Genomic DNA, 576716 nt, shown 5'->3' with positions numbered 1-576716 from the left:
GTTTGGTTTTTTGCACAATATTTTTCTTTATACATTCTTGCAGAATGTACCTGTCATTTTGTGCATAATTTATGATTTATCTGAATGTGTTATCTGAGTTTACATGCCTGTGATGCTGCTGCATGCATGATTATCATTACACCTGTACCTCACCGTACAGGTGTAATGACAATAAGCTTGACTTGATTTGCCCTGAAACATTTCCAAGCTGGAGAACTAAAGGAAGTTTGCAATCAGTGGGACGATGAATCTCAACTGAGAGACCATTAATGATATTAGTGAAACAATCCCACAAGACAAATAATACTCTTATACAGACGTTCTAATTAATTAATGTACATGTCATGCCCTATATAAACTTGCCTTGCCTTGCCTTGCCTTGCCTAATCTGAGGAAGGACATTCTTGCCATAGAGGGAGTACAGAGAAGGTTCACCAGACTGATTCCTGGGATGTCAGGACTTTCATATGAAGAAAGACTGGATAGACTCGGCTTGTACTCGCTAGAATTTAGAAGATTGAGGGGGGATCTTATAGACACGTACAAAATTCTTAAGGGGTTGGACAGGCTAGATGCAGGAAGATTGTTCCCGATGTTGGGGAAGTCCAGAACAAGGGGTCACATTTTAAGGATAAGGGGGAAATCTTTTAGGACTGAGATGAGAAAACCATTTTTTACACAGAGAGTGGTGAATCTCTGGAATTCTCTGCCACAGAATGTAGTTGAGGCCAGTTCATTGGCTATATTTAAGAGGGAGTTAGATGCAGCCCTTGTGGCTAAAGGGATCAGGGGGTATGGAGAGAAGGCAGGTACAGGATACTGAGTTGGATGATCAGCCATGATCATATTGAATGGCGGTGCAGGCTCGAAGGGCCGAATGGCCTACTCCTGCACCTATTTTCTATGTTTCTATGTTTTTACGCATATCTATGAATTCAATGAAAAAATAAAATTTGAAAAGGTAATATACCTTTTCATCTAGCATCTGGCAAACTAAATACAAAACTAAATTTTGACTAATTATACGGTTAATAACAAAGAAACACCACACAGATGACAGATGAGGTCAGGATTGAACCTGGGTTGTTGGAGTTGTGAGGCAGCAGCTCTACCAACTGTACCACTGTGTGATAGAAAATGAGATTCAAAGACTCTCTGAGAACATCCCTGAAGAGTTTCAACAAGAATTTTAGTTAATTCCAAAGAAGAAGAATGATTCCAAGGGGAGTAAGTGGCGACCGTGGCTGACAAGGGAAGTCAGGGTCAGTATAAAAATAATAGAGAAGAAGTACAACATAGCAAAGCTGAGCAGCAAAGCTGAGCGAGAAGCCAGAGGATTGGGTAACGTTTTAAAGAGCAACAGAATATAACTAAAAAGACAATACGGGGAGAAAAGATGAGGTACAAAGGTAATCTAGCCAAGAATATAAAGGAGGATAGTAAAAGCTTCTTTAGGTATGTGTAGAGGAATCCAAAATAGTTAAGACCAAAGTTGGATCCTTGAAGACCGAAAAAGGTGAATTTATTATGAGGAACAAGGAAATGGCAGATGAGTTGAACAAATACTTTGGATCTGTCTTCACTAAGGAGGACACAAACAATCTTCCTGATATAGTAGTGGCCAGCGGATCTGAGGTGACAGAGGAACTGAAGGAAATCCGCATTAGGCAGGAAATGGTGTTGGATAGACTGATGGGACTGAAGACTGATAAATCCCCAGGGCCTGATGGTCTGCATCCCAGGGTACTTAAGGAGGTGGCTCTAGAAATCATGGACGCATTGGTGAATATTTTTCCAATGTTCTGTAGATTCAGGATCAATTCCTATGGATTGGAGTGTAGCTAAGGTTATCCCACTATTTAAGAAAGGCGGGAGAGAGAAAACAGGGAATTATAGACCAGTTAGCCTGACATCGGTGATGGGGAAGATGCTGGAGTCAATCATAAAAGATGAAATAGCAGCACATTTGGATAGCAGTAACAGGATCCGTCCAAGGCATCATGGATTTACGAAGAGGAAATCATGCTTGAATAATCGTCTGGAATTTTCTGAGGATGTAACTGGAAAAATGGACAAGTGAGATCCAGTGGATGTAATGTACCTGGACTTTGAGAAAGCATTTGATAAGGTTCCACATAGGAGAGAGTGGGAAAAATGAGGGCACATGGTATTGGGGGTAGATAGACATGGATAGAAAATTGGTTGGTAGATAGGAAACATCTATTAAGTAGGGATTAACAAGTCCCTTTCAGAATGGCAGGCAGTGACTAGTGGGGTACCGCAAGGTTCGGTGCTGGTACCGCAGCTATTTACAATATCCATCAATGATTTAGATGATGGGATTCAAAGTAACATTAGCAAATTTGCAGATGACACAAAGCTGGGTGGCAGTGTGAACTGTGAGGAGGATGCTATGAGAATGCAGGGTGACATGGACAGGTTGGGTGAGTGGGCAGATGCATGGCAGATGCAGTTTAATGGGGATAAATGTGAGGTTATCCACTTTGGTAGCAAAAACTGGAAGGCAGATTATTATATAAATGGTGTCATTGGGAAAAGGGGAAGTACAACAGGATCTGGGGGTCCTTGTTCATCAGCCACTGAAAGTAAGCATGCAGGTACAGCAGGCAGTGAAGAAAGCCAATGACATGTTGGCCTTCATAACAAGAGGAGTTGAGTATCGGAGCAAAGAGGTCCTTCTGCAGTTGTACAAAGACCTAGTGAGACCACACTTGGAGTATTGTGTGCAGATTTGGTCCCCTAATTTGAGGAAGGACATTCTTGCTATTCAGGGAGTGCAGCGTATGTTTACAAGGTTAATTCCCAGGATGGCGGGACTGTCATATGCTGAGAGAATGGAGCAGCTGGGCTTGTTTGCTCTGGGGTTTAGAAGGATGAGAGGGATATCTTATTGAAACATATAAGATTATTAAGGGTTTGGACACGCTAGAGGCAAGAAACATGTTCCTGATGTTGGGGGAGTCCAGAACCAGGGGCCACAGTTTAAGACTAAGGGGTATGCCATTTAGAACGGAAACACTTTTTCCCACAGAGAGTTGTGAGTTTGTGGAATTCTCTGCCTCAGAAGGCGGTGGAGGCCGGTTCTCTGAATACTTTCAAGAGAGAGCTAGATAGGGCTCTTAAAGATAGCGGAGTCAGGGGATGTGGGGAGAAGGCAGGAACGGGGTACTGATTTGGGATGATCAGCCATGATCACATTGAATGGTGGTGCTGGTTTGAAGGGCCGAATGGCCTACTCCTGCACCTATTATCTATTGTCTATTGTCTATTAACACACAGCACAGGGAACAGCAAGCATTGTATCAACCTGTTTGGGGTACCGGCACAAATATTGGGGCTCACTCACACAAGGAAGCTAGAATGGAGAAAGCAAAGAGAAAAAGAGAATCTTGGCAATTAAAAACCACCAATGCTAAAGCACATGAGGGAAATAGATAGGGTTAATGCACAGAGTCTTTTATCTAGAGTAGGGGAATCAAGAACCAGAGGACTTAGGTTTACGGTGAGATGGGAAAGAATTAATAAGAACCTGAGGGACTCGTTTTTCACACAAAGGATGGTGAGCATATGGAACGGGCTTTCAAAGGAGGTAGTAGAGGCACTTACTATCACAACATTTAAAAGACATTTGGATAGAAAAATTGATAGGAATTCTCTGCCACAGAAGGTAGTTGAGGCCAGTTCATTGGCTATATTTAAGAGGGAGTTAGATGTGGCCTTTGTGGCTAAAGGGATCAGGGGGTATGGAGAGAAGGCAGGTACAGGATACTGAGTTGGATGATCAGCCATGATCATATTGAATGGCGGTGCAGGCTCGAAGGGCTGAATGGCCTACTCCTGCACCTAATTTCTATGTTTCTATGTTTCTCTGAAAGGTTTACGAGGAAGTGGACCAAAAGCAGGCAGGTGGGACCAGTGTAGATGGAACATCTTGGTCGGCGTGGGCAAGTTTGGCCCAAGGGCTTGTTTCCATGGTGTATGACTCGATGACAACCCAACACATCTGTCACCTGTGTGAAAGGAACTTTCGACCCCAGATCGGTCTAATCAGCCATCTCCATACACATCGCAACACTTATAGACTAAATGTCATGGTCTTACTTGAGAGCGAGGGATGTACAATAACAAAAGGGAAAGATAGCATAGATATTAGATTTTTAAATCATCAATTTTTAGCCAACACGTATTTGCCCTCTCTGTCAAAGGTACACTGAAATCTTCTGAAATAGACTGAACATATATTTGCATCTAAATCAAATTGAACTAACTCCAGCATATTGCATTTCCTAACAAGCAGATTCTATCTGTTAAATCATCACTTGGAAAACAGATTTGTCAGGAGCACTAAAGAAATAATTGATCTGCAAACATTACCTCTGTACCTTGGATTTAATTCATGTTTTTAGTCAATAACCATAATTACGGCATTACTGACATTGCTGTGAAAGGCATTTGCCATTTTTTTAATCCTGCAATCATAAGTATTCTTTTATGATTTCTGCAAGGAAAAAATAACAATGAAATAACAGTGTGTGAAATAACACATTACAGACGTTTGGAAATGCAGAATATTTCAACGACCACTCCTGGCCTTATTTTCAGTTTTTTCTTCATTCAGGCAAACTCGGGGGGTTATAAAAAACAGAATAACCCAGGGCCTCCATTATGGAAAAAAAAGTGTTGTTTGATTGAACTGTTACTCCGTGTTAGTCTGAGAGTTCCAGCCATTTTACAAGATAACTTTGCCAGCAATAATCCATGTGATAAGTACATAGTGAAACCGCGGAGCCACTAAATTTTTAGCAGAGAGGGATAAATGTGCAAACTTCAAATAACCAACAACATGCACGTTTATAGAAAAAGCCAGCAGACAAGACTTGTAAAAATGGAGAGAGAAAGGTTCTTGGTAGCATTTTAAACATTTTGCAATCCATTTTATCCATATTTATCACAGTGACCATAAACAGGTTAATACTAGCATAATATTTCCTGTGATTCTTAGTTCCGAAATTGGTTTTCCTTTGGAGAAATAATTCTCAAATTTTATATCGGTCTTGATCGCCATCAATACGCAGCTAACTAAACATTCATATGTGTCATAAAACACAAATGTCTGGAGGTCTGGAAATACAAGTGTTTAGTGCATGTTCAAAGTCATATTAAATACAACTCAACTCACTTGTAAATGTAAAAGAAATATCTGAACAAACAAAAGGCCAGCTGGGAACAGAAACTGATTTGCACGGCTCTGTAATATTTCCATCAATGTGTGCCTGATGCAGCATTTCACCACAAAAGTTACTCTACAATTTCTTTCTGATGACTTATCTTTCAATAACTGCATGCTGCCAAAGCTACAACGATGTGTATTTTCTGTTTTGTCTTCAGACTGAATGGTATTTACAGTGTCTACTGAAGCATCACACCATACCAGTTCTCACAGGATGAAGTGCATACTATTTGTTTTCACTGCTACTGAGCAGGGTTTTCTCTTTGCCCCTTTTACAATACCAAGCAGAAAAGCACCACTAATTTTATGAAAATCATCCTGCTTCATTGCAAAGAGAATGAAGATAAAGGCAATATGTAAAGAAATTGAAAATAATTGCAGATTAGAATGCTTCCTTTAAAAGTAAAAATCATTGTTTTATTGCATTTTACAATTTTGTTGGTTTGATTCTAATTTGATAACAAATTAAATCAACAACAATTATTACTTCATTAATACTTGAGAGTATAAATGTATACATATATAAAATAAGGGTTTTTGCTTTGTGATGGTGGACAGCTTGATTTCTTTGTAAATCAACTGTGAAAGAAAACTTAATCCACAGATTTATTTTTTTTAAACTACAAAATCTTACTTATTAACTAATGTAACTTTGTTTCGTCTAATCAAAACAAATTGAATTTCTGACCTTTGCAACATAAATATACTTATTACTCATAAAACAAATAATTGAAATGTAACTTTGCATTCAATGTAATCACAGTTTAAAAAACGTAGATTAAATGTTATTTCCGATGTATCAAGATGACCTAATTCCTGAGTCATGTAGCCTATTATTAAGCCTAGCCATGTGTTTCAGTCTATTTGTCAAATATTCAACTGAAACAGGCTTTCATTATATTATTCTATAAATTAAAGCTGCTTCCCAATAATTCCAGACACATTTTGTTTCAATGTGATTTGTTTTCCATCACAGGCTTTGTAACGATAGAAAACATCACACATGAAATACATTAGGAGATCGCAAAAAATATAAGGGAGCTATTACCACCAATCTGCATTTATATAGCACCGAGAAGACAAAACAAAATGCTACAGTGCTTCGTGGAAACTTTAAAGCAAGGTGGGTTATTAGGAGAGAATCAGAAAGAATAGCATAAAGCCTGTGGAATGTGAAAGGCTACAAGAGCTGAAGTTATTGCTACCATTGGAAAGGCACAGGGATTAAAACCTCACATCACTCCTCAACATAAAAGGAGGACATCGAAGATAAAATTCTCATTGCACACTGTAGACCAGGACATCCTCTGGCTATCTGAAAACATGAGAACAAAAGAAATATAGGACACTTGTAGGTCACTCGGCCCCTCAAGCCTGCCTTGCCATTCAATATGACCATGGTTGATGTGTCTCAGGCCTCATCACCTCTTCTGTACCGGTTCCGCAGAGAGGAAAAAATAATTTACTGATCAAGGCAGCACCAAACTCTTGGTCTACCATGCAGGAAAGAGCTCTAGGGGCTAGCGGAATCCAGGGAAATGGGGAGAAGGCAGGCACGGGTTACTGATTGTGGATGATCAGCCATGATCACAATGACTGGCTTCTCCCCATACCCCTAGAGCTCTATCTAACTGGTCCATGCATCATATTTCTGATATATGGACCACCTACAGCAAGCACTTTGAAACGCTGGGGCGGTACCACCAGAAATGTCCCTGCCCAACCCCTCAGGTCAACTGGCAAGATTGTCAGTGTCCTCTCCCAGACCAGCATCCCCAGCACTTGGGCCCTAATTACACATAGCTAGCTTCACTGGGCAGGCTATATCATGCACATAATTAACTCTAGACTCACAAAACAGTGCGTTCCAAGCTCCAAGAGAAAAACAGGCAGGTAAAAGAAGCAATTCAAAGGATATTCTGAAACCATTGAAAACATATGATTACCATCAACCTGTAGGAAGGAAAATGGAGAAGGATCATTGGAACTGGCATTGCTAACTTGGACACGTTATCAAGATCTCAGAGAGACCCGATGTAAACAGCGAGGAGCACACCGCTACCTAAACTATCTGCCCATCACCCCATCAAGCACCCCCTGCACCCATGTGTATCACAGTCTTTGGATCCCTCATCAAGCACTTCAAAACGGACCCTGGGTTACAGCAAGTCACCCGCAATTCCTATGGACTGGTTTTGTTGAAAAAAAAGGATTGGAGAATTTGAAGGTGGAACGGTGGCATAGCGGGTAGAGTTGCTGCCTTGCAGCGCCAGACACCCAGGTTCGATCATGACCATGGGTGATGTCTGTACGGAATTTGTACATTCTCCCTGTGACCGCGTGGGTTTTCTCCGGGTGCTCCGGTTACCTCCCACTCTCCAAAGGCGTACAGGTTTGGCTTCAGTAAAGATTGTAAATTGTCCTTGGTGTGTAGGATAGTGTTGGTGTACGGTGATCGTTGGTCAGCACGGGCTCGGTGGGCTGAAGGTACTGTTTCTGCCTTGTATTTCTAAACTGAACTGAACTAAACTAAACTAAACTAGTTGATTACACGTGCAGGGAGGACACAAGGTCATGGGTAGAAGGCATGGTGCAAGTTTGAAGTTTATAACATTGAGAAATCAGGAGATATTGAGGTTAGTGAGCTCAAGGTTAATGTGCTTCACTCAAGAGAGAATAGGTCACTCACAACCTGACAGCCTCTAGCCAATGGAAAGGTTAAGAGTGAACTGCAGTTGGCCAGTGTGTCACCAATATCGGACATTAAGGTTAATGCTGCATCTACAGACAATCTCACGAATTGGATTCCCTACAGCAGGCATCTCAAAGCATTAGGATGTCCCTGCATCATCCTCCAACTCCATTGGGGAGTAAGGTAAGGGTGAGGAAGAAGCGTGGCCCGTCTGCAGAGGTGATCTGGCTTCATTGGGACAGATAAGTGTGGAATCGACTGAGAATATCTATACAATGGAGGACCGCCACTGAGGTCAACCACATCAACTATTAATAACAAACAGGCACGTTGGGCACCTATCACATTCATTGTTTGTTAGAGTCAAAAAGATAATTTCCAAAAACAAAATGCTTCAGATATTTGAAATCTTAAATTAAATAGAAAATGATGGAGAAAATGATGGAGATCACACGCTGCATATGTATACAGAGAAATAATGATAACTGGAAATCCAGTGGTCTTGATTCAGCCCAAGATAAAGTGTTTTGGACTTCCATGCCTGCAGAAATATGGAGCAGGCTGGCGATTATTCTTCCTTTGGTCTAGTCATGATGCATAATCTTCAAATTCATTGGAGTAAAAACTTCAAATTGGAGTAAATATCACCAACAACTCCTGGACCACCCATATTGAAGCAACTACCAAGAAAACACACCAACGCCTCTACTTCCTTAGAAGGCTTAGGAAGTTCGGCATGTCCCCAACAACCCTCACCAACTTTTACAGTTGCACCACAGAAGCCACAGAAACCACAGGATGCACTGCTGCTTAGTTTGGGAACAGCTCCATCCAAGACCGCAAGAAATTGCAGCGAATTATGGATGCAGCCCAGATCAACACATAAACCAACCTCCCTTCCATTTATACCTCACACTGCCTCAGCAAGGCCAGAACCATGATCAAGGATGTCACACAGCTGTTATCAGGCAACTGTACCATCCAACCACAACTAGAGAGCAGTTCTGAACTACTATCGACCTCATTGGTGACCCTCGGACTAACTTTGATTGAATTTTGCTGGCTTTAATTTTTCTTGCACTAAAGGTTATTCCCTTGTCATGTATCTATACATTGTGAATGGCTCAGTTGTAATCATGTATTGTCTTTCTACTGACTGGTTAGCACGTAACAAAAGCTTTTCACTGTACCTCAGTACACGTGATATTAAACTAAACTATAACTGAAATTGAAACTGAAACCTCGCCCCGCCAACAGTCTGTCTGGTTTTTATTATTATTTTTTTTTTTTGTGTGTGTTATAAGTTTGTGTAAATGTTCTCCGGTTTGTTTTATATGGGGGGTGGGGGAGGGGGTCTTACCGGTTTCTTACCTTGCCGGAGATGCGATTAATTTTCGGGTCGCAACTCCAGGCGCTTTGCGGCCTACCATCGATGGAGCTGGAGGCCTCCTCGGACTGACTTGAGCCCCGCCGCTGGGCGTGGACTTAACATCGGACCTGATCCCTTGCCTGGGATCGCTTCAACCACGACCTGCAGACTTACCATCAAGAGCTCGCAGTCTCGGGAGAGGCCAAGTCGGGAAGCTCCAATGACGCAGAGGCTCAACCAGCCCCGACCCTGGGTCCAAGCACCGGCGCGGGGGAGCTGACATCCCCCCGATGCAGGAGCTGATCGCCCCGATGCGGAGGGCCCAAACACCACCGGCTACAGGGAATCAAGATCGTCCCGTCAAAGGAGGGCTCAAGGCCCCGGATGGTGGGAGAGCATATTAGGGCAGAGATATGAACTTTTTTTCACCTTGCATCACAGTGAGGAATGTGGAGGAGTCACTGTGGTGGATGTTAATATTAAAATGTATTTTTGTGTGTTCCGTTGCTTTTTAATTCAATGACTGACTTGGCAAATGAAATTCTTCATACGTTGCAAAACATACTTGGCTAATAAAGTATTATTGTGATTGTAATTGTGATTGAAGGACCATTTGTACTTCACACCCTCAAATGTATGCCACTCATAGCTAGTGGATGAATGTTACTTTATTGTCACATGTACCTTGGGTACTTAGGTACAGTGAAATGCTTTGTTTTGCATACAACCTCGGCAGTACGCAAGAGTCACTACGTGCCTGGTACCGACAAAGTTACTAAGTACGAAACAGTCTTATTTACTGCCTGCCACCACAGTGGGCCACCATTGCCCTCCCACTCCGCCGGTTCCCCCTTCGTTCTCGGCAGCCCGCTCCCCCCATGCCGGGTCCCTACCATAGTCCCATTCATTAGAATAGGATCTCTAAACTTAAATAAAAGGCTTAAAACCTTTTTAAGTCCCCTACCTGCGCCAACTCAACAGGTCAGGGGGCATCGATGGAGGGAATGGACAGGCGATGTTTTGGCCCCCGACCCTCAGCATTACCTTTCTATTGCCACCACAGATGCTGTGTTACTCCAACACTTTAGGCTTTACTCATGATTCCAGCAACTGCTGTTCCTTGAATCTTCATTAAATAAAAGACATTTAGTTACGATTTTTTTAATATTCCATTGTGTATTTATGTTTTTGCTTACTGAAATTTGGTTTAATGTATTTTATATTAATATTTTTTTTTAATTAACCATTTTTAATTTGGAATTGCAATGATTCTTAAATGTTGCTGATTATCAAAGACATTTAGAAGCAGTGAAACAGTCCTTTGGCATCAGGCTACGAAAATGAGGACTGACAGACTTCTGCAGGCTGCAGGAGATGCGTCTACTACAGATCAAACACAGTCTTCCCTCGTGTTTAACGTTTCTGGTCTTCCATCACAACTCGCCCGGTTGTTTGTAGAATGGTTGCTCAGGAACAGTGCAACCCAGAAAAACAAAAATCCTGCTTGGATACGGAAGGCTCACTTAAAACACTTGCTTGCAGATTTGCTGCAAGTTATACTCCTATTTCTAGTATTGACATGACCAAATGTCTAATTACAGTTATCATGCATTTTATTGCAGGCATTGAAGATGTAGAGACGCGAGGCAGTTTTTGCCATATGTGGCACGATCTAATTTCAGTAATGATTTTGATTTGTTTCCCTGCGGTCATTTCTTCACATTTACGTAAAGCTCACAGAGCGATGAGGAGCAATGTTTTTCATCTCTTTGTCGGTTTGTTCACAATATTCTTTATATTTTATCTGCATTCCTCAAATCTGCAAACAACGGAGAAAATCTGTCAGTAATCTATAATGGCAACGAAGAGTAAACAAGTCGTTCATTCCATTTACTGGCTAAGATCAACAAAATAGTGATTTTGAATTAGCTGCTTCAAAAATCACATTCGTTGCTTCAGTTTAACGTATCACAAAAGTAGGCTTGCTGTAAATATAAAACACAAACTACCCCAAAGTGGTCTTTCCCTCCACCATCCACACACTAAAGCTGCAATATGTGTAATACACAACATGCATTATAATTGCTTGGCAAGGCTGTCCTAATAGGAAAGGAACAAAGGAGGAACCGGCATGGGGGCACCGCTGTAGCCCCCACCGCTGTGAGGGAGGGGAAGAACAATGGGGACCCAGTGTGGGGGGATCGCCATCAAGGGGGAGAGAACAATGGACAATGGAGGACCCGGCATGTGGGGACCACTGTGAAGGAGAAGGGAGGGGAGGAAGAACAAAGGAGGACCTGGCGCTGGGGAGGTTGAGGGGGGGAGGGGAATTTGTAACTTTGTAAGCGCCCTTTATGGGTGACTATTTGTATACCTTGGAATTTTGTATACCCTTTACACGAGGCATCGAGGTGATTGTGTGGAGTGCAAATGGAGATCTGAACCCGCCCGGGCCCACTGTGCACGCGCGGAGAGACAGCGTCATTGTGCTTGTTCTTTTTGTTCTTTTCTTTTTTTGTTCTTTTTTTCTTAATAGCTTGATTGGAGTAGTTTTATTTGAATTGTCTGTTTAGTTTATTTTATTGAATTTTGCATTTGTTAATGGTGAAGAATGGGGGTAGGACTTGACAAGCATAGGCTTCTTCCTATCCCTTTTCGAACGAGTCTAATGTGTATTATGTTGAAATTGGCTTTTGATTTTTTAATTTATGTATGTACATATATGTTATGTATATGTGTATGTGTGTATATGTGTATATGTATGTATGTATATATGTACATGTATATGTATGTATGTGTGTATGTATTTATGTATATATATATGTATATATATAATTTTCCTTTTATTTATTCATTTTCATCTTTTCTTTTCTTCTTTTTTTTTTTAATCGTTCGAAATAAAAGATATCATTCATTCATTCATTCATATTTACTCTGGGGGAAAAAAACAACTTGGCCGGAGGCCCCCCTAAATTTTGAGGCCCTAGGCTTCAACCTATGAAGCATGTAGGTGAATTCGGCCCTGCCGAGGGCCCCCTAGATCTCGAGGTCCTAAGCTTAAGCTTGTGAAGCTTATACATAAATCCGGCCCTGTTTCTGCTTGATGGTAGCAGTGAGAAGAGGATATGGCCCAGATATGGGAATCCTTGATGTGAGATGCCTGTTTCCTAATGCTCTTGATGGTCGGGAGGGCTATGCCTTGGATTGTGGTGAGTCCACCATTCTTTGCAACCTCTGTAGCTGGAGGAAATTCCAAAGTTTGCAGCTAGGTAGATGAAGTTTGTATTGACCTACTGCCTGTGATGAGCTGATTAAAATAAGGAATGCATGGGAGGCTGGAACAGCAGGAGTAATATAATAATAATAATAATAATAATAATAATAATAATAATAATAATAATAATAATAATAATAATAATAATATATTTTATTGTCATTGCACATAAGCGCAACGAGATTTGGAATGCAGCTTCCATCCGATGCCATAACATAAATAACTAATAACATTTAGATTTAGATACCCCAAGAACATGGATTGTAAAAAGAACAGTAAAATAGTCAAGACAGTTCAAAAAGACTAAAGTGCAGATGTGTCTGTGCGACGTGACCATCCGAGGGAGACAGTCCATGGGGGGTGGGGGGCACTCAGAAGGGCCGGTTCAGAGCCGCTATAGCTCTGGGAATGAAGCTGTTCCTGAGTCTGGAGGTTCGGGTGTAGAAAGCCTTGTAACGTCTGCCAGAGGGAAGTAGTTCGAACAGTCCATTACAAGGGTGTGAGGAGTCTTTATGGTTGCTGACGGCCTTCCTGAGGCACCGTGTGTGGTAGATGCCCTCCAAGGCTGGTAGCTGTGTCCCAATAATCTTCTGCGCTCTGTGGACGACGCGCTGAAGAGCTCTCCTCTCCGCCTCCGTGCAGCTGAGATACCACACAGAGATGCCATACGTTAATATGCTCTCTGTGGTGCAGCGGTAGAAGGTTGTCAGCAGCTGTTAGGGCAGACCAGTCTTTTTTAATGTCCGCAGGAAGATAATGCAGAAGAGGTTGCAGAAGGTTGGTAGCATTCAATGACAAATATGGGTATTTTAAGATTGTTAATGCAGGAGCTAATGTAGGTCAATACAAACTGACCAAATGGGGTAATTTAATTTGTAGTGCACTAAGATACGGTCTGTAGATTCACACAAGTCTCTTCCCAGTGCATTTAGCTCACCTTAGTCTTTCTGCACTGTTACATTGCATGCACTGTTTCACCCTTCACTTGTTAGCACTGTGTGCCATCTTTTACTGATCATTACCTAACTGTGAAAAAGGCTGTTTGGAGATCAAGTAAAGCTGGATGCAAAACTCATGGTCTGGTGGTCAGCAGTGATTCCAAGCCTCCTATAAGCTTCTGAGACCAACATCAGGTTCCTTAGGACACTGGGAAGATCCCACCAGTGCTCTCTTTGCACAATCACCCAAATCTATGGGCAAGATAACTGAACCAATGTTGGCAGGTTCTTCCAGGCCAACAACCCCAACAACACTGCAGCCTTCACTATACTAGTCAGCACCAGAGGGTAGGCCATGTCATTCATACCTGATATCAGACTCCCGAAGCAAACCATCTATCCTGAAATCAGTCACTGGAAGAGCTCACCAGGCAAACAGAACAAAATGTTCATGGATGTACTGAAAATGGAGGAGGAGTATTAGTGGTGGAGCTGAGAACCTCAGGTTCATGCATCAGAAACACACAGGATCCCATATACAATTCAGAAGGAGTGCACCACCCCACAAAGCACCCACCCTGCCACCCATCCCAACAGATCCTGTTCCAGATGTGGAAGAGTCTGTGGGTTGCATTTTGGCGTCTTCAGTCATCCCTAAACCTACAAAACTCTGGTGGAAACAAGTTGCTTGATCCTGTTTAAGAAGACCATTAAATATGTGAGTGCTATTGCGAAATGGACTAATGAATTTATAATGGAAGGCTCACGTATCCTTTGCTCTGTTCACCTCAAGAAGTTGTCCCAATATGGAGTGAGGCTGTGCCATGTAGTACCAAACACAAATTGTCTTGGCTATATCATAGACCAGTGCTTCTTAAACTATTTCAGTGTTATTCACCCTTGAGTCTTTATCACAAAATTTCATTCACCCTCGACTAAATTTTCTTATATCTTTTGGTAATTTTCGTCTTATTCTTCCTTGTGTAAAATTTTATATATAATTTATTTTATCACATGAGTAAAAAACATAAATTAACTAATTTCTTGTGTTTATTTTATTCAACTTTTTGAACATCCTAAAAATATGTAAAGAAACTATAGGTAGAGAAAAAAAAAACATATCAAATTTCCAGCTCCACTGCCATTCAAACCAATAAGAGCTTACTAACCACTTTAGAAACATAGAAACATAGAAAATAGGTGCAGAAGGAGGCCATTCGGCCCCTACGAGCCAGCACTGCCATTCATTGTGATCATGGCTGATCGTCCCCTATCAATAACCCGTGCCTGCCTTCTCCCCATATCCCTTGACTCCACTAGCCCCTAGAGCTCTATCTAACTCTCTCTTAAATCCATCCAGTGATTTGGCCTCCACTGCCCTCTGTGGCAGGGAATTCCATAAATTCACAACTCTCTGTGTGAAAATGTTTTTTCTCACCTCAGTCTTAAATGACTTCCCCTTTACTCTAAGACTGTGGCCCCTGGTTCTGGACTCGCCCAACGTTGGGAACATTTTTCCTGCATCTAGCTTGTCCAGTCCTTTTATAATTTTATATGTTTCTATAAGATACCCCCTCATCCTTCTAAACTCCAGTGAATACAAGCCTAGTCTTTTCAGTCTTTCCTCATATGACAGTCCCGCCATCCCAGGGATCAATCTCGTGAACCTACGCTGCACTGCCTCAATCACACGCTGCGCTGCCTCAATCACTAACTCAATTTAATGGCAATGCCTTTTTTAAGTATAGAAAAAAATATATAAATTTAGTAATTCATCCTTCATTCACCCCTCTAGTTTAATTCACCCCAAAATAATTTAATTCACCCTTGGGTGAACCATTCACCAGTTTAAGAAGCACTGTCATCGAGGACTGTCAGCTACAACTGCTAGTGACTCAGCACATCGCAGAATTTCCCAAGGAGGTCCAAGGCAACCTGGAGATCAGGTCCATGTTACAGTTAGCAATGAACCCAGTGGCAGAGCAGAGGGGAGAAAACAACTCTTTCTATCACGCCCTCAACTTTAGGCTGGGAGCAGTCATGGGAACAGTGATGTCCATTTTTTCCCCCTCATATCTTCTCACAACATAGGAGGTCAATCAGCGCATCAAGACCATGCTGGCTCACAGAGTAATCTCATTCCTAATTCTTTCCCATGTCACCCATTCTCTCTAATGCTCATCAGCTCTTCCCTGATTTCCCTTCCGTCCTAGATCTTGTCAAGTAGAATATTTAAGAGGCATCGAGACAGGCACTTGAATAAAAATATCTTAGAAGGCTACAGGTTTAATTCAAGCAAATGGGATTACAAAATAAGCTTGTGTGTTGATGGCCCAACGGACTTGTTTCTGAGCTGTACGACTATAACTCTATAACTCTCTGCTGGTCAAAGTTCATCAACTGTCTTAGAGCAAGGCTGTGTGAAAATACAAGGTTGACTGCATCTATCTACCCATCTGTAAATTTGACACTTCAGGATTGCCCTGACGGTCTGTAGGCTAGTCCCCAGAGCACTGGTACAAGCAATCTAAGGATGAAAGGCTTGTGCATTAAAAAAAATGTTCATTTTCTTTGATTTGGTTTAATGCTTTCAATTATTAGTTCAGTGGTTATCAGTTTATTTCGTTTTATGTCATAAAATCATTAAGATCGGGGTGGATGTTACACTGAGTGTCCAGATTAATCCAAATTGGCACTGTTTCCATTTCCTTTAGCGGGATGAGGCAATGCAATCTAATATTGGCAAGGGTGACCCAAGATAAGAGCCCATGCCAAGTAACTTAGGGGAATCAACTCAAGCAGAGAGGGAAGCCCCAACATCCAAAGTGAGTAATAGAAACCACAGCCAGTTCCACAGTCATAATGTCACTTGGCAGAGTGACAAATAATGAGGGAAAGGGAGACTGCAATTTCTAAAATTAATATTATCATCACAAGAGAGGAATATGTATAATGTGTAGGAAGGAATTGCAGATGCTGGTTTAAACCAAAGATAGACACAAAAAGCTGGAGTAATTCAGCTGGATAGGCAGCATCTCTCCACAGATGCTGCCTGTCCCGCTGAGTTATTCCAGCTGTTTGTGTCTATCTTCGAGGAATATATAATGTTGCTTTCAAAATCACCTGTATTATTTACAAAGAGGAATCATTAATTTATGTTTAGTTTAGTGATACAGCATGGAAACAGGCTCTTCGGCCCATTGCGTCCACACTGACCATCGATCACCTGTTCACACTAGTTATCCCACTATCTTATCCACTCCCATTCACATTAGGTGCAATTTTACACGGATGCACATTAAATTGGAGCACCCCGAAGAAACTCATAAGTTCCCAGGGAGAATGTGCTAATTCCACACACACACACACACTGCTTCCGAGGTTAGGATCAAACCCAGGTGTCTGGCACTGTGAAACAGCAGCTTTATCAAATGCCACCACTATGTTAATGGCCCCATTGCAGAAGCGTCCACATCGCAGGGCTGGAAACTGGAAGTATCCTGAGCTAATTCTGCTACCACCATCATTTATTGCGACAAGTGACGGCTCCCACTGATTGTCGCCGGAAGCTTGCGTCCCTTTCAGGACGGATGATGACAGCGAGGTCAACATTTGTAACAAGATGGACACGAAAAGAAGACGACTATGTTAATCATGCTGATTCTTTTTAGAAGATATGTTTTGTTGAATAATAGGACAAATCCCTGGCCCAGGACTGCCAGCAACTGAGCTCACCTGGTGCAGCAGCCACCATCTTGGGCTAGGTGAACTCTGACTGAGTCCATGTTGGGATAAACTTATCGCAAGGGCCATGGATGTGTTTAAATAACTGGGAGAAATCAGCAAATAGGCGGAGCTTTGATTTAATTTAACTGGTTTTCATGCTTTTTAATCATCTTTAAGTATGTGTGGGCGTGTGTTTATGTGTGTGTGGGGGGGAGGGGGGAGGTGTGTGTGTGTGTGTGTGTGTGTGTGTGTGTGTGTGTGTGTGTGTGTGGGTGTGTGTGTGTGTGTGTGTTTTATGTATATATGTCCATATATGTGTGTGTGTGTGTGTGTTTGCATGTGTGTTTGTGAGTATTAGTGTGTATGTGAGTGTGCAAATGTTTAAGTCAGTGTGTGAAAGTATGGAAGTGTGTGAGTGCATATGTGAGTGTGTGTGAGAGCATGTGTGCATGTCTGTAAGTGTTTGTGTGTCTGGACGAGTTTTGAGTGTGTATGTGTGTGTGTGTTGTTTGAATGTGCGTGTGTGTGTGTGTGTGTGTGTGTGTGTGTGTGTGTGTGTGTGTGTGTGTGTGTGTGTGTGTGTGTGTGTGATGTATCTGTTTTTGTTTGTTTGCAATCATCCATGTGCTCATGTGTGCATCATTGTGTGCATAGATGTGTAAATGTACATGGCTGTAGAAGTCTTGAACTTGAAATTTTTTTATTACAACAGGTCCCGAGAGATTTTGAATGTTTGCTTATGTCAAACATACACAAACCTTTGACGGCCGCTGAGTTTGGAGGCAGACCCCCACACCTGCCAATGTTATTCTGCAAATGCAGCCAAGGTGAGCGAAAAGCTTCTGTATTGCCCTGTGCTGAGCTGGAAACTGGAGGCTGGGCTTCCCAAGGAAGACTGCACCCAAGGAACACACAAGAAGAAGCAGTCTAAAGGCAGTAAAAGGTCCATCTCATTATTATCTAAATCTATGGCTGTGAACCATTCAGGGTGGTTCTCTGTTTAGGAAGATCCCAAATTCAATTAGTCATCTGGCTGAGTTGAACCATTCTCACAGGAACAGTCAGTCAGATCTTCCGTTGGGTAAAGAAACCGACCAATGTTGCAGCCACCCCAGCAAAGTGCTCTTCCATGCATTTTGGATGAATCACAAGTTTGACTGTAATGTGTGCTGTGCCAAGTCATGAAGCAACTTGTTTAACTCAGCAAAGAATAGCCAATTGACCAGAATGCAGAGAACCTGTATGTAAACAGAAGCTGAGCATAACAAGGTTCAGCATCATAAAGAGAGGAGGGAGAACATTTGGTTTTGAAAATTTAAATAAAAAATTGAAAATGCCCAACAGCTGAATCTGCAATCTGCTACTGATGGACAAAAAATATTGCCGTTGCGACTGACAACCCCAGATGAAAAGGTATATGTGATGCCTATGAGATCCCCAGGGACATGAGGCAATATAATTAACCTGGTCAAAAATATAGTATGGATGATCCCTGAGTGTTTTTGTGAATCCACAATTTGCTTGACATTGCTTCACAGTTTATAGCGTGACGAAAACAAAGTCATTTTTTTCAATCAAACTCAGCAATTTAATTAAATTTGACTGGTTTTGTTTTAACCAGATTTATGGCGACAAAGAGAAACTTAATCATTAACATTGGTCATTCACTCAGAATTTGTTTCTTATGATGTTTAATGTGTACACTGGATACATAAAGATCTGCAGTTATATTGTCATAATTTATTTTTAAATAATCTTTTCAATTCAATCATGTTTATCAATTCCATCTTCTCCCTCTATTGGAGGTCGAAAAAACCTAAGCCAATTTTGTATTTTAAGGTAATTGATATACTAAAAATAATAAAAGAGAGGTTTCAATAAATGCAGTTCTGATTATTTACAACTGCTCTGAGATTTACAAGAAAGTGTAAAAACAATTTTCTGTTAACTAGACTTTTGCTATTGCCAAAATCTGCAAAATAACATGTCTAAAACAGAAGAACAAGGAAATACAAATCAAAATCCTTGATAGTGAAAGATTGTAGGTCTAATCAAGTGACTTTGACAAGCTAAGGATGCGAATGGCATAGTACTTTTCTGTGGTAGGTGGAATTACAATATCCAGTTCTTTAAATATAAAGTTTAAATTGTGTTTCCTTATGAGTAGGATTCAATTTTATTCTTGTTTGCTTGTTACACAGTTGATTGCATTTGCACACATTTCATGCTTTATCTTGTAATAGCATTTATTTAAAACTCATCTACCCCCTAGGCTTGGTCTTATTTTGTTTTTCTTTTATTTGTAAATCTTAGTATTAAGCACAGCTGATTACCTTGAGTGAAGTGCTTTGTTACAAGCTTTAACAAATGTACACCTAGGAACATTCTTGCCACTTAAGCAGTTTAATCTAATCCACTGTGTCAGAACAGGCCATATGCAATGCTTTGACTAATTGCCTTTTAAGCGGTTAAAGACTTTGGACTGATTGTATGCTTCAAAGACAAAAAAAAGCAAAATATAACACACAGTATATCTTCCATTTTGTTGCAATGTAACATTTTTTTTCACATGTTAAGGTTCCAGTGACTAACAAGGATAATATAGCAGCATTCTCAGTTTCTCATTCCCGCATCTGCTTCTCTTCTTTACAATCCCATCTCTTTTTTTTTACTTTACCTATTTTTTCAATCTTTCTCTTCCAGCATCTTCTATTGTTATTCACCTTATTTCCTGCTTGAAGTAATCCTGACATACTGAACATCATCTGAAACTGCAAACGACAGAATGCAATAAACTAGAGAATAGCAGTAATCTGAGGAAAGTTCTACATTCACTGTTGCTGCTAACTCTCTGTCTTCTTATCCTACATAGAAAATAAAAAAAATCAATACTGCCTCACAAGCCTTGATAAAAGTGGTGGACAAGTCAAGCAGGCATGCTGGATATAGTAAATTAAAGTGATCAAAATTTTCCAGTTGATTCAGCTTACAGCCTACGTAAACTAACAACCCTGTCTACCCACTGCCTGTCATGTCAGAAGCTTTCTTTTTAATCTAGGTCTGGGTTCTTCATTCTGATTTCATGATGTCTAAAAATAAAACAATCATGTACATCACCAAGTCCACCTTATTTGTTGCATTTTTTTTAAATCATTGGGCAGTTTGTGCTTTGGAAAGTTATTTAAACGGGGAGGTCACAGACTTTTTCACAGTGGAAAGAGACGGTAAACAAAGGATACCATTTCCAGTGGAAAATGCAGTTGACAAAAAATATTTTTTCTTTGCTTTGGATAACTACAAATGTAAACTTATCATATATTTTGTGAGCCAGTTGTTTGATGGTAGTTGAACATTTCAAGTCACAGATCTCATTGTTATTGACCCTAAATAATACATGTATTTCACAGAGTCATTTGCGTCTCAGTAAAACCCTGCCTTTATTAAAATATAACAAAGTATAAGATATATAAAAGAGTGAACAGAAATTTTATTATATAACCATTCTTTGAAAGAAAATATTGCAAACAGATGTTTTGCTTGGTCTGTGTTTCTCCAGATGTACACAAATGCCATTTGCCTTTTAAAATGTAAGTAGATTTGCCTTCTATTTCTGATACTTTCATTTTTTAGTTTTAGTGAATAAGGTTGAGAAATAACTCTAGATCGCTGGCGATGTTACATTTCTCTAAATACCAAATCTTGATAGTTGCATTAAAAATTAACATTTATATATATTTTCAAAATAAGCATTTTTTAAATTTTTTTAAAGACTTTAGCAGGAGCAGTTGCCCACCTATGAAGAAAACAGCAATCTTTAAAAGGATGAGTCCCAGAGTAAATGGTCTTCTTACAAGGAGGCAACATAGCAAGGTTAAAATCTCAAGTAATAGCTCACCTTCACAAAAATGCTACAGAAAAATTCTCCGACTTCAGGTTTGTTTACTGTCACATAAAATACATGCAATATTAGGAGAATAATTCCTTCATGGGCACCCATTTTCTGTTTAAAAAATATAGCCAAAAAGAAAGCTTAAAATATTTCAATATAAAATTAATTCTAATATTCTCTGATGCTTATTTGAAAAGAAAAGGATTAGATTTAACCACTGTAATTTATTTTATCAGTGAACAAAGTACTGATATCATTGGGAAATAGATACAATACCACATGAATTGCAGGCATTGTAAATTTATGTTAAAACTGATAGTTCCAATAAACACCAGTAAACCTGATCTGTGCCTCAGACAACAGATATGGAAGAACGTCAATGTATTCCAGAATGTGAAGAGTTCCACTGTTTGTGATCTTGTACACATGTATCCTTTCTTTCATAAGATCCGTAAATATAATTAACTTGCAGTATTTATTATGTCAAGCAGAGAATCCAATCTGATTGATAACCTAATTGCTGAAGACTTCGCTAAGCCTGCTGTCCTCGTTCGACACAACATTTCTCCCAAGTTTAAAAAAAGTGGTCAAAAATAAATACATTCATATAGTAGAATAAGTTGTACAGTTTAGTTGCAGATTGCACAATTTGTGGACACTTAGCTGTGTCTATTCTTTATTGTGATTAAATTACTTTCATGATTAGAGAGCTCGGATCATCTGTTGCAGTTTTGCTGTATGCAATTATTTTTTTTCCCCGCAGATATCTAATTGCAAACCCTTTATGTTTCTCTTTGATATTTTACTTTTACCTAAGCATGCTATACAAATGTTGGCAACAGTTTGCTGCTCTTCTGAAAACAACAAAATATATTTTTTCGTTATGAAAATCTAAAAAATTGTGATTTATTTGGGCTGGATAAATGCCAAGCACTCAAAACCAGATGGATTTTGGTTTTGAGAGTTTCCTGTGCTGTTTTGCCGAACCTGTATCCCAGTCAGACAGCGATGTTGGAGGCACACACACAAGCTCAATCTGTTTATACTCCTGCCTGGTATTTTCAAAGGGGTTTTTAATCAGAGTGCTAGCTTATTGATCAATGACAGATACAGGCAACAACTTTTGTATACCACTGCTGCCGGATTTTTTATCTGAGATAATATTTCTCTCTTAAAAGGCATCCTCACTGCTATGTATTAATTAAAATCTAAATACTAAATATTGATTGATGCTTTATCAGGCCATAGCAGTTGGACTATGTCACATTGATTTTTGCTGTGATTTATTATCATATTTAAGAAAAATCATTTTGTGTGATTATATAGAGGAAATAGACTTTAGGGAGGGTGTAATTCTTTTGTATCACTTTTGTTGTGGGTTAGAAGGGCCAATTTCTCAATTGTGGCTGAGATCGCTGATATCTTTGAACATTTCTTCGCCTCTGCTTTCAACAGCTAATGTTTAAGACTGCACAAAAGATCATGCTCTTGTCATTAGGAATAATGGGCTTAGAGATTCCATTCTTTAATCAGACCATGGATTAGCAGATGGTATGACACCAACACCTTATAAATAAAGCAAAATCAACAGTTATTAGAAAAATATTGCTTTGAATAATATCATAGGGTCAAACAAAATATCCTAGCAGTACAGATAGATAGGGCATGGCTGGCTGTGGATTGTTTCAGTAGCTACTAGACTTACATTGCATCAGTGTTACATTACATATTGTTATATGTGATTCTGTCGGGAATTCAAGCACTTTTACAAAATTGAAAAACACATATGTTTCCATGTGGCTTTCTACATTAAGACCTGTTCAGCTTCCTACACTCCTACACTTTGAGCCTTGAGTGAATTATATGTATTTTATTTAATTCACCTTTTAAAACAACAAGGGACATTATTTTGTTTTAATGTGTTTAATCTCTTTTGGTTGTTCCAGAAACTGTACCTTTTTATTACAACCATCTTACACTCATGTGCAGAAAGTCAGATCATTTGTTTTTCATCATTCCTGTAATATTAAGTCTAATGTTATTATTGATAAATTGAAATAAAACAGGGAAAAGTGAAAGAACTATAAATATTGCAGCTTTGATTTGCTCTCTTAAATAATGTGAAAGGCGATCTTTGAACAGTAAATGATATTTAAAAGAACAAATAGCTGGGCAAAATTCCTTACTTCAGCTTCTTGGACAATATTCAGATGCATAGGCAGATCATTAACACATTGAAGCATTGACTATTTTCCCAACCAGCTGCATATTTACTGTTTTTATTTCAGATTTCCTCCCTCTGCAGTGTTTTGCTGTACAATACCTAGATGATCCAGTCAGTTTTTCCCATGGATTATATGGCCAGATTCTGATCATTTTTATGGCCATCAGTCTCAGCCAAGGTAGAAGGATCTTCAGTCATTAGACAATCAAGTTTTACTTTAATTCTTATATATACTATTAACATCCCTAAATGCCTTGAGAAGGTTGTGCATAAGCAATTTTTTGGATCGCTGTAGTATCGCAGTGGGTGGGTTTTCCAGAGTTTGAACCATGTGATGATAAAGGAACACAGACCAATTAACATATCAGGATGATCAATGCTGCAAGAGTTGACATTGTCGTGAGCCTGAGGTTTCTCTCCTTCAGGTGATAATGGTCATAGATTTGGGTAGCACTGTCAGAGTATCCTTGGTGAATATCTGCGGTATATTTTCACAGATGTTATATGTGGTGGGGAAGCATGTCTGGTCACCAGGTCAGGCAGTGGATGAAGTTTAGATAATGGCAGGCCCCTTTAATAACCTGCAGGGTGGGGGCTGATAAGCTTGTTGTGTCACAAGTACAATTTTAACTCTGTTCTGAGCTGTTCCAAGGTGGCATAAGGGAAAGGAGTGTGTTCTGTAAACGTGGAAGTGAAAGGTTCGTCTTTCCCTTACTCTCCCCACTCTCCACCCTCTTCCCTGCTGCTACACCCCACTCAGAACCAACAACCAGGCATGAGCTGCTGGCCAGCTACTGGTTTTAGCAGCCATTCCTTGCACACTGGTAGATGGAGCAGCAGCTTTCATTTGGGACCTTCGCAACAAACACACTCTGGTTATAAAGCTTCCAGGCCTTTCCTGTTCAATGTCCACACATAGAGAAGGGCCAGGAACTCATGAAGCCTTAGTATCTGCAGAAAAACACTGTAGCTAGGAGGTTTGCGAGGGAGCAGCAGCAAATAAACAGTAGGAAAAAGACTGATAAGGCCTGAAAGCGCCTGTGATTTATAAAAATCTGCTGTGTGCATGCAAGATAATTTGAGTGGTTTCAAAAATCATTGTTGACCACTTCAAAAATCAAATACTTTAATATTGCAATTCAGGCTCGATTCCTGAAATAGGAAATAGTTTACCTTTGTGTATTGGTCAATGCATTTATTTGTAGAAAATACCTTTGTACCCAATACACAGTAAGTATCAACTGCACATTGATAGGACTGGTCCCCTGGCACCCTGGTTCCAGCACACAATGTCACTCACAGTGGTTAGTATCTCTCCAAGGTCAGCTCAGACAAGGAATTCTAATGAGATTAAGCCTCATTGCTGGGGTTTTAGTTCATTTTGCTCATTGTTCTGGAGTGTAGAAATAGTATTATTGGAGTGACAAATCTTCCAAGCTAAATCTCTGAGCTTAATCCATAGCCAGCTGACATTCCATTACCCAGATTCTGCATCATGTTTACGCACACACCATAGCAATATATGTAACGTACATATGCATGCATGTGCCTATGAAATTGAACACTTATCAAGGATCTGTACATTTGTTTCAAGCAGATTTATTTTATTTTCAGTGGAAAGGCTTGCGTGCCTTTTATGCCTGTGTGCTGTGAATTAACAACAAAAATCTGAAAAGTCACAATAAACATTGGTCAGACACGAAGATTCCTTTCTTTACCAGCATTGTCGGACAGGAACCGGGCATCGATTAACTATTATGGTGTGCCCCTATGGTTTTTATTCCCCAGTCCCTTCACTGCCCTCATTGCCCTGTTAGCTCCCTGTGGTCATCCTATCGCTACAGGCTTTTCCACAGATACCAACTGGTCCATTTAAAAATGATATATTTTTCTGTTCCTTGAAGACATGGCTTTCATGGTTCTTTCATAATCACATCCAAAAGCTCTACTTTTAGGTTTGAAAGTACTGTACTCTACTTTTTAGGTTTGTTATGCTGAAATTGCATTACACATCGCAGAACATAAATACAGGTGCACAACCTTTTATCCGGAGTTCCGGAAACCGAAAAGCTCCGAAAACCGGACATTTTTTCCAGGATATCGTCTGCACACCAAAGCTCGCGTTTGGCGCCAAACTTGACCCGAAACGACCCACGGTCAACCCAGGTCTGTACTACTGTAGCGGCTGCCTCCTCCCCGGAGACCGGGGAGACACTTAAACATCTGTAAATCATTGCTTAAATGTTAGTCAGTTAGTTTGGAGGGCTTTTATGTGAAGGGTGGGGGAGGGGGTGAAGGGGGAAACTTTAATTCTTAGTCCCCTACCTGGTCGGAGAGGCGGGGAGCAGGCAATGCCTTACCGGGTCGCCGTACAGTAAGCTCCGGAGCGCTGTGGCCGCCGACTCCCAACATCGCGGAGCTGGGGCTGCGGGCGTCCAGCCGCGGGCGGCGCCAGTTGTAGCTCCGACCCCGGCAACTCTACCCCTGGCTGCGCGACGCTCCAAATCCAGCGCCGCCCGCGGCCGGACGCCCGCAGCCCCAGCTCCACGATGTTGGGAGTCGGCGGCCACAGCGCTCCGGAGCTTACTGCACGGCGACCCGGTAAGGCATTGCCCGCTCCCCGCCTCTCCGACCAGGTAGGGGACTAAGAATTAAAGTTTCCCCCTTCACCCCCCCCCCACATAAAATCCCTCCAAACTAACTGACTAACATTTAAGCAATGATTTACAATGATTCCCCGGTCTCCGGGGAGGAGGCAGCCACTCCAGACTTTTCAAGCCGCCCGCGCTACCTACCTAATCTACGCTGAAAATCTTCCATTCGGAAATCCGAAAAATTCCGAAATCCGAGAAGTGTCTGGTCCCAAGGCTTTCGGATAAAAGGTTGTGCGCCTGTACTTCATCTACAACAGCTGTTTTATACTTGACTTCCTCCTTCCTTCCAAACAACACTCTGCTCTAACGCAGCACCGTGCAACTTGCATTGACACTGCATTGTTGTTTTGCTTGATGTCCTGAAGTGTTTGAGGGGAATGTTAGTGGGAAGCATGTTGGACGGGAGCACCATTTGTTTCCGACTCAGCCAGTGTCATATTGCCACCCCAGTGCAATAATTCAGGAAGAGAGTCTGCAATGACGCTCTACTGCTACAGGGAGGGAGTGCAGTACCGCCTAAGATGCTACGAGATACCAGCGAGTGCTGGAGTAGCTGTACTTTCAAAGTGACGGTGCTCGCTAGATACAAAGATAATTCCTGCAAACAAATGCATCTTATAGATACACAAATTCTCTCACATAGATGAAGATATCCCATGACCCTTTATTGAAAAAGACCAGGGAGTTCCCCCTGGTATCCTAGACAATACCTATCTATCAATCAATGTTATTAAAACAGATTGTCTCGTCACTCTCACGCTCTCTTTACATAGTGTAATTTGGCTGTATTCCAGCATTACAGTGGTGACTAAATCTCAAAGTAAGATCATTGCTGGAGAGGAAGATCTGTAAATCTTGAAGAGGTGTGGTACAAATGAAAGTCTATTTTGTTTAAAATTGCCTTGAGTATGAGGGTCTCTAAAATAGACATCAACCCAGGAGCTGATGTTTATTCATTGTCTGCGGCAGAGATTGTTGGAAAATGGCAGAGGGCTGCAGAATGGACATAAAGATAGGTGTGTCAGGGAGAGTTCAAATCAAGGGAGATGGGTTGGGATGGAGATGTGATGGAATATCAGGAGTTATATCAGATCAGGTCGGTTATTGTGGGGATAACAGGAGGTATGTTTGCTGTGACCTGAGGAAACAGTTCTGCTCTCCCCTAATGAATTTGTTCTACCTTCAAATGTCTGCTGCAACCAAAAATAAAATGAAGGCAGGGCTTGTTTCAAAGGTTTCAATGGCAGACCTGTTCCTTCTGTGGAAACCTTGTGCAGAGAGGGATTGAAATTGGAGACCAGTTGCATTTTTTTGCCATTATGAACACATTTGCACCCTACCAGATGGGCCCACCCACCACCATAGCCCATTTTAATTTCTTAAACTGTTTCTCCTCTGCTTATGATCAAGCAAAGCACATTGCCATCACCCATACTCTTCCTGAACCTTACAGATTCAGTTACATGCAAATGGACAGTATGGACCACAAACACCTGCGAAGGCAATGAGTCAGCAGCCATGTTTTTACTCTTAAACGCTCTCTATTTAGTATTTGAACAATATTGCATATGACGTTCTCCTTTGCTCAATTCTACGCATTAATCTTAATCATTTTGAAACAAAAGGAAGGATTGTGACTGATCTGCCAACTGTTTTCCATGATTCAATTCTTCCATAAACATACAGTATATTTGACTAAAGACAATCAACTACACACTTCTCCCTGTTGTCGTCACAAAATATTTACTGCTTTATTTTTAGTTCCTCGAATGCAAGATTCCTTCTTCAATTCTACCTGCATAAGCATGGGAGTAATCATTCATTGGATAGGACGGCCCATTGTGCTCCTAATTGTAGCCATCCGCATGATTTACAGCAGAAGCACTTGAATAAATTGGGCACCATTCCCCAGTTGTGGTCCAAATGGTCATTCCAATTGGCCCAATTTCCTGCGCTACCCAACTGCTCTGACGACACATGGAAGCTTGGCTCAATGGAGAAGACTATCATTGCATCAGGGGTAACTCCACATAAAGAACTTACCCTACCTTTCAATCCAGACCTCTGGTGCTGTCTGTGTGGAGTTTGCAGATCCTCTCCAGGAACGTGTGGGTTTGCCCTGGGAGATCTGGTTTCCTCCCACATCCCAAAGGTGTGTGTGTTGGTTGCTTGACACAAAATGCTGGACTAACTCAGCGGGTCAGGCTGCACCTCTGGAGAAAAGGAATAGGTGATGTTTCGGGTTGAGGCCCTTCTTTAGACCTGAAAATGTCTGAATCCGTGAACACGTGTCTGAACCCGAGACCCTATCAGTCTCGGCCCAAAACGTTACCTAATCCTTCTCTCCAGAGATGCTGCCTGACCCGCTGACTTACTCTAGCATTTTTTGTCTATCTTCGATGTAAACCAGCATCTGTAGTTCCTTCGTATTCATTTTGTGTTAGTAGGTTAATTGGCTGCTATAAATTATCCCTGGAATAAGTGTCTGATGGAGAATCAAGGGGGACTTGATGGGCATGTGAGAGAGGCAAGGTTACTGGATTAATATCCAGAGTTCAGGACCATTGATCCAGAGTTGAGAGTTCAAATCCCACCATGGCAGCTGGGGAATTTAAGTTTGAATAATTAAATAAATTTGAACTTAAAGGATTTGAACCCTAATCTCCTGTCATTACACTTCATAATTATTTCATATTTTAATGCCTTGCAAATATATATTTTCAAAAATATATTAAATTATTGATGTTTGGTTTGTTTGCCCCCATGCCTCTTCTACTTATGTCAGAACTGTTGCAGAAGACTCCTTGGTGTAGAAATCACAACATGCAATATCAGTAACAAATGCCTCGATGCATTAGCACAATATTTCTTGTTCACTAATTTAGCAATGATTTTAATACGCTTAAAAATAAACAAGCTCAATCCTTTTGGCCCTGCAACAATTCTTTATGCACTGCATGCGGCCTACACAAAGGGCTTCAATTGTTCCCACTGCAGCCAATGCCATCAGCCGAAAGCATTATTACATGTTTTAAGATAATGATAAAAATATAATTGTATAAGTACTGGTGCATGCTACAAAGATGGGGTGACTTTTTAAGATTATGCAAAATGCTGTAAACAGAGAGATGAACATTTCACAGAAAATTAAACCCAAGATGCAACCAGCCTACTGTGTTATTTGTCACTTTCTCTCCACAGTGTTATTTTTTAACAACTTTCCTGACATGAGGATGTCACGGGGAAAGCAGATATTCAATGCCCATCCCTAATTATTTTAGCTAACTTTCTTAAATACTTGTGTTAAAAACCTGTAGTTTTAGAGCATGTGAGTGGTTCGCTGCTCCATATTCCAAGAAAATTTGAAGTGGTGCGATGTGTTTGCAATCATCCATAGACTAGACTGTTTAAAGGTGATAGATTTACCTCTCAAAATAATATTAAAGAATCAGATGGGTTTTTTGATGACAATCCAGTCATTTTATGCCACAGAAGGCTGTGGAGGCCAAGTCAGAGGATATTTTTAAGGCAGAGAATCATAGATTCTTGATTAGTACGAGTGTCAGGGGTGATGGGGAGAAGGCAGGAGGATTGAGTTAGGAGGCAGAGATGGATCAGACATGATTGAATGGCGGAGTAGACTCGATGGGCTGAATGGTCTAATTCTGCTCCAATAACATGATCTTATGACCTTATGACCTTCTCTTGTGCCAGGTTCCAAGTTATTTAATAAACTGAATAGAGTGGATAAATCATCGTCACCAAGTTTTTAGTCTAATTTTCACAGGATTATGTTGAAAACTGCAATTGCTTCCATCAGCTCAGCGTCAACCTGTCTTCAGACAAACCTAATAAACTGTTACCTGCTGAGTGTTAGCCAGAGGTTCTGAATACAGATCATCTACATGAGGCATTAACTCTGTTTTCCTCTCCACAGATGCTGACTAAGTAACTGAGTACTTACAATACTCCCATGCAGATTTACCCTAGAAATGCATGGGAGGATCCTGGGAATCAAGGGGAGCTGATGGGCATGTGAGAGAGAAAAATAATAACAGGCAAAAGGTTAGGCAATGGGACTGATGGAAATGCTCTGAGAGCCAGCATCAACTGCATGGGCCTATAGACCTTCTTCTATATTATGAGAAAGTATAATGATGAAGTGTAATGCGTTTTATCGAGAGCAGCAACAAGGAGTAGTATGTGGGGGAGTAGACTCCTGACTCTCATGTCTGACAAGGAAACACAATGGTCAGAATTGAGTGGGAGGCCCAATTCCACAGCTGTAGGGCTGGCCGGGCCACATAGTGCATCCTCATTCATTTTTTTACATCAATTGAAGAGATAAGTGCAAGTGGATGGTTTGGGTTTCCCCCCTTCATTATCTTAATGTCGACAGATAACTTCTACTGCACAAAGTCATAGTGTCGTTTCAAAAAAAACATTCCTTTCACTCCACCTCAAAATGATGCAACTCTTCTCGAAACTGGAGCAGATCAAACATACAATGATGGGTCCCGGTTATGGAGCACAGAGCAAATCCATAACCATTGCAAGAAAGATCAAAGTGAGCATTATATATCGAAGTATAAAGCAAAGTGACAGGTACCTATTTCACCAGAGTACTGGTAACGTGCCTCTCTCCATAGATACTGCCAAACTTGCTGAGTACCCTCACAATATTCTATTTGTATTACACATTGACAGGTAGGCTTCAAGGAGAAAATGGCGGTGAAGAGAGACAATGGGAATAATGGGGGGACCATTAAAAATGGACAAGGGTTTGGTACCTGGTGCAATGTCAAGCAGGAAGCCGATAAAAAGTGACAGAGAATGTGGATCATATGGGCAAAGGCCTTCTCTTGGGGTTGCAATGGTTGGATGAATTAGATGGGGTGAGGGAGCTAAGCAGTGATGAAATGAATGAGGAAGAATTTAGCAGGTGTGGGAAATGGTACTCGAGTTAATACTGTGATATTAAGTGCTCATAGTATTCTGCTAATGTGATTCTGATCTTGAGTCACTATGTTATGCACAACTCGGCATTATAGTCAGCATTTTATTTCTCTGAATCTCACGGTACTAAAGGATGTCAGTGTAATGGCGTAACATAGTAATGCTGGTGTCTTCTTGTATGAGTCTATGTTTTAGAACTTAGGAGATTGCAAGGTCTGTAACTGCAGACTTATGACTGCCACCTGCAGTGAGCCTGTTGTAGTAATTCCAGGTACATATATAAACACAGCATATTTGCAGAGAGTATGAAAGAGTCATTGATAGCGCCGTGAGACAAACCCAAGGATCAGTAATGGCATATGGAGTAAGCAGAATAAATACATCTACCATTGTAAATAAAATACTTAATCTGCGCTGCAGAAATGCCAGAGAACGGTGAATCCTCAGAGAAGGGAACTCAGACATGTCAAACTTCCATCTTTGTGCATTTTATTCCTCTCGTTATGTTTTTACATTGGAGATTTACTCCAAGACTCAGTGTGAACCCAATCAGTGGATATTTTAAGGCAGAGATAGAAAGATTCTTGATTAGTACAGGTGTCAGAGGTTATGGGGAGAAGGCAGGAGAATGGGGTTAGGAAGGAGAGATAGATCAGAATGGCAGAGTAGATGGGCCAAATGGCCTAATTCTACTCTTATTCCTTATGACCTTATAACCTTATTTTGCTGCACCCTCAGGGGCGAGTCAGAAGATTTGGGGTTCTCTCTACACTGCAGAAACCTTTTGGAGATGAGCTGCTGAGGGTTGAATCTGAAACTGAGGTCTTGTCCAAAATTAAACTCAGCTGGGTGTAAGAGAACCCAGTGGTTTTGAAGAAGAGTAGGAGAGACATCTCCGTCTATTTGCCAATGTTTATCCAATAATATCACTTACAAAGGGAGTGTTTTCTGATTGCCATCTCATTGCTGGCAAGGAAGCTTGGCAGTCATCGTTCATGCATTAAACGATGAATGTACTTAGCAGGTGCTAAATGTTTGGAAAGGGCATTGTGATGTCCTGTCACACAAATAAGGGCCTTTGCTTCTTTACTCTTTCATCCAACACAGGTAGAGTCACAGCGTCATAGAGTGATATAGTGTGGAAACAGGCCCTCCAACTTGTCCACACTGGCCAACATGTCCCCGCTACACGATTCCCACCTGCCTGCGTTTGGTCCATATCCCTCCAAACTTGTCATATCCATGTACCTGTCTAACTGTTTCTTAAACGTTGGGATAGTCCCAGCCTCAACTACCTCCTCTGGCAGCTTGTTCCATACACCCACCACCCTTTGTGTGAAAATGTTACCCCTCAGATTTCTATTAAATCTTTTCCCCTTCACCTTGAACCTACGTCCTCTGGCCCTCGATTACCCTACTCTGGGCAAGCGATTCTGTGCATCTACCTGATCTAATCCTCTCAAGTAGAAGGTATTAAATAGACCATCACAAAAAGGCAGACTGCAAAACCTCTACCCAATAAGTTATTCAGCTCCTCACGGTGCAATTACTAGTTCAGACTTTCAGCAACCAAAACACTGTAAAGGCTTAAATGCACAAGTGTAAGGCAAAGAACGGGCAAAGATTAGTTTAATGGAGTTGATTCGAGTTGGACCCTACACTGCCCAAAAAGTCATGGAGTGAGTTATCCAACACAGAAACAGGCCCTTCAGCCCACCATGTGTACATTGAACATCACAGGTATCTGCACTAATCATATTTACCAGCATTTAGTCCATAGGCTACTATGTCTTGGCAATTCAAGAGCACATCTGTGTTTTAAATACGATGTTAAACCAGTGATAGGTGGTGAAGGGTGACACAGTGGCACCGCAGTAGAGTTGCTGCTTTACAGCGCTTGCAGTGCCAGAGACCTGGGATCGATCCCAGGATGGAGCCTCTGGCTGCTATAACTGTGGCAAGTGCATCCAGCTTCAGCTCCTAAAGGACCGTGTTGGGGCACTGGAGAAGCAGCTGGATGACCTCAGGGCCATCCGGGAAAATGAGAGTTTCCTGGACTGGACCCACAGTGAGGTTGTCACGCCGAGGATACGGGAAGAACCAAGGTGTGTGACTGAGAGAAAGGATGGTAACCGTGAAGTGCAGGAGACCCAGGTGGCTGTGGCAAATGAAAACAGGTGCGCCCTCTTGGGAACTGTCGGGGGAGACGATGCTTCCAGTCCGAGCGGCGGGCACATCAGTGGCTCCAATCCTAGAGATGAGACTCGACTGACATCGGGCAGAGCCATAGTGGTGGGTGACTCCATTGTCCGAGGAGCAGACAGGAGATTCTGTGATGGCAGACGAGACGCAAGGATGGTCTGTTGCCTCCCTGGTGCCAGGGTTCAGGATGTCACAAGCTGAATTCAGAATATCCTCGAGGGAGAAGGTGAACAGCCGCCAGTAGTTGTGCACGTTGAACTGAGGAATTGTAAGGGTAAAAAGACCCTAATGGGACTTATCTACAGGTCCCCAAACAGTAGCCTGGACATAAAATTGGCATGTAGCAAAGGTAATGCTGTGGTTGTTATGGGAGATTTCAACATGCAGGTAGACTGGGAAAATCAGGTTGGTACTGGACCCCATGAAAGGGACATTGTAGAGTGTATTCTTAGAGCAGCTTGTATTGGAGCCTACCAGGGAGAAGGCTATTCTGGATTTAGTGTTATGTAATGAACCGGATTTGATAAAGGAACTTGAGGTTAATGAGTCATTAGGAGGTAGTGCCCATAATATGGTCAGGTTTAATCTACAATTGGAGAGGGAGAAGGGTAGATCGGAGGTGTCAGTGTTCCAGTTGAATAAAGGGGACTATGGGGCCATGAGAGAGGAGCTGGCCAAAGTTGACTGGAAAGATACACTAGCAGGGATGACAGTGAAACAACAATGGCAGGTATTTCTAGGAATAATACAGAAGGTATAGGATCAGTTCATTCCTAGGAGGAAGAAAGATTCCAAGGGGAGTAAGGGGCGAATATTAAAAGAGAAGAAGTACAACGTACCTCATCATTTCTCCCCGTATTGTCTTTTTAGTTATCTTCTGTTGCTCTTTAAACGTTACCCAATCCTCTTGCTTCCCGCTCATTTTTGCTACGTTGTACTTCCCAGAGAAGAAGGGGCGAAAAATAAAAGAGAAGAAGTACAACGTAGCAAAGATGAGCGGGAAGCAAGTCGATTGGGTAATGTTTAAAGAGCAACAGAAGATAACTAAAAAGACAATACGGGGAGAAAAGATGAGGTACGAAGGTAAGCTAGCCAAGAATATAAAGCAGGATAGTAAAAGCTTCTTTAGGTATGTGAAGAGGAAAAAATTAGTTAAGACCAAAGCTGGACCCTTGAAGACTGAAACAGGTGAATTTACTATGGGGAACAAGGAAATGGCAGATGAGTTGAACAGGCACTTTGGATCTGTCTTCACTAAGGAGGACACAAACAACCTTCCTGATATAGTAGTGGCCAGAGGGTGACGGAGGAACTGAAGGAAATCCGCATTAGGCAGGAAATGGTGTTGGGTAGACTGATGGGACTGAAGGCTGATAAATCCCCAGGGCCTGATGGTCTGCATCCCAGGGTACTTAAGGAAGTAGCTCTAGAAATCTTGGATGCATTGGTGATAATTTTACAATGTTCGATAGACTCAGGATCAGTTCCTATGGATTGGAGGGTAACTAATGTTATCCCACTTTTTAAGAAAGGCGGGAGAGAGAAAAAAAGGAATTATAGACCAATTAGCCTGACATCGGTGGTGGGGAAGTTGCTGGAATCAATTATAACAGATGATATAGCCGCACATTTGGATAGCAGTAACAGCATGGATTTGCGAAGGGGAAATCATGCTTGACTAATCTTCTGGAATTTTTTGAGGATGTAACTAGTAAAATGGACAAGGGAGAGCCAGTGGATGTAATGTACCTGGACTTTCAGAAAGCATTTGATAATGTTCCACATAGGAGATTAGTGGGCAAAATTAGGGCACATGGTAATTTCGGTAGAGTGCTCACATGGATAGAAAATTGGTTGGCAGACAGGAAACAAAGAGTAGGGATTAACGGGTCCCTTTCAGAATGGCAGGCAGTGACTAGTGGGGTACCGCAAGGCTCGATGCTGGGACCGGAGCTATTTACAATATACATCAATGATTTGGATGAAGAGATTCAAAGTAACATTAGCAAATTTGCAGATGACACAAAGCTGGGTGGCATTGTGAACTGTGAGGAGGATACTATGAGAATGCAGGGTGACTTGGACAGGTTGGGGGAGTGGGCAGATGCATGGCAGATGAAGTTTAGTGTGGATAAATGTGAGGTTATCCACTTTGGTATAAAAAACAGGAAGGCAGATTACTTTCTAAATGGCGTCGTTGGGAAAAGGGGAAGTACAACGGGATCTGGGGGGTCCTTGTTCATCAGTCTATGAAAGTAAGCATGCAGGTACAGCAGGCAGTGAAGAAAGCGAATGGCATGTTGGCCATTATAACAAGAGGAGTCGAGTATAGGAGCAAAGAGATCCTTATGCAATAGTATAGGGCCCTAGTGAGACCACATCTGGAGTATTGTGTGCAGTTTTGCTCCCCTAATTTGAGGAAGGTAATTCTTGCTATTGAGGGAGTGCAGCATAGGTTTACAAGGTTAATTCCCGGGATGGCGGGACTGTCACATGCCGAGAGAATGGAGCGCTGGGCTTGTACACTCTGGAGTTTAGAAGGATGAGAGGATATCTTATTGAAACTTATATAAGGTTGTTAAGGATTTGTACACGCTAGAGGCAGGAAACATGTTCCCGATGTTGGGGAAGTCCAGAACCAGGGGCCACAATTTAAGAATAAGGGGTAAGCCATTTAGAACAGAGACGAGGAAACACTTTTTCTCTCAGAGACAGTTGTGAGTCTGTGGAATTCTCTGCCTCAGAGGACGGTGGAGGCCGGTTCTCTGGATACTTTCAAGAGAGAGCTAGATAGTGCTCTTAAAGATAGCGGAGTCTGGGGATATGGGGAGAAGGCAGGAACGGGGCACTGATTGGGGATGATCAGCCATGATCACATTGAATGGCTCGAAGAGCCGAATGGCCTACTCCTGCACCTATTGTCTATTTTCTATTGTCTATTGATCCCGACTATGGGTGCTGTCTGTACGGAGTTTGTACGATCTCCCCGTGACCAAGGTTTTTTTCCGAGATCTTCGGTTTCCTCCCACACTCCAAAGATGTACAGGTTTGTACGTTGACCGTCTTGGTATATACAGTGCATTCAGAAAGTATTCAGACCCCTTCACTTTTTCCACATTTTGTTATGTTACAGCCTTATTTTAAAATGGATTAAAACATTTTTAAATCATCAACCTACACACAATACCGCAGAATGAAGAAGCGAAAATAGGTGTTTAGAAATTTTTGCAAAGTAATTAAAAATAAACAACTGAAATATCACATTTAAGTAAGTATTCAAACCCTTTGCTATGACACTCAAAACTGAGCTTAGGTTCATCCTGTTTCCATTGATTATCCTTGAGAAGTTTCTACAATTCTATTGGAGTCCACCAATGGTAAATTAAATTGATTGGACATAATTTGGATAGGCACACACTGGTCTATATAAGGTCCCACAGTTGACAGTGCATGTCAGAGCAAAAACCAAGCCATGAAGACAAAGAAATTGTCCGTAGACCTCCGAGACAGGATTGTGTCGACACACAGATCTGGGGAAGGTAATAAAAGAATTTCTACAGCTTTGCAGGTCCCGAAGAGCACAGTGGTCTCTGTCATTCTTAAATGAAAGAACTTTGGAACCACCAAATCTCTTCATAGAGCTGGCCACCCGGCCAAAATGAGCAATCGGGGAAGATGGGCCTTGGTAAGGGAGGTGACCAAGAACACAATGGTCATAGAAACATAGAAACATAGAAATTAGGTGCAGGAGTAGGCCATTCGGCCCTTCGAGCCTGCACCGCCATTCAATATGATCATGGCTGATCATCCAACTCAGTATCCCGTACCTGCCTTCTCTCCATACCCTCTGATCCCTTTAGCCACAAGGGCCACATCTAATTCCCTCTTAAATATAGTCAATGAACTGGCCTCAACTACCCTCTGTGGCAGAGAGTTCCAGAGATTCACCACTCTCTGTGTGAAAAAAGTTTTTCTCATCTCGGTTTTAAAGGATTTCCCCCTTATCCTTAAGCTGTGACCCCTTGTCCTGGACTTCCCCAACATCGGGAGCAATCTTCCTGCATCTAGCCTGTCCAACCCCTTAAGAATTTTGTAAGTTTCTATAAGATCCCCTCTCAATCTCCTAAATTCTAGAGAGTATAAACCAAGTCTATCCAGTCTTTCTTCATAAGACAGTCCTGCCATCCCAGGAATCAGTCTGGTGAACCTTCTCTGCACTCCCTCTATGGCAATAATGTCCTTCCTCAGATTTGGAGACCAAAACTGTGCGCAATACTCCAGGTGTGGTCTCACCAAGACCCTGTACAACTGCAGTAGAACCTCCCTGCTCCTATACTCAAATCCTTTTGCTATGAAAGCTAACATACCATTCGCTTTCTTCACTGCTTGCTGCACCTGCATGCCTACTTTCAATGACTGGTGTACCATGACACCCAGGTCTCGCTGCATCTCCCCTTTTCCTAATCGGCCACCATTTAGATAATAGTCTGCTTTCCTGTTTTTGCCACCAAAATGGATAACCTCACATTTATCCACATTATACTGCATCTGTCAAACATTTGCCCACTCACCCAGCCTATCCAGGTCACTCTGACAGAACTCCTCTGTGGAGATGGGAGAACCTTCCAGAAGGACAACTATATTTGCAACACTCCACCAATCAGGACTTTATGGTAGAGTGGCCAGACGGAAGCCACTCAGTAAAAGGCCCATGACAGCCCGCTTGGAGTTTGCCAAAAGACATGAGAAACAAGATTCTCTGGTCTGATGAAACCAAGATTGAACTCTTTGGCCTGAATGCCAAGCGTCACGTCTGGAGGAAACCAGGCACCACTCATCACCTGGCCAATACCATACCTACTGTGAAGCATGGTGATGGCAGCATCATGCTGTGGGGATGTTTATCGGCGGCAGGAACCGGGAGACTAGTCAGGATCAAATGAAAGATGAACAAAGCAAAGTACAGAGCGATCCTTGATGAAAACCTGCTCCAGAGCATTCTGGACCTCAGACTGGGGTGGAGATTCACCTTCAAACAGGACAACGACCCTAGGCACACAGCCAAGACAACGCAGAAGTGGCTTTGTGACAAGTCTGTGAATGTCCTTGAGTGGCCCAGCCAGAGCCCGGACTTGAACCTGATCAAACATCTCTGGAGGGACCTGAAAATAGCTGTGCATCGACACTCCCCATCCAACCTGACAGAGCTTGAGAGGATCTGCAGAGAAGAATGGGAGAAATTACCTAAATACAGGTGTGCCAAGCTTGTAGCGTCATACCCAAGAAGACTTGAGGCTGTAATCGCTGTCAAATGTGCCTCAACAAAGTACTGAGTAAAGGGTCTGAATACTTATGTAAATGTGATATTTCAGTTATTTATTTTGAATTACTTTGCAAAAAGTTCTAAACACCTGTTTTCACATTTTTATTATGTGGTATTGTGTGTAGATTGATGATTAAAAAAAAAGAAATGAATCCATTTTAGAATAAGTCTGTAATGTAACAAAATGTGGAAAAAGTGAAGGGGTCTGAATACTTTCTGAATGCACTGTATGTAAATTGCCCCTAGTCTGTGTAGGATTGCGTTGATGTGCGGAGATAGCTGGTCAGTGTGGACTCGGTGGGCCGAAGGTCCTATTTTGTGCTGTATCTCTAAACTAAACTTTTAAAAAAACTAAACAGTGCCTTATCTCCTCCTTTCAATGGATTCCAAGATCACATAGCACTGCTTCAAAATAGGGCCCATCTACTCTGGCCAATATTTATTACCGCTCAATCTTCTTTTGTCATTGCTACATTGACAGTACTGCGTATTGGTATAAACCTCTTGGTAAAAATATTTGGTATAAAATATTGGGACTTCTTAAGCAGACAGTTAAAAGTCATTATGTTAAATGCAAGAATTTTTTTTCTTTAAAAAGGATTGCTTGTTTAACAATGATTCCTATAAAGATCTAAAATAGAGGACAAAGCAATTTTAAGAAAAGTTACCATATCCACAGGTCCTGTAAATATAAACTGGATCCAAGCACCTGCTGTTTACTGATTATAACTGCACACAAAGCTCACTAACTCACTGAAGATCACATAATTGCAATTTCACTGCCTGTTATCTTTGACATTCTTCAAGGCGTTTTCGGATTATTACAGATTCAATTGTTGTAAACCATAATCTTTTAGACTACAAAATTCCTCAGGTAATATTTACATCATCTATGTAACTAAAAGTCTCATCTTGACCACTTCCTGTCTGCACTGTATATTGATTTTGGAAAAAAACGCTACCATATATCGCTATGATTTTTGGCCATCTTACTCACAGTCCCTCCTACGCTGAGGCAGCCTTGAGGATTTTTCCGATCGATGAAAAAACAAAAAGTTATGAGTGTTTAAAAAAATATTGCAATCAGCTGATTGGTCCTCTCAATCAGCTGTCAATCACCACGATGAAGGTAACCCGGATTCAATCCTGACCTCTGGTGCTGTTTGTGCGGAGTTTTCACGTTCTCCCTGTTGCATAACATGTGAACTGGTGATCTGTGATCGGTGTGGACTCGTTGGGTAGATGGGCCTTTTTCCATGCTGCATCTCTAGGCTAAACAACCCCAGGAATCCCTGGCCATAAGTCGGAATGTTGCCTACCTTGTAAATCATTGTTTCTTGGTTTGTACTCTTTCATTTTTATATAAGTTTAGAAATTCTGTTCCAGCTGTAGAACTAATTTCAGACAAGTAAAGAACTTTCATCATCTATGTTGATTGGGATAATTAAACATTGCTGAGTCTTACTGTGTTTTGTGGTACAGCTCCAGAACAGTGGGATAATTACTTTACATGCGGATGCCAACAAAATCTAATCTCTGCTTGTTGCCATGATTTATTGTGATTTCATGATTGTAAAGACAACTGGATAACTATAGTTAAAAAAACTTCCGTTTGGATTGCACCTTTCTTAATTTCAGAACATTACACAGCGTCTCACATCTCTAGAACCCTAGGTTTGATCCTAATCTCCATTGTCCTCTGTGTCGAGTTTATACCTTCTCCAATTGACCGCGTTGATTTCCCCTCAGTCCTCTGGTTACCACCCACAACCGTGTTCATATGGAGGTTAATTGGCTGCTGTAAATCTCCCCATGAATAGTTAAGGGTGGATAGGTTAATGGATATCTGAGAGGAAATAGGATACAGGGAACATAATTGGGGGAATGGGACGAATAGGGTTGCTCTAGGAGCTAGTATGGACCCGTGGACCCAATGGCCTTTTTCGATCTCAGAAGGAAATATGGATTACAAGTAAATATATTTTAAGATGTCAGGTCACAGCTGGAGAACTGTGTGTGGTCTGGTCACTGTGCTACAGGATGTGGTTACATTGGTGCAGAGGGGATGTACAAGAATGTTGCCAGCATTGGGGAAGTTTAGTTATGAGCAGAGACTGCCTAGGCACGTGATACTGAGAGCAAATGTAACCTAGGTGCACCTGTTATATGATGCCCAGACCTGGTAGGCACAAAGAATCATTTCCCCTGGCAGAGGTTTCAATGATCAAGGGACATAAACATAATCTTTAGAATCATTAGAGATAGGTTCTGGAAAGATATTTTTCAGCAAGGCAGTGGGAGTCTGGAACCCGTTGCCTGTAAGGTTGTTTGGATCAGAGACTTTCATCACATTTAACGTGCATCTGGTTGGGTACTTGAAGCTTAATCTACATAGATAATCTTTCATAACAAGAGGAGTTGAGTATAGGAGCAAAGAGGTCCTTCTACAGTTGTGCAGGGCCCTAGTGAGACCACTCCTGGAGTATCGTGTGCAGTTTGGGTCTCCAAATTTGAGGAACGATATTCTTGCTATTGAGGGAGTGCAGCGTAGGTTTACAAGGTTAATTCCCGGGATGGCGGGACTGTCATATGCTGAGAGCATGGAGTGGCTGGGCTTGTACATTCTGGAATTTAAAAGGATGAGAGGATATCTTATTGAAACTGTGGCCCCTGGTTCTGGACTCCCCCAACATCGGGAACATGTTTCCTGCCTCTAGCGTGTCCAAACCCTTAATAATCTTATATATTATTAAGGGTTTGGACACGCTAAAGGCAGGAAACATGTTCCCGATGTTGGATGAGTCCAGAACCAGGGGCCACAGTTTAATAATAATAATAATAATAACTTTATTTATAGAGCACTTTAAAAACAACCACTGTTGCAACAAAGTGCTGTACATGACTAATCATGAACAAAAAAATATTACAAAACAATAAAACATTAAAAAAAGAGAGTAAAAACAATAAAAAACATTAAAAACACTAAAATAGGAGCAAAGTCTCATGCAGGGTCAAAAGCCAAGGAATAGAAAAGGGTTTTAAGACTGGTTTTGAAGATGGACAGTGAGGGGGCCTGTCTGATGTGCAACGGCAGAGTGTTCCATAATGTCGGAGCAGCAACAGAGAAGGCTCTATCCCCTCTGAGCTTCCGCTTAGACCTCGGTACCTCCAGGAGCAGCTGATCAGCTGACCTGTGGCACCGGGCAGGAGCGTAGGGATGAAGCAGCTCAGAGAGGTAAGGCGGGGCGAGACCATTTATAGATTTAAAAACAAATAAAAGAATCTTAAAATGAACTCGAAAGTACACTGGCAGCCAGTGGAGGGAGGCCAGAATTGGCGTTATGTGCTCCCTCTTTCGAGTTCCAGTTAAGAGGCAGTTTAAGAATAAGGGGAAAGCCATTTAAAGTGGAGATGAGGAAACACTTTTTCACACAGAGTTGTGAGTCTGTGGAATTCTCTGCCTCAGAGGGCAGTGGAGGCCGCTTCTCTGGATGCTTTCAAGAGAGAGCTAGATAGGGCTCTTAAAAATAGCAGAGTCAGGGGATATGGGGAGAAGGCAGGAACGGGGTACTGATTGTGGATGATCAGCCATAATCACATTGAATGGTGGTGCTGGCTTGAAGGGCCGAATGGCCTACTCCTGCACCTATTGTCTATAGCTAAGAATTAACAACTTGAAAGGCAACATGCAAAATAGACAGAACAGCTTCCTATTGCCTTTATTGGAAAATGTTTCATTTTGTTTTTTTAGTTTAGAGATACAGGGTGGAAACAGACCCTTTGGCCCACCGTGTTCGCACCAACCAGCGATCCCCACACGTTAACACTGTCCTACATAGACTAGGGACAATTTTACATTTACACCAAGCCAATTAGCCTACAAACCTGTACGTCTTTGGAGTGTGGGAGGAAACCGAAGATCTTGGAGAAAACCCACGCAGGTCACGGGGAGAACGTACAAACTCCATACAGACAAGCACCCATAGTCAGGATCAAATCTGGGTCTCTGACTCTGTAAAGTAGTAACTCTACCGCTACACCACCATGCTGCCCTATGAATAATTTCAAAAATAAAAATGCCTTGATGGATTAAACAAGGCCTGTAACTGGAATCCTATGTACAGTTTTTGTCTCCTTCCCCATCAATATCCTAAGAGTTACTATTGACCAGAAACTGAACTGGAGTAGCCATATAAATGTTGTGGCCACAAGGTCATAGGCTGAGAATCCAGTGGTGAGTAACACACGTCTGAGCTCCCCAAAGCCTGTCAATCATCTATGAGGCTCAAGTCAGGAGTGTGATGGAATATTTTCAAATTGTCTGCATGAATGTAGGCAGCTTCAGTAACACTCAAGAAGCTCAACGCCATAGGGGTGCAAGGTGATGCAGCAGTAGTGTTGCTGCCTTATAGTGCCAGAGACCCGGGTTCGATACAGACTGCGGGAGCTGTCTGTACAGAGTTTATACGTTCTCCCTGTGACCGCATGGGTTTTCTCCAGATGCTCCGATTTCTTCCATACTCCAAAGACGTACAGGTTTGGAGGTTAATTGGCTTCTGTAAATTGTCCCTGGTGTGTAGGATTGAATTAGTTTACAAGGTAATCTCTGGTCAGAGCCACTCGGTGGGCCAAAGAGTCTGTTTCCGCGCTGTATCTCATCTCTAGTCTGAAGCCACACAGGACATAGTAGCGCATGCACAACCATTCATTCAATCCACCACCAACACACAGCAACAGCAGTTTGTATCATCCACAGGATGCACTGCAGCAACTCAGTAAGATTCCTTATGCCCCTGTCCCACTTAGGAAACCTGAACGGAAACCTCTGGAGACTTTGCGCCCCACCCAAGGTTTCCGTGCGGTTCCCGGAGGTTGCAGGTGGTTGCCGGAGGTTGCAGGTAGGGAGACTGACTAAAACCTCCGGAACCTCCGGGAACCGCACGGAAACCTTGGGTGGGGCGCCAAGTCTCCAGAGGTTTCCTTTCAGGTTTCCTAAGTGGGACAGGGGCATAATTAGACAGCACCTTCCAAATGCACAACCTGTATCAGGTAAAAGGACAAGGGCAGCAAAAGCTTCGCAACACCACCATTTGGAATTTGCCCTCAAAGCCACACACCAGCCTGACTTGGAAATATACCGTCGTTCCTTCACCGTCGCTGAGTCAAAATGGGCTGGAACTTTCTTCCCAATAACATTGTGGGTGTACCCACACTTCAAAGATGCAGTGGATTCGAAGGCAGCTCACTGCCACCTTTTCAAAGGCAACGAGAGATAGGCAATAAAATGCTGGCTCAGCCTGTGAATCCACATCCCTTGAATGGAAGGAAAGAAAGGGTGCGCTTGCTCTAGAGGGAGTGCAGTGAAGATCGACTACAGTGTTTCCAAGGACAGGAGGTTTGGCAGAAGAGGACAGATTGAGTAGACAAGGCCTGTGTTCCCTATAGTTCAGAAGAATAAGGGATGATCTCACTGAAACATGTAAAATTTCTTACAGAGCTCGGCGGCCTATCAGCTGGGAGGAACCAGGAGCAACAGTCTCAGAATAAGAAGAAATTGAATCTTTGGAATTCTATTTCATTCACAATTGGAGAAAACATACATGGTCACAGAAAGAGCATGTAAACGCCACACAGAGTGCGCTCAAGGTCAGGATTAAACCCTGAACTCTGGCATAAACACAGTCAACCTGGGCCTGCACTTTATCTTCCAGCACCTGGACCGCCAGGGGACCTATGCGAGGATTTTGTTTGGTGATTTTAGCTCTGCATTCAACACCATTGTGCCAGAGCTACTACAATCCAAACTCTCCAAGTTGACTGTGCCTAAAAGGATTTGAGTGTAGGAGCAGGGAGGTTCTACTGCAGTTGTACAGGGTCTTGGTGAGACCACACCTGGAGTATTGCGTACAGTTTTGGTCTCCAAATCTGAGGAAAGACATTCTGGCCATAGAGGGAGTGCAGAGAAGGTTCACCAGACTGATTCCTGGGATGTCAGGACTTTCATATGAAGAAATACTGGATTGACTCGGCTTGTACTCGCTAGAATTTAGGAGATTGAGGGGGGATCTTATAGAAATTTACAAAATTCTTAAGGGGTTGGACAGGCTAGATGCAGGAAAATTGTTCCCGATGTTGGGGAAGTCCAGGACAAGGGGTCACAGTTTGAGGATAGAGGGGAAATCCTTTAGGACCGAGATGAGAAAAACATTTTTCACACGGAGAATGTGGTGAATCTCTGGAATTCTCTGCCACAGAAGGTAGTTGAGGCCAGTTCATTGGCTATATTTAAGAGGGAGTTAGATGTGGCCCTTGTGGCTAAAGGGGTCAGAGGGTATGGAGACAAGGCAGGTACAGGATACTGAGTTGGATGATCAGCCATGATCATATTGAATGGCGGTGCAGGCTCGAAGGGCCGAATGGCCTACTCCTGCACCTATTTTCTATGTTTCTATGTCTATGTTTCTAAGCCCCTCTGTCAGTGGATCACCAGCTTCCTGACAGACAGGAAGCAGTATGTGAGGCTGGGAAAGCACATCTCGGACTCGCAGACCCTGAGCTGAGGAGCACCGCAAGGCTGCGTACTCTATCCTCTATGCTCTCTACTCCAATGACTGCACCTCCACTGACTCCTCTGTCAAGCTTCTCAAGTTTGCGGATGACACAACCCTGATTGGACTAATGCACGAGGGGAGGAATCTGCCTACAGGCAGGAAGTGTCACAGCTGGCGTCTTGGTTCCATCACAACAACCTGGAGCTCAATGTTCTTAAGGCAGTGGAATTGATAGTAGACTTCAGGAGAGCTCCCGCTCCCCTCATCCCACTCACCATCAACAACACCACAGTCACATCTGAGGAGTCTTTGAAGTTCCTGGAAACCATCATCTCTAAGGACCTTAAAGGGGAGGGGGGGGGGGGTCACCATCGACTCCACAGTCAAAAAGGCACAACAGAGGATGTACTTCCTGCAGCAGCTGAGGAAGCACAATCTGCCACAGGCAATGATGGTCCGATTCCATACGGCCATCGTAGAGTCTGTCCTCACCTTCTCCATCATCAGCCACCAAGCACTGAGAAGGTTATTGGCTGCAACCTTCCCTCCATTGACGAACTGCACACTGCAACGGCCAGGAAGCGAGCGGGCAAGATCATCACTGACCCCTCTCACCCTGGCCACAAACTCTTTGAATCACTTCCCTCTGGAAGGCGACTCCGGGCTGTCAATGCTATCATAGCCAGACAGCTTTTTTCCATGAGTCTCTAGTCAATAATCAAAAATGTGTAGTCTCCTTTTGCTCTGGTATTTTATTTATTTTGCATGTTTAATCAATAATGTTTTATTATTAATGTTTAATGTTTTATGTGTCATTCCTATCTGTCACTGTATGTCATGTTGTCACTTGCGGGCAGAGCAACAAGGCAAATTCCTTGCATGTGAATACTTGGCCAATAAACTTACTCATTCATTCATTCATTCATTCACTCATTCATTCATTCATAATGTGGCAATGGCTCTATTAGTTCAATTACCGTGCTGCCATCATTCTGTGCTGCATTTGAGTGAATGGCTAGATTTATATTTTTAAATCTCTGGAGTGGAGTTGAAGCTTTTCCATTCTGATGTACGCCATATTGAGTCCTGCCTGCATCCCACGATGCATATGAAACGAGAGGTGGACAAATAAATTGTCTAATCAGATTAATCACAAAGCTAAACTGAGGGTCATAATGCAATGAATTAAATTGGCTTTGGCACTGATCAGATTAAGTGTGCAAAGAAGCATTGTTAGGAGCAAGACCAACATTTCCCTTGACGATGAGTGCGAGAGGGAAAGAATAGTTACTTTAAGAGTAAACGCATTTCACTTCTGATGCAATGAAACACACGGAGGAAGTGTGGTTGCTTTTTGCTCAGGCACAAGACAGTTAATCCATCTAGGATTCTAGTTACAGGAGACCAGGATACCAAGACTACTGCATATTATATTTTCCAAATGACATATTTGCACAAAATTCATTGAGAAATGTTGGGTGGTTTTATTTTACATCCATAAAGGAGGATGTTTTTTCATGTGGTTGTTACTGTTGCTGTATCCAAGTCATCAACTAACACAGGGTCTGACAGAATATCAATTTAATAATGTTGACTCCAAAGGAATATTGAATTAAAAAAAGCAGAACCTGCTGGTATATTGGATTTGTTGTATAAAACAGGAAATATTACCAAGATTTTTTTTAAGGGGAATTAAGGGAAAATTCTCCATCTGATTGCTTGTAATTTGTCGTAGCTGAGCTGATAAAGAAATGTAAAGAAACCGTTTTAGTCCTCTGTCCACATCTCAGAAGTCAAAGCCTTGCATTTCAATATGTCCCAAAGTAAACAAACTGGACTGATGTAGGAATGAAGAAATCAGGACTGAAACAATCTTTGAGTACAAACAGGACAAACACCAGCCATGGTTTGCATTTATGTAGCTCCTTTAACCCAGTCCCAAGATGCTGCACAGTTGTGTTTAAATCACAAAAGGAGACATTAGTAAGGTAACCTTAAGAGGCATGTTTTAAATGCACTTGACAAGATGAAAGGGGAAAAACAGAGTGGGGGAGGGAGGGAGGGAAAGTGGGGGAGGGAGAGGGGGAGGGAGAGGGAGAGGGAGGAGGGAGGAGGGAGAGGAGAGGGGAGAGGGAGAGGGAGAGGGAGAGGGAGAGAGAGAGAGAGAGGGGGGAGAGAGAGAGAGAGAGAGAGAGAGGGAGAGAGAGAGGGAGAGAGGGGGAGAGGGAGAGAGAGGGAGAGAGAGGGGGAGAGAGAGGGAGAGAGAGAGGGAGAGAGAGAGAGAGGTGGGGTGGGAATGAAGGAATTCCAGGTTCCGGGGCATGGGCAGATCAAAGCACAGTCAGCAAAAACCAAATAATTAACGTGGGCTACACAACAGGACTAACTTGGAGGAGTACAGAGCTCTTGGAGGTTTCCGTGATTGGAGAGTCCTGTGAAATGCGTTGCCTTAAGGGGCAGTGCAGGCACAGATTCTTGAAGCATCTCAATCAATCAATCAATCAATCAATCAATCAAAACTTGATTGTCATTCAGAAATACACCAATAAATGCAAGTCTGAACGAAATTTTGTTGCATCTGGCTCCACGTGCAACAAAAAATAACAAAAAGATAAAATGGATAAAAAGATAAAATGGATAAAAAGATAAAATAGTTAATAGTGGCGGCACATTACATGGCATTCAAGAGTCTGATGGCTCGTGGGAAGAAGCTGTTGCAAAACTTGGCCGTTTTGCTCCTTATACTACGATATCTTTTGCCCGAGGGCAGCAGAGTGAACAGTCCATGATGAAGATGTGTGGGGTCTTTTATAACACTGCTGGCCTTAGACAAGCAACGTTTGCACGCAATGTCCCCGATTGAAGGAAGAGAAGTCCCGATGATTTTTTCAGCCGTCCTCACCACTCTCTGCACGGACTTCCAGTCGGAGGGTTTACAGTCCCCAAACCAGACAGAGATGCAGCTGGTCAAAATGCTCTCTATGGTGCCCCTGTAGAAAGTGGTGAGGACGGGATGGAGAGATCTATGAATTATCTTGAGGATCTTTTAAATCACCAAGAAAACTATGGACCAAGACCTGGTAAATGGTATTGGTATATATGAATACTTGATAACTACCTCAGACGTGATGAGCTGAACGGCTTGTTTCTGTGCAGTACAACTCAATGGAGCCAAGGTGTGGGAGATGTTACTGAAAGTACTGGTGGAACCTTGGCAAAGTAGCATTTAACATTGGATCAAAATGGTAAACCCCATTCATCTTATCCAAAGCAGTCCAGGCTAGCAGGCAGGAGACTCCCAGTAAATCTGCTGTATTTTGATTGCTCAAAACACTAAGGGCTGGAGGAACTCAGTAGGTCAGGCACTATCTGGGAGGGAATTGACAAGTGACATTTTAAATCAGGATCCTTCTTCAGACTGGGATCAGACTCGAAAACCAATCACCTCTTTCACACCTCATTCCCAGAGGTGCTGCCACATATTCTTAATCTACCTAATTTAGGTATCCTGCCATTGCACTTTGATATTTATTGACTCCAAATCCCGCTGCAAAGTTGTACCATTCTGCTGTCTTGCACTCGTCATTGTATCTATTTCTCATTAATGTATGTATGCTATTTCTCTATGGGTTCCATGTGAACAAGGAATTTCATTGCACCCTGGTGTATGTGGCGGTAAACTAATCTGAAATCTGTAATCTGACATCCTGGTGAAGCTCCTCTTCTCCCTCTCCAAATATTCCACCCCCTTATGGTAATGTAGCGATCAGAACCACATGCAATTGCAATCAAGTAATGATCATATAGTCCAATCAGACCTCCAGGCCATCTCTGCTATTCTGGAAGGTCACAGCTGCTGCTAAAGATTTTGTGTGTTTTGCACTAACAATGGGATTTTTAATTTATTGATTTGTTTTGTTTATTACGTTATGTATGAATACTGTGTTTACAGACCTGTTGTGCTGCTGCAAGTAAGATTGTTATTATTCCATTGTCAGTACATATGACAATTAAACACCTTTGACTCATGCCTTGTCCATTTTCCTATTTGATCCCCACGTCTCTTACTTCTCTTAAGAACTCAAAAACATTGATCTCAAGTTCTCAATGGACTTAATGACTAGCCATTCACAGCCCTCTGTGGCAGCGAGTTCCCAAGATTCACAATTGTGCTGTATTAACAATTCGTTCATATTGCCTTAGCCACAAGGGCCACATCTAAGGGGATGTGGAGAGAATAATGGAGAGAAGGCAGGTACGGGATACTGAGTTGGATGATCAGCCATGATCATATTGAATGGCCGAATGGCCTACTCCTGCACCTATTTTCTAATTCTAATTCTAATTCTAATTTTTTGATTCCCCACTAAGCAGAAACAGCCTCTGAATATCTACCCTGCCAATCCCTCTCAGAGACATGTGTAACACAATTCAATATTGTCTCGTTCCTCTTATGTCAGTTTTCCTTCTCCATAAGACAACCATCCTCAGTCTGAATCTGATTCCATTTCGCAGCAACTTCAACACTTCTTTAGCTGCAGAAACCAACATTTTGTATTCAAGACAAGGAAATATTCAGCAGATCAAGCTGAGATGAACCCACATAATCTCAGAAAGGCTACCTTACTTTAGCGATACATCATCAATTATGATCTGGAACTAAAATTTTAAATCATTTTCCTTATACTCACCTGGACTGATGCTAATCTAAATATCCTGACTGAGATCTGCTATCCCAAATAAATGAGCCCTTGGATTTTCCTGCTCGATATCACTTGATTGTTCATGTTATTTTGTAACCTAAAATAGGCCATTCATCCCATTGAGTCTGCCAGCTCTAAGAGCAATCGCATTTCCCCACTAATTCCTTGTAACCTATTCATACCAAGTCCCCATCAATATCGGAAGAGCTCCGACCTGAAACGTCACCTATTCTTTTTCACCAGAAATGCTACCTGCCCCATTGATTTACTCCAGCATTTTATGTCTATCTTTGGTGTAAACCAGAAACTGTAGTTCCTTCCTACACACCCTGTCGATATCCTCCAGATTCTACCAACCTGCACATCTTTGGGACATGGGAGGAAACCGGAGCACTCAAAGGAAAGCCATATGGTCACAGGAAAAACGTACAAATTTCACACAGACAGCACCAGAGGTCAAAAAACAGCTGTGGGAACTACGGAAGGTTATTGAGGAATTTCATCTGCTGAGATTTTCTGGGAGAAAAGTCCATACCTGTAGCACTGTGCAGAAAGCCATCTTTGAACACCGCCACCATGACTGTGGACGCCACCATTACCACAGAGGGCCCAGTTCATTTGGGGACCTTCTCACTGGTGCAGGTGCACATGTAAAGATGCACACACTCAAACACATATATGCACACGCAGATGCTCATTTACACATAGAAAACCATAATGTGAGTCCACCTATGTTACTTTGGCAGGTCAGGAGAGTGGTTGTGGACACGTACGGATCTGGCTTTCAGTCGGATGAACAGAAATGGAAAAACTATAGTCAGGTTCAACGTGCATTAACAGTAACAGTGGCGCAGTGATAGAATTGCTCAGTTACAGCGCCAGAGACTCGAGTGCTACAGGTGGTGGCTGCACAGAGTTTATACATTCTCCCTGTGACCCAATGAGGTTTCTCCGGGTGCTCCGGTTTCCTATCACATTCCAAAGACTTGCAGGTTTGTAGGTTAATTGGCCTCTGCAAATTTCCCCCTGTGTCTAGGATAGAACTAGTGTATGGATGATTGCTGTTCGGTGTGGACTCGGTGAGCGAAGGGCCACTTTCCACGTTGCATCTCTAAATGAAACTAAACTAACTGAAAGAGAAATTAGCTGCCAACAGGAAGTTAAGTAAAGCTTTTCATTTGATTTAACTAAGTTTGTGCAAATGTTTCATTCGTTTAACCTATTTGTTGTGATAAGTCATGAGTGATGAAAGCGCAGTGAGATTTTTGACAGTCGTTGAACCTGGGCCAGAGCTTCACCAGCTGTCACTACTTTTCTATGAGAGCAGCCAGCTTCTTGCACTGACAGAAGTCCTGAGCTGCCCGGGGTCAGGTCAATGAGTATAGAGCTGCATTCCACTGTGGACAATTGTGCTCCAAGATCACAGTGGAATAAACACCCCCTCCCAAGGGCAGGCGGCCACCTTCCACCAGTAGCAGAAGATCTACCCCATTACTCAGCTCTAAACAATTCAAGTAATATCTCAACAAATCCATGGGAATTTCCATCACTCCTACCCTAGTTTTGGATTCCATGCAGGATCAGGCAACACTGAACAGTTGCAAAATCACCAGCAGGATCCAACCTGTAAAAATTTCTAGCAAAACACCAAGGGTGCTTTGGGTGGAACACAGGTTGGAACTCAGCAGGTCAGGCAGCATCCATGAAGGGAATGGACAGTGGACGTTTTGGGTCAGCATCACACACCTCATATCCACAGTCACCGTCAGATATCAGACTGGCCTTCTTGGGATTGAACCCACAGAAAGCAGCAGGCCCAGTTAGATAGAGTTGCCACCATGTCCTCAGAACCTGAGTAGACCAGCTAGCAGGAGTATTCTTGGACATCTTTAGCATCTACCTACTCCAATATGAGATTCCCATCTGCTTTAACAAGACCATTTTCATCTAAGAGTCAATGAGGCACAAGTTAACATGCTTTAATGGCCACAGATCAGAGGCTCTGCCACCTGCCATCATGCAGTTCTTGGAGATGTTGGTCATGGGGTGCATCAATCCCATACTTCTTTACATTCGTGACAGCACATCCAAATTCTGTTCTAACCCTATTCACATGCTTCAGATCTTAAACAATGGCAAGATAGAGTACAGGAAGGAAACAAAGTGTTTAGTGGTGACAAGCCAACAATCTTTCCCTCAGTGTCACCAAATGAAGGAGCAGGTCATCGATTTAGGAAAGGGGTGGAGTACCCACCCCAGTCTGTATCAATGGTGCTAAAGTGTAGATGATCATGTGGAATAAGTTCCTAGGTGTAAATATCACCAACACTTGGTTCAGGCCCAAATGCATTGATGTTACAGCCAAGAAATCTCCTCAGAAGTCTATGGAAATTCAGCATATCTCCAATGATTCTCACCAATTTCTGCAGATGCACCTATCCAGGTGCATCCAGGGAATTTCAACTTCCCAATTTAGACTGGGACTGCCATAGTGCTGGAGGCTCAGAGGAATTTCTCAGATGTGTTCAGGAAAAACTCTGCAGGCAATTTAGAGGGCCTTCCAAGGGAGTGGGCAAAGCTTGATCTACTTTTAGGGAATTGGACAGGGCATGTGGCTGAAATGTTAGTGGACAAGTCACTAGGACCTGCAACCACAGTTCTATTAGCTTTAAAATAGTTAAGGATAAGAACAGAAGATAGACACTGAAGAAGGATCTCGTTCCGAAACGGCACTCATTCCTTCTCTCCAGAGAAGCTGCCTGTCCTGCTGAGTTTCTCCAGCTTTTTGTGTCTATCTTCGGTTTAAACCAGCATCTGCAGTTCCTTCTTACACAAGGATAAGAACAGGTCTGGTCCACAGTGTTAAATTCTAAATTCAGGCAAGGCAAAATATGATGGTATTAGACAGGTTTGCAAAAGTTGAATGTAGTAGGTTGTTTGTGGGAAAGTGTGATGCTTTGAAAAATGTGACGGTATGCTTGGTCTTGCCAAACGTGGACAGGGTGATTGTTTCACTGAACACCTTTGCTCAGTACATCTGGGTCTACCTGTTCTCCCAGTTGCCAAATACTTTAATTCCCCTTCCCATTCCCACACTGACCTTTCTGTCCTAGGCCTCCTCCACTGTCAGAGTGAGGCCAAATGCAAATTAGAGGAACAGCACCTCATATTTCGATTGGGCAACTTACAACTTCAGCATTGATTTCACTAACTTCAAGTAACCCTTGCATCCCCTCCTCTCTATCCCTCCCCCACCCAAGTCGTTATATTACTTTCTAAGTCATCTTGTTGAGTCTCATTATCTATACTTGTTCTCACCTACCAAACAGCTAACAATGGCCTGCTTTCTTTATCATCGTTCCTTTTTGATATATCTTTCATTCATTTGTTCTATATCTTTCCACATCACCATTATTATCTCTCATTTCCCTTTCCCCTGACTCTCAGTCTGAAGAAGGGTCCCGACCCAAAACATTACCTATTCCTTTTCTCCAGAGATGCTGCCTGACCCGTTGAGTTACACCAGCTTTTTGTGTCTATCCTGTAATTAGTGGTGTGCCTCAGGGATCAGTGCAGGGCCCCTTGCTGTTTGGCACCTACATCTAAAACTTGAATGAAAATGTACAACCTCATTTATTTAGGGATATTTTGCATTTTGGAAAGCCAAACCAGGGCAGGACTTCACAGTAAATTGTATTGCCCAGGGATGTGTTGTAGAGCATGATCTTGGAGTACAAGTATTATTGTTCCCTGAAAGTGGCATCAAAGGTACATTGGGTGGTGAAGAAGACTTTTGATACATTAGTCTTCATCAGTCAGAGAAATACTCAGTCTTGAGTATAGAAGTTGGGACATCACATTACATTTGTACAAGATGTTGATGAGGCCATACTTTGAGTATGTGCTCAGTTATGGTCGCCCTACTGTTGGAAAGATAACATTAAAATCGAAAGAGTGCGGAAAAGGTTTTGAGCTATAGGAAGAGTTTGGGCAGGCTATGGAATGCAGGAGGTCTAGGGGCGATCTTATAGAGGTGTATAAAACCCTTTGACGAATCAATTCAGCGAATGTATCGTCTTTCTCCAAAGAGAGGAGAATCAAGAACTAGAGAGCACAGGTTTACAGTGAGAAGGGGAAGATTTAATAGCAATCTGCGGGGCAACCTTTTCACACACAAGGCATTGGGTATGTGAAATGAGCTGCCAAAGGAAGTAGACAAAAATACTAGAGAAACTCAGCGGGTGAGGCAGCGTCTGTGGAGGGAAGGAATTGGCGATGTTTCGGGTCGAGACCCTTCTTCAGACTGATGTTGGGGGGGGGTCGGGAAAAAGAAAGGAAGTAGGCGGGGACAGTCGGATGTGGGCGAACTGGGAAGGGGGAGGGGAAGGAGGGAGAAAGCAAGGGCTATATAAAATTACAGATGTTCATCCTCTCTCACTGCCAAAGGAAGTAGTTGATGCAGGTACAATAACAGTTGAAAAACATTTGGATATGGAGCAAATGTAGGTAAATGGGACTAGCTTAGATGGGGCATCTTGGTCAGCATTGACAAATTGGGCTGAAGCATCTATTTCTGTGCTGTATGACTATGACTCTACGATACTCACCCCCTCATCATTCTCTATTCTCACCTTTTCCATTGGGCAGTAAATACAGAAGCTTGAAAGCAATCCAGCTTGAGGTTGCTTGCAGGAGGCGAATCCCGGGAACACAAAGATGGCCGGATGAGAAGAGGGAAGTCGGTCCATGGGCCGCTGAGGTTGATGGTGATGGAGGAAGGCCCTGCAGGAGCCTGCAACCTAGATGGGATACTGCTCCAGTAGGCCGAGCACCACAGCATGGCAATACCCGTGTGTGTAAACACACAAAAATAATTTCACTGTGCAGTTGCATACGTGATAAATAAAACACCATTGAGCCATTAGAACATTGAACGTGCCACCAGATTCAAGAACAGTTTTCCTGCTATTATTGGACTCTTGAACTGATTTCTCACAAGTCCAACCTACCTCATTGCGGCTCTTGCAGTTTTTATTATCTGCAGGTTCTCTGCAGCAGTAACACTATATTATGCACTTTGTTTATTTTCTCTTTCACACCAACATGTAAACATTCTTCACTGTGCCTCAGTCAATAATCAACTAATACTGATATTTTTTCTCCACATCGGTCCAGGAGGACACCTTGACAACTGTCATATTTTGTGTAGGAAGAAACTGCAGATACTGGTTTAAACCAAAGATAGACAAAAAAAGCTGGATTAATTCAGCAGGTCCGACAGCATATCTGGAGAAAATGAATATGTGACGTTTAGGGTCGAGACCCTTCTTCAGACTCGTCTTCTGTAGACTGTCATATTTTGTCATTCTTGATAAACTAAAGAAACGTCTCAAAAAAATCTGTTTGTTCGAGATAAAATTTCATATGTCTCCCACTAATATTTGACTTGTTTTTCTCCTTATATCCTTCAAATTCTTAATAATATTGGAGTCGAACATTTTGGGTAAACATAAGTGTGTGTGTTAGTAGATTGTGTTTGATTATGTTATTGTGTGTGTGTCTGTTTGTTAGTGCATGTGACCGTACAGTATATGTGTGCATGTACCGTATATGTCTTTGTGCATGTACAGTATATGTCTTTGTTCCTGTAAACTTTTGTTTGTTTTCAATAATATCACTACAGAGCTTATGAAAGCTGAGCAATTTGGAGAGCTATTTCTATTATTGCCAGCAACATGTATCTGTTGTAAAATAGTGGGGAATGTCAGATGTTAGGAGAATTTTGCTTGAAATAAGCAAATAACATTGTTAAAATATTTCAATAATCTAAAGACATGCAAATTACATTTTATCAATCTTGTGGTCTGCTGACTTTAAAACAAAGACTTAAAGGAGATTACTGTAATAATCACAAATTTTCACTACACCAGTGCAAGGACAAATGAACAATTATGAATGAGTTTATTCATTCGGAATAAGGATTTTGAAAGTGGGGTAAAACTGTGCAGAGTTGGTACAAACTGCCTTGGGAGCGTTGTGTCAATTAAAATGTCCTTCTTGAAAAGTGTATTGGGTTCTTCACGATAATCTTTCCAAAATCTGTCAAGATTACTGAGGGCATTGCAAGGATATTTAAGAAGTAAACAGCACTTCAGCTTCAAAAATGTACAGGGGAAGCACAATATAGCAGAAATATAATATTATTTCTTATAACATAAGAAATGTCAGAGAGGTGTTCATTTAACAGCTGAGAGAAATCTGAGATGTGAAGACATTGACAAAAAACTTTGTCCACGCAATTGGTGTGGCAAAATAAAAAACAAAATGCCTTTAGGTCAATAAAATTTGCATCCTTTCTCTGTGACTATGTTAAATAAAATTTTCTGGAGTTTAAGTAATTTCACATCAGTGATTTGACTTAAGTACTAGTGCTGGTCTTTGGTTATGATATAGCAATGATTAATTTACTTGACTTTGAATTGGAAATTATTCATTTTCAGTGCATGTTATGAATCCAATACAACTGCAGTTAAAATGATGATCGGAAAGGTGGTTTAAGGTGGTTTCATGGTTGCCAGAATCTTGGCCTTGCTTAAAGAATTAGGCTTGCCATTGTAAGGTGCTAAAGTGAAATGGTAATTTTACTGAAAATATGAGCACTGTTTGATAATATTTGTGTGACAAACATGTGGTCAGTCACATGACAACACACCTATGCTCTTGAGGTTTTTATTGTTATTACTCCAACAATGACATTTGACCTTTTTTAACTGCCTGTGTGTAGTGGAGTGTTTAGGGCTCACACCTGGTGTATGTAATAAAGTACAGCATGCATAAATAATGAAGGAATGTTTGTGAAACTTCACTGAGTGGCAACTGACTGTGACAGGCTATTTGCCACTGTTAGCCAGCTCTCGCAATACTAACACAGACACTCGTTCAAAGGAGGGGAGGAACTTGTTAGATATTTTAAATAATTAATCAAATGCCAAGTATTTCTTTAGATTTCAACCAAAAAACGGTAACATTTCAAATCAAGGTGTTACAGCAATTCAAACAATTGACAACTAATGGTTTTCAACAGCAGTCAACCAAAGCAAACTCCAAAAAATAAAATCATTGTGTATGCACATTCTATTTTTGGATCACTTTCACTGTGAAAATTATCTTTAAATTCACAACATTTATGGTTTTGTTCACATTGCTTCAAACTGGAATTTCATGTTTGCACAGGTGTCACACAGTCTTTCATGTAAAATTACAGTCAAACATTATTAAATATTGCAAGGACATTCCAAAATGACAAAACAGAGTCTAGGGCAAAACGTAAGGAAAACAATCAGGGAGAAAGCTTGAACATTAACTTGGGCTATTAATAAAGATTGATATGCAACCATTTTAATCATTTCTATTGACAAAATATCACATAATCATGTTTCCAGTTCAATTGCACAGTGCTTTAACTTTCATGGTATCCTTACCATTTACACTAGGGTAACAAACAACTGCTTATTTTCAACCTTTTTTTTAATGATTTGGTTGTTTTCAAACACAACAATTAAATTTTAAGAACAATGTCATGTTTTCTCATTTTTAATCAGCATTTTTTTTTTTACAAAATTTCAATTGTATAGTAACTTTTTTGAGGGAGGGAAACAGACAACTACCAAAAAAGGAGAAGTGAGACAAGAGGAACTTCTTTATAGGTTTAAGTAACTTGTGTATTTTCATATGCAAAGAAAAAGCCCTGGTTAACTAGTCCCATTTTCATCACTCTTAATTGCCTGCAATTCAATATAATTTGCAACACTAAAGCCCATCAAATATCTAATTTCACTATCTGTATTAAATCTAAAGTACTTGAGTATTTGGGGATGATTGGAAAGTTACCTGTCATCAAACAATTCAAACATTTTATGGCCAAGTTCTTATCAACCTGATATTGTTGGTGTATGTTGCTTCATTGATAAGGAACAGATTTTAAATTGTGGATGAGTCAGGACAGGGAAAGAGTCAATATAATGTATGCCTAATCTGGGTGCCATGTAAATAGTTTACAAGTTATTTCTAGTTCAATTAATATAGAAATGCTGCAGGCTCCAAATGCAACTAGTCTGCAATGCAGTTTGAATATTTTACATTTTAACTTTCTTTACTAAAATAACCATAACTATACGAATATTTAATCTCACTCAGAAGAGTGATCTATTATGTTTGCTGTGCATCTGTCCAGAATCGGTCTGGTAAGTGTTTGGACTGTCCACTGAATAAATTGTAGGAGATTGATGTGTGTTCCAAATGTGACCTTTCTTGATAAAGAGTATCATATCTTTTTTTTTTGTCTTTTAAGTTATCAGTTACTACTGTATTTTCCTTTCTGTACAACAACAGTTCTGGCTGCGTACAAGACCTACTATAATCGCCTTATTTTATGTCTATAGTTTGCACATTAGATCCGATTACCTAGTGCATACGAACCCTGTTTGATGTATCACTTGGAATACTCCTGAACGTGGAAGCGTTGCTCCTGCCACAGCAGTTTACAGAACCTTGCTCAAGATGACAATGTCCTCGCCGTTCCAGCCATATCATTCTGAGCTTCACCTCCTACTAACGAACATCATGAAAGCAAACGTAATTAGGGTGGCCCCGGTTATCCAGAACTCTTAGGTTTATAAAAAAAAACACAAAAAGGGAACTGAGGAAGTGAATAAAAACACCGAGGCAAATATGTACTGAAATCAATGCAATTCTTCAGGCATTCTAACGTGTCCATTTTAATCAATGTTCGCAGTTTGCTAATGCACAAATGTGTAAAATGTTCTGCTTCTCGTTTTATTTTGTCTTAGAGAATTATTAACAAGAAAAGTTGTAAAAATAAATGCGTTTGTAATTTATTTCCCCCCCCCCATTGGTTTAAGTCTGTTTAATTTAGAATTATGGGTCGTTTTCAAAGTTCTCTTTTCTGAGAATATTTTAAGCAAACTATCGGCTGGCAAATTCCGAAAACCAAAAGAAACTTCCACGGCACAAAGAAAATTCTTTGTTTCGCGGTGGTAGTTAGAAGTTTGTCATCTTGCATTTGAAAGAGACTGATCACAGCATTAAAAAATGACGAGCTGATGAACTTTAAGCTACAATTAAACCGCAACTGGACGAGGAGAGAGCAGGCAAAATTCCACCCAGGTGCAATAATTTTTTTAAGTTGGTCGTACTATGAAATCAATACATATTTTTTTTTAATTGGAAGGGTTGTCATATTTTAGGGTTTTTTTCTGGTTGTTTTTTAATTCAGACCATGTGAGATGTTGCAGATCATTTTACCATTTTACTTGGGGAAAGAAAAATAATAAGTTTGCCCACAAGTGCACTCGCGGTAAAATTACATGGGCAGCCGATGTAAGACACCCCTATACCAGTGAGTAACTTGGCGTGTTTAGTGAAATTGAGCCTCCCTCCGCTAGCATTGCTTCCTGGGGAATTGTATTTCCAATCCCGCTCCCCACTCCAACCTCGGTTCCCAATCTTACATAATACATTAATTGGAAAGGGGTTTCAATAACGCCTCCTCTTATAATAGCGTTGCTTTATGAAGGCAAGACGGGATTTCGATGCACACATTTTTCATATGCAGGTTAAAAACGCTCGCGTGTTTGTTTGCTGTTGCCCTCAGTGTGGGATGTGCTATTTTCCCAACCGAAGACGTAAAATAAATCAAAACTCGTTTGTTGTTGAGGAGCCTATTCCAATCTAAGTGAAGCGGGCGGGGGGGTGATAATTCTGAGGGAAAAGGGGAACAACACTGGTGGCATATTCGGGTCGCTCTTTCTGAGCCCAGTGTCTCTCTACTCAAAAGGTTTTTTTCAAAAGCTGATCAATGGCTTTGATAACTATTTAATTCTGCGCGCGGTATCTAAATAGTTCTTCTTGCGCCTTTTATATTTCATTTTTTTCTATGAAATGTTTAAATGACAGCCCCCCCCCCCCCCCCCCCCCCCTCCCACCAATAAAGATTTGGCAGATAACACGGCCGGGCTTTAATCACGAATAGATCTTTATTCTGGAGTCTTTGTAATGATATTGACGATGATGTGGTGGAAGACTGGGGTTTTTTAGGGGGGAGGGGGGAGGGGGCAGTCACAGAATAGGAGTAAGTTTCCTGATAAAGCACTATAGCCACTCTGGCTATTCATCATAAGTCTGTACGAAGCAGATAGGTCGAAAGAAATTATATTCCACTAAATAGTGTGTCTTCTTATCTCGCGTATACCAGGGGAATAAGGGACAAACCGATCGATACAATAGCTGCTGTATGGTTCTTGCAATTATCAATAGCTGGCTTTACTCTCTCATCCCGAGCAGGGTTCTATAATGTTGCCTAATAGTAACCTTCTGGATGGGGACTAGCGTATCAGTCCACCAAGAATTTAGTCGGCAGGGGGAATGGACGAGAGGAACTATGAAAAGTGTCCGAATAACCAACCCCCCAAAAAAATGATTACAATTGATGTTTGACAGGCTGTTTGGGTTTGGCCGTGGTGGAGGGAACTGAGATTTCCATTTGATGGTAACATATATCATGGTGATTGTTGTAGAATGACAGGCTGTGCTATCAATTATCTGTCGGTGTAATAACAATATATAATATCGGTATGTTAACATCTGCCCCGTGCAACGGGGGACGCGAGCAGATGTGTAATTAATTGTCGCTTACTTACCTAACATTTTACACACACAAAAAAAAATGTTTTTTACACACTTGTGATTTCTGGATTTATTTGAAAATGGGGCTGGTCGGCACACGAATCCCGAATTTACCCCCTCCCCCCCTCCCCCCATTTCTTCCGAATCAAGGTGGACTGTTAGCCAGATATTTGGAAACTGTTTTGACATTTTTGTGTACAAAGCAAAAGTTATGAAGCTATCACATCAGGATTCGTGTCGGTATCATCGGCAGAATGCGCAACAATCACCAGATCAAACCGAATACATTTCCAGTGTGTTGCAAAGGGTTCATCTTTATCAATCTTATTCCAACTTGATCTCTTGGATATATTTTTCACATAAATCCTTTTTTTATATATATAAAGCCAGCGTTAGACTTAACTCGTGCAAGTATCAACTGACCCAACAGGCTGCCGTTTTTGAAAGTGCAAGAAAAAGAGTACAATGGCTGATTATTTAACCTCATACTTTGCCAACCTTATTTCGCTGACGCGTCAAGAAAGTCAGAACTCAATATCGCTCCAAGATAAAACACATTGCCATTTCTCTTCGCTTTAAAGTCTTTCCCAGTGTTTGTAATTTCCCATACCAAGAAACATATATTTTTCAAACTCGTCTTCAAATCCTTACCGCTCGATATAAATGATAAATAAGTTTAGTCGCGATTTTTCTATAATTACTTTGGTTAAACTAGTACGGCGCAGACACCAAGAATTAATAATTAGTTACTTAAAGAAATAAAACGTAGATTTGTTTTCCCAAGTTTTATTGATGCAACTTCGCTAAGATCTGATGAATTCACAAGATTTCCCCCCCACCCCCCAAGCTCCAACTCTGCCACTCTCCAGGGAGTCTACTTATTTGTAATTTACAAACTAAATGATCATTGGAATTCTTTATTGGTAATAATATCTGGCCGTCGAAATTGTTTAATACGTTATATTAAAGAATCTCAAAACTACGAGAGATTTTACCGACCGGAGCGAAATATCTATTTATGTTGTGAATTCGTTGTATTTCAGTTTTAATAGTGAGATATTGCCTAAAACAATCTCAACATTTCGATAAATCCCGCGAATTTACAAATTACGGTTTTGAAGAGTTAATTAAATGCATGTAATGCTAGACCCGTTTCGCATTCAGCAGCGACTTGTAAATGCGAGTATCCAAAGAGTTTGCGGAGACGGCGAGGTGGGGGTAAGCCATGATCTGTGTTTCAGGTTAACGAATGGGTCAAATTTATTTAACATATATTCAAATGATTCCGCCTTACTGCGCGGAGAGCTTGTTGGTTTGGTGTGTAGCAGCACTTGGATAATCGCCGTGAGCACTTCGATCTCTGCGATGAAAACATATATTTATCCCTTAGCTGCATTATTAGGTTGAAACAAAGTATGTAAAATAAGAAAAGGGACGTTGCGCTTTCATTACAGCGGGTTTGCATTCATTAGCTTATTTCCTGCATTCACCCGAAGGTTGAAATTTGTGTCCAACGAAGCATTTGAATGCATAACCCACGCGTGTTTAAAGACGCGTTGAATCCAATGAAATATCAAATATATAACCAGTGCTCTCTCCGTTAATCTAACATACATGAGTGGCAATTATTAAAGGTGCAGGGAGGTGACTGAAGGGCAATCTTTCGTTGGAGTTCCCACAAGTTCCATTGCACGATAGGATCACGCATCCCGTGCGACATGCTCGCCTGCAACATCACGATCAACAAGTGTTTATCCTTATAATAGGATTTTAATGGCATTTATGGTCAATGCAGGCAAAATAAATGCTCAGTCCGACTGTTTGCAGTGTGCAAGCAGCAATCCTTCACCCCATGGTCCTAAAACAACCCGAACACGCGGACTCTGGGCCGCAGTTGTTAAGTCTAAAATAGGTATAAATGAAAGAAAATGGATAAATGTCAAAATATATACATATATTATACTATGAATACATGATGGGATTGTGAGAAAATAAAATAAAGTGTGTGTGTGTGTGTGAAGAGAGAGAGAGGCTATCGTTGCTGGTGTTTGAGGGTTAGGTTAAAGTAACTATCTGGTACATCCTAGCGGCGACATTTCGTAGTGTTGGCTGCGCTGATGCTGTAGGCGGAAAGGCAACAACTTGTTGGCTCAGCCTGGGAGACACGCAAGGGTTTTCATTACATCCCACACCGGCACTTCCTCCCGTCCAACCTGCGAACTCTGCGGCCCACAACGTTACCGTGAGGAGGTTTGAGCTGAAGCCGCGGACAACTTTCGCAGGGACATGATATGTCGGTCTACCGTAGGGCTGGCTGCCTTTTTATTTGGCGTTGGACTTTTTGTGTGTTGGGCTCGGACTCGGTGACACGGGGCGGCATCATGAAGGCTCGGACTCGACCCTCCGCAACCTTTATCTCAACGAGCGACGCCTCGTAAACACAGCGGATGGAGAGCGGCTACAAGAAGACGTGACACTCACTCCGCTCCTCCTCGCTTTAAGCGTAACGTCCCGCTCCCTTCCATTGCCTCTCTGCTTCTGAACACACACACACACACATACACACACACACAACCTATATATGTACACACATGCACACAAGTATATAAAGCACACGCACACACACAACAGACAAAAGTTTGCGTGTTTTTAAAAAAACAGTCCAAATCGAAGTGACTACTAATCTGAACAAATATATTTGTTTGCACACATTCTCTAAACAGTGCATGATTTTTGGAGAAGTACATGCGAGTGTGTGTGTGTGTTGTGTCTGTTGTGTGTGTGTGTGTCTGCACAGGCCGTGAAGAAGACTTTTTCCACAAGAAGCAAGCAATCATTCTGGAGAGACCTTTTTTTTTTTGTTGTTGCAGAATTTCTGCAAACTATGCGAACAAGAAGCTTGCAGCTCTGGGGTTGCACTAGAGGAGCGGGGAGCAGCGGCGGTGGTGGCGGTGGTGGCGGCGGCGGCAGCTGCACGCGCTGCAAGTAGCCGGGGCCGCGGCTAATTGATCACTCGCTCGCTCTGTCTCCCTTCTCTCTCCCTCTGCCTCTCATTTGAATAATCTCCAAGTGTCTCCCCCTCTGGAAAGGATCCAATCGTCTGTCAGATGCGGCGATGATTAATCGCAATGCATTATTGATAATCATAATTATATACTGACATGCGCACTCGCGCCGCTCCTGCCCGGCTAATTTCCGTAATTTTGCAAGTCGGTATTTGTGAAATTTTTTTATATGCCTCGCTGATGTATCTGCCACCATGTCGCGCCGCAAGCAACCTAGACCCCAGCATCTCAAGTCGGACGAGGAAGCGGTGCCAATAGTTTCTCAAAATTGTAAGTATCAATTTCTTCCAATATTCTTATTATTTAATTATGTTTGTAACCCCCCCCCCCCCCCCCCCCCCCCCCCCCCCCCCCCCCCCCCTGTCTCTAACCCACTCTCTTTGGATTTTGTATCAACATTTTACAAATCATTTTTGTCCCGGGAAAAAAAAAGGTTGAAGTTGACGGGAGAGGGAATGAAACATTTTAATGCATTTATTTATTTTGTATAAGGGGGTGGGGGGCTTGCATCATATTTTAGTCTAGCTTGCAACTCTTGTGCAATGTTTGCACAGATGTCCACCCCCTCCTTCCTTTAATATGGACTTCGGACGAAGAATTAGGGGAAATGCAGCAATTTTTTTTCACCCGCTTTCATGCTACTCGCGAGTGAGCGGCACACGCCGCCAGTAGTTTCAGGAGTGTTCGGTTAGTTTTAGAAAGTGATACAACTGGGTCAGTGCGTTATCTTTCACTTTTATTTATCTTGTTTTGTAGTGTTTGCGTGTACCACTAAAAAAAGGCGGAGGTGTTTTAGAGGGTGTGTTGCACAGGGGGGCAGTGGCCGTGAAGGAGGGGAGCGCTAGGGTGCTTACCAGCCCTGTCTCTCTCTCTCCTCTCTCTCTCTCTCTCTCTGTGCGTACACTGAGTTGCAAACGGGCACCAAAGGCAGATGGAGTCGGGGATTCGGTCCCCGGAAACCAAACTCCAAGCTCAAACACCCCTCCCCTCCCTCTCTCATCCCCAGCTGAGTGTTTCCAAGAAGCCTTTCAGTTGAAGTGTTTTAAGTAACAGATGTGAGCGAACACTGTGTTGGTCGCTAAATCCTTAATTCCCTTGGCTTTTAATTCGCCTAATACCGGACCTTGTAACTTTGAATTGATAGGCAAGAGGGAGCGAGTACGTGTGTGTGTGTGTGTGTGTGCGCGAGTGTGTGTGCTTTCAGATATAAACAACGTGATCGCTAAAGGACATCCTGGTTCGTTTGGGACTTGACAGAAGTTTTCAGTCTGGTGTGGGATGGTGGAGAGAGGTTTAGCTTGATTGTTGGAAGAATATACATTGAATGTTGTGCCTGTGAATTTATTTCATTTCGTGGACTTTATGGATGTGCAGGATGAGGGGTGGTGGCGGAGATTATGTGGCCAGCGGTCAGTCGTTGTGACTGGTGCGTGTGTGTATGTGGCTGTGATCAAAAAGTCCAGCTTCAGTTTCCGTTACCAGCCATCTTTGATCTCCCACTTCAGGACAGTCCCCCCCCCCCAAAAAAAACCTGGATACATTAAAAGCGTCGGGGTTTTTTTTTTTTTTGCTTTGCCCAGTTTAAGCGAAGAACACTCGCTTTTTGAAATGTAGCGCCAACAAGAATCGTTCCATCACCATGTACATTCAACGATAGCGTAAAACTAATAACTAAACCAATATTCTTTAAAAAAAAATATGAATTCACTTTTCTAACACTGTAAGAGTTTTTATTGTCCTCCCTGTTATTTATGTTTTGGTGTATTACTGAGATTAAATGCAACTGTCCATTAACTGAGCAGTATCTTTATTCGACTCGCTGCTGCTGGATAGTCCATTACATTTTATTTTGGGGAAGCGATATTCTGTTTCAAAAATGCTAGCAGCCAGGAGACGAGGGAGGAGGGAAAGGACTTGCTTAATAAAAAAACAAAGGTGACAGCATTAAACTGTCAAAACGTGTTTGCACCTAATGTTGGGGGGTGGGGATAGACGCATCGTGGTCAGAGTTCAACCTCACCAAAAAAAGCTTGCCACTGATTATAGCTATTTCTTTTTTTTTAACTGCGCTCAAGGACAGCATCGTCCCTCAGAGTCAGGCGCGATGAGAAAAAAATAATTGCGAGAAAATATGACAAGAATCATCTTATGTATGATTTAGGAAAGTGATTGCCGGACTGTTCTGCGTTCTGCAGGTTTATTTTACAGCTACCCTCGTCTTTCTTTTTATACATTTTGGTGCAAATTAAACCTTCCAACGTTGGCATTCTCGAAGTTCAGTTGCGAAGTCGCGCAAGCAAAAGCGGGCGAAATACATTTACCTTCACGAATAAAAAAAAACTTCACGTGACTTTACAGATATGATAGTGGAGAATGATATTACTGTAAAATGATAAGACTGGTATTCAAATCAGTGTGACAATATAGGTGAAGCGCACCGTTTGTATCTGTTCCGTTTAAGACCGGGCCAGGGTGAAATAAAAGCAACAAATTGAACCATACGCTTGCACAAGGCAAGAGTAGATTAAGTGCAAAGTGTCTCTTTTTTGTCATGGAAATGGTTTTTGTTTACTTCAACACGTAGAGTTTCTCACAGTTGGGCTTGTTTTGTATCGGCTCTCAATGACTACATGACCGAATGAATGGATTTATTTCTGCGGGGGGAGAGAAAAGAACAGCTTCACAATCAAAAGGACTACACTGCACCCCAGTGTGGAATTTTTAGCAAGCATTATTATCGGAACGTGTGAATAGCTGCAAATCGGCTCTCACGAGCGATCAGTTCAACAATGTAACGATTTCAAGGCATTAAAATCTAAATGGGAGAGAGGCCTTCAGAAATGATCCAGATATTTTTGGTGTATTGTGCAAAGAAAATCGTAATAGTTAGTCAAATATTTACCCACAAACTTGCAGACACAAACACATCTGCAGCAGAAATTTTGGATAGTGGAATTGTAACCTGCTGTATTACTGGAAGGAAAATGTGTTTGATCATTTTGTGTAGTATCCGCATTTCAGGAGTTTTTAAGCAGGGCGCTATGTGCGGGGCAATTGGTCGCTAGAAAAGTTTGAAGTTTAGTTTTCGCACTGAGATTGAGATTGCGATATAATGCGCTGGTTTAATCAGATCATCACATCATTAATCTGGCAGTCAACAGAGAGACTGATTGAAGTTCAGAGGGAGAGGAATGAATGGCTGCCTTTTTATACCCACCGTTATGAAGAGCGATATCAACCAAGTTTTACATGTTATTATTTAATTGGGTAAGAGAGTCGCTGGTTTATAATTTCTCCCCCTCCTTCGGTGAATCAAGTGATACATTATTTTTCAATGGTGTGAAGTGTTGAATTCCTTGGCATTGGCGGTGCAATAATTCTTGTTGTGACACACTTTCGAGATGGTATAGTGAAGTATAAAATTGAATGACCTTAGCTCATTTCCACTAAAGGTACGTGTGATCTGGAGAATTAAATATGATTAATTTAAATTCATTTACTGTAAATCCTGCATGAATTAGTATGGAAAATGTGCCTCTTTTAAACTTCTGAAATAGCAGTGCCCTGACTTCAAGTTAGATGACAGTGGGCAACTTGAATACTTGGATAAGGACAGCGTATAATGTAAATAAGAATTGCTCATGCCATGAGTCACTTAAATTTTCCATCCCGATACATTGCATGCCTGAGCGTCCTCAATGATTTATGCTTCAAAAAGTATCTTTAATAAAGACAAAACACTCCTCTCAGGGTGCATTTTTGCGTTAATATTTGCAGAATTGAATGATAATACTGTAGAAAAAAAAGCTCTGTGGGAAGTATTATGACCTGTCATTTGTAATGATAGTAATCTATTTAGTACAATAGCTGATATGCTTGGTAAGAGGCATCAATGGACAGTACCGAATCTCTGCTCCTGTTACTAGCTGCTCTGCTAAATTAAAACTGTTCACTCATAGCAGGTTGTGTTTGGCACAACCGTAAATAAATTTTGTATGCACAGTTAGAACTGCCTTGTGCTTTTTTATGTCACATTAACGATTGATTAATGAAAATATAACAGGAATTTTAAGTTGTCATTACAGAAGAGGGAACAGAAAAGATAATTTAGTTTTAAATTGTGACAGATGGTGGTATGGTTAGTGTAATAATTTGTGTCAGTAAGGGATGACCCTCGATTTATTTTATTTAACACTCTAGTAAATTTGTGCCAGAGTATTATGTTGCCAACATGAAACAATGATGCTTGTAGATCATTCATTTTCTGTGCGCCTGATCGAATGTATTCTCCTTCCAAAGAAATGGGAAGAGAATGTATAAACTGTTTTATTCATAAGGCAATACCTTTTTAAATTGCAACTTCAGATCAAGAAAACCCCTCAGTTACACTGTTACTGAACATTAGTCACCTTATGTAGTAAGAGTAACACAGCAATAAATACCAACCGCTTGGAACTTTATCTGCCTCAAAAATATTCTTTGTCAATAAATGCTGCCAGCTCTGTCAGTGTTACTGTATTTGTTGCTGCATGTTGTGCTTTTTAACATATGCTCACACAGCATAATGTGGTGTCATTTTTCTTCAACTAAGAAGTAGTTAAATGTTACGGCAATTGTTCTACTTTAATTTTAAAATAATCAAATTATATACTTTGCAAAAGCATTTGGTACTCTTATTATAAAAATGTGTTTGTGGCTTTTGAACATAATTCTGTAGATTTTGTGAGATGAAAATATAGAATTTGTAGGCCAAGTAAATGCAATATAATCATCAGAGTATTTTCTTGCTGAATTAACAATTGCAATTTTTGTTCAGTAAATTTACTTAATCCCATTCTCAAAGCTGCTTGAGACCAAGCTCCTGATTTGCTCAAGTGCATTCTTTAAGAAAACCTAACTTGATAGAGAAAGCTAAAGTAAATATGTCCATTGTTGTCTTAAGCTGCTGATCACAAAATTGTCTTGATGCAGATAATTTAAAGAGTCACTTCTTTATTCCAGTTGCCAAATCAGCGTGTAAAAATTACAAAGGACTGTAACACTTTTATATTTGTATCTTAGAATTCCAAAATCATCAGTGAAAATGTCCTAAGACATCTTTTATTGCCATTTTAATTCTGTTGTTTGTAGCTTCAAAGGTTTAAGTAATAATTAGATTTAATTTTAGTTTATTGGCTAATGCAAACAAATTTAGAATAACTTAGAAATTTCTCATTTATGTTGAGGCTGTTCTGAGTGATTTAGTTTTATTCATTTTCTTGGTCGCTGTTACCAGAGTAGGTTTGTTAATTTCTTCCATTTCTTGGGCATTGATCAGACCAGAGCTGGTTGATGTCAGTATGTGGGCCACAACTTGGTGATTAAACTACTTGTGAGGTGACCATTTTATGTGAATGACAGCAATGTAAAAATATTCTCACATGTGTGACTTGATAGTTCGAAGCGTGTCATATTATTTTGAAAATAACGATGTTGTAATTTGTAATGGTTGTTCAATTCAATCCTCAATATTAGGGAATGATTTAATTTGTGCTGAGACTTACTGCTGCTGTGCAATTTCCCGATTGAGACTGGAACATTTTGGCGTAATTATGGTAGAAATTTGTCGCTGGATTTATTCATAGCTGCTAACAAAAACTATGGAGTTGTTTTGACCTTTTGTGCTTCCTTTCTATATTAGCACTGCATTGTTGTCCATGTAACACATTAGTTTCCTTTGTTTGGCTTTACTGAAAAGGTGGGATTGCATGGTGTGCCAACAAGCATCTGATGGGTTATCCCTGAGGGTGGGTAGTTAGAAGTGCTTTGACAGAGCTTGCTGATTTAACCTTTGCCTGCTTTGCCCTGCCTTAGGTGGCCACTAGATGTCAAGCTCATAATACAATTAGTACATCTGCGCTGCTGACCTTGGCGGCACAGCTTACCACTGTTCTGTTAAGTGTTAACACTGAATTTGAGTGTTAAACAGGGATCGCAGTGAGTTTGTTACATGTGGCAGCTTATCACATGCCCATCTAGATAAAGAGAAGTGTTTTAAGTCGTTACGTATAGAGAATGTTTGTGGTGGGATTGGTTTCTTAACCTTGCAAATGTAAATCTTGCCATGTTGTAAGCACAATCAAAATTATTACCATTCTTTTTTTCAAATGAATACAGATGATGGAACATCATGTTTGGTTACATGTTTTTAGGATATTTACTTCAGGGAAACTTTAGTGTCATTGATGAGGTATTTTTGTTTAGTTTCAGAAACAAAGGCTTTCCTTTTTTTGTTACTTGTTTTATTTATTAACTTTCCTCCTGGCAATGGAGCAATCTGCAGCACAAACTGCATGACCTGGAAGTGATGTCATGGGAGCCGACAAGAGTCATAAGCCACACCTGCTGACAAATGTTTGAGGTCCTTGCCATGACAGTAAATGAAGGGAAATATGGCTGTATGCAAAAGCTGGAAAATGGGGACCATTGGGTCTGATACAGAGCATTGAAAAACTTGAATATGCGCCTGTCTCAGATTTATTAGCTCCCCATCCTTGACGTCATTGTGCCAAACCTTCAAAACAGCATGAACATTGTCACATTGTTGAATTTGCTGCCTTTTAGAGGAGGACCATTCAGATACCGTCTCAAAGCAGGCAGGTACAGATCCAATTTTAATTTTACTAGCTTTATTTAATAATATGGGTGTTGCAGTTAATTATTTCTTTTGAATATTATTTATTGCACTGGTGCATGGTGCAGCTCTCAAAATCTTCTGTGGCAGTTGATCACAGGAGATCATTTCTTGGGGGAAACAGCAGTCCAGGGTTGATGGCTGAGAGCTGAAGATTGCCTTTGTAATAACCCGATTCTTGTCAGATTCATTCAATTGCAAGCCAACCAGCTCCCAATTTCTAAGTGCAGAAGTAAAACCGTTTGTTGGCACACTAGCATCAGGCCACTTTTAGTAAAGGGACACTGAAAGTTTTTAATTTGCTATGTGTCAGCTACAGTCTTCAATTTTACACTGTGTCCTCCTAAATTCAACGTTTTGTCGCTGTCTTGCGGACAATGGCACAGTGAGAGAAGGCTCAGTGTTTTCTTCATTTAATCTCCTGTTTGTTCTCTGTTCTTTAGTCAATCGCTTGGCAGAGTCTTTAAGACCACCCACTAGGTGTGTCAATAATACATGTTAGAAGCTCATATCCCATGCAATCATTTATTTTATGCAAAATGACACTCGTCTGCACTTCAGCAACTTTGGAGAGAACATCAACTTAGTTTCTTGAAGGGTAATTTTGTACTCTCAAGACCGAGGAAATCCCGGTATTCTATATTTTACTCTTTCAATGAGGATAACGTAATACATCGTATCAGGAATGTTTCAGCCTATTCACATCTGTGCTTTGTGTACAAAGAGCTGATTGTTTTGTTCAAGTAATGCAATGCTGTAATACTTAGAAAACGCAACTGTTCCAATAGAATACTATGGCAGGCTGTACCACAGGTGGTTCCACGTTACGGGTCCCGAGACTTGGGCCACTGAATAGATTATAATGAATGTACCAGGTCAGTGATAGGGTTTTAGCATAGCGAGAGTGCCCTCCTCTGTTCAACCTCTTGCTGGCAGTCTTTTGGATTGCAATCCTCGGTGGGAGAATCTGCCATTCATTCTGGAATTTTTCCCGCATTGTTAAACTCTGCGAGAAATCCCTATTTATATCCTCCTGTCTCCCAGCGTGAGTTCTGTCTGTGGCGATTCATCCTTTTCACAGCATTCCTAACACCATAAAGAGTTAAAATAAAACAATTAATTTTGTCCAACTAGCAGAGATTTCTTCTTCACACATTTTCAGTGAAAATATACTACAAGGAAACATTCTGACGAACATCAACTCAAAGTAACACAGACATTAGTCCCTTTCTTCTGCTATTTACGTTGAGCAGTTATTTACAACTGGCACCAGCCTTCTGGAAAAAGTTCTGTGTGGTTTTTATATTTTAAAAAAACCTTTAAATTATTCCTTTGAAAATTTGCTCTTCTGTTAATATGGAGTTTTTTTTCCTCTGGGGCTTTATGTATGTGTCGGAAGTCGCCTTGAAATATTATTTAACTTTACCTGACGTGCATTATGTTATTTTCACTGTTTTCACATAAATTCATTTAAATGCAACCCTGACCCAAGCAAACTGCAAACGAAGTCCTGAAGCAAACATACCTTTTAGATTGATTCTAATTTAATCATCCAGTATTAGAATTGCAGTTTGAGCATATGAAGTGCTTTGGGTACACACACCATCCTTGCCATTCTGATGTAGTACACACAACCTGGTTCAACTACACCTTCAACATGAACAAGATAGCTGGGAACTGTAAGCAAACAACTCACATTTGAGTTTATGCAATAGAGTGCCAGAATCTTTAGCGTCTTACTTATTCAATGATTGTAAATAAGACGAACAAATCAATTCTAATTTTGTCGCCAGAAAATTTTGGCAGAAGTAGCCGTGGATGAGAGAACGAGAATTGTCGAACAGTGTAGCCAGTGTAAAGCAAATCATAAAGTTTTTTTTATGGAAGTTAGGATTAAGATGTTTTAAACTGAATTAGTTAACCAGATTTTTGGAAAATGTGCATCAACATAAACTTTTCGTAATGAAGTCCGCTAGGATTTGTGATGTGCACCGAGCTTAATTATAACAAATTTTTAAGTTAATAAGTGAATGTAATGATAGAGGACAACAGGTTATCAAATTGATGGATGATAATGGTCATGAGCAATGCTGAATATTTGTGTTATGTTTTACCTTCTCAAAACCAATGGCTTTTGTTCAAATATATTATTGGGCAATCTAAAATGATAACGTTGACGAAGGAAAAATGGGTTTGTTTCTGGTACATTGTATTAGAATATGTGAATTTAAGATGACTTTTTTGCATGGCAAAAACCCTCTGTTTTCGGATAGCTTTAGAATGGGGAATAATAAATGCCAGACAGGAAGCTAATGGCCATAATTTAACTTGGGGGTTTTGAAGGCATAAATCACACAAGAGAGGCTTGAGCAGTTAATGAATGTTTCAGAATACAAAGATTGAATTACAGCCCCTAATGCCCTCTGTGATTCTACCTTTCTTAAGTTTATGTATAACTAGAGAGATTTTTTTTAGAACATCATTAGTTTGGAGCATCGTTTATTTTTCTTAAGTTTCATATATAACTGCAGTGCACTTGCAAATGCATTGGCAGAACACGTATTATTCAAAGACCAGAATTGGTCTCTGCGATGTACCATTTCAGCAGAATCGAAGTTATGATTTATTAACGGATTTTGTAAATATGTACTTCACCAGACCAGATCCATTCTCTAGAACATATTTTAAATGTAAAGTCGTTCCAGGAATACGCATTGTGGACTCTCAAATGTTCCTTTTGATATAAAATATTTTTATAACAATACTCAGATATTTTCCTCTGTATGAAGAGGAACATTCAGAAATGGCCCGTTGCCTCTACAGTGTAGGAGGAAGTTTTGCATTTGGGACTGCAAATGCAAACATTAAGTATTTTAAAAGTAGATACAAGAACCGCCGTTGCTGGTTTACAAAAAAAGACACAATTTAGGAGAAACTTAGCGGGTCGGGCAGTATCTCTGTAGAACATGGACAGGTGACGTGTCGTTTTGGGTTGGGACCCTTCTTCAGACTTTTAGTACTTCAAAAGTACCTTTGTAATATTGTCATGGATTTTGGGAACCAGTGATGGACAACTGTTTGTTATGCCAGAAAATTCAAGTCACAAATTGATTTGAAGAGCTTGCAATTTAAGTTCGTCTTTGGACCTACTAACCCTTCAGTATTCTGATATAGTATAGAATAAGTCATTACATGTGCATGAAATCAACTCTTTTGCTTGTTGCTTGCAGGCATTTGCCTATTTCATGATTTGTAAGGTTCAAGAAAACCTCATATTCTTAAAAAGTAACGAGAAATTCTTTATAGCTATCACCATCTAATTCACTCTGTCACCCCCGCATACTTCATTGAAGAATTTGCGGGTACATGTTACAATTTACGCACATTTTCCTACCACCGATTTGAAATGCAGGTCCATATACATGCATATTCTCAGATTTGTTATATTTTAGAGAGACCACTTCTATATTTGTTTTATTTTATTAACCAGTTGCCCGCAGAGTTGGAATTCCATTAAACTTTGCCCAAATTGTACTTGCCAATGCTAAATGTCCCTCCTAACCTTTCTATCCTATTAAGAATATACAGTTTACTGTTTTCTTTTATGTGAAAAAAGTAGCATACGATTATTGGGAGATATTACCAAAATAAAGTAATTTCTAATTTTGAGGATGAAAATGTAACACTGCCAATATTATTGGCTCTTCGCTTCCTAAAAGCAGTGCATGGTAGTGGACCTTTGAAAGAGAAACAAACTTTAAAATAACATTAAATCAGGATACAGCTGCCAACCACGAAGAACATATGAAAAACAGAAGTCACATTTAAACAATCTATCCGTAGGTATGAAGGAGATCGGCGACTATCACAAATTCTGCTTCAAATTGGGGGTTTTTAAGTCATTGCTCCTTAATCAGTTGATGTCAACACCAACAATTTCCATTTAAATAGCGTTTTTAATATTTAAAAATGAAAGATCTGATGTGATTCCTGGGAATCGTAACAAGCATCAACAATTGACACCAAGTCACCTATTAAGGAAGATGACCAGAAGTTTAAAGGAGTATCTTTGAGCCGTAATGAGATACAATTTTATTGTAAGTGGTCTGGAGTGGATCACAATTTAGGACTTTTATTCCTGTGCACTTACATCACGTTACAAGGTTATACCAAATGCGCAGGTTTTATATTATTTGAAATCATATTGTCCATTTAGATTGCTGATTGAGTTTTGTATGGATCTATTGACTGAAGTTAAATTCAATCATGGTACTGCACTTATATGGCACCATGGCAGGAGCTACTGCAGACTGTATCACATTCATGTCAATGCTTACTCTTGTGTTGTACAAGGGAGTGGAAGCCAGCGAGGGATTTAAATCAGGCTGTTTACATGGTCTTGATTTGAATCACTCTAGTGCACTGTTGTTATCAAATCAGCTCTGTGAGATTTTTGTGTAAGACATTTTGCAGTACCGTAAGAGCAGGTTGAAGAGAAAATGTATAAAATTAACATGATGTACTTAAACGCAGAACAACTGCAAATTAAGGACAGAAATTGAACAGCTACTTAAAAGTAAATAGAGATAGAGTTGTGAATTTAAGTCTGTGACAAGCTGAATAGTTAAATTAGATTCTGCCTGCTTTTTCCTTCGTGCTTGTAATGTTGTTCACTATTACCCAAACCAGTGTTTTGGGGATTCTATGACTTCTGTGACTTTCCGCTGTGATGCAGCAGTAACAGATTTTTTAAAAAAATCTATTTGTCCTGAAGGTTTTTCTCTCCATCAGTAATAATAGAAATTATTTTGATCCATGGATGGAGTTTTTTTTAAAGGATGTTTTACAGAAAGGGTTGCTAACATGCCATTAGCCCCTTTCACTCAGCGCGAGACTGCCAGATACAATGCATGCCAAGCTGTTCATGCATCAGCAGCATTGTAATGGATACTTGAAATTGGGTCTCTTGAAATACTAAAGTTATTTTACAGCATATAAATTGTATTTATGTATTGGTGATAAGTGATACCACTTTTCTTTTAAATTCTCTCTTCCTTTCCTGCTTTCTCTTTGATCTTGAAAACGTGGCTCCTGTCCCTATTATAATTAAACATGCCCCTTAATCTATGTAACAGTAAAGAAGGGTTAAGGCAGCCTTTGCATAACTATATGGGTTATATTGCCTGTCTCGCTTGGCAAATGTATACTCATACCACCAATCTCATTTTGCTTTAGTTTCACCTTATTCTTGCCCCTCCAAGCAAGATGACTGAGTGGTTTACCTTCACCCTTCTGCTTCAGAATATAGATAATAGTGATTCTGAATCCTCTTGGATATTTAGATAAAAAGGATACATGATGACGTGGGCACAATTGACGCATTGAAATCTCCAGAAGGTGGATCTGATTCGCACAGCCATGTTTGTTTCTGCTTGGAAAGTAGTTCCATAAATGTCAATATTTGAAATAACAATCTTAAAATAGTAATGTCCTACAGGTTTCGTACATTTTTGGATGTTTTTGGTTTGGCAGGACCTATTTCAGTTGAATTCCATTTTCTTTAATTTATACAACAATTTCGTCCAGTACTTTCAGATAAATGTTAGGATGTTTAAATACTTCCCCTTTGCTCAACAAGCCTCCTTCCAATCCCCCTCCAGTATTCACATCAACCAACACAGCATACAGTCTTGGATCTTGATTCAGCATCGAGAGCTTAGTTGTCAATCCTTAGTTTAAACCAGTAGGAAAATGCGACAATATTTTAATTGTCCCTTCTTAAAACAAAGCTGTATTGTTTTGCTTGCTGTATTTGTTGCCGTCCCAATCCCCACCTTGGGTGATACGATGGTGAAGAACATTGAAGTTGTGCCCTGTCCTATATTGAGTTTCAATCCCCACGTTATGCGCATCAGCAGGACTCCATTATAACATAATTTGTTGTAAATCTTCAATGGTTCTTAATTGCACTATTCTTTTACTTCAGGGATTTTTGCCCTCAAATTAAAATCCCCACCTTTGTATTCGATTTGAGCTTTATGCCCTTGATTTTTGAATAGTGGTCCACACTTTAGAATTCACTAAATATTTCCATTTTGCTTCATTCTGCCTACTTTCAAAATCTTGTTTAAAATCTGCTTCCAACAATGCTTGTAGCCATCTCTATCCTTCCTAGTCTCTGGTCCTATCCTACTGCCTCAGCAACTACTATTTGCAATTCACATTGACAGTGTTTGCTGGTGTCTGTAAATTCAAGTGTCACAGTTGCTCATGTTTACCAATCTTTTACTTTTGCTATTTCCAAGAAATCTGGATCCCAATTTCTCTCAGCAGCTGCCTATGTGTTTCTTTGTGTCAGTTATGGACATGGCCACTTGAGCTGAAGGTGGCGTTCCCTTGCATCTCTCGGTGAATGAGTTAAGAAAATTAACTACCAAACGGCTCGAAACACAAGTCTAATTATCTTCCAGTCAGGGGTTCAAGAGAACATTGTAGGTTAACCTATCAGGTCAAAATGAACTAAACTCGCTTTCCCCCTCTTCCACATAAAATGTCGAATAACCATAATCTCCTTCAGAGTTCATGACTGCGTTTTGAAGGCACAGACTGTCCTTCCATTGCAAATTTTCAGCATTTTCTGCTTTTTGTTTCATGGAAGTATATTTTATTTAGTTTAGAAAGTTGGGGATTGGTCAAGAGGTTGTCCATTCTGCTTACTCTAGAGGTGAAGCATTAAAATGTAATTTGTGGAAGATGTAGTTCAGATTCAATACCAAGGACACCGATTTTCACAATGTGGCTCTTTAAACTGTGGTTCCAGAATCACAGTCCTTCTGTTCTTTAGTGAACGATGTGCATGGTCCCCTAAGCAAATGCAATTTGGATCTCAAACTGTCCAGAGGGGTCAATTAATTAGAGCTTCTTAATGGCTATATAATGTGTGTGTGTGTGTGTGTGTGTGTGTGTGTGTGTGTGTGTGTGTGTGTGTGTGTGTGTGTGTGGGTGGGTGGGTGGGTGGGTGGGTGTGGGTGGGTGTGTGTGTGTGTGTGTGTGTGTGTGTGTGTGTGTGTGTGTGTGTGTGTGTGTGACTGTACAGATGATCTAATTGTAATTCTATTGTTTGGATTATCCAATATGGTTACTGACGGAGCAAATTTTTCCTCTTGCCATCACCTCAACTTAAATAAATACAAAGTTAATTTCCATTTCACGTAAAGGATAAAAATGCAGAACGAATGGCTAATTGACAAAAAAACATTATCAGTTTTATAAATTATTGTATCTTGTGGAAAGATTAATCTCACCAAGATTTGGATTATTATCTGGTACAACATTGCTACAATTGAAAGCTGAAGGTTTGGTCCAAGGTTGGCAGAATGATGTGATGGGAGGGACGGGAATAGCCCATTGCAGCCTGGTCTTTGCCCTAAAGACGATTCTTGCTTGGATGGTGAGCATGCTCATCCCATTGGGGAAATGGGGTGACAAAAGGAGGAATGGCTTTGCCCTTTGAATTTACCAGTTCCTTCGTACCTCTATTCCTACCATAACATTAACAGGAGCAAAGAATGACAACATGCAGGATGTAAAGATGACACACAATGTTGAGGCACCAAACACTCTGGCCTCCTGATACCTTAAATTTGGCCTCTTATAAAGGGGACTTCCATTCATATTTAAGTTTCCCCCCAGCTCACGATCTTCAGTATTCTTCAATACTCACTCACCGTACTTGAGCACTAATCCCCCTTCGAACAAGTTAGCATGCTGAACTGCGTAGATTAGGCATCCACATGAGATCACTGACACCAGAGACTGCTCACGTTCTACCACAGAGAGTTGTGAGTCTGTGGAATTCTCTGCCTCAGAGGGCGGTGGATGCTGGTTCTCTGGCTACTTTCAAGAGAAGGCTTGATAGGCCTCTTAAAGATAGCAGAGTCGGGGGATATGGGGAGAAGGCTGGAACGGAGGTACTGATTGTGGATGATCAGCCATGATCAAATTGAATGGAGGTGCTGGCTCGAAGGGCAAAATGGCCTACTCCTGCACCTATTGTCTATTGTCTATTAACACAGCTTCGTTTCTGATCTAAGGTAGACACAAAATGCTGGAGTAACTCAGCGGGTCAGGCAGCATCTCTGCAGAGAATGAATGGATGATGTTTCGGGTCGAGACCCTTCTTCAGACTGATGTCAGGGGAGTGAGGCGAGATAGAATGTAGTCGGAGACAATAAGACTGGTGGGAGAACTGGAAATGGGGAGGGGATAGAGAGAGATGGAAAGCAAGTGCTATTTGAAGTTAGAGAAGTCAATGTTCATACTGCTAGGGTGTAAGCTACCCAAGTGAAATATGAGATGCTGTTCCTCCAATTTGCGCTGGGTCTCATCCGACAATGGAGGAGGCCCAGGACAGAAATGTCAGATTGGGAATGGGAGGGGGAGTTAAAGTGCTGAGCAACCGGGAGGTCAGGTAGGTTAAGGCGGACTGAGCGGAGGTTTTCAGCTAAACGATCGCCGAGCCTGCACTTGGTCTTGCCGATGAACTGAAGTTAACACCTGGAACAGCAGAAACAGTAGATGAGGTTGGAGGAGGTACAAGTGAATCTCTGTCTCACCTGAAACGATGGTCGAGGTCCTTGGATGGAGTCGAGTGGGGAGGTAAAGGGACAGGTGTTGCATCTCCTGTGGTTGCAGGGGAAAGTACATGGGGAGGGAGTGGTTTGATTGGTTTCCGATCTGTAGAGTTGCAGTGGTGGACATTGATGCTGTGAACTAAATAGATGTTTCCAGAACTTTCCAAGGCAGGCTCCAGGGCATTGCAATCCAAGATCTTAATAGAAGTAATGAGTGAACATTGATGTAGAGATAATCCTCTTGTCCATATGATCTTCAACATTGTGGTCTCTCCTGCTTATTTCAATGAATCACAGCAGTCAGGATTGGATGAGTGACATCTTCTGCATGAATCATTCAAGAAAACATCACTGAAGTTACCACAATTATAACAAACTGCATTTTGCAGAAATCCTTACTCAACAGATGATCAAATGGCAGCAGAATGACTTCCCTTGCCACTGACCATTGTCATTCGCTGTGTGCTTTAGATGGAAACAAAACAAAACAGCTTGTGGTTCCAGTCATTCAGCAAAGTCCTTTTTCCATGAGGCAACTTGAGCGCCCTGGAAAGGAAAAGACTACAAAAAGTAGTAAACACTGCTCAGTCCATCATCGGCTCTGACCTTCCTTCCATCGAGGGGATTTATCGCAGTCGCTGCCTCAAAAAGGCTGGCAGTATCATCAAAGACCCACAACATCCTGGCCACACACTCATCTCCCTGCTACCTTCAGGTAGAAGGTACAGGAGCCTGAAGACTGCAACAACCAGGTTCAGGAATAGCTACTTCCCCACAGCCATCAGGCTATTAAACCTGGCTCGGACAAAACTTTAATTATTAATAACCAATTATCTGTTATTTGCACTTTATCATTTTATTATTCATGTGTGTATATATTTATATTATGGTATATGGACACACTGATCTGTTTTGTAGTAAATGCCTACTATGTTCTGTGTGCTGAAGCAAAGCAAGAATTTCATTGTCCTATCAGGGACACATGACAATAAACTCACTTGAACTTGGACTGAATCCAAGAACAAGGGTGACATTGCCTCATGGGCTTTGTTGAGATTTGCCTTCTGTTCACTTTGTTTGGCAGGCATTTGGGTACTATGAGGGTGGGGGGGTGGGGGGGGTCTGACAACTATACTTGCAGAACAAATGAACATTGGAGGCATGGTAAATAATTCTGAAGAAATGTTTCAAAATAAAAACAGGAAATGCTGGATAAAAGGGAAGAATTTCATAAGCTAAGGATGAATTTCCCCATCTTCCAACCTACCTTATGCAGCCCTTGCACTTTTTTTAATCTACACCTTTTTTGTCATTGTTGCACAAATATTCTGCACTCTGTCTATTTTCCCTTTTGCAGTATCTGATATAGATGTTTCTGCTATTGTCATGTTTGGTATAATTTACCCAGAAAGCACACGTTTTTCACTGCATCACAGTGCAGAGGACAATAACAAACCAACATCAAACACACAGCAGGTCAAACAGCACCTGTGAAGAGGGTAATAGAGTTAATGACTCAGGTCAAAGTTCCGCTGTCAGAAATATGAAACGGTGAGAGAACAATGATATATTGTGGAGAGGTGTAAGGAGCGGATGAATCTGAGGGATTTACGATGATAAGACCAAGACCAAAAGAGACACAGGTGGATTGGGTGGTGAAGAAGGCATAAGGCATGCTGCCATTCATAATTCAGGACATAGAATTCAATATTTGGGACATCATGCTGTGACCTTACCAGAAGATGATTATGCCGCATGGAGTTGCATGTGCAGTTCTGGTCGCCACACTGAAGGATGTGATTATGTTGGAGAGAGTGCAGAGACGATTCAACTGAATGTTACCTGGATTGAAGGCCTTTAGTAATGGGGGAGATTGGATGGCCTGGGCTTGTTTCCATGGAGTGAAGGAGGCTGAGGGGCATCCTGAGAGAAGCTTGGAAGATTGAGAGGCACAGACAACATCTTTCCCCGTGGTAAGGATATCAAAAATAGGACTCAATGTCAGGGTCAGTTTTATCCCTCACCTATTTCTCACTAACAACAGATTATCTTTGATGTTTCTCAGTGTTACTTGGGGGATTCTGCAGTCAGTAAACAGGCTACTGATTTTTCTTTCCGTTTGAACAACTGCTGCTGTTCAGTTAATGGTACCTTCAGCGGTCACAAAGGGCATTGGAACATAGAATAACAGTACAGCATAGGAACATGCTCTTCAGCCCACAATGACCATGCCAAATATGATGCCAAGTTAAACCAACCTCCTCTTGCATATATAGAGATACAAATTTATTTTCATCCAACTCTGCAGCTTAGAATATTTCTGTTTTATTAAGCTATTTTCTTTTTAAAAAAACGAGAAACACATCACTATGTACAAATCATTTTGAGCCGTATTTGGCTCCAGATGTCAATTAATGGCAATAGCTCTTGAGGGTTCTTTAATACTTTTACCTGATTCATTGGGGTTTTGTTATTGCTATCAGCACATGAACTAATTGATATTATCGTGGCTAACCAAGAAAAGTGCACATCTTGCTAATCCTCGACTGTCAAGTCAAGTCTTTGTTACACCTTGCCATCGTGCAGCTCAGTCTTTTGGGTGAGATATTAACTCTGCATCCCCAGGCTCTTTGTAATGGCTACTCATTCCATGTCAAAGCTGCTTCGTGGAGATTTTAGCTGGCTTCCTCTCCATGCTTTGCTTTTTTATCAGGACATAATTACCAGGTCTCTCGTTGAAGACCTTTCCTCCTCAAACGCTTCTCTAGATAATGCACAGTCAAGATCATTTATCGTAATCATTCCTAGTTCATAAATCCCAAATCGGAATAGATTATCTAGGAAGGAGCTTTTAACACACATGCGTCATGAGGTAGGAAACTAGAAGAGACATCCCATCCTCTCCACCCCTGGTCGTCTTACCTGGTATAAGCGTTTTGTTCTCCTTGTTTCAGTAGTGGCCCATTGACTCTGCTCCAACCAGCCTGTTCCTCTAACCTACAAAATGTGACCCACACACTCCATCATTTTGACTGAACTTGTACAAATTCCTGTTCTAAAGCATGAGTTAAAAAACAGTGTCATTCACATCTTCAGGTCTTTAAGAACTCACTATCTAACTATGTTTGGATTTGACTAAATCATTTTCTTTCCAACTTTGAACTAGTGCTTGGAAGTGTATCAGAAGGAATATGATGGACCTAGTGCCGGAAAGTGGAATTAGATGGGATAGTGTTATTTGATGGGATGAATCACTTCCTTCTGTATGATATGACCCTGCATCTTGCATCACATAGCTTCTGCCTTGACCTTGGTGACATAGTAAACAAAAACTCATATTTGTAAATATAAGGGAACCATGAACTCTTTGAAGGAGTTTCACGGATTCTCTGGTGGGGGAGCACATAATATCTCAGTTGCAATTCTATGGAATATGGAAAAGCTCGTTGGGTCTGAGTTAGCCAACAGAAGCATACCCACCCATTGGATTGTCTACTGTGTGATGATTAATGACCATTTAGAAATTATAGACCCCAGAGAAATGAACCACAGTGGCTGCTAACGATGGAAAATGGGGAGGATGGCATGTGTTGCACAGAAAGGGTAAATGGAGGAAAGGCCTAATGTCTAAAGCAACATGGCTATAGTCATTCATGGAGCTTTGCATGCACTGCTTGAAAGCTACAGTAATGCTGCTGATCATACCACTGCATTAGGCAATAGATCCCATGCATTAACAACATCGGCAGGAACATTTAATAAAGAGGGCTTTCTTGTAAAGTAATGAGTTATATTCATGTCTGCCAGGGAAATAAATACCTTATTCATTAAGAAACTTGAAGTTGAAAGATTTCTATCTCAAAAAGATTCCTGTAAAATGCCATAGAGCAGGGATGGTGGATATTTCAGGGCTGCATGAAGAGGTTTTTTTAGGAAGGCCATTTTGTCATCCAAAGTGCCTAAAAAATACTGTTTTCTTTTCACATTTTTACTTAAACATGGGCGATCTATGAACTTCGTTCCAGGCTATTTTTGATGTTGGAGCTTTGCTTTTGGCACCATTTTTTTCCAAGTCTATTCCTTTATTTGTGTTCATTTATTTTCCTGATGTAGGTTTGGTAACAAGTGACTTTTCTGTCTTGGTTTTCTTCTGCCTTATGGTTTTACAAATGAAGCCCATGAACATGACTATGGATGAATCCTGGAGCGATAATAGTGACAAGCAAACCTGTCATCTCCCCCTCTCTGTCCCCCTCTCACACATTCATGTACACGTGCATTTTAATCCTACCAAGACAGGCGGGATCAATGGGCAGACAAATTGCTTAAAATCTCCATCCTGGTGTCAACCTCAGAGTTCAACAACACCCAGGCAGAGTGTGATCTTTAACTGGCTCCTCATCCATTCATCCATCCCCCCCCCCCTGGACATTCACTCCCTTCCATACTCTTGCACAGTGGCTGCAGTGTGTATCATCAGCGAAATGTATTGCACTTACTTGCCTTGAACTGCACTGTCTCCTAAACCTGCAGCTTCTGCCACCATGAAAAACAAGGGCTGCAGGTGTTTGAGAACTCTGCGTGCTCCTCTGAGTCACAGACCTGCCTGACTTGGAAATGTATCATCATCTTTCATTGTCACTGGAAATCCCACCTCAATGCTAGTGTGGGCACACCCTCGCCACATAAAATAACCACAGTTCAAGAAGCCTGCTCATTATCTACATCAAGTAAGGATGGTCTGATCAGCAACACTTCCTGTAACTACAGTGAATATTTTTTTTTAAAACACACAAAGTTCTGGGTTTAACAGAGGCAGAGCAGTCTAGTTAAAGGAGGATGGGCACTATCTTAATGAAGGTGATTAAATCTCTTTTACAGGTTTAATCCTTGCTGCCCTGATGTCCCAGGCCTTGAGAAACCCAGACAAGAAGACAAATGGGTACACAAGAGACTGCCGATACTGGATTCTTGAGTAAAAAAACAAACTGCTGGAGGAACTCAGCAGGTCAGCAGATCCAACGTTTCGGATCGGGAAGGAGAGTCCCGACCCGAAATGACGTCTGTCCATTTCCCTCCACAGATGCCGCATGACCAACCCCCTCCCCCAAAAAATATGGGCGAGTAACTTTTCAATGCTGTTGGGCGGAAGGTGAGATGGAGCAGGAAACCTTTTTTTTCCTGATGTTCCAAATTGCCCTGTGCTGTGGGTAAAGGCCACCTCTCTCAATCAGAGCTCAGACACCTGAACGTTGGGGAGAGCACAGCTCACTCTCCCCTCTGTAGCCGGACATTGGTTAGTTGTCCCTGTGCCCCCACCCCACCCTCAGCTGGAATAACTGAATAGGATTCATTGGTAAAAACTATAAGATAAGTTATTCATTGCAAAGACTAATATTGTCTCTGGCTGTGAATTGGCGAGGTTCGCAGTTCGGCCTCGGGGCCAGGGATAGGGTTGACCCTTTTCTCTCATCAACAGAATCTCACCTTCCAATCCCTCCACTCCCACCCCCATTCCAACACACAGCACAGGACAGTAAACAACAAACAAAAATAACATTGGAACTTGAGACTTCTAGACAATTGTTCATACACCCATGTTTAACCCGTTGCCAATAAACTATGAAACATTTTTACAATCCTTCAAAGTCATGGGCCTTGTTTTGTTGAGGCAGGCTAACTTACACGACCTGCCAGTATTTAAAGATGTCCTTTCCATTTTAGGTTTCTAATTTTATGACTGGGAAGGGGAAGGATATGGGATTTGACAGTGTTGTTGGGTTGGGCAGTGGAAACAGGAAACCACACAACTCAATGAAGAGGGCAGGCAACTGTACATCTTAATCAGATAGGTGGTGTGTGCAAGAAGAGGGGAATGTTAATTGACAATAACTTGCATTCAATATACAATCAAATGCAGTTAGAGGATTAAAAAGAGAAAGAAAGATGGGATTGAGAGAGAAAACAAAACGGAAAGAATGTTAACCAGTATCACGCTCAGTTAAAGCCAGTTATAGAGTCATAGAGTGATACAGTGTGGAAACAGGCCCTTCGGCCCAACTTGCCCATACCGGCCAACACATCACAGCTACACTAGTCCCACCTGCCCACATTTGGTCCATATCCCTCCAAGCCTGTCCTATCCATGTACCCGTCTAACTGATTCTGAAATGTTGGGAGAGTCCCAGCCTCAACTACCTCCTCTGGCAGCTTGTTCCATACACCCACCACCTTTTGTGTGAAAAAGTTACCCCTCAGATTCCTATTAAATCTTTTGCCCTTCATCTTAAACCTATGTCCTCTCGTCCTCTGGCCTGTTGGGATAGTATTGAGTTTATAATGGTTAGTTTTCAGTGCTAGAGAAGCCATACAGCTTGGAAACAGGACCTAATCAGGCAATGATAGGAACTGGTGCTGATTGTAAACCATCCAGTTTTTCACCAATCATACCCGATCCCATTTTATTCTCCCAGCTATCCCCTAGATTCCATCCTTTACTTGCTCGGAGCAGTTTGCATTGGCCAATTAACCCGCAAATCTTTGGAATGTGGGAAGAAACCAGAGCACCTGGAGGAAAACCCCACGGTCACAGGGAGAACATGCAAGGTCAGGATTAAACCAGGGCCTCTGATACCATGAAGCAGTGGCTCTATCAGCTGTGCCACTGTGCCGCACATTGACTGGTGGTTGATTGGCAACAATTAATAGCTAGCATGGGGTTGAAAGGGGACTTAAGGGCTTAAATGTACGGCACCTCTCTGTAACCAGCTCAATATTGCCAAGCAAATATATCAACCATGCCATTCAATGCATTTCAGCTGTGAAACAGACAGTACAATTCTGTTTTCACAAAGCTAAAAAAGGAACAATGCACCTTGGACAGTAACGTTTGGACCACTGATTAACAATGTATTTGCTCTGATTTGAAGATGCTGTTCTATCTGTGCAGAAATGTCAGTATTGTGGCCCTTCCTTTGAATTTCTATAATGTAAAACAGTAGTGCTGCTCAAATGGGGCCAAACACCTCAGGGTGGCACTAGTGTGAAGATGGGACAAGTAGTTATGTTACCAGAAGACCAGTGATTGGATGGAGTGAGTATGGCACGAGTTAGAGTGTATACAGATCTTGGAATGGTTTTGAAATGGAGCCTGAGATCCTGAGATAATTTCTGATCAGAGGAATTTTATCAAATAGGGCAATAAAATGGTGAATTTATTGATGCAATTCATCACTACTAATTCTGAAACAAATGTCCCTACCAACAATAAAATTAATTAATTTGCCATGTCTAAACCAAAGCTGAAAGTTGAAGAAAAATATGTGGTTACACATGTGGAATTTTCACCAAAAAAATATTAATGATAGTAGTTCACATTGAGCCAATCTTCTGCTCCTCCAAAGAGAGATCCACAAACTAATTAATGAGGGAAGAATCATTTTAGTTATAGTAACCCGGAATCACAAATGAAATGTCCCACTCTCAACTAGTTCAATTGAAAAAAACAAATTGCTGGAGGAACTCAGCAGGTCAAGCAGTATCTACAGGGGGTGGGGGGAATTGTTGATGTTTTGATTGCACTTTGAAAAATGCATGTTTAGTGACAAGATGGGTTTAGTCAATAGAAATTGAACCTTATTGCTGTTCTATTGGTTTTTAACCAAGAAGTGCATTTTTCATGACTGCTGCTGAATTTGCTTTTCTAAATTAAGACATGGTGAAAATAGTATTTGATCACAAGGCATATTAGTTTAATGATATTTAAGGCTCATGGGTGTGATGGACTTTGTAAATTTTCCCCTGTGAAGCCTACTGACTAACTGACAGAGCTCACAATCACCCGCCCTCTCTTCGGAAAAACCAGTATCTGTACCTGCAATAGACCTTGATGTTGCAAATCTGTCCGGAACTGTCAGCTCTCCGTGGTCAGAACTCCACGGATAAGGTACAGGGACGGTCATAATCAGCCTGTTGCTGGTTTGCACAACACATCTCCTCTGCTGCTGATGAAAAAAGAACACCCAATGTTCTAGATGAAGATTCTCCTCCTTCGACCCAAAGTGGGTAGCCTTGGGTTTCTCCAAAATTACATCTCCCACACCTACATAGAAACATAGAAACATAGAAAATAGGTGCAGGAGTAGGCCATTCGGCCCTTCGAGCCTGCACTGCCATTCAATATGATCATGGCTGATCATCCAACTCAGTATCCTGTACCTGCCTTCTCTCCATACCCCCTGATCCCTTTAGCCACAAGGGCCACATCTAACTCCCTCTTAAATATAACCAATGAACTGGCCTCAACTACCTTCAGTGGCAGAGAATTCCACAGATTCACCACTCTCTGTGTGAAAAATGGTTTTCTCATCTCGGTCCTAAAAGATTTCCCCCTTATCCTTAAACTGTGACCCCTTGTTCTGGACTTCCCCAACATCGGGAACAATCTTCCTGCATCTAGCCTGTCCAACCCCTTAAGAATTTTGTAAGTTTCTATAAGAGTTTCTACAGTATCTTCCAACATCCCTACATACACTCACTTTTGGGCCTCAGCAGGTGGTATACTCCTTACAGATTTAACTGCTCTACCTCTGAGTTGCTGAGCTGCAATCATCATTGTAAACACCGTGGTTGTTACCGCTGTTCTGGTGCTAAACTGCTCGTGTTGACAATCAGTCCTCCAGTGTATTGCTGTAAGTAATGTTAAACACATCTGGATTTGCTATCTTGAAATATACAAAACTACATGAAGATTGGCCAGACATCACATAGTTTGGAGGAGTATTTAGTTTAGTCTAGCCGACTAATTCTGTTGGAGAATTGCAAGAGTGATCCATCAGTAACCAGTCCATAGCTACCTCCACATTATAAGCATGCCCATATCTATCTCATTCTTGCAGTCACTTGACCATTTAAATTATCATCTTATTTCAATCTTAGTTTAGTTTAGAGATACAGTGCGGAAACAGGCCCTTCAGCTTACTGAGTCCTTGCCAACCAGTAATCCCCACACATTAACACTATCCTACACACACTAGGGACAATTTACAATTTTACCAAGCCAATTAACCAACAAACCGCACATCTTTGGAGTGTGGGAAGAAACCCGCGCAGGTCATGGAAGAACTTACAAACTCCATGCAGCCAAGCACTCATGGTCAGGATCAAACCCGGGTCTCTGGTGCTGTAAGGCAGCAACTCTACCGCTGCGCCACCGTGCCACCTTTATCTTAGAGTGGAAATGTCAAATGTCAAAGCAGAGCTTTAAGGTCAGAGCGGGATAGTTTAAAGGAAAAGTTATAGGTTATTTGTAAAAGTTCCACGAATAGCAATGAGGTGAACAACCAAGTTGTCTGTTGTTGGATGACAGATAAATATTCAGCTGAGCACCAGATCTTCTGAGCTCAATTCTGAAATGTTTGAGACTTTGCCAAACGATGAAATCTCCTGCAATGTACCGTTTTGTCTGATCTTAAGGCTCCTCGGAGCAGATGAAATACATAAAACTTATCAGTAATAGAGTAAAGCAAATGAATTTCATGACAAATACCAAGTCTGAATTGGACAAACGCGCAACCATGTGATCACAAACCATAGTCGATTGGCACTGAATTTGAGAATCTTTGGATGGGTCGGGTACTTTTTGGCGCTGCCGTTTCGGCGCCGCTGTTTCGCCGCCTCCGTTTATAATATCAGAACCCTAACCCTAACCTCTGTAAATACCTCCAGATAAATAAAAGTGTTCCATGCGTCACAATACTCCGGGATAGTGAATTCCAGAGATTCATCACCCTTTGCAAGAAGTTCCTATGCCAAGGATATTGCAAGTGTTAACAAGTTTGGAAATTGGTTTCCACTGGCCCACCGCTGTGGAACCCTTACCCTAACCCTAACTCTAACACCCCGAAACGGAGGCGCCGAAACGGTGGCGCCCAAACGGCGGCGCCGAATGGTACCATTCCGTCTCTGGATTTCTTTCATCTGGCGCTTAACTTCTTAAACCAACAGCGTAGGCATTGGCTTGTCTAAAGAGATAAATCATGAGGAAGAAAGTTAGAAAAAGAAAGGGAAAGACATAAAGTTGGAATAGTCCAGCCTAGTGGGAGGGTGATCAGCAGATGAGCCCTGGACATGGGACCTAGGATATGACCTGGTCAGAAGCTCTTTGAACATAGATAAATGAAATTTATGCAGAAAGTATGTTCTCTGTGTTGTGCCTCAGTGCAGCTGATAGTACATTTTTGTGTATCTAAGCATGTTTTTACACAAAGTACTGGAGGAACTCAGTGGGTCAGGCAGCATCTGAGGAGGAAATGGTCAGACAATGTTTCGGGTCAGGACCCTTCTTCAGACTGGGTCTGTCCATTCCCTCCACAGATCTTACCTGACCCACTGAGTTCCTCCAGTATGTTGTGTTCAGCTCAAGATTCCAGAAACTGCAGTTCCTTTTGTAAGTATATTTTTAATTGTCCCATTCCTTGCTTTTCCAAACTCCAGTACACAATTACTTGTTATGGAGTCGTAGTTGAATATCGCAACAATGCATCACATAGAATAACTTGATTACCTTCTACCAGTATCAAAAGTCTTTGCTGTCTCGGCAAATTTAGTTTTGGAGAAGGATCTACATTTGCCTTTTTGTATATTATTAACATTTCTCTTGACGTGTCTTCGTAAAAAGTGTCAGTGCTGGCTTTAAGAAGAGTGATAATATTGAGACAGGTTGAGCTAATTCATGGAAATTACTTCTTGCATTGATTATTTTTAGGTTAGATGTATTGCCGTTCACAATACATGCATAGAAATATGAGTGTGCTAAAATATAATTGCATTTGATATGAATGGCCATTGATAATAAGTTAGAGATGTGCCCAACCCGTTTGCAATGGCAATATGTTGGATAACATCGAAAACATTCCCTTGCACATACCTCGCTGTTTTGCCATTCTGCATTCAGAAAAAGGCATCCATCCGCCTTTAAAGGCGCACTACCACACAGCACCAACACATGGAGAACAGGGAGGCTGCAGCGGATAGGAAGACAACAATTTTCACTCAGAGGGATGTACAGGAGAAAGGTTGTGTGTGCTGAGGGCCAGGAGATTCACCAGGAGGTAGCTACAGCCATCTCCTCTAGAAATGAGAATCCTTGCACACAGGAGCAATGTAGACAGAAAAATCTCATGATCACACACAGTATTTCACTATCATCTGCATACCACTGAGTAGAAATCCAAATAGAATGTGTACTTTGATGCACAGATCTGAATTTATTAACCAAGGTTCCTGTTATGTATGCAATAGAAATGGTGTTACCTACCTCCAAGTTAAAGGGGGAGGATTGTTAGGTATGTAATAGAAATGGTGTTACCTGCCTCCAAGTTAAAGGGGGAGGAGTGTTAGGTATGTGATAATTAGCATATGTAATTAGTGTCTTGTGATGTCTTGTGCAAGTACGCATGTGCACGGGGAGACTCAAGGTGGCGTCCTGGAATAAAGTAGCTTGTAAGATTACTCCCGTGTCTGAACCTAATTGAAGTCTGTTCCAAGCATCCAAATACACAACAGTTCCACTTATCTAATGTACTGTTTATGGCCCTAACCACGGGGCAAAAATGGAGGAGGACTGACTGTGCTTTTGTGCCTTCCACCAACCACAGTGAAGAATGCTGTGGTGGATGTTTGTGTTACATTTTTATTGTGTATTGTGTTTCTTTTTTGATTGTACCGCTGCTGGCAAGTTCATTTCACTGCACTTTATTGTGTATGTGATGAATAAATCTGATTGATTGATTGGTTGTATATTGTAATGAAAAGTATCAAGCCCCATTTCAACAATTGAATCACAGATTCATTCATCCATGTGTTATAAACGTTTCAGATGGACCTGCAAACCAGCAGGTGAGTCTGCTTCCCCATCCACACCTCAGCCCCTGATTATTGACATATTATGTTCATATTAATGATTGGAGGGTGGAGTTAAGCGCTATAGGCTAGAGAACTTTATTTTGCAGTCTGCTTGTGAAAAGTGTCTCTCTTTAATCCTAGGCAACCAACACCTGTCTCTCCTCTGCTCAGTTGGGAGATGAGGCAGCAGATGTTTGGAGCATATGCCACCTGGAGCAACTGCCCTCTTCCTCTCAATCCTGGTGCTCTCCAGGCCCTGCCTCATACCCAACAGGCTCCAGATCTCCTTGCTCCTCTTCCTCTGGCACCGGCTCTAATCAGTGATTGGCAAGACCATACAGCCAGTGATGAAGTCTCCCCTCGGACTAATGTCATGTTCTGAGGACCTATGCTGTTCTCCACCAATATCCTGATTTGTGTATGGCTCTCCTTGTAGCTGGTTGGATGGAGAGGTATGGCTCAGATCTTCCTGCACATTGCTGACAGCTTTGAAAACCCAAGTTTGGGAATATGATGTTCACAAGAGAAATCCAGGAAGACTAGGGTGGTGCCTAGGGTTCAGTATCAGACACCATTGTGAGAGCATTTCAGCAGCTCATTGCTAGGCATAGCTCTCACAGCTTGATTTAAACACACTCCCACAGACTTTGGGAGGTAGCAGAGTAGCCTGCATTGAGACTACCTAGGCACCACTCTATACCTTGGTTGGTATTGTACAGGGTAGGGAAATCAAGGCGTAAGTTTAAGGTAGGAGAGGAAAGATTTAGGAGAAACGTAAAAGGCAACTTTTTCTCACAGAGGGGTAGTCGTTATATGTAATCAGCTGCCTGATGAAGCAGTGAGGGTAGGTGCAATAATAGCGTTTAAAAGTCATTTGGACAGGTGCGTGAATTGGGAAAGTTTAGAGAGATATGGGCCAGGTGTGGGCAAATGGAACTTGCTTGGGTTGGGCATATTGGCTAGCATGGGTGAGTTGGGCCGAAAGGCCTGTTTCAATGCTGTATGACTCAACGACCTTCGGGACCTCAGGGGCATCTTTTTGACAGAGGATAGGAGTGTCTGGAATGTACTGCCAGAGGAAGCTACAGAATATTTGGACAGATATGTGTATAGGAAGGGTTTAGAGGGCAAGGGTACAAATACAGGCAACTGGGATTAGCCCAGTATGCCAAGGTGGACTGAAGGGTCTGTTTCTATGCTGTATAACTCTATGATTCCATAACCCTTAAGAGAGCTACCCCAGTATTGAACTGAGATATCAGCCTAGATATTTTTGCTAATGCCCCTGTCCCACTTAGGAAACCTGAACGGAAACCTCTGGAGACTTTGCGCCACACCCAAGGTTTCCGTGCGGTTCCCGGATGTTTTTGTCAGTCTCCCTACCTGCTTCCACTACCTGCAACCACCTGCAACCTCCGGGAACCGCACGGAAACCTTGGGTGGGGCGCAAAGTCTCCAGAGGTTTCCGTTCAGGTTTCTTAAGTGGGACAGGGGCATTAGGCATCCAGCATGGGATTAGAACCTCAACCCTCTGACTAAACACACCTCGCTGAGCACTCTTGTATAATTTATAGAAGCACTTAATTGTGCTTCTCTTATTCACCCTGGAGTGATTAATGCATTTACACACCCTGCTCTTTTTTCCATCATAGCATTAAATAAGTTCACACGACTTATACAAAATTGCTTCTCAATAGTTTAAAAAATGTTAAAGAATCATTATTATAAGTGCAATGTGATTGCCTATTTCTTTTATTTATTGTTGTGTACAACCTTCTTGCAGGTGCTTAACCTTATGTTTAACTTGCTAACTCGTGATCCTCAAAAGGGGCTTCTTAATTTATATGTGTGAATTCTGGAGCTATAACTTTAGAACTTAATGTAAAACTGTAGCAGCTGCTAATCTCATTTGAGAGGGAGAAGGGAAAATCGGTTATCAGTATTACAGTTGAACAAAGGGGGACTATGGAGCCATGAGGGAGGAGCTGGCCAAAGTTGACTGGAAAGATACCCTAGCAGTGATGACAGTGGAACAACAATGGCAAGTATTTCTCGGAATAATGCAGACAGTGCAGGATCAGTTCATTCCAAAGAAGAAGAAAGATTCCAAGGGAAGTAAGGGGCGACCGTGGCTGACAAGAAAGTCAAGGAGACTATAAAAATAAAAGAGGAGTATAACATAGCAAAGATGAGCGGGAAGCCAGAAGATTGGTAAACTTTTAAAAGAGAAACATAAGATAACTAAAGAGGCAATACGTGGAGAAAAGATGAGGTACGAAGGTAAGCAAGCCAAGAATATAAAGGAGGATAGTAAAAGTTTATTTCGGTATGTGAAGAGGAAAAAATTAGTTAAGGCCAAAGTTGGACCCTTGAAGATTGAAGCAGGTGAATTTATTATGAGGAACAAGGAAATGGCAGATGAGTTGAACAGGTACTTTGTTCGCTTCTTCCGTAGTGAAGACGGTTCCAATCTCCCTGATGTACGAGTGGCCAGAGGATCTAGGGTGATGGAGGAACTGAAGGAAATTAGCATTAGGCAGGAAATGGTGTTGGGTAGACTGATGGGACTGAAAGCTGATGGTCAGCTACCCAGGGTACTTAAGGAAGTGGCATTAATGAAGTGGTACTTAAGGAAGGAATCGTGGAATTGGTGATCATTTTCCAATGTTCTATAAATTCAGGATCAGTTCCTGTGGATCGGAGGGTAGCTAATGTTATCACACTTTTTAAGAAAGGAGGGAGAGAGAAAACAGGGGATTATAGACCAGTTAGCCTGACATCGGTGGTGGGGAAGAGGCTGGAGTCAATTATAAAAGATGAAATAGCGGCACATTTGGATAACAGTAAAAGGATCGGTCCGAGTCAGCATGGATTTATGAAGGGGAAATCATGCTTGACTAATCTTCTGGAATTTTTTGAGGATGTAACTAGGAAAATGGACAAGGGAGAGCCAGTGGATGTAGTGTACCTGGACTTTCGGATATCATTTGATAAAGTCACACAAAGGAGATTAGTGGGCAAAATTAGAGTACATGGTATTGGGGGTAGGGCGATTGGCAGACAGGAAACAAAGAGTAGGGATTAACGGGTCCCTTTTAAAATAGCAGGCAGTGACTAGTGGGGTACCGCAAGTCCCGGTGCTGGAACAGCAGCGATTTACAATATACATCAATGATTTAGATGAAGGGATTCAAAGTAACCAGCAAATTTGCAGATGACACAAAGCTGGATGGCAGTGTGAACTGTGAGGAGGATGCTATGATGATACAGAGTGACTTGGACAGGTTGGGTGAGTGGGCAGTTGCATGGCAGTTGCAGTATAATGTGGATAAATGTGAGGTTATCTACTTTGGTGGCAAAAACAGGAAGGCAGAATATTATCTGAATGGTGTCAAGCTGGGAAACGGGGAAGTACAAAGAGATCTGGGGTACAGCAGGCAGTGAAGAAAGCTATTGGCATGTTGGCCTTCATAACAAGAGGAGTTAAGTAGAGGAGCAAATAGGTCCTTCTGCAGTTGTACAGGGCCCTTTTGAGACTACACCTGGAGTATTGTGTGCAGTTTTGGTCTCCAAATTTGAGGAAGGACGTTCTTGCTATTGAGGGAGTGCAGTGTAGGTTCACAAAATTAATTCCTGGGATGGCGGGACTGTCATTTGTTGATAGAATGGAATGGCTGGGCTTGTATACTCTGGAATTTAGAAGGATGAGAGGGTATCTTATTGAAACATATAAGATTATTAAGGGATTGGACACGCTAGAGGCAGGAAACAAGATACCGATGTTGGGGGAGTCCAGAACCAGGGGCCACAGTTTAAGAATAAGGGGTAGGCCATTTAGAAAGGAGATGAAGAACAACTTTTCAGCCTAGAGTATTGTGAATCGGTGGAATTCCATGCCTCAGAAGGCAGTGGAGGCCAATTATCTGGATGCTTTCAAGAGAGAGTTAGATAGAGCTCTTAAAGATAGCGGAGTCAGGGAATATGGTGAGAAGGCAGGAACGGAGTACTGAATGTAGATGATCAGCCATGATCACAGTGAATGGCGATGCTGGCTCGAAGGTCCAAATGGCCTACTCCTGCACCTATTGTCTATTGTCTCACACAAGGATGATTAGTGTGGGAATGGGAAACAACTTTTTGAAAGTGTGCTTATTGCTTGTGGCTTCTTGTTCTGCCTTCAGTTTACCATCCAGTTTAGAGATACAGCGTAGAGGCAGGCCCTTCAGCCCACCGAGTCCATGCCGACCAGCGATCAGGGCACAGTAGCACTACCCTAGACACACTAGGGGCAATTTACTATTTTACCAAACCAATTAACCTACAAACCTGTACGTCTTTGGAGTGTGGGACGAAACCGGAGCTCCCACGGAAAACCCATGGAGGTCAGTGGGGAAAACATACAGACTCCATAGTCAGGATCGAACCTGGGTCTCTGCCACTCTATGGCAGCAACTCTACTGCTGCATCACCGTGCCAACTATCAGCTTTTCACCAGAGAATGGTTGATAATAAATTAGGCTCTGTGCTCCACTACTGAAATCTTTCTCCTTGACATAATAAAGCAAATTTAAAAAATATTACTGTAGACAGAATTATGCAAACCACCAGCACCTTGCCACACACACAATTACCTTTATGCTGATAAACCACTGAACAAGGAACTTGTTGATAGCACCTGAGCCTTGAGTCAGAAGATGATGGGTTAAAGGCTCAATTGAGGAATGTGCAGATAAAATCTACAATGAGATGTGCTGTCTTTTGAAATGAAATGTTAAATTGAGTGTCTGTCCAAGGTGGTAGTTTAAAACATACCATGACACTCATTGAAGGAGCACATTGATGGGCAAAAAGCAAACTGCTGCAGGAACTCAGCATGCCAGGTAGCATGAGTGGAAGAAAATGGACAAACAATGTTTTGGGTCGGCACCCTTCTCCATACTGATAGCCAATTTTTCCAATCAGCCTGCAGTATCAAATCATCAGTATAACTGTGATCACGTTAGCTAACTGCACAATAGAGATGTATGGAATGGAATTTTGGAAGTGGGACACAATGTATCATCAGAATTGGGCAGTGCATGCTGCTGAAAACATATTTGAATGATTGTTTAGTTCACTGCTGAATATGAGACCTTGCAGTGTAGATATTGTCAGCTGCATTGCCACACAGTACAACAGCGACCATACTCAGTACTTCCTTGGGCACGAAGCTCTTCACCCGAGAAAGCACTATATAAATATAAGCTCTTTCTCTCCTTGTGTAAACTTATGATGGTGTCAATTGATCAACTGATCTGTTCATCAGAAAATCATCCTCAATGTACCACTTATGTCAGACTTCCCGAATTAAATAAAATATTACCAATACCTAACACTTCTGAACCTTGGCTGAAAGGGTTTAGTTAAACTGATTAATGTGGAATATCAGACCTTATAGTTTGTAATTGCATTAATCCCCAAAAGGGTGATTGTAAGAACACAGGAATGAAAGGGGCCAGGAAAGGTATGCTTGCACGCAGCACTGCAGAAGTATCATATCGAAAATAATGCTCATAACCCTCTATCAATATTTTCAGCAGGTACTTAGCCAATTCTCTCTTGACTTAATAAATACAATCAGTCCTTGCGTATTTTCAAGACTATGCATCACATGGGATGATTTCAACTGCCTTTTCTCTTTCTTCTAAAAATATGGGTAATACAGTACTTCAGAATCTTTGTATTCGATCATTTTTGTGGGTGTTTTTGGTGCAAAGATGATGCGGTTCTGGTTTAGGAGGGCATCATGAATTGATTTGTGAGCCCAAAGTAGGTAACCCCAGCAAGTGTTGCTTTGACTGCTTTTGTCTACATTATATATCTTCATCTCCAATATTTTCCTGTCCTTCAAAATTGGAATAGTCTGTCCCCTGTTGTCGGCTCTGTCTCTTAACTGGCATATTTTTGCAAACCCAAAATGTTATTTTTTTGCACAAGCCACTAAATGCACATTGTCCTCTACAAAGAAGGATGTTCAAGGGAGCCTTAACTTTTCTATTGCTACATGTACACATGTATTCCACAGACATGGGTTTACAGTGACGAAAGCTGATCAATTCTTTAAATATATTTGGCATAATATGTTCTATAAATTCCTTCGTCTGTAGTTTAATAGCTTATGCAAAAACCCAGGCCCCCAAGTCATTCTATGGGACACTGCAGTTTGATTGTTTACCACCTTCAGCTGAAAATCACCTCTGTTATTTCAGCAGAGGCATTAACCCACTCAAAATAAATAGGAGAGCATAGAATTTGAAACACCCAAAGACTCATTGACAGGAAGATGAGTGCCACACGTGGCTTTGAACCTGCCGTAACTTCAAACCTATTTTGCGGCCTGTTGTCTCCCATATAGAGCGAGATACTGGCAGGATCCCCTCCAGTGCGTTCCTGAACGATTCCTGAGTGTGGTGCAATGAGATCACCTATACAGCAGCAAAGGCAGCTGAGTGCATTTAAAGGCAACAAGCTTCAAAAAGAATGACAGATTTGTGTTTTAATCTTCAAGGCGCTCTCCTGTAAGCTGTGCTGAAACCTAATGTACAGTGAAGTACTTGGTGAAGAGGGATGTCATTTTATTGAATGATAACATGGGAACTAGTATATCTCATCTCAAACCTTTTACTCAAACATCTAGGTTACATTGCATTTTGACAGAGTTTTTGTTTAAAGTGAAATATTTTTGATCAGCTGTTCGATCCGTCATCACTATAAGCTACAGGCGGTCCACAGGTAATGAACTGATTCATTTTTACAGACTTCCATAAATTAATTTTGTCCGTAAGTTGGAAAACGCACCAGAGACAATTGTTACGGTAACCATATCCACACAGTATTATAATGAGTGGCATCAAAACACTTAAGTCCAATAAACAAGAAAAAATAGTAAAAGTGGAGAGAGAGAGGAAATCAGCTCTGCCATTTGTAGGAACACATACTTATGTCATTCTTTTGAATGTAATAATAATATTATGCTCGATTTGATGTAGGAGTAACCATAAGTTCAATGTTCGTAACCCGGGGATGGTCTGTAGTTGGCAAAACAAACTGAGAGGAGATGGGAAGGAACACTTTACAGACATTAGGTTGATGTAGCCAACAACGCACTGTTGAAAGGCAAATGGAAATACATTTCAGAGTCACTTGCAAAAGAGAATTGGATAAGTAATTGAAAAATAAAATGTTGTACATTGAGTATAAGAGGGACTGAGGTAAGGTAAAGATCACGATGCTTTTTTCCACAGCTTGGGTGTCTAAAGTAAAGAGATTAGAAGTATATGTTAAGGGATAAAAAGTTTAGAAGAGGATTTTCTTTCACCCAATAAGTGGTTGGAATCTCGAATGCACTGCTGAGATCGGTTTAGTGAGTACATGATGGTCAACATGGACATGTTGGACTGTAGGCCCTGTTTCTCTGCTATATGATTCCATGAAGGGTGAGAGTAGGAATAATTGTATCGATGTTTCAGTGACCTGGCACAGACAAGATGGACCACATTGCCATCTTTGTGCTTGAGGATTTTATCAGACGAAAGTAACCGCTCATATGTTGGCACATTTCACCAATTTGGGTGTTATAACATGTGGCACAACATTTATCCGCGTGATCCTTGAATACTGCACTTGACATTTATTTTGCAATATGGTTGCAACCAAATGTAATGCCGCTGAAGGTATTAGCAACGCATTTCAATAATTTTTGTTTTATCAACTCTGGTAAATTCTATATACCAAGGAGAGAATTGTAGTAATGCAATTTCAAGAATCCAAAAGGGGTTTCAAAACAAGTTGACCTCATCTGAATCTCTCAGTTGGCTTACAACGTGGAAACTCTCTTCCGATTGCAGTTTATTTTGTATGTCACTGTTCAACAGAGAGACGGAGCTCTTTCCTGATGAATTAAATAAAGCAGCAAAGTGCTTTCTTTCAGCAGAAGATAAGGGTGAATTTGAAAACATTCAGTAAGAGATTTTATTAACTGAAACCTTATTAAAGAAGTATTGGTTGAAAATAATGTAATATTGTTTCCTGGTAAAGCAATATAATGCTTATTACCAAATGCTCTATCCTATAATTTCTCAAAATATTTTAATTATTCTGAGTTAAGGTTTTTTAAAAAATAAAGGCTCGCACTTTTGTGACTTCTTTCACAATCTGGGTATCCATAAACAGTTCCCATGTTTCCTTACCACTGAAGGAGGCCATTCTGCCCAGCCGGGATGGGTATGGGAATGTGCTGCAGGCTCCCTAAGCAATCACATCCCCCCACTAATTTTTCCTGTAAACTATTCTCCCGACAAGTCACCTGCCCATCTTCACCAGAGACAATATACCTATACCAATTAACCTATAAACCAGCAAATCTTTAGGATTTGGAAGGAAAGACATCCACATTAGCACAGGGAGGACATACAAACTCCACACAGACAGCAACAAAAGATTATATTGGTCCCAGGTCATTGGAGCTGTGAGGCTGCAGCCCAACCAGTTGCACGACAGTACCAACTCCAACCTACTTGCAAACCATGGTTATCATTGTAATGCAGCAAGGAGCAGCATCTGATTTGGAAACGGGCCACCCCCTTATCTAACGGTGAGATTAGGGTCAGGTAATCTGTCCAAAGGCATTAATGGATACAATAATTAGCATGCTTTCAATTTTTCTTTGAATAAGGCTGAACATAGAAAAAAGGTGCAGGAGTAGGCCATTCGGCCCTTCGAGCCTGCACCGCCATTCAATATGATCATGGCTGATCATCCAACTTAGTATCCTGTACCTGCCTTCTCTCCATACCCCCTGATCCCTTTAGCCACAAGGGCCACATCTAACTCCCTCTTAAATATAGCAACTCCCTCTTAAATATAGCAACTCGCTCTTAAATATAAATAACTCACTATGAACATACATGTCAGAGCAGAAGAAACCTTGGTTTAGTCTTTCCATTTATTATTTTCTCATTTTAGATTACTCAGTAACAAAACTAATCTTTGATTACCTTCTTGATTATTAGTCACTGAACTTTGTCTCTGCCATTTCTGGTGCACATTGGCATGGTACTATACTTTTAACTCTTCGTTAGAAATACAGAGCTGCTTACCTTTCAGAAAACCATCTTGTCATCTTTTCAAGCTTGAAAACCAATATGTTAGCCTGAAGGCGACTAATGTAGAAATTCGTCCTCTCTTACATGCACATTGCACATTTTAGCTTTGTGTTGAACTTATTCTGAAATACAGTTGCAGTGACATCAGTGAAAGTAATATTGAGAAGCAGAGTTCTTCGCCAGCAATGTGCATTTTATTTAGACAACTGAAGCCAAACAAATGCCCGTGTATTATTTTGCACAAAAATTGTGCATTAAAACAACATTAATTCACATATTATGTTATATTTGGGAGGTGGTGTTGCATTTTTAAAATGTCAAGCTGGAGAAAGATCTTTACAGTGTGCGATCGGTACCTGGGGAAGAGGAAGCTAGCAGGACAAGTGCATAGTTCGTTAAAGCAGTGTCACAAGTAGACAGTGATTTGAAGAAGCATTTGGCAGTCGGCCTTGGGTTGGGGCATTGAGTACAGGAGTTGGGATGGTATGTTGTAGATATACAAGATGTTGGTGAAGCCACACTTAAAGTATTGTGCACAGTTTTGGTTAACATGTTGCAGAAACAGGCATCGGAAAACTGTAAAGAGTGCAGAGAAAATTTACGAGATCGTTGCCGAGACTCAAAGACCTGAGTTATAGGGAAAATTTGGTCAGGCTAGGACTTTATTCCCTGAGGGACAGGGGACTGAGGAGGTGATTGTATAGCGGTGCACAAAATCACGAGTATCATAGATAAGGTGAATGCACACAGCTTTCTTCCCCAGGGAAGGGGAATAAAGAACTAGAGGGCATAGGTTTAAGGGGAAAGATTTAAACGGGACCCGAGGGGCAAATTCTTCAGACAGTGGGTGGTATGTCTATGGAATAAGTGGCCAGACAAAGTGGTTAAGGCATGTACAGGAGCATGGATCAGAAAGGTTTAGAGGGATATGGGCCAGGTGCGGGCAAATGGGATTAGTTCAGATGGGCATGTTAGTCGGCATGGATGTGCAGTCCAAAGGGCCTGTTTCCGTGGTATAGCATCAATAATCAACGCACATGATAATATGAGCAGTCTTTTGTCAATATATTTAATAAATGCAGTTGTGACATCAACTTCAGTATTGTGGCCTCTCAGCCATCAAAATGTGTTTTCTTAAAATTACATGTGCCAGATATCAAAAACAATGACTTCTGATATCCCTTCCCCAGAGGGAGATCACGAAGCTGTGATTCAATGCAGCTAGGTTCAAAAATACTGAAGGAGAAAACTGTGAATAGCAGTTTTGTATTAAGTCATTCTTAAAAGGAGACTTGAATTTACACCACAAAACATCACAGTGAACAGATTTTCAATTCTGGCTATTGTGACATGTTTAAGTAAAAAGCAAATCTATTGCTAAATCTGAAACTCTCCTCGAAGCATGCACAGGCTCATCGAAATGCATACAGTTATCTGCACAGTGTTATCCGTGGATTGTGTGCTGACTATAGTCCAGTTAGTCATTAGCTTTGCAGAGATCTTTCAATTTTTGTACATATTGATCACCCATGAAAGACACGCTGCCTCGGTGCTCTCTCCTTTATAGTGATGGTCCCAGTGGATTTTATGAGCTTCTTACCAGGAGGACTAGCTCATAGCCGGTTCCCAGACCTCGGCTAATGGTCTTTACTGCTGGCTGCTGTGAGGTGGAGTCATGACAACGTGTCAGCAGTTTCATTAATCTGATATCGTAACCCTGCAGGGACACGGCGAGGCTTTGATTCAGCTTGGCATGTAGAGGGTCATCATTTGTTCATTGTGGAAAAGCACCGTACCCACACGCACACAATCGAACAAGACAGGCTGGGTGGCAAGGAACAGCAACCTTGATTGATTTCCTTTATTCCCCACTCCCCAACCCAGCTAGAAGGACCAGGGCGCTGAAACACAATCTCCTGGAAGTTGCCCTCCTTAACGGCATCGTGAATGTACTGACACCTCAAGCACTGCAGTGATTCAAGATGCCAGCTCACCACAACCTTCTCAAGGACAATCTCAAGGGATCTCATTGAAACATATGAAACATATAGGATTGTTAAGGGCTTGGACACGCTAGAGGCAGGAAACATGTTCCCAATGTTGGGGAGACCAGAACCAGGGGCCACAGTTTAAGAATAAGGAGTAAGCCATTTAGAACGGAGACGAGGAAACACTTTTTCTCAGAGAGTGGTGAGTCTGTGGAATTCTCTACCTCAGATGGCGGTGGAGGCAGGTTCTCTGGATGCTTTCAAGAGAGAGTTAGATAGGGCTCTTGTAAATAGCGGAGTCGGGGGATATGGGGAGAAGGCAGGAACGGGGTACTGATTGGGGATGATCAGCCATGATCACATTGAATGGCGGTGCTGACTTTGCCCAGTCTGTTCGCATTCAGTAAAATTCTAACTCACTTTCTACATATCTGCGCTGTCTTGATAATTTAAGTGACCAGAACTTTCACTTTGAATACATTCACCAGCCACCCACACAGATGAAGAATTTCCAAATTCCTATCCCTCTGATTAAATAAATTTCTCATCATCTTGGTTCTCAATGCTGCCTGATGTTCCTGGGACCATGCTCTCCAAGACTTGATACTCCAGCCACAACAATTTAGCACCTTCCCTGCCAATCACTCACAGAATCTTATACATTTTAATGCGACCACTTCTCCTTCCCTTACACTCTGGAGGGTTTGGGCCAATCTCACTCGCAAGACAGTCCTTCAAGCAAGTACATTAAAGCTGTTTCATTGCCTCTATGGCAATAAGCAATGTTTTTCAATTGGAGCAAAAATACATAGAAACATAGAAAATAGGTGCAGTAGTAGGCCATTCGGCCCTTCGAGCCTGCACCGCCATTCAATATGATCATGGCTGATCATCCAACTCAGTATCCTGTACCTGCGTTCTCTCCATACCCCTGATACCTTCATCCACAAGGGCCACATCGAACTCCTTCTTAAATATAGCCAATGAACTGGCCTCAACTACCTTCTGTGGCAAAGAATTCCAGAGATTCACCACTCTCTGTGTGAAAAATGTTTTTCTCATCTTGGTCCTAAAAGATTTCCCCCTTATCCTTAAACTGTGACCCTTTGTTCTGGACTTCCCCAACATCAGGAACAATCTTCCTGCATCTAGCCTGTCCAACCGCTTAAGAATTTTGAAAGTTTCTATAAGATCACCCCTCAATCTTCTAAATTCTAGCGAGTACAAGCCGAGTCTAACCAGTCTTTCTTCATATGAAAGTCCTGACATCCCAGGAATCAGTCTGGTGAACCTTCTCTGTGCTCCCTCTATGGCAAGAATGTCTTTCCTCAGATTAGGAGACCAAAACTGTATGCAATACTCCAGGTGTGGTCTCACCAAGACCCTGTACAACTGCAGTACAACCTCCCTGCTCCTATACTTAAATCCTTTTGTTATGAATGCTAACATACCATTCGCTTTCTTCACTGCCTGCTGCACCTGCATGCCTACTTTCAATGACTGGTGTACCATGACACCCAGGTCTCGTTGCATCTCCCCTTTTCCTAATCGGCCACATGATATAGTTGCAAGCAATTTTCAATCAATTAATCTAGTGAATCTTCACTGCACCACCTCCTAAGGCAAAGAGATTAATATATAATTTTTTAAAAACCTCAACTTAAATAGCATCTTTCATGTTGTTTTCAGAAAGTGCGAGAGCCAAAGGAGCAATTTTGATATGTAGCCATTGTTATCATGGTGAAAATGACAGCAGATAGATTGGCCACATGAAAAGCCAAGTGTTTCCGACTAGGTACTCTACTGGGTGAGTGATAAAGACTTGCCATTATCACTGTGGATAACCCCACTGTTCTTCTTCAAATCATTATTGTGGGGTCTTTCATCTCCATGTGAGAACACAGGAAGCCTTCCTTTAATTTTTCAGCTCAAAGAGTGCTCCCAAAACCGTGGAGCTCTGACCCAGTATCAAAATGATGTGCTCTAGTCACAGCCCTGGCACTTAAACCCAAAGGCTTCCAACAGAATGGCAAGAATTATTTTAACTGAGCAAAAACTACACCAAGGTGATATTTGGTGCAGAGAACAAAACTTTGGTAGTGGCCCTGGCTGAGATCACCTTGTGCACCATTGGACCAGATCTGGCTGCAGGGACTAATTCCTGTGCACAAGATGGGAACGTTATATCGAGTCTCTCCATCATCAAGCAAGCCAAGTAGCATTACCCATTGCCGATCAAGAGCTAACCCCATAATTACAATGGCACTACACTGCCCTCACCAACTGGACAGCTGAAGGAAAACCTTTCCTTGTACAAAATGCAGCAAAACACCGACAGGTTTACATTTGCTTTTACTTTAGACAGATTGAATAGCCAACCAATATTGCAGAAAAGTTGAATGTGGATAAAATGTTAAATAACCTCAATTGGCACAATGGTATCTACTAATACTGTGATAGTAAACAAAAGTAAACTTTAACTTGGCTTATAGATCTGCTTAGTTGATCAGGTGCCCATTAGAAATCTATTTCTTAAATTTCATGCATTGTTTTGCACGTGGTAGCAGGATCAGTCCAGAGAAGTGACTACATACAGTGGCAATTAAGCACGTGTAACCAATTTGTAATTTTCCTTTTCCTGGCACAAACAACCACCAGGACATTACTTGAGCACAGATAAATCGATGTTCGAGAATTCTCTTGTAAAAAATACTACAGGTATCAAACTGCCTTGAATGTTGACTACCTCGGTGTTTTAAGGCACTTTATTGGAATGCAAGGGTATAAAAGACTGAAGGCAGTGTATAAATATATATGAAGGTCTCATTGAGGATCATAAAAATATTATGCAGCCAAAATAAGTCTAAATTCTGGCTCTTTTCACAACAGTGATGGTTTCAGTTTTGTTCAGTGAAGAAATTACCTCACATAATATGGCCTGTTATTCAAAGTTTTAATGGATTGGGTCTCTATCAACAACTTTTAATAGATACAGCACAGTCTTTGTTTTTTTTTACAAGTAGCACAGGAAATAATTAATTTAGCTAAATTCCACAGAGCTCTGAAAGGTACAGCGCCCTCGTTAATGCTTCAGGGTGCATTGCTCTCCAGGTTTCTGAAGCCACTAAAGATACGGTCATTGATTTAAGACAATATATAGACTAGCATTAAATCTATACTGCCTTGATGCTGTATAAAGATAATAAATCTGGTCAGACCAACGCCACATTTGAGTAACAGAGGACCAGTTTGTCCTGTCAGGTACTGATTTGAGCCAGAAAGGTTACAGATTAGTTTGGTCATGTCAAGTGAACTGACAAAGACTTCTCTAATTCTGTTGGAAATGAGGAAACCTGATGGCAAAGGGGAAGCCTAATGAGTCCATCAAAGGCTTGATTTGTACGCAACAGACAAGGCAGCTGTGAATTGTATGAAAATATTGGAAATCAATAACTTCTATGGAATTTCATTAAGCAGCGGTATCCACAATTGATAGGGTTTCATAATTTGATGGATTGTGCAAAGAAAATGATTAGCTAGGCAGAAGGAGTGATAGAATACGCACAGAGGGACCTGAGATGTATTGAAGTGAGGTAATTTGTACAAAATAAAAAAATATTGATTTTAGTTATGTGCAAAAACTTGAAATTGGAGGGAGGGGTCATCGGGTAAGTCATTGCTTGATGTGTCCCTTTCATTTCCTTGTAGTCCCAAGGGAAGGACCGGATGATGCTGATAGTGGGAATGAAAGTAGAAGTGGAAGTGAAGAAACGCACATCTGCGAGAAATGCTGTGCAGAATTCTTCAAGTGGTCTGACTTCATGGAGCATCAGAAGAACTGCACGAAGAACCCCCTCGTCTTAATCGTCAACGACGAGGAGGCAGCTCGCTCGGAGGAATTGCCCGAGGCTTCCCCTGCCAGCAGCCCGAGCGACCAAGTGGAGAGCGAAGCTGGTGAGGACAATGCTGCGTTAGAGGGGAATGACTGCTCTGAGGTGAAGAGTACCGAGCAAGAGGAGCCGATGGAGGTGGAGGCATCCACTGACAAAGGTTACCAGAATCAAGGAGCCACTGACACTGCTACTTTGCTACCTCAGATCTCCGAATCATCTTCCATTACCAGTTATATCATGCCAAACACTAACGTGACTTTAGAGACTTTGCAGAGCACCAAGGTGGCAGTGGCACAGTTTTCACAGGACACCCGGTCTAACAGCCCCACTTCAATTCATACAATGCCCACCATGGCTATTCCTATGATTCTAGAGCAGTTAGTGGCTCTGCAGCAGCAGCAGCTGCACCAGCTTCAACTCATTGAACAAATCCGGAACCAGGTAGCAATGATGAACCCGCAGACAATGCACCCTCTAAACCCTTCTGCATCCACCCAGGTTACACCAGTATCTGCTGCTAGCCAGCACGCCTCCTTCAGTGACCATTCTTCTAACCCCTTGTCAGGCATCATTTCAGCCTCGGGCACAGTGCAGGCGCCCAATGTCCACACTTCAGCTTTCGATGGCTCCCAGAAAATCGTTCAGCCCACCTCGGGGGCTAGTACTCCTGTTCTACCCAGTGGTGGATCACCGCGATTGGAGTGCACTCTGCCTCCATCCACAAGTGGAATTGCATCTTCCCTGACTCCAAGTTCCAGTGCAAACACAGATAACTCTTCCTCCCAGTTGCAGTATTCAACGTCATCTCTTGCACACGGTAGTCTCCTCAGTCCATCTTCCAGCATGCCTAATCCGCTGCTACCTCAGAATTGCTCAAGTGGTGTGATATTCCCAAACCCCTTGGTCAGCATTGCTGCCACAACCAATGCCCTGGACCCACTGGCTGCCCTTATGAAGCATCGCAAAGGGAAACCACCCAACGTGTCTGTGTTTGACCCTAAAACAAGTTCAGAAGATCCATTTTTCAAGCATAAGTGTAGGTTTTGTGCTAAGGTCTTCGGGAGTGACAGTGCATTACAGATTCACCTTCGTTCTCACACTGGGGAGAGGCCATTCAAGTGTAATATTTGTGGAAATCGGTTTTCCACTAAAGGTAATCTCAAAGTACACTTCCAGAGGCATAAAGACAAATACCCTCACATCCAGATGAATCCATATCCAGTACCTGAATACCTGGATAATGTACCCACTAGCAGTGGCATTCCATATGGGATGTCCTTGCCACCTGAAAAGCCAGTGACAACCTGGCTGGACACCAAACCTGTGCTGTCAACCATACCAACATCAGTTGGATTACAGTTGCCTCCAACTCTATCAAGTATTACAAGTGAGTCCCCAACAGTAACTCCTTTAAGCAGGTCACCCCAAAGACCATCACCTCCATCCAGCGAATGTGCTTCTTTGTCACCAAACATGAACAAGAACGATTCTAGCATTCCAATAACCGCAGAGTCTCCACAATCAGTTACTGGCAGTACTATTGTTTCCATGGTCCAAGGTTCAAATGCATCAGCTTCGGGTTTCAATGCGGTAGAAGGCTGTGCGTCCGCGCAGTCTGTTTCCTCGGCTGCGTGCTCCACCACCTTTTCTACATGTGGAGAGAGTGAAGTGAACAGCATTCCCGCAACCCTTCCCAGTCCTCTGCTCCCCATCATATCTGATCAGTTTAAGGCAAAGTTTCCCTTTGGCGGTCTGCTGGATTCTATGCAAACATCTGAGACCTCAAAACTGCAGCAGTTGGTGGAGAACATAGACAAAAAGATGACAGACCCCAACCAGTGCGTTATTTGTCACCGTGTACTCAGTTGTCAGAGTGCCCTGAAAATGCATTACCGCACTCACACAGGCGAGAGGCCATTTAAGTGTAAGATCTGTGGTCGAGCTTTTACCACCAAGGGGAACTTAAAGACACACTTCGGAGTTCACCGTGCAAAGCCACCCCTTCGAGTACAGCATTCTTGTCCCATTTGCCAGAAGAAATTTACAAATGCTGTCGTCTTACAGCAGCACATCCGCATGCACATGGGGGGACAGATTCCCAACACTCCATTGCCAGAAGATTTCTCAGATAGCCTGGACAGAGACTTATCTTGTGACGAAATGAATGCAGAACTAATGAGCGACTATCCTGACGATGAAATGATGGATGAAAATTCAATGGATGAGGAGGCAGAATTAAACATTGCCACGATGGAGTCTTCAAAGCAGTTGTTCTGCTACTCTGGTTCATCACCAAACTCCCCGCCTTCGGTGATTTCCAACATTGCCGCACTGGAGAATCAGATGAAGATCATAGATTGTGCTTTGGGCACACAGCAGCGATCCAACGTGAAATCTGTTGAAAACGGGTCCATGGAAAGCGATCGCTTAACAAATGACTCTTCCTCTGCCGTGGGTGATCTGGAAAGTCAAAGTGCTGGTAGCCCTGCACTGTCTGAGTGCTCTTCTTCAATCCAGGCATTGTCGCCCGTGCCCAGCAATGCTGGCAGTCACAGGTCAAAGTCACCGGGCTTTGGCAACCACGAAGAACCACATGAAACACCGGTGAAACTAGAAAAAGTGGAATGTCCATCAACTCAACGGGAGAATGGAGGTGCACTTGATCTGACAGCCACCAACCTGAGCCGGCCGATCATCAAAGAAGAGGCTTTTAGTATGCTGTTCCCCAACCAAGAATGTGGTAAGTTGAAAAGTACTGTTTGTAGTATCTGTGGGAAACCTTTTGCTTGTAAAAGTGCGTTGGAAATTCACTACCGCAGCCATACTAAAGAGCGTCCATTCCTTTGCACAATCTGCAATCGTGGTTGCTCCACTATGGGTAATTTAAAACAGCACTTACTGACTCACAAGATGAAAGAACTTCCTTCTCAGTTATTTGAACCCAACTCCACTCTAGGTCCCACCCAAAGTACTCCTAGCCTGGTCACCAGCACTGCACCAACCGTGGTCAAAATGGAAGTCAATGGTCACAGCAAGCCGATCTCCCTAGGTGATGGCACGCAGGTTCCAGTTGGTATACAGGCTCCATCTGCACCACAGACCGCTCTGAGTCCAGGTATGACACCCATTCTGGCACCACCACCTCGTCGGACTCCCAAGCAGCATAACTGTCCATCCTGTGGGAAGACCTTTTCTTCTGCAAGTGCTCTTCAGATCCATGAGCGCACTCACACTGGTGAAAAGCCTTTTGGCTGCACAATCTGTGGCAGAGCTTTTACAACAAAAGGGAATCTTAAGGTAAGATCATTTTGATGTATAAATTAGTGATAAGAATGTATTGACTGTTTTTCTTTTAACCATGAATCTGCAAATATAAATGTGATGAATGGTTGAAAATAGTGACCATGTTACAACTATTGTTTGTCTTCACTTTGAGATTCATGTCTTCATACAGTGTCAGACACACATAGACACACTTAGACATAGACTTAACCACACATACACACTTAGACATAGACTTAACCACACAGACACACTTAGACATAGACTTAACCACACATACACACTTAGACATAGACTTACCCACACAGACACACACACACACACACAGATGACACAGACTTACAAACACACTCACAAGACAGACAGATACATCACATACAGACACAGACAGACATACTCACACACAGGCATGCACATACCACATTACAGCCTTACACCAACACAGTAACATACACATACTTAATTTTCAAAACTTAATAGGGCAAAGATTCTGTCATTATCAAATAATATTTAAAAATAACAAATTAAATATGATAGATTGTTTTTTACTGAGCATTGCAGAGGAATATTTAAATTAATAAAAATAATTTTTATCTTAATTTTATTTATGATTGAATTGCAAATGTTGCTGAATATTGTAATAAAGAGAACAGGTTTGACATTGAATACTGAAATGTCTTTCCTTTTTTACAGTTCATTTGTTTACCCCATATTTCTTACTATCTGCTTTTGTCAGTCAATTTGTCACTTGAATTCATCTGAACTGCATTGTCTTATAGAAATATGCTACGTTAAAATCAGCAAGTGGGGTGGTGGAGTTTCCCCTTAAAAAAGGTCTTTGTTTTCAATTTAATTAGAAAAGTCTGCTATTTTTATAGCATCACGACTGAAAGAATATTTGCCTAAACTAAACTTTCCAAATTTGTACATTCTCCTTATAAACTAGAGATATCCAAGAGAGGTATCCTACATCATACAAAATTAGAAAGCTTTAGTTCTGAAATTCCTGCCTTTCATTCTGGGCTCCCTAATATACCAAATTCTATACGATAAATTGAGGATCTCAAGTTAAATGTATTATTAAAATATTACATGCACCACCACAGAGTCACATGAACTTTTAATTGACCGAGAACAAACATACAGGTCCGTTCTATTTCATGTTTTGGCTTCTGCTATAATTATTAACTAGATAAACTCAGGAAGGCATTTAATAAGAATGAATACAAAATGACCTTCCATTAATACTTCAAATTGACTGTGCTTGTATGATGTACAGTTAGTCAAAACTTTTCTACCCATTGACAGTCTTAAAAGTGCCACTAAACAGTAATAATGTCAACAAAAATCAAGAAAATGGCAGATGCTTGAAATCTGAAATAAAAACAGAATGTGGGAATGAGTTTGAGACAAATAATGCAGGCAAATAAAATAGTTGCACTGATTTTCTCTTTAACAATAAAACAATTCTGCTTGAGAATTATGGTTGAGCTCGAGCAGCATCAGCAGATTGCGCTCCACCTCTGCAAATCAGTGCATTGAACTTATGAGAACTGAATTTTGAAGGCAGATTTCAATTGGCTGATGCTGCTATCCTAGCTCCTTGAACTCAGCCAAGCAGTAACAAATTTTGAGCCATTATCTTATTAAATTGATGCCTCCTCTAGTAAATTAGTAATAAATTGTGCATTGTAACTGAATGTTGATGTGCTGTACTCAAGTAATATACCTTTCCTTCTCAGATATAATAACCCAAATACTTTTAACCTGCGATGTCTCAGCTTTCTGCTTCTTGACAATTCTTTAGACTAATTGCATTTGGAGAGACTGTAGGTATAAACCGGTTGGAGTTAATTCTTGAAAATCCATCAATTAAAGCATTGCATTTATAGCTTGGAACAAATTTACATTTGTGGTTTATTCGCAAATGTTAAAGATTGCTTTTGAACCAGACAGCCAGGATATAATGTTAAAAGTGCATTATATCATCGCTCAACTTCCCACTCCAATTTAGGTACATTTGTAATGGGAGATTCAATGTTGGCCAATGACAGCTGAGGGCCTGTTTATTTTCTTTGCCCATCTCAGTTACGATTTCATAATGATAAGGTGCCAAGGAATAGAAATTCATATTTAGCAGTTTGCACTAATTGAGTAGACATTGGAGTCATTGGAGCCAAATTTCATAAATGGTGTACAACTGCAGAAATTATTGTGTCACAAGTGACTAAGGACATCTTTCCATCTGCCCTCTGTTTTTATCCCAGTTGAAACCAAAGTGTCTGGAGAAAGAAGAATGAACGACAACTATGATTAATATTTTTCTTTGAATGTTCAGGGATAAAAAGATTGGAATGGCAAGAATTACAATGCATAGGTTGGTTGTTAATGCCGTGCTGCTGTCATGTTTATTAAAAGGGCAAATTAATCTTGAGAAGCAGAGGGAAACAGCATCAGATCCTGATTTCTTGTTAGCATACTGTTACACTGTTTAAACACAACATTCACATAAGTGTATAGTCTCTTTTTATTATCACTGTTAATATTTGCAAACAAATTAACATTGTGGAATTTCTCTTGTCAGAACGAAAGTTACAGTAAATCACAGCAATTTATTTTGTGAATTAAATTTTCTCATTACTTATGTCCAAAATCATTCGATATTATTGTAACTTCCACAGAATCATGTACAGTTTTATATGATCAAAATTAGAAAAAGATTTGAATTCCTTAATTAGTTCTTCCTTGAAGAGATTCGTAATTATAACTTCATCATACTAAAGATGGAGGGAAAATAATTTTAATGAAGCATTTTTCTTTACAATTTCTGGACGGCCTTGGTGGCTTTTATTTTTATTTGTATTTATGTGAATATAAAGGGGTCAACGACTGTGCAAGAACATGTTCACAGCTTATATCTCTTTGGACATGAAAGTATTGATAGCATAGGTATAGCTGTCAAGGAGATCAACAGTATCATATAAATGGAGGAATAACAATAAGATTCCATAACTAACACACCTTTTAATACCCTGCACTGCAAGCACTCCCATTCTTGTCCTTCTTCAGGAACCCATATTGGATAGTGTAGATATGGATGTCAAGTGACTGGCGACTCTCTTCACAGGACTGATCTCATAGTTAGAGAGAATGATGAAACCTTCAGATGCTTGACATCTGAAACACAACCAGAAACTCAGCAAGACTTACTCAATTTGATGAAGGACATTAACTGTATCTCTTTTCACAGACGATTTCTGACCTGCTAAGTTTTCCCGTATTTTATAATCCTATACAGGTCATCGCTGGGTTATGAACATCGGACTTGCAGACGCCTCGGCATAAAAAAAAGTCCCATAACAGTATTAAATTTAAAAGTTCAATATCTTACAAACGGCAGAAACTAGATTCCTCTCCCTCTCCACTTTCAATAATTGTTCCTTCTTATTAATCCAATCTGCTTTTGACGCTATTCATTACAATCCTATGAAGATATGGTTACTGTATCAAATATTATTTTTGTATTTTCCAATTTATGGACAAAAATGACTTAGGGACATTGGTAAAAACCTATTCATTACCTGGGGGTGGCCTGTAATTAATTAGATGGCTGGCACTGAGTCTTCAGGTATGACAATATAAAATGGTAATGTAACTTACTTGTTATTTTACTTTACTTACGCTCATGATTGATATTAACAGTAGGAGGAGGGATGCAAATGGTTCATCTCTGATTGTCAGTTATTTCAGGTCAATGGGACCAAATGGGAGTTAAGGGAACAACTAACTGATGCTCCCATAAATATCACAGACAACCAAGTACATATTATACCCCAGATATTCTGCAGATAACCATGTGCACAATTTAAGCTCCCCCCACTGTTAATGTTAATCAGAGGTAAAAATAACAAATTCTAATAGGTTATGTCAACATTTTTTCATTGACAAACCGTGAGATGTAATACCACCAGTTCATGTAATTATAGGATTAATACAATGAAGAACCCATCACTTGACATCTACGTCTACCCCATCCAATAAGGGTTAATAAATAGGGTTAAAAAATGGGAGACCCAGAGTTGATCTCTCATTTCACTTTCGTCTATCAACCTAGGTTCTTCCCTCACACTCTCAGCTACAGTAACATCTTTTTGAAGGAAGCACCCTCTTCACCAATAGAATTTCTTCCTTCAACATGATTCCCTTCCGCATACCACATCACACTGCAGTCCAAAATATTTTTTTGTCAATGTGCAGTGTTCCTTTGAAATAACAGCGATTAGTTTCATAGTTTCTGTTGTTGCTATTTAATTTGCAGAATCAAATTTCCCAGACATTGGTGGCAGCAAATATTAGCTGAGAGCTTAAATTATAATTGTTGCTTCTCACTTCACAGTTAATGCACAATGTGAATGCACACTTAAAGCTTTGACCGGCCACACCTGCAAAGGTTAAAACAATTGCACAAACCAGTTCAATAGAATGATATTTAAATTTGTTCATTTATATATATCTACATTTGTGATTACCTTGTTAAAACCCGATTATTATATTTTTAGACTTTCGGTTCTGGTTGCTAATGCTTAACGTGCTATAAAATAGTGATATCCATGCTGAGAGTTTGAAATTCAGTTCCACATTTCAATGGGACTGAATTTTAAAAGTCGAGTTTAGTGCAACACAGTTACTATGTAATGCATTCAAGATTACCAATTAATTTCTGCACAACTGATACCATTTCTGTCTTTCAGTATTCTGTCAAAGCTTGACATGTCAATTGTCCTTGATTCTAATTTTCTACATATTGGGGGTTTTAAACCGAGGACTTATTCTAGTTCAAATAAAAGTTACCAGAGCAGATGAATTGCATCTCACTGGTGTTTGTGGGAACTTATGTGGCACAAAACATCTCCTTCATCTTCCTCATTTACCCAACAACAGTCAAAATAATCAATTAACATTGACCACAGAACACAATAGGAATAGGCTCTTTGGCCCACAATGTCCATCCTAAACCTGATGCCAAGTTAAGCTAAACTAAACTGCAGGTCACTCATATCCCTCCATCCCCTGCATATCAATGTGTCCATTTAAAAGCCCCTTAAATGACACTATTGTATAGAAACATAGAAAATAGGTGCAGGAGTAGGCCATTCGGCCCTTCGAGCCTGCACCGCCATTCAATATGATCATGGCTGATCATCCAACTCAGTATCCTGTACCTGCCTTCTCTCCATACCACCTGATACCTTTAGCCACAAGGGACACATTTAACTCATTTAGCTCCTATACTCAAATCCTTTTGCTATGAATGCTAACGTACCATTCGCCTTCTTCACTGCCTGCCGCACCTGCAAGCCTACTTTTAATGACTGGTGTACCATGACACCCAGGTCTCGTTGCATCTCCCCTTTTCCTAATCAGCCACCATTTAGATAATAGTCTACTTTCCTGTTTTTGCCACCAAAGTGGATAACCTCACATTTATCCACATTATACTGCATCTGCCATGCATTTGCCCACTCACCCAGCCTATCCAAGTCACCTTGCAGCCTTCTAGCATCCTCCGACTGCCCCCCAGCTTCGTGTCATCTGCAAATTTGGAGATGTTGCATTCAATTCCCTCGTCCAAATCATTAATATATATCGTAAATAACTGGGGTCCCAGCACTGAGCCTTGCGGTACCCCACTAGTCACTGCCTGCCATTGTGAAAAGGACCCATTTATTCCTACTCTTTGCTTCCTGTCTGCCAGCCAGTTCTCTATCCACATCAATACTGAACCCCCAATACCGTGTGCTTTAAGTTTGTATACTAATTTGTATCTGCCTACATCACCCGCAACGCCCGAGCAAGTGTTCCAGGCACCCACCACTCTCTGTGTAATAAAGCCCTGCACATCTCTTTTAAACTTTGCCCCTTTCATCTTAAAGCTATGCCTTGTTTTTGACGTGTATAGACACATGGAAATGCAGGGAATAGAGGTATATGGATCAAGTGCATGCAGAAGAAATCAGTTTGAGTTAGGCATCATGTTTGGCACAAATATTATGGGCAGAAGGGCCCATTCCTGTGCTGTACTGCTCTGTGTTCTATGTTCCATTTCCACCCTGAGAAAAGGGTTCTGAGTATCTATCCAATATGTGCCTCTCATAATTTATATTATCCTATTGGATCGCCCCTCAGTTTCCAACACTCCAGAGAAAACAATCCATGTTTGTTCAATCTCTCATTTTTGCTAATCTGGGCAGCATTCTGATAAACCTCTTCTGCACCCTCTCCAAAGCCTCCATATCCTTCCTGTAATGGGGTAAGCAGAACTGCACACAACACTCCAAATGAACAGAAGCATAATTGGCAGAGGTTTTCTCAGCATGCCTGTCATAATAGCTATACCAGAAGTTTTTTTACATATTCAATTTGCATGGGAAACCTGGTTTCCTCCAAAGTTATGAGATTCTAAGCTTCAGCATTCCAAAACATCTGTGCTGATTAGAATAAGACATGGTAAGAATGCATTATTTTCTAAATGTAAATATGATGACAAATATACTTTCAGTATGTTCTCTCTCCAAAGCCTCTGGATTTAGACCTGCTAATCTGCTGAGTGGGATATGTAATTTTCCTCATCTCCATTTTCAATGTCATTCCATGCTTAACCTTACAACTATAAGACATTGCCACTCTGCCATCGCTCTTGGTAACCCAATCAAAACCAGCGAACCTCCTTTGAAAGAAAATCAGTGTCCAAAGACATCTGTGTTGAAAGTCCCAAGTGTCCTGCATTCAGTAGAAATTAGTTTTCAATAAACTGAAAAGAACGTGATTGTTTAAAATCTAAGTCCAGATTCAGACCAGCAAGAATTCTGTAGCTAACACTATGAATGATGAATTATGCTGAGCAAAATCAATACAGCGATTTGATAACATGAATGTATCTTAAAACATTTCAGTACAGAGGAGCAATAATTGATTTATAAATGAGAAATCATGCCTTAAAAAAAATCCAAATATACGGACCCAACTCAGTGATTCAAACCTGTTAAAAAATAAATTAGAGTTTTCTCAGACCATTTTTTATCTCTATTAATCTATCTTTTGAATTTACTCAAATGATGTGGCAGTATCTACCGACAGCGCACTTCAAATGACGTACATCTCTAAACCTGCAAAAACAGCTAGATCGCAAAGTAAAACTAAGCAGTGCATTCAAAATGCAGCTCTCTTTGGTCATATGGCAATTGTATTCTGAGTGTGCTTTAGCCAAGTGTGCTTCCCAATAAGCAGTCTTTGTGGCCTGAAGGTCACAAACTGCTTAAGCACAACTCAAACTCAGAAGCAAGAATAATTTAACCATGCGTAAAGTGATCTCAACGTGTCATGAGAAAAGTATCGGTAAAGCCACAGAATCTAGTTTGAGAAGATGCTGGATGGAAAAACACAAAAATAGGTCACCACATGGTATGTGCTGAATTCCTGTAATAACATGCATTTATATGGTGGCTTTTAACATTAAGGTGTTTCACAGGAATATTTTACTTTGGAAATATAAATCAAGGCTGTTCTATGTTCTATAACATGCATCAAAACAGCTCTATAATATTCATAGCACATGGAACAGTAGACTACAGGAACATCTGTGCTGAACATGATGCCAAATTAAACGAATCTTCTCTGCCTGTCTTGATCTACAACCCCCCATTCCCTGCATATCCATATGCCTATCTAAAAGCCTCTTGAACACCACTATCATTATCAGCTTCCACCACCATACCTGGAAACAGACATCATATTAATCCAGACACCCACCACTCTGTGTGTGTGTGTGTGTCCGTGTGTAAAAAAAGCCTCATGTGTCTCCTTTAAACTATCCCCCTCTGACCTAAGAAAAAGGTTCTGTCTACCGTATCTATGCCTCTCATAATTTTATATATTCCTTCAGATCTCCCCTCAACCGCTGATGCTCCAGAGAACACAATCAAAGTTTATCTAATCTCTCCCTGTAGCTAATTCGCTCTAATCCAGGCAACATTCCAGTAAACCTCTTCTGCACCCTCTGCAAAGCCTCCTCATCCATCCTGCAGTAGGCTGACCAGAATCCACACTATACTCTACATGCAGTCTACCCAAACTTTTATGAAACTGCAACATGACTTTCTGACTCTTGTACTCAATGCCTCGACTGATTAAGGCAAGCATGCCATATGCTTTCTTTACCACTTTGCATATTTGTGTCGCATTTTCAAGGAACTATGAATGTGGACCCCAAGATCCCTCCATACATATAAAATTATAAATGGACTGGACAAGCTAGATGCAGGAAAACTGTTCCCAATGTTGGGCGAGTCCAGAACCAGGGGCCACAGTCTTAGAATAAAGGGGAGGTCATTTAAGACTGAGGTGAGAAAAAAACTTTTTCTCCCAGAGTTGTGAATTTATGGAATTCCCTGCCACAGAGGACAGTGGAGGCCAAATCACTGGATGGATTTAAGAGAGAGTTAGATAGAGCTCTAGGGGCTAGTGGAGTCAAGGGATATGGGGAGAAGGCAGGCACGGGTTATTGAAAGGGGACGATCAGCCATAATCACAATGAATGGCGGTGCTGGCTCGAAGGGCCGAATGGCCTCCTCCTGCACCTATTTTCTATGTTACATCAATGCTGTTAAATGACCTGCTGTTAACTGTATATTTTTTCTATATTTGATCACACAAAGTGTAATATTTCACATTTATTTGGATTAAACTCGACCTACCATTTCTCCCCCCATTTCTGTCACACATAGCTGATCACATAGCTGTCATGTAGTTGATCATAACTGATATCATGACAAATATACTAGTCAACCCATCCATATTTACCTCCAAGTCAATTATATTCACAAATAATATACCTGCTGCGATAATATTCCTTTCCTGGTGTTGGATGGTCCTAATTATCTCCATTGGTGACACTTATCTCTACATCCATCCCTGTGTTTGGCCACACCATTGAAATGTGCTCTAATAACATTGAATAAAATCTTAGAACTAAAATAGTTGTTTTTAATCTCACCAACCTCATTTCCCTAACTATTGACTGACATATTTTCCTCTTCGGAAAACCAATGAGCCACAAAAGGAGATAGAGAGTGGTGACCAAAAATGACTTGATAAAACAGATTTTGAAGGAGGAAAGTGAACTCGAGAGGTTTCAGGTGTGGCAGCTGGAGTGCTGGGAATTAGAGCTATTATAGCCTTCATTGTCTTTAACTCGATCACATAATTCCCCAAACATATTTTACTCAGAGAGTGATCCTAATCTAGAATTCACTGCTTTTGAAGATGGTGGAATCAATTTGTATATACAACTGGATAGGTAGCACAGGAAACCATTTGCTAGTTTTGAGGAAAGAAGGGGAAATGGATTTGATTGCTCTGTTCACAGATTCTATGAACTCAAATGAGCTCAAGTGTCTCCTCTGTGCCATAGTAAATCTGTGATTCAGTAAAAATTAGTCTTGCAGAGCTGGGCCGAATGGAGCTTCTCAGTTCAAGTCCACATTTTGTAGCCAATGATAAAACATGGCAGGCAAGCATGCAAAACTGATAGAGTGCAATGGTCTCAAAGGCTGGTAGAGCAGAGGATGTTTTGGAAGCAGAGAGCGGAAAAGCCATAGAAGGGATTGAAAACAATAATGATTTATTGGTGTATAGTCTACTGCTCATAGTTTAGTGTTTTTGTCCACTCGATGCAAATTGTGGCACTGGCATTATTTAACGTTACCTTCCTGATTGTTCCCATTGTGTCCAGCAGTGAGTTTTCATTCAACCCCCACACTCCGGTCTCCTGAATCCTACAAGCATCTATTGTTAATCGTCCTCTTCCTCCTCAACACATGCCAGAATAGATTTATAATTTACAGTACAGGAGTAAAACTAGCTTGGCATTTGGCCATTGCTAACTGTAGATCAAGAGCTAACTTTCGCTTTTTTTAAAAAAGAAAATGTGTTTTCCCCCTCTATTGCGAAACATGAACTGAGCAGTTTATGTAAGAGGCAGCCAAGTGGCTGCACAAGATTTATATTCAAGTGGCAAGTTGCAAATCTGAAATAATACCCCCTTTCCTGGTGTGAGATTATGTTCTGTTCACCTATATTGATGACACTTGGCTTTACATCCATCAAGGCATTGAAGGAGCCACAATTAACAGTGTGGGGACACAAATCATTATTTTAAATCTCATCAACCCCTCTGGCCAAACCTTTTGTTGATTTTCCTAGTTCTCATTTTTCCCTTTTCTCTGTGTTAATATTGTTTGATTAGCCTCCACAAATCACCTTGGAATTTTTGAATTCTTGTGAATGCAATTTCTTTTCGAACAAGTCAGCAAAATGCAATTTCTTTTGGAACAAGTCAGCAATTGACATGAAGTAGCACAAATAAAAAGATGAAAACATTACCAGAAAAAAAATTGCCAGATCTTAAATTATAAACTTTCAGCTCAGTGGAGTGAACTGTAATTGTGTTTCACATGTTCAACTTGATGCATTTGTAATGGCCATGACCAGCATAAATAATGTGAGACATTGCAACCAAAGCCAAAGTTAATGAAAGCTTGAAATCTGAAATGAACAGACAAGCTGCTGAAAATGTTGAACAGGTTGATTTGTCACTGGCAAAGAATGCTTAATTACTGTTTTGATAAAGGTCACATCCAAATTATAAGCCGCTCCCCTTTCAGATACTCATCAACCCTGCTCCACATTTCCTGCATCCTGTGGTTTGTATTTCAGAGTTGCATTTGCTGTCCATCACTATTATCAGCTTCTCCAGTTCAGAAGGAATCTGTGCAGACGGTCATAATGGGGTGATTGCATATCAAAAGTGTGTCCTGTTTGAAAACTGTATTCTATTTAATAGTACATTTTCTTTTTGTTACTATTTTATGTTTCTCGTTAGGTTCACATGGGAACCCATATGTGGAATAACTCTCCAGCAAGACGAGGACGTCGTTTGTCAGTAGAGAACCCAATGGCTTTACTAGGCGGTGATGCTGTGAAGTTCTCAGAGATGTTTCAAAAGGACTTGGCAGCTCGGGCAATGAATGTTGACGCAACATTCTGGAACCAATACGCTGCGGCCATCACGAATGGCCTAGCCATGAAAAATAACGAGATTTCTGTTATACAGAATGGAGGCATCCCTCAGCTCCCTGTTAGCCTAGGAGCCAGCAGTATCCCAGCTTTAACTAGTCTGGCCAGCGGAATGGACAGGGTTCGTACAGGGAGCAGTCCACCTGTTGCTAGTCTGGAGAAACAAAGCACAGAAGGAGGTGCAAGTCGCCCATTCGCTAGATTTATCGAAGATGGCAAAGGAATTGGCATTAACTAAAACATGGCACTCTCAAACACAAGTAACAAATGAACCATTTTACCATTGGAATCTTGTACTATATTGTGTACAGTTTTTGGAGCATACCTTCAATAGTTGTTAAGATATGACTTCAACTCCAAATACTCAGTTGTTGTGTTTTTCTTGCTCCTTTACTCATAGCCAGAATCACGAAAGTTTCATATTCTGGTTATGGTTTGAGTTGTCTTGCAAGATTTGCATGGTACTACTTGTTTCAATAGTAAATTTTACCGAAAAGTACTTCAAATTTTTTTTAGAAAAATTGTACATTCAGAAAATTAATAGGCCCTAGGTTACAGTAAAAGGACAAACTGTGGGTTGGAAACGGGGAGAGGCCAGGGTTCTAACTTAGTTCCTTGACAATGGTTCTGAGAGTCAACTGCTAAAAGGCCTGGAAAGCATAAACTGACTGGAGTATGGATGGACAAGTGTGCTAATTGTCTTCACATGAAGTAGAAACTTGAAATTATATATTTTTTCTTTGAAGATGTCCTGCTCTGTTTAAAAAAAAAGGTGATTTTTGTGTCCCCAGAGGTGTGTTCTATGATAAATGTGCTCATCTGTACTATTTATGATGTCAAGATTATGCGGGTCAGAAATAGTATCCAGTCCCACGGTCATTTTTTGTCATTTGCATAAATATATGCAGAGTTATATACAAACGAATACATGTTTCTCAGACAAAAAAATTAAGGGCCTGTTACTGACAGCTTTGTAAGAACCATAGTAATTTAAATTGAACCCAGACACTTTGGTGAAGTCTGGAAGTCTCTTTTCTCATCTTTAGGAAGAATACGAGTTTGCAAACCTGTCATTTTTTCCTTTTTTTCCCCCAAATGCAAGCGATTGCTATTGTAACTGCTTTTTTGAGGGTTGAGCAGTGGGAATGAGAACAAATTAAATGTTTTTGAAGCTGCTATCTATCCCTTTTAAGTCAGAGATGTATTTCAGATGAAAGAGGATAAAGTTTTGTGTGAGGAAGTAAAATCTCCATTAAATAACATTTTTTAAACCTTAGCATGTGACTTGCTCTAGATGCATTCACTTCCAACTTCAGTTACCATAAGATCCAGTGTATAAGTTGCACCGGTGTCCAAGTCATCTTTACATGCACACCCTTTCAAAATTACTCAAAAATAGACATCTACACCAGATTTCACAGTATTTTGAGATAACACTCTAATTCTTCCTGAAGTCATATGTATGGAATGTTATAAAATTAGGTATCTCCGCCCAGGAAATAATTTTCATTTCATTTAAACATGTTGTGTTAAAGCATTATTTTCACAGACCTCATGACAACCTAAGTTCCCAACAAACTACCCTTCCTCTCCCAAACTTTGTGCCTGTTACTCTCTATTAATTATTAATATTAAACTGATCAGCTGGTACATACTAATTGCTAGCCCAACTCAGCACACTAATAAAGGTTATTAAATGGCATGCAATTTTGTGTCTTGAGGATGTGCATGGTGCTATTGAACTTCAAATAGGTCAAAACATACATAACATACATGTAAAGACAATAATCCTCAGATTCATTCAAAACTTTTTTTCGTACAATTAACATATTCTGGAAACAAAATTCAGTCTGAGCACTTTTAGCAAAGCTCCATTATTTTGAATGGCTTAGAGTCCACATTAAAATGGCATGGACAGGAATTTATGCAAACGTGTTAATGGGTGTGTTAAAGCTGCAGAAAGGAAACTGAAACCACCAGAGTCCAATTTTGTTTAATTGGTTAGAAATTGACCATTTTATTTGTACCCTAAAGTAGGTGTCAACATGAAATCTTTTATTGTTATTTTCTCTAATGAAAAATAACTTTTACATGCTGCAGCTCATGGGAAAGTTACTCTGGATCTGGCAGGCTCAACTTTTATTGTCCTGTTTCCATTGTTTTCAGTAGAACAGATGCCAAGATGTGAGGCGCAAAGAGATTTTCTTTTATTTCACATGCCAGTATGAATCTGGCTTTGCTCCATTTTTATAGTGACCTAGATGAGGGGCATTTGTACACTGGAGCACAAGTTTTCTGCCCCATGCTTTCAGAGTCGCTTATATTTTGCACACTTCATGGAGCTTTTGCATAGGATGAATAGGAAAAGAGCCCATGAAGAGACTTTAAAACACCCTCCCCATCCACCCATACTCCCACTGTGTACATGCCATTATTTACTGCAAGTTAGAGAAGAAAGTCTTGTTTCAATTCCATTAAACATGTTAAGTCAGGATTTCCTTCAACTGGAACCCTCTTCACTTGATTATAATTGTAATTCCACATCTGAAAAGTTTGCTGCAAAGCGCGACTGAAGTGCTGTGAAAATGCACATCACATGTATTTGTCCGCTCCAATTGTTGGCAGTAGGTCCCGACTCTGAAGTACTGCCAGGTTACCTGCAGCAATGCCTGGTATAGATGTGCCCATTTGTCCTGAAGTAACTGTTAGCCATGTGCACAGAGAGGTGAGAGTGAAGACCGTTATAAACATGTTCTCAACTCAAGGAGCAGAGCACACCTTCGCTTATGTACTAATCTATTATTCTGATTGACAAGATGTTCTTCCTAGAACAAGATGATAATACCACCCCATTCTTTGTGAGTCTTAATTTTGTTGCATAACACAACAGAAGGGAGAAAAGGCAAGACCTGAAAATGAAGCAAAATAAGTAACCTTTCTTTGTTTTACTGAAGGTTCTCTTGATATTGTTGTAGGTCTGACCTTCTTGCCACTTGCTCTTTAGGAGTGTGAACCTCCTCCTCTGAACAGTTTTACTGAATATTATCAACGTGGGGAATTGCTTTTTGCATTTCATCAAATTATCAAATGGAGGATTTTCACACATTTCAGGAGTGTATTCTGAAATGACGCTGGGATTAATTAAATACCTTGCACCTTATCATATGGCTGAGATGAGTAAAAGAGGACTTTGACCTTCTTAAACCCAGCAAATTTAAGGTTGAACAAATTTTCCATAATATAAAGGCAAGTATTATATGTATGATAAACAGGCCGATCTTCTGAATCTAATAAAAAGTGTTGTAAACTTTTTTTAATCTTTAAAATGCTGGAAATGCCATTCAACCTGGCTACTCTTTGCCGTGACATACTTTGGAAACAAATGGTAAAAGAGTGACATGACAAGTGATCGTTTATTAATGGTACACCATAGTAAGAGTTTGACAGTGCTTTGAATCTGCATTATTATTAAGTAAGCTAGCAAATTGGGATGGGTGGAGCTTAATCAAAACTTGAACTAACAGTAACCGTTTCGTGTACAGTACTACCTCATTTTTATTTGCATTGAAAGCACGGTGGATGGTGGTGTAAAAACTGCTAATTGTTTGAAACTGTTTTTGAAGAGATATTGCAATATGAATTGGGCAAAAGACGTGGTGGAGTTTGCACAGCAGGTATATTGAATGGACTAAAGTGGGACAATCTGCTCATGGAAAAGAAAAAAAAATTAGGACTCCTTTATAAAGAATCACTTTACTGGTTGTTTCTGCCATCTTGTTATGATCAACCAACATGAAATGTCAAGATCGATCGTAGAAGAGCTGTTTTGCCCCCTCTAAAATTGTATTTACTGCAAGGGGATTTGTTCCTACAGTGAGAACAATGTGTCAATCCTGTGGTACTTCCACCTTTTTAGCACTAAGTGTGGGTGATTATGGGAACCTTTCAAGAGCATAAATAAAATGAAACAAAACAAGTTGTAAGGTGGCTTAACGTTGCTGTATTTTCAGCAGTTGAATGTTTTATTTATCTGTGTCATTTTCAGTGTGAATTTTTTTGTTATCCAAATGATAGCATTTGGTACCATGTAGTGTTCTATCCATAAGGATCTGTAACTTAAGACTTCTAAAGCAATGTAAATAGGGCAGTAGGTAGACGGAACCCTTTTGCATTCAGATGCTGGTTGTTCCTCTCTACATGGTGAAGAGAGACACTATTTTTATACTGCGATACCATGTGGGGCTGGGAAACCAACCTGAATAACTTGGGAATTGTTACCTATATCCAATATTTTTATTAAACCTTGTTGGCTTGACACATCTACTGACTGAAATGGATGTCTTAGTCTAGGTTACTATTTTGTCATATGGAATAAATAAAAAAAATGCAGGATATGATTTTCAAGGTAAAAATGTGTTTTTTTCTTTCCTAACTTGTCAATTTTCAAAGAAAAAACAGAATACTGGCAATAGGAGTTTGTGGTTTATGATGATGTCCTTCTATAGAACCTGTTAATGAGAGTATTTAACACTGCAGTATCCTTTTTGAACGGAACTTGATGTAAGTGTTATCTAATTTAAAATAAACTATTAAATGTGACTTATTAAATGACCTGCTGGGGGTTAAAATGGGAGCATCATTCATTGGCTAATTTCTTAATATGAAGTGGAATATTACTTCCAAAACTGAGATACAATATTTTATTTAATCGTTGTTTATTACATAATATTTATTTAAGGGAATATATAAGAAATGGTAGAAACCTATAAAACAAAAAGAAACAGTAGGATGTTGGAGTGTATACCAAAAATGCCTGAAATGGCAGAACTGGAAGATAAAATATTAGGAGTGCATACCCTTAATTGCTTGTGGAATAGATGCAAGGTTGGGCTGTTAAAATACCACTTAGGCCACAATTAGACTAGGCACATCACACGTCACATTCACCACATCACAGAAACAAACCTGTTTGCATTCAATACAGGTATTTCCTCTCTACATGGTGAAGAGACACTACGATTGCGTAAGGTGCAAAAGGGATTTGAGACAACATTGTTTTTAACTATTCAGGGAAACTCGCCAGGTTGGTTAAGGGGCGATTCAATTGAGCAGCATGAAGTTATGAGAGATCTACACAAGCTGAACATGAAGATCCATTTCCCTTAGCAGGGAGGCCAATACTGGAAGGCACACATATAAGCTCATTCATAAAGTTTTGGAGGAGGACATTCACCAAAAGAGTGCAAGAGTCCAGGACTCACTGTCAGAAATGGGTAATGGAGGGAGAAAGTCTCAGCATAATTGATAGGTCCCTGTTGAGCATGGTAATGACCATTATGCACTAATGACCAAGAATGGGATGAAGGGAGAAGAAAACAAATAGATCCTTCTTTGACATGCATGGACATGAACATGATGGGCTGCATAGAATTCTTGTATAACTGTTCCAAAGAGCTACTTAGATCAGAGGAAGCAAAGCATCAACGATTAAAATCATAACACCCCTTCCATCCATGTTTCACTGATTCTCTTATCGATATTAAACATATGCTCCATTGCACAACTACATATTTCTTTCTTCAACCTTCCCATTACCCTTAAGTGATGTGCAAACTTTGTGAAATAGATTTTTTTTAAATCAGCCTTAATCCCCCAACACTGTTTAAAGCAAGATAAAATTCCCTCTTGTTAAAACTGCTGTGTACAAAAAAGATATTTTCTTGTTGCCTCATTTACTCTGTGCCCATGAAAATTTGACACAAATCATCAACATTAGAACAATGATCTGACTTTCTATAAATTGGACTTGCATATTAAGTGATATTCCACTACGTTTTGAGCAGAAAATAAAAACACAGATGTGATTAATCCTTAGAGTTTTTTTATGATGTGAATTGCACCCATCACCGACAACATATTTTCATTTTATTTCATCTTCTAAACCATTGAAATAAATGGTAGAGCAAAGAAAGTGAAGGCAACATCAACATGGAAAGCATTCTTTACATTTCAGTTCTGTGCTGGAATGCACGAATATATCTAAAATGCAAGACCGGATATGTCCTACCACAGCTTCAATCATAAAACAAAGAAAAGAAATGTGAACAGAAACAAGTTTGCATCATTTTGTTATTGTGATAGTTTATAAATATATGTTTCAAAAGGTTCAGGGGTTTGCAGTGCTGAGTTACAACGATAAAGACTCTGGACTGAAGACCTCCATCCAGGATGCACCCACCAACATCCAAATACATCAGTTAAACTGTTAGTATCAATAAAGAATAAACCAGACATATGCTGAAGATCAAATGTTCCTTCACAAGGTGACCTTCGCAGCATTTGGCAGAATTTTCTGCTCTGATTAGTTGCTAACTTCATTCTAGTTATGCAGTTAATTTCTATCAAAATGATACATGAACTATATCACACCAGAATTCCACAGTAAATAATTCTCACCCTAATCAATCATACCACTAATTTGGCATATGACCTCAGATTGCCAATATAATGGCGTCATAATATTTGATCGAGATATCACTGAGTAAATGTCAATTATTGATTCAATACACTTGATATAATACACTGTATTTAAAGATACAAAAACAGTTTAAACCAGATCAAACTAAAGCAAAATGTGCAGCTGTTCAAAATAGGATTTAACAATGAAAAGATTTATTACTAAAAATATTTCATCCAGTTTTTTTTTGTGCCAGTGTAAGTTAAAGTATCACCAATTTTAAGATTCCACACCAGAAGCATTAGTGTGTAAATCGAATGGAAGAGTTGAAATGGCTCAGCATCGCTAAATCCAATGCAGAATGCTAAAATACCCTTGCAATGGTTTGTAAAACTCAGATGTTTATATTTGGGGCAGACCAAGGGAAGGGTGGGAATTCCGGGAAACCCTACACTTCTTGTGGTTCAGTGTGGTTTTTCAGAGGAAACAGCCAGATTTTGTGAGATTGACGGAAATTTGATTTATGACCACGTCCAAAGCGCATAATCATAGGTGAAGTCATCCATTAAAATCAAAATGATAAAAGTAGACCACAAGAAGCATACGTTCCCAACCAACCTCAGCTCTCCCCCGCTGTAAAATCAAAACCATTTTACTGAATATTCAACACATTGTTAAAGTGAGAAATATTAAACAAAGACCGGGAGGGCACAAGTGACGAAAATCACAACAATGTACATGATTCGAAGATTATAGGATGAAGCATTGACCCATAAAGGAGAGGACGGGGATGGACAAAAAAAAATATTGAGGAAGGGGTGAATCAAGGATACGGTAAGTGCCAAGTCGAGCGAGTTTAATTACATTTGTCAGCCCCAGGACCGGCAGTCAAAATCTAACATCAAGGTTTAGAAACAATTTTGCAGTTTATTCAAAATTATTAACAATCGGTAACTGTCTCCATTGCCCATCCACACAGAACTAACTCCAGCATAACACTCCTGAGCTCAATTGCGATTTCCCTCCTATAGCCCCACTTCCTCATATAGCCCCATTTCCCTCATATAGCCCCACATTATTCCCATGTATTCATCCAAAGAAGGGAAAATGGGTTTGAAAAATATATTTGAGAGAATTTGAAGTTGACATTCCTGATAAATCGGAACTATTTTTCATACCACCTGAAAGCAGATAATATTGGTACAGCAATTCCACGCGATCAGGTTACACTTCTACACGTACTGTTTATACGCAACTCTGATGTGATGGCTTCTCGTTCTTCGTCGTTAAGTTTCTCATTTATGACTGCGTGTTCAGCCACAGAAGCATACAGCACAGTAACAGGCCCTTCGACCGAACGCATCCACGACAACCAAGATGCCCCATCTAAGCTAGTCCCATTTGATAGAGTCATAGCAGGGTCCAGTTGGAGCAGCCTTTTCCGAATGCAAGACCGAAACATCGCGGAAACCTTGAAATAAATGCAGAACATGTTGGTCAATCTCGGCAACTGTTGAGAAAGAATGTGTTAATGTTTCACTCTGGTGATCTTCAAAGCCACGTATTCTTGTCCTATAAGTGTTATATTTAATATATGGGCCATCAATGTTGATGATGGCTCATATAAGGACTCCGGTAAATACATGGGGATGGTTTTGAAATCACAGACATTGAATAGCAGTAGCGATGATTTTTCAACAGTATTTGTGCTTTAACACTTTTTAAATATAAAAAATATTTGTTTAAACAATCCAGTTTCCAATTCTTTTTTAACGCGATCTCGATTTTTTGACAATCAGATTTTTCAATAACAATATACAAAGAGTTCACGTTTCAGGCTGGGGACCCTTCATCACATTATATCCCATGTGTAGACTACCTCAGGAAATGTTCAACTTGCAACTAAACAGATCCCGTTGTGTAAAAAAAAGTCAACCCTGGTAGCAACGTGCAGAATACTCAATGGGCAATTGTTGGAATCCATTCCACTCGGTGACAACAGTTGTCAACATTTCAGCCTTGTCCCGAGAGCTCACTGCACTTGAGGCATACGGAGTAAAATTAACGCATTGAACGTTTTGCAGGTTTGGGACTGCTTGCAAACTTAACGCCGCTTAGGAGCCAGCCACATCGAAATGCAGTGTGCACAAATATGCGGATGGATTATCATCATTCTTAATCTCCACCAAATAATATGCACGTTTTTCGAAAGACTCAACATTTCAGTTTCAGCTTTTGTCCTGAAACGACTCTGTATTCAATTAGTTCTTTATTTTTAAATCCTTATTTGTAAATGGGAAGGTTTTATTTTACCCCCTCCCCTGTAACCGTTTACAACGAGTTGTAAATGACACTGGTGTGTGTACAGGCACACGTGAGCCGGAGGTCATCGTTCTACACAACTCCAACAGGTCGCAAAAGAATCGAGCCATTGAAATGTGTTGCAAATGTCTGTCACGTCCTTCAGTTCTGCATCTCTATCTCATCCACCCGCCTGCAAATAGGCCGGCAAGTCAAACAAAACACTCTCAGTGTCTTGAGCAAAACAAAAACAAACTACTGGAGGAACTCAGCGGGTCAAGCAGCATCTGTGGAGGGAAAAGGGAAGTCAACGTTTCGCCTCGAGAGAAAGGTCCCCGTGTTCAGCATTGTATTTGTTGAGTTAAACCATGAATTTTACGCCTACACGCGGAGATATTTTACTTCGATATTATTTTTCTCGGTTAGTTCCTGATTCTCAGCTACCCAACAACCTAATGGTTAAAAAAAAACCACATTGTCACTTATTTGCTTCAGCACCGATTTTATTTTAAAGAACTCTTACTTGCAACTTCCTAAGTCATAAATGAGGAAGGTGTCGTTGCACTTAAAATGTTATCTTCAAGTGGTTAGTGTTCCCTTGTAGTAAGTCTATTAAAAAATCACGTTCACAGTCCAGTAAAATAACACATTATCAACACTACACAAAAGTTCGCAGGTTGCAGAAATGTAAAACAGAAACTACGAGGCACTCATTTCCTCTCTGAATGTGTGGGTCCATTTAATGACGCGGAAGCTTATCGGTGGGTTATTTGCAACGGTGCGAGGAATTTTGCAATTGATTTACGACCCATCTCAGTTAGTCCAAATTAGACTATTTCAGTGAAGAATTGCAACCATATTAAACCTTTCCTTTGCAACAGAATTGAATCCTATTTTGCAAACAAAAAAATGCCGCTTGCACTGGGGGTTGGAATCCGTTGAAATCAGCGTCGGGTATGTTCCCATTTATCCTCAAAGTCTCACTTTCAATTAAATAAAATGCGGCTTCTGTGTTAAATATGTTTTTTAATTCCTTACGCTGTCCTCGGCGTTTCTGTCGATAGTGATTTAAAGAGGGACCTCCACCTCCACGTTAAGTCTAAATAAACGTTCGGTTTATGTTACTCCCTGGTTGGTGATTTTAATTGCTCCCCGGGTTTACGACTCATAGAAGACATTTCCTGCTTTTCAAGTTGCATTTGGTTTCCTTGTCCCGGCAGCGGTGTCGGCGATCGCTGACTGCATGGGGCACATGAGACAGATTGTCCGGTAACGCGAACAATTCGAGTGTAACATCTTCGAAAACTAGCCATCATCACCGAGATACTAGCTTATTCATAAGATAAATAAGATAAATATCAACTATAATGCAACATGACATGCAGTTTAATAGTCGTTATTTATACCGCATAATCAATATTCAGTGCATTAATATTATTTCTTAATTTATTACAGGACCTTGGCGGACAGCATCCCAGGTATTTAAAACAAAAAACTTATTTTGAACAGACAAATCTTTAAAGTTGCTTGGTGCTCCCAGTAACTGCAGGGTCAAGAGGCAACATTTTAACGTATTTCTCGTTAGACACTTCTATCCCTTCATATTGCCACGTTTACAAGGGACTCCAGTTTTATTATTTTACTATTGCAGGGGAGATGGCCGCTCACTAGATTGCAACGAGCACGGCATTAATTGTTAATAAATCAATTATATCTGAATGTCGGATCCACGTAAAGGGCAATTTAACAGGAGCCAATGAACTGTCAAAAAAGATTGCTTGCTAATGTGCAAACAGGTGAGTTTTTGAATACAAGTGTCGGAGGAATAGAACAGAATAGGGTTATATGTACAAATTAAATATCATTGGGAGCATCTGTGAAGTTTAACAGCTGCCTCAGACTCCCACCGGTGTGAGTACTAAGTATAAGGTGCCTCAATGGGTCGGCTCTTTCTGGCTGTGATTTGCCCGTGAAATTACTGTAATCGTGAAGGTTAATCACGCCCAATAATTAACCTCACTGTTCATGGGCGCTCCTACGAAGATGCCACACATCATTCTACTTCGAGTGAACTGGGAATATTTTAGACCGCGGGTTTCGCTGTGAGATCAGCATGATCCGTGTACTAGAGGGTTATAGGGGTAAGATACCAAAACCGCAAACGTTTATGCGTGTGTGAGTGAGACAGGCGGACAATGGTTTTGCAAAATTTTCGTTTCTTTGTATTGCAAATTATTACCACCGAAATCAGCCCATTATGAAATCATCACAATTCCCAGATATCGGTACACAATTCATAAAATGACAAGGTTATCTTGAAGCAGACAGCAACGAAGTGACGAATTCATAACAGGCGCCAAGAGTTCTTTCTGACTGTATATTCATCTTTCTCACAGATGAAAAGGTACCGTTTCTCTCATGAAAATCTGGAGATATCGGCTAGTCGAGCCCTGCTGCAATAGAAATCAATTAATTGCACAAGTGTACGGTTACTGGAATAGGGTAGGCAATATGAAACGCGTTTCCGAGATTTATTTTAACTCTGTAACACGGGGACCCAATAAACAGCTTCTAGGTTTGAATGTTTAAAATGTTTTGCATTTCTTTAGCTCGCTTCTGCAGCCCGAACTTGCTTCACAGTAAGGGAACTAAGACGGGTCACCGTTGTACTAATGGCAACCAGATAGACAGCGGCGATGGCGACCTGACCTGTGCGTTAGCGCTGGGGAGTTCATCTCCTAATCAGTACAACAAAAGTGTAGAATGTACACCAGGCGGCAATATCACGAATATAAAAGCTTTTTTTTCTGAAACGCTCTGGAATTCGCCCCAATGAACGCGAATGCACATTAAACAAATATGTTTTTTTAAGGATCCATCAACAGTTCAGTTTACTATTTTTCATTTAAAATTGCAGGAAATTACTTTGGCTACCTGCTGGGAGATTTATAGCGGTTTCATTACCTTGGTAAATTAGTCACCGTTTTATTCTTGTGTTATGATTTAATGAACGCACTTAAAACGTGGCTCGTGGCTGTAATATATGTTCTTTATTTCCAACCGCACCAGCAATATCAAATTATTTAGACTGTATTTTGTTAAAGACATCAATTATAATTTAAATGCTAATGTATGCATTCCCCTGGGTATCATCACGGATTCCTTCCTATAAATTACACGTAAGACGAGCGATATTTAATAAAAATAAAGTACATTCGAGCCTTGTTTCTTTTTTTTTTAATGTTAAGCTATTAATGTGAAGTCTTGTAGCCATTCCTCAATTGTCTCATGCGGCGTGAGGTGGAATTGGTCAACGGGCAAATGACAACAGTGGTCGCATGAAACAATGTCAGCATTGATATGGCAATGGTATCAGTTAGGTGCTTGAGTAATTCACATACGGCGGACAGAAATAAAGTGGGTACTTTCATAGGGTGGGGAGGTAAAATATTATCACTTGCTAATGATGTTTGGAAGTTTCAGCGATGTAGCGGATTAATACCCGAACTTTAATCATCTTAGTTATAGAGCAGAACGCGAGGTGTTGGCAGCTTTTACTGCTACATTAAATCTAAGTCTTTACGAATATGATTTTTTTTAAAACGAGGCACTCGTCTACGCCTGTAGTTCTATATAATGTAGGCCATTACGTGCTGGTATAAATAATTCTCACTAAATGAAACGGTTCTGGGTATTTTAGCACGAACATCCACGGCCAGTAATGATGTGGTTATGTACAACTCCATTACAAAATAACAAGGGACTCCTTACAGTGCAAGTACAGAGTTAACACACGTTTGAATTTCTATCAATTACTCCTTGGTATTTGATCACAATACTAATATACGTGCAGCATTTATCATTAGCATGGAACAGTTGGCCGAAGGAGACTAAATGACGTGGCTACAAGGTCATAGCCCGATGTGGCTGAAAACAAATCATCAAGTATTGTGGCTGAGATAATAAAAACATGTTTTATAATATAATTTTGCTTTGGATTATTTCTTATTGCATACATACATTTCTTATTGTCACCCATGTAGTCCATTTTGGAATTGAATTACTGGAGTACAACTGAATTAAATTGGATCTCATAGAGAATATATTTGTGGAAAGATAAATATTTCCCCAGGTTATTGAAATTGAAATGGCATTACCAAAGCTGAATAAGCTCTCTATTTGGGTGTTCTTTGTAATCTATCATGGTGCTAGGGTGCATCTGGGACTTGGCTTGTATTTGTTCCATCAGAAGCCCAAGGTGTATTTATTCCATGGGCAATAAATTCAGTTAGCAAAAGGGCCCCAATTTGAGGTAAAAGCATAGAACAAAGACAATTATTTTCGCACAACTAGTTGTGAGCTGGGCTCCATTTCCCTGGAAGACTGGTGTGAGCTGATTTAATCATAACAAAAAAAAAATGGGTGAACTTTTGGAGGGGAATATTGGCAAAGCTGCATGTAAATGAAGAGACTTTCAAATCTAGTGCCTGAAAAAGGAAAACCTTTCTTATCAGAAGATTACACTCTTCACCGTGCTTTCCCATCCAATTCCACAATCTATAGCCTTTTGTTCTCCACTTGTCATATCCCAGCCTCTGTTACTATCTCCACCCTTCCTTCCCCATCTGATTCATATCAGCCAACATACTCCACTGGGTATCCCCACCCTCTTACCTGTTCCCACCTATTGTTTGCTAGCTCTTGCAAATCTCCTATGCTAGTAAATCCCCTCTAATCTTTCAGTCCAGAGGAAGGGTCTTGACCTGAAGCATCAAGCATGAAGTTCCTTCCACAGATGCAGCCTGATCCAGAGTTTCTCCAGCAGATTTTCTTCCTTTTATTCATATGTAAATATGACAAATCTGACAGCTCTTTCCAAAACGCCAGCAAAAACACAAATGAACCGAATGGACTCTCCATCTGCTGTAATGTCACTGAACAGGGGTATGCCCCCAAATTGTTGTCATCAGTCATAACTTGGGGCAAAAGTGCTCAGAGTGGATGTTCATGCATGCACCTCACCTACTGTTGAGACATTGAGACAGAGGCAAACAGTCAAACACAAGCCGAATGTTACCTCAAAACACGAGGGAGCACTGAATTACAGAAACGTCTTTGATATTTCCACTGACAAAGTTCTCTGCAGAAAATATGAATTTTCTTCCTGCCTTGGCATTTTTCTTGGCAGAGGGCGCCTAACTTGTGAAAGGAAGTGTTGCCAAAGATATCAAGCATAGTCCACAGAGCTCAAAGGTTCGGTGATTTAAAATATTAGGATCAAATAACCCAATACCGATTTCTTAAACTTTACCATCTATAATACCGTCATTGAAGTGAGGTCTGCAAAAGGCAGACGGGGACTGAAATAGTTTGCCTATGTGGTTAAAGCAGAGCAACAAGAGTGGGAGGCTGGTGGCAATCCACGGCAGAAATTGTCAAGTCTAAAGGCTACTACTAGAAACCTGTCCATTTAGTCCTCCTTTATAGGCCAGGATCAGCATCAAGCACTTATTCCAGGTCTCCCAATTAATTTCCCCAGCCCAGAATACCATACTTATTCTCCGACCCCTGGCTATTTTGTTTTCCAAGCAACCTGTAGCCCAAGCAGTCTTTCAAGTGTCACAGATCACAATTCGCTCCCAGTTGATGAGCAGGAGTTGGCCGTTAGTGTTCCAACAGTGACCTGCCAATATTAGCGTCCCTGAATTTGGGGAGTCCTTTGGCCTCTTCCATACCTTCTTCTGCTGCCTGTTAATATCAGGCCGGTAAAGCATGAATCAGCTGCTGCGTTAGGTGTGACGTCCAGAGGTTGAAGTATAGTTGCCTGAAAATGATTGTAATGCACAGCCTCCTCCAGATTAGTGTGGCAGTGCAGCAGAGAAATTATTTCACACAAATAAGCTACTGTACTCATTTCAGAAATAAAAGTGTTGTATGAAGAGAGATTAGAAATGCCCCCTAACCATTGGAGTTTTAAGGAGGTAGAGGTGATCTCATTGAGACTACAATCAATTGACAGGCTCTTGCCTCAGGCTGCAGAGTCTAAAATTTAGGGGCAACGTCTCAGAATAAGCAGTTGGCTATTTAGGAGCGGAATATGAAGCAATTCATTCCTTTATGATAATTTTAAATGCATGTGGTCAATCCCTGGACAGTTGTGAATGCTTAATTATTGAGTATTTTCATGACTGCAATTAATAAAGGAATTGGTGATTTGGTATCGTGCCATATGGAAATTTAAAAAACTAGAGAGCTTTCGGGTAGAGGGGAAAAGTTTAAAAGAAGTGTGCAGGGCATGTTTTTTGCACAGTTTGCAGTGAATGACTGGAATGAGTTGCCAGGGGTGGTAGAGAAACATAGAAAAAATAGAAACATAGAAAATAGGTGCAGGAGGAGGCCATTCAGCCCTTCGAGCCAGCATCGCCATTCATTGTGATCATGGCTGATCGTCCCCTATCAATAACCCGTGCCTGCCTTCTCCCCATATCCCTTGACTCCACTAGCCCCTAGAGCTCTATCTAACTCTCTCTTAAATCCATCCAGTGACTTGGCCTCCATTGCCCTCTGTGGCAGTGAATTCCATAAATTCACAACACTCTGGGTGAAAACGTTTTTTTCTCACCTCAGTCTTAAATTACCTCCCCTTTATTCTAAGTGGTGGTTGATAAAATGATAGCGTTTTACATTGGATAACAATCACACTAAGACAGAGGACATTAGTTGAACTTGGCATATTTTAGGCATTGTGCGCTGATGGGCCTTCCCCTGGGCTGTGCTGTTGTAAATCCTATGTTCGAGGTAGGTTTCTATTTCTTACATGTGTATGTAAACACAGCCATCAACTTACTCACCCCCAGACACCCCTCTGTCTCCTTCCAGAGCACCAAAGGGAATATCAAAGGCTCTTTTTTTTGGTCTTCAAGAGGAATAAACTCTGAAATAAATCTGATAATCTAGATTGTATTCCAATATCCCTCATTTAAGCACTGAACACCAATCTGGAAGCCATTTAAACATGAACTTGCTACAAGTGTGCTGTTACTTTTTTAACAATAACACAATCCATTAAAATAAACGTTGCAGCAGTGGCCTGTCAGCTTAGGGGAGGATGTGGAGCAGGCATTTGGATAATGAAGCTCTTATAGTCACAGGGTGTTTAGCCATGTCTTGTTATTTTCCAGTATTGTGAGAAATTAATCGCAGTTGATGAATATACTTAAAAGAAAACTGATGTTTAGAAGTTTATTTGAGAAATATATTCAGATGGGATTTCAATGCTTGATTTGTGTGTAAACTCACCAGAAAGCTGACATTAATTGAAACATTTCCAAGTTTTCAGCCAGAACAGGAAGAGCTGAAATAAAGGCCTCTTGCAATCCAGATTTGCACAGGGGCTTGGGGAGTGTCGGAGTATCTAAATGAAAGATCCTGTAGGAGCTGGCAAGTCAAATTAAGATGATGTTAGTTGATTTTGAAGTGCCCAACTACAGTTATTGTGTGGTGGTGGAGGAATGCCAGGCAGCTCAAATACTACGCTGCCAGCGACATTTACAGATCCTAGCACACCAACCTTCCAATAATTATAGGAATGTGCGGCAGACTTCATAGCAGTATGGGACAGTTGGAGAACCATGTCACTAAATACAAGAAATCCTGTAGCAACCTCAGCCCTTAAAGGCTTCCAGAAGTGAGAGTCAGAAAAGTCTTAGGGAGGGTCATTTTGGGAGAGAATTAAGGAATTAAGGTAGTGGGGAAACTGCTAGAGTCAGTTATTAAAGATGGGATAGCAGCACATTTGGAAAGTGGTGAAATCATTGGACAAAGTCAGCATGGATTTATGAAAGGTAAATCATGTCTGACGAGTCTTATAGAATTTTTTGAGGATGTAACTGGTAGAGTGGATAAGGAAGAACCAGTGGATGTGTTATATCTGGACTTTCAGAAGGCTTTCGACAAGGTCCCACATAAGAGATTAGTATGCAAACTTAAAGCACACGGTATTGGGGGTTCAGTATTGATGTAGATAGAGAACTGGCTGGCAGACAGGAAGCAAAGAGTAGGAGTATACAGGTCCTTTTCAGAGTGGCAGGCAGTGACTAGTGGGGTACGCAAGGCTCAGTGCTGGGACCCCAGCTATTTACGATATATATTAATGATTTGGACGAGGGAATTGAATGCATCATCTCCAAGTTTGCGGATGACACAAAGCTGGGGGGCAGTGTTAGCTGTGAGGAGAATGCTAGGAGGCTGCAAGATGACTTCGATAGGTTGGGTGAGTGGGCAAATGCATGGCAGATGCAGTATAATGTGGGTAAATGTGAGGTTATCCACTTTGGTGGCAAAAACAGGAAAGTAGACTATTATCTGAATGGTGGCCGATTAGGCAAAGGGGAGATGCAACAAGACCTGGGTGTCATGGTATACCAGTCATTGAAAGTAGGCATGCAGGTGCAGCAGGCAGTGAAGAAAGCGAATGGTATGTTAGCATTCATAGCAAAATGATTTGACTATAGGAGCAGGGAGGTTCTACTGCAGTTGTACAGGATCTTGGTGAGACATACAGTTTTGGTCTCCTAATCTGAGGAAAGACATTCTTGCCATTGAGGGAGTACAGGGAAGGTTCACCAGACTGATTCCTGGAATGTCAGGTCTTTCAGATGAAGAAAGACTGGATAGACTCGGTTTGTACTCGCTAGAATTTAGAAGATTGAGGGGGGATCTTATAGAAACTTACAAAATTCTTAAGGCGTTGGACAGGCTAGATGCAGGAAGATTGTTGGGGAAGTCCAGAACAAGGGGTCACAGTTTAAGGATAAGGGGGAAGTCTTTTAAGACCGAGATGAGAAAAACATTTTTCACACGGAGAGTGGTGAATCTCTGGAATTCTCTGCCACAGAAGGTAGTTGAGGCCAGTTCATTGGCTATATTTAAGAGGGAGTTAGATGTGGCCCTTGTGGCTAAAGGGATCAGGGGGTATGGAGACAAGGCAGGTACAGGATACTGAGTTGGATGATCAGCCATGATCATATTGAATGGCGGTGCTGGCTCGAAGGGCCGAATGGCCTACTCCTGCACCTATGTTTCTATGTTTCTATGTTTCCCCTTTAAGGGCAGGCTCCAGATGCTCTGTGGAACCCCTGGTGGGCGTGGCTCTAGGCCTTTGCTTCCTTCCAGGGCACTGTGTAATATAGTCTCAGGTTAAGAGACCAGCTATTTATAACTATGTTATGAAATGTATTGGGGATAGGGATGGTGGTTATATATCTATATGCTCAACAATTGACCATCCACAAAACTCTCTACTTCAAAAGAAGTCATCCCTTTCGGTAATCTGGAAAAGGTCATGGCTGAGTAAATTGAAAGCTGGGTTTACATTGAAACAAAGATGAAGGCTGGAGCTCTTTGAATCCATTCCACCATTCAATGCGATCATGGCTGATGCTCCATCTCAATACCAATTTCCTGCTCACAACGGCAGTCAGCATAATATCTTCTTCTTGCTTCTTCTACTCCCTTTTCAGCATTCAAATCATATGAAGAAGGTAACCAATATAGAAATCATAATGTGTAGGAAGGAACTGCAGATGCTGGTTTAAACCAAAGATAGTCACAAAAAGCTGGAGGAACTCAGAGGGTTAGACAGCATCTCTGGAGAAAATGAATAGGTGACATTTTGGGTCGAGACCCTTCTTCAGACTGAGTCGGGGTAAGGAAAACTAGAGATATTGACGGTGATATACAGTGTCCTCCATAATGTTTGGGACAAAGACCCATCATTTATTTATTTGCCTCTGTACTCCACAATTTGAGATTTGTAATAGAAAAAAATCACATGTGATTAAAATGCACATTGTCAGATTATATTAAAGGGTATTTTTATACATTTTGGTTTCATCATGTAGAAATTGCAGCTGTGTTTATATATAGTCCCCCCCATTACAGGGCACCATAATGTTTGGGAAACATGGCTTTACAGGCATTTGTCATTGCTCAGGTGTGTTAAATGCCTCCTTAATGCAGGTATAAGAGAGTTCTCAGCACCCAGTCTTTCCTCCAGTCTTTCCATTACCTTTGGAAACTTTTATTGCTATTTATCAACATGAGGACCAAAGTTGTGCCAATTAAAGTCAAAGAAGCCATTATTAAACTGAGAAACAAGAAGAAAACTGTTAGAGACATCAGCCAAACCTTAGGCTTACCAAAATCAACTGTTTGGAACATCATTAAGAAGAAAGAGAGCACTGGTGAGCTTACTAATCGCAAAGGGACTGGCAGGCCAAGGAAGATCTCCACAGCTGATGACAGACAAATTCTCTCTATAATAAAGAAAAATCCCCAAACACCTGTCCGACAGATCAGAAACACTCTTCAGGAGTCAGGTGTGGATTTGTCAATGACCACTGTCCACTGAAGACTTCATGAACAGAAATACAGAGGCTACACTGCAAGATGCAAACCACTGGTTAGCCGCAAAAATACAATGGCCAGGTTACAGTTTGCCAAGAAGTACTTAAAAGAGCAACCACCTTTCTGGAATAAGGTCTTGTGGACAGATGAGATGAAGATTAACTTATATGAGAGTGATGGCAAGAGCAAAGTATGGAGGAGAGAAGGAACTGCCCAAGATCCAAAGCATACCACCTCATCTGTGAAACACGGTGGTGGGGGTGTTATGGCCTGGGCTTGTATGGCTGCTGATGGTACTGGCTTACTTATCTTCATTGATGGTACAACTGCTGATGGTAGTAGCATAATGAATTCTGAAGTGTATAGACACATCATCCTATCTGCTCAAGTTCAACCAAATGCCTCAAAACTCATTGGCCGGCGGTTCATTCTACAGCAAGACAATGATCCCAAACATACTGCTAAAGCAACAAAGGAGTTTTTGAAAGCTAAAAAATGGTCAATTCCTGAGTGGCCAAGACAATCACTTGATCTGAACCCAATTGAGCATGCCTTTTATATGCTGAAGAGTAAACTGAAGGGGACTTGCCCCCAAAACAAGCATAAGCTAAAGATGGCTGCAATACAGGCCTGGCAGAGCATCACCAGGGAAGACACCCAGCAACTGGTGATGTCCATGAATTGCAGACTTCAAGCAGTCATTGCATGCAAAGGATATGCAACAACATACTAAACATTACTACTTTAATTTACTTGACATTGCTGTGTCCCAAACATTAAGGTGCCCTGAAATGGGGGAACTATGGAAAACACTGCTGTAATTTGTGCTGTAAAATGGAGAAATCAAATGTATAAAAATACCCTTTATTAAAATCTGACAATGTGCACTTTAACCACGTGTGATTTTTTTCTATTACAAATCTCAAATTGTGGAGTCGAGAGGCAAATAAATAAATGATGGGTCTTTGTCCCAAACATTATGGAGGCACTGTATAGAGATATAGCACAAATGAATGAAAGATGTGCAAAAAAGTAATGATGATAAAGGAAACAGGCCGCTGTTAGATAGGGGCTACGTGAAAATGAATTACCGAAAATGAGACTCAACAAGACGATTTTGAAACCAGTACGACTTGACTGGGGGAGGGATAGAGAGAGAGGGGATGCAAGGGTTACTTGAATTGTAACTCAGCGGGAAAGGCAGCATCACTGGAATGGGTGACGTTTCGGGTCGGGACCATCAGCCACACCTTTCATGTGTTCACAGGAAATAATGCAGAACCATTGCTTTAGTGGTTAGATGTTGCACCCAATTGATCAGGACGGGCAATCCATATGCATCTGCATCACTCTTGAGCCCCGTTACAAAATGCTCAATGCTAGAAATTATGTTACATTTATACAGCATAAATTACACATCAAGGATCCACATCACCCTGGCCATGCTCTCATTTCACTCCTGCAATCGGGAAGAAGGTATAGTAGTCCGAAAACGGTAACGTCCAGGTTCAGCGCCAGAGCCCTGGGTTCAATCCGGACTATGTGTGCTGTCTGTATAACGCTTGTACATACTCCCCGTGAACACGTCGGTTTTCTCCGAGCTTTTCAGTTTCCTCCCACACTCGAAAGACGTACAGGTTTGTCGGTTAATTGGCTTGGTAAAATGTAAAAATTGTCCCTAGTGTGTGTAGGATAGCGTTAATATGCGGGGATCGCTGGTTGGCATGGACCTAGTGGGCCGAAGGGCCTGTTGCCGCGCTGTATCTCTAAACTAAACAAAACAGAGTTAACTCCTTGGGGGGGGGGGGGGAGGGAAATCAGGTTCAAGGGCAATTATAGATGGAATCTGCAACCTACAATCCACCCCCACCACTGGCGTTAATAAAAGACACAATCCTCGGGTAAGTGAGTCAGTTGTAAGTTGCAGCTTGTAAAAGTGCCCGCTAAAATATTGACATTGCCTTCTAAGCAATGAAAGGATTGTAAGGTTTCATGAAGGTCTGATGTTTGCAAGGAATGAATTAGAAATTGGTTAACTGGCAACACTTTGAGTCATGTTTCTTGGACCACTTCCCTGGTAGATGATCTTGTTGAGTTGTCTAATATGGTATTTTTTTTAAGGAATGCAATTTTAAAAATCTGTCCCAGTTTTATGGTTATTGAACAGCGTAGCTCTTGACGATTAGCTTGAGATATTCATAAAAAAGAACGAGCATTGTTGCAATAACCATATAACCATATAACAATTACAGCACGGAAAACAGGCCATCTCGGCCCTTCAAGTCCGTGCCGAACACTTATTTTCCCCTAGTCCCATCTACCTGCACTCAGACCATAACCCTCCATTCCTTTCCCGTCCATATACCTATCCAATTTATTTTTAAATGATAAAATCGAACCTGCCTCCACCACTTCCACTGGAAGTTCATTCCACACAGCCACCACTCTCTGAGTCAAGAAGTTCCCCCTCATGTTACCCCTAAACTTCTGACCCTTAATTCTGAAGTCATGTCCTCTTGTTTGAATCTTCCCTACTCTCAATGGGGAAAAGCTTGTCCACGTCAACTCTGTCTATCCCTCTCATCATTTTATAGACCTCTATCAAATCCCCCCTTAGCCTTCTGCGCTCCAAAGAATAAAAACCTAACTTGTTCAACCTTTCTCTGTAACGTAGTTGCTGAAACCCAGGCAACATTCTAGTAAATCTCCTCGGTATTCTCTCTATTTTGTTGACATCCTTCCTATAATTAGGCGACCAAAATTGTACACCATACTCCAGAATTGGCCTCACCAATGCCTTGTACAATTTTAACATTACATCCCAACTTCTATACTCAAAGCTCTGATTTATAAAGGCTAGCATACCAAAAGCTTTCTTTACCACCCTATCTACATGAGATTCCACCTTCAGGGAACTATGCACAGTGATTCCTAGATCCCTCTGTTCAACTGCATTCCTCAATTCGCTACCATTTACCATGTACGTCCTATTTTGATTTGTCCTGCCAAGATGTAGCACCTCACACTTATCAGCATTAAACTCCATCTGCCATCTTTCAGCCCACTCTTCCAAATGGCCTAAATCTCTCTGTAAACTTTGAAAATCTACTTCATTATCCACAACACCACCAATCTTAGTATCATCTGCATACTTACTAATCCAATTTACCACACCATCATCCAGATCATTGATGTACATGACCAACAACAGTGGACCCAACACAGATCTCTGAGGCACCCCACTAGTCGCCGGCCTCCAACCTGACAAACAGCCATCCACCATTACTCTCAGGCATCTCCCATTCAGCCACTATTGAATCCATCTTGCTACTCCATCATTAATACCCAACAATTGAACCTTCTTAACCAACCTTCCATGAGGAACCTTGTCAAAGGCCTTACTGAGGTCCATATAGACAACATCCACTGCTTTACCCTCATCAATTTCTCTAGTAACCTCTTCAAAAAATTCAAGAAGATTAGTCGAACATGACCTTCCAGGCACAAATCCAGTCATGGAACTTTAGGAATTATTACTTAGCATATTAATCTTGTCTTGAAGTGGGATTTCTAATGTCAAATTTTTAACAATATTAATTATGATTTTATTAATGAACAGCAGTCAAACAATGACCAAGACAGCTTATCAATTTGATTACTCGCTGCACAGATGCTGCCTGACTATTCGAGTGTTTCAAACATTTCCAGATTTAATTTCAAATGACCAAGAGGATGTTACTTTATTATAAGCAGTGTAATTCTGATAGAGTTTAGACAACAAGTGGTTGCACTTTCACAAACATTTGAAATAAGTGGCCCCAAAATTTTCCAATAGTACTTTTGTTTGCACTTTCTCCAGAATCTTTCATGTGTTTCATTTTGATATTGTTAGCCACAATGAAACCAATGATTTAGGTGCACAGGGTCAGAACATTTTTAATCCAGTTTTCAGCACAGAAGCCTAGATTGACTTGTTGTGCGGTAGTGTGTGTTCATATTGTACTGTTGCAGATGGCACCTGGATTTAAATTCTTCCCAGTCAAAATTAAACAAAATTCCAAGTATCTCTGCCACCATTCACCCCTCAACCAACATCACCAAAATCTAATCAGATCTTAAGTGTTGGAAGGAACTGCATACGATGGTTTATACCAAAGATAGACACAAAATGCTGGCGTAACTCAATGGATCAGGCAGCATCTCTGTAGAAAAGGAATAGGTGACTTTTCGACCTGAAACATCACCTATTCCTTTTCTCCAGAGATGCTGCCTGACCCTTTGAGTTACTCCAACATTTTGTATCTATCTTCAGATCTTTAGTGTTGGAAATGAGCAGGTCAAGCAGCAGTGATAATGAAAGGTTGTTAATGATAACAACTCTGTTTCTCTCTGACTGACGCTGCCTGGCATGTTGAATATTTCCAACATTTTCTGCTCTTATTCTATTGGTTGTGACGTGTCTAGAATAGAAAATTAAACACAATATAGAAATGCAACTTTTTTGCTATGTCATGAGTGTTTTATTGTCATATGTATCAAAACGGAACAATGAAATTCTTACTTGCAGCAACACAGCGGACTTGTAAACACAGTGCACAATTGATAATATAATAAACAAACATGAAAAAGTTAAATAAATAAACAACCCAATGTATTGCAAAAAAAAACAAAGCCCTAAGACCCAGAGGTCTGTAGGAATCTGGAGGAGGAGCAATGAGAAAGAGTTTCTTCCTTCAGTGCGGCAGGAGCATGCCGAGATTTCCACCGTCATGTTTGTGGATTTTGGGGAGGAGAAACAAGTAGGAGCGGGCAATGCAGGGCTTGGGAATGATAAGGTTGGAGGCTGAGGAGGGGAGATTGTCAGAGAGATGAGAGCACAAACCATTTGAGAGATGATGGCCTGGTGTTCATCTGGGGGGTCACTGTCATCGGATAGGTATGAGTGGTGAGCCACCACCTGGCCTCAAGGGTCTCGGCCTGAAACATCATCTATCCATGTTCTCCAGAAATGCTGCCTGACCTGCTGAGTTATTCCAGCACTTCATGTCCTTTTGAATAAAGCCCTAAGTCCGTTGTGCAACCATGGCAGTTCATAGTTCGGAGTGTAGTTGGAGTTCATCGTTTTCAATAGCTTGATGGTTGTTGAGAAGAAGCTGTTCCTGAACCTGGACGTTACAGTTTTCAGCCGCCTATACGTTCTTCCCGATTGCAGGAGTGAAATGAGAGCGTGGCCAGGGTGATGTGGATCCTTGATGTGTAATTTATGCTGTATACATGTAAATGTAACAGAATTTCCAGCATTGAGCATTTCCTATTAGGGCTCACGAGTGATGCAGATGCCTATGGATTGCCCGACCTGATGAAATGGGTGCAACATCTAACCACTAATGCAATGGTTCTGCATCATTTCCTGTGAACAGATGAAAGGTACGGTTGAGGGTTCCGACCCGAAAAGTCGCCCATTCCTTCTCTCCAGAGATACTGCCTTTCCGGCTGAGTTACTCCAATTTTTTGTGTCTATCTTCTGAAAGGTGTGGCTGATTGCTGTACTTTGATGCTTGGTGCTAAAGATTCTGATGGATCAAAATCTCCTCCTGAAGTATTTGGAGTTGCCTCTGCTCAGTAGACTAGTGACAGAACGTTTAGCTGGGCCTAATTTAAGATTATAATGCTTTAATCTGCTCCTTGATCATCAACACGCCATGTAGGAATTAGACTCTATACAGTAATAATCTCAATAAATCTCATCCTTAAATTTCATTACATCTGACATTGAACCAGTATGTTCATAAAGACCAGCACTGTCACTTACACATCTAAAGTCATGGTCTTTAAAACAATGGACTGATCATACATGTGAAATACTCCTATGGATTAATGGATTGATGTCAATGATGTTATGTGCACATGGGAAGTGTACAAGATAGGCCCTAGTGTTTGGCCATGTTGTTATTTTTGAAATGTATTCATTCCCAGGATGTCGTTACATGCCTCTGTACAGAGAAAGCAGGCAAGTCAGATGGGTCTGGAGTCAAACATAGGCCATATTTGTGTAGGAAGAAACTACAGATGCTGGTTTAAACTGAAGATGGACACAAAGAGCTGGAGTAACTCAGCAGTTCAGGCAGTATGTACCGCTGAGTTACTCCATCTTTTTGCGTCTATGATGGGCCAGATTTCCTTACCTGCAGGATATTAGTGAATTAGATTAATCCAGTAGTTCCATGTTTACAATAACTGAGACCAACCTTTGAAACATAACCTCAGGTTTATTTAATTTCTTGGCTTTAAATGCCCCAACAGCCATTGTAAATTTGAACAGCAGCTTTACTGTTGTACTACTGACAAGCTGAAACTCATCAGTTTCCAACTCACTGGAATAGTTATCATTCTAATGCATAATATGCACATAAGTGATATAGATATATGTTAGGATATTAATTAGTAACATCCAATTGTCTGGAGAATCTGCTAGTCCCGCACTACCTTACCCAATGGGCCAGATAATCACAGGTTTACTATACTTAAAGATTCAGCCTCAATCTTAAATTGATGACTCTTTATCCTGAAAGGATGTGATCCATTTCTACATAGAAAGAAATAACCTTTTAGTAACTATTCTGTCAACTATTTTTCACACAGAGAGTGGTGAATCTCTGGAATTCTCTGCCACAGAAGGTAGTTGAGGCCAGTTCATTGGCTATATTTAAGAGGGAGTTAGATGTGGCCCTTGTGGCTAAAGGTATCAGGGGGTATGGAGAGAAGGCAGGTACAGGATACTGAGTTGGATGATCAGCCATGATCATATTGAATGGCGGTGCAGGCTCGAAGGGCCGAATGGCCTACTCCTGCACCTATTTTCTATGTTTCTATGTTTCTATGTTTCTATGTAACTCCATCAGAATCTGATGTTTCAATAGGAACATTGCTCATTGGTATTGGTTTATTATTGTCAAATGTGCCGAGATACGGTGAAAAACTTTGTTTTGCATGCTATCTGGGCAAATCATACCGTACATGAATACTATCAACCTATTTTTGAACTCCAATCTACATAATCTTCCCTCAGAAAATAAGTCCTTCAAACTGAAATTACTCCATTGAACCTTCTCTGCACTGCCTTCAAGTCAACTGTATCATTCCTTCCACAAGAAAGGAAGATTCTATTCTCTGGTAAGTTCACCTGAGTTATAGTGGTGATTATTTCTGAAGTGAAACATGCAGGGACTTTACTGTCTGTTCTATTGTCCACGGCTATGCAGATACACTATTACACAAAGACATATAATACATTTTGACCAATGTTTAAATAGGTGCATGGAAAATCGACTTTAATTTAACCAATTTACAAATAGCTGTGCAAACATGGAGTCCTCCAGAAACTGGGACATCAATGAACAATATACAATAATTTAAATCACCATAAAACGGCACACTATAACAACTTAATTATATCCAAAAGCAAAGTGCTGCAGATGCTGGAAATCTTTATATTGAGGATTTATATTCTGTGTTCATAATTAAATTCGATAGTTTTAAGGTTAATAAAATTTTGAAACAGTAATTGGACAATGATTTAAAATATGCCATAATCGCAGATTTAATTAAAAATGTAATCAATTTATAAGCATTGGATAATATAGTTTGTGCCAGCAAACTGATTGTTTTATTAATGGTTCTGCTTATAAGGTGTGACTAATTCTTTTGTATTGGTTTGTAAAATCACAGAATCAACAATTTACAAGGAATAGTTTATTTCATAAATCAACATGTCCCAGGGTTCATCAGATATTTTTGCTGGATAGGGGTGAAATGATTTAAATAAAAGGAGGATAAATGAAATTGAAGTCCACTGCATCTTAATGGTACATATGACATAAAACTGACCTTGAAATCTTGAAACCGTTATTTATTTATTTATTTAATTCTTTATTTCGAACAGAAAGAATAAAAAGCAAGTGTGAAACAGCATACAAAAAACAAAACAAGAATATTTATAGTGTCATAAACACTATCTATAAATAAATGAAATCGTATGTGTCCGAAAAGGAGCAGGAAGAAGCCAATGCTTATTCATTCCCACCCCTTATTCAACTGCTTATAATTATCTTATACACATTTAGCAGCTATATGTACACCATATGTACACCAGCAGCTATATGTACACCAAATTATTTACATTTATACACTAATCAAACATTTACAAAGCTTGAAACCTTAAATATTCACGATCTAACAGAAAGGCAGATCAAGCTTGAGGGTGGGAATAAATTATTCCAAGTACCATTACAGTTTGCATATTGCAGAGCAAAGTGACATCTTAATCATTCTTTGTGACCAGTCCTCTTTGACCTGAAACATTAACTCTGTTTCTCTTTCCTCAGATGCTGTCTGATCTGCTGAGTGTTTCCAGCATTTCTTGGCTTTTATTACATTAGATAGAGGGAAGTGTGAAAGTGTGAAATGTCCAAGAGATGATTCCTAAAAAGTAAGAGTGGAGATGATAATTGAAGGTGAAATGAAAAACTTCAAAGGCTCTTTTTTTGCTTTCCTAATCGCTCTCTCTCTGTTGAGGTATGCGGGCAACTATCGCATTTCCGGGAGGGGGGGAGGGGGGTGAGGGGGGTTGCGGTCCGAGAAAACCCCCATATCGTGCTTTCCCAACCATGGAGCTGTGACATCTGCATATGCGTCAAGCAACCCCAGTTGACAAAAACATGTACTGATTATTTTTTCACATAAATTTCCATAAAAGCAAATTTTATTGCATATCTTAAATTTTTGGTTAGTCATTTATGAATTCTGTAAAGGCAAATTTACTTTACCTGAATAGTCAGGTAATAGATCACGCGGCTTTGTGATTGCATAACGGTTTCAGTCATAGAGTCACATGTTTGCACCCTTTGGCACAATTTGTCCATGCCAGCCAGGCCCTCCTCCCGCACATGGGCAGCAAGGCAGCACAGCGGTAGAGTTGCTGCCTTACAGTACCAGAGACCCAGGTTTGATCCTGATGGCGGATGTTGCCTATACAGAGTTTGTACGTTCTCCCCGTTACTGCGTGGGATTCCCCTGGGTGCTCTGGTTTTCCCCCCACACTCCAAGGACATGCAGGTTTGTTGGTTAATTGGCTTTGGTAAAGATTATAAATTGTCCTTAGTGTGTAGGATAGTGCTGGTGTACAGGGATCGCTGGTCGGCACAGACTCGGTGGGCTGAAGGGCCTGTTTCCACACTGTATCTCTCAACAGAACTAAAGTAAACTAAACCACCTGCCTATGTTCAGCCCATATCCCTCTAGCCTATCACCTACTGGCACCTCTCTCACCCCTCCATGTCACTTCTATATACTGGCTATGTTCTTTCAACATGCGGGGTCTCAACATATAACACTGCCCTTCCTTTCACCTCCACTTGATGGACTGAGTTCTTCCACCACTTTTTTGTTTTTCTGTCTGACACTAGCTTTGCTGGGTAGCTTGTTGTAATTGTGTTTAACCCCAGGGAGAAGGAAAATAAATGTATAATAGCATACTCTGTACAGCATAGAGATACTATAAGCAATGTTGTCTCATATCTCATGAACATAGGAAAATAGTTGATTTACCTTTTAATATAACAAGGTAAATGTATAGGAGTGTGAAAACGCACACCTCCAGATTCAGGGACAGTTTCTTCCCAGCTGTTATCAGGCAACTGAATCATCCTACTACAACTAGAGAGTAGTCTTGAACTACTATTTACCTCATTGGTGACCCTCAGACTATCTTTGATCAGACTGGCTTTACCTTGCATTCAACGTTATTCCCTTATCATGTAACTATACACTGTAAATGGCTTGATTGTAATCATGTATTGTCTTTCCACTGACCGTATAACACGCAACAAAAGCTTTTCACTGTACCTTGGTACACGAGACAATAGACAAAACGGAATAATCAGATACTGTAAGTATATAAAATTGACAGACAAGTTTTACCACATGCAACAATACTGGAGCATTTTGAAAAGGGCACATACTCATGAGCTCATATTTACCTTTATATTTTAAAGAGGGAACGGAATGATATCGGGGACTTGTAGGAATTTACATTCCCTTACCATGAGTTTCAAAAATACCATTGTAACGAAACAATTGAGAGGCAAATTAAAAATTGGCATTGCCCATTTCCTGTTTTCAAGTGTGTAGGAAAGTACTGCAGTTGCTGGTTTAAATCGAAGGTAGAGGTAGAAGGTCTGAAGAAGGGTCTCCCATTACTTCTCTCCAAAGATGCTGCCTGTCCCGCTGAGTTACTCCAGCATTTTGTGTCTACCTCCTGTTTTCAAGTCATCCTTTCTTTTCTGCGAGGGAAGTTTCTGGGAGCAGATGACATTTCCGATGCAGCTTTTTGAATTTATTACTGTTTACTGAGTGATTTTATTGTTGTGATGAGTGTGAAGGATGAAGGAGGTGACATACCTGCTACCAGTCCAGGAAGAGACACATCCCAAGACGAAGGTGAATGGACATTTCAGCAATCCTTCTGCGTCACCGCAAGACTAATGTAAGTATTGCAGATCACATGGCCCACTTGTCTGGAATTCTCTTGGGCAGAAGTTCTTTTTCATGACTAACACTGCCAAAGGCAATCCATTTATAGGTGCAAAGGGGATCAGGGTGTTTAACACTATTCTACTTATTAGCACCTCCAGACTTGGCAGTGAAATACCAAAGTTAGAAACTGCTCTTGATGTTAGCACCTGAATAACCACAACGCAATTTACAGCTTCTGTGTCACGGAACAATCACCCAGTGTTTCAACCTTTTCTTGTTAAAAAATAGATTTTTTCCCCCAGTTATGGTTATGGATATTACTTAAAACATTATATAAATGGGTGCCCAGGATTTAATTTGACAAGTAGTTCCAATGTGTTTAATTTAGTCTTTGTTCTGGTGTTTCATTTAGAAGATTATGTGAACTATGCATGTAAGCAAAGCAAAGCAAAGGAGGCTGTGTATGAGAACTCTACCGATGTGCCACTGTGCCACCCATTACTTTTGTTAAGTCATCAAATAGTCCCATCCCCTCCATGTTTTGAGAGGTGGGGGACAATCCCCCCCAAGTTATGTAATCACGGGATTTTGAAATTCGGTGAAAAAAAAATCTATTAAAAATCTCCGCTTTTCGCGAGACAGTGGGGGTGGGACTGATAGAAACATAGAAAATAGGGGCAGGATTAGGCCATTCGGCCCTTCGAGCCTGCACCGCCATTCAATATGATCATGGCTGATCATCCAACTCAGTATCCTGTACCTGCCTTCTCTCCATACCCCCTGATCCCTTTAGCCACAAGGGCCACATCTAACTCCCTCTTAAATATACCCTTTTAAATGATGATCGAGGGCGCCGATTGGACGAGAGAGACGTCTGGCAACAGGCAATGGGGCAGGGGCAGGACATGATGATTCCTGGGGCCTTTCATCGCCCGGTCCGGCGCGGCTTAAAATTGGCCGTGGGAACTTCCATCGCCTCACGGTCAAATTGCTGCATCGAGGTGATTGAGGCTCCCGATATTGAAGCCCCCGCCGGGCAATGGAAGATCCTGCAGCCGGTTTTAAGCCGCGCCAGGCGATGAAACGCCCCGCAAACGAGCCGATTCAAGCCCCACGATTCGGGGCGGACGTTGCTGGAGTTCGGAGTCGGTCACCAACCAGGTCATCCCCCGATGTTACCGTCCACAGGGCCCACGGCCGAAGTCTCCGAAGCCTCGTGTGTGCTCGTGCGGCCACCAAGAAATTGTGTCCCCCTCCCCCCCCCATGTTTTGACAGGGATTTCCACCCCTGCAAGCTGATATATCACCTATCCATATATCACCTATCCAAAGATGTTGACTGATGCACTGAGTTATTCCATCACTTCATGTCTTTTTTGGTAAACCAGTATCTGTAGTTCCTTGCATCTTAATAATAAAAGCTGTTTATTTCCAGTGCTGGACAAAAAGTAATGAAGTATTATTTGATGTTGCATGTGCTTCATTTTGTTTTGAAACGTGGAACTAAATACTGCAGTTTATTACAGACACTTTGAAGGTACTTCCATCATTCCAGTGTGAATGGAGACAATGGGAGGTGATGTTTCTATTTCAGCAGTTTGTTGCAACTGTGGTGATAGTTGGATCCATGAATCATGCTGTCCCTGCAGGGGCAAGCAATGTGAAACAGCGGCTTCTAAATTCATAGGAACAAGGTTCAATCAATGTCATGGAACCTTTGGCAGGGAAAACAAAAGGAACTTTACATTTGTTTTAATGATTCAATGATTCAATGATACTTAATGTCACATGTACCTAAGTACAGTGAAATTCTTTGTTTTTGCATACAAGACATAAAGTACACAAAAGAGTCACCATGTTTCTGGTGCTAACAAAGTTACAAAAGTACTCATTAGAGTCATTTTGTCCCTCCTCGTTCTCAGCTTCATCTCTCCCGCTGGGTCCCTCTTCATTCTCGTCCGTGCCTGCAAGTGGCCACACACATCATATAGCATTAAAACAGGCCCTTTGATCCACCTTATCCTCTGAGCCAGTGCCATTAGTCTGCATTTAGGCCATCGTCCTCTGAACCCTTGGTTTAGTTTAGAGATACAGTGTGGAAGCAGGCCACTTCAGCCCACCGAGTCCATGCCAACCAACGATCACCGTAACACTAGTTCCATCCTACATACTAGGGGAAGTTTTGCAGAAGCCAATTAACCTATACGTCTTTGGAACGTGGGAGGAAACCGGAGCACCCAGAGAAAGCCCACACAGTCACAGGGAGAACGCACAACTCCGTACAGGCAGCAACTGCAGTTAAGATCAAATGGCACTGTAAGGCAGCAAGTCTACTACTGCGCCACTGTGCCACCCCTTCCTATCCAAATATGTGTCAAAATGGCTTTTGAAATTTGTAATTGTATCCACATTTGTAGGTTCTTCTGGCCGATACAGACTGAGTGAATAAGTTGTCCCTGAGGACCCTCTCGATTTAAGCCTATGCCGTCTAATTTTAGAATCCTTTAACCTGGGAAAAATACTATGAATATTTGTTTTATTCATGCCCCTCATGATCTTGCCAAGGCACCAGTATCTAGAATTCCATCCTAAAAGCTATCTATCATAGTCATAGCGCTTTACATCATAGATGTGTCCACATACCCTCAGTGTCCACATACCCTCAGATCATTGATGTGAAAATAAGCTTTCACCTCAAAATGTGATTCCCACCCCTCCAACACAATGACTAGAATCTCTCCCTAAAATAGAAATGGGTCCACATTCTTTTGGAACCAGGCTCTGCACCAGTGTCTGTTCGGGATAGGGACTTGCCCACTGATGCCCATGACTGAAAATGTAACAAAAGCTACATATTCTTCAGAATCCAGTAGCATACAGTGCAATAACCAGGCATGACTAATGAGGACAACAGTAGAAACAACAACAGTTGTGCCTTTAACATTGTAGATTCCATACAATGAAGCGTATAAATTAGCCAGAAAAAGCAGCCTACCAGAGGACTGGGAGAATTTCAGAGACCAGCAGAGGAGGACAAAGGGCTTAATTAGGAAAGGGAAAATAGATTATGAAAAAAAACTGGCAGGGAACATAAAAACTGACTGCAAAAGCTTTTATAGATATGTGAAGAGAAAAAGATTAGGTAAAACAAATGTAGGTCCCTTGCAGTCAGAAACGGATGAATTGATCATGGGGAACAAGGACATGGCAGACCAATTGAATAACTACTTTGGTTCTGTCTTCACTAAGGAAGACATAAAAAATCTGCCGGAAATAGTAGGGGACCGGGGGTCAAATGAGATGGAGGAACTGAGTGAAATCCAGGTTAGCCGGGAAGTGGTGTTAGGTAAATTGAATGGATTAAAGGCCGATAAATCCCAGGGCCAGATAGGCTGCATCCCAGAGTACTTAAGGAAGTAGCCCCAGAAATAGTGGATGCATTAGTGATAATTTTTCAAAACTCTTTAGATTCTGGAGTAGTTCCTGAGGATTGGAGGGTAGCTAATGTAACACCACTTTTTAAAAAGGGAGGGAGAGAGAAAACGGGGAATTACAGACCAGTTAGTCTAACGTCGGTAGTGGGGAAACTGCTAGAATCAGTTATTAAAGATGGGATTGCAGCACATTTGGAAAATGGTGAAATCATTGGACAAAGTCAGCATGGATTTATGAAAGTTAAATCATGTCTGACGAATCTTATAGAATTTTTCGAGGATGTAACTAGTAGAGTGGATAAGGGAGAACCTGTGGATGTGTTATATCTGGACTTTCAGAAGGCTTTCGACAAGGTCCCACATAAGAGATTAGTATACAAACTTAAAGCACATGGTATTGGGGGTTCAGTATTGATGTGGATAGAGAACTGGTTGGCAGACAGGAAGCAAAGAGTAGGAGTAAACGGGTCCTTTTCACAATGGCAGGCAGTGACTAGTGGGGTACCGCAAGGCTCAGTTCTGGGACCCAGCTATTTACGATATATATTAATGATTTGGACGAGGGAATTGAATGCAACATCTCCAAGTTTGCGGATGACACGAAGCTGGGGGGCAGTGTTAGCTGTGAGGAGGATGCTAGGAGGCTGCAAGGTGACTTGGATAGGCTGGGTGAGTGGGAAAATGCATGGCAGATGCAGTATAATGTGGATAAATGTGAGGTTATCCACTTTAGTGGCAAAAACAGGAAAGTAGATTAGTATCTGAATGGTGGCCGATTATGAAAGGGGGAGATGCAACGAGACCTGGGTGTCATGGTACACCAGTCATTAAAAGTAGGCATGCAGGTGCAGCAGGCAGTGAAGAAGGCGAATGGTATGTTAGCATTCATAGCAAAAGGATTTGAGTATAGGAGCAGGGAGGTTCTACTGCAGTTGTACAGGGTCTTGGTGAGACCACACCTGGAGTATTGCGTACAGTTTTGGTCTCCTAATCTGAGGAAAGACATTCTTGCCATAGAGGGAGTACAGAGAAGGTTCACCAGACTGATTCCTGGGATGTCAGGACTTTCATATGAAGAAAGACTGGATAGACTCGGTTTGTACTCGCTAGAATTTAGAAGATCTGGGGGATCTTATAGAAACTTACAAAATTCTTAAGGGGTTGGACAGGCTAGATGCAGGAAGATTGTTCCCGATGTTGGGGAAGTCCAGAACAAGGGGTCACAGTTTAAGGATAAGGGGGAAATCTTTTAGGACCGAGATGAAAAAAAATTCACACAGAGAGTGGTGAATCTCTGGAATTCTCTGCCGCAGAAGGTAGTTGAGGCCAGTTCATTGGCTATTTTTAACAGGGAGTTGAATGTGTCCCTTGTGGCTAAAGGTATCAGGGGGTATGGAGAGAAGGCAGGTACAGGATACTGAGTTGGATGAACAGCCATGATCATATTGAATGGTGGTGCAAGCTTGAAGGGCCGAATGGCCTACTCCTGCACCTATTTTCTATGTTTCTATGTTTCTATGTTATGCCCAAGTCCAAAAAAATGAATGAATAAACTCACATATATGATCTATTTTGTATCTGCTTTTAGAACTTCCAAGAGATGTTGTTTTCCACCAATTATTAACTTTTTAAGAGATTTTGTCTCCTAGTTCCTATTAAGAAAGAACCTCTATCTTCAGAAAAGATATCAAGACCTTTAATCATCAGATCAGAAAACATAGGAGCAGAATTAGGCCATTCAGCCTATCGAACCTACACTGCCATTCAATCATGGCAGAGTAGACGCGATGACAAATTTTCCCTCTCAACCCTATTCTCCTGCCTTCTCCCCTTTGATACCCTTACTAATCAATAATCTATCAATCTCTGCTTTAATCAGTCATACCAATTATATCAATATAGTCTTCTATGGGTGCCTGAGACACAATCTCTATAATAGGAAAAAAATGCAATCAATTCCATTCATTTCTTTACAAAGGTATGGCTTTATAAAGACATTTTCCTTGACTGTTGCATTTCTTGATGTCAGGTACAAGCATAATTTCTTCAATTTGTTATTCTTTTACTCACAGCCAATTAATTGCTTGCAATTTGTATCCATTGTGTAATATTTCTATTTTTCATTATTCTGAGAGATTCCAAACACTCAAAATTTATGAAGAATAAAACCGTGCATTTTTGAGGAATAAAATTCTCAAAACTCATTTTCAAATGGCTGGGAGTTCATCTTCACTACATGGAATGAATAATGTGAAATATATTTGAGTACGAGGGGCAAATTTCATCCTGCTTGCTGAAGCAATGCCAACTTCTAGACTACACAGTGGGACATATGCAGAACCTTCAACAATGGCAAACAATGGATTTGGTCAAGGAGAAATGGTACAAAACAAATAAATAATCTCGAGACACATGGTATTACATGATCTCAAAGTCAAAGTCAAAGTAGCCTTTATTGTCATTCAGACCTTTTGGTTTGTACGAAATTTCGTTGTCTTGCAGTCATACATATAATTAAAATGACAAAAACACACAATAAACACGAATTAACATCCACCACAGTGACTTCACCAGGCACCTCCTCACTGTGATGGAAGACAAAAGTCTTAAAGTCTTTGTCTCTTCCCTCCTTATTCTCCCTCTGCGCCGAGGCGATCCAAGCATCGGATATTGTGACCCCGCCGGGCGATAGTAAGTAAGTCAGTCCCGTGGCTCACCCGCGGCTCCGCGAACGGGCCGGTTCAAACTCCGCGGCCCAGGGCGGTCGAAGCTGCCGCCCTCCAGTCCAGCGGAGAAAGCTGTTGTTGCGGCTCAACCCAAACATAAAATATTTGTTGTTGAGAATCCTTGGTCATCATGCCATATGATTTATTGGCTCTTGACTCAATTTTTCTCAACATCTAGTAAACTATAAAATTAAATTGTATGATGCAATCTACCCTACAAAAGGTCTCAATGGATTGGATGATAGATCAGACAATCAATTACCAAGAGCAGAAGGCATGATTCTCAGCCCTGCTAATTAATAAACCAAAAAGATTGATTTTGTGTGTCTAATTTCCTTTCCCATCAAACAAGGTTTCATATACGGAATGCTGAATTGCATCATTTATTCCACACATTAAATTTAAGTGCAATAATGTGGAACTTTGGAGACGAATAAAATGCTGAGTTTGAAAGCCATTGTGTGCAAGAACACAGAATTAGTTTAATTCTAGCCATTGAATTTACCAAATTGCATTAAGTTTCATATTTTTTAACAACATAATAGGAGACCTTTTGGCTCATTGAGTGTGTGCTGGCTCTCAGAGCAATCATGTCAAGCCCATTCCCCCAGACACTTAACCTATTCTCTCTCACATGGCCTTTAACTCCTCTCCAATTCTCCTACCATCAACGTACATTTGGCAGAGTTTACAGTGAATAAGTAAGTTACCAATTGCATATATTTAGAATGTTGGGGAGACTTGATCACCGTGGAAGAACCCGTGTGGTCACAGGCAGAACTTGCAAACCCTACAGAGGCAGCATCAGTGATCAGGATCAACCCTGGTTACACTATATGTGATATTTGTTTCCTGAACCTTTGTGGAAGCAGTATAGAAACATAGAAACATAGAAAATAGGTGCAGGAGTAGGCCATTCGGCCCTTCGAGCCTGCACCGCCATTCAATATTATCATGGCTGATCATCCAACTCAGTATCCTGTACCTGCCTTCTCCCCATACCCACTGATCCCTTTAGCCACAAGGGCCACATCTAACTCCATCTTAAATATAGCCAATGAACTGGCCTCAACTACCTTCTGCGGCAGAGAATTCCAGAGATTCACCACTCTGTGTGAAAAAAGTTTTTCTCATCTCGGTCCTAAAGGATTTCCCCCTTATCCTTAAACTGTGACCCTTTGTTCTGGACTTCCCCAACATCGGGAACAATCTTCCTGCATCTAGCCTGTCCAAACCCTTAAGAATTTTGTAAGTTTCTATAAGATCCCCCCTCAATCTCCTAAATTCTAGCGAGTACAAACCGAGTCTATCCAGTCTTTCTTCATATGAAAGTCCTGACATCCCAGGAATCAGTCTGGTGAACCTTTTCTGTACTCCCTCTATGGCAAGAATGTCTTTCCTCAGATTAGGAGACCAAAACTGTACGCAATACTCCAGGTGTGGTCTCACCAAGACCCTGTACAACTGCAGTAGAACCTCCCTGCTCCTATACTCAAATCCTTTTGTTATGAGTGCTAACATACCATTCGCTTTCTTCACTGCCTGCTGCACCTGCATGCCTACTTTCAATGACTGGTGTACCATGACACCCAGGTCTCGTTGCATCTCCCCTTTTCCTAATCAGCCACCATTCAGATAATAGTCTACTTTCCTGTTTTTGCCACCAAAATAGATAACCTCACATTTATCCACATTATACTGCATCTGCCATGCATTTGCCCACTCACCCAACCTATCCAAGTCACCTTGCAGCCTCCTAGCATCCTCCTCACAGCTAACACTGCCCCCCAGCTTCGTGTTATCTGCAAACGTGTAGTAGCAAGTAGCAATGTCAACATTAATTCCTCCTGCTTAATTGCCATTGAATTGCTTGCTGGACCCTTTCAGAAGACATTTAAGAATCAACCACATTGGTGAATCTGGAGTGGTACTTTGGGAAGAGCAGGTAAGAATAACAGATTTCCTCCCCTTAAGAGGATTAGTGAAGTAAATGGGTTTAATTGACAGCCATGTATTTTGTAGTGATTATTTCAAATAAATCAATATCTATTAAAAAAAAAGACTAAATTATAAAAGTAAGCCAATTACTGGAAGGCATAAGGATGACTCATTAATTTGACTCAGATTTTTCAGGAGGAAACAAAACAGTTATGGTCTTTTTGTGTATTTCACTGACATTTGACAAGGATACACATCGTAAGCTGATCCAGAATGTTAAAGCAAGCTGGCTGTCTATCTGGATTCAGATGTGGCTTGGCGATAGGAGCCAGAGAGAGGTAGTGCATTAATGTTTTTCTGACTGAAAGTCTGTGACTAGTGGTATAACACAGTGTTAAACAGCAGTGCTAAAGCCTTTTTGTTCGTGATAAATATTAACAAAAAGGATGTTAATGTAGAAGGTGTGATTAGTAAGTTTGCTGCTGACACATAAGATGGTGGAAGTTTGGATAGCAAGGAAGGTTGCCTGAAGCCGTAGCAGGATATGATGTTGATAAATGGAATTCAATCTCCGCAATTGTAAGGTCATGCATTTTGAGAAATCAAATAGTGGTAAGACATATCTAGTAAATGACAGGGCACTAAGACATGTTGATGAACAAAGAGACTTTGGGATCCAAGTCTCTAGAGACACAAGGATACAAAGTTAGCCACAAAGTGCTGAAATCAGCAGGTCAGCCAGCATCTCTGGAGAACATGTATACGTGACATTTCAGGTCAGGACCCTTCTTCAGACTGATCCAAACCTATAGTTTCCTGAAAGTGGCCACACAGATTAACAGGGTGTTGAAGAAGGCATAAGTCAGGGACGAGAATATTAGAGTTGCGACATTGTAATCCAACTTTACAAAATGCTGGTTATGCATTTCAGGTTGTCACACCGTAGGAAGAATGTGATTACACTGGAGTGTGCAAAGGTCAATCATCAGTGTTGCAGCTGCATTTGAGGACCTTTGTCATGGGGAGAGATTGGATAAACATAGAAACTAAGTGCTGGAGTAATTTAGCGAGTCAGGCAGCATCCCTGGAGAACATGAATAGGTGATGTTTTGGGTTGGGATCCTATATCCATGCCAACCAATACCTGTTCACACTAGTTCTATGTTATTGTGCTTTCTCACCCACTCCCTTACACACAGGGGGCAATTTATAGAGGCCAATTAACCTACATCTCGGGATGTGGGGGGAAAGCAGAGCACCTGGAGGATACCCACGTGGTCACAAGGAGAATGTACAAACTCCACCCAGACAGCACCCAAGATCAGGATCGAACCCGGGTCTCTGGCACTGTGAGGCAGTAGCTCTAGCAGCTGCGCCACCCTGTACAGGTATCAGAGAATTCTGTGCAGGGTAATGAAAAAGAATACACACAGGAGATATGTTCTTTGTTCAGAGGTTACAGAGACTCTCGAAATCTATACTGAGATCGATTTAAGGATATGAGTCCAATCTGTGAATGCCTGTTACATGCTGCAAGATCCAAACTCCATTCCATGTCCGAGATTTTGTGCAGTGATGAAAAACAAAATTATCAGTGTTTATCAAGGTTTCAATCTGAAGTCTGTACAGATTTCTGCGTACTTGTAATTGATTGTAGTTTGTGGGAGATCCCGAGGTTGGTGTCAGTGAAGCAATATTTCTTCACAGACTTTGTTTTCTTTCAGCCATTCTCCAACGGAATCATGATAAATCCGCAGGATTGATATGAGCTTAAGCTACTTACCAATTATTTCCATGATAAAAACATGTTGCATGAGGTTTTACGGAGGTTTTCTGTCGCAGTCAACGAGAGCAAGTACATAAATTCTGTGGCTGCAGAAGCAATCAGAGGCTGAGTATCATACAGTAAGCAATTTACTTCTTGACACCTTAATACTTTTCCAACATCTGCAAGGCATGTCAGGAATATGATGGAATAATCTCAATTTTACCGAATTACTCTTTCATTAATCAAAAAGCTAGATGCAATCCAGGACAAAGCAGACCACTTGATTAGCAGTCTCTTTGTCACCAGGTTACTGTGACTGCAATGAATGTCTGCAAAATGTACCACAGTTATTCCACAATAGCACCTCACAACCTGGCAGGTTCTACCACCAAGGATAAGAGCATCAGGGACAAGGAATACTGCACCTCCAGGTTCTCCATCTAGTAATTTTGAAATGTGTTGCTATATCTTTATCATCATTGAGCTCAAATCCTGGAGATTCCTTCTTAACATCACTGTGGGAGTACCTTGGTCAGAAGTGCCGCAGCTGTTCAAGGTGGGCCACCACCTATTCAAGTGCAGTTATAATTGGAAGATATCTTCCGTGATTGGGAATCTATATATATGACAAACATTGATCAATTTACATGACAAAATCTTTGAAACTGGAAAAAAAGATGTAATTTTCCTCAAATGTGTTCCAAAATATAACAGATTACAATACATTAGGTTTCATCTTAATTATGCTTATTTTACAATTTTTAGGCAAACTTAAATTTAAAGAAAATTAATTAAGAGTCATACATTTTTCTTCCTTGTTTTCTATCTGTGGCCATTTTTTAATACGATTGCTTGTTTAACCAGGTTGATGACATCTCAGCTGCTGGATTCCAGGGACCACTTTGCCAAACAGGATCTAATGGAGAAAAATGTTAAGTTTCCATCAGAAAGATCATTTGATGATCGAAGGCAACCATTTGGGAACTGATGTTGCTTCGCTGCTGATTATAAATCTGAACCACTTTGTTTTTAGGTTTTCTAAGACATTTCCATGGCATGTGGGGAGTTTAATCTAGCATATTGTGGTGGCACTGGGTGAAGGGCTACGCACTTTACATAACCTTTGGCTCTTGGAGGGGGTCACGTGTCCTGGTGGCGAGAGATAGGGGTCACGGTTTGGTCACGGGTGCCCCTGGGGAGTATTTAAGGGTTAATCGCGCACGCACAGTGTTGGTGAGTGAGGAGAATTCGTGTAGAATAAGGAACCAGTATTTCGGACAAACTTCATGTCTGCCTCGTTCTTTAACGGACAACTCTGCGTCCGCTACATTTGGTGACCCCGACGTCCAGAATAGATATTCTGGAAGGAAAATGCGCGGCGACAAAACCCAACCCTTCATCGCCACCGCCGACGACGACCAGGCCCAACTCAGCGCCGTCGCCCTGAAGCTGCCGACCTTCCGGTATGGCTCCAGCAAGCCGAATTCTTCGTTTGCGGGGTAAAAAACGATGAGACCAGCTACCATTATGTGGTCGGCGCGCTCGACCAAGAAACGGCCGGACGAATCATCCCCTTCCTGCAGGAACCACCAGCGGCCGTTAAATATGGCGGTCTGAAGGCATTGCTGCTCCATACCTTCGGCCTCAGTCGGATGGAGCGAGCAGCCAGCTTTTACAACATGGGCTGGCTCTCATTCATGGATGGCCATCACCCCTGCATGCTTTTTGAATATGCAGGGGTGAACAATATGCAGGAATATGCCAGTGAACAATATCTACGCACAAATTTTGGCAGAGTACCCGGCTATTTCGGCAAATACTGCGGCTGCTATTTCAACTGTTGTCAAGCAAGCGGCGGGACGTGCAGTGGACTGGCGTTGCCGTGGTGGCATTCGGGGGGGCGAAAGAGGCATTGGCTCTGGCGACAATGCTGGTACATCTGCGGGTCAACTCCCCTACAGCACTAACTGTGGATGCCTCCGACTCTGCGGTTGGTGGTGTATTGGAACAGTTTGTAGACGGTCACTGGCGACCTCTCGCTCTTTCACCCGCCAACTCAACCCGGCAGAGCATAAATACAGCACTTTCGACCGGGAACTGCTCGCTTTATACCTGGCGGTGAGACATTTCCGTTATTTCCTGGAGGGTCGGAACTTTGTTGCGTTTACTGACCATAAACCCCTCACTTTCGCCTCTTCCAAGGTGGCCGACCCTTGGTCCGCTCGGCAGCAGCGCCACCTCATCACTATTTCCGTGATCACGGCGGACATCGCCGGGAAAAATAACCTGGTCACGGACGCCTGGTCCCACCCGGCTGTTATGGCCATTCTCGACGCTTCCCTATGAAACAATTACTCCGCTTTGGCAGCGGCACAGCTAGCGGACGAGGAGATGAGTGCGTGCCGAACTGCCATTGCAGGGCTGGTGCTCGAGGACGTGCCTTTGGGTTCTGCTGGCATCAACGTCCTGTGTGATGTCTCCACGGGATAGCCACGGCCCATTGTTCCAGCGGCCTGGCGTCGTCGGGTTTTCGACGCCATTCATGGTTTGGCCCATCCATCCATCCATCCGGGCGACGGTGGCATTGGTTGCTGCAAGATTTGTATGGCATGTATTGAGGAAGTAGGTCGGTCATTGGGCCCGGACGTGCATTCCCTGTCAAACATCGAAGGTTCAGCGGCACGTCCGGGCGCCTGTTCAAGACTTTGCGGTGCCTCGCCGACGTTTCGACCACGTCCAAATGGGGCGCTGCCTCCATCCCACGGAATTTCACACTTACGGTGGTGAACCGTTTCACCCGGTGGCCGGAGGCTATCCTGCTCGTCGATACCTCGACCATGTTATGCGCGCGTGCCCTTGTGGCCTATTGTGTTGCCCGTTTTGGGATACAGCTGGACATCTCGTCCAACAGGGGTGCCCAATTCACATCGGAGCTGTGGTCAGCAATGGCTCACCTGTTGGGGGCTCAGCTCCACCACTCGATGGCTTATCACCCCCAGTCGAATGGGTTGGTGGAATGCTTAAGGATGCTTTGAAGGCTCGCCTCACCGATCAAATAGACAATAGGTGCATGAGTAGGCCATTCGGCCCTTCGAGCCAGCACTGCCATTCAATGTGATCATGGCTGATCATCCCCAATCAGTACCCCGTTCCTGCCTTCTCCCCGTATCCCTTGACTCCGCTATCTTTAAGAGCCCTATCTAGCTCTCTCTTGAAAGCATCCAGAGAACCGGCCTCCACCACCCTCTGAGGCGGAATAGACAATAGACAATAGGTGCAGGAGTAGGCCATTCGTTGGATGGCGGTTGGATGGACGAGTTGCCGTGGGTCCTGTTGGGGATTCGCACCGCCCCAAAGGAGGACTTGCAGGTTTCATCAGCCGAGTTGGTTTACGGTGTTCCACTGACCATGCCCGGGGAGTTTGTCCCAACCGCTGGCAGCCCCGAGGAGTCGCCGTCATCCACGTTGGTCCAACTGCGGGAGAGGGTCGGTGCCCTATCTCCTGTCCCAACGTCTCGGCATGGTGTTGCTCCATCTCACATGCTGCCGGCTCTTGCGGACTCTTCCTCCACCGTGACACCTACAGGTTGCCCTTGCAGCGCCCTGATGAAGGTCCTTTTCGGGTGCTAGAGCACGGGCCCACGACTTTTAAATTGGACATGGGGGGTCAGGGGGAGACCGTTTCGGTGGCTCGTTTAAAGCCGGCCCATTTGGACCTGACTGCGCCAGTCCAGGTGGCCCAGCCTCGCCGTCGAGGGCGCCCGCCATCTAGGGTCCCACCTAATTCGTCCTTACCAGAAAATAAACCTTTGCGTGGGGACGTACGTACGAGGTCCGGCCACCTCGTTCGGCTGCCCGATCATTTATGTGCCTCCGGTTCTGGGTAGGGTAATGTGGCGGCACTGGGTGATGGGTCACGCACTGTATATAAACTTCAGCTCTTGGGGGGGTCACGTGTCCCGGTGCCGAGAGATAGGGGGTCACGGTTTGGTCACGGGTGCCCCTGGGGAGTATTTAAGGGTTAATCGCTTGCGCAGAGTGTTGGTGAGTGAGGAGAATTAGTGTAGAATAAAGAACCAGTATTTCGGACAAACCTCGTGTCTGCCTCGTACTTTAACGGACAACTCCGCGCCGGCTACAATATTAACAAATTGCACATTTTGATCAATTTATCTATTCGCGAAAGAATGTTAAAGAAAAATAAATTCATTACTTCCTTGGTATACTGATAGATTATTTTTGTTGATAATTTCACCATGCAACTTGACTGCAGTTGAATTGGAGTAAGATTCTAACTGGATCCTTTTTCTCATTTCACAATCTCAGCACTGAAGAATGGCAATTATGTGCAGATAATGGTAATTATTGTAGCTGTATATTTATAAAACCCTGTAACATACCATGTCTGGGAGAGTTACATGTTTGTGTTAATGAAGAATACCAATGATAAATATTTTTAATGATTCTGGCATGAATGTTGAAATTATTGTATCAAGCATGTAGACAAAAATAATGATTAAAAAGTGAAAAAGGACTTTGCAAAGTTTCCCTCTGCTTTTGTGAAATAAAGGAATGTTTCAAACATTGTAAATGAAATAGTGAGGCCAATTAGGAAAATCCTACAGATTCCTGTCCTTTTAAGAGATTTCACGCCACACAGCTTTCCTTTGTTGTACACTGCATGCACATTTCCTAGGCAGTCGCCTTCACTTCTTTCACTGTAGGAGGCTTTTGATAGAAACTTCAGCAGTGAGACCACCCATGTTTATTTCCGTTTGGATCAAAGGAGGAAAAAAACTTTTTTTTTTAAAAGGTTCATCCACAAAAAAATGCCAAAGTAAACCATTTTTTTTAATAGTTAAAAGATTCAAAATCAAGTGGTTCAAATTTGTTCAGAGATTTTTGATTGCAATATATTAGCTTTTGACTTGAAAGTCTTTCTTCGTACAGTTGTAGAAATGCATGTAATGAGCTTCAGGACTATCTACTTAAAATATCCATTATACTTTTATTGTGCACCTCGGGAAAAAACATTTCTACAAGGACAATGGTGCCTCCAAATGCACCAGGGCACTTCCCACCAGATTAATCTTATAAACTCTCTTGTGAGATGTTAGCCTTAACGCTCACAAAGGAGAGACTTGAATGCCGTTAATTTCATATTTCTTTCCCTTTGGCCCATTGAGTCCATCCTGGTTTTCATGGTAATCCCACCAAATCTGATCCTCCGTTTATTTCCCTGTAATCTATTCTCTTTGACATGGCAATTAAAAGCCCTCTGATATTCCTGCCACCTAATTACATTGAGGATCATTTTGAGTCGTCATTAAACTTGCCAATCAGTGTGTCTTTGGGACATAGGAGGAAACAGAAGCACTCTAAGGAAAGCCACACATTCACAGGGTGAAGATGAAAGCTCCACAAAAACAGCTTTCAGGAGCAATTTACAAAATGAGGCAACAAGACTACTTGCTGCACCACCATACTGCCCTTAATATATATAATTGCCTTATCTTGAAGTGGAGTGGAAATAGCATCACTCTTTTTATGCACATCAAAGAAGATGTCTTCAAAACCCTGATTATGAGGAAGGACACAAATCTAAACCATCCTGGAGTACACTGACTATGTTACTATATTATTGCACCAGCAATCTGCTCCTAGACTGTTGATCTGGAAACAAGTTAAATTAATCAAGAATGAAAATTCCATCAGCAGCAATGGTGAAACTACCAGATTTTTGAACTTTTGCCCTCCTTTTCTATCTTCAATTATAATACTTTATTGTCACATGTACCTAGGTACAATGAAATACTTTGTTTTACATGCCACCCGGTAAAATCATATAGCAGACCTCACCTAGGCAGTACACAAGTGGAGGTACACAGTAGGGAGTGCCGCATTTTGGCACTGACACCTTACACCTGCTGAGTGTATGGAGCCCTCCAGTTTTGGAGAGTAGAACATATTCAATATCGGAAGTACTGGAGTTGACTGATGAATTTTGTTACCTAAACCTCCTGCATGCAAATGAAATGAGAAAGCCCTTCAAATTTTCTCTTTCCAAGCCTGAGCCAGTTTTGTAAACAAATGGAAATCCACATCCTTCCATGTTAAAAATAAGGTAATTCAGCACAGGTGAGATCATAACCCTACATTTTTATGCACTTATCGACTGAGATAATATTATTGCATGTTTATCTTGAAAATAAGATCTATAAAACAGCTTATTTTGTTATCCTATGCCAATTCTGGAAAATTGCTTGGATGATGGCTGGAGAAAGAATAATCCCAGATTATGGGGAGAAGGCAGGCACGGGTTATTGATTGGGGACGATCAGCCATGATTACAATGAATGGCGGTGCTGGCTCGAAGGGCCAAATGCATCCTCCTATCCTATTTTCTACGTTTCTATGTTTCTCTAGAGGGCATACATGTTGGCACAGCGGTAGTTGCTTGCAGTGCCAGAGACCCAGGTTCGATCCCAACTACGGGTGCTGTCTGTACAGAATTTGTACAATCTCCCCGTGACCGTGTGGGTTTTCTATCCTAAGAAGAAACCTAAGAAGATCTTAGGTTTCTTCCCACATTTCAAAGATGTACAGGTTTGTAGGTTAATTGCCTTGATATTTCTGCTTAGGTCAAAGGTAGACACAGGATTAATGCGCCAATGGATATCTATATTACTAAATCTCTGATCTTAACCGCTTTTGGCCTACTGTGCTGCGATTTCCGACAGAACGCCGCCACCTACGGCCGTCATTCTTGGCCACCTCGCACAGAGCCCCCCTCCGCCTTACGGGTGTGGAGGATTTTTCCCATCGGTGGCAAATCAGAGATATATTAAAGTTTTTTTTAAATTCACCATTCTCTCTGCTGCCCCTGCTGGAGGGAGGGGGAGGGACTATAAAACCAGGAAGTGGTGTGCCTCACTCATTCTCTGCAAGATGGATGAAGCCAAGGGTCACGTCTCTCTGAGCCCTGAATGACACGGAACAAATGTCTACACAACTGTGAGTACCCTTAATGTGGTTTGAAAATGAAAATATGTTTTTTTTGAAGTAAAAAGGCACTGCCTGCAAATGGTTGTTTGGGTGCTTTGGCTTAAAGTTGAAAGGCACTACTTACTGCAAATGGTGGCTTGGGAGCTTTGGTTTAAAGTTGAAAGGCACTATTTACCGCAAATGGTGGCTTGGGAGATTTGGCTTGAAGTTGAAAGGCACTACTTACTGCAAATGGTGGCTTGGGTGCTTTGGCTTGAAGTTGAAAAGCACTACTTGCTGCAAATGGTGGCTTGGGTGCTTTGGTTTAAAGTTGAAAGGCACTACTTACTGCAAATGGTGGCTTGGATGCTTTGGCTTGAAATTGAAAGGCATTACTTACTGCAAATGGTGGCTTGGGTGCTTTGGCTTGAAGTTGAAAGTCATTACTTACTGCAAATGGTGGCTTGGGTGCTTTGGCTTGAGGTTGAAAGGCATTACTTACTGCAAATGGTGGCTTGGGTGCTTTGGCTTGAAGTTGAAAGTCATTACTTACTGCAAATGGTGGCTTGGGTGCTTTGGCTTGAGGTTGAAAGGAATTACTTACTGCAAATGGTGGCTTGGGTGCTTGGCTTGAAATTGAAAGGCACTACTCACTGCAAATGGTGACTTGGGTGCTTTGGCTTGAGGTTGAAAGGCACTACTTACTGCAAATGGTGGCTTGGGTGCTTTGGCTTGAAGTTGAAAGGCACTACTTACTGCAAATGGTGGCTTGGGTGCTTTGGCTTGAAGTTGAAAGGCACTACTTACTGAAAATGGTGGCTTGGGTGATTTGGCTTGAAGTTGAAAGGCACTACTTACTGCAAATGGTGGCTTGGGTGCTTTGGCTTGAAGTTGAAAGTCACTACTTACTGCAAATGGTGACTTGGGTGCTTTGCTTGAAGTTGAAAGGTACTAACTGCAAATGGTGGCTTTGGCTTGAAGTTTAAAAAAATCACCATTCTCTCTGCTGCACCTGCTGGAGGGAGGAGAGGGACTATAAAACCAGGAAGTGGTGTGCCTCACTCACTCTCTGCAAGATGGATGAAGCCAAGGGTCACGTCGCTCTGAGCTCGGAATGACACTGAACAAATGTCTACAAAACTGTGGTTTGAAAATGAAAATATGTTTTTTTTAAAGTAAAAGGGCACAGCCTGCAAATGGTTGTTTTGGGTGCTTTGGCTTGAAGTTGAAAGGCACTACTTACTGCAAATGGTGGCTTGGAAGGTTTGGTTTAAAGTTGAAAGGCACTACACTGCAAATGGTGGCTTGGGAGCTTTGGCTTGAAGTTGAAAGGCACTACTTACTGCAAATGGTGGTTTGGTTCTTTGGCTTGAAGTTGAAAGGCACTACTTACTGCAAATGGTGGCTTGGGTGCTTTGGCTTGAAGTTGAAAGTCACTACTTACTGTAAATGATGGCTTGGGTGCTTTGGCTTGAAGTTGAAAGGCACTACTTACTGCAAATGGTGGCTTGGGAGCTTTGGTTTAAAGTTGAAAGGCACTATTTACCGCAAATGGTGGCTTGGGAGATTTGGCTTGAAGTTGACAGGCACTACTTACTGCAAATGGTGGCTTGGGTGTTTTACTTGAAGTTTAAAGGCACTACTTACTGCAAATGGTGGCTTGGGTGTTTTGCTTGATGTTGAAAGACACTACTTACTGCACATGGTGACTTGGGTGCTTTGGCTTGAAGTTGAAAAGCACTACTTGCTGCAAATGGTGGCTTGGGTGCTTTGGTTTAAAGTTGAAAGGCACTACTTACTGCAAATGGTGGCTTGGATGCTTTGGCTTGAAATTGAAAGGCATTACTTACTGCAAATGGTGGCTTGGGTGCTTTGGCTTGAAGTTGAAAGTCATTACTTACTGCAAATGGTGGCTTGGGTGCTTTGGCTTGAGCTTGAAAGGCATTACTTACTGCAAATGGTGGCTTGGGTGCTTGGCTTGAAATTGAAAGGCACTACTTACTGCAAATGGTGGCTTGGGTGCTTTGGCTTGAGGTTGAAAGGCACTACTTACTGCAAATGGTGGCTTGGGTGCTTTGGCTTGAAATTGAAAGGCATTGCTTACTGCAAATGGTGGCTTGGGTGCTTTGGCTTGAAGTTGAAAGTCATTACTTACTGCAAATGGTGGCTTGGGTGCTTTGGCTTGAGGTTGAAAGGCATTGCTTACTGCAAATGGTGGCGGGTGCTTTGCTTGAAATTGAAAGGCACTACTCACTGCAAATGGTGGCTTGGGTGCTTTGGCTTGAGGTTGAAAGGCACTACTTACTGCAAATGGTGGCTTGGGTGCTTTGGCTTGAAGTTGAAAGGCACTACTTACTGCAAATGGTGGCTTGGGTGCTTTGGCTTGAAGTTGAAAGGCACTACTTACTGCAAATGGTGGCTTGGGTGATTTGGCTTGAAGTTGAAAGTCACTACTTACTGCAAATGGTGACTTGGGTGCTTTGCTTGAAGTTGAAAGGTACTAACTGCAAATGGTGGCTTTGGCTTGAAGTTTAAAAAAATCACCATTCTCTCTGCTGCACCTGCTGGAGGGAGGGGAGGGACTATAAAACCAGGAAGTGGTGTGCCTCACTCACTCTCTGCAAGATGGATGAAGCCAAGGGTCACGTCGCTCTGAGCTCGGAATGACACTGAACAAATGTCTACAAAACTGTGGTTTGAAAATGAAAATATGTTTTTTTTAAAGTAAAAGGGCACAGCCTGCAAATGGTTGTTTTGGGTGCTTTGGCTTGAAGTTGAAAGGCACTACTTACTGCAAATGGTGGCTTGGAAGGTTTGGTTTAAAGTTGAAAGGCACTACACTGCAAATGGTGGCTTGGGAGCTTTGGCTTGAAGTTGAAAGGCACTACTTACTGCAAATGGTGGTTTGGGAGTTTTGCTTGAAGTTGAAAGGTACTACTTACTGCACATGGTGGCTTGGGTGCTTTGGCTTGAAGTTGAAAGGCACTAATTACTGCATAAGTGGCTTGGGTTCTTTGGCTTGAAGTTGAAAGGCACTACTTACTGCAAATGGTGGCTTGGGTGCTTTGGCTTGAAGTTAAAAGTCACTACTTACTGTAAATGATGGCTTGGGTGCTTTGGCTTGAAGTTGAAAGGCACTACTTACTGCAAATGGTGGCTTGGGTGCTTTGGCTTGAGGTTGAAAGGCACTACTTACTGCAAATGGTGGCTTGGGTGCTTTGGCTTGAAATTGAAAGGCATTACTTACTGCAATTGGTGACTTGGGTGCTTTGGCTTGAAGTTGAAAGGCACTACTTACTGCAAATGGTGGCGGGTGCTTTGGCTTGAGGTGGAAAGGCTCTACTTACTGCAAATGGTGGCTTTGGTGCTTTGGCTTGAAATTGAAAGGCATTACTTACTGCAAATGGTGACGGGTGCTTTGGCTTGAAGGTGAAAGGCACTACTTACTGCAAATGGTGGCTTAGGTGCTTTGGCTTGAGGTTGAAAGGCATTACTTACTGCAAATGGTGGCTTGGGTGCTTGGCTTGAAATTGAAAGGCACTACTTACTGCAAATGGTGGCTTCGGTGCTTTGGCTTTAAGTTAAAAGGCACTACTTACTGGAAATGGTGGCGGTGGATTTGGCTTGAAGTTGAAAGACACTTCTTACTGCAAATGGTGGCGGGTGCTTTGGCTTGAGGTTGAAAGGCACTACTTACTGCAAATGGTGGCATGAAGTTGAAAGGCACTACCTACTGCAAATGGTGGCTTGGGTGCTTTGGCTTGAAGTTGAAAGGCACTACTTACTGCAAATGGTGGCTTGGGTGCTTTGGCTTGAAGATGAAAGTCGGTACTTACTGCAAATGGTGGCTTGGGTGCTTTGCTTGAGGTTGAAAGGCACTACTTACTGCAAATGGTGGCTTGGGTGCTTTGGCTTGAAGATGAAAGTCGGTACTTACTGCAAATGGTGGCTTGGGTGCTTTGCTTGAGGTTGAAAGGCACTACTTACTGCAAATGGTGGCTTGGGTGCTTTGGCTTGAGGTTGAAGGATAGATAGATAGATAGATAGATAGATAAATACTTTATTAATCCCCTTATTCAGGGGAAATTCTGATGTCCATGCAGCACACTAATAAAAATACAACACAGTATTCGTAAAGAAATTCAACACCAAAACATCCCCCCACAGTGATTCCCACTGTGGGGGAAGGCACAAAGTCCAGTCCCCATCCCCTTGTCCACCTTGTCCACCCAAAGTCGGGCCCAATTGAGGCCTCCACAGTCGCCGCCACGGCGCCCGATGTTCTCGCCGGGTGATGGTACTCCGGCGTCGGGAGAACCCCCAGCAGCTTGGGGTGCCAGGAACGGCCGCCTTCCCACCGGAGCCTGCGGCTTCCAAGCCAACAGACCACGCCAGACGGAGCTCCGCACACTGGTGATCTCGGCGAGATGTAAGTTCAACGTCGCAGCTGGCCGCTCCGCAGAACCGCGGCTCTACGATGTTTTCCTCGGCGGTCCCAGCATACTGGAGTTCCAGCGCGGCGACCCAGGAAAGGCATCGCCCGCTCCGCAATAGCGCTCCAGCGCTGCGCCGCCGCCAACGCCGATGTTCTGGCCAGGTCCCATCAGGGAAACGTCGCTCCAGGACCCGCTGGTAGGCCGCGAGGACAGGTCGAAGACGCTGCACGGAGGAAAGCAACCCCTCCGACCAGGTAGGGACTTAGAAAAGCAGTTTCCCCCTTCCCCCCCACCACCCCCCACACATAAAAGATTTAGACCCCCTGACTGTACATTTAACGAACTCAAAATAATAAAAAAGAAGGGGAAAAAACGGACAGCTGCAGGACAGCTGCAGGACAGGCAGCCGTTCAGGACAGCGCCTCCTCCGGCACTACTTACTGCAAATGGTGGCTTGGGTGCTTTGCTTGAAGTGGAAAGACACTACTTACTGTAAATGGTGGCTTGGGTGCTTTGGCTTGAAGTTGAAATGCACTATTTACAGCAAATGGTGGCTTGGGAGCTTTGGTTGAAAGTTCAAAAGGCACTACTTACTGCAAATGGTGATTTGGGAGATTTGGCTTGAAGTTTAAAAAAATCACCATTCACTCTGCTGCCCCTGCTGGAGGGAGGGGGAGGGACTATAAAACCAGGAAGTGGTGTGCCTCTCTCGCTCTCTGCAAGATGGATGAAGCCAAGGGTCACGTCTCTCTCAGCTCTGAATAACACTGAACAAATGTCTACACAACTGTGAGTACCCTTAATGTGGTTTGAAAATGAAAGTATGGTTTGTTTGAAGTAAAAAGGCACTGCCTGCAAATGGTTGTTTGGGTGCTTTGGCTTGAAGTTGATAGGCATTACTTACTGCAAATGGTGGCTTGGGTGCTTTGGCTTGAAGTTGAAAGGCACTACTTACTGCAAATGATGGCTTGGGTGCTTTGGCTTGAGGTTGAAAGGCACTACTTACTGCAAATGGCGGCTTGGGTGATTTGGCTTGAAGTTAAAAGGCACTACTGCAAATGCACTTACTTCCTGTTTGCACTGTATATTGATTTTAGATAAAATGCTACACTTACGGCTGTGATTTTTGGCCATCTTACTCAGTCCCCCCTCCGCTGAGCAGGTGCAGAGAATTCTTCCCATCAATGAAAAATAAAAGTGATTAGTGTTTATAAAATGTTGAGAATCTCTCTCCTGTCAATCACGCCCTGAAAACCACACCTTTTCCGGTGGGAGGGGGAGGGGTTATAAAACCCGGAAGTGTGGATGTGGCTCAGTCTCTGCATGATGGGGGAGGGAGAGGTCATGACTCTGTCTGAGCTGTGAATCAACTGAACACACTGAATGTCTACTGAACTGTGAGTTTGGTGTTTTGTGTGGTTTTATGGTGGTTTAACCCTGCATGAAATGGTATGAACCTACATTTGAATTTGGCGGCCTTGCATCCTGCTTGAAGTGGTATGAAACTGCACTGAATTTGGTGGCCTTGCACCCTGCTGAAAGTGGTATGAAACTGCACTTGTATTTGGTGGCCTTGGATCCAGCTTGAAGTGGTATGAAACTGCACTTGAATTCGGTGGCCTTGCACCCTGCTCATAGTGGTAAGAAACTGCACTTGAATTTGGTGGCCTTGAACCCTGCTTGAAATGGTAGGAACATGGATTTGAATTTGGTGGACTTGCACCCTGCTTGAAATGGTAGGAACATGGATTTGAATTTGGTGGACTTGCACCCTGCTTGAAATGGAATTTCAAGGAATAGTCATGAGTCAACTGCCAGCCCACCAGCCGTGAGTGAGCTGCCAGCAGATCAGGCTTGAGGGACTGAGCTGCCACCCCAAGAACCCATACCAGCACTCCAGAAAGCCCCCCCCACTGGCCACCAATATTGGAATTGGTGGAGAGGTGGATTATTGCGTCAGGGGACCAGCCCTCCCATGTGAACATGGGACCCAACGGGTCCCACTTAGTCTAGTATAGAATTAAAGATTTGACATGAGTCTTGATGTGGCAGATAATATCCATAAACTCAATTGCAGGATAATCACATTATGAAAATAAATCTGTAGAGAGGTGACAAAAGAAACCTAATTCAGCTGTGGAATTTTTTTTAAGATCTCTCAAGTACAACCAATCCTCTAAATAATGTATTACCAAAGTTATCTTTTAGAATAAAAGGTGGGGCTATTGGTGATTGGGAGGGGGCGGGAAATAATTCAGACCTGATGGTTCATGAATGGTGGGGGAGGGAGGTTTTGTGTGAAACTGATATGGAGGTTGAAGTTGAACATTGTCATGCTATTAATTGGATGTATCATAGTGGGTCTCACATGGACAGACCTCAACTAAAGCCTAATTATTCCAATGAGAATTACTCACTGGAACCGGTGAATGGAGGAATATGGCAGAGGAGATTATTTGATTGTGTTTAGCAAGGCATTGTGGGCTGAGGGTCTGTTACTGTCCTGCACTGTCCTCATCACCTAATTTTCCAGACAATGCTCAAAGAAATGTAATAGTATGACAGGATGGTCTGACTGATGCAAAACTCGTGTTAGACACGTAATGGGACTTGCACCAAGAAATGCCTAGTTTTTGAAGTATCTCAAAATGACCGGGAAATGGTTGTTATTGCATCTCACCCTGGGAATATATATATTTTCAATCATGCAGTCCTTAAATAAACAGTGTTACTTGCTTGACTTTCCAGGCAAGAGTGTTTTATTATGTTGAAGTTGACAGAAAGACATTCTATGTAGGCTCTTTTAAAATGCAGTCACGTTTAGTAAACAGTCCAAATTGTTCTGGGTAGGTGAAACATTCAGGATTCAGTTTGTTCAAGGGAGATGATAAATTTATGAGAACTGTCATCAGTTTTCCCATAATAGGGGCACTGGGAAAAAACCTCAACTGTAATAGGAACTTCTTGTTGTTACTTGGATTTGCCATTGAAAAATAAACCATCTTCAGAGGAGGAAAATCCTTGTTTACATTGATTATTTTTGGGTTATTTTAGGCCTTGTGGTGTTCTTTGTAACTTGATGCATTCCTTGTACCTCAGCTTGAAAAAATCTACTGAGCAAGGAAGTGTCTTTTTGTGCCATTTGCAGAATTTGAAACCAATAGATAAAGTATTCAACAAAGAGAAAAACAAAATGTCGAAGAGCACATTTATCATGATATGGCACTGTTGAGAGAGCTTCACTCATAGTAAAGCAAACCATGATGGTTGATGCTGCGATGAGTAGCGGGAGACATTTTTTATAGGCTCTACAAACGGAGACTCACTGCCTCACATACGCAAGAGACTCCAGATACTGAAATCTGGAGCAACAAACAATCTACTGGAAGAACTTAGTGGATGGAAAAAAAAATCAACATTTGGGTTGAAGCTTTGTACCATGACTTGCTTCCACAAAGGTTCTCTAGGTTCTGAAGACATTGTTGAATGACACTGTTTCACAGATGGGAAAGGAGGTAACTGACAGCATAGGCAGGTGGACAGTTTGTAAGGTGTTGCGCTTCTTCCACTATTTACATAAGTTGAGATAGACATGTGGTTATTGAGTTGAAATGCTGAGATGCCAGTTGGATTTTGCTGCAGCCTTTAAGTGTAGAAATGATATCAATGTTTTATCCTGTTTTTGTGGTGGTGGGGCATGTACCAAATCTACAGAGCCTTGTAGATTTTTTCCAGCTTTCTTTTCTCTTCCCCCCCACCCCCACCACCCTACAATTGGTTTGAAGAAGGGGCTCGACCTGAAACGTCACCTATCCATGTTCACCAGAGATGCTATCAACTCAACAGGATAGTGAAGACAGCCAGCAGGATCATTGGTGCCCCACTCCCTTTCCTGTTGTAGATCTATAAGAAACGGAGCATCAGCAGAGCCATCTCCATTATCAAGGACCCCTATCATCCATCACAACACATCTTCTCCATTCTGCCATCTGGGAAGAGGTACAGGAGCATCAGCTGCAAAACCAGCAGGATGCTACACAGCTTCTTCCCACAGGCAAGAAGACTGGTTAACGGACTGTGTCCCCTCCCCATATATAGTTCACCAACACATTCAACCTCATCCATACTTTGACAGCTAGGCACCTGTCAAAGCAAAGCCACTGTCGTCGGAATGTCTGTTTTAATTTTATTGTAAATTTTAGGCCTACTTTCTGTTTTTAGATATGGTAATTTCAAGTTTTTTAAAGCTCTATGTATTTATCCTGTTTTTATTAACTACACTGAATGCAAAGTGATCGAGAAACGTTTTTTTTCGTTTCATCTGTGTATGCAAGTACTCAGTTAAAATGATATTAAATAAATAAATACTGAATACTAACCTGCTATGTTACTCCATTATTTTGTGTCCCTTTGTGCATTAACCAGTATCTGTAGTTCTTTGTTTATAAGCCTTGCCTATCTTCTCAATCAATCAATCAATCAATCAATGCGCATTTCAGCACTAGCCCTTGCATTTTCTTCAGCCGAATATTGTGCCCCTGTTTGGTCCAGGTCATCCCACACACACCATGTGGATACCCAATTGAACTCAACAATGAGGATCATCACAGGAACAATCCGCTCAACACCACTCCCCTGGCTCCCTGTCCTATCCAACATAGCCCCTCCACACATCCGGCGAGTAGTCCTCACTCAAAGGATGCTCCAAAAGACCAAAAACTCCCCTCATCTGCCAATTCACATGGACATATTCAACCCACCCACTGCTCGACTTCCATCTAGACGACCAATTTGGAAGAACCCACCACCAGCTGATTTCACCATCCAATCAGCTTGGAAAAGGGAATGGGAGTCCAAGGACGTCCCAAATAAACATCTGGTGTCAGACCCCACCCTACCGGTCCCTGGCACCAATCTCCCAAGGAAGCAGTGGACGACGCTGAATAGATTCAGGACTGGACATGGCCCCTGCTTGGCCAGCCTTCACAAATGGGGCAGCAGTCCAACCCCATGGTGTGCTTGTGGAGAGCAGCAAACAATGCAACACATCATTGAAGCATGCCCTCAACAAAGACTCAAAGGAGGACTTGTCACCCTTCATACAGCAGATCAAGAGGCAACTGCTTGGCTAAAGGACTTTGCATTCGCTAAATAAATAAATAAATCAATCAATCAATCAATCAGTTTTATTCGTCACATTGCACATAAAGTGCAATTGAAATGAATTTGTCAGCAGCGGTACACTGATAAAGAACACACAACACAATAAAAATTTAACACAAACATCCAGCCGGTCCTCCTCCATTTTCCCCCGTGGTCGGGACCTCAACCCTCCGCAGCCATCGCTGCGGGCGTCCAGATGGTAAAAGGACAAGGTAAAAGTCAAGGTAAGTCCAGGATCGGCTCTTCCCCACCGGAGACGGCGGCTTCAGGCTGGTGTACGCCGCAGGCCGGCGGTCGTAGATTTAAAGTTCGCGCCGCAGCCAGAAGCACCGCAGACTGCAGGGCCGACAGACGAAGCTCCCCTCCAGGGATCCCCGGTGATGGTAAGTCGCCACCGCGCCCGAGGTAAAAGTTGGCCGCGGGCTGGCGGTGGAAGCTTCTTCTACTCCCCGGGTCCCCAACGTGAGATCTCGGGCTGTAGACGACGTGCCAGCTGGAGCTATGCAGACCGCGGCTTCAGGCTGCCGGCTGCCGCGGGCCAGCGAAACGGAGCGCTCCCCTCCTTCTTGATTAACTTAAAGGGAATAACTGGAGTCATCTCCCTGATGTCCTGGTCACTAAAAGAAGCAAAATCCTGTGAACGTTGTAAATTTTATCTATGTATCTATATCTATATTACTAAAAGTCTGTTCTTGACCGGTTTTGGCCATCTGGGCTGCGATTTCCGAGAGAACGCCACCACCTACGGCCGTCATTTTTGGCTACCTCGCTCAGAGCCCCCCTCCGCCATATGTGTGCCGAGGATTTTTCCCGTCGATGAAACATGACAGAGATATTAATGATTTTACAAAATTCCCCATTCTCTCTGCTGCCCCTGCTGGCGGCAGGTGGGAGGGACTATAAAACCAGGAAGTGGTGTGCCTCCATCAGTGTCTGCAAGCTGGAGGAAGGCAGAGGGTCACGTTTCTCTGAGCTGTGACTAACACTGAACACATGTCTACTCAAATGTAAGTGTCCTTAGTGGTTCTAAAACGCTTGCAGAATGTGTCTATTGGTTCTAAAATGTTTGAAAAAAGTGTTTATTGGTTCTAAAATGTTTGCAAAAAGTGTCTCTTTTGGTTCTACAATGCTTGCAGAATGTGTCTTTTTTGGTTCTAAAATGTTTTTTTAGGTTTCCCCCCCCTTTCCTCTCCCCTCCCCTCTCCTCTCCCCCCCCCCCCCTCTCCTCTCCCCCCCCCCCTCTCCTCTCCCCCCCCTCTCCTTCCCCCCCTTCTCCTCTCCTCCTCCCCCTCTCCTCTCCCCCTCTCCTCTCCCCCTCTCCTCTCCCCCCCTCTCCTCTCCCCCCTCTCCCCTCCTCTCCTCTCCTCTCCCCACCTCACCCCTCCTCCCCCCCTCCCCCCCCCTCTGCTCCCCCCTTCTCCTCCCCCCCCTTCTCCTCCCCCCTCTCCTCCCCCTTCTCCTCCCCCCCTCTCCTCCCTCCCTTCTCTCCTCCCCCCCTCTCCTCCCCCCTCTCCTCTCCCCCCTCTCCTTCCCCCCCTCTCCCCCTCTCCTCTCCTCTCCCCCCCTCCTCTCACCCCTCCCCCCCTCCCCCCCTCCCCCCTCTCTTTCTCCCCTCTTTTTCTCCCCTCCATCCCCTCCCCCACCATTCCTCCCCTAAACCCCCTCCCTTCCACACACCCCTACCCCCTTCCCTCCACCCTCCCTCCCCCTCCCTGCTCCCCACCTCTCCCCCTCCCCTCTCAGCACACCCTCTTTCTCCCCTCTCGCCCCCCTCTCTCCCCACTCTCCCCCCCCTCTCCCCCCACTCCCTCCCCTCTCCCCCTCCCCTCTCCCCCCCTCCCCCTCTCTCCCCCCTTCTCTCCCTATCTCCCCCATCCCCCCTCTCTCCCCTCCACCCCCCTCTCTCCCCTCCTCCCCTCCATCCCCTCCCCCACCCTCCCTCCCTCCCCTAAACCCCCTCCCCTCCACACCCCCTACCCTCTTCCCTCCACCCTCCATCCACCTCCCTGCTCCCCACCTCTCCCTCTCCCCTCTCAGCACACCCTCTCTCCCCCTCTCTCCACCCCCTCCCCCCTCTCCCCCCTCTCAATCTCTCCCCCCTCCCCTCCACACCCCCTACCCTCTTCCCTCCACCCTCCCTGCTCCCCATCTCTCCCCCTCACCCCCCTATCAGCACCCCCTCTCTCTCCCCTCACTCTCACCCTCTCTCTCTCCTCCCCTCCTCCCCCACCTTACCCCCCTCACCCACCCTCCCTCTTCTCCTCCTCTCCACCCCCTCTCCCTCTTGCCCCTCTCTCTGTGTCTCTGTCTCTCTCTCTGTCTCTGCCCCTTCTCTCTCTGCCCTCACTCTCTACCCCCGCCCCCCCCCCCTCTAGGTGTGACTGCAAGTTGGGGGCTATGCGTCTGTAGATAGGGTGTTTAGGGGGTCAAAGGAACAAATTAATAATATTAATTTAATATCAAGGGGGGTAATTAGTGTGAGTGCGGGGGGCGGGAATAGTTAGTGTGTGTGATGCTGCATGCCGCCTCCCCCCCCCCCCACAACCGCACGTTGGGAGTACAGACCCAACGGGTCTGCACTTGGTCTAGTATATTACTAAATCTCTGATCTTGACCGCTTTTGGCCCACTGTGCTGCGATTTCCGACAGAACGCCGCCACCTACAACCATCATTTTTGGCCACCTCGCTCAGAGCCCCCCTCCGCCTTACGGGTGCGGAGGATTTTTGCCATTGATGACAAATCAGAGAGATATTAATGTTTTTTAAAAATTCACCATTCTCTCTGCTGCCCCTGCTGGAGGGAGGGGGAGGGACTATAAAACCAGGAAGTGGTGTGCCTCACTCAGTCTCTCCAAGATGGATGAAGACAAGGGTCATGTCTCTCTGAGCTCTGAATAACACTGAACAAATGTCCACACAACTGTGAGTACCCTTAATGTGGTTTGAAAATGAAAATATGGTTTGTTTGAAGTAAAAAGGCACTGCCCGCAAATGGTTGTTTGGGTGCTTTGGCTTGAAGTTGAAAGGCACTACTTACTGCAAATGGTGGCTTGGGTGCTTTGACTTGAAGTTGAAAGGCACTAATTACTGCACATGGTGGCTTGGGTGCTTTGGCTTGAAGTTGAAAGGCACTTCTTACTGCAAATGGTGGCTTGGGAACTTTGGTTTAAAGTTGAAAGGCACTACTTACTGCAAATGGTGGTGTTAGCTTTGGCTTGAAGTTAAAAAAAATCACCATTCTCTCTGCTGCCTCTGCTGGAGGGAGGGGGAGGGACTATAAAACCAGGAAGTGGTGTGCCTCACTCAGTCTCTGCAAGATGGATGAAGCCAAGGGACACGTCTCTCTGAGCTCTGAATAACACTGAACAACTGTCTACACAACTGTTAGTACCCTTAATGTGGTTTGAAAGTGAAAATATGGTTGTTTGAAGTAAAAAGGTACTGCCTGGAAATGGTTGTTTGGGTGCTTTGGCTTGAAGTTGAAAGGCACTATTTACTGCAAATGGTGGCATGACGTTGAAAGGCACTACTTACTGCAAATGGTTGCATGCGTTGAAAGGCACTACTTACTGCAAATGGTGGCTAGGTGCTTTGGCTTGAAGTTGAAAGGCATTGCTTACTGCAAATGGTGGCTTGGGTGCTTTGGCTTGACGTTGACAGGCACTACTTACTGCAAGTGGTGGCTTGGGTGCTTTGGGTTGAAGTTGAAAGGCACTACTTACTGCAAATGGTGACTTGGGTGCTTTGGCTTGAAGTTGAAAGTTACTACTTACTGCAAATGGTGGCTTGGGTGCTTTGGCTTGAAGTTGAAAGGCACTACTTACTGCACATGGTGGCATGAAGTTGAAAGGCACTACTTACTACAAATGGTGGCAGGTGATTTGGCTTGAAGTTGAAAGGCACTTCTTACTGCAAATGGTGGCTTGGGTGCTTTGGCTTGAAGTTGAAAGGCACTACTTACTGCAAATGGTAGTTTGGGTGCTTTGGCTTGAAGTTGAAAGTCACTACTTACTGCAAATGATGGCTTGGGTGCTTTGCTTGAAGTTGAAAGGCAATACTTACTGCAAATGGTGGCTTGGGTGCTTTGGCTTGAGGTTGAAAGGCACTACTTACTGCAAATGGTGGCTTGGGTGCTTCGGTTTGAAGTTGAAAGGCACTACTTACTGCAAATGGTGGCTTGGGTGCTTCGGCTTGAAGTTGAAAGGCACTACTTACTGCACATGGTGGCATGAAGTTGAAAGACACTACTTACTGCAAATCGCGTCTTGGGTGATTTGGCTTGAAGTTAAAAGGCATTACAGCAAATGCACTTACTTCCTGTTTGCACTGTATATTGATTTTAGATAAAACACTACCACTTACGGCTGTGATTTTTGGCCATCTTACTCAGTCCCCCCTACGCTGTGCAGGTGCAGAGAATTCTTCCCATCAATGAAAAATAAAAGTGTTATTAGTGTTTAAAAAATGTTGAGAATCTCTCTCCTGTCAATCACGCCCTGAAAGCCACACCTTTTCCGGTGGGAGGGGAAGGGGTTATAAAACCCGGAAGTGTGGGTGTGGCTCAGTCTCTGCATGATTGGGGAGGGAGAGGTCATGACTCTGTCTGAGCTGTAAATCAACTGAACACACTGAATGTCTACTGAACTGTGAGTTTGGTGTTTTGTGTGGTTTTATGGTGGTTTCACCCTGCATGAAATGGTATAAACCTACATTTGAATTTGGTGGCCTTGCATCCTGCTTGAAGTGGTATGAAACTGCACTGAATTTGGTGGCCTTGCACCCTGCTGAAAGTGGTATGAAACTGCACTTGAATTTGGTGGCCTTGGATCCGGCTTGAAGTGGTATGAAACTGCACTTGAATTCGGTGGCCTTGCACCCTGCTTGAAGTTGTTGGAAACTGCACTTGAATTCGGTGGCCTTGCACCCTGCTCATAGTGGTAAGAAACTGCACTTGAATTTGGTGGCCTTGCACCCTGCTTGAAATGGTAGGAACATGGATTTGAATTTGATGGCCTTGCACCCTGCTTGAAATGGAATTTCAAGGAATAGTCATGAGTCAACTGCCAGCCCACCAGTCATGAGTCAACTGCCAGCCCACCAGTGAGCTGCCAGCAGATCAGGCTTGAGGGACTGAGCTGCCACCTCAAGAACCCATACCAGCACTCCAGAAAGCCCCCCCACTGGCCACCAATATTGGAATTGGTGGAGAGGTGGAATATTACATTGGGGACTAGCCCTCCCGTGTGAACATGGGACCCAACGGGTCCCACTTAGTCTAGTGTATATATATGCTGTATATCTCATATCTCTATACTTATAAAACTGATCTTGGATGTGTATTTATTTGTTTGTGTGTAATCATATCTTCGGAAAAAAACTTGTGGTAATGGTAAAATGTTTACATATTCCGATAGACAACTTTCCCCTGGAGTCCAAAATCACCTTCTGAAAATGTCATGCTTTATTTCTCAAGTTATTAATGAAAATGTTCAAAAATCTAACAAAGTTTTGAATATCAAAAACGACTGCCTTTCACTGATGACGTTGCAATGGGTCTGCGTGCATTCTTCCTCGCTGTGCGAGTGACGTCGCTCCCCCCACCCCTCACACCTCCCCTCCCCCCCAGTTATTCAAAAGATGCAGAAAGAACGAGCAAGTCGGGCCCTTTACTGGAGCTCTAGGCTCGGTCTCGGCTCCTCGGTTCAGTCTCGGCCCCTCGGGACACAGCGAGGGGCAAAGAGAGGGGCAAAGAGAGGGGAAAAGAGAGGGACACAGAGAGGGACACAGAGGCTCTCTGTGCCCCTCTATGGGTGTTCTGGTTTCCTCCCACATCCCAAAGACGAACAGATTTTGTAGGTTAAGTGGCCTCTGAAAATTGTCCCAAGTGAGTAGGGAGTGGATGAGAAAGTGGGATAATGTAGAGCTAGTGTGAATGGTCACTGGTCAGCCAGGACTCGGTGGGCCAAAGGGCCTTTCTCCACGCTGTATCTTTCAATTAAATCATCTTATTGATGAATAATAGCACAGAAAATGCTGGAAGAGTAATTAGTCTCCAGAATGAAGGGTCTCAGGCCTGAAACAGTCTGACCATCTGAATGTTTGCTCTACGGTCTTCATACTAATTGTGGGTGAGGCTTTAATTAGAGTGATGTGGAGAATGCAGGAAAGGGTTTACCTCAGAAGCCCTAGTCGATTCTTTAAACTGCAGCTTTTCCCTTGAGAAGACTGTTCCGGGTACAGATATTGATTTACATGTGTGTCCCCCACCACCGCCATCTTGGCTCTTTCCACCCTCCTCTTCGGTTCTCCAGTCCTTGGGGATGAGCAGAGCTGGGTTCAGCGGTTTCCCTCTCGAGGATGGGCTTCCTATCTCCGTGTCCCTCTCTGTGCCTCTGTGTCCCCCTCTGTGCCTCTGTGTCCCCCTCTGTGCCTCTGTGTCCCACTCTGTGCCACTGTGTCCCCCTCTATGCCTCTGCCCTCTCTCTCTCTACCTTCTCCCTCTCTATCCGCGCCTGCGAGTTGAGGGCTATGCGTAAGTGGATAGAGCTGAAGTTGAGGAGGTAGAGCGAATTAATAATATTAATATAATTTCAAGGGGGGTGGTTAGTGCGCGTGTGTGTGTGGGGGGGTGGTTAGCGTGTGCGTGATGCCACAGGCCACCCCCCCATCCACCTCACCACCGCGCGTTGAGGGGACGGACCCAACGGGTCCCACTTGGTCTAGTACCTATTAAAAGCCTGATCTTGGATGTGTGTGTGTGTTTATATGTTTGTGTATAGTCATATCTTCATGAAAATACAACGCAGTAAAGGTAAAATATTTACATATTCCGGGAGAGATTTTTCCCGCGGTCCAAAATCACCTTATCTGAATATTTCATGCTTTATATCTTGAGTTATTACTGAAAATGTTTAAAAAACGGACAAAACTTTGAATTTAAAAATGACTGCCTTTCGCTGAAGACGTCACAATGCGTCTGCTGCGCTTGCCGTCTTTCTCGCACTGCGAGTGATGTCACCTCTCCCCCACCCTTCCCTCCTCCCCCTGTTATTCAAAAGGTGCAGAAAGAACAAGCAAGTCAGGCCTTGGACTGAAGCCGCCGAACTCGCAGTACTTTGGTTGATGCCCGCCCCACACGCCCCGATCACCGATCGTTCGCCGGCACCCGCTCGCCAGCCGTTCACCGGCCGCCCGCTCGTGGTGGAGTGGTGTCCTCTCCCTCCCTGCCCCCTCCCTCTCTGTCCCCTCCCTCTCTGTCCCCTCCCTCTCTGTCCCCTCCCTCTCTGTCCCCTCCCTCTCTGCCCCCTCTCTCTGCCCCCTCTCTCTGCCCCCTCTCTCTGCCCCCTCTCTCTGCCCCCTCTCTCTGCCCCCTGTCTCTGCCCCCTGTCTCTGCCCCCTGTCTCTGACTCTGCCTCTCTGCCCCCTGTCTCTGCCCCCTGTCTCTGCCCCCTCTCTGCCCCCTGTCTCTGCCCCCTGTCTCTGCCCCCTGTCTCTGCCCTCTCTCTCTGACTCTGCCTCTCTGCCTTCTCTCTGTCTCTCTACCTTCTCTCTGTCTCTCTGCCCTGCATCTGTGTCTCCCTCTGTGCCTCTCTCTGTGCCCCCCTCATTTTACATTAAAAATCGCAGAGAGAAAAAAAAAGTTTAAAGATAAATCGTGATTTTCATTGTTGGGAAGGGGTGGGATTGCGGGGGAGATTTCATTAGAAAAAAATTGTGATTTTCTTTGTGGGGGGGGGGGGGGGGGGGGGGGGGGGCGGGTGTGAAAGCGGGAGGTTTCATTTGAAACAAAAAGCACGATAAAAAGCACGATTTTCATTGACTGAGGGTAGGGGAAAGGAGGGGAAGGGGTGAGGGAGGCAGTGGGGGAGGAGAGGAGAAGGGAAGAAGTGGGAGGATGAAGTGCAGGGGGGATTTCTGCAGGATGAGGGGGATTGGAGGAGGATACGGGTTGGAGGAAATAGACAATAGACAATAGGTGCAGGATTGGCCATTCAGCCCTTCGAGCCAGCACCGCCATTCAATGTGATCATGGCTGATCATCCCCAATCAGTACCCCCTTCTCCCCATTTCCCCTGACTCCGGTATTTTTAAGAGCCCTATCTAGCTCTCTCTTGAAAGCATCCAGAGAACCTGCCTCCACCGCCTTCTGAGGCAGAGAATTCCACAGACTCACCACACTCTGTGAGAAAAAGTGTTTCCTCGTCTCTGTTCTAAATGGCTTACTCCTTATTCTTAAACTGTGGCCACTGGTTTCTGGACTCCCCCAACATCGGGAACATGTTTCCTGCCCCTAGTGTGTCCAAACCCTTAACAATCTAATATGTTTCAATGAGATATAGAAAAATAGAAACATAGAAAATAGGTGCAGGAGTAGGCCATTCGGCCCTTCGAGCCTGCACCGCCATTCAATATGATCATGGCTGATCATCCAACTCAGTATCCCGTACCTGCATTCTCTCCATACCCCCTGATCCCTTTAGCCACAAGGGCCATATCTAACTCCCTCTTAAATATAGCCAATGAACTGGCCTCATCTACATTCTGTGGCAGGGAGTTCCAGAGATTCACCACTCTATGTGTGAAAAATGTTTTTCTCATCTCAGTCCTAAAGGATTTCCCCTCTATCCTTAAGCTGTGACCCCTTGTCCTGGACTTCCCCAACATCGGGAACAATCTTCCTGCATCTAGCCTGTCCAACGCCTTAAGAATTTTGTAAGTTTCTATAAGATCCCCCCTCAATCTCCTAAATTATAGCGAGTACAAGCCGAGTCTATCCAGTCTTTCGTCATTTTGAAAGTTCTGACATCCCAGGAATCAGTCTTGTGAATCTTCTCTGCTCTCCCTCTATGGCAATAATGTCCTTCCTCAGATTTGGAGACCAAAACTGTATGCAATACTCCAGGTGTGGTCTCACCAAGACCCTGTACAACTGCAATAGAACCTCCCTGCTCCTATACCCAAATCCTTTTGCTATGAATGCTAACATACCATTCGCTTTCTTCACTGCCTGCTGCACCTGCATGCCTACTTTCAATGACTGGTGTACCATGACACCCAGGTCTCGTTGCATCTCCCCCTTTCCTAATCGGCCACCATTTAGATAATAGTCTGCTTTCCTGTTTTTGCCACCAAAGTGGATAACCTCACATTTATCCACATTATACTGCCTGCCATGCATTTGCCCACTCACCCAGCCTATCCAAGTCACCTTGCAGCCTCCTAGCATCCTCCTCACAGCTAACACTGCCCCCCAGCTTAGTGTCATCCGCAAACTTGGAGATGTTGCATTCAATTCCCTCATCCAAATCATTAATATATATCGTAAATAGCTGGGATCCCAGCACTGAGCCTTGCGGTACCCCACTAGTCACTGCCTGCCATTCTGAAAAGGACCCATTGACTCCTACTCTTTGCTTCCTGTTTGCCAGCCAGTTCTCTATCCACATCAATACTGAACCCCCAATACCGTGTGCTTTATGTTTGTATACTAATCTCTTATGTGGGACCTTGTCGAAAGCCTTCTGAAAGTCCAGATATAACACATCCACTGGTTCTCCCCAATCCACTCTACTTGTTACATCCTCGAAAAATTCTATAAGATTCGTCAGACATGATTTACCTTTCGTAAATCCATGCTGACTTTGTCCAATGATTTCACCACTTTCCAAATGTGCTGCTATCCCATCTTTAATAACTGACTCTAGCAGTTTCCCCACTACCGATGTTAGACTAACTGGTCTGTAATGCCCCGTTTTCTCTCTCCCTCCCTTTTTAAAAAGTGGGGTTACATTAGCTACCCTCCAATCCTCGGGAACTACTCCAGAATCTAAAGAGTTTTGAAAAATTATCACTAATGCATCCACTATTTCTGGAGCTACTTCCTTAAGTACTCTGGGATGCAGCCTATCTGGCCCAGGGGATTTATCGGCCTTTAATCCATTCAATTTACCTAACACCACATCCTGGCTAACCTGGATTTCACTCAGTTCCTCCATTTCCTTTGACGCGGTCCCCTGCTATTTCCGGCAGATTATTTATGTCTTCCTTAGTGAAGACGGAACCAAAGTAGTTATTCAATTGGTCCGCCATGTCCTTGTTCCCCATGATCAATTCACCTGTTTCTGACTGCAAGGGACCTACATTTGTTTTAACTAATCTCTTTCTCTTCACATATCTATAAAAACTTTTGCAGTCAGTTTTTATGTTCCCTGCCAGTTTTCTTTCATAATCTATTTTCCCTTTCCTAATTAAGCCCTTTGTCCTCCTCTGCTGGTCTCTGAATTTCTCCCAGTCCTCTGGTAGGCTGCTTTTTTCTGGCTAATTTGTATGCTTCATCTTTTGTTTTGATACTATCCCTGATTTCCCTTGTTATCCACGGATGCACTACCTTCCCTGATTTATTGTTTTGCCAAACTGGGACGAACAATTGTAGTAGTTCATCCATGCAGTCTTTAAATGCCTTCCATTGCATATCCACCGTCAACCCTTTAAGAATTAATTGCCAGTCAATCTTGACCAATTCACGTCTCATACCCTCAAAGTTACCTTTCTTTAATTCAGAACCATTGTTTCTGAATTAACAATGTCACTCTCCATCCTAATGAACTCAACCATATTATGGTCACTCTTGCCCAAGGGGCCACGCACAACAAGACTGCTAACTAACCCTTACTCATTGCTCAATACCCAGTCTAGAATAGCCTGCTCTCTGGTTGGTTCCTCTACATGTTGGTTTAAAAAACTATCCCGCATACATTCCAAGAAATCCTCTTCCTCAGCACCCCTGCCAATTTGATTCATCCAAGCTATATGTAGATTGAAGTCACCCATTATAACTGTTTTACCTTTGTTGCACACATTTCTAATTTCCTGTTTGATGCCATCCCCAACTCCGCTTCTACTGTTAGGTGGCCTGTACACAACTCCCACTAGCGTTTTCTGCCCCTTAGTGTTCCGTAGCTCTACCCATATCGATTCCACATCCTCCAAGCTAATGTCCTTCCTTTCCATTGCGTTAATCTCCTCTCTAATCAGCAACGCTACCCCACCCCCTTTTCCTTTCCATCTATCCCTTCTGAATATTGAATATCCCTGGATGTTCAGTTCCCAGCCTTGGTCACCCTGGAGCCATGTCTCCGTGATTCCAACTATATCATAATCATTAATAACTATCTGCACATTCAACTCATCCACCTTATTACGAATGCTCCTTGCATTGAGACACAAAGCCTTCAGGCTTGTTTTTACAACGCTCTTACCCCTTATACAATTATGTTGAAAAGTGGTCCTTTTTGATTTTTGCCCTAGATTTGTCTGCCTGCCACTTTTACTTTTCACCTTGCTACCTATTGCTTCTACCCTCATTTTACACCCCTCTGTATCTCTGCTCACACATTTAAGAACCCCACCACGTCTTATTCTCTGTTTATTATTGTTTTCTTCTTTCCCCCCTACATGTTGGGTCTGAGGGCTTTCCTTCTCTGCCTCCTGCCTCACACACTGTCTACTAGCTTTCTCTATTTGAGTCCCTCCCCCCAACCGTTCTAGTTTAAAGTCTCTTCAGTAGCCTTTGCAAATCTCCCCGCCAGGATATTGGTCCCCCTCGCGTTCAAGTGCAACCCATCCTTTTTGTACAGGTCGCACCTTCCACAAAAGAGGTCCCAATGATCCAGAAACTTGAATCCCTGCCCTCTGCACCAGTATTTCAGCCACGCATTTATCCTCCACCTCGCTCCATTCCTACTCTCACTGTCGCGTGGCACAGGCAGTAATCCTGAGATTGTTACCTTTGCGGTCCTTCTCTTTAACTCCCCTCCTAACTCCCTAAATTCTCCTTTCAGGACCTCTTCTCTTTTTCTACCTATGTCATTGGTACATATATGTACCACGACCTCGGGCTCCTCTCCCTCCCATTTCAGGATATCTTGGACATGTTCAGACAGATCCCAGACCCTGGCACCAGGGAGGCAAACTACCATCCGGGTCTCCCGAATGCGTCCACAGAATCGCCTGTCTGTCCCCCAAACTATAGAGTCCCCTATTACTAATGCCCTCCCCTTCTTTTCCTTACCCTTCTCAGCAACAAGACCGGTCTCTGTACTGGTCCCCCCCAACAGTACTCAAACAGGAGTACTTATTGTCAAGGTGTACAGCCACCGGGGTACTCTCTAGTCCCTGCCTCTGCCCCTTGTCCCTCCTAACCATGACCCACTTGCTTGCCTCCTGTGGTCTTGGAGTGACCACCTCTCTGTAACTCCTCTCAATGACTTCCTCGCTCTCCCTGACCAGACGAAGGTCATCGAGCTGCTGCTCCAGGTTCCTAATACGGTCCCTTAGGAGCCCCATCTCAACGCACCTGGCGCAGATGTGGACGTCTGGAAGGCTGTCAGATTCCTTGACCTCCCACATCTGATATCCAGAACAGTAAACTGCCCTGGCCCTCATTCTCCCCTCTTACCTAGGATACAATACAAAGTACAATACAATACAAATTACAATACAAAGTACAATACAATACAAATATCCTCTCATCCTTTTAATCTCCAGAGTATACAAGCCCAGCTGCTCCATTCTCCGCCATCCCGGGAATTAACCTTGTAAACCTACGCTGCACTCCTCAATAGCAAGAATGTCCTTCCTCAAATTAGGGGACCAAAACTGTACACAAAACTCGAGGTGTGGTCTCACCAGGGCTCTGTACAACTGCAGAAGGACCTCTTTGCTCCTATATTTGATTCCTCTGGTTATAAAGGCCAACATGCCATTCGCTTTCTTCACTGCCTGCTGTACCTGCATACTTACTTTCATAGACTGATGTACAAGGACCCCCAGATCCCGTTGTACTTCCCCTTTTCCCAACTTGACGCCATTTAGATAGCAATCTGCCTTCCTGTTTTTGCTACCAAAGTGGATAACATCACATTTATCCGTATTAAACTTCATCTGCCATGCATCTGCCCACTCCCCCAACCTGTCCAAGTCACCCTGCACTCTCATAGCATCCTCCTCACAGTTCACACTGCTACCCAGCTTTGTGTCATCTGTAAATTTGCGAATTTTAATTTGAATCCCTTCATCCAAATCATTGATGTATATTGTAAATAGCTGCGGTCCCAGCACCAAGCTTTGCGGTACCCCACTAGTCACTGCCTGCCATTCTGAAAGGGACCCGTTAATCCCTACTCTTTGGTTCCTGTCTGCCAACCACTTCTCTATACGTGTCAGCACTCTACCCCCAATGCCATGTGCTCTAATTTTGCCCACTAATCTCCTATGTGGGGGGGGGGGGGGGGGGGGGGGGGGGGAGGGGGGGGGGGGCTGGGGGGGCAGGTCTCCAATGTGACAGGGACCCAACAGGTCCCACATGGTCTTGTATTAATTGGAAAAAACAAAAATGCTAACTTTCAGCAAGATAGGCATCTTATCTGGAAAGAGTAACAGAGTTAATGCTACAGTTCAATCATTTATTGATATCTTTAAAACAGAATAACTGGTTATGACCACATTGTCATCATTGTGGTCATGGTAATGCAACATGCAAAATAACTGCCAAATTTCCCTAAGTCACAATAGATCTGTTCTTCACAAATCTTCTTCTTAGGCAGTCCCTTTGGGTTGAGAATTACTCGCTTCCACCTGGGTTTTGGCGTGACTAAGAAAGTCAACATTGCAACCACAATCGCTCCCTCAGAAAGGGAAGGAGGTGCCTTATGGGATGGATGGAAGGATAGTTACTGCAGTGATAAGCTCCCTCCGTCATTTACAACCAGTTTCTGTGTACTACCCATGGTTGGACTAGATGTCTCAGCAATATGCTCTTTCTCCACTTTGAGCAGTCATGATAGTAGGATTTCTAGGATCTGTAAAAATGTTGTATTTTTGCAAGGAGGGTTTCTGCACAGCATTGAATCTTTTCCAGCTTCCCAGTACCCTCTTGAATGGAGTGTTGTGAAGTGAGTTTGAATCAGGCATGCCATAAATATGATTTACCTAATAGAGCAATATAATGTAAATAGGGTCTCAACATTGTGGCTATTGGTGTGAGGAAGAATGCTGATGTTGGTTCACTTATCTTGACAGTGGAGTTAGAGGATTTTTTTGAGTCATAGTTTAGTTTAGTTTTGAGAAACAGCACGGAAACAGGCCCTTCGGCACACTGAATCCTCTCCGACCAGCGATCCCTGCACACTAACACTATCCTAAACACACTAAGGACGATTTTCACGTATACCAAACCAATTAATCCAACAAAACTGTACATCTTTGGAGTGAATATAGTTGGCAGTATTTTGTAAATGCCTTCTGGTGTCTGCTATAGGTAGTGCGGATCTCAAAGGTGGGCAGATATCATTGCTTCCAAGCTGACCATACATTTAATGCCAGCTTTGAAATCTTGATCAAAGACCAAAGCCTTAATTCCTGAGAGCTGTGCTTGTACATTGAAGGCAATGGTGAATTTCATCATCAGTTCCTGCCTTTGCTGTAAGGTAGTTTCTGAAGTGGTTCATGTTCCCTGGTGCCTTGCTGTGAACCTTTATTGTTCGAGAATATAGTGCGGAGAGGGTGGGGGGGAGCATGGGGGCGGGGTGGGATGGAGGGATAATTCTGACAGAGCAGTTTTGTCCTGTGCATGGCAAATCTTCTGTATGCTGCAGTGAATCAGTTGACAGTGTCTTGGTGCTCAGCCTTCGAGTGTGCTCAAATTCAAGTGCTGCCTGCATACTATAGCTTGACAAGTGAGATTGGGGTGACCTTGGTTCTGGAGTGTAATCGCCATGGGATGAAAAAATTCCCATTAGTTCGGAAGATTAGTTCCACTCCTGCAGGAATTTTATTGGAGGAGATCTGCAGCATTGCAGCACGAAAGAGTGAACAAATATTCAGGCAATGATACAGCCTTATTTAATAGAATACTTCACTGAGTTAGACGTTGTTATAGATGTGCTGGCTAAGATCATGGCTTGCATGCATAAAGGTGCAAATACAAGATGAAGGTGAATTATTGTTGACAGCTAAATATGATCAGGGCATTACACAGCCGGTCTGACTGGTGGAATCAAAGAAGCTAGTGTGGTCATAAAAGATTATATACTATAGTTGGTGTTGCTCCTTGCATTACCCTTGGAGTTGTCATATATGTCCACTCCATCTTTAGATGGAAGGAAATGACACTGCAAGTTAAGAAGCAGTTTTTGGCCACCATGAGGAGGGAATTGAGGAAGAATGTGGTGATGACTTTCCTTGTTGCAAACAGCAAGGAGATCTCTGATTTGTCTGCTTTCTTGATTTTGATTACGGTCCTGTCTTTAATTCTGTACTAGATCGTATTGGCTACAAGGAAAGGTTGGACAGATTGGGATAGTTTTTCCTGGAATACCAAAGGTTGACGGGAGACCTGATAGCAGTATTATATAATTATGAGAGACATAGAAAGGGGAGACCGTCAGAATCTTCTTTTCAGGGTGGAAAGGTCAAAGTCTTGAGGGTTTAGCTTTAAGGTGAGACGGAGAAAATTTAAGGGAGATGTGTGGGACAGGCTTTTATACAGAGGGTGGTGGGTGCCTGGAACGGCTGTCAGTGGTGTGGTGAAGGCAGACACGATAGTAGCATTTAAGATATTTTTGGATAGGCACATAAATAGGCAGGGAATGGAGGGATATGGATCTTGTGCAGACAAGTTAGATTAGTTGTAGAATAAGATACTGCAGATGCTGGTCAACACACAAAAGGACACAAAGTGATCGATAAAGCAGTTCAGGCAGCATCTCGAGAGAACATGGGCGTGACATTTCAGGTCGAGACTCTTAGACTGATTGTGGGGGGTTTGGGGGGGTGGGGGGGGGGAGGGGTGGGAGGGTGGGTGGAGAAGAAAGCTGGAAGATTGGAGAGGCAGGACATAGCATAATAAGTGGATGCGGGTGATGGGATTTTAGGTAGGCAGATGGTTGGAACAAAAGCCAAGGGTAAAATCATTGAGAGACAAAGCATGACTGTAATTTGCATAAAGTCATGCTTCTAGTCATATTTTATTCAGGGTGACTCATATTTGACACTTGCTTGGGTTGAATTGCAAGTGTTTTTGGATTCTACAACAATTGTTGGGTCTTCTTCTTAGGCATAGAGATGTTGCGCTCCATCTGGCTTTTACGGGAGCTGCTGAGATCCGGGTTCAATCCTGACCTTGGGTGCTGTCTGAGAGGAGTTTGCACATTCTCCCCGTGATCGTGAGAGTTTCCTCCAGATGCTCCTGTTTCCTCCCTCATCTCAAACGCATGTAGATTTTTTATTTTTTATTTTATTTTGTTTATTGTCACGTGTACCGAGGTACAGTGAAAAGCTTTTTTGTTGTATGTTATCCAGTTAACGGAAATACAATACTTATTACAATCAAGCCACCCACAGTGTACAGGTGCACAGATGCAGGATAAAGGGAATAACGTTTCGTACAAGATAAAGTCTCGAAAATTCTGATTAAAGATAGTCCAATGTGGCAGATGATAGCTCAGAACTGCTCTCTAGTTGGGGATAGGATGGTTCAGTTGACTGATAACAACAGGGAAGAAACTGTCTCTGAATCTGGATCTATGCATTTTCACACTTTTGTACCTCTTGCCTGATGAGAGAGGGGAGAAGTGGAAGTGTCCAGGGTGGGGTGGGGGTTAATTGGCCTACGTAAAACAACCCTTAATGTGTAGGGAGTAAATGAGAAAATGGGATAACACAGCACTAGTGGGAACAGAGAATCAATGGTTGGCGTGGACTTGGTGGGCCGAAGGGTCTGATTCCATTCTGTATCTCTAAACTAAACTAAAACTAAATTTACACTGGATTTCTGTGCGCTTGAGATTCTTTACACCAATCCACATGATTCTTCTCCATTTGGTATGGTCACAGGCACTGAATTAGTTAGGTTTGTGGGAAGGTTTGTTTTCTCTGGAGAGTCGGAGGTTGAGACATGATAGAGGCATACGAGAAGCATAATCAGAGACTTTTTCGAGAATGGAAATGTTAAATGGAAGAGAGTATAAATTTAAGATGAAAGAGGGAAGATTTGTGGAGATTTATGACATTCTGGCAGGCAAATTTGCTAGGGCTACAAGTGTGGGTTTAAACTAAATAATGTTGGGTTCAAACTAAATAGTGGGGGGGGGGGGATTGATAAATTGGGAGTATAAAGATGGAGATGAAGGGGAAGTGGCTACAGGAATAATTACAAAAGATTCTCGAATTAATGGAAAGGAAAGCTTGAGAATGGACAACAGAGTAAGGTCAGGGCCAATTGCGAGGGGGAAGTGAATACGGAGGTCAAAGTGCTGTATATGAATGCACAAAGTATAAAGTGGACGAGCTTGAGGTTCAGTCAGAAACTGGCAAGTATGATGTTGTGGGAATTACTGAGACATGGCTGCAAGAGGGCCAGGGCTGGGAACTGAATATTCAAGGTATACCTCCTATCGAAAAGACAGACAGGTGGGCAGAGGGGGTGGGGTTGCCCTGTTGGTGAGGAATGAAATTCAGTCCCTTACAAGGGGTGACATTGAAACAGGAGATGTGGAGTCAGTATGGATAGAACTAAGGAATTGAAAGGGTAAAAAGACCATAATGGGACTAACCTACTGGCCCCCAAACAGTAGCCTGGACATAGGGTGCAAGTTGAATCAGGAGTTAAAATTGGCATGTAGTAAAAGTAATGCTGTGGTTGTTATGGGAGATTTCAACATGCAGGTAGACTGGAAAAATCAGGTTGGTACTGGACCCCAAGAAAGGGACTTTTGTAGAGTGCATTTGTGATGGATTCTTTGAACAGCTTGTATTGGAGCCTACCAGGGAGAAGGCAATTCTGGATTTAGTGTTATGTAATGAATCGGATTTGATAAAGGATCTCGAGGTTAATGAGCCATTAGGAGGCAGTGACCATAACATGGTCAGGTTTAATCTACAATTGGAGAGGGAGAAGAGTAGATCAGAGGTGTCAGTGTTGCAGTTGAATAAATGGGACTATGGGGCCATGAGGGAGGAGCTGGCCAAAGTTGACTGGAAAGATACACTAGCAGGGATGACAGTGGAACAAAAATGGCAGGTGTTTCTAGGAATAATACAGAAGGTGCAGGATCAGTTCATTCCTAGGAGGAAGAAAGATTCCAAGGGTAGAAAGGGACGACCATGGCTGACAAGGGACGTCAGGGACAGTATAAAAATTAAAGCGAAGAAGTACAACATAGCAAATATGAGCGGGTAGCAAGAGGATTGGGTAATGTCTAAAGAACAGCAGAGGATAACCAAAAAGACAATACGGGGAGAAAAGATGAGGTACGAAGGTAAGCTAGCCAAGAATATAAAGCAGGATAGTAAAAGCTTCTTTAGGTATGTGAAGAGGAAAAAATTAGTTAAGACCAAAGTTGGACCCTTGAAGACAGAAAAAGGAGAATTTATTAAGTGGAACAAGGAAATGGCAGAGGAGTTGTACAGGTACTTTGGATCTGTCTTCACAAAGAAGGACACAAACAATCTTCCTGATATGGATCTGGGGTGACAGAGGAACTGAAGGAAATCCACATTAGGCAGGAAATGGTGTTGGATACACCGATGGGACTGAAGGCTGATAAATCCCCAGGGCTTGATTGTCTGCATCGCAGGGTACTTACGGAAGTGGCTCTAGAAATCGTGGACGCATTCGTGATCATTTTCCAATGTTCTATAGATTCAGGATCAGTTCCTGTGGATTGGAGGGTAGCTAATGTTATCCCACTTTTTAAGAAAGGCGGGAGAGAGAAAATAGGGAATTATAGACCAGTTAGCCTGACATCGGTGGTGGAGAAGAAGCTGGAGTCAATCATAAAAGATGAAATAGCTGCACATTTGGATAGTAGTAACAGGATCCGTCCGAGTCAGCATGGATTTACGAATGGGAAATCATGCTTGACTAATGGACAAGGGAGAGCCAGTGGATGTAGTGTACCTGAACTTTCAGAAAGCATTTGATAAGGTCCCACATAGGAGATTAGTGAGCAAAATGAGGGCACATGGTATTGGGGGTAGAGTGCTGACATGGATAGAAAATTGGTTGGCAGACAGGAAACAAAGAATAGGGATTAACGGGCCCCTTTCAGAATGGCTGGCAGTGACTAGTGGGGTACCGCAAGGCTCGGTGTTGGGACCACAGCTATTTACAATATACATCAATGATTTAGATGAAGGGATTCAAAGTAACATTAGCAAATTTGCAGATGACACAAAGCTGGGTGACAGTGTGAACTGTGAGGAGGATGTTATGAGAATGCAGGGTGACTTGGACAAGTTGGGTGAGTGCGCAGATGCATGGCAGATGCAGGTTAATGTGGATAAATGTGAGGTTATCCACTTTGGTAGCAAAAACAGGAAGGCAGGTTATTATCTAAATGGTGTCAAGTTGGGAAAAGGGGAAGTACAATGGGATCTGGGGGTCCTTGTTCATCAGTCAATGAAAGTAAGCATGCAGGTACAGCAGGCAGTGAAGAAAGCGAATGGCATGTTGGCCTTCATAACAAGAGGAGTTGAGTATAAGAGCAGTTGTACAGGGCCCTAGTGAGACCACACCTGGTGTATTGTGTGCAGTCTTGGTCCCCTAAACATAGAAACATAGAAAGTAGGTGCAGGAGTAGGCCATTCAGCCCTTGGAGCCTACACCACCATTCAATATGATCATGGCTGATCATCCAACTCAGTATCCTGTACCTGCCTTCTCTCCATACCCCCTGATCCCTTTAGCCACAACGGCCACATTTAACTCTCTCTTAAATATAGCCAATGAACTGGCCTCAACTACCTTCTGTGGCAGAGAGTTCTAGAGATTCACAACTCTCTGTGTGAAAAATGTTTTTCTCATCTCGGTCCTAAAGGATTTCCCCTTTATCCTTAAACTGTGACCCCTTGTCCAGGACTTCCCCAACATCGGGAACAATCTTCCTGCATCTAACCTGTCCAACCCCTTAAGAATTTTGTAAGTTTCTATGATCCCCCTCAATCTTCTAAATTCTAGCGAGTACAAGCTGAGCCTATCCAGTCTTTCTTCATATGAAAGTCCTGACATCTCAGGAATCAGTCTGGTGAACCTTCTCTGTACTCCCTCTATGGCAAGAATGTCTTTCCTCAGATTTGGAGGCCAATACTGTACGCAATACTCCGGGTGTGGTCTCACCAATACCCTGTACAACTGCAGTAGAACCTCCCTGCTCCTATAATCAAATCCTTTTGCTATGAATGCTAACATACCATTCGCTTTCTTCACTGCCTGCTGCACCTGCATGCCTACTTTCAATGACTGATCTGAGGAAGGACATTCTTGCTATTGAGGGAGTGCAGCGTAGGTTTACAAAGTTAATTCCCGGGATGGCGGGATTGTCATATGCTGAGAGAATGGAGTGGCTGGGCTTGTATACTCTGGAATTTAGGATGAGAGGTTATCTTATTGAAACATATGATTATTAAGTGTTTGGACACGCTAGAGTCAGGAAACATGTTCCCGATGTTGGGGGATTCCAGAACCGGGGACCACAGTTTAAGAATAAGGGGTAAACCATTTAGAAGGGAGATGAGGAAACACTTTTTCACACAGAGAGTTGTGAGTCTGTGGAATTCTCTGTCTCAGAGGGCGGTGGAGGCCAGTTAACTGGATACTTTCAAGAGAGAGCTAGATAAGGCTCTTAAAGATAGCGGAGTCAGGGGATATGGGGAGAAGGAAGGAACGGGGTACTGACGGTGGATGATCAGCCATTATCACATTGAATGGCGGTGCTGGCTCGAAGGGCTGAATGGCCTACTCCTGCACCTAATGTCTATTTGCACCTGTATATGGTGGGAATGTTGGGTTGTAGACCAAGTGCAGGCACATAGATTTAGTTTATTTTGGCATCATAGTTGGTACAGACATTATGAGGCAGAGGGCCTCTTCCTGAACTGTCCGAGAGCCGCAGATTCCCGGAGGTTGATGGGGATGTCACCCTTTGGCTCGGAAACTTTTGGAACATTCTTGAATTGTTTTCCCCTGTGCTCCTGGTAATTTCTTTCCAGGAATTTGATGCTGGGCTTGTCAATGTCAGGCACATTGGGCTCCTCATTGGTGGCCTCAGGGCAAGTTGGGTTGGGGGATTGCAATTTTCATGTGGTCCGAATGCAATTGTTTCGATGACTGCAATCAACCTGGCATGCACAATCAAATAAGATCAAATAGATGAGTCAGAATATAGAAGAGAGATCGAGCAACTGTCCATATGGTGCCAGCGCAATAACCTGGCCCTCAACACCAGCAAAACCAAGGAACTGATTGTGGACTTTGGAAGGAGTAGGAGGGGGACCCACAGCCCCATTTATATCAAAAGATGATTGAAAGGGTCAAGAGCTACACATTCCTGGGCGTGCACATCTCTGAAGATCTTTCCTGGTCCGAGAACACTAATGCAATTATCAAGAAAGCTCATCAGTGCCTCTACTCCCTGAGAAGATTACGGAGAGTCGGTTTGTCACGAAAGACTCTCTCTAACTTCTACAGGTGCACAGTAGAGATCATGCTGACCGGTTGCATCGTGGCTTGGTTCGGCAATTTGAGCGCCCTGGAGAGGAAAAGACTACAAAAAGTAGTAAACACTGCCCAGTCCATCATCGGCTCTGACCTTCCTTCCATCGAGGGGATTTATCGCAGTCGCTGCCTCAAAAAGGCTGGCAGTATCATCAAAGACCCACACCATCTGGTCACATCATCTCCCTGCTACCTTCAGGTAGAAGTTACAGGAGCCTGAAGACTGCAACAACCAGGTTCAGGAATAGCTACTTCCCCACAGCCATCAGGCTATTAAACCTGGCTCGGACAAAACTCTGATTATTAATAACTCATTTTCTGTTATTTGCACTTTATCAGTTTATTTATTCATGTGTGTATATATTTATATCATGGTATATGGACACACTTATCTGTTTTGTGGTAAATGCCTACTATGTTCTGTGTGCTGAAGCAAAGCAAGAATTTCATTGTCCTATACAGGGACACATGACAATTGAAGAAGGGCAAGTTGGGGAGAGCGTGACTCGAGGAGAGTGCGTCGTCATAGAAACCATGACGTCAGAATGGGCGGATCTGCCGGAGCGCCGCCCGCGGTGCATTGTGGGAGGGGGGCCCACCCACTTTAAAATGGCGGATAACATCCCGCTGCACCCGGTGCGGAGCCTGCAGAAGCGGCACGAGTACTACCAGGGGAGACACAGCAGGTACTTCAGCGGCTGGGACATTGGCAGAGCTCTGGGCGACTGGAGTTTGGAGGCCGGGAGAGACTCCGGCTCGGGGGGACCTGACCTCTGCAGTCTCCGTGATCGCGGCTGGTGCCGCGGCCCAGCAGTAGCTCCCTGTGCAGCTTCTCCAAAGCAACCCGCCCTCCGGAGCTGTTTATCACCCCCACATTCCGCCTCACTCCCACATTTACACCTCCATCCTGCGTTGATGCGTTGTCAACAAACTCTCTTCCCGTTCTTCCGTCACTGACATTCATAGCCATGTTTGTTTATTTCCCTCTTACAGGACCCCCACCATCTTCTCACTGTCTCTCCATAGGCACCTTCCTTATCTCTCTATCGTCTCGTCGCCTTGCTCGTGGAACCTCTTGTTTTCCCTGTTCTCCTCAACTCTTCATCCCCCCCCCCCCCCATTCTCCTTCTCTGACACACTCCTCTTTCCTCCACCTCACCATTTTGCCCATTCTGCATCCATTCTTCCATCTTCTCCCTCTCTGCACCCATACTCTCACCTTTCACCTCCAATTCCCTCTCTTTGCAGGTGTTGTTCCATCCTCCACTGTTCCCTCTCTCTGTATTTGCTCCTCCATCCTTCCCTGTCCTATTTCCTTCCCATATGCTCTTGCAAATGCTCTTCCATCCATCCTCATATACCACCCTTTGTGTGCACTTGTCCATCCATCCCATGATTCAGTGTGATGCTTGCAGTATGTGGGAGGTCAAGGACACCGCTGGTGCCTCTGGCTGCTACAAATGCGAAAAGTGCATCCAGGTAGAGCTCCTGAAGGGCCGTGTTGGGGAACTGGAGAAGCAAGTGGATGACCTCCGGTTCGTCCGAGAAACGGAGTCGTTCCTCGACAAGTCCTACAGTACGATTGTTACACCTAAGGTACTGGAAGAGAGAAGGTGGGAGACAGTGAGAACGGGAGGGAAGCATGGAATGCCAACGTCCCCGGGGGTTGTACCTCTTGTGAACAGGTTCACCCACTTAGAAGCTGTCGGGACAGAAGAGGTGTGTACACTGGGCGGCGGACTGGCTTGTGATGCGAATAGGGCTGTTGAGCCAAAACCAAAAAGGCCTAAGGCAGGCAACGCCATTGTAGTAGGAGACTCCATTGTGAGAGGTACGGACAGGGGTTTCTGCGGCAACAGACGGGATGCGAGGATGGTGTGCTGCCTTCCTGGTGCCAGGATCCAGGATGTCACGGACAGAGTGCAGAAAATCCTCAAGGGCGAAGGTGAACATCCGGAAGTGGTAGTGCATGTCGGCACAAACGATGTCGGAAAGAAGGGGATGAATATTCTGCAGCGTGACTTTGGAGAGCTCGGAAAAATGCTGAAAAGCAGGACCTCCAGGGTTGTTATCTCCGGTTTGCTTCCAGTTCCTCGTGCTGGCGAGAGCAGGAACAGGGAGATACGGGACCTGAACGTGTGGCTGAGGAACTGGTGCACGGGGCAGGGATTTAGATTCTTAGATCACTGGGATCTGTTTTGGGGTAAGGGGGAACTGTACAAAAGGGACGGATTGCATCTTAACAGGTGTGGGACCAGCATTCTGGCAGGCAGGTTTGCCACTGCTACACGGGTGGTTTTAAACTGAATAAGGGGGGTGGGGTGTCGAATGGGCTAGTGGAGGATGGAGTTAAAGGGAAAGGGTTTCTTAAATGTGTGAGCGTAGAGACAGAGGGATGTAAAATGAGGGTAGAAGCAATAGGTAGCAAGGTGAAAAGTAAAAGTGGCAGGCCGGAAAATCCAGGGCAAAACTCAAAAAGGGCCACTTTTCAACAAAATTGTATAAGGGGTAAGAGTGTTGTAAAAACAAGCCTGAAGGCTTTGTGTCTCAATGCAAGGAGCATTCGTAATAAGGTGGATGAGTTGAATGTGCAGATAGCTATTAATGACTATGATATAGTTGGGATCACGGAGACATGGCTCCAGGGTGACCAAGGCTGGGAGCTGAACATCCAGGGATATTCAATATTCAGGAGGGATAGAGAGAAAGGAAAAGGAGGTGGGGTAGCGTTGCTGATTAGAGAGGAGATTAATGCAATGGAAAGGAAGGACATTAGTTTGCAGGATGTGGAATCGGTATGGGTAGAGCTGCGAAACACTAAGGGGCAGAAAACGCTGGTGGGTGTTGTGTACAGGCCACCTAACAGTAGTAGTGAAGTTGGAGATGGTATCAAACAGGAAATTAGAAATGCGTGCGACAAAGGCAAAACCGTTATAATGGGTGACTTCAATCTACATATAGATTGGGTGAATCAAATTGGCAGGGGTGCTGAGGAAGAGGATTTTTTGGAATGTATGCGGGATAGTTATCTAAATCAACATGTAGAGGAACCAACGAGAGAGCAGGCTATTTTAGACTGGGTATTGAGTAATGAGGAAGGGTTAGTTAGCAGTCTTGTTGTACGTGCCCCCTTGGGCAAGAGTGACCATAATATGGTTGAGTTCTTCATTAGGATGGAGAGTGACATTGTTAATTCAGAAACAATGGTTCTGAACTTAAAGAAAGGTAACTTTGAGGGTATGAGACGTGAATTGGCCAAGATTGACTGGCAATTAATTCTAAAAGGGTTGACGGTGGATATGCAATGGAAGACATTTAAAGACTGCATGGATGAACTACAAAAATTGTTCATCCCAGTTTGGCAAAAGAATAAATCAGGGAAGGTAGTGCATCCGTGGATAACAAGGGAAATCAGGGATAGTATCAAAGCGAAGGATGATGCGTACAAATTAGCCAGAAAAAGCAGCATACCGGAGGACTGGGAGAAATTCAGAGACCAGCAGAGGAGGACAAAGGGCTTAATTAGGAAAGGAAAAATAGATTATGAAAGAAAACTGGCAGGGAACATAAAAACTGACTGCAAAAGTTTTTATAGATATGTGAAAAGAAAGAGATTAGTTAAAACAAATGTAGGTCCCTTGCAGTCAGAAACGGGTGAGTTGATCATGGGGAACAAGGATATGGCGGACCAATTGAATAACTACTTTGGTTCCGTCTTCACTAAGGAAGACATAAATAATCTGCCGGAAATAGCAGGGGACCGCGGGTCAAAGGAGTTGGAGGAATTGAGTGAAATCCAGGTTAGCCGGGAAGTGGTGTTGGGTAAATTAAATGGATTAAAGGCCGATAAATCCCCAGGCTGCATCCCAGAGTGCTTAAGCAAGTAGCTCCAGAAATAGTGGATGCATTAGTAATAATCTTTCAAAACTCTTTAGATTCTGGAGTAGTTCCTGAGGACTGGCGGGTAGCAAACGTAACCCCACTTTTTAAGAAGGGAGGGAGAGAGAAAACGGGGAATTACAGACCAGTTAGTCTAATATCGGTAGTGGGGAAACTGCTAGAGTCAGTTATTAAAGATGGGATAGCAGCACATTTGGAAAGTGGTGAAATAATTGGACAAAGTCAGCATGGATTTACAAAAGGTAAATCATGTCTGACGAATCTTATAGAATTTTTCGAGGATGTAACTAGTAGCGTGGATAGGGGAGAACCAGTGGATGTGGTGTATCTGGACTTCCAGACGGCTTTCGACAAGGTCCCACATAAGAGATTAGTTTACAAACTTAAAGCACATGGCATTGGGGGTTCAGTATTGATGTGGATAGAGAACTGGCTGGCAAACAGGAAGCAAAGAGTAGGAGTAAACGGGTCCTTTTCACAATGGCAGGCAGTGACTAGTGGGGTACCGCAAGGCTCAGTGCTGGGACCCCAGCTATTTACAATATATATTAATGATCTGGATGAGGGAATTGAAGGCAATATCTCCAAGTTTGCGGATGACACAAAGCTGGGGGGCAGTGTTAGCTGTGAGGAGGATGCTCGGAGACTGCAAGGTGACTTGGATAGGCTGGGTGAGTGGGCAAATGTTTGGCAGATGCAGTATAATGTGGATAAATGTGAGGTTATCCATTTTGGTGGCAAAAACAGGAAAGCAGACTATTATCTAAATGGTGGCCGACTAGGAAAAGGGGAGATGCAGCGAGACCTGGGTGTCATGGTACACCAGTCATTGAAAGTGGGCATGCAGGTGCAGCAGGCAGTGAAGAAAGCGAATGGTATGTTAGCTTTCATAGCAAAAGGATTTGAGTATAGGAGCAGGGAGGTTCTACTGCAGTTGTACAGGGTCTTGGTGAGACCACACCTGGAGTATTGCGTACAGTTTTGGTCTCCAAATCTGAGGAAGGACATTATTGCCATAGAGGGAGTGCAGAGAAGGTTCACCAGACTGATTCCTGGGATGTCAGGACTGTCTTATGAAGAAAGACTGGATAGACTTGGTTTATACTCTCTAGAATTTAGGAGATTGAGAGGGGATCTTATAGAAACTTATAAAATTCTTAAGGGTTTGGACAGGCTAGATGCAGGAAGATTGCTCCCGATGTTGGGGAAGTCCAGGACAAGGGGTCACAGCTTAAGGATAAGGGGGAAATCCTTTAAAACCGAGATGAGAAGAACTTTTTTCACACAGAGAGTGGTGAATCTCTGGAACTCCCTGCCACAGAGGGTAGTCGAGGCCAGTTCATTGGCTATATTTAAGAGGGAGTTAGATGTGGCCCTTGTGGCTAAGGGGATCAGAGGGTATGGAGAGAAGGCAGGTACGGGATACTGAGTTGGATGATCAGCCATGATCATATTGAATGGCGGTGCAGGCTCGAAGGGCCGAATGGCCTACTCCTGCACCTAATTTCTATGTTTCTATGTTTCTATTTCCCACTCTCTCTGTTCCTTCTTCCATCCTTCCCCCTCCAGTTCAACCTCCTAACCCACGCTCTTCATATTCTTCATTTGTACTGTGCATCCATTCTTCCAATCATCCTGCTCTATGCATGTACTCTTCCAACCTTCCTCCAATATCTTACCCTTTGCATGTGCTGATTCATCCCACTAGCACAATGAATACACGTCCGACACCCACAACATCGTGTAAGAAGAGTTTATTTTTAACAACTAACTGAAACTTCTGGAAGGTCATGACCTCAGTCACGAGGCACAGGCACATTTGCCAGCTTCTGTTCTTGGCCTCAAGGGTCGCTGGCATTTACATTACATTTACAATACAATATCCAACTGTTCCACGGTTCCCTCAATTTTCAATTGGCAGCCTACCTTTCTACCCCGGCCCCCGTTTTGCTTTTCTGTTATGCTCTCCCATTCTGCTCCTATTTGCCCCAAAGCAGTCAATCTCCCCTTCACATTTTCCTGTCTCTTCACAGGCTCTTCCATTCACATTTCTCCCTTCTGTCCTCCTGCGAACAAGCTTTTCCATTTCCCACTCTGCACACACTCATTTCCTCTTTCTGAACATGCTTTGCACTGCTCTCCCCCCCCCCATTCCCCACTGCCCCTCTCTCCCCCTCCCATTCCCCCACTCCGCCCCTCTACCCACCCGCTCCCCCACTGCGCTGCTCTCACCCCATTCCCCCACTGCGCCGCTATCACCCCATTCCCCCACTGCCTGTCTCCCCCCATTCCCCCACTGCCCATCTCCCCCCCCCATTCCCCCACTGCCCATCTCCCCCCCTCAATTTTCCCCACTGCTCCCTTCTTCCCCACCCCCCCCACTGCTCCCTTATCCCCCACCCCCCCACTGCTCCCCTTTCCCCCCACTGCTCCCCTTTCGCCCCACTGCACCTCTTTTCCCCCACTGTGCCCCTTTCCCCCATCCCCCCACTGCACCCCTTCCCCCCCCCCCATCCCCCCCACTGTGCCCCTCTTTCCCATTTCCCACTTCTGCGCTGCACCCCCACCCCATTTCCCCCACTGCCGCTCTTCCCATTCATTTCCCTCACAGCACCATGCTCCGCCTCCCCATTTTCTATCACGGCACCGCTCACCCCCATTTTCCCCACTGTGACGCACCCCCCCCCCCCCCCCCCCTCCCTCTGCACACTTGGCCCCCTTCCCAGATTTCCCCTATCTGTGATTTTTCCCCACCTCCCTTCTGCTGGTATGATCCACCTCCTCTTAATTTCCACCCCACTCTGCAAGCACTTGCATTTCCCACTCTATTTCCACTTCCTGCACGCACGCAACCCGCCTCTGCACAAGTGCCCACTCTCCACTTTAAGTGTGGGCCTCCTCGTCTAGATGTGCGTGATCCCCCACCCCTGCATGTGTGTCCTCCTTTGTTCCCTGCTCAGTACATGCCCCCCACATACTAACATATTCATTTTTCTTCCCCAAAGCACGCCCACCCCCTCACTCTGCACAAGCTCTGCCCAACCCGATTTCTCACTCCATTCCTCCCAAATGCACATCTCTCCCCTTCCCAGGGTAAGACAAGGGTGGTAGCGTTATTACTTGAAATTGGTGAATTCAAAGTTCATACCATTGGGTTGTAAACTACACAAGTAGAATATGAGGTGCTGTTCCTCCAGTTAGGCCTCACTGGCAGTAGACGAGAACAACCTTTGTTATACAACCTTGGTTTGGTTTGTGCATACTTCCTGGGATAGAAAGATTGGATTGGGAATGGGAAAGTTAAAATGTTTAGGAACCAGGATAGCCAGCAGGCAGAGATAGATACAAAAAGCTGTAGTAACTCAGCAGGATAGGCAGCATCTCTGGAGAGAAGGAATGGGTGACATTTCGGGTCGAGACCCGTCTCCAGAAGGCAATGGCCGTTAGAGCGCAATTGTTCAGGTGACAGTTGCCGAGTATATACTTGGCCTAGCTGATATAAAGGTAATCACACCAGGAGCACTGAATGCACTATGGGAGGTTTGAAGTGGTGAACTGCTGCCTCATCAGGGAGGCCTGCTGGGGATGCCTGGATTGAAGTATGAGTACCAGTGTAGGGGCAGCTATTATCTCCTGCGGTTCAGGGGAAAGTACTTGGGGACAGAGGTTGTGGTTGGATGGGTAAGAATGAGAATGAGCCACGGAGGTGCGGAAGGGATGGTGATGGGAAGATGTGGGATAGTGGAAATGTCGGAGAATGATGTGTTCCATCTTTTTCATGCTGCATGTGTGCACCATCCTTCCTCCTTTTCACTCCTCTATGTACCCTTCCACCCACCCCTTCACCCTGATTTACCAATCGCTGAGCATAGTTTTCCGACCTCTTCCAATTACATCTCCTTTGCAGACCCTCTGCTACATTAGGAGACAACAACATTTATCGTTCCTTGCGTATTATGCATTATGAAAAGCAAAAAGGAAATATACAATACCCATGCTGCAGATAAAATATGAAGTTGTTCAAGCTATTTAAGTTTATAATTTGTAGTTGCTGCATAGTTAAAGGATATATCTGCAGTTTATTTTTCAATAAGCAGAATTGCCATGAGTTTCAAGGATAATTTTGAATATATTGTTTGTCAATATTGAGCAGTTGTTCAGGATGAGAATCCAATCACAAACTATGTAACTGAATGGAATGATGTTTATTTTTCAATGCAAGTTTTATTTTTAAAACACTTGACGTACCTCAAAACAGCTTCGACCACATTTATCGTAAGTATAAACATTGTTTTGCAGGCCAAGTTACTGAAAGTCAAAATCAAACACTTGATTTATGTAAGTCAAATAAACGTAAAACACCACAGGTAGTAATGTAACATTGAGCTAGGAGGAAAGAATAGTTTTTTTTACCCATAATGTTTCCTTTGGGTGAATATGATCTTATTGCATTTGGCTGGAACATTTGAGTGAGGTTTGGAAGGCACTGCATACGACCTTCATGGAGGAAGTTTATCGCAAGGGATATGTATTGATAGAAAGTTGTGGTGTTATAGTCTTTTCTGAAGATAGACACAAAATGCTGGAGGGACTCAGCAGGTCAGGCAGCATCTCTGGCAAGAAGGAATGGGTGACGTTTCGGGTCAAGACCCTTTGGTGTATTGTTTGATCTACCAAATACAAAGGTAATAAAAAAAACTTGTGCATTTAATGTGCATTGATTTGACACTTGTGCATTAATGTGCATCACTCGTGTCCTATTTAGGACCACCCTTCTTGTGTGATAATAACTCTTTGATCATGAAGATAAACATTTCATATAGTTTGGCTTGGCTGAGCTGTTATACCTTTCAATAGCTTGGAACATTTGAAGTCATTCTGATGTGGAATTTTAGTGAATAATGAGCAAGATAATGCCAATAAACGATTGCAAACTTGGTTCTTGCCATTTAATAGGTTGATTTAATCGGAGAATCTTTTCAGAGGCAAGGCATTTGGATTAGTTTCTAGATGGCACAAATTTTACAAAATTGCAATGAATGATATAATGTCTATTATTGTTTGTGGATGTTTGATAAAGTGTGACGCTGTATGGTTATTCATTCTTGTAAACTACTATAGTTATGGGCCTGTCCCACACGCAACTTTTTCGGCGACTGCCGGCACCCATCATGGGTCGTTGCAGGTCTCCGAAAATGTTCAACATGTTGAAAATCCAGCGGCAACCAGAACGAGATACGACTCTTTGGGTGACTACTCACGACCATACAGGCTTCACCCCACGACATGTTGCCAGGGTGTCGCCTGTATGGTCGTGAGTAGTCTCCTCAGTCGCCCAAAGATTCGTAGCGTCTTTCTGGTCGCCGCTGAATTTTCAACATTTTCGGTTAATTCCTATCCTCTTCCAAACACCAGGCCACATTTTCACACATACTATTCACATTTTCCCCGTGGTGGCGATGAACATCTTCCCGTCGCATTTCCACCTATATTACCGAAGTTATTGATGATTCAAGTTATAAAAAAAAGAAGAAAAAAATGGTTCTCGTACACAGCTGCAGTGCCACAATGACATCACAATGGGGCGTTGCCAACGGTAACCGCAGCTTCTCACGGACAGCCTTTTTTTTCCAGGAGGTTCCACTGATGATGTCACAATGCACCAATCACAATGGGCTCTCAAGCTGCCGAGTGCCACAATGACATCACAATGGGATTGTTGACAACGGCAACCGCAGCTGAGGTTGCTGCCCCTGTACCAATATCTGAAGTGGCTGCTCCTGACGTTCTGGTTGCATTTTAGTCCCACGATCCTGGTGTTTGGACACAAGGCAGGGAGTGGGGAGGGCCGATCGGGGTGGGGGGGGGTGGAGAATCTCCCTGTCTGTTTGCTCCTGGGCCTGGCCGATATGCTCATTCGCGGGTCCAGGCAGCGGGTGGCCGATGGTCACACTAGAGTCGGTTGCCTGCCCCTCTTCCGGGCCTACGTCCGTGCTCGCGTGTACCTGCAGAGGGAACACACGGTGTCCCCGGGGACACTGGAGGCCTTCAGTCAACGCTGGACGCTGCAGTGGGAGGTGAATGCTGCACGCTGCCAACGAGGGAGAGGGACAGACAGACAGAGAGAGAGCCCACAAACAACCCCCCCCCCCCCCACACGTCGAGTACACGCCTGTCTTCGGGGTGACCGATGACACTGTGCACCCCCCCCCCCTTTATGTAAGAGAAAAACATCAAACAGGAATGCATCTCTGCTCACAGCATGAGATTCAATCGGGGAAAAAGAGGTTTGCTTCACAGAAAATTGCGATTCAGAATATTTTCAAGGAACACAATCGCCTTCGGGATCGTGGAAGGAAGATATTTAGTGCGGGTGAGAACATGTTTTGATACCATGTTCACATTGACTAATTCTCAACAAACTTTACTTGTAACATGAACTGCAGATAAAAGTGGAGCCAGAGAATTTACTATACTTGGAATTGCAGAAGGCATTTCTTCAGATGCCACAACAAAGATTATTGTTGATCAGAGAGAGTGGGTGGGAAAATATGGTATAGATAAGAGATCTACCAAAATACTTTATTTCTGCTTAGCAAATAATGAATGGCATACCAAACATTGAAGCTGGGACCTCAGCTTATTTACAGAAATGATTTGTATGATGGCACTGAAGATGTGGTTGCTAAACTTGCTGATGACCTAAAGAGAGGAAAATAAATGCCGACAAGAACATAGAGATTTCAAGGGACTGTAGTGCGGTGAGGTCGGGCAAATGGAGTGCTATCTGGGGAAAAAGTGAATTTTTCTTTTTGCAGGAAAATGAGAGAAAACATCCATGCAGCAAGAAATTGCAGTCCTCTGAGATGCGTACATTTCTGAGAATCCTTACATAATTTGCAGATTTTTTTGTATGCGTTGATCTTGGATAGATTGAAATATTTGTACAGTCATAGCTTGCATTTATTGGATTTATCAGAGGTGCCAAACCAGACACATGCAAGTTCCTGGTGGATCTTGACAAGTTGGATCTGAAGAGGATTGTTTCTTGAGATAATCCAGAGGTAGGAGATTACTTCATTAAAAGAGAGTAGGTAACATTTTTCTGATTGTTATAAACTGGGGCTGTCTTTGTCCAAGAACAGCGGAATCAAAGTCGAATTAACAGTTTATTAATAAGCACAGGAGCGAAAGACTAGATGAAAGTATGTTGAGGAAAACCATAATCTAAATGGTGGTGCAGGCATGATGACCTATACAGTGCCCTCCATAATGTTTGTGCCAAAGACCCATCATTTATTTATTTGCCTCTGTACTCCACAATTTGAGATTTGTAATTTAAAAAAAAATCACATGTGGTTAAAGTGCATGTTGTCAGATTTTAATAAAGGCCATTTTTATACATTTTGGTTTCACCATGTAGAAATTGCATCAGTGTTTATACATAGTCCCCCATTTCAGGGCACATAATGTTTGGGACACAGCAATTTAATGTAAATGAAATAAGCCGTGCTTAGTATTTTGTTGCATTTCCTTTGCATGCAATGACTGCTTGAAGTCTGCGATTCATGGACATCACCAGTTGCTGGGTGTCTTCTCTGGTGATGCTCTGCCAGGCCTGCATTGCAGCCATCTTTAGCTTATGCTTGTTTTTGGGGCTAGTCCCCTTCAGTTTTCTCTTCAGCATATAAAAGACATGATCAATTGGTTTCAGATTGGGTGATTGACTTGGCCACTCAAGAATTGACCATCTTTTAGCTTTGAAAAACTCCGTTGTTGCTGTAGCAGTATGTTTGGGATAATTGTCTTGCTGTAGTATGAACTGCCGGCCAAAGCGTTTTGACATATTTATTTGAACTTGAGCAGATAGGATTTGTCTAGATGATAAGGTTCACTTCTTAATAAACAGACAACTCATAAAAACGTTAGTTAGACCAACTCAAGCTTTAGTGATCATCAGCTGGGAAGTGACGGGGATACACCAGTCAAGTAAGCAACACAGACACTGGACTTCCCCTGTGCCATCACTTCAATGAACAAAGAGTTGCATTGTGTTTTATACTGTGTGTTTGTCACTTAGTCGCATTCCATTCCAAAGATGTTAGTCATGGTCAGAGATACAGTCAATACACATTACCACAGGATGCGTCTGGCCGATTATGGCGCACATCCCTACTTTTACTGCTAGGATAAAATCTAGGGGCATTCTAGTTCCGTAATACTACAGTTCTCATAGCTATTATCTTGGCTGTTACCCCTTCTATCTCCTACTGGGTTGCACTCAAGGAGGCGGCAGTGGCATTATGATAAGTACTGGACTAAGTGGGACCCAATCACATGGGAGGCCTGGTCCCCAATGCAACCCATTCCCCAACGCAATATTCCACCATTCACCCATTCCCCTAACGCAACCTGTTCTCCCAACGCAATATTCCACCACTCACCCATAGCCCCTAACTGCGCAGGCACAGCTTATTTCCCCACATCCTCCAGCACTCCCTTCCCCCCCTTCTTTATGTGTGGGAGGGGAGGGAAGGGGGGTGGGAGGGGAGGAGTGGAGTTGGGGGGAGAGCGTAGTGTGGTGGGGGGGAGGGGGATGTGGCGGGAAGGTGTGTGGTGGAGGGGGAGGTGTATGTGTTGCGTCTCTTGTTGCATTCTACAGCTGGTGGAGGGGGACGGCTTCTGTCGGCCGGTGGGTGGGAGAGGGAGCGCTGCCATGGCCTACCCCTGCCTGCTGCTGCCTACCTCTGCCGCTGCTGTTGCCGTGGCCTTTCTCTGTCGTGGAAGGAGGGGTTGAGGGGAGGAAGGGTGTGGGCGGGTGGGAGGGGGGTTGGGGGGAAGAAGGTGCTGACTGGTAGGAGAGCAGATCGGTCTGCGAACGCCCGTTTTTTAAGATTTTTAAACCTCGCTTACTTTTACATTAGACCACTGATCGGAACAAAACTTGGTGCACTCGCAGCTCAGAACAGTGAGTAAGCTGGTGACAAATCATAGTGCTATCGCGTACTGTTTTTGCGCAAATAGAAAGACGGCGCAAACCGGAAGATAACAAGATCAGCGCTTTAGTTATGTGGTCAGAAGATAATTGGGACACAGCTACCAGCCTTGGAGGGCATCTACAATATGCGGTGTCTCAGGAAGGCCACCAGCATTCATAAAGACTCCTCACACCCTTGCAATAGTCTGTTCAAACCTCTACCATCCAGCAGACGTTACAAGGCCTTCTACGCCCACACCTCCAGACACAGGAATAGCTTCAACCCCAGAGCTATAGCTGCTCTGAACCGGCCCTGCTGAGTGCCCCCCCCCATGAACTGTCTCCCTCGGAGGGTCACGTTGCACATCGACCCGGCACAGACCTATTTGCAATTTATACTGCTTTAACTTTTTTTAAATCTTGCTTCTCTGAGTGTCGAAATTTTTAGCTAATTAAATTATTACATCGGATAGAAGCTGCATACCAAATCTCATTGTACCTCTGTGCAATGACAATAAAATTTATTATTATTATTATTTATAGATAGATACTAGACCATGTGCAATTGGGTCTGCTCCCCTAACACACCTGTTCCCGACCCGTAGCCACCATGGGAGGCGTCGTCCTCCAACTCAAGCCGTTCCCAAACTTAAGATTCCAGCATTCCCCTGCCTCCCTCAGCAGTGGGCTTAAAAAAAAATGCACTTGCACTGCGTGTTGCAATGGCAATTCGCCCTCCCCCTCCTGTGAGGTGAAAACTTCAGAGTGTTTCTGTGTCGCAACTTTCAAAGTGTGTTGGAAGCTGGTGGGAATGATTTTAACAGTAAAAATCTTATGAAAGTTGGCATTTTTAAAGCTTTAATTGCGAATAACGTGAAATATAGGATTAATTCTTCATTGAAGCTGATCCCTGCTATCCGAGCCATTGTGACGTCATCATTGGAAGCTGGTCGATTTAAATTCAAAGTCTTTTGATTTTTAAAAAACTTTTAATTAGTTTGGCATTAAAAAAAAATCAGGGAAGGTAGTGCATCCGTGGATAACCAGGGAAATCAGGGATAGTATCAAAACAAAAGATGAAGCGTACAAATTAGCCAGAAAAAGCAGCCTACCAGAGGACTGGGAGAAATTCAGAATCCAGCAGAGGAGGACAAAGGGCTTAATTAGGAAAGGGAAAATAGATTATGAAAGAAAATGGCAGGGAACATAAAAACTGAAGCTTTTCCCCTTGTTCTGGACTTCCCCAACATCGGGAACATCTAAAGCTTTTATAGATATGTGAAGAGAAAAAGATTAGTTAAAACAAATGTAGATCCCTTGCAGTCAGAAACAGGTGAATTGATCATGGGGAACAAGGACATGGCAGACCAATTGAATAACTACTTTGGTTCTGTCTTCACTAAGGAAGACATAAAAAATCTGCCGGAAATAGCAGGGGACCGGGGGTCAAATGAGATGGAGGAACTGAGTGAAATCCAGGTTAGCCGGGAAGTGGTGTTAGGTAAATTGAATGGATTAAAGGCCGATAAATCCCCAGAGCCAGATAGGCTGCATCCCAGAGTACTTAAGGAAGTAGCCCCAGAAATAGTGGATGCATTAGTGATAATTTTTCAAAACTCTTTAGATTCTGGAGTAGTTCCTGAGGATTGGAGGGTAGCTAATGTAACCCCACTTTTTAAAAAGGGAGGGGAAGAGAAAATGGGGAATTACAGACCAGTTAGTCTAACGTCGGTAGTGGGGAAACTGCTAGAATCAGTTATTAAAGATGGGATAGCAGCACATTTGGAAAGTGGTGAAATCATTGGACAAAGTCAGCATGGATTTATGAAAGGTAAATCATGTCTGACGAATCTTATAGAATTTTTCGAGGATGTAACTAGTAGAGTGGATAAGGGAGAACCAGTGGATGTGTTATGGGCGGCGCGACTTTCGTCAGCAGCGGCCTCTGCAGTCCGTCTGCGTTTTTATTATTTTATGTCTATGTTTTTATGTAGTTTTTGTTATTTTTTGTTGGGGTATGTGTGGGGGGGGGATGGGGGTAACTTTTAAATCTCTCCCTGCACGGGAGACCCGACTTTTTCTTTGTCGGGTCTCCGTTGTCGTTGGGGCTGCAACGAGGAGCGGCCTCCAACAGGAAGACCGGGGGCTGTGGTGCCGACTACTCACTACTCACGGAGCTGGCCGAGTCCAGAGCGGGTGGAGCGGTGGTGGACGCTGCTGCGACCCGACCCCCGGAGATTCGGAGGCTGCAACTGCGGGTCTGGCGGACGGCGGCACCGGGAGCCTGCGGGTCCCTGGAGGGAGACCGCTTTTCAGGGCTCCCGCAACGGCGACTTCTCCCGCCCGAGTTGCGGGGTTGAAGAGCTCCTGGAGCGGGGCCTACATCACCGCCCCGCGCGGCTTGGAATGGCTGCGGGACTCTGCGAGCGCACGCCGGGGGCTCTAACATCAAGAACCCGGTGTGCGACCTTGCATCACCCGGCGTGGCTTTAATGGCCGCGGGACAATCGCCATCGCCAGCCGGGGGCTTTGACTTTGACTCTGACATCGGGGGGGGGAGAGTGCAGTGGAGAGATAAGTTTTTTTGGCCTTCCATCACAGCGATGTGATGGATGTTTATGTAAATTATGTTGTGTCTTGGGTCTATTTGTTTGTAATGTATGGCTGCAGAAACGACATTTCGTTTGGACCTCAAGGGGTCCAAATGACAATAAATTGAATTGTATTGTATTGTTGTATATCTGGACTTCCAGAAGACTTTCGACAAGGTCCCACGTAAGAGATTAGTATACAAACTTAAAGCTCACGGTATTGGGGGTTCAGTATTGATGATAGAGAACTGGCTGGCAGACAGGAAGCAAAGAGTAGGAGTAGTCTTTCTGCGGAGTTTAATGTTATAATAGAGCGATTGTCCTTACTTTTTTTTTCTTTAATTTCTAGGGTCTACTTTCTTACTTTACTTCCTTCTCTAACTTCTTTTCTAAGGGGCTTTCTTTTCCCAACACTCTCTTGCACTTCACAACTCTTGCGCACCTTCTTTACTTTCCTTACTTCTATCTTTTTCTTAAAGCTTTAAAAAAAAAAAATGAAGCGGTACAAAAAATGTATTAAGATATATGTGTTGTGTGTTATTGTAATTTACCGTACTTCTAATAAAAATAATAAAAAAAAAAAAAAAAAAGCATTCATAGCAAAAGGATTTAAGTATACGAGCAGGGAGGTTCTACTGCAGTTGTACGGGGTCTTGGTGAGACCACACCTGGAGTATTGCGTACAGTTTTGGTCTCCTAATCTGAGGAAAGACATTCTTGCCATAGAGGGAGTACGGAGAAGGTTCACCAGACTGATTCCTGGGATGTCAGGACTTTCATATGAAGAAAGACTGGATAGACTCGGTTTGTACTCGCTAGAATTTAGAAGATTGAGGGGGATCCTATAGAAACGTACAAAATTCTTAAGGGGTTGGACAGGCTAGATGCAGGAAGATTGTTCCCGATGTTGGGGAAGTCCAGAACAAGGGGTCACAGTTTAAGGATAAGGGGGAAATCTTTTAGGACTGAGATGAGGAAAACATTTTTTACACAGAGAGTGGTGAATCTCTGGAATTCTCTGCCACAGAAGGTAGTTGATGCCAGTTCATTGGCTATGTTTAAGAGGGAGTTAGATGTGGCCCTTGTGGTTTGTCAAGGAAGACTCTCTCTAACTTCTACAGGTGCACAGTCGAGAGCATGCTGACCGGTTGCATCGTGGCTTGGTACGGCAATTTGAGTGCCCTGGAGAGGAAAAGACTACAAAAAGTAGCAAACACTGCCCAGTCCATCATCGGCTCTGACCTTCCTTCCATCGAGGGGATTTATCGCAGTCGCTGCCTCAAAAAGGCTGGCAGTATCATCAAAGACCCACACCATCCTGGCCACACACTCATCTCCCTGCTACCTTCAGGTAGAAGGTACAGGAGCCTGAAGACTGCAACAACCAGGTTCAGGAATAGCTACTTCCCCACAGCCATCAGGCTATTAAACCTGGCTCGGACAAAACTCTGATTATTAATAACCACTTTCTGTTATTTGCACTTTACCAGTTTATTTATTCATGTGTGTATATATTTATATCTTGGTATATGGACACACTTATCTGTTTTGTAGTAAATGCCTACTATTTTCTGTGTGCTTAAGCAAAGCAAGGATTTCATTGTCCTATACAGGGACACATGACAATAAACTCACTTGAACTTGAACTTGGCTAAAGGGATCAGGGGGTATGGAGAGAAGGCAGGTACAGGATACTGAGTTGGATGATCAGCCATGATCATATTGAATGGCGGTGCAGGCTCGAAGGGCCGAATGGCCTACTCCTGCACCTATTTTCTATGTTTCTATGTAATAAGTCAAGAAATAAAGCATAAAATGTTCAGTGGAGGTGATCTGCCTAGAGGGGAAAAATGTCAATCAGAATATGTAAAAATGTAATAGTTACCACGTAGTGTTTTTGCGAAGATGTATAGACAACCACATATATACGCACATATACACACCAGACATGTGCCGTCAGGGTAGGCAAAGTAGGCAGTGCCTATACTGACTAAAATGATAAAATGGTAATATTAAATATAAATAGTAAAGGCACAGGAGAATAATGCCTACCTAAGAGATCTATCTCCCTCGATAGGCATAATTCTCCCTAGCCTTTCATCCGCAGTACATGCGTGTGAGTGTGCTGCGCAGCGTAATGCGCATGCGCAGCCAAGTTTCTTGGCGGGTTTTTCAAACATGGATTGTCATTATCTTAAACATAGAAAGAAGAATGGAGTTTGTGTACAAATAATGTGGCAAGTAAATTTCTTTGAGCTACCGTATTTCCTGGCAATGAAGACGCACCCCAAATTTAAGTTGCTACATTTTGGGGAAAAAAGGATGGCGGGACAGGATCAAGTGTTTGGTTCAGTCCAGGGGTCGGCAACATCGCTTGCGTGCCCTGGGACTGGCTGCAATTCCCAGATCCCTCGCGTCCCCGGGACTGGCTTTGGTTCCCAGATCCCTCGCGTCCCCGGGACTAGCTGCTGTTCCCAGGTCGGATCGCTTGCCCCAGGTCGGCTCATGAGAGAGAGAGAGGGAGGGGAAGAGAGAGGCTGAGGGTTCCATCCTGAGTGATGTCATCAGCGAAAGACAATGGTTTTCAAATTCAAAGTTTTGTCAGATTGTTGAACTTTTTCATTAATAACTCGTAAAAAAAGCATGGATTTTCAGATGAGGCAATTTCTGAGTCCACGGGATAAATCTCTACTGGAATATAAAAAATGTTACTGTTACCGTGTCGTTTTTTTGCGAAGATGTGACTACACACACACAGACCCATCCAAGATCAGAGTTTTATAGTTATATAAGGATAAGATATATATGATGTAGATATGATATAGATATGATTATGATAGCATTCTGGTAAACCACTTCTGCACCCTCTCCAAAACCGTCACATCTTCCTCTACCAAAACTGTACACAATTCTCCAAATACAGCCCAATCTAAATTTTATAATGGTGCAACAGGACTTTCCGATTCTTATGCTCTATACTATGACTGATGAAAGCAAGCTTACCATTGCGACTCTGATCTATTTGTTTTGCCACTTTCAGGGAATTGGGCTGCAAGATCCCTCGGTACATTAGTGTTAAGGATATTGCCATTAACTGTATATTGCGCACCTTACATTCAACCTTCAAAAGTGCAACACTTTGCATTTGCTCAGATGAAAATCTGCCTGCCATTTCTCTGCCCATGATCTATATTCCACTGTCTTCTTTGACAACCTTCCTCATGGTCTGCAACACTGCCAATTTTGATGTTGTCTGCAAACTGAACCATGAAAGACTTGAGAGAACCACGAGCTTAACATGAGAGACTTTGTCAAATCAAATGCAATGTAGATAGCATGCACTGCCCTACCTTTGTTCTCTCTTCAAAAAAGACTAATTCAGGTAAGCCATGATGTGTGCAGATAAAGCCATGCTGTCATATCTAATTATCTAATTATCTTCTATTGGACATGTTCTCAAAGCTGCTAAGTCTCGATTGCTGTTTATCTGTTCACTGCCATTCACAATTAGATGAGACAGGACAGGACAGCACAGTGCTGTGATTATGGGTTATAGAATAATTTTTTCAATTTAGCATACATGTTTTGTGTGGTTGTTTTATCTTGATTGTCAACTCATTGTGAGGTTCACCTGATGCTCCTCTAATGCTTTGTTGAACCAGGATTGACCCCTGATTTGTTTGTAACAGATTAAATGGAGTTGCAGATTGTGTAGGATTTTGGTGGTAATTGCTGGCATTGCAATCTTTGAGTTGCTCGTTCTTTTTCATATAGAACCATAATAGTGTCATATAACATGATGGTGGCCTTTGTTGTGAAAATGGGACTTGGTGTTAAGATACTGCATGGTGTTAACTTCCTAATATACAACACCTTTAAGATCCAACAAAATTGTAGTCATTGTTCACCATTTTTTTTTTTTTACTAAGGCTAGTGGTGAAAAGGAGACAAAAGGGTGGCATATAAAGATAGAGTGAAATGTAAAGCCGGAGGGAAGGATATGGATTGAAGGGGATGGGGTAGCAGAATGAAGAGGATTAAAATGGATATGGGGAACACAGAATCTGTAGCAGTAATTGCATGCACAAAAATGGGTTGATGCACCCGAGATGTCGGGTAACTAAAGAAGTGCACTTTTTCTAACTGGGTGATGACTGGAACATGCAAATAATGTATTAAAAAAAATTGTTGTGGTTCTATTGCCCACTAATTCACATGGTAACCTCTTCATCATACACATGAATATTCTCTTTAAGTTTGGGGTAGAGAATTTTGGTATCACTTGAATAAACTCGTGAAAATATTTAATTCTGCCAAGGCTGGCTTTCAAGAATGTAAAAAGTCCCTGGGGCAAAATTAATATAATGCTTATAGCACAGGAACAAAATTTATTGAAAGGAATTTTAATGGTGGAATCAAAACTACCTAGTAGAAGGTTTCTTCATTAGTGTATTAGTGGCAGCACAGCAATATTTTACACAGCTGTAGTCTAAGATTTCTCTCAATCATGAGTGAGTGAATAATTGTAGAAAGAAATGTAAAATGTTCTGATGTCGGGCAGATTTAAATGCATCAGTTTGTAGTGTTAAGATATTGCTGGGTTTTTTCATTTTGTTGGCTGTCATTGACAATGTATCCAAAAAAGTGGGCTAGTTTTCGGACATGATGGAAACAAATCCAGAAAGGAAAACATCCTGTATTTGCATGGAGAATTTCAGAACAGCCAGTCATTGTATGGAGAAAATATAGAATGCCAATTTTCATATAAGAATATCCTACATTAAATTAACCCATTCATCTATTTCAGAATGGAGTGACAAATATGAGATTGGACACTGGGACAACTCTGCTATTTTCTCGCATTGCACCTTAGAATCTTTTATATTGACTCAAGAGCAGATGAAGTTTAATGGCTCACATGGAAAACTATCATAAACAATATAGTATTGAGACCACAATCTGGATTTATGTGCACATGTATCTGGTTTGGAGTTGAACCTGGAAACTTCTCATACAGATGAATGTGCTGCCCACCAAGCTACATGTTGACCCTTCTTTGATTCCAGTACGTATATTTAGTACCTTGTACAGTAGCTGTGTTTGTATTTAAAATGCAAATATGCTGGCATCTGAGCAGGGAACACTGTAAATTTAAGTTTAGGTTTATTTTGTCATGTGTACAAAGGTACCATGAAAAGCTTTGTTTTACATGCTATCTAATCAAATCAGATGATACTCTACATAAGTACAATCAAGCCAACTTAAATATACAGTGAAGGGAGCCCAGCATTGTAGCACAATGGTTCCAGAGACAAAGTTCAATGTTCATAATGAAGTATAAAATAATTGGACTGTAACCCATCTCATCAACAGATTGTTCAGAGTCCTGATAACAGGGGTAGAAGATGTTCCCAAGACTAGTGTTGCACACTTTCAATCTTCTGTATCTTCTCCCAATTGCAGCGGGGAGAAGAAGGAATGACCTGGGTGGGTAAGACCTTTGATTATGTTGGCAGCTTTCCCAAGGCAGTGTGAAGTGTAGATGGAGTCAATGGTGGGAGTCTGGTCTGTGATGGACTGGGCTCCATCTGCAACTATCTGCAATTTGTTGTGGCCCTGGAAAAAGCTGTTGCCAAATACAACAGTATACTTTCTATGGTGCATCTGTGGAAGCGGGTAAGAGTCAGTGGAGACGTGCCAATTTTCCTTGGTCTCCTCAGGAAGTAGACACGTAGTTGTGCTGTTTTGGCTGTCCCCTCCACGTAGTTGGTTCCACGACTGATGGATAATATTTAAGCCCAGGAACTTGAAATCATCAACCAAGTCTAGTTTTGCACTTTTGAAACTGTTTGGGGCTTGTACTCCACCATGCTTTCTGAATCAATAACTAGTTCCTTCACCTTGCTGACATTGAGGAAGAGGTTGTTGTCCTGACACCATGCCATTGTTCTCTATCTCCTTCCTGTACTCCCTCTCATCAGATGAGAAGCATATTTATGTCATCCATATTACAAAAAGGTGATTTAGGTATAGGTTGCAAATACAAGTTTGTCTATCTTTCAATTACGCTTGTGTTTTATTAAAAACCATTCCACCCCCACTGGTTTTTTTCTCCCATCCACCAACCACTGATTGGTGAATTTTACCAAATTCTACCAACAATTTTTCTGTTTTCTAATTTGGATCAGGCTGACTATAATGTTGAACAATTTCCACAGATGGTGTGTGTAGTGATTTCTGATCTCTGTTGAACAGCAGTATGTAAGGGAATATAATAATCTATATTACTAAAAGTCCTATCTTGACCACTTCCTGTTTTTCTGTCATGATTTTAGAAAAAACGCTGCCACTTACTGCTGTGATTTTTGGCCATCTTACTCGGAGTCCCCCTCCGCTGCGCAGCACAAGAGGATTTTTCCCATCAATGAAAAATAAAAGTTATAATGTTTAAAAAATGTTGAGATACTCTCTGATGCCCCTGCTGGTGGGAGGGGGAGGGACTATAAAACCCGGAAGTGTTGTGCATCAGTCAGCCTCTGCAAGATGGGGGAAGTGAGAGGGTCACGTCTCTCAGTCTGAGCTGTGAATAACACTGAACACATGTCTACTAAACTGTGTGGTTTTACTGACCTTGAGTGTCCTTAATGTGGTTTGAAAATGTGGTTGAGTTGAAGTAAAAGCACTGCAAATAGTTGGTGGGGGTTGGGTTGAAGTAAAAGCACTGCAAATGATTGGTGGGGGTTGGGTTGAAGTAAAAGCACTGCAAAAGGTTGGTGAGGGTTGGTTTGAAGTAAAAGCACTGCCAATGGTTGGTGGGGGTTGGGTTGAAGTAAAAGCACTGCAAATGGTTGGTGGTCTAAACTTGACGGCTTCCTGTTTGCACTGTATATTGATTTTAGATAAAACGCTACCACTTATGGCTGTGATTTTTGGCCATCTTATTCAGTCCCCCTCCACTCATCAGGTGCAGAAGATTCTTCCCATCAATGAAAAATAAATGTGTTATTAGTGTTTAAAAAATGTTGAGAATCTCTCTCCTGTCAATCACGCCATGAAGGCCACACCTTTTCCCGTGGGAGGGGGAGGGATTATAAAATCCGGAAGTGTGGGTGTGACTCAGTCTCTGCATGATGGGGGAGGGAGAGGTCACGACTGTTTGAGCTGTGAATCAACTGAACACACTGAATGTCTACTGAACTGTGAGTGTGGTGTTTTGTGTGGTTTTATGGTGGTTTCACCCTGCTTGAAATGGTATGAAACTGCATTTGAATGTGGTGGCCTTGCACCCAGCATGAAATGGTATGAAACTGCACTTGATTTTGGTGGCCTTGCACCCTGCTTGAAATGGTAGGAAAATGAATTTGAATTTGGTGGCCTTGCACCCTGCCTGAATTGGAATTTCAAGGAATAGACGCGAGTCAACCAGCAGCCCACCAGCCGTGAGTGAGCTGACAGAACATCAGGCTTGAGGGACTGAGCTGCCCCCACAATGTCCATACTAGCCCTCTGGAGACCAATCCCTTCAGCCCACAACACCCATATCAGCGGTCCAGAAAGCCCCCCCCCCCCCCCCAACTGACCACCAATATTGGAATTGGAGAGGTGGAATATTGCGTTGGGGGACCAGCCCTCCCGTGTGAACATGGGACCCAACGGGTCCCACTTAGTCTAGTATTTTATAAAGACTCAAAATCGTTTGAGTTTAGGGAAAAGCTTATTTCCACTTTAGCTGAAAATATTATAAAGCCCTTTTGTGCTCTATCTCCAAGATCATTTTGTATTTTTTCCAGTAATGTACATTTACCGTTTGAATTAAGTTAAAACCCAGATGTTGTATGGATGAGCATTTGTGAACTCTATTACTTATTTTATTTGTATATTTTCAAGGCTGAGAAATAACCTTTACTCCTGAAGGCCCCAAGCATGTCATAGAATCTTCGTACAATTGTACCTTGAACGTTGTGTCAAATCTACAGATTATCAGGCAAATATGAATTATTACACCAATTTCCAAAAGGCTTGAAGTAGAAATCAGTTCTTCCATTCAATGCTGCTTTAATTTTAAGGGCAGTTCTACTTTGTTAATGCCTTGAGGTTTGAAAATTGCAGCCTGATTTATCATTTACAACCAGGATTGAGTAAGATAACTAGAGTTACTGTTTAAGCACCCTGACTAATCTACTACATCACTTGTTAAATATACTGTCATGCTTCACTAGTGATGAACAGCAGTTCATGAATACTGTATTATTTGACTGGAATGTTTACTTTTGCGAAACCTAAATTATACTTTATTTTTACAAAGTTCTGGTGAGTAACTGCAGAACAAATTGTATTTTAACTATTCCTGTTACTTTGTATTTAACATGGATTTGACCTTTTTTGTACCATACGTTTTTTAAATTGTACAAGTGCAGAGAAAAACATTAGCATACTGTCCTAGATGTTCTACTGTAGTGATTTAAAATAGTGTATATAGGTGTTTTTGCTTAACTATATGTAAACATAGCTATTACAACATTTCCTCAAGACCACCCTTGTTTCTGCTGATAGTGGTTTATTCTCAGTCTGGTTTTAACAGTAAAATAGAACAATATATTTGTGAAACTCTATTTGGAAATAGAAAAATAGTTTAGTCACTAATTTAAGACTATACCTCATACAATAGCTATGGGAGTGTATTTTATTACTGGATGCACCTGGAACAATGCCAGAAAAGTTTTGATTCTGCCAAGGTAGTTTGAAAATAGCTGTCTTTTTAACCAAAAAAAATGGTTTAGCTAAATGAATTGATCATGATGAGCAAGTTTTCTCCTGTGCCATGTTCTGCATGATTGCAAAACAGGATCCATCGTCAGGGGAACAAATCTATGCCAGTGGTGAAGTACTTTGTTGTCCAAGTTTTACTCGCTCACTAAGCCATGATAACCAACTTCATGTGAAAATCAGCAAGCCTTTGAAAAAGTTAACATGCCTTGAGCATCAGATTGTAACAGTAATTTTGTTTTTCAGGCTTATAACAGTAGCACTCTTATGGGTGAGAAAACTAGGTATCTACTCTGAGCAATACATTCAGATTCAATTGCTTCCACTTTTGTCATTCCAGTGAAATTATTGAAGTCACTTTGAACCAACAAATGGACTTGTGCAAGATCCATGTGAGATCAAACCTATTGTTTTCTGTCAATCCTGCAAACATTGTTGGCTAATTATCTGCATGTTTTTCATCTTTCAAGATGTTGGCCATTTCTCTCAGCAGTGTATGTTAGGAAGGAAATTTACCAGTTTTATACAATGCTTGACTGTTAAATGAAAGTTAAATGAAAGTGCTATCTAGAGCAGTTATGTGGCCTGGTACCAACTGTGGATAACTTTGGTCAGTACATATCAGATTTGTTTGTGACACCTGCATTGGCAATGTAAAATCTCTACATTTATAGCAAAGATGGAGATGTATTTTCCGTTCCATCTGTTGCATGCTGGAATGGTTAGATTATTAGCTGACATATCACCCCGCAACCAGACTGGTCTGCCCCAACAGCTGCTGACAACGTTCTACCGCAGCACCACAGAGAGCATACTAACGTATGGCATCTCTGTGTGGTATCTCAGCTGCACGGAGGCGGAGAGGAGAGCTCTTCAGCGCGTCGTCAACAGAGCGCAGAGGATCATCGGGACAGAGCTACCAGCCTTGGAGGGCATCTACCACACGCGGCGCCTCAGGAAGGCCCTCAGCATCCATAAGGACTCATCACACCCCTGCCACGGTCTGTTTCAACTACTTCCCTCCGGCAGACGTTACAAGGCCTTCTACGCCCGAACCTCCAGACTCAGGAACAGTTTCAACCCAAGAGCTATAGCGGCTCTGAACCGGCCCTAATGAGTGCCCCCACCCACCCCCTTTGGACAGTCTCCCTCAGATGGTCACGTCAATCAATTCAGCTTGTTTATTTATGTATTGTATTTATTTACCTTTCTTGTACATCAGTGAAGCTGCACACTAAATCTCGTTGCACTGACGTGCAATGACAATAAAAGATATATTATTATTATTATTCTTGTTCCTTTTTTTGGCCCATTAAAGCTCACCATTGTCAAAAACGGATTAACAAATCCAACATGAGTATCTTCTTCATGGATTGATGTGACTGTTGTATTAAATTGTTAAAAATAATTAGCTCCATTTTGTTCAAAGATTGGTTGCCTTAGTCTTGTCTGGTATCACCACCATAACAGGTTATATAAAAAAAACTAGTTATTGTTTTACTGTTCTATTTTGGACAAATGCCTGCCAAAATAGTAACTGAATTATGAAATATTTTTGTGCATGGTTGCAATGTGCTTGCAATGTAAACCAAAAGGCCAAACACTGAAACAATGAAGGCCACAATGTTCTTCGGGAGGGGGGGTAGAAAATATTTTTCTCTATGTGGGCAACAGTGGAAAAGATTGCAGTTTAGTTTAGAGATAGTGTGGAAACAGATCCTTCGATCAACCGAGTCCGTGGCAATACACTAATTCTGTTATCTTACTTTTGCATCCTACACACAAGGGACAATTTTTAGAAACCAATTAATCTACAAACTTGCACATCTTTGGAATGTTAGAGGAAATAAGAGCACCTGGAGAAATCCGGATTTCCTTCCTAAAGTGAACCAGTGGCGTTTTCACAATTCATTTTCTTACAATTTATCTTGAGCTCAGTGGGAATAAAATCATTTACCATTCCTGATCCATGTTGGTTGCACAAGTTTGCTCCTCTTCATCTAGAACAATTAGTGATATCATCTACATGTAGGACAATAGTTGGATATTTTCTTTGTCATCTTGAACCAGGAGAAGTGGTTGACTAAATATTATGCATGTATATAATGGACCTGCTTCCCAAGATGATGTTTGGGGAGAGAATCCCTAACTGGTTTCAACTGTTCTCTCCAAACCTCAGGAGTGTGATGCGAAAATGTTGCATTCAGATCTGAAGGTGTTCACACGGCTACTCCTGGAGGCTGTGGTAGGGGTGCGATGATCAACTATCTTCTGGAGTGTGCCTGGAAGACCTGGAAAGATATACAATTATATCATGAGCATTGCTTAGCCATAGGGCTCTGTTCCATAGGTTATCCAACTGCTGCTTTGAAATCATCAATTAAATCAAAACCACATTTTGATCTGTCCAAACCTCACTTGCTTTACATACGAAGCTGTTCTCAAATGTTCAGAAACTGCATGCTGAGGGATGTACTGGATCTTGATATAGCACCATAGATGCTCTGTAGAAAAGGTCATAGTTTAGCAAGCTGTTGCTATACACTGAGTTGGGTCCTTTTGTGATGGGGGAAAAAAAAGCTCCAAACTCATGGATAAAATATTCATTTTCTTTTCTAATGTAAATATTGTAGGCAAATAAAATATTCTGCGTACGATGAATCTTTATGAATGTCCTGCATTGTGCATTGGTAAGTCTTTTAAAGAATACTTTAAATATAAATTTGGGCAAGGTTTGATGCAATAAAAAGTGCCAAACATGGATTTTTAGACATTTGCAAATTTGAGGAAAGGATTTTGTAATAAAATCCAAAAAGTGTAAATTTGATTATTGGACTTTTGAAAAAATGTTCAATGCAACTACAATGTATGGGCAGAAGAAGACTTGTAGCCTGACATTAAAAGTAAGGGAGGTGCATTTAGACTAGTACAGGTGCACAACCTTTTATCCGAAGTTCCAAATAACGAAAAGCTCCGAATAGCGGACATTTTTTCGGTCCTTGAAGAAAGGTCCTTGAAGACGTTCACCGAGGGCGGCCTGCAGAGGTGACAGCGGAACCTCCGGTCGGTCCTCGAAGAAAGGGGAACTAAATCCCCATTCATAAAAGAGAAGGTGAGGGTATATTGGGCGGGAGAGTTAATAATTGACAATCTGCTGCTGCCTGCCCGCTGAGTTAAAAAGTTCCCACGGTAGACTCACGATACACAGTGTATCGTGAGTCTTGCGTGGGAACTTTTTAACTCAGCGGGCAGGCAGCAGCAGATTGTCGCTCCCTTCAGTTTCACCCCACCTACACCCCTCTGCTTCCCGGCCATGTGTGTGACCCCTTCCCTCCCCTCTCCAGCTCCCCGCCCATTGCACCGGCGCGGGGGCTTTGCACTGTCTTCACGACGGCGATGCCAGCATGTCAGTGCCAGTCACCGGAGAAGTCAGGACCAACGGGACACCGACCCCCAGGCCCACTGCAAGCACGGAGATCCCAGAGACCCACAGCCAGCAGCAGCCCAGCCCCGTTCCAACTCCATGGAACACGCTCCCCGTAGGGACAGAAGCTGATGGTGTACAAGGTACGTCTTGGTCTTGGGGTTGCGGATGAGTGGGCGCAGCTCGGGCTGTGACGTCTCCGGCCACCCCTCTGTACAGGAGCTGAGACTGGGAACTGTGGGGTTGTTTGCAGTTGCAGAGGGAGGGGGCAAGGGCGGTACAGTTCCCAGTCTCACCTCCAGTCCAGGGTGGTGGCCGGAGACGTCAGGACCAACGGGACACCGACTGCAAGCACGGAGATCCCAGAGACTCACAGCCAGCAGCAACTCTAGCCCAGCCCCGCTCCAACTCCAGAGGAACTCGGGTTGCGGATGAGGGGGCGCAGCTTGGGCTGTGGGCGAACTGCCACTTGTCGCTGTAGCGGCCCATCGGGGAGCGGGTTCATATTGGTCCTGACGTCTCCGGCCACCCCCCTGGACAGGAGCTGAGAGACGTCAGGACCACCAGAAGCCGCTCCCCGATGGGCCGCTACGGCGACAAGTGGCAGTTCGCCCACAGTCCGAACTGCGCCCCCTCATCGGGACACCGACCCCCAGGCCCACTGCAAGCACGGAGATCCCAGATCAGCAACTCCAGCCCCGCTCCAACTCCAGAGGAACACGCCCGTAGAGCCAGAAGCTGATGGTGTGCAAGGTACGTCTTGTTCTTGGGGTGGCGCAGCTCGGGCTGTCGGCGAACAGCCACTTGTCGCCGTAGCGGCCCGTCGGGGAGCGGATTCCTCTGGAGTTGGAGGGACAGGGAGACACAGCGGCTTTTGAGAATGGTGGGCAATCACTTCCAAAGTTCTGCCCACACAGTCAGTACACCTCTCCTACACTTGTCTCCCGCACTAAGATCATCTCGCAGAGAATGATCCCAGCCTAACCCTCCCTGTTCTCTCCTATTCTGCAAGAAAAAACTACATTGAAGACTCAAACTCGCGATCGAGTAACTGCCGGGATCGAGGCGCAAACTCGCGACCTTGCGGATATGAGCCGAGACTCTACCACTGAGCCAGCCGTTAAAATCTACGCTAAAAATCCTCCATTCCGAAAGCCGAAAAATTCTGAATTACGAAAAGTGTCTGGTCCCAAGGCTTTCGGATAAAAGGTTGTGCACCTGTATTGACATATTTTGGTGAAACAACAAGCTGCTAAAGGGGAAAATCAAAGTTAAGAGGAAACTGAGACCTTCAGAGGGAAGAATTTGATATTTAATCCAGTTGTGAGGTAGTTTCAGCTATTAAAATCTTGTCCGAGGAATTAAGGAATTGTGACCATAATATGGATTTTCAGATAATATTTAAAGGAAGTAGCTAAAACTTCAGGCTTTCAATTTGTTGCAAGCCTTTGCTGAAAAGGAAGATGATAAGTCAAGAGTCAATAGTGTTTAATTGCCATAAGTCCCAGATGGAGCAATGACATTTTTACTTGCTGCACCACAACAGAATATGTAATCATAATAAATAATATAGCAAAAACTCACGAAAAACCCCCCAATAACAGTGGAATAATAATAATAATAGTCTATTGTAGTTCATAGCTTATGAGGTTGTAGTGTTTAATAGCCTGATGGCTGTAGGGAAGAAGCTGTTCCTGAGCCTGAACGTCACAGTTCTCAGGCTCCTGTACCTTCTTCCCAATGGCATTGGTGAGATGAGTGTGTGGCCAGGATGGTGTGGGTCTTTGATGATGTTGGCTGCCTTTTTGAGGCAGCAACTACGATAGATCCCTTCGATGGTGGGGAGGTCAGAGCCGGTGATGGATTGGGCAGTGTTTACTGTTTTTTGCAGTCTTTTCCGCTCCTGGACGTTCAAATCGCCAAACCAGGCCACGATGCAACCAGTCAGTATGCTCTCTACTGTGCACCTGTAGAAGTTCAAGAGAATAAGATGACCATAGTGTAAGTGAAAAAATAATGTCCTGTTAATTTACCAAGTAGCCTGGTTAAAATGGAAATACCAGTTGAGTGGTCTTGTTTGTTATTGCAAGTCTCTCTCGAGTACTCGTATCTGGAAGGGATGGGTGCAGATTTATGAATATATGGTAGGTAGAATAAAAACGGCCATCAAAACACAATAGTAATAATTGCCTTTCTCATTAAGTTTTAACCATGCAATTCATAGTGACCACACAATTTCTCCTTTAATTTGAACAGAATCTGAATAAAGAACAATTTAGATGCTACTATACTTAACAGTTATGCAGACTTCTTGGAAAGATATTGCTTAGATTTCTTAATTAAAAGGGTTGGTGGTTTCTTAAAATGGACATTTTTTACTTGGATGTGGACAAATTCCCCCGAAGTAAAAAGCAAACTAATGTTACGTTAATTGGAATCAAAATACTTTTGATCATCTAAACTATTATTTTCATAGCTAATCTCAATTTTTTTTTTAAAAGAGTATTTACAAAAATGTGTTACACAATAGGTTGAACAGTTAATGTTAACCACATCATAATGCCGTGAATGCTTTGGTTATCTAAGACAAAATTCTGCAATATGGAGCTGTTCCGTGAATATTTGAAGTGAAGAGTTGATTTAGTGCCTGAGTGGAGTAGTAAGTGCTAGTGATGAGAGACTCATATTTGCCCATTGATTTTTGTAACTCAGCCAACGGAATCAGAATGACTGGTTGTACTCGAGGTGGAAGTAATTCTTCTTGTCCTAGTATTTTATAAGAAATAAATGTTATTTTTGGAAATTATAACATTTAATTGTTTTCACTTCTAATTTTGTGCAGCATTGTCTACTTGATAGTAGAGTCCAGAACATTTTATAGGCTGTCATATATTCATGTTAAATGAAGAAATTATCGAGTGATTTATCATCATGACCGTTGAATTTTAATAAAGTTCACAATGAATCTGAGCTCCATTCTGTTGGCAAAAAAAATGGTGCCTCCAACTTACAATGCCCTTGCTTTGTCCATTAAGTGCCAATAAAATATACTTTTGAATTTGACAGTACCCACTTTGATTTTCCTGTCTTTGACTCATTTCTGATCTCTGAAGTACAAGCATGTCAATAAATGAAAGGCAGCTGAATTATGTAAAGCATCATAGCACACATCCTAATGCTAATTACAATTTGATCCAGGTTTCAGATTTGGAACCCATGCCCGAAAATAGTTATTCTCTCTTCCTTTTTGACCTGCTACAATATTGTGCTGTAACCCCAAGCCCGGAAATGATCCCTGTACTACACCAGCAGGACATTCCATTTCCAAAACATCTGTGGCCTCTTGAGAGAAATTGCCCAATTATGAGTGTGTTGCACTGTGGGGGAAATGTGTTGAAGCTGTCCAATTATATTTCATTTAAGCTTGTGATAGCTGTCAAGAACAAAACTTGAATCCCATATGTGTTGGCTTGATGTTCAAATTTTGTTTTAAAAGTTCAAAGGGCAATTTTCTCTTCAATTGAGATACTATGTGAGGAATTTATTTGAAAAGATGTTATTTTAAAACAGGATATCCCAGTTAATCCTGGACACTGGTATCCAACAACTTGCTGCTCACATGTGGCCAACAGAGCCTAATACAGACTATGTTCCAGTTCCACAAGTATACTATAAACCCTACCAACCTGACCTACAGATTTTCGGGCATATAGCCTTTCAGGAAATGATTAGGAAGTTTGAGTGGGTACAGAGAAGTTATTTTGTCTGCATTTCTTGAAATAGGTATTTTTAGTGGTAGGTAGTTACATCTGAACTGTTGATAACAGAATCATGTATATGCCTTTTGCACCTGATCCACCATTCACTTTGATCATGGCTGATCCTGTGGATCAATTCTACATTTGAGAGATTTTTGGACATGGAATTGATCTTTGCCTTGGATAGTCTTAGATTTGGTATAGCCATGTGAGATATAATGCCAAGGACTTTGCTGTCCTTGGTTTAAAATAAATTTATTCTGTTAAATAGCTGACATTATCCTGAGACAAGTTCTGTGTATATGGAAAAATGTCCTGACATTGAATGCATCTTTCAGAATCATATCCACTTTGGGGATTCTAATTTGGTAGAATGAGGACCAGAATACAGACAACTTTACTCAATCATCGTTCAAAACAATTGCCATCCTTGACTCAAGTTTTGAGCCCGTTTGGCATTTAATTCATGTTAACTGGGTCTTTTGGTATAGGTAAACTGTATGGGGTACTTCAAATCAGATCTTGCAAGTCGCCTGCAATCTCGGTGAGACTTTTACAAAAATATTCGTCCTATTTTGCAGCGGAGGCCTACATATTTGCTTTTCTCATTGAAATCGCATGTTTGTTTATTGCATTTTGTGACATCAAATCCCTTTCATTAATATTTATTGGGTTTTTTACAGAATCTAATTGTCTGGTATTTCTACCAAAGTGCACAACCTCCCATTCTATTTATTGGTCATTTTTTTTGGCTAATTAACTAAAAAATGTAATTATTTTGTTGGCTCAGTGGATCATTCAACCAAATTTTGTATATCGTTTTGGGGGGACGCATGCATACAAACAAATGAGATCCCCAGGTAAATAAATAGAATGAACGAACACACACACACGCACACACACACACACGCACGCGCACACACGCACGCGTATATATCTATAACTTACTAAAACACCTCTCTTGTTTGTGTGTGTGTCTGAGCACATTCTGGTTAATTCTTATTTTCTTCCAAATGCTCGGCCACAGCCTTCCCATTTTCACACATTCTACTCACATTATTTCTGTCGAGGCGATAAACATCTTCCCGTCGCATTCCCACCTTAATTTCCAAACTTTTTCATCGTTTAAAGTTTTTAAAACAGCCAGAAAACTCATCCTTTTTGGGGAAAGAAATCCCCTAGTGACATCACAATGGACTCGAGGCAGGACTGGACATTCCAGGAGGGAGGGCTACTCAGCGCTCGTGCAGCATCTGGTGCCCGATGCCCGACATCTGGTGGCGGGGGTGGTGCCGAGGGCCCTGGCTGGAGCCAAGCCTGGTGCTCGAGCTGGAGTGAGAGCAGAGCCCGGGGCCAAGAAAGAAGCCGATGCTGGAACCAAGGACGAGCTTGAGTCCAGGGTCAAGGACGGTGAAGTCGGAACCTGCACTGGAGCCCAGCCGGCGGATGAGCTGATGGTTGGAGGCTGCCGCTGGAACCAAGGACGAGCCTGGGGCCTGGACTGTAGCCCAGGGTGTGGCTGAGCAGACGGCTGGAGGCTTCCGCTGGAACCAAGGACGAGCCTGGGTCTTCAGCCAGGGCCGGGTTGAGTACGAGAAACAGGCCGAGTTCCAGGCCCTGACGCTGCTCTACGACCTGGGTAGGTCCTGGGACAGGGAATGGGATTGAGGGGAGGAGGATGAGGGAAATAAGGGGGAGGGAGATGAGGTAGGGTTTACCACCTACCTCCCTTTCTGCCCCTCTCCCTCTCCACCACCCTACACCTCCCTCTACCCTCCCTTTCTACTCCCTTCCCCCACCCTCTCTACTCATTCTCCCTTCCTCTCTACCCCCTTCCCCTCCTAACCCTCCCGTACCTCTCTAACCCTCCCGTACCTCTCTAACCCTCCTGTCCCTCTCTAACCCTCCTGTCCCTCTCTAACCCTCCCGTCCCTCTCTAACCCTCCCCCCTCCCTCTCTAACCCTCCCGTCCCTCTCTAACCCTCCCGTCCCTCTCTAACCCTCCCGTCCCTCTCTACCCCCTCCCCCTCCCTCTCTACCCCCTCCCCCTCCCTCTCTACCCCCTCCCCCTCCCTCTCTACCCCCTCCCCCTCCCTCTCTAACCCCCCTCCCCCTCCCTCTCTAACCCTCTCCCCTCCCTCTCTAACCCCCTACCCTACCCCCCCCTCCCTCTCTACCCCCCTCCCCCTCCCTCTCTAACCCCCCTCCCCCTCCCTCTCTACCCCCTCCCCCTCCCTCTCTACCCCCTCCCCCTTCCTCTCTACCCCCTCCCACTCTACCCCCTCCCCCTCCCTCTCTACCCCCTCCCCTTCCCTCTCTACCCTCTCCCCCTCCCTCTCTACCCCCTCCCCCTCCCTCTCTACCCTCTCCCCCTCTACTCCCTCTCTACCCCCTCCCCCTCTACGCCCTCTCTACCCCCCCCCCACTCTCTCTAGACAATAGTTGCAGAAGTAGGCCATTCGGCATTTCGAGCCAGCATTCAATGTGTTCATGGCTGATCATCCACAAATCAGTACCATGTTCCTGCCTTCTCCCCATATCCCCTGACTCCGCTATCTTTAAGAGCCCTATCTAGCTCGTTCGTGAAAGTATCCAGAGAACTGCCCTCCACCGCCCTCTGAGGCAGAGAATTCCACAGACACACAAATTTGCTAATGTTACTTTGAATCCCTTCATCTAATCATTGATGTATATAGTAAATAACTGCGGTCCCAGCACTGAACTTGTGGTACCCCACTAGTCACTGCCTGCCATTCTGAAAGGGACCCATTAATCCCTACTCTGTGTTTCCTGTCTGCCAACCAATTTTCTATCCATGTCAGCACTCTACCCCCAATATCATGTGCCCTAATTTTGCCCAGTAATCTCCTATGTGGGACCTTATCAAAGGCTTTCTGATAGTCCAGGTACACTACATCCACTGGATCTCCCTTGTCCATTTTCCTAGTTATGCAAGAAGCTGAATCACAAGCCTTTGTAATATTGTATGAGTCTTTTTACAATACTGGCACACAATAATGTGACAAAGGGGGTCTCATTTCAAATTCCTTCAAAAAAGTTGACAAGCACTTTATTGGGTTCATGACTAACATAGCATCAACATAAAATACAAGAAATATAGTATATTGATGGCAAGTTTCCGAAAATGGCATCAGAATACACAAATACATTTTGTGTAACAGTTGTCACGTGGTGTCCACCGGTGACCTGGTTGGCTCACGTATTTCTTATTCCTTTCTATGTTTATGAATACCACATGGAACAATAAAATTGCAAACACCGTTTCCACTTAATTCACCTGATCATCCACCTGAGTGGACACCGCAACGTTCTTAGTTTTGATGAACAATGTATGACCAAACATTTTTTTTAATTGACTTTAAAAAGGTTGGAAAATATATCATAAACGGTCATTGTGTTTTTGGCACCACAATGTTTTTTATATATTAAGTGTGAATATAAGAAAAATAATGAACTCGCCCAAAAATCACTACTACCATAGGATACATCGTTGGGGTTTGTCAAAATCAGTAGAGGTTTGGAGCTTTCGTGGTTTAACTTACGGAGGGAGGTACCAACCCCGATAATGGTCATTGTGACAATGGACACCAAGCACAACGACTGTTACGGGATCTTTGCTAGGCGGAATACCAGACATGTTACTGTTCTTTTCTCCTGGTATTGATGCAGATATTTCCCTAGATCATTATCAAAACGTATATGTGTGAGGGGCCATATGAAGTTAATTTATGAATTAAATATTCATGACTAAACGTGGCAGAATTTTAAATGTCGCATTTGTGGTGTCCAAAATGGTGGTAAAACGATGAAAATTTGTCTTATGAAAAATGTTTTTGGCTTTCAGTCTTGAAGTTATCTAAGTTATATCTGTTATTTTTAAGGATTCACAACATGGGTAGATTTTTATTAAAAACAGTGTTATGGTGGAAAAAACCTGAATAATGATCTCATTCATCAAAGTCTCTCCAGTATTGTAAAAGACTCGTATGCAAACATGTTTATAAGATGTGAGATCTGATCCTGAGTGAACATGATATTTAGGAAGTTTGGTATTATGTGGTTAAATTGTACTGTTTTTAAATTAAATGGATTTCACCGTTCCCTCCATTCTACTCCTTTTGTGAAATAAAGAACACATGTGAGAGGTCGACATCAACTCCCGAATTGGTAAAGCTGCATCAGTCTTTAAGAATGCAGCCAATATGGTCTAGTGGCGGGATATCCAAGATGCTAAAAGTCAAGCTCTTCCAGTCCGTAGTCCTCCCTACAGCCCTCTATGCCAGTGAGACATGGAAAATCAAGTGAAGATGAAAAAGAAATTGGTTGCATTCCAACAATGCTGCTTGAAGAAAATTCTGAAGACGAGCTACAGAGACCACATCACAAATGAGGAGATCTACTGGGAAACTGCATCAAGCCTCTCAGCCAGGATATAGAAGTACACAGGATGAAATTTGCAGGACGTCATCAGAATGTCATCAGAACGTGCACCTAAGATAGTAATGACATGGCAATCTCATGGAAGAAGGAAAAGAGGCCGACCAAAACTCACAGGTAGACAAAGATGCTAGAGAAACTCAGCGGGTGAGGCAGCATCTATGGAGCGAAGGAATAGGTTTCGGGTTGAGACCCTTCTTCAGGCAGGAGGTAACACCAATGCAGTCGTCAATGTAGTGGAGGTAGAGTTCAGGGATAGGACCACGGTGGAGGTGGGGTGGGGGGGGGGGGCGGGAAGAAGAAATGAAGAGGTGGAGACAGACAGTAGGCTGTGGGAGAGCTGGGGAGGGGAAGGAAGGAGAAAGCAAGGATTGCCTGAAATTGGAGAAGTCAATGTTCATACTGCTGGGGTGTAAACTGCCCAAGCGAAATAAGAGGTGCTGCTCTTCAATTTGCGGTGGGACTCACTCTGGCCATGGAGGAGGCCCAGGACAGAAAGGTCGGATTCGGAATGTGAGGAGGAGTTGAAGTGCTGGGCCACCGGGAGATCAGGTTGGTTATTGCGAACTGAGTGGAGGTGTTGGGCGAAGCGATCACCAAGCCTGAGCTTGGTCTTCTATGTTTTCTATAGTTTTCTATGTTTCTATGTCTCACTGATGTCGAGCAGCTGACACCTAGAGCAGCTGATGCAATAGATGAGGTTGGAGGAGGTGTAGGTGAACCTCTGCCGCACCTGGAAAGACTGCTTGGGTCCTTGGATGGAGTCAAGGGGGGAGGTAAAGCGACAAGTGTAGCACTTCCTGCGGCTGCAAGGGGATGGGGTGGGAAGGGGAGTGAGAGCAGAGCTACGGGATATAGAGGAGACCCTGGTGAGAGCCTCATCTATAGTTGAAGAGGGGAACCCCCATTCCCTAAAGAATGAGGACATCTCCGATGCCCTGATTTGGAACACCGCATCCTGGGCGCAGATGCGGCGTTGACGGAGGAATTGGGAGTAGGGGGATAGAGTGTGGGAAGAAGTGTAGTGCAGATAGCCATGGGAGACAGTGGGTTTGTAGTAGATGTCGGTCAGTAGTCTGTTACCTGCGATGGAGATAGTGAGTTCCAGAAACAGTAGGGAGATGTCAGAGATATTCCAGGTGAATTTGAGTGCCAGATGGAAGTTAGTGGTGACATGGATGACATCAGTGAGTTCTGCATGGGTGCAGGAGGTAGCACCAATGCAGTCATCAATGTAGCGGAGGTAGAGTTCAGGGATAGGACCACGTTACGCCTTGAACAAGGATTGTTCGACGTACCCTACAAAGAGGCAGGCATGGCTGGGTCCCATGCGCATGCCCATAGCTATGCCTTGGATTTGGAGGAAATAGGAGGAGTCAAAGGAAAAGTTGTTGAGGGTAAGGCCCAGCTCCGCTAGGCAGATGAGAGTATTTGTAGACTGGATTGGTTGGCTCTGCGGTCGAGGAAGAAACGGAGGGCTTTAAGACCCTCCTGATGGGGGGATGGAGGTGTAGAGTGACTGGACATCCATGGTGAAGATGAGGGAGTGGGGGCCTGGAAAACGGAAGTCATGGAGGAGACGAAGAGCTTGTGAGGTGCTTTGGACATAGGTGGGGAGGGATTTGACCGGGGGGATAGGATGGAATTGAGGTATGTGGAAATAAGTTTGGTGGGACAAGAACAAGCAGAATCAATGGGTCTGCCAGGACAGTCAGGTTTGTGGAGGTAAAATCGGGCCATGCGGGGATGGGGAACGATGAGGTTGGAGGCTTGGGAGGGCAGAGAGCCGGAAGTGATGAAGCCCGTGATAGTGTTAGAGAAAATAGCCAGGTGCTCGTCTGTGGGGTCATGGTCCAAGGATAAGTAGGAGGAGTTGTCTGAGAGTTGGTACCTGGCCCCAGACCGGTGGAGATCATTGCGCCAGACTACCATGGCACCTCCAATGTCGGCAGGTTTGATCACCCAGTCAGGGTTGTTGCAGAGTGAGTGGAGGGGGGGGAGAGGTTAGAGTGAGAAGATGCAAAACTCAGATGGAGGTGAATATTCCAAAAGGATTTGGAAGACCGGGATGCAAACCTATCGAGGGTGGAAGACGTCACACGTAACCAAACAGAATGCCGAAGGCTTGCTGCCCAATGCGCTCAACAGTGTGGGAGGATCCAAGTCTAAGTAATGATCTTAAATCCATATGGAGTACCTTTGAAGCACTATCACTGATGTATTCTTTGGAATTTGATTAGTCGGTTTACACACAGCAACAACCTGCAAAGTCTTTGGCAATAGTTGCAAAATAAGTAATGACTTGCCACCAAAGAGGACAAAGACACCAAGCATATGGAAGTTTCACAACTTCTTCAGGTTGCTGGGAATATTGCTTTGGAAATATATTGTCATTCTTTAATCACTGAACCAGAATGGGGAACGGCCTATGGAACACAGCCATGGAGCATGTTTACGAGATGGCCTGCAGCAATTCACAAAGGCTGGTTGAGAATGATCAATAAATCTGAGCAAGCTGGTGACATCAAGATCCTATTGGTTTAAGTGCTCTTAAATAAGTAGAGCCAGGATAAGGGCCTCATTACCAAATACTTGCGAGGAAAAAGCCAGAAGACCAATATTCACCATATTGCACCTTTTGCATCCCCAAGAATGTTTTATCAACCAGTAAAATACTTTGGGAGCATCTGACTTCAATGGAATCATCATTGTTTACGGGAAATTGTGACTAACAGTTTTGCATAGGAGGGGTGAGCAAGCAGTTAATGTGAGTTTGAGGGAAGGGGGAAAGAATAAACAAATGGCGGTGTTTATGGACGTATACACTTGGCTGGAAACTAGCCAACATTTTCCCTCTTGTAGTCCAGTCGGAACTTGTGCATCTTTTTAAACGGGCAGATGGGCTCTAATTTAATATATTCTTTGGAAAACTGGCACCTCTGAGCAGTGCAGCACTTCCTGTTTCATTAGTGTCTGTTTGAAGTAGGGCTTTAACTCGCCACTTTTTGACTCCAAGGCAAGAATGGAACCACTTAGCTAAACTGCCAAATTCAATAAATAATGCAGTTACCAAGATATATTATCCATCAAGTCACCATAAATATCAGTGAATTCATGTGTTTAAAGGATTGGTATGCAGTAAAAGAAGCATGTTTTTAATCTGATAGTTTGAAGAAGGATCTATTTAGAGGACATTTGATCTGTGCAGCATCCTGCCATTCTGTGAAATTTGTATTAGTCCAAAGATTAACAGTATCAGTAACTATTCTCTATTTTTTGCTCTTTATGAATTGATTCAACACAAAATAGAATAGCTAGCATGCATTGTAATATAGAAAACTGAGTAGAATATTATTTTTTTTTTAAGTTGTAGGTAACACTGCCATAGGTCCATTTATTGCTCTTCCCGATTGAGGTATTTCAATGCATTGAGAATATGAATTTCTTTGCAGAAGGGTATGCCACCCTTCTGAATTTCCTTTAAAATTGGAAGCTTTGATATTAAGAACATTTGTTTTATTTTCAGCATTTCCTGCCCCCTCTGTTTAATTTGGGAATTGTGTAACATTCATGGTACAGTAAGCAGCCTCAGTAAGTGATCTGCCTTACTGTTTGTTTGATAGACTAAAGAGTATTGCATTTATGCTGAGAGTTTTGATGTTTGCCGTTTTGTATCCTTTGTTCAGCCTATTTCTCTTACTTTCATTGTTAAAAGTACCAGTCTCAGAAATAATTACCTGGAACTGTAATGTTCCATGACTGACAATATAGTAACTTAAGTGAAAAGGAATGTCACATCATTGAGGCATAGACTAGAAGAGACGTGGTTAATACAGTCCACAATGTGTTTGCCATGTCTATGAAAAAATGCATAATTCATCACTTTATTGTTGACTTTAAATACTGCGCACAATTTTGCAGCACAATGGGAAAATTGCTTATGTAAAGTATTAAATTGCTTGCCAGTTCAGATGCTACATTAGAAAGTCAGATATGTTAGACCTGATGCACATTATCTATCACCAGCCAATGACTGTATCCTTTGTTATATTACTTCTGGATGCTAGCATTCAGCAGAGTATGATTGAGGCAAAGCAATAATTCACAAATATTACAATAGCTGAAGCTGGAAATCTGTTTTTGTGTCGGACATTGGTTTTGATTAAAATCTGCCAAAAATGCTATTTGATGTCAAAATTACCAAAGGAAAATATATTTTCTGGGCACACTGTCATGCCATGGTGACATAAATTGTGCTACATTGGTCCAGATGAATCCTATAAATCAATTTACTTTAGCTTATCATTTTGCTCAGTGGTTTGACCAAGCGAAATCGAATAAATTTAAAATTGATTTTGTTCATTTCCTTGTGAGAAAACATCACCCTGAGATTCAACATCTCTCAGAGATGTGGCTTGGAATTGTCACATTTGGGGAAAAAAAACGATTGTTACAAATTACCTGAAGAGTAGGTAGGAGCCTAAGCTGGCCAACAGGTAAGAGGAAATGTGGAAACGAAGAACTGCCGATGGTGGTTTATACCAAAGATGAAGTGCTGGATTAACTCAGTGGGTCAAACAGCGATGAAAAAGGATAAGCATGGTGATTGGCCAGTATTCTTAATGCATGAGCTATGGTTTTTCCTGTGACACTCACTGTGATCTCTTGTATTCAGACTATGATTAAATATCCCACTATTAAGTGCAACAGTTTGGTGGTCATAATTTGGATATGCAAAGGGCGTTGAAGTATATGAGAGTAGTGGGTGCTTTGCATGTTTATTCCTTCACTTAAGCAATGAAGTCATGGTGCTTACACTTCTTACCATTGACATTCACCCTTCATCTAAAAAGACATGACCCAGAAAAAGAAAAGATGGGCTGAGCATTTATGCCAATATAAAACACACACTCCATCCCATGTGGACTTGAATCCAAAGGGAAGACCAAGACTTGCATTGCATAGGTATTATTGCCAGTATCACATTTCATTAAATATGTTACTGAAATATAGGTTTCAGGTTAGATGTACTGATATTCATATGACAAGGTAAAGATCTGTAAACAATTCTGAACACAATTTACTGGGAGAAATTTCTCAGATTGAGTAAAATGTTCTGTTATAATGAAAGCTTTCATTTGGCAAACTGGGCACCAGATACGTCACAGTTCATTCTACATTTTTAATGACACTGCTTTTTTTTTAAATCTCCAGCCGACCCCGCTTTATACAATGCTCTGCAACAACAGACTCTGCAGGTCTTGTGTCAAAGTACTAAATGTTCTGTGACGCAATTGTGCAAATATATAAAAGTCGTGAGCTTTGTTGGCTATGTCTAAAATTTGCAGTTATGGCATCTTGGAATGGGAAAGTCGGTGGCTGTAAGTTCTATTCCCATGTCCTCAAAGTGCATTAAAGTTCTATGATTGCTTTGGGGAGCTTGATATGTTGAGCTTGGCGCATGGAAGCGGAGGGGCCTCTGCTGGCAGTGATGGATAGCACGATTGCAATAGTCATGGGTTGTGGTATAGGCGGAGGTGGCCTTGCGAGGCCAGCAGCCAGGTAAGAGACTGGATCAGTGCAGCTTACAGCAGTTAGCGGTGGTGTTGGAATGAGTCGGTGGTATCATGCTGGGCCAGGCTGACCCCTATTTCAGTCCTGAAAATTAAGAATTGCATATCTCCTTGGGCCACGATATTACTATTCAGAATCTTGGAATTTGCAAGATGGAGCTAGAATGTAGCAACTCTGTATGCTTTTCCAGAAGAGGATGCATTGTAGTCATGTACAGTATGATTTGACTGGAACAAGCTTTTCATTGTATCTCTATGCACATTATAATAATCAACTAAACAGTTGTTTAATCATTTAAGGATTTTCTTTCAGTTTGAGAATATTTTGATTTAGGAATTGTCTCATAAAAATTGTGGAATTTTTGTATTGTATTTATTGAATAATAGTCTCAGTAATATACACTTGCTCAGAAATAACATTTTCTTTCCTGAGCAGGTTTCTGGCAACTAATCAAAATTCTAACCATATGACTACTTCCATAGGAGTTTATAGAGCCAAATAACCTTGAAAAAGGCTGCCTCCAACAGGATTACTTTGGTTATCCTCATTTGGCCACATTATATGAAAAAAGCAACAATTACCAGAATGTTGCATTCTGCAGTCGATCAGGAAATTATATTTTAGCAGGAAAGCATAATAAAACAAAATGCTCAGCATGGCAGGCAATGACTGTGAGAAGAGAAACAGCATTTTGGGTTGAAGACCTTTCAGTTATAACCTAAAGATTTAACAGCTGAAGTATTTTTAACTTGCAATGCAACATTTGAACTTTGAAGGATGTATGAAATATTTTTGACTAGATTCAATGATTGCATCCAAAAAACTACAGGAAGAACTCAGCAGGTCAAGCACTGAGTTCCACCAGCAGATTTTATTTGTTCCTGATTCCAGTTTCTTGTGTTTTTATGTAAACATATTTTGTTTTGTAGTTGAACTTGAGGGGCCTCTAACTTATTCTTAACTTTTCTAATGCCACTTCTGTTTCACTTTACTTTTCCCTTCTGAGCTGACTTTAACTTGGTTAGGTTTGGTTAGGCTTTAGCCTTTGCGGATGTAATTATAGCATATGATGGATTAAATCTAAATAACAATTGAATCGGTCAACTTCTGACTTTGACAGTACTTTGTTTTTTACTGATTGTACCATTTGAGTGAAGCTATGACTTTAGGAAAAATAAAACTCGTTTCTTGAGACTGGAAGTCGTAGAAAGGTTGAATACTGTATTTTAAGGCTAATGGAACTAAATTTAATTGTTTACCAATCATTTGTGTTTGGAGTTGGCTTTTGAAATAATAGATTTTGGTGTTCCTCGTGTATATGGGTTTAATTTTGCGACATAAATGGTAACTTTGATTGTATTGTATTCTTGTATTGTATTCAAATTTATTGTCATTGTCTCAATTAGAGACAACGAAATGAATTTTCCTTACAGGCAGTATCATAAAAATAAATAAATAATAAATAATAAAACATATTAAAAATAAAATTGAATTAAAAAAAGAAAAGCACAAACACAGAAAGTCCACGGCACAACATAACACAGTGGCCCCAAGGTGAGGAAGGCACCATAGTCCAGCCAGCCTCCCCTCCGATCTTCCCAGATGTTCACCCGTGGTCGGGGCCTTCCGAGCACCCGCAGTCGCCGCAACGGGCGGCCCGATGTTCAGGCCCTCACGCCGGGCCGGACCTCCTGATCAGCCGCCTCCCGCAGCCGGAGTCCGCAGCTCCCGAGTCCGCAGCTCCCGAGTCCGCAGCTCCCGAGTCCGCAGCTCCCGAGTCCGCAGCTCCCGAGTCCGCAGCTCCCGAGTCCGCAGCTCCCGAGTCCGCAGCTCCCGAGTCCGCAGCTCCCGAGTCCGCAGCTCCCGAGTCCGCAGCTCCCGAGTCCGCAGCACCCGAGTCCGCAGATCCCGAGTCCGCAGCTCCCGAGTCCGCAGCTCCCGAGTCCGCAGCTCCCGAGTCCGCAGCTCCCGAGTCCGCAGCTCCCGAGTCCGCAGGCCGAACGTTGTTGATCAGCGCCGCCCGCGTTGGGAGCTCCGCAAACCGCAGCTCCATGATGTCGGTGCAGCAGGTCCAGCACTCCGGGCTCCAGACGGCGATCCCCGGTAAGGCATCGCCAGCCCCGCGATGTATCAGCGCTGTCCCGCCGCTGCTGGAGCTCTGGTCGATCCCGGCAGGAAAGGCCGCGCCAATCCAGTAGGTAGGCCGCTGGGGGGGTGAGGACGCGACTCGAATAATAGTCGCGTCCTCTCCAGGAAGCGACTGAAGGACGGTATCCCCCTTACCGTGCCCGCTTCCCCCACATAAAGACATTTAAAAAAACATAAATGTTTTGATCCCCCCATGTCTAAGATCTTTTTGAACATCTACATTGATTCCATTTGCCTGTGGTAGGACTGTATCTTTCTATGCCTTGCCTAATTGTCTCCTTGTCTCTCAATGTAGTAACTGAAACTGATACCTGCGTCTGGCAGCAAGTTGCAGATCTCAACCAGCAAAAAAAACGAACTGCTGGAGGAATTCTTATAGAAATATATAAAATTATCAAAGGACTGGACAAGCTAGATGCAGGAAAAATGTTCCCAATGTTGGGCGAGTCCAGAACCAGGGGCCACAGTCTTAGAATAAAGGGGAGGTCATTTAAGACTGAGGTGAGAAAAAACTTTTTCACCCAAAAGTTGTGAATTTATGGAATTCCCTGCCACAGAGGGCAGTGGAGGACAAGTCACTGGATGGATTTAAGAGAGAGTTAGATAGAGCTCTAGGGGCTAGTGGAGTTGAAGGATATGGGGAGAAGGCAGGCACGGGTTATTGATAGGGGACGATCAGCCATGATCACAATGAATGGCGGTGCTGGCTCGAAGGGCCGAATGGCCTCCTCCTGCACCTATTTTCTAATTCAGTGAGTCAGACAGCATCTGTGGGGGGGAAATGGACAGATGATAATTCGGTTCTTCTAATGAAGTAGAGGGGAGATAGCTGTAAGATAAAGGTGAGAGGAAGGGATGGGGCTGGAACTAGCAAGTGATTGGTGGATTCGGGTGTGTGGGTTATTGATAGTCTTGATGGCAAAGGCCAGTGCTGAGAAAGGACACATAACTGTGATAATAGGGCTGAGTCAGATCATGGATATGCTAGGAATCTCAGAACTGCTATTGGAGGAGAACTTCTTTGAAGTTGGCACACTTTGAGGAGACTTTGCAGCAGAGCAGTATAAACCAATCAACCTGAATCCCTCCTGTCACTTGGAATTAAATTAGTCTGCAAATGCTCCACCCAACTTTCCTTTTGATTTATATCGCCTATAGCCTTAGATGATCTTTCTTGTTGTCTGCTTTTGCAAACTTGCTAATCAAACCTCGTACATTCATATCCTAGTTAATATAGGTCAAACAGAAGGGTCCCAGCAGAAATCTCTGTGGTACACCACTGGTCACAGATTTCCAATCAGATAAACATCTCTCCACCACTCTCCACCCTCTGCCTCTGATCACCAAGATTGTTCCACTTACATTCCAACTTCTCCTGTCTATAGAATAGCATTTCCTGTGTACGTCTATTTTTATCTGACCTCGCACTTGTTTGATTTCTTAAATTAAATTTGAGATTTTCACATGAGAATTTTTATAACATTTTTAATGTTTCCATGTGTTACACATTTACGATAAGAGAAGCAGGCAAAAGTTATTTCTGAAATATTCCATGGATTTATTTGGTCATTTGCCATGCAGTACCAACAATTGCCGTTTCACAGGTTGAAAGAACTTCTCAAATAGGACAACATGTTCCATAAATAGGGGAACATACTGTGACTTTTGGTGCTAAACTGTCTTGTACAGCCAGCTAGTTTGTGAGCAGATTTTAATTGAAGTTTGAAGTAATTTCATTTTAAATCACAAAATTTTTAAAAGAATTTTACGAGAAATCAGGTAATCCTTAAATTTGATGAAAACTTTGGGAAACCAACTAAATCATCTATCAAGTGCTTTTGCTGGAATATTGTTACAACTGACCTGCACTTTATTCCATAACGTAACATTCAATATTTGGACATGCCGCCTTTTAGTCTGTGGTTCCAAATGATCACTAATATAAGAATGCTGCTGCCAAGGAATAGTTTTAGTATCATGTAATGCAAAATACTATATAGTGTGATTTTTACATATCTGTTTGCTCTCCTGTTCCTTTGTCATCTTTTCTAAGTGTGCTATTTTCAAGTTATTACATTTTCATTTTTAAATGAAACCTGTTTGCTGTACCTAGTTGATTTAACGTCTATTTTGAAAGTTGGAAATGCTTATGAAAAATGGTTTCCAAGACATTGGCAGGACTGGCTGCAATAACACTTTGTTCAGCCAAACTTATACATAAGTCAACCGTTTGATACTTCATTACTTGTGATCAAGGAGGTCTGACTAGTATATCATCTTTAGTTTGGTTCTCATTGTGCTAGACAAGTTAATACCCCTCGAAGTATGTTAACATTTCACGTGACTGTTTTGAACAGAAGCACCTGTATTCTGACAATTCTATACCTTTTATGATTGTGAAATCTTATATTGTTCATTGCCTACTTGATTCCTCTAGTGAAAATGTATAACCCTAAATAACTCCTCTTTCATTCTTTTGGTCTTTTTTTGCGAGACAGTCAAGTTTGAACCTCCTGTTTGATATTGACTTGGACGAAGCAATGGTAAATGAATTGGATTCTCCCTCCATTTTGGCCAGTGGACATGGAAGGCAACTGAGTATTTTCAGTTTGACCAGACCATGTATGAAATTTCGCAACTTCCTGCTACGAGTGGTACATTGCACCATTAGATCTAAGTGAATGTGAAGAGGCTTGCTTCCAGAAATAATCTGAGTGGATATGTAATGGATAAATTGAAAATGCAAGTTATTTTTGCTCAAAATAGAAAGGATTGCAATGGCATACTGAGCCAGATGTGTTTTTATGGCAACCTGTCAACTTCATGGTCATCATTATAAATACAGCGTTTTTATTTCAGATTTGCGATTCATTTCACTGAAGTTCCCCACCTGTTGAGATAGGATTCAAACTTATGTCTGCGTTACCAGTCCAGCATTAGGATTGCCTGTCTAGTAATTTAATCACTAAAGCCCTTGTCAGGCAGCATCTGTGGTGAAAAAAAAAGTGACTTTTTGGATTTATGACCTTTAATTAGAAAATTCTCTTTCTGAAATTTTACTTGAATGATTTAGTGTCAAAATTGCTAATGACTTTATTGATAGCTGTTGTCCTCGTGTAACCTGTTCAATGATTTGTATCTGGCTTTTCAATATTCCTCACAATAATTGCCTTGTATGCATACATGATAAATTGATGGTTAGGTCTTTATGAAAAGGCAGGCGTGACCTGTTTACAAAGACAAATACACACGATTTCTTCCGGCCTTGATAGACATTTTTTGCAAAGCACTCTCTATCTTGAGAGGGAGAAAAAAAAAGATCTTCAATGTATACAATGAACTTGGAAGAAAAAGTATTTTAAATGAGTTTTCTCAAAAGGCAGCTACTGCATCCATGAAACTTTCCTTAAATCTTTTTAAGCTTGTTATCATAGCTTTGAAGTATTTAATCATTGAAATTGCTATGTTATATTGAAGTAATTCATGAACATTTTGTTGCCAGGCCATGTCACAAATCCCCACCACCCAAGGCATCTGTCACAGAGAAAAAAAAACATTTAAACATAAAATCCAAAATATATTGAGAGTGGCAATGGTGGAAAGAGCTACATAATATCTACATCTTAACAGATTTTCAGAGCAAAGGATAGAAAATTACAGGCAATTTTCTACATATGATGAATTTCTAGATGCGCTAGATATGGGAATAAATCACCCAATTGGGCATATGTTCAGATTTTCTTCAGAAGGTTGTAGTTCCTTCTATCCTTCGCAGTGGATGGTCACAGAAATCCTTGGATTTGTAACTCTGAACCTAATGGATTTCAGATTTGTTCAAACCAGTGTGCACTGTTACTCAGTGAAAATTGAGATGTGGTAGTGTGTGATGGTCATCATGGTGATGGCAGTTGCAAAAGAATATTCAATAATTTCAAGGGATTATCTCTAGTCTGCATTTGGTCTGAATTGCACTCAGTTGATGTAGATGTTTGTTAGTGGTCTGCAAAGGATATAGTTGTATGTATAAAATTTGTAAGGTTGTTAATGCTTGTGAATATTATGTAAATATCTTCGAAAACTCTACAAAAAACATTTAAATCATCTGAATTTTTTTTTGAATTAATTTAGCAGCAGCATGTGATGGTGCTAGATTAACTTTGTTTAATTTTTGGACACAGGTATCAAGTGGAAGACGAGTCATTAAGTTTAGATGAGATGCCATTGATGATGTCGGAAGAAGGTTTTGAAAATGATGAAAGTGACTACCATACATTACCAAGAGCTCGAGTTACTCAGAAAAAGCGAGGACTAGGATGGTTTGTACTTGGCGGATGGAAATTACTTTGTACGAGGTAAGGTTATTTATTCTATTGATATTTTTCCCTCCAACTTGTTAATTTGCAATGTAATACATCCAGTGAATTAATGAATTTTTTTAAGAAGGAACTGCAGATGCTGGAAAATCGAAGGTACACAAAAATGCTGGAGAAACTCGGCGGGTGCAGCAGCATCTATGGAGCGAAGGAAATAGGCAACGTTTTGGGCTGAAACACTTCTTCAGACTGATGGGGGGGGGGGGGGGGCAGGGAGGAAAAAGGAGGAGGAGGAGGCTGAGGGATGGGAGGAGACAGCCCGAGGGCTGGGAAAGGGGAGGAGACAGCAAGGGCTAACAAAATTGCTGGGCTGAAGTGCTGAGCCACCGGGAGGTCAGGTAGGTTCTTGCGGACCGAGCGGAGGTGTTCGGTGAAACGATCGCCCAGCCTCCGCTTAGTCTCACTGATGTAGATCAGCTGATATTAAGAGATGCAACACCTGTCCCTTTACCTCCCCCCTCAACTCCATTCAAGGCCCCAAGCAGTCGTTCCAGGTGCGACAGAGGTTCACCTGTACCTCCTCCAACCTCATCTATTGCATCCACTGCTCTAGATGTCAGCTGATCTACATCGGTGAGACCAAGCGGAGGCTTGGCGATCGTTACGCCGAACACCTCCGCTCGGTCCGCAAGAACCTACCTGACCTCCCGGTGGCTCAGCACTTCAACTCACCCTCCCATTCCCCGTCCGACCTCTCTGTCCTGGGTCTCCTCCATGGCCAGAGTGAGCAACACCGGAAATTGGAGGAACAGCACCTCATATTCCGCTTGGGGAGTCTGCATCCTGCGGGCATGAACATTGAATTCTCCCAATTTTGTTAGCCCTTGCTGTCTCCTCCCCTTCCTCAGCCCTCGGGCTGTCTCCTCCCATCCCTCAGCCCTCGGGCTCCTCCTCCTTTTTCCTTTCTTCTCCCCGCCACCTCCCATCAGTCTGAAGAAGGGTTTCGGCCCGAAACGTTGCCTATTTCCTTCGCTCCATAGATGCTGCGGCACCCACTGAGTTTCTCCAGCATTTTTGTGTACCAGTGAATTAATGATGTAACTTGAAGGGCGGCATCTAACTGTCACTCTATTGTAAATTGATGCGTTAAGATGCAGTAATCTCAAGGTGTTTGAATGTTTGTCCATGTTGTTAGGCAGGGCCTATTGAATGGCATCCAGCCTGGGAATGATGGGACCAGAACCATACAGTTAAAAGTTAGACTTCTATAGTTTATGGAGTTTTCTTCTGCTCTTATACAAGTCAAGATTTGAAATCATTTAAATGAGTTGGTGAGTGATATGGAGAACTTTTTTAAAAGCTTCAATGAGGCAGTATACTGGCTATTCAACACAATAATATACACCTAAACTGGTTCTAAGGCCTGATTTCATGTTGTAGTTTCTGCGAGATAAGGATTTTGTCTGACATGCTGGGATTTCTCCAAAGATGGTGAAGAAACTAACCTCTCTGCTTCCATATATTCGAATATTATCTTTAGAAGAATTTAAAAATCTAGCCTTGTGTAAACTTGATCTCGGTGGCAGCTGCATTACCTTGCTGATAAATGATAAGATTTGCTTTTATTTTGCCTTAATTAATATCCTTTGGCAGCAGTATAATTTCTGAATGCACCTGCAAACAAGTTAATTTTAATCCTTCATATCTTATTAAATCAAATAATTAAACACACAGTTTTTTAGCAGGCATTGATAGCTTTCTGCATTTCATGGAATCTGTGAATTATTATTGAACAAACAGGTACTATACAGGTCATTAGTACATAGGGTAAAGGACTGAAGCCAGAGTGGAGGGCCCTGAGGAAGGCCATTTATTGCACCATAACCAATTGAGGAATATGGCCGTTTAACCTTTAAATTTCACTTGCCTACAAAATAACTGGACCATGCCACAAAGGCAGAGATTGAATGGTGGAGTAGGACTCGATGGGCCGAATGGCCTAATTCTACTCCTATAACTTGTGAACGTGTAAACAAAGTTTGCATTGATTATGTATGCACTCAACTTTTCTGATCTCATGTGGAACATCTTTATGATTTCTGAGAACGTCATTGAGACGGTATCATTAAAAACACGCGCATGAACGTAGAATGCTGTTCTCTATATTCAAATTGTTGTACATAATGTATCTTTCACAAATCCATGCTAATCAACTGATGCTTATTGAAGGTCTTCGTCACTGTCCTAGAGATTCCAATTAGTTGCCCAAATGTAACTATTCATTGGGAATGATATATGGTGTTTGATATTTGGCAGTGTAATTATCAGTAATTTGAAAAGGTTTCTTTAGGTTTTATTAAATTAAGTCATGAACAATTACATTGCAAATCCAAGTGACTTGAATCTTTTTAGTTAGAATTTGATTAAGTAATCACAAAATGAAGTACATGTAATCTTTTTAAGCCATAATTAATCACACTATTTTCCCAACAGTGTAATACAGTAGCGCCATGTTCACGTCTAGGTTACATTAAGGACTGTGGATTTTGGTTTTGTACTAATAAGCGAGTTTGGTATTCTGAAAAATGCAAGGAATTATGGGATTTGTCACAGGTCATTCGCTATAAGGGAAAAGGGAACGAAGCGCTGGCTGTATAAATTGTGTATAAATTCTTATCTTTATTCATAATTTTTTTATTTTTTAGAAATAAGTACAATCATGGTAGCAATGTTACAAAATTTTGAGATTAAAAAAATCAAGTCTGTAATTTATCCCATCAGATAAAGCATAAAAAGAAGTTTAATTTGACACCTAATTCACTTTAATATCTCAAGTATTTAAAAAGTTATGGCCATTTTCATACTCGGAAATTAGCATCTTGTTCCCTATTGATTTTCTATGGACATAACAAAAAAGCTGTGATCGTGTGCAGTCAAAAGCCCATAACTTTCTTAAAAATTAAGAGAACTGAATGAAATTTCCAGTTATCGTAGATTGAACCATTCTGAAACAAATATAAAATAATCTTACTTGGATGACCTGAAATTAAAGCATATAATTAGTTAGTTTCCCAAGTGTAGCTAATTTCAAACTTCAATTACTAGATCTAAACATCTATCCATTTCTTAATAAATGATTAACATTTTTAAATAGCCTAAGTGTCCAAATAATATTCATAAATAATTCACAATAAAACATGATTTTTAAATCTCATTTACATTAATTTATAGGCCAAATGGAAGGAATTTAGTGTTTAATTGCTGTAAATTAAAGTCCATTTTAAATCAGCTTTCTAGTGGGTCCCTGTGAACGCGCTGGTTTAGAACGTTCACATTGCGCTAGATTTGTGCCCTCAAATGCCCAGAAAAATACTGCGGGATATAATGGGGCCAAAATGAGCTACTCGCAATATTAAACTTTGTATAAAGGGATCTTAAGAAGCCCTTTTTAATGTAAAAATATGCAGCATACCTTCAGTTTTTTGCTCTATGAGACCCTGACAGCTGCCGTTGGTCGCGGGTTTAGAGATTGATTTTTAAACTACTATAACTATTATACGAGGCCTTTAAAACTAATAATAGCTTTTGCGACGGGGTCTTCCAGCGATTTTTCGTTAATAATTAACTAGGCTGAACATCTTCGATTTGAACAGCCTAGAGAAAATCGCGTTTTAAACCCGCCCCCCTCCGGCGCCAAAATCGCGCACACCCGCAGCGACAGATTTTCAGCGACGATTCAGGTAGGCTTTGCAACATACCTACATATGGCACCAAAGTTCCTAATATATATTTTCATAATACATTTTATGTACAACTTTTTTTTTTGTTATAATAAAGAAAGATAAGAATAAGAAAAATAAATTAGATAGTAAAGGATAGAAAGACGTGAGATATCTGGTGTGTGAAGAAAAAGAAAAAAGACGAATGAATGAAGAAAGTTGAAGAAAAGAAAATAGGAAAAAGAGAATAAGACATAAAGAAAAGAAGTAAGGAGATCATTGTTTATAATCTTGACCAACCCTCGTCCAGTCCTGAAACAGTTATTTTTTACAATTGTGTTACACCATATGATTCCAAAAAGACGACAAATGGAGACCAACTCGTTATGAATTGGTCTGATTTATCCATTAGGAGGAATCGCATTTTCTCAAGATGTGCGGTGTCCAACATGCTTGCAATCCACATTTTAAGTGTTGGTATTGAGGTATTTTTCCAAAATTTAATTATTAATTTTTTTGCTATTAACCATAATTTTAAAAAAAAATTTGAGATGTGTTCAATTTATTCCCATCTTCCATTACTCCAAATATAATCATTTCAGTATTAGGTTCCATTCTGATCTTAAATAATTTTGTAAATATTTCAAAAATATCACTCCAAAATCTATATTCATAATTTATGTGTAAAGATACATTTAATCTGAGGAACGGGGGTGCCAGGTAGCGGGAGAGCGGGGTGTAACAGCGAGAGAGAGAGAGAGAGAGAGAGAGAGAGAGAGAGGGGGCAGATGCGACTGGGAGACGGTGGGTGAGAACTCGCTAATTATAGTTAATCATGCTCTGTTATCCTGTCAATAGTACCCAAGCAATATTCTAAGATTGTAAAAAAATATTATTATTATTTTCACAAAAGCATAGCATTTACACCATCATCAAGTAAAAGTTTTACTTCACTCAACCCAAAATCTGCTTAATGTAGTTGAGAGCCAGTGATTTGAGAAACATTTCCGTTTTTAAATGACTTTATTATTGAAGGTATAAAATTGTACCTAAAAGAGCGAAATAGTGTTTGGTACAGGCCATTTGGTTGAACATTTGCTAAGGCTATGCGTCCCTGGATGCAAAATTGACAAAACGTGTGTTGAAAGGTACTTTAATGGTAATAAACTGTCTGCAGGATAAGTTTTCAAAAATGCTTAGTAATCTTAAAAATTCGGATTATTTTGAATGTTAGTGTTGGCTTATGGTTCTTTTCCTGCAGAAGCTGCTGTTCTTTTATTGAATATTAGTCTGAATAAAGAGCATGAATGCATTTAATTTGTTAACTGGAGACTGTTGCGTGCTAAAGTATCTGCCAGTGCAATGTAGTTTCTCTTCAGTATGACAAAGAAAAGATGCAGTGTAGTAGCTGCATCCAAGCATTTCATGCTGCTGTGCAATATTTGCCACGCTACAACAGTCAAACTTTATATTTTGGTGTTATGGTCCCATTTAGCCATTCCTGGTTATCTATGTGAAAGTTTCCTGAATTGAGGAACATTGTCCAAATAATAACTGTACCTGGAGGGTTTTTATATTAGCTTATTTTATGATTGACTATCAGAATGTTTGTTAGTTGGCAAGGAAAATAAATTGTTACTCCTGCATATTTAGTTCAAATAAAGTAGTATGTTTTTCGATTGTTCCCTGTAAATCACTCTGTGCACTTCAAATTGGAAAACACTTGAGATAAATTTGTTAAAGTCAAATAACATATAAGATAATATATATTTTTATGAAGATATAAAGTATGAGAGAAAAGGAACAACTCATCTCGTATCATAATGTTGGTTGCAGAAAAAAAGTGCAATCTTTAATAATGTGTGATCTCAAGATACTTAGAAAAAGTTGAAGATTTTGATTTATGATGGGCATGCTTTGAAGATATATTTGGTAGAATAATTAAGGATCCAGTTACACAGCATGAAATTAGGGGTAATATGGCAGCATAGATTGAGTTGGATAACAGAAAACAATTGGTAGGATTAATGGGGTCCTTTCCAGGTTGAAAACATGTGACTGGGTGTAACATGTGACACAACTTGTGACCCAAACTAATCGATAACAATAATAATGATTTGGCTTGTGAGGAGGGGGAGTGAGGAGGGGGGGGGGGTCAAACTTTGCTGATCTAAGTAGTTAAGTAGCTATGATTAGTGATAAGAAATCGAAGGTGTTTCAAGTGTACGTAGGCTTTATGAATGAGTGGGTTGCATTATGGCAGGAAGAGTACAATATAGATAAATGCGAGGTTGTCCACTTTGGTTAAAAAAGAACATGCTATTGCGTAGGGTATTGGTTGTTGCCTACATGGACTTGAGTAATGCATTTGACAAGGTCACTTATTTTAGGCTGACCTAGATTAAGATTCACTAGACCAAGTGGGACCCTTTGGGTCCCGTCCCCTCGGTTGCGGGGGGGGGGGGGGGGGCGGCCTGCGGTGACACACACACACACACACACACACACACACACACACACACACACACACACACACACACACACACACACACACACACACACACACACACACACACACACACACACACACACACACCACCCCCCCCCCACGGAGAGTGTTATCCCAGTCAGCCTTAACAAAAGGAATTCCCATCAAATTACAGAGTAGGTGACAACCATGGTAAAAAGGTATTGGAATCGCAGTTGCAGGGGCAGTGGCCAATCTTAGTTGATCTGCCAAACCTGAGCTGGGCTCCTCCCACATGTTGTGTTATAGGCAATTTAAATTATGATCGGTTCTTTACTCATTGGCAGACTTCACACTAATACCCACAATCTCTAAAGATGGACACAATGCTGGAGTACTTTAGTGGGTCAACCAGTATCGCTGGAGGAAATGGATAGGTGACATTTCGGGTCAGGATCCTCCTTCAGACCTGACCTGAAACGCCACACACAAATTTTTTCCAGACATGTTGCCTGACCCGCTGAGGTACTCCAGCAATTTGTATCTATCTTCGGTATAAACCAGCATCTGCAGTTGGTCTCCACATCCACACACTAACTTTGTCAAAGGGAAGTAAAATACCATTCTGTAGTACCTTGAATTCCAGTGTCCTGTGGTCTCATGCTCATACACACAAGTAACTGAGGAATCTGCTTTCGTAACTGGCCAGACTGGGCCATGATAGCTAGAGTCGTTGGGTCATATGACTCCTGTCTGTCGGGGCTTTTCTATGGCTTCTCTGATTTCATTCTGGTCACTTAGTATTTGGTATTGCCATAACACCAGTGTCAGAATCGAGACTGATTCCCATTTACAAACATAGAAAAATAGGTGCAGGAGTAGGCCATTCTGCCCTTCGAGCCTGCACCGCCATTCAATATGATCATGGCTGATCATCCAACTCGGTATCCTGTACCTGCCTTCTCTCCATACCCCCTGATCCCTTTAGCCACAAGGGCCACATCTAACTCCCTCTTAAATATAGCCAATGAACTGGCCTCAGCTGCCTTCTGTGGCAGAGAGTTCCAGAGATTCACCACACTCTGTGTGAAAAATGCTTTTCTCATTTCGGTCCCAAAGGATTTCCCCTTTATCCTTAAACTGTGACCCCTTGTCCAGACTTCCCCAACATCGGGAACAATCTTCCTACATCTAGCCAGTCCAACCCCTTAAGAATTTTGTAAGTTTCTATAAGATCCCCCCTCAATCTCCTAAATTCTAGCGAGTACAAGCCGTTTCTATCCAGTCTTTCTTCATATGAAAGTCCTGACATCCCAGGAATCAGTCTGGTGAACTTTCTCTGTACTCCCTCTATGGAAGAATGTCTTTCCTCAGATTTGGAGACAAACTGTACGCAATACTCCTGGTGTGGTCTCACCAAGATCCTGTACAACTGCAGTAGAACCTCCCTGCTCCTATACTCAAATCCTTTTGTTATGAATGCTAACATACCATTCGCTTTCTTCACTGCCTGCCGCGCCTGCATGCCCACTTTCAATGACTGGTGTACCATGACACCCAGATCTCGTTGCATCTCCCCTTTTCCTAATCGGCCACCATTTAGATAATAGTCTACTTTCCTGTATTTGCCACCAGTACTGTCACTCTCCATATTTTCATATTATCAAAACAGTATTTTTCCAAGGGGGCCTGGCAGTGGATCCCTTAACTGATCCATGCCCAATATATTTTCTGGTAGATTTGTGATTAAAATGGAGTCTGTTTGTGGTCTGCCGCTATGGATGACAATCGAATGGCAGGTTTATGTTTATTATTGTCAAGTACTGAGGTACAGTGAAAAGCTTTGTTTTCCATGTTATCCACACAGACCATGCATAGATGCAATGTTCAAATTCAAGTACAATAGATAAAGAAGAAAATGTAGTGCAAAATATAGTTCTTAGCATTGTAGCGCATCTGTTCCTTGGACAAAGTCCAATGTCTTTAATGAGGTAGAGGTGAATCAAACACTTCCCTAGCATATTGAAGGACTGTTCAGGACCCTGAAAAGAAGAGACTCGGAGAGTTGCTGAGTCTGGTGGTGTCCGCTTTCAAGCATTTGTAACATCTGCCAGATGGGAGCAGGGAGAAGGAGGAATGACTGGGGTGGAACAAGTCTTTGATTATATTGGCTGCTTTTCCGAAGTGTGAAGTGGAGATGGAGTCAAAAGTGGGATGTCTTGGCTGTGTGATGGACTGAGCGACAGCTACAACTCTGCAATTTCTTGCAGTCTTGGGCAGAGTTGTTCCCAAACCCAGCTATGATGAAACCTGACAATATGCTTTCTGTGGTGCATCTGTAGAAGTTTGTAAGTGCCACTGGAACCATGAAGAATTTCCTCAGTCTCCTCAGGAAGTAGATGCCTCGGCTGTCGCATCTTTGTGGTTGCTCCAAGACAGATCATTGGTTATATTAACACAAAAACCTGAAGCTCTCAACCATTTCCACATCTGCACATTGGTGTTGATTGGGCATGCACACAACCATGTTTCCTGAAGTCAATAACTGACCACTTAATTTTGCTAACATTGTGGGAGACGTTATTGTCCTGTCGCCATATCACTAAATTCTCTAAGGCAGACAAAAATGCTGGAGAAACAGCGGGTGAGGCAGCTTCTATGGAGTGAAGGAGTAGGTGACATTTCGGGTCGTGACCCTTCAGACTGATGTGGAGGAGGGGGGGCAGGAAGAAGAAAGGAAGAGGCGGAAACAGTAGACTGTGGGAGGGGAAGGAGGGAGAAAGCAAGGACTACCTGAAATTGGAGAAGTCAATGTTCATACTGCTGGGGTGTAAACTGCGCAAGCGAAATATGAGGTGCTGCTCCTCTGATTTGCAGTGGGCCTCACTCTGGCCATGGAGGAGGCCCAGGACAGAAAGGTCGGATTCAGAATGGAAGGGGGAGTTGAAGTGCCGGGCCACCGGGAGATCAGGTTGGTTAGTGCGAACCGAACAGCGGTATTGGGCGAAGAGATCGCCAAGCCTGCGCTTGGTCTCACCGATATAGAGCAGCTGACACCTAGAGCAACGGATGCAATAGATGAGGTTGGAGGAGGTGCAGGTGATCAGCTGCCTCAGATGGAAAGAATAGAAATAGAAATAATTTTATTGCCACACAACCAAGGTCGGTGGTATTTGGGTTGCCAGCAGCGGTACAATAATAAAGAACACAACCACACTAAAATGTTACACAAACATCCACCACAGCATTCATCACTGTGGTGGAAGGCACAGAGCTTGGCTAGTCCTCCTCCATTTTCCCCCGTGGTCGGGACCTCCACCCTCCACAGCCGTTGCTGCGGGCGTCCAGATGGTAAGGGACAAAGTCAAAGTCAAGGTGAGTCCAGGATCGGCTCTTCCCAACCAGAGACCGCGGCTTCAGGCTGGTGTAGGCCGCAGGCCGGCGGTCAAAGTTTTAAAGTACCTGCCGTGCCGCAGCCGGAAGCACCGCAGTCTGCAGGGCCGGCGGTCGAAGCTCCCCTCCTGGGGTGATGTTAAGTCCATACCACGCCCGCGGTAGAAGATGGCCGCGGGCCGGCGGTGGAAGCTTCTTCCCCCGGGTCCCCAACGTGAGATCCCGGGCTGTAGACGCCGCACCAGCTGGAGTTCTGCAGACCGCGGCTTCAGGCTGCCGGCTGCCGCGGGCCAGCGAAACGGAGCGCTCCCCTCCAGCGAGGTCTCACCCGCTCCGCGCCGAGAGTCCACGCTGTGCCCGCCGCTGAAGCTCCGGGCGCGTCTCCGGAAAGTCGGCGCCGATCCATGCTGTTAGGCCACGAGGGAGGCGGCCTGAAAAAGTCGCCTCTCCATGGAAGAGGCGGCCGAAACGGTTTCCCCCTTACCCCCCCACACCACCCCCCACACATAACACACAAGGAAACATTAAAAACACACTTTTAAACATACTAAAAAAATAAAAAAAGTTGAAAAAATAATAATAAATAAAGTTGAAAAAATAAGACTGCTTGGGTCCTTGGATGGAGTCAAGGGGGGAGGTAAAGTGACAAGTGTAGCATTTCCTGTGGTTGCAAGGGAAAGTACCAGGGGAGGGGGTGGTTAGGGTGGGAAGGGGAGTGAGAGCGGAGCTACGGGATCTAGAGGAGGCCCTGGTGAGAGCCTCATCTCTTATCGAAGAGGGGAACCTCCTTTCTCTAAAGAGTGAGGACATCTCCAGTGCCCTGGTTTGGAACGCATCATCCTGGGTGCAGATGCGGCATAGACGGAGGAATTTTGGGAGTTTGGGATAGAATCCTTACAAGAAGCAGGGTGGGAAGAAGTGTAGTCCAGATAGCCATGGGAGTCAGTGGGTTTGTTGTAGGTTGGTCAGTAGTCTGTTACCTGCGATGGAGACAGAGAGGTCTAGAAGCGGTAGGGAGATGTCGGAAATGGTCCAGGTGAATTTGAGTGCCGGATGGAAGTTAGTGGTGAAATGGATGAAGTCAGTGAGTTCTGTCTGGGTGCAGGAGGTAGCACCAATGCAGTCTTCAATGTAGAGGTGTTCAGGGATAGGGTCATGGTATGCCTTGAACAAGGATTGTTCGATGCACCCTACAAAGAGGCAGGCTTAGCTGGGGCCCAAGCGCATGCCCACAGCTACGCCTTGGATTTGGAGGAAATGGAGAAGTCAAAGGAAAAGATTTTGAGGGTAAGGACCTAGACGGAGGAGAGTATTTGTAAATTCTCTATCTAATTTCTGAACTCCATCTCATTGTTTGTGGTGTCTTCAGCAAACATGTTGATGGAATTGGAGCCGAATTTGGCCGTATAATCGTGAGTATCAAGTGAGTATAGAAGGGGACTGAGAACGCATTGTTGCACAGCCTATACTGCGGGAATGAACATGCCTCTGTTTCCACAATCGACACTTGCTCGCCCATAAATCAATCAGGATTGCCATGTATTGGAGTAACATCCGCACCCGTCTCCTCAACATCTTTGCCCTCTGTGTATTTCTTCTGGTCTACCATTAGCTTATTGGAACATTTAGCTTCAGATCTGTAGGTGATACTCCAGAGACGAGGGTTCCTTGAATTTGAGCCCTGGAAAACCCGGTCACATCACTAGTTTAAGGGGCAGCTGACAATGCCACAGTTGATCTAGCCCTTTCAGGCATCGTGAAGCTGTACCATGGGAGATGTCGAGGGCTTCACATCTTCCTACTGCTTCTCCTCCTCCCCCTCCTCCTCCTCTTTCTCCTTCGCTTTTCCTGACTGTCTGCCACAATGCTGTTTCCAATGGACATACAAGATATCAATCAGAAGACCGTTTATTTTATCTTTCCTCCCCAGCTCTTAACAGATACAAATACATTTTTAATGGTCTTTTTCTTCTTATTTGTCTCCTTCTATCCTTCATTTTCAGTCTTTGTCCTGGATTTACTTTGCTGCTTCAGTTTTAACTGACCTCCTTTCAACTTCATCCAGCTGTGCAAGCAGACTTGCAACCTCTGCTATGATTCTCCCAACTCTGTCTCGACACAACCAGCAAGATGCCAAGCTGATGAGTAGGCCCTGTTCACATCAGACGGCGGCATATACTGCTGCTAAACCTTTTGGCTTCGGGTCGTGCAAAAAGCTGCCCATACATGCTTGAGACACCATATCATCTTGTGATAGATACAGAGCGCATGCTTTTACTATGTGTAGGAAATAACTGCAGATGCTGGTTTTTCCAGTGCGGTTAACTCTTTTTAATCTTTCAATTTCGGTTTCAAGATTATTTTTTTAATGACACTGATGTTTTAATGTAGTGACAAATATATATACCACCTGTGGGAGGCCCTTTTACTTTTAGGGGAGGGCTACTCCCTCCAAACATTTAATAATCAAGTTTGGCTGCTTTTCTGACTTGTTCTTCAACTCTATATCCTAATATACTTATGTGATCCCCGTTTACTCAATACGAAGCCAAGCTTCCTAATCCCTCAGTTGTCTGAGTATTCCGGGACCTAAAATGTCTCTGGTTTCACCTCTTTGGTCTTTCTCACAGAGAGTGGTGAATCTCTGGAACTCTCTGCCACAGAGGGTAGTCGAGGCCAGTTCATTGGCTATATTTAAGAGGGAGTTAGATGTGGCCCTTGTGGCTAAGGGGATCAGAGGGTATGGAGAGAAGGCAGGTATGGGATACTGAGTTGGATGATCAGCCATGATCATATTGAATGGCGGTGCAGGCTCGAAGGGCCGAATGGCCTACTCCTGCACCTAATTTCTATGTTTCTATGTTTCTCCACATTTTCACTGAAGAGTCAAGGATGTTTTATTTTCATATGTCCCAGATAGAACAATGTAATCCGTACTTGAAATGAAATCCTGCTGATAATGTGAAAATGTAACAATACAAATAGGTTTCCAAGATTTGGACAATGATGAAGAATAAACACTTAATCATATAAGATTAAAAATAAACCAATTTAAATTACATGGTAAATGGTAGCGAATTGAAGAATGCAGTTGAACAGAGGGATCTAGGAATAACTGTGCATAGTTCCCTCAAGGTGGAATCTCATGTAGATAGGGTGGTAAAGAAAACTTTTGGTGTGGTAGCCTTTATAAATCAGAGCATTGAGTATAGAAGTTGGGATGTAATGTTAAAATTGTACAAGGCATTGGTGAGACCAGTTCTGGAGTATGGTGTACAATTTTGGTCGCCTAATTATAGGAAGGATGTCAACAAAATAGTGTACAGAGGAGATTTACTAGAATGTTGCCTGGACCAGCAACTAAGTTACAGAGAAAGGTTGAACAAGTTAGGTCTTTATTCTTTGGAGCGCAGAAGGTTAAGGGGGGACTTGATAGAGGTCTTTAAAATGATGAGAGGGATTAACAGAGTTGACGTGGATAAACTTTTCCCATTGAGAGTAGGGAAGATTCAAACAAGAGGACATGACTTCAGAATTAAGGGACAGAAGTTTAGGGGTAACATGAGGGGGAACTTCTTTACTCAGAGAGTGTGGAATGAGCTTCCAGTGGAAGTGATGGAGGCAGGTTCGATTTTATCATTTAAAAATAAATTGGATACGTATACGGATGGGAAAGGAATGGAGGGTTATGGTCTGAGTGCAGGTAGACGGGACTAGGGGAAAATAAGTGTTCGGCATGGACTTGTAGGGCTGAGATGACCTGTTTCCGTGCTGTAATTGTTATATGGTTATATATTATATGGTTATAGAGGGGTAAAAAACAATAAAATAATGAGTTTTACACATCCTTAAATAATGAGTTTCACACACCCTACATGTCAGGAATTTCTGACCACTGCTTTTTCTGGAGAGCTTGAGTCACAGTAATGTTCCGGATCTCGGCCCAAGGAGAAATTCAGTGAGCTCACGTGTAGCATACTTTTATATGGTCACTAAAGAGCCTGTCCCACTTGCGTGTCCTTGGCATGCAAATTACGCGACCTCGTCGTCGCGTTGAGGTGCACGGGCATTGTATGACCACGCGGGGCCGGTCCCACTGAGAAGTGCGGAGGGGTATGTAGTTGTGCGCGACATCGCGCGGGGCTCCGAAATTTTTGTAGCGAACAAAATCTTCGCCCGCCAACGGCCTGTCGCGTAGCTGACGGCCAAAGTGGGACAGGCCCAAGACCCTGGCGCGACGCAACGTCTCACCTTCAACAGCAGCAGAAGCAGGCAAGCGATCGCCGAGCTCGGACTGGGGCTCACGGCCGTTGCTGTCTGGATCCGCCCCCACTTCTACTCCCAGAGCGAGGCCAAGAAAATTGAAGATAGACACAAAATGCTGGAGTAACTCAGCAGGACCAGCAGCATCTCTGGAGAGAAGCAATGGGTGACATTTCTGGTCAAGACCCTTCTTTCAGACTGAACAAGAGTCTCGACACGAAACATCACCCATTCCTTCTCTCCAGAGATGCTGCCGGGCCCGCTGAGTTACTCCTGCATTTTGTGCCCATCTTCAAATGACGTCACACGCTCCATACGGCTGTGCGGGCGAATGAAGTCGCGTGCGACCTTCGCGGGACCGTCGCGCCTCAACACGATCACGAGGTCGAGTAATTAGCTTGCCAAAGGCACGTAAGTAGGACGGGTTTAAGCCTGTGCTTCTTCCCGAATCTATAAAGAAAAGCAAACGATGTTTCAAAACTAGCTATACTCCCCAGTACTGAAAATAGGAGTTATTTTGTTAGATCAGAAATCAAGCTAATCTGTCTCTAGCAAGAAAGGTTTGTCTTGTCTTACTGCCATATGTCTTTGTAGTTGCATTTTATGAGGTCTAGTTTTTCCAAGTAAGCAAAATTATTTTTCCAGGCTGCAATTTTGTTTTTCTAAGCAATCCTGCTTGCTTGATGTCGGTGCTGTTAGAAGACAACTCAATTTTAGATAAAAAGCCTATTTTAACCATTACATTACACAATGCTAGCAAATCAAAGGAGCTGGTCATCAACTTCAGGAAATTGTGTGGAGTACATACCCCAGTCTACATCAACGTGTTCAACTGTAGATGGTCAAGAGCTTTTCTACGTGTGAATACCACCAACAATTTTTCCTATTCCAACTGCATTGGCATCAAGGCCAAGAATGCACAACAATGCCTCTGCTTCCTCAGAAGGTTAAGGAAACTTGGCATGTTTCCAATGCCTTTTACTAATTTCTACTGATGCACTGCAGAGAGCATCCTATCCGGATGCATCACAGTTTGGTACAGCATCTACTCTGCCCAAAGCTGCAAAAAATTTCAGGGAGTTCTGACAGAGCCCATCCAACACTTAAACCATAATCTCTCCTCCTTCTCTATCTCCTTCAGATAGAGATTGTTTTAATTGGCATCATAATCAACACAGATTTTGTGGACCAAAGGCTTGCTCCTATAATGTACTGTTCAATATATTTTATGCATATTGACTATTCAGGCTGATAATTTACTACTCAATATTTGTTGTATATGAAGACTTGGCAGCCTTAAGTTCTTTTCCTTTAGTAATCAGGATTGTAAAACGCAGTGTACAGGCACCTACTGGAGCTAGATTTGGGCACTTTTCAGCAAACTAGGCCTCAATATGCTATTTTCTGCAAATGCCTTCTGAGTGCTTTTCTTGACAAGTACGTGTCAGAGGTTATGGGGGGAAGGCGGGAGAATGGGGTTAGGAGGGAGAGATAAATCAGCCATGATTGAATGGATGAGTACACTTGATGTGCTGAATGGCTTAATTCTACTCCTATCCCTTATGACCGTATGAATATGTAGATTTGAGTTTATACAACCTGTAGATTGACAAACGCGTTCCTCCAAACTCTTTAAATCTTTTACAATGTGTCCACTCCCCAAAAGATCAGTGATTTGCCGATCTTCCATTTATTAATCCTGTTGGAAGGGAACCTAATCTGTGCTGCCTTCAAAAATTGGTAATTTGGAGAAGTATCAGTACTTACTGGTTTATCTTGTTGCCCAGTATTGCTCTGACAAAGACTCTTGTTGCTTGTCCTTTATTATGCATTTCAATTTAATTAAGACGCCTGTTCAAATTTACATCTCAACCTGTTTCCCACTGTTTATAAGTGCATTAAGGACCTGTCCCACTTAGGCGATTTTTTTTCTGCGACTGCCAGCGACTTTAAGTCGTAGCAGGTTGCCGAAAAAGCGGCGACTGGACCCCCCCCCCCCCCCACATGACAATGTCTACGACAACCTATTACCTAGTAGACGGCAAGCTACCGACAACCGGCGACCCATTTGGACGTCCACCTACGACCACATCTACGACAATCTATGACCAAATAGGCGACAACCTATGATAACCAAAGTCAACCTACATCCACCCGCGACAAGCTATGACAAACAACGACCCTGTCGGCGACAATTGAAGCCAACTGAAGACAATCCAGTCGTCGGTACCTATCGCTGGTTGACGTAGGTAGTCGCCAATGGAATTCACCAAAGTCAGCACCTGGCAACAACCTGCGTCATCTTGGCGACAACCTACGACAGCAGGCGTTTGAGTGAATCTAATGAAATATATCTGTAATCATCTGCAGTAAGAAGTAAAAATCATTTGTAGATTGCAGGTGACCTGGGTTCTCCTGGATTGCCTGAAGAATATCTTTTTTTAGCCTCTTCCAGTCTTTCCGAGCATTTGTATTAATTTATATATATCTGCAGGAGTGTTATTTCCATACGAAAAATTTCAAGCTCTATTTGCAATTAGTGACCTTTTTTGACTGTTAATCAAGCAACCTTAAAATAACACTCTTCATCCCTCTTTTTTGTTCTTGTATGTTCTAAAATGGTCCTTCAATGCACTCAGCAGCATCAACAACAATTCATTGTTTTTCGATTATAAAGCATTATGCACAGTCTTTTTTTTTTTTACTAACTCAGCTGGAATTCCATTAAAACTTGTGAAATTAGCAATACATAGTATATACAGATCTGTACTTCAGGGGTTTCAAGATCGATTGATTTCTCTGTCATGAGATTTTCATCTACCTAGTTATCAAAAACATTTTGTCCATATGGAAAATATGCTGTTGAATGTCATTTCCATAGCAAGGATTAATCTGGTCATTGAGGTGGCCTTTGTGCCCTCAAAGTTATTAATAGTTTGTTATCTGGGACCTGCATTGCATAAAAGTATTATGTTGTAAATGCAGTTGTGCGTCTAATCTGAGATAACCGTCCCTTGATTGACCTGTTGTTCTTTTGGAGAAAGTGATGCTTAGAGTCAAGTTTTTTAAAATTGGAAATTACATTTATTTCAGTGGCATTTTGCTGTAATCAATTGTTGATAGGTTTTAAGTGTATACAAAGCTTTTGTCAGTAAAGTCTATTGCCTGGGGCTTGCAACACCTCTTAGGTTGTCATGAGCACCAGAGCAGAAAGATAAAAGCACTAGATTTTAAATGTATCCTTGAATAATAGAAACATACAAAATAGGTGCAGGAGTAGGCCATTCGGCCCTTCGAGCCTGCGCCGCCCTTCAATATGATCATGGCTGATCATCCAAATCAGTATCCTGTACCTGCCTTCTCTCCATACCCCCTGATCCCTTTAGCCACAAGGACCACATCTAACTCCCTCTTAAATATAGCCAATGAACTGGCCTCAACTACCTTCTGTGGCAGAGAATTCCGGAGATTCCCCACTCTCTGTGTGAAAAATGTTTTTCTCATCTCGGTCCTAAAAGACTTCCCCCCAGATTCACCACTCTCTGTGTAAATTGAATAATACACTATATTTTTTAATAGGTGATTGCTTGTCATAGGCATGGGAATGAAAAGGAGTCTTTCAGTCCAACTCGTCCACATGGACCAATATGCCCCATCTAAACTAATCACGCTTGCCCACATTTGGCACGAAACCGCACTTGAATTTGGTGGCCTTGCACCCTGCTTGAAATGGCATTAAACTGCACTTGAATTTGGTGGCCTTGCACCGTGCTTGAAGTGGCATGAAACTACACTTGAATTTGGTGGCCTTGCACCCTGCTTGAAGTGGCAGGAAACTGCACTTGAGTTTGATGGCCCTGCATGTGCTGCTTGAAGTGGTATGAAACTGCACTTGAATTTGGTGGCCTTGCACCCTGCTTGAAGTGGTAGGAAACTGCACCTGAACTTGGTGGCCTTGCACCCTGCTTGAAATGGTCGAAAACTGCATTTGAATTTGGTGGTCTTGCACCCTGCTTGAAATGGAATTTCGAAGAATAGCCGTGAGTCAACTGCTAACCCACGGTGAGTGAGCTGCCAGCACATCAGGCTTGAGTGACTGAGGTACCACCCCAAGAATCCATTTGGCCCCCAAGGTCCATAATAGCCCTCCGGAAACCAGTCCCTTCAGCCCACAATACCCATACTAGCGCTCCAGAAAGCGCCACCCCACTGGCCACCAATATTGGAATTGGTGGAGAGGTGGAATATTGCTTTGGGGGACCAGCCCTCCCGTGTGAACATGGGACCCAACGGGTCCCACTTAGTCTAGTATTCTAATATTTGGAAAGGGTCTGATTACTCTTTGATGAATACAAGTTAAGGTGGATGACAGCAAAATCGTAAGTAGGGTTAGAAATGTTATTGTCTTGGCTTGAGTGGGTCCTTCTCGCTCTACAGATGAAAATCTCTTAAAGTTCTCTGAAGGATTGGCTCCAGAAATGGGTCAGAACCTGAGACTTGGAGTCTGGTAAGAATGTAAAATCAAACACTTTGAATGATGGTTCACAGGATGCAAGTCATGGCCTAGTTACATTTTATTTGTGAATCATACATTTTGTTCAGTGAACATATTATTCCAGTAAAGATCGGATGAAAATAAAATGTTACATTTTTTTCAAATTTGTTGTATTGTTTTTAAAATCATATGCTGGGACAGATTCTTGGACAATACAGGAGAACTTACTTTAGACAGTATAGCATGCACCTGGAAATACTGCTGCCCTCTCATATATTGCAGAAGCTGGACTCTGTGGGGGCTGCTGCTATTAGCTAACGTGAGAATATAACAGGAGATTTCTATGGTAACTGGCAGTTTTCCGATTCCCACAAAATATATACTGATGCTGCCAGGAGGCACTCAAGAATGAAAGAAGGCATAAATGATTAGAACTGTTTAACTTCTCGAGTACATTGTGACTGTTGAGCAATGGCAGAAAATGTGATATTTGTGACTCCCTCCTTTCTTTTGTGTATGAGAGAGTATCACAGAAACTCGTCTGAAGACTTTCGACCTGAAACATTGCCTATCCATCCCCTCCTCAGATGCTGCTGAACCCTCTGAATTTCTCCAAAACCTTTGTTTTGAATTGCAGAAACCCTGCTTTGTTTGTATGCCTTCACACATAATATGATCAGTTTTCCCTCTTGATTGATGTGCAGGCATAATTCCTTTTATTTAAGCTTTTTTTTCATTATCCATGGGAGGTAGTTGAGGCTGGGATGATCCCAACATTTAAGAAACAGTGAGACAGTTACATGGATAGGTCAAGTTTGGAGCGAAATGCACCAAACGCAGGCAGGTGGGACCAGTGTAGCTGGGACATGTTGGCCGGTGTGGGCAAGTTGGGCCGAAGGCCTGTTTCTACACTGTCTCTATCACTCTACGACTCCATCTGGCTTTCCCAAAACGTGAGTTTCTTGTTGCATTCGTAAGTCGAGTGTGGATGCAAAGCAGTTTTCTTTGAAATAGTTTTAAATTTGTATGATATAATTTAGATAAAGTGCTTTGTTCTAAGGTTAATCCCTCATTGTTTATGTATAAAGTAAAAGTTTAACATTTCGAGCAAAAATAGCTCCTAAGATTTGAAGCATTTGGCCCGAATGATTGAGGGATAAATATTAGCCAGATGTAATAGGAGCTGTACTACACCGCCCAACTGAAGATGAACATCTTTACTCAAATGAGCAGGTAGGTTTGTGTGACAGACAGGCTGTCAAAATCGACTTGCAACCTTCTGGCTAGGAGGCTGGCACCCTACCAACGTGTTCAGCCTTTTAAATGTATTAACTTTACAGTTGTATGAAGGAGTTTTGTGATAAATACACTATCTTCTCAGTAAATTATTTCCATGATATTGTTTTTCATGTACTGTACTTGCTACAGATCCTATCATGTTGCCTATTGTAATTAAAATGAGGATTCTGTGAGGGGTAATTTGCTATCTTAGTACATTGGCATTCTACTTTTCTCCACTGATATGTATGTATAAAATAACATTGTCACTATTATAAGTGGTGTACAATTTCCCTGTCTAAATTGTGCTATATCCAAGGTTATGGTATATCAAAAGAACATTAAAGTAATAGGTTGCCGTACCACAAAAACTGTTCTCAATCATGCTTCATTGAGCAATTATAACCTAATACATTGAGGCAGTGGCGGATGTGAAGAATTAATTACTTTATTCTTTGCCTACAATGAAAAAAAATTAAAGATACGGAGACAACAGAGCATTTTGTGACCTCATATACTGCTTTTTTTGTAGTGTGTGACTGCTGCATTGAAAGGTTATAGGCAATTGCAATGCTGCCCAAAAAATGCTTTGAACTCCTTATTTTAAAAGAATCACAATATATTTAGAAGCTTGTACTGTTTTATTACAATGGCATTCAATGGAACCTAGAAGATAGAACAGTAGATCACGTGAAAAGGCCCTTTGGCCCATAATATCCATGCCAAACATGATGCCAGGTTAAACTAATCTGTTCTGCCAGCATGTGATCCATATCCCTCCATTTCCTGCATATCCATGTGCCATTCTAAAAGCCTATTAAATGCCACAATTGTATCTGCCTCCACCCCATCATCCCTGACAACACATTCTAGGCACCCATTGCACTAAAAAAAAATTGTCCTGCACATCTCCTTTATATGTCCTTCTCATCCTTGACATCTTCACCCTGGAAAAATGGCTCTGACTGCCTATTTGTGCCCCTCATAATTTTACATTCTTACTGGACCAGGTGCAGACCCACAAGGCCTGTTCCCCAAGGCAATATTCCACCACTGACCCATAGCCCCCAATTGCGCAGGTGCGGCTGAAAGGTTCCCGTTATGACACCAGAGATCCCCGTTGTGACGTGTGTCACGGCAACCCTCCCCTTACTGTGCCTCGCCATCCCTCTTCCTGCCCCTATCCTCCTCCATTCCCTCTCATCCCCATCACTCATCCCCCAGCACTCCCTCCCCCTCCTCCACCCTCCTTTCCCCTCTCCTCCTCCCCAGCCCACTCCCTCCCTCATCTCTCCCTCCCTCTCCTTTCCCCTACCCTCAGTCACTCCCTCCATAACCCCTTATCCTCCCTACCCCCATCCACTCCCTGTATCTCCCTCCTCACCTCCCCCTATCCCACACACCCACAAGGAAAATCGCGATATTTAAAAAAAACATTTTTTTTAATGAAACCTCTCCCCTAACCGAGCCCCTCACAATGAAATTCTTTTTTTTTTAATGAAACTCTCAATGAAAATCACGTTTTTTCTTTTTAAATGTTAGCTGTTAATAAAAACGGAAGAATTAGATTAGTTATTTTTTTAAATCACGATTTTATATGTAAATGAGATTCGGGATCCGATTGTGACGTAATTGTGAGGTCGAACGGGATCCCATTATGATGTCGAACGTGGCTGATGGGCAGGAAAAGTGGTTTAAAGTGATTTTTGTAAAGTTTAAAATGTCAATAACTTGTAAAATATAACATCAATCAGAACAAAACTTGTTTTATTTACATCCCAGGACAATGGTTAGGAAGGTGGGCCAAAAGGTAGCGCTATCGTGTACCGTTTTGGCGAGGTTTCGGCACCTCACGCACGCATGCAAACAAACAAGATGAGAGTTTTTGTTTTATATACGCACGCACCCTATCACCAAGCCACTCTCCCATTCCCCCCACCACCACCACCACCACCAATGTCTGCTCTCCCAACGCAACCCGATTTCCCCAACGCAATATTCCACCACTTGCCCGTTCCCCCAACGCAATATTCCACCACTCACCCGTTCCCCCAACGCAATATTCCACCACACACACACACACACACACACACACACACACACACACACACACACACACACACACACACACACACACACACACACAGCTCCTTTTCCCCATCCTCCGCCCTATCAACTCACGCATAGCCCCCAACTGCGCAGGCGCGGTTAGAGAGGGTGGGGGTGTTGAGGTATAGAGGGAGGGGGTGGGGGGTAGGGATTGAGGGGTAGGAGGAGTGTGCGGCGTCACAGGGGTCGGCTGGTTCCCGAACGCTATACTCCACCACTCACCCATAGGTCCAAATACTCACCACTCCCTAGAGAGGGAGGGTGGTTAGAGAGGGAGGGGGTAGATAGGGAGTGGGAGGACAACTTGTTCCTTTTGATCTTATTTGATTGTGCACGAGCAGGTTCATTGCATTTGTGGAAACACGTGAAGGTTGCAATATCCCACCCCTGTCCCATTGTGATGTCATATGTCAATGAGGTCCATTGTGTTTGGACATCTGTGAGATGGCACTGTGACATCATCAATGGAATGTGCTGCAAGAGTCTCCCACTGAAAAGCAGTTAATGTTTTAAATACACGATTAAAACATAAACTTCGGATATATAGGTTGAAATGCAACGGGAAGATGTTTATCCCGTCGAGGGAAAAAATTTGAGTAGCATGTGTGAAAATGGGAAGGCTGCGGCGAAGCGTTTTGGAAGACGATACAAATTAAGGAGATTAAAAGAAAGCCAACACAATCCTGCATACACACATTGGACATCCGGTGGCGCTGTTGATAGCTGCCTCCGCCGTCAGTCCGGTATCTTTTTGTTTTTTTTGTTACGTTTGAAGAGCGTTTTTTTGTGGTTTTTTATGTCTATGTTGGCCGATTAGGAAAAGGGGAGATGCAACGAGACCTGGGTGTCATGGTACACCAGTCATTGAAAGTAGGAAGGTACACAAAAATGCTGGGAATGACAGGACAATATGAAATGTGATTCCGATTGACATTTTTATAGCAATGCTGAGATCTTTTAATCGATTCATGAAAATCGCATAAAATACATGGACAATTTGATATTTTTGGGACATATGAAATCGTAGTAGATAGCATTTGGTCTATCATGGCTGCTTCACCGGTTATGGCTGATCTTTTGCAGGTGGCATTTACTTGCACTATCCTCATATCCAACTCTAGGCAATAATTAAAGATGAAAGAATGGGTCGACTGGGCGTATCCACTGGAATTTAGGAGGATGAGAGGGCATCTTATAGAAACATATAAAATTCATAATGGATGGGACAGGCATCAAATGTTCCTGATGTTGGAATCCAGAACCAGGGGTCACAGTTTAAGAATAAGGAGTAGGCCATTTAGGACTGAGATGAGGAAAAATCTTTTTTACCCAGTGAGTTGTGAATCTGTGGAATTCTCTGCCACACAAGGCAGTGGAGGCCAATTGACTGGATGTTTTCAAGAGAGAGTTAGATATAGCTCTTTGGGCTAACAGAATCAAGGGATATAGGGAAAAAGCAGGAATGGGGTACTGATTTTGGATGATCAGCCATGATCATATTGAATGGCGGTGCTGGCTCGAAGGGCCGAATGGCCTACTCCTGCACCTATTTTCTATGTGTCTTGTGTTTCTAATTCCGTAATTTGAAGTTAAATTCTAACCTCTGTGATCCATGAAGAGTAGATGAACATCTAGGTTCTTGTATCTTTCAGTTGCTGCGATTGGCTGACCAACATCTGTCGGAGAAGGCAACAGCTTAAAGCTCGCACAGTATGGCTGGGACATCCAGAGAAGTGTGAGGAAAAATATCCAAGGAATGCTATTAAAAACCAGAAGTACAACCTCTTCACATTTGTGCCTGGGGTGAGTAAGTGTACTGTTTGGAATACATTTCCTTTGAATGGAAATAGGGAAGTTCTAATTCAGAATCACCTCTTTCAGTTTGTAGGAAAGAACTACAGATGCTGGTTTAAATCTAAGGTAGACACACAATGCTGGAGTAACTCAGCAGGTCGGGCAGCATCTCTCGATAGAAGGAATGGGTGAGTTTTGGATCAAGACCCTTCTTCAGAGATGCTGCCTGTCCTGAGTTACTGCAGCATTTTGTGTCTACCAGCTCTTTTAGTTCATTTGTTCCCAGTGTCAATATTTTCGTTCCATTTTAGTAATCACAGTTACTTGGTTAAAGCTACACTTGGATATAATAACTTACCCAATCAGGTTGAAAAAAAAATTTACCACTTGCACAATATGTGCAATAAATAATGTCTGACGAATCAATTTCTAAAGAGCCGTGTGGTGCTGAACTTTGTTTTCTCCAGATGCAAATAGACAATAGACAATAGGTGCAGGAGTAGGCCATTCGGCCCTTCGAGCCAGCACCGCCATTCAATGTGATCATGGCTGATCACCCCCAATCAATACCCCGTTCCTGCCTTCTCCCCATATCCACTGACTCCGCTATTTTTAAGAGCCCTATCTAGCTCTCTCTTGAAAGCATCCAGAGAACCTGCCTCCACCGCCCTCTGAGGAAGAGAATTCCACACTCACCACTCTCTGAGAAAAAGTGTTTCCTCGTCTCCGTTCTAAATGGCTTCCTCCTTATTCTTAAACTGTGGCCCCAAGTTCTGGACTCCCCCAACATCGGGAACATGTTTCCTGCCTCTAGCGTGTCCAAACCCTTAACAATCTTAAATGTTTCAATGAGATCCCCCTCATCCTTCTAAACTCCAGAGTATACAAGCCCAGCTGCTCCATTCTCGCAATCCCGGGAATTAACCTTGTAAACCTACGCTGCACTCCCTCAATAGCAAGAATGTCCTTCCTCAAATTAGGGGACCAAAACTGCACACAATACTACAGGTGTGGTCTCACTATGGCCCTGTACAACTGCAGAAGGACCTCTTTGCTCCTATATTTGATTCCTCTTGTTATAAAGGCCAACATGCCATTCGCTTTCTTCACTGCCTGCTGTACCTGCATACTTTCATATACTGTTGTGTTCAAGAAGGAACTGCAGATGCTGGAAGATCGAAGGTACACAAAAATGCTGGAGAAACTCAGCGGGTGCAGCAGCATCTATGGAGCGAAGGAAATAGGCGACGTTTCGGGCCGAAACCCTTCTTCAGAAAGTATACTTTCATATACTGATGAAACCTCACATTTATCCGCATTAAATTTCATCTGCCATGCATCTGCCCACTCCCCTAACCTGTCCAAGTCACCCTGCATTCTCATGGCATCCTCCGCACTGCCACCCAGCTTTGTGTCATCTGCAAATTTGCTAATGTTACTTTGAATCCCTACATTCAAATCATTGATGTATATTGTAAATAGCTGCGGTCCCAGCACTGAGCCTTGCGGTACCCCACTAGTCATTGCCTGCCATTCTGAAAGGGACCCGTTAATCCCTAACCTTTGCTTCCTGTCTGCCAACCACTTCTCTATCCATGTCAGCACTCTACCCCCAATACCATGTGCCCTAATTTTGCCCACTAATCTTCTATGTGGGACCTTATCAAATGCTTTCTGAAAGTCCAGGTACACTACATCCACTGGCTCTTCCTTGTCCATTTTCCTAGTTACATCTTCAAAAAATTCCAGAAGATTAGTCAAGCATGATTTCTCCTCCGTAAATCCATGCTGACTCGGACCGATCTCGTTACTGCTATCCAAATCTTCGACTAACTCATCTTTTATAATTGACTCCAGCATCTTCCCCACCACCGATGTCAGGCTAACTGGTCTATAATTCCCTGTTTTCTCTCTCCCGCCTTTCTTAAAAAGTGGGATAACATTAGCTACCCTCCAATCCACAGGAACTGATTCTGAGTCTATAGAACATTGGAAAATTATCACCAATGCATCCACGATTTCTAGAGCCGCTTCTTTAAGTACCCTGGGATGCAGACCATCAGGCCCTGGGGATTTATCAGCCTTCAATCTTACTTGTGCAGTCATAAATGGAACATGGCTGAACCTCTAGATCCCAAAGGTGCTTTTCAAGACCAGTCATGGCTTCAGTGGAAAATAGCCCCCAGGTGGCACGGTTCCATTGCCATCTATTGGCTTGGCATGTTTTCGCTCAAACTTTAATTATCTTGTGTCAAAGCTATTGAAAAGTTACGATTAAAATGTTTTTGATACATTAGAGACATTAAAAACCTATTGAAGTTATATTTGTAGTAAAGAAAATTGTTGCTCAAAAACACATGCTGTGACATTGGTTATTCAGCAAGTTCTGTATCAGCGGTGGATCTTTGCAAGTTTCTCTCTTTGATACAGTTGGTTGAAGCTGCAGCTCCTGCAGCCAGTATGGTGTAGCTTGAAATCTCTCAATTTTATCAAACTTCTCCTGAGGAAATAGACTGGCAAATGTGGTTGATTTTGTTAAAAGTATCTTAATTGCTATGAAAGATAAACTAATAGATGCTTTATGGGATCTTTAGAAAACTCTAATATCCCATCAGCCTTGACATCTTCAGGCACATGCTGATTCTGATTGAACCTTAACTACTACCCCACTATTGTGAATATACCAAGCTGATTTGACAATACGATACGTTAGGACTTTATTTATCCCAGGAGGGAAATTGGTCTGCCAACAGTAATAAAACATAACAAGATGCATGAAACATGAAATTAAAGTGACGAGTGGAAAGTCCAGAATTGGGGATGTGCAAAGATTGGCGGGGAGGGATGAGGAAGTGGGATAAGGGGGAGAGTAGCCAGTCTAACCCATGACAGAAGGCAGAGGAGTTGTACAGTTTGAAAGCCACAGGGGGAAAAGGATCTCCTGTGGTGTTCTGTGCTGCATCTTGGTGGTGAAGTCTGTTGCTGAAGGTGCTCCTCAGATTGACTGGTGTCATGGAGGGGTTGAGCTGTTTATCCAAGATGCTCTGCAGTTTGAGGAGCATCCTCCCCTCCAAGACCATCTCCAGTGAATTCAACTCCACCCCCAGACGGAGCCAGCCTTCCTGTTGAACTTGTTAATTCTGTTGCCATCCACGGCCTTCGTCCTGCTACTCCAGCATACGACAGCGAAGAAGATGGCACTGCTGCCACCGATTGATAGAACATCTGCAGCATCTTAGCTAGAGCATGACCTAATTTAAACATATTTAAAGTTTTAAGTATATGTTGGTCCTTCATCATGTCAATGTATTGCAAATGCAATTTTTTTGTTTAGTTAAAAGTTTCCGTAAACAAGTCCGAGATTTCAATTGACAATAATAAATAGAGGTCTCCTGATTTGCTTACAAGTAACAGCCAAATTGGATTTGTCATAGCAAAACAGCAGTTGCAAACAACCTGAGAGTGTGAAATGACTCAGAAGTTGACTGCACCAGATTTATGGAGCAATATCTTTTAACTTTAGTGGTGGATTTGATATCATTTTGCTGAAAACAAAACTTTTGTGCATTTTGCAATAAAACTGGCATGGTGGTAGTTCCATTGTTTGGATGCTTTTGTGTTATTACATTGAATTGTATAGATTGTATTACATCAAAACAGGCCATTTGGTGCAAGTAATCCATCTGTGTTCATTCCACGAGTTTCTCATCTGCTGCTTCTCGGCAAGTTCAGTGCAGGACAAATTGCATCATTTAGGTGTGTCTATACAGCTTGCATTAGCCACTCTATTTGAAAGCATGTTCCAATTACTCCCTAAATAAAGAGGTTTATTTTGAATTCTCCCCTCTATTTATTGGTGTTAGTTATATTTTTACAGCAACCTTGATGTCCCATTCAATTGAAAACAGAGCTGTGCTCAATTTATCAGTCCTTTTCATAATCTTAACATTTTGGGTCATCCAAGAGATAATATCAGATTGCAGCACAGGAGCCACTTGCCTTACTGAGTCCAGGTCACATCTATGTAAGAACGATGCAACAAATGTTACTCCCCAGCCTTCCTTTTTCTTGTACGTCAGCAATTTCTTCCCTCTTCAGGATCTTATTCAGTTCCCAGATGATTCAGTCTTTCTTGCTGGGTATAACCTTTCATCTCCACAACCATCACTGAGCTTCCTGCTTCCTGTTAGAAATGCTGTCAGTATCTGGGCAGGCATAAAGCAGGAAGTTTTGAAATGAGTTTCGAGGAAAAATCCGGCTGTGCACAGTTTTCTGATGAGCATTGGTATTGGATGTAGCACAAGCACACATTTAAGTTGTCTGCAAAGTTGAAAAAATAATTGCATACTTTTGTAGGGGGAGCGTCTCTGAAACATCAGGGAAATAAATGCTGCTTTTTGAGATTATCTGCGAAAATGATTGTGCTGCCCAATTTATTCCCTTTCACACAATAGCATATGGCACTATCTTGTTATTTTTGATGAATTTCCTGGTAGTTGCCTACAAATGTGGTCACGAGTCTGTAAATTAAAAATGCCAGTACCTTTTTGATGACCTACTAGACCTCCTGTTAGGAAATGTCCTGCTGGACCTCCTGTTAGGAAATGAGACGGGTCAGGTGGCAGAGGTATGCGTTGGGGAACAGTTCGGGACCAGTGATCACAATACCATTAGTTTCAATATAATTATGGAGAGGGTCAGAACTGGAACTAGGGTTGAGATTTTTGATTGGAGAAAGGCTAACTTTGAGGAGATGCGAAAGGATTTAAAATGAGTAAATTGGGACAGTTTGTTTTATGGGAAAGATGTGGAAGAGAAATGGAGGACATTTAAAGGTGACATTTTAAGAGCACAGAATCTTTATGTCCCTGTTAGGTTGAAAGGAAATAGTAAAAATTGGAAAGAGCCATGGTTTTCAAGGGAAATTAGACACTTGGTTCGGAAAAAGAGAGAGATCTACAATAATTATAGGCAGCATGGAGTAAATGAGGTGCTTGAGGAGTATAAAGAATGTAAAAAGAATCTTAAGAAAGAAATTAGAAAAGCTAAAAGAAGATATGAGGTTGCTTTGGCAAGTAAGGTGAAAGTAAATCCAAAGGGTTTCTACAGCTATATTAATAGCAAAAGGATAACGAGGGATAAAGTTGGTCCATTAGAGAGTCAGAGTGGACAGCTATCTGTAGAGCCAAAATTGATGGGGGAGATATTGAACAATTTCTTTTCTTCGCTATTCACCAAGGAGAAGGATATTGAATTATGTGAGGTAAGGGAAACAAGTAGAGTAGCTATGGAAACTATGAGGATCAAAGAAGAGGAAGTACTGACACTTTTGAGAAATATAAAAGTGGATAAGTCTCCAGGTCCGGACAGGATATTCCCTAGGACATTGAGGGAAGTTAGTGTAGAAATAGCAGGGGCTATGACAGAAATATTTCAAATGTCATTAGAAACGGGAATAGTGCCGGAGGATTGCGTACTGCGCATATTGTTCCATTGTTTAAAAAGGGGTCTAAGAGTAAACCTAGCAATTATAGACCTGTTAGTTTGACGTCAGTGGTGGGCAAATTAATGGAAAGGATACTTAGAGATAATATATATAAGCATCTGGATAAACAGGGTCTGATTAGGAACAGTCAACATGGATTTGTGCCTGGAAGGTCACGTTTGACTAATCTTGAATTTTTTGAGGAGGTTACTCGGGAAATTGATGAGGGTAAAGCAGTGGATGTTGTATATATGGACTTCAGTAAGGCCTTTGACAAGGTTCCTCACGGAAGGTTGGTTAAGAAGGTTCAATGGTTGGGTATTAATGGTGGAGTAGCAAGATGGATTCAACAGTGGCTGAATGGGAGATGCCAGAGTAATGGTGGATGGTTGTTTGTCAGGTTGGAGGCCAGTGACTAGTGGGGTGCCACAGGGATCTGTGTTGGGTCCACTGTTGTTTGTCATGTACATCAATGATCTGGATGATGGTGTGGTAAATTAGATTAGTAAGTATGCAGATGATACTAAGATAGGTGGGGTTGTGGATAATGAAGTAGATTTTCAAAGTCTACAGAGAGATTTATGCCGGTTGGAAGAGTGGGCTGAAAGATGGCAGATGGAGTTTAATGCATGGTAAATGGTAGGGAATTGAAGAATGCAGGTGAACAGAGGGATCTGGGAATAACTGCACAGTTCCCTGAATGTGGAATCTCATGTAGATAGGGTGGTAAAGAAAGCTTTTGGTGTGCTGGCCTTTATAAATCAGAGCATTGAGTATAGAAGTTGGGATGTAATGTTAAAATTGTACAAGGCATTGGTGAGGCCAATTTTGGAGTATGGTGTACAATTTTGGTCGCCTAATTATAGGAAGGATGTCAACAAAATAGAGAGAGTACAGAGGAGATTTACTAGAATGTTGCCTGGGTTTCAGCAACTAAGTTACAGAGAAAGGTTGAACAAGTTAGGGCTTTATTCTTTGGAGCGCAGAAGGTTAAGGGGGGACTTGATAGAGGTCTTTAAAATGATGAGAGGGATAGACAGAGTTGACGTGGATAAGCTTTTCCCACTGAGAGTAGGGAAGATTCAAACAAGGGGACATGACTTGAGAATTAAGGGACAGAAGTTTAGGGGTAACATGAGGGGGAACTTCTTTACTCAGAGAGTGGTGGCTGTGTGGAATGAGCTTCCAGTGAAGGTGGTGGAGGCAGGTTCGTTTTTATCATTTAAAAATAAATTGGATAGTTATATGGACGGGAAAGGAATGGAGGGTTATGGTCTGAACGCAGGTGTATGGGACTAGGGGAGAATACGTGTTCGGCACGAACTAGAAGGGTCGAGATGGCCTGTTTCCGTGCTGTAATTGTTATATGGTTATATGGTTATATGTGATAATTGCCAAGGCATACCAATTAGTCTCTTTGTCCTGTGAATTGAGAGGTTTCAAGATCAGGCTGCTTCAATTGATTCAAGATTTTAATATTTTCTGATTGCTTTTTTCCTTCAATCCAGTCGTTCATTATTAACTCAATCTTTCTCTCCACTAGTTCTTTGACCCATTGTTGATTCCACTGTTCAATAAAATCCTGCTTGCCATGCTGCCTTTCTATTATTAACCCACACTTAGCAAATGTTAGCAAAGTTTTTTAGCTGAAAGTATAGTAAAAAAGTTCACTTCATAGTATGTACTGTGAGATGCACATCCACATTCTGCTGTATTAACACTGTGCAGATGCTGCCTGACATTACTGAAAATGCAATTTGCATTCCCACTATTTTGTTTTATTTTTCTCTAGCCTCTTCCAAGCATCTTTTCTAACAAAGCATTTAAAACTGCCAGCACTAATAAATTGTCTTGATAAGATGTGAAAAGGAAGTGTGCTCTAATTATTATAATGTTATTTTTCAGGTCTTGTATCAACAATTCAAGTTTTTCTTGAATCTTTATTTTCTGGTCGTATCATGTTCACAGTTTGTCCCATCATTGAAGATAGGCTATCTATATACATACTGGGCTCCTCTAGTAAGTAAAATTTGTCTTCTCCTGTACTATGCTTTTAAACTGTTACCTTTGCAAATAATAAAACATTTTTGAAATTATAGAAATTGTAGGAAATCCAACCTTTAATTGTTTTCAATCGTACACTGCAAATCTTTTTAGCATCATTTTAAGCAATTTGAAACAAGAAATTTGAGGGAATTATCCCGTCTTAAATAGTAATACATTTTTGGGGTGTATTTATTTGGTGACAATAAATAATGAGAACAGATTTAAATTGTCATGGAATATATTCTGCAAATGCGTCAAAACATGATACCATTGAACAACCTCAATAAGTTGTGTCATGCTACCGAGGTTACACGTCATCAAATATCCTGTTTACACTGCAAATAAATTGTTGTGTTTGTAATAAAAAGAAAATGCAGATGCTGGTTTATACTAAAGATAGATACAAAGTGCTGGAGTAACTGGATCAAGCAGCATCTCTGGAGAAAGTGGATGCGTGAAGTTGCATGTCGGTACTCTTCTTTAGACTCTTTCACACCATTCAGGGTCCCGGCCTGAAATGTTACCTATCCATTTTCTCCAGAGATGCTGCCTGGCCTGCTGAGTTACTCCAGCATTCTGGGTCTATCTTCAGTTTTGGTTCCATTGATTCCGTCTAAATTATAATAATAATAATAATAAATTTTATTTTTATAGCGCTTTTCTAAGACTCAAAGTCGCTTTACAATAGTAACAGACAATAGCAAACGGAGAAGCGGCGAACAAACAGCGCCAGCGTCCTCTCCGTGCAGCACATAAAGAAAGAATACAGACATAACAATAATAGACATTTAATCGGAATAACATATAATCGGAATATAACAAATAATAAAGACATCACAGAGACACAAATTAAAAACAGTATTCAATCCAAAAACAGAAAATCAAAAACACAGTGTGAAGAGAGAGCAGCGGCAACCATTCGTGCCAGCGTCCACTCTCCCTTCACGGCAGCCATCTTGGACACAGACCTACAAGACTACAGTTAGACAAAAAAAAATCATCCCCCCACAGTGGATAGCACTATGGGGGAAGGCACAATGTCCAGTCCCCACCCCATGTTCACCCCAAAGTCAGGCCTATTGAGGCCACCGCAATTGCCTCTACGGAGGCCCGATGTCCTTGGCCGTTCTCACCGGGTGGTCTTGCCCCGGCGTCGGGAGAGTCCTTTCGGCGGCTGGGCCACTTGGAACGGCCGCTTTCTGGTTGGAGCCCGCAGCTGCCGAAGCCGACAAGGCCGCGCCGGTTTGGAGCTCCCAGGCTCCAGATGACAAAGTCGGCGCCGCCTCTCCGCAGCCCGCAGCCCGGAGTTGTTGCTCTCGGCGGTCCAGCTCGCCAGAGCTCCAGCGCGTCGCTCCAGCGCGGCGACCCAGGCAAGGCATCGCCCGCTCTGCTCCGCTCCAGATTATATATATAAATTATAATCCCGGGGAGCCATGCACGCGGTTCTTAAATGGTCCTTAAAGTTCATGACCATTCCAAACATCTTCAGTCCTTGAAAATAATTCATTTAAAATAAATTTGTTTCTTTGCCTCACTGGTTTTTCTGAAAACTTATGATTGCTTATCCTGGAACAAATTAATTTTAATCAATAGCTTCAGGCCGAAGATTGTGCCTATGTAAAACTCTCTGAGCTGGCATTTTTCACCAGAGTTGCAAACCAACAGTGCACAGATAAGAGTTTAAATCCTCCCATAGCTGTAGGAGAAGTTGTGAAAAAACCCCATTATATTTATTATGTTTAAGAAGTAACTGCAGATGCTGGAAAATCGAAGGTGGACAAAAATGCTGGAGAAACTCAGCGGGTGAGGTAGCATCTATCGAGCGATGGAAATAGGCAACGTTTTGGGTCGAGACCCTTTTTCAGACTATTTATTATGTTCTTTTTAGAGCAGGTAGCATTACTAGCTCTTACTCCAAGCCCACTGCAATATGGTTGATTCTTAACCACCTTCTGAAGGCATTTAGGCAATGAGTAAATGCTGACACAACAGCTACAATTGCATCCAGCAAATGGCGTATGGGTTGCAACTACAGGCAAAGCAATCTTTTACAGCTTGGCATGAGTCTGTAATACAGGTTGAAATTTGCAATGCCAGACGAGCATATGCCCAAATGGTTGACTATGACTCCAGCTGTAGCTGTGTGACTTTGGTTTGTGATGTACATTCACAAACACTACACTATCAAAAATAAATCCAGGAACTAGAACTATGAAATGAAAACTGAAAATCTACAAATATTCTGCCATGCAACATCTGTGGAGAGGGGTAAAGAGTTAGTTAACTCCTCTCTTTACAGAAGCTATTTGATCTGAGTATATCCACCTTTTCTACTTTTATTTTCCATGACTCTACCACATTCATGCATAATGTTTAACTCCAGAAGACTTGTACTGTGAGGCTTTGTCACTGGATTTGTTTTTTTCTGCTGTGCCAACATTTATTCTTGCTGTCTAATTGCCCATGAAATGAGTCGCGTTTCAGATGGTGGTTAAGAATCAACCATATTGCAGTGGGCCTGGAAATACATAGGCAAGAGGAGGTAAGATTTCCTGCTCTCAAAGACATAATGCACATGATGGATTTTTACTTACAAATTCCCATGTTGCTGTGGCAGTATTTAAACTCTTTGGGCTGTCCGACTACACCTCTGGATTGCTATTCTCTGAACAAAATTGCTATGCCTTTTTTTTCTGTTATTGTTCCCCTTGCATGGCAGTCCATCAGCAACCTAACTTTTCATAGAAGGTATGCAGCTTGTATAGTAAAACACTTGCAGCTGCAAACATAAGCGTATTCATGTTGAAAGTATGATATTTTAAAAACTTAATTAAAGGTCCCAGACAGCGGCTCTAAAAATTCACAGCAGCCTAAAATGATTATCTGGATGCTTGCCTACTGAGGGTGAGGGCACATTTAAGTACTGCTGTTCCAGACTGCTGTTTCCTAAGTGATCTCTATTTCATTGCTTGAACTTGAGAATGGTTGAATAAAATACTGCTTGGTACCAATTTTCCATGAGGGGTCTGATTTGAGCTCAGTTCCTGTTTACATTTTAGTGTGGCTATTATTATTATTATTATTTCAAATTGTCAGGGAGCTCTTGGAGCACCTAAACAATTATAATTCCGTCAAGATTCCACTATAAAGTTTGTCGAATGCTCATTAAGTGGGGCAACATAAAAAGTATTATTTTTGTTCCTAGCTGGATCCCAAACAGTTGGAAAAATTATGTTAAAAGACTATCAACATTTAGCTTAATTATGTCAACCCTATAAAAAAATATTTTTGTTTGCTCAATATATTTTTGTCATGCTATTTTTTTCTCTTGGCAAAAGCAAAAACAAAAATGATGTTGTCAAGCTGGAAAGGATACAGAGAAGATTTGTGGATGTTGCCGGGACTGGAGGGACTGAGCTATAGGGAGAGATGTTGAGTAGGCTGGGACTGTATTCCTTGGAGCGCAGGAGGATGATGATCTTATAGAGGTGTATAAAATCTTGAGAGGAATAGATCAAGTAGATGCACAGAATCTCTTGCCCAGAGTAGGTGAATCAAGGACCAGAGGGCATAGGTTTAACCTGAAGTGGAAAAGATTTAATAGGAATCTGAGTGGGAACTTTGTCACACAAAGGGTGGTGGTTGTATGAAACGAGCTGCCAAAGGAGGTTGTTGAGACGGGGACTATCCCAACATATCAGAAACAGTTCCACAGATATATGGACAGGACAGGTTTGGAGTGATATGGGACAAATGCACGCAGGTGGGACTAGCATAGCAAGGACATGTTGGTCGATGTAGGCAATTTGTGCCGGTGGGCCTGTTTCCATGCTGTATGACTCTATATCAAGTAATTTGTATTTTTGAATCTAAATTATTTTTGTCACTGGGTTGCTGGTACATCTTGGGCATTAATATTTTGATTTCCAATAATGTCTAATCTTTTTTTTAAATAGGGCTTTGTTATGGCAGTGACAATGACTCGAGAAGCATTAGATGAATTTCATCGCTATCAACGAGATGAGGAAATGAATTCACAGTTCTACAGCAAGCTTACCATACGAGGTTAGAATGTTCCTCCAAGAATACTACAATAAAATCTGTTAGATGGTTTAGCAAGTAGCTTCTAGTTTGGGGAATTTTCTGCAGTCGGCAATGATCCTGATTCTGAATATTGCTTTTTTTTGTTAATACCATGCAACTTTAAGATGTTCCCTCTTCGGTCAAATAATGCCTGCACAAGAAAATACAGTAAGCAGATAACAAAGGGACGTAGTTAAATGATAGTTGAAATTGATCCAGTGCATAGAAGCAGAATTACATTTAATGTTCCAATTTGCAATATATTGCAGAAAAACATTTGTTAATGTGGTTTCTTCAACTTTCATTTGCTGAATGGTATTATTACGCTTTTCTTGTTGGATGTTCTGCAGTATAAAAATGAATTGTTTTGGATTGTTTTGTGCTCCAATGAATTTTGACTTTAAAATTTTGGGAAAAAAATATATCTAGCATAATATGTTGTATGCAAATATCATTTATATTTGAATTAAACTACATTTTACTGCAATAACGGCATTATAAGTGCGTTCGGTATTCCAAAAAACATAAGGAATCATGGGATTTGTCAAAGGTCAAAAGCTATAATGGTAAATAGATCTCAGCGCTATAGGTACAGTGAGCATACTTTTGGCCCGATTTTTTTTTTTTTTTTTTTTTTCTTTTTTTAAACTTCTATTTGGCATGGCTGATTCAAAGTACCAAGATATGAAGCTGGAAGATTTTATGTCATGGAAAGTCGATGCTTTGAGGATTTTTTTAGCGGAGAGGGGGTTAAAAAAAAGGGAAGAAAAGCTGAACTTACAGCTCTTGCTATATGCAGCTCTTGCAGCAATTTAAATCAGTACAAAGAACTCCTTAAAGTCTATTGAAAGTTATAGAAATCATACATTTAATTTCATTCCCCACCCTCAAGAACAAAATATAAAAAATGCATGTCATTTATCTTCGCGATCTCGCTCACTCAAAGAGGCATGAACCAATAAAAACGAGAAAAAACATTGCAGCTTTGTACATGGGCAAAATAAATGCAACTAATTAATAGTTTTAAAACAGTATTTCCTTAACTAGAATAATGAAAGATCGAAAATATGGAGGAAATAAAGCCCTGTTTACACAAAGCAGCTCAGCGCCGCTCAGAGACCGGTGGAGGGGGGGAGAACCGGGCGGGGGACTGGACCGGCTCTCATCCGCAGAACCGCACCTCATTTGCACCCAGGATCGAACCCGTGTCCCGGCAGCCGCAAGTGCTGCAGAACCGCCTCTGGACCATCCCTGGTTCTTTCTCCCCCCCCCCCCCCCCCCCCCCCCACTCAAGTGTCCCATCCCTGCCCAGGGGGCGGCTGGAGACGTCCGGACCGACGGGACACCAGCCCCCAGGCCCACCACCAGCACAAACCCACAGCCAGTGCCAACTCCAGCCCAATCCCGCTCCAACTCCAGAGGAACCTGCTACAGATGGGCTACTACGGCGACAAGTGCCAGTTCGCCCGTGGCCTGGCCGAGCTGCGCTCTGCCCCTATGGTACCCGCTGACACTTCATCCAGCCGCGGCTGTCCATCTTCAGCAGGATCTCTGTGTCAGACTGAGGGGAGGGGGGTGGTGGTGGAGGGCTGCGGGCCAACCTGGCATAGCCGAGCTGGAGTTATCGGCTGCAAGTCCGGGGCCGCCCCGCCAGCCCAGGGCCACCCCGGACACCTCCGGACAGGGACGGGACACCGGGGAGGGTATGAGGATGGCCCAGCAGCAACAAGAGCACCCCGACCACTCACGAAACACAAGCCTGCACACAATGCAGCACCACCATTGCCGAGACTTTATAGCTAGTGACCTATGACCTGGGCATGCACAGTCGGAATACCAAACTCGCTTATTAAGAATGGAAGCTGCCATGGAATTCTCCACTGTTTAATTGGTAAATAAAGCATGAAATGTTTATCTTATTGAATTAATAAAAAGCAATTAAAGAAAACAAAATAGTAGTGAAATGATGTAGATTCTTCATCTCATTATGTGTTGGGACTGATATGATAAAACAACCCTGAAAGTCTAATTGGTTTCTTTGGTGTATCAAGATGTGACCAATTTAAAATAAGTACAGCTCAAAGAGTCAGGACCTTGTCATGACTTCTTTGCAGACATGAAGGTTTCAGGCACTTGGGTATTTAAAAACAGAAAATTGAATTTGTTTTTGCCTAGTAATCTGCAGGTTAAAAATTCTGAGATGAAATCTACATTACAGAGGGCTAGTGTGAAATCTGTAACAAGGAATGGAACGTGGTAGTTTCTGTGGGAATTGCTTCCTGACTTCCATAAATAGGTATTAAATGGCTGTATCTGATATGACCTAAGGAACAAGAGTTTTATCCATGCAGTTTCCCATTAGTTTCCTGTGGCCTTGTGCCCAGTATTATAATTGGAGTTAGGCCTACAGGATTAGATACAAGGTTCAGCAAATTGAAAAATAAACCTTGGGAAACTATTTTATTAAAATGACCACAGAACAGTAAACAGGATGAATTTCTACTTGTAAACATATACACATTCCAAGGAGGTTTCATGAAATTTACACAATTTGTTCTATTACACACAGAATGACAAGATATCTTAATGATCAAATATTACATGAACAGAAATTTGATGTAGTTAAGTTCCTACCATTTGCGGTGGGTATTTATAATGTATGTGCATCATTGTGATCTGATTGCTACAGTAAGTTAATAAAACAGATAAAGATGTTCCATTTACTTTCAAATGTTAAAAATAGCTAAGAGGTTTGGCACAGATTTATTATTTACAAATGCATTCTTGATTACATTTATTAACCGTGGAAATAACAATATTTTAAAGCAACTCTAGTAAGTTTTAAAAATGTTATGCATGATATTGACCATCTGAATTTTTCACCTTGCCAGGGTCTTCATAAGGAACAAAATAAAACTAGTTAGTTTTGCTAAGAGTACATCACCTCCTTAATACAAAGCACTGACCTTAATATTGATCACAGATAACATAAAAACATAATAGGAGCAAGAGTAGGCCACTTGATCTGCAAGCCTACCCAACCACCCAATATGATCGTGATTCACTCTCTCTTCCCCTTCTGTGAGAAGTAGCAACACCCCCCCCCCCCCCCCCCCTCCAACGTCACCTCCAAATGTCATACACCTGTCCAGTCATTTGTGAGTGTTCCACTAGTAGAAAGATCTTAACTCCTGTCATCATTACCCCTCAGGATCTTGTATGTTACAATAAGATCACCCCTGATGTTTCCTGCTCTGTTTAAAAAGAGTGTGCAGTTTTCTTTAATGTTCCTTTCCTCAAAGCAGTAAAAATAAAGAAAACGCCTGGAAGTAGAAATCATACTCTTTTTACTGATATTCAATCCGATATATTGCTACATTGTCCTGTTATAGGTATCTGATGATTCAACAAATATGAGACTGCTCAATATATGTTGTTTTTTTTATGTACAGGTAAAGTGCAGGTGAAGAGCTCTGATATCCAGGTTGGAGATCTTATTATAGTTGAGAAGGTGTGTATTTGCTGCATTTATTGCAATGGTTTTTCATATTATGAGCCAACTTTTTTTTCTAAATCCTTCACTGTGCTTCCTATGGCAATAACTATCAAATAAAATTAATTAAAATTCAAAAGAAAATAATTATGATTTTACTTTTGATAAAACAGTATTTCTGTAATTGCGTTGTGCTGCAGAGAATTTGGAAAGTATCTGAGGCATGAATCGGGGAGTCTGTTAAATAATATTCAGGTCCTTTTATATTTGTCATTATTAAACAGTCATGACACCCTGATGACAACTGTTATCCATGGATGCAAGGAGATATCACTGCTGTAATAATGCATAAAGTAATTGTATTCCCAGTGGTGTAGTTGGTAGAGCTGCTGCCTCACTGAATCAGCAACCCAGGTTTGATCTTGACCTCAAGTGCTATCTGCGCGAACATAGCTTTTTCTCCCTGTGCCTGCGTGGTTTTCTTCTGTGCTTTGGTTTCCTCCCAAAGAGGTGTGGGTTTGTAGGCGAATTGGCATCTGTAAAATTGCCCCTAATGTCTGGGGAGTCGATGAGAATGTGGGATGGTAGAATTAATATGAATGGACGATCAGTGGTCGGCATGGAATTGGTGGGCCAAAGGGCCTGTTTCCATGCTGTGTTTCTAAACTCTAAGCTATTATGTCTTGATATGAGAATGAGATATTGATTTATTGAGCAAAACACAAAGTGCTCGAGGAAATCAGTGGACCAGACAGCATCTCTGGAAAGAATGGACAGACTATTCTATGGAAGTGTCCATATGGTCATAATAAAAAGTTAGCAATGTGGTAACACAAGGAGGCAAGCATGATCATTTTGTTAAAGATGAGGGAAGTGCACAACATGAAGATGTTAAAGTTGTGGGACATGCAGCCAATAGATATGTCTCAAGGTGTGCACATTGCTGCACTTGTTCCATAGAACAGCCAGTGATGATTTCTATTTCCCCACAAAGTTGAGCTTAAGTTCTTTTTTATTTCTTATGCCTGTCAAAACTTTGTCATTGTGTTGGGTGCATTGAAATATTCATCCTTTCAAAGTTCCAAATATTCTTCTCCTTCTCCTTCTCTTCCACCAGGCAGGCAGCATCTCTGGAGAGGAGGAATGGGTGACATTTCGGGTCGAGACCCTTCTTCAGACCCGAAACGTCTCGACCCAAAACGTCACCCATTCCTTCTCTCCAGTGATGCTGCCTGTCCTGCTGAGTTACTCCGACATTTTGTGTCTACCTTCGATTTAAACCAGCATCTGCAATTCTTTCCTACACCTTAAATACCTGATTATTTGGCTCGTTAAGTTCATCTGGGCACAATGATAATTTTATAATTTAATTTATCTTCGGATGTTTTTGAATTTAGCATAATGTGGAAAAGCAGAAGCCCATTGATTCTCCACCTTTGGCAGATATTTTGTTTAAGCTAGGCTGATTTGGTCCAGCCCTTTACTCCAATCCTTTGTGCTGCCTTTTCCACCCAGTTACCCTATTGCAGATCAGTAGTTTATGAAAATGAGCAAATTGTTCTCAAGAAATTTGTTTACATATGCTTAATTAGTAAGAGTAATTTTGTTTAATCGGTGAGTAATTAGATTTAAGAAAAGTATGGAATATGCTGTGCATAAATATTGCATGCACATATAGACACAGGTAATGAATAATAATTTTCCATGGTGCAAAGCAGCTCAGTAGCTGCCATTCAATCTTCATTTCTTTGACAAGCTGGGCGCATGATTTTTACTCGGGTTTCTTCCACTTGTTGACAATGTTCCATTGCAAGTTTATTCAGATGATACCAGTAACCTGATAGTTGTTGGTTGGATCTTTGCCAGCATGATAGGAGGAGATCTCTGATCTATCTAGTTAAGAATGGGTCATGTGGATAAATTCTTAGTTTCCACGCAATATAACCTGGATCTTTTTAATTGCTGAATTATGTAGCAAGGACTGATAAGGTTAGGGAACGGTAGAATTCCGACATTATCAATTTGCTTTTTATATCCTCATGTATAAAGTATGTTGAGTTTGGATAGTGAAGTGTTTTTTAAAGAGCTTCCATCTTTCAATTTGCTCTAAACTTAGATTTCCTCTAAACCTTAGTTTTTAATATAATAATAATAATAATAATAATAATAATAATAATAATAATAATAACAATATCAGGAATACAAATAAAAACAAACTGCAGCAGATATGAGAAGGGGAAATAGTTAATATTTTGTCAGAGGGTAACAGATGTGACCTGTCCTGAGTAATTCACAGATTTTGTTATTTTAGATTTCTGGCATTTGCAGATTTTTCGCTTTTTAAAGTTTTTTCATTCAAATTTAATTTGGGTTACAATTCACAGACAACACTTGCAAATATTAGAACTGAAAATTCCAAATCTAAACTTGGATTATATCAGCCTGCAATCTCTTGATAGTTTAGTTAATTTTGAGAAGTGTCGACTGATGCCGATTAAACTGGAGGATGTCATTGGATAGAGTGTAACATTTTGTTTACATTTGCCATCAATGTTGAAAATCTAAGGTTAAATTTAGCAGAAATAATAAGGAAGTAAAATTCCGAGACTTCTGAAACTACACAATCATTCACCTGCGAGAACCTCGTTTCAAAATTGCTGAATATGGCTTCATAAAAAAGGAATTATTTCTAAACAATTCAGGAAATCGTTCTTAAATTGAAAGTCTTTTGAAGGAACTTTATTTTCTGGCCATCAAGGCAAAATGTGATCTAGTGTGGCATTGTGCCACACTTGTGGTATTCAAGTGCGGCAAAGTGGCACAGAGGTAGAGTTGCTGCCTAACAGCACCAGAGACCTGGGTTCGATCTTGACTTTGGGTGCTGTCTGTACGGAATTTGCACGTTCTCCCTGTACCGTATGGGTTTCCTCAGGGTGCTCCCGTTTCCTTCCATGTTCCAAAGATGTGCCAGTTCATAAGGTGATTGGCTTCTGTGGGTTTACCCTTGTATGTAGGATAGAACTAATGTACGAGTGATTGTTGCTCGTTAGGACTAAGGGCCTGTTTCTACGCTGTATCTCTAAACAAAACTGACCAGCAAATTCTAAAGATTGAACTAATGTACGGTGATTTTTCATCGTCTCGTTTTGGGAGGCGTTAGTCACGGGGTTTGTACCTGGGTTGATATTTAAGGCCGGGCATCGCCCGTGACCTTCAAGGAGTAGGGAGCTGTAATGGAGAGAATAAACACGTCTCGTACACACAACTTGTGTCCGCTTAGTTTTTGGCTGGACTCCTGCTAGCCCCCACTACACTGGTGACCCCGACGCCCAGGAGTGTAATCCTGGAAGGGAAATTTGGAAAAAAAAAAAGCATTCCGCCGCTGCCGCCTACAAGGCCAACGTGGCCAAACTCAATGCGGTCTCCCTGAAACTGCCTACATTTTGGACCTCGCTGCCCGGGGTTTGGTTTCCGACAGGCCGAGTCCCAATTCTACATCCGCAGCGTAACGGCCGACGAGACCCGTTACCACTATGTGGTAAGCGCTCTTGATCATGAGATGGCTGGTTGGGTCATACCGTACGTCGATAATCCGCCGGCGGTGGGTAAGTACACGGGCCTCAAGGAGCTGCTGCTCCGGATCTACGGGCTGAGCCGAATGGAGCGCGCGTGTTGGGTCCTCAACATGGGTAGGCTCGGCGACCGAAAGTCCACGGCCCTCATGAGCGAGATGCTCACACTCATGGGCGACCACCAGCCCTGCCCGCTTTTTGAATTTACTTAGCTGCAGCAGTTGCCGCGCGACATCCACTGGCAGCTCTCGGGGGAGAGCTTTGAGGATCTGATCAGAATAGCGGCGGGCGCCGACGAGCTGTGGTTGTCCGACCGGCAGCAAGTGGGTGCACTGGAATCCCTGGAATCTCCGGAGTCGCTGGACTGGGTCGATTCGGTACCCTGGAAGGCCCAGTGACCCAGGACCACGCCCACAAGAGCCACAGACCAGACAAGTGGCACAGGAGTGGAGGATAGCTGAGCAGTACCCAGGAGATCCATGGAGAAGGATGTGGTGTTTTTACCACCGACGCTGGGGTTCAATGGCCCGCCAATGTCGCCAGCTATGTTCGTTTCTGGGAAACTACAGTGCCGGCCGCCGATTGTCACCGCGGTGGCCGGCAGGATCCATCGCCTGTATGTCTGGGACCGGCGCTCGAGACTCAGGTGCTTGGTGGACACCGGGATGGAGGTCAGCATTTTGCCCCCATCTGGACTGGACATTCCTACTGGTAAGAGGGCCCCCCCCCCCCCCCCCCCCCCCCCATTAACTGCTGCGAATGGCAGTTCAATCCGCATATATGGCTTCCGCACGGTTCCCGTCATATTCGGAGCGTGCCATTTCACCTGGCCATTCATCATCGCGGACGTGGCCCAGCCGATGCTGGCCGCAGATTTCTTGCGAGCGCATTCGCTCGTGGACGTGAGGGGCCAAAGTCTCGTCCACGCGTCACCGTTCGAGAAGATCTTGCACTCTACTGCGCCCACAGTGCCGGTCAGCAACCCCGTAGCGACGGTGGACAATGTCTACACCCAGGTACTGGCTGAGTTTCTGGACATTATCACCCCCAAGTTCTGCTCGGCCAGCCTGAGGCATGATGTCATGCACCATATTCTGACATCCGGTCCACCACTCCACGCCCGCGCCCACAGGCTTGCTCCCGACAAGCTCCTCATAGCCAAGGCGGAGTTTCGGAGCATGGAGGCCATGGGCATCGTTCGATGCTCCAATAGCCCATGGGCCTCCCTGCTGCACATGGGGCTGTGTGGGGACTGTAGATTGGTCATTTCCGACTAACCAATTGTAGTGCTTGTTAGTAGTAGCTCCCCGCCTACTATGTGACTGACATTGCTGAACGCTGGCACCTTTTCGAGCGTGACTACATTCATTACATTCGTATTGTTCATTGCAACGATCCTCCAGATGTACGTGCTTCCGTGCTACTAAACCTGGCTGGCCCTGAGGCAATGAAACGTGCGGACCGTTTTACTTTTGAGCCTGCTGTTTAAGACCCCAACGGCCTGATCTAAGTGCCTGCAGAAACGATTGATGACCCTGCTGTCCTGCTTGCAAAGTTTAGACAGTTGTGCGACCTTCCAACGAACTCAATAATCGAACGCACCAAGTTTTTTGCTTGTATGCAGCAAGTTGGCGAACTAATAGAGTGCTTTATCAGCGACTTAAAAGACATGGCTGCACGCTGTCATTTTCAAAATTTATGCGATGAACTGGACAAGCTCGCTTGGAGGTATGCTCAGTGACAAGGTGAGAGATGAATTACTTCGTAACACTGAACTGACTCTAAATGAAGCCGAACACGCCTGTCGGATTGCTGAGATAACGGCTTCTCACACTAAGTCTGTGACCTCTGGGCAGCGCCCCCAATATAGTGTTAATCTTACAGACACCTCCTGTCATTTCAAGCATCCGCAGCCTTCCCCTGCCTGGCAGCAGCAAAGGTCTGATGCCAATGTCCTAATTGTAACTATTCTCATGCTCCGGGTCGGGAGTTCTGTATTGCTTATGATAAAACTTGCAATTTCTGTAAGAAATTCAACCACTTTGTAAGATGTTGCCATTCCCATGCGACTCAATCCGTCCCAAGGATGAGTTTGCACCTGTTACAACATGAGCTTGCTGATAACGAAAGCCAAGAGCTCGAGGAGCTATTCCCCGCTCAGCTATCTGAAAGTGAAGATAACAGTTCAGCCATCCACTCCCTCCTCCCTTTCTCTAACGAGCAGCTTGACCCTGAAGTCACCATGATTGTGAATAACAAGCCTGTGATCGCTAAGATTGATACATAGAAACATAGAAAATAGGTGCAGGAGTAGGCCATTCGGCTCTTCGAGCCTGCACCGCCATTCAATATGATCATGGCTGATCATCCAACGCAGTACCCTGTACCTGCCTTCTCTCCATACCCCCCTGATCCCTTTAGCCACAAGGGCCACATCTAACTCCCTCTTAAATATAGCCAATGAACTGGCCTCAACTACCTTCTGTGGCAGAGAATTCCACAGATTCACCACTCTTTGTGTAAAAAATGATTTTCTCATCTCGGTCCTAAAAGACTTCCCTCTTATCCTTAAACTGTGACCCCTAGTTTTGGACTTCCCCAATATCTGGAATAATCTTCCTGCATCTAGCCTGTCCAACCCCTTAAGAATTTTGTACGTTTCTATAAGATCCCCCCTCAAGCTTCTAAATTCTAGCGAGTACAATCCGAGTTTATCCAGTCTTTCTTCATATGAAAGTCTTGCCATCCCAGGAATCAGTCTGGTGAACCTTCTCTGTACTCCCTTTATGGCAAGAATGTCTTTCCTCAGATTAGGAGACCAAAATACTCCAGGTGTGGTCTCACCAAGACCCTGTACAACTGCAGTAGAACCTCCCTGCTCCTATACTCAAATCCTTTTGCTATGAATGCTAACATACCATTTGCTTTCTTCACTGCCTGCTGCACCTGCATGCCTACTTTCAATGACTGGTGTACCATGACACCCAGGTCTCGTTGCATCTCCCCTTTTCCTAATCGGCCACCATTCAGACAATAGTCTACTTTCCTGCTTTTGCCACCAAAGTGGATAACCTCACATTTATCCACATTATACTGCATTTGCCATGCATTTGCCCACTCACCCAACCTGTCCAAGTCACCTTGCAGCCTCCTAGCATCCTCCTCACAGCTAACACTGCCCCCCAGCTTTGTGTCATCTGCAAACTTGGAGATGTTGCATTCAATTCCCTCACGAGATCATTAATGTATATTGTAAATAGCTGGGGTCCCAGCACTGAGCCTTGCGGTACCCCACTAGTCACTGCCTGCCATTCTGAAAAGGACCCGTTTACTCCTACTCTTTGCTTCCTGTCTGCCAGCCAGTTCTCTATCCACATCAATACTGAACCCCCAATACCGTGTGCTTTAAGTTTGCATACTAATCTCTTATGTGGGACCTTGTCGAAAGCCTTCTGAAAGTCCAGATATAACACATCCACTGGTTCTCCCTTATCCACTCTACTAGTTACATCCTTGAAAAATTCTGTAAGATTCGTGAGACATGATTTACCTTTCATAAATCCATGCTGACTTTGTCCAATGAATTCACCACTTTCCAAATGTGCTGCTATCCCATCTTTAATAACTGACTCCAGAATTTTCCCCACCACTGATGTTAGACTAACTGGTCTGTAATTCCTTGTTTTCTCTCTCCCTCCCTTTTTAAAAAGTGGGGTTACATTAGCTACCCTCCAGTCCTCAGGAACTACTCCAGAATCTAAAGAGTTTTGAAAAATTATCGCTAATGCATCCACTATTTCTGCGGCTACTTCCTTAAGTACTCTGGGATGCAACTTATCTGGCCCTGGAGATTTATCGCCCTTTAATCCATTCAATTTAGCTAACACCACTTCCCGGCTAACCTGGATTTCACTCAGTACCTCCATCTCATTGAACCCCTGGTCCCTTGCTATTTCAGGCAGATTATTTAAGACTTCCTTAGTGAAGACAGAACCAAAGTAGTTATTCAATTGGTCTGCCATGTCCTTGTTCCCCATGATCAATTCGCCTGTTTCTGACTGCAAGGGACCTACATTTGTTTTAACTAATCTTTTCCTCTTCACATATCCATAAAAACTTTTGCAGTCAGTTTTTATGTTCCCTGCCAGTTTTGTTTCATAATCTATTTTCCATTTCCTTAATTAAGCCTTTTGTCCTCCTCTGCTGGACCGCTACCAGTCCTCTGGCTGCTTTTTCTGGCTAATTTATATGCTTCATCTTTTGTTTTGATACTATCCCTGATTTCCCTTGTTATCCACGGATGCACTACCTTCCCTGATTTATTCTTTTGCCAAACTGGGATGAACAATTGTTGTAGTTCATCCATGCTGTCTTTAAATACCTTCCATTGCATATCCACCGACAACCCTTTAAGAATCAATTGCCAGTCTATCTTGGCCAATTCACGTCTCATACCCTCAAAGTCACCTTTCTTTAAGTTCAGGACGCTTGTTTCTGAATTAACAATGTCACACTCCATCCTAATGAAGAACTCAACCATATTATGGTCATTCTTGCCCAAGGGGCCACGCACAACAAGACTGCTAACTAACCCTTCCTTATTACTCAATACCCAGTCTAGAATAGCCTGCTCTCTCGTTGGTTCCTCTACACGTTGGTTTAGAAAACTATCCCGCATACATTCCAAGAAATCCACTTCCTCAGCACCCCTGCCAATTTGATTCACCCAATCTATATGTAGATTGAAGTCACCCATTATAACTGATACGGGAGCAAAGTGTAATGTCATCTCGTTATCTGAGTTTAAAAACATACGTAATGCTGAACATGTTGAAAAGGCCTCGGCCACGCAACGGTGGTGATATTCTACACTTGCTTGGAGAAACTGATTTAAACTGCATCATAGACTCGCAGTCTCATACCCTTAAGTTTTATATCGTCAAAGGGGATTCTGTAACTGCGTGGTATCAATACATGCCACGATCTAAGCCTAGTCTACTTTGGCAGTGCTGTCCATCAACTCTTTCTCGCTGGGGGCCCCACTCAGCAAATACTCTCTCAATATATAGAACTGTTTAATGATGAGCTTGGTAAGCTGCCCGTCAAGTACAACATCGCCGTTGATCCCAACGTCACTCCTGTGGTTTGAGCACCACATCGTGTTTCGCATGCCACGCACGACAGAGTACACAATGAGCTCAAGCGGATGGTCTACCTGGGTTTCATTGCTGAAGTTACTGAATAATCTGACTGGGTGGTTGCAACAAAGAAAAACAAGGAAGAAATCCGTATCTGCATCAACCCCATGGACCTCAACACAGCAATGAAATGCCCACACTACCCTATGCGAACGGTAGAGGAAGTTGCTGCTCAAATAGGCAACGCATCAGTGTTTTCCGTTCTGGATGCCAAAAGCTCATTTTGGCAGATTGCGCTGGTCCCAGACTCGTCCAACCTTACTATGTTCGGCACCCCATTCGGTCGTAACAAATTCCTGAGAATGCCCTTTGGCATCAACTCTGCCAGTGATGTTTTCCAGGGCACCATGGAACAACTGTTTGCGGGGTATCCATGTGCCATCATTTTTGATTACATTCTCGTTTACGGGCATGACTTGGCTGAGCATGACGCCAATCTGAAGTGAGTGCTGGACCGTACCAAAGAGATTCAGGTCAAACTCAATCCCCTGAAGTGCAAGTTTCGGGTCCCTGAAGTTACCTACGTCGGACATATTTTCACAAGTGATGGTCTCAGACCAGACCCATCAAAAACTGTTGCTATCAACGAAATGCCGGTTCCTACTGACGTTACGAGTCTACAAAGGTTCCTTGGAATGGTCAACTACCTGGGGAAATTTATTCCCAACCTCAGTGATGTATCTGTCCCCCTGCAGGAACTGACACATAAAGACACTGCATGGTCCTGGTATCCGCAGCACCAAAGAGCTTTTGATATCCTCAAGTTGCAGCTGGCCAGCGCACCCACCCTCGCCTACATCGCTTTGGAGTTACCAGTAACACTCACATGTGATGCGTCCCAGTACGGACTTGGCGCTGCTTGCCTGCAGACCACTACTGATGGCAACTGCAAGCCTGTTTCATATGCCTCTTGCACACTGACCGATGCTAAACAACGTTACACTCAGATTGAAAAAGAATTGCTTGCAGTGGTTTTCGCCTGCACTAAATTCAAATACTTTATTTTTGGGAAGTCTGTGACAATAAAAAGAGACCACCAGCCGCTGGTCACTGTCTTGAATAAACCCATTCATGCCGCTCCGGCTCGCCTACAATGGATGATGATACAGCTGCAGCGTTGTGATTTCAACATTGTCTACAAAAAAGGCAAGGACATGCACACAGCTGACACGCTATCAAGGGCCCCACGCAAAACCAGCGAACAACAGCACTCTGAACAGGACCAGTTCTCAGTAATGAAGGTATCGTATGTTCCCACTGGTTGCCTAAGCAGCCTGGCAGAGCACACGGCTGCTGACGAAACTTTACAATTGCTGTCAACGGCGTGGCTGGCCGGATAAACAACACCACCCCGCTCGCGATCTGCCCGTACTTCCTGGTTCGTGATGAACTGGTGTTACAGAACAGGATAAAAGTCAAGGGTCACAAAGCAGTTGTCCCAGCCTTTCTCCGGGACAAGTACTTAGATGCTGTCCACAGGGGCCACCCCGGTGTGGAGGCAACCTTACAAGGGCACAGAGCACATTTTACTGGCCTGGCATGACCAAATACATACGTGACAAAACTGAAGTCTGCGCCATCTGCAAAAGCCTGACGCCACACCAGCAGAAGCAGCCCTTACTGCCGCACCCGCTTCCTCCTCTACCGTGGTCCACTTTAGCCACCGACATGTTCGAATGACATGGGGAAAAACTATCTGGTTCTTGTTGACTCGTATTCGGGCTGGTTTGACATTGACCTACGCCAAACCATCACATCTGAAGCAGTTATCCAGAAGTTGCAACGCCATTTCTCCATGCACGATTCCCCTGCACGCCTTCTATCCGACAACGACAGTCAGTTCACCAGCCAGCTTTTCAAAAACTTCGCTCAACGATGGGACTTTCGACATATCACCAGCAGCCCTGAGTTTCCGCTGTCCAACGGGCCGTCCGAGGCGCAAAACAATTAATGGAGCGTTCTTATCTTGCTAAACCTGACGACTACCTGGAGCTGCACAATTTAAGGAACATTGCCAGGGATCCCATACTGGATTCTCCAGCCCAAACCCGTCCTGTCTCGTCAAACCCGTGCTGCCCTGCCTGTACCACAACAGCTTTTGCAGCCCGGGTCCGATCTCCGCCCGCGGTCCAGAAACAACTACAATTCAAGCGTGATGCACAAAAGCGTTTTGTGACTAAACCTCTCTCCAGTGGACAGGTTGTTCGCATCCAGACCAACAAGGGCTATGGCTGTCTGGGTCACATCCACAGCCCTGCCAAAGAACTGTGCTCCTGACTGGTAAGCGCGGAAGGGGCCATTTACAGATGCAATCGTCAACATCTCCTTCCTGTAAAGGACCCGCGTCCTGCGAATACGCGTTTTGTATACCCTCCCACTACCGGCCGACTGTTCCACTGCCAAAGACTGTGTCCCACGCGGCCTCTCCACGGTGTTCAATGCCCAGCTCGCCTATTTCACCACCTCCACTCGGCGGGTCTCTGGTGCCGTCCCAGGTCACATCCCCGATCCCCTCCCCAATCACTTCACCGGTGAAAGGAGGAGATGCGGATTCGTACAGCACACGCGCCGGACAGACCAGCAGGCCACCCATTAGATACGGCAATTTTGTGTGACCATCTATACTTCCTCATATGAGTTATTAGCGTTTTAGCTACTGTATTGTTTGGTCATCATGTATCCACGTATCTATGCTTTATTTTGTTTCTACAAGGAAAGATATAGATTGGTTATTTCCTACTAATCGATTGTAGTGCTTGTTAGTAGTAGCTCCGCCTACTATGCGATTTACATTACCAGGAGTTCACTTACTTAATTCAGTCTGAGTAGCTGCTAGTTACTGTAATGTCCTGCAGAGCAACGCTGTAAGTATACTTTAATAAATATGTGTTGTACCTTGATGTGTGTACGACTCGACTCATTACAGGGAATACCGCCGCCATAACGAGGCCATGACCGCTGATCGTTACCCCATTCCCCACATACAGGACTTCTCAGCCCATCTGGCCGGGGCTAGGTTCTTCTCCAAGATCGACCTAGTCCAGGGATATCACCAGATCCCCGTGCGACCGGAGGATGTCCCCAAGATGGCAATTATTACCCCGTTCGGGTTGTTCGAGTTCCTGTGGATGCCCTTTGGCCTCAAGAACGCTGCGCAGGCCTTTCGGCGCCTGATGGACACCATGGGGTGCGGGCTCGACTTCCTCTTTGTCTACTTGGATGGCATCCTCGTGGCAAGGCGCTCGCGAGAGGAACACTGCGACCACCTGCGTCTACTTTTCCAGCGCCTCAGTGACCATGGCCTCGTAATTAACCCTGGCAAGTGCCAGTTCGGCCTCCGGGCCATCAACTTCCTGGGGCATCAGGTGACACGGCACAGAACAGTACCTCTGTCGGACAGGGTTGAGGCAATCCGCCAGTTCCCGCGGCCTGCTACAGTACATGGCCTCCGGGAATTCATAGGGATGGAAACATTCTACCACCGGTTCGTTCCAGCGGCTGCCAAAATATTGCGCCGCTTTCCCAGTTGCTGACAGGCAAGCAACGGGAGATACAGTGGGACGTTGTCGCCACGGCGGCGTTTGAAGGGGCGAAGGAGGCCTTGGCTCGGGCGACTATGCTCGTGCATCCGTCGGGCGACGCCCCCACAGCCCTTACCGTGGATACCTTGGAGTCTGCGGTCCATGGCATTTTGGAAGTCGGTTAACGGCCGTTTGCGGCCTCTCGCCTGCTTTAGACGTCACCTGAGCGCTGCGGAACAGCGCTACAGCGCTTTCGACCGGGAGTTGCTCGCCTCACACCATGCAGTGCGGCACTTCCGGTACTTCCTCGAGGGCCGTAACTTCGTAGCCTTCATGGACCACAAGCCTCTCACGCTTGCTTTAGCCAAATTTTCGGATCCTTGGTCTTCCCGCCAGCAGCGCCTGCTGGCGGCTATTTCAAAGTATGCAACGGACGTCCAACACATCGCTGGGAAATGCAACCTAGTGGCGGATACCTTGTTCTGTCCTGCTTAACCTGGCATCGGGAATAGATTACTCTGCCTTGGTGGTGGCCCAGCTGGCGGACGATGAGATGCTGGCGTACCGCATCGTGATCTCCGGCTTGGTGCTTGAGGACGTGCCGTTGGGTTCCTCGGGTTCCATCCTCTGCGACGTATCCACGGGTCAGCCGAGGCCTATCGTTCCGGCAGCCTGGCGCCGTCGCATGTTTGAGGTGATCCATGGGCTGGCCCACCCATCCATCCGGGCCGCGATGGCTATGGTGTCTGCACGGTGGCACGGATTTCAGAAGCAAATCGCTCGCTGGGCCCGGGCGTGCATCCCGTGCCAGACATCGAAGGTGCATCGACACGTACAGGTGCCTGTTCAAGTATTCGTAGTACCACGCCGGCGGTTCGATCACGTACACGTGGACATCGTGGGGCCACTGCCTCCGTCCCGTGGTGTTTCGTACCTGCTTACGGTGGTTGACCATTTTACGCGGTGGCCGGAGGCAATCCCGCTCAAGGACACTTCAATGCAGTCGTGCCATCGTGGCAACTTGGATTGCCCGCTTTGGGGTTCCAATTCACCCAGTTCACGCCTGAACTGTGGTCCGCCATGGCCCGCCTGTTGGGGACACAGCTCCACCACTCGACAGAGTAACATCCCCAGTCGAATGGGTTGGTGGAGCGGTTCCACTCCTGTCTGAAGACTGCCCTGAAGGCTCGTCTCACGGGCCCTGGGTGGATGGACGAGTTACCATGGGTCCACTAGGGGCGCCGCATTGATGGCAGCCTCTGCCTACAGTCTGTCTGTTTTTCTGTCTTTTTATTATTAGTCAGTTTTAAAAGTTTGTTTTGGAGATTACTTTAGCTTTTCTATGTGGGGGAGGGGGGTAGGGTAAGGGGGAAATTTCCTGGCGAGGATGCGACTATTCTCCGAGTCGCGTCCTTGCGACCACCTGGATTGGAGCGGCCTTTCCTGCCCGGACCACAGCTTCAGCAGCGGCGGTGCAGTGCTGGATACATTGCGGGGCGGGCGATGCTTTACCTGGATCGCTGTTGAAGCTCCGGAGTGTTGAGCCTGTTTCTTGAACATCGGAGCTGTGGTTCGTAGAGCTTCCAGCGCGGGCGGCGCTGACTTCAACACCGCGGGGCCCTTTGCTGAGGGCCGCCAGAGGTGAATCTCCACCCAGCGCGTCCTGTAGACTTTGGGAGCCGTGGACTCCGATAGGAGGTGGCCGATTCGGATGTCCAAGCCGCTGAGGATGTCCTCCAGTCCTGATGTCGGACTTCCATCACCCCGGCGAGTGGGCCTGAACATCGGGCCGCCCGTTGCGGCGACAGTGGGTGGTTTGGGAGACCCCCGCCCACGGGAGGACAACAGAGGAGGATGACTAAATTTTGGAGCCTTCCCTCACAGTGGGAAACTTTGATCTCGCTGTGTGGGGATGTCTGCGTTAAAGACTATCATGTTCTGTGCTCTTTTTTATTGTATGGCTGTATGGCGACCACGCATTTCACTGTACCAATTGGTACATGTGACAAATAAATGTATCTTGTATCTTGTCCTGTTGGAGATTCGGACGGCCCCCAAGGAGGATCTGTCATCATTCTCCGCGGAGTTGGTGTATGCTGCTCTGCTCAGCGTCCCCGGGGAGTTCGTCCCTGCTCCTAGGAACCGCCGTCATCGGTGCTGGTCCGCTTGCGGGAAAGGGTCGGCGCTCTGTCTCCCATCCCAACGTCGCGTCCCATGTGCCACTGCCGCTGATGGGCTGCCCATACGTCTTTCTTTGCCGTGACTCCCACAGGTCGCCTTTGCAGCGCCCGTATCAAGGTCCCTTTCGTGTGCTGCGGCACAGGCCTGCTATATTTGATTTGGACATGGGAGGCCGGCATTAATCTGTGTCTGTGGCTCGTTTGAAGCCGGCCCACTTAGACCTGAGTGAGCCAGTCCATGTGGCTCAACCACCCCATTGCGGGCGTCCGCCGTCCCGGGCTCCCGGAGATTCTTCCGAACCGAGCAAGTCCCCAGGGTGTGGGGTGGTATCTACGCGTTCTGGCCGCCTCGTTCGGCATCCCGTCCGGTTCGGTGCCTCTGCTTCTGGGGTGGTCATGTGGCGGTACCTGGTGGCAAGCCATGGGCACAATGAACCCTCGGCTCTGGAGGGCGGCCTCTCGGTGTGGCCGCCCTCCAGAGCCCCTAGTCATGGGGCTTGAACCTGGGTTGGTATTTAAGGCCGGGCAACGCCCGTGACCTTCGAGTAGGGAACGGTATCGGAGAGAATAAACACTGCTCGTAACTTGTGTCCGCTTAGTTTTTGGCTGGACTTCTGAGAGTCCACGCTACAATATAAAGATATTGCGAGAAGCTTTTGCATTCTCAAGAATACCATATATGCAAGTACTTTATATCCTACAAAAACACTTCATAGTTATCACTTCAATTGAAAAAGGTAGTTAAAGATTAATATAATATATCACCTTGGACATTAAATTAAATTGGGTTAGAGGTGCTAAGAAATCCAGTGGCACGTGTTCTCTTATCAATATACTGCTATCATAAAACAAAAGATAAAGAACTAAATATAAACAAAACATTGGTTTGACTTCTAGATATCAAAGGCCAAGACATTGTAGTAAACATATTTAACGGCTTTGGGAACATCTGGAGGCACATCAGCGCCTCTACTTCCTGAGAAGATTATGGAGAGTCGGTATGTCGAGGAGGACCCTCTCGAACTACTACAGGTGCACAGTAGAGAGCATGCTGACCGGTTGCATCGTGGCTTGGTTCGGCAACTTGAGCGTCCAGGAGCGGAAAAGGCTGCAAAAAGTTGTAAACACTGCCCAGTCCATCATTGGCTCTGACCTCCCTACCATCGAGGGGATCTATCGAAGTCGCTGCCTCAAAAAGGCTGCCCACACCATCCTGGCCACACACTCATCTCTCCACTGCCTTCAGGCAGAAGGTACAGGAGCCTGAAATCTGCAACATCCAGGTTCAGGATCAGCTACTTCCCCACAGCCATCAGAACACAACTTCAAACAAACTCTGAACTATAACAGCCTATTGCACTTTATCTGTTTATTTATGTGTGTATGTATATATTCTATGGTATATGGACACACTGTTCTGTATTTATGCCTACAATATTCTGTTGTGCTGCAGCATGCAAGAATTTCATTGTCCTATCTGGGACACATGACAATAAAGTCTCTTGAACGCTCTTGAAATGAAGAGGCAAAAGAGGTTTAATATGATAACAGAACTAAATTATACCAGCCAGGAATGATGAACAGGCTACAGAAGGAAAAAACTGAGATAATATATATATTTATATATATATAAATAAAAAACTGATCTTGGATGTTTACTTGTGGGGATGTTTGCTTGCTTGAACTTTTTCTTTGATTCACATCTCGAATACCCGACGTGGTAACGGTGAAATCTTTACATATTCCGTTAGAGATTTACCTCATGATTTCAAAAATCCCCTCATCTGTAAATTTGATTCATTATTTCCTTAGTTTTTTTTACTAAAATTGTTCACCAGTCTGACATCTTTTTAAAATCTAACGAGCTGGATGACGTCACAATGCCTTTGCTCCTCGCGGCAAGCTGCGCAGAATATTCAACGCGCAGGGGCACTGTTTTCCACGAGCTGCCTCGGCTCCTCACGGCCAGCTGCACACACAGCCTGCTGGGCACTGTTCCCCGCTGGAGGTCGTGTGCTCCGTTGATAAAGTTGGCAATACATCAACTTGATGATTGGCTGCCTGCAAACTGTCAATATAGGCAGTCCCTGATTGTGTCAATACTCGCACTCGGCCGTCCATCCGCAGGGCAGCGCCCCGCACCTTCCCCCTCCCCTTCCCTCTTCCCCCTCTCTCCCCCTCCTCTCCTCCCTTCCCCCCCTCACTCTCCCCCTCCAGCCCTCTGCCCTCCCTCCACCTCTCCCTCCACCTCCCCCTCCCCCTCCCCTTCCACATCCCTTCTCACCTACTCTCCCCCACTCCCCTCTCTCCCTCCCCCTCCCTTTGCCCCCCTCTCCTCCCACTCCCCCCCTCTCACTACCCCCTCTCACTCCCTCCCTCTCTCTCCCCCCCACTCCACCCTCTCTCTCTCTCTCTCTCTCTCTCTCTCTCTCTCTCTCTCTCTCTCTCTCTCTCTCTCTCTCTCTCTCCCTCCCCCTCTCTCCCCCCCCCCCCTCTCCCCTCTCTCCCCCACTCCCCTCCCCCTCCCCCCCTCCCCTCCCCCTCTCCCCCCTCCACCTCCCCCCTCCACCTCCCCCCTCTCCCTATCACCCTCCCTCACCTGTGTGTGTGTGGGGTGGTTAGTGTGTGTGTGTGTGTGACGCCGCAGGCCCCCCCCCCCCCCCCCCCCCACAACCAATGGGTTCCCCTTGGTCTAGTATCGTTTAAAATTATGGTTTGAATGGGCAGTTCTTGGAGGGGAGTTCAAATTCAGTCGACATAAAAGAAGTTAAAATTGAAGAACATATTCACATTATTTTACCCTGGAATGGTGAGAATATGAAAGGGCTCATGTATCAAAAAGTCAGTCCATTTGTGAATTTCTACATAGATACTTGAGGAAAGGAATCGTGTTAGAATGTGGAGAATGGTCAGAATGTAGTGAAAGGTCAGATAATTCTTCTGTCATGTAGGGCTGAAAATCATTTAGCTGTCCTGTAAATTCTGTGTAATATTGAAGTGCAATTCCATCTTCAGTAGATATTTTGAAATACAGTCAGTTTGGATCGATGTATTTAATTGTGTCATCTTTTATTTCAGAATCAGCGGATACCTGCTGACATGATCTTTTTGAGAACATCAGAAAAAAATGGTGAGCAATTTTCAGTGCTTTCTCGTAATTAGAAGAAACAGAAATGTGTCTGCAGTTCATAACATTTCACACAATGCCCAAATAAATGTTCAAAGCAATGAACAGCATACATATTGAATGTTGATGCATATTGAAAATATTTTTAAGAACATTTATCCTCCAGCTAAAATATTCTGATTTGATTTGAATCCATTTACTTTTGCCAGCAGTGAAGAATAAGTTTTAGTACAACTAAAGTCTTGTAGTGAATAAATATCAATTTTTGCCTGCAGTGGCGGACTGGGTCTAAAAATATTGGTTGTCAGGAGACAAAGGAGGCCCACTTCATCTGGGGCCCACTTGATATAGGGGGCCCACTTCATCAGGGGCCCACTTGCCATCGGGCAAGCTGACACCCTGGCCAGTCCGCCACTGTTTGTCTGTAATATTGGTAGATATTTAAAAAAGGTCAATGTAGAAATGCATCAGCAGAGTTGATTACTAATGATATTCAAGTTTATCTCCGCTACATTGACGACTGCATTGGTGCCACCTCCTGCGCCCATGCAGAACTCACTGACTTCATCCATTTCACCACTAACTTCCATCCGGCACTCAAATTCACTTGGACCATTTCCGACATCTCCCTACCGTTTCTGGACCTCACTCTCTCCATCGTAGGTAACAGATTACTGACCAACATCTACTATAAACCCATTGACTCCCATGGTTATCTGAACTACACTTCTTCCCACCGTGTAAGGACTCTATCTCCCTACTCCCAATTCCTCCGTCTACGCCGCATCTGCACCGTTCATCTCCAAATCAATGCATCGGAGATGTCCTCATTCTTTAGTTCAGTTCATTCCGAGGAGGAAGAAAGAAAGATTCAAAGGGGGGAAAGGGGGGACCATGGCTGACAAGGGACGTCAGAGACAGTATAAAAATTAAAGCGAAGAAGTACAACGTAGCAAAGATGAGCGGGAAGTAAGGGGATTGGGTAATGTTTAAAGAACAACAGAAGATAAGCAAAAAGACAATATGGGGAGAAACGATGAGGTACGAAGGTAAGCTAGCCAAGAATATAAAGCAGGATAGTAAAAGCTTCTTTAGGTATGTAAAGAAGAAAAAATTAGGACCAAAGTTGGACCCTTGAAGACTGAAAAATGTGAACTTATTATGGGGAACAAGGAAATGACAGATGAGTTGAATAGGTACTTTGGATCTGTCTTCACTAAGGAGGACACAAACAATCTTCCTGATATAGTAGTGGGCAGAGGATCTGGAGTGACGGAGGAACTGAAGGAAATCCACATTAGACAGGAAATGGTGTTGGATAGACTGATGGGACTGAAGGCTAATAAATCCCCAGGGCCTGATGGTCTGCATCCCAGGGTACTTAAGGAAGTGGCTCTAGAAATCATGGATGTATTAGTGATAATTTTCCAATGTTCTATAGACTCAGGATCAGTTCCTGTGGATTGGAGGGTAGCTAATAATAATAATAATAATACATTTTATTTATGGGTGCCTTTCAAGAGTCTCAAGGACACCTTACAAAAATTGAGCATGTATAGGAAAAACATGTAAGGGGAATGAAATAAATAGTAGAGACATGACTAGTACACAAAGTAAAGACAGAATTCAATACAAAACACAGCATGAGGCAATTAATGCACAGATGAAAAGGGACGGGGACGTGGGGCTAAGGATAGGCAGAGGTGAAGAGATGGGTCTTGAGGCGGGACTGGAAGATGGGGAGGGACACGGAATTGCGGATCAGTTGGGGGAGGGAGTTCCAGAGCCTGGGAGCTGCCCTGGAGAAGGCTCTGTCCCCAAAACTGCGGAGGTTGGACTTGTGGATGGAGAGGAGACCGGCTGATGTGGATCTGAGGGACCGTGAGGGTTGGTAGGGGGAGAGGAGGTCAGTGAGATATGTGGGGGCCAGATGGTGGAGGGCTTTGTAGGCGAGGACCAGGATTTTGTAGGTGATCCGGTGGGAGATGGGAAGCCAGTGAAGTTTTTTGAGGACTGGAGTGATGTGATGCCAGGATTTGGTGTGGGTGATGAGTCGGGCGGCTGCGTTCTGGACCAGTTGGAGTCGGTTGATGTAGTTGGAGCTGATGCCAAGGAGAAGTGAGTTGCAATAATCCAGTCGGGAGGAGATGAAGGCATGGATGAGTCTTTCAGCAGCAGGCGGTGTGAGAGAGGGTCTGAGTTTGGCGATGTTGCGGAGATGAAAGAAGGAGGTTTTAATGACATGGCGGATGTGAGGCTCAAGGGAGAGGGTGGAATCAAAGATCACGCCAAGGTTGCGGGCCTGGGGAGATGGGGAGACAGTGGTGCCGTCGATGGTGAGAGTGGGGTTATTGATTTTGCTGAGTGTGGCTTTGGAGCCTATGAGGAGGAATTCTGTCTTATCGCTGTTGAGTTTGAGGAAATTATGTTGCATCCAGGTTTTTATAGCTGACAAACAGGAGTTGATATGGGAGAGGGGGGGGTTGTGGGGGGATTTGGTGCCAAGGTAAATTTGGGTGTCATCAGCGTAACAGTGGAAGTCCAGATTGAAGTGGCGGAGTATCTGACCAAGGGGGAGGATGTAGATGATGAAGAGGAGGGGGCCGAGTACGGAGCCTTGGGGAACGCCTTGAGTGACTGCGGCTGTAGCAGAGGTGTGGTTGTGGAGAGAGATGAAGTGGGATCTGTTGGAAAGGTAGGAACGGAGCCAGCTGAGTGCAGAGCCTTCAATGCCGAGGTCCTTGAGTCTGGTGAGCAGGATGTTATGGTTCACTGTATCGAAGGCTGCGCTCAGGTCGAGGAGGATGAGGATGTTGAGGGAACCAGTGTCAGCAGAGGTGAGGAGGTCGTTGAGGACTTTGAGGAGAGCAGTTTCTGTGCTATGGAGGGGTCGAAAGCCAGATTGGAGGGGTTCAAGTAGGTTATACGCAAGGAGGTGGGAATGAAGTTGCGACGCAAATTTTATCTAATGTTATCCCACTTTTTAAGAAAGGCGGGAGAGAGAAAACGGAATTATAGACCAGTTAGCCTGACATTGGTGGTGGGGAAGATGCTGGAGTCAATTATAAAAGATGAAATAGCCGAACATTTGGATAGCAGTAACAGGATTGGTCCGAGTCAGCATGGATTTACGAAGGGGAAATCATGCTTGATTAATCTTCTGGAATTTTTTGAAGATGTAACTAGCAAAATGGACAAGGGAGAGCCAGTGGATGTAGTAGTGTACCTGGACTTTCAGAAAGCATTTGATACGGTCCCACATAGGAGATTAGTGGGCAAAATTAGGTTACATGGTATTGTGGGTAGAGTGCTGACATGGATAGAGAAGTGGTTGGCAGACAGGAAACAAAGAGTGGGGATTAACAGGTCCCTTTCAAAATGGCAGGCTAGTGACTAGTGATTAGTGACTAGTGGGGTAGCACTGCTCTCACTCCCCATCCCCCCACTTGTAACAAGGACAGAGTCCCCCTTGTCCGCACCTTCCACCCTACCAGCGGTCACATACAACAGCAGTGACTAGTGGGGTACCGCAAGGCTCGGTGCTGGGACCGCAGCTCTTTACAATATACATCAATGATATGGATGAAGGGATTCAAAGTAACATTAGCAAATTTGCAGATGACACAAAGCTGGGTGGCAGTGTGAACTGTGAGGAGGATGCTATGTGAATGCAGGGTGACGTGGACAGGTTGGGGCGGGGTGGGAGATTGCAACCTTCACGTGGTCAGCCCTGTTTCGACTAATGCGATCAACTCTATGTGCACAAACGGAAGATAAAATAGAACAAGTTGTCCAACAACTTTTGGCTGTGCACGCCACACAATAGAAGAAGACAGGTTGGGGGAGTGGGCAGATGCATGGCAGATGAAGTTTAATGCGTATAAATATGAGGTTATCCACGTTGGTAGCAAAAACAGGAAGGCAGATTACTATCTAAATATTACCATCAAGTTGGGAAAAGGGGAAGTACAATGGGATCTTGGTGGTCCTTGTTCATCAGTCTTTGAAAGTAAGCATGCGGGTACAGCAGGCAGTGAAGAAATCGAATGGCATGTTGGCCTTTATAACAAGAGGAATCGAATATAGGAGCAAAGAGGTCCTTCTGCAGTTGTACAGAGCCCAAGTGAGATCACACCTGGAGTATTGTGTGCAGTTTTGGTCCCCTAATTTGAGGAAGGACATTCTTGCTATTGAGGGAGTGCAGCGTAGATTTACAAGGTTAATTCCCGGGATGGCGGGACAGTCATGCTAAGAGAATGGAGCAGCTGGGCTTGTACACTCTGGAGTTTAGAAGGATGAGAGGGATTCTCATTGAAACATATAAGATTGTTAAGGGTTTGGACACGCTAGAGGCAGGAAACATGTGCCCGATGTTGGAGGAGTCTAAGTCACAGTTTAAAAATAAGGAGTAAGCCATTTAGAAAGGAGACGAGGAAACACTTTTTCTCACAGAATGGTGAGTGTGGAATTCTCTCCCACAGGGCGGTGGAGACAGTTTCTCTGGATGCTTTCAAGAGATAACTAGATAGGGTTCTTAACAATAGCGGAGTCAGGGGATATGGGGAGAAGGCAGGAACGGGGTACTGATTGGGGATGATCAGCCATGATCACATTGAATGGCGGTGCTGGCTCGAAGGGCAGAATGGCCTACTCCTGCACCTATTGTCTATTGTTTATTTAGGGAACGGGGGTTCCCCCTTCGACTATAGATGAGGCTCTCACCAGGGTCTCCGCTATATCCCGTAGCTCCACTCTCACTCCCCATCCACCCACTTGTAACAAGGACAGAGTCCCCCTTGTCCTCACCTTCCACCCTACCAGCGGTCACATACAACAGATAATCCTCTGACATTTTCGCCACCTCCAAAGGGATCCCACCACTGGCCACATATTCCCATTTCCCCTTTCGGCTTTCCGCAGAGACCGCTCCCACCATAACTCCTTGGTCAATTTGTCCCTTCCCACCCAAACCACCACTTCCCCTGGTACTTTCCCTTGCAACCGCAGAAAATGCTACACTTGTCTCTTTACCTCTCTCCTCGACTCCATCCAAGGATCCTAGCAGTCTTTCCAGGTGAGGCAGAGGTTCACCTGCACCTCCTCCAACCTCATCTATTGCATCCGCTGCTGTAGGTGTCAACTGCTCTACATTGGTGATACCAAGTGCAGGCTTGGCGATCGCTTTGCCCAACACCTGCTCACAGTCCGCATTAACCAAATCTGATCTCCCGGTGACTCAGCACTTCAAATCCCCTCCATTGTGAATTCGACCTTTCTGACCTGGGCCTCCTCCATGGCCAGAGTGAGTCCCACCGCAAATTGGAAGAGCAGCACCTCATATTTTGCTTGGGTAGTTTACACCCCAGCGATATGAACATTGATTTCTCCAATTTCCCACAGCCCACTGTCGCCTCCACTTCCTTTCAACTTCCCGCCCCCCCCCCCCCCCCCCCCCCCCACCCACCCTCACATCAGTCTGAACAAGGGTCTCGACCCGAAACGTTACCTATTCCTTCCCTCCATAGATGCTGCCTCACCTGCTGAGTTTCTCCAGCATTTTTGTCTACCTTCGATTTTTCCAGCATCTGCAGTTCTTTCTTAAACAATGTTTATTTTTATGGTCAGTGCAAAATATTGCATAATTTATAGTTCCTGTCATAATCTTGCAAGCAATATGCTCAAATGTTTGCATCATTGTGACATCATGTTGAATGCCAAATTTAAGTTGGATCGAATTAATAAAGGATATTTGTCTGGAGAATTTGCATTATCTGAGCTACTTATGTACACAGCCTTTCCAGAATTTATTTCATTTATTTAAAGACTTTGCTGGCGGGAGGAACCGGCTTGAAACTGCATTGCTAATATAAAATATGCAAAAAAGGCATTAGAAGCTGCCATTGTTTTGTTTTTTTTGTAGTTTAATATTTGGAAATGTGCTGAAATTTGCTACTTACTGTAGGGGTATTGATTTGGAATCACTGGCATTTAGTTGTTGAAATTGTCATGGATTCCATCAGCACATGAGCATGAGGGGAAAAGCAGACCGAATTTGCTTTGCAACTAAACTTGTGAATTTGAAGAAGTTAAGAACTTGCATGGGGAAGGTGAATGGACTTCAATGCCATCCCAAGCTCCACACTGCATGCTCCCCTTCCCATTCCCACAACTCCCCTTCCAATTCCCAACCCGACCTGTCCATCCTCTGCCTTCTCCACTGCCAGCATGAAGCTCAATACAAACGAGAAGAACACCAGCTCATATTTTGCCTGGATAGTCTGCAATCTATTGTATACACAATTCATTTTTCAATTTCAGGCAACCCTTACCTTCTGTGTTCCGCTCTCCTGCTCCTTCCAATGCGAAGTGGCAGCGCCTAATGGCAGCGGCTCGACTGCAGGCCGTCTTGTCCTTTTTTAAATGTTTGTCTCGTTAGATGTATGTTTTTGGTTCTATTTTTTAGCTGTGTATATGTGGGGGGGGGAGCGTGGGGGGTGAGGGAAACCATTTAATCGCTTCCCTGTACGGGGACCTGACTTTTTCCCTGTCGGGTCACCGGTGTCGTTGGTCCTAACATCGTGGAGCCGGCGGCGGCCTCCAACCAGAACCAACCTGGGGACTCCAGCCGCGGAGCCTGCGGACTCGCCCTTGCGGAGCTGGCCGACTTCGGAACGGGGAGAGCTGTGGTGGAGCGCGGCGGCTCCGGCCTCAGGCCCGGTGGACAGGAACATTGGGAGCTCGCAGGTCCCTGGTGGGAGACCGCTTTTCGGAGCTCTGGCAACGGCAACTTCCACCACCGGGATCGCAGGGTTTAAATGACTCTGAGCGGGGCCAAACATCGCCCGGCGTGGCTTAAATGGCCGTGAACTTATCATTGTCTGCCGGGGGCTTTAACATCGTGAGCCCCAGTCGCCTCGACGCTGCAGTTGGACTGCTGGACCGCGGGAGAAGAACGAAGGGAAGAGATAAGACTTTTGCCTTCCATCACAGTGAGGAGGTGTTGGAGATTCACTGTGATGGATGTTTGTGTAAATTGTGTTAAGTGTGTGTCTTGGATTTTTTTGTAATGTCATGACTAGGAATGAAATTTCGTTCAAACCTTGTCTGTTTGAATAACAATAAAAGGCATTCTATTCTATTCTACCTCTGGTCCTGCCACTTTTGTTCCCTTTTCTTACTCTATCTCATCTCTAGTCCCTCATCACCCAGTTTCATCCACTTTGCCCTTCTGGTTCCATCCACCTGCTACCTACATATTTCATCCATCAGATTCCCTTCCCCACTGGTTTCATCTGTCCTTCATCTCCCCTTCAATGGTTCCAATTATCGCTTCTCCTACTTATCAGATTTCAACACCTATAAAATTTGTATCACAACTTAGCACTCTTTGGCAGCTGTCACCACCTTCCCCTTCGTTCGCTACCTTGCTCCAAGTGCCTTTGTTTCCCTATCTATTTGGACCTATCACCAACCTGTGACTGGTCCTAATTCTCTCTTCCCGGCCTGTGGTCTGCGCTCAGCTCGACCTGTGGACTTCGGAAGCCGTGGTCTCCGGTAAGAAGTGGACGATTCAGGCCTGAACATCGGGCCGCCAAAGCAGCGACTGTGGAGGGCTCAAAGGCCCCGTCCACGGGTGAACGAAGAGGAAGTTGACTAAACTTTACTGACTTCCCTCACAGTGGGAAACATTGATTCTGCTGTGTGGGGATGTTCATGTTAAATTCTATCGTGCATTGTTCTTTTTATTCGTATGGCTGTATGGTAACTCAAATCTCACTGTACCAAAGGGTGCATGTGACAATAAATGTATTCTTCCCCAGTCTTGAGTAGCATGTTGAGTAGCAAAAGTCCCCAGTTGAGTAGCAAAGGTCTTTGGATCTTAATCACTGTGCGTGAGTTAAGTCATTCCAACATGGTGTCAGAAAACTCGGACTCCTTGCCTAATTCTATTGCTTATATTTTAGTTTGTTCCTTTTGTCCAGTATATGTTTTACTATGGCTGCTGCTCTCAGAAAACCAGAGACTTTGGTGTTTAATGAAGATCTCGCAGAACGGTTGTGCATATTTAAAGAAGATTTCACCATTTACATAGACGCGGCTCACCCGGCTGCTGCTCCAGGTGTTCGTGCCTCAATTCTCCTTAACTTAGCAGGCACAAGAAGCTGCGGCATGCCAGAAGATTTCATTATGAACCAGCTAGGTTTGACCTGGCTGGTGTCCAGATTGCTCCCACTGAATCCATCTGGGACCCCGACTGCTTGCTACGCAAATTCAGACAGTTATGTAAGTTATGTACTAATTAAGTCATGGAGAACATTTTTTTCACGAAGCCAAAGACATGGAGAACCTGTTGAAATGTATGTTAGTGCTTTGAAACACATTCCCAGTCGTGTGCCTTTGGTGATTTATGCGACAGCTTAGGTCGTGACCGTCTGGTCTATGGTGCCCCGCAATGATAAATTACGTGACGAATTACTAGGCGATACTGAACTTACTCTAGAGACTGCTGAAGACCGCTGCAGCATTGCTGAAATGGCAGATGCTTATACAAACATTTTGGGACATGGCCCCAACTCTGCTCATGATATTCATGTTGCCGGCACACCTTATCAAGCTTCTCGCCAATCTCTTCAAGTGCCCGACAGTTCTGTCACTAAACTCATAGACAATTGTTTTGGCTGTGGGGGTTTGCATGTTGCAGCTCGTGGTCCTTGCCCAGCTTATGGGAAAATTTGTCATTTCTATAAAAAAGGAACCACTTTTTCAAATACTGCCGCTCGCGTAGAAACAGAGTTCATACAAGACAATCTGTCAATTCACTCGACCATGAGAACATGCTCTCGGAGCGCTCTCAAACAGCTCTCACGGACTTGCATCTGCTAATGAGAATCTTGAATTGGATGTACACTCCCTGTCTGACTTGCCTCATAAGCATCATGATCCCAAGGTCGCTTTGCTCGTTAATGGCAAGAATTTTGTTTCTTAAAATTGACACAGGTGCTCGGTGTAATGTGATGTGTTTATCTGAATTGAAAAATAAACATAAAACAAAGACTATCACTCCTATGGCTGTCTCCCTTCTTCCATTTGCAGGAGGTCCAGTGCATCCTATCGGTCAAGTCGAGTTACGCTGCTGTCTTGTCCACAACCTGACATTCGTGAGAATGTGCCATCCATGCTGGGTGTTAAATCTTGTCACGGCGTGGGACTGGTCTCTTTCAGTGCTTCTGTTTGTCATCTGACTACACCTTGTGACTTTACTCAACAAATCCTGACACAATACAAAACTTTGTTTGATGACAAGCTGGGCAGGTTTCCTGTCAAGTACACAATTACGATTAACCCTGAGTTACTCCCAGTTGCCCGTCCAGCACACAGGATTCCCCATGCTAAGCGGGACCGTGTTCAAAGTGAACTCAACAGAATGGTGTCTCTAGGTATAGTTGCCCCTGTCGTTGATCCCTCAGACTGGGTCTCGACCATGGTTGTGGCAACAATGAAAAATAAGGATGAAATACGGATTTACATCAATCCCCAGGACTTAAACACAGCCATTGAACGACCACACTATCCCATGCGCACTGCGGACGAGATTGAAGCGCAGCTGGCTGAAGCAACTGCATTTATAGTACTAGATGCCAAGAGTTCATTCTGGTAGATCCTGCTGGAACGCAGCTCCTCTAAGTTAACTGCCTTCAGCACACCATTCGGGCGATACAGATTCCTTCGCATGCCTTTTGACATAAGCTAGGCTAGTGAAGTATTTCAACGAGCTATGGAGCAATTGTTTGCAGGTTACCCATGCTCCATTGTAGTAGATGATATCCTCATTGCTGGACGAACTATCCAAGAACACGATGCTAATCTAACAAAGGTCCTGGACCGCGCCAATGCCATCAACCTCAAGTTAAACCCTCAAAAATGCAAATTCAGTGTAAGTGAGGTGAACTACGTAGGCCATGTGTTCACTAAAGACGGCCTAAAAACTGATCCGGTGAAAACCAGTGCCATCAACGAGCTACCAGCACCCACAGACGTGCTTAGTTTGCAGAGATTCCTTGGCATGATTATCTGAGTAAATTTATTGAGATCTTCAATGAAATATCAGCCCCACTGCACCAGCTGACCCCCAAAGAAACTGTTTGGGCCTGGCATTAGCAACAGCGGAGGGCATTCGACACTTAAGCAGCAAATGTCGTGCTCCTACTCTCGCTATTTTGATCCTAAGCGACCGGTCACACTGACGTGTGACGCTTCACAACACGGACTAGGTGCAGCATGCCTTCAAGGTGACGGTAGCGGCACAAGCCTGTCGCCTATGCCTCGCGCACCATGACTGACACGGAACAACGCAACACCCAAATTGAAAAGGAGCTTCGGGCAGTCGATTTCGCCTGCAAGAAATTTAATGACTTTATTTTCGGACATACGGTCACGATTGAAACTGACCACCAACCCCTGGTCAGCATCTTTAACAAGCCGATTCATGCCTCTCCAGGAAACCTTCAACGGATGTTGCTGCAACTTCAATAGTATGACATCGTTCTGACCTACAAACGGGGTAAGGATATGCACCTGGCTGACACTCTCTCACGTGCTGCACGAAAGACCTGCGAGGGTCCGCCCTCACCGGATGACGACTTTATAATAATGACTGACTTTTATTCCCTCATCCTGTGTGGAAGACCTGGTTGCCCACACTGCTGCTGACAGTACCTTGCAGTCGCTCACTTCAGTCATTAAGCGCAGCTGGCCAGACAAGCGCTACAATGTACCGCTGTCAGTTCGGCCCTTCTTTGCCGTCCATGATGAGCTAGTACAGGATGGTATTATCGTAGAAGGACACAAGGCTGTAGTCCCTGCTTCGCTACAGAGCAAGTATTTTAACGCTGTCCATGCAGGGCACCCAGGCGCTGAAGCAACTGTCCTACGAGCAAAAAACATGTTTTACCTGCCTGGTATGGCTGAATACATTCTCGAGAATGTGGCATCCTGTGCAGTGTGGCTCCTCATCACAAAAGCAACCACTTCTCTCACACCCGGCTCCCGCTCTCCCGTGGTCTACAGTGGCAAATGACATATTTGAGTGGCATCGCAAGCAGTACCTGGTACTTGTCGACTCGTATTCTGGCTGGTTTGACTTTGATCTTCTTAGTAGCCCCAGTTCTCACGGGGTAGTTCTAAAACCCGCTCGGCATTTTGCAGACCACGGGGCACCTTGTATACTGCTATCTATAACGTCAGTCAATTTACCAGTCAGCACTTCAAAGAGTTTGCTGCACGCTGGGGTTTACGCCACATCACCAGCAGCCCTGAATATCCTCAGCCGAATGGACTGGCTGAACGGGCTGTCAAGAGTGCCAAACAGCTGATGGAATGATCCCACAGAGCTAATTCCGATGTGTACCTGGACCTGCTCAACCTACACAACATCTCCCGCGACCCCCATCTTGGGTTCACCTGCTCAGCGCTTATTGTCAAAGCAGACCCGAGCCACGGTGCCTGTGATGGATCAGGCATTAATCCCGCAGGTGGTCCCACTGTCGGAAGTCCAGTCCAGGCTGCAACAAAAATGTGACATTCATAAACATGGTATGACAAAACAAGCAGGCCGCTGCCACCATTAACCAAGGGGTAGGTGGATTGTTTGCAAACTGACAAAGGTCATGACCGTATCGGTGTAATTTCTGGAACTGCCTTTGAGCCACGCTCATATTTGATAGATAGATAGATAGATAGATATAATTTAATTGCCACACAACCAAGGTCGGTGGAATTTGGGTTGCCAGCAGCGGTACAGTAATAAAGAACACACAACCACAATAAAAATTTTACACAAACATCCACCACAGCATTCATCACTGTGGTGGAAGGCACAGAACTTGGCCAGTCCTCCTCCATTTTCCCCCGTGGTCGGGACCTCCACCCTCCACAGCCGTTGCTGCGGGCGTCCAGATGGTAAGGGACAAAGTCAAAGTCAAGGTGAGTCCAGGATTGGCTCTTCCCAACCAGAGACCGCGGCTTCAGGCTGGTGTAGGCCGCAGGCCGGCGGTCAAAGTTTTAAAGTACCTGCCGTGTCGCAGCCGGAAGCACCGCAGTCTGCAGGGCCGGCGGTCGAAGCTCCCCTCCAGGGGAGATGGTAAGTCCATGCCGCACCCGCGGTAGAAGACGGCCGCGGGCCGGCGGTGGAAGCTTTTTCTTCCCCCCGGGTCCTCCACGAGCACCAGTTGGAGTTCTGCAGACCGCTGCTTCAGGCTGCCGGCTGCCGCGGGCCAGCGTAACGAAGCACTCCCCTCCAGCGAGCCCCAGTGAGGTCTCACCCGCTCCACGCCGAGAGTCCACGCTGCGCCCGCCGCTGAAGCTCCGGGCGCGTCTCCGGGAAAGGCCGCCCGATCCTCGATGTTAGGCCACGGGGGAGGCGACCTGGAAAAAGTCGCCTCTCCATGGAGGAGGCGGCTGAAACGGTTTCCCCCTTACCGCCCCACACCACCCCCACACAAAACACACAAAGAAACATTAAAAACAGACTTTTAAACATACTAAAAAAATAAAAAAAGTTGGAAAAAAACGGACACGCTGCCGACAGGCTGCTGCAGTGCAGCGCCCCCTTCCCGAATCCGGGAAGGGGGCACCTACAGACGTAACAGACAATATATCATGCCTGTGAATGAGCCGGCTCCACCTCCGTATTATCCGGACCGTACAAGTGTACTTCCGGCAACGGTCAGCTTGTACCAGCACAACTTACTTCAGAAAAGGCTACTCTGCCAATGGCGACGCCTCCACCGCCTGTGCCAAAGTCCCCTGTTTCATCACCGGGAATGCCGTTTCACTCTCCGCCACCAGTCATACCACCGAATCTGTCCCTGGTGGCGAAAAAACGGAAATGGTTTATATCGCACACATGCTGGTTGTGTTTGCAAGCCCACCGTGAAGTACCCGGGCTACGTTTGACTTTCCTCCAGTTATCTTCAATTGCTATGCATGCCTTATTTAGTCAATGGTTTTGTATTGAAATTTAATTCTTTAAGAGGGAGGGTGTAGATCAGTGTCACTCATGCTATGAGTCATACTTGTCTCCGCCCACTGGTTTAATAGAAAGCCCTTTTCCCTTTCTTCCCCTGTCTTGAGTAGCATGTTAAGATGAAGTTACCTATGCTGTATTGCTAATAATAGTATTTGGATCTTAATCACTGTGCGTGAGTTAAGTCATTCCAACAAATGTGTAGTAATGTTAATTGTAAGGATGTGAAGCATAGGAGAGATGCTGCTCCATGTGTAATGATATAGTAAGCGCTTTATATGTAGGCAGTAAGCCCGACTGCAAGCATAAAAATAAGACGCATAACATCAGGCCTGGCTTGAATAAGTATGTAGCTGAGTATTATGTTGAAGCCCCTGAAGCCACTAAATCATGGGCTATGGCAGGTAGACCCAGACAAGGGCCTGTGCTTGAGTACAAGAAGCTCACTGATGCAAGATATAAGTATGCTGTTCGCTTCGTCTGTAAAAATGAGCAAGCTTTGAGGGCTGATTCCATGGCTAAGAAGCTGCTAGGTAACAATGTTACTGAGTTTTGGAAAGAAGTGAGAGCTCTTAACAGCTGCAAAACATCTGTGCCATGCACTGTAGATGGAATCTCCGGAACAGCTAATATCGCAGTTATGGCGACAGCATTATAGTACTTTATTTAACTCTGTCCAAGGTGATTTGTATTTGGTGGACAATATTGAGTAATGATTCAATGGTGATTATGTCACATGAGGTGTATCATGCCATGAACAAGCTGTCCAACAACAAAGCAAGTGGCTTAGATCATATTTCTACTGTACAGCTCCTCTCCTTGCTATTTGTTTTACATGCTTTCTGATTCATGGCTTGTTACCAGACTCAATGTTGTCTGTTCTGCTAGTGCCGGTCATTAAGGGCAAAGCTGGTAAAGTAGGCAGCCTAAATAATTACAGGCCCAGAGCTTTAGCCAGCATATTGTCAAAAGTCCTAGAAATAATTCTGCTGCATAGATTAAATAAGTGTGTTAACTCCACAGATAACCAGTTTCGTTTTAAAGCTAAACATGGCACTGACTTCTGTATATATCTCTAAAGGAGATTGTAAACAAATATAGAGGTTAAAAACTCATCAATTCTTATGTGCTTTATTGATGCTTCCAAAGCCTTTGATCATGTTAATCATAGAAAGCTGTTTGTTAAATTGAGTCAAAGAGGGGTGTCTAAATATATTGTGAGAATTCTGACTTGCAGGTATGCCCACCAGACTATGCAAGTAAAATGGGGCAATATGGTCTCAGCCTCATTTGGGGTTAGCAATGGTGTTAGACAAGGGGGAATGTTGTCCCCAGTCCTTTTTAATCTTTATATTGATTATCTGTCCAAGCAATTGAAAGCCTGTAATACAGGGTGCATGATTGGTAATACTTTAGTGAACCATATTATGTATGCAGATGATCTTGTGGTCTTTAGTCCATCTAGCACTGGTCTCCAGCAGCTCCTTACTATATGTTCTGTGTTTGGTGTGGAACATGATATCAAATATAATGCTGGTAAGGGTGCTGTTATGATCTGTAGAACCAAAGAGGATAAATGTCTTAAATTTCCTGACTTAGAATTGTCTGACAATAATCTTAGTGTCTGTAATTAGGTAAAATATCTTGGACATTTTATCACGGAACAAATGACAGATGATGAGGATATTTATAGGCGACGTTGTATGCTTATGTACAAGCGAATATTAACTTGCGTAAGTTTGGTGCGTGTATAGATGTGAAGATGTCTCCGTTCAGAGCATGTTTATCCTGCACACCTGTGGTCAAACTACAGAAAAACAAGTTTACAGAGACTTAAAGTAGCGTATAATTATGCCATGAGAATACTACTAAAGAAACCTAGATGGTGTAGTGCAAGTGAAATGTTTGTGGCTGCAGGAATCAGTACTTTAAAAGCTATCCTGAGAAATCATATGTATAAATTTATTTGCAGGATTAATGACTCTGAAAATGAAATTAGCTTGGTCTTATCAAACATAAGGGGGGGAGGAGGGGGGCGGCACAGCAACTCGCGGCCCGGGAGCAGCTCGCGGGGGGTCGGCAGCTCGAGGCCCGGGGGCAGCTCATGTCCCGGGGGCAGCTCGCGGGGGGGGGGGGGGAACGTTACTCGCAGCGCAGATGCAGCACGCAGAGCCATTGTGACATCATCAGCTAAAGCCACTCGGTTTATTTTCAAAGACATTTCAGATTTGTGAACATTTTCATAAATAACTCGAGAAATAAAGGATGAATTTTTCAGATAAGACAATTTTGGACACCACGGTATAAAACTCTACAAGAATATGTTAAAATGTTCCCGTTCGCGCGTCGTTTTTTCGTGTAGATGTGATCACACACAAATAAATAAATACACACGCACATCCACATCCATGATCAGAGTTTTATAGTTATAAGGATAAGGATGTATTCTATGTAATGTGGTCTTTTATCTGAACCTTGAGTCTGAAATAAAAGTTTAATAATAATAATAATAATAATAATATCTTCATGACCATTCACAAACTAAATTCAACTTCAGACCATTGTTGATACCAGCATTGTCGGTAGCTAATCATGTTTGACAGCATCTAGAGAAATTGACACCATGTTTACATTGGCTGTTGTTGGGCAACCCTGCTCTTAAATTTATGCTGTGGACTCAGATTTCAATACAGTTCCCATTTTACATGATCCCAACAAGGCTGTTGACTAGACATTATATTTTTATTGCACACAAAAGAAATCCATGCATACACAATATAATGCTGTGGACAGGTTGCAGGAAAGAATGCATCCAGTTTACTTGAAGCTCTTTCAGTTTTATTTGGGTGAAAATGTGGGTAGATATTAGTTAAAAGAAAGATAGTCTTGTATCTTCAACCAACCAATTCTGAGTATTCATTAATTAAAATCTGCATCTTCTAATAGGTTTTGCAGCATCTGCCCAAGTTTAAATAACTTTTATTTGATAAAATCCTGTGAACTGGATTGGGATGTTTTGCACTGTAAGGTCCTTTGTAAAAGTTGGTTGTTTGCACCACTGAAATACTTGATGTAGACAGCCATTTGCCTATTTACATTTTACATACTCGCCTGATCACCTTTTGCTGTCTGAGGAATTAACATTAGCCAAGAAAATGGCGATATTCATTTGACCGAAAAACTCGTACAGTTCAGCTTGAATATATTAACTGGAGGAACTCGGCAGGTTGAGCAGCATCTGTGGACAACCTATTCTATTTGACCTACAGATGCTGCTCGACCCCCGAAGTTCCTTCAGCTGATTACTTGCTGCTTTAGATGCCAGTATCTGTGGTTTCCTGTGTCTGTGAATATATTAACTCGTGCGTTGGACATTTGAACAGGCTACGTGTATTCTGAATTTGACAATCTACAGCCTAAATTAAGTTACAATTTAAAAAAGTTGTACTGCTCATAGCATTTGTCCTTTTTGTAGCTCTTTGTATGTACTTGTCCTGGTATTCATAATGTAGTACGTATCATTTTTGATTGGTTTCATTTTCTGTTAGTTACATATTCATCTCAGTCTGAATGTACTATTTTTAAAAACAAATCACTGTGCGATGCAAGATCAATTAATTTTTGTCGCTGATTATTATACATTATGTTGATATATTTTGCTGCCATTGACAACTTCTGGTTATTTTACTTGTTGAGATGATTTTTGCTGTTTTACTTTATTCCAACAACTTTTTACAGTTAAAATGGCATAGTTCACTGCTCATACATTATTATTATTCTTTACAGCAACATTTGTTTGCAGCCCTTGGCAATAGCAAATGAGAATGCAGTGAAGCATGAGCAAACCCATTGTCAGAAACAGGCAACTGGGTATTAGGAAACAGATCTATGCTGAATGGAAAGATTGACTTTAGTTCTAAATTAGTGACCATCTACCATTTACTGCAGGGCATTTAAAACTTTGGCTCTCTAAATCTCATTTTGGCTCTCATTTTAAATAAATAGTGAAAATATTGAATTTGCCATGTGGAGGAAGGAACTGCTGGATATTGGAGTGCCAGCATTGATGTGTAGTTAGTTAATAATTACCGAATTGGAATGTGTTCAGTTGCTGTTTTTTCATTGGAATTGTTCAGTTCAAAATAATCGTTTGCCACGTTCAGCAAGAAATAGCTATAATATTTCTACATTGTTAAAGTAAACAGTGCATATTTAAAGCTGGCAGTAATGAATAACATCGAATCTTGGGTCAGTAACCTTTAAATATTTAAGCTGATTGAACAAAAATATCAAATGCCTTCTCTAATTCCATTATTAATTTTAAATTTTAAACAATTGTTTATATTAGTTAGTCAGAATTTGTTTTGAAGATTTGAAATTGGTCAAGTTATATTTTCTGATGTTTGTGCACAATCTGCAGCATTTATTACCAGCTTTTTTGTATTTTCATTGAGATTGCAATGATTGTATTACTCTCAAAAATCTCAAATAGAAATCAAACATTCATTATTCAACATTGAAATGGAGAAGACAGAATTATCTTCCAAAACATTTTGATCAACGTTTTAAATAAGCTGAGCCCCAAAACGAAAGCCTTGAACAGCATTGTAGCTGCTTGTGAACCATGATACCAGCATGATACCAACCATGGAGAATGATGGAAACATGAAATGAATGGTTGATAAAGACAATTTAGTACAGTGTTCCATTTTACAGAAGCTTAATCATTTGCCAGAACAAAGATGGGATATTTATTTTGATGGTAATTTTATTCAGTTCGCATGGGTATGGAGATATTTTTCACAGCCATTGGATGTTTTGGGTTGGATTGTTTAATTTATCAATAAAGTTACAACAGTTTGAATCTATTTGCAATAGATCTACAGCGGTTGAATAATCTGATCAGAAATCAGTAATTTAGTTTAAGCTAATTGAACGATTGAGAGGTGACTTGCTTTATAAATTCGTTTCCCATACCATTTTAAATACTAGTGCTGTTTAATTCAATTGGTAGAAATATTTCTAGTTTTCTTTAACCTGGAAGTATGCAGATGAAGCATTGTTTTTTTAAATGTAATGGCTGGTTTGTTTTTGTTTTAAGCATAAATCAGATGCATGAAGAGCGAAATGGTTAATGTCTGCAGTTGAAAGCACATATTGGGGATTGCAAGGTGTTGGACAGGTGAGAACTTAATTCCTGGAGCACAGGAGTCTGAGGGAAATAGATAGTGAATGCAGTCTCTCTTTTTCTCAGGGAAATCAAGAACGAAAGGTCATATATTTAAGGTGAGGGAAAAGATTCAATGGGAACCTGAGGTGCAACTTTTTCACATAGTGGGTATATGAAACGAGCTGCCAGAGGTAGTTGACGCAAGTACAAAAACAACATTTAAAAAATATTTTGGCAGGTATGTGAATCGGGAACGGATAAGGGTCAAACATAGGCAAATAGGACAAGTGTAGATGGGGTACCTTGGTCGGCATTGGGCTACAGGGCCTGTTTCTGCGTTGTATGACTTTCTGACACTGACTCTATTTAGTTCCACTTTCAAGTGTTGGTCACTCGTCTGAATATTTTAAACTCGTGGTTAGTTTATGGTTATTATTGTCACGTGTAGCAAGGTATGGTGAAAAGCTTTTATTTTGCATGCTATCCAATCAGATTAGATAACACTATGCATAAATACAATTTAGTCAAACGCAAGTGCAATAAATAGAGCAAAAGGGAAGACGAAGAATATCGTTCTCAGAATTGTAGCACATCAGTTTCATAGACAAAGTCCAATAACCGCAATGGGGCATTAAATGTTTTATTCTTAGGTTATTCAACAACTAGTATTTACACAGCAGGTTTAAGCCAAAAAATTGAAACAGGATTATTAATAAAACAAAATTTGACACTAGCCCCCAAGGAGACAGTGGCACTAATTAGTTAACCTGCACAGAGCTCAGTTAGTTTAAGAGAATTTGCATGATATGTTTATTTGCATATTTTTATGACCTTGGCATGCCTCAGTACCTGAAGTGCAATCATTGTTGTAAAATAAGAAAATATTTTGTGGAGTGTCAATAATTCAAGCATGTTCTTCAGAGTAGATGAACCATATAGACTAGGAAATGCCATGTATTATTCCCGATTTGTATTGAATACGCCAACCGTAATAAAGCAAAAAAGAATCCGCTAGAGTAACTGAGAACAGCATCTGTGAGTGGAAAGGATTCCTGATGCAGGGCTTTGATCCAAAACGTTGACCGTTTTATTCTATCCACAGATGCGTTTCAACCTGCTGAGTTCTGCCCACAGATTATTGCATCAGACTTCACCACCTGCAGTCTTCATCCAAGCTTACTTAAGCTGGGTTGTTGGAGGGAAATATTAGTTAGTTTTCTATTACTGATTCCAAGCCAGCCACATAGTATGATAACCCTACTGGGCAAAACACTACATGTGCTGTTAATGTCTGGATAGTTTTCTGCAGTTGCTGTGTATTTGCACTTTGTGTTTTGGAAGGATTAAATATTTACAATAAGATTAATCCTTTGGTTTGGATAAAACTTTGTTTGCAAACTCGTTCTGCCCTAACCTCCCCCCCCCCCCATCCAAGGTTTAATATTGCCAAGCTTTCTTGTGACCCTGCATTACCTTTTGTGTATTGTGCATTACAGATGGCAGCATTTTTATAATGCTGTCAGAATATAAAAATGTCAACAGTCAATACAAGACTGCTTAAACATATGCAATCTGATAAAGGTTGGATTTAAAGCATTTCTGCTGCTGTCAATAAGGAATTCTGATGAGTTCAGTAGGATCATATTGACTGTGTATTAATACACGGTATCCTATTGAGCCATCAGCTGATTGTTTAGAATGTAAATGAATCTGGTGAAAGAAACTGATGGATCCAGTGACTGATGGCTTAAATTCCAATTAATCAATTGCATCATCAGTTTCTTAATTCAGATCAAATATCTCGAGTGCACAAATTTATTTCAGTGGTATTTAGAGAGTGAGTTGCTTTAGAAGGAAGCTTCATCAATCACTTATAAGTGCCAATTTTTAGATGTTGACATTGTAGTTTGCGTGTTTAGTAATATTTATTATTAGCAACATGCTATAGATTTTATAATCATATCTCATGCCAAATTTGTATCTTGCTGTCAATTTAAAAACAATATTTATTTATTCATTTGAACTGTATAAATGATTTAAATATATGTTGATAAATGATCTGGTATTACATTTACAAAAGTCTATAGTCAAGTGTTCCGTCTCTTTTGTTGGGTGCAATCTTGTATCCTAACATTTCAATGGGTTTTTGATTCTGAGTAGCAGCAGGCAGGCTGCTAATATTACAAGCCACTTTATTAACTGTTTATGACAGGTTCACGTGGACCCTTTGTACATCACCTGTCAGTGCCTTCTCCAGCTCTTGACACACTTTGTCCTGTGTGACAGCTATATCTGTTGATCTTAACTCGATTGCCATCAAACCCATCCTAACCTGACAGCCCTTGTCAATTATACAAAATAAAATCAAGTATTCATAAGTAGGCTGTAATTGGATATTGGCAGACAGATTTAATAATTCAATTTTGCTGAGACTAAACTGGTATTAGTTGTAGCTAATGTTTGCCCTAGTAAAAGATTAATTGGAAACATTGCAGACATCATTATTTTTGCCAATGAGATAAGGTGCAGTCCCAACAGGTCAATTTTTTTGCAGTACTATATTGCAAATGTAGTACTACATGAAGCAAATGCTTTAGCTTTGTAATTGCCTGAGCCAAATTTACAGTGCATAAAATCTTCCATGTTTATTAGTAAATCATATATATTTAGCTTTGTGTATTAAAGATACTAATTAACAAGGGCTATATCAGAGAATAAAAATCCTTGTTTCATTCACATTGCATAACAATCATTTGCTTCACATTGGTTTCCCTTAATTGTACAGAAGGTTGTTTATGCAGTACTTGATCCACTGTTTAATTACCTTTAGTTGCAGGATAGCCAAATCTGGACGTTATCACCATCCTTGTATACAATGCATTTTTCAGCAAAAGTCACCAGATAGCAACTGGGTATAGAAATCTGGTTGAAATTTAGCCCCATTACTCAAAGGACGCAGATGCAAACTTTCGTGCTGCTTTTGCCACTCAGACTTGGATAAGAATAAAATATCTGAAACAAGCATATATTCTGCCAGAGCAAAGAGGACCACTATTTTAGACTAAAACTGTAGAAATATAACTTTTTTTCATGCAAATGTTGAAAATTCAGTCTTGAATTAATGTGCTGCTACATCTCCACAGTTGACCATGAATGTTTCACAGATCTCATGAAAATCTTGTACCACTTTTTTTTTTTTCAGAGTATATGTTCATATTCTTTTTCCCATTGTTTGCTGATAAGCAGCAGAAACTGGAGAAAGATCTTCAACTATTTCATTCTATATTTGCAGAAATGAATAGCGAATGACTTTGGTTCCTTTTGAGATCCCGTTTAGCTCCTTGGTCTGCACCTCTGTATTCAGGTCACTATGATTGGAAGGTTGGAATCATATAGATATATAATAGGTATTCTTTTAAATATTGCTACCATTTATGCCTTTTTTAATGAAGATATTAAAATCAGTGAGACATGGACTACATTTGCCAGGCAGGAGAGAAGACTCAACACCTTCCACCTGAGAAGCATCCGCCATATCCTGGGCATATCCTGGCAAGGCAGAGTGTCCAACGCCAAGATCCTGTCTCGCACTGGTCTTCCCAGTGTGTACACTCTACTCAGGCAGCGCAGTACAGTACAGTACAGAGTGTGTACAGTACAGTACAGTACAGTACAGAGCACAGTACAGTACAGAGTGTGTACACTCTACTCAGGTGGCTGGGCCATGTCCACCGCATGGAGGATGGCCGTATTCCAAAAGACATCCTCTATGGAGAACTGACATCTGGGAGGAGAACCATCAGCCGCCCCCGGCTACGTTACAAGAATGTCTGCAATAGAGATATGAAGGTGCTCGACATTGATATGAAGTCCAGGGAGATCCTTGCAGCTGACCGAACGACATGGAGAGGTACCCTGAACCAGCATCTCAAAACGGGGAAAGCGAAACTGTTGAACGCAGCAGCAGACAAGCGGGCACGCAGAAAGGAGCACAGTAACTTCAACAAACCAGAGACCACACACAAATGTGACCTTTGCCACAGAGACTGTCACTCCCGCATTGGTCTCTTCAGCCACAAGCGACGCTGCTCCAGCCGAGGTTTGGAGCAAGCAGCCAACAACTAGGATGCATCACCCATGGTCAGTCATGACCGAGGGGGGCCTACTACTAATGAAGATATTGAAGCCAATGAGATGAGACCGGCTATTCTCTTATACTACACAAGATGGTCAACGTAATATGAATCATCTGGATGTCCTATCCACTTTCCTGTGGAGAATTCTTGGCTTTTAAGTTTTACGTGGAATACAGATATTTCAGTTTGTAATGGGCATTAAAGGTGTTTTTTGGAAATCACGTACACTTTTTTGGCTGTGACTATAGCCTGAAGTTGTTATTACAACAAACTGGTTTGCTTGTAGCTCTATATTAGTGGGGGAGTTGATATACGTCAGGCTTCAATGCCTGCTACATCTTGTGCAGATTTTCTAGGGGGAAAAGGCAATTCATTTGCTTAATTTAAAATTGCTCTCCAAAATGATATTCATCCAGTCTGTCCCAGGGCAACAATGTTGGTGGCATTACATGCTAATGCAGTCACATCATCCTCTGGACTGGTGATAGCAACTAAAACTGCATCAGCTTCTTATGAATTCTGAGGTGCACACCATTTATGCAATGTTGAATGATACCCCATTTGCTATCAATTTGTTCAGCATCCTTTTAATTAGGATATTTTGAGGAGAATGTATTGTCCTGAAATGCATACTGTAGCAACACAATACAAACGCATTATAATACACATTTTTAATGTATTAGTTATTTCTTTGCTACTGGAAGACAGTTGGTGAAGCAGTTTCCATCAATTCACATTTCCAAGTCATGTTTCTTTCAAGATAAAGATTTGAAAGATTCATTGATCATTTGTAGTTTGCAAGCAACCACTGCAGGTTATTTCGGCAATATATTGGAGATGGCGTTTTTATAAATAGCTTGGAGAATGTGTTGATTATCCAGCTGTCTAGTATCTACCGCAGTATTGTCTGGTAAGAACTGACATAGCACTAATTGGAATTTTTATTTTCACCATTTCCAAAACAAACTCGTAAGATGAGTTATTGATGGAATTAACTGCTGAAGTGGGAGGAAATGCATCTGACCAATACATGTCATAGCTTGAGATCTGTATTAAATGAATATCTGTGCAGTCTACCATACACAAGGGCCACAAAATGCTTAGTGGTCTTGAACTGCATTGATCTGTGGTATAATTCTGTATGAAATTGATGGATGAGGGCAACCATTGACAGAAAGGGTAAAGATCACTTTGAAATGCCCCTTGTGAAATAGTGTGATGGAAAATAGATTGTTAAAGAGGATTTATGTTTGTAATAGTTCAGAGCAGAGAGTGTAGGAATACATTGGCTTATGGAATGTTCAACATGTGACTGCACATGGATTTTAATGTTAAATATTTCATATATAACTATTATAATATTTAGACTAAGAAAAAAATGTGACTGACCATAGCTGGTATTTATCTATGATCTTCTAATGTTAAACCATCAGATTAAAAAAAAAATGCAATGCCTGTTTTGAATAGATGCAACCTTGTGTGGCTTATGAAGTGGGAATGTGAGCCATGCAGAAATCAATGTAAATTTTGTCTTTTCCATTTTTGTTTGTGCATAAAATTAATTTCTCAATTCCTAATTAGTCTTCCCATACTTTTCCTTAATTTTTCTCCTGTATATGGTCATTTGTTCTTCGGCAAATTAAGAACGTTGCTTCTAGTGCCTCAGAAGTGGCAATAAAGGGGCTTTCACTGGTTGGCTGCCTAGTGGTGTTCCACAGGGGTAGGTGCTGGGGCCGCTAATCTTCATGTTGCACATCAGTTAGATTTGTAATGTTTCCTTGTGATACCAGTGCCATCACTAAGCACCTTCGCTTGAGTGTAGTAATGTCAAGATAATCGCTAAAAGCCCTTGACATAAATTCAATCCTAAAAAAACATTTTCTTCCTGGGGTTGTGAATTTTTCTCCATTTTGTAACAATGTGCATTTAAACAGGTAACAGAATAGAGAAAGAAATTGGCAATAAGCATAAACCCAATCAAGTGCTCGGTGTGAGAAAAGAATACTTAGCTAATAAAAAAACTGAAATTATTTGCATTCATTTTCCTGAAGATGAACCAAAGTGTTTAATTGCTTTGTCATTCCTCTATTCCCCATTATAAATTCTCTCATTTCTGACAAAAGAACCTACAATTGATATCATTATTCTTTTTTATGACATTCTTGTAATCGAATAAGAATGAAGACAATTGTAATCATAAATGAGAGAATTTGTAAAAGGGATGAAGGTAATGGCAAATAAATTAAACACTCTGGTTCATCTTCGGGAAAGAGGATGCAAAAAACTTCCCAGAAATGCATGGCTGCCAAAAGGATGAAAGGAAGTATTAAAGGAAATTAGTAGTAAAAAGGTGCTATGGAAATTGGGATGGACAACTACTAAGTCCCCAGTGTCCAATGATCTGCATGTCTGAGCGCAAAAGGGGCAACTAGGTATAGTTGGGGCCCATGCGGGTGTGCATAGCTACGCCTTGGACTTGGAGGAAGTGGAAGGAGTCAAAGGAGAAGTTGTTGAGGGTGAGGACCAGCTCCTCTAGGCATAAGGCCCCAAAATCCACAAACACAACTGCATTAGCAGACCCATTGTTTCTTCTTCTCCTTTGACATCAACTTCACCACCAATGTTCATCCTGCACTCAAATTTACTTGAACCTCGCTCCCCTTTCTTGATCTTACAGTCTCCATCACAAGAAATAGACTATTGACTGACGTCAATTACAAACCCACTGACTCCCACACCTATCTCGACTACACTTCACACCCTGCTTCCTGCAAAGAGCCTAACCCAATTCCTCCGTCTACGCCGCATCAGCGCCAAATATGAGGTTTCCATACTAGAACATCCGAGATGTCCTCATTCGTTGGGGAACGGGGGTCCCCCTCTCCCATCATAGGTGAGGCCCTCACTCGTGTCTCCTCAGTAACCCGCAACTCCACCCTTGCTCCCCCCCCCCCGAGTTGCAACAGAGCGTCCCCCTTACCTTCCACCCCATCAGCCGTCGAATACAACATAATCTTCCAAAATTTCTGCCACCTCTAACGGGATCCCATCACTAGCCACATTTTTCCATCTCCATCCCTTTCCGCCTTCCGCAGAGACCGTTCCCTCCACAACTCCCTGATTAACTCATCCCTTCCCACCAAAACCACCCCTTCCCCAGGTACCTTCCCCCGAAACTGCAGAAGATGCAATAGCTGTTCCTATACCTCCTCCCTCGACTCTGTCCAGTGACCCCAACAGTCCTTTTAGGTTAGGCGGAGGTTCACTTGCATCTCCTCCAATGCCCTCTACTGTATCCGTTGTTCAAGATGCGGACTCTTATACATCGGCGAGACCAAATGGAAACTGTGCAATCGTTTCGCGGAACACCTTCGCTCAGCAGGCGTGAACCAACCTGATCTCCCGGTTGCTGGACACTTAAATTCTCCTTCCCATTCCTACACAGACCTCTCTGTCCTCAGTCTCCTACATTGTCAGAGTGAGGCTAAACGCAAATTGGAGGAACAGCATCTCGTATTTCGCTTGGGCAGCTTACAGCCCAGTGGTATGAATATTGATTTCTCTCACTTCAGGTAGCCCTGACATTCCCTCTTTCTCTATCCCTCCCCCACCCAAGTTACACTAGCTTCTCATTTTCACACTACACACAACTTACAATGGCCTGTTTCCTTTATCATCATAACTTTTTTGTATATCTTTCATTTATTGTTTTTATATCTCTCCACATCACCGTCTATATCCTTCGTTTCCCTTATCCCTGACCAATCTGAAGAAGGTTCTCGACCCGAAACATCACCCATTCCTTTTTTCCAGAAATGCTGCCTGTCCTGCTGAGTTACTCCAGCTTTTTGTGTCTAACCATATATCACTTTATTTTAAACCTTTAAAATAATCCCTTGGCCTCTTCATACCAGTGAGAAAGATTACATTGATTTATGAAATTATAATTCTGTTTGACAAACCTATTGAGAGATTTTTGTGGTCAGTAACTAATAGACAGATGATGTAAACCAGTAAATGTAGTGCATTTTGATTTTTCCTAGGTCTAAATTCACATGATAGTCTGCAAAATTAAAACATGGGAGTGACGATTGATAGTGATATACTGGGATGGATTGAAAACTGGTTGACAGACAGGAAATAGGAATAACTTTTTCTTCGGGTAGTGGGTGGTGATTGAAGGGGTGTTGCAGGAATAAATGCCTGATAATTACAACAGATCAATGATTTGGATGATTGAGCCAGAATGTAGTATTTCTAAGTTTGAGAACAATATGAATGTGGGTGGAATTACAATTTGGGGGGGGATGCAAAGAGGCTTCAAGGTAATTTAAACAAGCTGAATGAGTGGACAAATATGTGGCAGATTCAGGAAAACATGGATGAAAGTGTTATCCACATAAAGATAGTATTATTTAAATGCTTTTCAATAAGGAAGTAATGTACAAAAGTATAAAGTGCCCTTGAATGCTACTCATTGAAAGCAAGCAGTTAAAAAGGCAAATGGGATGTCAGCCTTCATTGTAAAAGATTTTCAGCAGAGAGGCAAGAACATCCTACCACAATAATATGATCTATTTGGTGAGACTATATCTGTAGTACTTCGTGCAGTTTTGGTCTCCTTAATTAAGAAAGAATGTGCTTGCCATCAGGGAGTATAATCGATGGATAAACATCCTAGAAAGCAAGTCTTCTTCTTTCGTGTCCATCTTCCATGTTTCAAATGTTGACGTCGCTGTCATCGTCTGTCCTGAAAAGGAGGCAAGCTTCCGGCGACAATCAGTGGGAGCCATCACTTGTTGCAATAGATGATGGTGGTAGCAGAATTAGCTCGGGATACTTCCAGTTTCTCGTCCCGCGACGTGGACGCTTCTGCTATGGGACCAGAAAGTTGAGATCATTTATGAAATGGATATATGGCATTAGTGTAGAATTAGAAAAACATAATAGGTGTGTACAGATGGGAAGAAATTAAGAGGGGAGCAAATGACCAAAATCAGCTCGCTCAGGTGTATTTCACTGTGGAAGTTAAGTCTTGTTATTGAGTTTAATGCGGCTTTTACACGGGGCGACTTGACGCAAGAGTTAACCAGAGTTCAACATCGTGGGAACCTCGTGCGATAACAGTGCGGCATTCGTGGACCACCGTGGACCACCGTAGCGCTAACGGCAGGTCATCGTGTAACTTGGTCACTCGGGAGAAAATTCAAGAAAATTGGAATTTCTCCAAGAGTGACTTGTACACTTGTGGTTGAGTATTGCAACATTATATGAACGTAGTGGCCAGTGCGATATCCGTGCGATATCCGTAATAACTCTTGCGGGTACCGTGGGAACTCCTGCGAACGGTGAACCCGGAAGCTGGACAGAGGGGACAGAAGGTGATTACATATTATCTTCAGTGGGATTGAATTTAAAAAATAAATAAAAATAAAGATTTACATCCGCATATGGACATCAACTTATTCATGAGTTATGTTAATGAGATTCAAGAAAATAACTATAATCTTTAAAAGGGACTTTAAAAGGGACTTTACTGAAAGGTTACGCATTTTTATGGTCCGTGAGATATTTTTCACATGTACTTCTTTGAGAGATACAGGTCGGAGTCCTCGGGTCCAGGGGTCCGGAACGCTACCAATCAATGTTGTGCAGAGACCCGTGTAAGGAGTGAACTGCACATGCTGGTTTAAACCGAAGACAGACACAAAAAGCTGGAGTAACTCAGCGAGTCAAGCAGCATCTCTGGAGAAAAAAAGCTGATGTTTCGGGACGAGACACATCTTCAGACTCAATTCCGATTAGGATGTCTGAAGAAGGGCTCCGATTCGAATCGTCACCTATTCTTTTTCTCCAGAGATGATGCCTGACCCGCTGACTTACTCCAGCTTTTTAAGCTTTTCTTCCCAGATCTGACTTACCTGCTGAGTTACACCAACATTTTGTGTCCTTCTGTGCATATTAACCAGCATTAACCAGCGTCTGCAGTTCCTTTAGACATTACATAACTTCAGATTTTAGAGATATAGCGCGTGGGAACTCCTGCGAACGGTAAACCCGGAAGCTGGACAGAGGGGACAGAGGGTGACTAAAAAAGGTGGTCTCAAAAGGACACATGGGAACATGTGTCCTTCGAGGACGTCCCACCTAATTGTCATTGTTGGATAATCTTTTTAACAGGAACACTTGCAGAGATGGCTCCCAGAAAATCTCAAAGGAAGGGGGTAAAGCTGGTCAGAGATGTTTTTGCCATGCAGGAGAATGAGGAGGAGACGCAGCAAGAGAGACAGGTGGAGAGGCAACAGGAGATGCCACAGATAACACTGCCTGTGGGCTCCTTGGAGCAGGGAGAGGGTGAGCAAGGTTCGGCAGCCTGGCCAGCTGTTCGACCTTTAGACTTTCGCTTACCGCCGACACCTCCAGCCCTCCTTCTCATGGCCGATCATCGGTTCATGAGTTGGATGGGGTGCCGAATATTCTCCGGTGCCCGGGCCAAAACTCCTCAGCTGGCCCACCGGCTCGGTCAACGAATTGCCGTCGGCAAATTTGTCCCTTATTTTGACCCTTTGACCCTTATTTAGGAGTGAGAAAGTTGTCAACCCTAGTTGGCGTGGGCAAGTTGGGCCGAAGGGCTTGCTTCCGTGCCCAATTACTTCATGACTTTGCACAAATATGGTTAGAATTCTCAATTAATGCAGATAACTGTCTTGCTCTTCCGACCCCTGTGCATGCCTGGCACGCTTGCCAGATGTGGGCTTGGCGTGCAAGCGGCTGAGCAAATAGGGACCCATCTAGCAAGCCAGAAGGAGCTCAGAGGGTGGGTGGTCCACCGAAAGGGTCACGTGGGGAGAAGGGGGGGGGGGCGGTTGATTGACAGCGGAGGCGACCATTCGCAGGCAGGCGGCGACGACGTCACAAAGGGAGGGGTCGGGGAGGGAGCGGGCGGGCCAATGGGAGCGGGCGAGGTGGGCGGGACCATGCCCCCTTTGTTACTGTAGCGAGGGAGGAGCCGTGGGCGCGGGGGCAGCAGCAGCAGCGGCGCCGCGGCAACAACAACAACAACAACAACAGCAGCAGCAGCAGCAGCGGCAGCAGCGGCAGGAGATGCCTCTGGTTGCACTGCTTGTGCTGCTGCGCCCTGCTCTTCCTCCTTGTGACTCTGCAGGTCAGGCACTTTCTTGCTGCTCTGTCCCATTTGGAGACAGAGGCCCTATTGCCACCTCCCTACCCCCCTAGTCTGATCGGAGCAGATCACGGTGCAGGGATGGATCATCTGCGAGGCAGCAGTAAACACCCTCTCTGTAAAAGGTCATGTCCTTCCTTCACATCGTTTTTGCATTCACGTCCACGTTTTTAATGCAAGCTCCGAGTAAACTTGCACATTCCTGCCAATGGGTCTCTGCCCATATACTGCCAATGAACTTGCATTTACGTGGCGCCTTTCACCACCTTGGAAGATCATAAAGTGCAATTCGGCCAGTAAGTTAGGTTTGAAGCATTACAAATCAAAGCAAGTACTGGAATCACAGCATCTGTGGTTACTACTGGATAGATTAATAAAGGCACTCCCGTTATAAAAGTAAAACGAATTCACGAATTGAAAAGTTGACTGGTAAATGTGTGCACATGTAAGATTTTTATATGCATATGTGCAAGCTTCGTCTTTATGAATAGCGCCTGGGATAAACCATAGTTTAGACATTTAAATGATCGCCATACAAAAGTTATTAATTTATAAAAACTATTTTCCTCCATTTAAAAGTTTCCCATTCATTTAAAATCCAGTTGCAAACATTTTGATGGCTACGTTGCAATTTACTTTCTTGCCATAATACAGAAGACATTTGAGCCGATTCAACCAAGGGAGGATATATATAGTGTGTGAAAAAAAAAGTTACATCATTTGTGTCACGTGTAGTTCACGATGTTCATTCAAGATTTAACGCGACAGCTCGGGAAACGGCCAAGTAACTCGCACGAATAACATAAATGCCGAGTACCGTGGGAACTCTTTATCTACTGCCGTTATATCGTGCGAGACTCGTGCTGGACCACGACCTCTTCACTCTGGTGACATCTTGCGTCAACTCGCCCCGTGAAAAGGCCCTTTAAGGATGATGACATTAAACTGAAAGTAAAGATGGATGAGTGTTAGCATGGGTAAACTCTTTCATTGCTCAAAACACTCCAGCTCTTGGCGCATGGGTCAAACACGGGATGGTATTGAGAAAGGCTGCAGTTGCACAGCAACATGAAAAAATGTGTGCCCCTCAATCTGGTGTTTGAGGGTAGAGTTGGGGGACAAGACTTTAAAGATGTGGTTAATCACAGGAAAAAGTAGTGGTTATCTTTACTGTATAGCATAATCATGGAGAATGGCCAATGTTGGCTGAGGTAAATGAGATACTATTAATATTCACTTTGCCTGAGCTGGATATGACAATTGAAAAGTAAGTTGATTGCCACTTAAAATCCAACTTTTCTACCTTGCAGAGATGGAGGCAATAACAGAAAAGTGATGATATGATAGAAATGAAGCGTTGTATTCAAGAAAACGTTATACAGATTGAACGAAGACCGTAGTCACAATTTGTGTATTCAGCAAGGCAGAAGACAACCATTTTTGAAAATTGTGGATAGAAATGTGGGAGTGGTTAGACTGTTTAATTGAGCAAAGGCTTATATAGAAACATAGAAAATAGGTGCAGGAGTAGGCCATTCGGCCCCTCGAGCCTGCACCGCCATTCATTATGATCATGGCTGATCATCCAGCTCAGTATCCCGTACCTGCCTTCTCTCCATACCCCCTGATCCCTTTAGCCACAAGGGCCACATCTAACTCCCTCTTAAATATAGCCAATGAACTGGCCTCAACTACCTTCTGTGGCAGAGAGTTCCAGAGATTCACCACTCTCTGTGTGAAAAATGCTTGTATTTAGCAAAGTCGGAAATGGAAGAGTAAGGTTAGTGAACTCTGAGATCTAATGAAAAATCATTGTAGATTGAAATCACCAAGACGTTATTTCTTGGTGGAGTGGTTGGCAGAAGGTGGAGACTTAGTTATAAAGTTGGTAGTTATTTGTTGCTGAAAGGTTTTGTGTTGATATGTTGCACTGGGATTTGTGAGATTTTGTGCATGTTTTGGACTAGTTCACAGACTCAACAGTCAACCGTGACTGGGAATTACTGTTGTGGAGAATAAGTTTTCTGATGTTTTTTTTAGTAAGGAAGGGCAATGAATTCAAGGTGTTGTTAATTGGCTTTGCATAACTACAAATGCTTTGTCCCCTGCTTGAATTGATGCCAGAAGATTGGTGGGGTGGTTTCAAGGCCATTGAAAGAGAACAGTGTTTCCTAACAGACCAGTCAGTTTACATGAAATTCCATGCAAAATACTTTTGCGCGTATACCAGTTAGCTTCCAAACCATTTTGTTTTCTAATTGATTTATTGATTCACTTGACTGAAGTGGATTATATTTTCTATGCACATTTATATATAAATATATTACTTGGGGGTGAAACTTTAAATATGTCTTTATGTACCTTATTACATTTCTTCCCTCTGCCTCTCTCATAGAGGATGCAGATAAATATTGGTGACAATGGTAACAGTGAGCATTTATGCTTTTGCAATGAATTTGAATGGAATTACTATGGAGGTGAAACGTGGGGAGTAGTTTTAAACTTGTTACTGCATGCTTCCTAGTGGTGACTTTGAGCAGAGCAGGTAGAAGTTGAAAAGCAGATCTGCTGTACAGCATGCATAAGTCAGTAAATAAGTGGAGGATGAGGAACTGAAATGAAACATTTATTTTCAAATTTGATTATCTTGTATCCAGAACCTGATTTGGGAATTTTGGAGTTTATCTGAGTATAGAAATCTGCAAGAGTGGATTAACTGCTAAAATCACTAATTGGAGAACTCCATTTATGCTGGAGAAGACTTTTCAATCTTGTTTTCTGCCATTTTGTAACATAATGTTACAAATGAAAAAACAAATATTTGCTGTTTGGTTGGCTGCTTTTTATAAAAAGCAACACAGCTAGAACACTGAAGTTGGTTGAAATTCCATGCTGGTGTTTACTGCACTTGAGCTTCACTCCAGCTTCTTCCTAACTCCATGGTTAATACACATTTTTCCTTCAACTATTTTTTAGCTTTGCAATAAATCCATCTATATTTTACATGTGGACTATTCCTGGAAGTAACAAATTCCATTTTATGACCACTCGGTAAGATTCTTTGCAATCTACATATTTTTGAATTTCTATTCCATCGCTCTCGATGAGCCCTGTTACTTTTATAAAACAACATTAACCTACTTTCCCAGGTATTACCTTCCCATATAATTGCAGAAGACACAACATTGTCCTTTCAACCATAACCTTTCGACCATTCAAGTATTCAAACATTGTTTCTAGATGTAACCGTAATTAACTTGCATTTCTTCCAATCTAGTGAATTGCATTCAGTGTTTGTAATATGGCCCCCTCTTGATTAGGAGAACACCTTTCAAAGCGTTTGCATTGAGTTAGCAGGGGTCCCTTGAGCTGCGTGTTGGCTTCAATTCTCCAACCTGCACCACTCTTTCTTATCTGTTTGTGGTCTTTGGGCGCAGTTAAAATGAGTTCAGCATAACCTGAAGGAACAGCACTTCATCGTTTATCGAGTCTCTTCCACTGCAATCATCTGAACTCTAACTTCAAATTGTACCACCATGGATCACTCACTTTCTCACCGTGACCTGCCAGGTGTGCTCCACAGCTATGCATTTCACGCTTTTGCACTCAGTTCAGTTTCTATCTAACTGCATCCATTACCCATTGAACAAATGACATATTTTACTGCTTATCTCCATGATGATCCTGGCCTCACTTTATCAGAGATCCCATTTTGTCCTATCCATTCCGTCTCCACCTTGTTTGTATTACATTAGCTTTCTATCCTAGTTCTGATGAAAGATCTTTTTAAGCTTCCCACAAATGCTGCTTGATATGTGGAGTGCTCGAACATTGGCATTTTTAATTCAGATTTCCAACATCTGCAGCTTTTAAAAAATGTTGTTAATCTACTAATTGTTTCAGAATAATGTAATATTTAAAATCTAGTAACATTAATTACAATAAATGCAGCTGCCAATTTGTAATTGAAAATTTCCCTGAAAGATAATAAAACATGGTATCATTATTTTATCCAACTCAGAACATCGGGCCTGGACTCCCAAGGAGCTTGTAGATTGTGTGCTAACCTATCAGCTGTGTGAAATGAAGGGAAGGCTAGCCACCAGCTGTAGGCAGGGCCATTTCAATCAAAGTGGCTCATTCTGCTCCTAAGCACGCTCCGCTCAAATTGCTGGTTGCTAACTAAACTGGTTGATTTCCTAGGCTTTACCAACCAACTTCTCTGCAGGTCACCCCCAAATTCCTTCCAGGAAGCCCTTTGTTAATTTTGCTGGTGAGTATCCAAGCCAGCTCATTATGCCAAAATTTCAATTGCCACAGCTAGACCCACAGGTGTAGTTTAGACAGCCCACTGTGGATGTCAGCTGCTCCTGGCTTTGACTGACAGCCAGGATGGAGACTGGAAATGAAGGCGGGAATTTCTGACTTTGGAGTGGGACTGTGTGGTTGGATCTGCTGATGCATCTTCTTGCCTTCCAGCCTTCCTATCTTGTTTGATATTCTCTTGAATTCAGAGCAACCTTTTCTTCCTGCTATTCTCTGGGTAGGGAACTGTCTATTCGTTGCTGTGAACCCCCTCTGGTGTACAGAGCTACATGGCTTACAATAGAGAATATCCCCAGTTACTGATCTGATTAGTCTATCTTCGGATAAGGAAATAAAGGAGCGTACCTGCAGTGGGCTTTTGAAAGACTCGACCCATAGTTTCCCTATTTCGCATCACTGGATGTTAAATTCTGCTCTGTGTTGTGCCATTCTTTTGTTTATACTATCAATGATATTGGTTGTTTCGTTAGAAATATATAATAGATTGTAACTCATAGCCACCTTTTACGACTGTTGCATGCAGATTTTAAACCTTACAAATAAAACATTTATTAAATTACCATGCGCAGTGGAAATACAATTACTGAGCAAAGACATGTGTGCAAGCTTGTTGGAAATTGTATTGTGTGAAAATGCCACCTTTGGGTCAGATTTAGTTTCAGGTGCTTCTATCAACCATGTCCTTCCAGGCAGTTAGCTCACTAAGCTGCTAAATATACAGGCATTTTATGAATAAAACATGTAGTTCTGCTAGACTTTACTTACATCAGGATCCAGGTACTTAGATTGTGACACAGAATTCATCCGGACTTGGGCACCCAAACAAAATGTACTTGTTGGCAACTTGTCAGGCTGCCTTCTGCCTTTCATTGCACAGTATACTGTTCCTTGTTCTTTCTGTCAAGGCTAGTCTATTTCTAATGCGTTTGTATATCATTTGTAATCATGTTAACCACAATAACGACTATTTATTTCACGTGTCGGTATTTTAAAAAGTATGAAATTAAAATAATTATTATTGTCAGCTTAAGTGACATTTTTAGTTAGAAAAACAAAATTGACTTTAAAATGAAAAAATTACAGTTCAGTTCACAATTTTTGCTTTTAATATGGTTTCTATTTCAAAATGAAAACCATGTATTGAGAGACTGGTATATTAAGTGCCCAAATAATTCAATTTATAATGCAGCAGCCAGCAGAAACTGCTATGGTGGACTGAATATCAGTAGCAGTACATGAAAGGTTTATGATGGTGCAGTATCAACTCTTTTCCCTAGATAAGCTAATGTAATGGTAATGAAATATGATTACCGCTTGTGTAACTAAGTAGGTGTGTTATTATCCCTGTCAAAGTCAGCCTTTCATAGCTTGAATTGCCTGTAATATTGCCATGTTTTAGATGACTGGTTAAGTTACTTTAGATAAGTAATTCTTGAAAAGCTTCAGCATACAACTGTTACTGAACAGCTGGATGCTTATTAATAAATTACCTTGCCATGAATTTGCCGTCCATCATAACGTCTCATTTGCTTTTAACATATGAGGGTATATAAAAGTCGGATGGATCATGGCTTTATCAAATTAGCCATTGCAAGTAGATAATTTGTTTTAGGAAGGTGGTAATTGAGAAAAATACCTAGGTAACTTGAAATCATTTGTTTTGCACTAGCACTCACTCTTGCGTATGGCAGTTTTCTGCTTTATTATTGTTGCAGCACAAGAATAGTAGATTCATAGTATGCCTACAGCACTGGCTATATCAGCTGTGAATGATGCATTTTGAAAATTGATTGATTGTGAACAACTGCATTGATATCTGATAGGAGTCCTACCTTTGTTTGATACTGGTTCTGACACAGGATCTCACCTCAAAAATCAACTTGCACCTTTTGCTACCTCAGATGCTGTTTAACCTGCTAAGTTGTTTCAGTGTTCTAGATTTTATTCTTGGTTCAAGGGCCTGCAGTATTTTATCCCCAACCTGTAATTAGATGAGAAGTAACAAAAATGCATGTGGATGGATGGCTGGTTAGTTACATCTGGAGAGAGAAAAACTAGTTTGGAATTATTTAATTTGTTGTAGAGTGTACTTTTGAAGTTTAATTTCCCTCTTAAAGGTCAAAGAACCTGCTATGCAGTTCCTACCTTTTGTTTTAATTTCTGAAATTATTTTGTACTTTGTGAAAATAATGACTGATTTGTATTTTTAAGCTGAACAATATTAACAATATGCAAGAAATTTTATATTTGAAGTGTAGAAAATTTGTAATTAAATTAATTTTGGTTTGTGGGATGGAGCAAATTCAAACATAATATATAATTGAAAGTACAATAAAGATATTGCTGTTTGCAATGTGTTGAAATGTGGACTCAATTTATAGAACCCATTCTTTCATATTTAGCATTCAATCTACAGTTTATCAGAGAATTATCAACAGAACTAAGATACTCACTTATAAAATCACTTCCTGAGACATTGATACGTTTATTTTTGTTTTTTTGTTTTGTTTGGTGTCGTCGCAGCCAAGATAACCTCAGAGTTTGACGTTGCTTTATTTGCTATTAGTGGAAAGTAAATCATGGCTAAAATGCTGAGATGATAGGAGAAAGTGCCAAAAGTTGATTCATCTTTGTGCAGTGATACTAATCACTTTAAAATATATAATAATTTTGCTAGTTAAGACCTTGTTAAAGATTACTGAAGATGGACTTGTGCAGCCATTCTGCAGCTGCGTGGCTGCATTGAAAGCCATGTTAGTCAAATGACGGGGAAATATTGTACTGTTGGCACATTATTGAGAGAGGGTATTAGAGGAGTTCCCTGCTTCAAAACCTAGTCTTTAGTGGGCATATCACTATGAAGCAAAATTCCATGTGTTTCTGAAAAAATTGTGGAATAGGTGCTCGTTGATTCAATAGAGCTTTGTGATGAGGACTCTTGCCTTCTATTGAGCAGGTTTACAATCTTTTTGGTACACTTTGGAATTTGCTAAATGCTGGACTTGTAATGGTTATATGCCACAACTGGTGCAAGTTATTTTCTGCACAACTTAACATTTGGCGACTTCTGAATACATTGCACAACTGAACAAAATGAAATATTTCTGTTGGCGTATCTGTTGCATTATCATAGTGCCAGTGACAAATTATTAACCACTGGCTGCTGTCATAGTGGGTGTTCATTTCATAGGAATGGTGCCCACTGTCACCTTTGCAAATTTGAATAATGACAACCAGGAACTGTTGATATGAGTGCTGGTTAGCACCTTCACATTGTGCTGCTTGTATGCCACCCATGATATTAATTGTTTTGTGAATGGTTTGTGTGATGTGTTGGCTTTCTTTCTCTATGCCTGCAGTTATTGTTCAAGTTTTTACCACAGTACTGTTGGCAAATCCACGGTTTTGTAAAGTACGATTGCCTTGTACAATGAATGGGAGTTAGCAAGCTTTCACATTTTGATTTCAATATACCACCCATCTTGGGTAAGGAGCTAATTTATTTTCAATATAATAATGCAGTTTATCAGTATCTGTTTGAAAACAATTTGCTGAGTGAGTTCTGATGAAGGATTTTGGACCTGAAACATTAACCATTTATCTGACCTGCTGAATGTCTCCAGTATTTTATATTTTTATCTTTCCCTTTTTAAGACGAATTTGCTGCATCAGCATCTTTCCATCCACTTCTTCATTAATATCACATTCTGCCTCATATGAGCCTCCAATTTTCTCTGATTCAATTTACCAGATTCCCTTTTGTTGCTGAGTTAATCGTTACAGGTTTAAAGATAGCAGACTTATTCATTTAATTATTGTATTTTCTCTCGTTCTACACTTTGTGCTGTTGTGTAATCAATTTTAAGGCCATATATTTGGTATGATTGAACAATTACATTAAGTAAATTGCAAGTCATGTTCTGATACCAAAAATGTTTAATTGTCATATGTACCGGCAATGGAATGTTGAAATTCTTTCTTACTGCAGGTCAATCGGCCTGTAAAATGCAGATGATACAAAATCAAAAATACTATACATTAATAATATTATCCGTAACCATAAGTGCAAATTACCAAAGTCCATTGGTAACAAAAGACACAGTTCATAGAAATTCATAGGATCTGAAGAAGGGTCCCAACCCAAAACATCACCTATCCCTGTTCGTCAGAGATGCTGCCTAGACTCGCTAAGTTACTCCAGCCCCTTTCCTCTTTTTGTAAACCAGCATCTACAGTTCATCGTATCTACTCTGAAGAACATAGTTGCAGAGGTTAGTGCACAGTGTTCAAGCCTGGCCTTTGCTAGGGGAAAAGGCTGTTGGTCATGGTTTTCAGACTCTTGTACTACCTTCACAATAGTAGCGAAATAAGAATGTGACCAGGGTGGTTTGTGTATTTGATATTTGATGCATTTTTGAGGCAGCACCTTGGGTAGAGGCACTGCCTCAAATGGCGGGGAGGTCAGTACCTGTAATGGACTGGACAGTGTGCCATACACTGTGGTCTCACTTAGTTTCTGGGCTTTCGAGTTGCCTAATCAGGCCGTGATGCAACCAGTCAGTGTGGTCTCTGCCCTACACGTGTTTGGTAGAGTATTTGTCCCAGATCTCCTCTATCTTCAAAGGAAGTAAAGCCAGTGATGCGATTTATTTGTGATTGCGTCAATGTGCTGATTGGATCAATGTGCTGAGCCAGGACAGATCTTCAGAGAAGTGCTTGTCCAGGAACTTAAAGCAGTTAACACTCCACCAGCAACCTAACAAAGATTTGTGCTTTTCCCTCCAAAAGTCAACAATCAGCTCCTTAGTCTTGCTGATCTTGAGAGGAAGATTTTTGTTCTGCCACAATTCAATCAGATCTTCTTGTACTTTGACTTAGCATTACATGTTATTGCTCCAGCAATAGTGATACAGCATTGGAGCTGTGTCGTGGCTACATATAGATACACTAGAGTAGAGTAGAGGAACGAGAACACAGCATTGTGGTGCTCTATTGTTGCTGGCTATCAAGGAGAATGTGTTGTCAAATCGTACTGATTATGGTCTGTTGATGAGGAAGTTGAGGATCCAATTACATAGGAATGCACAGAGACTCAGTGTGGTGTTCGGTGATGAGATTGAATAGTATTGTGTTGAATGCCGAACTGTTTACGATGATCAACAGCCTGGTGTATGTGTTACTAGTGTCCAAGTGGTGCAGTGGAGAGCCTGCAAGATCACATTCCCTGGAGATCTATTGTGGCAGGAGGCAAATTGTAGTGGGTCCAGGTCCTTAGTAAGGCGGCACTTTATAGCTATTGACAATAGTGCCAATGGTGGGTAATGATTGAGGCATGCCATCTTAAGGGCCTGTCCCACGAGCATGCGACTCCATGCGGCAAGCGCGACCTAACGTGGTCGCTTGCGCCGTACGGCCTCGCGGGGCCGGTCCCACTTCGATCGCCGGAGCCATATGGAGTTGTGCGGAGCTGGTCCCGACATCGTGCGGGGCTCCGAAAAACCGACCGTGTTCAAAAATTCCGTGCGCAGTGTCTCGACGCCGTACGTCACGCGCGAACTTCACGTCACTCACTCGACCTCCGCGCGGCCTCCGCTTCCGGTTTGGTCGCGCTCGCCGCCTGCTGGCGCATGCTGGTGGAACTGGCCCTGTATGGGGATCCCTTGACCTCCACGCGGCCCCCCTCTTCCGGTTTGGTCGTGCTTGCCGCATGCAGGTCGCATGCTCGTGGGACAGGCCCTTTACTCTTCTTGGTATCACTGATGTCATTTTAAAGCAGATGGGAAACACTGACTTTAGTAATGAGGTTGAAGATGACTGCAAACATTTAAAACAGTTGGTTCATGCAGATTTTAAGAACACTGCCAAATACACTACCATGGCTGGATGCTTTCCAGGAGTTCACCCTTGTGAAGGATCTTCTGACATCGTCCTTGGTGACTGAGATTAGTGTCTCTGTGGGTCCAGAAGGTATATCGATGTCCACCCTTCATTGTGACTAGAAAGCGTTGACCTCGTCTAGGAGTGATGCTTTGCTGTCGCCTGTACTTTCACTTCTACTTGGTTTTGCCTTGTAGGAAGTGATGGCATGCAAGGCCTGCCACAACCGATGAACATCCCTCTAAGCCTCCAGTTTAGTGTAAAAGTGTCTCTTTGCCTTCGGGTGGCCTTATTGAGCTAATACCTGGACTTTGTTTATGATCCTGCATCGCCTGACTTGAATGCCCAAGATTTGCTTCGACACAGATTACAAATCTCCTGGTTCATCCAAGACTTCTGGTTTGGAAACACTCAGATGATCTTGGAGGAAACATTCCTCCATGCATTTTCTTAAGTCATTAACAACTATGGTTTATATGTTCTTTCTTTTGCGAGTCTTTGAACATCGCCTCTTTGAACATCGCCAATCCACTGATGCTAATCAATCGCAGAGTAATTCCTTTGCTTTTGGATGTTCCAGGAGCGAATAGCAAGAGTTGGTAAAGACTGCTACCAGCTGAGCAAACTCTATGCTTTTGCCAAATCTCTCCAATAAATCCAAAACAATTACACCAAGAACGGTCAAGGATCCAAGCAGTCTTTCCAGGTGCGGCAGAGGTTCACCTGCACCTCCTCCAACCTCATCTATTGCATCCGCTGCTCTAGGTGTCAGCTGCTCTACATCGGTGAGACCAAGCGTAGGCTTGGCGATCACTTCGTCCAATACCTCCGCTCGGGCTGCAATAACCAACCTGATCCCCCGGTGGCTCAGCACTTCAACTCCCCCTCCTATTCCAAATCCGACCTTTCTGTCCTGGGCCTCCTAGATTGGCCAGAGTGAGGCCTACCGTAAATTGGATAGAGCAGCACCTCATATTTCGCTTGGGCAGTTTACACCCTAGCGGTATGAAATTGATTTCTCCATTTTCAGGTAGTCCCTGCTTTCTCCTCCCCTTCCCAGCTCTCCCTCAGCCCACTGTCTCCGTCTCTTCTTCTTCCCGCCTCCCCCCCCCCCCCCACCCTCACATCAGTCTGAAGAAGGGTCTCGACCCGAAACGTCGTCTATTTCCTTAGCTCCATAGATGCTGCCTCACCCGCTGAGTTTCTTCAGCATTTTTGTCTACCCAGAACTGTCCAATGCTTTTTGTATAATACTTGGTTTTACTGTAGTTGCACCTGAAGATATATCTTTCTCACACCTCCAATGTTTGCAGAGATAATATTGAATTATGTTATATTCCAATATCTTCTCTTCATCATAACATGTGTTTGGTTTGGTGTGCATAAACTTCATGTTTTTTTTCTGATGTTCAAATTTCTCTGCAATTACTTGTGGAATGCCGGGCCCTTAGTGACCTGACAAATATTTTTAAGTAGCTGGGAAATTGTCTTTGAATATTTGCAGTTCAGGATAAATGTTCTTAGCTTTCTGTCAAAATATGATTAATATTCATCAACTTGAATGACATAAAGGGAAGGTCGGTGCTGTTTTTTTAAAAACAAAAGCTATTTCCACATATATTGGGATGAATACGGGATAAAGTTTAATTTTGTCTTTTGGCTAAAAGTCTGTGGGAATTAAATAAATGCTTACACTGCTAAGGATAATCAGAAATTAATGTTTGTTTTTCAAGGTTCATGTTTCATTCGTACTGATCAACTGGATGGTGAAACGGACTGGAAGCTAAGGATAGCTGTTTGTTGCACACAGAGGCTGCCAGCATTGGGTGTAAGTATAATGCTTACGTTAGTGGCGGTGGGGCCTCGTGGTCGATGTGCGTGAGGGGGGAGGGGAAGACGATGGGGACAGCCGTGAGCGACGGTGGGAGAACAAAGGGGGACCCAGTGTGGGGGGGGGGGGCACTCTAGTTAAGAATCCTCTGCCCAGGTCTGTGTTTGTTTGTTCATTTGCTCCGGTGAAGGCGCTGTGCACCCGGCAGCCAGCCAACATTCGCTTGTCTTTTTCTTTTAGTTTTCACTTTTAATTTCAAGTTTTTGTGTACCTTGTGTGTTGTGACTGTCGGCAGACCAATTTTACTTCGGGGATGAATAAAGTTTATCGTATCGTTTCCCAAATGCTTAATTTATTTTGTACTGCTCCTTCTAACATGCTTTTTTTGTATGAGACTAAGGCACAATAGTTTTATGAAAATCGAGTTACCTTCAGTTTTGTTCCACTGTCCCAAATTGTGGATTGACCAGGTTTAGAGCATGCTGTTAAGTGCATACTTGTCATATCTGTCCAAAGAGTGCTGCAGTATTGAAGTGTTAATTCTGGCCAAATTGGAGCTGCCAGGACATTAACATTGAGTAAAGGCTTCTGTGCTGCTAGGCCATTTTGGTCAATTTAAATGTGCCTTTTACAGAACTGGGCCAAGCTGCTGAATGGTGCCAGTTTGTCTGTGGCCAAGATAAGAGCTGCAGGGAAAGAATGGAACATCTGCAGATTCTTACAATTAGGTGTAAATTGCATGGAACGGATTGGGTGAATGCAAACCAGACATACACATTGTAAATAATGTTGCAAAGCTTTACTTTGCTAGATGTTGATTGGGTTAAGTGTTGAGCCTTGTCTGGGTTTCTTGAATATTGAGGCACATGTTGCATAATTCATCTGTGTTAACTTCCATCTAGAAACTTCGTCAGATACATTGTATTAGTTAAGGGCCTGTCCCTCTGCAGGGACCTAATTTGCGAGTTTAGGAGAGTTTAAAAATGTGTCATGGTCGCGGTGTATCGCTGAAGTAGAATACCTCCTACGACCTCTTCGACTACGTGGAGAACCTCCTACGAATATGTAGAAGACCTCCTATGACTATGTAGAAGACCTCTTTCAATATCCCTCGATCTCCTTCGACTATGTTGAAGACTAGCTTCGACTAGCTTCGGGGAAATTGGACACCGAATAGTGGAGAGTGATGACGACCACCTTTGACTACCTTCGACTATACTAACACAATCTTCGACTACCTTCGATTACCTTCGATTGCCTTCGATTACCTACGAATGACATGCCGACCTACTACGACCTACTTCGACTAAACCTACGAGTAATCCTACGAATTACGATTCGTAGGCCTAAACCTACGAATCCGCGGTGGTTAGGTATTGTAGTGGAGAACTGTTATTGTGTTTTCCAAAATAAAATTTAGTAGCGCAAGTGCTTGACTCAGTATTTTATTGACTGAAACTAGGGAGCTTAGAACGAGCTATTTACAGAAGTAGTCAAGCAAGTGTCTGCTTAGCATTGCTGACATTGTTGCAGATGTTGCTGTGTATTCGGGGGGAAAACAGCAGCCCACATCTTGAGGAGTGATGACAGTGAAACCATTAGCATTCACTGCCCAATGAAACTTCCATGCATGTGAATGTGGGAAACTTGGAAGTCCATGACAGTCAGTGCTCCTCATGGAGACACCTGTGGGAGAGAAAACTGAGATGTCTCCACTGGCATCACAGATTTCTGTTCTAGGTCTAAGGCAATACAAGTGGCATTCATCCCTTAAATTGAATGAAAATGAACTTCTTGAGCAACAAATAAGATTTGATTTGTAAGTACACCTTTAATTATTGTTTTCTTTGGAGTCTCAATGGCCTTTTAATTTGGGTAATTAAGATTTTTGGATTTTTTCAAGATTCTTTTGTGTTTTAATGACTTTGCAACATTTGAGTTGTATGTTTTTGTTTTTTGAATCTTGCAGACATTCTTTTTTCTCTAAGGTTTTCAATAATTAATTATTTTAACAGTTGCCAGTTTTTCTCAGTTTGAGCTGGGTATCCTTTAGTTACTCTGCAGTATGCACCTTCCAATGTGAAGCTCCATGCCATAAAGAATTCTACCAAGTTGTACAGACATGATTGCCCATGGCAAATTCATATTTTATTTTGTTTCCAAGGTCAAGAGGTGAGCTAATCATGCTTACTATTGATTACAAAATTCACCCCAATTTTACTGCACCCTTGAGTACAAGTGGCCCATCATTAGTTTGTACATAAGCATCGGCATTGCCAATGGAACAACGACTAAAACACTTAACCCCACAGAGCTCTGCAAGGGAGTGGGGAAAATTTGACCTACTTTTAGTGAATTGGGTGGGGCAAGTGACTGAAATGTCAGTGGGCAAGCCTTTTGGGAGCAGCGACCACAGTTCTATTAGATTTAAATTAGTTATGAAAAAGGACACAGCTGATCTACAACTTGAAATTCTAATTTGGGGCAAGGCTGACTTCATGGTATTAGACAAACTTGCAAAGGTTGATTGGAGTAGCTTGTTTGCAGGCAAAATGACATCTGGAATGCGGGATGCTTTTAAAATATTTTGATGAGACTTCAAGATATGCATGTTCCTGTTAGAGTAAAGGGATCAGAATGTGAGGGATAATATATACACTCATTTGGAAAGACATGGTTTGACTAGGAACAGTCAGCTTGGCTTTTTGCATGGGTAGTCGTGTTTTCAATGTTGCATGGGTTTTTTGAAGTATCTAAATTTGAAGTATTCCCTGCATACCCATATGCCTATCCAAGGGTATCTTACATGTCACTATTGTATCTGCCTAACCACCATCCTAGCAGCGTGTTCCAGGCACTCACCACCTTCTGTGTAAAAATAAATAAATTGTCACTTGCCCCGCAGTGACATTGACATTGACGCTCTCACCTTAAAGCTATGCCTGCTAGCATTTTATTTTTCCATCTTGGGAGGGGGAGGTTCTGAATGTCTTATCTGAATGAATTATGACATAATTTTATACACTTCTATCACACTGATGGTAGTCTGAGCGCATCATTGCACACATTTGTTTTCCAATATGCCCTATAGGATAGCATCAGTATTTTTCAATCAAAGCACTCCGGCTCGAGTATGGTGTAGGTCGTTGTCCCAAGTTACCACCTGGAAACTAGATTAAAAGATCTATATGGCATCCATCCTATCGACCAGATTGCTTGCAGCAACCCATGACCATTGCATGAGGTCCCGGGATGCGCTGCGGGGCCAGAAGAAGGAAGGCCCCAGCGGACACGCCAAGCACGTATGACAGCAGACCTGGCTAGCCGCCACAAAGAAAGATCCGGCAGGTTGTGGCCTACTGGGAGGATGCTTGATAACCGCCGAGCTCGGCCCTGAAGACTGAAGAGTCGAGGTGGAGGGAGCAACTGGCAACGACGGACACAAGGTGTAGGCCGGTAGGAGAGGGACTGTGGTATTGTCTCCAGCTCTATCAAGGTTGGCTGCTCGGAGGCATCCCTGGGGCGCAGAAGCAGTCAGGTGAGGAGAGGGGCATTGACTCGTGGACGACAGAGGAGGCCCAGCAGCAGCCCAGGACTTGTCTGGATCGGGAATCGCTCCACTACATCGAGCACATGGATCAGACTTTGGACTTTTTGTAAATGGCACCAAAATATGGCAATTTGTGCATGTGTGATCTATGTAATAATAATTTCATGTGCAGTACACACGTGACAATAAAACACCACTGAGCCATTAGAAGTCTTCCTGCAAGCTCCAACATTCTAGCGAAAAGAATTCAAGTCTGTCCAACTACTCCCTAATATTACTACTAATCCAGGCATCATTCTGGTAAAACCCCCTCTGCACCTTTGGGCCAAGTACAGGCGAATAGGACAAACTTAAATGGAGCATCTTGTTCGGCCTACATGAGTTCACAAGTTCATGTTATAGCAGTACACTCTGTGGGCCAAATGGCCTAATGCTACTAATCCCTGCCTTCTCCCCATAACCCTTGACACCCGTTCTAAATCAAGAATGCGGCCTGACCAACACCTTATAGAGCCTCAGCATTACATCTCTGTTTTTGTATTCCAGTTCTCTTGATATAAATGCTAGCATTGAATCAGCCTTCCTTACTACCGATTCGACTTGCAAGTTAACTTGGGCTGAAGAGCCGCTTTCTGTACAGTATTACTTTGACGTGCCCTTGAAATTATTTAACTCCTGTGATGAGAGATGGTGTGCATAAATTTTAACATCCGATACTAATCTAGGAACAAGTAGAATCATCTTTATTGCCTGTATTCTGAACTAAGGATTCCCAATAAAAAGAACGGTGGCCTACTGCTTGGAAATGGAAGAAACAGCATCAGGTTTTAAGGTGTTGGACGGCATGATATTCGGAGCAAATGATCAATCAATGTACAGTAATGGAGGATGTGGTAATATCTTGTTCAGCACATCAAAATGTAGTGAAACATCCCAGGGCAGTTTATGGTAGTACAGGTGCACAACCTTTTATCCGAAAGCCTTGGGACCAGACACTTTTCGTAATTCAGAATTTGTCGGCCTTCGGAATGGAAATTTTTTAGCGTAGATTTTAATGGCTGGCTCAGTGGTAGAGTGCTCGGCTCATATCCGCAAGGTCGCGAGTTTGCGCCTTGATCCCGGCAGTTCCTGGGTCGCGTGTTTGAGTCTTCAATGTAGTTTTTTCTTGCAGAATAAATGTCTGTATGAAATGCAGTGTGTTGAATGAATTCCTGAATTTGTAAATGTGACCGCAGCATTGAATCACCTCTCGCACTCATGTCACCCTAGCGGGGCTACATGCCCTTAGGCGGCCTAAGGCGACATTTTCACACTCTTATATCCGTGTACAGCAGAGGCGACGTGCGTTTGGCGCCAAACGTGAGCTTTGGTGAGCTTTGGTGTGCAGACGACATCCTGGAAAAAATGTCCGGTTTCTTCCAGGTAGGCGATATACCCTCCCGGGCAATATACCCTCCGCTTCTCTTTTATGAAGGGGATTTAGTTCCCCTTTCTTCCAGGACTGACCGGAGGTTCCGCTGTCACCTCTGCGGGCCGCCCTCGGTGAACGTCCTGTCTCCCTGTCCCTGGGATAGTAGGGGGCGATCAAACAGCACAATACCCCCCTCCCCCTCCCCCTCCAACTCCAGAGGAATCCGCTCCCCGATGGGCCGCTACGGCGACGTGGCAGTTCGCCCACAGCCCGAGCTGCGCGACCCCAAGAACAAGATGTACCTTGCACACCGTCAGCTTCTGCCCATACGGGGAGCGTGTTCCTCTGGAGCTGGAGCGGGGCTGGGCTGGAGTTGCTGATCTGGGATCTCCGTGCTTGCAGTGGGCCTGGGGGTCGGTGTCCCGATGAGGGGGCACAGCTCGGGCTGTGGGCGAACTGCCACTTGTCGCCGTAGCGGCCCATCGGGGAGCAGCTTCTGGTGGTCCTGACGTCTCCGGCCAGTTTGCAGTTTTCCTCTGGAGTTGGAACGGGGCTGGGCTGCTGCTGGCTGTGGGTCTCTGGGATCTCCGTGCTTGCAGTGGGCCTGGGGGTCGGTGTCCCGTTGGTCCTGACGTCTCCGGTGACTGGCACTGACCTGCTGGCATTGCCGACGTGAAGACAGTGCAAAGCCCCCGCGCCGGTGCAATGGGCGGGGAGCTGGGGAGGGAAGGGGTCACACACATGGCCGGGAAGCAGAGGGGTGTAGGTGGGGTGAAACTGAAGGGAGCGACAATCTGCTGCTGCCTGCCCGCTGAGTTAAAAAGTTCCCACGCAAGACTCACGATACACTGTGCCGCCCTCGGTGAACGTTTTCAAGGACCTTTCTTCAAGGACCGAAAAAATGTCCGCTATTCGGAGGTTTTCGTTATTTGGATCTTCGGATAAAAGGTTGTGCACCTGTAGTATCATGCAAAACCTCAGAGGGCTACAGAAGGTATTAGGAAAGTTTGAAGGAGGAGGTTTTAAATTAAAAAAGCTTTAAGGAAGGTGTTATGGTGAAGTTGAGAGGGAGAACACCACAGCTTGGGTCCTTGTCAGCTGAAGGCATATCTGCCACTGGCAGAGCAATTAAATTCAGGAGTGATCAAATCAAGAACCGAACGGCAGTTGGTGATCAAAAGATAACTTACTTGAAGTAACCAGACCAGCTAATGAGTCATTAGTATTCTCGATCTTTAGCCTGAATACAAAAATGAAAATGGTATTCACAATGTCGAGCTTTCTTGCAAAACACATATGGCTAACTGATTAAAATCATGCATTAGAAGTATTTTATAGTCCAGCTGTTTGAAATTCCAGTTAATATGTGCTTGACAATCTGTACTGATAAGGAGCAATTTATCCTTCATTATGTTATCCAAAGCTGTATAATGGTGCAAACAAATCTGAAAGGGTAAATTCCTGCTGTATTTGCGAACCAAGAAGTCAAGTAATTGCTTTTATTTTAAGCATATAATTGCAGTTTCTACCGTGCAAAGAAATGTATATATGTGCAAATACACAGTTCCATTAACTTTTTGGTTATTTGTTTAGTTGAAATAGAAATTAATATCATAAATAACCAGCAGGATAGATAATTTATTCCATGCTTGAGGCATCTGAATTATGTGATGTTGAGTGGCTGCTTATAAACAGCTTTTAAGTTATGCAAGCCATTGTAGCCCCAATGTGCCCACCTACTTGCTTTGAAACTGTTTCCCACATTTTGGTATTTTCGGCAAAGCAAAAATATAAATGTGTTGCCTATGACGATTGAGTTAGAAAATCAAAAATAATGTAAAGCTGCAGTGTTCAATAAGATAATGAAGTGAAAATTATTTGTAGTTCCCCCGGGACCTGTCTGAATGGCACATTTTCAAAGATTTGGCGTCATGTCACAGCCAAAATGTTGTTCTGTTTTTCCTATGGTGTTTTCTAAAATCAAATCTACTCCCTATCCATAAAACAGCATTACTTTCAGAATTCATATGAGCTTTTAAATTCTTTGTCCTCTCAGAAAATTAAAAAAAAAACTACTTCTCAAAACAGGTGAAGCTTGAATGGGACTTTGCATTTAAAAAACATCTAAATTAAGCTTTAAAGTGGTAATGATGTTGTAAACTAGTCATTTGTAAACTAGTGTTGTTAAAATTACTATGAAAGCAACTTACTAACTTGACTTTTAATAAAGTAGTCAAAGTTATCTCAATAGTCACCATTGTAAGACTCCACCGATGATTTGAAAGACATTTAATGCTAAGTAACAACTCACAATAGGCTTGAGCATTCTGAGTAGTTAATGCATTTTAACTAGATGCTTTAAGGTCGGCTTTTACTTCAACATTTTTGTACAGATGGGGTCCAAAGTGCAGTTGTACCATGAAAAGTGTTGTTTTTGTATGCTTGAGCTAACGTTACAAAAAACTGCATTTTTTCCCCATTGGTAATCTTTTTAGTTACGTAAATTTGTGCAATGATGAAACCCTAAAGTTGTTTTACAATTAAGCTGTTGCCCATAAATTTTTTTATTATATTGCACTATATCAAAAACATATTTTAATGTTAGGAATTTATAGCACAGAAGTTTGCATTTTGGTCCATACAGTCAAAAAAGTGCTATTTAGCTTATTCCTGCTCTTTGTCTCTGTTTGCAGCCAAGTAAGTTTGAGCTCGATATCATAAATTGGAAAGTCCTGGACATCAGTTTTTTTAAAAACATAGCTTTTTCACTCATCCTCCTACCCAACTGTAAGCCCGATCCCTTATTTATCGACCCCTGTACTAAAAGAAATGGGTCCTTCCTGTTCTTAATTTTGTACAACTCTAAGTCTCTCCACATCCCCTTGTTCCAAAATAAGTTGATCCCAGCCTCATTGGTTTCTACTCATTATTCTGGATTCTTGCAACATCATCAAATCTCTTTTGCATCCTCTTTATCATCATTTCATGCTTCCTGTTTGATTGCAAAAATGTACACACGACTTGAGCTCTAGCATAATCTTTGTATTCTCTGAAAATGTTCAGCAACCTAGAGCTTCAGATTCAGATTCAGATTCAGATTCAATTTTAATCGTCATTGTCAGTACAGATTCAGATTCAGATTCAGATTCAGGTTCAATTTTAATTGTCATTGTCAGTGTACAGTACAGAGACAACGAAATGCATTTAGCAACTCCCTGGAAGAGCGACATAGCAAATGATTTGAATAAATAATAATAAGTGTCCGGGGGGGGGGGGGTGATTGGCAGTCACCAAGGTACGTTGTTGAGTAGAGTGACAGCCGCCGGGAAGAAGCTTTTCCTGGACCTGCTGGTTCGGCAACGGAGAGACCTGTAGCGCCTCCCGGATGGTAGGAGGGTAAACAGTCCGTGGTTGGGGTGAGAGCAGTCCTTGGCGATGCTGAACGCCCTCCGCAGACAACGCTTGCTTTGGACAGACTCAATGGAGGGGAGCGAGGAACCGGTGATGCGTTGGGCAATTTTCACCACCCTCTACAGTGCCTTCCGGTCGGAGACAGAGCAGTTGCCATACCATACTGTGATGCAGTTGGTAAGGATGCTCTCGATGGTGCAGCGGTAGAAGTTCACCAGGATCTGAGGAGACAGATGGACCTTCTTCAGTCTCCTCAGGAAGAAGAGACGCTGGTGAGCCTTCTTGATCAGAGTTGAGGTATTGTGGGTCCAAGAGAGGTCATCGGAGATGTTGACTCCCAGGAACCTGAAGCTAGAAACACGTTCCACCTCCGTCCCGTTAATGTGGATGGGGGTGTGCGTGCCGCCCCTGGACTTCCTGAAGTCTACAATGAGCTCCTTGGTCTTCTTGGAGTTAAGGGCCAGGTTGTTGTCAGCGCACCATGCTGCTAAGTGCTGGACCTCCTCCCTGTAGGCCGACTCATCGTTGTTGCTGATGAGGCCAATCACCGTTGTATCATCTGCATACTTGATGATGGTGTTAGTACCATGTACAGGTGTGCAGTCATAGGTGAAGAGGGAGTAGAGGAGGGGGCTCAGCACACAGCCCTGTGGAACGCCGGTGTTCAGGGTGAGGGTTGAAGAGGTGTGCTTGTCTAACCTAACAGACTGGGGTCTGTTGGTTAGAAAGTCCAGTATCCAGTTGCAGAGGGAGGGGTCGATGCCCAGGTTACCGAGTTTGGTGATCAGTTTTGATGGTATAATGGTGTTGAATGCTGAGCTGTAATCGATGAACAGCATTCTTACGTAAGTGTTTCTGTTGTCGAGGTGGGAGAGGGCGGAGTGAAGTGCCGTTGAGATGGCATCCTCCGTACTCCTGTTCTTGCGGTAGGCAAACTGATAGGGATCCAGTGTGGGGGGTAGGCAGCTTTTGAGGTGTGCCAGGACCAGCCTCTCGAAGCACTTGGTGATGATGGGGGTAAGTGCAACTGGGCGGAAGTCGTTGAGGCTTGCCGCAGTGGAGTGTTTTGGCACTGGCACGATGGAGGTGGCTTTAAGGCACGTGGGGCCAACTGCTTGGGCAAGTGACAGGTTGAAGATGTCAGTCCAGACGTCTGTCAGCTGCACAGCACAGGCCCTGAGCACGCGCCCGGGGATGCCGTCAGGGCCAGCAGCTTTACGTGCATTAGTCCTACTCAGTGCCACGTATACGTCGTAGGGGGTGAGTGTGAGGGGTTGGTGATCGGCAGGTGGCACAGCCTTGATGGCTGTCTCTAGATTGTCCCTGTCGAAGCGGCCATAGAAGTGATTAAGCTCCTCAAGGAAGGAGGCGTCGTTGGATGTGGTGGTGGTGTTGGAGGGTCTGTAGTCCGTGATGGCCTGGATGCCTTGCCACATGCGTCGGGGGTCGGAGTTGTTGTTGAAGTGCTCCTGAATCCTGAGCTTATGGCAGTGCTTGGCCTTCTTGATGCCCCTCTTCAGGTTAGCCCTGGTTGAACTGTAGGCTCGAGCATCGCCTGACCTGAAAGCGGTGTCCCGTGCTTTCAGCAGTAGCCTGACCTCGCTGTTCATCCATGGCTTCTGATTCGGGAATATGGTCACCTGTTTGAGGGAGGTGACACTATTGATGGTGGAGTTTATAAAGTCCAGAACAGAGGATGTGTAGGAATCAATGTCCGTGTGGGAGTCAAGGGTGGCCTGGGCTGCAAACGCCTTCCAGTCAGTGTTTCCACTGTCAATTGATGTAATTTAAGAAAATGTAATTGTGGCCACTGCTTTTAAATTTAAATTATCCATTTATGCAATTGTAAAACAAAATATATAAATGCTGAGCATGCAAATCTGCTCTAATATTTCTTCTGGCTGGGGATCTATATACGGTGCCCTCCATATTGTTTGGGACAAAGACCCCACATTTATTTATTTGCCTCCACAATTTAAGTTTGTAATAGAAAAAAAATCACATGTGGTTAAAGTGCACATTGTCAGATTTTAATAAAGGCCATTTTTATACATTTTGGCTTCACCATGTAGAAATTACACCAGTGTTTAGACATAGTCCCCCCCCCCATTTTAGGGCACCATAATGTTTGGGACACAGCAATGTCATGTAAATGAAAGTAGTCATGTTTAGTATTTTGTTGCATATCCTTTGCCTGCAATGACTGCTTGAAGTCTGCGATTCATGGTCATCACCAGTTGCTGGGTGTCTTCTCTGGATATGCATTGCCAGGCCTGTATTGCAGCCATCTTTAACTTATGCTTGTTTTGGGGGCTAGTCCCCTTCAGTTTTATCCTCAGCATATAAAAGGCATGCTCAATTGGGTTCAGATCGGATGATTGACGGTGACTCAAGAATCCACCATTTTTTAGCTTTGAAAAACTCCATTGTACTATGTTTGAGATCATTGTCTTGCTGTAGAATGAACTGCCGGACAATGAGTTTTGAGGCATTTGTTTGAACTTGAGGAGATAGGATGTGTCTATACACTTCAGAATTCATTATGCTACTAGCTTCAGCAGTTGTATCATCAATGAAGATAAGTGAGCCAGTACCTTCAGCAGCCATACATGCCCAGACAATAACATCCCCACCACCGTGTTTCACAGATGAGGTGGTATGCTTTGGATCTTGGGCAGTTCCTTCTCTCCTCCATTCTTTGCTCTTGCCATCACTCTGATATAAATTAATCTTCGTATCATCTGTCCACAAGACATTTTTCTAGGACTGTGGTTGCTCTTTTAAGTACTTCTTAGCAAACTGCAACCTGCCATCGTATTTTTGCGGCTAACCAATGGTTTGCATCTTGCAGTGTAGCCTCTGTATTTCTGTTCATGAAGTCTTCTGCAGACAGTTGTCATTGACAAATCCACACCTGATTCCTGAAGAGTGTTTCTGATCTGTCGGACAGGTGTTTGGGGATTTTATTTTATTATGGAGAGAATTCTTCTGTCATCAGCTGTGGTCTTCCTTGGCCTGCCAGTCCCTTTGCGATTAGTAAGCTCACCAGTGCTCTCTTTCTTCTTAATGATGTTCCAAACAGTTGATTTTGGTAAGCCTATGGTTTGGCTGATGTCTCTAACACTTTTATTCTTGTTTCTCAGTCTCATAATGATTTATTTGTCTTTCATTGCACAACTTTGATCCTCATGTTGATAAATAGCAATAAACGTTTCCTAAGGATGGAAAGATTGGAGGAAAGACTAGGTGCTGAGAACTCTCTTATACCTGCATTAAGGAGGCATTTAAACACACCCGAGCAATTACAAAAGCCTGTGAAGCCATGTGTCCCAAACATATGGTGCCCTGAATTGGTGGGGACTAAAAAACACAGCTGTAATTTCAACATGGTGAAATCAAAATGTATAAAAATGCCCTTTAATAAAATCTGACAATGTGCACTTTAACCCCATGTGTTTTTTTTTCTATTACAAATCTCAAATTGTGGAGTACAGAGGCAAATAAATAAATTATGGGTCTTTGGCCCAAACATTATGGAGGGCACTGTAATGCACACCCAGCAATATGATCCAGTTTTATTTTGCAGTTCAACCCACGTGGCCTCATTTGATCTTTCTTGCATTTCAGCCCACTGAGCTGCTGTGGTTTCCTTAACCGGTTGTGTGACTGCCCCTCCACCACTATCTCATCAACCAGGAAAGCTTTTGTTCACCTTTAAGGTGTTTGTTATTAATAGTCAGTATCATAATTCCACACATCAATTCTTTATATTTCCATAAGACCATGCATTAAAGTGCACATCTTTCTTTTAAATATGTCCAATTACATTTCTAATATTAAAGTTTCTTTCTATTCCTCATGCAATATGAAAAAATATAAAAAGGGGAACATTTGAGTTGAACTAAAAATAACACTGTTTTTACATTATGTAAAATTAGGAGAAATTCCAAGCCACTTCAGACAAAAATAAATTATTCCAAAGGAGTCATTGGTATTCGCATTTTGAGCAAAATATGCATGATTCTGCTAGATTGCTGCTGGCAATCTTACACCAGTTCTCCAAGTAGTGATCTGTAATATGAACAAATCTCTTACTGCCAAAAACACCAAGTGGAATAGTGTTACTCTGTCTGTTCTGAACACAGAATTGTGCTGCTGGATATGTATCTGAATAAAGCCCAAAATCTTTGAGATGGGATTGAGAGGCAGGAAGGCCAGCTTTGGAACTAATAAATCTTAAGCATGATTCCCCCCCCAAAAAAAACTCACCTGACTCAGTCTCTAGACTTTCTAACAATTTTAGTCCCTCTGTGCAGTGCCTTCTCTTTTGAGAATCTGAAGTTGTTTGGAAAACCTGGTTGATAAATTGAGCAGAATTTTGTGTAGCAAGTGGAGGCCACCAATGTATAGAGTGATGTTATTGGAAAGTTGTTTTCCAATATCCAAGATCCAGGCTTCAGCTCCCTGACCATTTAATCTTCTAATCCCTTCTCATCCACCTAACCCAGATGACACACCCTTGCTGGGATTCTACAGCATTAACTTTCCTGCTCGGTCCTACACCACCATAATAGGATAGGATCAGAGAACCTATTCATTCGTTCATTCATTCCTTCATTCATTTGAATGAGAATTTTTGGCCCAGAGATTGGGGAAAGTGAGTGATTCCATTTATATTTGGAAAAAAAGAATCATTCATCTAAAAGAACATTTTAAATTAATATGTTAATCTTTGATTTACAATACTTGAAACTGAAGTAATATTATTTTAATCTTTTGTTTTAGAAAATGTGTTTTGCCTATCAGAGATATTTTTAAGTTCTAATCCCTCACTGACAATGAACAAAGCTCTTCCCATGGCTTTTCCTCTGTCAAAGGTTTCTGACCTGTGGAGGGGCATTACCCATATGGCAATACAGGTGCACAACCTTTTATCCGAAGTTCTGGAAACCGAAAAGCTCCGAAAACCGGACATTTTTTCCAGGATGTCGTCTGCACACCAAAGCTCGCGTTTGGCGCCAAACGTGACCCGAAACGACGCACGGTTAACCCATGTCTATACTACTGTAGCGGCTGCCTCCTCCCCGGAGACCGGGGAGACAATTAAACATCTGTAAATCATTGCTTAAATGTTAGTCAGTTAGTTTGGAGGGCTTTTATGTGAAGGGGGGGGGGGGGTGAAGGGAGAAACGTTAATTCTTAGTCCCCTACCTGGTCGGAGAGGCGGGGAGCAGGCAATGCCTTACCGGGTCGCCGTGCAGTAAGCTCCGGAGCGCTGTGGCCGCCGACTCCCAACATCGCGGAGCTGGGGGCTGCGGGCGTCCGGCCGCGGGCGGCGCCGGTTGTAACTCCGACCCCAGCAACTCTACCCCAGGCTGCACGGCGCTCCAAATCCAGCGCGGCCCGCGGCCGGACGCCCGCAGCCCCAGCTCCGCGATGTGTGTCGGCGGCCACAGCGCTCCAGAGCTTACCGCACGGCGACCCGGTAAGGCATTGCCCGTTCCCCGCTGGTATCCCAGCGCTGCGACGCCGCCGACTCCCGATATCGCGGAGCTGGGGCTGCGGGCGTCGCGCAGCCAGGGGTAGAGTTGCTGGGGTCGGAGCTCCAACCGGCGCCGCCCGCGGCCGGACGCCCGCAGCCCCCTGCTCCGCGATGTTGGGAGTCGGCGGCCACAGCGCTCCGGAGCTTACTGCACGGCGACCCGGTAAGGCATTGCCCGCTCCCCGCCTCTCCGACCAGGTAGGGGACTAAGAATTAAAGTTTCCCCCTTCACCCCCCCCACCACATAAAATCCCTCCAAACTAACTGACTAACATTTAAGCAATGATTTACAATGATTTTCCGGGGAGGAGGCAGTCGCTCCAGACTTTTCAAGCCGCCCGCGCTACCTACCTAATCTACGCTAAAAATCTTCCATTCGGAAATCCGAAAAATTCCGAAATCCGAGAAGTGTCTGGTCCCAAGGCTTTCGGATAAAAGGTTGTGCACCTGTACTGCATGAAGCTGTTTTGCTCCACAGGCAAAGCTGTGCCCCTTTGCCAGCTTTCCCAATGCGGAAAGTTGTTCTTCCACCTCCGGCTCGGGTAGGTACAGGTGAGTAGTAGGCCTAGTCCACTGCCACTTTACCTTTAAATGGTTTACCTTAATTTTAACATCCTATATTTTAATTTTAAAACACTACTAGACCAGGTGCGGATCAGTTGAGCCCGTCCCCCAAGGCAATATTCCACCACTGACACATAGCCCCCAACTTTGCAGGCACGGCTGAGCGGTTCTGTTGTGACTCCTGAGATCCCCGTTGTGACGCGAATCTTGGCAACCCTCCCCCTAAAGTGCCTCACCATCCCTCTTCCTACCCCTATCCTCCATTCCCCCTCATCCCCAGCACTCCCTCCCCTGCTCTTCACCCTCCCTCTTCTTGCCCCTCTCCTCCCCTCCCCACTCCTTCCATCACCTCCCCCTCCCTCTCCTTTCCACTACCCTCAGTCACTCCCTCCTTCCATAACCCCTCTCCCCTCCCTACACCCCTCTCTCTCTATTTCCCTGCTCCCCCACTCCTCACCTCCACGCTATTTCACTCCCCCACTCTCTCTCCTCACCCTCTATCCCCCTCCTCCCCACTCTCCCTCCTCACCTCCCCCACTTTTCCCGACCCCCCCCTCCTCTCTCCCCTTGCTCCCCACTCCTCACCTCCCCCCTTCCTATCCCACCCTCCCACAATGAAAATCACGATCTTTAAAAAAAAAATGAAACCTCCCCCTTATCTCACCGCCCCACAACGAAATTCATTTTTTAAACTTAAATTCTCATTGAAAATTGCATTTTTTCTTTAAAATAACCCAAACACAATGTTAGCTGTTAATGAAAAGAAGAATTTGATTAAAACTGATTTTTTTTGAAAATCACAATTTATTTTATCTATATGAGATTCAGGATCCCATTGTGATGTCATTGTGACGCCATACACGGCTGAGGGGCAGGGCAGGTGGAAAAGTGGTTTGACAAGTGATTTCAGTAAAGTTTAAAATGTCAATAACTTGTAAAATATCCCAATAATCAGAACGAAACTTGTTTGATTTACATCACAGGAGAATGGTGAGTAAGGTGGGCCAACAATTGTAGCACTATCGTGTACCGTTTTGGCAGGGTATTGGGATCTAATGCACACGCATACAAACAAACAAACAAGATGAGTTTTACTAATCTATAGTACTAAAAGTCTGATCTTGACCACTTCCTGTTCTGTATATTGATTTTAGAAAAAACGCTGCCACTTTCGGCTTTGATTTTTGGCCATCTGACTCAGAGTCCACCTCCGTTGCGCAGGACAAGAGGATTTTTCCCATCGATGAAAAATAAAAGTGTTATTAGTGTTTTAAAAATGTTGAGATTCTCTCTTCTGAAGGCCACACCCCTTCCAGAGGGACTATAAAACCTGGAAGTGTTGAGTGCCTCAGTCAGCCTCTGCAAGATGGGGGAGCGAGAGGGTCATGTTTCTCTGTCTGAGCTGTGAATAACACTGAACACATGTCTATTAAACTGTGAGTGGTTTTACTGACCTGTCAGTGCCCTTAATGTGGATTGAAAATATAGTTTGCAAATGCTAAAGCTGTGTTGCCTTTGGTTTGGAAAGCTAAAGCTGTGTTGCCTTTGCTTTGGAAATGCTAAAGCTGTGTTGCCTATGGTTTGGAAATGCTAAAGCTGTGTTGCCTAATTAAAGTTTCCTTGCCTAATTAAAGTTGCCGTGCCAAATTAAAGTTGCCGTGCCCAATTAAAGTTGCCGTGCCCAATTAAAGTTGCCGTGCCCAATTAGTTGCCGTGCCCAATTAAAGTTGCCGTGCCCAATTAAAGTTGCCGTGCCCAATTAAAGTTGCCGTGCCCAATTAAAGTTGCCGTGCCCAAGTAAAGTTGCCGTGCCCAATTAAAGTTGCCGTGCCCAATTAAAGTTGCCGTGCCTAATTAAAGTTGCCTTGCCCAACTAAAGTTGCCTTGCCTAACTAAGGTTGCCTTGCCTAACTAAAGTTGCCTTGCCTAACTAAAGTTGCCTTGCCTAACTAAATTGCCTTGCCTAATTAAAGATGCCTTGCCTAATTAAAGTTGCCTTGACTATAATTAAAGTTGGCTTGACTATAATTAAAGTTGCCTTGACTAATTAAAGTTGCCTTGACTAATTAAAGTTGCCTTGCCTTCTATATAATTAAAAGTCTAATCTTGACCACTTCCTGTTTGCGCTTTATATTGATTTTATTTTAAAAAACGCTACCACGTACGGCTGCAATTTTTGGTCATCTTAATCAGAGTCCCCCTCTGCTTGTCAGGTGCCGAGGATTTTTCCCATCGATTAAAAATAAAAGAGTTATTAGTGTTTAAAAAATGTTGAGATTATCTCTCCTGTCAATCACGCCATGAAGGCCCCGCCCCTTCTGGGGGGAGGGACTATAAAACCCAGAAATGTGGGCATGGCTCAGTCTCTGCAACATGGAGGAGGGAGAGGTCACGACTCACTGTCTTTAGTGGCCTTGCACCCTGCTTGAAATGGTATGAAACTGCACTTGAATTTGGTGGCCTTGCACCCTGCTTGAATTGGTAAGAAACTGCACTTGAATTTGGTGGCCTTGCACCCTGCTTGGAATGGAATTTAAAGGAATAGCCGTGAGTCAACTGCCAGCCCACCAGCCGTGAGTGAGTGAGCTGCCAGCACAACAGGCTTGAGTGACTGAACCGCCAGCCCAAGAACTCATTCAGCCCACATTGTCCATACTAGCCTTCTGGAAACCAGTCCCTTCAATCCACAATACCCATACTAGCGCTCCAGAAACCCCCCCCCCCCCACCCACCTCTGGCCACCAATATTGGAATTGGTGGGGAGGTGGAATATTGCGTTGGGGGACCACCCCTCCCGTGTGATGCTGGGGCCCAACGGGTCCCACTTAGTCTAGTATATAGATATAACAATATATATATTAACGATTTTGACGAGGGAATTAAATGTGACATCTCCAGGTTTGTGGATGACACAAAGCTTGGTGGCAATGTGAACTGCGATGAGTATGCTATGAGGCTGCAGGGTTACTTGGATAGGTTGGGTGAGTGGGCAGAAGCATGACAGATGCAGAATAATGTGGATAAATATGAGGTTATCCACTTTGGTGGCAAGAACAGGAAGGCAGATTATTACCTGAATGGTATCAGATTAGGAAAAGAGGAAGTGCAACGATACCTGGGTGTGCTTGTACATCAGTCACTGAAAGTAAGCATGCAGGTACAGCAGGTGTGAAGAAAGCTAATGGCATGTTGGCCTTAATTGCGAGAGGATTTGAGTTTAGGAGCAAGGAGGTCCGACTGCAGTTGTACAGGGCCCTGGTGAGACCGCACCTTGACTATTGTGTGCAATTTTGGTCTATTAACTTGAGGAAGGACATTATTGCGATTGAAGGAGTGCAGCGTAGGTTCACCAGGTCAATTCACGGGATGGCGGGACTGACATATGATAAAAGAATGGGTCAACTGGGCTTGTAGTCACTGGAATTTAGATGGATGAGAGGGGATCTTATAGAAACATATAAAAATTTTAAAGGATTGGACAGGCTAGATGCAGGAAAAATGTTCCCGATGTTGGGGGTGTCCAGACCTAGGGGTCACAGTTTAAGAATAAGGGGTAGGCTACCTTAGGCTACCCAGAGAGTTGTGAATCTGTGGAATTCTCTGCCACTGAAGGCCATGGAGGCCAATTCACTGGATGTTTTCATGAGAGAGTTTGAATTGGTTCTTGGGGCTAAAGGAATCAGAATCAGAATCAGAATGCTTTATTGTCATTGCATGTGTCTCTCCATTTAAAAGAACTTCAAACATTCACATACTCATACTTTTTACACTCCCTCCCTCCCCAAACCCACCCATGGATTCACATTTACATAAATTAACACTGTCTCCCACCCCCCTCCTTCCCCATAACCCGCTCCCGAGACAGAGTTCAGTTCCAAGATTGCTGATGGGTAAAAGCTGTTCTTGAGTCTGGCAGTGCGTGACTTTAGCGACCTGTACCTTTTTCCTGAGGGCAGCAGTGTGAAAAGGTGGTGACAAGGATGTGTAATGTCTTTCACGATATTACAGGTCCTGCTGTGGCATCTGGAGTGGTAAATGTCCTCCAGAGGGGGCAGGGGGAGTCCAATGATACCCTGGGCAGTTTTTATCACCCTCTGGAGAGCTGCTCTGTCAGCTGCTGAACAGTTCCCAAACCAGGCAGTTATGCAGTAAGTCAGTATGCTTTCTACCGAACAGCGGTAGAAAGACTCCAGCAGTTTAGCAGACGGATGGGCCTTCCTCAGTTCTGAGGAAGTAAAGTCTCTGTTGCGCCTTTTTTACAACTATAGCAGAGTTCACAGACCATTTAAGATCCTCACTGATGTTGATCCCCAGAAATTTAAAACTAGGCACCCTCTCCACCTCCTCGCCCCCTATCTCCTGTGGCCTGAGCTCCGCTCTATGTCGCCTGAAATTAGTGATGATCTCCTTTGTCTTTTTAGTGTTCAGAGAGAGATTGTTATGAGCACACCACTCAGAAAGTCTGTGCACCTCCTCTCTATAGGCGACCTCGTTCCCATTTGAGATGAGCCCCACCACGGTTGTATCGTCCGCAGATTTTATGATCCTATTTGCGGGGTGATGGGGCAAGCAGTCAAGTGTGTATAGGGCGTAGAGGAGCGGACTGAGCACATAGCCCTGCGGTGCTCCTGTGCTGAGGGTCAGGGATGTCGAGGTGTAGGGTCGACAGATGACGCAATGGGCTAAGTGTTCGGCTGGCAACCGGAAGGTAGCCGGTTCGAATCCCGCTTGGAGTGCATACTGTCGTTGTGTCCTTGGGCAAGACACTTCACCCACCTTTGCCTGTGTGTGAATGTGTGTGAGTGATTGGTGGTGGTCGGAGGGGCCGTAGGCGCAGATTGGCAGCCACGCTTCCGTCAGTCTGCCCCAGGGCAGCTGTGGCTACAGAAGTAGCTTACCACCACCGAGGAGTGAATCAATAATGCGATGTAAAGCGCCTTGAGTATTAGAAAGGCGCTATATAAATCCCATCCATTATTATTATTAGGGTCCAAGTCTCACCGTCTGTGGGCGTTCACTAAGAAAGTCCAATATCCACCGACACAGTTGACTGCTGAGGCCAAGGTCTAGCATTTTTGTGATCAGCTTGCTGGGTATGATTGTATTAAAAGCTGAGCTGTAATCAACAAAAAGCATCCTGACATATGACCCCTTCTCCTCTAGGTGTTGTAGTGCAGCATGGAGGACAGTGTTTATGGCATCCTCTGTAGATCTATTAGGCCTATATGCATACTGGTGTGGGTCGAGTGAGGGGGGGGAGGAGAGATAATTTAAGGTGACCTAGGACCAGCATTTCAAAGCACTTGGAGACTACAGATGTAAGAGCAACGGGCCTGTAGTCATTGAGGGAGTTGATGTTTTTCTGCTTGGGCACCGGGATGATAGTGGTGGTTTTCAGGCACGCTGGCACGGAGGAGTGTGCTAGGGAAAGGTTAAAAATGTCTGTGAATACCCCAGCGAGCTGGTGAGCACAGTCCCGGAGCACCCTGCCTGGGATGTCATCCAGGCCAGCAGCCTTACTAGCATTAGCAGTTTTCAGGGCTCGCTTTACCTCCTCTAACTGGAGGGTAAGTGGCTGGTCAGCAGGGTCCAGTTGGAGAGAGGTTCTTTCATTCGGACCTCTCTCGAAACGGGCAAAAAAGTGGTTGAGCTCCTCTGCCAGCGATGTATTTGCAGCTGTCGGTGGGTCCCTGCTGCCCCTGAGGTTTGTTAGGTGATGTATTCCCTGCCACATGCGTGCTGTATCCCTGGAGGTGAAATGGTCCTCGATCTTCTCCTTGTAGGACATTTTAGCTGATTTAATGCCCCGCTTAAGGTTGTGTCTGGCAGCGCTGTACAATTCTTTGTTGCCAGATTTGTGGGCCAAGTCCCGCTCCTTCAGAAGACGCTGGACCTCCGTAGTCATCCATGGTTTCCTGTTCGGAAAGACACGGATGCACTTGTTGATGGTGACACATTCCACACAACATCTGATGTAGAAGAGTACTGCTGCAGCGTACTCTTCTAGGTCCTGGTTATAAAATAGACTCCAGTCTGTGCTCTGAAAGCAGTCCTGCAGTTGTAAGGTTGCATCCTCTGGCTAAGTTTTAATGATCCTGGTAGTGGGTTTCTGCTTTCTACTGATGGGGATGTAGGCTGGGATTAACAACAATGACTGGTGGTCTGACTGTCCAAGGGGGGGAGGGGTAAGGCACAGAATTGCGGGATATGGGGAAAAAGCAGGAACGAGGTACTGATTTTAGATCAGCCATGATCAGCCATGATTATATTGAATGGCGGTGATGGCTTGAAGGGCCGAATGGCCTACTACTGCACCTATTTTTCTATCTGTTTTATATCTGAATCCTTCTCCATTGGGATGCTTTCTCCCCTACTACCTGCCTGGCCAAATGCATTAATGCTTCCTATAAATTGGAAGGTTACTCGATGTCCTGAATTTCTTCATTGCATCTCTATGCTAATAGGTAGAGGACCTCTGATTAATGGTTCCCTACTTAATAGAGATCTGACCAAAACAATTCCCAGTTTCAAATATCTTCTAAATCGTTGCAAAGTTCTGCTCAAAATAAATTTATCTTCTGACATTGATCCCATTATGCTATTATAATATAGATCCCATTGGTTTCATCTCTTCCATTAATCATGAACACAAGAAAATAGGAGCAGGAGTATGCCACCAGACCCCACAAACCTGTCCTTCTATTCAATATCATCATGATTGCACCAAGCTGACCTCTACACCTCCTCTGTGCCAGATCCACATGTTCAATTTATCAAGCATTTAACCATTCCCACATTAAATATTTCTTATGTTCTGGCCTCCATCACCCTCCAGAAATTCAAAAGGTTCACTGCCCTAAATACAGATCTGTACAGCTTCCATTTCTCTCCATTTTTTTGTAGTTTGCATTTCACATGCACGTTTTCGAATGGTTTACATCATATGCATTTAAATGGTTATTTTAACATCCAAAATAGACTGGTCATCAGCTTTTTTGCAGATGCCTAGGATCTTCAGCTCTGTACCTGGCTCTCGTTATTTCTTCATTGTTCATTACTACTAAAAAAAAATCTCTTCATGACAGGCAGATTGGTTAATAAGGCATGCCAGCTTGATTCTAACGATTGTGCTATATTTACATTACATATTCTGCTGCAGCTGTACCTGAAATTACCAGTGATTTAAAAATACTTTCATATTGATGTATAATCGATATATTTCACAACTCCAGAGCAGTAAATTTGAAGTGCCTGCAAAATCCACTTTGTGTATTTTCTTTGCACATGGCAATATCTTTATTTTAAATAAACCTGATTACATTTTAATCTTCTTAAAATTCTTTGTTATCCCTCTACAGTCATCTTAACTGCTAGTTGTTACTCATGGAATGTCCTCCCACAATTTTGAAATGTAGGCAGATGCATTCCAGTTCACAAACTCTGAAGGAAGAATGCTTTATTTTTAGCTTTTGACAATTTGACCATACTGTGCCTTGAAAATCACGAAGATTACGTTGAACTGCATGTATTTAAATATGCTGCAATGCATAGTTTTTTATTTATGGATTTGTTGCACTCGGAAATGGCATAGCAAATCGTGGATTGTCTTTTTTAACCACAGTTCAAGTAAACCATTAACACGTTCATTAATGTGTGACTTGATAATACTATCCAAATACAACGAATACAGCTTTTGTTAAACACCATAAATTGTGCATTGTTAGCCATGAGTATCCATATCTTTGAGCAATCTTATATGCAGTAGATGGCAGAGTTGTATGAGTGGCTAGGAATAAAGGAGGCATGGCATATTTGCCGCAGGATTAGGTTTAATATAGTTGATTTTCCTTTAAGCTGCTTAACCACTTATTTTTTTACTACAAAAAATCTATTTTTGGCAATGAATGTATACATTCTTTAATGGCTTCTGTGGGTGTTTCAATGCATAAAGAAGTTATTAACAATTATGGTTAAGCTGGATGAAAGGAAATCAAGAAAAAAAGTCTGTTGCTAACATTTTTGTTAGAAAATGCTTCCTGTTTTACACCGGAAGGAATCGAGAATATAGCCATAAGTAACTAAGCGGCAAATAACTTAATCCAGTTTATCTGGCAGTTCAACTAAAATAGAGCCATAATTAAGTTTTAAACTTAAACTCAACCTTTGAAAACTGAATTGTTTTTTTTTTAATGCACCATCAATGTTAATTGCAGGCTGAAATTATAGACCCACTGTGTATATCTGGAAGTACAGCATCTTTGAATGGTGATGGTTTCTAAATGAAGATTAAAAAGTTAATAGGTTTGCATTTGGTTCTGACAATTGAATTGGAACCGCTCAAGAAATTGAATTGTGAGCATTTAGTCGTTTTAGGCTGTATGATAATAGTAAAAGATACCTGCTTGATAAGCAATGAAGAAATTTCCCAATTGTAGAAATTTAAATACGAAATGATTCCATATGAAAATTGATTGCATTTTATTAAAAGTTTATTTGGACATGAGTAAAATGTATCTAATGTCACTTGCTTATTGCACTTAAAATTAGTCATACCTTAAAAGGGGATTCACTTTAAGGATTTGTGTATTATTCCAACCCCTCAGAAAATTACTCAAACCTTGGCCTTTGTTGTGCTAGACATGAATACTGTTTTCTGTATGTCATGAATTGTTAGCAATGCAACATTTGAAAGGTTAGGTTGACAAATTAGCGTGGCAGAAAAGTACTATAGTTTTATTAACATTTCAATGTTGGAATATGCTGTCAACATGCAGTCTGACAGCATTAGCCTCTGTTAATTTACAATTATTTTTAACTCAGCAACTCAAGTGATTTTATTTGTGCAGCAACTTGAATATTGCAAGCAAAATGTAGTACACATGTGTTAGGTGGCAGTTTCAAAGTTTCATATTTAGCTGTTTATTTATTTCGTGGCTACTAAGTTTCATGTAGGTTAATACTCGGGCTGTGGCTGTGAAGCATTGAAATATTCTGATGATGTGAAAGATACGAAAAGTAAGTTTTGTTTTTTTCTTCTGGAGCTGGTAACTTTAAAATAAATCCATAGGAAATGCAATATTTTTCGAGCAATGTTCCCTGCAAAATTTGGTGTTCTGTTATGGACAAGTGAAGTTTGATTTGTTCAGGCACTCCCAATTAAAATTTCCAATTCTACAATTTTAAATTCAAGATTGAGTAAATTTCACGAAGAAATATGTTAAACTCAATTCACCTTCCGTTGTCTAAACATTTGAATGAAACGTTTTCTTCGAAATGTTAATCTTGAATATCTAATAAATGGCATTTTACTAGAAGTATTTATGTATATGGAATGCCACCTACTGGGCTAATAACTAAATGACATTAATGTGAAGCAGAGATACGAACAGACTGCAAAAGTTGTAGCTTCATTACTGCATTAAAGCTCCACCCAAGTACTTTTTGCTTTGTTGATTTCTACCAACACATTTGTAGTTAATATCTGATTATGAGGTTGGAAGATTAACTTTATTTCTGCATGGTGAGTCCAGAGTTCATATGTGCCTGTACAGTACTGGAAGTTGTTCAAGCTTGGAGACTAGCGTGTCCCGAAGACATTGGCTTTCTTGCAAGCTTGGGTTTAAATTAGACCTATTTGTGCATGATGTAAATCAATATGTTGGGTACTGTCATCTGATTTTTACATCTATATGACAGTGACACAAGTTATCTGTGCTATCGTCTGTTGAGCATTGTAACATTATATATTGTGATGCCCTGAGTAAACCTTCTGAGGCTGGCTTAAAGGATGATACCACTGAAGATGATAGTTCAGATTTTGTCATCTTCCCAAACCACTTAATGTGATCAGCAAATTAAAATTTCAACAAGTCATTTAAGATTACTGTGCTATGACTATAAAACCCTAGGTTAGGTTTCTTGTGGTTTCACAGTCATTTCTGAGACAGCATTTTCTGGCACCATGCCCAGTCTTGGACGTTGTCTTCAGCTTCTGTGATGAGTGAATGTATTACTTGTATATGGGAACATTATAATTTGTAATGATTGGTGATGTGCTGATTTATAATAAAACAAATCCATACAGTGGCATTTACTTTTAATTATTTTTATTGAACTCTAGTTCATTTCATGTCATGAACCCTGTGTTATGATTAAATACAACTTAATGAGTGGCAGTCATGATTTTTGCCTAGTTCAAGTACTGACTTTCATGTCTATTTAACATGATTTGCAGAAGCACCCTTTCATATTACTGTTTAGCAAACAAGGGTGAGGTAGCCCTGTATGGTTCCTGGCAAATGAATTGTAGCACTTAGCTAATTTTTTTTTGCATCCACAAATGTTCCACCCCGATTAAGCATTGTTTATTTCATCCAAATCCATTCTGCTGTATCCTTCTAGTCTTATGCAAAAATAAATCATGAATCCTCAACATTGTAAAGTGGTTTTCTCGTGTTGCTCTGCTGATGGCATAACTATCTAAGCATGCATAATCTATGCATCAAATCCTTTGACCAAGGTAGACACAAAATGCTGGAGTAACTCAGGGACAGGCGGATTCTCTGGAGAGAAGGAATGGGTGACATTTCGGGTTGAGACCCTTCTTCAGACTTGGACAATTCCTTTGACCAGTTACATTGCTGAAAATTTTTGATGGATTTGAATTTTATTTTTGCTATTCTGAAATGTAATATATGCTGCATTTACAAGCTGCTCTTTTCTTGGAAACACTGACCTGGGTTTTTCAGGTCAGCAGCAAAATAACACTGCTGCTTATCTTGAAGAAGGCTGTCTTATGTGTGTGGCTTTTGCCTTTATCCTGTGTTAATTTCATATTGTGGATCTAGAACAAGGGGTCCAGAACAAGGGGTCACAGTTTAAGGATAAGGGGGAAATCCTTTAGGACCGAGGTGAGGAAAACATTTTTCACACAGAGAGTGGTGAATCTCTGGAATTCTCTGCCACAGAAGGTAGTTGAGGCCAGTTCATTGGCTATATTTAAGAGGGAGTTAGATGTGGCCCTTGTGGCTAAAGGGATCAGGGGGTATGGAGAGAAGGCAGGTACAGGATACTGAGTTGGATGATCAGCCATGATCATATTGAATGGCGGTGCAGGCTCGAAGGGCCGAATGGCCTACTCCTGCACCTATCTTCTATGTTTCTATCTCTAGGATTTCTGGTGTTTAAGCAATCTGAACAGATGCTCATAGATGGCAAACAAGAAGTAGAGTCCCACCATTTCATCTACATTTTGGAGATGACGAAATGAAGACAGCGTAGAATACCGGTCAAATGTCAATCAAAATTATTTAGCAATAATTGTTTAGTTCACCGCTAAACACTCAGCCATATATGACGGCACAGCAAATTCATTGTTTTTTTAACAGCAAGAATAGTTTGTAAATAATGATGTTCACCAATTCTTTAATTGCCCTGATGAATAATACTACTGCAGCCAGTGATGGGGCAGCAACTTATAAATTTCCACATCTAACGATAGATGTTTGCACTGCACCAGTTGCTGTAATTTCCTTCATTATAACAATGAATGCTGACAGTCTCTGTTATTGTCATCGCAGATTCTAGGCCATTAAGATTATTTACATAATTGTGCAGAAATCTTTTCTATTCGGTTGAAATGAGGAACGAGATTTTATTGTTAGTTATCAAGGCCCGACAGCTTTATTCAAAATCTGCTTAAACTCTAGCAGCAAATCATCTTGATTTCCTATACTGACCATTGAATTTTACAACACAAATATAATGCTTTTTGGTTTGACTTGAACGGATGATGAAGTACGTTAAATATCTCCATTTTTCAGAGATTTCGCAGAATAAATGTGTTTGCAAACATTGTTGATTCCTAGCTTGGATTCACCAAGTAAGGCAGTCAATTTAGAAATCATGGCAGGGAAACCCGCCCTTTGACCCACTGAGTCTCACTAACCATTAAATACCCATTTACACTGATCCTACATATAAATCCTCATTAAACTCCTGCACCAGATTCTACCACTCCGCTGCCCATAAGGGAAACTTTAGGCCAATTAATCTATCAACCTGCACGTCTTCGGCATAAGGAAGGAAATTGAAGCACCCAGAGGAAACCATACTCACTGGGGGAACATGTAGACAGCACCTGAGATCAGGATTAAACCCAGGCATTGGCATTGTAAGGCAACAGCCTTACTAACTGATCAAAATTATAATATATCTAAAATCAATATAGTTAGTGGGCACATATGCCTGCTTTGGTTGAAGCACCCTCCCTTGCAGCATATGTAAATCACTCGATGTTTTGGGCACAGCTGCAAGAACATTAAATATTTTCACTGTCGGCAGTGCGCTACCTGGAAGTGAGATTTATTTTGGTGGTGGAAGAGGAGGCCAATGGTTGCAGTAGCAGGGCCATTAGATGGGCAGATAAGTGATGTGAGTGGCCAGGAGTGGAGTGTCTACCAGGAAAGAGACAACAGTCGGGATAAGATTTTGGTGATTGAGGTCTTCATCGTGGTGCCTTGGATCATTGGTTGGGGCTATGGAAAGGCTTTAGGGTAACATGCACGTGTGGTTTGGAACCAGCAGGGGATCAGTGGGTTCGGGCTGAATCTTAGGATCATATAACTGGTCAGACAGATCAAAGGGAAATATTGGATTGGCCTTATTGCTGCCGTTAAACATAGTTGTTTCAAGAGTGACCAACAGTGTTAGCTTCCAGCACGAGTCAAAGTCTTACAGCGTGGAAACTGGACCTTCGGCCCAACTTGCCCATTCCTGGCCAACATGTCCTACCTACACGTCCCACCTTCCTACATTTGGCCCTTATCCCTCTAAACCTCTATCCATGATACTTACTAAATGTTTCTTAAACTTTGTGATTATACCTGCCTCAACTACCTCCTCCAATTGGTAAGTGTGTGAGTGTGTGATCTCCCGGGGGGGGGGGGGGGGGGAGAGCAGCATGGACTCGACGTGTAGGCGGGGGTTGCGGGCAGCGTCAGAAGAAAGTTCTGGAATTTTTTAATAAAATGCCAATCAATCTTTGTGTCAATAGATTCCCGTATCCCCCCCCGTCACACACTCCCCCCCCCCCCCCCCCCCTCCCTTGTGCAGCCCAGTCAGACTGAAGATGGTGGCGTGAAGCATTCTCTTTCATGCTGCTGCTGCTGTGGGCAAACCCAAAGCAATATTCCACCACTCACCTGTTCCCCCAACGCAACCCGTTTCCACCAATCACCAGTTCCCCCAATGCCTCTCTCCCCCTTGATGGCGGCGCACCGTATTCTCCTCCAAGCTTTTGCTGCCGTTACCGTCGGCAACCTCTTCAATCTGTTGCTGCCGTTACCGTTGGTAATATCCCTTTATGATGTCATTGTCTCACTCGGCAGCTTGTGTAAATGAGAGCCCATTGTGTTTGGTGGACTGTGAGATGGCATTGTGACATTATCATTGGAAGCTGCTGGAAGACTCGCAGAAGCCGTTTTTGGCTTTTAAAAAAAACCTTTAATCATCAATAACGTGAAATATAGCATCAAATCTGAAAGGAACCTGATTATCGCGATGACTGGAAAATGTGAGTAAGATTCTGTAAAAATTTCAGTGCTGACGCGTAGCGTTTTGGTGAAAATACACACACACACACACATATACACACACACACACACACACACACACACACACACACACACACACACACACACACCGCAATATTTGTCCGTTCCCCCAACGCAACCCATTCCCACCACTCACCTGTTCCCCAATGCAATATTCCACCACTCACTCATAGGCCCCAACTGTGCAGGCGCAGCTCATTTCCCCTCACCCCCAACTCTCCCTTCCCCTCCGCTTCACCCTCTCTCTTCTCTCCCCTCAACTCCCTCTCTTTTCCCATACCCTCAGTCACTCCCTCCCTCCCCCTGCAACCCCTATCCTCTCCCTATCCTCTGTTTTAAAAAAAAATGTAAGTGAGATCCCATTGTGATGTTATTGTGGGGTGGCGCACTGCTGACGGGCAGTTTATGTAAATGAGATCCCATTGTGATGTCATAGCTGGTAACTGCCACTGCATCTTGAACTTATTTTTCTCAAACTGGATTTTGTAAAGTTAAAATGTGAATAACTTGTAAAATAACTTGTAAAATATACCATTTATCTGAACAAAGCTTAATACACCACACCACAGAACAATGGTGAGTAAGGTGGTTCACAAATTGTAGCGCTATCGTGAACCATTTTGGTGTAATTCAGGGCATGACATGCACGTGCACGCAGACACGCACGCAGACACAGACATGCACGAAGACATAGACATGCGCGCAGACATAGACACAGACATGTGCATAGCCGCAGACACGCACGTAGACAGACGCACGCACGCAGATAGACGCACGCAGATGGATGCAGGCAGACAGATGCACGTACGGGATGGCGGGACTGTCATATGCTGAGAGAATGGAACGGCTGGGCTTGTACACTCTGGAGTTTAGAAGGATGAGAGGGAATCCCATTGAAACATATAAGATTGTTAAGGGTTTGGACATGCTAGAGGCAGGAAACATGTTCTCGATGTTGGGGGAGTCCAGAACCAGGGTCCACAGTTTAAGAATAAGGAGTAAGCCATTTAGAACCGAGATGATGAAACACTTTTTCTCACAGAGAGTTGTGAGTCTGTGGAATTCTCTGCCTCAGAGGGCAGGTTCTCTGGATGCTTTCAAGAGAGAGCTAGATAGGGCTCTTAAAATACCGGAGTCAGGGGATATGGGGAGAAGGCAGGAACGGGGTACTGATTGGGAATGATCACCCGTGATCACATTGAATGGTGGTGTTGGCTCGAAGGGCCGATTGGCCTACTCCTGCACCTATTGTCTATTGTCAGACAGACGCACACACGCAGACAGACGCACACACGCAGACAGACGCACACGCAGACAGACGGGCACACGCAGACAGGCACACGCAGACAGACACACGCAGACAGACACGCAGACAGACACGCAGGCAGACACACATGCAGCCACACACACACGCAGACAGACACACACGCAGACAGACAGACACGCACACGCGCACACACACAGACAGACATACAGACTCACAAACAAACAAGATGAGAGTTTTAGCACAATAATAAATAAATAAATAAATGATAAGCGACAGATAAACAATAAACAATAGTAAATAAATAAATAAAGGGGCAATAAATAAATAATAAATGATGGTGGACGATGAATAATAAAAATAATAAATAAAAATAATTATAACAATAAAATAATAAAATAAAATAATATTAAATTAGGACTAATAATATTATTAGAATATAGTGATAATATATATAGATATCGATATATCTATATAACTAAAACTCTTTGTTTGTGCCGGCAATGTGTCACTGCTCTGCTTTTCCTATCTTCAAACGCTACGCCACAGCCTTCACATTCTTACATTTTTCCCATCGAAGCGATAACATCTTCCCGTCACATTATGACCTATGTTTCCGAAGTTATTCATGATTTACAGTTTCAAAAAAGGCCAAAGCCGCTTTCTCAGAGAGCGTGCAGTGATCGAATGGGAGTGAGGGGAGGAAGATGACGGAAATGAGAAGTAGGGAGATGGGGTAGGGTCTCTCCCTCTTTGACCCTCACCCTCTCTACCACCCTCTAATCTCCGTCTCCCTTTCTATCCCTTCCTTCTCCCCCTCCCTCTCTACCCCCTCCACCCCCCTTCCATCTCTACCCCCGTCTCCTTCCCCTCTACCCCCCTCTCTGCCGCCCCTCTCTACCCCATCCCGCTCTATTACCCCTCCCTCTCTACCACCCCTCCCGCTCCAACCCCCCTCCCCCCACACTCCCTACCTCCCCTCCCTCTCTACCCACCTCCCTCTCTACCCCCCCCCCCTCCCTCTCTAGGGAGTGATGAGTATTGGGACCTATGGGTGAGTGGTGGAATATTGCGTTTGGAGACCAGCCCACACCTGGGACGCACGCTGGGGGACGGGACCCAACGGGTCCCACTTGGTCTAGTAGATATGTAGATAGCATTGGGATGATGGAAGAAGCCACACTGGTTAAATGTCACTTTGGGCACCTAATTTTTGTCTGAATAGTTTGTGCACAATCAGCAAGTTCTGCAACACAAGTAAAGGTTGTTAATGTATAGGCATGACTATTAAATGTGCACAGGATTGTTGAAAGACACAACAGCATTAAAGGAAAACACGGTTAAGGAAACCAGTGATTCTGAATAGAAAATTAGTGTTCTGGGTACAAATTATTCCAATTTTGCAATATTGCATTGTGAATCGAAATGAAAATTCTGATGAAACATCTTTAACCTTCAATGTTAACACCATTCCCCCCCCCCCCCCCCCCCCCCCCCCCCCCTATATGCTGCCTGACCTGCTCAGTTTTTTCTGTTTATATTGTAGTGCAAATATTTGGGTTGCAACAAAAGTAATGAGCTGCGATCTTCACAGAACTTGTAAAAAAGTTAAATATGTTTAATATGTTTTTGGTCAAATTATTTTCAAACATATCAAATTACTCAGAATTGAAGTATGTATCTCAGTAATAGCTTGAGTTGACCCTGTGGTCAACTCAATTTTTTTTCTTTAAGTAACCTAAAGGGCCTGTCACACTGCGCCGACCTAGTTTGCGAGTTTAGAAGAGTTTGCGCTCGATTCAAACTCACAGCATGGTTGACATGTGGTCCTAGTACGTCACTGTTATGCCACTGTCCCACTTAGGAAACCTGAACGGAAGCCTCTGGAGACTGCGCCCCACCCAAGGCTTCCGTGCGGTTCCCGGAGGTTTTTGTCAGTCTCCCTACCTGCAACCTCCGGCAACCATCTGCAACCTCCGGGAACCGCACGGAAACCTTGGTTGTTGATTGCTATGCTGAGGGATCAACCACTACTCAGAGGCCAAGCCCTAATACTTCTGAAATTAGCTTTCAATATCACATCATAAATAAGATAATTTGTTCCTAACTTTAGGTCATCACGTAATATGGTGCAAATTAATTCTAATATTACTTGAGATTGCAGAATATAGTTCATTAAGGGTGAATTCCATTGTAAAGTAAAATTGGTTCAACATTATTAAAAAGTTAATGACTTTTGGGACAATTGCTGCTGGTCAATACTTTAATCTACTGACTATTCAATGGAGGTGAAGGACAGTGCATATGTCCATTGCTCATAGGCATCCCATAAATTAATCTAGAAACATCCACCCAAAATATAATCAAATTATTGTTTTTTTGCACAATACATGTGACTCAAACTGTTGTGAATATTTAGTTTAAAAATAATGATCATGGAGAGAGAGAATAACACAAAATATAGACAATTTAGACGGCTTATCTCCAAAAAAAGATGGGCATTTTAATCATCTTGCTTCTGGAACACGATCGATTGGAACGTTGCATTTGCGGTGAATTTGAACCCCATATCGGCAGGAAAAACACTGCCGGTTCGTATGGGGCCCAAATCACATTTTCGCAACGTAAAATTAGATTAATGCCATCCCAAGAAGCAAGATTATGTGTAAAATAAACGACTTACACTTTGTTTCGTCCCCTTCTTGCGATCCGTCACGTTGTAGGCGTTGAGGGCGTTCGAAGTCGCCTTTTATTTTAATCCATATATTAAATTGTCCACCGATTTTTTAAAAACAATATAGAGCGAATGGGAGGTGGATCGATTTTTCTCCAGCAGCTTAGCAACCCGAGGATGTCTGCCACCGATAGGCAGTACAAAACGGCATTTTAATCCCGCCCCCCCCGCCCCCTTCAAAGGTGCCAAAGTCGCGCACACGGCCAGTGTCAGAACTGCAGCGCCGCTGCAGGTAAGTATTGTAACATCGCTACCTGCAGTGCCCTCGATAATGTTTGGGACAAGGACCCATCATTTATTTATTTGCCTCCGTACTCCACAATTTGAGATTTGTATAGAAAAAATCACATGTGGTTAAAGTGCACATTGTCAGATTTTAATAAAGGACATTTTTATACATTTTGGTTTCACCATGTAGAAATTACAAATGTGTTTATGGACGGCACTGTATATTCCTTCCTCAGTCTTCACAATTTTCACCTCTTATATTCTTATCTCACACCATATGCCTTTTTAGTTCTGGCCTTTGTCCAACCATCTGACTACCAACCTCAGCTATATCCGCCTATCACTCGCCAGGTTTTGACCTGCCCCTCCTTTCTTTCATCTTTCTCCTCCCTACACCACAATCTGTCTGAAGAAGGCTCTCGAGCTAAAACATCACCAAACCATATTCTCCAGAGATACTGCCTGACTCGCTGAGTTAATCGAATACTGTCTTTTTTTTTCCGGAAAAGTAGTAGTTAATGTAAAAGATATTTCAGTTCTAATATTTTGCTTTTCCAATATGAAGGAAGTTTGTATTGTTTGTGGTATGATATAAACTGTCCTTATTATTCTTTTATGGTATCTTGGATTATTTTTACTGTTATTTAGCTGTTGGAGACTGCTGTTGTTCACCCACAGCTTGTATAATGGCCTAGATTATCTCAATTGTAGTTCATAACAGGTGAGAATGAAGTGAAGGATGATGATATAGGACACTGCTTGTGTGTTCGTTGTAAATGAATTATTTCTGGATCCACTGGTGATAGGTGACAAAGAACAGAGTTTGTGGAATGGCAAAAAAAATCATAAAGAGCTCAAGATGTTATTGGATGTTACTACAGGAGTAGATATATCAGAAATATAACTTTTTAGCAGTTATCCCTTTGATCGGTCTAGCAATATCTTTTCCTTTGCTTGATACTTTACCTTAGAATTTGTATGCGATCCAATCTCCCTCATGTTGTTGATTTTTGTATTTGATTCTATATGTTCTGATTAAATCATCCAAATTGAGCAGTCTCTGCTTTGCAAAATGCCACTCTGGTGTTCATTTAAATTGCTTTTTTATTGAATGGGTATGATGGTTTGGAATCGGAGTCGTGCTCATTGGAATCAATTGATTTTTTTGTCAATCATATTTATACTGAGTTTTTGTCCCAGTTGGCTTTGCCTCCTGTGCCACATCATATTCTGGACATAGAAAATGTATTTTTAGTGTTTCTTTTAAGTAACCAACCGTTGTTGCAACAAAGATTAAAACTGTGACAATTCTAGCTATGATAAACCAAAGGGAATAAAATGTTCAAATTTGTCATTGAGGTGCCAGTGGTCAAGCAAATGTGATTTCTAGTCAGTGAAGTGCCCAATCACACACGCAATGTTATTGTTCCTATTGTTTAGCCCTTGGAGGGTGGGGGTGGGGTTGGAGACCCAGCTTGTTTACTGAAACACAAAAGTAGAGCTTAGTTTCATTGTCAACAACTTTTTACTATCGCATTAAAGATTGTTAACTTTTATGAATTAAATCCTTTAATTGTTGTGGACAGAGGTATTGGTGAGACGATCTATCTAACAGTTTTCTCAGAAGCAATTTATGAAGTCAATAGCTTTATAGCTCATTTATTATCTTCATGTTCCAAACAAATTCATCCCAATATTAGTTTGTAGTGATGACACGGGCAGAAATCATTCACCATAGGTAACTAATCTGTATAATTATTTACAGAAAATTAAATCATCTTTACAGGAAGCAAGATTTTTATAGAAATGTTTTGTTTTTGATTATTTTCCAATGTAAATTCTATACAATTAGTGCTTGTTTTGATTCACTCCTATTATTGATGTGCTTAAAAGCTTCCATTTTTAAACCTTCCTTTATCTCCCCATATTCTTTGACATGCAAAGGAGGGAATTTCTAGCCCAGCCAACTCATCTTTATTTCCCAAGTTCCTGCATGTTAAGGTATTTAAGTACAGGGTAAAATTGAAGTGTGTGCAGAGGTGGAAAGCAGTGGAGATCTACAAAGTGAGGATATCTTGGTTCAAGTAACCTCAATAGACTTGGTTCTGTGACAACACTTTTGTTTGCGGTTCTTTATAAATTTAAACTTTCAGCTTTTAAAATGGGAAAAAGTCACTTGGTTTCAGAATAGAAATAGGTCATTTGCTTGATCATATCCATGTTATCCAGAAGTTGACGATACAGGTTCATTCAAATTCCCAGCTCTTGGCCCATGACCAGTAGATAATTATTCAAGTGCTCAACCAAACTTTTAAAGTTTGACAAGATCTGCTGCTTTTCCTGCCTATTCACAGACCCTGTGACAGTTTTTTCCCTTAACTGCCACCTAATTTGGTCATCAGGTTACTTAAATCTATGCAATTTATGTAAATATTTGCCTATCTGCTGTTAATTTTAAACCTTTGATTATATTCTAACAAGATATGTGTGTATACAATGGTGACAAAGACACCTCACATACATATTATACTAATACTTCCTGGAAAATGTCCACATTTTCCGTGCTTTGACTGTGGAATGCCAGGAGTTAAGGGCCTGTCACACTTGGACGTTATTTGCGCGTCATTTACGCGACATCCTAAAAATTGGTTAGCGCATCGTAACGCGCGCGTGGTGGCGTATGCAGTGATGAGTGGTAGCGCGCGGCATCCCAGGATTTTGGGATGCTCAAAATCCTTGCGCGCGCCACTTACAAATGACGCCCAAGTGGGACAGGCCCTTTAACGTGCATGGTGGGGGTTGATAACTCACATTCATTGACTGGTCACTTTGCGGAAAAACTCCATCTCCACGCTTTTATTTCGGGAAGAAAATGGGGTATCAAAAGAAATATTCAGTTGTTTTGTTGGCATACTTGTTCTGAAATATATCTTATATTACCAAAAAGTTTGTTTTCAGAAACGGCAGGTGAATTTTTTTGCAGATAAACACCGTTGAAATATTATTTAGATTAAAGGGTAAGGGTCTTTTGCTAATGGAGTACTAATGAATTGTTCTGAATTAATCTGCAACAAATGTGTTCTACCTATCCACTGCATTTTTGAATTTGAATGCTCTAAGAACATGGGAATTCAAGAAAAAGAAAATTAAAGATTAGGAATGCAGATTAACAGTATAATCTTCACAGATTGATTCAATGCACAAAGGCCATTTTCTAATGAATCATCATTCATGGGATTTTGCTGTTAGACTTGTATGAAAGGTGCCTTAAGGCATTACAGTCATTTAGACTCACCATTTTATTTTCAGGCCTTCATCAACATAAAATATTTCCTCTAACACTTTGTAATTCTCTAATAATTCAAGAACCAGTCTAGTTTTTAGATTGATTACAATTGTCCATTCCATCCATCAACTGTCTTAAAATGACACACAAAAATTAAGTTTATGACTTCCGTGCTTTGTTAAAATAACCAGTTTCTGTGATTTATTGTGGGATGTAGGAAATCATAGTTGAAAAAGGCAATTCAAAGATATAAGGAACACAAAATAGGAAGCATACTTTAGCGGGGAAGATTTACTTTAGATAAATATCTAGGTAAGTAATTCTCACTACTAGAATTCGTAATTAAAATGACAAATATTTGGGTTAGGGCACAAAGTTAACACAATGATGGGTATAACAGCAAAGATGGAAATTCATAGCAGGTTGGATGTCGTCCATGACCATCTGCCCTACCTGCTCTCCCTACCACCTTCATAAGCTCAATGTCTGGTTTTGTGAGATTTTTTGGCAATAACACCTCCAGTTTTATTTGAAAGCATAACTTTCAGTGGTGGTTTTTAAGCCATAAAGACAAAATCAGGGAATTGTACCAACCTGGAATCAACAGATTGTGTAAATACACATACATAAATGTGTTTCCATAAATACAGCACTCAGTAGTGAAACTGAAGGTCTCCAAACTTCCAGGTTATTTTCCTGTTTTTTTATGTAATAATCCCATTGTTTCATATCCTGTATTTTAAGTAGTACTAGACCAAGTGGGAGCTGTTGGGCCCCATTCCCCCAACGCAATATTCCACCACTCACTCATAGCCACCAGCTGCGCAGGCACGGCTGACGTTTTTAAAGTTTAAAATGGCAATAACATGTGAACGCATTTCACTCTCCCTCTTCAGTCCACTATTCCCCTCCTTCATTATCCTCCCTCTCCCCACCCTCCACCAACCCTCCTCTGCTTCCTCCCCTCCTCCCCTCCCCTCCTCTCTCTTCCCCCTCCCCTCCTCCATTACCTCGCCATCCATCCCTCTTCCTCCCACTGCACTTCACCCTCTCTCTTCTTTCCTCTCTCCTCCTCCCCTCCCCCACTCCTTCCCTCAGTCAATCCCTCCCTCTCCTCCCCCCCATCACCCCTCGCCCCTCCCTACCCCCCTCCCTACCCCCCTCCGCTCCCCAACTCCTCTCCTCTCCAGGGAGGTTCTACTGCAGTTGTACAGGGTCTTGGTGAGACCACACCTGGAGTATTGCGTACAGTTTTGGTCTCCTAATCTGAGGAAAGACATTCTTGCCATAGAGGGAGTGCAGAGAAGGTTCACCAGACTGATTCCTGGGATGGCAGGACTTTCATATGAAGAAAGACTGGATAAACTCGGCTTGTACTCGCTAGAATTTAGAAGATTGAGGGGGAATCTTATAGAAACTTACAAGATTCTTAAGGGGTTGGACAGGCTAGATGCAGGAAGATTATTCCCGATGTTGGGGAAGTCCAGAACAAGGGGTCACAGTTTAAGGATAAGGGGGGAGTCTTTTAGGACCGAGATGAGAGAAAAAAAAATTTACACGTAGAGTGGTGAATCTGTGGAATTCTCTGCCACAGAAGGTAGTTGAGGCCAGTTCATTGGCTATATTTAAGAGGGAGTTAGATGTGGCCCTTGTGGCTAAAGGGATCAGGGGGTTTGGAGAGAAGGCAGGGATGGGATACTGAGTTGGATGATCAGCCATGATCATATTGAATGGCGGTGCAGGCTCGAAGGGCCGAATGGACTATTCCTGCACCTATTTTCTATGTTTCTATGTTTCTCCCTATCTCTCCCCCACTCTCCCTCCTCCCCACTGCCCTCCTCTCCCTCTATCCCCATGCCATATCTCCCCACTCCCCCCTCCCCTCCCTCTATCCCCCCCCTCCCCCACTCTCCCTCCTCACCTCCCCCACTTTCCCCTCCATCTCCCTCCCTACCCCCATGCTCTCCTTCTATTCCCCTGCTCCCCCACTCCTCACCTTCTCCCTATCCCACCCCCACAATGAAAATTGCGATGTTTTTTTTAAAAAAATGAAATTTCCCCCCTGTACCATCCCCACAATGAAAATCGCAATGTTTTTTTTATAAATGAAACCTCCTCCTTTCCCACCCCCCACAATGAAAATCACGATGTTCTTTTTTAAACTATGGATACATCACCCATTGGATTTAACAACAATTTATATCACATGCCTTTTTTCATCTGTTGATATAAATAATATTCCTCACTTTAACCAGAGTTAAGTGATCATACTGGATATTATTTCTCACATTTGTGTTTCCGGGTACATTTTATCGGCCTGGATTTTCCTGAAAGAGTAATGCGACAGCATTCCTCATTTCACCAGATTTGTCTTCACCAGATCTTGATATAAATGGCCTACTCAGCCCTGGAACCAAATAGCTCGGCTCTGACTTTACTAGGGCACCATTCAGATCAAGTCCTGGCCACATACAGAAACATTTAAATACTAATTTATTTCCTAGGTTTAAAAATAAATTTCTTTAAACAAAATGAAGTGAATCACTAAAATTAAAAGCAAATAATATAATTACATTCTCTCTTCCACGGTCCAACACTCCTCATTTAAGTAAATGCGGTCTTGGAACCCATACCATGTCTAACCTGGCACAGAATTGGTGTGCAGATTTGCCAGTGTGGTTGCCTGGCAAAGGCTGGCAGAATTGTGACATTGAGTGTGAAACCCCGATCTTTGTGTTTAAGTTTAACCAGCAGCAAGGCTGAGAAATGTTAGCATTTCCAGTTGGAACCCTGTGAAATTGTCATCCTTGTTGACTAACATGGATTGTGTTGTTGTCCTAATCAAGATTCATGCAAATATAGCACAATCTAGGCACCATGCTTAAAGTGAGACAATCAGGTGTACATTGACATCCATTTGAACTGATGATCATTCTTTTCCACTATGTAGTTTGTGATCCAATTTATTGTGTTCCCCTTTACCCTGGAATTTTTTCACAAGCTTTCAAATTTCTTGGTCAGAATCCCAATTACTTTCTAAAAGTTGCATTGATCTCCTCTATCAATTCTATTAAGGTTTTAAAGAACTTCTGTAAACTTCTTGGCTGTAACCTGGTATTCATGATTTTGGATTCGAAGAATTTCTGCCTTTGCTTTTTTCCAAAAAAATTGTTGAATAGTTTCCTTTACACTCTAATTTGATCCTTCCCGTCTGCAGCTGAAGCAAATAAAAGTTGAAATTTGAAGATCGAGTAGCTCGTTCAAAATTTTTGAAACAATATATGAATTTAAGGCATACAAAGAAGTCTGCTTCTGCTTATTTAAGTCATTTTGGACAAATTAGGTTCTATTCCTTCAAAAACATTAGAGCACTTCACATCTTAGAGTGTTTTACTAATTTATTTTCATAAACTTAAAGGAACTTGTAAATTATTTATCTACCTGAAATTCTATACCATGATTTTTCTGAAAGGCAAAATATTAAAACACATGTCTTTTGTTTCCGATGTCACTATTTCTTGTGAAAATTCTCGCAAAATTTTGACACCAAAATGGGGAAAATTAACTATGCATGAGCATTGTATTCCTGTGCCTGATTCAGGTAAAAAAAATGCATGCTCTTCCATAAATACATAAATTTATACTAATTAATTTAAAAGATGTCTTCAATAGCATTTATCATGCATTACGAAAAGATTATTTGGGAAAATTACAGAAGATTGTTAAATGTTTTTTTTAATGAATTGTTTTTATTTCAGGGCCTGTTGGTTAAAAATCTTTTTTTTATCAAAGACTAACACACTGTAAACTGGATTATTATTATTATTATTATTAGACCTAATAAAATTGTGTAACTTGAATTTCTTAACCTTTTCTATCAAATGCATAAAAACTGCAGCACCTGATTGCATGTACAATTCAAGGATAAGAGGTTAATAGTTACAAGTTTCAGAAAGTTAAAATAGTTTCATCAATGTAAGTTGTTCTCCAATTTAAAACTTTGGATTAAAAAATATCAGCCAGAATTTGAACGTGTGCAAATATTGTGCAAACTTGGCCATTTCAAGTGGGATGCTGCTGCATTCAGCAACAGCTGAGAAAGACACTTTATATCAGGAGAGGCATGCTTTTGATTTAGCGTTCATGTATTTGAGTACAAAAATCAAGGTCTGTACTTGGAGACTGGTTTATTGCAGGAGATTTCAATTTATGGATAAATTTAAACCCGACAGACTCATTGATGGTTATGTTACAGCCCTAATCTGGCACTTTATTTCGCTGTGCATCATTTATTTGCCTGTTACTTGGGCAAATAAATAATTTGGTCAGGCTTTCTCAAAATCACCATAGTCTTCTTCCCATGTGCACCAAATAGAACTATTTTATGCTAAAGGTTCTAGTGGGGAAAGTAAGTATTAACATCAATCCAAATTCCAATAGCAACTTTGGATAAAGACTTCATTGTAAATTTTTAATGCTAGAGAGTTAAGACCAGAGTCAGCTAAGTGGGTGCAAATTACCGTGAGCCAATTCTAAGTTTTATGGAAATAGACTTGGATTGGACTGCTACAAAAGACCAAACCACCCCTAGAGATGTCCTCAAAGAGCTAATTATATTATTGTAGAATTCGATTTGGGTAGAATGAGCAATGCTTTCACGTTTGCAGATATCTCTGCTCAATTTTTACATATTCCGATAGAGATTTACGCCGTGATGTCAAAATTAGTGCGTGTTGGTTGGAGTAGGTAAAATTGTGAGGAGAGAGCGCGGGGGATGTCAGTGAGGGTTGAATGGGGGGGGGGGGGGTTCAGTAGTGGGGGGTGGGTGTGTGAATCAGTGCGGGATGGATAGATGGGGGGGGGGGGGGAGTTGAGAAGGCAATCGGTGCGGGATGGATTGATTGAAGCAGGGGAATTAGTGCGTGTTGGTTGGAGTAGGTAAAATTGTGAGGAGAGAGCGAGGGGGATGTCAGTGGGGGTTGACTGGGGGGGGGATCAGTACGGGATGGGGGGATCAGGACAGGATGGATGGGGAGATCACTGCAGGATGGATGGGGTGGATCAGTACAGGATGGATGGGGGGGGGGGGATCAGTGCAGGATGGATGGGGGATCAGTACAGGATGAATGGAGGGCGGATCAGTACAGGATGAATTGGTGAACCAGTGTAGGATAGATGAGGAGTGGCAGGAGAATCAATGCGAGGTGGATAGGGAGATCAGTGCAGGACGAATAGATGGGGGGGGGGTGGTAGATGGGAAGGGGAGCACAGGGGATGTCTGTGATGACTGAATAGAGGCGGGAATGGGGATCAGTGCGGGATGTAGAGGAGGGGTCCCATGATAAGGGGGGTGGAGGGGGCGTACGAGAGAGAGAGAGGGGGGGGGTGGGGAGGGAGGGGCAGAGGAGGTGGGGAGGAAGGAAGGTCAGAGCTCCTCGGGCAACACCGGCATCATAGCCCCGCTGCCTTGGCCGTCCCTGTCCACCGCCAAGTGCCGCCGCCAAAGGGGGAGGCAGTTGGGAACTCCTCGCCACCGCCTCCCATCCTTCGCCAGCCAATAGGAAGGTGCGGGGCCAAACGGTGTAGGTGCTTCAGACGGCGGAAGGGGGCCTCCTCCCTCCTTCCCTCCCTCCTCCCAGCCTCGGCATGCAGGAGGGTTTGTTTTGAAAGCGCCGTTGGCCGAATGGCACGCCGCGACCGTTTTCAGGGCGGGCGGGGTGCGAGAGGAGGAGGTGGAGCCGCTGCTGCTGTTCGGGGCCCGTCATTTGCTCAGACCCTCCGTCACCCCGCACCAAAGATACTTGCCCGCACTACAGCCGCTACCGCCGCTGACACGAAACGTCACTTATTCCTTTTCTCCAGAGATGCTGCCTGACCCGCTGAGTTACTACAGTTTTGTGTGTCTATCTTCGGTATAAACCAGTATCTGCAGTGCCAAGCCGGGCAAAATGACTCGTGCCAACAGTGCCAAGCCGGACAAAGTGTCGCCAGGCATTTAGGTTGCCCGGCGACACTTTGGGTGGCCATTGGCACCCGGGCAACCGTTAATTTCGAGCCCTGGGTGGTTAGTATGTGTGTGTGGGGGAGGTGGTTACTGTGTGTGTGTGTGTGGGGGGAGGGGGGCGTGGTTACTGTGTGTAATGCCGCAGGCCGGCCCACCCCCCCAATACATACACGTGTGTGTGTGTGTGTGTGTGTGTGTTAGACCAACTGCAGACCCGTTGGGTCTGCTCCCACAACGCACCCGTTCCCTACCCGTAGCCCCTCGGGAGGTGTGGTCCTCCAACTCAAGCCGTTCCCAAATGTAAGATTCCAGCACTACCCTTGCCTTCTTCAGCAGTGATCTTTTCATTGAAAAATCTTAATTGAGGCTGGTCTCTGCTAGCCGTGCCATTGTGACGTCATCATTTGAATAGTGGTTTTAATTTCAGTCTTTTAACTTTGTTAGACTTTAATCAGTAATAAGCCGAGAAATGAAGCATTAAATGTTCAGACAAGGTGCCGGCCTCGATGGGGAAAAATGTCAACATATTTTAATATAATATAATATATATATTATATATATATATTATATATATGTACATACAATTTTATATATAGCCATATTTATCACAGGCAGGCCAGAACAGATAGTTACTTTGAAATAATTCCATAGATTAATACAATTCTGATCCCAGAGCACTTGAGGTTTTAGAATCGCCATCCTTTTTACGTGGGGAGAAATATTTCTTAAGAACAGTAAAGTTAGTATTGTATTCAGATTGACAAATGCATGAAGGAAGAGATGGCATTACGATCAAATATTTCACTGGAATGCTGACAATTGCTTTGAAAAACCAAAGGATAAAACTTGTAGGGAGATGGAAATGTATTTATCTGCCTTTTTTATGATGTCATTCATAAAGAATGAATTACTTAATAAATATCATTAGAAGAATTGTAGCACCTTTTAATATGTAGCAAGGTTTCAAATAATAGTGATGCAAACACAAAATTACCCCATTCCTTGTGGTGGTCGTTTAAGGTGGAACTAGATTTCAATGGCTATTCTCTGCTCTATTCTGAATATCATTATGCAATTGATCTTGTCCATTTGATAAGCAAAAAATACATTGGAGCCTTAAGTTGAAAGTCTCATCTGCAGGATGATGCCCAGCAACACTTGAGCAACATTCTAATGGCGCATCAGTCAATTCTGTTTGCTTAAGTCCAGGAGGGAGGTTCTTTATAAATATCATTACAATTAAATTTGTGGAAGAAAACTTAGCTCATAACTGCCCTGAGGATGGAAATGTGCCAGGAATGAAAATTATAATATTGAGATGAAACTTGGCAGGAGATCACATTATTCTTATGCTGGAGGGGGCAGTAAGATGTCTTTGAATTTTTTATTTTAATAAAGTTGAGTTGGATCTGGAGAAATTTCAAACATGGGCTTTAGAAAGCAACCAGATATGAAAAGTGGTATGGTTCCTGAACCTCATGAACAGGGAAGGCACGAGAAACAATACTTCCATAATTGAATTACAAAAACACAACTTGCGTGCAGGAGTAGGGAGTTCATTTCCGATCCTGCTCTGCCATGCAGTAAGATATTGGTTCATCTGAACGTAACCATTGCAGCATTCCCTTCCACCCATGGTAAACTTTCAGCTCCTTATCAAGAATCCATTAACCTCTGCTTTAAAAAATATTTAAAGTCCTTTGAGGAAGGCTGTTTCAAATCTTCTGAGAAAAATGTGCTTCATTCTTAAATAGATAAGCCTTTATTTTTAAATAGATCTAGATTCTTCAAGAGAAACCAGACTCCCCCATAGATCCTGTCCGAACCCCTCAGCACTTAATTTTACCATCTAATTCTTCTAAAATCCAGTGAATAAAAGCCTAGGCTCTCCGATCTTCCCTCATAAGGCAACCCCCCACAAGGCCACCTCGCAGTTCCAGGTGATGGTCCAGTAACCTCTGAATTGCTTCTGGCATCCTGGCCACACACTCATTTCACCACTGCCAATGGGAAGAAGGTGCAGGAGCCTGAAAACTGTGATTCCAGGTTCAGGAACAGCTTCTCACCTACAGCTATCAGGCTATTAAACATGATAACCTCAAATAAGCTCTGAACTACTATAGACATTATTATTGCACTATTAGTGAATTGTGTTTGTGTGTATATGTATGTAATACATATTATATATATATGTGTGTGTGTGTGTGTGTGTGTGTAGAAACATAGACATAGAAACATAGAAAATAGGTGCAGGAGTAGGCCATTCGGCCCTTCGAGCCTGCACCGCCATTCAATATGATCATGGCTGATCATCCAACTCAGTATCCTGTACCTGCCTTCTCTCCATACCCCCTGATCCCTTTAGCCACAAGGGCCACATCTAACTCCCTCTTAAATATAGCCAATAGAGTCACAAGTGTGTACTCGTGAGTATGTGTGTATTTATGCACTCTAACTTTTTTTTCTCTTGTTTATCATATTGTTTACAGTGTACTATGTTTATATATTCTGTTGTGCTGCAGCAAGTAAGAATTTCATTGTTCTATCTGGGACATATGACAATAAAACACTCTTGACTCTTGATATATCAACCTATCAACATCCTTCCTTAAATGTAATATTCCGGGTATGGCCCCATATATAGCTGAAGCATTGTGTCGCTAGAATTCAGATATTCAATTCCATGGGAATCGACAATAGTATTGCATTAACATTGCTAGTTTTCCTTATTATTTTACCGATACAGGTAGATGGGGCCAGTCAAATAAAAGCTGCGACTGTGCTAGGGAACGATAGCAATTGTTTTTTCAAAGATTATCCCTTTAGATGACTTGCGTTACTGAATGAGATGTCATTGATTTATGACTTAGTGATCCACAAAATCCAATGAAAGGGCATTATAGCAATGAAATGCAGAGCATGGCTCAGTGATTTCACCTCTGAATCAACAAGTGCTACCACTGAATCAAGGCTGACGTTGAAGGAGAGGTGACATTGCCCAATGGTGTAATGGTGAGAGCGGCAAAAATATGTGTAGGAACGAACCGCAGATGCTGGTTTAATCTGAATTCAGATTATTATCTGAATGGTGTCAGATTAGGAAAAGGGGAGGTGCAACAAGACCTGGGTGTCCTTGTACATCAGTCACTGAAAGTAAGCATGCTGGTACAGCAGGCAGGTCCTACTGCAGTTGTGCAGGGCCCAGGTGAGACCACACTTGGAGTATTGTGTGCAGTTTTGGTCTCCAAATTTGAGGAAGGACATTCTTGCTATTGAGGGAGTGCAGCGTAGGTTCACCACATTAGACTGAAATATGATGAAAGAATGGGTCAACTGGGCTTGTATTCACTGGAATTTAAAAGGATGGGAGGGTAACTTATGGAAACATGTAACATTCTCAAGGGATTGGACAGGCTAGATGCAGGAAAAAATGTTCCCCATGTTGGGGGAGTCCAGAACCAGGGGTCACAGTTTAAGAATAAGGGGTAGGCTACCCAGAGAGTTGTGACTCTCTCCCAACATTGGGAACATGTTTCCTGCCTCCAGCGTGCTCAAACCCTTAACAATCTTATATGTTTCAATGAGATGCCCTCTCATCCTTCTAAACTCCAGAGTGTACAAGCCCAGCTGCTTCATTCTCTCAGTATATGACAGTCCCGCCATCCCGGGAATTAACCTTGTAAACCTACGCTGCACTTCCTCAATAGCAAGAATGTCCTCAAATTAGGGGAACAAAACTGCACACAATACTCCAGGTGTGGTCTTACTAGGGCTCTGTACAACTGCAGAGGGACCTCTTTGCTCCCATACTCGACTGCACTTGTTATAAAGGCCAACATGCCATTCACTTTCTTCACTGCCTGCTGTACCTGCATGCTTACTTTCATAGACTGATGAACAAGGAACCCCAGATCCCGCTGTACTTCCCCTTCTCCCAACTTGACGCCATTTAGATAGTAATCTGCCTTCCTGTTTTTGCCACCAAAGTGGATAACCTCACATTTCTCCACATTAAACGTCATCTGCCATGCATCCGCCCACTCCCCCAACCTGTCCATGTCACCCTGCATTCTCACAGCAGCCTCTTCACAGTTCACACTGCCACCCAGCTTTGTATCATCTGCAAATTTGCTATTGTTACTTTGAATCCCTCCATCCAAATCATTGATGTATATTGTAAATAGCTGCGGTCCCAGCACCGAGCCGTGCGGTACACCACTAGTCACTGCCTGCCATTCTGAAAGGGACCCGATAATCCCCACTCTCTGTTTCTCGTCTGGCAACCACTTCTCTATCCATGTCAGCACTCCACCCCCAATACCATGTGCCCTAATTTTGCCGACTAATCTCCTATGTGGGACTTTATCAAATGCTTTCTGAAAGTCCAGGTACACTACATCCACTGGCTCTCCCTTGTCCATTTTCCTATTTACACCTTCAAAAAATTGCAGAAGATTAGTCAAGCATGATTTCCCATTCGTAAATCCATGCTGACTTGGACAGATCCTGTTACTGCTATCCGAATGTGCGGCTATTTCATCTTTTATAATTGTCTCCAGCATCTTCCCCACCACCGATGTCAGGCTAACTGGTCTATAATTCACTGTTTTCTCTCTCCCGCCTTTCTTAAAAAGTGGGATAACATTAACTACCCTCCAATCCACAGGAAGTGATCCTGAGTCTATAGAACATTGGAAAATTATCACCAATGCATCCATGATTTCTAGAGCCACTTCCTTAAGTACCCAGGGATGCAGACCATCAGGCCCTGGGGATTTATCAGCCTTCAGTCCCATCAGTCTACCCAACAACATTTCCTGCCTAATGTGGATTTCCTTCAATTCCTCCGTCACCCCAGATCCTCTGGCCACTACTATATCAGGAGGATTGTTTGTGTCCTCCTTTGTGAAGACGGATCCAAAGTACCTGTTCAACTAATCTGCTATTTCCTTGTTCCCCATAATAAATTCACCTTCAAGGGTCCAACTTTGGTCTTAACTATTTTTTTTTCTCTTCACATACCTATAAAGAAGCTTTTACTACCCTGCTTTATATTCTTGGCTAGTTTACCTTCATACCTCATCTTTTCTCCCCGTATTGTCTTTTTAGTTATCTTCTGTTGCTCTTTAAACATTACCCAACCCTCTTGCTTCCCGCTCATCTTTGCTATGTCGTACGTCCCTTTTATTTTTATACTGTCCCTGACTTCCCTTGTCAGCCACGGTCGCCCCTTACTCCCCTTGGAATCTTTCTTCCTCCTCGGAATGAACTGATCCTACACCTTCTGTATTATTCCTAGGAATACCTGCCATTGTTGTTCCACTGTCATCCCTGCTAGTGTATCTTTCCAGTCAACTTTGGCCAGCTCCTCCCTCATGGCCCCATAGTCCCCTTTATTCAACTGCAACACTGACAGTTCCGATCTACTCTTCTCCCTCTCCAATTGTAGATTAAACGTGACCATGTTATGGTCACTACTTCCTAATGGCGCATTAACCTCGAGGTCCTTTATCAAATCCTGTTCATTACATAACACTAATATATCATAATTGAAGTTTTTTCTATGTTTCCATGAACCAAAGAAGGAAACAAGTTTTTTTATCTTACTTGAAGTTGAACATTTTCAGTCTGTACGATTTAATTTAAAGATTCATGGATTAAATCCAATCATATGCATTCATTTGCAAGTTGCATATTTCTCTGTATTTGTTTAAAGGGCTGATTATTTTTCTTTGAATCTTCCCCAATCCAAACAAGTTCTCTATAATTTTTTTTATTTAGCCATCGAGTTTGATACCTAAAAGTATTCTTTGTCATTTTCAACTTTCTCAGTGTCTTTATCAGTATGGGATTCCATCGAAACTCTGATCGAAAAAACGTGATTTTCTATGAATAATATTCAAATGCATGAGGAATTTGTCCTTCTATTTGTTTAATTGTATTGCTAATGACTTCATGTTGATGGAATATTTTCAGTGAATGCCCATCGTTCAGCCAAATCTCTTCCATATATGCATATGTAACCCACCGTTGTGTGCATGCTTTTGCTCCTATTTGTACTTGCATTCTCATTGATTTGTCTATTTTGACGGTGCTCATTACACGTAGTTTGCTTATTTTATATCTGCCGATCACTTTCCTACATTTACAACTTTTTTCTCTGATATGGGTTATGTGGTACCAATTTATTGAGGCTTATATTAACAATAACCTCAATGAATTGTTCTGAGGTAGCCACTGCTCTGAGGTGTAGAGAGTGCAGCAAGCCATTGGAAACTAGGAGATGTTGTCAAAAATTATGGGTTTTGTCCTTTCACAAGTCAAATGATTTATTTTTCACAAAATAATGCAATTTATGGCGAATAGTTTATGTGGACTATTTTACAACAGGTACTTGAATTTTGCAAATATCAGCAATCCAAATGCGTGTGCCAACTACTTGGTTGTACTGGAGGATGATAATGTGTGCGAGCTCTTGGTTATAATGTATGAATGACCAATGTTAAACTGTTTAAATTTAATGTTTTAGACCTTTAAGGTTTTATTATCTGACAAAATAATTGAATTTGTGCACTAAGTTAATGTTAAATAACCTTGGGGGGAAATCAACACATTGTTACACATACAATTCTACAGTTAATTCTCATCTTTCTTTAAACATTTAAACTTATCTTTTCAATCAAGCTTTTAACTGATTACTTATTCTGATGACATTGTAAAAATTACCTTTATTCTCTTGTATTTATCTCAGCATTCCCTTCAGCAGCTTGTGTACTCATATAGTATATGGGTCTCTGTATTTGACCTCAGTGTTTTTGTTTTTTGTTCTTTTACACTCTCAATCTTTTATTTTATATATTTATACAAATATGTGCTTTTTATGTTATGAACTGTCTATGTCCTAGCTTCTATTAAATTGTATTTTTGCTTAGACCTGGTTTTTTTGTGAAAAGCACTTGGGTTGCATTCAATTGTATGAAAAGTGCTATACAAATAAAGTTATTATTATTATTATTATTATAGAATAATTAGTAGTGAACACAAATATTTGATCTTCAGCATGAACAGAATCTTTCTGATTAAACGTGACCAAAACCTCTTTGCTGATACAACTGAAATTTTTACACAAATGTTTTCTGTTGAAAGAAGTTCACCACTTTCTAATGTGTTCCTTTATCTCTGCTTTGTAAAGTGATTTAATGCACTGTATTATTCCATGCTAATTTGAAATCACTGCAATTGTGATACAAAGGCACACTGTTCTCCGTGAATAATATTTTTGTCCTTGAATGGAACACGTTTTTGCACATTTAATTGAAAAAATTTATAGTTTCTGAAAATGTATTTTAAGACTAAACACATCAGAGCCTTGATTTTACCTTTCCTCTGTTTGAATAGGAGCACTTTTTCATTTTTGACTTTCTGCCCTGTTTAATTTACAGGATCTTTTTACAATCAGTGCTCATGTTCATGCTCAGAAGCCACATATGGATATTCATACTTTTGAAGGGACCTTCACACGGGTGAGTTGGAATATCTTGCAGCTTTATGGATAATTTGCTCAAGAAACCGGAAGCTTAAATCCAATGATGTGTAATTCTAAATATTTGTTTTTAAGTAATTAGCATTCCATTACAATAAATTTAGAGACTCGAGTTACAGCTGTTAATTTTCGAAAACTGTGTTTTCTTTGCCACTGACATTGCCTTCAGCAATTTGAAGTAAAGGAAAAGCTGCTGTTGCTAGGAAAACTCACAGATGTTAATGTTCAATGCAAGGTTGTTTCTTTTGTGATTGTTATTCATTAAACTTTTGCAGTGAGGGGAAAAATATAAACCAAGAACAGTTGACTAATGTAACTTTACAGAGTTAAGCATGAATGAACTGTCATCAGCTAAATAATTACTGTCCGATTTCCAGTAAAAGCACCAACAATTTTGAGTTTGTATTTATAGCAGATTAGCAGTGACTGAAAACGTGTCTGCAGAGAAAGCAATATCACAAAGACGATCATTGTTTATTGGCTCCATTCTTGGCCACACACTAGGCTTCCCACGACAGCATTTCCTGTTCTGAATTATTCTTTATCCTCTGTAATTTGTATTTTTTTTTGTGACAGGTTAACACTTTTATTTTAAAACTTGATTGTATCCAGTATTTAATTTCATATCATTCTGTGCAAAGACAATCGATATCTAATGGTATTAGATTTTTGAAAACCTTGGAAGTTGAATGATATTTCAGTATGCCTTCTTGAGATAAAACATTCCCAGCATTATTGTATCTTTTGTCTTTTGTTAAAAGTACAGAAACCCATTATTGTTATGCCTCAATAAGTAATCTGTTAGCAACTTAAAAAAAGCCTTCTGAAATTTTATATTTCATATTAGATGTTTTACAAAATCAGTTGTGATTGTGGTTAGCTGTTGCTACATGAAATCACACTGCTCATGGCTTACAAGGTGAACATTATTTAAGATGCATGAACTTTGAGTATCTTAATTTATAGACAATTTAGGATTTAAGGAAGATCTCATTGTAACTTTGATATGACTATATTTGTTCATTCTGGCCAAACTGGAGAGGCCAGGACACTAAAATTGAGTAAAGGCTTCTGGGCAGCTAGGCCATTTGGTCAATTTAAATGTGCCTTCTGCAGAAATGGGACAAGCTGCAGAATGGTACCAGTTTGTCTAGAGCCTAGATAAGAGCTGCAGGAAGAGAATGGAACATCTGCAGATCCTGACAATTAGGTGCAAATTGCATTGAATGGATTGGATGAATGCAAACCAGACATACACATTGTAAATAATGTTGCAAAGCTTTACTTTGCTAGATGTTGATCGGATTAAGTATTGAGCCTTGTCTGGGTTTCTTGAATATCAAGGCACATGTTGCGATGTTTGCTTACTTTCAGAAGCTCCGTTTGAATACATTGTATTAGCCACTGTATTATTGGGTTGGGGAAATGTCTATCATGTACTGGGTTAATCGATATCTGTTATTGGACTGTAAAGAGACCACCCCCATGTGGTTCGGCCCCTCAAGGTTCAGGGACCTATAAAAGGCCGCTCCCACCAGGTCCTGTGTCGATCTTCTGGGAAAACGCTTGGGACTGCGTGACATTCTGGAGTGTCTCTGCTTGAACGAAGCTAAGAGGGCTTGGCCAGGCAGATACGAGGATCGAACCCACGTTGGTTAGGTATAGTAGTGGGAACTGTAATTGTGTTTTGTCAAAATAAAGATTAGTTGTGCAAGTGCTTGACTCAGTGATTTTTGACTGAAACTAGACTGGGGGAAGCTTAGAACGAGTTACTTACATTGGGGGTTCGTCCGGGATCTCAACTAACCCCCAAACAGAAGATTGCGAGTGCAGAAATCGGGCCCACTGTGCGTTTTTTCGCATTGTTTTTCAGCACTTCGCTAGTCTGAGCGGATCGATCATTCGCGGGCTTGGGAAAGGGTCCCAACGAGATTGTTAGAACAGAGTCTAGTAAGCACGGGGGGGTGGATAGCACTCCTTTGGGTTAGGGACCCATAAAATAAGGCGAGGAGTGGCCCAAAACTTGGCCGTAGTTGACAGAATGCAGCTGCTTAACGAGAGCTTGACACACTTTGAGGGCGAGTGGTGGCCCATTGTCCAGATTTGGTATCCAATTGGTGGGGTATTGAAACGCGTCTGGTCTACGTATTGATCTATCTTTGCCAGGAGCGCTGATTGGAAAGGTACGTTCCGAAATTCGGCGTCGACTGCCAGCACGAAGATGCTAGGTGCTGACACCCGGTGCCAAGCAGTGAGGGGTGTCTGCGTGAAGATATCTGAGTCCCTCTCTGAAGTGACGGACGAGGAATCTCGTAAAGGCACTGGGCTCGGTGGCTAGAGTATAGATTGGTTGGGAATACTCTAGTCCATTCGAGATTTCATTGGGCAATTTGAATTCGAGAGCCCGCATATGTGGAGGGATACGCGCCAAAACTAGTTGGTCCGAGAACTAGTCTAGATTTGCAGAATCAAATTTCCAAATACAGATTGAAGTTCTGCCCGTATGGTAGAATTCAAATTCTGTGTAGATAGAACTTCAGAGTTTGTGCATGTTTGAGATCGATTCCGAATAGCGGCTGATCAACAGTGAATAGTAACCCTCTGATTGATTGTTGATTAGTACCTAATAGCGAAGAATAACAGAGACGGGAACCTGGTTTTCTTGGTGAAAAGTACCCGGATGCGAAAGGTACCCCTAATTCTGTAGAACTTATGGAGGAGGGATAGAGGTTCCCCTATAGAAGTCCAGTCTTAGCAGGGGAAGGTAACATTTAGGAGAAAAGGTAGTCCATTTAAGAAGCAGTACCCCTCAGCAAAGAGTACCCTAGGAAGGGGAAAATCTTCGGTATCAGAGGGAGAGGTTCACTGATTGATAACAGCGTGATGCGGCATTGAGATCGAGTGTTAGTAAACTGTGCGCTAGCGTGTTAAATTATTATTGTAAAATTGTAGAAATCTAGGATCGTCTTTTTTAGCATCGTTATTGGATCCGAATTGTATAAATACTTTATGTATGTAAAAAGATTTAAAGTGTATTAAGATTAAGAAAGTTAAGATTTAGCGTGTGTTAAGTTAGTGGCATTGCCTGTTTGAGTGCTTAAGGATTTTTGGGTGTTAGATAATGGAAGTAAAGTGTGTTTGAATTAAATATTTGTATTTGTTTAAATCGGGATTGTTGTATTGTTAGAATCCGATTTGTGGTGGTTCGATCAGGGTTCATATTCTTTCGCTCGCTGAGTCAGGGGAGGAGTCATTCTGTTGACTGAGTACGCCACGAGGAGGATTTATTAGAGTGTGATTTATCGGCATAATAAGTGGATGCTTGTAGTTTATATTCGGGTGCGTCTTGGGTTACTTGTAATTGGGGGGATACTTTCTTGTCTTACTGGCGTGGTTTGGATTTGTTTGTCTGTGCGAAGATAAAGTCGTTTGAGTGGGAGAGATTGCTGCTTGGGAGAGATTGTGATTAAGAGTTGGAGTCTTAAGGGCCTGTCCCACGAGCATGCGTCTGCATGCAGCAATCGCGTCCAAACCGGAAGCGGGGGGCGCGCGGAGGTAGAGTGATCCCCGTACAGGGCCTGTCCCACCAGCATGCGACTGCATGTGGCGAGCGCGACCAAACCGGAAGCGGGGGCCGCGCGGAGGTCGAGTGATTCCGTAAGAGTTGACGTGAAGTTCGAGCGAAGTCCACTGGAAATTCGCGCGTGACGTACGGCGTCAAGACGCTGCGTACGGCGTCAAGTCGCCGCGTATGGCGTCGAGACGCTGCGCATGCCCGTCGAGGCGGTGTGTACGGGCTCTATGCGGCTGCGGGCCGGCAGGCCGTTTCCGCGCAGAATGTTTGGACAGTGTCAGTTTTTCGGAGCCCCGTTCGATGTCGGGAGTGCTTTCAGTCTAAAAGGAAGGAGCGAGTATTGCATAGGTGTGAGTGTCTGGAATTTTATTTTGTATTGTGTCTGTTGTGCAGAAAAATGGGGAATGTCTCAGAGAAGGACCTATCAAATAGACCCGAAAGCCCGATAAGAATAATTTGTGAGAAACTTACGCATGAAGCACAAAGATTAAGAGGATTATCTGGAGAATTAAATGGAGTTTTGAGGAGCAAACTTTGGCCGATGGGTGGACTAAAATCTGTAGTAGGAATAACCTACATAGAGACAATTGTCAGATGATATGGAAACAGTGAAGAAGGGAACAAGCTTATTGGAATATGGGGAATGTTCTTCACTAAAAGAAAAATAAATAAATAAATCGTTCTGCTTTCTACTCTGAGAATGGCAGTGTTCAAGTTGGGGATCAGAGGGGAACAAGAGAGACTGGTCCTTCTTGGCACATTCAGGAACAGGGGAAGCATGATAGTGGAAGCCAACAGCAGGTGCAGGAGCAGGAGAGAATACCAGCTTCTAAAAGAGAAATGACTGAGATGGATCTTAAAGGGGAGGTGCTGACTAAAATCAAACTTATTAAATTTAGTATGAGTGCAGCGGTATCTGTGGACCTCGAAGGGAGAGAAGCTCACTATATGCCAGGGTTGGCAGAATTTTTCAGAATGGAGCCACAGCATTCCTCACAGCACTCTCATGTTCTCAGTTCGGAGACACCATGCGCAGCTTGCGAGCAGGGCGCTCGGGAGGAGTCAGCAGTATCTTCAACTCCACCCACTAAATTCAAATCTAAAGAGGAAAAATCGGGGAAGGACTTTCTTGCTCCTTTGAGTGCCCCACCAGGATAGTATGGGAGATCAAGGAGCTAGAAAGAAGGTTCTGCCGAAGTGGGTACCAAAATTAATTAGGAAATCAAGTGGGAAAGTGAAAGAATCCTTCCAGAGGTACAGGGACAGAGCGAGTAGCTTTTCTGTGGGTGAGACAGCAGGAGGATACGATGTGGTTGATCGTGACATTGATGGTATTATTAGGTCGGAGCAAATTCCCGACGGTGTGGGTATAAAACGGATTCCCCATAGGTAATTCCCTTGTAGGAAGCTGCCTACTCCATCTTTGGTATTAGATACCGCAGTAGGTGTAAATGATCCCCGTGCCACAGACGTCCACACTTCAATGCAACCTGGTTCGACGGCAGCTCAGAGACCCGTACTAAGAATCCAGAAATGGGAAATAACTTCGAAGGAAGATAAGGAGGAGGAGGAGGACCTTAAAGCTTGGATAGACATGCCATTCCGAGAGCCGACTTTTCCTCGGTTTGGTTTGAGAGGGTATAGAGCTGTTATTCCTGATCAGTGCTGCAACTGTGGGGAATTATTACATTGGAGCCGATCGTGCCCTGTGAGGGAATACCGAGAAGGAAGGGGGCAAAGAAGAGGGCCACGGGATTTAAGAAATCAGTGGATCCCGACGGGTTACAGGGACACTTGTGACCCCGAAGGTAGAGGAAGAGGACACTGGCCTGGAGATCAGGGAGCAAGGACATTCTGGCAACCAAATCCATTCTGGTTGCCCTGACCCTGCCAGCTAATACAAAATATAAAATCTGAGGGCATCCTCACATGGCCCAAATTGGGATCGAGAAACCTCACTAGGGGCGCCGCATTGAAGGCGCCTCTGCCTACAGTCTGTAGTTTTCTATGTGGGGGAGGATAAGGGGGAAACTGCTTCCCAGTCCCTTCCTGGCAGAGATGCGACTATTTTCCAAGTCACGTCCTGGCCCCGCTCCTCGCGACCTACCACTGGGTCGGAGCGGCCTTTCCTACCGGAGACTGGGGACCGGACCAGAGCTTCGGCAGCGGCGGGGAGGCGCTGGATTCACCGCGGATTCACTTCCTGGATCGCCGTTTGAATCTCCGGAGCGTTGGGCCTACAGCATCAACACCGCAGAGCTGTGGTGCGCGGAGCTCCCAGCGCGGGCGACGCTGAGCAACATCGTGGAGTCCTGGGGCCCTTTGCCGAGGGCCACCAGCGTGAATCTCCGCCCGGCGCGGCCTGGGGACGCGGAATCCGGTGGGAAGCGGCTGATTTGGAGGTCCAAGCCGCTGAGGTTGGCCTCCCGTTCCGACGTCGGAGTTCCAACATCCCGGCGAGCGATCCTGAGCGGCGGGCTGCCCGTAGCGGCGACTGCGGAGGGCTCCGGAGGCCCCGACCATGGGTGAACATCAGGAATATTAGAGGAAGATGACTGACTTTGTGCCTTCCCTCACAGTGGGAAACATTTTGATTCTGCTGTGTGGGGATGTTTTATGTTGGACTGGGGGGAAGCTTAGAACAAGCTATTTACATATTGTGTGCTTACTGTAACCCTAAATCTGTTCAAATTGAGAAATTACAATGCAGGTTGATGTGATTGCAACGACAGCTAATTTTCTTGATGTAATGAGGAAGATTACATCTTGAAAATTTTCATATTTATATATTCATCTTTGTTTTTAATTTATTTAAATTTATTTAATTTTCAGACTGTATTCAGTAAAATATGTGTTTCTAGAGCTGAGTAAAGTGAAAGGTAAATGTCATTAAAATGTGATAATATCTGTTCAAAGTTAAAGATTGCATGTTTAGAGATGCACAAAATCAATTAAGTTTGCCTTTGGATTTTCTTTACAGAATCAGTATGCACAATCTGAATGATAGTTTTATTTGCTGTTCTATAATGTTTATATGTACAATTAAAGAGCTGTTTCTCTGTATTCAACACATTTTGATTTTATAATGGAACTGTATTAAATGTATCTTCAATATTTGAGGTAGGTTTGAATAATAAAAGTTTGAATTATAACTTTTTGTGGGCATAGTGGTGCAAATAGTAGAGCTCATGTCACCAGTTTGATTCTCAACTCTTATCTATGTGGAGCTCATATGTTCTCCCTTTGGCCACATGGATCTTCCAGGAGCTCCAATTTCATTCCACATCCCATACATGTGCAAGTTGACAATTACCCACTGTAAGTTACCTCTGGAGTGTAGATGATCTGGGCAACATTGGTGTTGCCGAATACGCAAACATTTACAGTAGAGAGCATCCTGACTGTAACACAGCCTGGGTCGATAACATGAATGCTGAAGAACGAAGGAGGATGTAGAAAGTGGCGGACATTGCACAATACTGACCTCCCCATCATCGAAGGGATACACAGGAAGCATTGATTTCAAATGGCAGTTAATCCATCAAAGACCACGCCACTCTGGTCACGCTCTTATATTACTGCTACTATTGGGAAGAAGATACAAGAGCTGGAGAACCACGACCTGCAGGTTAAAGAACAGCTTATTCCCATTACCTTTCAGGCCGCTTGAGCCTTACTGCTCGATCCAAATCACAACCCTACAACTGCAATGATCTTCTATGAACGTTGCGTTAAGTGCTTTGGTTTGCACTATTTTGGTCTGGTTACCTAGTATTACTGACAATATATTCCATTATTTGTCATTGTGTATTAATTTATTTTTGTGTTTAATGTGCCTATATAACTGCAGCAAGTAAGAATTTTATAGTTTCATACCAGTGCATTTGACATTTAAACGTTCTTGACAATTGGAATACGAACAGAATGGGTTCCAGGGGAAATATGTCTGGAATGGCATAGTTCTATGAGATAGCATAGGCTCTGTGGTGAAATCGCTTCTTTGTCGTCAGGAAATGTAGAACAATATATTTAAACTATCAAATTATGAGGATTCAGCGTGTACAAAATGAAATTAGGCTTCAGGTGAGGGAGCAGAGGATTGCTTTTATAAGAACAGATAAACTTACAGGAATACAGAGTCAACTTACACTATACTCATGACTGTGCAGCTGGACATAGTGCAAACTCCATCGTCAAGTTCGCCAACGACACCACTGTTGTGGGACGAATTACAGATGGTGATGCGTCAGAGAATAGAAGTGAGATCGACCGATTGACCAACATAACAACCTGGCTCTCAATATCAGTATAACCAAAGAACTGATTGTAGACTTTGGAAGAGGAAAGGGGCTGTCCCACTGCGGCGACCTAATTGGCGAGTTTAGAAGGATTTAGGAGAGTTTGAAAAAGTGTCATGTTGAAGACCACCTTCGACTATGTGGAAGACCACCTTCGACTATGTTGAAGACTAGCTTCGACTAACTTCGGGAAAATTGGACACCGAATAGTGGAGAGTGAAGACGACCTCCTTTGATCTCCTTCGACCTCCCTTCGACTATGTTGAAGACTATCCATGACTACCTTCGATTACCTTTGACTACCCTCGATTACCTACGAATAACATGCCGACCTACTACGACTTACCTCGACTAAACCTACGAGTAAAAAAAATATTGATATTTTCCATGGCGACCTTTTTTTACTCGCGGGCATTTTTCAGCATGTTGAAAAATACGCCGCGACCTGGCTGAGGCCTCGAGTACGCGGGGACTACTCTTGAGCATGAAGGAGAGTTAAAAAGACCTCCTAGGACCTCGTGTCGGCCATGCTGCGAGTATGAGTAAAGGGCAAACTCTTCTGAACTCGCGGATTAGGTCGCCGCAGTGGGACAGCCCCTGAAGGATGAGGACGCACAATCCTGCTTATATCAATGGGAAGATGGTTGATAGAGTCAAAAACGTCAAATTCCTGGGCGTGCATTTTCTCCGAAGGTCTTTCCTGGACCCAGCACACTGATGCAATTTTAAGAAAAGCTCATCAGCGCCTCTACTTCCTGAGAAGATTACGAGATTCGGTATGTCAAAGATGATTTTCTTGAACTTCTACAGGTGCACAGTAGAGAGCTTTTTGACAGGTTGTATCATTGTCTGGTTCAGCAACTTGAACGTCCGGGAGCGGAAAAGACTGCAAAAAGTTGTGAACACGGCCCAGTCCATCACTGGCTCTGACCTCCCCAACATCGAAGGGATTTATCGGAGTCGCTGCCTCAAAAAGGCAGCCAACATCATCAGAGACCCATAATATCCTGGCCTCACGCTCATTTCACCACTGCCATTGGGAAGAAGGTACAGGAGCCTTAAAACTGTAACATCCAGGTTCGGGAACAGCTTCTTCCCATCAGGCTATTAAACACTACAACCTCATATAGGCTCTGAACTACATTAGATTATTATTATTATTATTGTTGCACTGATTTGGTTTTTGTGTGTGTGTATGAGTGTGTGTATATATATACACACTGAGCTTTTCTTTTCTCTCGTTTTGGAATGGAAGACATTTAAAGACTGCATGGATGAACTACAAAAATTGTTCATCCCAGTTTGGCAAAAGAATAAATCAGGGAAGGTAGTGCATCCGTGGATAACAAGGGAAATCAGGGATAGTATCAAAGCGAAGGATGATGCGTACAAATTAGCCAGAAAAAGCAGCATACCGGAGGACTGGGAGAAATTCAGAGACCAGCAGAGGAGGACAAAGGGCTTAATTAGGAAAGGAAAAATAGATTATGAAAGAAAACTGGCAGGGAACATAAAAACTGACTGCAAAAGTTTTTATAGATATGTGAAAAGAAAGAGATTAGTTAAAACAAATGTAGGTCCCTTGCAGTCAGAAACAGGTGAGTTGATCATGGGGAACAAGGATATGGCGGACCAATTGAATAACTACTTTGGTTCCGTCTTCACTAAGGAAGAAATAAATAATCTGCCGGAAATAGCAGGGGACCGCGGGTCAAAGGAGTTGGAGGAATTGAGTGAAATCCAGGTTAGCCGGGAAGTGGTGTTGGGTAAATTGAATGGATTAAAGGCCGATAAATCCCCAGGGCCAGATAGGCTGCATCCCAGAGTACTTAAGGAAGTAGCTCCAGAAATAGTGGATGCATTAGTAATAATCTTTCAAAACTCTTTAGATTCTGGAGTAGTTCCTGAGGATTGGCGGGTAGCAAACGTAACCCCACTTTTTAAGAAGGGAGGGAGAGAGAAAACGGGGAATTACAGACCAGTTAGTCTAACATCGGTAGTGGGGAAACTGCTAGAGTCAGTTATTAAAGATGGGATAGCAGCACATTTGGAAAGTGGTGAAATCATTGGACAAAGTCAGCATGGATTTACAGAAGGTAAATCATGTCTGACGAATCTTATAGAATTTTTCGAGGATGTAACTAGTAGCGTGGATAGGGGAGAACCAGTGGATGTGGTGTATCTGGACTTCCAGAAGGCTTTCGACAAGGTCCCACATAAGAGATTAGTATACAAACTTAAAGCACACGGCATTGGGGGTTCAGTATTGATGTGGATAGAGAACTGGCTGGCAAACAGGAAGCAAAGAGTAGGAGTAAACGGGTCCTTTTCACAATGGCAGGCAATGACTAGTGGGGTACCGCAAGGCTCAGTGCTGGGACCCCAGCTATTTACAATATATATTAATGATCTGGATGAGGGAATTGAAGGCAATATCTCCAAGTTTGCGGATGACACTAAGCTGGGGGGCAGTGTTAGCTGTGAGGAGGATGCTAGGAGACTGCAAGGTGACTTGGATAGGCTGGGTGAGTGGGCAAATGTTTGGCAGATGCAGTATAATGTGGATAAATGTGAGGTTATCCATTTTGGTGGCAAAAACAGGAAAACGGACTATTATCTAAATGGTGGCCGACTAGGAAAAGGGGAGATGCAGCGAGACCTGGGTGTCATGGTACACCAGTCATTGAAAGTGGGCATGCAGGTGCAGCAGGCAGTGAAGAAAGCGAATGGTATGTTAGCTTTCATAGCAAAAGGATTTGAGTATAGGAGCAGGGAGGTTCTACTGCAGTTGTACAGGGTTTTGGTGAGACCACACCTGGAGTATTGCGTACAGTTTTGGTCTCCAAATCTGAGGAAGGACATTATTGCCATAGAGGGAGTGCAGAGAAGGTTGACCAGACTGATTCCTGGGATGTCAGGACTGTCTTATGATAGACTGGATAGACTTGGTTTATACTCTCTTGAATTTAGGAGATTGAGAGGGGATCTTATAGAAACTTACAAAATTCTTAACGGGTTGGACAGGCTAGATGCAGGAAGATTGCTCCCGATGTTGGGGAAGTCCAGGACAAGGGGTCACAGCTTAAGGATAAGGGGGAAATCCTTTAAAACCGAGATGAGAAGAACTTTTTTCACACAGAGAGTGGTGAATCTCTGGAACTCTCTGCCACAGAGGGTAGTCGAGGCCAGTTCATTGGCTATATTTAAGAGGGAGTTAGATGTGGCCCTTGTGGCTAAGGGGATCAGAGGGTATGGAGAGAAGGCAGGTACGGGATACTGAGTTGGATGATCAGCCATGATCATATTGAATGGCGGTGCAGGCTCGAAGGGCCGAATGGCCTACTCCTGCACCTAATTTCTATGTTTCTATGTTTGTCATATCGGAATATGCATATTCTGTTGCACTGCAGTGAATAAGAATTTCATTGTTCTATCTGGATCATATGACAATAAAACACCCTTGACTCTTGACAATCCAGCCTCCCCCCACTATCAACTCTTATCTACTGGCTTGGGAATGCACCCAACAAAATCAAGGACCACTCACACTCACTTTCTCCCTTCTTCTGACAGTCAGAAGATACAACAGCATCTTTCTCACACTGAGAGGACTCTTGAACAGATCTCTCTTGCCAAGGGCTTAGTCCCAATCTCTAGCCTTTGCACTTTTCTGTGTCTGTATCATCGATGTAGTTTTAACATGATATTATGCACTCTGCTTGTTTTCTCTTTTGCACTACCTGTTGTACTTGTGTTTGGTGTGATTTACCTGGATTGCATGCAAAACACCATCTCAGTATTTGCCAGTAATTAACTATTGCCATATTCCATCTTGAAGATAACAGTGATGCCACTGAATAGGTGCAGACATTTGTCTATAATAACCTCTCCCAAGCCCCAACTAAATTTTTTAGAAACAGTTTAAATGATTTGGGAATTGTTCACTTTAGAAATTGTATTTGACTTCACGAGCGTTAACTACGAGATGCGTTTTTCAGTTTCGTGAGGAGGATGTTAACCATCATAAATAGTTTAAAGGTACACGTTATGGTTACATCAGAAATCTTTATTCAGTGTGACACTTATAATTGTCTTACTGTAAGATACCATTTACAATTTAATATGTATTTTAAACGACAGGAAATAATGCTCCTCAATGGTCATTTATTGATTTACTGCTGTGGTGAGCTATAATATTATAAATTGTCAGTAAGATTTGATAATGTTTATTGGCCTTTCCTTTTCATTGCACACATTGTATCTGTATAATGTTATCAATAATTCTCTATGTTGTAGTCCGAGGGCCATTGTTAGTTTTTCACAAGCTGCTTCTATTGTTGGTTAGAATGGAGAAGAAGCAGGTCATTCAGCCCTTGGAGCCTGTTTTGACATTCATTAGGATCATGGCTGATCATCCACATTCAATTCCCTCTTCCCTGCTTTCTTCCTCTTCCTCTTTGAATACGTTTCGTGGTCTGGTCTTCTGGCATAGAGTTTCACAACCATTGTGAGAAATCCATTGTCTTATAATCTTGGGAAGGATAGACTAATTTTGATGCATACAGTAATGTCTGTTCAGAGTGAGCTGAATGAACTACGGTGTCTTCATATTAACCCAACTTCTGAATTTGAAGAGCTAATAGGGTAGGACAATTTAGTCTTAGGAGGAAATCCAAGCGAGTCTCCCAGCTGTTAAATAAAATCAGAAAATGCTGGAAATACTTAGCTGGTCAGGCTGCACCTGTGCAAAGTGAAACAGATGATGTTTCAAAGCAAAAAACCTTTGTCAGAATATAGAGCACCTTGGGAGAAATTCATTGTGGTCACGAGTTCAAACAAGATATTTCTTTTGTTTGAGGTAAGCTGAAAGAGTAGTGTCATCCTTCATGTTAACCTCGGCCCTCAGTGTGAAATTTACAGGTTCATCAGCTCCTACCTCTGTGGATTCTGGAAAGACGGAGGATTGTTGGTTTGAGTGTTTTTGTTGATAATTTACGGCACATAAATGGCATCCTTCCGCACAATTGTTGTGGTTAGTGCTGTGTCACTTTCAGGGTCACTTTATCAGAGTAGAACCATAAGTAGAATCCTTGCAAAGTAATGCAAATCTGTTTTCATTGTTTTAAACAGAGAGGTTCAGAATAGTTCTATTTTCTAGGTTCTATATTTTGCAGTTTTCTTCTATCAATGAGTATTAGTCCTTAACATTTTCTTCCCTTGTTTAACATCTCCACATGCAATATTATTTATGCTGTCTTACTCCTTCCGAGTGTTGAAATGGTCTTGTTACGCTAATCACTTTTGGAGGATTTCAAACCGTGCAGTTCTTCCTTCGCCATGTGTTTCTGTTCCTGTTATCAGCAAGCTATTTGTACCAACTAACCATGCTCTCTTGATTTTAGTTTTGTTTATTATTGTCACGTGTACCAGGATGGCATGAATAACTTGTTCTACATGCTATCAGTCAAATCAAGAGATTTGACATAGCATCTATCAAGAAAGGATCTATCAAGAGATCCTTTTCAGAATAACTTAAAGATAATTTTTTGCCTGGGTATCACTTTTCCTTTTAAAAATAAGATCCTATGCACCCACCAAACAAGGGACAGTAGCAAGGATATTCTCTCGATAGTTACCTCCATTAGAATTGGAATAAAATAAGAATCCCCAAAATCTTTGAAATGATTTGGAATGTGCATTGAATCGTTTACACCATTAAGCTACTACTTGCCTTGTAATGCCTTTTAAAGGGCCTGTCCCACTTGGGCGACCTAATTGGCAAGTTTAGAAGAGTTTGAAATAAATGACATGTTGAAGACCTCCTTCGACTATGTAGAAGACCTCCTTCGACCTCCTTCAACTATGTTGAAGACTAGCTTTAACTAGCTACGACTAACTTCGGGGAAAATTGTACACCGAATAGTGGAGAGTGAAGACGACCTCCTTCGATCTCCTTCGACCTCCCTTCGACTATGATGAAGACTATCTACGACTACCTTCGACTACCCTCGATTACCTACGACTAACATGCCGACCTACTACGACTAAACCTACGAGTAAAAAAAGTATTGATTTTTTTCCAAGGCGACCTTTTTTTACTCGCGGGCATTTTTTAACATATTGAAAAAAACGCCGCGACCTAGCTGAGGCCTCGAGTACGCAGAGACCACTCTCGAGCATGAAGGAGAGTTACGAAGACCTCGTGGAACCGTGCTGCGAGTATGAGTTGAGGGCAAACTCGCCAAAACTCGCGGATTAGGTCACCCAACTGGGACAGCCCCTTAATAGTTAAGTCTGCAGTTTGCACAAAGCCTGAAAACATTTCCACGTAGAGAAGTTTGTGAATGTGAACATCCATATCCTGAAAAACTATAAAACTCTGATCGTGGATGTGTGTGTGTGTGTGTATGTGTATTTATTTGTTGGTGTGTTGTCACATCTTCTCGAAAAAATGACGTGCTAACGGTAAAACTTTTACATATTCGGGAAGAGATTTAACCCCTGGAGTCCAAAATCCCTTTGTCATCGGGTGGTGCCGCGTGCGGAAGCCTCGCCAGCAGCTGTCCATCCTTTCAACCTTTTTGTTATTTTTAGTCTGTCTCAAATATGTTTCTGGAGGTCTTTTAGTCTTTTTTATGTGGGGGGTGGGGAGGGGAAGGGGAAATCATTTTCTCAGTCAATACCTGGTTGAGGATGCGTCTATTCTCCGAGCCGCATCTTCGCACCCCCCTTGCATTGGAGCGGCCTTTCCTGCCAGAGACCGGCCAAAGCTTCAGCAGCGACGCAGCACTGGATTCCATCGCGGAGTGGGACAATGTCTTACTGGGGATCACCGGAGCTCCGGAGTGTTCGGACTGCTCTTTAACATTGTGGAGCTGTGGTCTGCGGAACTTCCAGCCGCTGGAGGCGCTGAGTTTAACATCGCAGAATCCTGGGATCTTCAGCCGAGGATCGCAAGTGTTGGAGCTCCGCCCAGCTCGGCCTGTGGACTCCGGTAGGAAGCGGCTCATTTAGGAAACTCCAAGCCGCAAAGTGTGTTCTCCGTTCCGAAGCTGGAGCTCCGATTATCCTGGCGAGAGGGCCTGAAGGCCCCGACCATGGTTGAAAAAAGAGGAAGAGGACTGAACTCTATTGCCTTCCCTCACAGTGGGAAACGTTGATTCTGCTGTGTGAAGATGTTCATGTTAAATTCTATCATGTATTGTGTTCTTTTTATTCGTATGACTGTATGGTAATTCAATTCTCACTGTACCAATTGGTGCATGTGATAATAAATATGTCTTGAACTCTTGAAATCGTGTTATCTGAAAACTACATGCATTATTTCTTGCGTTATTAATGAAAATCTTCACAAATCCGATCAGACTTTGAAATCAAAAAGCCGTTTTTTCGCTGATGACATCACAATGGATCTGCCTGCCTGCCGTCTGCTCGCGCTGTTAGTGACTCGCCCACTCGCGCCTCGGTTCAGCTCGGGCCCTGTAAAATTTCCAAAAATGTGTGTAGAATGTTAGTTGCTTGATCTTGAAACAGCAAATGTTTGCTGCTGTAAACAGATCTCACTCTACCAAGAGGTCAGCCGGCATAAATATTTAGACAGCATTTCTAGTATTGGCATGCTGGAAAATATCATGCTTTGTCATGATAATTTATTGTAAGAAAGGTTACTGGTTGTTCCGAACTTCTCTGCGTTATGGTTTTAATACATATACTGCAGGTTATATGACCAAAAGTATTATGGTAACAGGTGCCCTTGCGTAGGGAGAAATGTCACCATGCAATTTAGGGATAGACCTCTGAAACATATGTTTCAAATGTGTATTCATGTGTTGACTCGTGATTTGATGCTACAATTGTATAGCACAGTTTGTCCTTTTGCATAGTAGAGGTAGAAACATAGAAATTAGGTGCAGGAGTAGGCCATTCGGCCCTTCGAGCCTGCACTGCCATTCAATATGATCATGGCTGATCATCCAACTCAGTATCCCGTACCTGCCTTCTCTCCATACCCTCTGATCCCCTTAGCCACAAGGGCCACATCTAACTCCCTCTTAAATATAGCCAATGAACTGGCCTCGACTACCCTCTGTGGCAGAGAGTTCCAGAGATTCACCACTCTCTGTGTGAAAAAAGTTCTTCTCATCTCGGTTTTAAAGGTAATTGAGTGAACTTTGTGCAGATTCCGGCAGATTCCGGCAAAGCCCATTATGCACATGGCACAAGTTGTTAATACCTTGGTATCCATGTCCTGAACTGTATAGATCTCAGAACATGACTCTTGGAATTCTTTCTCTCCAGAGATGCTGCCTGTCCCGCTGAGTTACTCCAGCATTTTGTGTCTACCAGATGTCGGAGGTTATGGGGGTTAGGAGAAGAAATAGATCAGCCATGATTGAATGGCAATGTAGACTTGACGGGCCAAATGGCCTATTCTGTTCCTATCCCTTATGACCGTATGACTTTGTGAAATAAAAATGGTATGGTTAAAGCCTCCATAACCTGGGAGGACAGTATGATGTTCTCGGAAAGCAATATGGGGTGAAAAGATGAGGTACGAAGGTAAGTTAGCCAAGAATATAAAGAATAGAATAGAATAGAATGCTATTTATTGTCATTCAAACCTGGGTTTGAACGAAATTCCATTTCTACAGTTTTTTACATTACAAACACAATCCAAGACCCACACTTAACATAGTTTACATAAACATCCATCACAGTGAGTCTCCAACATCTCCTCACTGTGATGGAAGGCAAAGTCTTTATCTCTTCCCTTTGTTCCTTCTCCCGTGGTCCAGCAGTCCAACTGCAGTGTCGAGGCGAACTGGGGCTCCGATGTTAATGCCCCCGGCGGGCGATGGTAAGTCCTGAGGCTGTTTAAGCCACGCCGGGCGATGTTAGGCCCCGGCTCCATGTCCTTAAACCCGCGGTTCCAGCGGGAGAAGTCGCCGTTGCGGAGCTCGGAAAAGCGGTCTCCCACCAGGGACCTGCGAGCTCCCGATGTTCCCGTCCACCGGGTCTGCGGCCGGTGCCTCCGAACTCCAAAAGTCGGGTCGCAGCCGCACGCCACCACAGCTCTTCCCGCTCCGAAGTTGGCCAGCTCCGCGATGTCAGTTCCGCAGGCTATGCAACTGGAGCCCTCAGGTTAGTCCCGGCCGGAGGTCGCCGCCGGCTCCACGATGTTAGGCCCAACGACACACGAGACCCGACAGGGAATAGTTGGGTCCCCGCACAGGGAAGAGATTTAAAACGGTTTCCCCCACAGCCCCCACCACCACCCCTCACATATACACAGCTAAAAAAAATAATAAAAACTGACTCAAAGACATACATTTAACAAGACAAAAAATAAAAAAAAGACAGACGACTGTAGTCGAGCCGCTGCCGTTAGGCGCCGCCACCCCAAAGGATGATAGTAAAAGCTTCTTTAGGTATGTGAAGAGGAAAACATTAGTTAAGACTAGTTGGGCCCTTGAAGACTGCAAAAAGGTGAATTTATTATGGGGGAACAAGGAAATGGCTGATGATTTGAACAGGTACTTTGGATCCGTCTTCACTAAGGAGGTCACAAACAGTCTTCCTGATGTACTAGTGGCCAGAGGATCTGGTGTGATGGAGGAACTGAGGGAAATCCACATTAGGCAGGAAATGGTGTTGGATAGACTGATGGGACTGAAGGCTGATAAATCCCCGGGGCCTGATGGTCTACGTCCCAGGGTACTTAAGGAAGTGGCTCTAGAAATCGTGGACGCATTGGTGATCATTTTCCGATGTTCTATAGATTCAGGATCAGTTCCTATGGATTGGAGGGTAGCTAATGTTATCCCCCTTTTTAAGAAGGACGATAGTGAGAAAACAGGGAATTATAGACCAGTTAGCCTGACATCGGTGTTGGGGAAGATGCTGGAGTCAATCATAAAAGATGAAATAGCGGCACATTTGGGTAGCAGTAACAGGATCGGTCCGAGTCAGCATGGATTTACGAAGGAGAAATCATGCTCGACTAATCTTCTGGAATTTTTTGAGGATGTAACTAGGAAAATGGACACGGGAGAGCCAGTGATGTAGTGTACCTGGACTTTCAGAAAGTATTTGATAAGGTCCCACATAGCAGATTAGTGGGCAAAAATAGAGCACATGGTATGGTAGGGTGCTGACATGGATAGAAAATTGGTTGGCAGACTGGAAACATAGGGTAGGAATTAACAGGCCCCTTTCTGAATGGCAGACAGTGACTAGTGGAGTACCGCAATGCTCGGTGCTGGGACCGCTGCTATTTACAGTATACATTAATGATTTGGATGAAGGGATTAGCAAATTTGCAGATGACATGAAGCTGGGTGGCAGTGTGAACTGTGAGGAAGATGCTATGAGGATGCAGGGTCTACCTGGACAGGTTGGGTGAGTGGGCAGATGCATGGCAAATGCAGTTTAATGAGGATAAATGTGTGGTTATCCACAGAGGTATCAGGAAGGCAGATTATTATCTAAATGGTGTCAAGTTGGGAAAAGGGGAAGTACAACGGGCCTTGTTCATCAGTTCATCAGAACATACGCATGCAGGTACAGCAGGCAGTGAAGAAAGCAAATGGTATGTTGGCCTTCATAACAAGAGGAGTTGAGTATAGGAGCAATGCAGTTGTACAGGGCCCTTGTGAGACCACTGTAATACTACATTACAAAGATAAGTCAAAAAGCATTAAAACAGACCTTTGAGATAACATTAAGACCTCATGGCTCCTTGTTCCTTGTATCTTTTGTTGCTTGGAATGGCTACCTTCGCTAGGAGCAGAGGTGCATGAGCTGCAAGTGGTTTCTGTACGTTGGATTAGTTGGGGGGAAAAATGGTTCTGGTTTTCCACTCTGTACAAGATTTTGTGAGCCCTGCTGGTGAAACTGGATACCGGCCAAGCATAGGATCAAGATCAACAGTGATGCCTAATAGGATATATGCACTGTTGAATAATAGTTCCATGAATAGCGAAAAGCTGCCCACAGGCAAAAAGAAGAAAATTGGCGAGGTAACAAAAATAATCTTATTGATTTTGTGCAACTGAAATTCTCCAGCACTCTCTAGCTCTTTGCAGCAAAGGAAAATATGTAGCAACCATGGTGTGATCTAATAATGCTTAAAAAGTTGCTTGCCCACTTTAATCCTGTTTATGAATTTTAAGAATTGGCAAATAAATGTTTTATATTGAGCTGCTTTTTGATCAAATGCAACATATTTTACATTTATTTATTTGCAGGAAGATAGTGACCCTTCAATCCATGAAAGTCTGGGTGCAGAAAATACACTTTGGGCCAGCACAGTGGTAGCTTCTGGTGAGTATGTTAGTTGGTCATATACACCTTGTGACTTTTTGCTGAGACGACACAAAACCCCTTCAAATTGATGGATTTGAAACAAACTAAGTAGAAAATGTTATAAACTTCAAGCAATTAAATATTATGAAACAAATTATTTAGTTCTTTGTAAGAATTATAATGTATTATATGTAGAATAATAGTTTTGTGCATTGTAAATACAATACACTGTTCAAATATTTCTGTAATTGACCTGCAATAAGTCACACTTACAAATGACTTGTGCAGTTTGATGATCAGTAGAATGCGGAGCATTATGGACTTCAGCAAAATAAAAGCAAGACTTTTTATAAACACACTTAAGTCACACGTTTCCAGGATTGAGGAGAACCGAATGCAAAATGTTCCCCATCTCCCAGGATTTACCAACTCATATATTCTACATGCGCACACGTACACACACACGCACGCACACACGCACACACTGCTTCCTTTACCAGCCCGTTATGCAGTTGGGGGACAGGGCAAGCGAGGGAAGCACTGTCTGAGTAAGATTCACACGATGCAATGCCAATGTGATACAGACATGCACCGGGATGAACAGGAAGGTTGGCGCTGTAATTAAGACGGTGAAAGCACAGTGTATGGGAAGGGTCACATAAGTCCTTTAAAAGAGGGGGGAGAGAAGGAGTGGAGACAACTTTTAAGAAGCCAGAGATACATGGCAGTGAAGCTCGGCAGACATTTAACATTACCGGTCGGTTATCCCTGGTTCTGAAAACTACTACTTACAGTTTTTTTTCCCAATGAGTCAATGAAATTCACCGGTCAGCCTACGAGAACCTAAAAGAACCTTTGCCCTCCTGGCAACCCACCTACGGCACGAGAATTCTCGCTATTCTTCATGGCAGCTTAATTCTGGTCGTCGCTAATTTTTCAACATGTTGAAAAATTCACGGCGACCATAATGAGGCCGCGACTTCTTCCCAGAATGCGGGAACTCCTCACGACCAAGGCGACTACCTGGCAACCACCCACTACCATATGACGACCGCATAGTCTCCTGCAGTTGCCTAAGTCGGACAGGTCCATGACTCGCTATGTTCCTCCAGCACTTTATATTTTATTCAAGATCGCAGCACCTGCATATCCTAATGCAAGCAATTCTTTAAATTTCTCAAATATGTCATGAATTTTATATGGCATTTATTTGCTATTTAAAAAAACACCATTGTTTTGAAACACCTCCGCTCGGTCCGCAATAACCAACCTGATCTCCCGGTGGCTCAGCACTTCAACTCCCCCTCCCATTCCGAATCTGACCTTTCTGTCCTGGGCCTCCTCCATGGCCAGAATGAGTCCCACTGCAAATTGGAGGAGCAGCACCGCATATTTCGTTTGGGTAGTTTACACCCCAGCGGTATGAACATTGACTTCTCCAATTTCAGGTAGTCCTTGCTTTCTCCCTCTTGCCCCTCCCCATCCCACCTCTCCCACAGCCCACTGTCTCCGCCACTTCCTTTCTGCTTCCTGCCCCCCCCCCCCCATCAGTCTGAAGAAGTGTCTCGACCCGAAACATCACCTATTCCTTCGCTCCATAGATGCTGTCTCACCCGCTGAGTTTCTCCAGCATTTTTGTCTACCTTCCATTGTTTTGAAATCTTCTTTTGTCCTTGCCTGTCCCAATTTGCTATGGGGACTCTGACCGCACCTCCCAAATCCATGATGTCTGCCACCACAAAGGAGAAGAGCAACATGGGCTGGGAAATGTCATGCGCTATTGGTGGCCTTCCAAGCTGGCACTCTGTTATGACTTGGAAATTTAACAAAGTTCCTTTATCGGAGCTCATGCGGTTAGAAATTACAGCAAGATTATATTTAATAATGTCTCGGATAAAGTGATGGGCGCTGTAGCTAATGGAAGGATATTGAGATGATGGCGAAAGATGGTGGATTTGATTTTCTTTGAGGTTAGAGGTAATGTCTGACATTAAAAACTCAATGCTAGAAATACCCGAATCTAGCAAAATCTGTGAAAAAGATCACGCTTCATTACAGCTTGGAGAAATAAGTTTGAAGCAATACAAAAAAGATAAGTGAGGGAAAGAAAAAGGGAATGTCTAATTCGGTAGAATGCAGGAGAAATTAAAGTCTGAAGAAGGGTCTCGACCCTTAAACGTAACCCATTTCTTCGCTCCATAACTCACCCGCTGAGTTTCTCCAGCATTTCTGTCTACCTGAGAAATTAAAGGATATAAGTGATGGTTCATGGTGAAAACGCAATGAATGATTACAAGCAGGTGCAAATCGACATGGTAGAATTATTGACTAATACCATTGAAGTTAACGTTGAAAATACTATCTATTCAGATAGTATTGCCAAGGAGTAGCATGTTCAAGTTCAAGTTCACATTTATTGCCACATGCACCAGTTACGGTACAGTGGAATTTGATTTATAATGCAGCCACACAATCAAAAAGAGCACAATACACAATAGAATACAATATGGACATCCGCCACAGTGGAATCAACATTCTTCACTGTGGTGGAAGGCAATAACGTTCAGTCAGTCCTCCTTTGTTCAACCGTGGTCGGGGCCTTGAACCCTCCGTAGTCGCCGCTACGGACGGCCCAATGTACAGGCCCTCTCGACAGGATGCTCGAAAACTCCGACGTCGGGACGGACGGATACTCCGCAGCTTGGAGTTCCCGAATCGGCTGCTTCCCACCGGAGACCGCGGCTTAAGTAAGTAAGTTTATTGGCCAAGTATTCACATACAAGGAATTTGCCTTGGTGCTCCGCCCACAAGTAACAACATGACATACAGTGACAGTTACGAAAACACTAAACAATAATAATAAAACATTAATGATAAAACACCATTGATCAAGCATGTGAACCAACAAAATACCAGATCAAAGGGAAGCTACAGATTTTTGGCTGTTGAGTAGAGCAACTACTCGTGGATAAAAACAGTTTTTATGTCTGGCTGTGGCAGCTTTGACAATCCGGAGTCGCCTTCCGGAGGGAAGTGATTCAAAGAGTTTGTGGCCAGGGTGAGAGGGGTCAGAGATGATCTTGCGCGCTCGCTTCCTGGCCCTTGCAGTGTACAGTTCATCAATGGAGGGAAGGTTGCAGCCAATAACCTTCTCTGCTGATCGGAAGATTAGCTGCAGCCTCCAGGTGTCGTGCTTGGTGGCTGAACCAAACCAGACCATGATGGAGAAGGTGAGAACAGACTCTACGATGGCCGTGTAGAATTGGACCATCATTGCCTGTGGCAGATTGTGCTTCCTCAGCTGCCGTAGGAAGTACATCCTCTTTTGTGCCTTTTTGACTGTGGAATCGATGGTAGCCCCCCACTTAAGGTCTTTGGAGATGATGGTTCCCAGGAACTTAAAAGACTCCACAGATGTGACTGTGGTGTGGTTGATGGTGAGTGGGGTGAGGGGAGGGGGAGCTCTCCTAAAGTCTACAATCAATTCCACTGTCTTAAGAGCATTGAGCTCGAGGTTGTTGCAACGGCACCAGGACGCCAGCTGTGACATTTCCTGTCTGTAGGCAGATTCCTCCCCATCCTGGATCAGCCCAATCAGGGTTGTGTCGTCCGCAAACTTGAGAAGCTTGACAGAGGTGTCTGTGGAGGTGCAGTCGTTGGTGTAGAGAGAGTAGAGGAGAGGAGAGAGTACGCAGCCTTGCGGTGCACCTATGCTGAACGTTTGTGCGTCTGAGATATGCTTTCCCAGCCTCACATGCTGCTTCTTGTCTGTCAGGAAGGATGCTGGTGATCCACCGACAGAGGTGTTCAGGCACAGTCAACTCGGAAAGTGTAGATTATGCATGTCAACCAATCACATATAAGTTAGCATCACTAACCCCACCCCACTATAACGTTTATATTAACACTTGCTTCTGGCACTGCTCAGTTCGACCAGCAGTTGGGATGTTCTGACATCTAACCATCCTTTATGCTGTTAAAGTTTATGTGCTGATTAAAGATGATTTTGGATCACATAGTGTGTCTGGGGAATGTCTACATGGTGTCAGAAGTGGGATCATCATTATGAGCAACAAGCACAGTCATGTCTGATCGCCGTGGTCTTCCTTCACTTGGCTTATCTCCAAATTGACCTCTAAATTCATCCAGTGTCTGGTCCAATTCATTCTGTGCCACTAAATATCCACGATCATGGCAAACTGCATGATGGTCTTGCGGATCTTCCACAGACGGTAGGTCTCCTCGTCGTCCATGATGCAGCCGCCGCGCAGACTCGGAGCCGCCCGGCGAGCGCTGGTCTGTGACGTCAGCCGCTCCCTATGCTCCACCGCTCCAGTTCCAGCGGCCTGCTGCCATGTCTCCTACCCGTCCCAGCATGCCTCACACCCCTCCACGTGACTAACCACGGGACCTCCCCTCCTACATGTTTCCCCTTTCGGTCACCACAAGCCTCTCCCACGCTATTCTCGCCTCCGAGTTCTCCGCCTCATCTTTCAGGAGAGGAAGGAGAGGGTCTGTTCCGCACGCGCTCGGAGTCTGTTCTACTGGCCGGGGATGGCCAAGTACATTCGGGACCGCACAGCCTCCAGCCCCACCTGCAACAGCCTCACCCCTCATCAGCAGAGGCAGCCCCTTCTACAACAACCTCCTCCAGCCCTGCCCTGGACGTCGGTGGCGGCGGACATTTTCGAATGGTGCGGAAAGCTCTACCTCGTTGTAGTCGACTCCTTTTTTAACTGGTTTGAATTGGACCCGCTGGCCTCCCTCACATCTGAGATGGTCGTCCGGAAACTAAAGAGACACTTCTCTACTTTCGGCTCACCCGTCCGCCTGCAAACCGACAACTGGTAGACATTTCACCAGCCACGTGTTCAAGCTTTTCGCAGACCGATGGAACTTCCAACACATCACGAGCAGCCCTGAGTATCCACAGAGCAATGGACTCGCTGAGCGCGCAGTCAGAAGCGCCAAGCAACTGTTAGAGGAAGCGCGCCTTTCAAACTCTGACGTGTATCTCGATCTCTTGAATCTCAGAAATATTGCCAGAGATGGAACCCTGGGATCGCCAGCCCAGCGAATTATGCCCAGATCGACAAGACCTCCAGTCCTGATCGCACAACAACAGCTGGTCCCTCGGGTGCTGAAGCCTGCTACTGTCCAGAAACGTATCCAGGAGAAGCATGACATCCAGAAATGATCATACGACAGATCCAGCAAATCACTTAGGCCTCTACTGCCGGGCCAGGTCGTCCGTTTACAAACTTCAACTGGACATTCCCATCTGGGCACTGTTGTTACCTGGCTGACGAACCACGATCCTATTCAATTCAATTCAATTCAATTCAACTTTAATGTCATTGCACAGATACAAGTATGGGTACAACGAAATGCAGTTTAGCGTCAGTCCGTAGTAATAGTGCAATATAGGAATAAAAATACAGAATAAGCAAACAAAGTGGACGAAGAGACTGGAGAAATCTATCGGCGGGACTCCGAGTTCAGCAATGTGATAGTGTTGTTGTAGAAGCTGTTCCTCATCCTACTAGTACGAGACCTGAGGCTCCTGTACCGCCTCCCTGATGGGAGGAGGGCAAACAGTCCATGGTTAGGGTGGAAGGGGTCTTTGATGATCTTCCCGGCCCGTCTCAGACGCCGTTTTCGGTGGAGGGCATCCATGGCAAGGAGCGGGGCACCGATGATGTACTGAGCGGTTTTCACCACCCGTTGTAGTGCCTTCCTGTCCGCTACGGTGCAACTGCTGTACCATACCGTGAAGCAGGTGGTCAGGATGCTTTTGATGGTACAGTGGTAAAAGTTGGTCAGGATCTGGGGGGGACAGGTGAGCTTTCTTGAGCCTCCTCAGGAAGTAAAGGCACTGCTGCACCTCTTTGATCAGCTTGGAGGTGTTGAGGGACCAGGACAGATCCTCCGAGATGTGTACCCCGAGGAATTTGTAGTTGGAGACGCGCTCCACCTCAGTCCCGTTTATATGGATGGGGTTATGTCTGCCCCCTCTGTTCTTCCTGAAGTCAACAATAATTTCCTTCGTCTTCTTGGAGTTGAGGACGAGTTTATTGTTGGCACACCAGGTTGTCAGGTGCTGGACCTCCTCCCTGTAGGCTGACTCGTCGTTGTCACTGATCAGTCCTACCACCGTGGTGTCATCGGCAAATTTAATGATGGCGTTGGAGCCATTCTTAGGGATGCAGTCATGGGTGAAGAGGGAATAGAGGAGAGGGCTGAGCACACAGCCCTGTGGCACGCCGGTGTTCAGTGTTATAGTGGAGGAGGTGAGGTTGTTGACCCTAACAGACTGTGGTCTGTTGGTGAGGAAATCCGGTATCCAGTTGCAGAGGAAGGTGGAGATGCCAAGTCCGCTGAGTTTGGTGATCAAGCTAGCGGGGATGACAGTGTTAAATGCGGAGCTGAAATCGATGAACAGCAACCTGATGTAGGTGTTATTGCTGTCCAGGTGGGTCAGGGCAGAGTGTAAGGCCGCCAATATGGCGTCCTCTGTAGACCTGTTGGTCCGGTAGGCAAACTGATGGGGGTCCAGTGTGGGGGGGAGGCTGGCTTTGAGGTGAGTCAGGATCAGCCGCTCAAAGCACTTTGCAATGACAGGGGTGAGTGCCACTGGGCGGAAGTCGTTGAGACTCCCTGTAGCTGATTGTTTGGGCACTGGCACAATGGTTGATGTCTTGAGGCAATTGGGGACGACACCCTGGGCCAGTGACAGATTGAAAATGTCAGTGAAGACCAGGGATAGTTGTCCAGCACATGCCCTGAGCACCCGCTCGGGGATGCCACCGGGGCCGGCAGCTTTGTGCTGTGAGGGAGCGGTTTACCGGAGAAGTTGGCAACACCTGCTTGCTGTGCGGGAACCTCGTCCACCACCAGCTGATCCCTATGCTCCACCGCTCCAGTTCCAGCCATGTCCACACGCGTGCGGGCCGTGTCACTAGACCGCCAGATAGATATGGCGAGTACGTTTAACTCCATGGCATGGGTGCCCTTTTACACTTAGGCTTCAGGGGGAAGGATATAGATTGATTATGCATGTCAACCAATCACATATAAGTTAGCATCACTAACCCCACTCCACTATAACGTTTATATTAACACTTCCGGCACTGCTCAGTTCAAGCAGCAGTTGGGATGTTCTGACATCTAACCATCCTTTATGCTGTTAAAGTTTATGTGCTGATTAAAGATGATTTTGGATGACATAGTGTGTCGGGGGTCTGTCTCCAGAAAGTTTGGAGTGTAGTAGCTCTGGCACAATGGTGTTGAATGCAGAGCTAAAATCAACAAACAGGATCCTCGCATAGGTCCCCTGGCGGTCTAGGTGCTGTAGGATGAAGTGCAGGTCCAGGTTGACTGCATCATCCACAGATCTATTGGCCCAATATGCAAACTGCAGAGGGTCCAGCAGGGAGTTTGTGATATTTTTCAGCTTGGCCAGCACAGGCCTTTCGGCTGTCCTCATGACTACAGAGGTCAGTGCGACAGGCCTGTGGTCATTAAGACAAGTAATCCTTGCCTTTTTGGGTACAGGGACAATAGTGGAGACTTTGATGCAGGCAGGGACAGTACATGTTTGCAGGGACTGGTTAAAAATGTCTGTATATACCTGTGCCAGCTGTTTGGCACAGAGTTTAAGAGTAGAGGGGGAAATATTGACAGGTCCTGGAGATTTCCGGCTTTTTTGATCTCTGAAAAGCTTCTCCACCTCCTCTATTTTTATTTTTGTTGATGGAGAAGTGATGTTGTGCAGCTCGGAGGGTGTGGGTGATTGGGTGTGAAGTGGTGATTGGAGGGGGGTGGGTGTAGAAGGGCCCAGTCTTTGCAGAATGAGGTCAGGCTCTGAGTGGATGTGAAGTGTTGATTGAGGTAGGAAATGGTCTAGTCTTTTCATACTGGAGTCTTCCTTAAGTAGGTGTGAAGTGGTGAATGGGAAGGAGAGGGTGCAGGGTTCATTCTTTGTAGACTGGGGTCTGGCTGTGTTGGTTGGGGACAGGGGGGAGGGGGTACCAGGGTTATGTTTCTGCTTGTCAAACCTGCAGTAAAACTCATTTAGGTTGTTGGTCAGCTGATGTTTGTCCAAAGAGTGGGGGGCTTTCCTCTTGTAGCTGGTAATTTCTTGCAAGCCCTTCCAAACTGAAGAAGAGTCATTAGCTGAGAACTTGCTCCTCAACTTCTCAGAGTACCTTTCCTTGGCAGCTCTGATTCCTCTTTTCAGCTTGTACTTGGCCTGCCTGTAGAGGTCTGCATCCCCACTCCTGTAGGCCTCCTCTTTAGACCGTCTGAGCTGTCTGAGTTCTGCAGTGAACCAGGGCTTGTTGTTGTTGAACCATGTCCGGGTCTTAGTTGGAATCCAACTGTCCTCGCAAAAGTTGACACATGATGATGCAGTGTCCGTATACTCATCGAGGCTTGTGGTTGCTTCCCTGAACACATTCCAATCCGTGCAGTCAAAGCAGGATTGTAGGTTCTCAATGCCCTCGCTTGTCCACTTTTTCGTTGTTCTGACCACAGGCTTAGCAGCTTTTAGCTTCTGCCTGTAGGTCAGAATAAGGTGAACTAGACGATGATCAGAGAGACCCAGAGCCGCCCGGGGAACAGAGCGATATGCGTTCTTGATTGCCGTATAACAGTGATCGAGTGTTCTCTCCCCTCTGGTGGGGCAGGTAACATGAAGTCTGTATTTTGGAAGGTCACGGCTGAGGTTAGCTTTGTTAAAGTCCCCCAAAACAATGACCATGGAGTCCGGGAAGTCACTCTCTACCCTCATTACTTGGTCAGCGAGTTGCATTTGCGCCTCACGTACGCAGGCTTGGGGGGGGAATGTAAACTCCAGCAAGAATAAAGGAGTTAAATTCCCTCAGAGTAGAAGGTTTTGCAGTTTATAAAGAGGGATTCCAAGTTTGGGGAGCAGAAATTTGACAGTACAGTGATGTCGCTGCACCAGTCCTGGTTGGTATAGAAGCATATTCCACCGCCTCTTGAGTTACCCCCTACCTCCACTTCGCGATCTGCTCTGTGAAGTTGGAAGCCAGCCAGTTGCAGCGCGCTGTCCGGGGTCGAGTCACAAAGCCAGGTCTCGGTGAAACACGGGGCAGCGGCTCGAGAGATGTCCTTGTGTGTCCGATGCAGGAGTTGCAGTTCGTCCACTTTGTTCTTTAGAGAACGTACGTTTGCCAGGAATATGCTCGGGAGTGGTGTGCATGATCCTCGTCGCCAGAGTCGGGTGAGTGCTCCAGAGCGCTTCCCACAGGTCCTCCTCCGTCTCAAGACCTTGAACGCTGCCAGAGCCCCGCCGACGAGTATGTCCAAATAATCCAGCAAGTGAGAGAAATCCGGAACGATGTTTGGAGGTACTGTATGTCTGATGTTTATGAGTACCTCTCTTGTGAAAGTAATCTTTGTAGGGTTTTCACAGACGACACAAACGAACAAACACATACAAAACAGCAAGGAGCAATACACCGTGGCCGCCATCGTCGGCGCCAGCAGCAGTTACACGGCTTCACGATGTTATAGGCCGGTGGTCGGCGCTCTTCTCCAGCGATCCCCGGCGAGGGAATCTCTGACTCCGTAATGGAAACTCCACGCTGCACCTGCGGCTAGAAGCTCCGCAGACCGCGACTTCAGGATGTTATAGTCTGCGGGCCAGCGATCGGAGCACTTCTTCTGGCGATCCCCGGCAAGGGATCACTGGGCTCTGCGATGGAAAGTCCGCGCTGCGTCCACTACTGAAGCTCTGGGCCCGACTCCGGGAGAGGCCGCACCAATCCAAGCTGTCAGGCCGCGAGGGAGGGCGAAAATGGGACTAGGAGAAAAGTCGCATTCCACCAAGGTAAGTGACTGGAAGACAGTTTCCCCCTATTCCCCGCCACCACCTCCCCACACTAAAACATATTTTTAGACATACCAAAAACAAAAAAAGTCAAAAGGACAACCAGCTGCTGGCGAGGCTGTCGGCTCGCAGCGCCACCCGATCTTCCATCTGAACTAATATTATTTGTATTGCCTAAACGATGTATTATTTGACATTTACCAACATCAGCAAAGAAGGTTATTGGCTGCAACCTTCCCTCCATTGATGAACTGTACACTGCAAGGGCCAGGAAGCGAGCGGGCAAGATCATCTCTGTCCCCTCTCACCCTGGCCACAAACTCTTTGAATCACTTCCCTCTGGAAGGCGACTCCGGACTGTCAAAGCTGCCACAGCCAGACATAAAAACAGTTTTTATCCACGAGTAGTAGCTCTACTCAACAGCCAAAAATCTGTAGCCTTGGTTAGATCTGGTATTTTGTTGGTTCACATGCTTGATCAATGGTGTTTTATCATTAATGTTTTATTATTATTAATGTTTAGTGTTTTCTGAGTTATTCGTAACTGTCACTGTATGTCATGTTGTTACGTGGGCTGAGCACCAAGGCAAATTCCTTGTATGGGAATACTTGGCCAATAAACTTACTTACATTGAATATCATTGTAAAACACAAAACTCTGGAGTAACCCAGCAGTTCAGGCAGCATCCCTGGAGAACATGGATAGGGACCCTTCAGACTGATTGTGCTCTCCTTACTCTGTCCATTAATCTAACTGTTTTTCTCTAAAGTATTTTAATGTATTTCTTTATATTTGTCGAGCATTCAATCATATGTCCTTAAGTAAACCAGGATTGCCCGCTCAATTCTGTTTAGTTAATCATCGGCTGAACATTCTACTTCAAATATTCTTTTGCTGTTGGATATTGGAATAGTTTCCTGCTTTGCCAAAACGGAGAGAGAAGAGAAAAGTGAATTGGTGTTTTCCTAATTATCAACCATGATGTGTTAATTTTGATTATTGGTGAAAGGTCTGTATTTGGCTTTATAATCTGGGCCATGTACATAATATTGCCATGAAATCATTGCAACCATCTTACTAATTTTTATCACCTTTTTTTGAGGAAGTGATGAATGTGACTGTAAGGGTAGGGTGGTGGATGTTGTCTATATGGATTTTTGTAATGCATTTGATAAAGTCCCTCATGGTAGGCTAATGCGGAAGATTAAGATGCATGGGATTAACAGTGACTTGGCTGTGTGGCTTCAGAACAGGTTTACTGAAAGAAAGAGAGTTGTGGTGGAAGGATACTATTCAGACTGGAAGTCTGATCAGTGGAGTTCTGCAAGGATCTGTGTTGGGACCTTTGTTATATATTTTAGCAAATTAGCCTGGATATAGACAGGTTGGTTAGTAAATTTGCAGATGACAGCAAGTTTGCTGGGGTCATGGACTGCGAAGAAAGCTGTCAAGGTATACTAGAATATGGATCAGTGACAGAAATGGGCGGTAAAATCGCAAATGATATTTAATCTGAACAAGTGTTAGGTGTTGCTCTTTGGGACGTCAGATGTAAGTGGAAAATGTACAATTAATGGCATGATCCTTAACAGCATTGATGTACAGAGCGGTTCAAATCCATAACTCCCTGAAAGGGACAATAAGTATATAGAATGGTAAATTTGGTGGTTGTGGCATTTAACAGACTTTTGGATAGGCATATGGATATGCAGGGATATGGATTATGTGTAAGTAGATAAGAAATGGCCTTGCCATCATGTTTGACACAGACAGTGTGTGCCGAAGGGCCTGTTCTTATACTATACCGTTCGATATTCAGTGAGATTCAGGTGCAGAGCCTGAATTAACGCCTCAACTTAATGCCACTTAATTTACAAGTGCAGAAAATAATTTCTGGAGAATTTGTATTCCACATCAGAGTGATTTAGCATTCAAATCAAATACATTTGTGTAGTTTCTGTATTTCTTTATCCTTTAACACATTCATTACACAAAATCAGTTTTTATTGCAGGTATATCTGATCTATATTATTCCCTTGAAGGTTAGCTGATGCAGCCATTGTTCCATATTCAGAGATGCACTTGGCATAATTATCTGGCCAAGGAATTGATTGATTGAAAGGTAAAGCATGGAAACATGCCCTCCAGCCCACCAAAAACCATACCAATCATTTGTTAACACTACATTATTATTGTCACGTGTACCGAGACACATGTCTGCGTGCTATCCAGTCAAGAAAAATACTATATTTAATTAAAATCAAGCTACCCACAGTGCAGATAGAGGATAAAGGGTACAACATTTAGTGCAAGCTAAAGTCTGAATAAAGATAGTTCAGAGATCTCCAATGAGGTAGATTGGAGGTCAGGCCCACACTCTAGTTAATGAGAGGACCATTCATTTGCCTGATGACAGTTGGGAATAAACATTCTCCGTTCTATGTTGTCCCATTTTCTCATCCACCCTACACAGGAGAGGCAATTTAGAGGCCAATTAACCTACAAACAAACGATTTTGGGTGTGGAGGAGACCGGAGCGCCCGGTAAAAACCCATGTGTTCATAGAGAGAATGTTCAACTCCACACAGACAGCACCTAAGGTCAGGATTGAACCTGGGTCTATGGCGCTGTGAGGCAGCAGCTCTACCAGCTGCACCACTGTGCTGGCATTAAATATATCATCTTCCTGTCAATGTATTTTTGCACATCTTGGAAGCATCCAATCTGAACAGTTTCTATCAGGTTATTTAAAAAAATAGAAGGATCTTACTGTATGGTTGACAAACTTAAGGTGTGACCGCCATGACTTTTCACAAGACTACCAAAGAGGGCAATCCTTTGAAAGGAATCTATCACCTTATGATTGTCTTGATCTCTTATCAGCTCTTTCAAAGTATTCCAATTACCCTGCAGGACTTGTACAAACGAGCCAAACACCTCAGCAAGCATTGACTCCCTCTGCCTCTGATGCTGTATGTGTATGTTATCAGCAAAGTGTAGCAATTCTCCAAAGGTGTTTAAACAGCACTACTCAAACCTGTGACCTTGCTGGCTTGGAGGATACAAAATAGGCGCACCGGACCACCGACAATGGCAAATTCCCCTCCAAGCCAAGCATAATCTTGCATTATCCTGGATCTCTTTTCCTAGCACCATACAGTACCATTTTAAGGAAGGACACATCTCAAAAGTTGTTCAAGCTGGGCAATAAAATTGTTGGTTTCACTTAGAATGACCACATCCTGCATGTGGATGAATAATGAGTTCAAAGTTATGGTAGGTTAAAGATGGAAAGCATTGGAATAATTAGATCTGGAGAAGTATGGATTAGTTTCAGCAATATTTTATATCAACCAAGGGAAGGGATGGAACCAATTATAGCGGTGCAGGAATTTAAGACACAGTCAGCAAAAGTTACAGGTAAACTGAAAAGTTATGTGACAAAGGGAAACATTGAGTCTGAGGCTTTAAAATGGATAATTTTTCATTTTGTAATAATTTCACCTTTCTTCACTTATCTTGCCTGACCTGTGAAGTGTTTACAACATTTTCTGTTTTTGAAATGAAAGTTTACTTTGGAGCTCCAGCTCACTGAGCCCACGCCAACCATTGAACACTCGAACTCTAGTTCCATGTTATCCCACTTTCACATTTTACACACTAGGGGCAATTTGCAGAAGCCAATTAATCTACAAACCTGCACTTCTTTGGAATGTGGAAGGAAAATGGTGCACCCAGTGGAAACTTGTGCGATCACAGAATGTACAAACTCCACACAGCCAGCACCTGTAGTCTGGATTGAACCCAGGCCTTTGGCGCTGTGAGGTAGCAGCCCTACCACTGCTCCACTATGCTGGAAGTGTTCCATCACTGCGAACCAATGTGAATTGCATAACATGAGATGGTGAATGATTGGGCAACGTAACTTTAGATTATAAGTTTAAAAAGAGTATTCAGTGGGAGATTTGACAAACAAGCTTTGGTGTAGTTGCAATGAGGGTTTCAGCAGCGTTGAGTTGAAGGAAGGGTGCTGGCAGTTCATGTCTCGTGATCAAATGAAATGTAATCTCTTCTGGTATATGCCAGACTTTGGGACTTTAAACTGTGTTGAGTGCTTGTTATTTATTCTATGTTATGACTGCAGGCTAAACCATATTGTTTGTTTTGTTTTTGTTTTTGTCTTTTGTTTTTACCTTGTTTGGGATGTGTTTATCTTGTGTGGGACTAAAGATGGAAATTAGCCACTGGCTACAATCTTGCATATTACATGCAAATGTTTTATTAATATGCACTGTCCCTAATAAAATCAATTCAAGCTGGTAGCTGTACACCAACTTTTCTTAAACTAAAGATAGCACACTATATTGAAAGAAAGTCACTTGAAATTGACCTGGCATGTTGTAATGACTTGAACTGTTATATATATTTGAGAAACCTGATTGCACTGAAGCTCATGTTTAATCAGTTTTTCAATGCATCAAGATTTTGCATAAGTAGGAAACTTTTATACTGATGTTCTTACACAAGTGATTTTCATTGGCCTGTCCCACTGTACGAGTTCACCCAAGAGCTCTCCCGAGTATAAAAAAAAAATCAAACTCATGGTAAGCACGTAGAATGTACGTAGCGGGTATGTCGGAGCTCGGGACGTTTCTTCGCGGCTTGTAACGCTAACGGCAGGTACTCGGGAAACGGGCTAAGCTCGTGAAGATTTTTCAACATGTTGAAAAATGTCCACGAGAGCCCCGAGTACCTGTGACCGGCCATTACCGTAAATCTCCGAGTTTGAATCAGTTCGAAACTCAGGAGAGCCCTTGGGTGAATTCGTACAGCCCATAAGTATTTAAGATCCACTAATGGTCTAGTGTGCATAGCAGAGCACCACTTAAATAATTAGAATAGTGGTTGGCATTTTCCTCTGTTTTGAAAGTAGCAGTATGCTAAGATGGTTTATTACAAACCATTAGTTGAAACAAATGCCTTTTTCATCTACATTGTTATATTATACTTGAGGTTTGTTTTGTAATATCCATCAGGGACCACCTTGTATCAATACACCACTTATGCCTTATTAATAAACCTTTCAGAAATGGCATCAACTAATAAAAATACTAATGGGACACTTATCGTCTGGATTTATTGCATCTTAGTTCTCCGCTGTGCATTGAACCCTCATATACTTACATCAGTCTGGTGTTAGTGATCCTCCACAGTATTGATTTGTGGCCTGTCTCCACTGTAATTGTCAGTGCAGCAGCAATGGAAGCTGAAGGTTTTGAGGTGTTCCCCATGCAATTCCCTGAGCACTGTTCCCAAGCCTGACCTTGATCCACAGATTGACCTCGATATGTAGTGACTGCGTGTCTAAACAGGATTTTGTCTGTAAGTATCAACCACAGGGACCTTCACGAATTCGTAGCACATTGAGATATTTTTCCAGATTTTCTTTGCCATTAGAAATTAGAAAATTAACTCTTGAAACGTTGAGCTCGTGATGCTTTTCTGAGGCCGAATGAGAAGAATTAAACAATTCTCATAGTATTGTTATTCTTCGTTAATAACATTTTTTTTTCTTAATTGGTTAAAGAGAAAATACGTGTCCATCAATTGTAATCTTTTTATATCCCATTTGTAAGTAGCGTAATAATTTGTGCTTTGATCTGTTCCATGCTATTGTGTTTTATGTTCAAAGGGCAAGTAAAGGTCATAGGGGCTGGTGTCTTTCATAGTTTGTTAATGTTGGAAGGTTGAAATTCTGAATTGTTAACATTCATTGTGATGCTGGTCTGTCTCTACTGTAATTTAGTACCTTTAATGAGTTGTTTGCTAATTCTTCTTGCCTTCCTGACTGCCAAATGCGATTCACTGAATCTATGTCTTTTCTATTCTCTGGATAGCTTCAAAATGGGTTATTTCTATGTTTTTTTAAATGAAGTTTCTAAAACGTTGACCTGTAAAAATGATATTAGAAATGTTGCTGATATAATTATAATGAACAAAATGTGATTATTGATTGGTTATCCCTTGTTACAAAATGCAGTTTTCCAATCTGCAAATAATGCAACATTTATTTCAATTTCATTTTATCTTTTATAACTTTCAGATATGTTTTTTTATAACTATTCCATAATCTAGTAACTAATTTAGTGTTAGTTTTCTGGATGTGGATTCCAGACATGCATTATGCATGAACTATTGTTTTGGCATAACATGCCTTTATGTAACATGATACATAATTTTGTCAATTCAGCCCTCTTGCTTCTGTGAAAATTGGCAGTGATGCTTTGATTCAAAATATCTAATTTATTAGAGCTTTTTTTTTTGCAGGCACTGTGATAGGGGTGGTAATATATACTGGAAAAGAAACTCGCAGTGTAATGAACACTTCCAATCCTAAAAATAAGGTAAGTTTGAATGTAGTTTTGAAGCCGCTTTTTTCATTGCATGTAATTAGCTGTCTTTGAGTGTTTCAAATGTGTGGCAGCCAATTTCTTCCTCCCCTGTTTCCTGTTTATTTTGACATGTTTAGTTTACAGATTTTTACTTTTATCTTTTTTCTACAAATTGTTGCAGCTCACAAATCAAGCTACCAAATGCATAATTTGCTATGAGACAGCCAGCACTTCACAAATGCAGTACAATGTCAAACATGTTAAAGCATACATAACATGTGAATACCAAACAGATTCTTGATGAGTAAATGGTATTGACCTTAGAGGTGCAAGAGTGATTCAAATTTGAAATTTTGTATATCTATTTTTGTTTGCTAATTGCTGATGGCTGCCACCCTCTGTCATTTTTCTGGTGTTATTTTTTTAAATCTTGTTTTCAGGCAAGAGTGATTTAGCTATGCATAAAAAAATAATGTAATTTATTTAACAGTGAACCAGCTTAACATAATTGATCACAATGTTTTGTGTACTTAATCTATTAAATGCATTTCAATTGGGTAAGAATCATAATGAGCTGCAGTGATGGCTTTAAGGACCTTTGGCATCAATACTGCTGTAGCTTTTACAGTGCTCTGTTCAAAATTTACTAAATTGCATTATTTCCATTTACTCTTTCGATGGATTACTATTATTGCACTGATCTGTGCTTTTATAGAGCTAAAAGGGGAAAAAAGTTGCTTGATATGAAATTATGCAATTCCCTATTCGTGTTTTTAGAGTGGTGGGGGGAAGGGAACATTCAGCACAGCTTTGTTAAATAGATTACTTTGACAATTTAAAGCAGATTGAATCCACCTAAATTGCAGTTTCTTATAAGTTTTGTGATGTTCATTACTTGGTGCATTTTCAGGAAATAAATTATGTTTTGGTTTTAGCTAATAATTTATGAATGTTTCATAATAATGTGTGCGTGAAGAAAATGCACGTGATTGAACTTATCAAAAAAGGCACTACAACTTGTCAATTGTGACAGTCAGTCGTTTTATAGTGTTCATTGTCATAAGTTATTCCAAGCGTGGGTCCCTGTGAAAGGAGTGATAATACAAATTGCCTGCAGCAGTTATTGTAAGCCCTAGAGCATATTGATTTTGTTTTTCTAATAAAAAGATGCTTTCAAATGTCTCTGACACAAGAGGTAGGTGCTCTAAGTCATTGCATGAATAATAATGTGATGTATCATTATGTCTTCTTTCAGAGCAGCATTGTTAGCTCTGAATAATATCAATTTCCCTAAAAATTTACCTGGCATTATATGGATAGTTATGGTCATTATTTTTTAACAAGTTTAATTGCTCCATGAAGTTAAAATAATCCAACAAAAGTACTGCAATATATTTAAATTTTATTCTGCTTTTAAACTAAAGCTATTTGTACCGATTAGCAAAATACTGCTCAAGGTAAAACCTATATAAGCTTTGCAAGGCAATAGAATGTCAGCTGTTACATCAGACTTGACCATATAAAGTGCTGAATAAAGTGAGTATTATTATTCAAGCATGCTGATCACTCAATGCTTGGTAATTTCCTTACTGAGATTAGCCCAAACAGTAGGTTTCTATTCAGAAACACAGAATAAGTATTTGTCTCTATTAAAACATGATAGTGAAATTCAATTGCTAGAAATGTTAATATTTGGCTGCTCATGATTTAATCTTAGATTTTATTTGGCAAACAGCAACCAACACATGCTTCATTCAGAGTGTTAGCTTTTTAAAATACCGAATTCGAAATCTCTCTACCATATCTATCATTATTTTGTATTCTTATAAATGTCTTACTTAAGTGTGAATGTCAAGTGCCTTCACTTACTTAAGAATATTTCTTAATCTGTTAGTCCTTCAGCAAAAAAATGACATTCATTGCAAATCTAAAACATGGCAGTTTTTGAAAAAAGTGTTCAATGTTACAGTGGTCACGAAAGAGTCCATTCTCAAGTATAATGGGTATTTCAGCATTAAACATTAAATCCAACACATACCACTATCCATCATTCCCACAATAGAGTCTTTACAGCGCAGTAACAGGTTATTCAGCCCAACTCTTGCAATGCAAGATTCCCATGAATGCTAGTCCCATCTGCTAGTATTTCACCCATATCCCTCTCAACCTTTCCTGTTTATATACTTGTATACTATATACAGCTTCTTCCCTACAGCCACCAGGCTATTAAACACGACAACAAATAAGATCTGAACTGCAACAGACTGTTGTTATTATTGCACTATATTTGTTATTTATTGAGTATGTGTGCATGTGTAGACACACACTGAATTTTTTTTCTTCTCCCTTTATGTACTATGTTTACATATTCTGTTGTACTGCAGCAAGTAAGAATTGCATTGTCCTATCTGGGACATATGGCAATAAAACACTCTTGGCCATTTAAAAAAAAAGATTTTGTACCTGCTCTAATGACTTCTTCTGACAGCTCATTTCATATACACATTCTGTTGTGCATTCTCTAGATATATACACAAATATATTTTTAAATACTAATAATGATTCAATTCCATTTACTGTATTTTGAGACAAGATATTATGGATTGTTCTCAAATCTCACTTGTTTCCATTACTCTCGAATTAGATACAATCACGTTTAGTGTACCAAAGCGTGTGCAAGGTCCATTACTCACCTGAGTCTTTCTCATCTAAATTATAATTAAATATACGTGCCGTTTCAACAAAATAAGATTGGGGAAAAAATATTCCCAAATCTGGCTTTTGCTCTAACCAGTGCACAATTATTGTTGCTCACCGGGTGGAAAAGGTACCAATTTGTAACAAAGGCAGATAACTGCAACAAAAAAAATCTATGTGAGAAATTGCTACTTGTGTAAAGAGGGCAACTGCTGTCCTGATGCAGTGCAAGATTACTTTGCAGTTTCATAAGTAGTGTGGTACAACTGTTCAGCCTGGCTTCCAAACTGCTGTGCTTTCTTTATAATTGCATCCGTGTTCTCGGACCAGGAGAGACCTTCAGAGATATGCACTCCCAGGAATTTGAAGCTCTTGACCCTCTCCACCATCCCGTTGATATAAACGGGACTATGGGTCCCCATCCTACCCCTTCCAAAGTCCACAATCAGTTCCTTGGTTTTGCTGGTGTTGAGAACCAGGTTATTGTGCTGGCACCATTTGGTCAATCGGTTGATCTCGCTTATACAATACAATACAATACAATTCAATTTATTGTCATTTGGACCCCGTGAGGTCCAAACGAAATGCCGTTTCTGCAGCCATACATTACAAACAAATAGACCCAAGACACAACATATTTTACATAAACATCCATCACATTGCTGTGATGGAAGGCCAAAAAAACTTCTCTCTCCACTGCACTCTCCCCCCCATGTCAGAGTCAAAGTCAAAGCCCCCGGCGGGCGATGGCGAATTGTCCCGTGGCCATTAAACCACGCCGGGTAACGCAAGTTCGCGCACCGGGTCTTGGTGTTAGAGCCCCCGGTGCGCGCTCGCAGTCCGCCGCCATTCCAAGCCGCGCGGGGCGGTGATGTAGGCCCCGCTCCAGGAGCTCTTCAACCCCGCAACTCGGGCGGGAGAAGTCGCCGTTGCGGAAGCCCCGAAAAGCGGTCTCCCCCCAGGGACCCGCGGGCTCCCGGTGCCGTCCGCCAAACCCGCAGTTGCAGCCACCGAATCTCCGGGGGTCGGGTCGCAGCAGCGTCCACCACAGCTCCACCCGCTCTGGACTCGGCCAGCTCCGCGACGGTGAGGTGAGTTCGGCACTGGAGTCCCCGGTTTTCCTGTTGGAGGCCGCTCCTCGTTGCGGCCCCAACGACAACGGAGACCCGACAAAGAAAAGGTCGGGTCTCCCGTGCAGGGAGAGATTTAAAAGTTTCCCCCTCCCCCCCACACCACCCCCACCCCCCCACACACATGCCCCAACAAAAATAACAAAAACTACATTAAAACATAGACATAAAATAATAAAAACGCAGACGGACTGCAGAGGCCGCTGCTGGTGAGAGCCGCGCCGCCTACCGGTGTATACTCTGTTATACACCGCCTACCGTTATATACTCTGACTCGTCCCCATCAGTGATACGTCCCACGACAGTGGTGTCATCGGCGAACTTGATGATGGAGTTCGCACTCGCTATGCAGTCATGAGTATAGAGTGAGTACAGCAGGGGGGCTGAGCACGCAGCCTTGAGGTGCTCCCGTGCTGATTGTTATCAAGAATGACACATTTCCACCAATACGGACAGACTGGTCTATGAATGAGGAAGTTGAGGATCCAATTGCAGAGGGATGAGCAGAGACCCAGATCTGATAGCTTGGTAACCAGCTTGGAGGGGATGATGGTATTAATTGCCGAGCTGTAGTCAATGAATAACAGCATGACATATGAGTTTTTGTTGTCCAAGTGGTCCAGAGCGGAGTGGAGAGTCAACGAGATCGCATCCACCGTTGATCTGTTGTGGCGGTAAGCGAACTGCAGTGGTCTAGGTTTTTATCGAGGTATGAGTTGATTTGCGCCATGATCAGCCTCTCAAAGCACTTCATCACCACAGACGTTAGTGCCACTGGTCCATAGTCATTGAGGCACATCACCTTGCTCTTCTTGGGCACCGGTATTATTGATGCCCGTTTAAAGAAGGTGGGAACCTCAGACCTCATAAGTGAGAGGTTGAAAATATCCGGAAAAACTCCAGCCAATTGGTCCGCACAGGTTTTTAGAACACGACCGGGTATGCCATCAGGTCCAGGTGCTTTCCGAGGGTTGACCCCTCTGAAGGATTTTCTGACTTTGGCCTCTGTGACAGTGACTGAAATACCATCACAGCGAATGGGGGCTCGGGAAGGCACATCAGTATTTTCCCTATCAAAGCGTGCGTAAAACGCATTGAGCTCGTCAGGGAGTGATGCTTCGCTGACATTTGGGCTGCCTCCTAATTTCGTCTTGTAGGAGGTGATTGCATTCAAGCCCCGCCACAGCTGCCGAACATCGTCTCATCCTCCAGCTTAGAGCAGAAGTCCTATTTGGCCTTTTTGATGGCCTTACCAAGGTCGTATCTGGACTTCTTGTAGACCTCAGTATCACCAGACCTAAATGCCCGGGATCTGGTCTGCAGAAGAATGTGAATCTCATGGTTCGTCCAATGCTTCTGATTAGGAAATAATCGGAAGGTTTTTGTAGGGGGTGCAGTCCTCCACACATTTCTTTCTGAAGTCTGTAGTGACTGTGGCGTATTCATTTAGGTCCGTTGCCGAGTCCCTGAACGTTGCCCAGTCTACAGACTCCAAGCAGTTCTGGAGTTGTTCCACTGCCCCCCACCCGACCAGCTCTGTACAGCCCTCCGGTGGCCACAGGGGGGGGTTCAGTGGAGGCCCTGGTCCCATCTCTCTCCCTCATCACTCACCCCTCTCCCCCGCCCGCCCTCTGCGGCAATGGTGGTCCCATCCCCCCGGGTTCGTCTCCTCCGCTGCCGCCGTTGCGGTAACTCACCCTCATGGCCTTCTCAGAGGCGATCTTCTCCACCAGCTCATCGAAACCCGTGGTGCCCACCATGACTAAACCCGACTCCATTTCCCCCCCACGGCCTAGCGGCGACGAGCAGGCGGATAGGCAGGGCGGGTATGGGGCGAGCGGCAGCAGCGGGGCGGACAGGGCGGGAACGGGCCGAGTGGCGGCTGGACTGGGTAGAGGAGGGAGAGTCGGGTTGCAGGGTGGCCGAGCAGTTTGTGCGGAGTTTGAGTAACACACACACACTCTCTCTCGCTCTCCCACTCTCGCACTCTCCCTCTCTCTCTCTGGGGAATAGAGGGAGAGGAGTGGGGAATAGAGGGAGAGGAGGGTGTTAGGGTGGGGAGAGGAGTTATGGAGGGTGGGAGTGACAGGATAGGGGAAAGGAGAGGGATGGAGAGGTGAGGGAGGGATTGGGGGAGGGGAGGAGGAGAGGGGAAAGAAGAAACATAGAAAATAGGTGCAGGAGGAGGCCATTCGGCCCTTCGAGCCAGACCAGAGGGAGGGTGAAGAGGAGGGGGAGAGAGTGCTGGGGGATGAGGGGAAATGAGCCGTGCCTGCGCAGTTGGGGGCTATGCGTGAGTGGTGCAATATTGCATTGGGGAACAGGTTGCGTTGGCGGACCAGGCCTCCCGATGACAGGGACCCAACCGGGCCTACTTAGTCTAGTTCCCATTAAGTTCAGGTTCATCTACCTTAATGTTCCTCAAGAAATCCACCACCATGTTGATCTCTAAAAGCCCACACATATTAGTATACCCCACATTGATCTCACTGTCCTCCATGTCCTTCTCCTTGGTGAATACCGATACTAAGTACTCATTTAGTTACCTTTGCCTTTGAGTGATTCGACTCTCTTCCTTGTTACCCTCTTGGTCTAAATGTATGTATAAAATACCCAATTGCTATTAAAGCACTTAATTATTTTATCTTTGGTAATTAATCGTACAGACAATAAGAGAGTTTCTCCTGGGTTTTAAAATCATTCATGCTCAGGGTTTTTTGGATGCAGACCTGCAAGCCTGGCTAAAGATATGGGAAGCATATATTTCCACTAACATAAACTGTTGAGGGTTGAAAACCGCCGTAGAATTGAATGATAACCTTGGTTCATCCTCATGTTGAATATCAGGCTATCACTGGAGAATCAGCTGCACATAAAATGTAAAATAAAGGAGAGAAAATTGCAAAGACATTTTCCCTTGTAGAAAGGAAACATATCCACCATGGAAATTTGGCCACCATAGAAATGTAGCCACCTTGGTGATAGTTCAATTTACTCAAAGGCCATTGTTTCACACATTTTCTAATATTTTTCATTTGTGTGAGAACATTTGTGTTGTTGCTTGTTGAGGTATCTCATTAAAAATAAATTTACATATGCATCAATATTATTTGATAAAGGAACTGTAAAACAGGACAATTTTTTTTAAACCAAAAGTTTTGAAAATCATTTTTGTATTTTTCTGCAGTGAGTGCTGAAAGACTGGATTTAAAGTTATGTTGCTCTTTGAATTTGCTTATTGCTTGAATTAGATGTGCATGATATATTAGTATGTAAACGGCAAATACCACCAGTACTCTTAAGAGCTAAATACAAAAATTATAGAAGCCATAAAATACGATATAAAATATGGTTCAAGGTGTGGAAAATTATTTAGAAAGATTGAATGCATATTTTTGGTTCTTCTAACTATATGTGTGCATTTTTAATTAACTCTTTTAATATTGATTGGCTTTTGGAGATCCTGCTTTCCCCTAAAAATAGGAATGTAACAAGTAATTATACAAAAATGTCATGAACCTACGTGTTCAAGTTAGAGTTACCAAAGATAAAGGTCAATTTCAGACCCTAATTAACCAACAGGGATAGATGCAATTTTAGGTATGCAATGTGACATTATACTCGCAGCTGGCTAATCCTAATTATGGATTGGATGTGCACATTTTCTGAGATGCTATTTTTAACAATTGCATCACTTTTATTAAAATTATAAATTATACTTTAGGATGCGTTTTGATCAGTCCTGTAGAATCTATTCCACATGGAGTTCTATTTTATTAAAAGTTCTATGTGCCGATGCAATGCTGTATTATTAAGAAAGGAACCATTGAAATTTGTTGATAAATCCTCACTGCCTCCTTCAGGATGTTGCCGTCTTGTGTCTGTCAGACAAACAAAATAACTCAATTTTGCTGTCTGTAAATGGTTGCTCACCAAGAATTTGAAAATAGACCTATTAGTAATTTAGTTGTCTTGAGAAATCTTACTTGGATTACAATTATGTTTTATGCTTCATGTTTAATTGAAACAGCAAAAAAAAAATCTTTAAATCATGTCGTGATGGCATTGCTTTGGTTAATGTGTGGACAAAATTAACCAAAAATTCTACTTGTGCCAAATTGCTAAACTATCGACTTGATCAAAGGTTTTTTACAATAAAATCGACATGTTGACAGTATGTTGAATATCATGGCATTGCTGTTGATGCAGAACTTTGCCGCTAACTTTCTAATGTTATTCACCTACCTACAGTAGTTCCTTCTCAAAGCATCCACTGTGCTGGATTATACCTTAGGAAGTGAATGTGTCCAATACTAGTGAGGTTGGCAATATAGCTGATCTAATGCAAATGGAGTTATAATGATGTGTGGGATGGGAGGTCCTTGAAAACAACAATGCATGGAGTGACAAAATGAACTAGTCATGGGCCCTCAGAAACATTTGAGGAAGAGAGTTGAACTGCGTTGTTACCAATGGTGTTATGTTGATATTGCTATCCAATAATGTAACTCCAGCATGAGAAAAGCCTGGCAAATTACTATACATCCTCATCTCACACAACAGTTATTATATAGAAAGAGAAAATCCAGATGTCACAAGTATGGAGGCATAAAAAAGTGCTGGAATCTTGAGCAAAAAGTGAAGTGTTGGAGGTAATCAGTGGGTCGGGCAGTACCTGTGAAGGGAATGGACAGTTGATGTTTCAGGTCCAGACACTTCTTCAGTGTGAAAGGCTGAGTTCCATCTGCAGGTTTTTTGCTACTACTATCGGTTGACCAATAACCTGCTCACTGATACTGTAATTAGGTTGCACCAGCAATGCTTTATTTCAGACTTGGTTATACTCTTGATGTAGACAATAGAGAAGCCAAGAGATAAACAGAAATAAGAATAATTGACTTGAGTATTGGGCAAAAATTGAACCTTGAAGTAAATTTGTAGGTATAATCTTTTCATTAAGCTACAGTCTTAGGAGCAAGATGTTATTTGCTTCAGGAGATTATTAGGGCAGGGTTCAGTCTTTGTCCACAGGCCTGAAGAATGATTCTTTAGGTTTTGCTCCAGACCAATATACGTGTGGACCTTGACAACATATAGATTTGGCTGATAGAGGGCAGTTAACATACTTATCATATATGCAGGAGGTGGTCAGTTCAGCTGAAAGGTAACAGGGTCACAATCCCTTGATCTTCAATTTAGATGAAGCTTAGTTGGACCAATTGTATCATAAAATGGCTCCAGGAGCAGAGTTCAGGTGTGGGTGATCTGTAATTCATTTAAATTATTCATAAATCTGTTTCTCCCTCTTCAAGGAGTGTGATTTAGGTTTTGAACTTCAATCCTAGAGAGAGCAGTGTCCACAGTTGACACCAAAAATGTATCCCTCCACAACTTGTCCATAACTTGTCCACTTGACAAATTGAAATATGCTTCCACAATGCCTCCAAGCCTCTGCATCCATCACCACCATTGCAGATAGAACCATGATAAAAACAGCATTGCCAATGTCATAGTCCACCCTAAGACTAGTGCTGCTCTCATGCAGAGAGCTATTCCTTTATTGTTGTATTGGTAATATCCTTACATTCCCAATGTAGAAATGTAGTGCGAGTATAATCAGTACAAGGAGTGTAATGGGAGAAAATGTAGCACTGGCTCCTACAGATAAATAAAGTAGTTTTCACAGTGCCTTTGAAATCCAGATAATGAATGTGGTTAAACAATCTTAATCTCAATTTGTGAGAAAATTTGTTTGGAAGTCAATGGTTTAGGGGAAGAAAGGAAGGGTGATGGTGTGCGTTTGCATTTGAACACATACAGTAAACCCTCTATAACGGACCATAGTGGGGGGAATGGTGTCCGTTCTTGCCAATTTTCCGTTATAACCGAGTATGGTATTATTATACTGTATGTAGTGGAAACAAAGATGTTGGTTCATTCGCAAAAGGACACAAAGAGCTGGAATAACTTAGCAGGTCACGCAGCATCGCTGGAGAACATGGATAGGTGATGTCAGGACCCTTCTTCAGACTGATTCAGTCAGCTGAGTTGCTCAAGCACTTCATGTTGTTTCACCTTAAAATTAGGCACCAATGCCACTGGTCTTCTCAAGAGAGCCCTTCTTCACCGGTTGATGTGGCAATTGTTGGGACTCGCAATGTAGCCCCTGGCTGGCAGCGTTTTTTTTCAGGCCGCTGCCAACGATAATACGTGTTTGGTTTCTGTGGGGCTCCCTTTGTTTCCTTTTGGAAACAAAGTTGGTCAGGCAGCAATTGAGGTAAGAGGAACAAAGTTAACATTTCAGACAAAGACCATGGTGCTGGGACCGCAGCTATTTACAATATACATCAATGATTTGGTCGAAGGGATTCAAAGTAACATTAGCAAATTTGCAGATGACACAAAGCTGGGTGGCAGTGTGAACTGTGAGGAGGATGCTATGAGAATGCAGGGTGAATTGGACAGGTTGGGGGAGTGGGCAGATGCATGGCAGATGAAGTTTAATACGGATAAATGTGAGGTTATCCACTTCGGTAGCAAAAACAGGTAGGCAGATTACTATCTAAATGGCGTCAAGTTGGGAAAAGGTGGAGTACAACGGGATCCTTGTATATCAGTCTGTGAAAGTAAGCATGCAGGTACAGCAGGCAGTGAAGAAAGTGAATGGCATGTTGGCCTTTATAACAAGAGGAGTTGAATATAGGAGCAAAGGGGTCCTTCTGCAGTTGTACAGAACCCTAGTTGAGACCACACCTGGAGTATTGTGTGCAGTTTTTGGTCCCCTAATTTGAGGAAGGAGATTCTTGCTATTGAGGGGGTGCAGCGTAGGTTTACAAGGTTAATTCCCGGGATGGCGGGACTGTCATATGCTGAGAGAATGGAGCAGCTGGGCTTGTACATTCTGGAGTTTGGAAGGATGAGAGGGTATCTCATTGAAACATATAAGATTGTTAAGGGCTTGGACACGCTAGAGGCAGGAAACATGTTCCCGATGTTGGGGGAGTCCAGAACCAGGGGCCGCAGTTTAAGAATAAGGATTAAGCCATTTAGAACGGAGACGAGGAATCACTTTTTCTCACAGAGAGTGGTGAGTCTGTGGAATTCTCTACCTCAGAGGGCGGTGGAGGCAAGTTCTCTGGATGCTTTCAAGAGAGAGCTAGATAGAGCTCTTAAAAACAGTGGAGTCAGGGGATATGGGGAGAAGGCAGGAACGGGGTACTGATTGGGGATGATCAGCCATGATCACATTGAATGGCGGTGCTGGCTCGAAGGGCCGAATGGCCTACTCCTGCACCTATTGTCTATTGTCTATTGTCTATAAATGCTGCCTGGCCTAAACATTTTTTCGTTTTTTTGTATCTTATTATTAATAAGCTTATAAATGTAAAGCTCACAATTCCACGTTTCCAACATTTGTTCTTTTGAACTTGATTTTAGTTGGTCTTTCTCCAAACTATCACAATTTGTAGTATTTACAGCTTATTATTGCATATGGAGTTAGTTATTGGCCTTAGCATAAGTGTGTATAAGCAGTTTAGATTCTAGTTTGGCTTTGGGCTTGGTTTTCTTGGTTGAGCGCTTATCCTGGTTTTATAGCACGTGCTTTGTGTTTTAATAGTATACATAAATATACTATATTAAAATATCCTTTATTGTCATATTTTATACTATATACTATATTCTCTATATACTCTATACTATATACTATATTCTCTTTTTAGGATGTATTACAGAATAGCCATCTAAGGTGATTTGCAGGCAGGAATGCTGCCTCTGTTTCTATGACTAACTTTTGAATTTCCATAATCAGTAAACTAAATTGTGTGGTGCTGGTTACAGTGATGTGTCTGCAATATTTTCTAATTTTTTCCCACTGAGTAATTCATTTTGTTTTTGTGGATGAAGGGTATTGAAATTATATAGCATCAGCAGCTTCACATTATTTGGAAATGATAAAGGCCTGTATTTTGCAGTGTGTGGCAAATTAACACTGCTCAATGTCAACCTCCAGCAAAGATGCTGGATCTCTGTGGGTTGAATTTCACCTTTCCCAACCACAAGCATCAGCTTCAAGGTCTCCCTCTTGCAACTGAAGACATTGAAGAGTTAGAGCACCCAGGCAATGAAAAGAATTGTTTGACATGATAAAGGAACAAAATAAAATATTCATTGATATATTTGTTAACTAATATTAAAAAAGCATGATCTTTTTAAATAAATTGTGAGGTCATAACCACCTGCATGTGCAATTAATGTTCTAGGGTCAAGGAACTTGTTAAACGGTAGTTGAGACGAGGCAAGCCGATTAAAGGTTCTGATGCCTTTTTATAATGATTCTGTCCGAATCATAAGACATAGGAGCAAAATTAGGCCATTGGCTTAGTTAATCATGGCTGATCAATTTTTCTCTCTCAACTCCATTCATTTGCCTTCTCCCCATAACCGTTGATGCCCTTATTGATCAAGAACCTATCAATCTCTGCTTTAAAAATACCCAATGACTTGGTCTCCACAACCGTTTGTGGCAATTAATTAAATAGATTCACCCACCTCTGGCTAAAAAAAATTCTCCTCGTCTCCAATCTAAAGGTACGTTCTTTTATTCTTAGGCTGTACCCTGAAACCTAGCGTTTCCCACTACAGGTGCACAACCTTTTATCCGAAGATCCAAATAACGAAAACCTCCGAATAGCGGCCATTTTTTCGGTCCTTGAAGAAAGGTCCTTGAAAACGTTCACCGAGGGCGGCCCGCAGAGGTGACAGCGGAACCTCCGGTCGGTCCTCGAAGAAAGGGGAACTAAATCCCCATTCATAAAAAGAAGGTGAGGGTATATTGCGCGGGAGGGTTAATAATTGACAATATGCTGCTGCCTGCCCGCTGAATTAAAAAGTTCCCACGGTAGACTCACGATACACAGTGTTTCGTGAGTCTTGCGTGGGAACTTTTTAACTCAGCGGGGCAGGCAGCAGCAGATTGTCGCTCGCTTCAGTTTCACCCCACCTACACCCCTCTGCTTCCCGGCCATGTGTGTGACCCCTTCCCTCCCCTCTGCACCGGCGCGGGGGCTTTGCACTGTCTTCAAGTCGGCGATTGCAGCAGGACCGTGGCAGTCACCGGAGACGTCAGGACCAACGGGACACCGACCCCCAGGCCCACTGCAAGCACAGAGATCCCAGAGACCCACCGCCAGCAGCAGCCCAGCCCCGTTCCAACCCCAGAGGAAAACTGCAAACTGGCCGGAGACGTCAGGACCACCAGAAGCCGTTCCCCGAGCTGCGCCCCCTCATCGGGACACCGACCCCCAGGCCCACTGCAAGCACGGAGATCCCAGAGACCCACAGCCAGCAGCAGCCCAGCCCAGCCCCGCTCCAACTACAGAGGAACCTGGGTTGCGGATGACGGGGCGCAGCTCGGGGCGTCGTAGGGGCCCATCGGAGAGCGGGTTCCTGTTGGTCTTGACGTCTCCGGCCACCTGCCATCCTCCGGGAACTGTACCGCCCTTGCAGGAGAGTGGGGTTGTTTGCAGTTGCAGAGGGAGGGGGCAAGGGCGGTACAGTTCCCAGTCTCAGCTCCAGTCCAGGGGGGTCTCATCGGGACACCGACCCCCAGGCCCACTGCAAGCACGGAGATCCCAGAGACCTACAGCCAGCAGCAACTCCAGCCCAGCCCCGCTCCAACTCCAGAGGAACACGTAGGGGCAGAAGCTGATGGTGTGCAAGGTACGTCTTGTTCTTGGGGTGGCGGATGAGGGGGCGCAGCTCGGGCTGTGGGCAAACTGCCACTTGTCGCCGTAGCGGCCCATCGGGGAGCGGATTCCTCTGGAGGGGGAGGGGGGTATTGTGCTGTTTGATCGCCCCCTGCTATCCCAGGGACAGGGAGACACAGCGGCTTTTTAGACTGGTGGGCAATCACTTCCAAAGTTCTGCCCACACAGTCAGTACACCTCTCCTACACTGCATTTCATACAAACATTTATTCTGCAAGAAAAAACTACATTGAAGACTCAAACTCGCGACCGAGTTTACTGCCGGGATCAAGGCGCAAACTCGCGACCTTGCGGATATGAGCCGAGCACTCTACCACTGAGCCAGCCATTAAAATCTACGCTAAAAAAATTCCATTCCGAAGACCGACAAATTCTGAATTACGAAAAGTGTCTGGTCCCAAGGCTTTCGGATAAAAGGTTGTGCACCTGTACTGGAAAGATATCCTGGAATAATTGTAAGCATCCAAAGTTTTCCGCAATTCCCAGATTTATGTAGATTACATTGGTGAAGGCTGCACGGTGCAGCGCAGCCTGTGGAGGAGCGGGGAAACTGTGGATGTGCATACTCCAGAAGTTGCTGGCAGATTTCCTCCATTATAAATGTGAGCACTGATTAGCCTCACTGTTGTTCATTGCAAATTCTGGGCCACAGAAACAGATTGGTATAACGTTAATCCAGTAAATAATGCTAATGTAAAGATAATAACAAAACTGGTATGAAAACAGACAGCCTGATCTCTGGATTATATACCACTGTTAATGCCAGCATCTAGCAGATGTATCCAGTAATTAAGGCTTTCATATCTACATGATGCAAATTCTGCGTTTTTAGTTTTACTGTGCTTGCCTGCAGTTAAATCAAGTCTATCTTATCTCAAAATTACTTATTTTAATTTTACCAAATGTAATGTTAAGACTTGCTTCATCAATAAGGCTGTTGCTTTTGAAACAAGATGGTTGTGAAATACATAATGGTTATTTCTACTAATTTTGATTTCATTATCATTTTGATAACAGATTTTAAGCTAGTTCAGTGAATAAGGCATTCAATCATTATTTGAATCCGTCTAGAACATTTGGATGACTCCTGAATTCTAGCTGCTCTCTTGATGGCAGCCACACAACTGAAGTATTATTAGTTTTTTTGCTGAATTTTGTGAATTCGCTCATTTTGTGGAGTCTTTATGATATCATTGCATCCGATGGAAGTAAAAACAATCACTTCAAGAGGTTAAAAAGAACTTGATTCAGAATGTGTTTGCAACAAATGGATAGCACACTTGCTCTATTTAAATAAAACAATTGAATTAAAATTCTAAATAAATTAGGACATTTTTAAGAAAAGATGAGAATTTTGGAATAATTAGTCTATCTTTTTTTTAATTATTAGAAGCATGTACAGAACATAATCAAAACACATTTTGTATATCAATTACGTATTGTTAATAGATGGGATTACAAACTATCAAAGTAATAGGGGTCCTCATTTATCAATCGTATATTAACTCTGCTTCTATTTGTTTATTTTTGTTTATAGATAGGGAGCGAGAAGAAGAAAAAAAAACACGATAAAAAAGAATAGAATAATTTACCAATAATACAACTTTGGAGATAGGTCCGTAGATTATATAACATAACTATTCATCTAATCCTGGTTTCATGCTTCAGTCAGACTTCCGTGCCAGACCAATTTACCCTTTCAAAAAGTCAATAAATGGAGACCATATTCTAGCAAATAATTCTTGTTTGTCAATTAAGACAAGTCTAGCTCTATCCAAATGTAAGGTCTCCGACATCTCCATAATCCACATTTTAATTGTGTGGGTTGTTGGATTTTTCCAAAATTTTAATATTAATTTTTTCCCAATTATTATACTATAATCAAGGACGTTTCTTTGGCTTGTTGTAAGTTTTAGGCTTTGTTCTGATATTCCTAATATTGTTAGTTTTGAGTCGAGATCCAATTGGGTGTTAAAAACTTCAGAAATTCTAAAAATATCCGTCCAGACATTTTTTATTTTTTATGCAATTTACAAAAGTATGAGTTAAATTAGCCTCTGAGTATTGACAGTCTATCTTTTTTTGATAACATCAATTATATGTATAGACTAAAGCAATGGCCCTGTCCCATGGTACGAGTTCATTCCAAGAGCTCTCCCGAGTTTAAAAAAAATCAAACTCATGGTAAGCATGGAGAATGAACTTAGCGGGTACATCAGAGCTCGGGGAAGTCTCTTAGCAGCTCGTAACGCTAACGGCAGGTACTCGGGAAGACTCGCTAACGGCAGGTAAGCTCGGAAAGACTCGTGAAGTTTTTCAACGTGTTGAAATATGTCCACGAGAGCCCCGAGTACCGACGAGCGGCCATTACCGTAAACCTCCGAGTTCGAATCAGGGCAAACTCGGGAGAGCTCTTGGAATGAACTTGTATCGTGGGACAGGGCCATAAGAATGATCTTAACCTAGTGCATGACCTTTTAGAAACATAGAAATGTTATAAGATAATTCAAATCCTCCATGTATTTAGTGCCACAGAATAACTTTTAAACAATAAATCCTTAAACTTGTTGACCTTTTCTCTCCCTGAATGCCCCTACAAGCCAGCGGCTAGTTTTATTGACCCAGAGCACGATGAGTGTTTTTCTAATTTGAAATAAAAAAAATTATGTTTAATTGCAAGATACCTAAGTATTCTGCATTCACCAGAAAGCATTATTCGAAATATTTATTTTAAATATCCTTCAAAGGAATTCTGCACGCATGTTATTGAAGCACATCCACAGACAAAGCAGAGTTCCCCATTTTATCAATATTCTATAAAGTGGGCATGTCCTGCTATTTAGCTAATAGGTTCGATAGAAAAATGACAGATATAATGTTTGGGACAAAGACCCGTTATTTATTCATTTACCTCCGTACTCCACAATTTGAGATTTGTAATAGAAAAAATCACATGTGGTTAAAGTGTACATTATCAGATTTTAATAAAGGCCATTTTTATACATTTTGGTTTCACCATGTAGAAATTACAGCTGTGTTTATACATAGTTCTCCCATTTCAAGGCACCATAATGTTTGGCACACATGGCTTCACATGTGTTTGTAATTGCTCAGGTGTTTTCAATTGCTTCCTTAATGCAGGTATAAGAGAGCTCTCAGCACCTAGTCTTTCCTCCAGTCTTTCTATCACCTTTGGAATCTTTTATTGCTGTTTATCAACATGAGGACCAAAGTTGTGCCAATGAAAGTCAAAGAAACCATTACGAAACTGAGAAACAAGAATAAAACTGTTAGAGACATCAGGCAAACCTTAGGCTTACCAAAATTAACTATTTGGAACATCATGAAGAAAGAGAGCACTGGTGATCTTACTAATCTCTAAGGGACTGGCAGGCCAAGGAAGATCTCCACAGCTGATGACAGAAGAATTCTCTCTATAATTAAGAAAAATTCCTAAACACCTGTCCGACAGATCAGAAACAATCTTCAGGAGTCAGGTGTGGATTTGTTAATGACCACTTTCCGCAGAAGACTTCATGAACAGAAATACAGTGGCTACACTGCAAGATGCAAACCACTGGTTAGCCGCAAAAATAGGATGGCCAGGTTACAGTTTGCCAAGAAGTACTTAAAAGGGCAACCACATTTCTGGAAAAAAAGGTCTTATGGACAGATGAGACGAAGCTTAGCTTATATCAGAGTGATGGCAAGAGCAAAGTGTGGAGGAGAGAAAGAACCAAAGCATACCACCTCATCTGTGAAATACGGTGGTGGGGATGTTATAGCCTGGGTTTGTATGGCTGCTGAAGGTACTGGCTCATTTATCTTCATTGATGGTACAACTGCTGACGGTAGTAGCATAATGAATTCTGAAGTGTATAGACACATCCTATCTGCTCAAGTTCAAACAAATGCCTCAAACCTCATTGGCCAGCAGTTTATTCTACAGCAAGACAATGATCCCAAACATACTGCTAAAGCAACAAAGAAGTTTTTCAAAGCTAAAAAATGGTAAATTCTTGAGTGGCCAAGTCAATCACCCGATCTGAACCCAATTGAGCATGCCATTTATATGCTGAAGAGAAAGCTGAAGGGGACTAGCCCCCAAAACAAGCACAAGCTAAAGATGGCTGCAATACAGGCCTGGCAGGATATCACCAACACAGACACCCAGCAACTGGTGATGTCCATGAATCGCAACTTTCAAGCAGTCATTGCATGCAAAGGATGTGCCACAAAATACTAAACATGACTACTTTCATTTTCATAACATTGCTGTGACCCAAACATTATGGTGCCCTAAAATGGGGGGACTATGTATAAACACTGCTATAATTTCTACATGGTGAAACCAAAATGTATAAAAATGGCCTTTATTAAAATCTGACAATGTGCACTTTAACCACATGTGATTTTTTTTTTTTCTATTACAAATCGCAAGTTGTGAAGTACAGAGGCAAATAAATAAATGTTGGGTCTTTGTCCTAAACAATATGGAGGGCACTCTAATGTCTTTAATTTTAGCACAATCAGTGGAGGTCTACAGAAATGGGGTGTAATTTTTATCTTCCAAACCAAAATTGTAGATCCAGTACCGAGAACGATCAAGTGCACGCCAAAGAAAATGAGAAGGATTAGAGTTGTGAAAATTGCTGTAGTAAAGATAGAAACTGCAATGTTAAATAAACCTTGACCATAATTTATATTGTAAATTGGTTTAAGCAGTAAATGCTGTAGAACATTTGAATAGGTTCAGACGTGCTTGCATACATTACATGTATTGTAAAAAGAAAATGGCTTTGTTGACCTTGCCATACAACTTCATCGAATGATTTTACACATGAAAACATTTCGTTATTTCAATTTAATTTTAATCTTTTCAGGAGCTTTTCCTCATTGTTGAATAATCAATGTATTTCACCAGGAATGCTCTGCATGTTTTCTTGCCTTGATTAGTTCCCTTAAAAATTATAACTGGGAGTGAGAGTGAATACTTCTCAATTTCTTCCTGTTAACATAATGACTAATTTGAAAATAGAATGAGCATACTGCAAGCCAGCAGCTAACTAGTTATGACCTCAATGAGTTTTGTATCTGAGAGTGGTGCAAGTTTAAAATTATTTAATTTTAGGATCTGATTGGCAAGGCCAGTGTTTATTTCACAATCTAATTGCCCTTGAGAAGATGTGCCTGAACTGCTGCCTCGAACTGCTAGAGTCTTACAAAGAGACTCCCACAGTGTTGTTAAATAGGAAGTTCCAGGATTTGGACTCATTAATAATGAAAAAGTATTTTAAGTCAGAATGGTGTGTGTCTTCGAAGGGAGCCTGCAGAAAAGTATGTTCCTAAGCACATGAAGATCCCTTTCTTGGTGGTAGAGGTTGTCAATTTTTGGTAGTGTGGTCAGAGTAATTGCAGAGGAATTTTGTAAATACTACACATTAAAGCCACTGTGCAATGACACTGAACGGGATGAACATTTAAGATGGTGGGTGGGGAGGCAATTAAGTGCCTGCTTTATCCTGGATGTTGCCAATCTTCTAGAATGCATTTGACCTGCAGACATCTAGTGATTGAGCAGGTAGGACTGCCAAAACTGCAACCAAAGCAAAATATAAGTCTGATGTGCTTTACTAAATAAATTTCCCAAATGGTTGTTGGTAAAACTGAAAGTAGGATGCACTGAATTCGTCTTGGCAATCCTAAGGATTGTATGGAGCTTGAGCGTTATTTTCTTTTTAATTTTTTTTAAAATATTTTTATTTATTAGAAGCAGTGTACAAAAATATAAGCAGCGGCATATGACATAATACAGTTATTGTACAGCTTCAATTTGAATTTTTAGCTAAAGTTGAAAAGAAGAGAGAAAAAGCAAGAGAGAGGAAAAAGTGGATGTGCAAGAATAGAACCCCTAGACTACCAAATTAGTGTAGCCAAAGAGTGAGTAAGTAAAATAAATAAGAAAGACGTAGAGAAATAAAAAGACAAAAACAGAAAGAAAAACAAAAGGTGATAATATACCTGCTTCGTATCCCTCCCCACCCATCACCCAACCTGTAATTAGATTTAACTCCAAAATTGTGTTGCACCATACTATATCCTTGTAATACTATCATTATAATGTATCAATGAATGGTGTCCATGTCTTCGAAAAATGCTCTGGTTGTTTAATTTTCAATTGAGACTTCAAGACGTATCCCAAGTAGTCAAGAGATTCTTGGTAGAATAATTCAATTTGAATTACTTCAGTTAATACAATTTATCTGTTTCTGGTAATCTTGTATTTCAATGCAATATTTGTTGAATATTTCAAGAACATCAGCTGTATTCTGGCAGCACCATAATTTTATTTTTCATAGGTCTGTAATTTAATAATCATTATTTGGACAATGTCTCTGTTGATTCCACAAGAAAGCTACTTTAGCTACGAATTCCTGAGCCAAGCAATAATATTTTGCATGTCTAAAATTGCGATATGTAACTTATTTCCTAATTGCTGCTCTAGAATGGAGATTGAAAAATACCATGAAGATTACAATTCCCCAGCTGTATGAACAAATACGCTATTTCTAGTACTGTCGCCTTCTAGGTTTTGCATTCATTTGCAAACTGATTTGGTGTACTTTGTGTCTATAGGGATGACAACCTCACAGTTTCTGAAAATTACACAGACAATAGTCACAGATCATGAATGAGCTCTTGGTTTTTTTCAGTCCACATGGCTAATCTTTAATTCTCTAATCCAATGCACTACAATGCTGAGAACTATATTATAAACTCGGCATTTTCCCATTTGCTCCATCTATTGTGCTTAAATTTGACTTGACTGTATTATGTATAGTATACCTGATCTGTTTGAATAAAGCTTTTAACTGTACCTCAGTACATGTGACAATAATAAACTTAAACCAAAGGAATCACATCAGTTTGAGGCTGTCTAGGTCACCCGTAGTTCTCCAACCCATGCCTTTGCTGTTGATTAATTACAGTCCAATGATATTATGCACTACCTTCCTAATATAAATATTGTAATATTGCACTAGGTAAAGCATATGGTTCTAAAAAATTAGCAAGACCCTTGAAATGATTTTTGTTTGTATTTAAAATCTTAATATGTTGCAATGCCTTTTTCATGAAGTGTTTTCATGGATTGCCCGTTGTGTGTGGAATTGACTCTAAGTAATATTGCACCTTTGAATTTCAACTATCCTATGCATTAACTGGTAAAATAATTGAATATAAATGGTTTTGGAGCAGAATAGAAAATATCTAATGAAAGAAAATTGCCAGCTTTCAGCTAGTTGGCTAGTTTGAATTCCTATCCTTAATTGTTACATTTATTATATGCCTTGTCACTATATCCACTGAGTTTCTCACACAATTATTGCAGTATGCCTTTTGAAAATTCTTACCCCAGCAGCATAAAAAAATCTTAGATTGGTATTTTTCTCAGAAAAATTAAAACAAATCTAGTGTATATTATCAGATGCTATTTTGGAATGATCAACCTTGATTACAATGATTATTCTATGACATTATGCATTTGCATTAAAATTATGCACTTAAAATGTTGTGATGTAATTTTAAAAAAATATTGTAGTTGCATAGCTTGAAGTAATGTAATCAGTTCATTAACTGTTTACATTTATGACTGTGCCTTGCCTTCCTTCAGAATTTAAGTATTTCAGTTCTGTAATTAAATTATTTAAACTGATTCGAGTAAAGTGGTGTAGTTGTGTGAATTTATTGCAATTTAATGTTATAGCCATGTTGGTTTCTTCCTGTGATAGAATAACTAATTTGTTTTTGAGTGCTTGGAAGTTTGATAGTTATTGTATGTTACAACAGTTTCCTTGTGGTGGATTTTTTAGTTTCCACTGACCCTTAGCCGCCATCTGGCATGAATTCTGACTATTTCTGTCATCTGCTGCTAATTACTGTCACCTGCACATTGCAGTCAATACAATACTTTGAATTTGTGTTAGTTACCAAAATCAGTAATTTGTCAGCTTGTTTACATGCAGCAATTTCTTTTTAAAAAATAAGGTCAAAATACCAGGTTAAAATGTAAAATCCCAGCTGGATCAGAAATACGATGCAGGTCAATTCTTAGTGGAATTGTCCTGCACTCAGGATCTAAGGATCATTGCTAGAAAATAGGTTAAAGAATATAGTTATCTTTAAATAAACAAGCATTGGCTTTGCACTATTTTGAGAAATGTCTAATATGTTTCAGTAAAGGCAGTTGCTCGAAGACAGTGTTGTATTAATATACATTGGCTCTAATTTCAAGAAACTGAGGACTATCCTGATTTATGATTTAAATTGTCCCCAGTGGCACTTGCACAGCTGACAATCGAGAACTGGAAAGATGTGTATTCAGAAGAGTTTACAAAATGAAGCCAGCTGTGTTTCCCTGCATACTGTGGCTTCCTGACATGCATCATTAAACCTTATTAGCTACTTCCTTTTGCCGAGATTCTTGTAGACTCGAACCCTGCATATTAGCAGTTTCTGTCTCTCCAACTGGAAATTATTCCTTTTATTGTAGAGTGTCACCCGCTATAGTTTCTGATGTGTAGTAATTGGTACTTTGGAGTATAATCATAGTGAAATACCACTCCATGCATTTCTTTATTTGGAAATTAATACAGACCTTTTTACTTTATCTGTCAATCTGCAACTTTTCCCATAAGTCCAAATGTTAGGATTTTTTACGCCATTAAGTATGAAATTGATCTTCAACTGTTTCATAAGAGCAAGAGTAACAGACACCAAAATAGCACCACAAAGTTGAAATAAAGCTAGCTTTTAAGTGGAATAATGTCTTGCCTCTTTTCTTGCAGTATTTCCGAAAATTAGTTAAATTAAAGAAATCATGTTCGGAAAAAAATTAGAAACTCATCCTTTTATGATATTTGGGATAACATATTATTACATTTAGGATTTTAAAAATAGTCGCTTGTAATATAATTGGTAACGTAAATTTTCAAAAGTGGTATTGTGCAGTGTGAACATGAAGTACTTGAAGTACTGTGATGTGTAATTGCTGTGATCGGTCTACAATTGTAGACTAGTTATAGATCAGTAAAGAAAAGTTATGGGGTCAGCTAAAAATGTCAAGTTGTTATGACTCCCCTCCAGTTCAGAATTACCAATCATCCATTACTGTTATATAGACTCTGTTCAACAGAAGCTTTCCACTAACAATTATTGGAGGCACATCAAGTGCACCATTTTTACACTCAAAGATGGAATTGTTTATTTCTTTTCCTCTCAAGTTATTTGCATACTCTTAATATTTTTGTTGCATAAAGCACAACTCTTGAATACATTAATTTGTTCTTGAATTACTTAAGAAATGAAATTTAAAAAACTTGCACCTATCAAAATGTTTGACATTTTACTGTTTAACTGGGTGCGCCCCAATAAATAACTTGATAATTAATTTTCCAACTGTGGAAAATAAAAATCAATGGCTTACACAGATCAGATTTGAGTGCATTACCTTGCGGTTCTTTGTCAAGGGTTAAAATAGCTACCTGTTTATTTTTCAAGTAAACTGCACATCTTAATGTTGTGGCACTGGAAAGATAGATGCAGCAAACAGGCCTGTTTCTTTTGTTCAATGCATATCCCTGACCAGATAATAATAGAATTCATTTAATCAGGTTACATTGATTTGAAGACATACAGATTTCAATAAAACGAGAGACCAAGGTTCACACCAAAGTAATCAATAAAGAAAGGACATTTTGTTGTCGACTCTTGCTAGCTTGAGGGTGTGTGTGGGATTATTACTTTTTTGATTAGAACTTGAGTATACAGAATGATGTAAAGAACATTCTTGTTTTGCAATTAGCAAACTTTAGTTCTTCATGAAATATTCTCCTTTTATACTTGAAGTCAGTGCTGAAGGCCTAGGAATTTACCCCAAGCCCCCACCATCACCATTTGACTTCAAGGATATGAAGAGATTTGCCCACATCAACCACTCCAGTTTTGTAGATATAGGGGCAAATTCAACCTCACCTGTCTATGGGAAAACTGATGGAATTGAGCTCAACACTGGTTTTACATCTCAATTTATTGAAGGTGAAGAAAATCAATATTGGGTAGGTTTTGACGATGATATTTCAGCTGATTCCAGGACTTTTTCATGCCTGACATGTTAGGTTAACATTGCCCCCAAATGTTTGGTTCCACCTCTAAAATGTGGAATAAGTTAGTGGAAATATTAAATTACAATTAGACAATAGACAATACTTGCAGGAGTAGGCTATTCGGCCTTTCGAGCCAGCACCACCATTCACTGTGATTATGGCTGATCATCCACAATTAGTACCCAGTTCCTGCCTTCTCCCCTTATCCCTTGACTCCGCTATCTTTAAGAGCTCTATATCTAACTCTCTCTTGAAAGCCTCCAAAGGCTTCCACTGCCTTCTGAGACAGAAAATTCCACAGATTCACAACTCTCTGGGTGAAAAAGATTTTTCCTCATCTCTGTTCTAAATGGCTTACCCCAAACTGTGGCCACTGGTTCTGGACTCTCCCAACATTGGGAACATGTTTCCTGTCTCTAGCGTGTCCAAACCCTTAATAATCATATATGTTTCAATAAGATTTCCTCTCATCCTTCTAAATTCCAGAGTATACAAGCCCAGCAGTTTCATTCTATCAACATATGACAGTCCCCTACCATCCCAGGAATTAACCTTGTGAACCTACGCTGCACTACCTCAATAGCAAGAATATCCTTCCTCAAATTTGGAGACGAAAGCTGCACACAATACACCAGGTGTGGTCTCACTAGGGCCATGTACAACTGCAGAAGGACCTCTTTGCTACTATGCTCAACTCCTCTTGTTATGAAGGCCAACATGCCATTCACTTTCTTCACTGCCTGCTGTACCTGCAGGCTTACTTTCAGTGACTGATGAACAAGGACTCCCAGATCTCACTGTACTTCCCCTTTTTCCAACTTGACACCATTCAGATAATAATCTGCCTTCCTGTTTTTGCCACCAAAGTGGATGACCTCACATGTATCCACATAAAACTGCATCTGCCATTCATCTGCCCACTCACCCAACCTGTCCAAGTCACTCTCCATCCTCACAGCATCCTCCTCACAGTTCACACTGCCACCCAGCTTTGTGTCATTTGCAAATTTACTAATGTTACTTTTAATCCCTTCATCTAAATCATTAATGTATATTGCAAATAGCTGCGGTCCCAGCACCGAGCCTTACGGTACCCCACTAGTCACTGCCTGCCATTCTGAAAGGGACCCGTTTATCCCTACTCTTTGTTTCCTGTCTGCCAATCAATTTTCTATCCATGTCAGTACCCTACCCCCAATACCATGTGCTCTAATTTTGCCCACTAATCTCCTGTGGGACCTTATCAAATGCTTTCTGAAAGTTCAGAATTTGGAGATTTCAAAAACAAAATACGTTTTGGATAATGCCACATCCAAATTAATTGTTAACATTAGAATGGGCCCAATTTTATGCAAGATCAATAATGACTATTTTGCTCATGATTTGGATTGCACTGATATTGCTCAGCCCTGAGTTGTAGCCGATATTGCGGATAGCCTTCCATCCCATCCATCTCTTTTTATTTGGGCTGTACCAATTCCCAGAGATGGAATAGGGTATCTCACCTCATCACCATTAGCCTGCTTCTGTGTATTTTAGACATTCATCCTCTTTTAAATAAATAATAACTAAAAAGTTATCAACTTTATAGTGTATTGCTAGAGAAAGATTAAAATATTACACGGATAACTTCTGTATTTTGAGTAAACCCTGGAGAGAGGCAGGTGAACTAATGTGTACGCTGGGTGAACATTATCCGGATCCAATGCAAATTCCTTTGTACTTTGTAATTTTCAGGGGGAAAATAAGACATATGAAAGGCAAAACACATACATTGCATACAATTGACAGTGGTGAAGGTCGCAATTTTCAACTAAGAATTAATTTTTATTCTCACTTTGAAATTCTGTTTACTTCTGGTATAAAAAATTAATGTTGAAGCAGTTTAAAATGTGCTCAGTTTTCCTGCAATAAACATTGCTGTCAGGGTTTCATTAACTGCTTGCCCAAATGTAAAATGTCAAACTGAAACTGAGCAAAGCGTTAATGCAATAAAGCTAATGTCCTTTTAACTTTGTGTTTTCCCATGCACTACAGTGTATCTGATTTCAGTCAGCATTTCAGGAAATGGTAGCCAGCATTGTTCAAGTCTAATTAGTAGTACATTAACATGGATTATTGTGAATAAAGTACATTTTGTTTACAGGCAGTTCTGTTTTTATTTTATTTAATATGGTGTTTTACTGTATTTTTGTCAGATTATCATTGTTGCCTATTAATTAAGTGCTGACATGAGTACGGCTTGTCATGGAAGCCTCCATTTACTTTTTGTGTTCATTTCTTTCTTGCTTTTGATGAACCAATTACAAATCAGATGTTTTTGTAGTCTGTCGATTGAAAGTGATGGTTACACTGTGCGGGAAAGAGAAAATGTTATGCAACACATTTAGTTAGAAGAATTGTTTTTCTTTGTTGTAACTAAGCAGATCTTACCATATTTATGAGGTGGCAGTTCATTGAAGCTGTGACTTTTTCCAAGGGAACAGTAGTATTCTTTGCTGAATTTTCTGTATAGAGTTTCACAGATTTTACTGCTGTTATGATGCAGGCGAACGATCTCAGTCAGTAGTTATGCATATTATGAGACAGTGATTCTTTATTTTATTACAAAAAAAGGCCAACTTTAGACGGCCAGATTAAATCATTCCTTTCACTTTTAATGGGATTTAGATGAATAGAGCAAAATATGCACTTTGCATTCATTGATAGCATCTTTAGGTTGAGGTAATTGAGTCTTTTTTTCCTTGACTGAATGAATAATGACTTCATCTGATCCGCAGTGAGGCCTGAAACTTAGACTGCCATTGTGAATGCAAAGAGATCTGGTCTTTGAAACGTGCTCTGCTTCTCTTGCTTAATTTTTCTTCTTTTTAATCCAAAAACCCATTTTTCTTGATAATTCAACCAGAAACCACGTATCAGTGAAAGTTGTGGAAATTGCAAGATATTTGCCTCAGTTGTGTTACTTTGAGTGCAGCTGATAAATCAGTTGCTGTCGTCTACAGAACCTTAGTTCTCAAGGGAAGAAAAAGGCAAGCCTTTGGAATGTTTGAATTCTTCGCAAATGTTTAGATGTAATTTTGTGATTGTTTCTGTAATTAAAGGAAACATTTGTGTTTTAGTGTTTATTTCCCATTTTACAATGGTATGGGTTTTAAGAAGTCCTGCTGGAAAGTGGTGAGAGACTTGTGATGATTTCTTTCCTCACTGGTTTTCTTGACTGATGCCAGTTTTAAAACGAACAGGGAAAATAAGCAGAGGCCGTTGGAACGTTTGGATCTGATTAACTGTTATCACAAAAACAGTGAATGTAGTTATAAATATGATTGTTTCTAAATTACTCAATCTGTTTTTGATTGCACAGCTGAAAGGATAAATTACTTGGAAGCTTAAGGCTAGGTCCAAACAGATTATTTAAACACTAATTTCTCTGCCCCATCCACCCATATTTCTGAGTTTCTCCACACCCCTAACCACCCCGCTCTCCAACCCCCGCCCCCGCCACCAATGCATATCCTGACTATTTATTATTTTTGGACAGCACTCCAAAGTCAAATAAATAACTGCACATTTTCTTTAACAAGATTTCAGACAACACTTAATTATGTGAATCCTCATAAGTGCAGAAGGGTCATGCCAATAGCCTAAATAAAGGACTTCAGGAAAATGTAAGGTCAGATGGGGCAAGTATGGCAGATTGCAGATTGCGAATGGTAATACATTTTAGAATGAAGAGCTATCGTGAGGAATTAAACTTTGGGAAGATTAAGAAGGGTTTGGAAGAACAGAGCTAGAGATTCAGATGCATCATTCCCTAAAATGTGCAGGTAGGTAAAGCCATTAAAAAGGAGTACTTTTAGCTTTATATATATATATATATATATGGGCAAGAAGTCAAATGTAAGGAATGAGTAAATATATTAATTAATTGGTACAATTCATTTCATTAGACATTTGTTTGAGTGCCTTCCAGTTTTGAGTTGTGGAGTGTGTCGGGTATAATTACGTGAGGTTATTGTAAGAGATGGGAAATTAGAGGGACTGATTATTTCTGTTGAAACAGGTGCTAAGTGGAGACCTAAGAGGCTTTGAAAATTACATTGTGACAATGATTAGGAGTAAACTGTCTCCTTTTTGTTGGGGGGGAAAGGTATTAGAGATTTTGACTTAATTCTATTAAAGAAGAAGAGAAAATGCAGAAAACGCATGGGCTGCTTTTCTAATGGTAACAATTGAAGCATAGACCACTGCATCTGGATGATAATTGAAGGGATATGGAGAGAATGGTTGCCATTTTGGAATCCCGTGAGTTAGGACAAATAAAAATTGATTCTCTTTTGTAAACGTCTCAGGATCTCCTGTTAAACACTTAATAAAATGGCTAAGTTTTCCGTTTTATTCTTCCCTTTGATCATTACCTTGCATTATATCTTAATGTCACAAATGAAACCTTTCTGGATCACTCATTCATAGTAAAACTGTGCAGACTGGACTCAAGTTATCAGTGCAATGTTGTCATGGGTTCCAGGAAGCCATGGAAACATGGAAAGTATTTGTAATTTTTCAGAGAATATACATTTTCAAGGAAGAAAATTGACAATTGACAATAAAGCTTCTTTGCTTTATCTAAACTGCACGGGTAATTTGATTTATTTTGGGAAAGCTCATAAATTAATCAAAAACAAATTACTCCTGAAAACTTTGATTAGGATACTAATCATATTGTATTTTAAGCCATCCTTTAAAAAAGAAATCCACTTCTGAGTAATTAACCTCTTCCAATAGTTAATCACAGCGTAGATCACTATTTACTAATTGTCATCTTTCCCTCCAGTGTCCTTATTTTCTTTTCCTCCCAAATGAACTATTTCCAACCAAATATCTATGATTTAGAGTCGGACTCATTACAGCATGGAAACAGGCCCTTTGGCCCAACTTGCCCAAACCAATAAACATGTGCCATCCACACTGTTCCACCTGCTTCCTTTTGGCCCATATCCCTCTAAACCTATCCTATCCATGTACCTGTCTGAATGTTTCTTAAAAGTTGCGATAGTACCTGCCCCAACTACCTCCGGCAGCTTGTTCCATACAACCACCATCCTTTGTGTAATTAAAAAGTTATCCCTTAGGTTCCCATTAAATCTTCCCCCACTCATCTTAAACCTATGTCTTCTCGTTCTCAATTCCCCTACTATGGGCAAAAGACTCTGTGCATTTACCCGATCTATTCCCCTCATGATTTTGGTTGGAAATATACAATTTGGATGACCATATGCAAGGTGTGATTAGTAAGATTGCAGATGACACTAATAAGTGATGTTGTCATGAATTACAGAAATATATTTATCAGCTGGTTAAGTGGACTGAGAAATGGTTATTCAATTTAATTCAGATAAGTGTGAGATGTTGCGTTTTCGGAAATCAAACTTGGGCAGGACCTCAGTAATTGATAGGATCCTGGGGAGTGTTGTAGAGCAGAGGAATCTAGGCATGCAAGTGCATTGTTCCCCGAAAGTAGCATCACAGATGGATTGGGCGGTGATGATGATTATTGGCTCACTGCCCTTCATTAGTCAGGGAACTAAGTGCAGACGTTAGGAGATTATGTTATTGTTGTGCAAAACGTTGCTGAGGCCACACTTGGAGTATTGTGTTCAGATTTGGTCATTCTGTTATTGGAAAGATGCCAATATATTTGAAAGAGTGCAGAGTAAATTTTTGAGGCTGTTGCCAGGATACACGGGCCTGAGCTACAGGGAGAAGTGGGGAGGCTAGTATTTTATTCCTTAGAATGCAAAACAGTGAGGGAGTAAGAGATGGTGTGTAAAAACCATAAGGGAAACAGATAGGGTGAATGCACAGAATTTCTTTCCCCAGGGTAGGGTATTCAAGAACCAAGGGGCATAGATTTAAGGTAAGAAAGAAACCTGAAGATTTTTTTTTCCACACAGGTTGTTGGGTATATAGAATAAACAGTCAGAGGAAGTAGTTGAAGCAGATACAATAACATTTAAAATACATTTGGACAGGTATATTGATAGGAAAGATTTAGAACAATATGGGCCAAATGCAAGCACATGGGACTAAGATGAGGCATCTTGATTGGCATGGACGGGCTGGGCCGAAGGGCTTGTTTCTGTGCTGAATTACTCTATAACTCTAAGTCAAGTCAACTTTACTGCTATATGCACAAATACAGTGAGGTACAGGTTTAATGAAAATATTACTTGCAGCAGCATCCCAGGCACATAAACTTAGGCAACACATAAAAGTTAAGCAAAACAGGTAAAAAGCGTCCTTCTGTTCCAGAACTCCTTATTTTGATGCCTCCAATCAAATTTCCACTCTGCTGCCTAATTGGAAAAACATGAATGACATAGCATTATACAACTCATTCTTTTTCTCTCATACCCTTCCCCGTTTCATTCTTTTCAATTTTCTACCATCCCCTTCCAATTCTTCTCTTTGGTTGTAAGGCAGCTTGCACCTTCTCTTGCCCAGTTCCATTATTTACCAAATGAGACAGAGCCAGAGGACTTCTCCAAGGCCTTCCTTTCCTGCTCTCATACAAATGTCTCCCGTTTTTCCCAAAGGCTTCAGCTGAACCATCTGCTGTATTTCATTTCCATCCTGTTCCTTGTCTTCATTATCCAAAGTTGTGTTTTGGGTTCCACTCATTGGCAATGGCCACCTCCACCACACTATTATGGTAATACAACATACGTGCTATTATTTTGTTTGTGTTTTTTTTTAAATGCAGGTTCTTATAGAATAAGGATTTAAGTAGGCGTGCGGCATGTTTTAAGCATTCCTAACATGCAAAATGCAAATGTAAACTTTGTAGTAAATGACTACAGTACACTCAGTGAGTGCATGGATTGATCAATTGTTATTTTGATTTCTTGCAGGTCGGCTTACTGGATCTGGAGCTAAATCGACTGACAAAGGCTTTGTTTTTTGCTCTAGTTGTGCTATCAGTTGTTATGGTGGCTTTGCAAGGATTTGTAGGTCCTTGGTATCGATACCTATTCCGGTTCATCCTATTATTTTCCTATATCATTCCCATCAGGTAAGATTTTTCTTTTTTTGAAAGGTTGCCCTGAATCACTGAACGTGAATGTTGAAATTCATACCTAGCTCTAATTGTGAAAGGAACTGATCTTTATCGTGAAACTATAGTAGCATAAGAAAAAAAAATTGCCAGTCCCAGAAGGATCAAACTGCTGTGAAACTTGCACTGTTCCTGCCATTCATTTATTACAATGGTTTGAATTTCAGTGCTAACAAGTGACATAAAGAAATTACTGGAATAATAACTGGCAAACGAGGCACTGAATAGAAAAATTGTAATTGCATAACATTTTTAATGTAAAATCCTGTTCTCCTAAGTGCCTTATTCATTTCATCGCTTTAATAGATTGTTTTATGCTTGCCAATTGCATTAACATTTAGTTTCAAAATCAATTTTAATTGTCTCTCGTGTTCCCGAGTCGCACCACTTTCTCATAATTTGGTCATGAGTGGAATTGCATTAACTTTTTTTTAATCATCCGTATAAAGCAATGTGCTATCATTTCACAGTGCATGAAGAATATAATGCAAATAATGTTGACAATAACTAAAATTGCTCTTGAGACAAAAATGAAACAGGTTGGGGAGATTAGCTTTACATAATAGGAATATATAAATTAGCAGGCATAGACCACTTGGCTCCTTGAGCCTGTTCTACTATTCTGATTATAACCTTAATTTCATATTTCTGCCTGATCCCAGCGATCTTTCATCTCTAATGAAGAATTTGCCTACCTCGTCTTCATATTCAAAAACTGCTTCCACTGCTCTTTGAGTCAGGGAGAGTGTTCCAAAGATTTGTGATCCTTTGAAAGTGGGTGAGAAAAGTGGCTCCTCTGCCTTAAAGGAATAACCCTCTTCTCCCACAAGAGTCACATGCGCTCCACATTCATCCTGTCAAAACCTCTCTGGAACGTATGCTTCAATCAAGTCCCTACCCCACTCCTTCCCAGCTCTCTTCTCCCCCCTCCCCCCACAGGTATGAATCTAGGGGTAATCCATTGCTTCCTCATTACTCAACCCACCTATTTTAGGTATGAGTCTAGTAGATTTTCTCTGAACTGCTTCCTTAAGTGAGGGGACCAGTACTGTACACAGTATGCTGCATATTCTTCACAATGGAAGCACAACCTCCCTATTCATGTGCAAGAAGAACTGCCAATTCTGGTTATCCACCGAAGATAGACACAACATGATGCAGTAACCCAGTGGGACAGGCAGCATCTCTGAAGAGAAGAAATGGATGATGTTTCGAGTCAAGACCCTTCTTCAGACTGTCAGGGGAGAGGGAGTCTAGAGATATGGAAGGATAATGTGTGAAAACGTCTGATCAAAGCAGACGATAATAAGGAAATATAGAATGGCTCATTGTTAGCTGAGGGGAAGGTGACAAGGAGGGATACAATCAGTCAAATTAATCAGGGCAGTGAAACTAGTCAGAACGAGGGCGGGGGAGGGATGGAGAGAGAGGTGAAAGTGAGTGTTATTTGGTTAGAGAAATCAATATTCATACTGCTAGGTTGTAAACTACCCAAGCGAAATATGAGGTGTTGTTCCTCCAATTTACATTGGGCCTCACTGACAGCGGAGGCAGCCCAGGTCAGAAAGGTCAGTATGGGAATGGGAGGGGGCGTTAAAGTGTCTATCTCCATATTCTTGTGTCCAGTTCCCTCATAATAACTAATGGTTCTGTTAACTCCCCACTACTTGCTGTACCTTCTTGCTTGCCTTTTGTGACCTCCTCTATTTCCTCCTCATTTGGACAGTTTGCGGGTAAATCTCGACATGGGAAAAGCTGCGTATGGTTGGATGATCATGAGAGATGATAACATTCCAGGCACGGTAGTCCGGACAAGCACTATACCAGAAGAACTGGGGCGTTTAGTTTATTTATTAACAGATAAGACAGGTAATGTTGATGCCATCTCCTGAGCTTGAGACATTTCTGAACGTTTTTGTCCTGCCATTTGGATGAAAAAAGTTGGTGCAGTGTTCTAAAACATTGAACATTTTAAATAATAGAGAGAAATTCAATGGGGTAAACATGACTAAGTAAATCAAAGTGTGAACCAAAAAAAACAAAACATTTGCTTTATAGTTGACAAATTGTCATATACAATTTTTATCAAACTATTTTGTGATCTTTGCAAATCATCAATGAATGCCCAATAAATCTCAAACTTTAGTTTTTTAAAGAATTACCTTAAGGTGCACGTTTTTAATTCTCCATTCCTGAGTGCATCTGGCTGCTAATATAATCTTACTGCATTTTTTTAAAGTATATTTTTATGATAGATTTCCAGTGTACTCTTTTATTTAATAACTGTGTAAAGTAAATTGCCTTTCTGTATTCTGCAAAATACATGAGAGGTTGCCTGGTGACTCCCTTTAAGCCAAACAGCCCTTTCTCTGTGTGGAGTTTCATTCTGCCCATACCCGATACGGACCATACTCCTCTCTTCATGCTTGATCCGACTTTCCAAAACAGATAGTACCAGTGGATTGGCAATCGTTAGTCATCTACACCTCACTCCCAACCCCAAGTCACTCCACCATGTGCCAAGATTTTATCAAGCACTTATCCCACAGGTGGTGCCACTGTGCCTTTTACTGCCTCTGTGCCCACTTTAGAACAGGGGTTCCCAACCTTTTTCATCCCGTTTACCCCTGGCAACTTTAATAGCACATAACAATGCTATTTCACTTATTTATGAACATACTCAAACTCTATGTATCTTGGTTTATACCAGAACCAATCAGTCAATGAGAAAAAATATATACAAATCCAGAATCAACAAAATTACCCCCATAGTAGGCAAAATGTACCAGCTTGGGGGTAAATTTGCCCCAGGATGGGAACCCTTGTTCTGGACAGTCTGCCCTCTGCTCCAACTATGTATCATAAGCAAGGCCTTTCTCATATCAAATGCTTCTAGGTCTTTTTCTCCTCCTTCCCTGGCATGTACCTTGTTTCATACCCTGAACCTATCAATGAAGTGCAAAATTTCCCACATGAGTTCTCAACCATTCTGCTCACCTTGTATACCTCGCAATATGACTCAAACACAGTACAACATCTGCATAGCCTCTGGAATTACTGTTTTCATGTCCTCCCAGCCACCTCCCACATCCATACAGGGTGTGTTCCTTTGAGTCACCACCCGCAACAATAACTCTGCATCATCATTCGGCTCAACCAATATCCTGTCTCTCCAGTCTCAGTCCTGATGTAAGGTCTCGACCTGAAATGTGGACAATTTATTTTCTGCCCCACCCCCACAGATGTCCCTATTTTCCTCCAATAGTTTATTTTATTGCTCCAATCTCCTCGTCCAGCAGGAAACATATACTGTAATTTACATCCCTATATGCCTCCCATTTTATGAGTAACTATTGTATACATTTGCCTGTGGAATAGTAAAGCAAGTGTCATCCTAAATTCAATACTTTTAAAAAATATTCAGAGAATTTGCAACAGAAATGTTTTGTTGTTTGAGGGGTTAATTGATGTTCACATTAATTGATAAAGGTTATGCAAGGAAAAAAAGTCTGAAAATTAAGATTAAATGACATCAATAGTACAAGTTCTGCTTTATTTATGAACCAACATAAATGTTAGTTGGAGCAAACACCTGTTTGGTGATTTTTTTCCCCCCTCAAGTTCCAGAAAAAGAATAGCCATTAGTAACCATACAGAATTTAAGTTGTTGCATCTGAGGACCATTGCAGTCTATCTTAATTGCAAGGTAGTCCTTTGTATGACTGCAAATTGGGTCTGTGCTTCATCAGTAAGCATTCTGACAAGAAGCGTCCATCATTTTGGCTTGCTCATTTGCCATGGCAGAATAGAAAATGAAGTGTCCCAATAATTACATTATAGTTTCCTTATTGTAGGACAAGAAAGCAATGTGGTATAATTAGGTTTGATTGGAGAGCATGTTTCCGGTAAGATCTGAAATTGATGATGTTGCTATAGTGACACATCTGCGTCCACCAGTGCGTGAAACATAAAGTAATTCATTTGACAAGAGAAGACATCTGTTAACTGAGAGGATGCAGAGCATATTGACACTGACCTGAAATACTAGATGTTATGTGATAAATGAATAAATGGTGCTGAAACAAGAGGACAGATAATTTATACTTAATCTGCAAGTAGAGCTTTAATCTTCCCAATGCTTGCTTTTGATAAAGCTATTGTTTCAGGACAATGCAGTGGAGAGCTCATAACTTTTAAATGGTAACTGTGGGTGAACCCTAATGATGCAATAAATTAATCCCAGTGTCAATGGAATTTATCTCTATTGTATTATAACATCATTAATGGTACAAGCAGCTGGAACAACATTTTTGTGATAAATGAATATTGCAGGCAATAATTATATCTTAAGCATCTCCAAAGCTGACATTATTTTAAAGGTGGCAGCACAAAATCTGTTTCATGTACATCATCTACCTATTTCATCTCAGTAAATAACTAAAGTCAGGGGAATTCTAATGAAATGGCCAAGCTGCATGTTGGTGGAGTGATGAGTTAAGCTATTTATTAATGATGTTTAATGCTGTTTTTTTTTTTTCATACAGTTAATATAGGGCCAGTTTGTCAGATGAATTTGGTGATTAATTTGTATGAACATATGAAAATCTCACAAAGGGTAGCAGCTAGTCCCATAAAGTTGTATCTTTCAAAGGTTGCGAAGGTCTTTTATTGTCACGTGTACCAATTAAGGTACAGCGATATTCGTATTCACGTCACTACGCAGATGCATTCTACTCAGGTTGAACAATTGCTTCCATGTGACAATCGAAAACAGTATGATCTGCATGGAATTAACATAAATCAACAAGCAGATCTTGAATTTAGTATGTTTTTTTATAATAAAGTTTCCCCCAAAATTTCAGATTTGCACTATGATGATGAACCTAGTATGTGTTTGTGATTGCTCTCATTAAGATGAACACTTAATGAACTGTTGTCTCCTATCAAATTGTATTTATTTTGTACAAAATAATAATGTTATTTGAAAGGGTGCAATGGATGGAAACATTGAAATGTAGTTATGGAGTTATACAGCATAGAAATAGACTGTTCAGCCCACCTAGTCCATGCTGACCATCACACATTCACTTGATATATCAATCCCATGATATTCTCCCTACCTCTAGATTGTACCATTCACCTGCACACAAGCAATTTACAGTGGTCAATTAAACGACAAACTTGACTCTGGCTTAAAAGGAAATCAGCATGGCCGCACAAAATTCATGTGTTCAGAGGGAGAATATGCAAACTCCACGCAGATAGCATCCGGGGTCAACCTGCATCTGTGAGGATGCGAGGCAACGCCTCTTCAAATCGGGCTCGTGCTGCTGTATTCTCACATTCACTCAGACGAGTGTGGTCCCAAATCCTATTCTGAGGCCCTGACCTCATAATCTGGATTAACATTTAATTACAGCTGTCAAAATATGCTTTTTTGTCAGATACCATCTTTAGCAGAGAATGTTAAATTGCAACACCACCCTGCACATGAAAGGAGTTATGACCACGTTGAGGTGGTTGCTTTTGAGCCTCGCCAGTATTTTTTTCACTCGAACAGATTAAGTTCTGATAATAGATTATAGATGTAAAGTGATAACTCTTTGCTTCCCTCTCCACAAATCCATCAGCCACTCTCAGCGAGTAATTGAGTGACTGCTCAGTGCTGATAGCTCAGCTCGACTCAGCCACCGATTGTTGTTGCTTGGAGGGAGGAGGTGAGGGTGGTGGGGAGAGGCAGCTTGTGGAAATGCCCCAATCCTAGCTCAGAAGATGTATTTTGCTCTGCAGCAGCCAGCAGGTCCATCCCCACCCACCCCGCTGGTCTCCCAAAAGCTCGCTCATATGCATAGGTTGTCTATAAGTTGGGCCTGGATAAGATCTGTAAATGTCTAACCTTTCAGGGAAACAATTTAAATTTGGAATATAAATGTCCCCTTAACCTAAAAACGCAGAAAATAATTATTTTCCAATTTTTTTGAAAAATAATCAAAACTTGAGGAACATGACATTTGCTTGTGTGAATAGATCAGCTTATAATTTGCTCAACAGTTGCCTGGTTTGCAATTGAAGTTCAATATGTCATTATTTTACAGTGTCTCACAATGCAGTTATTTTTTAAATACATTAAGAAATAATTGCATTGTTTTATCTAACTGATCTGAAGAGGAAACATGTTATATTAAAGCATTATGACCATTTCCCCCAGTTCTTATTAGTTTATCAGAGTGGAAACTGATTCTTTCCAACAGGGTGACAAGGGAAATTGTTGAAATACATCACTGTCCTGCTGTTGTGCACTTTCTAGCAACTGGTTAGAAAGATACTGATAGATGCCTGGGAATAATTGTTGAGTCTATTCAAGTGAGAGTGTGGAATAGAACTAAATAATTATCAGGGAATGGTAATTTTTTTGTTTGGAGGCTGATCGAGTGAAGCCGTTGTATTAATTTTCGGCTTGTATTTCTGCTTTGGTAAATTTGATTTCATCTTGATCTATTGTAGCCTTGGCAGCTAATAAACCCTCACACAAAACAGCCAATTAATTAGCTGTTTTAATCACATGGCTGTGGACCCAACTTTGATTGACATGGGGGTGGTTGTTTACAAGCTATTTTTGACGACCAGAGTTGAAATGGTGAAGATTTGAACTCTGCTTGGGTGTGCAACAACTGCCCCCCATGTTATTTCCAACAAAATGAGAAGAGGAATGAATGACTTGGAGAGGACATTTTAAATGCGGGATGCTGCAACAGTGATTTTATTTTTAACCACACTTACCATACCAGAACAACATTGCTGCAATTTTATACATTAGGTTAATGCTGCTTCTCCCAGTGAGAATAGAGATATTCCACTCCAATGTATGTAATTTTACGTCTTACAGCAATGCTGTTGTATTTGCTTACCACTCAAAAGAGGCAATACCTGCCCAGTTTTTTTTTCGACTTGAGGACTCCGTTCCTTATATTCTCTTAAAGTTTTCTCCTTGACTTTTATGGTTCATTCAAGAATCAATTTGTTCATTCAGCATATAATTTGAAGTTCAGTATGTTTACCTAAGCACATAGTGCTTAATGGCCAGCTCTTTAAATATTAAAGCGGTTTATTGATATAACCTTAACATATTCATATTTAAGTTGTAGACTAAAAATCATTCGCAACAATGAAAACAGTACAGTACTGTGGCCAGTGTAAATTGTACCAAAGAGTTATTTGTATAATTATACGGTTATTCAGGTCTGAATGAATGTTCTTCATTGAAATGCAATTTGATACTGCTGGTAAATTTCAGCAATTGTGGCTATACTCTTCTCTGTTCTGCTTATTGTAGGAACCCTTACGCAGAATGAGATGGTATTCAAACGTCTCCACTTGGGCACTGTGTCTTATGGGACTGACACAATGGATGAAATACAAAACCATATTATTGGCTCATATGCACAGGTATATATTTCAGTTGTTCATTTTGAAAAAAATTATTTCTATTGTGTATTTAATTGTGAAGAAATTAGGGTTTTAATAAAATCGTAATGGATTTAAACGGAGTGAAAGGAATCTGAAATGATTTTGCTGCAGATCATGTTGATCAGAGAACAGCTTTACAATTTTTTTTAATCCACTGAAAGGCGCAAGTCACCTCAATGCCTAAATGGGCAGTGTGAGCTGTGCATTTTGTTAATTTATTGCCCAGACCCTGCTAGTTGATCTCACATTTGGCACAGCATTCTTGAGGTAAGGGAAGAGTTGACTAGGTCTATTTTACAGTTACATATACTGGATGCTGTGTGTGGTGCTTTGCTGCAATGCTGCACACAGAGAGAGACTGTCTCAGCTCAAGCCTAAGTAATGGTCAGTGGGCAATATGCTAGCGACTGTACGGTGGCCAAGGAGTTGCTGCTCAATCTATGGGTTACCTAGAATATATAGTGCAGAAAAAGGCGATTCGGCCCAACTGATCCCTTCTGGCTATATTTAAATCTTCACCCTTTTTCATCTAATTCTAGGGGCTGAGTAAAAGAGGAGTAGATGCTTGGGGAAAAAGTCAAGGTGTATGTTTAATTTTGGTGGAATGGAACAAGGGATGGGGTCTGTAATAGGATATTATTGAAATAAAATGTCAAAATAACTGGTAGTAAAACATAGATTTCTCTGCATTGTTAACTAGCATTCAATGTTTTACCTTCTATTTAAATTCTAATAAAATATATTTTCATTTTCAATTATTAAAGAGTATACAGATACAGTCTGATAGCTAATATGATTGGAGCAAGTCTCTGTGTCTACCTGTGGCTATAGAACATATAAATATAACATCAACAGAGTGGATGATGTTTCTCTTTTCAACAAGTGAGGAATTATATTCAGGAGATTTTTAAAGTAATTTCAGGGATGTAAACATAATTTTTAATAGGGCTTTAGTTTGTTTGTGTTAAATAAATACAGTAAATAAATATGTAAATATGTTGAATACATTCACTTTCACTTAGTTTACGGTAGCTGTACACCAGATGGTCAAAAGTGCTGAGTTGGATGGTGGTATATATATAGTTGATGGAGGCTTGGAATTTGTGTGGAAGTGGTAGATATATTTACATATGATGGATTTTGACTATTCATTCAGCTTGGTAACAATATGCAATTTCAGCATGGTTAAATTAATATGATTAATAAAGTTATTTTAAACCATTTTACTAGAATGTTGCCTGGGTTTCAGCAACTAAGTTACAGAGAAAGGTTGAACAAGTTAGGGCTTTATTCTTTGGAGCGCAGAAGGTTAAGGGGGGACTTGATAGAGGTCTTTAAAATGATGAGAGGGATAGACAGAGTTGACGTGGATAAGCTTTTCCCACTGAGAGTAGGGAAGATTCAAACAAGGGGACATGACTTGAGAATTAAGGGACATAAGTTTAGGGGTAACATGAGGGGGAACTTCTTTACTCAGAGAGTGGTGGCTGTGTGGAATGAGCTTCCAGGGAAGGTGGTGGAGGCAGGTTCGATTTTATCATTTAAAAATAAATTGGATAGTTATATGGACGGGAAAGGAATGGAGGGTTATGGTCTGAGCGCAGGTATATGGGACTAGGGGAGAATACGTGTTCGGCACGGACTAGAAGGGTCGAGATGGCCTGTTTCCGTGCTGTAATTGTTATATGGTTATATGGTTATATAAATGCAGCTTGAGCATTCAGGTTATCACTGGAACCTGAAGATACATATTGTCACAGAATATCACTGGACCAAAAGTGAAATCCATTTCCTCTCTCAACATCTAAATGTTGGTCCTTGCAGCATAGTCTTACTGTCTTTTTAAAAGTTGGACAGGTGCTGGGGACATGAGAATCGTTGATTGCCTAAAGGGGTACAGTGCAACAGCATGTAAAGTTCTCGTGTTTATAGAACTGGGTGAGATCAAAACAAAGAAATTGGGTAGTTATTATATCTGCAGATTTCTCATTGTTTTGTTAGATATTCCAAATCTAAGTGCTTTCAAACTGATTAAAAAATTTAATCCATAACTTTATAAAACTGAAAGACTAAGTTAGAAGTTTATTCTTTGTGAAATGTAGTAATTTTGAACATCATATATTGCTTCAGAAGTTCAGTTTTATTGAAGGCATCATGAAGTTTATCATGTACACATTACTACTTAACATATATAACATAAAGAATTAAAGAAAAATGTGCTACATCTAATGTTTTGGGAATCTTCGCTGTGTAACAAGGAACAATTTTACAGAAACATGTGCTGATTTACACAAAAAGACATACAGCGCTGGAGTAACGCAGTGGGCCAGGCAGCATATTTGGAGAATATGGTTAGGTGACCTTTTGGGTCAGGACACTTCTACAGATTTATTGTAGAAGGGGTGGTGAAAGAGAGGGTGGGTCTAAGCCAGGTAAGTTTTATGTGGATACAAGTGAGGGACATTTTTGAACGGCAGATGGGTGGACAAAGGCCAGAGATGCGAAGAAAACAAAAGGCTGTCATGTAGGAGAGTAGAAGCACGAAATGTTAAGCCAGCCAAAGGTGTATCGGTGGAAGTGGAGAGGAAACACACAAATTGGAGAAATTAAAGGCATGTCCCACTTGGCGATTTTCTTTCGGCGACTGCCAGCGTCATATCAGTGTGGCCAAAAGATTTTGAACATTTCAAAACCCAGAAGCGACAAAACAAATGTTGCGACACTTGAAAAAACACTGCTTGTCAATACTTCATCACGCCGCATCACACTGCAAATTATTTGGTGACCTGATACATCAGTTAATGATGCCAGCAGTCGCCAAAAAAATCGCCAAGTGGGACAGTTCCCTTAACACCTCACATTTTGCTTGGGTAGCTTACAACTTAATGGTATGAACATTAAATTCTCTAATTTTAGGTAACTGGCCAATGCAAAGCCCCACTCCCCTTCTTTACCCCCACCCGCCCCTCCCCTGTGCCCTGCTTGGATGAGCACCTATTTCTTCCAGTGCACTGCACCCCTCGCCCCATCCCCTCCCGTCTATATCCCTTCCTCTGCCTTCGCATTTTGCACATCTACTCTCCCTATCTTGCAGTCATAGAGTAATACAGTGTGAAAACAGTCCATCCGGCCCAACTTAGCCCACACTGACCAACATGCTCCATCTACACTAGTCCTAACTGCCTGCGTTTGGCCCATATCCCTCTAAACCTATCCTATCCATATCCATGTATTAAATGTTTCTTAAATGTTGTAATAGTACCTGCCTCAACTAGCTACTCCTGCAGCTTGTTCCATACATCTACCACCTTATGTGTAAACCAAAAAGTTGCCAGTCCGGTTCCCATTAATTCTTTCCCCCCTCACCATTAACCTATGTCCTCGATTCCCCTTCTCTGGGTAAAAGACTGTGCATTTATCCTATCTTTGCCTCTCATGTTCTTGTACACCTCTATTAGATCACCCCTCATCCTCCTGTGCTCCAAGAAATAAAGTCCCAGCCTGCTCAACCTCTCTCTAAACCTCAGGCCCTTAAGTCCTGGTAACATCCTCTTAAATCTTTTCTGATTCCTTTCCAGCTTAACATCTTTCCCATAACAGGGTGGGCAAAACTGAACACAATGCTCTAAGTGTGGCCTCACCAATGTCTTCTACAACTGCAACATGACCTCCCAACTTCAATACTCGGACTGATGAAGGCCAATGTGCTGGAAGCTTTCTTGACCACCCTATCTGCTTGTGATGCCACTTTCAAGAAACTATGTACCTGCACTCCTAGATCCCCCTGTGCTACAATGCCCCCAGAGCCCTGCCATTCACTGTGTAGATCCTGCCCTGGTTTGACTTCACTAACCATTCCTTAGCCCACCTGCCCAACCGATCAAGATCCTGCTGCAACTTTTGACAACCATCTTCGTTATCTACAATACCACCCAATTTCTTGTCATTTGCAAACTTACTAATTGTGCCTGGTATGTTGCCATCCACATAATTGATATAGATGACAAACAGCAATGGACCCCGCACCAAACCCTAAGACACACCACGTCATAGGCCTCCAGTCTGAAAAACAACCTTCCACTATCACCCTCTGTTTCCTTCCATGAGGCCAATTTTCTATCCCGTAAACTAGCTCTCCTTGGGTCACATACAATCATTTTCCCATCTCTGGTCTTTTCCCACCCATCTGCCATTCAAAGGTCCTCATCACCTGTATCCACTTATCACTTACCTAGCTTTGTCCCACCCCCATGTCTTTTCCAGCTTTTTTCTTCCTCCCTTCTCCAATCAGTCTGAAGTGGGGTACCGATCCAAAACGTCGCCTATCCATGTTCTCCAGAGATGCTATCTGACCATCTGGTTTACTTCAGCACTTTGTGTCTGTAACAATTTTACAGTGTTATATTGTTTTGGTGTCTCCATTTCACCCCATCACTCAAAAAAACATTGTCATTATTTTAAGAAAAAACTGCAGATGCTGGAAAAATCAAAGGTAGACAAAAATGCTGGAGAAACTCAGCAGGTGAGGCAGCATCTATGGAGCGAAGGAATAGACGACGTTTTGGGTTGAGAAAGGGTCTCGACCCGAAACGTCACCTATTCCTTCACTCCATAGATGCTGCTTCACCCGCTGAGTTTCTCCAGCATTTTTGTTATTATTTGAGCTTTACCAGTTGTAGCTTACTTAATAAATGTTACATGGACTTCACCAGAGAAATTTAAAGAGTCTGATGAAATCTTTAGACTTATTTTTGTCTAATTTTAGGACCAAGAGACAGATTTAATAATGAATAAACAAGGCTATCATTAATTGGGTTGAAAATTAAAAGACCATCTGGATAACCTACATGTCTAATCACAATAAACCTCTGAGAGCTTCTTTAAAGAGCATGTTACAGATCAGCTGTGAACTGCCATTCTAGTCATACTTATGACCATTACAATGTCATCACTAGGTTCATAATACAAGGTCTTCGGTTTGGGACATCTAACTTGCTGCCTGGAAACCCTACAAGGGTTACTTCTGCCCCATCAGTGGTCACTACGCTGGTACACAGAGTTGCTAAGAGAAGTTAGCTGTGCCATTTAACATTGTTATAGGATGCCCCTTTTATAATACCAAGAGAAGGTGTATATGGATCTGGGAATACCCAGAACTACCCCAGCTCTTTAAAAATAACAGCCCATGATGCAATCAGGATGGAGTACTTGGGGATCAACAGGTAGGCAGAAGGGGCTACAGCTGCAACCCCAAGGTGGTACTGGCAACCCTCACCTTCTATGAGTCACCCTGAAACCCATCCTATGCTGCACCAGAATATCCAAGCTACAGGACAGCGCACATGACTTTTCTGTCCAACAACAATTTTCCTGGTCTCCTTTAGGTTGTCATCTGTTGAGATCCTTAAATGTAAAGCTGTGCTAATAATAGGCATTTAATTTAAAATACTATCATGCTATAAACATGTAAATTAGTCGAAAATGACAGTCAAAGCTGGTGTATTCAATGAAGAAATCACGATGCCATTTTTAAATACCACAAATTTAAGTACTGGACGTCAATGATGATTTAGAATGTTCTATTTTTGTTCATGTCCAACTTCATTCTCTATATTTATCACTAAACTTCTGGCTTCTTGCGTCAGTTACTAAATATGACTTCCAGCTGGTGCTGTATTCAATATCATATTAAATAATAAATTGTCAAAGAGGTTGCCATGTAGACCTAGGTTAGTTTCCTGCACTGTTTTGTCTTTACTATTTTATAAAATGGAATGTTTTATTCCAATTGTATTCTTAGGTTTGTGCTGATTTGCAAAGCTCTTTGCAAATGAGTTAGACATAAGAGAAATTCTGAAAGAACCTTGCCTCAAGTTGCACTTAAGTTCTCAAAACTGAAGAAGTGCTTGTAACAATTGTTTATTATAACATGGAAAAAAACTCAAATTCTTGCACAGCAAGGTCCCTCAAATATGTGAAATGACCAATTGGATTATCTGTTTTAGTGATGTAGGCAGATAATAGTAGTATGGAATACTGGGTGAATTATCTGCTCCAAGTGATGTATGAGATCTTCTATGTTCATTAGGCCCTATTTTAATGCCTCTCTCCAACGACAATAGTTCCTGCAGCATACCACTCCTCCACTGCTTGGTGTCAAATTATATGTCCGGGTATCTGGAGGGGGGTTTGAGCCTATAACCTTCTGTCTGGTAGTACTTAGTCTGATCAAGGCTGTTATAAAGTAATGCAAAATTTCTTTATGGAGATCTAACAAACTTCTATGATTTAGTTTACAATATATGTAAAGTGAAATTTGGATTCGATTTTGGTGACTTATTGTGCACCTAAATTTCTTTTTACTTTTTCTTCACAGCTTCTAGTTCTTTATAATTAAAATGTTGTGGTTAATGTTTCTCTGATAAATATGCTTATTACATATTAACTTCCATATGCCATCATTCTGCTCACTCTTACTTTCTCAGCAGCTTCTTGTTCCACCTGGGCCACCTAACTTGGTGCCTTTTCAAAGTTTGATATGCAACTCCACATGCAATTGTAATATATAGTAAAAAGCTGAGAACAGTATTAGATTGAAATGAATTCAATACTATCTTACTGTCACTGTAACTATACATGCTTTTACCTGAGACCATAAAAGAGATTTATGGGATTCTAAAGGGTTGTGTCATTAACTGCACATTAAATATACTTTTTAGTGCAACTGGTCATTTGGTCATGAAAATTGTAGTATATTTAATGATATAATTGTTCTCAAATGTTTACTCCACCTAATTGATGACCAAGCTCTTTCTGATTCCACACCAATCCGTTACCAGTGTAAATGCTTAGGAAGTAGCAGGATTTTTGGTGCTCCCTTTTATTGAATTGAACTGCAAAATTTTTAATATCCACTAAACCTTTTTTCCGTTCCTCTTTATAACGGATTTTGGTTATAGCAGACCTACCGATATTCAACTCCAGGCCGGGAAGCCGAGGCCAACACTGGCATGCACCACCTCCCCGGCTGCTTCAGCTGGGCTGCCGATCCCACCCCCGCCCCCCCCCCAACCCCCTCCCCCCTGAGTGCTTCCAGGCTGGGGTGCCAACACCACCCCTGACCACTTGCAGGCCTAGCAGCTAACACCACCCCTGGCCACTTCCAGGCTGGGCAGCTAACACCACCCCCGGCCGTTTCCTGGCTGGGCTGCCAATCGGCAATAACGGACAACATTTCCCTCCCCATGGTCCATCATCACGAGGGTTTACTGTATACAAAGTATCTGCATTAACATGTGTATATATGTTGTGATTCTAACATACAAAATGATCCCAAAGCATTTCACAGGAGAGCGCTCAAACTACATTTATCACACATCCATGTAAATAGATATTAGGGCAGGCGGTGATCAATTTGATTAAGCAGAGAAGTTTTTTTTAAATCTTATAAGGGAGCGAAAGGAATTCAGGAATGATGTTCCAGAGTTTTGGATATCACTGCTGGTGATTGAGCAACTATTGAAGAAAAGGCTAATGATAAAAAACACTAGTAGAGAAGGGAGAAATGTGCCTAGCTTGAATTGTACTTAAATCATTAGGAAGTGCCTTGGGGATCCAGAGATTTTGAAACTATATAAATGTAATTTTTCAAGAAGCATTTGCAGCTGAAAAAATGCCTTTCAAATGGCAAGATATAAAATAATTCTTCCTGGAGTTTTATTTCTGTTGAAGCAGAAATTAATTGAAGCAATATAGAATAATGTGCCCAATGTTTTTCTGGATAGATTTATTTTAAAAGATGATATATAAACATTTGAAAAGAACATCTGATGTAGACTTCTTTGTTAGATAATTAATTATTATATAATTGCCAGTCAGTTAGCAATGTTTGGCAATTTTGATTTGATATTGATTTCAGCATCAGTGTTTTTGTATAAATATGATAGTGTAATAGGTCCACAGTAACGCAGCACAAATCTATTGTAAATTGATTATATTTCCCCACTGGAAACATTTTGTGACACAGGGCATAATCTTTAATGGAATTTGTGTGAAATTAAATTATACCAGCATCAATACACACAACAATGCAGGATGAGTAAATCAGCTTAATTTATTTGCTGTTGGAGTAGCATTGGTGTTGAAAGAATACAAATGCAGCCTTATCCTGAAACTGAAGAGGCTGTCAGATGAATAAAAAGTTAAACCTTTTATTAGGCAACACTGTAATTTGATGGGCAGAAAGTTCACGGTTCAGTAATTTTAGCACACCCAGGCAACAAGAGACTGGTTAAAATGGAATGAGGTAAGGTCAGCTTAAAGTTAACAGAAAAGTGGTTGATAGAGATGGTGGGATCAGAGATGTATGTCATTTCACATCCTGGCTTGAAGGCCTTCACTGGGTAGGAGGTTAATAATGGAAAATGATCTGCTTCACTGGAGGAGATAAATTCTGTCAGAAGCAGCTGGATCTTATTGGAGCTTATATGCATGACAGTGCGGAGTCGGTGCTTGTAAAAGACGCAGCATGACTCCAACAATCTAATGTGACAAAGGAGATACAGAGGTTGTGTCATTTATGTTATTTTTGCCTGTTGTGTACTCTGTCGACAAGAAAGATAAGAACATCTTTGTTAAATCGAGATGCACATATATGCGTACAATTTGTCGAATTTTCACTGACATTTTTATTAGCATTTAATGCTGCTTATTAAAAATATTTACTTTCTCTGTAAATGTTGTGGTATATTGCTCCTTCACTGAGGCAGAGGTATCTTGGCTGTGAAACTTGCTGTGCCTGTTGGTGAGGTATTATTTCCAGTCTCTGTTGATTATTTTTAATTTTCTTTCCTCCAAAGCTGCAAACTTTATAATTTATATATCTATCAGCTCAACTGTGGACTATATAATATTCTACATAATGGGATCAAATTTAAAATCGGTTAACTGGAAGTTAGTAGCTCCACTCGGGTCCAAAATAGCTACCATTCATGTTTAAATATTACAATATGGGAATGATATTTATTTATTCTTAAAACATAGAAACTGTCTAATCCTGATCAGCAATCATGCCATTACAAAGCTGAAAATGTACGTCCCTTATTTCATTATCAGAAGAAAGACTTGTTCTGTTTAAGGTAAAATGAGAAAAAGAAAAGCAGTAAAATGGATTATAACCATTCTAGAAAAAGATAAGATGTTCATATCAAATTGTATTGTGCGAGTTCTCTGCAATTCCGTCAGTTGTCAATATGATATTCCAACTTGAATACGAGATCAATGCTTTGGAATTTCGTTCATTCTGTTACCAAGCTTTTGAACTTGGTAAATGGTAAGTAATTCACAATGTTTGCATTAAGAAAGATGCTTTTTGTTGAAATGATTATTTTCTTGTACTGGGGTGAATACTTTCACACAGGAACTGACAACATTGAGGATTGAAGATAGACACAAAATGCTGGAGTAACTCAGCAGAACGGGCATCCTCTCTGGAGAGAAGGAATGGGTGACGTTTCGGGTTGAGACAGCGTCTGATCAAGGCTCTTGACCTGAAACGTTTTCCTCTCCCCTGACTCTCAGTCTGAAGAAGGGATTCAACCCGAAATCTCACCCGTTACTCCAGCATTTTATGTTTATCTTCAATGGTAAGCCAACATCTGCAGTTCCTTCCTAAACATTGAGGATTGCCTGAGTTTGATTTTGAGGTAATCTCATAAGTGGGGGAGAATCTTTTGTATTTAGTTATTGTGTTCAAGTACAAAATGTTCAACTAGCATTTTATCAACACAAAGTCATGATGATCTACCTGATCCATTTTTTGCCGAGATGTTGAGGCATGTTGACTGTCGTAAGCTTGTCCAAAGATAAATTCTCATTTCTGGGATTTCATTAAAAAGTAGTATTGACCTTGTGAAATTATATCTATTGCTCTTTATAAAAATCAGTGGTGCCATTCTGCTCGAACAGAGTTGGGTCTTCTCTGCAAAACGTATGTTCAATTGTAAATTATTATGGTGATGTGTTGATTTTTTAATGTTTTGGGATTTTGGCGTGCTAATCTGACATGAAATGAAAAGCGGTTACATTGCCATGCAGTTTCTGTCTTCCATGTCCTAACCCATCCTGCTGGGACCATCGGTTATTGACTATATGCACATGCCTTGCAAAAGTATTGGTTTATCTGGGAACAAAATGAAAGCATTTGACTTTTTTTTCTTTTTAAGGGCAATAGTTCGCACAGCCATACAACAGGAAGCAACAGTAGCACCACCCCATCAAGTAAAAGTACTTTATCTGCCCCAAAAGTTCGCAAGTCCGTCCACAGCCGTATACACGAAGCTGTAAAAGCCATTGCACTTTGCCACAATGTTACACCTGTCTATGAAGCGCGTGGGGAAACAGAATATGCTGAGGCCGATCAGGATTTCAGCGATGAAAACCGCACGTACCAAGCCTCCAGTCCTGACGAGGTTAGTATTTGCCTTTTATAAAGCTGGAAATATAGTGTGATATGGTAAATGTCAGCCATTTAAAATATGGCACTGGACCTTGTTCACTTGGACAGCCCTTCTTTTCTTTGGAAGAAAAGAATAGTATTCAACGTCAATTAAATTGTCACTGGATTACTAACTAGAGATTTGCTAGGTGTTCTCTTGGGTAGACGGGAAGATTAAAAAAAAATTGGTTTTAATTTTAGGGAGTCATATTGATGCAACATAAAATGAATCACATGTATTAAAGTCCAAGAAGAAGGAAAAAAAATCTAAGTGGATCATTGTTTAACTCATTGAATATTTTTGTACTTGGAATGATGGATGATGCCAGTGTTTTGCAATCACTGAAGCACCATTCTAAAAGCATATTTTATTGAAGAAAACTGCTTTCACTATTGTGCCCCAGAGCTTTATTTAGCAAAATTGTTCAATTGATGTTTCCCTTATAAATCATTCAGTGTTGGCCGAATGAGGTTTTTCTAAGTAAGCAATATTATCTCTAAACAGAGAAACCACTGGCACTCATTTTATTTCCACGTTGACTGAAGAACAACTGACAATCTGCATGAGCCTTAGGTGCAACTAAATCCTTTCAGTATTGTAAACCTACCCGTTGGTTTGTATACAATGCCTTCTGGTTGGCATAAATTTACATTTTGATTCATCTGTTACTTTCTCAAGGCAGGCAAAGCTTTGTTTCTTTGTTTGAAGTATATGGTAAATGAATTTATGTTTGGTATTTTTGTAAATCAGTGTGAGGCATTGGGATAATTTGAAATTGTGCCCTTTAAGGGAAAGAAGATGGCTTATCCTAAGTAAGTTGTACCTGTGCCTTTTTCTTCCTGAATCTCAATGAAAAAGGGCACATAATGATTGGCTGCTCTTTTTTTTGCCTCTTCTGCATTAATTTTTTTCCACTCTTCCCATCACACACTTTATCATCTTTGTTTTCATATTTTAACCATTTTCCTTCCAACTTTTAATTCATATTTAATTTCTCATCGGTGGAACATTTCACTTTCAAGGTTTTTCATGCCTCATTCGGAGTCACCTGTTTTCTTCCTGTTCTTAACTATTTTTCCACCTTGCACTGCATCCAAGGACAAAGCATTGTTGACACAAGAGGCTGTTCAGAATTTGTTCAGAAGCTTAGTGAAAATTCCAAATAATGATAAATTATAAATGAGTATACTTCTTCCCAGTTTAGGTAGTAAAGATGTTCAAATCAGAAAGCTGAGCTATGGAAGGAGACAAGAAAATTTAGAAAAGATAAAGCCTGCTATAGTTGCAAACATGTTAATCAGATTCGGATTCATTTATTGTCACATGCGGGTTATCATTTTCAAAGTCAGTATATCTGAGACATTTGCTGCCTATTTTTGAAATTCAGTTTATTTTAAATGCTTTGCCTATTTGAAAAAGTTCAAACTCTAATTTTGATACAGGCTGCACCTTTGGAAAATAAGGACAAGTGTGTTGAAAATAAGTGGGAATGTTATCTGTGATTTAAATGTAGGAAAATCAATTTTATTTCAATCTGCATGTGAGAACATTATGAAAATTTATTCCTGTTTTTTTTTCATTTACATTTTATGTTCATAAGAGGCCAGAGCTCCCCATTTGTATTTTAAAATAAACATTATTAAGATAATTTAAGTTCTTACAAAGCAAAATAGTTATCCAATATCAAGAGTAAACATGAGCTGATTTATTTTAATGTAAATATTTTTCAGCCTATCTCATCTAGCTATCTAATGCATTAATCATATTATCTATGAATTTGGAATCCCATCTCTTAGCCTAACAAAATCTTCCCGTGTTTGTATTTCCAATGATCAGTGATCAATATTTTGTTGTGCAAATATAGAAACTGGTACGGTGTTACAAATTGACCGTGCAAAGTCTACAAAAAGCGAGCAGACATTGCAAAAACAGTATTAAAGTTGAGCTTGATGGGCATAAGTACAGTGCCCTCCATAATGCAGGGCTCTCACTTAACTTTTTTTCCTCTGTTGCTAGCCGGGCAACCTAGGCAGCTTTTTAGGTTGCCAAATGACAGTTTAGGTGGTCATTTAAGATGGTTTGCATGACGCGTGCAATAATGTGCTCGGACGAAGTGCGTAGTTACCAGACGGAATTATGCTCAATGAAGCATTCACATATTATATCTGCTTCAAATAAAGTCACAAACTAAATCAAGACATGATATATACTACAATGACATGCTGCAAAATTACAATACAGTATCTCAACTCTTTTTACACGTTGCAATGAACGCAATTTTTATTATTTCTTTCCTCTTCCAAACAAAAATGTGGTTGGATTATTCAGCGTATGATCAACCTCGGTGAGACCAAGCGCAGGCTTGGCGATCGCTTCGCGCAACACCTCGACTCAGTTCGCAATAACCAACCTGATCTCCCGGTGGCTCAGCACTTCAACTCCCCCCCCCATTCCGAATCCGACCTTTCTCTCCTGGGCCTCCTTCATGGCCAGAGTGAGGCTTACTACAAATTGGAGGAACAGCACCTCATATTTCGCTTGGGTAGTTTACACCCCAGCGGTATGAACATTGGCTTCTCCAATTTCAGGTAGTCCTTGCTTTCTCCCTCTTTCCCCTCCCATTCCCAGCTCTCCCACAGCTTACTGTCTCCGCCTCTTCCTTTCTCTCCCCTTCCCCCCCCCCCCCCCCCCCGACATCAGTCTGAAGAAGGGTCTCGACCCGAAACGTCGCCTATTCCTTCGCTCCATAGATGCTGCCTCACCCCGCTGATTTCTCCAGCATTTTTGTCTACCAACCATTCACACAAGTTCTGTTATCTCACTTTCCTCACCCACTCCCTACACATTAGGGGCAATTTTACAGAGACAAGTTAACCTACAAAGCCAATGCGTCTTTGGGATGTGGGAGGAAACCCACACGCTTGCAGGGAGAATGTGCAAATTCAACACAGACAGTGCCCGAGGACAGGATCGAACACAGATCCCTGGCGTGTGAGGCAGCAAGTCTACCAGCTGTGCCACTATATTTTGTTTTCCAACACACAAAAAATTATACGTTGATAACTTTGGTTACTAAAAAAAAAGAATATCCATTTTCAGCCTTAAATCTCTAAGTCACGCTATGTCCCCCTTTACAGCTACTGTATGTTTTAATTCAGTTCAAGACAATGGGCAGTACATTGGACATAAAGTTGCTGCCTAAATGTGCCAGAGACCCGGTATTGATCCTGATTAAGGGTGCTGTCCTTTTCCCTTTGATCGCATGGGTTTTCTCCGGGTGCTCTTGTTTCCTTCCACATTCCAAAGGTGTGCAGGAATCTCTTTCAGACCCAACCCAAAACGTAATATTTTCCTTTTGTCTAGAGATTCTGTCTGACCTGTTGAGTTACTCCAACTTTTTGTGTCCATCTTCGGTTTAAACCAGCATCTGCAGTTCCTTCCTACACACACGATACTATACGATAGAGCTGTTGATCCCAGGAGGGAAATTGTGTGTGTGTGTGTGGGGGTATATATATTATACACACACACACACACAGTTGTATATACATATATAAATATACACTATTTTGTTTTCTCGTTTATAACATTGTTTACAGAGTACTATGTTTACATATTCTGTTTTGCTGCTGCAAGTAAGGATTTCATTGTTCTAACAATGAAATCCTTAATTGAGAATAAAACACACTTGACTTGCGTCGCTAATGTGTGGGATAAAACTAGTGTACGGGTGATCGGTGGTCAGCATGGACTCGGTGGGCCGAAGGGTCTGGTTCCGCGTATCTTTAAATTAAACTAAAAACAATAAAACCAGAGGGAGTCTAAAGAACGGTCTCTACCCGAAACGTCACCCAATTTCTTCTATCCAGAGATGGTGGCTGCTCCATGGAGTTCCCCCGTACAATTAAAGCATGGAATAGTCTTCACCCTACCATGGTTACCCAACCAGACGCAACTAAATTTAAGGTAGCTCTTTTTTCCCCAAGAACCCTTTTTTGCTTAAATCCACCCTCCACCACCTCCAGTTTAAATTCCATTTGGAATATTTTTGGAGGACCAGGAAAGCAAGAAGCAAGAGTTCCTCCAGGGAGTTACTCCAGCTCCAGGGAGTGATTCTGTATTGGGTTTCAGCGGTCGCGGCGAGGCGGTGGATGAGGAGCGGTCGGAGAGCGGAGACATGTCGGCCCGGACACAGATGGCGGGTGGAGACGGAGAGTGACAGAGAGAGAGATAGAGAGAGATAGAGAGGGGGACCAAGTCAGGCAAAATGACATGGCTTTTAGATTGCCCGGCGGGACTTTAGGTGGCCATTGCCAACCAGGCAACCGTTAATTTTGACCCCTGTAATGTTAGGGACAAAGACCCATCATTTATTTATTTGCCTCTGTACTCCACAATTTGAAATTTGTAATAGAAAAAAATCACGTGGTTAAAGTGCACGTTGTCAGATTTTATTAAAGGCCATTTTTATACTTTTTGGGTTCACCAAAATGTAGAAATTACAACTGTGTTTATACATAGCTCCCCCATTTCGGGGCACCATAATGTTTGGGACACATTGCTTCTTGGTTCTTGGTTTCTTGGTCCTCCAAAATATTCCAAATGGAATTTAGACTGGAAGTGGCGTTTGTAATTGCTCAGGTGTGTTTAATTGCCTCCTTAATGCAGGGATAAGAGAGCTCTCAGCACCTCGTCTTTCCTAAAGTCTTTCCATCACCTTTGGAAACTTTTATTGCTGTTTATCAACATGAGGATCAAAAGTTGTACAAATGAAATTCAAAGAAGCCATTATGAGACTGAGAAACAAGAATAAAATTGTTAGATTCATCAGCCAAACATTAGGCTTACCAAAATCAACTGTTTGGAACATCATTAAGAAGAAAGAGAGCCCTGGTATAATAATCCCCAAATACCTGTCTGACAGATCAGAAACACTCTTCAGGAATCAGGTGTGGATTTGTCACTGATCACTGTCTGCAGAAGACTTCATGATCGGAAATATATAGGCTACACTGCAAGATGCAAACCACTGGTTAGCCACAAAAATAGGACGGCCAGGTTACAGTTTGCCTAGAAGTACTTAAAAGAGCAATCACATTTCCGGTCTTGTGGACAGATGAGACGTATATTAACTTATATGAGAGTGATGGCAAGAGCAAAATATGGAGGAGAGAAGGAACTGCCCAAGATCCACAGCGTACCACCTCATCTGTGGAGGGGGTGTTATAGCCTGGGCATGTATGGCTGCTGAAGGTACTGGCTCACTTATCTTCATTGATGATACAACTACTGATGGTAGTAGCATAATTAATTCTGAAATGTATAGACACATCCTATCTGCTCAAGTTCAAACAAATGCCTCAAAACTCATTGACCGGCAGTTCATTCTACAGCAAGATAATGATCCCAAACATACTGCTAAAGCAACAAAGGAGTTTTTGAAAGCTAAAAAATGGTAAATTCTTGAGTGGCCAAGTCAATCACCCGATCTGAACCCAATTGAGCATGTCAAGTCAAGTCAAGTCAAGTTTATTTGTCACATACACATACGAGATGTGCAGTGAAATAAAAGTGGCAATGCTTGCGGACTTTTGTGCAAAAGACAAACAACCAAACAAACTATAAACACAATCATAACACACATATTCTTTTACATAATAAATAATGGAAGGAAAAACGTCCCCAGAGAAAACTGGGGACTAGCCCCCAAAACAAGCATAAGCTAAAGATGGCTGCAATACTGGCCTGGTAGACCATCAGCAGAGAAGATACCCAGCAGCTGGTGATGTCCATGAATCACAGATTTCAAGCAGTCATTGCATGCAAAGGATATGCAACAATATACTAAACATGACTGCTTTCATTTACATTACATTGCTGTGTCTCAAGCACTATGGTGCCTGAAATTCGGGGGGGCTATGTATAAACACTGCTGTAATTTCTTCATGATGAAACCAAAATGTATAAAAATGGCCTTTATTAAAATCTGACAATGTGTACTTTAACCACACATGATTTTTTTCTATTACAAATCTCAAATTGTGGAGTACAGAGGCAAATAAATAAATGATGGGTCTTTGTCCCAAACATTATGGAGGGCACTGTATATACCTGCTGAACAAAATCCATCATCATTCTCAGCTACAGAAAGGTACACTGACCTAATGTAAAGGACAAGCATAAAAGGAGATAAACTAAGTCGATAGTCTGATGAAGTCCAAAGGTCACAAGCCAAGCAATGCAAGGGCATGCTTTGAACAGTGCCTCTGACGACCTTTGAATCCTTTTTGGTCAGAGGGGAATGATTGGTCATGGTCTTTAATAACTGGTCATTCTTGTAACCTAGCAATTTATTTTGTGAGGAATGATGCAAGGCTTTTCAAAAACTTAGGTGTGCTGGATGTTTTTGTTTTTTAAATTCTTGTATATGTAACCATTTGCATTATGGTTAAATTCCTCCGATATTTGTATTGTCAGTGGCTTTTGTTTACATAGTTCTGTGATTAAGAATCACATTTTCTTAAAAGCCACTTTTGTATGCTCTGCATGTGTCCGAATTGAAGTGGCTGTTTAATATGAGGTGCACCTTATTTGTTATATTCCAGTCACCTGTACTCTATTTATAACAAATAAAACATGGCTAATTGCATATAATATTCAGGAATGTAAATGTTCCTTTGGCACAGTACCATTTTGGGGAAAAAATGAAGATAATGTCCCATTAAAGGCAGTTTAAAAAAAACAAACTTTATATGTATTAGCACTAATGGTCTGTACATCAGTGGAAAAATTGGACTAAAAGCAGTATTTCACTGTAAATCATTGAAGTGTTGAGGCTCTTTGTAAACTAATTTTTCCGTGAAGTAGATGGAAATATATTTGCTTTCTGATTTCATTTATCTCAATACCATGGAATAAGTATTTGAGACATTAATATCTTTTAAAGATTTCTGGCAAAAATTATTTCAATCGTTAGGTTCTCAAGACCTAAAGTAAAGTACTGGAAAAACAATTTTTCCCCATTCAAGGCGATTTGGCGCAAAATTAAAAAGGATCAAGCACACAGCAATGGTTTAAATTGTTAATACCTACCTTACTAGTTGTGATTAAAGGTTATTAATGTTTCACAACTGTACTAAAACAGATGAATAAACACTTTGCATCTCTTGGACAATTTACTTTGAGTTCATTTTGTTATACCAGATACATAATTGTGGCTATCCTGAAAATGAAAAGTGTGAATTGAGAGTTTTTTGTCAGTCAGTGTGTACTACCATTTGCCTATCCAAAGGAGTCTCAATCCAGTTTTTAGTGCCGCATTAAAGTCGCCATCTAGTGTCTTCCAAGAAATAAGAGCTCCTTCAAAATGTTTAGTCAATAATGGTAAGAAAATGTGTGTGTTTTTTAATATAAGAGATATCAGAAACCTAACAATGTAAGTACAAATTGGTAAATTAAGATATATTTTTATACATTAGCGACTCTAAACTTTAAGGTTTAATTGCTGCTTTGATTGAAGTACATTGAAGTAAAATATTCCATAGATCATGATAATATATTAGACTGCATAATATATTCCATAATGTTATTTCAATGGTAGCCTACTGTCTCCGCCTCTTCCTTTCTTCTTCCCGCGCCCCCACCCCCACATCAGTCTGAAAAAGGGTCTCGACCCGGAAACGTCACCTATTCCTTCGCTCCATAGATGCTGCCTCACCTGCTAAGTTTCTCCAGCATTTTTGTCTACCTTCGATTTTTCCATCAATTTCTTTCTTAAACAAGACCTTTGGGGCGTTGGTTTACGATGAGAGAGGAAAGGCATATGGGTACCTGAGAGGCAACTTTTTTCACACAGAAGGTTGTATGCTATATGGAACGAGCTGCATGAGAAAGTGTTTGATGCAGGTATAATGACAATATTGAAAAGACATTTGGACACGTACATGGATATTTTGAGGGATGTGCGTCAAACTTGGGCAAATGCAACTAACTTACATGGGTAACTTGGTCGCATGACCAAGTTGGACCTATAGGCCTGTTTCCTCCCTCTTTTATGCTGATTTTTTTGTAAATATGCCAAGAAAGCACACCAACGCCTCTACTTCCTTAGAAGGCTTAGGAAGATTGGCCTGGCCCCAAGACACTCACCAACTTCTACAGATGCATCGTTTTATTGCATACATTTTATTGGGCTGCATCATTGCATGGTCTGGGAACAACTCCATCCAAGACCATGTGAAATTGCATTTGAATTAAGTATGCAGCCCAGATGATCACACAAACCAACCTCCCTTCCATTGACTCCATTTACACCTCACGCTGACTCGATAAGGCCAGCAGCATAATCAAGGACGTCGCACCCTGGTCACTCCCTCTTCTTCCTTCTTCCATCAGACAAGAGGTATAGAACCTCTGCCTCACCTGGAAAGTTACCTTCGATTTTCCAGCAGCTGCAGTTCCTTCTTAATCACCTGGAAAGACTGTTTGGGTCCATGGATGGAGTCGAGGGGGGAGGTAAAGGGACAGTTGTTGCATCTCCTGCGGTTGCAAGAGAAAGTACCTGGGGAGGGGGTGGTTTGGGTGGGAAGGGACGGGTTGACCAGGAAGTTTCGGAGGGAACTGTCTGTCTCTGCGGAAAGCAGAAAGGGGTGGAGATGGGAAGATGTGGTCAGTATTGGGATTCCATTTGTTGGTTCTGTTCAAATAAGCTACTGTGGACTGTATAAATTAATTTTACAATGATGATTTTCTCTTGAATAACCATCATCATTACGTCCCAATATCTCAATACTGCCCGACATTGTCGAAGAACTTCACATATTGTACGCACTACAGATTATTGTATATCTACACAACCCTCCTCACATGTACAATAATCAAATCAACAGAGTTAGTACCCAGAATTTCAAAGTCAACATATTCCAAAAAAAAGGCCAAAAATAGTACATCACTAATCTTTAAAGATGAAATTCAACCAAAAGTCTGGACTTTCAACTATTTAGTTTAGTTTAGTTTATTCTCATGTGTACCGAGGTACAGTGAAAAGCTTTTGCTGCGTGCCACATGATTACAATCAAACCATTCACAGTGTACAGACACAAGATAAAGAGAATAATGCAAATAACGATTAGTGCAAGATAAGGTCCAGCAAAGTACGATCATAGATAGTCTGAGGGTCTCCAATGAGGTAGATAGTAGCTCAGGACTGCACCTCCTCCAACCTTATCTACTGTATCCGCTGTTCCAGGTGTCAACTTCTCTACATCGGCGAGACCAAGCACAGGCTCGGCGATCGTTTCCCTGAACACCGCTGCTCAATCCGTCTTAACCTACCTGATCTCCTGGTAGCTCAGCACTTCAACTCCCTCTCCCATTCCCAATCTAACCTTTCTGTCCTGGGCCTACTCCATTGTCAGAGTGAGGCCCAGCGCAAATTGGAGGAACAGCACCTCGTATTAGCTTGGGTAGCTTACCTCAGATAGCCCTTGCTTTCTGTCTCCATCCCGTTCCCCTTCTCAGTTCTCCCAGTAGTCTTACTGTCTCCGACTACATTCTATCTTTGTCCCGCCCCCTCCCCTGATATCAGTCTGAAGAAAGGTCTCTACCTGAAACGTCGCCCATTCCTTCTCTCAAGAGATGCTGCCTCACCCGCTGAGTTACTCCAGCATTTTGTGTCTACCTTCGATTTAAACCAGCATCTGCAGTTCTTTCCTGTGGCCCAATTCCCTAATCTCTGCTCAGGTTGCTGATCCTGGCCTGAGAATGGGCAGGGAAAGCTCCTCTTGGTTTCACTACTTTGTGAGAGAACTAAGAACTGGCTAGGGTTTCCACTTTTGACTGGTGTCCAATGAAGCCTGTCTGTCAGAGTGGTTAGAGAAGGGATCAGGTTTGACTTCAATGGTTGTGCTCAGCCAATTTATTTAACAGCACAATTGAAGTTTAGATTATTTAATAGTTGCGTAAGGTACCATTGAATAATCAGATAATGACTATGAGCAAGAATGGTCAAAATTAAGTTGATAACATTACTGAACTGCTTTTTATTTTATTTTTTCCTTTTTTTCCCTGCAACAATTGAGCCAGATTCTTCCAATAAGCCTTATAAAAATGTGCCATTATAAGTAATGAATCACTTTCTCCTTTTTTAAATTACATGATGGATGAAAAAAAATAGTTTAAAGTCGTTAGGGGAAGGTCCGAGTGTTAAAAATAAATTTCCCTTAAAAATATATCTGAAAGTAACACATCAATCTGTGTTAATGCCATTTGCAGTTTCTATTTTCCAATAATCATTTCCGAAGACTTGTGCCACACTAATACAGAACAATCTTGGAATAATAAAAAAATAGTTTAAAAAATCATATATTTAGATCAATTAAAATCTGTGAAAGATTAATGCTTTGATGAACAATGCATTTTTCTAATATTGGTGCCTTAATCCAGAACTTCCTTTGTGAGGAGGTAATATCTTGTTTATTGACTTCTGTCGTATTGTGTAAAAAGCTCATTTTGTAAGACTGTTGTCACATCCATTCCCAGTTTCCCACATCTCACTGAAATTTGAAGCCACCGCTGTCAATTGTGACTTTTCATTGTTCTAAGTCAAGTCAGTGGATGAAGTGCCTCAGAACAAACTGACATGAGTCATCGGGAAACCACATCAAGCACAGCTCCTATAAATTCAACGCAGGCCCCTTTGCCATTTATCTTATGTAGAAAGCCCACAGCTAGGACATGAGTAATAGAAGAAAAAACTGTACGAATGAGGAATTTGAGTGATATAAAAGTCCAAAGTATTTCATTTTCCTATTTATATTCATCATATGACAATATGTGAACATTACTTAGCTACAGTAAATTTGAGTTGTATATTCAAAGCTGGTCTTGAGAAATGTTAGACATGATATTGACAGTGTTTAAATGTGATCTCTAAATAAAAGATAATAATCTACCTCACCGGTTGACAAGAGGTCACCAGAAACAGCTAAGATAAAAACAATACAATGAGGTTCCGTGAAAAGTGAAATAGAAACTGTTTTATCAAAGTCTGTTTTGTTCATGCAACATCTTTAAAAATAACATTCACGACTGGTTTCATCTCATGTTTATACATTTGTATGTATTTTATCCATTTCCACATTTGTGACTGTTTTGGGGTTAATGTCAAAAGGTTTCAATTTAAAGGGATGGTTTGCAGAAAGGCTGGTTAACTATTTATCTTATTACTCCCCACCATCTTGAATACATCCATTAGGTCACCCTTAACTTTAGCTGCAATAAAAACATTTTGACTCTTTAATAACTGCACTCCCGCATCCCTGCTAATGTCACATTGAATCTACAATATTCTTCTTTTAGTATTTTATGTTATTTAATAAAAAACACAGAACTCAAAATTCAATGTCAGTCTCTGCGGAACTTTAAGATGACCCCCTCAGTTAATGTAGAGGTGCTTAATATTAAAATAAAACCCTATTTTCTGAATCTGCACAACACCACTTCCATACTTGCTTTGCCATCAGCTGCATATTTTCTTTTCACTCTTTCATTCAGTAACTTAGTTCTATATATTGAACTGCTTGTGGAACAGATCTTTCAGTTTTTCTCCAAATACCTTCAGTTCAACCATAGCTATTTCGCTCTTTGTCAAATACCTATTTTGATAACAACATCCCATTTGGCTGTTCTCTTTCAGTCCTATGAGCAGTTCTTATGGTCACCTCCTTTATTCCAAGGGTAGTAAGTCATTTGTATAGCACCTTTTTAAATGTTGTTTGAAAATAGAGAAGTTACACGTACTGATTTTCCTTCATTCACTATTCACTATTCCTTCTAAGAATAGGAAAATCTTGATTCAATGCCGTTTGTCTTTTGGACAAACAATGCAGTTGCTGCAATGTAGTTTACTTTCTTCTGGGTACAGATTCATTTTCATTCATTGACATAAGGCTTGTAATTTTATGACAAATGAAGTGAGGTTAAGTCACTCATATGATTTCCTAATCCATCCTTTTGTCATTTCGAGTCTTGCCAATTTAAATCTCCAGTCCTTCACACTCCATGTGCTCAAATTCCTAACTGCACCAAATCCTCCTACATCCATTACCACACTGTTTATTGACTATTGTTAAATGATGGGCATCCGCGTCTCGCTTTGTCTTTTAAATTTTCCCTTCATGACCATTAAATTCCAGTAGATCCCATCTGAAACCACCATCAACTCAACAATTATTCACCCCACCACCAACTATTCTAAATGTCAATCCCTGCCGACAAGACCCCATCCTTTATAATTCCTTCCCTAGCCACCATTCTCTCCTCCCACCACAATCCCTTTTTAAGGCCTTCCTAACATGCACATGTATTTGATTGTATTTCGTGAATTATATGTTTAAATAACTCCATTACTCACTTGTGGGTCAGTTTGCCAATTCCTCCTTTCAGTTAATGACATTATTCCGTCTCCTTGTCATCTTATCGATGGTTTTCAAGCATCCTTGTCCTTGATTTTTCCTTTACTGTTCTTGAGTTCATGCAGTGAATTTAATTATATTATGAATGATCAATTTCCCAAGTAATTCCTAGATTTCAGGTTTTCAAATGAGCATGCCAGACATTCAGAACCAGATAAAGTAGTTTATTTGTTGGAGTCACAATTTATGTAATGAGATAATCCAGAGCACACACTAAATAACCCTGCAGTATTGCAAAAAGCAACTTTCCTTTCTTTCCCTTATTACCTAACCATATTTCACTATATAGACAGTAAAAGCTGGAGTAACTCAGCAGGTCAGACATTATCTCTGGAGAAAAGGAATAGGTGGTGTTTCGGGTCGAGGTCCTTCTTCAGACTGAGAATCAGGGAAAAGGGAAATGAGAGATATAGACGGTGACATAGAGATATAGAACAAATGAATGAAACATATGCAAAAAAGTAAAAATGATAAAGGAATGGGCCATTGTTAGCTGTGGGCTGGGTGAATACGAGTTACAGACAATGAGACTGAACAAGATGACTGAAGCTAGTACAACTTGGGTGGGGGAAGGATGGAGAGAGGACGGACGCAAGGGTTACTTGAAGTTAGAGAAATCAATATTCATACTGCTGGGTTGTAAGCTGCCCAAGCGAAATATGAGGTGCTGTTCCTCTAATTTGCATTTGGCCTCACTCAGACAATGGAGGAGCCCAGGACAGAAAAGTCAGTATGGGAAGGGGAATGAGAGCTTGGCAACTGGGAGATCAAGTAGGTCCAGGCGGACTAAACTGAAGGTGTACAGTGAAATGATCGCCCAGTCTACGCTTGGTCTTGCCGATGTATAAGAGTCCACACCATGAACAACGGATACAGTAGATGAGGTTGGAGGAGGTGCAAGTGAACCACTGTCTAACCTGAAAGGGCTGTCGGGATCCATGGACTGGACAAAGTCGAGGGAGGAGGTCTAGGGACAGGTATTGCAACTCCTGCGATTGCAGGGGAAGGTACTTGGGGAGGGAGTGGTTTTGGTGGGAAGGGATAGGTTAACCAGGGAGTTGCAGAGAGAACAGTCTCTGCGGAAGATAGAAAGGTGTGGAGAGGTGAAGATGTGCCTAGTGGTGGGATCCCGTTGGAAGTGGCGAAAATGTCGGAGGATTGTGTGTTGTATGCGACGGCTGATGGGGCAAAAGGCAAGGAGTAGGGGGACTCTGTCCCTGTTGTGACGAGGGGGAAGCAAGAACGGAGCTGTGGAGTACCGAGGAGACACGTGTGAGGGCCTCATCTCTGATGGAAGAGGGGAACCCCCGTTCCGTAAAGAATGAGGACATCTCGGATGTCCTAGTATGGAACACTTCATCTAGGCGCAGATGCGGCGTAGACTGAGGAATTGGGAGCATGGGATAGGGTATTTGCAGGAGGTAGGGTGGGCAGTGTAGTCTAGATCAGTGCTTCTTAAAATGGTGAATGGCTCTCCCAAGTGAAAATGAAATTATTTTGGGGTGAATGAAGGGTGAATTACTTAATTTATTCAGATATTTATATTTTCTTCTATACTTAAAAGAGGCATTGCCATTCAAGTGGGTTAGTAAGCTCATTGGTTTTAATGGCAGTGGAGCTGGAAATTTGATATGTTTTTTTCTCTCTACCTATGGTTTTCTAATTTTAAAGTAGCAGGATATTTCCCACATTTACTGTAATATAACCTTTTGGCGGAGACCAGACGAGCTAGTGGGATCATAAATGTATAAATGGCAACACTGGAGGATAGCCATAGGCAAACTGTTGAACTGTAACTGTACTTTGTGTTGCCAATTTACATGCTCCATGGTTTTTTGAACTGGTTTTCCAACAAAAAACTGCAGTAATCAAAGCCCAAAAGGGTAGGATGGGGCTGAAGCCCAGTGTTTAGACATTGGAATGTTTTTTATCAATCTAATAGAATGATTTTCCATCTCCAGTGGTAATTAAACTTTTTTTTCACTACCAAGTTTTCTTTATATATTTTTAGGATACTCAAAAAGTTAAATAAAATATACACTTAAGAAATGAGTTAATTTATGTCTTTTGCTCATGTAACAGAATGAATAAAATTATACACAAGGGAGAATAAGACGGAAATTACCAAAAAACATAAGAAAATTTAGTCACGGGTGAATGAAATTTTGTGATAAAGACTCAAGGGTGAATGACATTGAAATAGTTTAAGAAGCACTGGTCTAGATAGTTGTTGACAAATGTTTCACTATATAAGCTTCTTCCATCACTCCCACCCGTGCAAAATCTACCACTCCAATCCCAAATCTTGAGTAAATGTTACCTGTGTACCATCTTCCAGAAATTCTGGTCTATGTGATTCAATAAAACACATCCAGCAGCCAGTATCAGCTATTTTCCTGCAGTCTTTAAAAAATGGCACGACTTAAAACTCCGAAGGAATGTGTTTCAGAGTAAAGAGCGTGTAAATTGTGATAGCCAGTCATATGCAAGCAATATATAACTATTAAGAAAAGTCTAAAATTGCTTTTGTAAAAGGTAAACAAGTGAATTTGAAACAAAAGTGGAAGGATATAAATTAGAGAGTGTCAAGCCAGTAGGGAAGCTGTCCTTGGAAGATGCGATTATTATTGCCAGTGGAGACCAACTATGTTGCATGTTTCTTAGTATAATACTCCTGTCATTATTGAGCACTGCATTCTCTTACTCCCATTAATGACGCCATGCAGATTCATAAGGGTACAGTTGTGTAGTCATTAAGAGTTCAAAAATTCTGTCATGGCAAGCTGTGCAATTGAATTCAATAAAGCTGGTATTTGATGAGCTAATACCAGAAAAAAAAACTAATGAACAGTTATGGTAAATACCCAACTGGTTCATTAATGCCTTTCAGTCAGGGACCTGCCATCTCCCTGGTCTGACCTGGATGCGAATTAGCTCCTTTAGAAGGGCTAGCAATGGACAATAATTACTGTCATCCACTCCCAGGGAGAAACTAAGAATATTAAAGACTGGATATGTCATCAATCATAACTGAGTTTTTGATACATTTTAATATAAATGCAAATTTCTTAATCTTGATCACCTATATTTGGTGTGAAGTAAATATCAGAAATGCATTTTAACTGTATCATTTGAGTCTAAGTACTGTAAGTTTGTTTGAAATACGCATGTCAATTGTACTATTTCTGCAAATGTAACACATTTGAAAGTAGCCCTGCTTCATAAATTCCAGCTGCAAAAATGAATATTGTCTTGCTATGCGTTGCTGATTAATTTCAGCGAAGGGATATGACTTACTACAGTGCTTAAAACAATATTGCTCACAAATAATATTGCGGGTTCTTTAGATAGGTAAAACCCAGATAACAACAGTGAAACTGCTTATTCAGACAGCTTCGTAAACCAGAGCTTTAATAATAAGCAGATGTGATTCACCAAATATAGCATACTTTACCCTTTAGTACAATGGGGCATAAAATTAAATGATAGTGTATTAGCAGAGATACAATTTACAGGTCAGGTTGTAATAGCAACCTTTCACAGAACAAATTGGAAATGAATCTTTGAGTATTGAATCATTTGCAGCTGACAACATCCTGTGCAAAAGTTATTCTACCACAAAAAATTATAGTATTGCAATTACAATGATTGTAATGACTAACTTTTAAGTGAGAGAGCAAGGTTACAAAAATGATTTAAGCCTACCCAGTTAGCAAGTTGCATAATGACCAAAAGATCTTAAAAGATCCAAGGGCCTTCATCTTGATTGATGTGTCACAGAAATGCTACTTTAGATTGTGATAGAATTGTTAAAAAGAAAAGCTTAAAATTCGAACCTTGTCATATTTAGCTGCAGTTTGCAAAAATTCTGCTTTAGAGAGAGACATATGAAGTGGACCATTCATAAACCTAATCGCATTAGTTAAGATATGCTACGTAGCAAGTGGTTTTAATGCATGCAGTATTAATCATGGTAAATATGTTTAGTTATAGTTGGAAATCCGAGACCTGTCCTGGCATTTTGGTAGGCTACTAATCGATCTTGTGCAACATCCTGCTTATATTTCCGGTTGACATGGGCTATGAATTTACACTGTTGTGATCAACAGAACGTTAAATTTAACATCTCTGAGATCATCTCCTTTCCTCGTCTAATCTAACAAAAATGTGAGTGCTAAAATATCAAATGTAGCGCAGATCAGCAAAACTATTCTGAAAGTGGGTAAATTTATTTTTAGTTTTAGTATTTTTAGTGAAAAAGCAAATGGCATGTTGGCCTTTACAGCAAGAGTAATCTAATATAGGAGCAAAGAGGTCCTTTTGCAGTTGTACAGAGCCCTAGTGAGACAACACCTGGAGTTATTGTGTGCAGTTTTGGTCCCCTCATTTGAGGAAGGACATTCTTGCTATTGAGGGAGTGCAGCTTAGGTTTACAAGGTTAATTCCCAGGATGGCGGAACTGCCATATGCTGAGAGAATGGAGCAGCTGGGCTTGTACACTCTGGAGTTTAGAAGGATGAGAGGATACCTCATTGAAACATATAAGATTGTTAAGGGCTTGGACACGCCAGAGGCAGGAAACATGTTCCCGATGTTGGGGGAGTCCAAAACCAGGGGCCACAGTTTAAGAATAAGGAGTAAGCCATTTAGAACGGAGATGATGAAACACTTTTTCTCACAGAGAGTTGTGAGTCTGTGGAATTCTCTGCCTCAGAGGGCGGTGGAGGCAGGTTCTCTGGATGCTTTCAAGAGAGAGCTAGATAGGGCTCTTAAAAATAGCGGAGTCAGGGGATATGGGAAGAAGGCAGGAACGGGGTACTGATTGGGAATGATCAGCCATGATCACATTGAATGTGGTGCTGGCTCGAAGGGCCGAATGTCCTACTCCTGCACTTATTGTCCATTGTCTATTGAAAGTTCATGAGCACATTTTTAAATATCATACTATACTATACATTTTTTCAATGATGAGTTTTTAAATGATATTCATTTTGCTTTCTCTTCATCTACACTAAATTCAGTTCTTGCTCTTAAAGAATTGTATTTATTCAGTATTATCATGTGTATCGTGGTGTGTGTGTGTTCATTGCCTTGGACTAGAAAATAGTAATTGACCTTTGCTTGTTGTTTAGGTGGCTCTCGTACAGTGGACACAGAGTGTGGGCCTGACATTAGTGAGCAGAGATTTGTCATCTATGCAGCTGAAGACCCCTGGTGGACAGATACTTCCATTCATCATTCTACAGGTCTTTCCTTTCACATCAGAAAGCAAAATAATGGGCATCATTGTCAGAGTGAGTTTCATAAATAGGTGTAGTCAAAAAGTCAATCCAATGTTTTATAAAATCTCCAATAATGGAAAATTTGAAATATTTTACTAAAAGCTAATTCACATAAAACCACTTTGGTATAAAGTTATTTTTAGAGTTTTAGTGTTAGTACAGTTATCTGAATCCAATTGCATGTATGGAGCTGCTTCTGTCTTAAACTAGCTAACGGGAAAATTTAGTAAATAAATCAGCATTCAAGCATTGGGGGCTGGCTTTAGCATGATTGTTAATGAAGGTAATAGAGATAATGTAAATTGGAAACATGAATGATAAAGGTACTTACCGGGTAGAATACAAATGGTTATAAGCCAATATATGTTTGAAATGGTCATAGTTTATAAATTTTGTATTAATAAACTGTTTTGTATTTGTAATGCAGATATAAAATAATTGTTAACACTCAATTATGTCACACCTTTTGACCAACAATTATTTTATTTCACCCTCCCCATCCCCTTTGTTTGTATAAACCAAGATGTGCATGTTCATGTCAATGCAATTAGCTGACACATTATGCAAGTGATCGTGCTTGTCAAATCGAAATGCAATCCTGTCATTCCCTCTTGTTCCCACATATTTACTTCTGAGCAGCAGTTATTTTAATTCTGGAATACATTGATTGAGGGTTTTTCATTTGATTCTTGAACTCTATCTGAACTTGCACTTTATGTGCAATGTGACGAATAAAACTGATTGATTGATTGATTGATTGAAAATGAACTGATAAAAAAACCTTTGAACCCCAAAAGAAGCTAGAAATATGATTGGAAAAGCTATTTGTCCCCAGGTTATTGTGTTGTCAGTACATTAAAGTGCAATTTGGTTGCATTTTGAACTATTTGCATCCATTCTCTATGTAAGTTCCACCTGTGAAGAAGTTGGGCATCCACCACAATTCATTCCAATGCCAGTCCATTTCCACATCTTTTAGAAACACATCAGTGCCTCTGAAATGTGCAGATCAGGTTTTTATTCTTCTTAATGAAATAATTCAGGATGAATTCTTAAATCATGGATGCTCCAGTTTCCTGATTGTAATATTTTTGTGACTTCTGACATTCTATTGCTACATGTAGTAAATGTTTAGGGAACCAAATATATGGAAAATCGAATGTCATCATAAGAATGACATCTGGCACCAAAAACTACCTTTCATAGAACCCAAATGTGCCTGGTATCTGGGAGCACAGCAGTGATATGGGTCCCATTTAGCATTTTAAATATTCTGTTTCGTCCTGATTTAAGAATTAGTCCTCTGAATAAATTGCATAACTTCTGATTGTAACTTTAAAAACTGAAGCCTTTGAGTTCTGATCAGGAAACAATGACATCAATGTTATATTTTGAGGAGTGATAGTATGTTCTAAGCCAAGGCTGGATTTTGAATAACAAGTAGTCATCACACCCAGCTTAGAGGCATTTTAATAGGAGACTTGGCGAGGTCCACCGTGGTCAGTAAATGGCCCAAGGAAAAAGACGGGAATAAAAATCCAAATATTTGGGGGTTTATTTTTTTAAATTTGTCCCTGAATTTCTGTTATTTTTTACCTTTTTGACTTCTTAGGATGATTCTTCAGGGGAAATTGCATTCTACATGAAAGGAGCTGATGTGGCAATGTCAAGCATCGTACAGTACAATGATTGGCTGGAAGAAGAGGTAAGAACCAATTTGGGGAACATTTATGTGAGGGGAAAAAATGCAAACAGGGTGCAGCGAAAAATGGCCAGAGATCTACCTGGTTCTGGGTCTCTTACTTATTTAAAATAGGCTGGCAAACTAAAGAAATGTCTGAAGCATCACCAGCTAGCTCATTAACAGGCACTTCAAAGAGAAGTATCACCAACAATTTTTCCTGAAAAAGAAACATTGAAGTAATGCAAAGAAAGCACCGCGACGTCTATATTTCCTTAGAAAACTAAGGACATTTGGCGCATCTTCAATGACTCTTACCAACTTCCACAAATGCACTGTAGAAATTGGACTGTCCTTTGAATAAAATCGGATAAGAATACAGCATGAAGACGTTTGACACCATGAGGCTTTAGAAAATGATTCAATGCATGTAATTTTGCTTAAATGTGAAGGTTGCATTCCTAAGAAATTTCAGGTTATAGAAAGTTGTGTTATAAAAAAAATTGTGTTCATGGGAAAAGGAGGTAAGGGGCTAAAGAGTTTCAGAATGCAGTAACGCGTTTATTCTCCCACAAGATTAAAACAATAGTCTTTTTAATAGCTATAAGTTTATTTTTGTTGCTCCATGCTTCAAAATACTAAAGGTTGTATGTTGCATTGTTTAATAGAGTACTGTTGCACCGTTGCCAACAATACTCTAGTGTCAATAGAAATGGTTGCTTGTCAACATCAATGATATCAACATCAATGGCCACCTACGATAAAACAAGACAATGGTGTCTGATTACTGCGGAGAAGTTACATGGAAACAGTTTTTTTCCCCTACTTTATTTTTCCCCACAAGCCACCTTTCTTCCTGCTTTTAATTATTTATAATGTTATATTCTATTATGTTAAATTTGTGTTGTGGAAACCTATGCTGTAGCAGAAGTACTTGTTCACAAGTATAGATCTTTTATCTTGCTACTTGCAGTGTGGGAACATGGCAAGAGAAGGGCTACGGACACTCGTGGTGGCAAAAAAATCTCTAACGGAAGAACAGTACCAGGATTTTGAGGTATAATTTTAGCTTTAATTGCAATAAATGTGCCCAAGTAGAGAATGTTCACCAAATTTGAAATGAAATAATCTGTACATGCCAATTCACATAGGAAATTTTGTTCAAAGCTGAACATCATTTGTTTCCATTTCCTTTTCTTTAATGTACTTTGATTATTTGATCTAGCTTGTTACCTGCTACAGAATCATGAAAAGAGAGAGTTTTTAAATAATATTAACATATCTGTCATTTACTGTCGTCCTCTCTCATTTTTTTCCACCCCAGTACGATAGATCTCTGGAATTCTCTGCCACAGAAGGTAGTTGAGGCCAGTTCATTGGCTATATTTAAGAGGGAGTTAGATGTGGCCCTTGTGGCTAAAGGGATCAGGGGGAATGGAGAGAAGGCAGGTACAGGATACTGAGTTGGATGATCAGCCATGATCATATTGAATGGCGGTGCAGGCTCGAAGGGCCGAATTGCCTACTCCTGCACCTATTTTCTATGTTTCTATTCACGTCAAGTAGTAGTTGAAGAACTAAGCAAAAAGGTTGATGAGGTCAAAGCCACAGACGTTGTTTATATGGGCCGGCAAGGCATTTGATAAGGTTCCACACAGTGGGCTTCTGTGGAAGATTAGATCACATGGGAGCCAGGGAGAGAGAATTGGTTTTGTGGAAAGAAGCAAAGGGTGATGGTGGAAGATTATTTTTCTCACTGGAGGCCTGTGACTAATGGTGTGCCTCGTGGATTGATGCCTGGCCCTTTGCTGTTTGTGGTTTATACCAATGATTTGGATGAGAATGTAGAAGGCGCGATTAGTAGGTTTTTATATGACACTAAAGTGGGTGATATCATATTATCTTCATCAGCTGGGCAAGTGGGCTGAGTGAGGAATGGCAAATGGAGTTTACTGTAGATATGTGTGAGGTATTGCATTTTCAGAAGTCAAACCAGGGTAGGAACCTCATAGTGAATGGCAAGGCCCTGGAGGGTGTTGTGAAGCAGAGGGATCTAGGAGTGCAGGTACATACTTTCTTCAAAGTGGTGTCACAGGTAGATAGAGTGGTCAAGAATGTTTTCCGTACATTGTCCTTCATCAGTCAGACTACTGAGTATAGAAATTGGAATGTTATGTTACAGTTGTACAAGACATTAGTGAGGCCTTATTTGGAGTTTTATATGCAGTTTTGGTCACTCTACTATTGGAAGGGCATTGTTAAGCTGGAATGAGTGCAGAGAAGATTTACGAGGATGTAGCCAGGATTTGTGGTACTGACCTACACAAGAGGTTGGCTGGCTAAGACTTTATTCCTTAAGTCTTGAAATTTCTTGAAATAAGACAATACCATATGTCTAATCTCCCTGCCTAATTTGTGTTACAAGGAAATAGTAAAGTTACTTGTCATGACTCGATTTCAGAAGAAGTATTATTGAAAGCGTAACAGAGCACAATATTTTCAAGTAGAGAGAATAAAGTTAAATGTAATTTAAACAAGGATTAATTACCTCACATGCATCTAGATCCTCAATGGTACCAAAGCATTATCACTTTCACTCTGGACCAAATGATTGAAATTAGTTGTTAATGTGACCATTGCAATGTGAAGGTAACTACTAGTTTAATCACCTTTGCATTTAAATGTCGGCATCCTGTTTGTTAGTTGTTAATTAGAAGTCTTGACTAGTTCATCTTGCTGTATCCTTTGCACCCTTTGGTACATTTGCAGCCAGGTGTGAAATATCACGCTTCATAATGAGGTGTAAGATATGTTCCTAGAATTAATAAATTATGTATGTCCAATCTACTAAATTACTGCTGAGCAGAAAATCGTAATCTAAATTTTAAAACATTAATGAAGTGGTAATTTTAATTTCCAATATCAAGCCTGTTGTATAATGATAGAAAACAATTCCGCCTTATTATGAAACTAGGGTAATTACAGAGTTCTTTGTAAAACCAAAACAAAAATCATATAAATGGCATAAGTATAAATATGTAGTAATGAGCCAAGTCATAAGCCTAGGCCAAGTCATGGGTGACACGGTGGTGCAGCTGGTAAAACTGCTGCCTCACAGCACCAGCAACCTGGGTTCGATCCTGAGTTTGGGTGCTATCTGTATAGAGTTTGCACATTTATCCTGTGACTGTGTGGTTTTCCTCTGGGTGCTCTGGTTTCCTCTCGCATCTAAAAGACATGCGGGTTTGCAGGTTAAATAGCCACTGTAAATTGTTCCTAGTGTATGGGGAATTGATGAGAAAGTGAAATAATATAGAACTAGTGTGAATGGGTGATCAATGGTCAGCGTGGACTCGGTGGGCCAAAGAGCCTGTTTCTATGCAGTATCTCCAAACTTAGAAAATTAATTTTGAGGAAATAGAATATTTGGTCATTAATTGATTACAAATTTATACTTATGAGAATCTCGCATCATTGGACTTGGGAGGACTTGATGCATGTGTAATGATATTTTTCTGTAATTATCGATGACAAATAACCAAGATTCAGGACCGGGTCTGGATTGAGCATTGTTGGCTCCTCGTCCAGAGCACACATGGCTGTTGCCTTTGGGTTCAGGCTGCGAATTCTTGCCTCTTTTGTCCTTTGGGTTGACTAGTTTGGTCCAACGCAACCGGGCTGCTCCATCCCTCTTCTCTGTTGGAAATGGGTAAAGTTTGAAGGGAGGTGGGCAGAAACATTTCCCATTGCAAATTTACAGTTGTGGCTGTCACACACATTCTGCATCCACTTATTCAGGTGATACGTGCTGCTCGAACAGCCCCAAATTGCACAAATGCGCATGGCTTTGCCCAGTAACATACAAAACAAAATAAATAACAGTCAATTATACGTTAATTCAAATAGGGTTCTGTAAGCATGTCCATTACATAGGTACAAGTTATAATGCAAAAGAAAATGGTGCAAGAATATTGAACTAATTTGTACAAATACTGATTTAAATTATCCAATGTAATGGGATTGAGAAGAGACATGATTAGTCAGGAGACTCATGACTAAGTTTTGTGCTACACAACATTACTTACACATGTACATGTAGAACTCATACAGAAGTCAACAAACGTGCAATCAGCCCGTGGCCATGGACTAGTAAAGTGAGAGGTGAAAACCCCACAAATTCTTTTCATAATATCTATTGATAATTTTAGAAATCATACATTTAATTTCATTCTCCATCTCCCCCCAAAAACAAAAACAATAAAAAATGGTTGTTATTCATCGTCATGATCTCGCTCACTCGCCAAAGCATAGAGCAATAAACCCCCCAAAATCATTGTTATTTTGTACAAATGAACGATAAATACACCTAGTTCGTTTTGAAAGCAATATTTTCTTACTTCGAAGAAGCAAAACTGGAAAATACGTATGAAACGCAGGTCCGTACACATACAGTAGATCAGCTGGCGAGAATGTTTATCCCGAGTGATCCAAAAGACAAAGGACATTTATTTGTCACATACACCAATTGGTGTAGTGAAATTTGTCTTGCCATGCAGCACACAGATAAAGATAAGACACAACATTAAAGAATTGAACAATAAACATAAAAACGTCCTGAAATTGGAGAAGTCAATGTTCATACCGCTAGGGTGTAAACTGCCCAAGTGAAATATGAGGTGCTGCTCCTCCAATTTACGGTGGGCCTCACTCTGGCCATGGAGGAGGCCCAGGAAAGAAAGGTCGGATTCAGAATGGGAGGGGGAGTTGAAGTGCTGAGCCACCGAGAGATCAGGTTGGTTATTGCGAACTGAGCGGAGGTGTTAGGCGAAGCGATCGCCAAGCCTACGCTTGGTCTCACCGATGTAGAGCAGCTGACACCTAGAGCAGAGGATGCAATAGATGAGGTTGGAGGAGGTGCAGCTGAACCTCTGCCGCACCTGGAAAGACTGCTTGGGTCCTTGAATAGAGTCAAGGCGGGAGATAAAGCGACAAGTGTAGCATTCAGAATAGCGGTTTACATGACCCACTAACGAGGATAAGAACACAATAAAATTAAACTCTAATAATTGTACATTTATTCAAAATCCAATTTAATTTTTTTTAGCTTAATTATTTAAACAAAATTTATAAACTTGACCCAGTGATACTAGCTTTTCAAGGACTGGTAGTCACATAGCAAGAGTCTTAGATACCACATTTAGTAACTACACTTTTCGGTAAATTCTCAATGCGATGGATGGGCTTGATGAAGTGATAACAGTTTCCCAATATCTGGTTTAAAGTCACTTAGCAGGAGTCATAAATCACCGCATTCAGTAACCTGGAGTGGATTTCTTTGCTTGGAGAGAAGTTGAGTGACCACACTAAAACCACGTTCTACCAAATATGATGTTGGAAATGCAACAAGGAGCTTCTAAACCATTGTCCATAGTGCAGGATAGTGATCAGATATTTCCTCTGTAACCAAAACTCTTGGTCTGATTTCTTAAACTATGGCTTCAGTGCAGTGTCACCCACTGCTTCTTTGCGACCCCCAAGGTAATCCCAGAGCCCCCGAGGGGGCCGTACCATTACCGTTTGGGAACCACTACATTAGAGGATGGTGGTCATAGAGTTATACAGCTCCAAAACAAGCCCCTTCAGCCCAACTTTGTTCATGCCGACCAAAAATGCCACCCTGAGTGTGTCCCATTTTTCTGTGTTTGACCTATATTCCTATAAACACCCCACGAGCCTGTCCAAATATCTTTTAAACATTGTACATTTAGTCACATCTGCCACTTTTCATATACCCACTGTCCTCCACGAAGAAAACCCTGCCCCTCAGGACCCTTTTAAATCTCCCCACACTCACGTTTATCCTATGCTATCAAGTTGTAGACTCTGACTATCGGTGAAATGACTGTTTCCATTAAACTTATCCATGCCCCTCAAGATTTTATTAACTTGTACTGAAATGTTGCCCCTCCATCTCCTTAATTCCAGGAGAAAAAAATCCCAGCCTGTACAGATTTTTATTATATGGAAAGACCTGCCAGAAGACTTGGTATAGACAGAAGTATTTATAGTGTTTAAAAAGTAATAGCTATTATCCTATGAAATGAATAATGCAAGCAAAAGGGATTTGTGTGGACCAGCATCACAGTAGGCATGGACAAGTTGAGGCATTGGATTTATTCGGTGCTGGGTAGTTCCGAGAATTTCAACATGCAACATCAACAACATTGTTCTCTGCATGTTTTTATCTGCTTAAAGGTGCTTACTTGTACTTGACAGAACCGATATAACCAGGCAAAGCTGAGTGTTCACGATCGTACACTAAAAGTGGCAGCAGTTGTGGAGAGTCTTCAGAGAGAAATGGAGCTCCTGTGCCTCACTGGAGTGGAGGATCAACTGCAAGCCGATGTGAGGCCTACATTAGAAATGTTGAGGAATGCTGGAATAAAGGTCAGATTGGGATGAGTCCCCAGTACAATTTTCAGATGTCTAATTTAATAATGTTATATTGGGAAATGCGAAAGAAACGGAGAAAGTGTAAAACTGTATGAACACATCACTTGTTACATTTCATTACCATGAAACCAACCTTGCTGATCAGTATAGTACTGTTGTCCTATACAAAATTGAAGTAGATTGCAAAGATCATTATATCCATATAAATGGAATTATCACTCTTTTACCCTTCTAATCTAGTGGAATGTCCAATTTGCATACAAGGCCATTTATCTCCTTATAAGATTGTATGTTCACCATTTTACAGTTTACAAAGATGGCAATGAATGTTTTGAGGTAGAACTGGCTGTTGTCAGCATGTGCAGCATCACCTGCTTCCCGAATGCTATGGCCAAAGAGCAACATGTGAATGTGAAATAGGAGGCAGCTAGAGGTAAGTGCTAGGCAATGGTGCAGAAGTGGGACGAGCAGCTATTGCAGGTGATTCTCTAATTACAATCAGATAAGATTGGAATCAGAGACGGATAATCTTTCCCAGCTGGGTGGCTGAGGGAAGTTGTAAGAAGAGGATATAGTCACCTGCATCAAAAGCTGCACATGCATTGAAGATGAGCAATGAATGCCATGGTTGCAATTACAGGTTGTCATACGTAACATTTAAGTCCCCTTTTTTGTATTTGGTCCAATCCAAAAAAATAAAATATTGGGCTTATGTAGCAATTGTGATCACAACACACACAAATAACTGAGAATTTTCCTTTAAAATTTCTTTCAGATATGGATGTTAACTGGAGATAAACTGGAAACAGCGACTTGCATTGCAAAGAGCTCGCATCTGGTGTCCAGAAACCAAGATGTCCATATCTTTCGTCCTGTAAGTGTAATCAATTAAGCAGTTGTTCTCAAGGGTCAAAAGTTTCACAAATGTATATTCTTCCATGCTGGTAGCTGTAAATACCATTTGCAAACTGGACTGCTGTACTGAAGGAACAAACTATCTGGTGCATAATGGTGCATTTGTGATTGCTTTTTTTGCAGAACATAAGGGCAAAATATTTTATTTTAAAAAGGTATTGTTGATTTTTTTTTTAATTTGATAATTAAATGTTGCAGTGAAACCTAAACGAGCTAATACCCATATAAATGAACCTATGCAGATCATTTTGGCTCTGTATATTTTGCAAGAAGTCTAAAGTAATTTGTTTAAAAAAGACAGTTTTCTACATTCTGTTGATGCATGCATTCACCAACTTCTGCGTTGAGAATGTGGCCTTTCCTTTTTTTTTGCACACATGAACTGATATTTTTCCCCATGTTTCTTTTCCTAATCAGAATTGTGGAACTGCCTTCAGATTGAGTTGGGCTAAGCGAACACACTTGTGTATGTCTGAGACTTAATCTAGCCAATATACCACATTATAATTCTCGGGGAAAACTTCATTCCTTTCCTCAGGGAGCATAGAAACATAGAAAATAGGTGCAGGAGGAGGCCATTCGGCCCTTCGAGCCAGCACCACCATTCATTGTGATCATGGCTGATCGTCCCCAATCAATAAACTGTGCCTGCCTTCTCCTCAAATCCCTTGATTCCACTAGCCCCTAGAGCTCTATCTAACTCTCTGTTAAATCCATCCAGTGACTTGGCCTCCACTGCCCTCTGTGGCAGGGAATTCCACAAATTCACAACTCTCTGGGTGAAAATGTTTTTTCTCACCTCAGTCTTAAATGGCTTCCCCTTTATTCTAAGACTGTGGTTCTTCCCCTGGTTCTGGACTCACCCAACATTGGGAACATTTTTCCTGCATCTAGCTTGTCCAATCCTTTTATAATTTTATATCTTTCTATAAGATCCCTCCTCATCCTTCTAAACTCCAGTGAATACAAGCCTGGTCTTTTCAATCTTTCCTCATATCACAGTCCCGCCATCCCAGGGATCAATCTCGTGAACCTACGCTGCACTGCCTCAATCACAAGGATGTCCTTCCTCAAATTAGGAGACCAAAACTGGACACAATACTCCAGATGTGGTCTCACCAGAGCCCTATACAACTGCAGAAGAACCGCTTTACTCCTATACTGAAATCCTCTTGTTATGAAGGCCAACATTCCATTAGCTTTCTTCACTGCCTGCTGTACCTGTAAGCCAACTTTCAGTGACTGGTGTACAAGAACGCCCAGGTCTCGCTGCACCTCCCCCTTGCCTAACCTAACCCCATTGAGATAATAATCTGCCCCCTTGTTTTTGCCACCAAAGTGGATAACCTCACATTTATCTATATTAACTGCATCTGCCATGCATCTGCCCATTCACTCAACCCGTCCAGGTCACTCTGCAACCTCCTAACATCCTCTTCACAGTTCACAATACCACCCAGCTTTGTGTCATCCGCAAACTTGCTAGTGTTGCTCCTAATTCCCTCTTCCAAATCATTAATATATATGGTAAAGAGTTGCGGCCCCAACACCGAGCCTTGCGGCACTCCACTCGCCACTGCCTGCCATTCTGAAAAGGACCCGTTCACTCCTACTCCTACGGGACCTTATCAAAGGCTTTCTGAAAGTCTAGATACACAACATCCACTGGCACCCCTTCATCCATTTTACTTGTCACATCCTCAAAAAATTCCAGAAGATTAGTCAAGCATGATTTTCCTTTCATAACTCCATGTTGACTTGGACTAATCCTTTTACTGCTATCCAAATGCCCTATTATTACCTCTTTAATAATTGACTCCAGCATCTTTCCCACCACCGAAGTCAGGCTAACTGGTCTGTAATTCCCCATTTTCTCTCTCGCTCCTTTCTTGAAAAGTGGGATAACGTTAGCTATCCTCCAATCCACAGGAACTGATCCTGAATCTATTGAACATTGGTAAATGATCACCAATGCATCCACTATTTCTAGAGCCACTTCCCTGAGGACCCTGGGATGCAGACCATCAGGCCCAGGGGATTTATCATCCTTCAGTCCCATTAGCCTACCCAATACTATTTCTCGCCTAATGAAAAATTCTTTCAGTTCCTCTACCCCCTTAGATCCTCTGTCCTCCAGTACGTCTGGGAGATTGTTTGTGTCTTCCTTAGTGAAGACAGATCCGAAGTACCTGTTTAACTCTTCTGCCATTTCCTTGTTACCCATAATAATTTCGCCCGTGTCTGCCTTCAAGGGACCCACATTTGACTTTGCTACTCTTTTTCCCTTAACATATCTAAAGAAGCTTTTACTGTCCTTCTTTATATTCCTGGCCAGCTTCCCTTCGTACTTCATCTTTTCAGCCCGTATTGCCCGTTTTGTTTCCTTCTGTTGTCCTATGAAAGTTTCCCAATCCTTTGGCTTCCGGCTACTCTTTGCTGTGTTATACATCTTTTCTTTTAGTTTTATTCTATCCCTAACTTCTTTTGTCAGCCACAGTTGCCTCCTACTCCCAGAGAATATTTCTTCCTTTTTGGAATGAAATGATCCTGCGTCTTCCGGATTATGCCCAGAAATTCCTGCCATTGCTGTTCCACCGTCATTCCTGCTAGGATCCCTTTCCAGTCTACCCTGGCCAGCTTCTCTCTCATGCCTTCATAGTCCCCTTTGTTCAACTGCATCACTGACATTTCCCATTTAACCATCTCCTTCTCAAATTACAGATTAAAACTAATTATATTATGATCACTACCTCCAAGCGGTTCATTTACCTCGAGTTCTCTTATCATATCTGGTTCATTGGACAACACTCAATCCAGAATTGCCTTTTCCCTGGTCGGCTCCATTACAAGCTGCTCTAAGAATCCATCTCGGAGGCACTCTACAAACTCCCTTTCTTTGGGTCCTGAACCAACTTGATTTTCCCAGTCTACCTGCATATTGAAATCCCCCATCACTACTATTTGGGGGTCTGTAGATAACACCAATTAGTGTCTTCTTGCCTTTGCAATTCCTCAACTTAATCCACAGTGGCTCTACCTCGTCTTCCTATGTCTTCCCTCGCAAGGGACTAAATTCCATCCCTCACCAGCAGAGCTATCTCCCCTCCTCTACCCACCTGCCTGTCCTTTCGAAAGGATGTATAACCCTGAATATTAAGTTCCCAGGCCTGATCCTCCTGCAGCCACGTTTCAGTAATCCCCGCAATGTCATATATACCAACCATTAACTGAGCCTCAAGCTCATCCACCTTACTTCTTATACTCCGTGCATTCATATACAATACTTTTTATTCCTTACGCATCTCACCTTTCACATCGATCCCTATTACACTTGGCCATACTCTCCTATCCCTTTGTGAGCTTTCTTTCCCGTTAATTCTGGGGTCATTAACTATCCCTTTACTCTCTTTCCCTTTAACTCCGTCCTTGACTATCCCATTTGACACCAAATTGAAACGATGGGATAATGACCGATCTGAATAATATTGGGAACTGTTCTACACAGTAATTAACCTATGACTAAACCTGTTTTTGAAATTAGCATTGTTAACTTGATCTCTATGTCTCAAAAGTTCCTAATTGAATGTAGAAATTACTCTGCCAGTAATGAAGTGCAAGAATCTGTCTGTTAAACAGGGATCTTTTTGGGACCTTTTGACAACCTGAAATTATCAGTTTAACTTGCCTGCGATTATTCCATGCAATGCTGTTAATTTAAAATGTTTTGCACAAGTATATATGAGCAAACTAGTGTAGCTGACCTTCCTATTTTCACAAATAACAAGAATATTTGTTTGCATATTTCCTGAAAGAAGCTTGGATTCCTAAAGCTGTTCAGTATTATTTTCTGTGTGAGGTAATGTGGAAAAACGTTAAATGAGCATTGAAACAGCATTCAGAAAAGTGGTCGAAGTGGAATTCAGTAGTGGTTGAAGAATGTAATCCAGAGAGAAGTTAAGCCATTTAGAGTAAGTCTCCAACCCTTGAAAGGATTCATTGCTTTCAAGAAGATGCTGGAGTGAAGGTAGAGTGTGTGTATGATCATTGAACACAAGTAGAAAGACAGAACTGTGTCATGTTACAACCATGTTGCAACCACCAGAGGGCAGCAATGATCCAACTAACATTTCAGAGCAAACGGAAGATCTATACTGACCACACAAGTGCTTATATAGCATGAAAGACAAGCTCCTATTATGTGACAGCTGAAAATGATGTTAATTAGAAGAAAAAAAGAAAAAAATTCTATTACATCAGTCCCATCCCCTCGCCGGGGGACGCCCTTCGGCATCAAGCATACACACATACTCACCACCCCCCACACACACTAAACCTCCCCTTGGTATTATATTAGTATTATTCATTCGCTCCTTTTACTCCATTACCTGCCCTATCCACTCATTACCCGCAACTGCGCAGCCGTGACTAGAGGGGGGGGTGGAGACGAAGGGGGAGGGGATTCGAGAGGGAGGGGGTAGAGATTGAGGGGTGAGAGATTGAGGGGTGGGGGGGGCGTGGCGTCACAGGGGAGGGCTGGTTCCCGAACGCAATACTCCACCACTCAGCCATAGGTCCCAATATTCACCACTCCCTAGAGAGGGGGGGGCGGGGGCAGAGAGAGGAAGGGGGGAAGAAAGGGATGGAGGCAGAGAGGGAGGGGGGCAGAGAGGGAGGAGGGCAGAGAGGGCCCCCTCTCCTCTCCCCCCCTCTCCTCTACACCCCTTCCCCCCCTTTCCTCTCCCCCTCCCTCCTCCCCTCCCTCTCTATCTCTTTCTCTGTTCCGGGTAAGGGGTAGAGAGGGAAGGGGAGGGGGGAGAGGCAGCACCTACCCAGGTCGTAGAGCAGGCCTCCCCACCAGGCGCTGGGCCCGAGCTAGGCTGCGGCCAGCGTGGACCAGAGCGAGGCCTGGAACGATCTGAGGATGGTGAAAAGCAGTGGAGGGCCGGCCGATCATGACCACTTTTCCACTATGCTTGTCTGCGGCCACGCTGTGATAACGACCGTCGCCGCCATGTTGTCGAACTTGAAGGAGCCCAGCGGAGCGCGCAGCATGCCTTGAGCACGTGTTCTACGGATTCCATCCAGACCAGAGGGGGGGGGGGCTGGGCCAGGCCACGTAACTCGCAGCTCTTCACTGCGCGTTGAAAATTCTGCGCAGGTTGCCGTGAGGAGCAAAGGCATTGAGACGTCATCGGCTCGCTTCAGCATGTTAGAATTTAAAAAGATGTCAGATAGGTGAACAATTTTAGTAAAAGAACTCGGGAAATAATGAATCAAATTTTCAGATGAGGGGATTTTTGAAATCATGAGGTAAATCTCTACCAGAATATGTAAAAATGTCATCGTTACCGCGTCGGGTTTTCGACGAGATGTTAGTCACATATGAAAACACACACACACACACACACCCACACTTTTAATAGTTACTAGACCAAGTGCAGACCCGTTGGGTCTGGTCCCCGAACGTGCTTCAGACCCCGAGTACGGGGGAGGGTGGAGCGGGCGGGCGTGATGGCGAGCCTGCGGGCCAGACGTACGCCATCAAGACGCTGAGTACGCCGTCGAGACGCTGCGTACGACGTTGAGACGCTGCGTACGACGTTGAGACACTGCGTACGCCCGTGGAGACGCTGCGTACAATGTCGAGACGCTGCGTACGCCCATGGAGACGCTGCGTATGCCCTCAATGCGCCTGCAGGCCGTTAACGCGCCGGCTCTGTCACGCTGGCTCAAGCCAAAGATCGGCTGTTCCCCCGCTGCTTTTCCGAGCACGGTAAAAAGCAGCGGGGGAAGAGCCGATCATTGGCTTGGGCCAGCGTGAGTGAGACGGGCGGGGGGGGGGGGAGTGGAGGAGAGCCGGGCGGCAGCAGCGAAAATCGCCAGCGAAATAAGAAATTTTTTGGCGTTTTTGTAGGATAGCCGGGCGGCAGCAGCCATTCTGGTGGCTGGCCAGCAGGAGGCGACAAAATGAGTGGGGGGGGGGGGAAGGATTTTATTAAAAATGTGTAGATTAAAACGACGAAATTTAATGAGGATTGGATTTGCGAGTGGAAAAGTGAAATGTCTAGCGAAATGGAAAAAATCTCTGAGGTTTTACGTGTGGTTTTGGCGGACCAAGGAATCAAAGGCCAAATCTGACACCCACAAACAAATAAAGACACACACACACACACAGAGTTTTAAAAGTATATAGATATGATGCATCATCTGCATGCACCGTGAAGAAAAGCCTGGTTCTAAAAGTTAATTGAATTTATAAAATAATTCACTCAAGATTGTGAAAAAGCACATGCTATCATAGTGACAATCTCCATTTTTTTCACTTTTTGTTGGTATGTTTCATAATGATCTGATCCAAACGGACTCTATTACTCGATTTATTTCTGTATCTGCCCAGCATAAAATGTTGAACACTGATTTACACATCTTTTTCGGAACTAAATTGAAGGTTTGCCCTTGCAGGTAACAAATCGTGGCGAAGCTCATTTGGAGCTCAATGCTTTCAGGAGGAAACATGACTGTACATTGGTTATATCAGGGGACTCTTTAGAGGTAAGTGTTAAAGTCTGCTGTGCAAAGATGGCAATTAAACACCAATGTTGTTATAAACTCAACTTAGAAGCACTGCTGTTATAAATGCCTTCACTCACCGAGTTTGTTATAGCTCAATCATATTTAAATTCTCTTTCTGGGAACCTAGGAAATAGGAGTAGACTGCTCTGCTTCTCACTGATTGGATAGCATGCTACAGAATAATAGCTCTTCACTGTACCTCGGTTCACCTGACAATAATAAACGGAACTACATTTATTACTAGTCACTATTTTAAACACAGTCAGTGACTAAGCTTCTATAGCCCTCCGGTGTAGGGAACATCTCAATGAGTAAAGAACCAAGAGACCAAAATGGCCTATGGTGTATTTGACCTGTTTTGCATTCCTGCATCCAGGCGTAAGAAATGTACATTTCAGTGATGTTTCTCCTTTAAACACTAGAGACCTACTCCCCTCGAACACTCCTTTTATGGCCGATGCACCACACCTCGGACCAGTATGATAATTTACAAGCAGGTTTTGAGGATTTTGATGATTGATGGAGAAAAAAACTCTTCATGGTTACAAAGAATCTAAATGTATTAAAGTCTAGTGAAATACAGTAAAAGGATTAGTGAAAGATTAAATGTCACAAGTATATCATCCTGTTTGCCAGACCTTCGCTGATACAAGTGGCAGCTGGTAGCAATGAGCCGCATGCCTGCCTTCTGCATGCTGGGGACTCCTTTACAGCTGCCTGGCCAAGAAAACTCCATAGTCCCGGCACTATTCTGGATCTCGATCCGAGGGGAAGTCCATTGAGCTCACGTAGCATGCACTTATTTGCTCAATAAGCCTAGGCTGCTTCTCTACAAACAGCAGTCAACTATGTTTTTAAAACTAGGTATCCTCCTTGGTTATGGGCGCTGGAGTTATTTATTATATCAGGATTAAGCTAATCTCAAATGTCTATGGGAAGGAAAGTTTGGCTTGTCTTAATATTAGATGTCTTTGAGGCGACATAATGTGCGACCTCGTGATTTACTACCACTTCCAAGTGTGCCCAATTATTTTCCGAGGCACCTAATTGTTTTTCTAAGCAAACCTTCTTGCTTTACATAGGAACTGTTAACAGACAACTCCTTTTTAGCTGAAAAGCCTGTTTTAACTCTTGCGTTACAACCAGTCGGGTGAATCTTCCCTACACTCGTTCCATAGCAAATATATCCTTCTCTCAGGAAATAGGAACGAAGCTGTACACAATATTAAGGGCAGACTCACCTAACCCCTCTATTACGATACGATAAAACTTTATTCATCCCCGGAGGGAAATGGTTTGCCGACAGTCACAACACACAAGGTACACAATAACTTGAAATTAAAAGTGAAACCAAAAAGAAAAACACGCGACTGTTGGCTGGCTGCCGTGTGCACAGCGCCTTCACCGGAGCAAATGAACAAACACAGACTTATCCCCTGGCGAGAGGATTCTAAACTAGAGTGCCCCCCCCCCCCCCCACACTGGATCGTCCTTTGTTCTCCCACCATCCCTCACAGTGGTCCCCCCCACACCGGGTCCCCATTGTTCTTCACGGCGGGTAAGACAATTCTCGTGAGACAACTTTACTCTTGTACTCAAGCAATAAAACCCACAAATGCTCGTTATGTCATAAAGTTATATTATACAGAAATGGCCCCTTCAGCCCAACTTGTCCATGCCAACAAAGATATCCTATCCAAGCTAGTCCCATTTACCCATATTTGGACCGTGTCCCTCCAATTGTTTCCTATTCAATTACCTATCAAATGTCTCCTAAAAGTTGTTATGGCACCTGCCTCATCTACTTCCTCTGATAGCTCATTCCATATACCCAACACTGAACTAGTGGGCACAGGTTTAAGGTGAGTGAGGAAAATTTTTAAAGGACCATGAGCAGCAACTTTTTCACACAGTCCTTTAAAAATTTTCCTCACTCACCTTAAACCTGTGCCCACTAGTTCTAGTTTCTCCTAACCTGGGAAAAAGTGTCTGTGCATTCACCCTATCTATTCCCCACATGACACCTCGATAAGATCATCCCTCAACCTCCTGTGCTCCAAGGAATAAAGTTCTAGCCTGTCCAATCTTTCCCAAAAGTTCAGTCTCTGAAGTTTTAGCAACATAAATCTTCTCTGCAACCATTCCAGCTTATTGGAATGTTCCTATTGTAGGGTAATCAAAACTAACACAACATTTCAAGTGCAGCCTCACCAACGTAATGTACAACTGTAACAAAACATCCCAACCTCTATACTTGGTTTCCTGACTGCTGAAGACCAGCATGCCAAGAGCCTTCTTCACCACCCAATCTACGTGTGATGTCATGTTCATTCTTGTATCTCCCTGCTCTAGAACACTCCCCCCTGCTGTTCACTATGAAAGTCCTGCCTTGGTATGACTTCCCAGAATGCAACACCATTCACTTATCAAAATTAAACTGCATTACCTTATCCCGGCGCAACTCATCAAGATCCTGTTATCATTCTTGATAACCATCGTCACTGTCAACAATACCATTTATTTTAATGTCATCTTCTAACTTGTTAATCATGCCATGTAAATTCTCATCCAAATTGGTGATTATAGATAATGAGGCACATCACTGGTCACAATCCGAAAAATCCCATGTAATCTAATCTTCCAGAGCAGTCTACCATGCGGAGCATTATCAAAGGCCTTTGCTGAACTCCATATAAACTACGTCTACAGCTCTGCTCTCATCAAACTTCTTGGTCACTTTTTCAAAAAACTCCTATTTGTGCAACATGATCTCCCATATACAAAACAATGCTAACTATCCCTAAGCAACCTCTGTCTTTCCAAATGCCAATGTATGTTGCCTTTCAGTCTTGTCCAGTAACTTTCCTACCACAGATGTTAAGCTTACTGGACTGTAGATCCCAGTTTTTTTCTGTGCAGCCCTCCTTAAATAGAGGCACAACATTAACCACCCTTCAGTCTTCTGTCACTCATCCGCATCTAACGGTGATTCATATATCTCCTGCAATTTCTTCAATAGATTCCCACCGTGGTCTTGGGTACATCCAGTGCTTTTATTGTAGACAAAAAGGTGCCATTCCTAGCTGATAGCATCTATAGCAGATTGTTGTCCTACAAAGCTGCTTACGTTTTATTTTTAAGGACCTGACTGTCCAATTTACTTTATTTTGTTTTTAACTTTAGTAATCTCTTTGTAATATTAAACATTCAAAAAATGTGAAGACCTAGTTCTTAACATTTTAGAGATGACGGTTTGCCGTACTGTCACAAAGAAAGCACTGGCAATACCTGCTCAGGCCTGAGAGATATATCTGCCTTTATATGCCTTAGAATGTTTAACACCTCTTCAACTCTAATACTGACTGTCCTCAAGGCATCTCCAATAGCATTCGCAAGTTATCTTCATGTCTTCCTTAATGGTAAAAACAGGAGAAATATTCAGTAAGAACCTCACTCCTATCTTGTAGCTCCACATGTACATGACCTATTTGGTTTTTGAGGCCTCCCTATCCTCTCTCTAGTTACCCTTTTCCCCTTACTTTACTTATAATATCTCTTTTTATTATCCTTAATCTTTTCTGCCAAAGCTATCATATGCCCCACCAATTTAGGATGATCAGATTTTACTTTGCAGTTTCTGCATCCACAAGGGCAGTTTCATTACTTTTCTTGATCTTATTACTTTATTTTCATTGTTTTCATTGATATTCTTGTGACATTTCTGTGTGGAAATTTGAAAGTCTGAGCAGCTCTTAAATGTATCAGTTCATCTTTAAGATGACACCCCTGACAGTGCAGGGACTCCTTCAAGAGTGCACTGAGGTGCCAGCCCTGAATTTTTCCAAGCCTCTGGAATGAGACTTGGAATCTTCTGAGTAAGCGATCATATCCCTCTGAGTCACAGCTGACACAAGCTAAATATTTCCCATTTGTGCCAGGGAAACTGCTGTTTTTCATCTCTCAGGATGTTGCTTGGAAAACTGACGTACTTAAAGTTATCACATTTTTTTTTCCTTTTGTTTCATTATAGGTTTGCCTAAAATATTATGAGCATGAATTTGTGGAACTTGCCTGCCAGTGCCCGGCTGTTGTGTGTTGCCGATGTTCTCCCACACAAAAGGCTCAAATTGTGAAGCTGTTGCAACAGCATACTGGCAAGCGCACATGTGCAATAGGTAAGCGTGGAGCTCCTTCACCTTCCTATATTCAATCAGACCCATGGTTGAAAAATAATAAGTGCAGTAATTTTGTGCAGGAATTGGAGCCGACTTAAAAAAAAATATTGCTGTCTTAATCAAAACTTGGCTTGCTTTCCAGTTAAGAATTGTTTTTTGGCTGTGATATTTTTCCATTTGATCCTGACTCATTAAGAAGGAACATTTTTAAAGTGTTATAATTTTGATCTGCGCCAATCTTGTTACATAAATTATCATAGTGCATAGAAATCAAATCTTGGTAGAGCAGGTGCTATGAATGTGTAGGTTTAGTTTGTTGAATGTAATGGACTTGGCGATTAATCGATTAGGAATAGAGCTCTTTCTACTAACATGTTGGCTATAAAGTATTAGAAAACAACGGTTCAGAGTTCAAGAAATACTGAGGTTAAAAATCATTACTTTCCTGGGTTTCTATCCTTCAAATGGAACTTGATTTTCCATTCACTTTTATTTGTGTAGATGTAATGTGTGGTAGGTCCACAGGGTGGCAATGACGAGGATTGCAACTGATCACAAGCACATGAAATTCAGCAGTCGTCCAGCAGGAATGAGAACAAATAGCAGAGCTGGGATTTGTTTTATAAAATCGCTAATGAGAAACTCAGAACTCTTCCATCTATTTGAAAGCCCATCTTCAATTAATGATACCTCAGGATTCAATGGTCATTTAATTAGCCAGTAAATTAATGTTCTATTTTTAGATACTGGAGAGAAAATTTTCAAAGTTAAGTTTGTTTATGAATTTCTCTTTCAATCTTGGAATAGTTTATTTTCATTTTCTCTTTGGAGTGGTTTGTTATTTGTTAACAAATATTAAGCTGCTCAGTGATAGGTTTACTTTAACAATGACATATTTTACAGGTGATGGAGGTAATGATGTCAGTATGATCCAAGCAGCAGACTGCGGGATTGGAATTGTAGGAAAGGTAATAATCTTTTGTGTTCAGATTTTGTGGCTCAGTGTTGGAAATTGTTAAGCAAAAAAAGAGTGGGGAAACTTTGAATATATCTTTGGACAGCATCTGCAATGCATCCAATTTCTTCAAAATTAAATAAAGTGCGGTTATGTGATACAACGGATGATTTTATCAAATGGAAAATTAGAATTCTAATCTATGGACCTTTATCGTGATACCCTCTTGTAATCTCTCCATCAACAACAATAAAAATAGAGGAGGTGGAGAGGCTTTTCAGAGGACAAAAAAGCCTGAAATCTCCAGGACCCGACAATGTTTCCCCCTCTTAAGCTCTGTGCCAAACAGCTGGCATCAGTATATACAGAAAATTTTAACCAGTCCCTGCAAAAATGTACTGTCCCTGCCTGCTTCAAAGTCTCCACTATTGTCCCTGTACTCAAAAAGGCAAGGATTACTTGTCTTAATGACTACAGTCCTGTCGCACTGACCTCTGTAGTCATGAAGACACTTGAAAGGCTTGTGCTGGCCAAGCTGAAAAATATTATAAACTCCCTGTTGGACCCTCTGCAGTTTGCATGTTGGGCCAATAGATCTGTGGATGATGCAGTCAACCTGGGCCTGCACTTCATCCTACAGCACCTGGACCGCCAGCGGACCTATGCGAGGATCCTGTTTGGTGATTTTAGCTCTGCATTCAACACCATTGTGCCAGAGCTACTACACTCCAAACTTTCCGAGTTGACTGTGCCTGAACCCCTCTGTTGGTGGATCACCAGCTTCCTGACAGACAGGAAGCAGCATGTGAGGCTGGGAAAGCACATCTCAGACCCGCAAACCCTCCGCATACGAGCACCGCAAGGCTGCGTACTCTCCCCTCCTCTACTCTCTCTACACCATGACTGCACCTCCACTGACTCCTCTGTCAAGGTTCTCAAGTTTGCGGATGACACAACCCTGATTGGACTGATCTAGGTGCCATCGCAACAATCTGGAGCTCAATGCTCTTCAGACAGTGGAATTGATTGTCGACTTTAGGAGAGCTCCCCCTCCCCTCACCCCACTCACGATCAACAACACCACAGTCACATCTGTGGAGTCTTAAGATCCTGGGAACCATCATCTCCAAGGACCTTAAATGGAGGACCACCATCGACTCCACAGTCAGAAAAGCGCAGCAGAGGATGTACTTCCTGCGGCAGCTGAATCAGCACAATCTGCCACAGGCAATGATGGTCCAATTCTATACAGCCATCGTAGAGTCTGTCCTCACCTTCTCCATCGTGGTCTGGCTCAGCTACCAAGCACGATATCCGGAGGCTGCAGCGAAACGTCCAATCAGCTGAGAAGGTTATTGGCTGCAACCTTCCCTCCATTGATGAACTGTACACTGCAAGGGCCAGGAAGCGAGCGGGTAAGATCATCTCTGACACATCTCAACCTGGCCACAAACTCTTTGAATCACTTCCCTCCGGAAGGCGACTCCGGACTGTCAAAGGTGCCACAGCCAGACATAAAAACAGTTTTTATCCACGAGTAGTTGCTCTACTCAACAGCCAAAAATCTGTAGCCTCCCTTTGATCTGGTATTTTGTTGGTTCACATGCTTGATCAATGGTGTTTTATCATTAATGTTTTATTATTATTAATGTTTAGTGTTTTCTGAGTCATTCGTAACTGTCACTGTATGTCATGTTGTTACTTGTGGGCGGAGCACCAAGGCAAATTCCTTGTATGTGAACACTTGGCCAATAAACTTATTTATTTACTTAAGCTAAGAATACCTTAATTGAATATACAGCATACAAACAATTTCATTGGTCCACTCGACATTCTTTCGCAGCTCAAACTTCCAACCACTCTAATTACTTTATTGTTTTTTGTGAAACGTCATCATATGGCTCCAGCTCCTCATGAAATGTGTTATGTCCACGATCTGTTGATTTATTAGGAATTGTAGAACCGCATATCAAAAGCCATAGATGCCCTTTTTCAGCTATTTTACATGCTATAATATTTTTCATTCAGTTTTTTTTAAAAAGTGTTTAATTGGCCACGTCATTTTCAATTATTTTAAAATATCTCTGTGCAAAAGACATTTAGAGATTAAACATTTCAGCTTTTTAGCTGGTATGGGGTGGGGGGCTTTGCCAGCTGTCGCTCAACTGCAAGGGATGTGGCTTTTTCAGTGCATTATTAGAGATTGTGTTCACACAGTACTCATGGATAGAGTGTGAGATTTGGGTCTGCTCACGTATATAGTTCTAATCTGATCCCACTGCAGCTGATCTGAATCTGACCCAAGCCTATTTTTTAAAATATTTTCCTGAATCTGGGTATCACTGTCAAAGTCAGGAACATGTTGCCTGAATGCCGATGTGATGGTGATGGTGATGGTGAGCCACCTATTTGAGCTACGATAGTCGTTCAGGGAAAGATGTTGTTGAACAGTGAGTTTCAGTTTTAGGATTGGTGATGAAGAAAGAAAGTCAAAATATTTCCTAGTCAGGATGGTGTGCAGTGCTGGTGGAGCCTGCAGTTGGTGGTATCGCTACTCATTTGCTGCTCTTGTCTTTCGTGTTCATAGAGGTCATGGGATTGTATGGTGCAGTTGGAGAAACTTGGGTGTGTAATTGCTTGTAGACCATTGATGGAAGCAAGGAATGTTTAGTTGGTCATAGGACTCCCATTCAAGCAGGCTGCCGTATCATTAATAGCATCACATTTTTTATAATTTATTACTTTATTTATTTCACCCCCTCCTAACCCAAAGATATCTGGAAAATCACACCCAGAGACACTGGCACCGACTAAACCTTGACATCCACATCCAGAAAAGATGTTCATGACTTGGGTAAAACCCTTCTCACATTCTCTTTCCCTCATAAGCAGATGTCACTACCAGACTGACTCAGAGGCAAATGTGAAGCAAGTACTTGGGAAAAGTGCTTCCTGGTCCCAGGCCATGTTGAGCTTCTCAGCCTGCAGCCAACACTGCATCATGTTTGAAATTGAGAACAAAAAAGAAGTCCCCCGTTCCAGGTTCTGTCCCCCCTTTTTTGCTGAATCAGACCACAGCTTGACCCAACCTGATCGTATAGTTTTGGCAGAACCAAGGCCTCACCTAATACTGACATATATGTTTGTGCCCTGTTGGGCTAGGCATTGCTCAGATAGCTGGATAATAGTCTGCGATACATTGGCCCAGTGAGCTTGGCCCTTGGGATTAAACATGGTAAGTAAAAGCATGAAAGTAATCATCAAAATCAACATTACACACACTTATGGGGAGAAAACTGATTCCATTTGGCAAATGATGCAAGCTGCTGTTGCATTGATTGCCATAAATTCAGGCCCTTTTCTCCCATCCTCCCAAAATTCTACTCCATGCTTGTTGTCACTTGTACATAGGAGCAATGGGCAAGTTGTTCCCAGTCTGCACAGTTGTTCACATCTGGAGCACCTTCTGAAGGCAAGCTTCAAAGAAGTTGAATTTAGAAGTTTCTTATATGTTTCCTTGAGAATCATGCAGGTTCGCTGTCAGAGGCCCTGTCAAGAGTTTCTCTCAATGGATTATCCTGTCAATTGCTTTATTGCTGTAGTTATCTGCACAGGGTCTTGGCGTAAGAAATACTGCATATATTTCTATTGTCATCTTACCTTGTTGAAGAAAGAGCTGCAAATTAATTTAAATATTATTTGCCCCATTGAATTTAGTGATTACACCTTGCCCACCTACTTTAGTTTTGAGTTACAGCATGGAAATAGGCCCTTTAGCCCACCAAGTCCACACCGACCATTGATCACCAGTTCACATTAGTTATATGTTATCCCACTTTCCCTTCCACTCCCTACACATTAGGAACAATTGTACAGAGGCCGATTAACCTACAAACCATATAACATATAACCATATAACAATTACAGCACGGAAACAGGCCATCTCGACCCTTCTAGTCCGTGCCGAACACATAATCTCCCCTAGTCCCATATACCAAACCCACGTATCTTTGAGATATGGAAGGAAACCGGGGCACCCAGAGAAAACCCATGTGCTCACAGGAGAAGTAAACAAAATACACATCGGCAGCACCCGAACAGGATCGAACCCGGATCTCCAGCGTTGTGAGGCAGCAACTCTACCATTGCGCTACTGTATGCCCCGAATACTACTATTCTGTCCCTTTGAGGTTCAGGAATCTCTGTTACACTGGGAAATTACCAATTGAGCCATTGGGTATTGTTTGTAAGATAACCCGTGGCTAATCACTCTACAATCCTTTGCTCAATAAAATATTCTGTTCTCCGAGAAAGCAACATTTGCTAATTTTATTAACCAAGTCAGCGTGAGCCCTGAGTAAAGAAACCCAGTGAGTTTAACCAAGAAATGTATACATTTAACAAATGTAAACTTTGAAAATGTAGTCCAGGTTTTCTTTGAATCAAGTAGCAGGATTTAACTGTCACGGATGCTTTTACAGTGATATCTGTTTAACTACTGGTTTAATGGGATTTTTTGCCTATCTTTATAAAATCTAGGAAGGGAAACAGGCATCTTTGGCAGCAGATTTTTCCATCACTCAGTTTAAGCACATTGGCAGGCTACTAATGGTGCATGGACGCAACAGTTACAAGCGATCCGCTGCACTGGGCCAATTTGTCATCCACCGGGGCCTTATCATCTCCACTATGCAGGTAAATTTAATCTTGCCTTCTTTAAATGTGTGAATTGCACAATAGTCCAAAGCACAAAAGATTGAAACAACAGAAATATGAAAATGAAATCAGATGGTAGTGAACAGATGGTGATGAATGTATGATGCAAAGTTTGGCTTTCAATGGTGTGATGAGGCTTGTATATACCACACGTTAAGCCCCTGAGACAGTGTGCCCGAGGTATGAGGAAGAGTATTTACAGCTTTAAACAAATAATGCAAATATACTGTTCAGAACGCTACCAAGCAACATGGTGTGCATCACGTAGACCAGTGGAATGGTTCGAACAGAAAGTAAATGGTATGATTTGGCTGAAATTAGGTTTGGAGAACTAGTCTGACTGCTGTCAGGCAGAAACTGGTCACGATTGATCTTACCATCTGTGGGTCCTTGCTGTGTGTGAAGTACATTCCCTTGTCTGACTATGTTCCAGTGATTGCACATCAAGGCAATCCCATTAGTTGTAAAACAGTTTGGAACACATTGAGCACATGGTGTGGAATGACATTTTTGAAGCGGAAAGTCTTTATTTTTTCTTTCTTGGGCACAAGAAAAGCCAGAGTATTCTCATTTGACACAATATTGAAATAACTAATTCAATACAAATGGTGACAGGAACTGATTGGGGAGGCACAAGTTTCAGTGACTGTGGATCACAACAAGGATACAACAGAGATTTGTGGTTGAAAATCAACTTTCGCAAGCTGCAGCAGGAAATGTTCAAGGGAAACTGAAGAGAGAAAAAAGATAATCAAGTCTAGACGGAGGCTGAGAACAAACCTTTCTAAAAATGTCTTGGGGAAAAGTGGATGTATTTTCTATGCTGACAAGATTTGCTTGGTCCCCATCTGGCTTTCAAGTAGTAACCTTATCACTATTGCTCTGATCGATGGGAGAAGGTCTCTGGAAATGTAGTGAAGTAGAATATTGCACAAAGGGACAATTTGTACCCTCTTTTTAATGACTGTATTTTCCATAATATAGCATTACAGTATGTTGCTTGCCAACAAAATCAGCTCTTAATACTTCACCAGCCTACATTCCACGTGGAATCACATCCCTGGATTTCACTTTTGTTCAGCTAAGTAGGTTGTTTGGGGATGTAATCAATAGTCATTTTAATGATAGCGTGATACAATTTTAACTTATTTACAAATGACCCCATTGCTTAAGGCAGGGCTCGGCAACCTTGTTTTGCATAGGGGCCAGGACCCATGTCTGTGAGCGGATGGCAGGCCACATCTATCGCCATAGTTAATAAATGGAGGTAATAATAATACATACTAAATAAATTCATAATTAGTAATAATACATACTAATAATACATACATTAGTAATAATACATACCAACTAGTGTGACACGGTGTTGTTTTTCGATTTAATTTTCACATGTTTTTCAATTAGTTTTCTGCAGATCCCAGGTCGCCTGCGTGGCCCAATGACTGGCTGTAGTGCCCAGGTAGCCTGCGTGGCCCAACGACTGGCTGTAGTGCCCAGGTCGCCTGCGTGCCCCGGGACAGGCTGTAGCGCCCAGGTTGCCTGCGTGGCCCAACGACTGGCTGTAGTGCCCAGGTTGCCTGCGTGCCCCGGGACAGGCTGTAGTGCCCAGGTTGCCTGCGTGCCCCGGGACTGGCTGTAGTGCCCAGGTTGCCTGCGTGCCCCGGGACAGGCTGTAGTGCCCAGGTTGCCTGCGTGCCCCGGGACAGGCTGTAGTGCCCAGGTTGCCTGCGTGCCCCGGGACAGGCTGTAGTGCCCAGGTCGCCTGCGTGCCCCGGGACTGGCTGTAGTGCCCAGGTCGCCTGCGTGGCCCGGGACTGGCTGTAGTGCCCAGGTCGCCTGCGTGGCCCAACGACTGGCTGTAGTGCCCAGGTTGCCTGCGTGGCCCAACGACTGGCTGTAGTGCCCAGGTCGCCTGTATGCCCCGGAACAGGCTGTAGTGCCCAGGTTGCCTGCGTGGCCCGGGACAGGCTGTAGTGCCCAGGTTGCCTGCGTGGCCCGGGACAGGCTGTAGTGCCCAGGTCGCCTGCGTGCCCTGGGACTGGCTGTAGTGCCCAGGTCGCCTGCGTGGCCCAACGACTGGCTGTAGTGCCCAGGTTGCCTGCGTGGCCCAACGACTGGCTGTAGTGCCCAGGTCGCCTGCGTGCCCCGGAACAGGCTGTAGTGCCCAGGTCACCTGCGTGCCCCGGGACAGGCTGTAGCGCCCAGGTCGCGTGCGCCCCCCGGGACTAGCTGCACTTCTCAGGTCACCTGCGAGCCCTGGGACTAATTGGGAAAAAAAGAAATACGCCTGCGGGCCGGATGACTTCGGGGTACAGGCCTGATTCTGCCCGTGGGCCGTAGGTTGCCGACCCCTGGCTTAAGGGATATTACTTGCTCGGGTAGATTCACTAATGCATTTAACTGCTGAAATGATGTTGGCCATATAAAATCTCTATCTGTTCAGAGTATACAGTAATAAAGTTATTTTGTGTCTTCTCCATGAATTGGAGGCACAGTGCATTCAGAAAGTATTCAGACCCATTCACTTTTTCCACATTTTGTTACGTGACAGCCTTATTCTAAAATAGATTAAATTCTTTTCTTTTTTTATCATCAATCTGCACACAATATCCAATAATAAAAAAGCGAAAACAGGTGTTTAGAAATTTTTGCAAAGTAATTAAAAAGAAATAACTGAAATATCACTTTACATTATTCAGACCCTTTACTCAGTACTTTGTTGAGGCACCTTTGGCAGCGATTACAGCCTCAAGTCTTCTTGGGTATGACACTACAAGTTTGGCACACCTGTATTTGGGTAATTTCTCCCATTCTTCTCTGCAGATCCACTCAAGCTCTGTCAGGTTGGATGGGGAGCATCGATGCACAGCTATTTTCAGGTCCCTCCAGACATGTTCAATCTGGTTCAAGTCCGGGCACTGGCTGGGCCACTCAAGGACATTCACAGACTTGTCACAAAGGCACCCCTGCGTTGTTTTGGCTGTGTGCCAAGGGTCGTTGTCTTGTTGGAAGGTGAACCTCCGCCCAAGTCTGAGGTCCAGAATGCTCTGGAGCAGGTTTTCATCAAGGATCTCTCTGTATTTTGCTTTGTTCATTTTTTCCTCGATCCTGACCAGTGTCCCAGTTCCTGCCGCTGAAAAACATCCCCACAGTATTATGCTGCCACCACCATACTTCACCGTAGGTATGGTTTTGGCCAGGTGTTGAACTGTGCCTGGTTTCCTCCAGACGTGACGCTTGCCATTCAGGCCAAAGAGTTCAATCTTGGTTTCATCAAACCAAAAAATTGTATTTCTCATGGTCTGAGGGTCCTTTAGGTGCCTTTTGGCAAACTCCAAGTGGGCTGTCATGTGCCTTTAACTGAGGAGTGGCTTTCGTCTGGCCACTCTACCATAAAGACCTGATTGGTGGAGTGCTGCAGATAAGTTGTCCTTCTGGAAGGTTCTCCCATCTCCACAGAGGAACTCTGGAGCTCTGTCAGAGTGACCATCGGGTTCTTGGTCACCTCCCTGACCAAGGCCCTTCTCCCCCGATTGCTCAGTATGGCCACATGGCCAGCTCTATGAAGAGTCCTGGTGGTTCCAAAGTTCTTCCATTTAAGAATGACGGAGGCCACTGTGCTCTTTGGAACCTGCAATGCTGCAGAAATTGTTTTATACCCTTCCCCAGATCTGTGTATCGACACAATCCTGTCTCGGAGGTCTATGGCCGATTCCTTTGTCTTCATGGCTTGGTATTTGCTCTGACATGCACTGTCAACTGCGGGACCTTATATAGACAGGTGTGTGCCTTTCCAAATCATGTCCAATCAATTTAATTTACCACTGGTGGACTCCAATCAAGTTGTAGAAACATCTCTAGGATAATCAATGAAAACAGGATGAAACTAAGCTCAATTTTGAGTGTCATAGCAAAGGGTCTGAATACTTATGTAAATGTGATATTTCAATTATTTATTTTTAATTACTTTGCAAAAATTAGTAAACACCTGTTTTCACTCCTTCATTCTGGGGTATTGTGTGTAGATTAATGATTTTAAAAAAAAGAATGTAATCCATTTATAAATAAGGCTTTAACATCAAAATGTGGCAAATGTGAAGGGGTCTAAATACTTTCTGAATGCACTGTGCATAAATTACAAGAAATCAGATTTAAGGATATTTTTGTTAAATTTATTTAACTCTTCCCATATGTGGATCCTTAAACAGCATGGTTTTAACACAATTAATTCACCTGCCTTTCATATATTTTTCCTGATGAACGAGTGAATTAAAATGTTGCCATATGTGCATCCTGGATCAAACACCCCTCTCATTCAACAACTGGTAGAACTGTGGTAATATAAGCCAGATTAAGATTTGAATTTTATTTTGCACTAGACCAGGTGGGACCTGTTGGGTCCTGTCACACGGGAGGCCTGGTATCCATGCAACATTCCACCACTCACCCGTAGCCCCCACGGGAGGCGTGGTCCCCCAACGCAAACCTTCCCCCAACGCAATATTCCACCACTCACCCGTTCCCCCAATGCAACCCATTCCCCCAATGCAATATTCCACCACTCACCCATACCCCCAACTGTGCTGGCGTAGCTCATTTCCCCATATTCACGCTCCCTCTTTTTAAACTTGAAACAGAATCCAATTGTATTTGCTGCCAGGAAAAATAATCCAATTGCACTTGCTGCCAGGACTCGGTGTCCTGGGATTTGCAACATTGTAACGGGCAGGGCCAGCAATTGGATTTGGATATTTTACAGTGAGAAGTTGTGAAAAGTTAAATTTGTAAATGTGAATAACTTGTAAAATATACCATAAATCTGAAAGAAACTTGATAAAAAACACTCCACAGGACAATTGTGAGTAAGGTGGTCCAATACTTTTAGCGCTATCGTGTATCATTTTGGCATAGTTCCGGAAGCACAACCAACACAGTTCACACAAACATCCATCACAGTGAATCTCCTTACTGTGATGGAAGGCAAAGTCTTGTCTCTCCCCTGCTCTCCATTCTTCTCCCGATGTCAAAGCTCCCGGCAGGCGATGGTAAGTCCCGCGGCCGTTAAAGCCGCGCTGGGAGATGTAAGGCCCCGCTCCGGGTCGTTCTCAACCCCGCAATTCGGGCCAGAGAAGTTGCTGTTGTGGGAGCTCCGAAAAGCGGTCTCCCACCAGGGACCCGCGAGCTCCCGATGTTACCGTCCACCGGGCCTGCGGCTAGAGCCTCCGAAGCTCCGGAGTCGGGTCGCAGCCGCGCGCCACCACAGCTCTCCACGCTCCGAAGCCGGCCAGCTCCACGATAGTAAGTCCGCAGGCTCCGCGACTGGAGCCCCCAGGTCGTTCCGGTTGGAGTCCGCTCCATGGTGCTAGGCGCCAACGACAACGGGAGACCCGACAGAGAAAAGGTCAGGTCCCCCATACAGGGAAGATAATTTAAAGTTTCCCCCCCCCCGGCCCCCCACATATACACAGTTAAAAACAATATATAAACCACTTCCAACTATACACTCAACGGGACAAAATAAAAAAAAGACAGACTGACTGCAGAGGCCGCTGCAAACGTTGGTCGCGCCGTCTCACAACACAAATACAAGGTCGGACTTTTAGTAGTTACGAGACTAAGTTGGGTCCCGCTCACACGGGAGGCCAGGTCCCCCAATGCAAACCCATTCTCCAATGCAATATTCCACCATGGTGTGGGAAAGGGGCAGGTGTGGGGGAGGGGGTGGTGTGGGGGAGGGGTTGATGTGGGGGAGGGGTTGATAGGGGGGGTGGTGTGGGGGAGGAGGGGTGGTGTGGGGAAGGGGGCTGGTGTGGGGGAGGGGGGTGGCGTGGGGAGTGGTGTTATGAGGGGGTGGTGAGAGGGAGGCGGGTGGTGGGGTGGGGGAGCGGGGTGGGAGGGGGAGGGAGAGTGTGAGGGAAGGGGATGGGGGGAGGGGGAGTGTGGGGGGGTGTATGGGGGGCAGAGGGAGAGGGGTGGTCGCAGCAGACGCACCTCGCTCTCTGCTCACCCCACACCTTCAGCTTTCGGCCTCATGCAGTCGCTCCAAGTCCCACTCTGACTTCACTCAGAAGCTCCCAGTTCGACCAATAGCTCCCGGCTCACGCTGATCTCTGCCCACACGCTGTTGTCTGCCCGCACGCTGCTCGCTGCCCGCGCAGGCTGCTCTCTGCCCACACGCTGTTCTTTGACCGAATGCTGCTCACGGACCCAGCCCCGCCTCCGGGCGTTTATTCTCCACGGGTGCCGGAAGGGGCGTTACCTTCATGGTGACTGACAGGCGAAAAGACCAATCAACTGATCTCACAATTTTTTAAACCTTCATAACATTTCTACTATTTCACCGATCGGAACAAAACTTGGTGCGCTTGGAGAAGAGCAGAACAGTGAGTAAGCTGACAAAAATAAAAAACTAGTGATATAGATTACCGTTTTTGCGCAAATTAAAAAAAAAAAAAACGTAAGTGGTCAAGATGATAGTTTTAGTAATAGTATAGATATGTAGAAGACAGACAGACAGACCAAGTGGGACCCGTTGGGTCTTGTTCCCTCAAAGCGCTGTAGCAGGGGGAGGGGTGTCACACACACACACTAACCACCCCCATTGATATTATATTAACATTACTCATTCACTTCTTTTACCCCAACCCCCGCCCTATCCACTCATGTATAGCCCCCAACTTGCAGGCACGGGCTAGAGAGGGAGGGGGTAGAGAGAGAGGCACAGAGAGGGACACAGAGAGGGACACAGATGCACAGAGAGGGGGAGTGAGAGGGGGCAGAGTGGGAGCGGGGGGGCAGAGAGGGAGGGGGGTAGAGTTTGAGGGGTGGGGGGCGCATCGTCACAGGGTGGGCTGGTTCCCGAATGCAATACTCCCTCGCTGCCGGCTCCCTCACTGCAAGCTGTGGGCTCCAGGCAGGGCCCGAGAACGGGGGGGAAGAGTCGGGGGGTGACGTCACTCGGAGCGCAAGCAAGAAGACAGCAGGGTTTTTTTCAAAGGTCTTTCAGATTTGTGAACACCCGGGGTGGGGTTGCGAGCAGCGCGGCTGGGCGACATGACTCGCAGTGCGTGAACACAGCGTGCAGCCATCATGACGTCATCATGCTATATTTAAGAGGGAGTGCTATATTTAAGAGGGAGTGCTATATTTAAGAGGGAGTTAGATGTGGCCCTTGTGGCTGGAGGGATCAGGGGGTATGGAGAGAAGGCAGGTACGGAATACTGAGTTGGATGATCAGCCATGATCATATTGAATGGCGGTGCAGGCTTGAAGGGCCGAATAGCCTACTCCTGCACCTATTTTCTATGTCATCAGCCAAAGCCAGCGGTTTCATTTCTAAGTTATTCTTAGATTTTTGTACATTTTGATTAATAACTCAAGAAATAATGCATACCGTTAGGACGTCGTTTTTTCGAGCAGATGTGATTATACACGCACAAGGATATACTAGACCAAGTGGGACCCATTGGGTCCCTATCACACGGGAGGAATGACCCCCAATGCAACCTGTTCCCCCAACGCAATATTCCACCACTCGCCCATAGCCCCCCCCGGGAGGCCTGGTCCCCCAACGCAACCCATTCCCCAAGGCAATATTCCACCACTCACCCATAGCCCTCATGGGAGGCCTGGTCCCCCAACGCAACCCGTTCCCCAAGGCAATATTCCACCACTCACCCATAGCCCCCATGGGAGGCCTGGTCCCCCAACGCAACCCATTCCCCAAGGTAATATTCCACCACTCACCCGTTTCCCCAACGCAACCCGTTTCCCCAACAAAATATCCCAGCACTCCTCCATAGCCCCCAATTGCGCAGGGGCTGCTCATTTCGCCCTTATTCACCTTTCCTCATCTTTAAACTTAAAAAAAAAATGCAATTGCACTTGCTGTGGCTAGCAGGACTCAGTGTACTAGGATAGTAACAATGTTGCGAGCAAGTCTACAATCCCATTGTGACGTCATAGCTGTAAGCACAGGGAAGACATTTTTCTCAAATTGGGGTTTTCTAAATCTAAAAATGTTTATAATTTATAAAAGATAACATCAATCTGAACGATACTTGACACAAACCACCACAGGACAATCGTGAATAAGGTGGTGCAATTTTTTGCGCTATTGTGTACCGTTTTGGTGTAGTTCCTGGATCACATACGGATGGATGGATGGATGGAAACAAGCAAGATGAGAGTTTTAATAATATATATAGATAGATGGTCTGTTTCCATCAAACTCCTTTTTGGAGAGCTTTTATAGATTTGTTGTGCATCCTGAACTATGCTGTGATGCGCACCGAGATATACAAACTGCCAAACAGTCTACTATGCCCAGTTTGATCTATGTGCTGCTACAGGTAAAAGCTCCACTGTTCTCTTTTGGGATACATGACAATAAAATACCCCTGACTCTTGAAGAAGAGCCAAGTCACATTCCTGTGTTATTTTCACAAAGGCTTACCCAACATGTTCAGTGTAAATTTGTGAGAATGATGCACATGGCACAACCACACAGGAATGGGTGAAAATTCTGGTTTAAGATCACCTGTTGACCATATTGTCATTCTAAAACATAGTCAACAGTACCCAAAAAACGAGATCCCTTACATTAACCCCTGACTACTGAGGATAGTTACCTGCTCAGTATTTCTACGATGAAGATGGATGAAATGTACTCCTCAGTTGTGCTTTTTTCATAAATTTGATGTTGCCTGTATAACCAAAACTTCACCTTTTAAATTAAACATCTATCATTTACTAAAATTTCCTTCATCCACAGCAGCTTTGCTTTTAATCGAGGTTCTGTTTAAGTATAGTATTTTGATGTTCCAAACCTCAATACTGAGCATGTGCTTTTGTGCTAAATAAATGTAAAATCATTTATTTACTGACTTAGTGTTTAAGAAGGAACTGCAGACGATGGAAAATCGAAGGTAGACAAAAGTGCTGGAGAAACTCAGCGGGTGCGGCATCATCTGTGGAGCGAAGGAAAAGGACAACATTTCAGTCCGAAACCCTTCGTCTGAAGAAGGGTTTCGGCCCGAAACGTTGCCTTTTTCCTTGGCTCCATAGATGCTGCCGCACCCGCTGAGTTTTTCCAGCACTTTTGTCTACCTTCTATTTACTGACTTGTATGTCATAAAATACTTTCAAACATATATCGAAAGAGAATACCTAGATGTTGTACCTATAATGGAATAGTAATTTCATGGTAATTGAAACAAATGGCAACAGTTTGGTCATTTTTGTGATCCCTGGGCATTTTCTTGATCTATTAATAGGTTTTGCTTTTTCTTCTCTTAGGCTATATTTTCGTCAGTGTTCTATTTTGCATCTGTACCCTTGTATCAGGGTTTCCTCATGGTAGGGTAAGTGGCAATATATAATTCCAAAAAAGTATAACTTTCTAGTTTGCAGGACTATAATTCTTGAGAATCTTGCAGTTCTCACTTTAAGAAAATCATGAGTTTATTGACATGCTATCTTTTACTAGGTACGCTACCATTTATACGATGTTCCCTGTTTTCTCTCTGGTGTTGGACCAGGATGTAAAGCCAGAAACAGCAATACTATATCCAGAGCTTTACAAAGATCTCACAAAGGTGTGCAGTAAGTTTGAAGATTTATGCGCATGGTATAGAACACTTTAAAACATTTAAATATGATATGTAAATTTCTATTGAAAATCCACCCAGTGGATATCTGTGAAGTTTTGGAACTTCACCAAAATTAAAACAATTTTAAATGTCATCCAATTCATTGTCTAGTGGAGAGAACACATAGGGGAAAAATATTACATTTTTAATTGGCATATGACAACAGATTGATTTGCAATGTGGTTGTCGGAGCCATTTATGTTTAAGCTAGCTACTGTTGGCATATTATATTATTGTGTCCAAATATATCTTGCAGTAGTGTGTGGACGACAGATGGCACAATGGGCTAAGTGTTCGGCTGGCAACCGGAAGGTAGCTGGTTCGAATCCCGCTTGGAGTGCATACTGTCGTTGTGTCCTTGGGCAAGACACTTCACCCACCTTTGCCTGTGTGTGTGAATGTAATTATGTGAAGCACTTTGGGGTCAATGCAAGTTGACTAAAAATGTGCTATATAAATAAAGAAATTTAATTTAATTTAGTATTTTGGACACTTGGGGCCGGTCATTTGATGCACAGAGGGGTATATCTATATGGGTATAGTGGACAGGGAGTGGCAGACCAGGCATAGGGGTGGAGAGCATACAGTTTTCACCAGACCAGGGAGAACAGCCAGCTACAACCTGTATGCAGAATTAGGAAAGCCTGGTACGTTCATTTCTTTGTTTGTACAACTACTTCAATAAACAACCAATTTAACTGGAAATAACGACTGGAAGATCTGTTCTATTTGGTCTGCGTAAGATCACTCCTACTTATTTATGTAGTAATAGCAATGGAAAAGAGGAAACGGGAAGAGTCGGAAATTTGACATTACATTTAAGTGAAACTGGGTCTCTGCGCATCCCTCTGCAATTGGATCCTCGACTTCCTCATTCACAGACCACAGACTGTTGGAATTGGTGGAAAGGTGTCAGCCTCTATAACAATCAGCACGGCAGCACCTCAAGGCTGCGTGCTCAGCCCCCTGCTGTACTCACTGTATACTCATGACTGCGTAGCCGGTCATAGTGAGAACACCATCATCAAGTTCGCTGACGACACCACTGTTGTGGGACGTATCACTGATGGGGACGAGTCAGAGTATAGAAGAGAGATCGACCGACTGACCATATGGTGCCAGCACAATAACCAGGCCCTCAACACCAGCAAAACCAAGGAACTGATTGTGGACTTTGGAAGGGGGAGGATGCGGACCCACAGCCCTGTTTATATCAACGGGTCGATGGTGGAAAGGGTCAAGAGCTTCAAATTCCTGGGCGTGCACATCTCTGAAGATCTCTCCTGGTCCGAGAACACTGCTGCAATTATAAAGAAAGCACATCAGCACATCTAATTCCTGAGAAGATTACGGAGAGTCGGTATGTCAAGGAGGGCTCTCTCTAACTTCTGCAGGTGCACAATAGAGAACATGCTGACTGGTTGCATCGTGGCTTGGTTTGGCAACTTGAGTGCCCAGGAGCGGAAAAGATGTAAAAAAATAGTAAACACGGCCCAGTCCATCATCGGCTCTGACCTCCCTACCATCGAAGGGATCTATCGCAGTCGCTGCCTCAAAAAGACTGGCAGCATCATCAAGGATCCATCCTGGCCACACACTCATCTCCCCGCTACATTCAGGTAGAAGATACAGGAGCCTGAAGACTGCAATGTCCAGGTTCAGGAATAGCTACTTCCCCACAGCCATCAGGCTATTAAACTCAACTCATACAAAACTTTGAACATTCATAGCCCATTATCTGTTTATTTTCACTTTCTTTATTCATCTGTGTATATATTCATATAATAATGGTATATGGACACACTGATCTGTTCTCTATTATTCATGCCTACTATATTCTGTTGTGCTGAAGCAAAGCAAGAATTTCATTGTCCTATCTGGGACACATGACAAGAAACTCTCTTGAATCTTGCATTTTCAACGGCCTCTGCTCATATATAAAGCTCTAGCAGATAGTGCTGCCCTCTTGGAACGGGTTGCCGCCATCATCTTCTTGCATATGGCATGCACAGCCTAAAGTTGTACATCAAGGAGAGACATCCAGGCCAGGACAGCATCAGTTACTGGGTGGATGGCTTTAATGGCCCCAGGGAAAAGCCTCAGTGGACAGTCATTCACAATGTGTGGGATGGTCTGGTCTGGATGTCCGCAGTCACAAGCAGGGCTGTCTGTCATAGGTGGGACTACTGCAGGTAGATGGGGCATGTTGGTTGGCATGGGCAAGTTGGGCCAAAGGGCCTGTTTCCGCACTGTATGACCGAATGGTCTGATTGTTGACCTCAATTCCAATTTTATGACTGATCCCCATAAGCCATGATTCTACTCTGGTTAGAAAAAACTATCTTAGCCTTGAAATTATTTGGCTTCTAGAACCCGTTCACTTATTTTGTGTACGCTTATTTTAGGTCTGTATGTGCATGCCTTGCTGTTCACATTCACGCTTTGAAATGTGCACTGCAGATAGGTTTTTAATTGAGAAAAAATCAATACATTTCTAATGAGGACTATGGTATGAACCATTTTTATAGCTTGAGATGTAATAGCTGCAATTAGAAGCATATATAAAATGGTGTTTACTATTTTTATCCCTTTCAGAGCTGCTTTGTCTTGCTCATGGCAGAAGGTGATGTTATTTTGTAACTTGGTTTGACTGGTACTGCCAGTCCTCTGACTCATTCAGGTCACTTTTAAATTGAGACTTGGCAGCCAGTTCTTACAGGATATTTCAAAAGCAAGTGCTGCAGTTGCAGGAAACTGGAATCCTATATTGTGCTGGAATTACTCAACAAGTCTGACAGCAGCATCAGTGAAGAAGGAAGCAAAAATGATCCTGAAGTGGCGTATAAGCCTGAAACTTCACCATTCCATGTACTCCAGAGATGCTTGACCCACTGAGCAACTGAAAGGTCATTTCGGGTCAGTGACCTTTCATCAGGATGGGAAAGGTCCGGTGAAATTTGAAGATTTCTATTTATTCCACCCATCACTATTAAAGTAATGGGTGGAAGATAGAAGAACTGTGACAGGGTGGAAGGCAAGAGGGTTAAAGGGTGAAAAGGGTGGTAGTGCAATGGAAAGGAGGAAGCATAGAGGAAGCATAGTTACCAGAGGAACTGAGAAAATGAAACCAAAAATCACAAATGTGGCCCTTATGTTTTGATTGTATGCCTCTTTACGTCTTTCTGTTTTCTCCTCCAAACCTATCTTGTGACCAAGTTCTTTTTTGCTCATGTTCATGTATCATCATGTGTGATTGAATGTCAAATTTGTTTGATGATCTTGTGACAGACCCTTCAGGCATTTTAATATTTTGAAGGTAGGATCAAATTCAAATTGTTGCCAAATGTAAAGTCCCCCTGCTCTGGAGATACTCTTACAGCTGACTGAGCCAGTAAGACTTGACTGATTGATTTCCGTAGACTTCATATATTCAGTGGAGTGGCCCTATATTAGGTAACTTATCTAGTTTCTGAATTATTGCATGCATCTTAAAGCAGTTGCATTTTACATTATTGCAATTATATCTAAATGTTATATCTGGTAAAGAAGACGTTTTGCAAAGCTGTTTATTTTACTTTGATTTTCTTCTATTAGGGTCGCGCATTATCCTTCAAGACATTCCTTATTTGGGTTCTAATAAGCATATACCAAGGTAGGTCACAAACCTTTACACATTGCATATAAGAATTATGACAATTGAGGTTTAAATTGATTCTATATTTGAAAAGCCACATGTTAATAATGCTTCTTCGAAGAAGGGTCTCAATCCGAAACGTCACGCATTCCTTCTCTCCAGATATGCTGCCTGTCCCGTTGAGTCACTTCAGCTTTTTGTGTCTTCAGTTTAAACCAGCATCTGCAGTTCCTTCTTACACATATTAATGATGCTTGATTGGTCTAATTGCTGGATAACAATAGCAATTTTGTTGTTACCAAATGCTTTCAATAAAATTAATATTGCCTTTAGGAAGCATGAATTCATATTGTGTAGACTTTGTTAAGGAGTTATTTGTTACATTTAAAATGAAAAGGTACAACATGCAAGCTTGCTACTCAAGTACCTGATTATGTATCCAGGAGTACGGTTTGTATCACACTGCTTTGAGTGAAAGGGTTTGTTTCATGCTACTAAACGAGGAACATTTATCTAGAATGGGGAAAGTAAGAAAACTGGAACAATATAAAGATCCTATGTAAAAATGTGAGATACACTTCTAAAATAAACATAAACACAATGAAATCAAAGAATGTCACTTGAGTTAATAATTAAAATCAATAATTATGTTATGTTCAGGTATCAGAAGCTTACATATTATAACATGTCATAGATTCCTAATAATTCTAAATTAATCTAGTCTCATTTTTTCCTTAAAAAACATTCCAAGAAAATGACCTATGAAACTCTGGAATTGAATTTATAAATATCAATTTGAAATTATAATTGCTGCATTTCCTTTTAACATACAGTCAATAGGACTTGTATATGGACTTGTTCGTTGATACCGTGGACTTATTTATGGACTTGTTCGTTCATACCATGGATCGGATTCATCTTCATATTTCCCCATGATGGAAAGCCCCACACATCACTCTGATTGTTTATGTCACTGCATAGCCTTGCACTGACTTTGTTTTATTTTGATTCGCACTTGATGACACTGAAGCAAACAGATACCAACCTTGTAGGTGTGTAAGAGCCTTGTAATTTGTGGCCTCTTTCCATGCTCCATTATCAGTGCAGCAAGCATTCATATTAGTTCTGAGCAAACCTATTGTGATTGACTGTGCCATAGAATCCACATAATAGTACCAGTGAATTCAACAAACGTTTAAACAATTGTTTCATTTGTTCCACTTTCCCTTTTTGATTCTTACGAACCTGTTTTATCTGCCTGAGCACCCTGAGCCTGCCATAACAGCTTTGAAATCGCCCTTACACTATATAACCTTGATATCCTGTGATTTTTATTTTTGGACACATTTTAATCCTCATGCAGTTCTGAATACAAATCATTAACAATCTTATCTTTAACACTTTTTGGCATTGACTCAGTTTGAGCAAAAGAGAAACTATTTCTAACTGTTAATTTACCGTTTCAGGTGGTATTTTAATATATGGAGCATTGGTGCTGTTTGAGTCTGAGTTTGTACATGTTGTCGCAATTTCCTTCACTGCACTGATCTTGACTGAGTTACTGATGGTTGCACTTACTATTCGAACCTGGCATTGGCTTATGGTTGTGGGGGAGTTCCTCAGTCTTGGCTGCTATGTGGCCTCCCTTGCTTTTCTCAATGAGTATTTTGGTAAGTTGTTCTGGAGGTAGGTTGTTTATTTGTTAAATAAAAGTAGAGAATTCTTACACACTCACATGTCTGTCACCTATTCTCATGAAGCCCAATGTTTGTTTTCTGCATAGCAAAAAATAACTATCTGTTGTACGTCTGTAGCTACTTTGCAGTTAAACCATGAAAATTGTATTGTAGAACAGAATGTGTATATCATTAACTGTGCTCTCTGTAAAGTTGGACCACAACTCTTATCCCTGGGCACCTAATATGAATTGACAAGGCTAATAGGGGGCATAACGTTGTCTCCTGTGTTAACTGCTAAGAGATTCGAACTGTATGACATTAAGTATCATGATAAAAATTGACTTCCATTTTAATAACTTAGTGGGATTGTTCATGTTTACCTTTTGGTGTTTAGCTGTGTCTTCCCATTAGTAGCCGGGGTGTTTACATTAGAGAAAGTGTGGAAGCCTTCCCAAGTAATAATTTATCACCCTTAAACTACATCATTTGGATCGGATCAGTGACTGTGTAAAAATGTTGCATTTTCCAATTGTGTCTCTTTGGTTTGATAATCATTACACCTATCATAAATGTTTCCTATTTATTTGATATTTTTCACTCAATCAGCATTTGTAAATGTTTCACGGTAAAACTCAGAAACTGAAAATAGACCCCTAAACCTAGCGCAATAATGCATTTCAGCCACACAGACTGATATCATTAAGATTGAATATCCTGAGATCTACTAACATTTTTTACATTATTATCCATATTCCACATCACTTGCTCTTGATTGACACATTAATATACATTTTATTTATACATTCCTGTCACCCATATGATTGTTTTTCTACATACTGCTCTGCAACAATGCCTGGATGTTTGGAGACCAGTACTGTAAAGTAGTTAAATGCTGTAGTAGGTAGGGGTCCATGGTAAAAGGAAGAGGTGGAAATGAACAAAATTAATGTCTCTTATTTTATCTACTTTTATCCATACTATTCAGCACTCCTATGTAATTAAAGTGCACTTAATACTAATGAGTTTGTAGAGTCATACAGCACAGAAACTGGCCCTTTCGCCCATCTTATTTCTGCTGACCAAGTACCATCTACACTAACCCCATGTAGCACCTCTTGGCCTTTAACCTTCTTTGCTGTGAATTTTAATTGCACAGAAAGTACTGAAAAAAATCAGATAACATTTAGCTAAATAAGAAAACGTGAAAATCTGGCATAATTCAAGGCCAGAAAAATGCCATCCCTTTCACCTCGATGCACTATTAATACCACTTAATTATTTTATAAAGTTGAATGACCATCTAGACTAGGAAGGTCAATGTTATCCTGAAGACAGGCATTTAATCCAGCCAAAGAATTTTAGAAATATTATTTACAGAACTAACCAGTAGTAAATAAATTTAAAGTTAATTGGTTAAAATAAAATGAGGGGAATAATAAATAATCTTAATGGACATCAAGTTTTAGTACGGGTGAAATCCATTACTTTGCAAATACAGGTTTCTAAAGATAACTTTGGAGTTTTACCTTGAAAGTTTTCGTTGAGCTAATTTGGTGATCAAAATAAAGTTGGAGACTGCCAAAGAGTAAATAAGAGTTGTGATCCATTTGTACAGTGGAATAGACTCAAGATGCTGAATGGGTTCATTGTTCCCATCACCCACATATTAGGCTCCCCTCTTCCTGCAATGCAACAAAGTCTGATAATTTAGCTAGAACCTCATATTTCTCTCTCATCCAGCATATTATATTTTTCAGATAGCTTATTAAATATTAATTTACACGCAAGGGCGTTCAATGAACCAGCAGCTCATCTTGAGGGCAATTGCTGATTAGGTTCTGTATTTCTTGTTAGAAAGCAAATAATATTTTTCAAATGGATCATTCCCACTTTGTTGGGGGAACTAGGATTTGTAGTTCTCGTGAATAGCCCACAAATATCCTGGGATCGAGCCTGGATCCCCTGTGAACATTATGGAATAAAGATTTTTAAGCCCATCTTCAGTTTCTGGAACAGCAGGGTTTGTGTTTTCCTGGCTGTATCACAGCCGTTTTCCCCCATAGTAGCTTCCTCAGCCAATCACGTATGTTTCGTCCCACCGGCGGCTTATCTGCAAGAGGGGTTTCACCACTGCGCACACCATCATGGTCTCCCTATTAATGAAAAAAGTGAAAATAAAAACCTTCCAAACCTCCAGGAACATATTAGCAGACCAGTCCTCAGGTCAGGGTGGGGTGAGATGGTGACGGGGGTCAGGTGCATGCTCAGGAGAATGCTTTGCCTGATCAATGATCACGCAGAACTAGTTTATGTGATCAAAAATTCCACAGGCAAGATACATAGTCACTACTGCCCTATCGCTGTTATAGTCACTTTATTTGGTGTTCATGTAAAATAAATCATTGTTGTAAAATGTCAACCTTTTGGTCTTTTTTAGATTGAATTTGAGTACTCGTTAGTCAATAAAAGTAGATAATGGAGCCCCATGGTTAATAGTGTACTGAACTTAACTTCCTGCTTTTACAGATGTCGCCTTTATCACCACTGTGACCTTCCTGTGGAAAGTGTCAACAATTACTCTCGTCAGTTGTCTTCCACTTTATATTCTCAAGTACTTGAAACGCAAGTTCTCTCCGCCCAGTTACTCCAAACTTACCTCATAGTGCAGATGTTTTTGCTCAATAAATAGCACTTTTCCTGTTGCTGTAGATGGGGTCTAATCATCCCTATGAACACTTCACAGGTAATCTTCAATCTTGTGAAAATGGTCTATTGACCAAACAGCCAAAAAGAGCAATGAAGCACGCAATGTGCGGAGCATTGAAGGAAACTGAATAACAGGTACTGCAAAGGACCTTTCGAAATGAAGGAATGCCGTCAAATATTTCATACTACTAATGGAGTCAGGGAGAAAACAGAAATAATTTGTCTTTATATCTCATTTTTTACTTTCCCCTTCCCCCCCTTTCTTTCTTGCTAATTTATGTGAACACTCAGAGGTACTTTTGTTGAAGACTGTCATTGTAGTTTTCATTTGTTCCTCCTAAACAGTTCTGTGACTAGATGCAGAATTGTTCATGAAGTTACTAGTTAGCAAAATAGTCCAAATGGTGTTGTATAAACAAAATGCTCACATATTGATGCCATTGTATGTAAAGCAGCAATTTAGCACACTATATTTATTGGAGTTTTGGCTATCTTTATGATTGCTCTCCACTTTAGCATTTGCTATTAGCTTGTCTCTATTTCCCTGCTTCTGAATTGTAGCTGTGTTTTGTGAGGCAAATATGCACTAACAGGGAAATGCACAGCAGGCTTTTCAACATACCACATTGTTAATAGCATATTTGCTGTCTCCCTTTAATTTCTTCTCCAGTATTATCCACGTACTTGTGTTTGGAAACTTACCTTAGGAATTCTCCAGCCTGAATTTTATGTGAGACATTCTACTTTAGAGGACTTTTTTTTTTTACAAATAGCCTAGAAACATGCATTATTGAATTACATTAAAATTTTATTTCTGCTTTGCCAGACTCCAGTATTTATTCCATTATAAACTTGAGTCTGGAAGATTTTTTTGTTCCGTTGAGGACTTGTGCTATACAACAGACATAGTCCAAAGCAAACAATGCACAGAATCCAGCTTTCCTTCAAATCATATCAAGGACATAATTCCAATTATTTTGGGGCATTGTACTCCTGGGTTGATTTCTACAGCATTTATATAATAAAGCGGTATAGCAGAAGATGTGGTATTTTTACAAAGAGGATCAACAATGTTTTTGCCAGCAATTTCCTGTCCAGCACTGATTTAGATTTTACTGCGCTCACTTGAAATTCCATTTAGAAAGTATGCAAGAATACAACTAATGTTGTTTAGTAAAGCAAAGTAATTAATATATTGTCTCTGACTTGTGGAAATTAATTTATGTAATCAATGGTTTTTTTGCATTTATTTTGTTAACCAGCATTCTGATTTATCAATGTATGCATCTAGTAATATGCCCAAAAGGAATCATTAGGCAAGATCTTGGATTATAACGCTATTCCTGCCAGTTATTTGAATTCTAGGTTCTATGGTGATTATGCTGAAATGTACCCATAGCTTCCCATGGTTGTACTTGAGACTGCTCCGATAGTGAAAGGAAGTTGTATAGTATTTTTGTTAATAGCCTTCAAATTATGGATGCCTGGTGCAAGATTCCGATTGTTATTCTATGCTGCAACTGTGATGTAATTGTATAAAATGAGTAACAGCGAAATGTGCTTTCATGATCACCTTGATTAAACAATCATCTGGATTCAGTACTCATACTACTGTTAATAGAAATGAACATTTTAGCAATATAAGTAAATGGAGCCTGCATCAGGGTCTAGCTTCCCCCGTCAAACACAGCCAATGTAATTATTTTTAAATTAACCTACTGTTGTGGTTAAGCCATTGAGTGTCACTGTACATCATCTGGATTCAACCATTTTAAGGAATCATTTGAGTTTATTGGTGAAGGTGACTATATTCAGATTTTACTGTATTGTTAACTCAAACTGGAGAACCCTCTGCACAATAAAATGAATTTACATTTTCACAGACTTGGCCTTTTTTCGAACTTTTGAGATGTACGAGGATGATGATATTTTATGAGGATGTTGCCAGGACTAGAGGGTCTGAGCTTTCGGGAGAGGTTGAGTAGGCAGGGACTCTATTCCATGGAACGCAGGAGGATGAGGGGTGATCTTAAAGAGGTGTATAACATCATGAGAGGGATAGATCATGTAGATACAGTCTTTTGCCCAGAGTAGGTGAATCGAGGACCAGAGTGCATAGGTTTAAGGTGAAGGGGAAAAGATTTATTAGGAATCTGAGGGGTAACCTTTTCACACAAAGGGTGGTGGGTGTATGGAACAAGCTGCCAGAGGAGGTAGTTGAGGCTGGGACTATCCCAACGTTTAAGAAACAGTTGGACAGGTACATGGATAGGACAGGTTTGGAGGGATATGGACCAAACATAGGCAGATGGGACTAATGTAGCTGGGACATGTTGGCCGGAGTGGACAAGTTGGGCTGAAGGGCCTGTTTCTACACTCTATGTAATAAATTCAATTAATCATCAACATGGGTTCACTTAAATTTATTACTTGACCGTTCAATATTTTGACATACTAAAATTAAAAATGTGGTGTTTCACTTTGTGCTTTGGAACTAGGAATTTCCAATTCTTCTGAAATGAATAACTATTATTCTAATTTATCTTTTCCCTGTCTCCAGTTAGAGGTTAAAATGAACAGAAGTTTTTCCACGGGCAGAGTAAAACTTTTAATCTGATCTTTCTTGCATAATAGATAGATAGATAGATAGATAGCCTTTTTATTGTCATTCAGACCGAAGTCTGAACGAAGTCTGAACGAAGTCTGAATAAGATGTCAAATATTGTCTAAATTTGGCCATGGTTTCATTAATTATATTTTGGAAACGGAGTAATTTGTATTTCTAAATAGATTTATTGCTTACGAAATGTTAGATACAAAGATATTCATTGCATTAAATTTAAATAATAGTCGTGGCAAAGAGAAATTATTCTTATTTTAGTAGATTATTATCCCGAACAACTAAATCACATCGTCTTTTTTTTCCAATTTGATTAATCTGGTATGTATATGATGTATATTTCAGTAACCATCTTGCATTTCAACGCAATTGTAGTGAAGCCTAAAATGGAATATATTCACAGAATAATAATAAATTTTATTTATGGGCGCCTTTCAAGAGTCTCAAGGACACCTTACAAAAATTGAGCATGTAGAGGAAAAACATGTAAGGGGAATGAAATAAATAGAGACATGACTAGTACACAAAGTAAAGACAGAATTCAATACAAAACACAGTATGAGGCAATTAATGCACAGATGAAAAGGGACGGGGACGTGGGGCTAAGGATAGGCAGAGGTGAAGAGATGGGTCTTGAGGCGGGACTGGAAGATGGTGAGGGACACGGAATTGCGGATCAGTTGGGGGAGGGAGTTCCAGAGCCTGGGAGCTGCCCTGGAGAAGACTCTGTCCCCAAAACTCCGGAGGTTGGACTTGTGGATGGAGAGGAGACCGGCTGATGTGGATCTGAGGGACCGTGAGGGTTGGTAGGGGGAGAGGAGGTCAGTGAGATATGGGGGGGGCCAGATAGTGGAGGGCTTTGTAGGTGAGGACCAGGATTTTGTAGGTGGGAGATGGGAAGCCAGTGAAGTTTTTTGAGGACTGGAGTGATGTGATGCCAGGATTTGGTGTGGGTGATGAGTCGGGCGGCTGCGTTCTGGACCAGTTGGAGTCGGTTGATGTAGGTGGAGCTGATGCCAAGGAGAAGTGAGTTGCAATAGTCCAGTCGGGAGGAGATGAAGGCATGGATGAGTCTTTCAGCAGCAGGCGGTGTGAGAGAGGGTCTGAGTTTGGCGATGTTGCGGAATGGTCACATCCTGGAAGGAGGATGTTCTACCTGACAGGCTGTGCAGGTTTAATACTGGAAGAATCGTGTTAGTCCCACTGTTCTGCCCTCTTCATTTAATTTCAATTTAATAGAAATAATTTCCTTTCAAGAAGTATTGTATTGTATTCAATTTATTGTCATTATCTCATAAGAGACAACAAAATGGACTTTCCTTACAGTCAAGTAACATAAAAATAAATAATAAATAAATAAAACTTATTTAAAAAAAGCACAAACACAGAAGTCCACGACACAACATAACCCCATAACATAACTTATGTAGGTGATTTTTGAATGGTGCACTTGAATCTGAATGCACTCATACCAATGCCGGTACATTACCAGATGCCAACCACCCAGTGCCTGAAGTTTTATTTTGTTTCATTAGGAATCACCTTCACCTTCAAGCGTGTGGATGTGCAGTTTTCCAAGGTGTACAAGAACCTTGGAGTTTACCTGGACAGTAAACTGGACTGGTCCATGAATGCTGAGGCACTGTATAAGAAAGGACAGAGCCGTGTGTACTTTCTGAGGAGGCTCCACTCTTTCAACGTCTGCAGTAAGATGCTGCAGATATTCTACCAACCAGTGCCATCTTCTTTGCTGTTGTATGCTGGGGTAGCAGGGCGAAGGCAACAGAATTAACAAGCTCATCAGGAAGGCTGGCTCCGTCTGGAGGTGGAGTTAGATTCACTGGAGATGGTCTTGGAGGAGAGGATGCTCCTCAAACTGGAGCAGCTTGTACAATACAGCCCACACTCTCCATGACACACCGATCAATCTGAGGAGTACCTTCAGCAACAGACTGGTTCCACCAAGATGCAGCACAGGAGGCCACCTTCTGTATTATTCTTAGAAACACCTGCCATTTTTGTTCCATTGTCATCCCTGCTAGTGTATCTTTCCAGTCAACTTTGGCCAGCTCCTCCCTCATGGCCCCATAGTCCCCTTTATTCAACTGCAACACTGAGACCCCCAATCTACCCTTCTCCCTCTCCAATTGTAGATTAAACTTGACCATGTTATGGCCACAAAGCCTCCTAATGGCTCATTAACCTCGAGGTCCTTATCAATTCTGGTTCATTACACAACAGTAAATCCAGAATTGCCTTCTCCCTGGTAGGCTCCAATACAAGGTGTTCTAAGAATCCATCACGAAGGCAGTCTACAAAGTCCCTTTCTTGGGGTTCAGTACCAACCTGATTTTCCATGTTAAAATCTCCCATAACAACCACAGCATTACTTTTACCACAGTGAAACATAGGGCAAATATACAATAAACAATATACTTTAATCCAGCTAATGCCACTGCAAGTCCTATTCACTGTATGTTAAATGTGCTACAACATGGCTGCCTCCTAGCAAACTGAACATTCACAAATGCTATGGAGTTAAACATCATCCGTCATAAATACTCTCCAATATAGCATTCTAAGCCTAAAGTAAACAAAATGAACTTTACAGCCATTGCTTTCTTAAACGTAACAAGCTAGGATTGGAAAGGATTGCTTCTGATGTTAAAGCATGGCAGACAAGCAAAAAGACAGGTAACTTCCTACTTCCTGTGTGCAACGGCCATTTCACAATAAAGGTCCAACAGATGGCGCTATTGCACATGAATTCAAGCAGAGGACAGAATAGGCATATTTTCCAGCCGCATCCAACATAATCTCCTCCTTTAATTGATGAGGTTAAATAGATGCTCCTAGCCAGTTCCTCCTCCACTGGCTCTCCTGTCCCCGAGGGGATAACACATTTTGTGACAAGAGCAGGCAGCTCTTTCTTATGATGCAACTGTCGTATATCATCCATTAATTCCTGGGATTCAAATTCCTTATTGACATCCCCGTAGTCGGAGTCACCCATGTAATAATCTCTGACACTTCCCTCATCTGAGTGGGAGACATACTGCAACCCTGAGCCAGGTGTTGCTACAGGCATCTGTCTGGAGCAGCCTGTAAGTGCCTCCTGGGTACGGAGCACATTTCGTTCCATCATTTTCTCAATTAGCTCCTCTAATTTAGAGAGCCGGCAAATAACATCCTCCATGGGTGTTGGGACAGTGTCTTCCTGCCCAGACTCGTCCGATTGGACATTTCTTCCTGATTTTGCTTTGGCCTTGCCCGAACTCGTGGTTGCCAAGATGCTCCCTCTTGGAGCTGAAACGGAGGTTGCTGTGCAGACAGCGGCTCCCAGCGTCTCCGAGATAGAAACAGAAGGCCGTCGGCTTTTCCCACTGCCGCGGTCTTCTGCCGCTGATTTTTCAGCAGCCCGTTTCCCCTTTGTTTTAGGTTTTTCCATCCTGAAAAAGCTATTCCAACGTTGGAATTTGTTCTTTTCCCCTGTACTTACCTTCTCAGCTTTTAAACCCTTACCGCTGGGGACACTGACGTTCATCCCCAATCAAATCTCGCGCCATGCGTCGACGTATTGACGCGCATGCGGGCTGGCGGGTTCTTCACGTAGTCTCATCACGAGACTTCGATATAAACTGCAAGTCAAAAGTGTATAAATGCCCAACAGATCAGTGTCAGTGGAGGGAGAAAAATTGCACCTAATGATAATTTATTGTAAGTTTATAGCTCAAAGAGGTAGAAGTTATGTTTAAATAAACTTGAAAGCTTACTTGCAGTTAACTACATAAACTGTGACAAAAATATTAAAACTACATTGATGCTCTCGTAATGATGTATAACTCCATGAATGAGAGTGCTTGCTAATGACATTAAAAAACTTTTTATCCACGAGTAGTTGCTCTACTCAACAGCCAAAAATCTGTAGCCTCCCTTTGATCTGGTATTTTGTTGGTTCACATGCTTGATCAATGGTGTTTCATCATTAATGTTTTATTATTATTAATGTTCAGTGTTTCCTGAGGCATTCGTAACTGTCACTGTATGTCATGGTGTTACTTGTGGGTGGAGCACCAAGGCAAATTCCTTGTATGTGAATACTTGGCCAATAAACTTACTTAATAGAGAATAATTAGCAAATTACACTACAAGACTTTGAAATACATGTTTCTGAAGGTATTTATCAACCCAATGCCATATTGTCATTATTGGAGACTTAATGGCAGCTGATTTTTTTTAATTTGCTCTGTTAACTTTTGTGATGTGATTAGCATATTTCTCTTGCACCTTGATATTTGGACAGGTTTATTATAGGAACAGTTTAGAGGAGTATGGGTCAAAGGTGGGCATTGATGGGCATCTTGGTCACCATAGACAATATCGGCTGAAGGGCCTGTTTCCATGATTTAACTATGACCTTTAAATGGATTTGAGTATAGGAGCAGGGAGGTTCTAATGCAGTTGTACAGGGTCTTGGTGAGACCACACCTGGAGTATTGCGTACAGTTTTGGTCTCCTAATCTGAGGAAGGACATTATTGCCATAGAGGGAGTGCAGAGAAGGTTCACCAGACTGATTCCTGGGATGTCAGGACTGTCTTATGAAGAAAGACTGGATAGACTTGGTTTATACTCTCTAGAATTTAGGAGATTGAGAGGGGATCTTATAGAAACTTACAAAATTCTTAAGGGGTTGGACAGGCTAGATGCAGGAAGATTGCTCCCGGTGTTGGGGAAGTCCAGGGCAAGGGGTCACAGCTTAAGGATAAGGGGGAAATCCTTTAAAACCGAGATGAGAAGAACTTTTTTCACACAGAGAGTGGTGAATCTCTGGAACTCCCGCCACAGAGGGTAGTCGAGGCCAGTTCATTGGCTATATTTAGGAGGGAGTTAGATGTGGCCCTAGTGGCTAAGGGGATCAGAGGGTATGGAGACAAATATCAAGGTGCAAGAGAAATATTCCATCGAGGGGATTTATCGCAGTCGCTGCCTCAAAAAGGCTGGCAGTATCATCAAGGACCCTCACCATCCTGGCCACACACTCATCTCCCTGCTACCTTCAGGTAGAAGGTACAGGAGCCTGAAGACTGCAACAACCAGGTTCAGGAATAGCTACTTCCCCTCAGCCGTCAGGCTATTAAACCTGGCTCGGACAAAACTCTGATTATTAGCAACCACTTTCTGTTATTTGCACTACCAGTTTATTTATTCATGTGTGTATATATTTATATCATGATATATGGACACATTTATCTGTTTTGTAGTAAATGCCTACTATTTTCTGTGTGCTTAAGCAAAGCAAGAATTTCATTGTCCTATACAGGGACACATGACAATAAACTCACTTGAACTTGAACTTGAGAGAAGGCAGGTACGGGATACTGAGTTGGATGATCAGCCATGATCATATTGAATGGCGGTGCAGGCTCGAAGGGCCGAATGGCCTACTCCTGCACCTAATTTCTATGTTTCTATGTCTATGTTTCATATGAAGAAAGACTGGATAGACTCGGCTTGTACTCGCTAGAATTTAGAAGATTGAGGGGGGATCTTATAGAAACTTACAAGATTCTTAAGGTGTTGGACAGGCTAGATGCAGGAAGATTGTTCCCGATGTTGGGGAAGTCCCGATCAAATGGTCACAGTTTAAGGATAAGGGGGAAATCTTTTAGGACCGAGATGAGAAAAACATTTTTCACACAGAGAGTGGTGAATCTCTGGAATTCTCTGCCACAGAAGGTAGTTAAGGCCGGTTCATTGGCTATATTTAAGAGGGAGTTAGATGTGGTCCTTGTGGCTAAGGGGATCAGGGGGTATGGAGAGAAGGCAGGTACAGGATACAGGATACTGAGTTGGATGATCAGCACCTATTTTCTATGTTTCTATCCTGTAAAGTCGAGGTAGCTACTTTCCAACCAGTTGCCAATTTCCATACATATCTGGACTATGTAGAAGGTGAAATGAATTCACATTTCATCTCAAATAACAAGTATTTGCAGCAATAATCTTGTACTCAAAACCAATAAACAGCATCAACAATGTTTAAACTGGTAGGAAGAGTCTAAGTGATGCAGTATATTAGTCTCTGGTCTTTCACTAACAGGACATTGCCTCAAGCTTAACCTAAATCGATGAGATTAATTTCCACAGGAAGGATTTGCTGCCAGTTGGATTTTGGTTATTCCAGCTCAGTTCACCCAAGGTTCCCAGATTCTTAATCTATAACCACGGAGACAGTCCTGAAGAGGTTTCCAAATTTTCCATTGCATTCTGGCAGAAAGGTTCCATAAATAACCACATGTAATTTCTCCAGGATTTCTGCCAAGTTCCACACATGAGACCATCATGTATAGCAGGAATATTCCCTTAAATTGGCTCTGGATTCAACATTCCATTAAATGACTATTGTGAAAAATGGAGATAGTTTAACGTTGTAAAAGAGACACCACTTCATAGCTATCCAGACTCAAACTGATTGCAGGGTATTAATATTGACACTGGGGTAGTTGAAATGTAAAATATTCAATTTAGAAGTAAACCATATCTCTTTCCCATACAGGCCAGTGTTGTAGAAAAACATTTAAATTATTTCAGCTGACCACTTCTTCAATTGAACTTTATCTTGCAATATATAGACATTCTGAGAACAATAGACTTTGTATTGTGGTCATTGTTAGATGAAAAGAGCCAAAGTATTCCCATAAATGACTAAGTTGCATGCCCCATTCTATGGGTCACTATCCAGGTTCATTTTGCTTCATTTCCAGGCATATTGCCTGCTACCTGTCTTACTGAATTACTTGTTTCATTGGGGAAATGCATAGTCAGAAATTGCACCTCAGTTCCATTGTTAACTCCATCCAACATTACCTACATGAAGTGAAGCTTAAAATGCAGACATTCATTTCCTATATGGTTGAGGAAAGGTGACTGGAGAAGCATGTGGGAGGAGCTGGATAAAGTAGATTGGAAAGGAACCCGAGCAGGAACGACGGTGGAGCAACAATGGCAGGAGTTTCTAGGAATAATTTGGAAGATGCAGGATCTTTTCAGACCAAAGAGGAAAAAAGGTTCTCGGGGGTGAATTAGGTGACTGTGGCTGACAAAGGGAAGTCAAATAATAAAAGGGAAGGCGTATAATATTGCAAAGATTAGTGGGAAGCTAGAGGATTGGGAAACTTAAAAACCAACAGAAGGTAACTAAAAGGGCAATACGGGGAGAAAAGATGAAATACAGTGCATTCAGAAAGCATTCAGACCCCTTCACTTTTTCCACATTTTGTTACGTTACAGCCTTATTCTAAAATGTATTAAATTATTTTTTTATCATCAATCTACACACAATCTTGCTTTCTGTAGATATGTCCTTTTATTCTGTTTCTTCAATTTCTGAATTCTCTCCTCATTTAGAAAATAGTCAATGGCTTTATTTGTACAACCAAAATGCATAAACTGGACACTTGGTTATGCTGCATTCCATCTAGCACTTCTTTGCCCACTCTCCCAACCCATCCAAGTACTTCTGCAGAGTCCCAATGCAGGTCTTTGTATCATCCGCAAACCTAGCCACAAAGCCATCAATTCCCTCATCCAAATCATTGATAAACAATATGAAGAATAGCAGCCCCAGCACCGACCCCTGCGAAGTCAATGGCAGCCAACCAGAAAAAGCCTTTTATTCCCATTCTTTGTCTTCTGCCATTTAGCCAACCGTCTCTCCATGCTAGTATCTTCTCTTTAATACCATAGGTTCTCATCATCTTTAGCAGCCTCACATGTGGCACCTTATCAAAGGCCTTCTGAAGATCCAGGTAAAGACCATCTACTGACTCTTTTGTCTGTCTATTTGCTTTGTCAGAGAATACCAACAGGTTTGTCAGGCAAGATCTCCCCTTCACAAAACCATGCTGACTTAGGCCTATTTTATCACATGCTTCTAAGAACTCAGAAACCTCATCCTTTATAATGGACTCTAAAATCTTACCAACCAAGAAGTCAGGCTAACCAGCCTATAGTCTCCCCATTTTTATGTTGTTCCCTTCTTGAAAAGTGCAGTAACATTCGCAATTTTCCATTCATCTGAGATCATTGCTGATTCTAGTGATTCTTGAAAGATCAAGTTCAAGTGTTCAAGTGAGTTTATTGTCATGTGTCCCTGTATAGGACAATGAAATTCTTGCTTTGCTTAAGCACACAGAAAATAGTAGGCATTTACTACAAAACAGATAAATATGTCCATATACCATGATATAAATATATACACACATGAATAAATAAACTGGTAGTGCAAATAACAGAAAGTGGTTGCTAATAATCAGAGTTTTGTCCGAGCCAGGTTTAATAGCCTGATGGCTGAGGGGAAGTAGCTATTCCTGAACCTGGTTGTTGCAGTCTTCAGGCTCCTGTACCTTCTACCTGAAGGTAGCAGGGAGATGAGTCACAACTAATGGCTCCACCAATCTACACACAATTCTATAGACATATCTATAGAAAGCAAAATGAGGAGGAATTTTAGTCAGGATGGCGAATCTGTGGAATTCATTGCCACAGAGAGCTGTGGAGGCCAAGTCATTGAGTCATTTTCAGGTGGAGGTTGACAGATTCTTGATTAGTAAGGGTGTCAAGGGCTGTGGAGGGAAGGCAGGAGAATGAGATTAAGAGGGAGAGATAGATCAACCATGATTGAATGGCAGAGTGTACTTGATGGGCTGAATGTCCTAATTCTGCTCCTATGACTTATGGACTTATAGTTACTGATTTTGGATCAAGCCTGTACAAAAAATCTTAGATTCTGATCGTTTAGGGTTTACGAACAAATTTCTAGTGAAGGCAAGCCCCAATGTTTCCCATAAGAAATGCCACTATTTATCCCAGAGATATCTTTATTAAGGAACTGGAGTGTAACAGCTAATCTCCTTTCACTCTAAATCTATTTCATTGTACAGTGATATCAGAGTGATTTGTATTCTGCCCTGTTCTAACCTTTTTATACCCTTCTCTAACAATCTATCATTCTTGGGTTGAAGTTGATTGAAAAAGCATCTACTTTTTAAGGGAGAGCGCATCATAATTCTCAGCCCTACGGTGTGAGGGAGTGTTTCCAAACTTTGCAATGAATGCTGTGGCTCGGATTCTGAGTTCTCAACTTCTGCAAGAAGGTCGCAGAAAACTGCTGATGCTGAGAATATTAAATAAAAAACAAACAGAACTGGAAATGCTCAGCAGAACAGCCTTATCTGTGGAGGGTTATAGTATCGGGTCAATTTCAGCTGAATAGGTGATCTTATGAGCACTTTAGGTGAGGCATTTGCACCACCTTGTGCAGCCTCCTTTGTTCATAGGTGTTCTCTACCGTACACCTGTAGAAGTTTGAAAGAGTATTCATCGATATACCGAATCTTCTCAATCTTCTAAGGTAGTAGAGGAATTGAACTTTCTTTTAGATGGCATCAATGTGCTAGATCCAGGAAAGCTCTTCAGACATGGCTGGAAATTGGTCAGGAGCTGTGTGTTGCTATGCAGTCATGTATATAAAGAGAATAGAACAGGAGACTGAGTACAAAGCCTTGGAGTTCCTGTATTCATGGTCATCAAGTGTTGTTGCAGGATGGGAGATTACAACCTTCACGTGGTCCGCCCAGGTTCAACGAATGCAATCAACCTGGCGTGCACCATCGAATAAGATCAAATAGAACAAGTTGTCCTACAACTTTAGGCTGTGCACGCCATACGCAAGAAGAAGAAGTGTTGCTGCCAATTTGTACTGATTTGGGTCTGCTATTGAGTTAAGTTAATGACCCAATTGCATAGGGATGAGCGGAGACACAGCTGAGAGTGTGATAAGACCACATGGCCCATTGAGTCTACCCTGCTATTCAATCATGGCAGATCCATCTTTCCCCTTCAACCCCATTGTCCTGCCTTCTCCCCATAATCCTTTAACTCTTACAAATCAAGAACCTGACAATGTCAGCTTTAAAAATACCATTGACTTGGCCTCCACAGCCATTTGTGCCAATGAGTTCCACAGATTGACCACCCTCTGATTAAATAAATTCTTCCTCATCTTTCTGAAGGTATGTTGTTTTATTGTCTAAGTGATCCAGTGCAGAGAAGAGAGCCAGTGAGATCACATCTGCTGTTGATCTGTTGTAGCAGTAGGCAAATTGAGGGCCCAGGTCCTTACTAAGACATGAATTGCTATGCACCATGACCAACCTCTCAAAGCACTTCCTCACTACCAAACTGAATGCCACTGGCCAGGAGTCATTGAGGCTTGACATTGTATTCTTCTTGGGTATGAGCTTTTAAAGCAAGTTCAAATCTTATTGGAATATACCTGGTCAGAGAAGAGAAGGCAGGAGAATGGGGTTAACAGGGAAGCATAGATCAGCCATGACTGAATGGCAGAGCAGACTTAATGGGTTGAATGAGATTTGAAGTAGTATTTGTGGTGTTCACACAAAATGCATTTTGTAATTTGGAATCTCTGAAAGTCATGAAGTGCACCAGGGGAAATGTAAATAGTTTAGGAAGTTCCTTGAAAAATTGTTCAATGGTTATATATTGTCATGTGTACCCAAGTACAGTAACATTCTGTTTTACATACGTCCAGTGACAATCCTGCTCAACATTAGGCACACGCACACCAAGGGAGCTGCGTGTGGCGAAAGGAATCCTGACGAGCTGTGGCCCATCTAGTGGCTGACCTAGCGAGCCCCCCTGCGGAACCAGGAACCCACCCGGAGACGGGATCCAGGCCCCTGAAGACCAGCATTCGGAGAGGAGGGTGAAGGGCAACGGCAGCGTATGCTGGACAAAACGTTCAGTTAACGGAGGGGTCTGTGACATTCCACGCCTTCAAGGCCGTCTGCCGGAGGCTCCCACCTGGGGAACAAGTGCTGGGGAGGGCCGTGCAAGGAGAGGGACAATGGTTTGCTGGAAGACTCGGATGGAGGTGCTATGGTCTTGCTGATCTGTATGCAAAAAGGCATTTCACTCACTGTACCTTGGTACACGTGATAATAAATAAACCATTGGAGTATATGTAGACCACACTGAGCAACACAAGAATCGCCACGCTCTAGACGCCGTCCTGTAACCTTAAAATTGAAGACTTTTTACTGTGTAAGATTGGGATTACATCCAATAAAGTACTTTTGAAGTGTCATCACTTTCCTTACAAAGGGAACACTGCAGCCAATTTTCACAAAGCCAAAATGCTTCTGGATTGTTTCCAGATCATTTGCCTGCATTATTCCATCTGACAGTACGTTCCAAGTACTATTCATTCTTCCGTGAGCTGCTTCCCCATATCAGTGCCATATTAAAGTGTTTCCAGTTACTCAGGAGATGCTTCCCTTGGCAGCCCCAGGAAAACAAGGTCACTGTAGAGTCAGCAACCATGGGCGAGTGTGTCTAGAATCCCATAAAGCCAACCCTGGGCAAAGTCGGGCTCAACAATCCTCATATCAGAGGCCCTGTAAATGCTTCATTTCCTAACAACGTGGAAGGAAGGCATTCGTCCGTTATATCCCTGCTGGCTCTCAGAACAATCGCATCAATCCCTTCCCCCGCATTCACTTTCCCCTCACCCCTGCCCTTTCACATTCTAATCCTTCGGCCATCCATCCATCTGCACAAGCGTATATGGGAGGTATCCGAGCACCGGGAGCAAATCTATGTGGTCACAGGGCGAATGTTCAAACCCCACCCGAGTCCTTGGAGTTCTGAGGCAGTAGCTCTGGTAGCTTTACGTCTCTGCTATCCTTTTAACACACGGAAGTGCTTTCAGAGTGTTTTAGATCACTGTTATAACTGCTAAGCTTTCACAATGTTGCAGCCCCTTTTCATTTTTGTTGCTTGATTCCCCTTCCCTCTCTCTCCTGCTTGTCTCCATTATTTCCCTCTTCCCCTCTACCCGACCTCCCTGCCCACCCTCGGCTCTTTCCCCTTCCAAAACTACATAATCAGATAAGCTTTGGGTACGATACCTCTGAGGTGGGATTAACCAAATGGCATAATTTTGACCTGGTTGGATGTTCTCTGCTCAACAATGAGATTTTATATCTCGATGAAAACATTCCCAATTTTTCCCTACCACAATGTGCAATGCACACCGTAGAGAGGTAAACCAAAAGGCCACACAGTCCCAGACATAGATTATTAATCATGCCCGAATCAACCCACAAATATTGCAGAAATTGTGGGCTCTGCAATTTGGGGATTTGCGAAACATTGGCATAAATCATCAGTGACCCAAACAGAACTCCTTCACGTACACACGCACACACTCACACATCAACACGCTCCCTCCACCGCACTCTCGACCGCTTCCTCTCTCTCTTCCTCTCTCTCTTCCCCTCTCTCTCACACACACACAACGACACACTCTTCCTCTCTATTTCCCTCGCACACTGACACACACACTGACACACACACACTGACACACACACTGACACACACACTGACACACACACTGACACACACACTCTACTCCCACACCTACTCACTTCCTCCGTCACACTATGATGCATTCTATTCTTCCCCTTGCAGACACGTTATCTCCCGCTCCTTTATACAATGACACACACACACACACTCTCTCCCCCTCCCTGACACACACCGACACACTCTTTCCTTCTCCCTCACACGCTGACACGCCCTCTCCATCATCTACACGTGCTGACATTCTCCCTCCACCTCATACATGTCAACGGGACACAGAAGGCGATGCATTTTCGGAGACGTGCAGTCTCCTCCACTCCTGCACACTCTCTCCCACACTCTCACACACGCTGACACTCTCCCTCTCCCACACTCCCCGCTTCCCTCACTCACTGACACACTCCCACACAGCGAGTCCCTCTCTCGTTCCCTCCCACACTGAATGACCCTCGGTCAACTCCAGAATGGACAGGGAGGGAGAAATAGCAACATGTAGCGGTATCTGAGGGTGGGAGAGTGCAGAGTGGGTCAGGTTCCGCGTTGGCAGAGAGCAGGAAAATGTTGCCCCGTGATATAGTTCTGCATCTGGGGTGATGGCCAGTCCTTGGGCCGTGTCCCCACTCCCTGGTCCAAGTGGGACAGAGAGTGAAGCAGGCCCACCCTCCCAGCAGCCTGCGTCCTGTCACCCCCCATCCTCATTGTGGAATAAAGCCCTCTCCTCTCCTCAGTTACTCCTCTGTGAGAGGAAGGGAAGCCGTGGAAGAAACCGCGTGAAACAACAGCAGAGACTTCCCAGCGGGACACAGAAGGCGATGCATTTTAGGAGATGTGCAGTATTTTTGTTTATCGTTTTAAAAGCTAACATAATGTAATAGATGTTTCATCCACACCCACAATCGGTAAAAATATTTATTAATATTGGCATTTATGCCTGTTATCTACAACTCAGCAGCAACATTTACAATTTCGATACAACTTTAGTGTAGTTTTACAAATTAGATTGCATCTGTCAATGTGCAGAATTGTTTAAAGGGGAAAAAAAGATGAATTGAAACTGAAAATTAATGAATGACTGAGGAAGGTGTGTGCATGTATTTATGTGTGTGTGTGTGTGTGTGTGTGTGTGTGTGTGTGTGTCTGGGGGTCGGGGTCGGTGTGTAAAGGCCCAGATGCTGCCGAAACTACACAGCGATTTATTTTCCTGAGCAAGTCTTTATAGGGGTTGAACGCGCGAGGACGCTGTTGACCATCCTCTTTGTCAGAGTTTGCTCCAGGAGAATTTGTAGCGACTGTCTTCTTTTGAGTGAGCACGTTTTCTTGCAAGCAAACCCATGATGAAATTAGAGAAGAGGAGTTGAACGCTGATTCTGAGATAATTAAACGGTGAAGGAAACACATGTCACCCGGTCTACTTGCACATCTAATGTATGACATTATAGAGTCACACAGCGTGGAAACAGGCCCTTCGGCCCAACGTGCACACACCGACCAACATGTCCCACCCACACTAGTCCCATCTGCCTGCGTTTGACCCGAATCCCTCCTTGTTCCTGACCAATTGTTTCTTGAACGTTTCAAGCTCGTTCGATACACCCACCACACTTTGTGTGAAAAAATTATCCCGCAGATTCCTATTAAATCTTTCTCACTTCACTTCAAACTTTTGTCCTGTGGGTTCTATCCCTCTCATGATTTTGTACATCGATCAGATTATCCTTCATCCTTCTGCGCTCCAAGGTATAGAGTTCCAGCCTGCTCTACCTCTCCCTGTAGCTCAGACCCTCCAGCCCAAGCAACATCCTCGTAAATCTTTTATGTACCCTTTCCAACTTGACAAAATCTTTCCTATAACATGTTGCCCAGAACTGAACACAATACTAAATGTGGCTTCATCAACATCTTATATAAGGATTTGAGTATAGGAGCAGGGAGGTTCTACTGCAGTTGTACAGGGTCTTGGTGAGACCACACCTGGAGTATTGCATACAGTTTTGGTCTCCTAATCTGAGGAAAGACATTCTTGCCATAGAGGGAGTACAGAGAAGGTTCACCAGACTGATTCCTGAGATGTCAGGACTTTCATATGAAGAAAGACTGGATAGACTTGGCTTGTACTCGCTAGAATTTAGAAGATTGAGGGGGGATCTTATAGAAACTTACAAAATTCTTAAGTGGTTGGACTGGCTAGATGCAGGAAGATTGTTCCCGATGTTGGGGAAGTCCAGAACAAGGGGTCACAGTTTAAGGATAAGGGGGAAATCTTTTAGGACCAAGATGAGAAAAACATTTTTCACACAGAGAGTGGTGAATCTCTGGAATTCTCTGCCACAGAAGGTAGTTGAGGCCAGTTCATTGGCTATATTTAAGAGGGAGTTAGATATGGCCGTTGTGGCTAAAGGGATCAGGGGGTATGGAGAGAAGGCAGGTACAGGATACTGAGTTGGATGATCAGCCATGATCATATTGAATGGCGGTGCAGGCTCGAAGGACCGAATGGCCTACTCCTGCACCTATTTTCTATGTTTCTATAACTGCAACATGGCCTCACAACTTCTATACTCTGACTGATGAAGGCCAATGAGTCAAAGGCATTTTTGACCACCCTATCTACCTATGACACCACCTTCAAGGATCTTTGTACCTGCACTCGTATCTCCCTCTGCTCTACAACACTCCCCAGTGCCCTACCATTCAATGTGTAGTTCCTGCCCATGTTAGACTTTTCCAAAATGCAACACCTCACATTTATCTTTATTAAATTCCATCAATCTTTCCTCAGCTCACCTGGCCAACTGGTCCAAGACCTGCTGCAATTTCTGACATTCATTTTCGCTATCTGCAATACCACCCACATTTAGACAATAGAAAATACTCAATAGGTGCAGGAGTAGGCCATTCGGCCCTTCGAGCCAGCACCGCCATTCACTGTGATCATGGCTGATTAGTACCCTGTTCCTGCCTTCTCCCCATATCCCCTGACTCCGCTATTTTTAAGAGCTCTATCTAACTCACTCTCTAAAGCATCCAGAGAATTGGCCTTCTGAGCAGAGAATTCAACAGATGCACAACTCTCTGGATGAAAAAGTGTTTCCTCATCTCCGTTCTAAATGGCTTACCTCTTATTCTTAAACTGTGGCCTCTGGTTCTGGACTCCCCCAACATCGGGAACATGTTTCCTGCCTCTAGCGTGTCGAATACCTGAATAATCTCATCCTTCCAAATTCCAGAGAATACAAGCCCAGCCCATATGAACATATGACAGTCCCGCCATTTTGTATCATCTGCAAATTTTTATATCTTGCCATGTACATTCTCATCCAAATCATTGATATAGATGACAAACTGTAATGGGTCTGCACCGAATCCTGAGGCACACCATGAGTCACAGGCTCCAGTCCGAGAAGCAACCTTCCGCCATTACACTCTGCAGCCAATTTTTTTATCCATTCAGCTATCTCTCTTTGGATCCCATGTGATCTAATCTTCCAGAGCAGCCTAACAGACCCATTGAGTTACCTACCCGTTTTCCTGAGATGCTACCTGTCCTGCTATGTTACCTATCCACATTCTCTTGAGGTGCTGCCTGACACATAGTTACTCAGGCACTTTGTATCTCTTCATAAATAACTCGTCGTCAATCAGGAGCCAATGCACAACCCCTGTGCTTCAACTACCTTTTAAATATACTTACAGCTGAACGGTGACATCACTGGTTCTGCAGCAAAGAAAAGGCAGAGACATTTGTAGTCTTTTACATTGTCTTTCATGGATATCTCCAAGCCTTCTAATACCGATGAAATACTTTCTTGAAGTTTGATCAGACTTTACTGGCTTTACCATGTATTAAATGTTATTTCCATTTCCAAATGGCTCGATTGTAATCATGTATTGTCTTTCCGCTGACTGGTTAGCATACCTCGATACACGTGACAATAAACTAAACTGAAGTGCATAGAACAGGCAGCTAATTTGCACCACAGCAAGCTCAGACAAACCATGAGAATGTGGATAATGGGCTTTAGTAATGGCGAATAGGGGATAAATATTAGACAGGACATCAGGAATCATTACACTATTCTTACATTTATGGAGAGGTGCATTTGTGGAAACAGGCTCTTTGGCCCATTGTACCTGTGCCGACAACTTGTTTTTACACTACTCCCTAATCTGTTCTCTATTCGCAAATTCCCCTAAATTCATCCACTCATCTATATTAGGTATCATCTACAGTGGCCAATTAAACCACCAAGCTGCACAATTTGAGAATGGTTTATTATTTCACATGTACCAAGATACAGTGAAAAACTTTGTTTTGTGTGCTATCTAGGCCAATCATACCACACGTGAGTAATTGAGGCAGTGCAAAAGAAATAAGAAACAGAGCAGAATATAGTGTTTAAGAAGGAACTGCAGATGCTGGAAAATCGAAGGTTGACAAAAATGCTGGAGAAACTCAGCGGGTGAGGCAGCATCTATGGAGCGAAGGAAATAGGCAACGTTTCGGGTCGAAACCCTTCTTCAGACTATAGTGTTACAACTACAGAGAAAGTGCAGATAAAAGAAAAAGTGGAAGGACCGCAATGAGGTAGAATGGGAAATTGGTCCTGCATCCTTTGGATATGAGAAGTCCGCTCACTAATTTGAATACAGCGAGGAAGTTGTTCTTGAATCTGGTAGTATGTGCTTTCAAGCTTTTGTATCTTCTGTCTGATGAGAGAGAGAGGAGAAGAGGGAATAATCAGGATATAAATGTGAATGGTCCTTGATAGTGTTGCTGCTTTCCTGAGGCAACATGAAGTGTAGATGAAGTCAATTGGAGGAGATGGACTGGGCTTTGTCCACAGCTCTCTGCAATTTCTTGTTGTCATAGACAGAGCAGTTGCCATACAAAGCTGTTAAGGAATCCCGATAGGATGCATTCTGGGCTCTATCTGCAGCAATTAGTAAGACTCATTGGAGTCTTGCCGAATGTTATCGGTCAGGGAGGAAACTGGAGCACCTGGAGGAATCCCAGGCAGTAACACTGAGAACAAGCTAATGTCACACTGAAAAAAATCATCTTATAAATGTCTTTAATACTATTCCTCTCTCACTTATCTATGCCCTCGATTATATACAGTTCCACCTGGGACAAAGATTCTGACTATCGAACCTATCTATTCCTCTCCTAGTTTTATAAACTTTGATCAGATCGCTCCCGCACCCTCAGTCTCTTGAGTTCAAGAGAAAACATCCAAATTGGTCCAACTCCTTACCGCTAATACTCTCTAATTCAGGCAATGTCCTGTTGAGTCTCCTCTGTATTCCTCTCCAAAGCCTTCCAGTAATGTGGTGACCAGAACTGTGCACAATGCCAACAAATCCAACATGGCCATAGCTTTTAGAATGAATGCCCTGACCAACAATGATAAATAAAACACCCAACTTCTTGCGTTGCCACTTTCAGGGAGCTGTATACTTATGCCCCTGTCCCACTTAGGAAACCTGAACGGAAACCTCTGGAGACTTTGCGCCCCACCCAAGGTTCCCGGAGGTTGCAGGTGGTTGCCGGAGGTTGCAGGTGGTTGCTGGAGGTTGCAGGTAGTGGAAGCAGGTAGGGAGACTGACAAAAACCTCTGGGAACCGCACGGAAACCTTGGGTTGGGCGCAAAGTCTCCAGAGGTTTCCGTTCAGGTTTCCTAAGTGGGACAGGGGCATTACACCACAAGATCCCTCTGTATAACAGTGCTTCTCTAAGGTGATAACATTTCAACTTCCACCAGCTTTGTATTTTTGCAAGGTCCTCTCCCTACCTTGTTGGTCATTGATGCAGTTGTATTTACAGCAGTAGTTCTGGAAAAGGTTGTGGATTGACACCGGGCTGATGAGTTTGACAGGTATATGGAGGATCACTGTTGAAATGTTGTGTCCACCCACATATTATCATTATCATCCTTTTATTGTCATCATGCAAAGCAACAATTGTACAGTGCAAAATGAGAAGACGTTTCTCAGGGAATACTGGAGCATCGCACATAAAAACGTAAACATTTCACGCATAAATAAAAGCAATCCAGTTCCTGATAAAAACAGTACGAATTGTTAAAAAAAAGTGCAGGTAAAAAAAGCAACATTAAAATACAAGTAAAAATTTTTTTTTTTTAAATGTCAGCAACCTTATAGATCTGTCTACCGTAAAATATTATGAAACCTCATCTTGTAACTTCTCCTGGAGACTTTGAGCACCCCTCCTTAAACTAACATCCTATGTAGCTATGGGATGCATATAATACATATAAGGGCAATTTAATTCTAATAGACACTAGCTGAGTAACGCATCCCTAATTAATGCCTGCTCCTTTGCCCCTATAAGCCAATTTTTTTGCTTCAATACAAATTTAACCTAGGAATTTGATGTTATATCTCCTTCTGATATTGAGTGAGAAGGATGAAGCTGGTGGCAGTCATGCAATAGTGGAAATGGTGTTGTGTTGTGAATAACTCTGGTATAGTTGAGTCTCCATATGAGAGAATAGTGACCATCACTACTAGACTATATTAACTGACAGTGTGGGTCTATAGGTGTTGCCAGATGTTAAGTTAGCCTGAGTAGAGGTTTATTTTTCCTCTTAGCAATTCCTAGGTGTTGGAGGATGATATCTGCTCCTGTCCTCAACAATAAAAGTGACTGGGTCAATATTTATCACTCAATCTGTTTCCAAAAAAAGAGCTTACCTGCTGATCATCAAACCGTTGAAGTTTACTGTGCACAGGCTGTTCAACAGGGTCGACACAGCCAACGTCTGTAAAGGATTTTGTGAAGGAATGTGCTATGTGTTATATAAATGCATCTTTCCTTTCTACCCCAGCTTTATGCACACTTTCCAAGATATCCTTCTGTTCTTTGCTGCATGTGTTCATGCAATTTCCTCTTAAACCCGTCTATGCCATTCCCTTTCACCACAGTGTGTCCTGCATTCTAACTGCTTTCTGGGTAGAGGGTTGTCTCCTAAATTCCTAACTTGATTAGAAACATAGAAAATAGGTGCAGGAGGAGGCCATTCGGCCCTTCGAGCGAGCACCGCCATTCATTGTGATCATGGCTGATCATCCCCTATCAATAACCCGTGCCTGCCTTCCCCCCATATCCCTTGACTCCACTAGCCACTAGAGCTCTATCTAACTCTCTCTTAAATCCATCCAGTGATTTGGCCTCCACTGCCCTCTGTGGCAGGGAATTCCATAAATTCACAACTCTCTGGGTCAAAAAGTTTTTTCACACCTCAGTCTTAAATGACCTCCCCTTTATTCTAAGACTGTGGCCCCTGGTTCTGGACACCCAACATTGGGAACATTTTTCCTGCATCTAGTCCAGTCCTTTTATAATGTTATATGTTTCTATAAGATCCCCCTCATCCTTCTAAACTCCAGTGAATACAAGCCTAGTCTTTTCAATCTTTCCTCATATGACAGTCCCGCCATCCCAGGGACAATCTCGTGAACCTACGCTGCACTGCTTCAAACACAAGGATGTCCTTCCTCAAATTAGGAGACCAAAACTGGACACAATACTCCAGATGTGATCTCACCAGAGCCCTATACAACTGCAGAAGAACCTCTTTACTCCTATACTGAAATCCTCTTGTTATGAAGGCCAACATTCCATTAGCTTTCTTCACTGCCTGCTGTACCTGTAAGCCAACTTTCAGTGACCGGTGTACAAGGACACCCAGGTCTCGCTGTACAACTATATTATATATTTATGGTCTCATTTCTTTTCCCTCTCCTTACCCATGTGGAAATATCTACTCTGTTAACCCACTTCATAATATGACATACCCTCACCACATCCTTACCTTAACCAGTGCAGAGAGGTCAGCTCTTAATTCTCCATTTGTAGTTGCCAACTCTTAGTGCTTTCCAAACAATGTGTACTTTCTCCTGAAGGATCCACTCAGTAATATTCATAGATCTACTCTTTTTTTTCCTTACAACATAGGAGTTAATTCAACCTATGCAAATTATGTCAACCATCAGAACTATCCCATCAGACCATTCTCCTTCAGAACCCCATGTATTCTCCCTGATTCTCCCACCTCCCACTTATACAAGGGGTTATTTGCAATCGCCAATTAGCTGGCCAGTTCATCTTTAGGATGTGGGAGCGAATACCAGCACTCAAGGGCAAGCAACAGAGTCCACCATACTGCATCTTCATTGTCTTACAGTTGGAATCTACTGCATATTCTGAGGAAACAATGTTGTAAGGGAGATACTCATGGTGTTCCTAATATGACTGCGGTTACATAACAGGATAGAAAGGAATCTGACACCAGGCCAGAGGCCTTGCAGGCAACTCAGTTCCATGTTACATCCAGCTTCTTTAAGTAGAACTGGGAAGTACGTCCTCCGATCCCTCTTGCCATTGAATGGTCAAGTAATGACATCGGAAACTCAGGGCAAATCTATGCAATGTGACAGTACTTGGCGAAGTCAATCCATTCCGCGAACTCGCCATGGCAGTGCACTTCCAACCAGGAAGTGGCTCTGCCAGGTTTTCCTGCCCAGCACCGGAGGCCAGGAACCTTGAAAGACGTGTCTCCATGGCAAAAAGACAAGAGACCCCAGGGAGATGACTAGAATCAAGAGTGTTTAATTGTCATATACAACGGGACCATGATTGTGGCCAAACCGTTAAAACGCCATCTTTAAATTCACTGTTGGCACCACCATCGCTGGATGAATAACTGGTGACGATGAGTCAGGAGTACAGGATGAGATTGATAATGTGTAGAAAAGAACTGCAGATGCTGGTTTAAATCGAAGATAAACACAAAATGCTGAAGTAACTCAATGGGACAGTCAGCATATGTGGAGAGAAGGAATGGGTGCCATTTCGGGTTGAAGCCCTTCTTCAGACTGAAGAAGATTCTCAACATGAAATGTCACATAGAAACATAGAAACATAGAAAATAGGTGCAGGAGTAGGCCATTCGCCCCTTCGAGCCTGCACCTCTATTCAACATGATCATGGCTGATCATCTAACTCAGTATCCCGTACCTGCCTTCTCTCCATACCCCTGATCCCCTTAGCCACAAGGGCCGCATCTATCTCTCTCTTAAATATAGCCAATGAACTGGCTTCAACTACCTTCTGTGGCAGAGAATTCCAGAGATTCACCACTCTCTGTGTGAAAAATGTTTTTCTCATCTCGGTCCTAAAAGATTTCCCCCTTATCCTTAAACTGTGACCCCTTGTTCTGGACTTCCCCAACATCGGGAACAATCTTCCTGCATCTAGCCTGTCCAACCCCTTAAGAATTTTGTAAGTCACCCATTCCTTCTCTCCTGAGACGCTGCCTGTACTGCTAAGATTGATAATATGATTGATTGGTGCCAGGGCAGCAATCTTGTTCTCAACATTAGCTAAACCAAGGAGTTGTTTGTTGACCTCAGGTGGGAAAAGCTGAGGATCTTGTCTTCATCAAAGGGGTGACATTGGAGAGAGTCAATGGCTTCAAATTCCTGGGAGTGCAAATCTTTGAAGATCTGTTCTGGGCCCAGCATATTGATAAGGCAATTATAAGGCAAGCTCATCAACGACAATAGATCCTTAGAAATTGAGGAGATTTGATATGTGGATAAATACTCTATCGAGTTTCTACAAGCATTAAAATGGAGCATATACTGACTGGTTGCATCACAGCCTGGTTCAGAACTCAAATGACCAAGAACAAAGGAGATGACAGAGTGTGGTGGACATTGCCCAGTACATCACGGGTACTGACCTCCCCATCATCAAAGGAGGCACTGACTCAAAACAGCAGGTATCATCAAAGATCCACACCGCCCTGGCTACACTTTCATTTGCGTTTGCCTTCCTTATTACCGATTCGACTTGCAGCTCTCCCAAGTGTCTTTGCACTGCCGATTTCTGGATTCTCTCCTCATTGAGAAAATAGTCTACACCTTTATTCCTACTTCCAAAATGCATGACTCCACACTTTGTTACACCATATTCCATCTGCCACTTCTCTGCCCACACTCCCAACCGATCCAAGTACTTCTGCAGAGCCCCTGCTTTTTCTGCATTACCTGCCCTTCCACCTATTTTCGTCTAATTCACAAACTAGGCCACAAAGCCTTCAACTCTGCTGATCACTGGCAACCAACCAGAAAAAGCCCCTTAATTGCCACTCTTTGCCTTCTGCCACCCAGCCAACCTGCGATCCATGCTAGTTTCTGCTACGATCATCTTCTTTAGCAGCCTCACGTGTGGCACCTTATCAAAGGCTTTCTGCAAATCTAGGTATACAACGTCCACTGACTCCCCTTTGTCTGTCCTGCTATTTACTTCTTCAAAGAATTCCAGCAAATTCATCAGGCAAGATCTCCTCTTCACAAAACCATGCCTACTTTGGCGTATTTTATCATGAACTTCTAAGTACTCCGTAAGCTCATCCTTTATAATGAACTCGACAAACTTAGCAACCACTGAAGTCAGACTAACTGACTCCCCACTATTCTGCTTTGCTCCCTTCTTGTACAGTGGTGTAATATGGCACTTTGCCAATCGTCTGGAACCACTCCCGACTCTAGTGAATTTTGAAATATCACTATTAAAGCCTCCACAATCTCTAAAGTCACCTCTTTCAGAACCCTAGAGTGTAGTCCATCCAGTGACTTATCCACCTTCAGCTCTTTCAGCTTCCCAAGATCCTTCTTAGTAATAGTCACGCCACTAACCTCTACCCCCTGACTCTCTTGAATTCCAGGCACATTGCTGTGAAGACTGATGCAAATACGTTATTCGACTACTCTGCCATTTCTTTATTCCCCATTATCACTTCTCCTATATAATTTCCCAGCCGTTCAATGTCAACTCTTGCATCTTACTTACTCTTTATTTAACTGAAGAAACTCTTGTTCTCCTGTTTTATATTATTAGCTAGCTTACCTTCATATTTCAACTTTTCTCCCCTTATTGCCTTTTTAGTTACCTTCTGTTGTTCTTTAAAAGCTTCCCAATCCTCTGGCTTCCCACTAATCTTTGCAATGTTTTATGCCTTCAATTTTAGTTTTATATACTGTCCTTGGCTTCCCGTGTCAGCTACAGTCACCTCCTTCTCCCCCTAGAATCTTTCTTCCTCTCTGGAATGAAAAGATCCTTCCAAATTATTCCCAGAAATTCTTGCCTTTGCTGTTCCACCGTCATTGGTGCGAGGGTAAATGGACAGAGTCTTTTACTCAGAGTAGGGGAATCAAGAACCAGGGGACATAGGTAAAGATCTATTAGGAACTAGAGGGGTAACCTTTTCACACAGAGGGTGGTGGGTATATGGAACGAGCTGCCAGAGGAGGTAGTTGAAGCAGGTACTATAGCAAATATTATAACATTTGGACAGGTACATGTATACAAAAGATTTCGAGAGATATGGGCTAAACGTGAGCAGGTGGGACATTATGATGGCGCATTATAGTCGGCATGGGCAAGTTGGACCAAAGGGCCTGTTTCTGCGCTGCTTATTTCTGTGACTCCAATATATTAGTTTTATGGAGAGCAGGCTGTGGAATAGAGGCACACAGACTATTGAAATGGTCAACTCCAATTAAAGAAGGCAGGGGAGGAGACTGAAGGACAGATTAACTGAGGCAGGATTGAAATTGAATGATATTATGAATGTATACATCAAGACGTACACAGACACACACACACACACATACACACGCATACACACGCATACACATACTCATACATTGAGACACATACGTACACACATGTGTGTGCACACACAGATACATAGAGATGCACACACCTATGCAATGCGCACACAGACACTTACACACACATACACGTAAAGATACATAGACATACTCGCACATGTGTTGACATAGACACAGGCATGGGCAAACATGCACTCACACACATCATTACCAGCTGTCGGGTAACTCTGCATGAATGTTTTACTAGTCGGCCGCCTTAGACTGCCAGATTTTGATGAACTATCCATGTATTTCTAGCTGCTGCTGCCTCTGGAAATAATATTTTACCATTAGGGTTATGATTAAGATCAGAATGGAGTATTCATTTCATCGTGAAATCATATTTCTGTTCAATCGCATCTCTGTCAGTTTAGAAAAATATGCACGGCGTATATACAAAAATGCAACAACAAATAAGTAACAAATAATATCATGAATAGCACATTTTTTCTATTTGAGACTGATCTATTTGCAAAGACCACTCCAAAACTGCCAAAGTAAAGTTTACGCTGTGATCTTTCAGACATAAACTATTTAAAAATAGCATTAATGACTGGTTACAATTTTATTTGCAAGATGACATGAGAAGTGTATTATTTGTGTTGCTGCTTTATTAGGGAAAGGATTCAAGGCCAACATTATTACTGAAGAAATCAACACCATCCTTCAAGATTAATGAATAAAAAGCCACTCAGAAGCAGCCAACAGTTTGGTAGCAGGCAAATGTAAGCCACGAACGCTGATGCCATGATCTGTGGGTTTTACCAGTGCACTTTGTATAAGCAAGAGCAGCTGCAGAAACATCTGGGGACTTTGCTGAAACAATCACAAACAGCCCTGCACTCTGAGACATTGGGGAATTGCTGGTGTATAAAAACTCCCTTAGAGTTTTGGGAATGATGCCAGGGTGTCCAAGGCAACAGGATTCAACAGGAGGAAACAGGCTGGGGATTCCGTCATTTTTCTGACAGGAAGGAAAGTGGAGAAAAAAGAAAGGAAGGGGAAAAGCACCTTCTCTCTCTCTGAGACTCCACCCCCACCTCTCCCCCCACCTCACCCCCACCTCTCCCCCCACCTCACCCCCACCTCACCCCCACCTCTCCCCCCACCTCTCCCCCCACCTCACCCCCACCTCTCCAGGAAGGGTCTGCCAGATGGTATTATTTTAAAAGAAATTGGAATTACATCAATATGTTATGCCTTTGGTAGTGGCATAGATAGTGTAATCAATAATTGAGTTGAATAATGAGGAAATATCTGCTGTGCCCTCCCATTACTGAGCAGTTGAGCCACAGAATATCTGGAATGGTTTAGGAACAACGTCTCCCAAATAAATATCCCTTGGACAAGGAAGGAACCAAAGAAATAAAAATAGAAAGTGCATCAGATCAGGTCTTTGACTTTGAAACATTGGTCCCATTTCTCTAAGCACAGATGCTGCCTGACTTGCTGCATGTTTCCAGCGTTTTGTGTTTTTGTTTCTGTGGGGGGGTTTTTTTGATTTGCGCTCACTAAAGGGGCAGAAGTGGTGGTTAATGATGAGGTGCAGAGCTGATGGTGTGCAAGGACTTCAGGGAGGCTGTACTGGGTGGGCAAAGACAGGCAATCCATGTAATTGCTACCACACAGTTGATACACATTGATGGGAAGTAAGTGAATGTCGTATTAGGCCTGTGTTGATCAAGCATCCTTAGTTGCCCGTGTTCCATCTTCTTGATCCGCTGTGCCTTGTACTGTCATGGTACTTCCACAACGGGGGTAGATAAGGAATTTCCACAACTTTGAACCAGTGAACACAGAGAAATGACATTTAGTGGCAGCAGAGTGGCGCACAAGTTGAGTTCCTGGCATGCAGCAACAGACTATAATTGCGGACTATGGGTGCTGACTGTACGGAGTTTGCACGATTTCCCTGTGACTGCGTTTGTTTTCTCCAGGTGTTCCAGTTTCCTCCCATACTCCAAAGATGTCCATGTTTGTAGGTTAATAGGCTTCAGTAAAAAAATTGTAAATTGTCCCTAGTATGTAGGGTAGTGCTAGTATACAGAGTGATTGCTGGTCGATGCTCAATTTACTAGAATGTTGCCTGGGTTTCAGCAACTAAGTTACAGAGAAAGGTTGAACAAGTTAGGGCTTTATTCTTTGGAGCGCAGAAGGTTAAGGGGGGACTTGATAGAGGTCTTTAAAATGATGAGAGGGATAGACAGAGTTGACGTGGATAAGCTTTTCCCACTGAAAGTAGGGAAGCTTCAAACAAGGGGACATGACTTGAGAATTAAGGGACAGAAGTTTAGGGGTAACATGAGGGGGAACTTCTTTACTCAGAGAGTGGTAGCTGTGTGGAATGAGCTTCCAGGGAAGGTGGTGGAGGCAGGTTCGATTTTATCATTTAAAAATAAATTGGATAGTTATATGGACGGGAAAGGAATGGAGGGTTATGGTCTGAGCACAGGTATATGAGACTAGGGGAGAATACGTGTTCAGCACGGACTAGAAGGGTCGAGATGGCCTGTTTCCGTGCTGTAATTGTTATATGGTTATATGATGCAGACTCGGTGGGCTGAAGAGCCTGTTTCCACATTGTATCTCTAGTCTAAATTCTAGATGTGTGGCTTGCCAGTGAATATTGAGTGCAGGTGTGCCCCAGTTCCTGATGACCTTGTCCCTCTCTGTGCCAGCAGTCACAGAGTTGGGAGATGTTGCCAGAGTGAATGCATTTTGTTGGTGATGCACATTACGGCTACTGTGTGCCAAAGATGGAGGGACTGAGAGGTTGCGATGGTGGATATTCTGCCAACCAAGAGGGTTGTTTTATCCTGGAAATTGTTAAGTTCTGAGTGTTTGTGGAGCTGTAATGACTGCAAGCCTACTTCAAGATGGTTTGAAATGCTACCACCCTCCCACACACCCAAAAAGCAAGCCACTGTTTTGAGAATGTAATCAGGGCGATGACCCAGTACAGTATGAATATTTAGTATTAGTTGCAATGCACATTGTTTCATGACTTGACTAGCCACTTGAAGGCACTGTGAGAAAGGTAACGATAATCTGTCACTTATTAACCAGAATGAGTGTTAGGGTTGGCATTGGGATCCAAAGGTTTCAAATCCCACACTAGCGATGTGTTCGCATTAATACCTGTGAAGTGATGAAACAGTGCTAAATAGACAGAAATGCCATCGTTCAGGCAACATGTCCATTCAAGGCATCCTCTGAAATAGTCCACTTTAAAATAAAAAATAGAGAAGTTCTCTGGGGCACCTGCTTTCCCTATTTTTGCTCAGATCACGTATAGGCATTTCTGATCGTGAGACATTTCCCTGATCAGATATATTTCCTGCAGTTACAATGATGAAGAGACTTCGGAATGGTTTAGGAACAACGTCTCCCAAAGAAATATCCCAAACCAATTGTTATATGGTTATATGGAAGTACAAACTGGATGTGATGCGATTTGAGACATTCCAAAAAGCCCTATTAAAATGAAAGCTCTTCTAGTTTGTGTGTTCAAGGATCAGAATCTGACTGGCCTAAGATACATTTGAAGAGAGGTCCATCATTTTTAATGAATGAATATATTAGTTGTTTCACATTATGGACAAACCAATAGCATTGTAGTGACACTCAAAAATCGAGGCTTGGTCATGGAAAATAGCTAACAGCAGGGAGTGATTTCTGGGCAATAATCTTGGAGATAGACACTCAGTAAGTAGCAGAGCAGCAATTGAGGCTATTTCAACCACACAATGAGTAACCAAGCAATATTGCAGAGTAAAATTAGCTGGGAATTCTATCGGGATAGTGGCTGAGTACAGTGCAGCTGCCACATTATGTTAGCCAAACTTAAAGAGCCACGTAACATTAAACTCTCAGTGCCTGGCCCAATTATTATTTTGAGACTGCTCACCATGTTTGAATATATAGAATGGATTTCCTGTGGTGTTGCTCAAGGTAACACAGAGAATATACTGTTTTACAAAGGCGGGAGGATTAAACAGCACAGTGCAGAATATTTATCAGCTGCTCTAGTTAAGTATTATCATTAATATAGCAAAAACATTCCAAGGTACCGCACAGGAGCAATATCAAACAGAAAAACTGATTTTGAGATGCATACAGAGTTGGCAAGAGTACTGTAGCGGAAGGTAGTGCAGCTGTATCACAGCGCCAGCGCATAGGTTCAAACTTGATTTCCAGTATTAAGATAGACATAGAAAATAGGTGCAGGAGTAGGCCATTCGGCCCTTCGAGCCTGCACCATTCGCCATTCAATATGATCATGGCTGATCATCCAACTCAGTATCCCGTACCTGCTTTCTCTCCATACCCCCTGATCCATTTAGCCACAAGGGCCACATCTAACTCCCTCTTAAGTAAAGCCAATGAACTGGCCTCAACTACATTCTGTGGCAGAGAATTCCACAGATTCACCACTCTCTGTGTAAAAAATGTTTTTCTCATCTCAGTCCCTAAAAGATTTCCCCCTTACCCTTAAACTGTGACCCCTTGTTCTGGACCACTTGTTCTGGACTTGGCTGTGTAGAGTTTATAATTTTTAGTGTATTTTAGTTTAGAGATACAACGTGGAAACAGGCATTCAGCCTACCATGTCAGTGCTGACCAGCGATCACCTGCACACTAGTTCTATCCTACACTCTCGGGACAATTTACAGAAGCCAATTAACCTACAAATCTTCATGTCTTTGGAATTTTGGAGGAAACCAGACCAGCTGAGAAAATCCAAGCAGTCACAGGGGGAACATACAAACTCCACACAGACAGCGACCATAGTGAGGATCGAATCCGGATCTCTGGTGCTACAAAGCAGCAACTGTATCATTGTATATACAGCAACTGTATTAATGGGAAATAGGCTGGAGGAAATAAGTCGAGGAATGAGATTGATGAGGTTGATCTTGGAGTTGGTGAAAGGTTTCTTTGTATGTTATAAAGAAATATGAACTATGAAATATTAGGGGTAGATGAATCAAAAGTTTGATAAAAGAGGTTGATTCTAAAGGGCCCCATAATGGGCAAGGTTAAAAATAAATGTTTTAAGGAGGAAATTCCAGAGTTTGGGAAAAAATGAAATGAAAATTGTAAGAAGATTAGTTTTCCTGGTGGTTATAGAAGGGGTATGAAATGTGATGAAAGTGTGAGAAATATGAGAAGTGTGATGACAGAATGAGAGAAAGGAGGTGGTGGAGAGGAGTGTCAAGATGTCACTGGCAGCAAGGAGAGGCTATCCTTCAGTCATTGCGCCCACATAGAGCTCACTAATTCCTTTGGGGCCATGGACGTGTTTCTGATGTGTAGTGTGTTGCAAACAATGCAAACTACAAGAGGTGTTTGGTGAAATGGATGGAATAGGAGTAAGCAATTCAGGTGAGTGGCATTGAAGAAGCTATTTATCTGCCCATTGTCAGGAATTGGCCAATGAAAAGCCATTCGGGAGACAACCAGCCTATCGGTCAACAAATGTCAACGCTATGGTACCTGAACGACTGACCTCTGCTTTATGGGGTTTGTCTCCAACCAGTGCAAGGAACACATCAACAGGCACATCCCATGGACAATTAAATGTTATATTTTGTCCTGGGTACAGGGGCTATGAATATTAGTAACCTCTTTCTCTACCTTTAGGATGCTGCTTAAAACCTAATATTTTCCCCATTCATTCTCAGGATATGGACACCACTGGCAAAGCCATAATTTGCTTTCTTCTCATAAATCCCCCGGAGGAGGTGGAGGTGGTGAGCCACTCTCTTGAACTTTCAGGTACTGAAGATACTTCCACTCTGCCTATAAACATGGAGTTCTAGGATTTGGAAGGCACAACAAATGCATGTCCATAGTGAGATGTTGTACGACTTGGAGATACACTCAGAGGTGAAGGTCATTCCATTCACATGCTAATCATGTTCTGCTGAATGTTAGAGGCCATGGGAAAACACTCCTTTTTCATAATCTTCAGGTTAACCTCAAATAAATACCTCCCCTACCTCAAAAGCAGGTTTTCTGTCATATTCTATCTCTGTGAAGTGCCTTGGGTTTTCTACATTCAAGGCACTACACAAATATAAGTGGCTTTGATAGTTATTTATACGATGAATAACAGCTCACTACAAGTTATCAAGCAAGAATCTGTTCTTAATTACCTGAAAAAAATGGCGAGTATATGTTAAATAATCACTCAAAAATGCAGGAGCGCAATAGAACTCAAATTTTCTCCGTAAAACACTTTCTCCTTAACAGCCTGACCTCAATATTTCACTGACTGTGAGCAGAAAGCTTATTCTTCCAGCAATGTCAAAATCTCAGTGGTGCAATGGTAGCAGTTATGGTACACCCAGACTTGCTCTGGAACAGCTCCAGAACGGTAAATCATATGAAACTGTTTGTGTAATAAAGTAGAAATTTAAACATAAAATATTGCGTAGCCATTTGTTTCTGCCAGGGCGCACTGTCTGGGCTTTTAATGACTATAATCCACTTAAACTCTACTTTTGTAGTTTACAGTATGTATTGTCTGAACTTCTCAAGTTCCCTTCCAATACACTTGATCATTGTTCGTTACCTGTACTTCGGACCATGTTCTCTGTTGTAGATTATTGTTTGATTCCTTTGCTACTGTTATGTCATCGGTATTGTGAATCAAATGCATGTGTATTCCATTGCAGCTGATAGCTTCCATGGACTTTACGGTGAATGTTATTGTTGACACCTTTAAGCGATATTAGATTGTAAGCGTGGCTCAGGTTCCCAATGATGTTTATAAATTATGAATGCCTATGATATCATTTGAGTCTGATGGGACAACTGCACTGCATTCACTCCAAGTATCCATCTTAATGTTAGAGGATCTGAAACAAATATTGGATTTGTTCAGCAGGGAATTGAGGGAATACTAAATTTATCACAAGGCCTGGTTATTGTCACTATATTTCGCAGAACAAAAAGAAAAGCTTTTCCTTTTAAATATCTTTATATTATATTTATATAAAATATATGATGCGGGGGAATGCATTCCATATGACAAAAGGCATGTGAAGGTGATTCAGCCAGTACCTGCTGGGGAGAAATATTAGAAATTGTGAAATCCACTGCTGAAGTATGAGGTCAACTGCCTGCTATATTCAGAACCAGTTACTAAAAATGCCCACCTCCAAATAATAGTTTTATTGTAATTTCCTTGTCAACTGAGCAGCACCTCGGCACCAACATAGCTTTCTAAATCTCAAACTTCCTTTTCAATGTTTGTTCTGGCTTTCTAAGTGGCAACACCCGCTTATAGACTGACTGAAAATCTGGGAATCACTGAGTCACATAATAACATGCTTTCTCCAATCACTCAGGGAAACTGTGAAGTGTATGAGTAGTCCTGGGTGAGGTTCCTCTGTATTTCTTCATTGCCTTGGCCATTGCATCTTGTCACCCCACACAGTTGACCTGCTGCTGTAACTCCAGTGCCTTGGATCAACAATTATTTTGCTTCTATTCTTTAAACAGTGATTGAAGAAAAGCCTTACATTTCTGTTTCATCTCTCACTATCCTATTTCCTTCGCTCCACAGATGCTGCTGCACCCGCTGAGTTTCTCCAGCATTTTTGTGTACCTTCGATCTTCCAGCATCTGCAGTTCCTTCTTGAACATCATAATTAGTGTTGGTATTGTTTTATCATTGCCACATGTACTGAGGGACAGTTAAAAGCTTTGTTTTTGTTCTTTCCAGTCAAATCATACCATGTGTAACTGCAATGAAACCATACATACATACAATACATACAATAGGTAGTTCAAAGAGTAAAATAACCAAGGTACAGAATATAGTGTTACAGTGTTGCAGCTACAAAGTAAGGGCAGATCACCTATTCATTCCCTCCACAGATCCTGCCTGGCCTGTTGAGTTACTCCAGCACTTTGTGTTTTACTCAAGATTCTGGTATCTGCAGTTCATTTTGTTGGCATTTATAGGGTAAACAGTCAGAACCTTCTCCCCATGGTGGAAATGTTAAATACTAGAGGGCATGGTTTTAAGGTGAGAGGGGGAATGTTTAAAGGAGATGTGCAGGAAAAGTTTTTTTACACAGTGGTCGGTGCCTGGAACACGATGCGCGGGATGGTGATGAATGCAGATACAATAATGACATTTAAAAGATATGCACATGAAAATGCAGCAAATGGAGCACTATGAATCATATGCAGGCAGAGGAAATTAGTTTCATGTTTGTCACAGACATTAGGGCTGAAGGACCTTTATCTGTGCTTTATCATTCTATGTTCAGCCTTGCTGGCCGAAATGTGGAGATTATGGGCACATAATAATATCCTGCTTCAGTCACAAGTTTCATGGTCATTTCAGGACAAATTTAGCTGGTCTCCTGCAGGTCATTAGATTGGTAAATACATCAGAAAGATGAGTAGTGCAGACTATATGGCCCTTCAATGTGATCTGGGGGTCCTTGTACATCAGTCAATGAAAGTAAGCATGCAGGTACAGCAAGCAGTGAAGAAAGCCAATGGCATGTTGGCCTTCATAACAAGAGTAGTTGAGTAAAGGAGCAAAGAAGTCCTTCTGCAGTTGTTTAGGGCCCTTGTGAGACCACACCTGGAATATTGTGTGCAGTTTTGGTCCATTAATTTGAGGAAGGACATTCTTGCTATTGAGGGAGTGCAGCATAGGTTTACAAGGTTAATTCCCGGGATGGCGGGACTGTCATATGCTGAGAGAATGGAGTGGCTGAGCTTGTATACTCTGGAGTTTAGAATGATGAGAGGGGATCTTATTGAAACATATAAGATTATTAAGGGTTTGGACATGCTAGAGGCGGCAAACATGCTCCCGATGTTGGGGGAGTCCAGAACCAGGGGCCACAGTTGAAGAATAAGGGGTAAGCCATTTAGAACTTAGACGAGGAGACGCTTTTTCACACAGAGTGTCAAGTCTAGTCAAGTCAAGAGAGTTTATGGTCATGTGTCCCAGATAGGACGATGAAACTCTTGCTTGCTGCAGCACAACAGAATATTGTAGGCATAAATACAGAACAGATCAGTGTGTCCATATACCATAGAATATATATATATATATATACACACATAAATAAACAGATAAAGTGCAATAGGCTGTTATAGTTCAGAGTTTGTTTGAAGTTATGTTTAATACATAGAAACATAGAAACATAGAAATTAGGTGCAGGAGTAGGCCATTCGGCCCTTCGAGCCTGCACCGCCATTCAATATGATCATGGCTGATCATCCAACTCAGTATCCCGTACCTGCCTTCTCTCCATACCCTCTGATCCCCTTAGCCACAAGGGCCACATCTAACTCCCTCTTAAATATAGCCAATGAACTGGCCTCGACTACCCTCTGTGGCAGGGAGTTCCAGAGATTCACCACTCTCTGTGTGAAAAAAGTTCTTCTCATCTCGGTTTTAAAGGATTTCCCCCTTATCCTTAAGCTGTGACCCCTTGTCCTGGACTTCCCCAACATCGGGAGCAATCTTCCTGCATCTAGCCTGTCCAACCCCTTAAGAATAGTCAGATGGCTGTGGGGAAGAAGCAGTTCCTGAACCTGGATGTTGTAGATTTCAGGCCCCATGATCACATTGAATGGTGGTGCTGGCTCTAAGGGCCGAAAGGCATACTCCTGCACCCATTGTCTATTGTCTACACTGCGGGGCGGTGATGTAAGGCCCCGCTCCAGGTAATCTTCAACCCCGCAACTCGGGCGGGAGAAGTCGCCGCTGCGGAAGCCCCGAAAAGCAGTCTCCCACCAGGGACCCGCGGGCTCCCAGTATTACTGTCCACAGACCTGCGGTAGGAGCTTCCGAATCTCCGGGTGTCGGGTCACAGCAGCGCTCCACCACAGCTCCACCCGCTCCGGACTCGGCCAGCTCCGTGATGGTGAGTAGATCCGCAGCTCCGCGACTGGAGCCCCAGGTCATTCCTGTTGGAGGCCGCTCCACGTTGCAGCCCCAACGACAACGGAGACCCGACAAAGAAAAGGTCGGGTCTCCCGTGCAGGGGAAAGACCTTAAAGTTCCCCCACCCCACCCCACCCCCACACACATACCCCGACAAAAAAAACAATAAAAACTACATAGAACAAGACAGAAAACAATAAAAAGACAGACGGACTGCAGAGGCCGCTGCTGACAAGAGTCGCGCCGCCCACTGTAAGAAGTATTTGGTCATTCCAGGCGGTGGAGGTTGGAGGTTGGACTCAGGAAAGGTTTTCGCTTCAGGAGTGGGACAGGCTGGGTGGGGGAGATGCATATTCTGCTTTACAAATATGTTAAGAATATAGTTGACATCACAGGTTGATGACTGTTCATCGGAACCGAGAACAGTTTGAGACAAAACAATGTTTATGATGGAGCCAAAGGGGTTGATGGAGGAAGGTGAAAGAAGGGTATTTGTTTAATCTGCCCTATGCTCCATCCCACCAGCAACCTTGCCTTTTGATTTCTCCTCCCCTCTTCCTTTTTCTGGCAACTTAAAACTTGTTCCATCTCTAACTTTTCCCAAAGGTTTCAACATGAAGCCTGAATTCTGCTTCCCTCGCCACAGATGACGCCTAACTTGCTTAAGGTTTCCAACGTTTTCTGTTTAAAAAAAAAAGTTACTCAGCAGAGTGAAGAAGGGTCACATCCCGAAACATCACATAAAAACATAGAAAATAGGTGCAGTAGGCCATTCGGCCCTTTGAGCCAGCACCGCCATTCAAAGTGATCATGGCTGATCATCCACAATCAGTACCCGGTTCCTGCCTTCTCCACATATCCCTTGATTTTGCTAGCCCTGAGAGCTCTATCCAACTCTCTTTCGAATGTATCCAATGAATCGGCCTCCACTGCCTTCTGAGGCAGAGAATTCCACGAATTCACAACTCTCTGGGTGAAAATGTTTTCCCTCATCTCAGTTCTAAATGGCCTACCCCCTATTCTTAAACTGTGGCCCCTGGTTCTGGAATCCCCCAACATCGGGAACATGTTTCCTGCATCTAACTTGTCCAATCCCTTAATAATTTTATATGTTTCTATAAGATTCCCTCTCGTCCTTCTAAATTTCAGTGAATACAAGCCCAGTTATTCCATTCTTTCATCATATGACAGTCCCGCCATCCCAGGAATTAACCTTATGAACCTATGCTGCACTCCCTCAATAGCAAGAATGTCCTTCCTCAAATTAGAAGACCAAAACTGCACACAATACTCCAAGTGTGGTCTCACTGGGGCTCTGTAGAACTGCAGAAGGACCTCTTGCTCCTATACTGAAATCCTCTTGTTATGAAGGCCATTGGCTTTCTTCATTGCCTGCTGTACCTGCTGCTTACTTTCAGTAACTGATGTACAAGGATACCCAGGTCTCGTTGCACTTCCCCTTTTCCTAATCTGACACCACTCAGATAATAATCTGCATTCTTGTTCTTGCCACCAAAATGGATAACTTCACATTTATCCACATTATACTGCATCTGCCATGCATCTGCCTACTCACCCAACCTATCCAAGTCACCCTGCATCCTCAAAGGATGCTCTTCACAGTTCACACTGCCACCCACCTTTGTGTCATCTGCAAATGTGCTAATGTTACTTTTAATTCTTTCATCTAAATGATTAATATCTATTATAAATGGCTGCAGTCCCAGCACCAAGCCTATCCACGGTTCTCCAGAGATACTGCTTGACCCGTTGAGGTACTCCAACACGTTGTGCCTTATTTTGTAAATCAGCATCTGCAGTTCCTTACAAGTCCATTTTCTCATTTTCTTTCCTGATTGCCAGAGCACAGTTTTGCTTTTTGAATGGCAAAAAATGCCCTGTACACAGGGAGATTTGTAACAGCGTGAGAGTGTGGCCACAGGTAAATGTAAGGTGTCGTCATTTGATTTATTATACGTGTTTGTAAAATAATAAAACAATAAACTGTATCAATGTCCAAAGACCAGAATGTTGTATGCAAGTAAGATGTGTGATTTGCATAGCTGGTTGTACGGGGAACCTAGACATTCATCAGCATGGATCTAGCATTTCAAGCATCACTGCTAGTGGAG

At 42.3% G+C, this 576716-nt stretch overlaps 2 protein-coding genes and 2 long non-coding RNA genes across 7 annotated transcripts; 2 read left to right on the top strand and 2 right to left on the bottom strand.

Annotated features, from left to right (window-relative positions):
• Positions 1 to 62556: 62556 nt before the first annotated feature.
• sall3 (spalt like transcription factor 3) lies at positions 62557 to 124782 on the top strand. Of its 2 annotated transcripts, XM_033019061.1 has the most exons (4): positions 62557 to 63791; positions 105571 to 108495; positions 108712 to 109052; positions 119977 to 124782. In XM_033019061.1, exons 1-4 carry the CDS (start codon positions 63716 to 63718, stop codon positions 120406 to 120408), a joined length of 3774 nt encoding a protein of 1257 aa, XP_032874952.1. In that variant the 5' UTR covers positions 62557 to 63715; the 3' UTR covers positions 120409 to 124782. The 2 variants fall into 2 exon arrangements, with proteins under 2 accessions (XP_032874952.1, XP_032874951.1); XM_033019060.1 differs by having other exon boundaries at positions 105571 to 109052.
• Positions 124783 to 198440: 73658 nt separating this feature from the next.
• Positions 198441 to 539731, top strand: atp9b (ATPase phospholipid transporting 9B (putative)). 3 transcript variants are annotated; one of them, XM_033019056.1, is made up of 29 exons: positions 198441 to 198557; positions 245646 to 245819; positions 269157 to 269307; positions 276689 to 276802; positions 280786 to 280894; positions 284365 to 284423; positions 301955 to 302006; positions 343453 to 343547; positions 392600 to 392680; positions 411819 to 411894; positions 428061 to 428137; positions 458794 to 458954; positions 460723 to 460865; positions 466330 to 466442; positions 476687 to 476932; positions 494565 to 494726; positions 496327 to 496419; positions 497369 to 497452; positions 502672 to 502842; positions 503624 to 503722; positions 510226 to 510315; positions 514367 to 514511; positions 515415 to 515479; positions 520006 to 520161; positions 529480 to 529544; positions 529670 to 529778; positions 533427 to 533484; positions 534933 to 535136; positions 537672 to 539731. In XM_033019056.1, exons 1-29 carry the CDS (start codon positions 198481 to 198483, stop codon positions 537806 to 537808), a joined length of 3366 nt encoding a protein of 1121 aa, XP_032874947.1. In that variant the 5' UTR covers positions 198441 to 198480; the 3' UTR covers positions 537809 to 539731. The 3 variants fall into 3 exon arrangements, with proteins under 3 accessions (XP_032874947.1, XP_032874948.1, XP_032874949.1); XM_033019057.1 differs by lacking the exon at positions 276689 to 276802; XM_033019058.1 differs by lacking the exon at positions 537672 to 539731 and having other exon boundaries at positions 529670 to 529785; positions 534933 to 535105.
• LOC116971880 lies at positions 426710 to 440581 on the bottom strand. The gene is made up of 3 exons (XR_004411649.1): positions 440396 to 440581; positions 430491 to 430495; positions 426710 to 426722 (listed from the first exon to the last, which is right to left on the bottom strand). It is a non-coding gene; the product is annotated as an uncharacterized LOC116971880 (long non-coding RNA).
• LOC116971881 lies at positions 535388 to 553904 on the bottom strand. Its single transcript, XR_004411650.1, has 3 exons — positions 553894 to 553904; positions 552289 to 552290; positions 535388 to 535501 (listed from the first exon to the last, which is right to left on the bottom strand). It is a non-coding gene; the product is annotated as an uncharacterized LOC116971881 (long non-coding RNA).
• Positions 553905 to 576716: the final 22812 nt, after the last annotated feature.

The sequence above is a fragment of the Amblyraja radiata genome, chromosome 4 (assembly GCF_010909765.2).
Source record: "Amblyraja radiata isolate CabotCenter1 chromosome 4, sAmbRad1.1.pri, whole genome shotgun sequence".
NCBI lineage: Eukaryota > Metazoa > Chordata > Chondrichthyes > Rajiformes > Rajidae > Amblyraja > Amblyraja radiata.
Note: the sequence above shows the minus strand (reverse complement) of the source record. Positions and strands in the feature narration are given on the sequence as shown.

What these genes read in the sequence shown, in the direction of transcription:
- sall3 (XM_033019060.1), top strand. Translation starts at nt 63,716, where the DNA reads ATGTCGCGCCGCAAGCAACCTAGACCCCAGCATCTCAAGTCGGACGAG. An exon ending in GCCAATAGTTTCTCAAAATT is followed by an intron (nt 63,792 to 105,570) that starts GTAAGTATCAAT and finishes ATTTCCTTGTAG; the next exon opens with TCCCAAGGGAAGGACCGGAT. An exon ending in CAACAAAAGGGAATCTTAAG is followed by an intron (nt 109,053 to 119,976) that starts GTAAGATCATTT and finishes GTTTCTCGTTAG; the next exon opens with GTTCACATGGGAACCCATAT.
- atp9b (XM_033019056.1), top strand. Translation starts at nt 198,481, where the DNA reads ATGGCGGATAACATCCCGCTGCACCCGGTGCGGAGCCTGCAGAAGCGG. An exon ending in TGAGGAATGCTGGAATAAAG is followed by an intron (nt 502,843 to 503,623) that starts GTCAGATTGGGA and finishes AATTTCTTTCAG; the next exon opens with ATATGGATGTTAACTGGAGA. An exon ending in GGATTGGAATTGTAGGAAAG is followed by an intron (nt 515,480 to 520,005) that starts GTAATAATCTTT and finishes TATAAAATCTAG; the next exon opens with GAAGGGAAACAGGCATCTTT.